At 41.6% G+C, this 576,716-nt stretch overlaps 9 protein-coding genes across 16 annotated transcripts in view; 1 reads left to right on the top strand and 8 right to left on the bottom strand.

The window, feature by feature from the left end:
* Window positions 1-870, bottom strand: part of SCG2 (secretogranin II) — a gene marked incomplete at both ends in the record, with an annotated part of 2,516 nt that extends 1,646 nt beyond the window's left edge. Inside the window, 3 exon segments of the mRNA XM_080350151.1 lie at window positions 1-91; window positions 93-278; window positions 280-870. The exon segment at window positions 1-91 is cut by the window's left edge and continues 2 nt beyond it. Of these exon segments, the coding sequence (XP_080206277.1) occupies window positions 1-91; window positions 93-278; window positions 280-870 (868 nt within the window).
* A 39,945-nt stretch (window positions 871-40,815) lies between these two features.
* Window positions 40,816-46,919, bottom strand: AP1S3 (adaptor related protein complex 1 subunit sigma 3). Of its 2 annotated transcripts, XM_080349609.1 has the most exons (6): window positions 46,837-46,919; window positions 44,654-44,832; window positions 43,325-43,433; window positions 42,226-42,363; window positions 41,554-41,620; window positions 41,225-41,254 (listed from the first exon to the last, which is right to left on the bottom strand). In XM_080349609.1, exons 1-5 carry the CDS (start codon window positions 46,903-46,905, stop codon window positions 41,600-41,602), a joined length of 516 nt encoding a protein of 171 aa, XP_080205735.1. In that variant the 5' UTR covers window positions 46,906-46,919; the 3' UTR covers window positions 41,225-41,254; window positions 41,554-41,599. The 2 variants fall into 2 exon arrangements, with proteins under 2 accessions (XP_080205734.1, XP_080205735.1); XM_080349608.1 differs by lacking the exon at window positions 41,554-41,620 and having other exon boundaries at window positions 40,816-41,254.
* An 18,944-nt stretch (window positions 46,920-65,863) lies between these two features.
* WDFY1 (WD repeat and FYVE domain containing 1) lies at window positions 65,864-91,762 on the bottom strand. The gene is made up of 12 exons (XM_080349873.1): window positions 91,531-91,762; window positions 83,674-83,741; window positions 83,257-83,330; window positions 82,010-82,064; window positions 80,505-80,655; window positions 78,637-78,749; window positions 75,887-76,013; window positions 74,179-74,284; window positions 71,759-71,860; window positions 70,674-70,804; window positions 69,482-69,590; window positions 65,864-68,758 (listed from the first exon to the last, which is right to left on the bottom strand). Exons 1-12 carry the CDS (start codon window positions 91,665-91,667, stop codon window positions 68,699-68,701), a joined length of 1,233 nt encoding a protein of 410 aa, XP_080205999.1. The 5' UTR covers window positions 91,668-91,762; the 3' UTR covers window positions 65,864-68,698.
* Window positions 91,763-100,656: 8,894 nt separating this feature from the next.
* On the bottom strand, window positions 100,657-110,308 carry SERPINE2 (serpin family E member 2; the record flags this gene model as incomplete). 2 transcript variants are annotated; one of them, XM_080349991.1, is made up of 9 exons in its annotated part: window positions 100,657-100,694; window positions 101,519-101,602; window positions 102,160-102,246; window positions 103,264-103,364; window positions 103,513-103,711; window positions 106,198-106,395; window positions 107,340-107,567; window positions 108,729-108,848; window positions 110,053-110,308. In XM_080349991.1, the coding sequence occupies 9 exons, from the start codon at window positions 110,306-110,308 to the stop codon at window positions 100,657-100,659; spliced, it is 1,311 nt and encodes a 436-aa protein (XP_080206117.1). The 2 variants fall into 2 exon arrangements, with proteins under 2 accessions (XP_080206117.1, XP_080206118.1); XM_080349992.1 differs by lacking the exon at window positions 108,729-108,848.
* An 86,298-nt stretch (window positions 110,309-196,606) lies between these two features.
* Window positions 196,607-200,861, bottom strand: FAM124B (family with sequence similarity 124 member B; the record flags this gene model as incomplete). The annotated part of the gene is made up of 2 exons (XM_080350152.1): window positions 200,124-200,861; window positions 196,607-197,185 (listed from the first exon to the last, which is right to left on the bottom strand). Exons 1-2 carry the CDS (start codon window positions 200,850-200,852, stop codon window positions 196,607-196,609), a joined length of 1,308 nt encoding a protein of 435 aa, XP_080206278.1. The 5' UTR covers window positions 200,853-200,861.
* A 12,433-nt stretch (window positions 200,862-213,294) lies between these two features.
* CUL3 (cullin 3) lies at window positions 213,295-270,771 on the bottom strand. The gene is made up of 16 exons (XM_080349760.1): window positions 270,210-270,771; window positions 251,114-251,311; window positions 244,071-244,184; window positions 236,948-237,108; window positions 235,552-235,666; window positions 234,042-234,270; window positions 232,304-232,449; window positions 229,688-229,864; window positions 228,449-228,619; window positions 226,940-227,047; window positions 223,529-223,653; window positions 223,106-223,202; window positions 221,943-222,077; window positions 216,788-216,974; window positions 214,968-215,113; window positions 213,295-214,269 (listed from the first exon to the last, which is right to left on the bottom strand). Exons 1-16 carry the CDS (start codon window positions 270,273-270,275, stop codon window positions 214,138-214,140), a joined length of 2,307 nt encoding a protein of 768 aa, XP_080205886.1. The 5' UTR covers window positions 270,276-270,771; the 3' UTR covers window positions 213,295-214,137.
* Window positions 270,772-271,981: 1,210 nt separating this feature from the next.
* On the top strand, window positions 271,982-311,026 carry LOC308043837 (guanylate cyclase soluble subunit beta-2-like; the record flags this gene model as incomplete). Its single annotated transcript, XM_080350153.1, is given in 21 exon segments — window positions 271,982-272,047; window positions 283,730-283,885; window positions 290,098-290,168; window positions 292,718-292,797; window positions 292,800-292,832; window positions 292,835-292,860; window positions 293,607-293,680; window positions 294,526-294,620; window positions 294,815-294,975; window positions 295,354-295,453; window positions 296,974-297,194; window positions 297,285-297,390; window positions 299,024-299,127; window positions 300,665-300,881; window positions 304,082-304,402; window positions 305,146-305,294; window positions 307,512-307,658; window positions 307,937-308,091; window positions 309,608-309,822; window positions 309,911-310,033; window positions 310,875-311,026. Coding segments are annotated over 21 exon segments (2,772 nt in total).
* A 4,836-nt stretch (window positions 311,027-315,862) lies between these two features.
* CCDC195 (coiled-coil domain containing 195) lies at window positions 315,863-320,561 on the bottom strand (the record flags this gene model as incomplete). The annotated part of the gene is made up of 3 exons (XM_080350154.1): window positions 315,863-315,995; window positions 318,634-318,895; window positions 320,297-320,561. 3 exons carry the CDS (start codon window positions 320,559-320,561, stop codon window positions 315,863-315,865), a joined length of 660 nt encoding a protein of 219 aa, XP_080206280.1.
* Window positions 320,562-332,417: 11,856 nt separating this feature from the next.
* DOCK10 (dedicator of cytokinesis 10) lies at window positions 332,418-484,926 on the bottom strand (the record flags this gene model as incomplete). Of its 6 annotated transcripts, XM_080349582.1 has the most annotated exons (57): window positions 332,418-332,990; window positions 334,080-334,155; window positions 336,081-336,219; window positions 336,547-336,647; window positions 337,315-337,505; window positions 339,894-340,104; window positions 340,615-340,761; window positions 347,210-347,323; window positions 348,009-348,131; window positions 348,615-348,721; window positions 350,045-350,143; window positions 350,476-350,533; window positions 351,207-351,422; window positions 352,801-352,911; window positions 353,485-353,667; window positions 354,474-354,611; window positions 355,266-355,374; window positions 356,056-356,184; window positions 358,040-358,141; window positions 358,800-358,847; window positions 359,579-359,645; window positions 359,813-359,927; window positions 360,013-360,134; window positions 360,857-360,968; window positions 361,972-362,088; window positions 362,209-362,384; window positions 362,852-362,896; window positions 364,190-364,286; window positions 366,999-367,082; window positions 369,003-369,149; window positions 369,790-369,861; window positions 371,072-371,185; window positions 373,669-373,738; window positions 376,455-376,573; window positions 377,027-377,119; window positions 377,664-377,750; window positions 378,430-378,551; window positions 378,703-378,826; window positions 380,616-380,708; window positions 381,595-381,660; window positions 382,299-382,486; window positions 385,832-385,911; window positions 387,186-387,308; window positions 394,186-394,268; window positions 394,865-394,987; window positions 395,697-395,918; window positions 397,471-397,626; window positions 398,725-398,808; window positions 400,875-400,960; window positions 402,589-402,772; window positions 406,286-406,420; window positions 406,693-406,827; window positions 407,142-407,214; window positions 411,294-411,376; window positions 419,075-419,164; window positions 426,361-426,480; window positions 459,080-459,244. In XM_080349582.1, 57 exons carry the CDS (start codon window positions 459,242-459,244, stop codon window positions 332,923-332,925), a joined length of 6,642 nt encoding a protein of 2,213 aa, XP_080205708.1. In that variant the 3' UTR covers window positions 332,418-332,922. The 6 variants fall into 6 exon arrangements, with proteins under 6 accessions (XP_080205708.1, XP_080205709.1, XP_080205710.1 ...); XM_080349583.1 differs by lacking the exon at window positions 334,080-334,155; XM_080349584.1 differs by lacking the exons at window positions 334,080-334,155; window positions 459,080-459,244 and adding an exon at window positions 438,095-438,196 and having other exon boundaries at window positions 419,075-419,160; window positions 426,357-426,480.
* Between the last annotated feature and the right edge of the window lie 91,790 nt (window positions 484,927-576,716).

A 576,716-nucleotide genomic window follows, 5' to 3' on the forward strand; every position in this document is an offset into this window, starting at 1 on the left:
ATCTTTTCATTTCATCATCGATCTCTTCTTCATGTTTATCTATTTCCTCTTTGCTGTCTTTTATCTCTTCCTGTGTTTGACTTTCCACTTTTTTCCTCTATGGGATTCCAATCTTCTCCTCCAACCACATCTTCATAGGCAATGTTATTCACTTTGTATACATCATCTTCATCATCTGTATACAATTTCTGGTCCTCATCCAGCCTTTCTTTCTTGTGGTTACTAGGTCCCGCCATCTTCCCCAGCTCCTGAAACACAGACTCCAAGGTAGCAAGGCTTTTGGGGTGTGTATTGCTCTTCCACAATCTCATTAGTACGCTTGAAAGGACTGTCTCTTGAACTGTCTTCATAGTGCACAAGTGGCATTTTGAGATATTTTTGCCACCTCTCAGGCCACTTGTAAGCCTCATAATCATCAGTTACTCCGGCTGGAAAGTTATCTGAACTCAGACCATAAGGTTTAGTCTCCTTTTGGCCAACTTTTGAGTCTTTCTCAGCTTGCCGCAAGGCTTCCAACATTACCTTAACCCATTGGGACTCATCTTCTGTCAAAGAATCCCTTGCATTATCTGGTAGGTGAACCTGATCTTTGCTTGCTTTCTGTTGCAGGAGATACGGGACACTTTGATAAGAGTTGTAATCAGGGCTGCTTTCTCCCTGGTTAGTTTGCTTGCGAAGATCTTCTATGTATTCCAAAGCTTTGATCATATCTGGATTTGGGAACCTTTGTAAGTTTTTCATTACATAGTCTGGATCTTTCTGAAGCAGCTGACGCTGCTGGAAGGAGGCTGCATCAACCCAGCAGATTAGCACAAAGAAAAAGGTGAGAGCGCAGGCTGCTCCAAGTTGGAAGGCTTTAGTTTCTGCCATGTCTAAAATATTTCCTTAAAATAAATAATAAGAAGAAAAAATAAGCAGTTAACACATGGAGACAGACTTAAAAAACTGAGAAGCAAAATAGGCATAGTTAAACTGGGACTCACCATGAAGAATACCACCAGTACTACACGTTTTTAATAATTATGGAAACCTAATAAAACACATATATGAAAGCTATATATTTTGGTGGACATCTGTGATTTTCTGAATCTTTCATATGATTCCTCAGTTTACTGGAAACTATTGGTTTCCTATGCTAGAAATTTCTTATGCTCAGTATACTACTTTATGAACATTCATTTTCCAATGGCAGCACCAAAAGCATAAAATACAAATCCTATATAGCTCATGAAATAGCCACAGAGGGAGCTAAATGACATTTTGATTATGAAAATGAAGGCTTCAAATGGTAAAATCAGTATACCCATATATTTAAATACCACTAAAAATATTAATATTAAAACTGCATACAGAATTATTTTGTTAGATTGTTCCACAGGGCATCTAATTTCATGCCAGGGTAATAACACTGAATTATGTTAGACTGCAATAAAATTAATGTAATGAAGTGGAAAACATGGCATATAACATGACTGGCAAGTTTATTTCTGTCATTACTGCTAGTGTTATTAGTTTCCTTTTTTTACTATTTCATTAAAAAAAAAAAATCTTTGTATTACAGGTGAATTTTAGTTAAGAGGCTGTATGAGGGAACCATTTTCCTATGGGCAATGATCCCCTAAATGAAGGACAAGGTATAAATTATCCCACAGGTGCAATACAGTTTTACTAAATCCTTTAAAACCCATCTCAGAAATGAGCTGGAGTAGCCAGGTTCTGAGTGATGATTTCATTCATTCATTCACTTCAGCAGAAATTGAATCATGTCCCAGGGCAGGCAGAAATGTGGCCATTGGCAAAATTGAGCTAAATTCAGTTAGAATAGATCAGCAGGAGCCCATATCTAGTCAGTCTGCCCAGCTTACACCAGCCAACAATAAACTGTGGAACTGAAAAGGGAAAAACATGCCTCTGGACTAAGGAGATGACAGCATGAGGTGCAGCCGCACAAGCCCAGTTTTGCAGGGACCTGAGCACCCTCCACCCAGTGAGAGGCAAAATTGCTCAGGCACTGATATGATGGGGTGGGGAAACAGATTAGAGCCTTTTCTGATCCAGTTACATTAAAAAATAGAGTACAATAATGAGAAAGAAATGATAAAGATAGAAACCACTTTGATTAATTAACCTATTTTTGTTCCTTTGGTCTTTGGCTTGGTAAAAGCATCCTGTCCAGAGGTTGGTGATTTGTGACAGCCTGAAAGAGCTACGTATGCCACTATTCACCCACTGCCAGCAGTAGAAACTGAGCATGAATATGCTCATTTCAGTTCACTTGTGGATTTTGCCACTCAGTTTTGGTTCCTAACATAATATGACTTAACTAAATAGTTAAAGCAATATCCATTCAGAGAGCTGCTTTTTCCCCTCAGCATGCTCAGGCAAGCTAAGAGCTGTAACAGCAAACAATTTCCCCAAACATTTCTGACTACTCAAGCCTGGATACATTTGAGCATCGATTTCACAAAGGATTCATTCAGAACAGCTGATTAGAAGATCCCACCCTCCAGATTGGAGTTTGCCCTGAAAAAAAGCCAACACATCATTTTCTGTCGCAGAAAAGGCACTAGTCTTATACATAAGTCTCCATAATAAAAAAACAAAAACAAACAAAGACAACAAAAAAAACCCACGAACCACAAACACTTATTGCAGCAAACAAATGAGATTAAGACTTTCTTTTCCAGCAGAGAGACTGGTTATTAACAGAGTTAGTTTGATTAGTGCATGAGAACCTCCATCGTTTCCATGGCATGGGGGAAGGGAGAGTTGTTCCACAATTATCTCTTGGGCACCTCCCACTCACAGACACCAGCAACTCAACCTCCTTCGTGACACACAATTAGGTAGCGTTACAGCCTTTGTGAGGTTTGTCACCATCCCAGTAAAATAAAAGTTTAGTGTTCCACAAGGATGTTGTTCAACTGGATATTTCTTTTTACAGGTCATTAGCTCCTTTCTACATAGTTTTGGAGCATTTGTCTCTAGACCTAGATCAGTTTTCACTTCTAATTTATTGGTAGATGGCACTTTTAAAAAGCCTTGTCAAATGGATTTGGGAATGATTTATTTTAAAGTAATTTATTTTCAAGTAATAAAATCTTGTCATTAAATGTACTGCATTATCTAGGGTAAGAAGAATCCTCACCAGTCTTTCAGCCTTTAATTCCATAGTTTTTGGAAAATAGGGACATTTTAGACTATCTTTAGGATCTACAGTAAAACATTCTCTTCTATGCCTCTCAAGGGACAACGTGCTAAAATGGCTGTTTTGTCTACAGATGGGTAATTGTGAAGCTAGCCTTGATGGGGAGCATATTTTCTCCTCTATTAGCACCTACCAAACAAGAAAACTGTCTTTTGACCAAGAAATGTAGAAGTTCCTATTTACAAAACAAGACAATCGACTTCACAACCTAACATGTACAAAAGCAATGCAAACTGAGAGTAGTTCCCCAGAAAACAGGCAAAACAAGAAATCTCCTTTCTGGGATGTTTCCATGGTAGCAGTAATTTTCTCTCTCAGTCTCTCTCAGCAGTCATCTCTGATGAGAAGGTAATGCTTCCAGTGAAAATCTGTGATGAAAACTCATAAGCTGCCCTGAGAGTCTAAGGGGAAAACCCAACAGCAGTTTTTCCATAAGGAAAATAAGGAAATAGACCATACCTCTTCCACTGACTTTTACAATAAATAATACAACTGCAGTAAATTTGCCCTTTTTTTTTTTTTTTCAAAAAGTGTATCTAATTCTTTATCCTGTACAAGGGACCCAAAACACAAACTAAATAACAACAAGGTGAGAAGAAAACAGTTTTGACCCCTAAGTATTTCTGAATGAATATAATAACTGTTTGTACACATATACATCTGGAATGTTAGCCGGATTATTTTTGCATCCAAGGTAACCTCTCATCCCATATTTTGAAGTGCCATGTCGGCGAGCTAGCACGACTGAACACAATTGCAAATACAAACGCCGTACCTCCCAGCTTCAGCCACAAACAAAAGTGGTAATACCTATATATGTAATATATAGGTAATTGTAGGTCTGAGTTTATATTTATATATTTTTATATATATATATATAATTACAAAAATCACTACAACCCCATCAACTTTCTGCCTTAAACCGCTGTTTCACTCAACCTCCCTGTTCTGTGGTTGCTCCCCAGCCCGGTGGCAGCCGACACAAGGGCCCCCCGGTCCCCTCGCCCCGGCCGCCCCTCGGCCCTACCTGCCAGCGCCGCTCCCGCCGCCGCCGCCGCCGTCAGCACCGGACAGCGCCCGCTTATAGCGGCCCGGCCGCGCCTGACGTCAGCCGCACTCCCGCGCCCCGGGCGGAGCCTGCGCCGCGCCCGCGGAGAGTGGGGGCGACCAGCGGGACCCTCCCCGAGGGCAGGCGGAGGAGCAGCCGCCCTTGCGGGGCGAATGTTCAAAAGGGAAAAGAAAAACGGAGGGGACACAAGGAAAAGGGAGAAAGAAAAAAGAAAGGGGGGGTGGGGAAGAAAAATAAAGGTTAAAAAAAAGAGGGAAAAAAAGAAAAAGATGAAAAGAGGGGAACAAAGACGGGGAAATGGAAGAAAGACAAAAAGAAAATAAAATATTTTTAAAAATTAAAAGAAAAAAATAAAGAGGGGGTAGAGAAGAAAGAGGGAATAAAAAAAAAAAAAAAGGTGAAATTAAAATAAAGCAGGTAAACAGGGTATAGTCAGTGCCTTCTGCTTCTCTGCTCCCACAGCCCACAGCAGTGAGTGGCTGGGAGAGGGGAACTCTGTTAAGCTGACCAACACTTGGGGTTTGGAGGTGATGCCGAGGCAGCAGCAGGAGCAGACGCCCGGGGCTCCAGAACAGGAGCCCAGTGGGGGGCACACCCGTATGTGTAGGGCACTGGAGGGGAGTGAGAGACAAACCTCGAGGAAGAGCATGTGCCAGTGCAAAGGTCAGTGTGTGCACCTAGCTGTGCTCTTCCCTTTTGCAGGAGCTGCCCTTTTAACAGCTACAGTCTACACGGAGTTTGTTTTTTTTAAAAAATCTTTGAATGAGCCATTGTAGCACAGTTCTGGGTTCATGACAGGGTAGGGACACAGTTCACAGCATCCATGATGCTGGTTAACAGCATCAGGCACAGGAGGCCTGGGAGCTCTGGCCAACTAAAGCATCCTGCTGAGAGCTGGGTGCTCTCAGGAGAATGAAGGGGGGAAATTACACGTTTCCATTGTTTGCCTGACACAGATAGAAAACCTGAAGCACATTGGAAAAGGCAGAAGGATCACCCCACGTTAACTCCACTGCTAGCCATGCCCTTGCAGTTTTAACTCCATTCTCAGCATTCCATGTGCAAGACATCCAGCACTTCCACACGTTGCTCACTAGGGTGAGTAAATACCACTGTGCCATAAATCAGAAAGCATGAAATGTAACACGTTCCTTCAGCTGCTGCTCTGGGTTTCAGCTTGTTCCTTCTGCTTCCTTTCTATTCTGGAAAGGTTGTTGTACTTTGGCTTTTAAATAAGGGCTCCTTTTCTCAAAAAATAAATCTTTCCTGACAATTTTGACCTTTTACAGCAAAAAATGTAAAAAGAAACCCAGGATGAATATGCCTTCCAAATCAATAAATGTTACAAAATTACTTTGTCATAAGAACAGCAAGGTAGATGTTATTTGCAGCCATGAACAAAAGGACTATCTTTGCTGTATTTGTTGTAGCTGAAATGGAGATTTGGAAGGCTCTCATTTCACTACACACTCAGTTATGTGTAATATATAGGACCAGTTTTTGTGCTGAAACACTTCATCAGCAGCTTGATTTAGGCCCCAGATACAACCCAAAATGCTCACTTTCATCACTGGGCCCAGGAAGAAAAGAGCCAAAAGTGAAGTTACATTAGGACCCATGACAGCAAACCTGAAGATAGGAAACAGCATCTGCTGCAGAAAGCGAGGTCCAGGTTCCCCCTGAGCAGCTGGGAATCCTATTACTGATCACCACAGCCCCCTTCAGCAACGCTCTGAATGCCCACAAACATATAGTTGCAGACATTGTTAGCGCTATTACACCTTAGTCCATGGAGAAAATAGCCATTGTGAGGAAAACAAACAAAAACAAACAAACAAACCACAAAAACCCCCACAAAACCTAAACTAAACCAAAACTAAAACAACAACAACAAAGAAACAAAGAATGCTTAATTCAGATTTTCAAGAATTTTCTGCAGGTATTTCCAACAGACTCTTATGTTGTGCATTCTGCTACCAAATGTCTAACATTTAGCTAGCCATTTCTTTCCCATGAAATCATCCTACTGCCCCTCCATCCATCTATCCTGGATCTTCAGCATCAGTGCATATTTCAGCCAGACCAGATTAATTGGCACATCAGCACAATTCCTTCCTCTGGTCCTGAACTGCTCACTTGAGATTTTACAGTGTGTGAAGTCAGGCAGACACTTGGCTTAGGTCTCTGCCATGGCTATTTTGAGTTCAGTGGATAAAATTTACCAAAGGGTATCCACAATTCAGCTGTCAATTTTACTCCACATCAAAAAGCGTTGCACGGACTTTGTGCTTATGATTGATTGCGTCCACGCAGTCCTATAAGGAGGGCCTTAATGAACATACTTCTTTTTTTCCCTATTGAGCATATGACATTCTTTTCCTCAGAATGAGTCATGCAAGAGAAAATTTGATCTGTTCCGTCATTAGAAGTTCCATGGCATTTTGTACAAGAGTAAGATCACATCACGGCATCTCTGAATTTTAGGAAATTGCATTAGAACTAGCTCAATATCAACTGTCCAATCAGAGTAGCTTGGTAATCTTGTTTTTTTCTGAGCATATCTTTGACCACATCACATCCTTTTGTGGATCCTGGAAATAGAATAGCAATAAACACAATAGTTTCTCTGAATGGCTTGCCCTGTTGCATGCTCTGCCTCACATAGTTATGCCTCATGAGAAGCTAAGAGTTAATTAACCAACCCTGCATCTTGTATGCTAACTTAAGAGTAAGTAAAGCTTCAAAGATATTTTAATTTCATTTCATATAAGAAAGAGGGTATGGGGTGGGTGAGGGGACTTCACTGCAGCAAACAGAGGAAAGAGGACTCCCACCCACTGTGTTGTGTCATACCCAGCTAGAAGAGCATCCCTAAAGTTAATGGAGAAAGAAGTCAAACAACTTGACTTCAGAAGTTAGCAAGGTCTGACACGGGGCTTGGTGTTGTTGCCCTTGTGCCCGATCCCTAGGACAGCACCAGCACTGGAAAGAATCACCACCACTCATGGACCATGGTCTCCTGGTGAGACCTGCCTCCCACCGCATGTGTCCAGCTTGGGCGAGAGGCTGAAGCAGTGCTCTTGGTGGTACGGCCATCCCAGCAACAATGCGGAGCAGCAAGCAGCAAGCAGCACATTTGTCTGGCCGTTCTGGCCCTTTCTAAACACCAAAATAGTTTGTAGTTCATGCAGTTCCCTTCAGCTCTAGCTCTCTCCTCCTCTAATTGGTGTCACCAAAGATCAGTGCTGCTTAAAAATAAAGCAGGGTTGTGTCAATATTGATTATTCCCCCTTCTCTATTTCCAGTGGCAACTAAAAATAATTTACAATTCATTACAGACATGGCAGTTCTTGCAGAATAAGAGCCATTGTCACATTTAAAATTCAATCCATATCTGACTTGAACATCTGCATTTATTCTGTATGTAATGAGAAGGGGGAGGGTTCTCTTTCCTCAGAAAAAGTTCATCTGCCATCACAGATATAGATTCTTTTAAATTATTTTAATTTTAAAATACTTGAACTCTGCCTGGGTCCAACATTAGACTTGTTATTTTGTGTTCATTTTGCGTGCTTGGGAGACCAAACATATTTGTATGCAAATATTTTTGGCCTCCCTAAATTTAGTACATAATAAATGGCTCAAATTTCATTACCAAGGATGTAAGGGAAGGGGAAAATATAACATTGTAAGGAAAAGTAAGTGCTTTGTAGTTTGTAACCACAGTCCTTTAAAAGCATGGACATCAAGGCAAGTGTCTGGTGGCTGTAGGTCATTGGGCTTTATTCCGCACTGCAACAAGATTAAGTAGTTTCAATGTCAGCCTCACTGATACATGGGCCTGAAGGTCCATAGCAACATTTCAAGAACAGATTTTGCTAAGAACAATGGAAAAATACAAATCTTGACTTTCACCCAACATTTCTATGTTCAGGATTTCATGCTGCCTGCATTTTAAAAAAATTAAATAGAAAGAGGAGCCTCAGGGCAAGACTTGACCACCACCTCTGACACATGCCTGGATGTCACCTTCGTAATGTGGACCTACCCACAACCTTGTGGGTATCACTATTTCAGCACAAACCTCTTGGTCCACCGGGGGGGGTGCCTTGTTGGGGTCAGACAAGGCTCAGCTGTGCTGTGCCTGCCCATGAGTCCCCCCTAGAGCTCTGTGACTCCTGGAAGTGCCTCTTATTATCTCCAGCGACTGCTGGAGGAGCCAGACCTGCTGCCTCACTGTTCCTCCTGCCCTGCCCAATGACCCACATTCATTATAGGGTGCTTGGAATATTTGGGGTCCCCCACAAAGCACCTCTGCTCAAGGCAGGCTCAGCTGGGCCAGGGGACAAGAGAAGCCTCTGCTGGAAGGAGCCTGTAAAAGCAGCAGATGCATCAACAGGGACAGAGTTTACTGTCATACTCGTTCCAGTGCTGCCTCCAGTTTGAGTACCATGAACAGGAATAGCAAAACACCAACACATTAAGGAATGTATGTTTTCGCATATAGCCACCAGATTATTTTTATCTCCAGACCTCCCCCACATACCTACTCATATATTTTCTTCCGTGGAGTTTCAAGGCTCTTCACAAGCCTATGACATCTGCTTACCAACATTTGGTGTAAAAATATCAATATCTGCTCTGCATAGCTGTTCTGAGTGCTACATTTACCAGCCAGTAAAGATCAAGTGCCTCCTGGGAGCTGGCTGGATCAAACTGTCATGATTTCAGCACCGCTTTGCGTCAGACAACAGAATTTAAAGTCAAAACACAGATAGTTTAGGAGGAAGACAATGCAGAGCCCTGAGTCATACCCTGCTGAGGGTGAAGAGAACAGATTAATAGACAGCAAACATGAATGAAACTGAACAGCTCATTTTAGTCATGCGGCTGCTTCTGAAACCCAAAATAGGATTTATTTTTAGTCATTGAGCATGAAAAGAGGGTTTCTTTGCACCTTGCCAAGGAGAAGTTGAGAAAAGAGTTTTAATTAGCGTGGGGCAGTCTCCCCTTTCCTTGACACCCAGAGGAGCTCAGCATGGGGCTTGCTGTGCTCAGGGAAGATTTGCCGCTCACAAGCTGCTCTAACAATGCATCACCCACCAGACTTTGCATGACCCAGCAACTTTGAGCATCATTCAGTTACAGAAGACGCAGCCTATGCTCCAGCCCCAGGCAACTTTCTTTTGCTAAAGCTGAGTCAAAACAAAAATGATGATTGCTGATAACCAGGTAGTAACTTTTTGAGGAGCTGCACTGCTCCCCACTGCTGGCTCACAGGAGAAGGAGACAAAGCAACCATGGCTTGGCAGTTAGAGAAACTGCACAGGTTCACCCAAAATCATTGGAGATTACTCAACCAAAATCTCTGAGCCCTTCAGAGCAGCTGTGGCAACAACTAGGAACAGCAGACAACAAAACCAGTTTGCCTCTGTTTTCCAGGATGAGTGCCACCTGTTCCTTGGCTCATGTGAGCGTCCAACCTGGGGCATGGGCCACCTTGGGGTCAGCCAAGATTGACCTTCAGAGATGTTTTTTTGTGAAAGAACACAAAGGTTTCACAGGGGAGTGAAAAATGTTGTCACAACAGTACACGTATTTACATGATTTTTCATTTGAAATAAATGGATAGGAGTGATTTCACAACTGTGCATAGGTTATTTACATTATTTAGTCCTCTCCTAAATCATTTCAGCAATTCTGCTCCGCAGAAACTTCATGATCTAGGGGCTAAGCCATTTCTATCCCTTACTTACATTAAAGCCTCATTCATTTTCACATTAATCACTCATAAACATGAAAAAGCTCAGTGATTTTTGGATCTGCCTCTGGCAGAAAACCTCTGCTTTGTTACCTGCTGCCTTGTCTGACAACAGAGGATAGGACTCAGAGGGTTTTTTTTGTTTTGACAATCGAATCATTCTCAAAGCATGAACTAGCATGCTTGCGTTACTTCATGCGGCCAAATGTTCTCCCATCTCCAACCCATTGGAGCAACAGGTGCTTTAGCAATGCAGCGTGAGAGAATCTATCATGCTCTGTTTCCTTGCCATAAAGCATTATCACAATTTTCTCTTGCATTGTCTTTCCTAATGTCATTAGTTTCCCTGGTGCCATTACAGCATTTTTTTTTTGTGGTCATAGATTTCTCCTTCTTTGCTTAGTATATGCCTACATATATTCCAACCCTAATGCTACAGTAATTCATATAGGCCTGGGCTGAGATCAAATTTAGCATTTGGTCATGAATGTGACAACAATAGAAAAAAAAAAGACTCAGTGCAATGCAGAGCACAGAGCCAATGTTACAGAATTTCTTCCTGGAGATAGCTTCTGCCAAGAAGAGGGCAAACAGTTTGATTTGGTAGTTCACATGGATGAGGCATAACCACTTTATGTCATGTCCTTTTTTTAAAATGTATACTAAACTACAAGTTAATTCAACGTAAACATGAGTGATTGCATCAAAACGAGCACAAATTCATGTTGTCCCGTGTGCTTATAGCTGTTAACTTTCACTACATCAGCATTAAAACAGAGAGCTTATATTTTTGGGTTTGAACCATACTGACTTTGGAATTCAGGATATACAGCCAGGGAGAGTTGGCTCATTTCAATGGAAGTTTGTGATTGTAGGATGAAGGCAAGTCCAGAACCTCAGCGCAAAAGGCAGAAGAGACACAGGGTTAATCATTTACCCTCCAGCCTCACACCAGCCTCCTGCCTGGCCAGTCTCGCTGCTTCACGCAGCCAGCCTGTGGTCAGGAGTGCCCTGCAGCTCGTGCAGCCAAGCAGAACTCCACTATCAACTGGCAGAGACGCTGCCCAGACAGGGAGGATTTAATGTCATCACCCAGATGTGCAGGAGGCATATTCTGAACAGCAAAAGACAGAGAAGTCAAGCAATGTGGTCTGGGAGCAGCGAGCTGTCGTCCTGCATAGGTGTATAAGGACAAGCCACCGCACTTCACCCAGCACGGGATGGAGTGGGAGCCAGAGGGTGGGTACAGCTGGGGACATGGCACAGAGCATCCATCCACTGAAAAGGTTAAGAGCTCTGTTAACATCTATAATTTGCTTTTTCTTATCACTCAACACTGAAAAGCTTTATTGGGCTAGGGAAACATTCTAGGCAGGCTGTTCCCTTCTCTAGCGAAAGTAAAAATGTAAGAGGTGACACTGTTTCCCCGAACAGGCTGCAATCTACATGACAACTAGTAACACCTCTGCAAGCTGGGAAGAACATTTGCTTGGACCTTCAAACTGTTTTAGATAGCAGTCTTGCATTTCTCTCAGCTATCAGAGCCTTGATTGGCAAGTAAAATCCATATAATCGGGAGAAAATGCTGCGATTTTCCCCTAAGGCAAATACTTTCTGCCTGATACACCTTGCTGGTAAGTGCTGGAGAAGCCCAGCCCTGAGAGTCCCATTTTGCCCTTCTTCCAAACCCTAGGCCAATCCACACAGCGACCCACCAGCCGGGCGGTAGGGAAGACCCCTCCAGGCTGAGATACCACCACTGGGTAAAGGCAGATGTGTGCCAACCCACTGACCTGCTTTTTTTCTTTCAAGTTGGAAAATGGGACCATGGCAAGTAAGTTTGGGAAAGGACGAACACCTAATGAGAAAGTAGCCCATCCACTGTCTTGTCTGAATATTAGTCCAAACATCTTATGGCTTCAGGCATCTTGCTGAGCACTCCGAGCTTAAGCACAAGATAGGACTGTGTGATATAAGATCGTTTTTTCTGCCTCATAATGAAAGAATTGAGCAAAAAATTGGACACAAGTTGAAGAGAAGATGGAGAGCATAGATTCTGTACCAGCAAAGATAAAATACACAGCCTCTTTTATAAAATATTAAACACAAGCTATTTTTCCAATTGAATGAAATGTACTCACAACAGACCATTTGTATCCAGGGATCCCTGCAGGCGACAGAAGGCTTGTCAGGAAAATAGCTGCTTGAGTGCTGGGCTCATAATTCTCATTCAATAAGATTCGAATCTGAAAGTAAACAGACACATTATTGCATCTCACCCCAAATCTGCAGTATCCGGAAATTTTCTCCTGGATGCGTTTAAAAACCAAACATGAACCCTATAGGCACTGTTTACTCCTGACTTGTCAGCCAGAAGCTGCGGGCAGGGCTGGGCTGCAGGAAACACACTTTTCCAGCAGGATGGGACTGAGTTATTGGCTTCTATCTGCAAGTGCTCACATTGAAAACACCCTCTTACTTTCACACAGGGCTTTTCAACTGAGTGGGGAAAACTGAGTTTTGCTGCATGTGAGCATTGTGACAACGGAGATGATCTTGTTTTGTCTTCGCCTGATGGGTAGTAACATGGATTTATGCGATGTTGGCAGTGGCTTCCGCAGTACTCTCCTCATTCCACATCTCCTAGCTCCAAGACTGAGCAGACTTCTCAGGTGCAAGGACACAAGTACAGCCAGAGTCAGGGCTGCTTGTGAAACTTGAGTCTGTCCGTTTTTATTATTAACACTTATTTTTATACCTCTTCTGTTTCACCACCTTTGGAAACTGACTAGTCCACCTCCTCCTAAAACCAGCCCAAATTTCAGTGATGATCTCACCTGTACAAGGCAATGCAATGGGGAAAGGTCTGGACCAGCACAATCTATTTTCCACCGGACTTGTAGTGCTTAACTTTACTTTGAAACAGTCCTGCTGCTGCACTGCCACTGTGCTGTAAACCCTCACCTTGGGTCTGTCCCAGCACCCGCAGGTCCACACACAGGGACAGCACAGCCCAGGAGCTGCTCACAAACACAAGCTGTGTCCCCCAGGGACTCAGTAGTCATCTTCCAAAAAATGACAGGTGCTGTCATCTGTATCTACTGCATTCAGCGTGGTGCTGGATCCCACGGAAGTGCCCTGGAACACCCAAAATATATCGTTTGAAATTCAAGGCAAAAGCAATCCATTGCAGCTGTTTAAAATGAGGTCACTAAGAACTGCAATGAATTACCGTCAGCCTTACCTAGAGCCTGGCTTGCTGTACTCCTGTGTAGACGTGGGGTCAACAGGGAGTTGTTGGGCTGGCTGTGGTTTTCCACAAGCGTATCTCAAAGCTGAATCAAATGGGCAGATACTACATCTGGCACTGGAGATATCATCTGAAGAGGTAACTGGATTACTCGTCCATGCAGTGAGGTTTTCACCATCTGTTGCAGATGTAATATTGATGAGGTTCTCAATTTTACATAACTGTTTCATGATATTATTATACGAGAAACAAACAAGCAAAACCAAACACAACCCTTCTGGGTTGATGTTGCTTGCTTTTAATCAGGAAGTGATGACCAGACATGTTTGTTGAAGTGGTATCTTCTCATCTTCTCCTGATGTGCTGTTGCCTGCTGCAGTGGACGTACATTATGTGCCACACAGCATCATACTGCTGCTTGGTTTCTCCCTCAGAAACTGTCCCAGCTCTCCAGACCTTTGTACAAGCCTCCACTGGCTGTTTTTCGCCCTGGTGCACAAAGGTCCTATTCTCATTCCCCATTCTCTCTTGTGCAAGGACCTGGCAGTGCCTGGTGGGTACAGCCTTGGTCCTGTGTAAGCACAGGTGCCTGCTGAGCTCTTGTGGAAGGATTTCCTTTCTCTCTGCTAGGCATTGCAAAGAACATCAATTCCCATCTTATTATCTTTTTTATAGAATGGAGGTGTTCTGTACAGAACAGAAATAAATGGGAAGGAAGAACTGTAAGATGTGAGGAGACACAGCAGAAACTGGGAAGCGAAAGAAACAGCTCAGTTGTCAGTGGTGCAGCTGCAACACATGAGGCAGCACAGATGAGAAGACATGTGGTCCTCTGGAGATCACGGCCAGAGGCTCTGCGCTGGAAGGAGCAGATGGTGCAGGAGCCAGGCAGGAATATTGAGTCTCTCTTTCAGGGTCTGTGCCAAAGAGGTGGGACCAAAGGGTAATTAGGCTGATGAACGGTGATATTAAATGAGGCTTATAATATAAGAGAAATCTTAGGAAAATAAAAGTTGAAGTGAGAAGCATAACAGAGTAAACCCCAGCACAATTAACCTGCAGGGAAGCATAAATACAGAATCTGCTCCCGAAAGTAAATCCATATATACAACTGCAGTTATATTCCCTGATTTTTACCCACCAACCATATATCTGACTTACAGACATTTATTTGCTTTAAAAAGCAGTAAAGCAATAGGATTGAAAGTATATGCTTTGGTTGTAATAAGACCAATTATTTGGAATATGCACAACATTAAAAACATGCCTAAGGGCTTTGAGCAAGAGTCAGTGTTTGCTGAATGAGAGCCCTTAACCGTGATTTGTAATTACTATTGACAATTTTTAATTCTAAATTTATGTTGTTACTTCTCACAGCTGCTTAGACAGCCAGAGCTCAGAGTCCATTTATCAAGTCAGTGTTCACTTGGAAACCAAAAAGAACTGCAGAGGCTTTTCTGTGCCAGCGGCATCAGACAGAACAAAACCAAACCTCCCTTTTATAATCATGACAACCAAGTTCAACCACTCCTCTTATCAACAATGACACTTTAAGAGAAAAGATCCCAAGAAACAAACCGACAATGATTTTCAGGCAAACAGATCACAAAACAAGCCTGCAAATTTGATTGCTACATTGATCATCAAAAGCAGCATCTACAAAGCTGTCCACAATACACTGATAAATGCGCTATCTTCCCATGGCTGTATTGCCTATTACCTCAAGACTACTCTGACCTACAGAGTAGCTGTTGAATTAACACTTTGCATTGTGCTGATTTAAGTCCTAAATTCATAAAGTAACATGTATTTTAATAATGCTGAGCAAGACTTGCCTGACATACCAGCTGCATTAGCTTAAAAAAGATGGATCATCAAATATTGTAGTGTATACCCACATGTGCAGAAAATTATACACACCCAAAAGGGGTTGATTTATCAGGCTTTTTAGACAGAAAAGCAAAGCAGTTCAGCTATGTAGTTTTCTAAGTCTCTGAATCCTTGGATACTGCAGACAAAAGTTCTGAGATGACCCTGTCTCTCAATGAAGTCTCAAAGTACTTCTAGTGTTGTAAATCATTCCTCTCCAAAACTTATTTTCAGGCACCTTATGAATGTAGAGCTGTTTTGCAAAGTAGTTGCCATTCTTACACGTTCATTTCTGCTTTATTTGGAGGCTATCAACAGCCCCTAAAAAATCTAGAACAGCTGTGACACAAAACCAAACCCAGCTCTAAAATAGCATCCTAGAAAGAACCAGGAGTCCTTGTTTTGTTTGGTTATAGCAAGGGTATGCATTCCATTGCACAGATAGAGGCGGTAGACATGACTGTAATTAAGAACAACTGTAGCACTTGCATGGAGGGTGGTTTAATTTAACATTTCACAGATCACCTTAATACTGACACTTTCTAACATGTTTTCTCTGCAATCTTAACTCTCTTTCATCATGTTTTCATCATCTCTGGTTGGGACCGGCAGAATCTGCTGTGAATTATTTATATTCCAGTACTGCTGTTTGCACAAGGATTAAGCCATTATACTAGTCTGAGGGAACACACATAATCTTTTGGTTCATTTTCTTCTGGTCTGACTTAGTTGAGATTAAAGAATAGAACTTACATATGTAAATAGGAGTCCGTCCCACTGTTTCTTTCACCCTGATTTTCAGCACTTAATAGCATCCTACTACAATATGGTATGTCTTCCTACAGCATGAGTAGAAGAGCAGCTTCCATTGCACTTTCCTTACCAACCTTTCCATGACCTTCCTGTAGACTTTCTTGTGAGCAGTCCAGAGCATAAGTCAAGGTCTTGGTAGCCTGGCTGCTGATTAACAGTAACTCTGGGACCATCCTATTAATATTGTAAGAACAAAAGTTCTGTAAGATATTTGCTGACATATTTTACTCCAAGGCATTTTGAATAACTACCTTCACAAAAAATTCGTAACATAGATACAAGAACACTTCCTTGACTGATTGCTGCTCTCTAGTGCAATCCTGAAATATTTTAAGGAAGATTACTTATGACTCAAGAAAGGGGAAAATAAATAAGAAAGAAGGAAAGATTGGAATAAAGGTTTCTGCAATTGATGCAATCCGTTGATATTCATGACCTCATGCACTATTTTAAAACCCAGATTAAAGATGCACAAGATAAAGGCAGAAAGACAGCTAACTTGTAAGACTGATGAATGAAACACAAGTTTCTAAAAGTTAAGTGTTCACTTTTGTATTGATGTATTGGCAGCAGAGCATTAGTCAGACTGCCAGAGAGTTTTCATCTAATATAGGTATATTAGCATGCGGTGCCCAACTACATTTTGATTCGAAGCTAAGCAAGGCAGGCTCATTCTCTCCAGCAAGCCAGACTGATGCATTCTCCCAAGAATCATGCCTTACAGAAAAATAATCATGAAATATTAATCATTTCCTATTTAGAGCTACAACTGTCACAAATAATGTAGCTCTCTCATGTACAACCTCTTGCTGCAAAACTGCAAAAGGAACCCAGCAAATGCTGAGTGTTCCTGGGCAGAGACAAAGTCGGGGCTGGACGAGCAGTGGGGCCCGACCACACCGGCAGCTGCCCGCAGGAGCAGGGACAGTGCCCGAGCCCCACCAACATGGGCTGGGATGAACCCATCTGCCATGGCGCCAGCAAACCCACACCAGGCCATCCGTGAACCACTGCCACACTGATTGTGCATTCAGCCCTGCCTTCCTGCACCAGTGAGTCCCCTACTTAGAGTAAAATGCTGACAAAAAGTACTTACAAATCTCTGTCTGAAGGTGAGCTGTTGACTGCTCTACAGACTAGGCAACACTCCCGTTCCTTGCTGGCAACAAGCAAACGTGGACAAGAACGCAGACTGGAAGAGGGAAGCACAGCAAATGGGTTTTCATCAGGGTTGATGCTCAGAGCATGCATACAGCCCTATTGAAAGATCATCTTGAAAGCTCCATGTGAGTTTGGAAGCTATTCATTCAGGGATCAGACTCAATGCCCCGTGACTTGCAAGGTCTGTCATTCAGTCAACATGGCAAATAATGAGAAATAATTGCTATGAGTAGCTGATAGGCAATCCAGAGCATGAAACCTATTTGCATAAAACAGTCGTTGTCATTTCACACACGCAGTTCTCCAGCAGTCAAAACCTCACAGCAGATCATTCAGGGACTGAGGGAAAGAAATTAAATCAGTTGTTTGCTACAAATAACTCATCCAGTTGTATCTGACATGGCATTGCCTCATTACTGGATATTGTCAATGCTCCAAGCTGTGACCTATAGCCAGGATCCCAGGACATAAAACCTTGTGTGACATCCTGAGATACATGCTTTGCTATTTCATGCTGCTGCAAATGGGCCAGGAAAAATCAAATTGTTCACATGGCACAGAGGGGAAAAAGCGCTCCCAAACTAAAGGTAATGTTCATCAGATGAAATTAGGTGATCAAGAGAACAAGAAATGCACTAAATGCCTGTAACTGGGACACTTCTGGTTTCGATGACCATCTTTGCTTACTATCAAATACACTTTCAGTTATACATTTATTTGGCATCTTTTGATCTTTTTCAATAACAATTATATATTTTATCTGCAAACAGAGCCCCTTCTCACAAAAGAGGGCACTGTCACTACCACACTGTATCTGAAGGCAACTCCACTCAAAGTTGTAGGGTTTCTCTTTCCAGAATTTGTTGCATTTTGCTTGGGCAGGAGGCTTATTCCTAGCAACAGTGAGCCATGCTCTCACCATAAGGGATGCTTAACACACGACTCCAAATCACAAGTCTGAGAGCACAGGACTTGGCAGGGCACCTAGGAGCACATCTTCCCCCGTCTGCCATGGATCTCCTGCAGGGACTTCAGCAGCTCACTTCACCCCTCTGTTCCTGGGTTCTTCCTCTGCAGAACAGATAAGTTTCCCTGCCCATGACAGCATTAAGCATTCAAGACTTGGGGGGGCCCTCTAGTATAAATAATATCGTGAGATTTTCAGTAGGTTTTGACGGGGGTAGCTATGAAAACAACTCACATGATTAAAAACTGCTCAAAACAAACTACAAAAAATAGAAATGTGACAGAATAGCCCCCGTACTGTGCCTGAAAAGAGTTTTCTATGGTTTTATGTGGAAGTTACTGGCAAAAATTTCTGTGTTCTATAGCATTGTGGCATTAGGGTTCATTCTAGTTCTGAAGCAAGGTGAATTTAAAGCCATTTAAAATATGACAGTTTACAGTCCAACCAAAGAAATTCTCATGATCTCATATCACAGGCTTTACATTTTAATCTATACCATTAAACTCAAATGGTGAGAGCAACAAGGCCAGGTTCAGCTATTCAGAGCAGTGAATCTTTTTCTCCTGACGTGCCATACCATTAAAGCCATCAACACTGTAACGACTATTAAGAAATCTGTCACTAGCTGTCATCTGCTTGGAAAGAACAAACTCCCCAGGGCTCACTGTTGACAGCACTGAAAGAAACAGCCTCACCTGGAATCACACATTAATTCATCCCGGTGAATGCTTCAGTGTGCAGCCCTTCCGCTTCAGATATGGTCGACGGGCTACTTTCCGTACTAATTAAAGGATGGTAAATGAGATCAGCCACTCCTTATTGCCTGTCTCACATTTTGTGTTTGCAACTGTGTTCAGGCATACATAGGAGTAGCTAAATATTAACCAAGTAATAAATTAATCAATCAATCAATCAATCTAGGTTAGTTGCTTTTTATGTTCCCATTATAGTGACTAGAATTTCATGTGCCATTTTTTATTCACAATTCATGTAACTGAAGCACCTCTGGAAGCATCTTAGCCCCTGGACCACCCTTCACCCTGAAGCCCACATACCCCCAAGATGCACCATTTGCTGTTGTGTTTCAGTATCAAAGTTACGACCTTTCCAAAGCACAGATGCTCCTACAGAGACAAAACCACACAGCCCTTCAAAAATCATGAGGCCCTCAGCTACACACAAAATCTGAATCAGAAAGGTACAAAAAGTCCTAGGCATTTCCCCAATGGCAACCAGACTCATCCATACATATTACTTTGCTATGGCCCTACTACCCAGAAAAAATCCTGGCTTAAGTTTGTTTCTCTTAGAGGAATATTATTAAGTTCCAGCCTCAATTCTGTGAAAACTCCCCCTGGAAACACACATAAGAGAACACAGAAATTTAGCCACGGCAGAGCACACCGGGTGAGCACTGGCTGCCTCCTGTGTGCCCATCAGGATGAGCGATGCCAGGGATGTGATTTCCCACATCAGCCAACTGCCAGGGGAAAGGATGGAGAGGCAGGGGTTGTCTTCTCCTTGTGGCTTAGCTGAGAGCTTGGGGCATAAGAGCTCCAGCCCCATCCCTCCCAGCCCCAGCAGCAGCACTGTGCTGCTTGTTTCTCCTCTGGAGCATGCAGTGGGCTGCTGCACTTTTCTGTGCATGTTGTAGTTTCCCAGGATGGTCTCTGCCCAGAAACAGGACTGGAAGCACAAGCATGGGATTACTTGCTGAAACCAAACCACCACGACTCATGTGGTTAACGCCTGCCAGAATTGGTACAGAGCTGGGCTAATAACACGTGCTGTCTTCACTGTGCGACACGCTGGCTAGCACGAGGGAAGATAAATGGGTATTTCCTCTGATAGACACCAACAGAAATCATCTTTCAGTTGAATCCATTGGTTCTAGTGAGATGCCAAAACACCCTAATTTGCAAGCTCCATCTCCTCACAGCAGCAAAAGAAAAGAGCTCAGATATTGGTGGCACAAGTTTTTTTACTGCTGGTGAGTTAAGAAAGCGTGTTCAAAGCAGCAGTAAATAATCTGCCCAACAATTCAGAACTATCTGCAATGGTTTGTGCCTCTGTTACAGCATTAATCTCCCTTGAGATCTTTCAGTGGCACAGAGACTCATACAAAAAGCAGTAGTGCAAAACACCACGTGGCCCGCAGTCAGCTTGTTTATCACACGGGCTGCTCTCTGGAGCTGGAAGTCTTAATGCATCAGGAGAAGACATCTGGGAAACAAGATCTCCAGCAGTTTCTGTATTTGCCTGATAGAAGCACACATAATATTTCTGAATAAGGACAGATTTAGCAGCATGGGGACTGCATTCGGAAATGTCATACGGAAGGTCGTATTTACGGCAAGTTGTCATCTCGATTGATTCTAATGCCTTACAAGTCTCTGTTAAGGTCACAGAGTTAACCCACCTGCAAACGAGAGGAGAACGTAGTCCCAACCCTACCAAATACAAAATATTTCTAGCCCAGATATTTTCCTCTGTTGATGACAGCAGAGACACAAAGATGCTTGGGATGATGCTGCACACAGACTCACGTGTCTGCAGCAGCTGCGCTGGGTGCTCAACAGCCACAAACTGCTCTCAGGCTTCCAGAATTGAGGGCCAATAGTTACAGAAACTAATTGCTGCTGCTGGAACAGTGCAAGGGGGAGAGGTGAAACCCAGAGTGTTTTTTCTTGCTCCAGGAGAATTCTTGCCTTTATTACCAGCTAATTTCACAAAGAGAGGCCATTGCAATTTAAAATCCTCTATCTATGCCCGAACCTCTGTTCCCATGTGAGGTTTTTTGTGCAGCTGCAACTGAAAATCACGTTGCTCTGTCATTGATATTAAGCAGCAGACTGAACACTAGAAAGCCGTCCTTGTGGAAATAATGCTGCACAAGACACCACTAAAACCGAAGGGCTGGGCTCAGCTCACCCAGCACTAGGCTGGAGTGCAATGGTCCTCCCAGGCTGCTTTCAAAAGATGGCAAACCAGGGCAGTTCCCACCCACAGGTATGTTTAAAAGAGATGTAAAGAACCACCCATCAGAATTGCTCCTCCTGCTCTGACTGTAGGTGGTTAGACAGGCTACACATCCATTTTTAAGACATCTCAAGCTGGATGAGATGAACACCATCCAAAGTGATCACATTTGAAAAATATGTCAGCAGAAGTGCTGGAACGTATTAGTAACCCTGTATGGAAAATTCCTGCACCATAGTAACTGCAAAAGGGTGACACACCAGGTAAAACCAAACACACCCACACATTCCTGCCTATCAACTCTTTCTGCATTTCAGGCACCTTTCAAAGAAGAAAATTGAAATTTTGCAGCCAATGAACCTCAGCTATTAATTCCATTTTTAATTAAAAGGAGTGTTTTCAGACTGAAATGGCCTTTATAATTTCCCTGTTGCAGGAGAAGGAGATGGGAGGTGAGGAACTTCCCTAACTACTGTTGCTACCAAGCTCTGCTTTAAGGCACCCTGCACAACAACAATGCCAAGACATGGACTCAGTCTTTAAACCTAGCACAAGTTTTAGAAATATTTGAGTTCATATGAAGAAATATCATCAATAGCATTAGCGACCATCACCCCCAAATTACTTTTAATCACTTCTTACTCCATCTTGACTGTAATTATACGATCCTTCCTTTTCAATAATTGCATGTCATGCTATGGGAGAATGACTTTTTATTAAGCAATATCCTTCAGTAACTAATGATAAGATTAAGGTGGTTCCTTATTTGGCATTAATGATGAATAAATCAATACATCTGGTAGCTAGAGATATTGGAGTAGTTTCTTCATATTAAATTACTGTCCACAAAGATGCCTCAGGACAGCTTCTACACAAATATTGGGCAATGCTGGGAAAGGGTTAATCATCTTTCACGAGTTGCTAAGCAACAGGACTCTGCTCTTATGGCATGCTTCACCAGCCAGAGCTGTGGCAATGATGCAACCTTTCTGCATCTTACCCAGAGAGTTTTCTGAAAACTTGTCTGTAAGAACAGCAATCCCCTAGGCTGCTTGCAGACTTAAATTTACCTCCTGATAGCTATTAGTTTTCAAATTGCTTTGGTACATTTAATTTCCTGTTCCAAAACGTACATTGTATTTTAATATGATTTAAATGATGGAAAAGAGGACTACTAAAATGCAGCTATAGAACTAAAAACAAATGAAGAAGACCCAATATTCATCAACATTCAACACCCTACTACTACGAAGTCACTTTATGAGGTGTCACAAATACAATCAATAAAAGCAAACTCAAATGAGTGCAGAAACTCAGAAGTGAGGTTCAGACTCCAGGGATGGTCTTTCTCCTCTCCAGAGTGGAAGGAGACCCACAAGGAGGGTACAGATTGCTCCAAGCAGCTACACTGGAGATACAACCCAAACCATACCAATACTGCATCAATCATCAGGGGTTACTCAAGGCCGGTAACTCATAAATCAATGTCAGTTATCTGTGTTTATCTGACCATACATATCTCACAAACATCTTAATCAGGAGAGAAAGATGCATCCTTTAAAGAGCAAAGCCAAAGAATAGGGATTTAAATATCCATGAGCTCTGGGGAGATACATTTCAAGCCTTTGAAAGTTAATTTTCAGGGACTTGCTTCTGCAAAGACTCTGAGAACATTTAAACTTGCACATGAACATCAAGATCATTCTGGACAGAGCACATTTAAATCAAGCATACACGTCAATCCTTGCTCAGCTTCAGTCATTTAGTCTCAGCCAATCTCTATGAAACAACACAAATAAAATCTTTGTGCTGCCAGCATTTTCTAGCAAAAACTACTAATCAGATTTTATGGAGCCAGGTTTTGCTTTGTTTTCCCCTAATTTCTTAGCTGTCTCACACAATAGACCTACTTATGGTACTATTCTGGTCTGCATGCTTATGACGGGGGGGTGTATCAATTTACTGGGGCAAACGAAGGTCTCAGCCCAGGCTCCTGGTCGCTGCCACCACCATCTACAGCTACACAGTTGGTCAGACACGAGCACCCGCAGCACAAGACGGGGAAGGCAGCTGCTCCACAGTGGGTCCGACTCTCTTCTGGCTTTGGATGTTCGCTAGATCTTAACAAAGTCAAAAGAAATTATACTGGATTAACAGTTGTGTTGATGAGTGCTGCCAAATATATGGAGGGGGTCAACAACTCTCACGCCTGGGATGGCTTTTACTCGGGAGCAGAAAGGACGTTTATGTAAAGCAGGTCTCTGTGTAATGAGTTTGTCTTCTGGTAGGTTGCTCTAAGCAGGCTGGGAGGTCTCCTTTGGAACTACTGGACCTAAATACAAGGTCTGAGGGAAGGATGGTTACATCATATCACATCACTACATAATGATTACTTTAGATAACCAAATCACAAGAAAAAGAGTGAAAACATATGATTTTTGGGGGCTGGCTAGCCTCAATTTATTGAAAAATACATGATGCATCTTGCTTCCCTTCAGTCTGCTACTGCTTATACTGGTATTTGTTCCATAGTATCTATGAAGAGGTTTAAACAAGTGAGCTATTTTTATCAGCATAGTGGTATTTATTGTTTTAAATTAGTTTTGTCTCAAAAGAGAAAAATTCAATTTCTTAAAACAGGGTAACTTTAATGCTGATAAAGATAAAAAAGCCCTTTGAGTGGAGAAAAAAAAAATATTTTAAATAAACAGAAGTGTTTGTTTCAGAGAATTATCTATTTTATAACAACCTGGGTTTGCCAGGCCAATGGAGGTGCTGAGAAACCTCACCGAAGAGACAAAGTTGCAGGGAGCAGGTAGCACTTCTGGAAGGGGAAATGGCAAATGAAAAAGAAGAACACAAAGACACAATCAGAAGGAAACCTGGGCAGAGGAAAGCTGAGGGGCTGCCCAACAGCCGGGGGGGAGGCGTTGCGAGTGGATTCTCCTCCTGCACAGATGGTCGAGCGCGCAGGCATGCAAGCTGCAGCTAGGTGCAGCTAGGAGCTCTGGGCCATCATCCTTGCTTGACTGTACACTTGACCTTGGTACTTGACTTACAAAACTGATGGCACTTAAAATCCAGATCTGAGCTCTGGTCTGTTCTGGAACCAAGTCCAAGCTACAAAACAGCATTTCAGCTCTAGCTCAGAGTTTAACCCCTTTGAGCTCCTTGTATTTGTGGTTCAGTCCTTTTCTAGCAATGAAGGTCAAAGGAAACGTATGTTTTTAAGCCAGGCTTTCAAACACTTGCTAAATCTCTATTTCAACACAGACCATAGTGTTTTGAGGGGGGGGACAAACCCCCATGTCTTTAAGTGCCTCCTACATACAAAGTTAGATAAAACACCAAGTGCCCAGGAATCCATTCAGACTTCTTCAGGCAGTTTTTAGCCATAAGAAGGGACAGTGACTCAGTGGCTGAGGAGAGGAAACAAGTCATGGAGCAGCATCTCTCGTTACTGAGCTGGAGTGTCCTACACTGAGCCAGGGCCTCTGAACGTCACAGTAATTGGATTGTATTTCTTCTGCAGTTTCTGAAAAGAGCTAATGAGATGGAGCTGGATGGCTCTGAACGCCTCTCTCGGAAAGGCAGGGCTCTCCGCACAGCGGGACACGGCTTGCGCCAGTGACACACACTGCTGGTGTCACCAGCTTTCCTAAAACTATAGAAAATAGCACTGAAATGGGTCTCTGAAGGTCATATGGTCATCTTCCCTCCTGCACAGTATTATTTGAAACAATGAATTAATATAATCTACATTACTTCTTTGGGGCCAGGAAAAGCATGCAGATATTCTGAAAAGCGCAGGAAAGCTCAAATAATGCTCTCTTGTGTAAGGCATGTAGGTCACTTCCCCCGCCTCCCTCGCCAAACATGTTGTGATACAGACAGATAAGAATTTGGGGCACAATCATCTCCTATATTCTGAAAAAAAACCAAAACCAAGCAAAACTGACAACAGCATGCATTTACAGGAATGCATAGTCTTTCTGTGTTCAATTAATCCAACCTGTACTCTTTCTAGCCTCATTACCCATGCTTCACAGGCAATCTCGTGTTTTAGCATCCAGATCAGATCTGGTTTAGCTCACATTTCCACAGAACCCAACAAAACCTCTCTCCGCTGGGGGAGATGGCTCAGAATATATCAAGATCTTATTGTGCAGTTGCTTCCAGTCATCTTCCACTGAAAACCTTCCCCAGGAGGGACTGGGATAACCTGTCACCTGCCAGTTTAGCTTAGTATAAAGGATGACTATTGAAGAGAAAGAAAACTAGTAATTTAAAATGCTGACTGATTTTTTGAAAAGAAAAAAAAAAAGGTCATTTTTTCAGTAGCTGTAAATTCTCCTAACCTTGTTACTATAGTTATAAATCCACATATAGCTGCATTTGATATTTATGTATAGTCAGGCTCCATTTAGCCAGGGAAATGCCACTACATGGAAGGAAGCCATCTGTTCCAAAACAATCAGGTTGACCTTGTTTTCTATTACACTGGGATCTAAAAGAAAGGCATGTCCTTGTCTCTCTGAGGAGACAAAGTGCCATGCTCTTGAAACACAGTGCAGCTTCATGGGGACACTCAGAATCCCTGCAGCAATACTCAAAGGGACAGTGCTCACGACAGGCAAGATCAGCCTGCCAGGGCTGGGGGTGCAACAGGTATTTCCATCTTTATGGGCATCGACCAGAGCTGTGACCAGTTCTGAGGATGCCTGTGAGCCACTTTGGAGAATCGGGGAGTAGTTAACAACCGCACCAAAATAATAACTATTCTTCTGCCTTTGGCACCATACCTGTCAGAACAGCTTGTAGCTGATGCGTTGGAGTCATCTGATGTGTTGGCTTATACAGGACACAGAGCCCTTCGTAAATCTTGCAGTGTCTGATCAAGGATGGAAGCTGGAAGAGAAACTTATTTCTGACCTTAGAAGAAAACAAACCCATTCCTCAGGCATGGGAAAACAAGCATCTTTTTTTTTAAGTTTTAAACTTTTAATATAACTTTAGAAACTATTCTTTTTCTTATAAAAGAAATGAAGAACAGAAAGGTCACAATCCAATCATTGAGTGCTTCATCAATAATGAGTAATGACACATCTAACGTAACAGGCTACAGCACTGCAAGAGCTCTCTGATGCTTTGCTGCGTAAGACATTGACTGCAGTCACAGAGACCAGCAGGATCAAGCAACCCAGACCAGCTCCCCTAAGCACGAATCAAGAAGCCACAAGTGAGGGAAGAAATCCAATTATTTGACCAGCTCAGCTGTACTTTCCCCTACCCCACACTGCTTTGGTCACTAAGGAGAACCAAGGCAAGCAAACAGACAGGCTTGTCTCTAATGAGACAGTTGGAGAGAGGGAATATGCATCCTTTAGTGTCACAGGGCTGATGTCAACCCAGACACTGGCCTGAGACCACAATTTATGTCAAAACCCCCTGGACAATTTCTGGTTACTGTTGACCTAGGCTGGTGAAAGTTGCCAGGGCCCATCATTTAACTGCAGATGGCTTTGGTCCCTCATGTTAATCTTTCTCCAACTATTATTTTTCCAGACAAACTCAAAGTTTGGGGTTTTTTTTTGGTGGGGGGGCATACAGAGAACAAGAGATTAAATGGTTGGATGAATCAGTTATTTTTTAAAATAAAAAACTATACTTGCTTTGCAATTAGGAGAAAAAAAAATTAAAAAAGAAAAAAAGTGGTTGGAGAATAGGGAAAATTTTGAAACTTGTTTTTAAACCTGCTAACCCTTCCCACAGAGAATGCCTCCAGCCGTCGAAATGTCAGAGCAAAGGCTGGCAGCTGCCTTCATCCACATGGAGAGGTCTCCAGGAGAGAAGATCAGAGGCTGCCGGGTGTTCAGGATTACATACAGACTTAGGCTTTGGTGTCCCAAATGATTTCTTGTTGCTGATTGCTTCTCAGTTCTGCAATACACCTCACATGGCCCATTGCCGTGGGTGGCTTTTAACAACATCTTCCAGCTTTATTGCTTTCTTGTATCCACATCTTTCCGGATATCCTTTTTTAATATATTTGACTACACAATGCATCTGATTTCTCAGGGAACAATAAATCTCCAGTAGGACCCTTTTTAATGAGCAACTGGAAAAAAAAGCATCTTTTGTAAAATCAACATTTGACACGAGGTCTCAAAAACAGTGTTCTTTTTAGTTTTTAACTGCCTTCCTACTTTTGATTTTGTTTTATTCTCATACTTCATAAGTTCCTATTTGCTTTCCCCTATTTTCAATTTCCCTCAACTTTTCAATAGCAACTTTACTCTGAAAGATGACCTTCATTATTATTGTATGTCATACAAAATGTGCTCCATCTGCAAGCAACACGATTTGCTTTGCTGATACTTTTTCCTTTGCAAGTACAAATAACCACCCTAAGCGGTGATATTCAAACTGAGCTCTGTCCTATGTCCCAGACTCAGTGGCTTGTGAGCCTAAAGAAATCAAGCCTCGCAATATCTTGAGTTATTATTAAAGCTAGGTATATTTATAATGTCGTTAATTTATCAGTCACAGCTTTCAATATTTAAGTTTCTACAGGCCTTAAAATTAATAGGAACTCAAACATAGGAATCTCAAAGCTCAGAAGGCAGAAATCAAACAAGAAGAGCTCCAGGAAGGATGTGCCACAGGACCAAAGTTACAAATCAGCCATCCTCGGGCATCCTTTTTCTCAGGCTGTGATTCTATAGAATCATAGAATCATTTTGGTTGGAAGAGACCCTCAGGATCAAGTCCAACCATAACCTAACTCTAGCACTAAACCATGTCCCTAAGAACCTCATCTAAATGCCTTGTAAACACCTGCAGGGATGGTGACTCCACCACTTCCCTGGGCAGCCTGTTTCAATGTCTGACAGCCCTTTCTGTGAATAATTTTTTTCCTAATATCCAATCTAATCCTCCCCTGGTGCAACTTGAGGCCATTTTCTCTTGTCCCATCACTTGCTACTTGGGAGAAGAGACCAACACCCTCCATACTACAACCTCCTTTCAGGTAGTTGTAGACAGTGATAAGGTCTCACTTCAGCCTCCTTTTCTCCAGGCTATACAGCCCCAGTTTCCTCAGCTGCTCCCCATCAGACTTGCACTCCAGGCCCCTCATCAGCTTTGTCACCCCCCTCTGCACTCTCTCTAGTAGTTCAGTAGGGAAGAAAGACATGTGGTTCATGATCTCCAGTCACTTGAGACAGGGAATATACAGAACCTCTCACTGTCAACATTGGTAAATTGAGCTCTAGCACTGCCAAAATCAATGCAAACTCGATATCCTTCTGATCTCACCTTCCATGGATTTGCATGGACAACACTACCTACTACAGCATGGCAAAGATCTCAAAAGCTAGATACAACCTGTTCACTTACACTTTCTTCAGTGCTTCTGTTCTGCCTTGTGAAGTCCAAAATTTTCCCTTCCGTGCCCCTTAGTAGATAACACATCACCCTTTTGAAAAGGGCACAGCATTACTGGTTTTCCCATTCTGGTCTCCCACTGCAGTCCCCGTTTTTTCCCAGTGTCTCCATAGGTGACCTCCTCTGCTGCGGGATGACCCAGCTACTCCCACCATCTCTCATGTACTTATAGACAGCACACAAACCTTAACAACCTCAAAGTCACCACACAGACACTTCAGCTATCCTGGTATCAGCACCCACTATTTCTCAGGCTCACCTCTGGTCCTCTTGGGAAAGATCCTGTCCAGTCATTCTCTGAACTGCTCAGCAAGGACCTCCTGCTTTCTCCACCAGCTCAAATTCCTACAGGTCTGCAGAGAAGCCTTTCCAACACTCCTCTGGTCTTCATGTATCTCTACTTTTGCTGCTCTTCAGAAGAGCTACAGCTCGGCTGCTTACTTAGCCCACCACTCTCCTCATCTTTCTGGCTCTGGTTTCCCACCTCAGGACAGTCAGCCTGCTGCTGGCATCCCAGATTTCAACCCATTCCAATGAAAGCCCCTGCTTCTTCCATAAGACTTCATGTTATCTCTTCTGGTCCTCTGCTGTCCCCCCGTGCTGTCCCAGAAGTCACCCTACTGTCCTGCCCCACCAGGAGGCACATACCTGCTCAAGGAGTGACACCAACTCTTCCGAAAGGGTCCAGTCTGGCCATTTTATCTGCAGGCTGAGAAGCAGGTTCTGGAAATCATCTCGTTACAGAAATGGCAAATCATCAGCTATTGCATTTCTAGGACTACTCTCTTCTACAGTGATACTAGCTTCAGTTACCAACATTTTTTTTTTCCATCAAGAGCAGTGCAGCCCATGGAATAAGTGCCTTTTACTGTGGTAAGAAGCTTTAGAATTTGGGGCTAATGAGGGTATGGAGAAGTTGATATGATCAATTAAACTTTTCTACTAATCAGTTCAAGAAGGTAAATCCACAGTAAATTGGCCACAGTGCTGAAAGAAGAAAATCACATTCAATTTTCAACAAATTATTTAAAAGTTTGCTCTTTCAATGGCTGTAGCTAACTATGTTCTGCCAACACATTGGTGGTATATCATAAATTCATGAAAACAATGCACAAAGACCGAAAGGTTCTTAAGACTCAAATGGTTTCATAGTGTGAGTTTTTTTCTCATTATTCCTTTGTCAGAATAACAACTTTCTTCTTACATCATCTAGGTAATTAAAGTAAATGTTTGTAAACAATCCTTCTCCCCTAACGGTGCAAGCACTCCAACTGTGTAGGGGAAGATAAATCTAACTCTAACATTTTGTAAAAGCCAAGTGGTGCACTTCTGTTCTAAGGCAGCTTCACTGACCACATAGGGGATGAGATAGCTTTGGGAATAAAACTGCCCATCATATTCTATCTCTGGGTAAAAGGCAGCAGCTCTTGTCTGAGACACTTAACCCTGAAGAGAAAGATTTGAGCAGTGAATAATTCACCATGTAGGAATTTATCCAGTTTGGACCTTGGTTGAAATAACAGTCCTACGCATCCAAAGTGGAATCTAATGAACTCTCTGATCATTGCATGTTGGCAGCAGAAGTTTAAAGCTCATCACAAGGATGAGGGCAACAAGACACTGATTCAGCATTAACTCAAAAATGATGGAGTTATCCCCAGAAGATGTTTATGAGCAGGAGAACTGTCAGTGAACAAACCTGGATGACTCTACTTCGAGAATACATGACTTTACGCTATGATATACGCCAGATCTTCAGCCTTTTGGTAAAATTAAAGTCTTGCCCTATCAAGAGCATTTCCTTCCCCAGGAGCTCTCATGTAGAAAACATGGGTATGGTTGAAGTGGTTGCAGCAAGTGAGATGTAGCTGATGGTTAGAGCTATATTACATAAGCTTTGCATGGAATTGTTAAATCGTGTATATGCTTGGCTGACACTAATGACTATCCAAAAGCTATTTACAGGTGTATCAATAAATTGGTGAGATCATTGTCCTCCTCCCTCACTTCCCAATACCTGGATTCTAGTGGATCCAGGTAAATCACCTGCGTCTTCATAATGAAAACAGAAATTTAATTATTCACAAGCATTTCCCCTGAGCTTTCTCTGGGCTTTTAGTGAATGATTAACTGAGCAGCTGCTCCAGACAGCACTCTCAATCCCTGCTCGCTGGCCTGTTAAAAGCAGTGACTCATCAGCACATGACGTCAAACCCTCCTCTCCTCTGAAATGGCAGGAAGGAGGTTTCATTAAAAAGATAAAAAAAGGTATCAACATAACAGCCTGAACTTCCTCCCAAAGACGAGGGTTTGGTCAGGGGTCATCTCTGCCGCTGCTGCCTAAAGAGTTAAACCCTGCGCATGGACCCCAGCTCCTTCAAAGGGTAAACTTGTCTGTTGAATACTAAAACCCATAAAACATACTTCCTCAGGTAAGTTGATTTCTTAGTTACCGGCTCAAAAATCAAACCAAGAGCCCAGCATCAGGCCTTTTGGCAAAGCCTGCTTGTGCACCTGGCAGGAGCGCTTCCCCGCTCAGCAGAGACATCCCTCACAGCTGCGTGGGAGCACTTTCACAAGACCTTCACACAATCCAAAGTAGCTGTTAAACAGTCCTTGAAACTGCCCAAATAACACTTCCCAATAACACCCGATAAGGTGCCCAAACAGACACACAGTGAAGCACAACTGGTGCCAGTGCTGCCAAGTTCAAGACCCCCACACGTGCCCCCATGCTTTGCTGAGGTTGCGCTGAAATGTGCAGACATGAAAAAAGTTCTATGTGCATGCAGCCATGATTCCTTATCTTAGAAATGAGACCTGAGCCCAGTGCCATGGAAGTTAGAAGCAAAAAGAAGTAGTTTAGAAAGGTGCTGTTCCTCTGTGGTTAAAATATAGATTTTTTACTCCAGACAGCAAGTCCTTCTGTCACATAGACAACGGTGTTTTACGCAGAAAATCTGCAAAGCAAAGGGAGGGGAATAAACCGGGTAATTTGAGATTTTTCTCTTACGTGGGATTAATTACTAACAGCTGTGATGTTTTCTTTTTTGTGCTAGCTTTATGCTGCAAAGCCAAGCCACAGCCTCCTTCGAGCCCACCTGGCTCTGCGACTGGGCACGGCTGTGCAGGGACCCGAGGTACAGTGAAGGTAGACTGAAGGTGCATTTAGTTCTGTTCTGGCTGCCTGCAGGGCAGCATCACTCACAGTCTGTGGCTCCTGGCTTCCCCAGCACGGTGCTGACAGCAGAAATATCGCTGTTCGCTCAGTCTCTTCACCAAAGACAGTCAGCCAGGGAGTACAGCGGAGGTTTGGGAAGACTGTGGCGATGTGGGGGCTGTCCACACACATGGGGTTTGTGCCGGAGCTGGAAAACACAGCTGGAGCACGGCTGCACTCCCACCTGCACTCCCTTCCCAGTTACGTGTTCAGGCCACAGATATGATAAGAAAGCCCACGTATGACTGAAATCCCCCATCAAACATAGATGACATAAAAGGTGCAGAAAAAATGTGTTATATACAGGCTAAGAGTTATCATGGCACGAGCCTCTGGCCAACACATTTTAATTAAAAAAAAAAACCAAAACCACCACCAACAAAAAAACCCCAAACATACAAACATTATTTTTATGTGACTTTGCAGAAATGGGTTTACTGTCTGATCTTTTGGTTCTGTTAGTATTCTTAGCCTTGGTTTGGTCTGAAATAGCCGCAAGCTGCCATCTGCTGCAGTGGCAGTGAGGTACCACACATAGCCCGCTGCATTGTGCCATGCATCTGAGCCAGACCAAGCGCTGTAACTCCTACTCTGGAGACATTCAAAACCCGCCTGGACACGTTCCTGTGTAGCCTCATCTGGGTGTTCCTGCTCCAGCAGGGGGATTGGACTGGATGAGCTTTCGAGGTCCCTTCCAATCCCTGGCATTCTATGATTCTAAAGAAGGAGAAATGGGGAATACAGTACCAGAAATGTGGGCATTCCTCAAACAAGGCCTTCCAAAAGATTTTGCATTCTTGGCAGAAACAGAGAAAGGAGAGGAGAGATACAGGTGGCACAAGTGCTGGCAGCTGGAGCTGAGGGCTGAGCAGAACACAGTTCATGGGCTCCACTGCTCTGTGATCCCGGGAGAAAGACCCTTCACTCCCTCTATGCAAAGTCAGCTGTGTACGAGTAGACAGAGGAAGAGATGGGAGATGAAGGGGAGTTTATGCAAGAGCAGAGAGCAGAAAACAAAAAGGAAATAAAACAAGGTTGGAGAAAACAGGGAAGGGTTGTAAAAAAGTGGTAATGAGATTATGTGGGGGGGAACAGCTCATGCAGAAATAGAGCAGAAAGAGTCAAAAGCTGTGGGTAACACTGCTGAAACAATTCCTCTCCAAATGGTTTGGAGACTGCATTGGAAGGACCTTCTTCTTATTCCTCTTTCTTGTAAAAGACCTCTCCCTGCCATAGGGCAGCTCATTGTTTCTTCGCCCAGCTCCCTGCTCCCCAGGGATGCCGAGGATGCTGGAGGCAGGAGAAGCTGCTATCGCTCCCCTGGCCAGCTGGCACCAAGGACTTACCTTCTGCTCTTGGCAGCCACCCCTGACTGAGAGACCTCCTGCTTCCCTGAGCTGTGCAGAGGGGATGCTGATGCCAGAGGACATCCCTCCTTCCCCTGCCCAGAACCACTTGGAGCAGAAAGGGAGCAGTGAGCGCTTTCACTCCTGTTGACTTGTGCCACACTATTACTGCTTGGCCTCACATATACAGGCTTCAGCAGCTGTAGAAAACCCACAGGGACAGCTGTGCCCAGATGTGCCACAGCACCCACCATGCAGCCCTGCTTCCAGCCCTCCTGGCCCCGGCAGAGGAGCCAGGCAAGGCAGAAATCATCCTTTTTGTAATGTCTCTCCTTCCTTGCTTTCCTTGGCTTCAAAACATACTCAGTTTCATATTTGGACTTCCCCCTCCTCTCCCGAAAAGCCCTGCCTGTCAGAGGTGAGCTCTTCTGCTGCATTCCAGCTGGAAAATGATGTGTAGGAACCACAGCCACAGCCATCACCTCTTAGAATTTAAACAAACTTTATCTTAGACCTGACTTCAGAGCTGTTACAGTGAAGAGAACTCCTGTTTTCTACATCTGAAAAGACATAGCTGTTTCCCCAGTGCTGAGGCAGCAAGGCAGGTGGATTAATTTAAACCTCAAAATGCACGTAGCCCCATTAAAGCAGTCTGAGCTCTCTTACAGGCTTGTAACAGAGGACACCCCAAAGTACTTGCAGAATCCAGGCCTCATGCACAGTTGTTATGAGCAGTTAGTGTAATAAAACAGAAGAAAGAGAAAGGAATTGTGTTCCTGGATTTCCTCAGTTTAATTGCTATTTAAATTTTCTGCCAAGCTACCAGTGAGCCACAGCTGAATATGATTCACACAACAGAATCAAGGTTCAAACCACCCCATACCTCTATTCTGAAGGCACAGGCGTCCTTGTACTTCTCACTCCCCAAGCATTACCTGGGGCAGCAAAACAGAGAACACCTTAAAGGGCCACTGCAGAAAATAAATGTAAAAAAGGCATTTCAACATCTATGTTTGATATCACAAGCAGTACTGGGCTCAGGTGGCAATGGAGGAGCTGGTGTTAGGAAGAGCATTTCAACTGAGAGGGGGAGTCTTGTTTCAGGGCAGAGTGTCCAAGAACTTTCTGGTATCTCCACCATAGACTGATCTGAAGAAGTTAGAAAAACATCACCCAGATGTGATCCAAGAGCAGCTGACCCTGCCTGGGACTGAAGGATGAACAATTTGATTTCTTGAGGTCCTACTCTTTCCACTTTTTTGCCAGGCTTAAACACCAATGTTAGAATATACATAACATTTTTGACATACTAATTATTTTCATCATAATTCAGACAGAGCTGTCATGCTAAATGTTGTGGTTTTCCTCATATTAACCCAACCAGAATGAATCACTGTTTTATTATCATATTTAAAAATAATTTATAACATTTTCTTGCCCTCTGAGGTACTTTTTTTCCCAGCAGAACTTTCTTATCACTGCCAACATAACACTGTTTCAGTCCCTGCCAAGCAAGAGCTGATTGCCCAAGCCAGTTCTCCCTCTGAGAACAAGGACCACCTTGTCAGCAGAAAAAATCCTCCTTTGCCCCAAATGCAGCTGTCAGTTTACAAACCCAGCCGGTTCTTTCTTCTTTTTCCCAGAATATTCCTTTCTTGCCACATTGTCAGATCATTCTTTCAGAGCAGTTATCCACCATAATACTTACGTAGGACCATGTGCCAAGCCCTCTCGAGAAATAAAAAAGAACATATTCTTTCACCTGAAACTTCTATGAAGATCTTCCTCTGTGATTTGTCACTGTTGGCTTCACTCAGTGAAGGCTGATTCCTCCCTGGGAGCTTTCAGAAGGATCCTGAACCTCATCTCCACAGGGCAGGGAGACTCACACAGCTGCTGGCAATTGATTCATGCAAGAATCTGGTCCAGAGAGCAGCTGTAATTAATTCGCCACCCTGTGTAACTAGGGATTCTACATTTGGTATTATTTTTATAACAGACACAAAGTTCACCTTTGCAGGAAAAAAAAATGCCAGAACTCTATTCTCCATTGCAGAATCTGGTGTGTAATGAGACATATTGTTTGGAGAAAGAAGCTCCAGAAGAGGGAAGAATTATCAGTGGGAATTTTAAAAGGAGATGACAGAAGGGTAAAGTAAGCCTTAAGGTACCTTCTATACATTCCTCCCGCCAAGTTTCCTTTCAGCATTAGAGACCAGCAATCTATCACACCGATACACAGGGGTGTTTTTCCATATGGATATGCACACAGAAACGTTCCCCCCCTCCATGTACCTGGACTGTCTTCAAAATGAATAACTACAACCAAAGGCAAAAATCCTCGGCTAAACTGCTAACTATCCCCTGGCTTACTGGGGCATTCCAGACCAGCCACAAGTTTGACTTCAGTCTGTCCTTTCCACACAAGTTGTACAAATATTGTAGTGTATTGGGAAAGACGAACGCAAATAAGATTATATTTATTTCTAGATGGCAAAGAGATTAGCATTGAAGTATTTTATAGCATACTTTGAATTAAAAGACCTGGTTACAAGTACTGTTAAATAAGTAAATAAAAAGATACGGTTAAGTGGACTAAGCAATGGAACTCAAAATAACTGTAATTTATGATAATTTATATTGCTGGTCTTCCTTAGGGTTTGCAGAACAATAATTTCAAGAATAGCTTCTTCCTTTCCCTTAGCCTGGGTCTCATTAGTCATGTTCCAAGGCAACAGGTTTCCATGACAGCAAACATTAAGTCTCTTGCAGCACAGCCTGTTATTTCTGCTACAGACACTAAGCTTTCACTACTATACTGCAACCTAGACCAGCTATCTTCATGAAAAAAAATCCCTGAAAAATCCTAACAGACATGCACATCAACAGCTGTATTTTATTTGTACTACGATCTCGCTGAGGAACACTCATGGTATTGCATTCAGTAAGAATGTCATCAAATTCCTCAGAAGGATGCTTTGGCCTGATCTGAGCTCACAAGTTCTTGGCAACTGTCTAAAACAAAAATATAATGACGTAAGTGATGATGCAGGCTCCATGCTCATAAAGGCATCAGATAAAGTCAATGAAAATCCCTCCGCAGGGATTAACTGCAGAACTGAGGCCTTTGGGTTTAGTCATTCCAGGCAGGGTGAGAGCACGTCCCCCTCACCCAGGAGCTGAGCTAACAGAAGTATTTTCTAACGCATTTTCAGTGGAGTAGAACGTCACAAACAGGCATGGGTAGGAGTTTTCTCGCTTTACGAACGGTATTGAGCCTTGTTATTTTGAGGGAACTGTTGACTTAACGCCTCTGGGTACTTCTGAAAGCTTCACTTACACTGTTAATCTCTTCTAATCTTTCTTTGTAAACCAATCCCTCCTGACCCCAATGTACCATTGCTGCACGTTGTTTTACTCCAAGGCAGAGCAGTGCTAAAGAGAGGATAAAAAACATGTTACCTGTTGGACAGACTGCAGAATAAATGAAAAAATAGTAATTCATCCTCTCATAAGTGCAACATTACTCTTTCCAACATAAATTCAGACACAGAACCATACCTAAACTTTACAATGACTCACCTGGGTTTGTTAAAAGCACAGGGGGGTTTTGTGGGAGCAGCTTGGGGGAGGTGTTGAAGATTCAGTGGCTTTTTGTTGAACAAAGGCTGATAGGAGATAACCTAAATGCCAGTTTTCCCAGTTATTTATAGGAGTTGAAACCTTCTAATAAGCCACAACACTCAGAAATGCATAATGAAAAAAGAAACAGAAATGATAAGAATCCATGAAGCCTGCAAGATCCTGCCACTCTTGCCTCTCACTCCTGATGATTTGTTATAATTTTAATATGCCTTTTGACATTATTACACTTATTTTTATCCCAGTCTAATGTCTGTCTCTCTCTTTTTAATTGCGATGATATGTTCAAAGATGTCACAACTCATGAGTTGCAAATAGTCACACCACAGAGAGGCAGCCACGTCGCCACAACTGGTAAGCAATACAATCCCAGTCAGAATCCTTCAGGCAGAGATGCTATTAATAATTAGAAAATCAAGAAGCTTTTTGTTAGATGCAGCTGGTGAAATCAAGGAAGGGAATCTAGGCTAGCAACACGACCATGATTAATGGTTACTTTAGTAAATGCAATTTTGCAGACTAGAACATACACACTTGAAACTTGTCAGCAAGGTAAGAGTTTAGATAACTGTAAAATATGTTGGTGAGATTGAGAAAACTCTTAGGGAACTGGTTTCCAATACTTTGGGTTTTTTAATAATAATTTTATAAATTAATCTCAGAAAACTTTACATTGAGCATTTCCTAGAATAGTCAGGTTGGCTGGAAAGAGAAGTATCAACAGCAAACACAAATGAAATGCACAATGCTTGAGAGAGACTTGTGAATATAAACAAAGATATATGTATCTCCTGCTTTAAGAAAAATCAAAGAACTAAGATATCAGAAGAGACATATATTTTCTGGTGAGCTGTACTCCACAGTGCACTAATCTATGTAGAGTCCTGTTGATGGCAATGGAGTTTCATAAGGATCTGCACAGGTGTTTTGACACTGTGACCTGAAGGTCACCTGACAATAACTGGGTTTAATTTGGGCTTTTTCCCTTTGAAGAGTTGGGCTGAGCTGAATGACACGAGAAGACCACTCAAGTCAGCGACCCCCTTCTCACGGACGGTTGTAAAAAGCATATATATTGGGTTTGTGCGGCAAGGTTTTGGTAGCAGGAGGGCTATAGGGATGACTTCTGTGAGAAGCTGCTAGAAGCTTCCCCCTTGACTGACAGAGCAAGTGCCAGCCAGCTCCACGATGGACCTGCCACAGGCTGAGTCCGGGCCCCTCAGTGACAGCGGTAGCGCCTCTGGGGTGGCATAGTCAAGAAGGGGAAGAAACCCAGGCATCTGCACCCAGAGAGGAGTGAGAACATGTGAGAGCAACAACCCCGCAGACACCAAGGCTGGTGAAGAGGGAGGGCAGGAGGTGCTCCAGGTGTTGGAGCAGAGATTCCCCTGCAGCCCCCGGTGCAGCCCATGGTGAAGCCGGCTGTCCCACTGCACCCATGGAGGTCCACGGTGGAGCAAATCTCCACTTGCAGCCCAAGGAGGACCCCATGCCAGAGCAGGGGGATGCCTGAAGGAGGCTGTGACCCCATGGGGACAGGAGCCCAGGCTGGAGCCACCTGTTCCTGAAGGGCTGCACCCCACAGGAGGGACCCATACTGGAGCAGTTTGTGAAGAACTGCAGCCCGTGGGAAGGACGCACATTAGAGAAGTTAATGGAGAACTGTGTACTGTGGGAGGGACATGATGCTGGAGCAGGAGAAGAGCATGAGGAGTCCTCTGCTGAGAAGGAATGAGCGGCAGAGACAGCGTGTTATGAACTGACCACAAACCTCATGCCCTGTCCCTCTGTGCCAGAGGGAGGGGGTAGCTAATTCAGGAGTGAAGTTAAGCCCAGGAAGAAGGGAGGAGTGGGGGCAAGGTGTTTTAAGATTTGGCTTTCATTTCTCATCATCCTACTCTGATTAAGTTAAGTTAATTTCCCCAAGTCGAGTCTGTTTAGCCTGTTATGGTATTTGCTGAGTGACCTCCATGTCCTGCTCTTGACCAATGAGCCTTTCCTTGACAGAGCAGCTTTGCTGGGCACCTGGTATCCAGCCAGGGTCAAATACGAGTCTTGTATTTCAAACCAATCCATTCTTAAGTATGCTGTACATACAGACTGACACTGCTAAAATTCATTCAATAATGCTCACCTGCTTACTTTGTGTAGCCCATCTACAAGCAAAAGCAACAGGAATCTGTAGATGTTTCTTAGAACACAAATACAATTTAGCAGTTCTTTAGAGTGCTTAACACATACTTTCCTAATCCAGCTTTGCAGCACAAAAGCAGTTGGCACAACAGGCACACCATTTGGCAATGACCTGTTGCACAAGGGCAAGGAAATCACACTTCTCAAATTGACACTGGATACATCAGTTTGGGAATGCTATTCACTTCAGATGCTATATTGATAGGGCTGGTCTAAGTACCTCTAGCTAATGCATTGGTTTTTTTTCCATAAGGAATTCTTCACTTGAAATTAGAAAGAAGTCCTACAGCTCTTCTTAGAATTATATCCTTTTTCGTATCAAGAAATCTTTCTGGAACTCCTATTTTGATATACTCCAGAATTCATGCAACATGTTGGTTACAGGAGTCAGAGCACCACAGCATGGCTCCAAAAAAAAAAGGTAAAAGCTAATGAAACTACTGATGATTTCACTGAAGAGAAGTCACTTATATAAATAAAAAGTGGAAAGAGCCTCTTTGCACATTCTGAAGTGGCTTCTTAATCAATTAAACAGTCTACTTTAAAAATCTTCATTTCAATCCCTGAGAAAATAATATACAACACATAAAATTTCACAAATTTACTATTAAATTGAATGTCTTTGGAGGTATTAAAAGCCCTTCAGCAATTTCACTATTTTTTTTAACGCTGAAAGTATGCTTTTGACATCAATACAAAGATAACAGATGGATAAAGTAATTATAAAAAGAGCAGCATGATGGGGTGAACCAGCTTGACACAGCTTTACTAACAGACCAGCTAACCCAGGTAGGAAAGTGGGTTGACAATTAGCAAAGTTGTCACTTTGTGTCGAAGTGCTCCCACCCTCCAAACAAAACTCCAAGACCCCTCCCAGAAAGATACAAACAGAATGGGAAGCAAAGAGAAACAGAAAAATTAAGTGTGTGGGCCATTTATACATTAGAAAAATACTGACTGTACGTCCCAGAAATCAAAGAAAATATATGTTGAAGGGAAATGTGAATCAGTCCTCAGATAATTTTGGTATATTTGTCTGATAACTCACCTAGCTTTTATATTGGATAATTTCAGGATTTGACAGAGATAAACAGAATTTCTCTGAGCTTTGAATTCTGTCAATGAAGGAAATAATCCCTCTAAGAAAGACAGGTCAATCGGTTGATAAAAGTCCAAATTGCAGTGACAGAAAGACAGGCAAGTTAACACACCCCACAAGCTGCAATGTCCTATAACACACAGCAAGATGCACAGCCCAGATGATTCTTCTCCTCTCTACTATTTCACCCTTTTTGCCTTTGTGTAGCTTGCAAACTTACAAAAGGTTGATTGTTCAACCATTACAAAAATGGGCCACGTTCAACTACTAGAAAGCTGATCATCCCAATAGGTGTGTGAATTTGGGACTGGAAAACTCTACTGGGAAAAAATTATTATTGGTGGATACCAAAAGATAAATGGGACGATCTTCACCATGAAATCCCCAAAAATAATTTATTCTCTTTGGGTTATCTCCTGTTCTCAAGCTCCACACTTGCAAAGGTTGCAGCCTTCGTTAGGGGATCCAGGAGGGGATAGGAAAATGAGGAGACACAAACAAGCCATCCGCATGCAACAGCAAAGAGGATTCATTAAAGCTGGGAGAAGCTTACCTCGAGTCAGAACAGTTTTCCAGAGTGAATGGAGGTGTGGAGTGTGCTCTAGTAGCAGCTGGAACAGCCTTACTAGCAGAATATAGCAGAAAATAGAAGGAAAATAGTGAAAAGGGCCGGTCCAAAGAGAAACTTATTTCTTCTTATACTAGATGGGTTAATCTTTTCAAAACAAGCTTGTGAAATCAAGGCCCACAACAGTTTGGCTTTTAGAAAACAAAGTTATTATTAGAGCAGAATAATCATTACATTCAAAATAATGGACATTTGTACAAAAGTAGAGTCATACGGTCAGCAGTGGACCAAAACGAGTAAAAATACCTCTTCAAAGTACTGGCAGAGTAACATTTTGTGATGACAAAACCCGTAGCTAAAAGACATGGTACAAAACAAGTGTTTAGTCCAGCAAGGAGAGGAGAAACTAGATCAAGGGTAATAACAACTCTGCAGAATAATGCAAGTACAGAATTGTTAAACCCCGTGCTACATAAGCTGACCTTCATCTTCACCATTATACAAACAAACCCTTTTAGTTATTGGTTTTTGGTATCGCTCTGAGGATCTGGCACATTGGGAAACAATTTCGGGAAGTGCATTTTACAGGTGCATGCACAGCAGTTCTCTCTCCAGGTAGTTTTAACATTAAAATGCAGGCTTGTTCATGTACTCTTCCACTGTCTGGGAAAAACAAACAAACAAGAAACAACTGATGCATTATGGAGCTTTACAATAATATTCAAACAAACCCTCTCTCCTCTCTGAAGACAGCTGCAGTTTTGCATGGATTTAGATCAAATTAATTAAAATGTAGAAAAAATTCTGCTTTAAAAACCCTTAACAGTGTTTCAGAATCTGATCTTCATATCACAATATACCACAGTTGTGGCTAAACTTATCATGCCTTGCTGGCCTCGCTGCATCGCTGGCTTATTTCCACATGCTAATGCCAGACCACTGTGAAAAACTGTTCCACTCACATAGCGTGACCCTGGCTAGTTCTACCAGCTGCTGTTTCCTTCAGTATTACAACGGATCCTTCACTACCTAGGAAAAAAACGAAGTAAATCCATCACATTCAACTGCTTTTGCCATTGCTGGCTCAACAGTACAAGTTACAGAAGAGAATTCCTGCAGGGTTCTGAATAAAGGTTACGTATCAGTGCCCTGCAGACAAACTACAGAGGTGTTTATGAATGAAAGTGGAGTTTACCAGCACATAACCTTTCCAATTTTACACAGTAATAGTAGGTCATCTGTTCCAATGTATTAGTGAAACAGAATGGATTTTTCTGCATTTATATATACATATGTATACATAAAATATAATCTTAGATTACATCCTTATAAATATCTTAGATATATACTAAACTATTTCTTAATATAATATCTGAGAAACTCTAGTAGTTAAACTGCAAGAGACCAATAGTGGTATATAAAGACCCGCCAGACAATTCTGCAAGATGCAAGCAGGCTGGACTGAAGCATTATGTGACTGCTGCCTTCACTGCATTGTTGTACCTATTGAAACTGAACGTAAGACACATCTGGATAATCAAGTACCAGAAGTGCTTAGCTATATTTTAAGCTCCTGTCAAACAAGGAACATGTAGGAAGATTAGGTGTTTGGTTTTTGTCTCCCTCTTCCTTACCTCCTGCAACATGTCAGAGTCTTCTATGGCTTTCACTGCAGACCTCTTTGAAGTTTCTTGTACTTCTCCGCCAATTATAAACTCATCAAGAATAAAATATGCTTTTTCAAAATTAAAGATAATATCCAGCTCACACACCTGCCAAAACAAAAGGACACCCCATGTTTAAATCATTTTTGCAGCATTATAAGCACTACTGGGCCCAAAGTTAAGATGATCAAATGTATTCAACACGTGCACTCTAGTGATAGGTAGCAGGGTGAAGAATGATACTGCATATTATATAACATTGCAGCTTCTGCACATATTTTTCTCACATATATAGCTTAGACTTACAGCAAGAATATTCCACTTATATTTTATATAAAACACTACATTCATACTGGTTTTCAGATAACAAAGCTGACTTCCTAGCCTAGTAACCTTATGAGAGGTTTTATATAGCGCTTGTCATATGGGTTACATGCATTCATGCACAGTTTCACAGAGCAAGATAAACTCCCTGTCCCAGTGACCTTATAGTCACCAACTGCTTTTTTGTTTTGAGGTGCTACAAACGTAAGTCATGGCACAGTGATTTAAATAAGAGATGAATTAAGGTAGTGGGAACAATTTCAAAGATTTTCATAGAAGAGACGAGTTTCTTGTAGTCTTCTAGACCCTTATTGATGGGCTTATTTGGACCTTTTACAGATCTTTTCTTTAAAAAAATCCCACTTTGTCTTCTTCCTCTTTATATTTCATCGTTACACACCACTATGAAACAAACAAAACCAGTATATCAGAAGATGTCAGGAGAGAGAATTAAAGTACTGCCACCCAGGGGTTTTTATTTTCCTCAAGCTTTCCCCTCAAATTCTATTCCATGACAGACATACAAAGCATCAAGATTAATTTTTGAGGGGAAGAAAGGACAGAAAAACAATCTCATGATAGTTTCAGCACTGTTTTATGAAACATTCTAATAATGAATTTCCCTCTGGATCGAGAGAATCTATGGGGCAAATAGTGCAGATGAAAACACGAAGCAAACCAGCTCCAGATAACTCAGTTTACCAGGCAGCCAGGAATGCGGTTCGTGGGAGAAAGTGGAACCTACGTTTCCAAAGTATCTGTCCAGAAGCTCCACGTATCGATGAACGACCTCTAGCGTCAGGAGCTCATTATCCTGATGTTCTATTGCACAGCAGAAATACAAACTAGCGTACCTGGGGAAAGAAAGGCAGAAATGTGAGAGCGAACAGATGGATCTCTCAGAATTATGCACATGACAGGTAATGTCTGGCTGCCCCCTAAAATAATAATTTTCTTTCATTCTTATAGTGTTTCAGAGAATACTTTAAAAGATCAGATAATTTAAACAAATCATTAATTCACTTAGAAAAACAAACTTCACTCTTGGCAAAGTGCGACACCTCTAAAACTGGCCTTAATAAGTAAAAAAATAATTTAAAAAAAACATAAAGCAAACAAAACCCTCACCACATTAAATCAGTAGTACTTTAAGGTCTCCCTCACCTGCTGTAATAGCACTACAGAAGGTGGGGTTAATTAAACTGTAGAATGAGTCACTAGTCTTTATTAAAAAATAAAAATAAAGGTGGAAGGCGTTACATCTCAGCAGGTCTGTTGGCTATCAAATGACTGCCAGTGCTTCACACACGGCCAGAAAGCATGAAACTGCTTAGACCAAACAATCTTCACCACTAATATGCAGCAAAACTTTATATTTAAATCAATCCAAGATGGGACCACCAATCTTCCTCGACGCTCTGGTGATGTGGCTGGACTTGCCACAGCATCCAGTCAGATGTTTTCATCCATCACTGCACAGCATGGAACTCAATTTCTGCTAAACGTACAGTGTGCTATACCTTAAGGCTAGTTTTGTTTGCCGCAACTTCACAGGAATTAACAAGCAGCTAATGCTAAACGTTGTGTAACTGGGGACTGGTGATTTGTTTGGAAAAGGAAATAGGAATTAACGCTCTCCAGAGCGACAAGTATTTCAAAGACAAAATTTGACAAAATGTTGAAAGTGCCTCAGAACAGTTTCTGAGCCTCCTGAAGAGCCTGATAAAGCCCAGCACACGTCTCAGCAGGCTACCATAGGGAATTACAAGGAGCAGTGAAGCCTAAAAGCCTTCTAACAGAATTTCAACCACTAATACTTATTAGAGTTGCTCCCATTTTTTTCATTTGACAGAGTATACAAGTATTTTTCACCCCACAATTTACCCTGCCGATTTATCCAGAGACACTGTGCTGTCACACACAGTTTGACTGCCGATGGCAGGCTCCCACTAGCTTAGTCTAGCGCTTAGGGTTTTGTTTGCTGTTTTTCTTAAAGTGAGCCTTTATTTTCCATCTTCTAGCACATGTTATTTATATGAATAGTAATTATGTGTTCTCATAAAATTACTCACACCTTTTGTAAACAAGCTTGAGGTCTTTCCAGTCAACAAAACTACTTGTTTTTTGATTGCGAGACAAAATAATCTGAACAATTTCTCGAATGATCTTTTTCTTCTCTTTATCAGGCAGCGTCGTGTACCATTTCTGAAGCCTTAATTTCCCCTGCCGACTGAACAGCAGTATGAAGTGTATCTAGAGCAAACAAAGCAAGACGGTTAATTAACGCCGCAGCCATGGCTAGGGAAGAACATTCCTCTGCCTGACACAGGAAATCTGTGAGATCTTCAGGAAGGCATCTCAAGCCCTGGCGTGGTGTTCGGATGCGGTGTCAGTGAGGTCTGGGAGCACAGATCCCTCCCTATCCCGCGCCTTCCCCCCCAGCTCTCCCCTTGGCACCCCCTTTGCACCCTCTCCCACCCTGTGCAAGCAGCAGCTTTGCTCCCTATTCTGCCCCATCCCTGGGGAGCAGGAGGAGCGTCCACCACTTTGCAGAGGTCAGAAAAGGCCCCCAGCCCCTCCTCCAGCACCATAAGACACCTTAGTGAAGGGCATAGACACACACACAGCAGGGCTCTGGATGCAGCGTGGCACATGACTAGATGTATGAATACCCAGACAGTAATCATAACCACTAACATTACTAGTATTGCACTATTTCAGGTCACAAACAAAGCAGCACGTTCCTAGGAGAAGCTATATGGAGAAGAAGAAACCAACTACTTTGGAAAGGAACCTTGACAAGTTTTGCTAAAGAAATCACCAGATTATGAAACACAGGTAACTGTGATGACAAAGGACAGACCTCAGTGACCAAGGAGATTACATTAAATAAAGCACGATATATATATATACACTGTTCTAAAATTTCAATTTTAAAGCTAGTCATAATTTTACATGGTTTGACCCTTTCATTTTTTCATGCTGAGCATTAGCACTATTCTTGAAATACAGCAACGCGAGCTTTTAAATGCCAGTGGGTCTGTGGGAGAAAACTATCAATTCACATTTATACAAATAGTTTTATTAGCAGATTAAAATAACTGACCGTCCTAAGTCTTCAAGCAGTACAGTAAGTCATCTACACACAGCACGGAAATAGCTTTAAGAATGCAGGAAATCTATCTGAGGATGATACCCATGTCAACAGGACAGCTCTGGTAAATGGGGGGGAAACAAAATACAAACAAACAAACAAAACCCTAGTGGGGATAGAGATACTTGCAATGACTGAAGACATGGTGAACAACCCTGTTATTGACAGGCATCTCCATCGCTTTTCTCACCAGTACAGGTGCTGGGAGGCCAGGGGCTGCAGAAGGGACTCTTAACCACGGTCACAGCCATGTGCATGGTGACAGCCACGCTGACACTTGCCCATGCAGAGACCAGGCTTCCCCCGATGCTGGGAGGAACAGCCTCATTTTCCTCACTTGCTTCCAATCCCTACAAACTCCCAACAGATGAGCTGGCAGGCTCTGGCACATCTCCATTCCATTGGCCTTGCCTTACCCTTCTCAATCTACACCCTCATCGCTTCTCTCTTTCATTTTCTATTCTGGTTTATTGCTGTACCTGTACTTCCCCATCACTCCATCTCCCCCGTGAGGATTAATGTTCATAATTACCATCAAGATTACAATGCATATTTCTGTAAAGACAAAAATCATTCTATGGTCTGGTTAAGTCCAAGCAGAGAAATGCACCATGGAAGCTTCTACATAAAAGAAAAAAAAGCAATGCTACTGGATTTTAAACAAGGCATTCATTCATAATTCAGGACTATTCTCTAGCTATTATAGTTGTTGAGTAATCCAGAGATAAGAGCTCTGCCTATATTGAGAAAAGCTTCAAATGTAGGATCATTTTGGGGAAAGGTGGACTATTTTATTCATATCTGCCTGTGGCAGGAACTACTGCTGGAAATACATCTCTTGCCATGATTACTCTAATGTACTTGATAAAATTACAAGGATTTTGTAGCTGCCTTGTGTTGAGTCCTGTAATATGCTCCAGATGAGCTTGCTAAATAAAAACAATTATGCTGCTGGCAGTAGACATGGCCTGATTACAGTGAAGATCAAAGCACCATGTTCTTGACTTTCTCTGTTCGGATTACAACTGGGTTTTGACATGGTAATGTTAATATTCCCGCTGTCAGGGTTACCCCTTCCCAGTGGATGAAGCGACAGTACTTACTGTCCATACACTCGTCCACTGAGAGGAGCTGGATGAACGAAGGAGTGTTTTTCTCGCTGCACAGCACATTAACTCTGAAGCCTTTGTAAAGACGGGTGCATTTCAAAAAGCAGAGCGAGTGCAGGCTCTGCAGCAGGTCAGCTGGTGTCCATTTAAAGGCAATCAGGGCCAGGCAGCAGCTATTCGATAAACAAATTTCTAAAAGTACGGTGAATCAGATAGGAGAGGATGGTTAGATTCGACTGAAAATGCAGGGAATTAGTCAATGAAACCAAATCAAAAGCTGACAGCGTGTCCAGCATAACAAGATCGTGTTGTTTGAGAGATTCTCAGGAAGAAATATATTTGCCTGTAGTGCCTCAATAGGGAAAGAAAATGAGAGTATTCTGCTTTAGGTTCAGCTGTTGGACCCAACAGACCTTAAATCTGAGTGCCTGCAAGTAATACATCTATCTCCAGGAGAGCAACCTTATGCCTCTTAATGGTTAAATGCCAACAAGCCAGGGAATTACTGTAAATATTACCACCATTTTCTGCCAGTTAGTTTACTTCAGGATGTTATGTTTCACCCATAAGAAAGTGAGCTGCTCTCCATTTAAAATTGCTTTGAAAACTCCACTGTTTGTTATAAAGATGCAGTTGATGTTTTCCCACCACTTTCTGGAGCAGAGGCAACATTCTTGGCAATCAGAAAATATCCATTAAACCCCTTAAATGCACCAAGATTAGTATACAAGCTTCAAAAAATCCTATCTTTTGGGTCTCCCATCCCACACTGTTTCATATGCAGAATATAACTATATACCTCATGAGGCAATTTTACTATTCTAGAAATACATACAGCTGAAAAACAGATAAGAGGCTCTACTGTAGTCCATTCCTAATTTTACAGTCTGCAGCAAAATAGCGTACCCTCAAGCCTATGAACATATTACTGGCCTGCTGAGAGTTCCTGTAATAAAATAACATATTAGAAAGTTGTAGACACTTAGAAGAGAAAATATTGTGGTGGGTTTTTTTTCTCTTCTGACTCTTCTTCCTTTTTCTAATTTCTAAAGTCCATTCAGTCTGGGGAACTCTCTAGGAAGTAAGCAATTCCACATTCTCAAGAGGTTAAATGGCTTAATTCCTGTAATCATCCAACTGCTATGGCCCCTTGTTTCATTCGCTTCAGCTTTGCTCTGCCCAGCCACACCGACACGATACAACACATTCCGCATGCTCACAGCTCCATTCATTACAGCTCACTGGAAAGATTTTGATGCATCAATAAACCTGGAAATGTTGAAGTACTGCACAAACACAAACCTAACAGCTCATCTGTTCCTTGCTCCTTGACTGTGAAAACATATTTGCTTTCCTGTAGCGCTAATGACAAGACGGATGCTGATGAAGGAATTTTTGGGTGGTTTTCAGCAGCCAAACTACAAATAGTGGTAGATCACGCTACAAGGTTTTACTCATCTTTAAAAGCTGTAATTCCAGAGGAAAACAAAGGCAAATTACTTGCTTCAAGCAAAATACCTTTGAAGCAGGGTGCTTGGTTTCCTCTCCTACCATTCCAGGGCTGTTGGCTGCCACAACAATCACAGGACCCGGGGCGATGCCAGCAGGAGTTTTTAGGTCCCAGCCTGAGTGGGTGGCGATGAGGACAGCGGTTCCTAGGAGAGCATGGGCTGCCCTCGCAGGCTGAGTCTGTAGGAAACGAGCTTTGCTCCCGGAGCACAGTGTAATTTTATTAGCTTGCTTTACTGGATCATACCAAACCACCTACACCACTGTGCAAAATTATCTCCATAAACATCTGTAAGTAGCCTAAATGACTGCATTTTGCATTTGTAGGTCATTATTTTCTAGCTGGAAAGCCAGGGGTTTTTTTAGATCAAGCATTTAAACCAGATTTCTAAACCTGAACTCTGTCCCCTTCTCGTGCATCTCTGAATCAACTGCAGCTGTAAGTTACAGAACAGGTTGGAGAGTTGTGGGGCCTTCTGTTTTATCAAGAGCTACAAAACTGTACCAGGATAACAAACTTCACCCTGAGCTTCAGGGCTACAAAAAAATCAAATGGTAGACTTCAACATGAGGTAATTCACCAGTAAATAGAACAGACACTGAAAATACAAAATACAGAAGATTTACATGTTCGAACACAGCAAATCTATGTGAAATATGTAAAACTAACACACACTGTGATTTTTTTTTTCCACCTTCCCTCCTTTGCTAATGGGCTGCCATGATCTGATAAGCAGCTCACCCAAGCTTGTCTCCTGGACTGCTCCCTGCCAAGACTGGAGGTCTCCTTTGCTGCAGCCTTCCCCAGAGTTTGGCATTTTCACACTCCAGACCGATCAAACACTTTCTTTACAGCTGGCACACTGGTTGCAAACTTGGATCATTTGTAGCTTTCGCAGAGGTTTTAAAACTTAAACTCATCTGTACTGCAACATTTAGCACAACTGCCTAAAAGACTCCAGACTCCGTTCTATTATATACAGAACAAACCACCTGTTGGGATATGAAATAACAACAATCGCATGGGATGTCAAAGCAGCTTTCCTGACCGCCAGGTTGTTTCTCCAGTTTGCTGTTCAACGCCATGAACATGCAAAAGATGCCACATTTCCTCCTACAAGGTGAACTCCAGGGGTCACGGTAGCAAGGGTCTAACTCACCCCTCTGTGAAAACAACCTGCACTAGAAATGCTTCTCCTCCTCCTCCTGTAATTCAGCCTGTACAACATTTGCTGACTGATTTCAAACCTGTTCTGTGGCACCTGGCTGCTCCAGGCCCCTCGGTGGGAGAGGAGGACGTGGAAACAGGGGGACTGCATTGAGCCCAAGGAGGCAAGGGCAGAAGAAGACAGTGGGTGCAAGCCTGCACAAAGCAACAACCATCCTCCTCGGTGCTGAGTGACTGGTTTGTGCAAGGATTCACTGGGCTAGGCAGCTCTGTCACCCCAGCAGCACTGGGTTTAGACTCTGTTCCAGCTCCAACCATTCTGAATTCAGTTGAGAGCCCTCCTGAATCAAAGCCACCTTTATAAAACAGAAAGACTCCTGAAATCCACAAGTTAACTAAAATTTGCAAATCAGGAATTACTATCCTAAACCAGACAACTTGGCAGAACTTGGAAACTCTTAAGTTTTCCTTAAAAGCTTTCCATTTAAGCCTGCTGCTGCCAGTGCAGCAACAGGCAATGTATGCCATGCTAGTAAGGAAAAACTCATGAACCACATAAAAAAGGAAATGTGATGAAAAAAGCCACACCTTCGGCTGCTGACATGACAACAGCTGCTTACAGAAGCCCGGGGAAAACCAGACTGACTGGCTGTACCTGGTCAAGAGGAAGCAACTTTTTACCATAAAGTTCTCTTTTAACTTATTCTGACTTCCTTGAACTCTGCTTGATCTTCTGGCATTGTTTCAGTCTAGTTGACTTCATATTCTGCTTATCTTTTACTATTTGTCATGCTTTCCTCTGATATGAAAGAATGACCCTCCCAACATCAACGGCTGTCCAGAAGCTTTTTATTGGTACTTATTTCTACATCCCATCTGAAAATGAACAAAACTTCTTATCATTTAAATGTTTATTTTAAAAACTATGGACATCCAAATTATCCCAGTCATCAGCTGATTTTTCTTTTTTGATCCAAAACATTTGAAGAATAAAAAATTCCTTTTGGTTTTTACTTTGTTTAGAATATTTTTTTGAAGGGAGAAGAGTAAATATTGAAATATTCCCAAGAAAAATGAATAGCTACTGTGAGCACACAGCTGGTTTGGAATGCCAGGCATCTGAGGTGAAACGAGAAAGACGTACCAAATGTACAACTATTGACCAAACACATTAACAATCTAGCCATGCTAGGAAGAGGCAGAATAACAACACACTAAAGTATAGGTATTTCAGTATTCTGCTGCTGCACAAAGTCCCCAGCTGGTCACTAACATTTAATACATACCTTTGGGGATTTTAGGGTCTTCTAAAGCAATTGTGTAAAATCCAAGAAACAGGCTACTTGACTCATTTCCTTAGTTGTTTACTCTGTTACTAAAACTTTCATTCATAGCAGCACAGAAGCTGACAGATACGTTTGTGAAACACTGCAGAACCTCAGCTTTAAAATTTGAAACACTTATTTAGTCTGTATGATGTAAGCAAATAAGAAAAAAGAAAGTGAAAAAACAGCAACGAAGCAGCATATTGCTGCCTGGCACAGAATCCTTCCTCACTTAATCTCCATTAGGCACATTTCTGAACAATTTCCCCTAAACAATACCTCCAAAGTCCATGCAATAAAAGCTGTGCCAAATCATTGCAGGTACACATGACTATAGTTACACATCGATTTTATGGTTTTTGTGATGCAGAAGTCACCCTTATCTTATTACTGAAGATTTTAAATTGACTGGTATACGAGCATTTAGAGGATATTTACACCATATAGTATTGATCCAGCCAACAACCCCCTTGATAGCCTCACTTGAGTTAAATAAAACTGTAATCAGAACAGTATAGCTGAGCTCAAGTTCTGAGCCAAAAACACCTGGAAGCTCCTCACTTCTGATTCCTGCTGAATGATGAGAAAACAAAGCTCAAGGAAGCCCGAAGTGTGCCCCACGCTCCCCGGGCTCTGCCCGGGGATAACTGTTCTCAGTTTTCTTAAATCAGTGCTTTTTGACTCCTGCAAGTGGAACCCCTCCAGCTTCTAGGCAATAAGCAAGAACAGATCCAGGCAGGGAGTTTGCATAAAACCTGCCCCAAGCCCTGCAGTGTGCGAGCAGGTCAGTGACCGCACTGCAGCTGGGGGAACCAGAGACACCATCTCACCTGCCGTCAGCTCGGGGGACAGACACCTGCAGGGATGGCAGCTGCTGACCTTACAGAAAGCAGCACGATCTGAAGACATTCAGAACAATTATTAACTAGGTAATCACATCCTCTCAGAGGTGTTTTTATTTGTCTATACATATTTGGAAGGCAGTGGAAATCTTCGCTATGTTACTATAAGGAGAGGAGAGCAGGGGAGAGGCTGAACAAGCTGCCAAGAGCTACCTCCAGTTCACTGCAGCCCCAGTGCACTTTCCAGTCACAAGAAGCCATTTTCCCAGTCGGTTCCTTGAACACCTGCTGAAGAAGCAGGGCTAAAATCCAGCCCAGTGGACTCCAACAAAAGGTGCAGCCTCTTTTATTCTCACTTCCAGTTTGTCTTATCAGGTAGGTGAAGGTACGGCAGTGCCCTTCCCTTGCCTCTGACCTTTCAAGGAGCAAAGTTAAGAAGCTTTGCCCTGGGACGGGGCTGGCACACCAGCAGGTGACAGCAGCGGGACTTTCCCCATCTGCTCTGCCAGGGGACAGCCAGCGGTGCAGCTGGGACACCCTCACACCCATCCCTCCAGCCACCGGCTGAGACACGCACAGAAAACCTGAGCGCTGGGAGGACGGAAGATAAACATGAGTTAGGGTCACATTTGTGAATGACTTTGAAAGAACACGGAAGTCATTTTTTTTAAACATTAAAGCATTTAGTTTAGGCACTTTCAATAGATAAATTCTCAATTTTAAAATGACACTTTTTCGTTAAGGTTAAAAAAAAAACCCCACATATATTTAATAAATACAAAAGAAGCAACTATTGCTTATGAAACGAAGGGCCAGAGCACAAGATCTCACAGAACGCTACACTGGCTTAAAATTTGGCCTCCAGAATGAAAATGTGGACAAAAAATTAATTCTGCTATTCATCTGGGTGTTGTCATGAGACTTGAAGGAAAGGAAAGGAAAGGAAAGGAAAGGAAAGGAAAGGAAAGGAAAGGAAAGGAAAGGAAAGGAAAGGAAAGGAAAGGAAAGGAAAGGAAAGGAAAGGAAAGGAAAGGCCTGAGGTACTGCCCCTTCCCCATCTCCTGAGCCTGTTGAGTTGTGACAGCTTCATGTAGCCATTCCCATGGCTCTTCTAGAGCCCCAAGCACTTCACATGTTCCCCTTCCAGCACACAGCATTACAAGACAAGGGCACAACGTGAGAAAATTTTGCATTTTCATCAAACCAAATGATCTGTTTGTCATTCCTTTGCAGTTTGCGTCGACTGGTCATCTTGGAGGACTAAGCAGAGGGTGATGACCATACTGGAGTTCCTGCCCTGGTTAACCAGTCATTGAGAACTGCAAGTGTATCAGCAAAACTTCCTTAAAACTCTAAGGGCAAGCAGCAAGGCAACAACAGGCGAAGAGGGATTTTAATGCCCTCTGTTCTCACATCTGAAGAGAGGATATCAGATGGACATCTTACACAAATTCAGCGAGTTAGAGAAGAAAAAAGACTGATGCATAGAGCGCCTAAGGTTACATCTGTGATGTTGAGCAACATAAATCCAAGACCTATCAGGCCAGGGCGACATGTCTGGCCAGAAAGGCACGTCACGCTCGCCTTCAAATACTATAATGTAAATTTTCTTTCTTCATCCTAGCCTACTGACTCTGCATGCTACATTCCTGCTCACGAATGATACATAATTTGTGTGTGACTGCATCTTGCACCTCTCTAAACTGCAACATCAGTCAGGAGTGGCTGCTCAAGAAAGCATCCACCCAAGGCCGCCAGGTAATGCAGATGACAGCCTGCAGGAACAGGACAGTAGGGAAATGAATGGGCAAAGGCGGTAATTAGTAACTGTGCATATGTGATACGGAGAGAATTATTTTTACAGGAGCGGTACAGTTTAAATTTAGGCATCACTGCCAAGACTACAACTGGTTCACATAAATGCCTGAGGTATATGCTGAAGCATAAATCTGGTAAGTACTTCAGTACTTCTCTGACCCATCAGTTTCCTGATCACTTTCATCATTTTGTCCCTCACACATAACTGATGCCTTCAAAAGGCAGAAGGTCTATGGGATGGTTTACAGAGCACGGGATTTTGAAGTAATTCGATTAACGATACAGAAAAGCAGCAAACATTTCACATGGTTTATAAAGCATGGGATTTTGAAGTAATTAGAGTAATGATACAGAAAAGCAGCAAGCATTTCACATGGTCTAGCATATTCCTGCCTCCTCATAGCCCCAGCTGGCCACTACCCCCCGGCCCTCTCCCTGCATTTGCCCACCCCAGATGCCGTAGCTTTCCCCATAGCCCTCCAGGCACTCCATGTACTAGTAACTCCTGGCTGTGATACATGCCTCCAATCTCCCTATTTGTGAGTGAAAAGGTAGAAAAAATGACTTTAGCAAAGAATCAGCAGACCATCTATCATAGTATTTCTGTTGCTTCTCAGAAGTGAGCTTATTACCCAGAGACAGTGAAGTGTGCATCCCAATTACTGCATAGCCAGTCTAGAGTGGTCTTTATGTAACAGTGACACCCTGTAGCGATGATAGTGAGTACTCAAGAGAGAACATCCAAAACTGGAATAGCATCATATCAACAGTCAGAGAATACAGACACGTAAGAACCCTAAAAAACATTTTTCCCTGGAAATCCCACAAAATGGCATTCTAAAATTCAACTGAATAGCAGGGAATAACTGAATACCAGACTATGGATCACCCCTGAGCAGCACTCTGACCTGAGCAGCTTCCAGAAGGAGAGAGTATAAGTACTAGGGGATATGTAAAATCCTCTGGTGGTCCCACCCTCAAGAATGACCAAGTTAACGATTCAGAGTCAGAAACTGGATCCAGACAAACCACCTGTGGACTCATCTTCTGTGAACTGTCTAACGACTAGGATACCCACAGCACCCTTAGCAGTGGATTGAAAAACATTCATCTGCACTGCAGGAAGAAGTATTCCCTTTTGTTTTCTTTACATTTAGTGCCTAAAAAGTTCGCAGGATGTACCCTGATTCTTCTTGTAGCCACTATTCTTCATAGAATTAACGATCTACTGCATTTCTATCACTTCCCCTGTAGCGGGCTGAAGCAGCCCAAGCTGAAAAGTCTTTTTACGCAGGATCTTCTAAAACGGATGCCATTCCATTACTGTTACCTACTCCCACACTCAGAGTTCACTACAAGATAGATAGCCAAAGAAATACCACATGGATTTCATTTTTTTCTTTTTTATGTATAACACTGCCTCAGACAACAAGAACCATTTATTTGTAATCCTCTCACTTTCCCTCATCTATTCTAATCTGCTGCCCTTCGTGCCTTTCAGAAGTAAATGCCTAGAGGCAAAGTTCATGGTCTTTGCTAGGCCAATATACAGCTGTATCACAGAGTGGAAAAAAAGCACTTATTCTCTAAACCATAGACAGTAAATTCTGTGCAGCACTGAAAACATCTTTGGCAAATCTGTGTCTATTTTAACAATTAAGGGCATTGACACTGCTAGTGAAGTCAATATTCAGAATAGCTGAGAGTTCATTTCCAAACACCAGGCAGGTGTCAGCAGCTGCAGTCACTTCAACTAAACGGTGCTTGTCAACTCCTTCTCTGTTTGGGCCATTTTTAGAGCCCCTGTGCTTAATGGGATCCTTTTGATCTTTCCCCAGGGTTTCAGATGATACCCACAAGTACTGATTTTACTCACTGTACTGATGAGCAGCACAGGTAGGAGGGAAGTAGGCGCTTTACTTTGCAGGCACCAATTCTGCACTCAGAGCTATGCAAGCAGAGCCTTGTGCTGTCTGACAGTAACACTGCTAACAGAGGCGGCAGTGGGATCGGGGTGTTGCAGCATTTACAAGCACCAAACGCTACAGCAACACATGCCCTTGGGGAAACTAACCGTTCTCTCCTTTCTGTTCTCTCCCCGCTCTTCAACTTTGTTGAGACAGCAATCCTTCAGGATGTTTCTCTGCTGAACCCGTACCTGTCAGGGAGCAGAATTTATTCTCTTTCCTAAAATGTCTTTTTTTTTTGGTTTTTACATGTCACATGTAGCAGCCGGGGAGAAAACGCTGTCTTTCTCAGCAGGATGTGAAGTCGACTTTGCTAAACAGACTATTTTCTGAAACTTCCCTGGAAATCTGCAACAGAGCAAGCAATTGAAACAACCCTCTTGCTAAGACATGGTACCATTTGCGTAAGTACAGCTCTCGAAACACAGAATAATCGTGGCAAGCACAAACAGCTATGTCATTGCAAACCAGGGGAACCAATCTGAGGGGAGTTTAAATGACCTGTTCTGAGTTCTTTGCTTGTGAGCCTGAATAAGGTTTAGTCTTGGTTTGTAACCAAGCAACCCTGATTTCTTGACATGTAACCCAGTGTAACAACCCCTTCAGTGGGGATGAGATGACAGACATAAGAATTTTAAGTGAAAGATTACCCTGACAAAAGCACCTTTTCATGAGTACTGGTTCTGCAAGAGCAGAACGAGGAGAGGCTGACAGCACTGCTTAAGGCAGTAATGCCAGAAAGTGTTGGTACTGTGACCTCAGAAAATGAAAAAAAAATTAATAATTGTAAGAATGCACACTCACCTTATAAAATTATAACAATCAATACAGCAGACAGTCTCCAAACTGTCAATAAACAGCACTATTGTAAGCAGCGCTCCCCTGGGACCATGGTGAGTGCTTTGAAAACCGGCGTTTGTGAAGTGCATGCATCAGGGAGAGTTCTGAGATCAGCTTCCCTGAAATCAGCTCCCATATTTACTGACCTTCAAAGGCAAAATAGAAACTCCAATTGTTTACATAAGCTTTACCCGAGGGAAGTGGATATGTAGGGCTGTCTCGGGGTGTAACCAGAAAGGCTATGTCTATATAGGGACTTAAGGTGTGGAGACTGCTTTGCCATCTGTAAATCCATCACTGTGCATATTCTATTTGCAAATGTAATGACACCTTTCTAAATACACTAGATTAACATATATTTAGCATTCTGGCTAAACCACTGAAAAGAAACAACATCGCTCTGCCTTTGAGGACAGAAACAAACAACAAAACTTGGCCTCTGATGAAGGGAGTTGAGAGACTTCTGTTCAGCTGCTCTGCTGGTAACTGATATTACAGATGCACACAAAAGGCAAACTGTGCAAGACACAGCTTGGGAAATGCTTGCAGAACCTGCCCCAATTCTGAATTATCAAGCAGAGAGATGCCTTCTCAATTAAGAGGCATCACTGACCATCTTACTGCTTGAGAGCCCGCAGTTCTCCTTGGGGAAGATTTAGCCATTATTCTGAGGATGTTGGTCATGGCCCTTAACAAAATACATCCACCACAGCAACTTTTCTGGTCTCAGTAAACCACCACCGAGCCCAGCCCTGGAGAGCCAAAGTGCCTCCCTTGCAGGATCCTGCCACCCCTTTAACCTGAAGGGCTGCTGTTCCCTTCCATGCTACATCCAGCCAGTGCTGTCATCTCTGTCCAGCTGTGAGCCAGGTCACACTCGTAGACTGGTTGCCAGTATACAATGTACAGAACCAGACCCATGTGCTCTCTCAGCCACATTACTTGGTGGCAAGTCCCTACAACTCGGTGAGACCAGGCAGTTGGGCAGAGGCAGCCGAGCTGGAGGCAACACTGCCGCCCGAGCTCTCCACTCACCCGGCACTTGGGAAAAAGCTCTTGTCAATGCTGCTCTCACATAAAAACCCTCTGCCCAAACCTGCACTGCTTCAACACCAGAGCCAGCCGAGACACATCCATATGAAACCACACTCGATCCTTCTCCAGGCACTGGAGCAGACTCGAACCTCAGCTCCTCAAGTTACAGGAAGACTTTATGAAACCTCTCTCTGTAACAGCCTTGTTTTCCTGGTTGGCTGTGAAAGGCTGTCAGCATGACCCAAGCTCACCCCAATGGTGGGAAGACAGAAAGGAAAAGAATAAAACTTTCATTTCCTCAAAACAGGTGCAAACCTTGTTCAAGCCAACTTGGAAACATTTCTGTTTCTAGGACTGGCCGGCACAGCCCTAGCCGGCAGGCTGCCATGCACTTTCTAAAGAACGCATCTCACCTCTATTTAAAGCCAACTCGGATTATTCCAGCAGAACTATTTAAAAAAAAATAAATAAAAAATACAAGTATATTTTTTTTCCAAACACAACCAAGCCGCTGGAGCACCACTGCGGGATCTGCCGTCTCGCCAGGTTGAGCCCACCTCCGCGGGGACTTTGCTTCTCCAGGCAGCGCGCAAACATTTCTGTTTGCTTTGGGCTCCCGGGCACCAAGGTCCCGGCCGTTCGCCCGGAGATTCTGCCCCGGCCGCGGCAGGGGGACGAGTCCCCGGGTCTCGGCTCCGGGCGGAGAAACTCACGGGTCTCGGGGGACCGGGGTCAGCTCCGCTCCGCCCTGCCCCAGCCAGCCCCGCCGGGAAGCCCCAGGGAAAGCGCCCGTCGAGGGGGCTCCGCGGCCCCAGGGTAGCGGAAGGTGGTTGCGGCGGGGCGGGGGCAGCTGCTCCCTCCCGGCTCGGACCAAGCCCGGCGGCCCCAGCCCACTTACCATGGTGTGACGGCGGCGGCAGGCTGGAAGCCGGCCCGGCCCGGCCCAGCCCGGCTGGCTGCCGGCCGCCTCCCTCCCACCCCGCGCCGCTCCCCGCCCCGCGCAGGTGAGGCCGGGCCGCTCCGAGCCTTCCCACAATGCCCCGAAGGGGAACGGCCCTGCCGCCTCCTCCCGGGGCTCCCGGCGAGGCCGCGGGGCAGCGGTGAGCAGCGGGGCCGGGGGACAGGCTGCCCGCGCTGTCCCGCCGGGGCCACCTGCCAGCGCCTCCGGGGAGCGGGGCAGCGGCGGGACAGGGGCGCGGTCCAGCCGCACGTCCGCGGCAGCGTGTGTGCCTGCGGCAGCGTGGGCTGCCCGGCACGGCTGCCTCACGGACCACTCGTGTCTGGGAAACGAGGGTGCCGGCGGCAGGCGGGGGTTGCAGGGACGCCGTCCGCACACGGGGTGATCCCAGCTGTCACCCTGTGCGTGCGGGAACCCCTCAGATGGCTGAGTTTAATAAAAACGCAGTTCATGTCCTCCACTAGCTCTAGCTACTCCCCTTCCAAGCATTCATGCCCTAAAGACACTCTGGTGGAGCTACAGCCATGACTGCAGCCCATCTCCATACAAATGAAACTGGGATAGTTTAAATACCTTGAATGGCTGGGCTTTGCTAACCTGTTTTTTTTGATGGAGCTGGATGAGAGAGCCAAGACATGAGAAGCTCTACCCATAGACTTGTAAATCCCTGCAACCTCTGGCAGGGATTTGCTGATAAGTAGCTGGTGCCAAAAGAATGTGCAGCATCCACAGACTCAGCACTTGAACCAAAAGCTCTAAATCCAGGCCTAGGGCTTTTCAGGCTCTTACCAAGAGTCTGATCCAGATGCAAACTACCACATGAGCATAAAATGAGAAAACCGTGGAAGTTTAAGTCCCATGTTTGTAGTCTAAAGAAGAAATGTTGCCCAGTGCACAGCAAGCAACTAGCCCCAGCACAGTGTGTCTGGATTCAGGATACAGTTCCCATCTGCTCTGGGCAGAGCCATGCCCTGCTTTTTCATGCTAGATGCATCTGAGTTATCAGTGAGAAAGGGAAAGCCGAAGCAGCTCAGAGACTCCAGGAGACACTGGTGTCAATGGCCAACACCAGTGGAACCCCTATTCAGCCTCTGGCTTCAGCAAAGCGGGAGAGGTCCCTCAGTTAAAGGCAATTGTGCACGCATGACTGAGAGGGCAACTGGCCTGAAATCCATTCCCAGTTGGAAGTACTTGTTTTCAAGAACAGAGAACACATGCAGGGGTGTTCTCCTTATGATCGTTTAACAGCACAGAGGCAATTTCCACATTTCCCTAAGCACACATGACTCTGCTCCTCTCTGCCCTCCTTAAGCTTTGTTTTCATCTACATAGACATGCTGTTCACAGAGCCCTTCACTGCTTCTTGCTCAGTTTCATTTCTCTATGTTCCAACCTCCTATCACCAAGCAGCACGATGTGCACTGTGCTGTGATGCTGCTGGCTGCCAAACGCTCTGGTTTCACTTCTGGAGCGTACGACACAAGAAATACAAGTCCCAGCTGCCACAGACCTCACTGATACTTCATCTGCTCGCTTGCCTCTGTAGCTTCCTGAGTACACATCCCAGACCCATAAAGCAGCACTATGTCAGACTGCAGGAACACGCTCAGCCTGTGTCACACAGCTGTGGTGCAGCACACACTGCGTCAGGCTGCCAGGCAGCGCTGGCCTCGCTGGTTTTGCTGGGGCACCATCTTGCCTTTCAGTGAACCTGCCAAATTTATGCTTACTGCTATCAGCATCTGGTAAAGTAGAGCAAAACCTTTTGCTAGATTCTCCAAAAGACAGCTGTGATGTGTAAATAAGGCCACACAAAGTGCCACAGGACCCATGCTGCCTTCTCTGTGAGGTAAACATCTGGCTTCCCCACAACCATAGTCACGGTCCCATCCCTTGCAGCCCCCAGCTACACCTGCTGTGGCCTATGCAGAACAATAGAGCTGGCTCTGCCCTTGAACCCCAAATGTTCCTCACTGTCAGTGAATGGGGAGTGTCCATAGTTACCACTGTAGCATTGGGACCGTCTCTGTGTACACTTGGAACTGGATTTGCCTAACATGCAAGAATGTGGACACCACAGTGCAGCTGTACTGGAGATGCAGAGTATTAACACTTTCATCTCCAAAATTAATTTTAAAAACAGTTTTCACAAAAAATAACTCTTCATCAGCCTACATCTTACCTGGCTACATATTCTGATGATAGCCAATATTTTTTTGCTTGACAATCTTTTCCCAATAATCTTACTTTTCTATGCGAAGACATTAATTAGGCCTATCAACTCAAGAGAACTAGCCTGCTGCTTTTCTGGTTTTGCAAGTAAATCAGGAAAATAAGCAGCAGCAGCAACATATGATACATACAGTGCACATTAACAGTGGTGACTAACGTCACCCATTACCGCCAATCTTGCAGGGCAGTGGAGAGAATTTTTCAGCCCGAAAGAAAGAAGGCTGCAAGATCGTGCCTGAATTCAATGCTTTCCCGCACAGAAAGCCAGGCTGACTGGCCAACTACAAGCAGTAAATTGGAATTCCCCACCGCCCTTGTCTCTCCACTAGCACAATGCCTGCATAATGTGATGCTCAGACTTCTCGGGTAGGAACTACTGATGGTTACCAGTGTCACAGCAATGGGAGTTGGGGAGCCTGCCACGGTGCTGCCAGGTAAACAGGTGGGGTCCTTTGTGTCCTTCCCTTAGTTAATGAGTCTGGACAGAAAAGCTTGCAAAGTAATGCAAATTTATTTCTCTAACTTCAAATGGGCTGCAAAAGGCTTTGAGAGCTCTCCTCTTTTGGCTTCTTTCTTTGCCTGGAGGAAAAGGCGCAAGCGGCTTTTTACTGGTACTGGATATTGCATCCTTTTTGCTTGTATTCCACTATTCTAGCAGTCTATTGCATTCAGAAGTAGAAAATGTTCACACCAGGAGTTACAGTGAGCCTTGTGTGCCTACGGCTCCTGGTAAAAGGTTCTCTGGCTCCTAGGTATAAGTTTTGGTAAGTCTGGACATCATTTGAAAAGAAGTTGTAAGAAACATTTAATGAAGAACTATTGTTTTTATATAACTGAGGAGCTGGTACCTGACCCCAGCAGGGGGTAAAGACCGAGAGACATCAGACTACGAATTCTTAATGTAATACACAGTCTCTTCCCGGAATATGTACTGACACCTGTATACATACCAATACCTGTATTTACAAGCTAATTTAGGGGGGAAGGACTGAGAGACATCGGACTATGAATTCTTAATGTAATACACAGTCTCTTCCTGGAATATGTACTGACACCTGTATACATACTGATACCTGTATTGATAAGTTAATTTAGGGGAAGTGTAGCCAAAGTAACAGGAATCCATATCTTAAATAGATTGATAAGGGGAAGGGTATTATGTGCGTGGGGAAAGTCTGTAAACCCTGAAGTACCCAACCAATGGGGAATAGGGGAGGGAAATTGCAGCCGGGATTTTTGGGGAGATATAAGCAGGGGATTTTTGCCCTATTAGATGTGCCTACCTTTAGGTAGAACACCCGGTTTTGCAAAATCGTTATTAAAATATGCTTTGCCAAGAGATCCTGCCTGGGCCTATTATATTTGCAAAATAATTGTTTCCTACAAAGTCATTGCTAAAATGTCAGATGCCACTGACTGGTAGAGTCCCAAACCTGCAACAAAATTTATATCAGGCCCTCCTAATCTCTGCAAGCTTTATGGACTGCAGAAGCTAATCCTAGACCATGTAAGTAAAGCTATACACTCACTAATGGTTTACAATTGATTGGGAAGTTATATTCATGTCCATTTTCAGGGAAATTAACAAATCCTGACAGCTCAGACTAAGAGAGACAAACCATTGTCTGAAGAACGGAAAGAACAAAATCTAGTATTCTTACTTCCTTCTGAAAAACTGCAAAATCTTCCTTCTTAAAAAAAAAAAAAACCCACCTTCTTATTGCAGAAAGAAGCTTTTTTTACTGATATGGAGTATCACAGCAAAGGAAGCAGCACACTGGGCACTTACACCGATTCTGGCCAGCACAGGCCTGTGGTTGTCGTTTTCCATCACCCAAACGGAGCTGCTGCCAGGCGCACAGAACCAGAGCGCTCCAGGAGCGGAGCCCGTGTGGCCCAAGGCGCTGGGGCTGACGCACACTCCGCTGGCTGATTGTGCAGGAGACCTGCTGTGCAGGTTTTTTTCCACTTGACACCAGGTCCATAGGGGAAAGAGAAAACTTTAAAAGCCCAATCTAAATTCAGCCGCAGGAGGTAGCTTTTAATTGCACTGTGGATCAATAGAGAAGCAATCTAACACTTGCTCTTGGTTACTAGGCAGAGGTTTGTACTTTTCCAGACAATTTTCACCTGCTTTTCTTATGTTCCCTTTTCCTTATTTGCTCTCACACAATTTGGATTCTCCACAATTTAAGTGCAGAGCAAAGCATTCATATCACTAGAGAACATACTGAATTACATATCTGTATCACAGATTTTGGTACCTTATCAGCAGCAATAGCATGTTCAGCAAGTAGTCCCAACACTTAAGCAGTTTAAAGTACTAGAAAAGTCTTAAAAATAGCAATCTCAAATCCTTATAGCCTGTACTGAAGTGATAGGTGTACACAAGCACTTAAACAGTGTCAAGTAGCGTTTTATTTCATTCCCCAGCTGTATAAAAGAGCAGGCCAAAGGGTAGGCAGACGTTAATAAAACTCCATCTAGAATTCTCCTTCAATCAAGAGAAAATGTGTTATTGTAGCCCTCTTGTGTTCAGTTGGATTAACAGCTATTAGATCCATAGCGTCCTTCCTGACAACCCCTTCAAACAAGACTGCATGCTTCAAGCGCACTAACATTCAGTTCTTTGCCCTCTCCACCTTCCCTCAGGTTCTCCCATGTTTTTCCTCTTTCCGTCCTGGTTATAAGATCTAAGCATATTCAGACCATTAAACAGCAGAATGCTCAGCTGGTGTATTCACACTGTAAAACAAGAGAACTGCTGGTTTGGAGTAGGAGGACTAAAACGTCGCTCGTTGTCTGTAAGCAGGCTTATATTCCCAGCAACACTTCTCCTTTAAAGGTTTGTAATGAACACAGTGTGCAGTCTGCTTTCCTTCTTTTAGACAATGTCTATGAGATTAAGTTTTAAATTGTGTCCCACAGACACCCACAGACATGCACAGCGTTTCTCTACCCTTAACAAAAAACACCCGGACATTCTCCAAAACCTGTAAGTGCTACTGACAGCCTTGTTGATCCCAGACCTTCCCTACCAATCACCAAGATTAAAAACTCTGGCGTCCACCACTTAACTTGGACACTGCACAGTCAGGGTTGTAAGAACTAGCACCTTTTACAAGATTCTTTTCCAACCTGGAAAGGCTGTAGCAAACAGAAGAGCAAGTTACAGTAACATTGCTATGGGTGCTTATGGAGTCTTTTTTCCTGAAAAGACACTCACCTGCCACATCTGCTGCCTCAGTCATCCTTAATTCAGCCACTGCAAGACCAGCTCATCTTGCGGAGCAGGAGGCTCAGGCAAGCAGTTCAGTTGTGCTTCAAGAGCTGCTATCACCTGTGTCAAGGAGCCAAACTCCAGCATGGATGTGCTGCTGCAGAGGGAACCTGGAGAAGGAGCCATAAACTAAGAGAGAAAGAAGGAGGAATGAGAACAGGGAAAGGATAAAGGCCAGCATTAGAACAGAAAAATAGCTATGGCTTAGCAACAACCAAGTCAAGGTATATTAGTGATCACACTCTTGATCAGCAACATAGGGCTGCACTTCAGTTAATGAAAACTTAAAAGAGTTTTGACAAATCCATGCACATAGATTTTGAGAGCAGCTGAAACCATAAGGAAAACAGGCTTTACTAATAAAAATATAGATAGTGAGAGTCATGGTATCTTCCTAATTTGAAAGACAGCTATAGTAGCAAAGCTGGGAGCATATTAAACCCTATTCTATGTCTTTCCCTATAAACAAGGTAAAGGAGAGGAAAGCATGTACCTCCATAACATTTGCTATTGTATGCCAGTTTCCTCAAGAACAGGTTTATATGAAACATTTCCAAGGAAAAATGGAAAGACCACACATAAACATACAGATGGGAAATCTTACAGTCAACCTGTATTTCTACATAAATTTATATTGGCTTTGAGCTGGATAAATTCTAAGAGATACTGAAGCCTCTGGGTGTCTCATAGCACATATGATTCATAGCATACAGGGGCCTTTGCAAACAAAATTGACAGGACTGACTTGGTAACTCAGTTATAACAACTAGATGTAAGGCAACATGACATCTTTGTGACAAAAAGCGAATTAGGAACAAAGATACCAAACAGTCTGCAGACAGGACAGTCAGTCCTGCCTGAGTTAGCAGAAGACATCAAGAGTGCAGAAAACATCGAGAGTAACTGAAAGAACACGGTTCAACTTCTCTGTGTGAGCACAGGTTATATAGTAAAACTGGAAAGCGGCCCTGGGTACACAAGTGAGTTGGAGGGCAATTAGTTACGGCAACTCAGAGCTGCCTCTATGTTGGGGAGAAAAAGGCTCACGCTATAGAAGCAGAAAGCGTTCTCATTTAGAAAACCAATACATGTATTGTAGTGGTTTCACTAAGAGGACACCCTTTGCAGTTCTCAAACATTTTCAGACTTAACTACTCTAGAGTTCATATGCCTTATTTAAAACATCATAATAAGATGATCTACACAGATGTATACGCAGGCTTTTCTGACTACAGATCAGTAACAGCTTCATTGTTTCCAGTTAGTTTTGGGTCAAAACTATAAAACAGCGTGAGAAGTTTAAGCTGATTAAAATATGTCTTGTAAAAACAAAACAAAAATTATTATATACCACAAAGGTTACTCAGCCACCCTTCAGAGGTGGAAAGTTTGTGAAACCCTTTCAGATTCCTTCTACTGCTCCTCAGTACCCCAGAGAGCAGCGAGCTACGACACATGTTCACAGGCCAACATTGTGGCATTCCCAGCGTCAGCAAGCCAGCCAGCGCCACATGTGAGCATTTGAGCCTGTGACAGCAGTGGGTGACTGCGAAGGATGAGGATGCTTCCCAGCGTGTCACCACCCTTTCTCTGTGAGAAAGTATCATGGGACAAGTGTAAACACCTCCTGTGGCTGCAGTTTGTGTCCTCTGTGCCCATTAGCTTGTAGACGCTGCTCATCCCATCCAGTATTTCTCTAATACCTCAGACAGGTACAAGGGATCTCAGGGAAGGGCTTGATCCTCTGATACTCTTTGCAGACCTCTGAAGGGGAACCAGATAAGAGGTCTATATGAGCTGGCAAGCAGGACACAGGATAGGGTTATATATCCCTAGCTGAGAACATGCAACAGTTGTCTCTCAGCTCACTGGTTCATCATGGGCCATTAACCCCACTGCTCCAGCTTATTCAGCTCCAGTGCAACACACAGACAAGCTCTCCCTCCAACCTAGAATTTGGACACAGGTCCTGTAAAGGAGGAGCCAGAGCCTACAATGGGGGTTGTGCATTCACAGAATGGAAGAAAAGATGGATCATCCAAATAGATCAAGTGAATATCAAGAAATATTTTATTGTACATGTAATCAAAGTTTAAAAAACAGACAAGAAGGAGCAAGGGCCAGATTTATCCAGCATCTCTTAACTATGCAGGGTACAGAAATACAACTAGAAAAAGAATTAGCACATATTAGTACCCTCTGCTCCCCTTCCCTGCCCCAACGAAGGAGGTTATACAAGTGAGATTAGTAATGCTTCAAATCAAGCCTTCTCAGTATTTGCACACTTGAGCTGATAAAGTATGTTCAGTTTCATGAGAGAGTATGTGCCTTCAAAATAGTTGTTTATAAACAAAATCACTCTCTCTTTAGTGGTTTGTAAGCATTACTCATTCAACACCAAGAGTATACTTAAATGACTAATGACTTAGCAGCCATAATTGTCTGGTTATATCTGAACTGATGCTATCTTTAGGTATATTGATTATAGAAAATAGATTCCTATAGGTTTAACGATATGTAGTAGAGGATATATTATCATCTAGTTGCAAAACCATAACGTAAGGTAAGTGGCTGTCAAGAAGCAGAGGAAGTATTCACAGGGACAGGGGAGCTGCATGCTGAGCAGGGGCATGTCAACTACTCAGAACTAAAAAGGTTGAAGCTCGGGAGTGCTAGCTGCAGAGGAGTTACACCTCAGTATCATTGGTGTAAGTTTAAGAAAGTCTGCTTTGAAAAATATGCTATTCATCCCACACCTACATCAATCACTGGGCTTACCTTGTGACCCTAGATCCTCCTTACCACAGCACAGTAGGATCTTGCAAGTTCTACCAATGTAACTCATGTTCTGCCTTACATGCTGCGAGGAAGAAGGCTTCCATTCTCCTCCAGAGACAGGTAGGAAGCCTGAATGTGAATGCAGAGCATTACCAGGGCTCAGTCGTCCCTTCAACCGCTCAGGTTCCTTCCTAATTTACAAGGGTGAAGGATTTAACAGCAAAAAGCTGCAACTCTTCTTCCCCAGTATGAGCTGATTTTCTCTCAACAGCTCAGAAATAAGCCTTCACAAAAAAAATGTAAGCTATACAGCATGTAGCTAGGGATGAATCAAATCAGTGTGACAAGTGCTAAATCCCAAACTGAAGACAACACAAATTTTGAGATTCCCACATGAGAGATTTGTTTATTCTTCAGTGGCCCAATAAGCCAACTTCCAGAGAAGGCCCATGGAAACATAGCAAAAGCCAGATCCAAAATAACAGTAACTAACATATTCTGGATTCTAATGCCCTTTGGAGACTATCAGCTTTTTGGCTTAAAATGCAAGTGTATTAACGATACCACGATCTTCATCTATTTCAGCCTACGGCATGGTCCAATGCAGATTATTAGTGTCAAGTTACACACCTAGGACTTGAATTCACTAACTCTCATAGCACCATTTGATTGTTGCTGTAAATAAAGACAGTCTAACCCTAAAGTCCTCTGCCAAAAAGAACCTATTACCTCTGATAGTTGTGCAACATCACCTACTCTGGGCCAGCAGACCTACCCACATTTTTTTGTCCTCATACATATGCCTCTGTTTTCAGAAAAATCTAAAGAGCTCCAAGCTTAAACTCTGTAACATATTACCTTAGCTTTCGGAGTTTCAAAACAAGTTCTCCTTGCAATGTTCAAATGTAGGAAATTCACACAACTGACAGACCAATTTATTGACAATATCTCACTAGTTATGTTATTTCCTGTACGTGCCAACTGCACAGTCATAGAAACCTCTCAGCTCTTCTTCATACTTCTCAGCTCTGAAACAGGAAAGGATCAATACAGGTATCTCAGGATTAACAGACCCAGGTGCAGGCAAAAAAGCAGCTGTTCTGTACCTCGGTAATTATTGCCTGGTATTTATCTGTTTTAAGCAACACCAAAGCAGTATTTGAATTTATGCTGCATTTTAGAAGAGACAGGTTCCCTACCATTACAGAAACATTAGCCTTTCCACAGGAAAAAGTCTCCAAAATTTAGCTGGCCATTTTTTCTTAGCCATTACATTTAACAAGGCCATTCTAACAATATTATAGAGTTGTCAAAGTATATGGCTAATAGCTACAGCCTGTCTTTGAAGTAGATTAGCTGGGCTGCACATTTTCGTAAGAACTACAGAGGTTTACTAGCTATGCTAAAACACTACTTAAAGAGCCTACAATTGTTCGAAGACTCACCAGCTAACTAAACAGAACAGCTGCTCCACAAAAATGATTTAACCCATAAGTGAACTTGAAGACAAACACTACAAGAAAGCCAATAAAGGAAATCTTGTGTGATCAAAGGTTCTTTTACTATCTCATCTGAAAGAAGCTACCTGTCACTTTGAAGTATCTCCTCCTTCCATAGGAATAACCAACATACCTTTTGGAGGCAGTTTAGACAGTGACTGCTCAAAAGTATTTCTACAGAACTGCTTTTTGGAAGAGAAAATAAGTTATTTTACTATTTGCACAAATTGTGAATTTACTACACTCATTTTACTCTAATAATGTTTTAGCTACAAGGTATCTGTACAAGATATATCAGCAGAGATAGCATATTGTTAACACTACATATGTAAACTGAGAAACAACAGGTCCTTTCATCAAGGTGTCATATTGCAGGTAAGCCTTTTTACATTAGTCCGAGAGGCTGCAAAACAGCACTTCTGCACCAAGGAGATTCCTGGTGAGCCCAACAGAAAAGCCGTGCTCTACATAGGCAACTGTCCATCCTGGAACAGCAGCAGGAGAAGAATCAAGCAACTGTGTTTGCAGTAATATTCTTACGAAGGATTCCATTCATTCGGTGCATATTGCTGTACATAAGGTGCATAAACCTGTCAGGTATGGGATCAGCGTGAAGAGAAGCCAGTTGCAAGGCTGCAGCCAACTACTGGCGTCATGTCCCAGATCTGGAAGAAAATATTGTAGAGAATTACATAGCATTATTATAAGAACTAAGAGTTATTTTTATAAGAGGCACAGAAGCAAACAAAGACCTTCCTGGGCACAAAGTCATAAATCCTGTTTAAGCTGTACTTGAGAAAAATATCATGAAGACTTATACCAGCTTTACAAGCCAAAAGCCAAATTATGGCTCAAGAGTCTTCCTGAAGTTCTCTGTAGGTCTGTTTTTAAAAGTGCTACGCAGTTGTTATAAATATGCTTACAGAAAACCAGGGACAGACTGGAACAGCCTCAGTCTTGACGTGCATGGAGGATGTACGGCCTAAGCTCAGCAAGATTCTACAGCAGCCTGGTTTCCATGTCACTGACATAACCTTGGCTTTTAGTGGCATGCCCCAAGAAGCCAGGGAGCTCAGAGTAAAGGAAGCCTGCACATTTCATCGTGTTTGTGTCCTTAAAGTCATTGCCAGTTTCTCCTACTACTGATGCTTGCTTTGTTTGTCCAGAGGACACCAAGAGTAATCAGTTCTGACAGCTACAGACTCCACACGGTGGAGTCACAGACTATTTCCTCATTCAGCTGCAGGAACAACAGTCTGCAAGATACACAATTCTTGCTGCCCACAGTCAGCTTTGTAGCAACAGTTGTCAGAAAGAAAAAAGTATATACAAACATTAGTTCACTATTAAATATCTCTAATAAATGCAGGAAAGAGGTACATTAATACCTTCACAATCCGGTCGCTCCCACAGGTCACCATTAGCCCTCTGGAGATGTCCATGGACATGTGCGAAATGTTGTGTTTTCCTTCATGAAAGGTTGCCAAGGAAGTACGGCTGCAAGAGAACAATTCAAATGAAAGCCAGCCATCAGATGAAGCTTGATAGCATCATTATAGCAGTGCAAAATAAACTTACAAGAAAATTAACTTGCTCAAGTACTAATAAATCAGTCCTGAGAACTGCAGTGCCATATTAAAGGGGACAGAATTAAATTAGCAAGTCATGCTATGGCATTGCTTGTGTAGTTATATAGGTGCATGTGACATTTCCTGGCCTTCTGCAGCCTGACTTCTAGTAATACTAGAGCAGAAGTGGGACACTACATTAGTAAATAATTCCACTCTTGGTTATAAAGTCAAGCTCGGCTACATTTTTTCCTGCTGGCTCTAGTGAGTCAGCTATGGTACAGCACCTCCCTTCTTCAAAAAAGGCAAACAAACAAAACTCCGCCAACCAAAAGAAACCAAACCAAAACCAAATACAAACAAACAAAAAAACCCCACCAAACACAAACCAAAACCCAACAAACAACACCACAATAAAAAGTCTCAAACACCCCTAAAATTGGCATCTGATTACTTTGGTCCTTTAGTGTTCCATGTGTCCAAGGAGATGATAAGACAGTGAACAGTAAAATGCTGTTCATAAGATAAAACTCGGGTTCCTTCCTTGCTAAGAAGTGTTTAATGAGACAGTAAATTATGTTTAACCGAAGTTGCTTGCATAGGACTGTGAAGAACATTCCTGTACAAACGGTTTTCAGTAATTGTACATGAACTAATGCATACACATCCTGGTAGCTGTGATGCATTGTCAGGCACCTGTTTAGTAATTTTAGGTGCGATCAACATCCTTTTATCTGAACAGAAATCTTGAGACAAATGTTTCAACTCTAGAACTGGGCTAATGGAAAAGAAGAAAAAGCGGACAAAAAAGTTGTAATACCACATCCGATCCAAATCGGCCTGCAGAGCCAGCTGAGGAGTCTCTGCCACTGTAGTGCTTCGAGTGCCCAAGGCAAATTAGGAGAGAGTCAGCTTGGCATGTTTGTGTGGCATTGTGTGTGGATGCGGAGCAAGCACAAGTGTTTCTGCACCTCAGCAGTATTACTTTAATTTATTCCTCTTTAATACTCACTCTTCATCCTTGATTGACTCAAAACAGGAATCACAGACACGGACCTGGAACTCAAATCCCATGATTGGGTAACTTGACCGTTTGGTGCTGCACTTGCCACACACTGCTTGCCCACATTTTCTGCAATGATGCTTCATGAAGGAAGAAGAAAAACAAACAAACAAAGCACATCACTATATTGTGCCAATTGACTACCTTCTCCAGCATTCACCGAAAAACAAGAACACTTCTGTTTTGTAGCCTGCTAGGAAGCAACCTGTTAGGAAACCCTCTGTTACTTCAAGCAAAGACCAAGGACTCTGGAGTTCTGAACAGTCGTCTTGGCCATTCATGGGTTTACCTCCATACTCTTCCTGTGCATTCTCTTCTCCTTTTGCAAGCTCCTTCTGGGAGAATAGGGGAAAAATAGGCTTCAAAAAGCAACCAAGGAAATAACAGTCTAAGAAAGCCAGAAATACAGGCTGTTTCAAAAAGATGGACCCAACATGTTACATAAAAATTTACAAATGGTTTAATGAGTTACCAAGTTTTAGTAACCTTTTTAAAACGTTCTATGTTTCCTCCACCTGCTGTATGGACTGTAAGAGTTTCATTCATGGACAGTTTCTGGTCGCAGAGATAAAATGATTTCAAATTGGGTCCATCTTTTTGAAACCCCCTGTAGAGGGGTGTCTTGGTGCCTGTCCAGTCCCTCCAAAAAGAAAGCTATATGAAAAGCTTTCATATCGCAGCCCAGTAAGAGCAGGGTCATCATTACACCATGTTAGACTGCAATTTTCTCAGTTTTGGCATATTATATGCCACTTCACACAACACTTTAGGATTAGCTCTAGTGTATATAAATATTCAGATAAATCCAACAGAGCACTCCCAGCACAGCTTGCTTTGCCCTGTTTGATATAACTGTTTCCATAGAATTTGGAAATTTCTTAGCACTGCCTAGAAATTGTGACCTCCCAATGAACCCTCACTTCAAAGCAGCAAAAATACCAGCAGTTTAAAAGATCTAACAGCTTTAGTGGTTTTCTATTTGCATTTTGCTTAAGTGCTGAAGCACAGCTAAACACTCAAACAAATGATCTCACCTGTCTCAACCCTAATGTTTTTGTGTCCCACATCTGCTTTATATTCCAGAAGAAAGGTTGTTCACACTTCTGACAGGAATCACTTTCTAGCCATTGAGGAGCCTACAAAAAAGCAAGAGATGCAAGCAATCAGAATTATTTTTCCTCATGCAACAGCCAAGTAAGTTTGTTTGAAGAACCAAAGCAAAGTTTTACTTGGAAAGATGCCCTGTGTCAGCTCTGGACATTAAAACAACAATTGCCTACAGTATAGTGAAGAGGAAATTTAGAACAAAAAAACTCCAAACCCAAGGCTACAGTTATTTGTTACCTATATAGCACCTCTACTCTTTAAACCCACAGCAGTATGTTATGTTACTGCCTTAATAAGAAAACTAATTCAAACATTTAAATTATTAAACTTGCTGCAGGCATTCCAAGACTGCTGCTCTGGTTGCCTACGTGATTTTTAAGAGCCAGTGTAAACCCAGTTGTAGAAGCTACGAGGCAGTCATTCCCTTTAAGAGGCAGAGTCCAGAAGTAAACTCTGAAGTAATATCTTTTCTGCTTCCCTAGGATTGCAGTTTGAAATAATTAAGAACTCATCTGCATTTTCCATCCTGCCCACATCTTCACTAAGCATCCCTTCTCCCACTCACGTATTTTTCCTGCCAGAAAGGGACGAGGCCAAATGAAAATAGTTAGAGCTTTCACATATTTCAACACTCTCAGATATTTCAACTGAGCATCCTTACAAAGGGCAAAGACAGGCACAATATTTCTAGTACACAGACTTGAATTAGAACATGCATAGTCTATATTCTTTACACATGTGATGTGGGAGTCTCCCTGAAACCCAACAGAAGGAAGGCTGGAACAAAGCAGCATTTCTTCTCAGTTCACTTACATCAATTGTTGATAGAAATAAAGCAATAGTATTGTCAGTTGCACCACCTCTCCAGGAAAAGTTTTTAATACCAGACGTCTAGTTCCTGCAACCTTGATTGCATCCCCCTCCTTCTCTCATGCTAGTGGAAAATATTGTAAAGGGGAGTAAGAAGTCCAGCGTGAGGGGTGGGGAGGAGAGTAGAGGAAATTATTGGCCTCTCCATCACAAGTTACTTCTTTCAGTTACTTACAATAGCATTTTTCACTTAATGGCATTTTTGAGAAGGCAATCCACTCTCTGGTTCCCTCTAGCAGAAAAACATGGTATCTTCCTGTTCTCTTCATCTTAATTTCAGGCATTAAATAACAGGTGAAAACCTGTCAACACTACTACCAACATACAGTTGGAAATGCCCAAGATCAATAGCATGACTGTCAGTGGAGTTACCACTCCTTTTAATCAAAAAAGTCCATCTTTTAGTCTTACATGCACTATTGCATATTTGAAGGTACTCTATAACATGACTCACTAGCTAATGTTTCAGAGACGGCATGTTCATAATTCTTCGAACATTTATTTTCTTTGGTTTTGGACTGCACTGGATTATGTTCTTCCAATAAGTTCCGAGACATCATGGCCGCTCTAACCACGTTATTTTAATTGTACTAAAATTGTCTATTACTCAGGAGATCCCTTAATTACTGCATGCAGATCCAGAAGCAAAACAGCCACATCTTGTTTTACCAATTGCGTTATAAGTAAATTCCTTGCAACTATAAAGCTTCATAATATCACAAAATGTTTGAAGATACATCATCACGCTGAAAACGTTAGGAACATCACAGACAGCATTCAGTGTGTCTACGGTGACAGCTTAACATAACAGAAAACAGCTCTAAATCACAATACTTGATTTAGGGACAAGCAACAGGGCAAGGAAGGCTGAGCCTTATATTCTACTTCATAGTGCAACCAACACTAAATCCTTCAATTATGGCTTAAATAAAGATAGTAGTAATATATATCTTTTCAGCTCTTACGAGGGATATGAGCTGATGCAGAAAGAATGTGCACAGCAGGCTCGGTTCGTGTATACTAAGGTCTTTAAAAAAAAGTTGTCTGGGGACTTAATCTCTACATTCTGAACTGCATCTCAAAAACAGCATCTCACTTCTTAAGCTACTTTGACATGAGTTGAGAACTTATTTCCAGACTGGTGAAGCACAGTCCATTGCTTTCTATACTGCAAAGGCTTGTCTGCTTTAGAGTGTTCCAGCAGCAAGGGCTGTAGCCATTCCAGTGAACACGTTGTCTCACTGCAATAAGACTCTAAGCAGACCCAAGCCTGTCCTGCATTTCTCCTGCCCTGGGAATCCACCTGGTACAATGCAGCATGGACAGCCATTAGAACAGAGCAGGTTTTAATAATATCATTCATCCTTAAAGTTTCAGGCAATATGAAGAAAACAGGCTGCAGAACTGACTAAGCAAAGCCACATCAGCCCCTGAAAAGTGAAGAAAAAGAAATCTTTGACCTAGGACATGATCTTACCTCTTCTCGGCTGATATCCATGTTCCAAACAGCAATTCCCCCATCAGCTGAACAAGATACCAGCTGCCGTGTCAGCTGGATGTAACAGATAGCCTGCACCTTGTCACTGCAAACAAAATAGACACTATTTACCCATAAGTATTTAAACAAAGCTTAGTTTCCCAGCAAAGCCCAATTTATCCTTGTAAAGCTGCCTAGAAAGCCAAAACTGACTTCCAAACACTTTGCTAAGTCTTCTAAGTAGAGCTATGAAGATGAGTGAACAGATGCTGTCACCTAAGCACTGCCCTATTGTCAGGATGTTGCCTAGCATTCTTACAGGCTTGACCAGAATACCAGAGATACAGTTCCATGTTAACATTTGCTGGCGGTAAATACTGACAGTGAGCTGAGTGTCAACTGGCTCAGAGTGGGCATGCAAATACTCTTCTGTGTTGGCAAGGAGAGACAGTTATCCAAATAGAGACAACTGAAAAAATAAATATTTGTTTCAAGATACAGCTAGGAAGCAGATGGAGCTTCCATTCTCACTACAAATCACAGTAAGTCTGTAGCTGCAAAGCAAAGCAGGCACTCACTAATAAGACAGATTAATCCTAAATAAAGAGTCATGGCAAAATAAGTCTGTCCTAAGAAACTAAACAAAGGATCTCAATAGTATTAGACTGCTTTGCAACATCTACGTTCCATTTTAAAAGCCATTCTGCTTCTCAGAAGAACTTATTGTCCCATTCAGTATGAAGTTTAATGCTAAGTGTGATGTTTGAAGAGAAATTAACAGTGTTATAAGCCTTCAGCAGGACACATGATGCAGCAGTAACAGCGGTACAAAGTCCTCCACTCACTGACTTCAGTTACTTTTTTGTAACCAGTACTCTATTTTAGTTCTTCAGCCATAGAACTAAATCCTCCAGATTTAACAAGAGTTCTAGGGCTAAGGTTATCAGTGTTGATCAAAAGTGGATGGAGGCATCTAAGGAATTAAGACAAAAGGAAAATACACTATACAAATACATCTTTAAGCATAAACAAGATCTCTACTACCACTGCCTTTCTAAGTAGAATATATATTCAGTGGCAAACTGCCTGTCAGACTGAATTAAGGCCCTAGATTTAAAAATGGCAGCTAGTGTTGTGTTTCTATAAAGAACTGATTAAATACAGACAACCACCTATCTAATCCACAGAACAGCGGAGATGTGACATGCTTTTCTGAAGTCTAGAGACCCATCCCTGTAATTCAGCCAGTTTATCACCACACTGATAGAAGGAGACAGAGAACAGGAACATATTGAAGCTTATTCTACATGGGCACATGAACATTCTTATGCATTGATTTTCTAGCCCCACCCTCACAGGCAACATTGTGAAGTATTTACAACACAGAAGCATGCAACTTTTACATAAAGTCCAAGCAAGATGATTTAGGATGCTTATCCACCTCTTTCTATAACCTACTTTTATGTTATATTCTCACTGCTCATGTTTGCTACTTCTAAACCATGGATAAAAAAAAGAAAAAAGGTTTATCAGTAACGCCTTCCTAGTACTGATTATCCTTCTTGCTCCTCAAAGCCTTCAGAGTTCTGCCAAAAGTTATTTTCTCCACTATTCGCAAAGATTCAAATATCTTGCCAAGCTCTTTAGTCTTCCTGGGACTCTGTTGTCATTATAGAACACGTAGGAAAAACAATACACCATTACATACTGATGTCCCTGGAGCAGCAGAGTTCGCCCCTTCCTTCCACCAATATCCCACATGATTATGCTGTGATCAGAGGCACCGGAGAAGAGCAGTCGTTGAACAGGATCCCACCACAGGGAAGTAATACTTCCTAGGAAAGAACATTATGCAATTAGATCTAAGGGAGTCACTCCCCAACACAATGATGCTCTTCTGGGCTATTAAAGTGAAAGCTGAGGTACTCCTTTACTACAATAAGAGACATTGAAAGCCTTAAGGCAAAGGACAGCATGCAACAGCAAAATACAGTCCTGCTGGAGAGGCAAAGAACATTTGAAAACAGGACAAAATATCCCTAGTAAGAAAATTAGATACAAAGAATAAGCCAGAAAGTTTAAATTACAAGCTATCTGCCCCTTGTATTTAGGTAGTTGTTAAGAGCTGGCAGGCTGCTATGGGATCTTTGAAGATGAAAAGTACTAAAACTTGCCAAGCAGAGACTGGCATCTACAATGAAGCGCTTGGTGAGTGGTTGCAGGGCAGCACACAGCGTTCACAGGTAAACCAATTCTCTTACATAACCATTTACAACCTCAAAATAGCTGGAATAAGAACCTGTCGGTTTTACTGTAGTTAGCAAATCTGGCCACTATGTATTAAATTACAAAACTAAATTTCAGAAGGTCCGACCTGGCTGTGCACCTCATTAGTGAGACATAGAAAGAAAGGAGTCATCTGACAGTAGCAATCTAATACTAAACCCACATGCAGGTAATGTGGACAGGAGACTAAAGAAGTAATTTTGTCACTCATGCTGCCTATAGTTTTGAAGTTGCAGGAATATTTTATTCCCTCACAGACATCCTTCCCTTTAAAGCATCCTCCCATTGCTCAGTGGTAATCAAAAACCCTGTTAGTCTGAAAGCAAGATGAATGGCAATGACAGCCAAAATCAGTCCTTTTCAGCTCTCTGGAGGAAGAGATTTTTTTCTTGCCTCCTTTAGGGCTATACCATTTTCAGACTGACCCATTTGAGAATTGTTGTCTCCATGAGAACAGTGACCATCCTCACCATAAAAGGCAGTTTGAGTATTATCTCAGCATTACACAGAGTAGGCTGTTAAATACGGAGAATTCTGGAAGCTGACTGTTGAAGGACAAGTTCTAAAACCCTTTGCACTGCAAAGCAAACCCTGCTTGCTTCTGAAGTCACAGTTAGGCAAGAACTGGAAAGGAAACAAGATGGAGTCAGATTTTGAAGTCTGGCAAACACAGCTGCACTCAAAGAAGAGCTTAATGCCATTTAAGTTTAGAGTTACCAGGCCTTGGGAATATTACACAAACACTGTGGAGGAAAAAAGGTTACACATAATCTGTGTTGTGGTGGGGGTTTTTTGTTTGTTTAAAAAAAAAGGCAGAGAAGGAAAAAAATGAAGGAGCTACTATTACACCAATTGAAGAAAAACCCATTTCTACCCCTCAAATTTAACCAAACTCTATACTGGATCAACTCTTGTTTTGAGTACCACAATCCCCTTAGGGAATTTATATATAAGCCAAAGTTGTCTGCTAAACAGACAGGACTGCTGAAGTTGGTGCTTGGAAGCCCAGCGCAACTCAATATATACACAATTAGTAGTGTCATGTCGAGACATAGATGCTATTGTTAGTCTGAAAGCAGCTATCAAGGAGTTGCATTTTAGCACAGACCAGTGCCAAAGCACACAGAGGTAAAGGAGTCTGTAGGGCCAGAAGAATTATTTTGCTCTTAACTGAAACAATCTGAAATGCTGCTTGAAAGCAGAAGAGGCATTTATCACTTGAAAACTTTCAGCTTGCCTCCTTCATTCAAAGCCAGCTTTATCATTTTACAGTCAGCTGCAAATCAGGAGTCTACCCAGCTTCAACAAAGTCTACTCTGTAGTACTAAACAAGGCAGCCTTTTCCAGCGGGTCAGAGACTTATGAGCCAGTAATTCATCCCTACCCAAACTATTCAGCTGATTTGAAAGTTGCCAGTACCACATGGAAGAGGCACTAAGTCTTGTCTCTTTTTCTCAGCACATTATTAAATTACATATTCTTGGGTGATTTGCATTCTTGCCTTACTCATTACAGCAAACAGTAGCTCCATATCATGTTACAGACTATTTGGTTCTTCATCTAAGGACTTCAGCTATACCACACAGGATGAGAAATTTGTCTTTGACTACACAGTTTTGATTCTAAAAGGCTCTCTAAATCTCTTGCATATAGCTTAGTTTCAGCTAAACATAGGAAACTGAACTAGAGCCTCATGAAGACTCATCAGAACAAAGTCTGTATTGGGAAGAATTAAGTGGCTTTTTAGAATCTAGATTGGGAGTTGCTAAAGCTGCTTTAGGTATCATTATAGTACTACAAGGTCACCAAAAAGAAAAAGTAATAAATTCTCATCCCTTCTTTTCAATGTTAAGGACACTAAAGCTTTTAAAGGTGGCCATCTAGTGGATAACCTGTGTTTAATTGAATGCATTTGTTTACCTTTATTTTTCACCTATAATACAAATACCTGTCAGTATTTATAAGGCTAAGATTTCCCCTCATCAAGAACATGTCTGTTCTTTAAGAGATCGTTGTATGTACGGCTTTGAACAGTTTGATAACTACTACTCTGCACTAGTTTTTTATCCAATATCTATCCTTAAGAGGTAAATATCCAACTGAACATATCCCAGTTTACAAAGAGGTACTGTAAGTAGGTCAAGTAGAATTAAGAGGAAGGAGTTATTTTACCTTCATGCCCTTTGAGTGTTGTGATAACTGAGCACGTATTCTGCTCAAGCTTCAGGAGAGTGATCTGCCCAGAATAATCACCAACAAATGCATGCTGAGTTTCATAATCGTATCTGAATACCAGTCAAGGTCTTAAGAGTATTTTACGGGACTGAAACAGAAAGCCTAGCTGTCAGCTACAGAGTCTGAACAAATTGGAAAAGAACATCTCAATATGTCAGATAAATATTTACATAACTACTTCTAAAGGAGTTGGAGACCACAACAGTAAACCCTTTTCACTCCTCTCTTCTCTTCGCCTTTGCCTACATGTGCAGGTAAGACAATATGGAAAATAAGTGAGAAATGTTTTAGAAAACCACTGGAGAAGCCATGAGATAATTCATGCTGTAGTTTAAGGTAAGCTAAGTGTAGCTAGACCGTTTCTAGCAGACATTTACAGAACACACTCATGATCTTCTACAAGAGATGCCAGAACTCCTCAGGCTACTTGTTGCAGTACAGAGCTACCATCAGGAGCACCTCACTGGACACTGGGTGGCATTCAGTCTTACCTACTACCTGCTCCTATTAACTCCTAGTTTTCTAACAAAGAAACTTAATTTTAACTTAATAGAAAAGGTCATACTTTTTTTCTCCATTTTCTTAATAAACTGTCCAATTATTTGCAATAGCATTAGCTATAGAACCCACTGAATTCAAATAGTGAGGCTTAGAAGCGCCAGACTGTATTGTGAGCTAGTTTCCTAACACACACACACACACACACACACAGAGCCCAGTATTAACCCAGTTCTGTGCTGCATTCAGCTGAGGCGAGCTGTATGTGAAATCTTTCACAGGACACAAAGTCCCTGAACTCTAAAACAAGGACAGCAAAAAGAGAAACAGTACAATACAAACCTGTCGGCTCTTCAGTCAGTAAGGCAGGGTCTGTAGAGGTGGGAGACCTCAAAGAACAGCCATGCTGCTGGCAACCAAGCAGTTGGCATTCCTCTTAGTTTCTTAGCACTACACAGGTATATAGCAATTCTAGAAGTCTTTATTGTTTTTTTCCCAAGAGATGTAGTTGACCTCTTTCAGCTTTTGAATCATGCCACTTCCACATTACTGCCACTAATTCTCATACCAGTACTTTCACTTACTGTCAGGCCACATCTAAACTGTCACCATTAACAAGTGCTAAAAAATGTTTTTAGAATTTAAAGTATTTAACTCATCTTCAATTTTTTGATATATGAACTACACTTTAGACTACTGAGTTTGTAAGTCTTTTATGTAGGATAAAGAATGCCCTGAAGTACTTACAGCTGAACAGACAACTGGAGTTCTTAAGCTACAAATGCTGCTGTTAAAACTAATTTGCAGGAAAGCAGCTGCACAGAAACAAATTGCTACCAGCAATGAATAAAGTTTCAATATACCTTGTAGCTTGAAGATAGAAAATATTCATATGAGCAATGACAGAAAAATTAAAGCAGTCCAAAGGGTTTTCCTAACGCTTTGTGCTCTGGAAGAATTAAAATGCACACTGGCATCTGTTGAACAAAGTGACTTGCCTAGGAAGCATGCAGGTCAGGCTGTAGATACAGTTACTAGTCACTTCCACAAGACGCTACAGACAAAGATATCAAAATTAGGAACCAGTAGACACTGCGATGTCTGTAAGTCAAGGTCACAACATCCCCTTCTACCATCTAACAACAGCTAACAGAAATAAAGGTATTAAACATCTAATCAGAATAAGGGTTTTCAGACTTGAAAGTAATCTTGTTCTAGCTTTTTCCAGGAAGAAGAGGGAATAAATTGAGCTAAAAGAACCAAGTATTCTTCCAGTTTCAGGGTAGCGCTCAGTTTTCAAAGGATACTGTAGACATGAAGCCCAGGAGGTGAAGTAATGTCTCCCCAGCATAGTCCCACTCCTGGTGCACATCCAGCTGATACACTTGTCGTGGCCGGTGCTGATAACCCACTCTGATGTCAGGCAGAAAGTAATAGCAGACACTCGATTCTGATGAGCTGTGGGAAGGAAAAGATTCTTACTTTCTCCTAAAAATCAAAGCAATGCATTCTTATGTCCTAATTCAGCGAGACACAGGTTGAACATGATATCTAAGCAATGTCCCATGGAGATGTTTCTACCATCATTATTATACTTGCCTCTAGGCTGAATTAAAAGGTTAGCATTGTTCTGTGTGGTATTTGCCTTTTGAATGGCTTAAGTGAACCAAGCATGCCAGCCAGTTAATTTAAGCCTTTCTCCCACAGAGAGAAGCTGTGTTCAGCCCAGATACCCAGGATGCTCTGGTTAAAAAACAAGCAAACTCTCAGCTCCCTCTCGTTAGGCCAGGACTTCTGGGGAGAACGTAACACATCTAAAAACCTTAATTGCTTGCTTTAAGTGCCTCTTTTCCTGATCACAGGGGAGCTATGCCCAGATTCATGCTTTCAAGCACCTGAAAGTGTATCTAGTCCAAAGCATTCAAACTGCTACCTGTGACAGCAACCAAATCCCACCCAGCTTTGTTTAGAACACTGCCATTAAGCATGATATTACATGAACATTAAAAAGAAACCTCCCTGACTCCCAAGATGCAAGTAATTCCCTTGACAGACTTGTCAAGTCATCTTTCTTAGGATAAAGGAGGTTTTGTTGCTTTAAGAACAAGGTCTTTTTCTCCGAAGCAAGAACATTGCTGCTATCAGTGTCAGGCAGGGAGTCATACCACAAGCTGCACTTTGTCTCACTATATAATCCGCAGTCTTTAAGAATCTCCTTCGGGTCTTTCACGTTAATATTCCAATTTTAACCAGCAATCGAGTTTTGTATTTCCTTTGAAGATGTGCAGGAAAATGCTGAAATTTGCATTTCCATAAACATGAGAACAATCTCTATTCCCTATGTACCAAAAAAATAAGGTCTTTTTCATCCCTGTTGCCCTCCTAAGATGACAGAGAAAGCAAGGACTGTCTTCAGCTAGAAGTAACCAAGCTCAGTGATTACAGTAAGTACGGATGGAAATTGCAAATACCCCAGTGCACCTTTAGAAAGCTCTTACCCTAATGTTAATGTAGTATAATTACTGGAAGAGCAAAATCTGAACTCACTAGTTCTGACTCATTACACTGGCAGGCTAATGACGTACTGAACTTAGTGATAATGACTGCAACCCAGAGTCAGCTGACTGAGGATTACTCAATAACTGAACATTTATCTTATGGCTGTTATCTCCAACTAAATAACAGCTAGAAAGTCAGTCAGATTTAAAGCATATTTGGACTTGAGTGATCTGTGACAGTATCCAGTTTTGCAAATATTTCAGATGCCTCCCCTTCACATAAATGTTAGCGTAGACACTGGTTAACAGTTTACCTGGATAGGTCTTCACAAAGTTCATCTTATTAAAGTCCTCTGAAATATGAAACTCCTAAAAGGAAAGTGGAACCATTAGAAAAGATACCACAGCAATACTAATACCCAAAAAAGAGCAGTAACCTCACAAGCCAAAATTTGCATAGCAGCAATATATGTCACTAAAAACCAGCAGTTTCTCAGGCTGGGGTATAACACACCGACTACAAATTAAGGTTATTAGTGAACTACATTTTCAACAGGGAGCATCCTTTCAGAACCAAATTTGCTGAAGGAAGATTATAGGAAGAGATAAGATCTCATTTGTCCCCAGCAAGAGCAAACAAAATAGTATCTTGCAGTATTTAGGATTTAACTATCTGGGACTTCATAACGGACAGCTTTAAGTAAGTGTTCTCTATTTGATCCATTAGGCTTACTGAAATTTTAAGTGTCTCAGCTTACAAATTAAACTAGTTATCACTAGAATCAATACTCTATGCAGTTCTGAGTAGGCCATTCACAGTAGTTATCAATAAAATCACTTTATGATGCTCATGCAGTACGCTGGTTCTTTAAAGAACAGTTATTTTGACCTTATTTTCATAGAGAAAGGAAACCATTAAAGCATCTGAGAGTCACAAGACTCCCTCTTTTGCCAAGAAAAGTGGGAAAGAATACAGACTCACTTTCTGTTCTGCCATATGTATCTGCTCTCCAGGAGAGGGAGAGCATTACAGCACAAGTACAGAAAGACAGAAGGAAGACTTCTCAGAAGGAAACAAAACCAATTCTGCCTCTTGGAATTTTAGAGCTAGTGTTGAAATTTCTACATCATAAAAAGATTTGCAGCAAGAAAATCCAGAGACAGGTGCATGGTGACACAGGCAGATCCATGTCCCTGGCCAGATGCACGCTAGCTGCAGTTCACAACCCCTGTTAGCACCCTGTCATGGCGCTCTGCCCAGCTTAATGTACTCCTCAAAATAATTCCTTGATGAAGTATAATTGTTTGGGCCCACTGCTACACTAATGGCTCAGTGACTTCTTGAGGCTAGCTGGCTCACATCTAGCCAGAAGAAGCCTTGTTTATTTGCAGCCCTCCCATGTACATCTCAGGTGAACTGCCAAGAAGTTCAGCCATTTAGTAGTAGCTGCATTCCAAAGAGGGAAAGAAAACAAATTGTCAGCTGCAAGCAACGCCTGGTGCTCACAGACAATCTAACCAATTCTAATTTGCATTCGGAAGAAAAGTCACAGCAACATACCATGATAGCCCCGTTATCCTGGCCTACAAATATTCGTCTGCTGTCATGATGATAAGCCATGGCTGAACATGGTGCTGTCAAAAAAAAAGGCAAGTACATTACAGTTATTGAAACAGAGGTGTTAGGATACACATAATGAGTTATTTGCCAGCATTTGAGACACATTCCACTGCAGATCCACACAGTGATTCACCTAGTGAAGGATCTGGTTCTGACAGAATACTGCCTTAGATCTCACCCAACAGGCAGCTAGTTTCAAATTGAAGTCTGAGCTAGAGTTGCCGAAAAGTTCCTGAATTCAAGATCAAGTGAATCCAGCACATGGGGAAATAGGAGAGAGGGATTCCCACGCACAGCACTGGTACAAAATCCTGGCTATGCTTGGCCATCACTTACCATCCCCAGCACTGTACTTACATGACATGGTGTGATAGATGCTGGGCCAATATTGTCCACTGTCTCTCTTCAGCCATACTCGTATTGTTCTGCATCATGGGAAGAGCAGGAAGAAGACAGTTTTAAGTAAGTGCATCATCCCTTGCATCTGAATCAGTTCATTACTTGTATAGCAGCTCCAAGCCTCTTAGCGTTTCTGCTACTCAAACATAATAATTAGAGGAAAAACATAATGGAAATAATAGTACGCTAACATAACAAGAATAACAGTACTAAGAATAGCCACCCTTGGGTTCTACAAAACTCTTTATAGATGGAGTTTCAGTAAGTATGAAATGGAACTACTATTTCAGCTGACCTCAGATATTGGTACATATTGGACCCCTTTAATTCCTTCTCCTTGGCTTCAGCTGATTTAAGTCAAATTCAAGTTGCAGGAACCTTCCAGCTTTGGCAGAGCAAGCCACAGCTTGTTTTATAGGCAGTTAAGTGTTTACTACATTAAAAAAAAAAATAATAAAAAAAAAATAATAAAAAAAAATATATATATGTATATATATATATATATATACACACAGAATCACAAATCATTCCATTATGGAAGTCTGAACTTTTACAGCTTCTCTGTGCAACTCAACCTTCAGCAAGCCACGTACTGAATATTAGTAGCAGAAGCACCTCATTCTCCAGATCAGCACATTACTGACATCTCCATCTCCAAATACTGATGTATGGACCCATAGTGGACATTATATCCAGTTCAGTATTATTTCCCCTAAGCCACGCCTCTGCTCCCTCATGTAGAAACAAAAAGAACAAGCAATGTTACTGCCACTGCTCCTCTGGTCTAAATATAAAGAGGACTGATTAGCCAGTCAAGTGGGAATTGAAAGTAGTTGACAAGATGACTTGGATAGCATATTAAGGCTCTTTATAAAATTGATTTTAGTTTGTAACCTTCCAGAATCAGGGGGGAAAGCAAAAACATTTAGCATTATATCACTCTCATGACTGGCAGAAGGGATATAAGAGAAACAGCAAGGAAGTGGAAAGTTATTGTCATTTAAAAATATTTCCACAATAGGCACATTTCACAGGAATCTACGTCAAGAAGTTAAGAGCATACATGTAGACAACACCGTTAAGGTTATTTTAAGCCTTCTTGAAATTTCCTCTCCAAATAATTGTTTGCCTCCTTGTTACTGTTTAAATCCAACTTCCTTATTCCTAAATAGAAAGCTAAACAATCTGTAAATATGTTTACCTGGAAACACTGTCAAGAAACTTCATTAAGATGAGTTGTTCTATTTACTTTTAGCTAAAAAAAGACCTGGTATTTTAAATTTTTTAGAAAAAAAACTAAGGGAAAGGTTTGCTAAACATGATATAGGACTGCTACTAAGAATTTAATAAAAAGAGCACAGGAGAAGACTGATATCTTGCATCAGAACTAGAATTTTTCTGGTAGTATTCTCATTTTGTAATCCATTTAAGGGCTTTTCTTTAAAAGACCACTTAAAAATAAAGCAGACAATACCCACCCTTAATGTACTACTTTCCTTTTCTAAACCTTTAAATCAATACAGCTGAGTACACACTGCCTCAAAACAACGATTTTCAGCTTTGAATCAAGTCAATTTTCCACCAGTTCAGTGGCAAATGCATATTACTCCGGTCCATTAAACATCAAGACTGTATCTTAAAAGCTGTCACTTCCCCTTTACAATAACCCACACCCTGCCTCATGATCAGAAAGTAAAGGCTTCAGAAGAGCAGTTGCTATTTCTTAGTAACATGAGAAAGCAAAAGAAACAATGCTTCCAAGTCATTCTTACCACACAAATGCCAGTGGTAGTGTGAGCTAGCACCTGTGCATTTTAATGGTTTTTAAATCTGCTTTTAAAAGCAGCAACATCATACTCAAACCACTCTGAACATCTCAGATAGTAGCTTCCACCCTTATTCATTCAACTTTCACTTCTAGCCAAAAACATGTAATTTTTTTTTTATATAAAAAGACTATTAGTTATCATAGTGATTGTGGCCATGCATTGCTGATTTTCCCAAAGTAGACTTGGTTTCCTCTCAGTGTTATGGTTGGTGATACTAAACCAGGAATTAATATAAAGGATGCAAGGATTTGCTTTTTCTAAGCAAACAGCATCCTGGAAATACAATTTGTGCACTGATCACCAACAACACAGTCCCCCACTAAAGTGGAAAGTCTAAGCAAATACCTGAAAGAGATAGTAAAATTAACTTCCAAAAGCTTCTTATTTTGGTTTAAGACTTTGCTAGCCTCATGCTTGCAAAGATAAGGTGTAAGACAGCTTTATACAAAGTTCTGATTGAGCAAAATTTGAACAGACTGTTTCACAGTAGTCTGCAAATAACCCGTGCCAAAATTCCACTTCTCCTTGATTCTCTCTCCTACACACCTGCTGTTGTGGTGCATCTCCTTTTGTTAGGACAAATCAATTTGTAAAATTATCAGTTCTAGCTTAAAGGAATAGGGACATTGTCCAGTGATGCCACTTCCATAGTCTATGAAACTGTTTCGTTATGAGAACAACCACACCAGCCCTGGAGTCTTTAGCGCTCTTCTCAAAACTTGGTCTTTAATGAAGAGGCCTGTGCTCAGGTCCCGAGAATAGCCAGCTGCCACTCGCCTTTCTTCAAGTATTACCTAATAAGGGCCAAGAAGGTCAGGTTTGTTCGACATCAGTATCAGGAAAGGATGTAAAAATGTTGAAAGTCATTAAGAAGCTATAGATACAGATAGACACAGATACACACTTTCCAAATTACAGTAGACTCAGATATCTGAAAGTGTCAGGGAGAAGTAAGACTAAAAAAGACCTCTGAACTTCCCTAACATTGATTATTGAACCAGAAGTTGCTTTCAGCTGGAGAGCATGTACATTTACAGAGTAAATCAAAGGGCTTTTTTGTTTGGTTGGGTTTCTTTACATAATATAAAGAAACACACAAAAGCCATCTTTAAGCAATACTGACTGTAGCCCTACCTATTTCTGAGGTTTTCCTTATCCTCAATTGCTGTTTCTTTTACAGACTGGGTTAGCATCCAACAGTGCTGGAAAAAAAAAACTGGGGCTTGAGAGGGGAGAAAATCCTTCAGCGTTCCAACAATATTTGTGCTCCTGACACATAAGATGACCCCTAAGAGCCAAGTGCATATATGTCAGAGAGAAAGAAGTGATAGAAGATTAGCAGGCAAACCCAAAATTGTTACAACACAAGCACTACTTCAAGTACTGCACAGCTACACTAGCCCTGGTGCAAGCACTGCATCTTCCTAACACCTTCAAACCACTCACAATTACCTTCCCATCTGAAATTAACCACTAACAATTGCTTTTGTAGCAAGAACAGACTGCATTTTTCTGGTAGTCAAAATAAACCGGAGGTATTTATACTGCTATTGACCACGTTCCCAAAACATGGAATTAGGAATCTGGTTTAAGCACAGTGCAACGCAAGCTCAAGAACACAGCTTGCAGCTGATGCTTTTTATCAAATTTCTGTCACTAAAACATGAGTTTTGACCAATATTTAAGTTCCATAACTGCAAAAAATAATACTGCAATTTAAGCAGCAGTTTCAATGCAACAGCAGCTGCTGATGGTCACAGAACACCAGCATTCAGATGTGCTAGTGACTTTAGAGACCTTGTCAGCCTGTGATAAGTATAATACCACCATTTTGCATCTAGGCTCTTGTACACTAGCTTTACAATTCCTCAGCATCCCCAGCTTCAGCTGGGAAACACTCATCTTGCCTTAGTTATCTGTCTGCTGAGAACAAGGACAGAGATGTGACGGTATCACAGACCTGCGCAGCCCACACTGGACTATCTCAGCTGCCAGAAAACAGGAGCCAGCCTGGAGCAGGCGGATCCAACTCACAGTTGGTACCCGAGCTGCCTGCCCAGGCTGAGGGACACACTGCAACAATTCCAGACATTGTGTGGGAGTCATGGTCAGGCAAGATGCCCGTAGGGACACAGAGTTAATCATCCTTTCTAGGTTCAATTCTGAGAAAGTGTCACAGATGGCAAGTATCCTGCCAAAAAATTAGACTCGGAAATTTTCCTATTTAACTCCAGCAGATATTCTTGCTTCCCTTTTTGGCTTCAAAGACTTGTATTGGTATTCACAGATCTACTATGGCATCTTTTGTACCCTCAAAAAAACCTGGAACCATTACTTCTCATTCTAGGAAATATCATTTAAAATAGAAAGACCTACAACTCCTGTAAGTAGAGGATAATCCACAACATTCCTGGAGAATGTTTGTGCACCAATGTTTTCCTCACTCAATTTGTACACACATTCCTCGGGTTATTACGAAATACTTTGCAGCCTCAGCTGTATTAAGATCTAATCAAAAATACTTCGGCTCTACTCTTTTGGTACACCACTCAAAAGGCACACAGCAGCTCTTCTGCTTCTTGAACTCTGTACTTGGCTTGCTGCTGGCAGCATGATCAGTTATGCAGTATTAACACCTACACTCCATTTTTAGTGAACAAACAGGAGAGCAAGAAGTTTGGTAACATGTTAAACTCTAGGTGACAGATATGTGAGTGAGTAGGCTTTGATCTGATGTAGGAATTATCCCAGATTAGAGATAATACAGTGCAACTGTTTCTGAAAGTTTAAAGATCTAATTAAACTGCCAGGGGCCCAAAGCTTCTCTTAGAAATGTACACACATCAAAGGTGGGTAACACCTCTGCTCCCCTTGCACAGGTCAGTATCTGACATGAAAACTTGCCCAGATAAAGATGCATCTGCATCCTTGGCCCTTATCAACACAGTCTATCAACACAGGTCAGACTGCTGACCTTCAGTGTCAGAACTTTACATTTAAAGGTTGGTATTGCCTGCTACAGGGAAGCCTCTGCAAGCCTGTCCCATGAAATTCTGCTCAGGTTTAACTCTTGAAAACTGCTATTTCCTCTTCTCTCCTTCAAGAAGCACATCAAAATAAACCAAACACAAACATGTTAAGATTCAGCCCACACTGGCACCCGAAAGGTGGGGGCATTCCACTTCAGCCTGCACAGTACTAAGGCACCAGAAGAACTGCACGTAAGAGTGGAGTAAAAAGGAAGCTGCTCATACCCATTCACAACTTGTCATCCAACATGTACTACAAAAAGTCACTTCCACAGGAAGGGAAGAGACCAAAGAGACCAATCAAAGCTAGAAAACACACCTAACATATCCAAGTGTCACCACCTGCAGCCAGCTAGGTACAAATACTGCTGTGGTTCAACAAGGAGCTGTAGGTACTACTGCTTCGAAGGGTCAAGATTTAAATCCTGCTGCTTTTACATAGACATTACTTCAGTGAAGGGAGCCATCTACCTCTTTACCAGGCATGAAATTTCATTTTAAGCTATAAGAAGTCCTACTAAGCTGTAAAATCAAGTTCTGAAGAGGCAGCCACTGTTCTGTGGAGTCACAAAACTCGATTTCCCTTAAACAGTCACCTTTCAGGGCACACATTGCACAGTATGATGTCCTACAGTCTAAGAGCATGAAAGCATTTAATATGTCAATATCTAATTGTACAGTTTGAGAAGCACACATGCCATTTGTCCTCTGATCCTGTTAATGCTGTGCTGAATGCTTCCAGCACCCCAACCTCCAGCATTCTGGAAGCTTGAGAAAGATGACAAAGATATCTTCACATGCTAGAAGTTGACAGTATAAGCCCAATACTAATTTTAATGTGCTTAAGAGCACTACTTTGATGGCCCATTACAACAGGCACTCAATCTGATGGCTGCAAAAATATTTTTGAGGAATAGGAGCCTGAATCCAAGTGCAGAAACATATTTTCGAATAACCTTTAAACAATAGAAGGAATCTTTGGCTTCAGGTACCCCAAACTTATAGTGTGTGTACTTCAGGCTTTTAGAATGTAGTGATGAGTTTTTCCTCCAGCCCTGACAACTGAAAGCTCATCTAAGAATTAAGTGTACTAATCTTCAGGAAAAAAGAGTGTGTGGGAGGGCAGAATCCAATTAGCCACTTTAAAGAACTACTACTACAAATTCCACTACTTCTACTGCCTGTTTTCTAAAGAGTTCAACTGGCACTGGAAAACAATTCTTAGCATACCAATGAAAAATACATTCTTATCACTTAGAACCTCTCCACAGGCACTGAAGATAGACTAGCACTTTCTGATTTCTTAGAGGTGCTGATAATCAGCTTCAATAAGTGCAGGCATAGCTTCTCATTTTTAAGATCGGATTTATGTTGCCAGGTCACTGAGAAGTCTGAAAAATTCGGCAGTGTTTCTACCTGATCTGCATAAGAGCTCCATGACGCACCCTGTACAAATTCTGTTGCTTTAATGCCAGCTGATTAAAACCTAACAATATCTGGTAACCTTCACTTAAATCAGGATAAGTTTACATCCTTTGCACTTGATTTGTTCCCTCTCTCCTACAAATCCTGAATGCCTTGGCCAACAGTAAGCTTATAAAGTTAGCATGTGCTTTTGCTAGCTGGTTTGTTTGCTCCTTTTGACCTAATAATAAATGCAAAAAAACCCCAAAGTTTACTGGTTCAGCTAACACTACGGCTCTTCTGACTTCCAGCACTCATACCCTACTATGTGTCATATGGTCAGGCTTTTCAAACTAGGATTCATGCAAAAATTAATCCAGATTAAGTTTTAAAAGTTTTATATTACAAGAGTAAAATTATCCCTCCACCAAGCTACCCCTCAAATAATGCACTCTCATACTTTCACATGCTCTTTTCAAACACTGCTGCCGTTTCTGGACAGGACCTCTTAAGAAGCATCTCCTACTCCTCTTCACATTTAAAAGTCACTTTACACATGGCATGGGGGAACTTCCAGCTCTCACCAACACACTGCAGACCCCTCACCTCTCTCCTAGTCAATACACCTATGTACTACCTGCTTCCTCATTTCCACTTTCATTTGCTCTGAGTAACTGCTTAATGACATCAACTTCTGTGACAGATGTTTCACATGCTACGTGAGCCAGTGCCAAGGATCAGGATGAGTCTCTGAAGACATTTTCCCTTCCAAGCAGAAGCCATTGTCCTCAGCAGCCCATCACCACCTCAGATCCTCACCCCTTGAACCGTTTCAGCCAGAATGAAGCAGGTTTGAGCCATCAGAACGGGCTTGTTTTGGCTGCAGCAGGTCGGGGGGGAAGCTGTAAGGTGCCTACAAGCGATTTAGCCAGCACAGCGGCAGGCAGAGGAAAACGCGTTCTCCCTCTTTCGGTTCTGCCCATCACCGCTGCAGAGCCCTTGTACGCACACACACGAGCAGCACGTTTCCATCTCGTCCGCAGGGCCTGCAGGCACACACAGCACAGCGGCGCTTTCCGATGGCGGGGCCGCTGTCCGCTCAGCCGGCCGGGCCGAGCCGCTGTCGCCGAGACAGCCCCCGGTTCGCGTTGTTTCCCTCCAGCGAACTTCAGCTGTAGTTGTTTCCTCACGGCCGCAGGCAGAGCCGCGGCCCCGCGCGTCCGGCAATCTCACAGCCTAAACCCTTATTGCCCCCCGCCCCACCCCGCGCTCCGCTCCCGGCCCAGCCCGCTCCCGCCACCTTCCGCGGGGACCGGCCGGACCGCGCCGCTGCGCTCCGGGGGCTCCGGACCGGGGGCTCATCGCCCTCGCCAGGAGAGCAGACCGCCGAGGGGAGGGAGCGCACCCTCCGCCCGCCCAGGGGCCGCCCGGGCCGCCTGCTCCTGCTCCCGCCAGCCCCTCGCTGAGCCCCGCCGGGGAGCGGGTCCGGAGGGGCCTCACCGCCCCGTGAGGCGCCTGGGCGGGCCGGGCCGCGGCCGGTGGCCTTCGCTCACCTGTCCTCGCTGGCCGTGATGACCCCGTCCTCCTTGGGGATGAGGAGCGCGGCGCTCACCACGTCCTGGTGCCCCTCGACCTTGCTGAGGAGGACGGGCCGGCTGCTCTGCGGCCGCGAGTGGATCTCGGCTGCCATGTTGCCGCGGGACCGGCCCGGCGCCCGTCAGCTGACGGCGCGGGGACAGCCCGGCGGCCGCCGTAACGCTGCGTGTAGCGGCGCCGCCCGCCGGGCCGAGGTGCCCTGTGTAGCGGCGCACTCCCAGCCGCACGCTGACGTCATCTCTGACGTATGCGGGCCAGCGCCAGGCGTATTCTCTAGAATAGAAGAGCCGGTAGGTCGTATTTCGTGGAAGAGCGGGCAATCCAAATTTTCCCCGGGGCTGTTGATGGGGTCTCTGGCAGCCAGCCCGGTGTGCAGAAGTGTCATCTCCAGGAGGGATGTGGCTTCCCAGGGAAGACCAGGTGGCCTTGGGTTCAAGCACGTGTTTCTGTGGCTTGGGCTGTGGGGCTGGCTGTGCTGTCCTGTACACACAGCACGGAGCTCAGCTCAGGAAAAGTGCTGCTGTAAAATACAGTCACTGCCATCACCCTACAGCCCCGAGGAGCCCACTGTGCACTGCCCATGCCCGGCTGGCCTGGGGCCACGATAAGACAGCAAAGAAAAGGATATTCCCTGTGGAGTAATTAATGGGGGGATATGGACTGAGGAAGGATGTGTAGTCACAGGAAATATATTAGTTAGTTTCTTTATGTTTTCTAAACTAGAAGCAGCTGTAAGCCTTTATCCTTTAAGTTCTTAAGCAGCTGGATTTTGCTGGTTATTGTCTTTGTGTCCACTGCATGGGAATATTTTCCACATAGTTGGTTAATTGGCAGCAGAATTCCTCCCCTCACTGCTATTTTTTTGGTTAGCTGCTGTGCTCCCACCTTTGAATTCAAACTTAAACCAGAGCTCCTGCTTGTCAGGACTAGCCAGGGGCTGGCAGAGAGGTTACTGGAGCTGGTCAGGACCCTTCTCTGTGAGCTGTAGTTTCTAATACCAGGTCAAGCAAACATATAAACATGTGTCTGGATATCACCAACATACACACTGAGCTTACCTGAAAATCCTAACTGTGAACTACGTGAAGCTATTTCTGCTCAGATCACCCCAGACAGAACTGTGCCCAAAGATATGAGCTGCAAGATGAGGTAAGGACAAACTACCTGGAGCACAGCGGTGCAGACTGCAGCTGTTCATAAACCGTCACAGACCGTGTCACACACCTGCAGCCAGGCAGGCGGAATGAGGCTTCCCCAGGCTCTTGGAGGAGGGCAGCAAACAGCAATTATGGGTCCCAACCTGCCCCAGGAGGGAAATTCTATCTGCTGCACTGTGTTTCCCAGCTGTTCACTAGACAGCAAAGGAAACAGACTCAGGAAGAATGTGTCCAGCTTGAAGCTTTTAAAATACTTGTGGTAAATACAATTTGATTTGCCTTCAGCTTTTGCTTGTTTCCTAATCTTTCCTCTGCATTTCCAGAGTCAACCTTTCTTCCACCCTTCTTACCTCCTAAATCCTGCCTGCTCCCCACTCATTCAGCTCATGCATGTGTCATCTGCTTTTCTTTCTGCAGCATGCCTCTTTTGGTCCAGTTACCTAAACTTATAACTTACTTTTTCTCTTAGTTTCTTATCCTTTCTAAACCTGTTTTTCCCATCACCCTATTTGCACCACCACAATCAAACCAAGCAGCAAGTCAATCCAGCCCTGCACTACCTCACATCTCCCATGGTTCTGAAGAGGTTCAGCTATAAGATGAAGTGGCAAGATAACAGTCCCTATAACAAGAGATCGACCACGTTCGCTTATTCCAGGGTGGTGCAAGCCTTCATATGGGCTTCACAGGGAGAGTTCACAGGAACAACTATCTGAAGACTTTATTTGATGACTAGTGGTTATGAGCTTTTTTTTTAAACCTTCCTTTCTTACCATTCAAGACATTTCCTCTGGCCTCATCATCTGGTACTCATCATCCTGCTGACCTTGACTTGGGAGTGTGGTGGAAAAGCATTTGGCTCAGAAGTACATCCTTCTACCAGCTCTTCCATCTCCTTCTGAGCTCCTTTACAGGAACTGGGGTTATGAAAATACCTTGTGTTTTCCATGACCAGAATCACAAGCTACTGGATCTTCCTTGGTAAGCCCTTCCCCCTCCTCCTCCTCCTCCTTTTCTCTGTCTTGCCTCTTATTGCCTCCCATACAGGCAAAAAATACAGCACTGTCATTTCTCCTCTCCCTCCTGTGCTCCCACAAATAACTCATGCCATAGCATGCCATGGTGGTCACTCTAGTTTTAAGGCACATTGTTACACATAAGTAGTGGCCACAGCCATGTGGCACCTTGCACTGAAGCAGCAAGATTTCCATTTGTGTTCACAGCACTTGGAAAGGTACTATGTAACCCTGTTTCTTAGGCTGGATCACGTCAGCTCTTCTCCCACAGCAGAAATCCAGCAAAAGCTGTTCTTTTATCAAAAACAAACAAACAGCCATTCCCTAAGCAGGTCATATTTGCACTACTCCTTACCTGTGCTGGCCTTTGCTCCTCCTCCTGTTTCTGCCTCTCCAGAGGAACGCAGCAAAGCACATTTTGCATCCTTTGCCTTTAGCAGGGTCACACCTTACCCAGGAGATTCTTTGCCAGTGTACCCTCTGTACCAGTCTCTGCTGTGGGGAAGAACAGAAGACTTTACTTTCCAACCCATTTTAACAGGAAAAGAGCCATCAGCCAGGTTACAACTCCACAGCTCTCCTAGTTAAATCAGGCATAATTAGCACGCTGTCAGACCCGAAATGAGATGGGAAAGTAAAAAAAGCCTGCAAAATCAACTGCCCCTTTTCCCCCATGTGCCACATCACACTGGAACCACGCAGAGGACCAACAAGGGTGGAAAGGCAGGGACCATGAACACCTGGGAAGGGCGACGCTGCCCAGTGCATCTGTGTGCAGGAACAGGGAGAGCGAGTAGATGAGGGCACTCGGGGGGATCCTGGCCGCGGGCACCCTGCTGCAGGGCTGCTTGCTCAACCTCTCTGCCTTGGGATGACAGAGCCCTGCTCTGCGCTGGTGGAGAGGAGGAAGAGGCCCTCCCAAAATCGCTGGCCTGGGGAGAACTGAAGGAACACCTCGGAGCATCGCCTTCCCCTCCTGCAGGCAGGCTCCCTGGGGGAGCTCGGAGGGGCTGCTCAGGCTCCGCAAGGCTCTGGTAAGCCTGGTTTAAGCAGGCAGCCTGTTATTAAGGAGAGATGCGAGTGTGTGTTCGCGCCTTGGCCACAAGAGGGCCCTGCGGCCCCGCCGTGTCCGCCGGGAAACCGCAGCCGAGGGCGCGCCGGGACCGAGAGGACCGGATCGCGGGGACAGCAGCCGGGTCACCCCGCGGAGGTGTTGATGAGAGGGAATGTGACATATGGCAGCTCCTGCTGAAATGCCAGCAATGCAGGAAATGCACACGTTCGGCCCCTCTATGTGACCCTCATTCTTAGAAGGCATCCCTAAGACCTGCCAACAGAAGAAATGCAACAGTAAAAAAACCAAACCAAAACAAAACAAACCAAAACTATTCAAACTCCACCATTTCCCCTCAGAATTCTTATTCTTTTAGTTTGTTTGTTGTTTTGCTGTACAAAGAGGAGCACTGAAGGTGGCACTGCTTCTCAAAGGGACACATGCTGCCCCTGGTCTACCAGAAGCCCCAGCAGCCAGCCTGGGCCAGGACAAGGGGCATTTTGCAAGAAGGGACAGAGGTGACACAAGTCTATGCATCCCATGGTCACACACCAACCACTGAGGCCTTGAAGAGGCCAATAGCAGCAGTGTCCTCACTTCAGCCATTTCAGGAAGGTTAAGGAGCCCAGATTGGTCAGATACAGCAAAAGACAGAGTGCTGCCTTCCTCACCCTCAACCACCCGTTCAGATCCCAAACCAGCCACCACAGATTAGTCTGGAAGTGAAACAGATGCTGCCTGTGAGCCAAGGAGACATACCCAGCCCTTTGGTCTAGGGCAGGGTGGCTCACAGCCAGTATAATTAACTGGTGGCCACAGGCTCCAGGTGTTCAGTGCCCCAAAGGAAAAGGATCTGGTTCACTCCCCCTATTGCACAAACACCTTCAGGAGCCGGTACACTTAATTACAGGGAACTTGGTGCATTAGGAGCCCAGATCCAATATTCAAGGGAGACACCACAGGCTTAGTAGCCAGGAAAGGCTCAAGGAAGACGATGCTTGGCTCAGGTCTAATCATGTTTTGGACATATGTTGGAATGAAGTGTCAGCATGCTAATGCATGTACATGTTACATACATCCCAGACAGGGTCCAGTCTTCCAGACTGTTAACAGTTATCCCCACAATATCCTGGAAAGCCACAACAGCATCTCTGGGAACTTCAGCATGATCTGAAGGACAGAGGGGGCTGGAGGCAGCGCAGCAGGAGATGGCTGTGTTACAGTAAGCTAGCAGCATCCACCCAGCATGACTCCACGTCCCTGCGGCACACAAAAAGCATCATTAGTCGAGCACTCACAGAAAATTGTCTTCTGGTAAGCAAACACTGCCCACTTAGCCATAGCAGCAAGCCCAGCAAACTGAGAGCAAGGAGAGCTGCGGAGTCTGTCACCAGCCTCAGCACCAGCCCCCTGGGGAGGAGCACACACTGCACCACCCTGCGGAGCTCCTGCCTTCAGGTTCCCCTCCTGTCTTTGGTAGGGGCTTGTCTCCTCCGGGGTGTCACATCCAGCACACGAGACTATCACAGCCTCCTGGCACCACACTAATAATGGAAATTATTAGTGTTAGACCGGTTTCAACCGCTACAGGTAGTAGAAGCATTACTAATAAATACATGCCATTTAAATTGACGGTGCTAAGCTAAAAGGCTTTCTCTTTCTTTAAAGCACAAGGACAAAGACATATTTTAATTTCTTTCTCTTTTTCATCCTTCTTAACCTGCTCTGCTGCAGGGAAGCAATGCAGCCATGTTTTTAAAGGAGAGGCTGCAGCAGGGAATTCAGTGTGATGCTAAGGGATGAGGGATGAACAGTAGTTATCCCTTCACATGGGCTGAGGATGTGGCCTCTCCCTAGCCTTCCCACTCCATCCAGCAAGCAAGATTTGAAGACTACAAAGTGTTAATGAAATGTGGAAGTTGTAAAAGAAAATCAGCTTTTTAAGAGCTCTCTGAAGTTATGAAAACAAAGTTGATACAGTTTATCAGATTAATAGACTGCTATCTTTCCCATTCATTAATGAATAAGCACTTTCTTCATTATTGATCTGGCTCAGGAAACATATCGTGAGTTTTACCAAACTCTTTCTCCCTACTTAGTCTCTAGGCTAAATCAATTGTAACCACAAGCATTTTCCATAAGCATTACCTTCCCAGGGATTCAGTCTCACATTACTGAAGAACCAAGAGTCTGTCTGGGGTTTCCATCTCAGAAAAGTTGACAAAATATGTGTTACTTCCACTTTTAAAAATGAAGAAACTGAGGCATAGCTAGGGAAAGCAGCCACTAATAGCAGATAAGAGAATGAGATTGTCTGAGCTGCAATTCTGCATAGAGTTACACTCCTGCTTGAGGTTACCAATCCATCGCTAAGTTATGAGCTTTACACATTGAGTCTCACTGTCTCTGTTCCTCTTCCAGGAAGATTCCTCCGCAGCCCTCCTCCTGCCCTCAAGCAGGGTGCAGGCTGCCTGTGGCACAGAGGCCCAAAACCACCTCGGCTTTTCCGTGACGGCAAAGTTCAACTGTGAAGCGCTGCGTGTAAAGAAGGAATAGATGGAAGCAGACCCATTCACCTTATGTTTGATATTCATGGAGAAAAAGATGAAAAACCAAGCAACCAAACAAAAACATAACCTCTGCAGATCGCAGGCAGATTCCCCAAAGCCTTTCAAGAGCAGCTAACAGGCTGCAACAGTAAGGGTTAAGAAGACTATAGCAAGCGTAGGCCTAACACTAAACACCATGCTGAACTCTAGTTACTCTGTTGAGCAGGACTGGAAATTTGATATGAATCAACTCCCAGGACTGAAGCAAAGACAGTGTTTTTACAGCTTTACTGAAAAGGAAGTTTTTAGCAGCTAACCTAACCCTCTCCCTTCCCCGGCTTTTATCTCATTTCCCTTCATCCAGATCTCCTTCACCCAGTTTATAGGCAAATACCATCAGCATCTTAGTTCACATCTGCTTTTGTTAAACTTTTATTTCCCAACACTGAAAAAAATACTGCTTAGAAGTGTCAGAAACGCCAGAGCTGAAAAACCCTTATTCTGAGCGGTGATGTATTTCACCCATGTCCTGCAGAACCTTGGAGCTCCCAAGTAGCTCCTACGTGTGAAATTCCCCAGCAGTTTGCTCAGAGCTCAGCTTGGGCAGGTAGTCCTGGCCCCATCAGGCTGAATGCCAAGCCATGCTCTTCATTGTCCAGCTTTGGTCTGGCTGGGGAAAAAGAAAACACCCAGTTACTTTCGTCAGTGCTCTAAGCAATCATCTTATTTTGCAAATAATTTCAGGACTAATAGAAGGGACCAAACAGTTGTTTATAGAGAAACTGTGCTAAGGCAAACCTGAAAACTTCTGTCACTGCATTTTTTTTCTTGCCCAAATCTGATCCCAGGCCTGGCTGCTGCACAGAGCACACACTGCTGCTGTGTACAAGCTCTATGGGAGTTCAGTTTGAGTGCCAACCCCTTAATATTTGAATTCTTACCAGGAACATCATATAGAAACTACTGGAAAATTAACTCTTACATTATTTTGATGTAAGGTAGCAATACTGTTACTCTGAAATACAATCCCATACTACTCCAGAGCCATTAGGCAGCACCTTGCACCCCAGTAGTCACTTCTCACACACATCATATGCCTTCTGAAGTCCAGCTCAAGTCCTAGCTATATAGTTTCCGTAAAGCAGCATTTCTCAGTTTTTGCAGAATCCATACCCAAGTGGACCAACCAACACAAGCATCACTTCAGTTGTACAAAAGTCAGAAACAATCCCGTTACTTTTGCTCCTTATCTCCAATGAGATGCGAGGAGTTGAAGGCAAGCCTGACTAGACCAGCCCCTAGAGTTTTCCTGCTCAGTGCCACAATCTTTAATTACAGTCACATACTTGGAGAATCTTTTGTGTGTGGTGGTTTTTTTGTTTGTTTTGTTTTAATGGGTTTATTTGATTTTTCTTTTCTGCTTGCATTGTTCATTTTCTCTTTAACGAGACAGGCAGTTTCTCCATTTTCACTTATCCTTGTTTCTCCATTCACCTCTTTGGAACTGAGTACAGGAGACCTGGCCCTCAGGATGCCACTGAGGCACTTGTCTCCCAGCTAATCATAGAATACTTTCGGTTGGAAGGGACCTTCAAAGCTCATTTAGTTCAACTTCCCTGCAGTGAGCAGGGACACCTTCAACTAGATCAGGTTGCTCAGAGCCCTGTCCAGCCTGGCCTCGGAGGATTATTTGGTGGCAGGCAGCTAATACATACCATAAAACAGCTAGCCAGATCTATTCTTCTTGACATTTGGAGTCATCAACTCAAGCAGGAAAAGAGAAGGCAACAGTGGGAGCCAGACATCCTTCCTATAGAGCCATTCTGTTACTCCTGACCCCCTTAACCAAGTTAGTACCTGTGCATTACCTGCAACAGTATTTTATGAGCTCTCATCCTGGGTTTTGTACTGGGTTAGGACCGGCCACCCATGACATGTTCAGGTATTTTCTGCTGGAACCATTTTCACTTCATGTTGTGTTCTTACCTGTCAAAGAGGCTCATCCTCCAGCTTGGGGATACATACAATAGTCATCTACTTACACCAGCACTGAGTCTGTCAAATGCTGCAGAGATTGCTCCCCATAGACCACCATCAGCCAGACTCCTCTCACTGCAGGTGTGCCCTGACAAGAAGCAGCTAATATCAAAGATTTACCTTCCCCATCCAAATCCCTCGGTTGCCACAGGAGCCGTACAACATGCTTGCAAACAGAACTCTCTCTTACAAACCAAAGAGATTTACTGCTTATCTTTTGTAGAGCTTTGCACTTGTGAGACTGCTACAAGGGACTGAAGACACGCAAATGTGCATATAACCTGCACCATGCGGAGCAGGAAGAAAAGGTCGCAAAGGTGTATTGAGATAACCTCAGATGGCAGTTTTAGCAGTAACTTGGGTACAGCAAATACAGAGAGTTTTCTCTTCAGATACTGAACCAATGGATGATTCATCTACAGTAGAATGACTTCAGCAGAAAAAGTAGTCAGCAGCAAGCAGTTAAGAAAAAAAAAAACCAAGAACAATAACACACACACCACCACAAACCAAAAAAATTATCACAAAACCACCCTTCTTTCACCTTTCTTAGAAAGAAATCTCAATAAAGTATTTCACAGGGCTCTGGACCTAAATACCCATCAGCATATCCATGATCCACAACACTGACTGTTCATAATGCAGTTTTATTTTTTTCCTTTGTACAAAAACAAATATAAAATTTAAATCCAATAGAAAGTGTATACTAGCAATGACAAGTTTACATTACAATAAGACAGGACAATGCGATGTGTATCTAACACCACATTAGTTTTAAAACTCTCAGTGATACATGCACTATATAAAATAAAAATTGCTAAACTTTTAATCTATTTCTGCCAAGAATATCCAGGTACCAAGATACTCAAGAACCAGAAGTAATCTTGATAGGCAGTATCTACAAAATTAGACCTTTTCCATACACAAGAAGAAACCAACATTAATAGAAATGTTTATCATTCCTTGTTAAAATCCTCTCACAAAAGCCATACATAAAACTCTTAGTAGATACAGAAAAAGCTCAAAAGTTTGTTAGCATAGGTAACCATTCAGTAGTTTAGAGAATCTTTTAGACATTTTGAAGAGATACTGTAGTTTTCAATCTGTATTTTCCCCAACAAAGCCAGAACTATGTCGACTCCCGTTTCAAAACCTAGTCAGTGGTTAAAACTAGCTTGAGTGAAGTCAAAGAGTAGTGTACAAAATATTTAACAGAACAGGGATGTGTCACATGAGTCTGTGTACTTCTTGAAGAAAGTATTTTCCACATTCAAGGTTTGTTTATTTGTCCCATAAACAAGATCGTACCTGAGGGATGAAATGAAAACAAGGATTACCACAGTCTGTAAAAACAGTTAAACTTTTCCATGAAAGCACAAAGTTCACAGAGCACAACCAAGCCACCTCGTCACAGGCTTGTCTAGCCTCCCTCAAGTGTGTGAGCCCACAGAAGCCTATGTTTGGATTGGTGGCCAGCTCGTGTTTCTAGAGACACACAGTTCTGTTGATGCTCTGTGGAGCCTCGGGATGGGGACTGCTGCCAGGGGCAGACTCTGCCCTGCTGCTGGCAGCTGCATCTTGTTCCCTACTAACTAGCATATCCATCATATGCATGTCATTGCAAGGAGTAGATGAGTTATTCACAGTCACTGGGGCAGCTCTGTTCTAGCAGAGCCAACCCATGCTGCCAAGAAACCATGATTGCTATGTTGGAACACTCACTTCTGTTCATGGCAGGCTGGGGCAACACTCCGGATCCTCAAAGCCCCTATTCTAGCCTTTGCCCTAGCACTCGTTCATTGCCCATCAGAAAGATGGGTCCTATTCACCAATTCACTGTCCCTAACAAAGTTATTTGCTCTCCACTCAGGGGAACTATGAGTATTAAAGGCTGTTCTTTTGTACCCATGAACCTGTCATGCTGGTTTCTGTTAACTTGGCAGCCAATATTTATATTTTTTTCCTGTTTTGAGTTGTACTCCAAATAAGATAATCTAATATAAAGGCATAAAATATATTTGCAGGACTTTTTTTAGAGTGATAGTTACTCGGTAGTTCCAGACTTCTTTTGTTTCTACTGCACAGCTAATATTCAACTTCTAAGCAAAAAAGTACATATAAATGTTGCTTACCTGTAGGATTGTGCCGGATGAAAAATACAAATGGCCTGTCTACTATGAACCAGGGAGGGGATGACCTGGCTATTAAAATTGCAGCTTGCAAGAAAGATAAGGTTTCAGGTTAGACAAAGCAAGTACCACAACACATTATATACTCTATCACAGTGAAGTTTCCTAGTGTATACTAGGAGCTTACACAGGTAGAGAGAAATACCTAAACCTAACAATTTGGATGTTTCAAGCCGCAGAGGTCACACGTTATTCTTGTAGGAACCATATTAAAAAGACAAAACACAAGACCCACAGAAAACTGGAAGGAAGTCTTGGGTTATCACACAAAGGCTGTAGCACCCTAAGTCCCTCTTTGCCATCTGGATAGCCAGCAGTATTGTGCTGGTGGCCAAAGTGTTAGCTATTAGAAGACATGTCTCTACAAGTAAGCCTGTTTATATTTCTTAGAGTGTACCAATGCTCTGATGAATATTGGCAAATTGGGATTTTCCTGAGAAATTACATAAAATCCATCAACTGATCTGATCTGAAGCCAGGGCACATTCCTGTGCTTGTCTCAAAGTGGGCTCTATCACTGCTTAGTGGTACAGCCCTGCAACATAGTTTTCCCAAGTCTGATAGTTATCAGTACACTTGCTTACTTGTTGCTGCAGAAGCTTTGGTTCCATCTTCACTAACTTCAATTTTTGTCTTTTGCAGAACATGAGATACATGAAGACCTTCTGCTCCTGAAAAACCCAAGGAGAACAGTGTTTTCAGGGCTCTTGCAGTTGGTTTTACTGAAACACCTTGTTTCTGGCAGCTACACTAGCATGGGTAAAAAATAAAAGCTGCTACAATGCTGCTGAAATCAAAGTTACAGTGAAGAACATTATTGGTAATAACTTTGAATACAGTCACTAAGTTTGTAATTATAAAAAAATAGGGAATAACCTATCTTACTCCTCCCTCCTCCCCATTTACCAGGCTTTCTTATTTGATGGTTTATGTTACAAGGGCTAACTTATATTTTTAATTTTAAATAAACAAATGACTGGAAAAAAAAAAGCTGTCTGAATTTGTTACACTCCCATTTATCTCAACAGGGGGAAAAAAAGGCACTTAGCAAGACACTTTACTTTCAGTGCAAAATACGAATTTATTTTCAAATTAAGCCAGCACAATGCAGGCCTTTCTGTTAGACCTCTCTGTAGAAGCTAATCAGGAGTTTAATGGAATCAGAGAACAGAAATAAGATGACGTTTTAGAGCCATAAGTTCAAAAACGTCTACACCCCACTCTCAAATACTAATATTTACAGCTCTGGTTTGGTCCAGTCCCTTAACTGGGAATTTAGTCCTTGAGCATTCCTACAGCTCAAGAAAATTTAAGTCATTGAAGACATACTTCAGGGAAAAGTTAAATACTGCAGTTGCAGTATTTGGTGCAGGCTAAGGTATGGTATTGTTAGAAGTCCTTCCATAGATTTTAGACAACACTTGAGACCCTCCAGTTGTAATATCAAATCTTAAGATGCAGACTAACTTGATTTACTGCTGTAATGCAAGATAAGTGGAAAAAAGCCACTGCAGCATTCAATAGAAGCAAACAGCCATGCTTGGCTGGCTACAAAATAGAACTTTGCTCCAATGTCATGGCAACACCTATCCAAGACAAAATAGACAACTGTATCAGTAAAACAGTGCTTTATTCAGTGCCAAAAACTATTAATAAAGACCACCATGGTTTCCATAAAAATAACTTACTTGTTATTTTTGCAAAGTTTGCCTTTGACTGGTCAAACATATCTGTAATGCCAAGAGCTTTCAGAGGGTCCTTTAAGTCTGTTTCTGCTACTGCTGTAAATCTAGTTGGGACAAATTAAAAAAAGAAGGTATCAGTATTATGCAGGGAAGTTGCCTTAAATGCTCTGTTCCTCCTGTACTGGAGAAGGAATACATATATAACTCCCAAAACATTCCCTGGCAGAGAAATGGATTATTAGTAGTACTTACTTAGGTAAAATAACCTGCACTCTTTTTGCTACCATGGTTGTCATCCAGCTTCCTATTGTTTTTGTGCTGATGTGAGGAATGATAGCAGAGAGTGGCGTTTTGTTTTCCGTAGGCAGAGCAATCAACATGCTTATCATTTCACCATGGTACGGCAATTCAATAATATTATACCACAGCTCATTTGGAGTACTTGTAGTGCCTAAAAAATAAGCAAAGTTAATGAGCCATAATTCTTACAGCCTTAAGTCTCTGTTTTACCTTCAGACATCCACTGTTTGTCAGAGTCTGTCAGGAACGCTTTGCCCCCAACTTAAAAGTGACTCTGAAGAGTCACAGACTGCCAGGCTTCCTGCTAGGCAACCTTCAAAAGTGGCATGGGGTCTGTACAGATACTAGTTTGACAAAGAAAACCAGACAGAATGATACCACAGAGCAAACACTCATTCAAATTTGATACGCATACTACTTTCCAAACCTCATCAGCCCAGAGTGATAAACCAGCTCTGTCGAAAATCACCAGGGCTGTGAATCAGCAGGATCTCTGCTTCAGATCTCAGCTCTACCAGAACTGACTGAGCAAGGAAAAACTAGCAGCAAGGAAAAGCAGCAGACTATCTTTCCAAACTGAAGAGATATTGTAGACAAGCTCTTTTTCCGCCAAGAGTTACTGGAGGAGCTCTTGTTTGAAGTAGTCTGTTGCATTTACTTGATTTTCTTGCTTAATAAGGATCTCATTAAGAATCAGTCTTAAGTCCTTTGAGGCAGTGGAGAACAGCCACTTCGAGGCAGCGCAGGAGGCCAACTAGATGAGAAGGAGTGAGATAGTAACGCTCCGAGAGTTACGGTGAGTGCCAGGAACGCTGTCTTTGAGCAACCCTCTCCTCCAAGTTCCCTTTGGTTACTGTGGGATTTCTGGCACGTGATAGGGAAGCAAATGATTTTTACAGGAGTTTCAAGTGAAAACTTGTCAGTTTAACTACAGACAGGGTTTCTGGGAAAGCTTTTGGATAGCAGTAAGATCTTATTATCTTTCCCCTTTCTTTATGTAAGTCCACGCTTGTCAGCCCAAGCTGAAAGTCAACATCTTCATTAGAAATTTACTCTCGTTGCCAGGGCCATGCAACCTGCCTTGACTGAGCTTGTATTGCTTGAAAACTGGTAGTATTGCACTTATTTCGCAAAAATTGTGCCAAGCTTGGCAGTTACTTCCTTTTACTAAGACAGTAGTTTTAGACTAGGACCTGCGGGTCAAAATACTGGTTGCATCAGTTGACTACAGGACAGTAACAAGAAGTAAACTGTCTGACAGTGAAGTGCTACTATCACCACTACCGAGGCATATCAAAGAGGAGAGGAGTTCATCTTCACTGTCAACTGATGGAATTTAAGATGCTTAAGAAATTTAAACTTTTAAAAACCCCTCTGTAAGCATAAATAAGAAAGAAACCTGTGTTAGGATACCAGAGACACCCAACCTAAAACCAGCCTCAACTTGGCAATATTTCTCTTGTTCCTTTCTAGCCTTAATAGCTTTTCTAGCTTAAACATAGATCAGCATAATGGAGTTTAACCAGTATCCAAATCAAAAGTTAAAAGCCTTTAAAATAGTATTGATAAAACCCATCTTAAGTTATGAACTTCTTTCAAACTCCACAGATAAACAGTATATACTGCAGTAGGCTTGCCCACTTCCCCCACTCACACTTTCAGCAGTTATCTCAAAATAATTACATTACATCTGCTCTAATATGTGCATTTAAGAGAGAAAGTTACAGCTGTTTAACATGAATCTACTAATATTAGTTGAGCACTATGACAGTAAAATTAGGCATTTAAAAGCACAGTGAGTCTTGATTTTTATTTGATTTACAGCAAGCTGGATTCTCAGGCCTGTTTCTCAGACTGTATTTAGCACAGATGGAAGTGAGTTCCAGACAGCACTGCTCTCTTCTGGGAAGGACGCAACAAAAGGTTCTTTTATCAGCGCTTGAATCTTACTTTGGCCAATGGAATCCCCACAGGGCTGCAACACTGAGGCTCTGAAGTACATTGCCAGTCACATGGAGCTGCCTGTGTCAGCTCTGAGAGCCTGATGGGAATCTGGCTGAACCTGCTGAACTTCTCTGTGACTCAATTTGCATTTGAAGAGCAGCTTCACACCTTGAGAGACACAGCGACACACTGACCCTGTGCTCCTCTGGCTCCCACAAGACTGGGGACTGCACAAATCTCACTTCTTTATTACACAGTAAAATACAGATTGATTCTACTCCAATCTGTCTTTCATATACAGCTCATCACCAGATAAACCTCAGGGTTCTGTTTCTGTTGGTAGTTTTCCTTTATTCTCACCCCTTAAAAAATAAGGATTTCTTATTACTACAAAGCTTAAGTATCATGCAAAGTTCTCAGTCTGGGTCCTACAGATTTTCCTTTTTAAAGACAACAGGATAAGGAAGTTCTTTGACAGAGTATTCAACCTTAGGCAACTGTTCAATACCCTGAACAAGCAGCTCATCCATACCTCAGCAGTATAACATCCTTCTGTAACACAAAGCCTCCTACACCATCTACAGTAAGCAGTACCATTAAAGATCACATGTACAGCAAACTGTTGTTTCAGTTGGAAGGAAAAGAGCTAATTTTACAACCACTACTGGTAGTAGTGGGAGTTACTGAGCTTACCACAGCGGAAGATAGATAACTGGGACAGCATAGGAACTTGGTAGATCTTCCCATCAGCTCCATAAAATGGGCGTTTCTTTGTATTTTCGGGTCGAAATCTTGATTTCCATAAGCCCTTGAAATACACAGCATTTACTAGAACCAGTCTGGTCAAACTGCCATCAATATCATCTGGAGCTACAACCTGATCAATCATTCCTAGAAGAAAAAGAAAGTCTGAGCATTTGCTGTCAATGGTGGCCAACTCTTCACCAAGAAACTGAAACACATATTACTTTAGGCCTCTTGATCTGTGAGTGTGCCAACTCATGGGGCAATACATTTGAGGTTCATAAAGCCAATGGTGTTCTTTGTCAAAAAGTAAGCCTTTGGGATAATTAGAAAGCAAACATCTTGGTAATCAATGAAATGATGTTTCCAGGACATGAGCAGGTCTAAGACCATGTTACAGTGGTGATAGTTTCAGCTGAAGCACTTCCCCATTCACACATTGCTCGCAACACTGCTATGCAAAACTGGTGATGTGTTAGAGAAAGAATTCGACAGCTCCTTCTCACAAATACCACATCCAACACCATTAACACTCCTCACATCCAGGAGGCACTGGTTTTAACTCCAAGAGATACCAAACAAGTAGTTCACCTAGACTGTGAATATGTTGCAAAACACCATCTCTTGTTTTAGCATATGTAAGCTTGACAACTAGATGCCAAGAGGACTGAACCATGAAGAGTTCTGTCAAGTCCGGATTAATTAAAAATCCTCCACTAAACATGACTGCTAAGAACACGGCCATATCTTCCAAGAGTTTAGGGCAATAAGAGCAAACGCTGAACTGCTCTACAGCTTTCCACAAGTGTGATTCACTGACTCAAACATCTAAGCTGCTTGAAAGCATCTTTTATGTTTGGGAAAGCTTGGATTTCTCAACAGTTGTATGAGGGCAAAGAACAGCAGAAGCTCCCTGAACCCATGGGCAGATGGACACACACCATACACATCTCTCAAGGCCAGCTTAAAGGCAATTTTCAGCTGCAAGGCAGATTTTTCTACCTCCCCACCTTTCCCCAGTATTTCCATCTGAATCTGAGAGGTTTCAGAAATGACCCTGCCATGCACAAAAAGCACTCACAAATACTCACCCCTCGTTTCATTTTTCACCCACTGGTTGATGGAATCACATGCTGCATTTGGGTCCTCAAAGTCCACACTCTTGACACTGCACTGAAATACCTCTTTGTTCCTTGTAACAAAAGGCACTTCCATTTTAAAGCCATTCTTTGCAAACACTGCATTAGCAATTGTAACAATGTCTTTATTCTTTTTTGAGACTATGAGCCTGTTTATCTTCTTTAACGCTTTACCAACTCCTAGTCGGAAAGAACAGTAAGTTTAAATTTAGAATAAGATGATGAACAAACAGTTACTTTATATGCAACTATTAATGACATGAAAGGTCAGATGTTAAATGCTGGACTAGAAAGAGATCAAAGCAGGCATTCTGAGAGGCCTTCCAAAATAACCATTTTCTGATCTCTCATCTGAAGAATGCTACTGTTTCCCAACAAAAATGTGACCTTCACTGTGATGCCTGCTGTCCCTCAAGCTGTCTGCTCAGAATGCTACAGACAGGGCTGGGGATAACACTGACATCCAAGCCTTAGTGTGGTGCTACTAACCACGCTTTTCCACAGAATAGACTGTTCCAAAATGTATTTCATATCAGTTCTGTGACAGTGACAAAGAAAGTCAAGGGCTCAGTCTGCTCAGAGTCAACAGGTCTGCAGGATTATGCAGGTGGTCTTGAACCTCAGAGTACGAAGCGAAAGTAGTTTTCTCACCATCCTTCATTTATGTTTACTGAGGAGAAAGGATACTGTCAAGATTTCATAGTAAGGTTCAAGTCAAGTCTTAATTTCCTTAAGGACTAGGTCCTGGCCTAAATCAACTACAAGCAGGTGTCAATCCCTTAACACATGAACTTGACTTAATTAAAAAAAAGAAAATGGAAAGCAGTAGGTTTCAGTGCTTAAAGGCAAAATCCCTATGACCTGAAAGCAGTTCATATTGAGTACTCGCTAGCTCCCTTGCTGTGTATGAGAGAAGGCATATGGCAGCACAGAAGAACTGCTATGTTCACCATACCCACTTCCCCCCGCTGTTATGGCTCATGAGTGAGTGCTTGTCTACACAGGGAAGTTATTGGCAGCCAAGCAACCTCCTATTTAACCATCAGAGTGAACAGGATCCTTAGGTGGCTGTTTTTACAGCAGTGATTAGTCGGTTACCCCTGTTTTCCAACACAATTTAGGCAGAAACATTTCCAAACTGCTTCCTTATGCAGACAAACTTGAGATGAGAGATATGAAGGGAATAAATTAGTTCAGAGTTATTCTCTTAGCTGCACATAAGAAAAAGCCTCAGATGGCTTTGCTGTTTCACGTATCATGAATGCTTTGGCAGTACCTTTTGTATGAATTTCTACATGTTTACTCTCCAATATTATGGGCAAATTCTTTTGGAGAACATACCATAACAGAGGTTCTCAAACTGTATTCTGTGGACCACTGGTGGTCCACGGAGCACTTGCTGGTGGTCCGGGGAGAGCTGGCTGGTCTCATCATGCTGGCTCTCCTCTTTGCTTCCCGCTGCTAAATTGCATTAAAAGACAGCTAAAGACAAATTAAATACTTTCCAACTATTACCTTTCCAGAGAAGCAGTTGCTGTAGTTGCCAAAGGACTGTAAGGCAATCATGAACAAGAGCAGAGGAGATATGTGCAAACAGATAGGTAGCATCCCATAACAAGTCCCTGTAATATGGTACTGGCCACCTTCTAAGGAGTTTGAGAACCTCTGTGTCTCACAGTTAGGATTAGAAAGCCTGCTGGCCAAATAAAAACAGCTGATATAATGCTTCAAAATTTTTGCAAGTACTTATATTTTGAGCATTCAGGTGTTCCTAAAGTTGACTATCCCATGAAGAGATTTCCATCTACAACATTTAGTTCTTAAGCTGACAAATCATTTTGCTGTACATTAAACCCAGAACCAAAACAGCAAAGCAAATGAAGACAGGCAACACATTATATGACAATACTGTTCAAGATTTAAATGTGTACTTAGCTCTTGGAGAGTTTCCTATTCCTGGAAGGAAGGTAGAATGCTGGTACTAAGATGTTAAGCCTTGCTGGCAAACATGAAAATACTCAGCATGCAAAGTAAAGCAGCAAGAACTTTCAGCCTACACCCTCTCAAAGGGCTGACATTGGCAGAGGAATACAAACACAAATTCATGCAGTGTCAGGCACAGAGACACACAGGAACGGCTGTTTCAAGAAGAGGGCACTAGAAGAACTACAGATTCAGGGACCCTGACAGCGGAAACACAAATGAACAAATCCGAAGAGCATCAAAGTGAAAGTATCAATTGCATGGTTAGTTTGCATTGCTTTCAACATGGTGATGAGAATTAAATATTTTCTTGCCCTGTTATCTAAGGAGTGATGCATTAAGGGTTGTTCAGTACAGCCTGAAATGGGGTACTGCAGCCTTCCCTCCACAGTGCTGGCACTGGACCACCATCCACACTGTTCTGGAAAATCAGTTTTGCAAGGATGAAGCCAGTTCTAGCCAGGGCCCTGAAGTCATTAACAAAGGTGCTTATAAGCCAGTTCAAGTATATGAACATGTCCATACTCAAATGGCCAATTAATTTCAAATGTGTCCATTTTGTGCTTGGGTAAACAGAGTTAATTGGTGTATGATGCAATCTACCACACTTTGAAAGCCATCTCAAAACAGCATGAAGATTCTGACATAAATCACACCCAAAAACACCTTAGGAATCACTGACCATTTACGCTGTATCTCATCATAGTTGTCAGCTGCTTCTTTGTCTTGCCATCAGCACCCAACTGCAACACCCCCAGGACTGATGCAATCCCATGAGGAGAAACAACAACATTGTCCTGAGGCTTAGCTTTCACTATCTGATTGAAGACCTGGATTCCAACATCAGAGCTGAGTTCCTCCAGAGGATAAAAACTGAACTGGGAACATACATATGTTAACGTCCCAAGAACAAAGAGAAGCGAGAAGTGCCAGTTCATGATTTCTGGTTGGAGATACCTGTAAGAGGACAAGAGGGGAAAGTTAAGTCAGCTTTCACAATTACAGCATTGTTATTTTCAACTTAAATTCTTATTTACCTACAGAGGAGGCAAGTCTTGCACATGCTCCGCATGTGATTCACAGAGCTCTGGCATGGGACTCACACCTGCATTTTACTGCTACCAGTATTTTAGGTCTAAATGTTTCCAGAAGCAGAGATAACTACAAAATAGCTATATATCAGTGACTATATAACAGGACCAAGTTGGGAGACTATGTCCTAATGATACACAAATTCAGTTAGTTTCATGTTTCAGTTAAACGGAGTCTTGGCATCCTATTTAAACTGCCCTTTAGGATAAATTAGTGCTAAGCAGCTTTGCGATATGGTCCTCGCCCACTAAGATGTGATGCACAGTACATTTTATAGATCATTTTCTGCAGTGAACAGAAGCATGTATACATATGCAAACAAACCTTCTGTTACAAGAATTTACACCTGCCTAGAATAATAAGAGTTAGCTGCATACCTGGCATTTTCCATGATGGGAATATAAAAGATGACTTTTAGACTTTAAAATGCAAGGTTAAGTTTTAATTTTAGCCTGTACTTGTCCATTTTAGAAAATTTAGCAACTAATGAGTACAGAAATAAGTTCATTCAAAACAGGCCCATCTTTACCTGCAGACCTAACACTCAACAGCATTCAGTATCCTTACACCCTTGAACTCCCAGGAGCTGAGGTACAAGCAGCAGCAACAGTTTGTTCAGGACCTCTCAGCAACTGATTAAGAGAACCAAGCCCAAATCTTAAACACTGAACACTGTAATTACAAGGCTGTACTTCCTCCTCATGAAGTGTATTCAATCCTTTTTTTGTTAGGGTAAGCAGGAATAGTCACGTAATAATCTTCTATATCATGAAATGAGGTTCCCTGCTCACCTTTGAGAAGTTCAATCACAACATTTTTATTTTAAGACATTTCAGCTGTGCAGTTCAAGAGCCCTCACTTCCATTTTCAGATCACCAAGCAAGCCTGTTCCCCCACTGAGCTGATACTGGTGCTCCAAAGAGCACGCTTAGGTGTTAAGTCTTTCAAACATGCTGAGGAGTCAAAAAGTTCCCTAGTTCCCCAAAGGCTAATCAGGCTGTAGAAGGCATACAACTGATTAAAATGTCATTTGCATACCACTCAAAATAGGTCTCTCCTCCCCTCCAGCCCTCTGCTCAGCACTGCACACTTGCTCTGGCTCCAGCAGCATCCAGGCAGGAGAACACCTGGGCTGAGGCATCACTGGCAGCCACCCCATGCTCACCAAGAAGAGTCCCAGCACCCAGAGCTCTACTGCTGCACAGCCCACCTATGCTGCAAGCCCAAACCACGTGGAGCCCTCCATTATCAGAAAACCAGCTGGTGTTTGCACAGATCCATTTAATCGTCTTTTAATAGCGTGTACTTTAACTGTGCTAAACCACTTGCAAGTAATGAAGACGGCATTTCCGCTTTCATCTACACCATTTCAGGGGACAGAATTGGCTTTATCAAAGTTTGCTGTTGCAGCACAGAATAGACCAAATGCTGAACCTGAAATAACACAGGAGTTGAGACATCTTTCTCCTCCAACCCAACTGTTAATACAGCCGTGACCAGAGAAACCTGTCAGACTGATTTAAGTTATGCAAGAAAAAGTGAAAGTGCTGTTTTACAAAGCAGGTTAACAGCCTGCCCACTAATTAAATCTTTCCCATCAAGCTACTAACCACCCAAGCAGTTTTTGGAGTCACTGAGGTACAATTCCTTCCAAAGGGCTCCATACCAGCCATCAACTGGTATCAGCTCAGGCTTACTCGAAAAACTAGACTGAATTTGGTGGCTGTGGCTGGGACCTGCAGGAGCAAAACCTAAACATGGCCCAGCCCCCCTGAAGCAGGTTCTGTGACGCTTCTAGACATATCCTGGGTCCCACGCCACCGGCTGCAGCAGGGGGCAATTATGGGGTAGACCAGTAGCCTGACAGGGAAAATGAACTTGTACTTTTTTTTTAATGTTAAGGAATATTCTTAAGATTTCTTCAATCCTAGTACAAACAAACCATCTGGAATTTCCAGGTTTTTTGTTCTGTGGAGGGCTTCCCTCTCTCCAAGGCAGTAGCTCTACACCCATGGCAATGCTGCCTTGCATTGGAGGCAAGTGTGTGGCTTGCCACTCCAAGAGAAGCCACGTTTTGGTTTTACAGGTTTCCTTGGTGGTTTGGTGACCATCTCTTCTCCCTACCAACAGACCCAAGTGGCAGTCAAAACAAAAATTCTTAATCCCAATATTAATCAGACTTCCACCTTCACCTAGAACCTTGGCAAAAAAAAAAAGGCTACAAAACCCAGAAATATTAGAGATTCTTAGTAGATGTACTTACAAGCAAGCAGTTAATATTGGTGCAATACAGCCTGTCCCATGTAGTGATGGAGACCAGGGACAGTGACAGACAATGCAATCAGAGCACACAATTTGAGCTGTAATCTGAAGCCCATGCTTTTGATTGAAGCAGCTCCACCTGATACAGCTGACAAACCAGAAGAGACTGGACTGGTTTGAGTGTATCTACCCCTTGACACATCACATTGCCAGAAGTACACTACGAAGGCAAAGACAGGAGTGACACTTATATGAAACCAAATAAAAAAATGTTTAGTTGCCATTTATGTACTGCATCTGTCCAAACCTAACTGAAATCAGACATTTCTCTCTTCTTTGCCTTTACCAGAATATATTGTAGGTGCCAAGTTCTCAACTTCACTAGTGACAGCCCCTGACAGACTTGAAGTGACAGCTACCAACAGCCTTACATTTTCCCCAGGACACGTGTGAAGCCTTGTCAAAGCAACCCAACTCTGGTCCCAAGGCCACTGCTGCAGGATTTTTGCCTTTTGTTGTTGTTTCAGGGAAAAATCATTGCCTCCTTCACCTGGTTTCCCTAAACACCTCCCCTGCTTGTCCAACCTCTCCCTCCTGCTACACCATTAATGCAGTTTGGTCTCCATTTCAAAGCACAATCTCCAACAGACACACACTGTGTAAGTGAAGCAAAGTTGTGCAGTGCTCTGAGCATGGGAAAGAGAGTAGAACTGCTTTGCAGCGTTACTTACAGAGCAGTCACTTCTTGCTCTGCCATGCCCATTGCATAGCTCAACCAGGTAACTCGGGAGCTAACGTCCTTGTCAAGCAGAAGTGGCATTTGTGTTATTAACGTTTCTGGTGTGGATTTCAGTATATTCAACTTTTATGCAGTTCAGTGACAAGAACTGCATTTGCATATCCTGAAAGAAATAGCTTAAGCACAGTGTAAGGAAAAAAATCCAAAAGTATGTAGGATGTGTAGGATGGAAAACAGTTGACCTGCTATACAGAATACCAAAAAGCTTTCAAGAAGCTTTCATAACGTTGAAGCTAAAAACTTACTGATAGTTAAATTTGAATGTAATGCTTCAGTGAGCCAAACAAAAATACAAGCTAGGCATTTTTTGCCTATGACCTTTATATTTTCGCAAAGAGAAGTATGAAGGTGTATAGGCAAGATCATTTACATAACTGTGGGCTTTTGAAAGACGTTGGACTAAAAAAAATTAAAGTTAAAAAAAAACCCTCTTCAAGGTAAGTTGCCCACTTCTTAGACTGAGAACTTACAGGAAGGACAATATCCCACAACTTAAACTTCTAAACAGACAACAGAAATACTGACAATGATGCAAATAAATGCATCTAGAGTATGACAAAAACCAAAGCTTAAATTTGTTACACAAATCCAGTTCTTAACCCTAACACTAAAGTTTCTGAACAAAACCGATGACAATGTCACACACTCAGCTGTACGAGGGATGCCTTCTCCATGGCAAGCGTACCATGAACTATCTTACTCCCCCTGCCTCACTGAATTGCACCGCACCAAATCATGTACACCATGCTGAAGTAGTAGTCAGTACCCATATCCAACTGCAAAGCCTAGCTCAACCTGCTATTTTTAGACAAATAGCCCGGTCAGGCACAGAGCTCTGCGCAAGGCAGGGGAGGAACACCGCAGTGTGCCGTATCTGCGCTGGTGGTTTCATATTGTTCCATGACAAATGATGAAATGCCTTCAGGCTACCAATCTCCAGCTGACCGCAGCCTCTAGCCAGCACTGCAAACACTACCCCTCACACATACTAGGCAGCGTACTCAACTCTCACTAGGCTCAGCTATTTAGATCACACACACAACGCATAGTTTAAGTTTTTGGCTGAAGTTATTACGGAAGTATTTATGTCAACAAAGAGGACGAGATGCTTTCAGTTTTCATTTACAGAATGCTTGGTACAAAAGCAAAGTTACATTAACATGGACTGTCTTATCTGGGTCTAGAAAGGCCTTGGCGGAGCAGTTAGAAGTTATGTCTTCAGCCCAAGGCACAAAAAGCTGCTGAGCATGGAGATCCTCCTACAGGAAAGTACCAGCTTAGGAAGGACTTTGTTTTCAGAGAGCCAAACTGAGCTGCTGCACTCTTCCCGGAGGAAATGGAGAAGTTAGTTTGGTTTGAAATAAGAAGCAGAAACATGAGCTAGAAACATACCCAGATTTAAACTGTAAGTTGAAGAGAAGAGCTGTCCCAGAGAACCTGAAGAACAGTTTGAAGTGAACAGAGGAAGAAATAATGAACTGTACATAAATTTTTAGGTATCTGTACTGACTGCACTAAGTACTGTATTTATTTTGGTATCCTGTGAGACAGCTCCAAGTGTTCGTTTTGAAGCCTGACCTAAACAGCAATAAGCTATATCCCGCAAGACTCATTCCTGAAGCTGCAAGATGGATTCTGCAGTTTCTTTAAAGACATAATATCAAGCATAAGGAAGTTTAGACACCAGACTTCACTTCCGTGAACAAAACAGTAAGCAAGTAACCAACTGTAACCAAAACAGTAGCAAGTGCAGCTAAACAGAGCAAAACTAAAAGCAGAATCTTGCAGCATTGCTGGTCTCACTGTATTAAACCCCATAAACTCAAAGACCCTGAGCCCATGTGGCCGCACCAAGCAGCCTGTGAGCCCAGAGAAACCTGGCCTGGGACAAACATTCGAGGACTTCTCCAAGTTTGAGATGTTGATGTTTCCTTGTCAGTGCCATCTGTGCTACTAATTTAAAAGTCTTATTTCAACTGACATGTGAGCTCAGAGAAAGCAATTTCACTTCGGGCATTTAACTAACTCTCCAGCAGGACTGAATAAATACTCAACCAGACTTGTTAACAGTCATTTAGGAGCTGGCTGAGCTCACTGCAATTGTTTCTCCAAGGCAATGAGACCACTCTGGTTGCAATGGAAAGGTCACATGCTGGGTCTTGTTTTTCAGATGATGCACACTTGGCAGCATATTAAAACACTCCAGCCTCTCAGCAGGCTTCTCCTCTCCCCCTCACAGGTGTCCACAACTCTCCTTCTGCCTAAGCCTCTTCTGTGCCAAAGCTTTCAGCTTCAGTATCCTCTCCTACCATGCTGCTCAGCCCCTGCTACATCTAAACATGCTTTCAGGTTTGGAGCAGCAGGACCCACAGTCCTAATGCAGGAGAGTTCAGAAGCAGCTTCTTCCACACGACAGAACTGTGAAATGTTTCATCCTCCTCCAGGTTTTCTGGTACATCCTGAATGTTGGCTGTTCCCTTTCATGCAAGAACTCTTTCCAGTGCTTCCTGCTTTTAAAAAGTGAGGAAAACCCCTACAGACATCCCGTAGATACAAAAATACAAGCCACAGTATATCAAGATGTAAGGTCACACAAAAATATCTAACACAAGAAAACAGATTTTTATTACTCGATACCTGGAATGTTTAGTATATGCTGAGCATTACTAAGAAATGATGATTGCTAGCTTTTAAATGGTACTTAAATTGCTCTGAAGAGGAGTAAGTTACTGTCAACATGAGAACCATGTACTCAGAGAAACTGGAAGGTTTTTTTCTGTAAGAAACATTTTGTATGTTAAGATATTGCTCTGACTTCAGGTGCTGCAGCCAACACTGCACACAAGTGCAAAGAGTATGATACTGGTTCTGAGGCTTTCCTCTCTCCACCTTTATCCCTTCTCTCTCTATTTCCAGTTCTCTCTGTTAGTGCATTTGTGTTTGTTTCCAGATGGACGATCTCCACTTGGAACAGCTCTTTCAGCCATGTTCAGCCAGCCTCCCCTGCCAAGGGGGAATTTCCCAGCAGAGCACCGGCTGGTGAAACTGGCTGGACCCAGACAGGAACCATCTCTTTGTCCAAGCACAGCTCTCATTAGCAGAAAGTTAAGAGTTTAGTGCTTCTTTATGAAGAGTCTTGACCACCACTTCTGGGGAGTTTCTGTTTAGCATGAACAACAGGTGGACAAGCTCCATTTAAACCTGTCTGTAGCCTCATGACTAGTGTCTCCTGCTCATAAATCAGACTGATTTTCTCACCAGGATCTGTCTTCTACACCATCTCGTAGTGATTCATGGTAGTTCACTGCTTGATGTGAAACTGGTCTTCGTAAAGCTGACCAGAGACAGCTTTTGGTTTCACCACCTAGTTGTAACCATACACAGGCACTTTTCAGAATTTCAAGAACATAGACTGCATTTTTGTAGAATTTGCTTTTAATTCCCTCCCTTATTTGTACATAATTTTAAAAGCCAACTTGAGCTCTGCTTCATGAAGCAAATACACAGTTTTCTGATACCACAAGGCAGGGGACATATGGAGACAATTCCTGGACTTCGCAGTTCTACCGCCATTCTAAAATTTTATCTCTGTTCTCTCATTATGGTAGGCTCAACAACTTTTGTTAAAGTTTCTATGTGTTATTTGCTCCTGTATTTAAAGTAGAGTTTCCATGGCCTTTTCTAAGATCTATGATCAAGTCTTACAGTATCAGGAAGATTAAAGAGAACAATGTTTTCAATTTACTGGTGTCCCTTTGTTAAATAAGTGGTTTTGTTGATCTTAAGTTCTTTATGCAATGTGGTGATTTTAATATAATGAAGAAACAGCATGGGATAGTCAGCCCATCATGACTAATGCTGCAGAACCAGTTTCCCAAAAAGATGCAGCACAGTAGTGTTTCACAACATGGCACTGAGGCTATACCCTCTTGCTCTGGATTCACTCCAGTAGAGGTAACAATATTTGGTGATTAAAGCATTTTCCTAAAACTTAGCAGTAGGTTCCTAACCCAGGCTCCCATTTTAATTATTTGTGGCGGAAAAGCCTGTGGAACCACAGTTCCCACATTTACTGTACATTAACAATGCTCACTATGCAAGTACAGGCTCATTAAGAACCAAAGGCAAACCTCCAGGATTGCACGCTCTCATTAATAAGGTATAGGGTATTAACTCTTTGGTAACAGGCTGCCTAAGCACAGATTTATTAACTCTACAAGGTGCTGGACTAATAATGGCTAGTGTTTTACCAACTCAGGTCCCTCACCACCACCTTTACCTTAACCCCCAATTCTGCTATAGTATTTGACCTTTTCTTCCTCAAATAATATTAAAGGGAAACCCTGTACCCTCATTCATTTCCACTTGTTGCAAGACTCATCTGAGACCAGGAGTCTCGCAGCTCTACACCCCTGCAGAACAAACCAAAACCTGCTCCTTGCCTCCCCAGGAAATTTTTAATCTGCTGGCCAGTGGCATATGTTCCATCTCCTGCATATCCCAGTCTGAGAGGAGAAATAGCCCTCTGGAGATGGCTTCATGGCCACTTCGAGACTGCATGGAGAGCGGTGCTTGGAGCAGAGAGAACACTGAGAACTTCCCAGTACACATCCTTCTTCAGAAGGGTTAGGATACCAATATCTGTAGCACTCAGACCTAGAGAATTGTTAAGCAAAGAAAAAAAATATTTGTAAAAAAATAACAAAAGCTAAAGACATAGAATCAAATCCTCAAACCAACAGTGAAAATTTCAGTAGAGCTTTGACAAGGCACGCAAGTTGCTGCAGAGTAGGAGACAGCTTTCAGATTGTTTGTCTTCAGATTCTACACCTTTTATTTAGTTTACCCTACATCATCCAATTATTCCACACCCTATGGTTCAGTCTGGGTTTACAGGACACCTAAAAACTGGGTCTTCTATGTAGCTATATTATTTTTATACTCTGGGAAGCTAAGAGAGAAGGCAGGACATATCAGCCACATGATATCTAAGCAAACCCTATGCGTGCTTTGGTTAGAGATGCTGAACTGCTAACAATTAACAGACAGGTTCTTATTCTTCTAAGTCACCTATAAGAAACCCAACTTAAAATAATGCAAGCAATTCAGTATTGCTAAGTTTTTACTTATTCTTCCTCCTACAAGAGGCAAGGCTATGGTAGTAAGTGTTGGCAGTTCTATAAGGTTACACAGTTGTATTTGATACACCCGTTTCACCATAAAAATAAACTGGAACAACTCCAGTATTCTCTGTTCATAATAAGAACTTCTACAAACTCATTGATATCCAAGACATGAAAATTCAAGCATTTATATCTAATACCATAATACCACCTGGCAAAACACTTGGAGAGATCAGGAACGCTGTTCTAATCGTTTACTTCACTTGTGGTTGGAGATCTGCAGAGTGATAGGTGACTAGCCTTTCACTTATTTATTAAACATACTGTACAACATTTACAATCAACAGCTTCCTATTTGCAAGTGAATTTAGAAACATTGTTCTTATCTGAAGTACTAGATAACAAATGTAACTCTTGAAAGGTAATGTAGCCAAGGATTAAAGTTATTAATATTAAAAAGTGAAAACAATATTGGTTTTCTATTTCTAGGACAGCATCACTGAAACATACTTCAGGTCACAAAAACAGACACTCATTTTCTATTTTCACAACCATTTTAGAACCAGCTTAAATGTTACCCAAAAAAAGATAGTGATATTCACATTTTTCTTTACAGCATATAGACATTTACTTACATTCATCTTTTTCCTCTCCCTAGTTTCAGAAACAGAACTAGCTAAACACAGAAGCACCAGAAATCCGATGCTATAAGGATGCAGGAATTGTACCAGTAATGATGCAGAAATGAAGCACTGGGCTGGGAACCCTTACTGTCTACTCAGATAGACACCTTCTCAGTCATCTGCAAGATTACTTAACATTAACCAGTTAATAAGAGAACGAACAGCTATCTAGAAGACCTATATCTAAGAAAACACACTCTTCATTAATCTGACCTCACTTGTGATTAATCTCACTGGCTTTACTACAGGTTTCCGGAAAGGCAAGACCTAAATTTCCACAGAAAAAGAGACAACTGAATACGAACTATGCACAAGAATCTTGCAAGAGCAGGTCATGACCTAGTATATTAAACCATCTGATTCAGCTCGGATTGGAAGTCTGTAGGCAGAGTTGTGAGCTGCGTTGGCTGAGAAGCCTCCACACAGTCCATGGCTATTTCTGTAACACAGATGACGAACCTCAGCAGAGGAAGCAGGCAATTAGCTGGGAAAGCAGCCTCCTAAGCTGAGCTGCCAGAGCAGCTGGAGGCCTTGAGCTTGCTTCATTGCTGTGAGAGCTCCATGAGCTACTTCTGGAAGAGGAAGGTACATAACAAGACAGAGACATATAACTAACAGATAAACCTACTAACTTCTACACAGGATTTCCTAGGTTGTTTTAGGATGTAAAGTAAGAAGATAATAGAATAGAAGGGGAAAAGTCAAAGGTATGTCCAGTTCTCCTCTTGTTTTTGTACCTGTAACATGTCAGAGACAATGACAGAGGCTGCCCCTCTCCTATTAGAACAAGAAACCTCAAAAACCACTCATAACCTTCAGCCAACAAAAGCCTACAGTTCAGACAGGATGACACAGCCATCTCAGAAGGAGCAAGCACCATCACTAAATACCACAACATGCCCTTCTGCGGGAATAGGTGTTTAAAGTTCAAGTTGTTAAATAACATGAAAAGCATTTAAAAAGAAGCAAAAGCTTGGTCAAAGCTACATAGCTGATGAACATGAGTTAGTATCATCTACACAGCAGCTGAACTAAGGGAGCTAAGATGTACCAAGGTTTCACAGTACTGCCAGTGGAGGCCCCAGTGTGTAGCTTACAGTCTGTTGACAACTAACATTTCTCACAAATAAACAGTTTCTATCTGCATGCTGAGGCCACCACATACACACAGCCTTGAGCAGGGGTTTTCATTTCAGAACTCACTGGTAGTCAAGTCTTGATGCCTTCGGTAATTGCTGTCACGGTCCCAAGATACTAAAATGAACTTCAGATCACTGTTTCTAAAGCCTAGGAAGTGAACAGGAGGCTGCCTGAAGCACATGGTTTACATCATGTTGCTGAGTATGGTCAGAAAGACTGAGATTTCCACCGTGGGGAGATCAACCCACAAGATGAACAGGCTTTCATACTTAAGCCACTTCATGGCATATTTATCAGACCCCAGCATGAGTCACCTCCTGATTCCATCCTGGAAATATAAGCAACAGCATCTTTCTGGCCATTAAAGGTGAACACCAGACCACAGACAAGATACAGTAGCTGCCAAAACTCATGTGTTTCCACAGACACTGCTCAAGAAGAGGTGCTAAAGGATAAATAAAGCATTTAGTTAGCACTTAAGTGTATTTCAAGGCTGTGACAAACATCTCGAGAAACTGTGGCTCATACTAGCACTGCCACTAAAATTGCTCCATCCTCTTCCTGTCCATGATCACTGGCTCCAACTTCAGCAGTGACCTCTTCTGTGCTTGCACAAGTATTCATGTACCTGAGTAGTAAACCAGATTCTAGTACTAAAGAGGAGATACGAGAAAGCAGAATAAAGGATGTTTTTTTTCCATAGCATGCCAGCCTGAACATTTATGTAGCTACAGATGTAGAATGCTACTGCCTTGATTTTAATTTCTTTCTGTTCTCCTCCCACTCCATCATTTTAATGATCGCAGAGGAGACACACCTGAACATGTACCTGGTTGCACATATTCAGCTTTCTCCTATTTTCACTCACAGAAGCTATTTACTTGAATTTTTAAAACCCTTTCAATATTTTCATAGTTTTCTTAATTTACACTGTTAATCTTTAGCTTCATATGTGATTGGCTACTCCATGCTACCTGCTCTCCAAAGCTAAAAAGAGGCAATTCTTTATATCACTCTGCTTATTCAAAAGTTGTCTATGGTTAGTATAGGTGCACTGGATTACATGGTACTTACAGGCTAGTACTTTGCTGTAAAACATGAGTTGCAAGTCATGTCACAGGTGACTGGGAGGATGCCTGGAGGCATGCAAAGATGACTGCATCCAGCAACACTTCAGAGATCAGTGATGATTAATCCATCTTTTCCCTGTCTTCCCATGTATAAAACCTTTGACCCTAAAGAACAGTAGAATCCAGTTAACAGACCAGCTAACTGGAAGTGTTCTGATGATTAGGCTGAACTTCCTCCTAATTAATATTACAAAAGCATGCTCCCTCATGCCTGCTTGTGATTAGGCAATCCAGGCAGTCCAGACAACCTTAACTCCAGCTTCCAAGAAAAATCTTCCACTGAGCCCCAGCTTTTTCAAGCATGAGCACCACAGTTGCCCAGCAAGAATCAAAAGCTGCACCAGCTGCATGAACCAGGTACATACTGAGCCCACCACCACCAAAGCAACAGAAATCTTCAGCCAGAGATGCCTCTGAACTGTTTAGTTCCCTCACTGTAGGTGCATGCAATTGATACACATCTCCATTTTAATTCCTAGCAATAAGGTGAGGTGGTTATTTTTATACATTTATATACATACACACACAATTCAATCTAAGCTAAAAATACTCACTGCAACTTACTAGGCTCACTGCTTGACATTTTTCTGCCAAACAGTATGCTGCTAGAAGCTTAGGACTGGAACACAATTCTGGCTGTGCAATTTAGAGAATCACACTAAAACTCTCCACATGTCAGTAAGACACACTATTCTCCTGGTTGTCAATGACAACACCAAACAGAAGCTTCAACACTTCCCTATACACCTTGAGACAAAATCCACTGCAGGTTTCTGTTGTTTTCTTTTTTGTACTAACATGAGTTTACCTCACCTCCCACATAAGGTACATGGAACTATATATACACACAGTTGTCTATAGTGATGGTCATATCACCATCTGAAGCAAAGAGGTGTTTTTACAACATCCTGGTACCTAGGTAGCAGATGCAAGGGTAATGTCCCAGTAAGCAGCTTTTCAGCATCTTAAGAGCACTGATAAAATTTGCTGACAGATTTTCTGACATAGAACTTGTCCATAATTGTAAAGAAGCTGTGGACTAGCATCCATTACTCAAAGTTTACTCCTGTGCCAAACAGCTGCTATTCTCATGGGTTTAATCACACCTCATTAAATGCTAAAATCCCAAGCTATGTAAAATCCCAATATATGTATTTGTATCAATCTAGTTCATAATTCTGTCTTTTTATTTGCATTGGTCTTCACCTCACACACTTTAAAGACTCATCTGATCACTCATCAGGCATGCAGCTGTTTTTCACTTTGCTCATAGATTTCTGCAGCTTATCCCCTTTTTTGAAGCTACATGACAGTATAGCTTCTTACACCTACATACATTTTTGTGAATAGTCCCTACAAAACCATGTTTCTAATGAATTCCTGTGGAAAGCAGGGGGTAAGACATTACTAAATGCTCACACAAGAAAAAGTGAAGGGGGAAGTCATCATTTTTCAGTCCAGTGAAAAAAATAATCGGTCTACCAGGTTTCTTTTTCAGGAAGTTGCCCAAGAACGCAATTAAAACCACAAAAAACAAACCACATTTCAGAATTATATGCAGCCATGAGAAAGGGGGAAGAGAAATAAATCATGCTGAGGCCCCTAACCCAGAAGCAGATATTCCTGAGTTTTAAGGGAAATCTGACATTTTAGCACATATTTGTTAGCACAATGCTATTTCCAAAGGTTTTATTTCTCTTGTCAAGATCCTCCCATGTTGCACAACATTGATCCAAGATACTGAACACCATTTTAACCAGGAGACAAAAGACTCTCTCCTGAGGCGTACTTCGCATTTCCAAAACCTCCCAGAACTCAGTACATGAAGCACACTCCCACATTATTCAAAAGGGAGCCAAGATAAGAGTTTTAGCTAATCAATTCTCTGCTTCAACACAATTTGATATCACTAGCACTATCCAAATCCTGTTTCAATAACCGAATATACACACGCTTTCCTCTCCAAGCTGCGATGGCTGTAAATACTTCTCTCCCGTTTCTCTATCGCTCGACATGCAAAGAAAATCTCAGTTACTAAATGATCTATGATTTTTTTTTTTTTTAATACAAGAAAAGCAAGCTCGTTTTCATAGTTGTCAGTAATGGAGTGAGCAACTTCCAGTTTTCCGGCTTCTAGGATGGAGCCGATGCTGGGGCAGTGCGTCCCCTCTGGCACCCGGGGGAGCGGAGCGGGGTACTCAGCCCGCCCCGGGATGCGGCGGGGACGCCCGGGTGGGGGAAGCGGCGGGGGGGCGGGGGCAGAGGGGAGCAAGGCTGCCAGCCTGGAAATACACTTCATGTGGGGGAAACAAAACCTCTCTGCTTCCGAAAACACAAGAAGAAACTCACCACGGCAGAAGCAGCCACTCACGCCACAGCGCCCACGCATCCGGCGCTGAGAAACTTCGGGAGCCGGCACCGGTCAGAGCGCACGGCAGAGCTCACCGGCACCCGGGACAACGCGGCCGGACCCACCACTTGCGGCCAGCGGCCTCCGGGGTGTCCACAGGGAAACTTTGGTTCCCTCCCCCGCCGCGGAGCCCGCACGCCGCCCCGGTCACCCCGCTCCTCCTCCAGCCCAGCCGTTCCTCGCTCACCTCCCCTTGGCGGCTCGCAGCTCGGTCCCACCGCGGCAGCAGCTGCACCGCACCGCGCCGCTCGGCCGGAGCGCGGCGGCGCCCGGCGTTTATAGGGCCCGCGGCCCGCCCCGCCCCGCCCGGCCCTCCGCCCAGCCCCGCGGCCGCCCGCCCGCCTCGGGGCAGAGCTGCTCCGGAGCGGAGCGGGGTGGGGGGAAGCGCTGCGGTGGGAAGCGCCGGTCCGGCCCCGAGCCTGCCCGGTGGGAGCAGCACAGCCCGTGGCACAGTGGGGCCCGTGTGCTGGGAACGGCCGGCTGAGTCCCCTCGCCCCAGGCCTGTCTGCCAGTGTGCCCGTGCCCCTGCACAGCCGCCCCGCGGGCCCTCCCGAGCCCACCGGCGGCTCTGGCCCCACTGTCTGGCACACGGGGAGAGGCTCCAGCCATGGCCAGGAGAAGCAGAGGCGGCTGGTGCGGTGCCCGCGGGGACAAGGTCCAGCCTGGCAGGATGGCTGGCAGAGCAGAGGGCAGCGAGGGAATGGAGACCAGCAAGAACAAGGGCTGACATGTCCCCCAACACCATGAGGTCCCTTCCCAGCCACAGCATTGGGAGAACTTAGGCTGAAGGGCCACCTAATCCTGCATGCTCCCCCCAGTCAGGGCTGCTGCACCCCAATCCTCGAGCAGTGGGGATAGGGAAATGCTTGCCAGTGCCCTAGGACCTTGATTGCACAGTTAGTGTTGAGGTTTTACTCTTCCCAAAGCGTGTAAGGCGGGATCTGAGGCAGGTGAGCTGCTGCTCCAGTGCAACGGCATCGGCATGACTGTGATACGACAGAGTGTATCTCTGGGAAAAGACATGTGAATCTTAACACCCACCAGCAGCCCCGGGCTCATACCAAAATGGTGCTGCTGACAACTCCAAAGAACAGGCAGCGCATTGGTCCAGCAGAGGACAACACTGCCTTCTTAAGTCATCCTTTCTGCACCTGTTTTCAAAAAAATTTCTCATGCATGGCATGGTCCAGCTTTGAAGAAACAGGACAAGTATGCGACAAACCACATTTCTTCCTTCAGGAGTTTGGACTCATCCAACCCATCTCCTGGCACCAGCTGGTGTTTAAGGTGGAGAGCTTTGTGTCCATGGAGGTGGGCTCTCTGCGGAGAGCCCCTGTGCCAGGGTGACACCGAAATCTGGCCGTGAGGATGCGGGAGGTGGCACAGCATGGTGGCATGTGGAGCTAAGCCGCAACCAGGGCAAGGGGAATTTGGCTGAGACAAGGTGCTGGCAGCAGCAGGCTGGGCTGCCGAGGAAAGTTTTCTTCATGGGTACTGCCAGCAGAAGTGGATATTTCTTAGGCTTTTTATTAACTAGCCGTTTACCAACTACCTTAACTTTTCTATCTTAATTAAAAATTGTCTTCTTTTCCTCTTCCCAAAACGCTTCATGGTGTCATTTCTACAAACTCAGATATATTTCTGAGCAGAGAATAGAGATGAATTAAAAAGAACAGCAACAAAAACTCCCACCTTTTTGCATGATTTTTCATATTAGCAGGGACAACCTTTGACTATCCACTTTCTCTCGTGGATGAAGACAGAAAGTCATGTAGATCATGTCAGATCTCTTGCCCAACTGCTTAACATCATAAAAACAACATGGAAAAATGCCATTGAGTGGTTTTGGGAACTTTTTGGTACAATCTGGCTTATGGAAAGGAGGCAGAAGAGCCAGAGCATGACTAGCCAGCTGCACCCAGATCTTGGGGCAAGAATCCTGGCTCTAGTCTGAAAGGCTGAAGACCTAAGGTAACAGTCAAGCCCCCAAATGCCCTCAGCTTGGATCTGAACCCAGCCTTTGCAGGTGCAAACGTTGTAGTATGTCTTCAGTAGCAACAGGACAGGGATAAGGGAAGTTACATTCCAAATGAATTACCATGAAATAAGCTCAGTTTAGTTTACACCCAGTTTGGACAGCAAAGCTCCAGTCCAGTAAACTGGAGTTGCAATTCTGCTCCTCTCCTTCCTTGTTGCCATGTAGCCCACAACTAGAAACTGAAGTAGCTGTGGGCAACCACCTCTCACCCTGGCAAGAAATCAGTGTTTCTCCTTATTAGCAAATAGTTGAAGTGATCAAATTTGTGCCCACTAAACAGTTAACCATCCCCTCCTGTTTCCCCTGCCCCTCTGAGGGTCTCAGAGCCTCTGCTGCTTGCCAGTCCCTTCTGTGTGATTCTGTGATCTGATCCTGACAAGGAAAAAACCCCAAACTGAGCTTTTTTTCTTGAATTTATTGTCTGAAGGACCCTTTTAGGGGTCTTGATGAATGCTGGAGCCACTGGAACAACAGAGCAGCCATGCCCACAGCAGCCAGGGGTGAGGCTGGCTTAAACTGCTGGAGAAGCTCAGCCACAGGAGGCACTGCAAGATCTGGCATAGATTCCTTTAGGTGGGTGCATGTGGGTATACCTGTTTGCTACTGGAATTAATTTCATAGATAAGTACCTATGCACAGAGATTAAAGATGCGTACATGAAAGCAAAATTCACCGGCAAGCTGCACGTGCTGTGAGGCTGTACTTAAAAGCACAGAGGTTCTACAGATGGTATCTCACCTTAGAACGAGTAGATTTCAAACTATACACCAAGCTGCTAATACAGGAAATCTCATCCATTTTTTCCACTTGAAGCAAAATATCTCTTCCCACAGAGGGAAATGTTGATGTTCCCCTGTATGATTTAGGCTTAAAGAGGAAGCTGACAGGCAAAAAGTCATGGTGAAATAGAAAAACTAGCTCCAACACAAACAAGCCTAAGCTTGACAAAATAGGCTGTAGTTTTAACAAGCAGCTTAGGAGAAGACTAAGGCGGAGGCCCTTAATGAAAACTACCACCTTTCGAGGCCAAAAATTAGAGCACCATTTTTCAAGCGGTTTAGATTGGAAGTCCTATATAAAAGAAACTTCACATACATGTTTTATAAAGCTAAAGTAAAAAATTATGGTCAAAGTGATAAGCCTATAGAATTTATTGTTTCATTTATGGTTTTGACAGGTTGCCAAGAGAATGGTGCTCCTATATGTAGAACTGGAAGAAATGACATTTTCTTTGCTTTAGATTGTTATAAAATTTTCAGCACTTTACAAGCCCCCAGATGGTTTTTATAACCCCTTCAGGGGTTGCAACATATTGACTGAGAAATGCTGATTTATATAGCAAACTCCACTTGATTCTCCTTGCTGGCAAAAATTACTGCTTTGTATATGTGTATACACACACCAAAAGCCCAACAGATAATGAGATCTGAGGCAAAATCCACCACCTGGCAATACATTAACTTGGATGAAATTTCCCTAAATTTACACTGGTGTAACTAAGAGGAATATTTGGCCTTCAGTTTTTTTTAGGTGAGCTCTGGATTGAGGATTAAAAAGTTTGTACTTTGTCTCAACCCTGCAAACACAGCAGATTGCTGGCCGCTTTTACTGGTGGCAGGAATAGGGAAATATTTCCAATCAACAGTTCTCCTGTTTGTTTCTTGGCTTTCATTGTGTTCATCTGAAGTGATTTAACTAGAAAGTGTTGGTGACTTGGGTCATAGCAAGCCTGCAATGGAAACTCCGCAGCAGGTGACCTTAGTGCTTCAAGAGGAGTGACTCTGAAACGTTTTGCCTGTAATGAATAGACATCTGAAATAAACTGTGTGTCTAGTCTCTCTTTTTGAAAGACCACCATATTCATCTGTGTTTCATATAGTCAGAAAGGTATAAAGACTGAACAGTGGCTTCCTAAAGTGTGTTCCAATCCAGCAGAGGATCATGAAGAGCTCATAGCCCTTGGGTGACTAATCCTGCGCTTTTGCTCTTGCCCATAGGCCCTGTATATCGGGTTAGTGTGTGGCTTGCTGGGGGACCTGACTGGCCACTGCCAAGACCGTGTGGGTGCAACATGCTGCAGTACCTGATGCATATATATGCCTATATATTCCTGGCACACAGCCGGGAAGGGGCAACGCTCTGTTCATCCCGAACCTCAGGGGATAGGGGAGTGCAACTTCAAATCCATGAAAGGGAAGAGAGTTGCTAGTGTTCCCAGGAGAGGTCTCCAGCCACCCTGTCAGGCTTTTCTGGAGCAAGGGAAAACTCTTCGACTCTCATGTTGGTGCCTTCCTACTTTGCATTAAAGAATTAAAAATGCATTTGATCAGGCAGAAGGAAGGGAAGAGTATGGCACTGTAGCTTCATATTTAAGTCATCCTTTGGGAGGCTGGAGGCTGCAGATCCACTCCCTGCTTGGCAAGGCAGAATGCTTTTGTATTTTACATTAATCAGCCAGTGGATAAAATACATGAACAACCCTTAGGCTAGGCAGAAAATTTAACTGGCAGCCTTGTCCTCAGCATCTGCTCTGCTCATTTGCATTGCAGTACCTGGGTCGCCTCTTGGAGCCGGGCTATAACCTGTGCACTGCAGCTCTGCACAGGTAAAAGCAGAACCACTGCACTAAACTTTCTGACAGTTTTCAGTATGCAGATTATAAAACCTTTAGATCACAAACTTTCCCTGACATGGCACACACACAGAGCTCCTTCAGCCCCCATCTCAGCTGAAACCATCCAACACTAATTTTAAGAGAAAGCAGTGAACCGCTTTGAGATTACCTTGGATTCATGTGGATTTGAGGTGAAGCCCCATCAGCAAAGCTGCTGCTTAAGCTTTTGCACGCCATGTCCAGGTTGTAGGACCCAAGTGACCAGAGCTGGCGAAGTTTCATTGTTGGTTCGACTACTTCTGTTCACTTGGACAACTGTAAAAAGAGCAGGCAGAGGAGCAGCTCTGGACCTGAAAGAAGGCAGCAAAGCAGGCTTGGCAGAAGGAAGAAAGCACAGGCAAGTCAGCTGGATTGGGAGGCACGTTGGAGGAGCAGCCCAACGCACAAACACACAAGTGGCAGCCAGGAGGCTGGCCCTAGCAGTGCAGAGCCCAGCCACTGGCTAACGCATGGCCGGGTTCCCAAGGTGCTGTGAATTAATGCCACTTCCTTTTTTTGTTTGTTTTTGGCTGAAATTTGCCTGTTACTCCAGGCTGGGAATGCTGCCATTGCTATTGTAAATACCCCATGCTAAAACATGGGCTCTCAGCAGAAGGATGGCAGATCTCATCTACAGCTCCTCAGCACAAGGAAAAGCCAGTAGTGCCGTGTCAAGCCTAAATTACCTTCCCTTGGTGTGGGCAGGATGCAGTGCTTAGACTCCTTCAACATGCATTTCCTAGAGACGGATGGCAATTCCCTCTGTGGCTCATCATTTACTATCTACATAAAAGCAGAAGGTGATTAGAGTGGGGAACTGCCATGCTCTTTATATATATATATATGTATGTATATATCTCACCCTGTCTGCTCAGCCTATAACATTTTGCTATTGAGTTGTAAATAATGCTCTAAGAAGCGGAATGAAAAGAAAATTGAACTCGGAGAAGCTGTTGTAGAAAAACAGACAAAAAAAGGTCCAGAACACACAGGAATAAGCCTTCTACTTGGGCTTAAAAGGAGAAGGCAGCATTAGTGGAGCTTTTCCCACCACCCACCCAGCGGTTTGGAGCAGTGCAGGGCTGCACCTTTGGGGTCTGCCGGCAGAAAGCCGAATAAATCAGTCCTGGCTGGCACCTGCCAATACAGTCTGACATGAAGACTTCCAGCGTTATACCTAAAGGAATTCTCACATTTATATTTCAAAGACTGCTGGGAGGCTGCACATATTTCTTTTACATGTACATATTTAAATTTATTCAAATTTTTTCCTCTTATGAATCATTGTATCATCATGAATCATCGTCGGGACTTATTAGCTTAAACTTTACGCAGTACACACTTGTAAGGAAAAATACAAAATATATATGCCTTGAATTTTCCAGTGTCTTGTGGCAATAAATTTTCTATCAACAGCCTTGTGAGGAAAAGTGGAATTATTCCCATGTTACAGAAGAGTAAAGTGGTCAGTCCATGGCTATTCAGGAAGTCTGTGGAAACGACCTCAGATCTCTAGTATTTCAACATAATTTCTAACCCCTGGGACAAGCTTCTTCTAAAACCAGATGGAAAAGCAACACATAAAGGAAAAAGAACAAAGAAAGGGGTTTGGTTTGGTTTGTTGCCAATGAGGAGTAAAAGAAGAAAGCCATTAACAAAGCATTTTCCCATGTGATTCAGATTAGGACAGCCATAATGGCTGAAGATAATTGTGCTTTTATTATTCTTCAGTGATATTTTCAAAATTTGGGAAGTTTTTGTTGTTGCTTTGCCATTCAACATAAATAAGTTGAGTTTGGTGCCGCCACCAGAATGACTCACTGCCCTAAAGAAATTCAGAATGTCCCCAGTAGAGGAAATACATTACTAAATTTTAAATCTGAGCCACATCAGCACAGATTTTTCTGTGCTGGGAAACAATTTCTCCACAGTCTGGAGGAAGTGCTCTCCAACAAATGAAAAATGAATACTGTATTGCAAATCCCATTAAGTTCCCTGGTTTATGGGAGGGTTGTTTTTTTTTTTCATGAGTAGGGAATGAGTAAAAACAAACAAACAAACCCTTTTGGATATGAACCAAAAAGAGGCATAAAACATTATTTGGGCTTTTAGCCATAACCTACTGGGAGATCTGTGGTCTCAATGAGTTTTTGGTCATGCTGTTCAGGAAATAGACAATATATCGTTTATTCAAGATAACAATGTTAACAACTCAAGGTATTTTGGTTACTAGCTGTAGGTTTCTTTCTTACTTAACACATTGTTCTGGAAACCAGGCTCTGGCTCTGCATTCTGCCTGAGACAGGTATTTTTAGATTTTTGTTTCTTCAGTTCTTTCAAACTGAAAAATAAGAAGTTAGAATAAAGAATATAAGAATATAATAGAATATAAGAATAGAGAATGTGTATATATATATACATATATATATATATGTTAAAAAATCAACATGAAGGCATTTCAAACAAAGTTTCTATTCACTGTTCCAGGGCTTCTTTTGTCTAAATATTTAGAAAATTGATTTTTAAAAATAAAAATTTATAAAACAACCACTTGCAAAATGTGCTTTCCTGCCATCTCCCATAAATGCTTTCCGACTAGTTGTTTTTCTGAGACTACCTGGGTGTTTTCACACTCTCAGGCTGCAATACTAGACAGTGCATTGGCTTCTTGAGAGCAGTCAGCTCACACTCTGAAGTAGCATCACGTGAAGGCACCTTGCATTTGGTTGAACAGAGCTTGGATCTGTTCTGTTCTACACGCTGGATTCTGGGATATGTTTGCATAATCTATTTGAGCCTAGAAGGGACATCTCTTGTGATAAATAAAGGGAAGTTGTAGAGGTGGGGCAGTTAGGACTATTTCCTGCATTTTATTGATAGGGAAACAATAAAAAGCTAATAATCTCCCCAGAGATTTACAGATTAAGACTAAGTTTTTTCCTCTTCATGTTGTTGTTGTTTTCCATCCACTTTAGTGACTTCTGTGGCTTACAAGTACTTTGTGTCCTCTGAGGATAAGGTCTAAAGAGAAATTCTGTTCTATATATATCCTGCCTGAGCTAACCCGGTTTCTCCTGTGTGTGCCAGGGTGAGCACAACAGTGAGTCCCAAAAACCTCCAGCTTTCTGCCAGAACATGTAATACCTCCCTCATCACAGGTCAGCCAGACCTGACACCATAGCTGGACCTCGGCATCTCAAGTTAGCTCGCCTTTTCCCAAAACAAAGGTTAACTTCTGTGTTTGCAAGCTGGAGTAACACTCACAGGAAATCTTTCTTTGCTCATTTTTCCAAAATGATGTAGAAGATGGCAGATCGGGCAGTCTTTGGCTAGAAGTAAAGGTTTCTTGCCTTTCAACCAATTAACATAGTTCAGGTCTTGCTTTGACTACCCTGTTATTTCTTAGCAAGATATTTCATACTTTCATTTTGGTCTCCCTATTTTCCTGCCTGCATTTAGACTCTGATCATGCTAATGATCATCAGCTTCTGTTGCTTCTGTCATGCTTTTCGTGACTTTTCTATGTCTCTAGGGCTTAGCAATTAGCTCTGGTTAAGATGAAGCTTTAAATGTATTTTTATAGAGATATGTCTTTATTTAATATATGTAAAGTACCTATCGCCATATTGACAAACATTCTTTTTCTATTTTCCCGATTTATCTGTCTACCCACCATCTCTGTTTGGTGTGTTTGATGCCTCAGTGCCTTGGGTTTGCCCACTCCCTTCTGCGTTCTAGCATCAGCTTCTTCCAGAACTCATGTCCTCTCTGCTTGATAAGAGACATCTGATTTAACTTCTCTTGCCTATAGTTTTGTCCAGACACCCCCTTGAATCCATTTGTGCTGCAACCACAATAAAGACAGGATGAACTGTTTTAAACCTTTAAGAATTAAGGTATATCATGATAATTTGAGAGATGTCCCTTTCTGGAGTTCAGGCTAACAATTTCTTAAGTAGTAGTTTCTGAAGTTTTTGAAGTTTCAGTTTCTGAAGGCGAAGTAGACTAAATAGTTCACAGTTCAAACCCATTCTTTCAGAAAGGGGTGGAGTTTGTTTTTAATAACGCCAGGCTAATTTGTGAATTCATGACTCAGTTTTCTGAGGTACAAGAGCAGTCTGCTTTGGAGGACTGGCTGAGAGGACGTAACCAAAATTCGTTACATTTAGTTGCTACTGTGCATTAGCACTAAAGTGTCAACTACCAACTATCGGTCTATAGGAAATGTTTGACATCTTTTCAATACATGGTAAATACATATAAAGCATATATGAAATTTTTTTTTTAATTAAAAGGCAAAAAACAGTAGTGCTCTGGGAGATGATCTCTGTTTAAAAAAAAAAAAACAACAGTAAGGTTAAGGAAACAATTTTTACAGCTATTGGTAACTGAACAAGTACCTTTAATCACAAAAGACATTGTGTTTTGGTACACACAGCTGGGTAGACTTTTGGGCAGAAACAACTCTGTCCTTCTGTCCTTATTCACGCAGAGGTGTCCAAGAAAGCTCTAGAAGTCTCCTTGTACAATTAAACAGCTTCCAAAGAACAAAACCATATTTAGCTTCAAGTCACCCTGCAACCAGGGTCCTAAGTGGGTTTTTTTTTTGACTGGAGCCTTGGGGTGCATATTGGTCATGGCAAGACCAAGGAAAGACACCGAAGCTTTGCCTGTACTTCCCCCCACTGTGCCTCTAGCCCTCAGGTCTACAGGGTCCTTTTGCATCACACTGCTGCTAGGAAGTAAAAATAGAAGTTTGTGGATTAAGAAGAGGGTGAAAATTATGGTCAAAACCCTTTCTGAGACAAGCAGGTTGGATACTACTGTAGCCAAACTTAAGTAAACCCTGACTGAAGCTTAAATATGCTACATCTGCTCAGTTCAGTGCTCGCAGGGAATGATACCACAAGGAAAAATACAGGGAAGTGATTGACGGACAGGATGTTGAACCACTTCCCAAGCGTCGGCAGGGCCATTGCCATGGTACGTGGGTGTTGTGGAGAGCTGCAGCCCGTGCTCTCGCCCTGTGGTTAGTCTCCACCGCAGCTTCCCATCCACTGCATGTATTTCTGGCCCTTTTTCTGGCAGTGCCAGGTCGAGTCCTGGCCAGATGGCCAAGGCCAGGTTCTCTCATGAGCAGTCCTGCCTTTGCCAGTCCCCTTCCCTGCTGCACCAACACAAGCTTCATCTCTTTCTGAGGCAGATGGATCCATTCATGAATTCTGGCATCACTGGGAAAGCTAAGGATGTTCAGACTGTTCTAAACTAAGATGTTCAGACTGTCCCAGGCTGGGGACCTTTCACCATGCCAAAACTCAGGAGGTCAGACAGTTACACCAGCTGATTACTCCCTCTAGAAGCAATTAAGCAAACCGAAACCATCTTGGAGCGTATTTCCCTCCCAAGTCTGGACCTCTGGCAGCTGCCCCAGCACCATGAGTGCCCTGTTCTGAACAGAGGATGTTGCTGCAGCAATCTGTCTTGCTGTGGCTCTGCAGACAGTGACCGCCATTGCCACAGCTATCATAACAGTGCTTGGGGACAGGTTTCTATCTCCAAGCTGTGTCCACTGTCTGCATTTTGAAACCACATGTGAGCTGGTGGGCTCTTGGACTGGCCTAAGAAAACCTCAGCTCTGCACCAAAGTCAGTCTCTCCAGGTCTTCCTTGGGTCAGCACCTTTTCACTTCAAACACACGTAGCCCAGCGGACCAGAGGCTACTCCTTAACCAAGATAGGACACAACGAACTAGAGGTTGTCTCACGTCACCTCCTTCTAACAGAAAAACAAACATAACTTCATCTTCTTTTTGTGCTGGGCAGACAGCTCTGCCTTCCTCACCATGTTTCAGTGTCATAAGGGTATACACAAATCAATGTCCAAACCCACTCTGCACCCATCACCCAACACTGCATAGATAGAATTCCCCTGGCCACGCAGGAGTCTTTTTTTTTTTAACTGGGCTGAGATGATCTTCATTTTACTTGCAGCTTTTGTTTTGTTCTAGTCCTGGCTTGCCTCCATCCACTTTTGTCAGCTAGGGTTTTGCTGCTTTGTTTTCCAGTCACACCATTTGGACTCAGTGGATGAGCTTTTAAGTCAGAAAGCTGGCACACTGGCAGCAGTGTCCCCAGCTTGGGCTTGCTCTGCCCCAGCAGGCTTGACAACACTTCAGAAATGATTGATGCTCTAGCCCCAGTGCCTTCCCTTGAGATGACAGCGCTCAGGAAAGCTGTCAGTGCTCGAGAAGGAAGGATAGCTGCAGAAAGGCGGGCTTGTTTCAGTTTATCTCCAGAGTTAGTTATTTGAAGATCATAAATACACGGATTAGGGTTTCTAACTTCACAAGTTCCTGAACAATTGACACCAAGAGCTGTATTTCTGTAGAAAAATGTGGATGTCTTGAAGCAGCCAATATCTCTAATTCATTTGATGTTCTGTGTGGTTCAAAAGTCACCGAGGACCACGTAAAACATCCAGCCAACTTAAAATGACTGCAGTTATGTCCCCTCGTAGCGGATTCTTCTAATTACACCCTGGGCGGGAAGGAGCGAAAGGCATGTGAAGCAGCAGGAGGCATATGCATCAGCACTGGTGTTACGTTATTGGTTCTTGTGCCCTGTGGTATCAGAGGAAGCTATTTTTGGCAGTTCACCTGTTATCAAGAAGGTCCAGGAAGGTAACCCAGATGACAGAGCTGCGTAAAGCAATTACGGCTTTTCTTAGGAACTTCCCACTTGGTTCATGTAATAGACCAAAGGCAGTGATCTCACCTGGTGCCTTCGTGCCTGCCCTCTGTGGTTAGTATTTGTTCAGGCTGAACAATCATTTGTGTTGAATAAGTGGCACATATCAAACCGTTGTTTTTAGTAACTTGTAAGAGAAAGGCCAGGAATTAGGCTCAAAGTAGTTTTGAGACAGCTCAAAGCCTGAGCTTCTCATAGCCATTCTTCTAAGAGATCTTCAAATTCCCTTTGCTTCCAGAGAAACCATTTCTCACTGTCACTTCTGGCCAGCCCAGTCCTCAGAGGTGTTCTGGGCTCTGCTTTCTTAGAGTGGTTATTTCTCTCACAGAAGAATTCCTGGGAGCTCGCCGCAGTTTATCTCAATAAATCTTCATGTACCCGATTTCTATAAGCTTTTTCATGTCAAGTGTTGAGCAATCTAATATTACATCATTTGTACTGAGTGTTCACTGTCATCAAGAGCAGAGAACTGCCTACTGGATATGATTTCCTTTCAGATGCAAAAAAAAAGACATTTTAACTAAGCCTGAGTGTTACAGTCAAATACAGTGAGTCCAACCTCAGCCTTTCACACATGTAGAACCCGTGTCAGGCAGCCATGAAACACCACAGAGCTCCTCACCTTTCAGAAGTGGTTTGTTCACAATAGCAGAGCAATGCAGGACAACTGAATTCCAGTTCAGCAACATTTAGAGTCCAGTTTGCCTGGGAATAAATAGTTACCTGAGGATCAAAGGCATAGAATTGGAGCTTAGTATCCATATACTCTATTAAAAATGAATGGAACATGTGAAGAACGTGAAGACAAACTATTACAGGTCTCTTTTTGTAATCATTAGGATTGACTCATTCTAAACAGCTATTATTAAACAGATTCTTGAGGTGAATTACATCTCTGGTAATAACCATCATACTTTCAAGACTAGATTTTCAAGATATCTGTTTGCATATGTGCCTGCACAAATTGTGCATGCCACATCTCTTGGCACTAGCACAGAACCGTGTGCATGAAAGTGTCATCTGTGCATGTATGTGGCCAGCTAGACACCAGGCTGGGTTTGGACTGAGCACCCAAGGTGGACACAGAGATATCTCAGAGCAGTTGGCTCCTACTTTTCTTAAGTTACTGTCAAAATAGTGCAGATAATAGAGCAGCAGAAGCTAAAAGCCAATTCCAAGTAATGCAGACAAAACCAAGCTCACATGTCACTCAAGCAGTGCGAGCAGCTCCTTCAGTTTTGCATCTGTCTTTTCTAAACACATTGAATTCAGCAATTCACACCTCAGGTGTGATCACACCTCAGGTTGAAACGTTTATTCTTTTGAGCAATCCTCTTGCCAAGTATCCTTTTATATTTTATTACCAATGCCTATTATTTGGATTAAGTTACATCCTTTGTACGACTGGCTCCCTCCCAGCTGCCTCTGAAACCAGCAGTGATGAACTGGGAACAGCAGCAGATGCTCTTCCTTCAGCCCCACCACTCACACTACAATGCCACACTCAGAGCTGTTCCCAGACCTCTGTCCTCTCTTCACCCCTTCATTTCTGGAGCTATGGAGGAGGAAAACTGCCACTGGTGGCAAGTGGGATGGTGATAAAATGCCATTTTCCTCTTACCTATTTATAATAATATCTGTCAGAACATTTCCAAAAAAAAAACCCCAAAAACCAACAAACCCAACAAAACCAAAACCCCCAAAAAGCAATGACAAAAATCAAACACCCAAATTCCATTGTCCTCAACAAATTCCTTTGTCCTCAGGCTCTTCACAGCTTGCCTTTTGGTACCCATTTAACATAGACTCTCTTGACAGTGGCAATTATCATAAATTTTGCCATGTCTAACTGGAAATCTCTAAGCAGTCATTCCAATATCAGGCACTGTAAGATTCATCATGACAGCACCCTCTCTATTCACACTTCTCCAATATGCCCTTGATAAATCATCTACTATATTTTCAACTCCTTTTCTGGATTGGCATTCAAACCTTCACTTGGTATTTCTGGAGTGTTAACAGCTGTCTCCCTATTCCTGGTGAATACTTAGCAAAGGTTCTTGAAAATAATCTCAAACACCTAGTGATCTGTTCCTGGGGCTGCTCAAGTTTTCCATTGGGGCACTAGCAGAGACCATTAGGAGCACTACAGTTCCAGTCACCCCTTGTGACATTGGTATCTCTGTTTGCTAAATGCTGCTTGAGATTAGAGATACACTTATAAAAGACAATACAGAGGTGGGATGGGAGATAAGTTGCAACATAAAAAGAGCAGATGAGGAACTGGGGCACATTTGACTTTTAATCAAATATGCGGTGCATGCTCCATACAAACACATGAGAGAACAAGGAGGTGGCACGTGAAAGCCCTTAAATCTGCCAAAGGAGAAAAGAATAACAATTCTGGATTATTTACAATGACCTGTTTCACAATTCAGAAAAAAAAAAATATCCAGTGGTTAAAGATTTAGTTAATTCTTTGAGGACTTGAGTTCAATTGCTGACCCACCAACAAACTCTCAGTGCAACCTTTAGAAAATCACTTCATTAGTTTTGATCTACCTCCATGTCTGTAGAATGGGAATAGTGGCATTTCTTCACTACAGTGCCAGACAGCAGAAATTTGGAGCATGGACGTGCTCAGATGCCACAGAATCTACTACTGCTCCTCAAAAGCTGAACATTCCCCATCTTACGGAGTGATTTTTGATGTGCATGTAACAGAAGGTAGCTGGCAAAATGAAGCAATTAATTCTGTGACATTTTCAGCTGCTTAACGAGTTTCTCTTCTGCTTGTCACACAAGTATTTCAGAATTGGAGCTTGTGTTACCAGTTCTCAATATTTTACGCTTTTTCAGGCTGCAGTTCAACAGCTGTCTCAATATTGCAGTTGGAGCCAGCATATTCCGTATAGATTTTCCTCAATATGTTGCCTTTTTTTTATTTAAAAAAAAAAACAAAAACAAAACCAACACCTTTCTCATGCCTCTTTGCTATTCATGGCTTGATCATGGCTACCTTTTCATTAGAAATCTGGCACTTGAGTCTTTCCCCTACAAATGTGTGAACTGAGGTTGATTGAATGTCAGAGAGATTAATTTCTCTGAAAGCTCAGGTTTCTGTCCCAGCACTTTCCCCCCACTCTTCCAAGCTGCACATCATGTGCCTGTTAGCGAGTTCTCCACAGAAATACCACAAATCACATACAGAATACTACTCTTTCAGCCTTTCTGTTTTGCTTTCTAGGTTGAAGAAGGTATTATATTTATTTATTATTATATTTATCACCCATGTTATTGCAGGGCTTTTTTGGTCCAGCCTCTGTTCCTTAGAGTTGGTCCACAAAAATTTGTCCTTATGACAGCTCTATATGCTATCATTGTTAGTATTACTCTCTGCAAAATACTTCACTGTGTTGAGCATAAGCCTCCTTTTTACTCCTTCTAACCCAGTAAAAATCCTTCTGGTGGACACCTACACTGTGACCCTCTGGCCCTTCTCTCCTGTGGCCTGGTTAGAGTTGTACTAATCTCCCACCTAAGTTCTCTGTACTGACTTCACCAGCCCTAGTGCCAAAGGATGTAAAAGTCTTGCTTCATGCAATTAGGAATCATTACAAGTGCCTGTATTGATTTTAAAATTAAAATGACAGTATCTTTGCTGACTATACATAGATCAATATTCTTTGAAGCTTTGCGTTCCCGCTGTTTTGCACATCCCACAAGAAGGAGCTCCTTTCCATGCAGAAAGGACTCTCTGCGGCAGATCTGTCACTGTCCAGGGGTGGAACAGCCTGCAGCTTACTATCTTTGAAAAGCTTTAAGCCATATATTTTGGGCCACTTGAACTACAGACTTTTAAAATATATGGTACTTAGGAAAAAGGAAAATATACCTTTGTATTTAATATTACTATTATAGTGATGCACTTGTTTCTGGAATCAGACTTTATCTAGGAAAAAAGTTTATTTTTTCACTAGGACAAGAGGTATATTCTCTTTTTATCCACCACGCTTTTGATGCAATCTGCAAGTACATAGAGAACATTCAAGACCTTGAGATCATCTATATTCTTCCATTTCACTTATATCATTTTATTCTTTTGCCTTCTGAAAATAGCTTATGCAACTTGTCAAAATCTGCAAGTTCAGAACTATTTCTGAACTTCAGAATGATTTTTAGATGAAACATATACAGCTCACCCAGCATCATCTTTGTTTTTCTAGTTTAGGCAACCTTCTTTCTTAATTCACCATATGTTACCAAAACCCATGAGTGGCCCCTTGCTTTCTCTCCCAGATATCATACCCATAAATGCTGTGGCTACTTTACATGTCTTACAACATTTTGTCCTACGAAGAGTAATCTCATCATGCTCTCCTGAGTGATTCCCTAATTCCTAGTGTCACTCAGCCAAAATCATTGCCTCTGTTCCTCACCCTCTTTCAGGCTGGATTTGCTCCATGGCACTTGGTCCGTCCCCATGGCACGGCTTCAGGGTGAAATCCTGAGCTCGTCTTTGGGATGGAGTGACTCGCATGCCATGGCTGCCTACAGAGGATGCCGAGCAATGAAACCAAAGGCTGTGGAGAGCTTTGCAATACATGCATTATTGTAAAAAAATCTGACACAGTAAGGACATCAGACATGGACACCAAGAGGTCACCCGCATCTCCTAATATACAAAGACAGCACTGGTTACTCTTAGTCAACAGGACATGTTTTCACCTAACTACTTTTCCTGCCTGCTGTCAGTGCTATAAAGTATTCTTTCCCAGTCTAAGCTCCATCCTTTTCCTCCTCCACTTCTTCTGATTTTGTTCTAATTCTGTCTATTGTTCTCTTTATGCATGCTGTGATAATAATACTGGTATAGCCTCCCATACCCTCTGCTAATGGAAGTCGCTGTATGAACTTTACCAAGGGTCAGCACCTTTATTTCTGCTTCACAATAGTTAAACTGAGCCACAGAGAGGTGAAGTGATTTGCTGGAGGCCATCAAACAGTCCCTTGGCAGCTGTGGAACAAGACGCCAGGTCCAATGAGACCTTGATCATTGCCCTGCCCACTTAGAAACCGTGCTTCCTTCCCAACACATACAAACAATGCACCTATTGTGGGAATAGGAAATTAACCCTGTTCTTTCAGGATAAATAAGCCTTTTGCAGCTGTTATCAAAACCTGGTAATTCTGTGGCCACAACCATGCCCGAGCTGGAGCAATAGCTGAGTATATTAATGTCAAACACAAATGGCAGCTCACCGAACGTCACACACGCAGCAGGGGACTCCCCACTCCGGCTTTCATCAGACATAGGCAGATCACAGGCAGGGCCAGTGATCTGCACATGGGCTTGGGCTGACAGCGGCCACCACACTGCCCTCCCAGCTGCAGACTGCATCGCCTGGGCCTGAATGCTGGTGATACACACTTCAACTGCTGGATGCCTCCCTTTTCCCCTTGGTTCCTCCTTTCTGCCCATCGGGAGAGGGGACCCACCTATCCCACCCCTGGTGAGTCTCCTGCCGCACTGGGGCTGTGGGGTCGGTCCAGCGGCGAGGTGCTGTCCACAAAGAAGGCTCACGGTAACCACCACAGCCCTCATCTTCCCGAGGATCAGCCAGGCAGAGCAAAGGGTTAAAAAATCATAAGGGACTTCTCTGCAGACATGGAAAGGGCTGAGAAAACGGAAACGAGTCTGAATTGAAACTGAAGGACCCCATTCTTCTGCCAAGGCACTCGGTTCCTTAATCAACTGGGGCCTTGTTTCTCAGTCAGTCATCAGAGGCTTTAGAAAGTCATTCAGACAAATCTGTAACAGGAGAGCCACAAAGGATGGCTTTTCTGTGGTACTGTCTACCTAGAATATGTGATGCTGGGGGACAGAGCTGCCCTCAGTGGTGCTTCTGTGCCACTGAAGCACAATGCACAATGATGCTGTAGGATGCTTCCACCACTGAGCTCCTGCTTATTTAAATACGCATTTAATTAAGGAAAGTCCTGTAGGAAATTAAGCAGTGAGCTTTCCCAATGGTACTTCTCCTCCTCCCCAAAATAAAATCTTTGTTGTGGTTGGGAGTGAGTTTCAGAAGCACTGCAGTCTGCTCCAAGTCAGACTTCTTTTTCTCTCATTAGCCCTGCAGTCCTGTCGCTTACTAGGTTTCTAGCTTCTAAGGAAACTGTTTATTTATTTTTTTTAGCTCAGTCTAGTAGTGCTTTCAATTATTTCTGATAACTACACTTTTATTACTTGTTATTATAGAATCAGGATAAAAAAATACCCCACGTAATAGCAGAAATCTGATTATTCTGAGAAACTTTGAAGCTCCCTTCTCCAGCGGTATTCTTTGATGTTCCTATTAAATAAATAATGATTTTTACATCTAAGGCTTATCTTACAGTGCAAAATACACCATTATCCTCAGAATAAAAAAAATATTTTCATTGTTATCCACCATAAACATCAGCTGAAGCTGTGATTCAGGAGTACTTGAAGCTGACCTGCCCAGATATGGGGCAATGTAGTTTTGTCACATTAACTGCTTGTGAGGGAGTAACTGGCACTGCAGACAGAGGTACTGCAACAGGGGGAGGAAAGGAGGAGGTTACATCAGAATAGAAAAGGCACACAGGCAAAAAGAAACTAGAAGATGCTCTAAAGACAGACGCGCATCAGATTTGAAACAGAATATGACTCTCTTCATAAGATTTTTCAATCACAGCCTCGGGCACTTTGTATGACAGTGGAAAATAGGATGACATTTCTGGAATTGTGCTGAATTAAAAATAATAAAAAAGATCAGAATTTACTGTAGCAGGAACCCATTAAAGACTTCAGTGATGATACATGCAGTACGTTGCTGCATAAAGCAGGGCACCTAAATTATTTTAACGTGTTTACTTGATGTGACTTTGCTTTGACTGCAACGTTTGCAGGGTCTGTAGCCCAGACCAGCTCGGTATCCGTGCAGCCCTCTCTTCAGGCGTGCCAGGGCTTGTGGTCTGTGCCGTTGGTTTGTTCCCCTCGCTGTCCCTCTGTGAGGCTGGCAAATGCCTCATTAGCAGCCCTGGGACGGAGCTGTGCCCGCAGGCAGGTGCAGGCTGACCAGCCTGTGCATCCCTGAGCTGTGGGGCCCTGTGGGGGGGCCCTCAGGCTTCAATGGGAAAGTGTGTTGTCTGGGCAGCCAATGGGCCCCCAAATCTCTCATCATCTGTCTCTCTCATGACTGTCACTCACAACATGCTGGCACAGGGCAGCCCTGCTTCTGCCACACACAAGCCTCACAAATCCTGCATGCACGTTGTTTTGGGTACTGGGCTGGTAGGCATGGCAGTTCTGGAAATACAAAGGGCTCCTAGTCCACCCACCTGAGGTGGGCACCCATCCCAGCAAAGCCTTCACTTGTACATGTCAGAAAACACCCCAGCAGCACCTGCTCTGTGAGCCACACAAGGAGGAGGGCGGGTGGAATTCACAGCAATACTGCAGGCGAGGGTGTAGAGCAGCAACACGCCAACACTGAGCACAGAGAGAACAGAAGGAGTAGGACACAGAAGCGAAAACTGGAAGGAGAGCTCCCGTATTTTTTCCTGCCTTCATCCCCACTTTCCTGATTTCTCTGAGGTTGCTTTTTTGTTTTATTTTTTTTTTTGCATTACAGATAAAACCTATAAGTCATCTTCATCCTTCTAAAAGCTGCCAAATATTCTTCACACTCCAAGAATGGCTTGTGTTCCACTTCCCTCCTTATTTCCTCACTTTCAGCTCTCACTTGTGCCTCCCAAAAACTTCCCTGAGCCACTGCTCCTCTCAGCAGTTCTGTGACACCTTTTGTTAGTGCTCTGCAGCTACGCTTACCTGACAAGACCGGCAGAAGTAATCACCATAGGCTTCTCAATGCAGAGACATGATCTTGTGCTCAGGAGACAAGCCCCCATGCGACAGATTGCTGGAAGCTGGGAACTTGCCGCAGCAGTGTGCTGCTCTTCCACTTGTTTCCAAAAAGAAAAAGTCCGTTTGCAGAAACCAGAGGTGATAATCCTGGAAAGCGTTTACATCTGGAATGGAAAAGCTCTGTTTAAGATCAAAGCACAAGAAGTACAGCAACGAAAGGGAGCGGGAGGAGGATGCCGTGGTTGTGTTTCCTGCAGCACTGTGTGCCCACTAGCCCTGTTCAAACCCTGCCCACATCCCTGTTCTGAAACAGGAGCAAACAGCAATAAGACTGTGTCCTGGTCTCCAGACCAACATGACTTGGAGGTACTCAGCCAACCAAAGCTGCATGAAGGTATCAGCAAGCCACATCAAACCAACTCTGGTTGGCTGAGTTCTTCCAAGTCATGTTTCCAAAAGAAGGCTCCTCTTTCTGCAGTCCTGCTCACTGCAGTGTGGTGGAAGGCTCCAGGTTTTGTGTGGTTCCTACATGAGGTAGCTAAGAGGAGTTTACAATTTTTTTGTTTTCTAGTCTCCTGAACTGCTGAAACCAGTTCAGCCCCAAGCACTGTTCAAATTGTTTTCCCTGTAGTCTGAGTTTCCCTCTCTGTCCTACCAGATGGGGCCTCCTAGGTCAGATTATCATATGGATAGCTATGGCCTGACACAAACCAAACCTACACCGCACAGAACAGCAGCTGCTTTGTGCTGGATGAACAAAATGATCCAAGGCAGCCTATGGCTCAGGGACAAGAGGTGACAGAAGGGAGAGGGCAGGAATGCACATGTGGGATGTGGAGAGGGCACCTCTGTTGGAAGCAGCTTGCATTTAATTTAGATTAAGCATTTAGTGAGCCTACACCCTTAGTTACACTGGATTTAGCTTCCAGGCCACTGTTAGTCATCACAGTTTGCAGTGTCCCCCCCAGATCCCACAGCACACCATCATCTCCAGCACTTCTGCTCATTTGTGTAACCCATAAGCTGGATGGGAATTTTCTGCACATCAGCCCCACAAGCTCCTGGCCAGCTGGGGCAGCCCAAAGCTGTCCCCATTGTGAAAGACCCTCTCATGTACTGAGGGTGCAGGAGTCAAGGGATGCCTTAGGTTGGGAGGGGGTCTTTCTAGTGTTACAGCACAGCAGCTATGCCCAGCATGGGCAAGGGTAACCAGACCAGGTGACACACCGCTGCTGCCCATCGGTCAGCTGCCAGCACAGCTTCAGACAAATATGGTTAGCATCTCATGAGCAAGCTGTGATTAAATCCTGAGCAGCACAGAAAAACACAGGCAGGTGAATTAACGGAAAACAAAAATTAGCTCCAGTCTACATGGCTTACCAAACTGCAGTTGGTTTCCTGTCCTCAATTGAGTTCAAACACGATAGCAGTTCCTAATACAACATGAAACTTAAAAAAAGCCCTAAACCAAACACCATGGGGACGGCAACTTCTGCTGCCTCAGAGGATGAGCTAATCAAATTACACAAGAGGAAAGGGGTGGCTGTATTCCACTTTCACCTCTTCTGAACTTCTCCAGTTTTTCCAGGGAGGGTGTTGTCCCTTTGAGAAACGTCATCTCCTGTAGATTCACAGAGTGAAAGTGCTTAGAGGAGCTTTTAGGAAGTCAGCATGGACCACATGCATGGTTCTCAGCCCAAAGTAAGCTAAACAGCCTTGCTTCTCCTTTTTCTTCACATCTGTGGCAAGGCCACTATGCCATTGCCCCTGTTCAGTAAAACTTGTGAGCAAGCCCGTAGCTTTGTCAGCTGCTTGGGCTGCTGTTCCACCACTGGTTAACTGCATCTAAAGTCAATGCCACTCTGGTCCTCTCCTTTCCCTTGCACTGGCTGCGTGTTCCTGTCTCTCTTCCTTGCATTCAGGGTGGCATTTATCCAACCTCTGGAACTGAGTGGAGTTCCAGACTCCAATCTGCCAGAAAACTAATTCCACAGGTAAGATGAATACTATTTTGCTGGTTCAAACTACTATAAAACCACATCCGTAAAGCCATAATTGATCTGAACCCTCCATAGACAATTTCAAAAGGCAAGTTACTGTAAATATAGGGTCTTCTTGCATTTATCATTCTGCAAGATGTCAGCTATATTTCAAAACCATACACAATTTTTGTAAAACATGAGTAACTAAAGACCACTATCTCCAGAAAGTCTTTCTTTCCTGACAGTTTTGGGGAAAAAAAAAAAATGCATCTCTGTTTCTAGCAATTTCTTCTTTAAAGCATTTCCAGAAAACAAAAGCCTTGCAAGATTATGGAGGAAGAAAAAAACAGTTGAAGAAAAATCTTGAATAATTTCTCAGACCTTTACTGGAATCCAATAAACACATTACCAAATTACACTGTATATTTTACTAGGCTAAGTTATCTTTGTGTGTATTAGAAGCACAGCAGGAAGAAAAACAAAAAAAATATTAACCTCCTTCATATAACTCAGTAGAGTTATAAAATATCTAATTGAGTAAACTACATCTGACATGAACAAATGGCAACATTTCCATGTAATGTTGTCTTTTTGGCTTCCTGACAAAGAAAAGCTTAAGGAACTATGATTTTTGTTTCCTAAGGGCAAGTTCTTCTATTTTTATAAACTCAGCAATCAATACTAAAGTATGAGCATAAGCACTTTTAATTTATGAGCTGTATGCTTTGAGCAAGTTTAATAGTTTAATCTTACGCATATTTTAAGTGTTTATTTTTGTTGTACTGCATGGGACTGCTTAATGGAAAATACTGCATAAAAGCAGCTGTATATGTAGAAAAATAGAAGAGGAATCATTAAAACAGTGAAACTGATACTGTGCTGATTTCTTGTGAGCAGAAGAGCACCATTCACTTGGAGGAAGGCAGGGCCCCAGACACGGATCCTGCGCTGGTGTCACCCCTGGGTGAGGAGCATCAGAAGATGCGAAGATCCTCACTGTGGCTAGCGCCCAGATGAACAGGCTTCTTCCCTGGCAAGCACTTGGCACTCTCCTTTTTCCCTTAAAGAGCAGAGCTCAGCACTCCTGAGTTTCGATATTTGGCTTAGGTGAGGCTTTGTACCCAATTCCCAACCCTGATGCTGTGGCTTGTCCAGCGTGTCCCCTCCAAAACATCGCTGCAGCGCCTATGTCTGAACCGACTGGTGGATCTGCCAGTTTGCCTGCAGCTGGGACTCAGCCAGGAGGGGTTATGAGTGTTGGTTTAAACTGACCTAGAAAGGACTTACCAACAACAACACTTGTCTGTAAAAATATTGCTCCTATTCATCTCAGAGAATAAGAGTGTACTTTTACGAGACTAGCTGCAGAGTGAATCACTGTCGTGCATTATTCACAATTAGTGTTAGGGAGAAGATGGCTTTTCCCACCAAACCCACGTTCAGATCTGATAAGGATTTCCACAATGTGTATTTACCACATAAAAAGCAGGCTGTTTCGCTTTGTAATATTGATGTTAGTCACAGATAGGCTGCTGGTTGCTGTGCAGATGATAACGTTCCAGGTAGTTTCAGTTAATATTAAATGGAAAATGGCTAGATTTGCACGTCTCTGTAGAAATGGCACAAGAACCATCTCGAGAATCAATATTGATAATACACTGAATGTGAAGCAAAAAATAAACACACAGCAACAAGGAGCACTTGTCACATAGTGACTCCAATAGCTGTTAAAAGACTGCAGTATCATGCAACAGGAAAAGCAGGAAATTTAAAAGAAGGCAAAAATCAAATTTGGCCCATCCAACTTTGCCAAAAATAACATCAGACTCATTTCTTCATAATCAAGAGCACACATTAACTAGTGGGTTGCAGAACATCAATATACAGCCACAAACTTTACTTGCCAAATCCATGTAGCAGTGTAGGTGAGCAGCACGTGCAAGAGCAGCGCACATGAGGAGCAGGCAGAGCCAGGCCAGCTGAGCTGTGGGTCATTGCAGGGGGTTGGACTAGGCGACCTTTGAAGATCCCTTCCAACCCAACCTATTCTATGATTCTATGTGCTGGGAGTGTTCAGGGACTGGGAAGCGACCTCTTGCCACCCTTTGGCAAGGGAGCACAGAACCAAGGCAAGCTCATGCTTGCATTATTGGATATGGGGCTTTTTGTTCTTTTTGGCCTATGGAAACATAATGAGACAAAGCAGCAGGTGAGGAGGTTTGTTTCATAATTTTAACTGTCAACCCACATCACACACAATGAAGAAAAGTGATATTCACTTGCCCAGCTGCTTCAAGCTAGGATGAAGTGCTCATGGCCACATGTGGGATCAAAAGGCTCTTACCTTTCTCAAAGAAGTCAAACATCTCAACCTAGTTATGTAGTCAGTAATTCATGGAAAATCATATCATCTGAAGAACAATTTCTACACTAGCCAAACCAACCTGTCTGGTAGTCCGCTGTGTTCATTCAGTGCCAGCTTTCTTACTTCTGTTTACAGAGGAAATATAAGAATTTCAGGAAAGCATATGTACAATATTTTTCTTAACTCATTTTATATTACGAGTAGCCTGACCTCTGGCTAAGTAGTCAGCTAAAATAGACTTAATCAACTCATTGAAACAGAGGATCATTCAAATCAAGGCAAGGCATTGAAGACTAGGCAAGTGTGGAATGCTACATACCCTCTGTAGGTGAGTCTCATCATACATGCAGGCTTCTCATTTATTTAATTAAACATGAGAGTATATGCACAAGAAAATAATAATAAAAAAATACTATGTTCTAGAAACAATTTAAAGCAAGCAAAACCCACAGCAGACAGAACTAGTAAAGAGACCCCATGTCTGGTTTGGAATTTAAACCAAGATAAAGTAATTTTTCCCTTGGTTCCTCACTGATTGCACACAGTGTTCATCCTAGTGAAGTTGAGTTCTGAACTAGCCAGTGAAGGACAGCATTGAGATTTTGGACACAGATGAAAGACAGAACATGTTCCAAAACAGTGAATAACTGGTGCTGCTGGGGCAAAGCCCAATTCAGGGCTAGTGGTAGGCCATCACGATTCCACTGACCTCCATGCGGCTCCTTTCCTTTGGCCAAGGCTGAAATGCAGCAGCCAATGCATTTGCTGACAAGCAGGGTGGCATCCTCATCACCCACATGTACACAGGAGAGAGTGATGTCAAAAAGTGACCTGGAATGTAGAACTTATTTGTGCATCACTTAGTAAAATGAAGGAAAACAGCACATGAGTAATTGGAGCCCTCAAGGAAGGGAAAACAAGGAACAGCACTGGCAAGGCTCAAGTAAAATAGAAATGAGAGTGCTTGGGTGTTCCCTCATCCGCAGGCTCAGCTCTCCAGCCTGCTTACGCAGGCTTGCCCCCCACTGCAACTGGCAACTTTTCTGCAGTGAGAGGTGAAAAATCATATGCTCAGCTCAATATCTCATGATTTAATATTAAAAAAATTCACTTAATTTTTAATCTTTTTTTTTTGTTTTTTTTTGTAGCTTGCTATTTCAACTAGATACAAATCCTTTTTTTTTTTTCAAAATTATCATTACAGGTTTACGTTTTCTAATAACAGTGAAGTGATTATGGATGCAAATTGTCACATTATAGTTGTTGCCACAGAAATAAACTGCAATGTTATAAGCACAAAAATAAAGAGCCTGTAGCAAAGGAAGATGGAGCAGCCATGGCTTTGAGGAAGAGCTTTTTCAATGATAAATGGTGAACCAATTCCTTCAAACCTCCTGAACTATGGGATGTAATACAGCAGCCCCATTTTGCATGTTTATAGAGCTGTGTGTAATGTCTCTAATCACTTCAGAAACAGAAAGTACCTCGTACTTCACTTCAGAAACAGAAAGTACCTCGTACTTGATGGCTTGAGGTTAAAGGGTAGTTTTGTCATACCAGGAATTCAAGTGGGACCTTCTGAAGAGTCTTTGTGTTCCAGCTTGTTCCTCTGATGCCAAAGTACAATCCCAGGAGCACATAGTTGCCAGAAAAAAGAAAACTCCTCTGTAGCAATAATATGCATGCATGAACATGACTAAGATACTTTGTAATAGACCCATCCTTTCAGAAACTCCCCTTAGGCAGGAGGATTTCTCCACTGGCCACAGCCTTTGAGCCTGTAGCCATGTGATGCCACAGAAAGCTATTAGGGAGACAAAGTCTGATGTGATCTGGGGACCCTTTTAGAAGGAGAAAAGAAAAAAAAGAATCAGCGTGGCTCAGTTATTCTTGCATGGTCAATGAAAAAAACCGCATGGTCACAAAAAAATCTCACTTGCAATCAATTAAATAAAAAATTTGAGAAAAGCCATCTCCTAATCTTGCTCAGAAGGTTCAACAGACCCTTAGTAACACCCTGACCTGACTGGCAAGGACATGCCCAGCCTCACCAGAGATGCTGCAAAGCAGCGGCCATAGCCACTGCGGAGCACTGTGGTGCTCAAGGTGCAGACAAGGGTTCTAGGTAGGGATGGAACAGAACTGCAGAGAAGCCCTGACACCCCTACCTGCTGGTTTTCACCCTCTGAAGTCTGACTCCACAGCACAAGGCAGTGAGGAGCTGTGGGTGCACAGCCACTGCTCTGCACTGTGTATTCACAGTGAGAAGGAAAGAGCATGTCTGAGCCATAGAGGGGATATGGGGACAGTGGAGCAAGAGAGGACACAAGACCACCTCTCTTGCCACAAGCATGTTCCTTCAGTTAACAGAGAAGAAACAGAAATGAGGTTGCAATAAAGCTCCTCAATTTTTAGTGTCTAATCTGCTTTTCCAGCCCCTCCAGAAGAATCAGAGGACCAGCCTTGCAGTGGCTCCTGCACACGTCCCTGCCTTGTTTGGTCCCAATCCAGCCTCGCCAGTTGTGACTGCCTCGGTTGGTCACAGCTGCGAGTCACCAGGAGCCCCCTGCCCTGCCTGTGCGGGCACTGGGCTGCTGGCCAGACCAGCCGCCTCTTGGGGACAGCCTCCTGCTTGGGGACAACCTGCTCCTGGGGACAGCCTCCTCCTGGAGGTGCCTGAGGGGATGGAGTAAGCCGGGCTGAAACCACTGGCTGTGCATGGTGGTGTGGCTGGGCATCAGGAGAGGAACATCTAGAGATGCAGCAGGCAATGGGCATCACCAGAGCCCACCCTCCATCTGCTCCACCGGTACAGGCAAATAAACTTTGCTTTCGCAGTCTCGGGCCGAGTTATGTCACAAACACTCAATTAGCTTTTTAAAAGTTAAATAAACAGAACAGGAGATTATAACTGATTAACTGAAGGGCAGGAAACATGAGAATCTGATTTGCTAGAAAGAAAAGCTCTTGCGCTAGGTCTCCAGCAATTAGCAGCAACAAGACCTACAGAAATTTATGAGGGGGGAAAAAAAAAGATATCAAACCCTTCCTGTTTGAATGTTCTCTTTTCACGTGTTTTGCTTGGAAGACTAGCTTGAAATACAAACACAGACTGGATCTCAAATTCAGAACAGAGTCATGTTCTGCAAAATTCATATACTCAGATTGCAAATCAAATGAACATGAGTTAATGCTGTGGTTTTGTTTTTTTTTCCTCCCCCTAAAAAAGTGTGTTTTGTTAATGACTATCAGATTGACAGCTCCATACTTTCCTCCAAGCACCTGGAAGGTGAGTTGGTTACTGCTGGCAAATGCTTCAGGTCCTGCTTGGCACACAAGTGAAAACTGAAGCCACTAAACAATAAAAGCAAGATTTCCTTTCCTGTTACTGAATGCTGTGAGTAATAATTTAGCAATTTCAGCTCAGCAATGGCTTGCGTCTGCAATGGAGCTGCTGTTGATTGTGCAGAAGCCTACCTGGTTTCATTGTACTGGTTGAGAAGTATTTTCCACCTGGCTCCTGGAGCAGCACAGTCTCCCTGGTTCCCGTAATGAGCTCCCCAGGCAGAGCTGAAACCCTGACCTAGATTTCAATGGCTCTCCAAACTGTGTTTATGCATCCTCAGTATGGCCGTGTTTACTCTTTTAAATTGCAGATAAACTGCAAATTAAAGAGAGTCCTGCATATATTTTTTTCCCAGTTTAAGTGCATTAATCTCTGCTTCACTGTTCTGGCTTTGTCTTTCTTTGGCTTTGTTGAATATTTCAGAAGAAAATTTGAATCAAAAGTAAGACTTGCTCGAATTGATAGCAAGCCTTAACATACGCTTGGAAACAGCACTAGCAGACTTGCAGTAATTGCATCGGGATGGAGGATGGCAGGTCCGATCCTGACTGAAGACATAGAGCTTGTCAGTGCTGTGTTATTATTATTCTGTGCTGAGGCGTGGGAAGGTCCCAGGTGCAGTCACAGCCCCAGGACGCAGCTCTCTGTGTCTGGTTAAGGACAGTGCTTAAACTCTGATGCAACGATGAAGCTGAGGAATGTTATTCCATCTCCTTGATAGTAAACTGCAAAAAAATTCCCAAGGTAAATCCATATAATGCTGCAAAGTAACATAGAGAACCAGAGCTGGCTCTGGTTTGGCCTAACAGCTCTGGAAGTGCCACCAGCAGCATTGCTGGGGTCTCCAGCCCCTCTCCCATGCAGGGGCATCGCTTGGGTGTTTGGACTCCACTGCCAGAAGTCCTCAGCAGCGGTCAGGCTCTTCCCCAGCTCAGCTCCGTGGCAGCAGCATTAGGCCACTGCAGAGGACTCTGAAAAACCCTCAAACACAGATCAGCCCTCTCTCCCCTTTCAAAAACAATCATGGATTTGGGGAAGAAAAAAACCCAAGCTTGACCACCTTCTGTTACAGCATGATTGCTGTTTCTCTGTGTGCACATCCTCACCACAGAAGCTGGTGAGGTTATCAGCACTCACTAACTGCTGTGGGAAAGGAGCAGAGCTGGGTCTTCCCAAATATCCCTTGCTAGCCGCCACTGCTGGAGACCATGGAGCCCTTTGTCCAGGCTACAGTCATAGACACAGGAGGTGACATTTGGCTCTTTGTATTTGTTTAAAAACCTGCCTAAGGATGTACCGGATCTCCCCAGCCCGCTGCAGATAGGGCAGTGTGGTGGGCACGTGCTCTTTGCAGCCTGCTGAAGCCTTGTTCAGATTAAAAAGCAAATGAGAAGGCAACAAAGTGTTGCATATTTTTGCCTAAAAATAACTCTCCCACAACCTCACCCCACTTATTTCAGCACAGTGCTGAACTGCCATTAATTTACACTTACCGGAAAAGAGAAGGAACAATGTTTTACTTCTTTACATAAATATTTTCTATTTTAGTGCTTCCTTTGCAGCCCAGCACAGAGGCCCCAGTGAAGGTTGACAGTACTTGTAACGGTAAAAATACATCGTCAAAACCATTTTTAGAAATCCCCATCAGTGTTTGGATACCTACAGAGCTGTGAAAGTGCAGCTGCCCCAAGGAGAGCTGTCACCCAACAGGAGCTTCACAGCCAGCCCTGCCATGACACAGGTTGGAGGCACCGGCCCCCACTGCAGGTGTAGGTGGGACCAGGGGAAGAGCTCTGCCCTTCTCAGCCCATCAGTTTGCACTCTGATTAATCTTCCCAACAAAAAGAAAAAAAATAAAAAAAGGAGAAAACCAAACCAAAACCAAACCACAACAACAGGACTCAGAAATGGAAAAGAGTGGCAGAATCAGGGCTCTTTCTGTGCTCAGACAGCTCTTGAAGAGCTTTTAGGACTATGCAGGGAACACAGCTCAGCTTTGAATGCACAGGAAGGTGGAGATAAAGTCTGAACAGCCTTCTTTAAACCAATAACTTTCTTTTCATTTCTGCTTTTGTTTTGTGTCTGGGGCCACAGCCCTTTCCCCTTGTCTGCTCTTTGTGCACACCAGTGGAGACCCCAGGGAGCTGAATTCTGCTCCGTCCTGCTCCCAGCACCTTGTGAGCCATACCTGTGCCCAGGGACTGATCCTGGAATAAGCCCTGCTCTGCATCATGGGAAGTGAGAGAACTGACATTCAGGTGAGCAGGAGGTCCTGCTCCTATCGCCACTGTGAGCTCCCAACCACCCCGTGCTGGGGATCTAGCAATGACATGGCTGCTCAGCAGGTCAGACCCCTCTCTCATCTGCCCAAAGGCTACCCCACCACAAAATGCTTCAGAGTGACCCTGGCAGGGGTGGGGAGTAAGTGGAGCCAGCCCACCCCTCCTGTCATAGCACATGCTCTGCTGGAATAAGCAAATCCATACAGTGTTTCACACAGCGGGGAGTGCTTTAAGCCTGGTGTGAAGCCACCTCCTCATGGGCACAGCGCTCCACACCTGGGACAAGGTACACCACTCAGGCCAACAGCCAAAGGACCAGCAAAGCTTTGTCCAGGAAGGGACATTAGCTTTTATTCCAACTGCTCACTAGGAAATGTTTGGAGACTGTTCCCAAGGCATTACCTGTACCAGGCATTACATGGCTGATGTTCTGCAAAGGCACCTCCTGGCACAGCCCTGCCTCCAGTCACCACCCTAGCAGGCGACTGGCGCCGTTTCTACCCTGACTGTTTCCCCCACAGATACATTCATAAAGCTGCCTCTGCTCAAAGCCCATTGCTGGCCCTGCTCGCACAGCCTGAACACTGCCCTGCTGTTTTCAGCTGGAGCTTTCACAGGGTGAACTCCCTATCTCTCAAGAACTTGCATCAGTAGCCTCTTCTGTTCATTGTTCATCTCCAAAACACGACTGTAAAATGATACAGTTGGTTAAATGAGAAAATCTAGTTTTTTCCAGGCACCCTGATGGTACTGTCATGCTCTGTTGTGATGGTCATGACCATCTACATTACAGTGCCCATTAAATCTCCTCATTTGCACTTATCTCTACTAGTGTGACCTGCTCTGAAGCCATTTGGTGCATCACTCATCCCATCTCAGTCTCTCAGCTCCAGTTTGTTCCTCTGCTTCTCCATATGGCACAAACCAGGGCTGTGATGCTGATTAGAAGAGCTTTAAAATTTATCCTGTTCAATTTACATCTTCAAAGGTCTCCAAAAAATGTAGATCTGTATCTTGGAATGAAAAAAAAAGTTAACTTTTGAAACAGCTACTGTTTCAGCACATATGACAAAAGGCAAGGAACAGGAAGGCCAGATGTAAGGTGTGGGAATCTCCCCTCCTTGGTGAGCAGCTGGGGCACTCACCAGGGGTAACGTGGGCAGGACTGCAGCCTTTATTTGTTTTGGAAAGGCACTGGAGAATCACCAGACCAATGATGAACCAAACTGCTGACCAGGGCTTAGCTGCACTTAATTAAAAGTGGGGTCCCCGCCCAGCACCAGCGAGGTGTGCCCAGGGGGTGGTGCTCAGCGCCCTGACAGCTGCTGGCACCCACTGCCTCTTCCAGGGGACACCCCATCCTGGCACCAGAGGGAACTCAGCCTTCAGATTAGAGATGCTCGGGAAAAGTAATAGGAATGAGCAACAGACTACGAACCAGCAGCATTTGCAGATGCCCTAAAGGTGAAAAGGGATCTTTTATGTCCTTCTAAATTAGATTCACAGAAATTCATTTGGTGATGCCAATACTGCAGGCCCAGGAGCACTAAATCATCCTTTATGGGCACATAAATACGTGTTTCATTCTCACATTTAGTATAGGCAATGATTTCATACACAGCTGTAGATCAGCTCCCTTTTGATCACAATCTGCCACCCTTTTCTAGCTATTCAAATTTATAGCAACATTAATAGATCAAAAATAATAGTCTTCACTGTGTACTAGATTTCAATAAATTAGGAGGAATCAACAGTTCCTAACAAAGTCTCCAGAAAGCAACAAAGCTGGACTGAATGTAAGCTTTTTCACTGCGATTAACACATCCTTGTCTATTGGCAGAAAGTTTCCATTGCAGCTGTGAGAAAATAATTCCATGGATTATGTCACATCAATTCAACGTGAAAGTCAAAGCCAAAGAGAAAGCAGAAAAGCATTCCCTATGTTCTTACAGAAAATATCACTGCCTCAATTAGGTGCTACAGATGCTTGGAGTAAACATATTTTCCACTGGTTTTCTTAGAACTATACCCACTTAAATCTCCAATATTCTTCTCTATGTTCATTTTTCATCCCAGTTTAATACCATGCCTCTGGGTGTTAGTGGTTAAGGGGATACTGCCAAGCAATGCAAGCCAAGAAAAGCTGGGATAAGAAGGGAAAATACGGCTTTTATATAGTAAATAAACTTTTCAGCCTTAACGTTGTGGCTGCTGTCAGCAGAACTCAGAGGGGAAAAAAATAACCCAGTGCTAGTTGTACCTTTAATTTCTTGGACCATGTGAATGTCCACTTCTCCAGTTTTCAATCTGCTTCCAATCCAAAGGAAATAATGCACACAGCTGAGCATTCAAGTCTCTAGTAAGTCTCATATTTGTGTGGAATCTCTGAGATTCAGAGTGAAAACAAAACTAGATAAGACTTTTCAGTATCTCAGTGGATATGGTTTGGTTTTTTGTTTTTTTTTTTTTCCAGGAAAAACTTGGGTTCTAGGGGATGTACTGTTGATATAACAAGCACATAGCAGTAAGGTCAAAATTGAGACGTTGAGCATCTATAAGCAGTACACGTGAAGTGCACATAAATACATGTAATACCTGTACGGAGCTCTTCAAAACAATACTAAGAGCCAGCAGCCTTACTGCCAGAATAAACCAGGGGCATCCCAAATATGAACAACTCAGAAGATTAAAAACCTCCTCACATAGAGAAATCCCTCCCGGCAGTGCTGATGTATGTGGCAGCCCAGAGGTGGGAACGCTGATGGAGACGCACCTTCCTCCTGGGCTGCAGCTTCACCTCCCCATGGCCCTGTGATAGGAAGCTGGACGCACAGATCTCCCGCTCCTGAGGATCCAACTCCTCAGTCCTCACAGCACTCATGTTGGTCCTGCCTATGGAACCAGGTCCCCCCGACTGTGCTGCACCGTTCTGCCATACACCAAAAGGAATGTTTTACCATGCGTGATTGTCGTGTGTATCCTTCCATTGCAAAAGTGTGGGCAGGGGAGAAAAAGGGGAAGCAATCACCAGGTTTATAGGTGTTATAAACGCAGCTTACTTTAGAGCTAAAAAATCCTGGCAGATGGTACCCAACATCTGGGAGAATGTTAATGCCCAGATATAAAATTTGTTTTCTTTATTTGTCTTTATTGGGAGCCTATTTGGTTACAGTGTGTTATAATAAGATCTATTTCCTAGGCTTGTCTCTAAAATTTAAATCTCAAAGCAACATTTATAAACATTACAACCTATCAGTTATTACTGTAGTGCAGGGCTGAATGCAGATCAGTGATGGTATGCATAAATATGTCACGTAGAAGTATATCTGCAACACTTTACCAAACAAAGCTCAAAGAGATGGCTGAGAAGGAATAAAAAATAGATTATATTAGCATACCCCATGAAAACAAATGGTTTGACCTTGTAGAAATATATGTAAGAATGACTCCATTAATCACATTAAAAAAGAAAAATTATAAAGGTTCACTGTTTGGGGGACAGGAGCAACCTCTCTTTCCTCTTTGACAGCAGCAGGCGCAGCAGGGAGCAGGAGCCACGGTGAGGACTCGCAAGCCCTGCAACAACTCTGCATTACAGCCATTCCTGAGCCGCAGGGCAATGCTGGGCTCCTGGTCCACCCCAGCACCTGGGGGCTTGCACAGCACACTTCCCACCCCTACCTTGCCTTTCCCTGCTGTTAGCTCCGTTTTCATAGTGGGTGGGGAAACCTGGGTTTCCTTCTTCCGACCACCACTGCAGCTCCTCCCCAGCGCCCCCCGGGATGCCGTGCAGATTTTGCTTTTCATTAACCATGCAGGAAAACCACAGGTCCTCTCTGTTTAGGATAGCAGGTCGAGCCTGTTCCCAGCTGAAATGCTGCAGGAGAAAACAACAATCAAAACAAAGACAGCCTCTTCCCAGCCCAGCACTGCACCAAGAGCCCTCTGTGACTGCTTCCCAGGGGCTGAGAGAAGCAAGCAGCTCTATTTAGCTCACTAAATTAACAGCTAGGTTAGCAAGGGCTATCTACACACGAAAAGCCTAGGAAATAGTCTTAGCAGAGGCATGGGAGTAAGGGACCTGGAGACGTGTGTCTTTTAAAGGTTGGATCTCTCCTTAGCATCTCTCTCTTCTGCTGTAAACACAGGCGGGAGCGAGGGGAGGATGCTGGTAAACACAACCTGCTGCAGAGCCTGCAGATGACCCAGCTGTTACTAGAAACATAGATGGAATGGGAATATTTTCTTCAGACCAAGTAAAATCTAATCATAACAGTTTGTTTCCACAGCCCAAGACCCTTCTCAGTGCATTAGCAATAAGTGCTCCAGCCTCTCGCTTCCCTCACTACTACATCCAGCTCCCAAGGTTGCTGTGGAGAGACAGCATCGCTACTGTACACAGGCTGCCCCAGATGGTGGTCATCGCTCCAGGTTCGTCTCCACCTACAGCATTCAGATTTGGATGGCGAGGGCTAGTCACACACAGAAAGGCTAATAAATAACGGGGCAGGCATTCATTCCAAAACATTTGGAAATCAAGTTGTCACAATGTATATCTAATTTCAGACACCTGAGTTTGAAAGGGTTAATTTACCAAGTTATTATTTTCTTATTCTATTGATAATTCAACAGTACATTAAATAGCATATTAACACACTGAAGAAAACAAAACAAAAGCAAATCAATCCAACAAAACAAGGGTAATGATTCACCTTGCATAAAACACTAGCAGGTTGGCTGGGGTACTCTGGGGGAACTCTGGCAGTAGAGCCCTGGTTCTGTTATCAGCATCTCAGGGAATGAGGGTGCAGAACTGCTCAAAGCTGGACACTGACGGCAGCACAGCATCCAACAGCCTTCACCTGCTTCACCAAGAAGGTGTCTTACAAGAACAGATTTACAGAGACCAATACCCAGAGAGGACATCCTTCTACTAACCAGCGGTACCTTGGATCAGGGGCATCTTTCCGTGAGCTCTTGTACAAAGAAGTAACAAATTCATCAAGTTAAGCAAAAACAAACTCTGCAGAAGGGCATATCTTTTACAAGTGCTCTACGAAGTAATACTGGAAAGAAAAACAAACAAACAAAAAAAGCAGAGACTCATTCTCAGCCCCACCCTTACTGCCGATCATCACAAGGAGGTACTTTTCTGCCCTTGTATTATTGGCAGCAGCTTGAGATTTCCTTCCACTCACCTCATAAAAGAGTGGTTCTCTCCACACTGCAGCATCTGTCTTGCTTACCGTCAGCTCAGAACCTTTGCTGGGGATTCCCAGCACCAGCCTGTGATGGCCCCAGCAGCCAGGGCTGGTGAAGAAATGTGCAGCCACCCGAGTCGCACATCAGAGTTTCTGTTATGGAGGATGACACAAGCTGTAATAATCTAAATGAGCCTTTATACCTTCCATCCCCAGAATGGGACATTTCTCTTCAGTGAGGTCAGATGTTCGCTAGAAGCTTACTTTTGGCCAACGAAATAGTTGCATGTGAGGATAACAGAGCAAAGCGCCCAAATTCACCTTTGCATGGCTGGTGAGATAAAATGAGAGTGCTTTTAATAGCAAAAACATGTTTTCTTTGGCCAACATGCAACCTAGAGCTTTCCAGGTGCTCAAGCTTAAACTAGTCGGATAGATGTAAAGAGGCATTAATTAGCTAACAGGCACAAAAGGAGGCCTGAGGAAATGATTCCTCCTTCCTCCTATTCAGTGTGTGGGTACAACCAACCATGGCTCTTGGATCACACTGGAATTTTTCATCTACTCTGAAAGCCTCAGTGTTATTTTTCCCTTTATTTCCTTCCTGTTAAAGACGTCCTCAGTGCACAAAGCCTTGAAGTTAATTGATGCTCTCCTAGCAGGAGTGCAGCGTTGGGTGAGCCCACTTTGAATGCATCTGCTCAAGGCCCAAAGACAGACACTTGCCCTCAGTGGTGCAGCTGGAGCCCACCAAAAACTGCTGCCAGCAGCTTCGTGTTTTAGTTCTTTACCTGGTTGCCAGAAGGGGTGCATGGGGTAGAGCTGCTCATTTCTCAACACCAGCTAAGTGCAGCCTGACAGGCAGCAGGGATGGTGCCATGGGGACGGATGCACCAATGGCCTCGCCAAGATGCAGCATCTGTCCCAAACAGTGAGATGATCCTGTCCCCTGCCATGTGCTTGGGCACCCAAACCCCATGGCCTGTGGGCTGGTTGTCCAAGTCATCCCTCTGACCCTGCTGATGAGAAATAGGAGCAATTCATCTCCTGCGTAAATTTACAGTGAATGCTTCCTGTCAGGGCAAACAAACTGCTCCAAGGGATTGTCCTGGGAAATTAACAGCTATAATGATTTCCAGAAGCTGGTGACAGCACATGCTGTTCCCAGGGCAGATGACTCAGTGGATCATCTTGTCATGGTGTTTTGTTCTCAGCCTTGGACACCAGAGTGCCAAAAAGTACCTTGTGCCGTAGCTTTTGCCACACAGCATCTTGGATTTAGAGCTGGGGTGAGACAGACTCTGCCGGGAAGGAGCAGGGGAGCTAATTCTTACTGCTTAGTGCAGTGAATAGCACTCCCCTCACAAATACCTATAGTAAGTTGGTGTTGACTTCTGCCAGGCTTTTACCATCACCACCGTCAGCCTCATAGTGGGTGTTTCCCAACTATCACAGGACACAGTGACTGCACTTTTTCACAACCAATTGATCAAAAATCATCCAGATGAGTCTTTTCTTATGCTCATTTTTTTTAGGCTGTGTTGAGCAATATTTTCTCCACACTTAACTAGAGTGGAAACAATGTAGATTTGAAGAGGAGCCCTTACATCAAGCTAAGACATACTGCAAAAGGCAGGTTTTGTGAAAGAAAATAACTAAAGTAGGACAGAATAAAACAGTCAAAAGGGACACATGTTCCTCATCTATCACATAATTTTGTAAGATGCTGTAAAAGAAGGCAGTTTTAAGAGCTGACTGCAACTGGTCTACCCAAGGAATTTTCAAGAGAAATCAGCAGGGCTTCAGTTTATGTTAATCCTCCATACAGAAACTTGATTTATTTGCCATGCAAAAGGGTATTTGCTTGTACTCAGCACTCCATTTCTATTCAAACCTCCAAGTGGGGCATGAGTGGGGTGATACCAGTAGCCTTCTCTTTGCCACTGGGTCAAGTCTGGTTTGTCTGTTATAACCCAGGTGTATGATTCCTACTAGGATAAAATAATCCAACTATGTGCTGTAATGCAGCTCCTCTGAGCTGTAGGGAACACCTTTTGCAGTCATTTCAGAATATGTCAGCACTGCAACGCCCCCAGTGAATCCTCACAACACCCACAGCCAATGGAAAAACAGCCAAGAAGAGCTACAGGAGAACAGTGAAGAGTCATTTCATACTTTTAGCAGCGGACAGAAAAGCGCAGTTGTTAACCACTGCCCAGCAGCAACCCTGCGACACAGAGAACCCGGTGGGATGCAAGTACTTGATCCCACACCATGCCAGTGATGCTCTGGTTCCTACACTATTCCAGCCCAAAGTTTAGCATTTGCTTCTCCCTTCCCCCATGCCCCTGTTGCCTAAACATGCAGCCCCGTGATGCAGAGGAGACACTTTTCACCTGGACAGGGATTGCAGCCAACTGAGAGCTCCAGGTGAGAGCATTTTTTGGGAAGTGTGCACAAAGATGTGATTAAATACAGCTTATTGCTGTTATGCTCTACAAGATGGAAGCACTCCGCACAAGGTGAAGCCAGGGCTATTGCTGTTGTCCTTAGTCAATGGACTGAACTGTTACATCTTTCAAAGGCATTTATTCATTCTTCATTTAAAATAACAGTGATTTCTCTAAGGTAGAGCTGATGACAGAACAAGAACAATCTGTCCTGTCCATTTCTATTGCAGTCCTTCCAAAATATTTTGGCTCAGCCTTCAGCTGTCTCTAGGGCCATTGTGTATCTGTGCTATCAAGCCTGACTTACCAGACTTTAGGTGGGCCAGGGGTGACCATTCAAGTATTGCTGTTTTCTCCTGTTGGAAACTCCATTCAGCTTTGTCCTAAACCAGAAAATATCACATTTTTTGCAACCTCCCATGAAGTGTGGGAGTTCAGAGCATTCTTGGCTCAAATATTTATTGTTGGGAACCAACCACTTGAACCTGCTTAGATGTGAAACTGGGTTCAGAGGCCACATGCTCCTTACTGCATGTGTGTGACAAGCTGACAGAGCACCTACCCACAGCGAGCTGCAGTCATGGGTCAACATTAAAGCACTGTGACTTCACCAGAATGCTGGCACAGACCCATCGTTGTAGAAGCTGACAAGTATCAACATTTCATCAACATTTCCCACAGGAAATGTCTCCTACTGACTTCCTTGATGGAGAATTGAATTCCCCTGCTTCCCCAAATCAAGCGTTGGATTTTTTTTTTTTATTTTTTTAAAAAAGAAACACTTCCTCTCAGGAAACAGCGAGGGTAACTTCTGAAGCAGCTCAACTTAACTAATCTTCTGTACAGCATTTGCCACCAACAGACACAAGCTTTCCATTCAAGAGGTGTCTTCCCAGCCTGGTACACTACACCATGTTGCCTTCTTATCATTAGAGCTTCAACTGACAAAAAGCACGGGAAACCTGTTATAGATGCAGATGGGTATTCTGCTATACCCAAGGAATGTTCATGACCACGTTCAGAACATGAAAGTTACAGAGGTTTCTCAGAATTTGTGCTAAAGCTTGTTAACAACAAAAAAAATACTGAATTTGCTCCTCATTCAGTTCAGTCACAAGAAACCAGATGTTTTCAGGCTGCTAGATAGAGAGTTCAACAGCAAGTTCCGCTCAGTGTCAGCTATGAGTTTGAAATACAGACACAAGGACGTAAGTGCTATGTAAAAAGGATCTCATTTTTCTAGATTAGGTGATGGCTTGAACACAAATATCTGCCACAGTTACAAGCAGGTCTTTTGGAAGGAAAAGGGAAGGAGATCTGTGCTTATTCAGATAGTACAGATGGCCCTTTTAATAATTAGCAGACTTGTAAGAAAGATCCAATTAAAAGGCTGTTTGTACAACAGCAGTTCAGGAGATTTGCAGGGTGGAAGAAACTCAAAAGTTTGACAGGTATGACAATGGCTTCCAGAGATCCATGATGGATGCTGAGTCATGGACATTTTGGCTAAAAAAATGCAGTTCTTACCAATAACTCCTCTGGAAAGCCAGGGCTTATATACATCTATAAATCTATTTTATTCTGCTTCACCTCTTGTCCTGCCAAGTACATGGACAGGTAATGGCCAAACCCGTAACCACCAGAACACAACATGTATTTTCAAAGAAAGGTGATTTTAAAAGAATTTACAAGGGAGACCATAGCAAGTATCTCCTTTGGAGCAGGCTGCAGCAGTGCCATAAAGCTGGGAAGTTGAGCTTTGCACTAAAAGTGAGATCTTTGATATATAAAAGGCTAATACAGCAGAAAGCAAAACCCTCACAGATATGTAATCTTAGTAGTCATGTGTGGTGAAACCTGTACTAGCTTGAGTGCAGCAGACAGAGCCTGCTCAGCCCAACCCTCTAGGGCATTTCCTTGACATACCCCTAAAAACTGAATGCGCAGGACACTCGTTTTGCAATATGTTAGTTGTACTTATTAAAAACCTTTCCATCAGATAGACACATACCATCTTCTGTCATGGCCTAAAAAATACTTTAAATGCCAGTTTTCTCCAAAATCAAACAAAAATTTATATCAAGTTTAAAGATGATGACAGACTTCAGTGGGATTAAGCAATTTCTTTCAGCATTTTTGTGGGTTTAACTAAACCCAGAGATTACAAGCAGAAAGGAAAGAACCACCCCCAGATTTTCCACGTAAAAAAAAAGTGAAGAAACATTCTGAAAGAACTGCAGAAGGTAAACAGGCTAGTTAGACATGACGCACTGTAGCCTTGACCTCCCACCAACAACTCTCTGTTATTCCCATTCAAATTGATCACTGATATGGTTTTCTTCTCACCCAGCAGCTCCAGCTGTTTCTGAATGTTTCTGCTTTCCAAGCTTCTTAAAAGAGAGCATGCACAGGGAGGAAAGTAAAACACAGGAAAACAAAACAAAAAACGCACAGACCAAAAAAAACAGTAAAACCTTTGGCTCTATGAGCACCAAGAGACTGACCAAAACTGTAACACCTCTTCAGCAAGTTGCTTCTGCCAGCTCTTGAGTGCTGAGGCCACATGGGACAATCCTGTGGGGAGGGCACAACTGCTCCCCACCTTTGCCAGCCCTTAGAGCCAGGCTCAGGTAGAGCCAGGCTTAGGAGGAGTTGGGCTGGTACCAGCCCATCAGTCACCCTAGGAGAGAGACAGAAGCAGAGCAAGTACCACAGACAAGCAGGCAGCCTCTTCAGAGCCATTCAGGGAAGCTGCAGTTAGTGAGTCACTCCTGATCACAGGGAGGAGCAAAAATCCACACATAGGTGTTAAGAAGTCAGACAGAGTGATTGCACCAGCCTTCTAATGGGAATCTCAGATTAAAGCATCTCACCTGCTGCTTCAAGAGCACTGTACAGCTCTCCAGACGGCAGAGTTGGTTAATTTGAATGCACAACAAGTACAATTGCTAAGAGAAGAAACCTGAATCATACTGGATGCTTTTGTTAAAAGTTAGGAAAAAATGTAGTCATCTGAGGCACAGAAACCACATCATAAAATTAAAGATGAAGCCTGCCAGGATGGATTTAGCTATATTTATGAAGTGCCCATCAGTGATGTGTGTACTGTCCAAAAAAATTAAACAATATACTTGATGGCTAGAGGAAGGACCACAGATCAACTGAAGTTCACAGGGTAGCTTGTGCATTTTCACACAGAAGACTAGAGCAAAGGTGTTAAAGCCGTATACACCACAGATGTACACTGAAATTTATAATGTGTTTTTATAGTATAAATTATTATACATGCATTTGAACGTAACAGTTATGTACCAACATTATTCATGTTGCTATTTGGGCCTCAAAATTCTCACAAGTGCTTTAGCTCTAACATAACCTCTGTGCTCCAGAACCCTCCACGACCATCGCCCAGTGCTGCAGGTGCTGGGAACGTGCTCACACCGGGGCAGCCGCTCCCCTCGCCACACCACGAGTGCCCCAGCCAGCGCCTGGCTTCTTGTCAGACGTTAGCATTAGAGATGTTAGGGCCACTTGTCAGCTTTTCCTGTCACCCTTTCTTGGTGACACAAGTCTGTGAACCACTTTCGTATTGCAGACAGGAGATGCTGCCACCTGAGATAAATCTCAGTGCAAACGATGCTTGTATATAACACGTGATCCAGCAAGCTAATTCAGCAAGTCTCACTGAAAGCTTATCTGTGAAACTGCATCTTGGCAGATTAATCCTTGCTAGAACCTGAAAACTGGTTACCTTATAATGACTCAAATAGTAAATCAATAAATACCAGGATATTTAATCTGAAACAGAGTAAAAAGAGTGAAATAAATAGCACTATCATTCAGACAAGAAAAGAAGTATACAAAGATTTTTCTAAACAGGGCTGGCAAGTCAGATTTCATTTTTATCCTAACTAAGCAGTAGAGGAGGAAACAAACATACTTTTAAACAATCCCAAGTTATTAGAGTTATTAGCCACTTGCTATGTGATCATCAAAGAGTTAGGTACCAAAGGCTGGCAGTTTTTCCAGGGTGTTTTGCATTTTTCAATACTTAGACTGAGAGCCATTGAGCACATTACTGCATGCAAGCATCTCCCACAAGCCCCTGTTCCTCACTGTAAATGCCTAGATCCTGCTCCAGCTGAAAGCTGACCAGATGCCAGCCGGGGAGGCTGGAGGACACTGAGCCCTGCTCCTGCAAGCCGGGGCTGCGGCCAAGCCACACGGAAAAGGACAAGTCAGGTAACTTGTTACAGCAGCTGTTTTTCCGTTTGTGCTTTTTCTGACTCCAAATAAGTATATAAAACAAAATGCAACTGTGGAGCACATCTGAGTGTACGCGAGGTCAGGCACAGAGAGGGAGGGAGGCAGGAGCTGCCCTGCGAAGGGCTGGGTCACCCTGGAACTGGGGCTGGGGTCGGCGGTGACACAGGGCAGGATGGGGTCAGGAATGGTTTGGGGTGCAGATGCCCAGGACAACACACAGGGAGGGAGGGAGATCCCAGGCAGCTCCAGGGGAAAAACGTGTCCCAGCAACATGTGGTCCCACTCCATCCATCGCAGCTCTGGCTCCACCACAGTAGGGATGCGTTTTGGGTTTCCCAGTATATGCAGAACATCTGGTTCATTATTTTCAATTAAAAATAATCGAGCTGTACTGGGTCCTTCAAGGACACTGCTGTTCATACTGCTTTTCTGCACAGCATACTGAACTGATTTAGAGGGCAAGAGAAACTGTGTTTGGCAGCTCAGACATTTGGGGTTTTTGACAATGTGACAAAACTTCCTGATGAGATGGATGCATGTAATGCCCTTTCCCCTTTCCCTTGCTGTTCTCCTCAAGTCAGGCATCTGTAAGCACTTCTCTTCGGATCATCTGGAAGTGACATTTGGAATAAGTTAGATTTTAAGTAGAGCACAACCTCTGCTGATAATAGACACACAGTGGTTGGTTACTTGGATCTGAAGGGCCAGTTCTCTCTTGGTCCCCTGTGGAGGAATATGCAACAAATAAATTTAAACGCGTAACAAAACCACATAGGATTCACCAAATTTGACAGTAATTTACCCATCATTAACAATCATTACTTCATCCTCTGTTAATACAGTTATACAGAGTAACCAAAGAGGATGAATTGCTCTGTTGAAATACTTTGTACAAAACAGCTAACTAAAAGAACACAAAGGCAAATATTCCATATATTTTGCTTGTGGTAGTGTATTAATCATCCTTACTTTGCTTGGCTCAGATTTCTGATATATATCATTCAAGTGACAAAATATATAATACTACCACTAATAATAATCATCATTATCGTCATCAACTTGCAGAGAGAAAAAAAGAAAGGCACTCCCATGGGTTTCATGCCTGTCTCTGCTCCTTCTTTGAAATGGTGAACAGACTGAGTGATGACTTAAGAAAAAAGAGGTGAAGAGAGACAAGCCCTCATCCAAACTGTGATCACCACTGCATCCCCATACCTTGATCCCTGGTTAGCAGGAAACTAATAAACCTTTCCAGGGAAGCTGCTGAGGCCAGCAGGCAGAGGACAGCTCTGCTCACAGAGCTGCAGTCCCTGTGGAGCAACACCCGACTCCCAGTGCCCCCAAGTGCTCGTCCTCACCTTCCTCAGCAAAACAACATGCAAACACTTCAAATCAGCAGAGCTCTGTGACAGTCATTGGAATGTGCTACTCTGCGGCTGCTGAGGAGATGGAGAGTCACAGTTGTAAAAGCTTGAAACAGAATTATTATGCAACACAAGACCATAGTCCTGCACTTGACACGTTACTGGTACACAGACATAACTCTATTGATTGCAACAGAACTGCTTATCTTTCTAGATAGGTGTTCTGCTGTATTCAAGCAAAACAGCTCTTTCATTGCCATTATTTTAGTCCTCCCCAGAACAATCCTGTTCCATTATACAGGCAGGACCCACCACACCAAGGCACTGGGGTATGAAAAGCATCAGTTTAAAATCACATAATAGCAGAGATTTTGAAAGATGCATTGAATACACAAGCACAGCCATCTGCTGTTTATCCATTTGAAGACTCTCTGTATGCTGCCAAAGAGGCTCAGACCCGCCAGGGATTCCTGTGGCAAAGGCTTTACAAGTTGGAGAATATTCCCATTCATTTACCTCTCCCCATAAATTAGCCAAAGCCACCTTCTGCAGCTCAAATCTCAGCAAAGCTCCTGGACAGGGGGGATACTTCTTCCTAGGAGCCTACATGCTCATGATGCTCAGTGCTCTTCCTTTTAACAAGATTCAGAAACCCAGTGCCAGCAAGGATGAAAAGCCACTGGTGGCACACATGTAATTAGGTGTGCAGCCCTGGTCTCGTCCCCATCACTATGTGCCCCTCTGTTCCTGTCCCAGGAGAAATCTGCTGAGTTTGCTTAGGAATTGAGCCTCTGTCAGGCCTCAGCTTCTGCTTCTGTTGTTGAGGGTGCAGATGTACTTCTGCATCATAACACAGTCTTACCTCTTCCTTCCTTGTCTCAGAAGTATATACAATAATGACCCAAAATTTATGTGTAGAAATATCTGCATACTATTTAAGAAAAGATATAAAATGAGAGAAAATGTACTTGAAATACAGTGAAACTGCAAGCTGTCTACAACTGTAACTCTCTCCTTGCATTTAAAACAGCATTTAACCTGGAGTAGAATCACTATAGCTTTCTTTTTAACTGTTTTATGGAGAATTAAACACATAGCTTGATGCTCAGTGCAACAGAACTGTACAGAATGCCTCCTCTCCCTCCCCAAACCAGGATGTTTTCCCTGAAAACTATAAAATAAACGGATACAAACCCTAGATTCAGGCACAAAAAGGTATTTTGGAAGTTCAGACCAAGGTCCCAAGACAGGGTAAGTAGAAGCCACTGCTGAAAAATGCAGCTGACACAGGAAAGCAGGTGACGCAGAGGGGTGTTGGTAAGCAGTTGAACTTTATTACAAGGCCTCCGTTGCCTCATGTGGGTCATGGTTACAAAGGACAGCAAACCCAGGAGCTGACAGGACATTAATCTCTGTGACTGTGATTGAGTTTCCTCACTCTGGTGCTGGCTATCGCACATTTAGCACTCGGGACTCCAGAGCTTTAGAGCACAAAAACCGCTAATCTGGCAAAGCAAGTAAGCGGCTTATGCTGTTCAGGTTCACAGGGATGTTATGTCCAGGAGCTCAGCTGCATTTTTAAATAACTTTACAGTTTTCATAGTTGCTCCTCTTTTAGGATATTATCAAAACTCAGCTAAATACTCGCCCTCAATCAGAAAGAAGGATTCAGTGGTGGCATCACCCAGCAGCCCTGCGGTAGGAATGGATGCAGCGAGAAGGAAGATGTCAAACTCACTGCAGAACAGCTGGGAAAGGGGGGAGGAGATGAAGACGCACAAGGAAGAAGCCTCCTCACATTTCAAAGCATGGTTCTGATTTACAAGAGGATTTAAGGCAGCAGTGTGGGGTTTTCACATTGCCTTCTGTGGTGCCAGGGTGAATTTTCTCACTGTGCAAGAATAAAGAAGCTCTAGCAGCAGCAAAGAATTAAACAGAAGGTTTCCAGGCTTACATACCATTACCACTTGTGAAGGAACTCAGGTAACAATTAAAAATCTCCCTTCCCAGCTGCCCTTGGCTGTACTCAGGGCTTCCCAGGGACTGTGCTTAGCATCTACCTGCAGTACAGAGGAGAACTTACATGCTGTGCTTTAAACTTGCTTATCTGACTGATTTCAGCAGCACATGCAGAAATACCGTCCCTGCCTGGGTATCTGAGAGCACATACAGTCAGTAAAATAAGCACCTGGAAAGGTGTTTAAAAGGAGGTACTTTTTAAAGCTATTTTCTTAACTATTAATCTTCTGCTCCCTTTTGGAGAAAATAATGTACTTTTTACCCTTAAAATGAGAGCTGGATGAGCATGGGTGCCAGCACATAATGAACATTTATTTTTAAATACAACACAAGTTTTGTATGTGTTTGGATGAGGAGGCATGCCTGGCAGACAGCAGAACAAGAACCACACTGGAGAAGAGAGAACAGAGTTCAAATTAGGTGGGAGGAGGAAAAATCTTGATTTTCTGCAGTTTGAAGGTGCTTGGCCCAGAAACCATAAGTCTGAGAAACAAGAAAACACTAATATTTTCTTTAAATGACATTTACAAAGTATTTGTCATCACAATCAACCCAATATATTTATGTTAAACTGCTTTGCTTTGCCACTTTTTAGAGAGCTGGTATTTAAAATGTTTGTTAGAGAGTAAAGAACATCCTTTGAGAAACAGATTTGCTTGCATTTCTGGCTGGGCATACTGACTATAGTTTTGAAAGGTTGGGTTTTCAGGGTGGTTGTGGTTTTTTGTTGGGTTTTTTGTGTATCTTTTTTTTCTCTCTAAAAAGGAAACTTTAAAAGACTCAAATTTTCCTTGCTGAAACTGTGTTTCCCCTGAGCTCCTTCCTCTTCTCCCCCACCCTCTCATTAAGAAAAAGGGCAAGAGGTGCAAATTTGCGAGTTCGGCTTTGCAATGACTAAAGTTGGAAGGATTTTTGAAGGCTTCTAGCTTCAAACCCCTGGTGAGGCCCAAATATTACGTAAACATAAACCGCAAGTTCCGATTTTCAGAAGGTGCCTAGCACTTGTTGTCCCTGAACAGGGCTTTGCCAGTGGTTGCAATATTCATCCTTTTATAAAGAGTGCATCAAGAAACAAGTTTGTATGGAATAGTCTAACCTTAAAAGAAAAAAAAGACAGGAGATCTGACAGACAAAGCCGTGTAATGGGCTGCCCCACATGCTGCTCCCACAGGTCCCCAAGGGAGGTGACAGAGCAACACCAGGGCAGGCAAAGAGCCCGGAGGCAGAGGCTGCTTCACCAACTGCAGCCTGGAAAACTTTTCTATCTAAAACTTTAATATCTAATTTGTTAGGACCTCTGCTAAATGGCAGTTAGATTTATGCACACCACAGCTCCTAATGCATTTTTGCAACTGTAATTTACTCATTTTTCAGTTGACCTACTTCCAGTCAAGCTTGGTATTAAAGAAGCCTTTCAAAGGGCGCTAAAAGCTCCACGCACTATATGTTAAGTGCTTATTTGTGTGTGCCCACTGAAAAGCAATAATTAGAAAGGAAACTCGATAGCATTTCATTTTAATCTAATTCCTGATGTAGTCGGAGCTGAGCTTCACCATCAGCCTCGGCCACTGGTGCGCTGCAAACAGCACAGCCAGCCAGCTCCTTCCTCACTGCCCCGAGGCCTCCCGGCTGCTGCAGGGAGCTGCGGCCACCAACTGCCCCCAAACTTTTCCTTGCCAGGTGCTTGCAAAGCTGCACAACTTGAAATCAATCACAATGAGATTTTTTTTCCAAGCCAGGTGTTTGCCTGAGGCTGAGTTTTTCAAGGTTTTAGCAGAAATGTTCGCATCAGAAATGCGAATGAAAAAGAAAATCATTGTTCTGACTCTGTTAAAAACTTACAGGGGTTTATCTGGATGCAAAGCCGCACTTCAACATCATAGAGGGGTGGTCTCAGCAGCCTTCAGTGTTTCTACGAGCACCCAATTCAATCAGAGCATGTCTTACGCCTCTGCAGAAAGATGCCAGGTCACACCATCACAGCTGGCCTCCAACTGCGGGGTGAAATGGGGAGAGAAAGGAAGTTAGGAGGAGAATTAGGGATACAGAGATAAGAAGGGAAGCAGCATGGCACAGGAGTATCAGCTGGGATAAGTGGGGGTAAGTGCAAGTCTCCCCAGAGACAGAGCCACCTTCTGAAACAGGCTGTCTCACAGCAACTCGTGACATCCGAGGGAGAAGCACATGTCCCAACTCTCCCAGCTGCTGCCGACAGAGACGCACTGAGACCCACCTTTAGCTGCTTCCTCCAGCACCTCGCTGAAGGATGGTGGGAAGAAGCAAAACATATGGCACATATAAACATGCATTTCAGGCTGTGGGGTGAGACAGTGCATGAGCAACCCCCGGGAAGGGAATGGAGTGCCGGGGAGGCTCTGCAGTGCTAGGAGCCCGCTGGACCCTCCTGTGGAACCAGCGCAGCTGCTGCCCAGCTGCTGGCGCTCTCTGGCTCCTGCCTGGCACTGGCAGCTGAACCACATCGGCTCGGAGCTGGAAAGCGAGGTGCAGAGCATGTGCTCGCTCCCCTGTCAGACCTTCCATCTGTGCTGCCGTGAGAGCTGCCGGTACTCGACATCGCCAGCTCCTGTCAGCAGCAACGTGCTGCCGGCAAAGGCAAATTAGGAGCTTTGGAGGCGGGAGAGTGGCTTTGTTCTAGTTTTACTTGAAGGATGTTCAAAATCTGCAGGCAAGCAGCCTGGCACCAAGCAAAGGGAGGAACTCAGCTCTTCGCAAGGCCTGTGCTACACTGCAAGCACAGCAAGGTCCTGGTGCCTGTGTATGGCTTCACCACGCAGGTGACACTGGGTCATTGTGGCATTCTCCTGTGCTTTGTTTGTGGCCCTCAACCCTATTGGCATTTACTTGAAACACAAGAAATGAGCTTTAAAATGCCAATGGCATCTGAGGTCACAGCCTGCACGAGGTCCTAGGGCTGCCTCTAATGCCTGAATGTGCTTATATCACTGCAGTGCTTTTATGCTGAGCACAGGAATAATGTGAATAATGGACTTAAGGAGCTCTACACAGACAGACATACCCTGATCAGAGCCTGCTGCCTGCCTGCAAAAGCAGCCCCATGCACATGATTTAATTCTGGTAAATCTGGAAATTATTGGCCCCAAAACGGCAGTGCAGGGAGGTCACACTGTCGCTACGTCCTCGCTGCATAGCTGTTCTCCAGTGACCATCCCACTTCACAGCCCCTTGCTGACTGCTGCTGCTCAGGACTCAGAGGTCTAGGTCTGCAGTCTCATAAGAGCTCTCTTGCGCACCTAACACTGTGAACAGTCAAATTCTTCCTTTGGAGCATTGGCGTTACAAGATGAGCCCTGTGAGGCGGCAGAGCTGCTGCTGTGCTCACAACTGGGAGGGGGTTGTGGTGCCAGACTGTGTCCCACAGCGTGGAGTGAGGTGACAGCGTGGCACAGCACGGTGAGCCCACGGGAACAACCACTGCAGCAGGCAGATGGACACAGCTCTTGCCAGCAAAGCCCAGGGACCCTGCAGCACGCCGACAGACCTGCACTGTGACACGGCAGAGGGCTGGCACCCAGCTGGCGAGGACACAGACACGTCCCCTCCCTGCCGAGCTCCCACTGATTCCCAGCCTCAGCCACTGGCTGCAATTTTGCTGTAGGAAACAGTGCACTTGCCAGTCGTTCCCAAAGCACACCATTAGCCGCTGTAGATGTGTGGAACACCTTGGCTGAGCGCTGTTCCTCCTCTCACAGGGCTCCCACCGTGTCACCAGAGCTGCGACCACCAGCAGAGCCAGCCCACCCCTGCTCAGCCACTGTGGCCACCCTGCTGCTCTCCCAGCCCTGCTGTGGCCACGAGGCTTGTCCCCTCCCGGGGGCTGTTTTCTACTCAGACCCAGCTCCTGGCTGCTCATGCTCCAACCACTAAGAGTCAAAAATCGCAGAAAATAAGGCTCATCTGCAGTGAGCAAGGATATTGTGCAACAGCCTGTGTACGGTTCTGAACAAATAATAGGTTGTCAATTTTTAATTTATGGGGTATTAACATGAAAAAGCAGCTTAACACTGACATAACTACCCCAAAAACCATTTTGTTTACTTCTCCCAGACTTAATAAAATAACATTTGTATCAATGTTAATTTATTACAAAGCCCATGGCACAACCAGAATTCTCAAAGGACAGAACCTGCCGAACTCTTTCAAGAGCAGTTTCTATGTTTGCAAAAACTATGTCCCAATTCAGTGAGCTGTGAACGACAAGCTGGAAGGGTACTCACCCCCTGGCTGCCTGTCAAATGCCAACTGTCCCCGTGGTCGATTAACAACGTGTGGGACAGAGATACCTGATGACTTTGTGCACAGCATGCACGATGGCAAAGGATCTCATCATTACCCAATGCAAAGCACTGAAGCTCTGCTTCAGAAACTTGGGGCATGCAAGCCATCCACATATTGTGCTGAGAGCAGGGAAATGCCAGAGAGGAGTTTATCTCCAGGGTCTTCTCAGGCAGGGAAGCAGCTCTGAAGGCGGCATCCAAACCGAACTGGGACAAAAACAACTTATCTCTAAAACCAGAGAGACTGAAGAAGGCAGAGCAGCTCTTTATGTATGACTGGCTCAACAGGCTGCAGCACAGCGTTGACGAACCACATGCCCAAAGGAGAAGAAAGATACCTGTGGTTCCCAAAGCAGCATGGAGGAAGCAGTGGGGTGGAAGAACTTTGCTGAGCAGAGGTCTGCAGGGGAGTCCCCTACCACCTGCCCTGCCCAGCTGAGCGCTGGCAAAGGGGTTTAAACATTTTTAAACTCCTTTTAGAAGTCTTTAAAATCACAATATTCAGACTTACCTTTATCAAAAAGACGTCTAACGGGATTTTTTTCAGGCCACCAGGGAAGGGCAGTGGGTGCACTGTAACTTTACAGGCTTGTAGCAGCACTGTGTTTCAGTGTTGTCCCAAGTTCTTCTCAAAATGATGTGAGGTTTACAATAGCACTACGACCCTGTTTATTTCCAGGAGGGTTCCTCCCACCTTACCCTCAGAGAAATGAGAGAGAAATTATCCTCACTGAAAGGCCATTACTGTGAGTTCACATAATCCCGCTTTTAATCAAATGATAATTTAAGTGTAAATTCCACTTCATGCTTTTAGGAAAACATTGGTATAATGTACACTGCTATTAAAACCTCATCCTCAGAAAAGACTGTTTCCACAGTTGTCATTTAACATAGCAGGAGAAAAAAAATAAATATGCAGATATTTAATATCTCTTTCTTCAAAATGACAGATTTTATATTATGTTAGAATCCTGTATAGTAGTTACGGAGCACCAAAAAGGAAAGTATGACAGATAAAACATACAGAGATATTTAAGCCTGAATTTTTTCATTCTGGAAGGTAAACCTATACCATGAATATTCTGCTTATTGTCTTCCTTAAGTAATGTGTTTACAAGCAATTGCTTTGAAACCAGCAGTTCTGTGAAGTTTTAGGAACCTAATTGATTTGCTCCTCACTGGCAAAGATGTAAAAGCTGGAATATTGACAGGAACATCAAGAGAGTTGAAGTGTATTAGCATGAAGTTCACACCAAATGCAAGGAGAAAATATCAATAAATCCACTCAGAAGTTTCAGTGCTCTCAGTAAAAGCCAAGGCATTCAAACCACTGCTCGCACCAGGATGTGCTCTTAGCTGCAGAGATGATGGGCCACTTCATCAGCTGGTGTATCATAGCAGATATGATGATCTGGCTCATTATTCTTGCTAAATTATGCATGCATGATGAGGGGGGTCAGGAGTGAAATCAGAAATCATTCCAGTTCATCATGTGTCAGATGACTGGAAAATCTTCAACAGCTACCACAGGCTGTACAGTCAGGCAGTATAAAAACAGAGATATTACCATTTCACTGGTGGCTGCCCTGCTGGTTAGTGTTAGGAAAGGATCAGAGTGATGCATCAGTGCCTTTTCTAGTGAGCTACAGAATTTAAAAGACCTCAGTATTTATTCCACATTATTGCAATGTTCGAGAATTACCTGTCTTGGAGTACTCAGAAACGAGCAAACACTTTGGAGCCTGGCAAAATGCGATTCCTCCCTCCAAGCAGCAGGACTGCCACATGCACCCATCTGGACACATAAGAACACTGAATTCTCCTGCCATTTAGCATCTTCCCATCCAAGTGTGTGAAATGAAGGCACAAGGTAATGCCGGGCTGGCTCCTCCTCTGTCCAGCCCCAGTGGAGGTGGGGCAAAGCTTCAAAGATGGATGCCAGAGGAGAAAAAAAACCCTTAAACCATATATATGTAGATGGTTATATATATATATATACACACATATATATATATGGTTTTGCTCTGCCATATAAAAACGCACAAGCATTCAAACCCTTAAAACAGCCTGACAGACAGACTCTTGCTTGCCAGCCATCACTCGCTTCACACTCAGAGGGATGCGGGGATTTTCATACTGAACTGGATATTCCAGTTCCTCTGAAGATAAGGCCAAAATAGATTTCAGGGCATTTGCTTATTTTAATGCATATGCAAGTCCATCTCACAACAGGATTTCCTCCTTTTGGAGATGGCTTATCTGGTGGCTGGGTATTTAGAGAGCCACAGAGCTCGTGGCCTCAAGGGAGAGGAGCCGTGCGACCACCCAGCCCCACTCATGTGCAGCCCCGGCTGTCCAGCAGCTGCACTAAAGAGAATCAAGGCCAGTAGGAAATAGAGATTATTAGGGTTTTTCTCCACCATTTTTCCAGCACAGAGAAACAAGACCACACAGGCAGTCTGTCCAACCACTGATGCTCAGGCAAAGAACAAAACACAGCTGATGGACCCCAGTGAAGACCAGCCAACAGCCAATGGAAAGTCATTTTGTTACTAACCAACATTTTTCCCAGCCCAGCAACATGCTGGCAATGTTAGTGTGCACCCAGGTTTGCACAGCAGCAGCACCACAACTGAATAAACACGCTCGCAGGGCTGGAGCCATCAGCGCTGGTAAAACACCACTGCACCACGGTCCCACGGGCAGCACTGCCAATCTCAGGCGATGCTGTGGTGCCAGAGCACGGGGCTCACACTCAGCCCCCAGGAAACCTGCCAGCAGCCCCAGCAGCTCTGCTCACCCCCTGGGGATCTGAGACAGCAGCTAAGTGCTCTTTATCAGCACTGGGAAGATACAGCAGGGCGAGAGCAGAATAACAAAAGCTTTGAGATGTGATTTATGGAGGAAAAAAACCAACAACTTAGTATTAGTTTCCAGTGGTATTTAAGTTCCAGAGGCCAGCCAAGACTTCTTTTTGAAAAAAAATCTGCTTCACTGAAATACTATTTCTACAGGGACTTTGCTGTGTTGTGCTTAGACAGCGTTATAACAATAAACAGGCATCTTTGCCTTAAGGGACTACAGATACTGCCAAGGCAGGCAACATTTTAAACCTACAACAACATTTAACTAATTGCAGAAGTCAAGCCAGACAGCCCAAACAGGCACAGAGCTGGGATCGGGGCAGGCTGGGACTGCACTTCAAGGAAGAGTGACACAGCATGGGCTTCTACCCAGGCGCTGCTGCCAGCTGGCTGCAGAGAAACTTTACACCACCGTAAAAGCCCAGAAACTGCCTTCAAAAAACTAAAGAGATCCTTCAGCATCGATATAGTTAACGGTTTGTGAATTGAAGCCAATGCGTGATTTCCCGATCTCTCTGGCTAACCGAGGGGACCAAGGAGAACGTGGAGACACAGCCCTCAACATGGAGACAGACACTTCTCCAAGCTCAGGGGAAACTGCTTTGGGTAAGGGAAGGCTGCAGCACAGCACATTTGCTGAAAAGTGTTAAAATCTATGCCAGAAAACAAGAAGGCAAATGACTTTCTAATCAATCCTCCCCCACCTCAGATAACTGAGGCTAGCAGAGAGGTGGGACATGTTTGGGAAGCTGCTGAGCTTTGCTCATTAGTTGGCTCATGGCTTTTCACTGATGATGATCAATGATAGCTCACTGGCCATCAGCCCCATAACGGAGATGCTGGGCTAACAGTGTCAGTACAGCCACTGGAACATTTTAAGTGGGTCTGAAAGCTTGTTCCTACTCCAGGGATCAAAAACTCCTAAGTAGGGTAATCCAAACAGGGGTATGAATGCAGATGCCTTTGACAGAGCCCAGGAGCTGGCAGTGGTCACTGTCCAAGGCCATGTGTCTGGGAGAAGAGCTGGGCTCCCTTCAGGGGACATGCAACAGCACTTGAGTGAGACTATGGCACAAAGTCCAATCTGCTCCAAGCCTTCCCAAAGCCTCTGGAGTCTGTAAACCGAGGCCCTTTTGCCTGGCCCACAACCTAGAGTGGCTCAGGCAGTTTATTTTAAAATAAGTCAATTTTTAGAGTTGCTGTTTATGAGCCAAGATTTAAATTGAAATCCTACATTGTTTTTCTTTTTTTAATAATTAAATTAAGGGCACCCTCCCCCAGCTTGGTCCATAAACCTTTCCCTGGAGATGCTCAATTGAAAGGATCTGGAACTCATCACGGTACCATCTGCCTCTCTCTGAGAGGTGATCAATCATCCTGAAAGTTTAAACACCCACAGTTCCTTAATTTGTTATAGTGTTCAAATCAACCTACTTTAAACACTGAAAGGGAGGACATGCTGTACCCTCTCATGGTGCAGTGGTCAAGCCCCAGCTTCCATGTCTGCCAAGCTATAAAACACCAATGTTTCCTAATTTTTATAGTCAGTGCTGAGACAGAGATCCTTCTTCTTAGGGAAGATACACATACAGAAATGAAGAGCTACATGTGACACCAGCTCATACATCGTCCTGTAACAGGGACGCGGGAGCAGTGCGCATCCCAGCACGCGGGTCTGAGGAGGGAAGAGCACTCCACAAACCTGCTTTCCTACTGCCCACACACAGAAACTTTGCCTGGAAGCAGAGAGGAGCAAAAGCAATGCCTCGTCCTACCATGGTTAACATCAAGGTGCAGAAAGGGCTCCTTCTCTGTAGCGTACAGGTAAATCCAGACGTCGGTGGAAACCAGATGTTGATGGCTCCATTCCTCTCTGCTAGGAACAGTGAGAGGTCAGGTCAGACCTACAAGGCAGCTCTGTGTGGCTGAGAGGAACAGCGATCAATCAACTGATCAAGTACCTGGAGATTACCTTTCACTTGTGCGGTCTGCAAGACTTGGTATTGCACTATGTGGGTGTTCTGGCCCACATGGAATTGCTGCCTGAGAACATGAGTGGACCCTGATGCCACTGAGGTTGGTTGTTCCTGCCCTGCAGTGGCTGCTGCTGAGGGAGGTGACAAAGGCCACAGCTCTCGTCCCTTCAGGTCCTCGCTGCCTGGCACAGCCCTTTGTGTCCATGAGGCATCACCTGGCCTACTGGGGGCAGGGTGGTACAGAGAGACCAAGAGACCTAAAAGAGCTTGCCAGGAAAGCAACAACCAGCCTTTCAAATCCTGCAGCATTGCTGTCAGCAGCAGCACATTGCTTCTACAGTTGGGATTTGGGACGCTCCAGTGCAAGTCATCAGAGCCGCCACTGTTACGTGAAATACTGGGGGGAAAGGGTACAAAGCATTTACTGTAATTTCTGTTTCTAGCAGATGAGTAGGCAGTCTATTAAGAGAGTTGCATTGAATGTAGGATTTCTTATAACAACCTGGGATGAGACATGCTGTCACCACTGGCTTAGAGCAAGTCCTGCTCAAAAAAACCCCACCACTGTTTGTCCAGATTGGCAACAAATTGTTTGTTTTCTTAGATGAGAACATTGGGTAGTCCACAAGTTTGTGATTCATTCTCCAGCATGATCTCCACCCCAAGTTTCTCTAACAGACAGCTAGTTATTGACCTGCTAAAGCCCTTCTTAGCTTACCTGAAGACACCAGTCAGCTGCACTGTGCTGGTCTTCATCTATAGGGAGAAGTACATGGGGCAGCTGAGGGTTCTCCTCATGACTTCATAGTTTGAGCTCCTGCCTTGGAAATGAGCTGTAGCCATGAAAGTTATAATTCTGGAGAACACATGGTGGCTCAGAAAAGCACATACATGCCACCTCCAAAATTGTCTGTATCAGAAAGCAAAGTAATTTAAGGTGCTGTTTGTTGTGCAGAGGCAATATCTAAGACTTTAAGGACTCCCTAAATGGGTGAAGCATAATTCAGGTATGCTTACAGACCCAGTCCTTGCACACGCTACAGAAAAGCCTTGCACTGACTCTTCTGACCATTGCTACAACAGCAAAAGATGTGAATGTGGTGGGAAGGAGAGGGGGCAGAATGAAGTGGAAATATTTGACAATTTTGTACATAAGTATGTGATTTAGGGGAGTTACAGGAGAAATATATGCACTGGAGTTTTATCCTAAAATATCCTGTTTTTTCTCTGTGCATGTCCAGGAGGCACCTGCACAGTGAACCATTATCACAGGGACACAAAGACACAGCACCACTCCAAAGACGCCATAGTAGGCACCATGGCATAAGTGAAAACAGAATAAATTTGACAGATGCCCTCCATTATGGATTAAAAGAGAAATTTCCTTGACAAGCTCTGGGCCCAAGCTGTCGCACTGTGCTGCTGTATGCTGGCTAGGAGGCAACCAAGGCATGAAATACAACATCTGTCCCAGACCTTCTCAGCCTCGATACAGCTGAGGATCTCCTAGTCCAGGCCATTAGGCAGATCAGACTGTAACAGAGATAAATCCAAGTCTGGGGATGGATCCTCCTTCAGAGCCACTTCCACCAGCCAGAGCATTTCTGGGTGAAAATGGATTTTTGGAAACACCTGCATGGTAAGTCATTGTCACCGGGAGCCAAAGGCAGTGATCATCCCTGTGCCACCAGCTGGCTGGCTGCACTCTTCTTAGTTAGAAATTAGAAGAAAAGATTGTGAGACCTGCTACCTCTCTGAACTTCACCCACAGGCCCATGGAGCTTGCCTTGGAGACAGCTTTCATGATGAAAAGGGCTTTCTTGAGGTAACAAAGCCACATCAGTCAAGACTGGCAATTAAAAGCCATAGCAAATCATCTCTAAATCAAAAACGTAGTTACAGCATGTGCTTTGGGAAAGAGCACAAAGGTCCAAAATTTAATTTTGCTTAAGTCAGAACATAAAATCATTGGCTAATATCTGAACCACAGCTGCCTCTATGATGCCCACTGAGATTTCTCTAGAGAAGAGAGGGAGAGAAGTGTATTCAAGACGTAACGCAAGTAGCATGAGCTAAGCTTTTTTAATTCTCTCTTTCCCAATCCCCAGGTTTCACCCCAGTGTCACTCACAATGCTGGATTTTCACTGATGTCTGCATCTGACACATTTTCAAAGCCCAGAAGCAAACAGCACTCAAAACATAGTGAGAGCCGCTTGAGAACCACTTTCCAATATTTATACAGACAGCCTCGTAGCTTTGAAAACATCTCAAAGCCCCTGCGTCCCACAGAGGCCCTCTATCACACCCGTGAGCTTTGGGTTTGGCCCAGAGCACAGGAAAAGCCTGAACTTGTGAAACAGAGGTTAGTCAGATTTGACTAAACATCTGGTCATCGTCAGCATGGAGAGCAGAACTCCAAAACGGGCGTTTATGATATTGGCTCCGAACAATTGCTATTTCTTACGAAATGGAGAATTTAAAGGTTTGCTATATACAAGGCTGTTTATTGGCTCCTGTTATTGTTTCCATCCTTTTCCGACATCCAGCTTGCAGAAGCAGCACTAACTAATTGCATCCAGCAGACACCTCCCTGGACATGCACCACACACTTTACGCCGTCAGCAGCAGTTGCACCACGGTTGGCACTGCAGCCACAGATGCGCAACGGGCAGGGAACCCTCCTGCCTGCCTCCCTGCTGCTCCCAGGTCCACCTGGGCTGCTTGCAGCACATTCAGATCAGCTGCATGGGACTATAAAGAATACCCGATTCCAGTTGCAATGATAATGCTTACAGAGTTTACAATTATAAAGAAAATGTAGGCCAGCAATAGTGAATCTGGCTCTGCTTGGCAGCAGGGACTCCCCAGCACCTCCCAAAAACCCAGCCGCTCTCCTCAGAGGTGTCTTCTTTGAGGCAGCCAAGTTGGAAAAGTATTGGCCAGAAATGTGTGAATTAGTCAGCACCGCTGTGAGTAACAGGAAGGAAGGTATAGCCACCCAGACTGCTGCCTCGTCACACAGGCTGCCGAGCCCGCAAAAGATATTTGGAGTATTATTCATCCTGCCACTCACTGGGGAAGTACACTTTCACTGCCGGGCTCTGGGGACGGCGCCTGTCCCTCTGTGCCATGTCTGTATAACACCCGTGCTGGGGACCGCTCACATACAGCCACAGGACAAACGGGCAATGGGAGCTATATGATGCTAAGATACCACACATTCCCAAAGCATGCAGAAAGAGGCAATTGCCAGGTCCTTGAAGATATAGAGCAAATTATTCTATTTAGTGAAACTGCATGGGGTGACATCTCCCAAAACCCAACCAATCTCGATAAGACAGCAAACCCCCACAAAGGCCAGTGCTCTGCCATGGTCTCCAGGTGAGCTCAGCCTGTGCCAACACTGCTCCAGAGCAGAGAACTCCACACAATGCTGGTGGGGCTGGGGTTCCTCAGCCATGGAGAGGTACCTGGAGAAACAGCCGGAGCCCCCCATCAGACCTTGTTTGCGTAACCACATGCTGCGGTTCCCACCACCCCACGCAGAACACAAGAGCCAACAGCAGCCAGACCTCACAGAGGCAGATGCCTACACTCACCTGTGCCTCTGAAGAGCCCTGCTGTGCACATCATGGTCCTTCTCACACTTTGCGCTGAGCTTAGAGGGATTCAGAGCAGAAATGCTTGAGCGTGCATCTCCCCAAATGAAGGTCACAGTTCCAGACTGTTTCTCTGTGTTCAAACAATCAGGTTAATAAATCAAAATAAGCTCTCAGAAGATTTGTGTCCAGAAAGGATCAAAAACATCAGGGTTTTTGCCAGAAATAGTAGGCCCAGATAGAGAGTTTGACCCCTCCTTTGCCAAACACACAGAAAACATCTGCACAGTCAAGTAAAACTATGTCGCAAATTGGATCAAGATGATTCTGATCATGTTTGTGGGTTCCTGAGATCCTTTGTTCAGATGGAAAATAAGCAAATTAATATGTAAGTCTTATAAAGTTGGGCTACACATCAATTTATAGGGCGTCTCTTATGCCCCTAGATGAAAACTTTACAGATTACTTTGTTTAAAAGAGCACAAGACAAAGAATAGCAGCATTTCCACAGCCCAATGCGGAGTTCAGCATTGCCTGTAGGTTAGATTCAATGCACAAATACAATAAAAATGAAGTCGTGCTGACAAGTTAGTATTTTATTCAACAACATTCTAAGAAAAATTCAGTAGGGATGATAAAAAGCAAGTTTATGCCTGTTCAGCACTAAACAATAACATTTCAATATTCAGTCTCACATAGCAATATCACCAGTAAATCAGAGCCCTGTTAAAAAAAGAAATTTACAAAGATATAGCAGAAGACCCAGTCCTTGCCACTGACAAGAAGTCACACTGACAAAAGCACATTGGAGCCTTGCTGATTTAGGCAATAAAGTCACGTGTAGTAAATCTCAACTAAAGCAGGCATCTCCACCGTAAGTTCTCCTGCCATTGCCTTTACCTACCTAGATCTTTGTTATTCCAGGTGGATATTTCCAGCTCTTGGGTCAAACCAAGAGCTTTGGAGTAAGTTGCTGCATATCCCACAACTCTGATTCGGAGGTAATGACCATTACACCCTTCTGAACATGGACTAAGAGAAACAGTACTTGTTTACCTTGCGCAAGCATTTTTACCCTGTACGTAACCCAGATGAGGGTTTGAAAGGTGCAGCCGTATCTCATTTAACATTTCCATCGCTCACTCTCAGCTGTTTGCCTTCACGGATGGCCTGTTCCAGTTTCGCTGCTCGAGCGTGATCCCTGCGGGCAGCTCTCCCAGGAGCTCCTCAGCCAGCGAGGAGGAACCACTGGCTGCTGCCAACAGCAGCGGCTTTTGAAGGATGATGGGCTAAATTCAATTGTTGTTGCTGAGGTTGTGCTGCTGAGATGTTATCACTCTGGGAAACACACATGGAAGAGATTTAAACAAATACAGGCACAGAAAGCAGAGCAGGACATTGGATCTAAAGCTATACCCATTAGAAAAAGTCCAGCAATGCCTTGTCTCTTGGTAAATACTGAGCCTGCAACCATGTCCTTTGCACTTAAGTCCTACAGAGGAGGGATGGCTTGTCTGCCAGCTAGACTAGCAAAGGTCATAGCCTAAAACCACACTGCCTGTTTCACATGTCTCTGAAACCTCCTAATTTGAGTGATTGTTTATACAACTAACCATCTCCTGGGAACAGCAGCACCCTGGTCCCACCTTTCTTTTGGTACTGTGATGACATAAGCTAAGCCACTTTGAAATTGTATGAGGTACTCCCACGTTTTAACTGGCACACTATCACAGCTTTTTCATTTCTTGGCTTCTATTGCTCAGTCAGGAGCATTTCTTACAGCACTGGGCCACCTTCCAGGCATAACATCTACCAAAGGCCCTGACTATGTCCTAGTTTTTCTCAGAATACAGCCCAGAGCAAAATGACTACAATACAGCAAGTGCAGAAGCGAACCAGCCGCAAGGAGGTCAAATAGTAATTAAAACTAAACTGAGAAAAGAGCAAACCAAAACTGCCTAATCTGTGACCACAGGAGAAAATTCTTGTGAACAACAAACACAATCAGTTACAGTAATGCTTTGCAGAGACAGCAGCACAACACAACTCTGCAGGCCAACACATGAGCGGGGGCAGCCCCAATATTCCCAATACCCAGCGCTGCTGGATCAGCATCTGTTTTCTGCCACTGGCAGGTAGGAGCCTGGGAAGGAGCACTGCCCACCGAGCAGAGCACCCATGGGTGGACATGGGGATTCTGCAGCACCAGAGCACCCCAAGGAGGAGGCAAAACTACTGCAGCTGTATCACTGCTAAAAGGCAACATCAACAATACGTTATCTGACTGACCTAAACCCACAAGAGATGGGCACAGCAAAGGTATCTTAGGGTCTGCTTCCCTAGCATCCAAATGACTGTACAGCACACAACTGTAACATGTACTTCTTTACCAGGGGAAGGGTAAAAACCTCTAAGTGCTGCTAGAACTTAATTTCCAAGCACAATCAATGCTCCTGCCAAAGTAGGACCATGCACTGCCAGGATTTTCCAGCACCTTGTAGCAATAAGCAACTCCAAAGGCACGAAAAAGAAATAGTTCCATTAACACACATAAATAGATAAGGAACATGGGGATAAAAACATCCATGAGTTATTTCTGATCCCACCATTCATATCCCTCCAAGATACCCTGTTGTCTGGGAATGCCCAGATTAATCAAGAAGTGCCCTAACTGTATTCTAGCTGGCCTCCCAACTCCCACTTTAGATGCAAGAAAGACGCACTGAAGACCTCGTCATTTCTCCAGGAAAGGAGAAGGACTTCTTCACTGCCATCCAGAAGCCCCTTCTTCTCATACAGATGCCAAAACTTCCTTCCTTCCTTTCCACCCACCACTGACCAATCTTCAAGGAGCTGTTCCCAGCCCACAGCATCCCTGATTAAAGGCAACATCATCGGCTCACCATCCCTCTGACAAAGAGGAACTATAAAGACTGAAACAGAGAGTGATGTTACAGGATAAGAAAACAGAGAAACCAGCCTATGTACCCAAGATCACTGAAGTTTGCATTTATGCCATACATCTGCATTTGTCCTCTTCCTAATTGTTCTTATCCTTCTTCTCAAACAATAATGGGGATATTTTATTTTTTTTTTAACTATCAGACATAGGTTTCAGACCTCTGGATGCCTATTCAGGTATAAAGTCTTGGCATGTTGTTGAATTTACGTTAAGCCAGCTCATTACCACTGAACAATAAGCAGTGAATTGGCTATTGTTCAAAGAAATCACTTATCAAGGCCATGCCCAATAAAAACAAACTGTTAGTGCAAAGTTTTGAAGTGTATGAAAGGAGGATTAGGAAAGAAGGATGTTGTTGCAGTTAACATGTAAGATTAAGATATGAGAGATTGGTTTTTTATCAAAGGGACTCTCCCTGTGATGTTGAGCAAGCTGTATAAAATCCCTTTATTTTCATTTCCCTCTGAGGAAAATGGGAATAATACTATTTTCCTACCCTCTGGAGAGGTTTAGATCACTTCGGCCCTCATGCTCAGAATGCCCGCCAGCAAAACATCTATGAAGCACAAGGTGAAAGAAAAAACAATTCAACCAACCACATCCAATTGACTGAATTTTTAAACTCAAATGAATTGACTTTCATCCAGCTCCCAAAACCCAAACCCAATACACACCATTAGGCTAAGAATAAGCATGAGAAATGACACTCTATAGGGTAATTTTCTAGAGAGGCTGGAAGCCCCAGGATTTGGGCTGGGGACAGGAGCATCTCCCCAGCCGTGACTGCAGGGCTGTACCTGTGACAATCTCATCAGTTTTGTGCCGCAGCACAGTGTCCCAGGGGTGGCTGGAGCTGGGGCTGCTCCACACCCTGGCCAGCTCCCAACTCCTGCCCTCACCCCCGTGTGCTGCTGGTTTCAAAGCATTAAATCACATTTATGCAGCTGAGACCTCCAGGGTCCTGCAGAGGTAACCAAGTTTTAACTTCTTTGGAGCAAGCTTTCCAGTGAGATGAGCAGCTTGTCAGTCTTGGTGCTGGGTGAACTGGGGGTTTCTGAGGGAAGGCTGAGCCCAAATCTGAGATTTTCAAGCCGCAGACATGCAGGAGCCGGGCCGGGAGGGGATGGGACTGCTCTGCTGGTGCCTTGTGCAGGACTGAAATGCAATTGCATCCAGGGCTTCATTTCCCTAATTTCTGGGGAAATTACTGTGCTGCCTCCTACACGTTCTGCAAAAGGTTATAGTGCAGAGCTGCACTGCCTCCAGAGCGTGGTCCTGTGCTCGGCACTGACGTATCGCAGCTGGAACTGCTGCCCACTGCTGTGAGAAATGGCTTTCAGTCATATATTAAAAAAAAAAGGAAAAAAAATCACTTCAAGCTTGGCAAGGCCTCATAGGAAATTTTCAAGGAGGCCTGTTTCTCCCACACATCCTCTGCATCAGCAAGGTTATTATTATTATTACAATTTAAGATGACAGACAAATAACTTTTAGAACATACAACGGGTGACTGCCTTGGCTTTTAAAAATTGGCCAAGATGTTGTAGATGTTAAGAGAGGCTGCTGCATGCCCATAACATCTCCTTTCCCATTACCATCAGCAACACCGTGCAATCCTGCCTAAAGTAAAAACACATGCTGGAGCATTAATGATAATAGATGGATGGGCTGAGGCTGCCAACATGCATTTCTGTGTGTAGGTCAAGCAAGACGGAACACAAAAGAGATTCACATAGAAAAAATGCTCTCAACTAATCACCCTCAAATCTATCAAAACCATGACAGATTTTCTTGCAATCAAATCCTATATAGAATAGGAACAGAAACAAGTACCCAGGAGGCCAACCGACCCATTCACCGTGACTGCCCTGGTTCAGCTGCTCATGAGCGGCCACCGCTTCCATCTTCACCCACCTCCTGGAGGTCCAAGCTCTCTGTGGTGGCAATGGAGGGAGGAGACTTCCACACAGCCTTGGTTTTGCAATACTTCCCAAGTACTTCCATTGTCAATATAGTTTCCTCCACAAACAACTCAAAACCAGGTTTTGATGACAGTCTGAGGCTTGTCCTTGCTCCTGTCACAAAAGCTCAGCAGAACGTGGAAAATACAGGAGTCCCTCAGATGTCACAGTTACATCAAAATCAATAAAAAGCTCAAATTAAACCTGGAAAGATCCCATCTCACTATGTTTTTCTAAGTTGCACGCTATCCCATTGTAGCAAACTGCATGGTCGCCTTGCCAGGCAGTGCTGCAGGGGCTCTGGGGCGCAGGCAGACCCCCGCCTCGACATCCCTTCTCCCCTCCCCAGGAGCAGGGCTGCGGAGGGTGACCTGGCTCACCGCGCTCGCGTGAGTCACCGGGGGACAGGAAGCAATCCACACCCTTCTGAACGCCCTGAGACACGTTCTCATGAATCAAACAGCTGAAAGTAAAAACCAGCAGCCAGATAAGTGGCGCAAGGGCTGTGACTCTGTGAGACATTGGAGGAAAGTGTTTTACAGGTCCTCCTTCCTTCCTTCCTCTCTTCCCTTTTTTTTTTGGGATGTGGCTTCCCACAACACTCGTGAGCATAAGTAATGCAGCTTTTGCAAGCGGGCAAGCGCCTGGTGGTGACAGGGCTGTCTGGTGTCACAGGGGGCCCTGGGCTGACGTCAGCCCGTGCCTAGGCAGCTCCCACCCTGAAACCCAAACCTGGGAGCTCCCTGATCCCAGATACCAAGTGCGCTGCCTCTTGGGTTGTGCTGGCTGATGCTGCCAGGTTTGTTTGTGCCGCACTCCCCCGGTCAGATTTTGCAGGGACAGGCTGTGCCAGCAGCACATGTGGACAAGGAGGAGAAGAAACCGTTCCTAGCATGTGTCATGGCCAGCCTGTCCTGGAGCATGGAGCTGGGCTGATTTCAGCCCCAGGCACGTTCTCCCACCACTGTCCCTGCTCCTGGAAGTGGAGTTGCTCCTCGTGACCCCTCCACATGAGCCCACTGCCAAGTCTACTGCACCCCTGATGCCCACACAGCTCCTCCTCCCAGCAATGCCCTGGCAGCACCACCTTTGCAAACTAAACCCAGGAACCAAGTACAACAAAGGGCATAGACAAGCACATGAAGGCCATTAAGGACCCCGATGTCAAGCACCTGCATTACTGATGTTAGCAAATTGTAGACGAAATATTATCTCTTTGAATGAGAGACACCTTGAGACATTGATCATCTAGGGAGGACTGTGTATCCCATGGTACAAGACAGGGCTTCCCCACAGCTTAGTTACATCTCAAGCGGAGCAAGGGAGAGAAAGTCCTCAGTGCTGATGAAGGCAGACAGAGCCAGCACGCTGACACGGGAAGAAATTATATGCTGGGGAGGCATTTGGACTGTCTTCACTTAAAACTTGCAAACACAACAGTGGTTATTACCAGAGTCAAACAATGAAACTGAAAAGAAGTCTCCACTAAGACAACTGCTGAATCAAAATAGCTACAAGAAGTAAAGTTTTACTCTTCCTTAATATAAAATGCTTGGCTTCCCACGGCACATAGCTGGTCTCAGCTATTTTAACACCTTGTGCCACATGCTAAAGAACAAGGGATCTCAGCACCTCAAGCAGACTGCCAGAGAGCTGCAGCTAAAGGCAGCCAAAACTCAAAGTTTGTGAGAACTTTGAGCCTCTTGAAATCTGGTTTCACTCTGATTTGCAACAAAAACTAACATTTGCAAAATTTCTTGTGACACAGAATGATTCTCAGAAGGATATCTGGTAAGCATCAGCATGAGGCATTTCTGCAGTCAGCTTGTCCCTCCATGAAGTCCAGTAGCTCTGATTTAGGTCAAAATGAAAAACAAGAGCAAAATCATCAGGGAATTTCTGCTCCCACCCCACCCTTTCCCCTGTTTTCCCAGCTCACAAGGGCAGCCTGGAAATCCTCACAGCCTGGCTTAGGTCAGGGCTGGGGGTTTTGGGAAGCTGGGCTGCAGGTCTGGGACCACAGTCTCCTCCACAGCATGAAGCCCCTGATCCTACAGATGAAACCAACTGGTGTCCAAACAGCCCCCATCAAAGCCAGTGGGAACCCAGCAGGACCCTCAGCACAGCCCAGGCATTGGTGTTCAGCATCTGATCCACCGAGATACTCGGCACTGGTGGTGCTGAACACAATTTGATAGCCATCTCCCAACAACTCCGCTTGCTTCTGGAAAAAGTATCTGCCTTTTTAAGCACTGGCTGGACTGGCAGGAGGCCACACAGGCCAACACCACAACTGCCATACCCAAAGGGTAAGGAAGCCCCTGGGAAGTTGGATATCAATGCTATGAAATGCTGTATTTGATCTACAGCATGAGGTTTCATACTGCTCGTTTAAACCCATCCCAGTGACCATGAGCATTTTCCCCAACAGCCGTAGCTGAAGGAAGCTGCTCTTGGTGCTGTCCCTAACACATGTGGTTACCCTTTGAGGATGCTTCAGTCTTACAACCAACAAACAAGGGGTGGAGAGGAACACAACCAAATCTGCTTGCTTAGATCCACTGCCAGGCTGGAAACAAAACTTCCAGCTGCTGGAATGTCCAAAACATGATCCCTTTGTACTCACTGCACACTCAGAATTACATCTCTCATGTAGTCTGTGGAGTTTCCTGAAATGTAACCTCCTTCCTTTGTTTTAATTGAGAATCCCTGGGGCATTTTAAGCCAATTTTAGTTAAAGCAAGAGCAAAAACACAAACCACGCTTCCGCTCCAACAATATGCCAGGGAAGCTTCAGGTTCAAGCAGCAAGGTGGGAAGGGCAACTCTCCATCACCAGCGAGCAAACAGCCCATGCGCTGCACTGTGGCGCTGCCGGGCAGGAGCGGCAGCTGCCCGTGCAAGGGAAGGGCAGGGCAGAGCACATGGCTATGCTCCCTGGGGTTTGTGTCCCCGCTGGGGCACACAGCCCAGCACACAGCACGTGCTGGCAGCAGCGCTTTGCTCAGCCATGGTGTCTGGCTGAAGAGGGAAAGTCCAACAAGCTGGGCAGGCTCATTACCAAAATGAGTGGGCAATAACCATTACCACACCCCAGCAACTCTAACCCTGATACCTGCTCTCCCAGCTCAGTTCCTGGCAACAATGAACGCCGTCTCCCCACAGCATGGTGAAAGGCCAGGCCACGGGAACAGGCAGGTGTTTGGTGACAGCCTAGGCACAGACCTGCCTGCAGGACCAGTGAGCCAGTGGGCAGACACTGTGCCGCCAGACCTGCTGTGCTCGCCCCAGCTCACCAGCAGCTGCTTCCTCCAAGGAGCCTGGCTCCAGCAGCCCTGTTCCCAGCACCATGGGCCTGTCCTCCGCTGCTTCCTAGCCCTCAAAACTGCCCCTCTTTTCCCCCAAAGCAGCCCTGACTCCCTCTGCAGGTGATGGACTCAGGGGTCAGATGGCATGAGGGGGCTCCAGCTATGGTGAGGCAGCTCAGAGCAGGGGACAGCCAGTGACAGCCCTGGGGAGGCCATTGGTAGGATGGGGTTCCTAACCAGCCCAGAGAAAGGATCACAGATGAGCATTTATGGCCTGAGCACCCAATTCGGTCTCTTGTGTGAAGGCCATGAGCATGGTGGACACCAGCCAGAGGCTGACAACAGCCCTTCCTCCCATGTCCGCAGCCTCTGACCAAGCTGCACAACACCAGCAGACAGGAATGGATGAACTGTGAGATACAAGGGGAGATCAGGCTGCAGTTTTACATAAATACCGTATCAGTCTGCAGTGGTGGCAGGGTGTTACCCTGTCACACAGGGAACGAGGGTGACTCAGAGTTGCATGGAACTCTGCAGAGACCTTTGGTCCCCCCAGCCCAACGGCAGCACTCACTCCTACCACATGAACAAAGAGACAAAGGTGGCCCAGGCACAGGGCAAGCCAGGATCAAGGAGTCACAGCTCCAACTATGCCCCTTCCCACCCCAAACACCTAAACGCAGAAATGATGCAGGACCTGTGCTTGTCCCCATCACTGCACCCACCAGGGATGGTCCCAGCCACCAGCATGTCGCAGCCAGCTCCATGCAGAAAGGCTGGGGTGCTCCTGGACACCACCTCCTCCCCCCATCTCTCCTGCCCCTCCCAAGGGAGCAGCATTGAGCCAAACCTCAGGCAAGAAGAGGAGGAGGGATTTTTCTCTTCCTCCACACCAAGGTGCTGAATTCCAGCTATGCCAACAGTAGCTGGTTACTTCAGAGCAAGGGACACCTTCCCACCTCCAGTCAGTTGTCAGTGTCTCTCTCATCCTATGTTCAATTTTTGGAAAGCGAGGATGAATTTCTTACCAGCCGTGACAGCTAGAAGCCCCAGTGGCTCCTGTCTGCTCTGTGCCTACGAGGCCTGTGCTACAAGGCTCCTTCTGATGCTGAGATGCCACTCGAGATGATCCCAATTAAAGAAGTGAGGCTGTCACAATTTCAGCTGCACAAGTGAGATGAGAAAACTAATGGTGTCACTGATAGTCTGCAGGAACAAATTTACAAACCTAATCACCTCCCAGCATAGCCAGGCTGCCAGTGCCTGAAAGAGGGTGATAGGGGAGAAGAAAGCTTTTGGGACTCTTAAAGAATATTAATTCACACTAATAAGAATCAGATCTGTCCTTGCCTGTAATCAGCAGCAGAACTGAGATCCTGAATTGGAATATTAATGCAAGTGCTCCGTGGGAGATGGAAACCTCTCAAAACCTCTCAAATTATGAGAATTAAACATTAGAAGAGCAGCACAGCAAACTGTAATGCAGTTTCTGTGTCAGGAGGAGTCTGCTGAAGGAGGAGGCTGAGAAATTCACTGGAAGTATCACTGCCTACTTGTAGTGCCCAGGACCATAGGCCCCTGCTGACTGGTACCCAACACATTGATTTTTCCCCCCAGACACCCTCCCAAACCTGGATGTGATCCTTGTTTCTCCATGGGAATGTCCCCGAGCCCTCTCCCTCCCTCTCCCAGCCCAAACCTCTCCTTGGACTTCGGTCTCAGCTGAAGTTTCCTGTTGCTCGTTATTAGCAAAAAGCAAAGCCTTTGAGCTTCATCATTCACTTTGCAAGCAAGGAGCAGAGCAACCCAGAAATGTTTTGCATCTCCTCTTGCTCTGCCCTGCCAAAGCGAAGGTCCCGCTTCCCTTCCCGCTCTGTCACACAATGGACCATCACCTCCATAAGGGGAACGGGATTAATTCATCACGACCCAACAGCGATCCTTTGGTGCTCAACTATTGACGAAAAAAGAGAAGTCTATCTTTTTAACCTTTGAAAGTAGATTGCCCCCAGTTAAAAATAATGATTTACTTTTTTCTGTTATTACAGCTAAAAAGCTGATCTGCCATAGCATTTTTTAGCAAAATGTCTTTGTAACAAGTATGTCAGTACTGTATCTTAATTTTTCTCTACACTTGGCAGACACACAGTAACAACTGCATAAGAAATTGCAGAGCATCAGTGTCTGAGTGTGCCATCAAAACAGTGAAACACATTGAGGAAGGACTCTATTTTTCCCTGTCACTTACATGACAAATCACCTTAATTAGCTAGTTTGCTGGCAGAGAAAATGAACGAGTGAGAGATAAACTGGCTTTCTTTGTTATTCGTGTGTCTATTGTTTTCTTATAGATCAGGTTAATTTAATGTTAATGAAAGTGAGGATTAAAAGTCTCAATTACTGGAAGGTGAGGGGGACTGAAGAGGTTTTGCAAGATGCTCCATAAGGAGCTCAGGTGCACAGGAGACCTGATGCTGCAGAAGGGCAGAGCCTGGTGGCGGGAGCCCTGGCCCACCCCTGCTGAAGGCGCTGCCCGTATGCATGTCACCGTTCGGTGTGACCGCGGGAACAGGGACAGCGGCTTGAGGCTCCTCCGGGCGGCTTCAGGAAGGTCTGGGCAATAGGCACCCACATCCCCCGCGCCCTCTGCCGCTGCTGCGCGGGGGGGACACACCGCCGGGGATGGGGGTGACACCGCCGGGGTGCCGCCCAGAGCAGGCGGCTGCCAGGGGCGCGGGACCCGCGGGACGAAAGATGCCGTGTGCGGGCAGCAGGCGGAGCTGGTGCATCGGGGGCTGGCAGTGCTGGTCTCCCCCCGCCCCCGATGGGCGTCTGCACCTCGGCCCCGCAGCCCCGCACCCCGGGACCCCGCTCAGCGCACGGCCCGGCAGCTCTGCCGCGACAGCCGGGTCACTGGAAAACAAAAAGAAGAGAACAAACCGAGCAAGCAACCAACCAATACCAACAAACCCACAAACAAACGGAAAATAAAGGGAAAAAAAAAATATAGAGAAATCTGGCAAACTGAGAAGACCTAGAGGTGAGGGGACAGGGCACCCAGCCATACTCAAGCAATATAGCAGAGGGGCAATAGCAGAAAATTTACATTACTGCTACAGCTATGTGCAGATTACTGGAGGGGCCCACCAGCCAGTGTTTGCAGCTCCCTGTGCAGCTTGTGGCGGCAGAGGCGCGATGCCCGGGCTGTGGGTGTGCTGGGCACAGGTGCCTGGAGCACATCATGGCGCATTTGGCAGCGGAGCTGGAGCTGCAACACCCTTCTTTGGCGAAGGAGACAATATCTGGTTTGTGCCCCCATTGCAAACACAAAATTTCTGATATGTGCATCGTTTTTGACTTCCACCAAGTGGCTGTGAAGCTTTCTCTCTCCTGGGCCTCAGCACACAGCCCAGCACCAACAAGGATGAAGAATATCCTGCCTCAACTGAGAGAAAACTCCCACTACAGACCCAATAGTGTAAATCTAGAAAGCTCAGCTGTGTTCATTGGGCTATCCCAGAATTTACCAGCACATTCACGAAAGCTGAATTTGTCCCAAAACTCAGGAAAGAAGAGTGCATTTAGCAGTTGCTTCCCCAAAAGAATCAAGCCTGCCACCTTCTCCCTAATACAAGAGGCCAAGCCCGTGGCATCGCTGACCCCAGCGGCTCCATGCCACGGCTGGGTTGCCGGGGTGCCCACCTGTGCTGTGGCACTGTGCCAGGTGTGGGGAGCAGGGGGAGGCACCCACGCCTTTGTGCCTGCATCCTGGCAGTGAAGAGCACTCCCGCTGCTCCCCAGCAACGCATCCCTCAGAAATACCACTCTACTCACTTCAGAGGAGACAGAAGACACCATTTCTGTAGTAAGGGTATAATACAATGAAAGCAACAGCAGCTGCCTCTGCAGGCTGGGTTAAGGTGACTCCAGAGCGAGCTCTCCTGTTTTGCCCAGCTCCTGCTGCCAGCGGCTCCTGCTCTTAGCACGCACCCTGCTCCGCTTTGTCAGCCTTTCCCTTTGGGCTGGGACTGTTCTCCATCATCCCTTCCCAAGCACAGCCACAGCAGCACCTCTGCTCCCTCCTGGGAATAAATCGCCCACAACATGACTTGCAGGAGCCCTGGGGTCAGGATCACGCTGGTGAGTGTGACACCACCTGACAGACGCGAGTGTGCCCGCTGCCCTCGCAAACACACGCACCTCAAAAAACCGAAATCTTGTTTTTCAGGTGCCTACCCAAATGACCACCCTGACTGATACCTATTGAGGTGCCTATCAGAGCAATCAGCAGCTCAGCATCCATAATGCCATCACTCTGATGCTCATAGAAAAGTCATTTCTACAGGAGCAAACAACTTATGTCACATTTTTATACATAAGCTATGGTAAAGAACACTCATTTCCCTTCCTTCAGGATGGCAATGCCATTGTAGCACTGAGTATAGCTTTTCAAAACTCCATCTTCAGATTTCCATCAAGATCATTTTCCCCTGTGTGCTTTGCTGGGACCAGAACATGGGCTGAGAGCTGGGCTGGAGATGAGCCCCTGGCTCAGGTCTCTGCCAGCCTGGTTCACCCCACATGCCCCCCTGGTTCACCCCACATGCCCCCCTGTTCCCCGATGGGGCCAGGTGTGGCTGCTCTCCTGCGAGCTGTTCACATGTTGTGTCAGAGCTTCAGCAGACCCCTGCCAACTCGTGGCCTCTCCTACCAGCCCTCTTAAAAAACCAAAACAAACAAAAAACCTGAAAGGAATTGTGTCGTATGCAAAGAAAAAACATAAAACAAGAGTTGCAGAGATATGAACAGTCTACAGAAAATTTAAAACTTTGCTTGCCACCACTGAAACCACCCAGGGAGAAACGGTGCCCTCTGACCCTACATCTGCCTGTGTAATACAGCATTCATGCTAGGTATATCCTGCACTTAAAATATGTGGATTTTATATATTCACTGTTACAAGTCTATTTTCAGGGCAGTTTTCCATTGACTTGAATTCCTTGCCTTCTGTGTTCTGTTGCAGGCAGGTGAACATCACATATAATTTCCTCCATTTTTTAGTTTTGTTTTAAATGATACAGCATTTTCCCCATGCTAGATACTGACTTCCTACCCTCTTAGGTAAAATAGTCACACTCAAGTCACTTCAGCATGAAAGCAAAGAGAAGGCCATGAAATCTCTCTTTAAAGCAGCTTGCCCCAGGAATTCCACTTCTCTCAGTCCTGGGTTCCTGACCATTCTTCCCATGCCCACTGGCAGGCTATAACCCCATTCCTCCTCCCCAGCGCCCCCAGCCCTGCTTGCACGCACCACAGCAAACCTACCTGCAGCCTCTCCTCTTTGCTGCTTTCCTAGTTAACCAAGCATTTTCTCCAGCACTGAAAAGCACCAGCTAAGTTTCTAGCATGCTCAGTAAGATTAAATAATCACCCTCATAGATGTAAAATATTGCAGTATATTTTATTGAAAAGTCAACAGTTTTACAGAGCTTATGAAAATGTGGCATCAGGGTTTGTAAGTGTCCAGTGAAGCATCCTGCACAGCTTCCTGCAGGTCTAGGTCCCTGAATCAGACAGTATGTGAGTGTCACAGGGCAAGAGCAGCTGGGAGGACGTGGAGGCACAGAGCAGGGACAATCCTACTGCCACCTGCGGCTCTTTGGACCAACCTTCAAACTTTCCCAAAATGCTGGGCCTTCCTGCAGCCTGAGCTGGCACCCAGTGGGGGCTCATTCTCTGCACACCCCGGCAGCACAGTGCGGGGTTCGGACCTGCCCAGTACCATGGGGTACTGGGGACTGAACACGGGGTGTGCTCATGGGGCACACATACACCTGCTGAATATCCAGAAAGGTGCAGAACTGCCCCCACAGGAAGGCTCTGCTGCTGCCCATCGCCCTCTGCCTCTCCTCGGGCTGCACCAACCCACCACCTGTCACCTGAGTTACAGGTGAAGAAGAGGCAAAGAGAGGGCACTCTCCAAATAAATTCATACTGTTGTGTAAAGCAGAGTCCAGATATACTTAAGGAGAGAATACTTCTTTGTTTCTGCTGCTTGGAAGGTAAGTATGGTCAGATTTGGCTTTTCTTTTAATCATTTCATTCTTCTGTCATGCCCTTCCCATCTCTTTCCCTTCAAGATTTAATTACTCCTACTTGAGAAAAGAAAACGGCTGATCAAGATGGGAGGTCTTTCAGCAGCTGTTGCTGAAACGTTAATTCATTTCTGATATCCTTTTTACGCTCCAGCATTCAGCAGTTCATCCAAGACACTTATCTTCTCTTGTCTTCTGTTAATTAAAACCCAGTTAGGATTGCCTGCTGATAACTACACACTGGTTTAACAAAGCCTGGCCTGTTGCTGGGTTTATTTTGCTAAGTGTTGTATGAATAGACAACAGCAGGTCTTACTAGAGCATAAACACAGCTCGAAGTATTCTCTGCAAATGTTTGGTTTTGCATGTGCTGTGCTAATTTGGGGGAAAGGTCTCTCTAGAAATTATTTTCTTCAAAAATATTTTGAAAGAACGTTTATGTTTCTCATCTTGCATTAAATTGACAACATTGATAGCTCTATAATACTAACAACAGGGGGAACAAGAAGGAACAGAGTAAATTCAGCACTGCCACCATGACTGTGCCACTACCTTGTGCCAATACATCCAGCGAGGGATGGGTGAGCCCCAGGGCTGCCACTTGAGCACCTTCTAACCCCATCTGAACACATCACTGGCTATTAACTTTAACAACTTAGAACAGCTCTAAGAGTCATATGGCTTACTGCTATTCATTGTGTAAGAAACTTCTAATCTGTTCTGCATTTTTAAAAAAATAAACCTTTTTGGAAATATAGTGGTATTTTTTCTGCTTTGCCTTCAGCCTCCTTAGCATCACTGCATGGAAAGTTAAGTGTTGGTGGCCACAGCACGAAGAGGTACAATATACACAAAAGCACCTTGGTGTCTTTTGGAAATGATGAGTCCATCTGGCACACTTTCTTTTCAGTCATATAAAGAACTCCTCCTCGTTCTCCTCTGCTCTGCCTGCAGGGCTGGGCTGTGGTGTTTGCAAGGGGAAGCCTGGAGCTCTTTGTCCTGCTCCTTCAGTGCTTTTGGCTGCGGCGAAGGGCAGCTGTGTCCTGCTGGCCCCGTCCCTGGGCGCTGGCGGCTGGAGGAGGCAGCTCCGCAGCTCCCTGGGGAAGCGGTCCAGGGGGCAGCGGCCGCTCGCAGAGCTCACCACGGTGAGCCCGGTGTCAACGTTGGTCTCCAGTGCCTGTTGACGGACACGGCTCTCCTGGAAAGAAGCCTGCAGCTTGCTGCTCGCCCGCCTGTGGAGGGAGGTGACATCCCACCACGACCGGGCTGCTGGAGCACGGCGAGAAGAGCAGAAGTGCCTGTGGAGGTCACTGCTGGCTTGCTCGGGAGTAAGGGCTTCGCTTTGGTCACATTTTGTTTTACCCTTCGTGGGTCTGACCACCTGGCTTCTCCACCCAGGATTACTTTGCTTTACAGGAAGAGGGGCTGGGACAGAGTCCTGCAGGAGAGGCCCAATATTTCTTTCATGGGCCTTAGAACTGCCTTGAACCTGTTGAAGAAAATTTGGAAAGAACAGCATTAACATATCATTAACGTAGCTTGACCAAGCGATGATGCTCTCACCAGTCTCACTGTGCTGAAATCACCTGCAGCATGAGTCAGTCAGAGCCCCACTGGAGAACAGCAGAAGGGTCACACAAGCCTGAGTGATGGCGGATGAAACTTCATGTAGACAAAGTGATGCACGTAGAGAAACGCAACCCCGGCTTCACATGCAAAATGAAAGTTATAAGTTGACCATAACCCAAAGTCTCATTCCTGTGACAGACAGTGCTGTGTTAGCTTCAGTTCAGGGCTTGACAGCAGTCTAGAAAGCAAATGAAATCTTAAGAATTATTCCAAACCAAATGGAAAACATTGTTGTGCATGGTGCAGCTGTGGTCCCAAAGCTGGACCATGGTGCCTGTCCCTAACCTGCAGGACACAGTATCATGAAGCTGTGAATGCTCTGAAATTAACAAGGATAATTGCAATTATAGTAAAGGAACAATCACATATGCTGGGAATTTTAAGCCTGGGGAAAAAACAATTTGGGAGTGAAAGGATAAAAGGCTAGAACACCTTGAGCCACCTGGAGAAACAGACAGGTATTGTCCATTCCCTGCCATTTGCAATGCAAAAGGCAGAGCCATCATGTGAAGGCAGCTGGAGCCAGTGTCAGTTAAAGGAATGTGGCAGCAGACCTGGGGGTGTCCCTGCCCAAGTATGTTGTGGATACGTAAAGTTCCCATGGATTCAAGTAGAGACCAGATAAACACTTGGAGAGTCACTGGGAGTTACTACAGCTGCCTTCAGAAGATCTTCGAGTATAAAACAGGCAGCTCAGGAGTGTATTGGTGAGGTGTAACACATACATTTGTCCTCTTGCTGCTCCTGCCAAGGCAGTCACTCATCTATGGCCAGCTGTGGCTAAAGCCCAGTCCAGACAAAAAGCCTGAATCACCACATAGCACCTATCAAGTTCTTCGGGATGTTCCTGATGGCAGCACGCACATGTTGTGGTGCTTGTGGGCAGCTCTCAGAGGGCTCTCAGGACTAGTGCGCACACGTGACAGATTTGCTACAGGTGATCTAAACACAGCACACACAAATAGCTGTGCACATCCCAAAACCTTCTTGGAGACATCAGATCTACCGCTCTTCCTTCACATCTGCAAATCTTGACCAGCTGTTTTTGGAAAGAAACACGTTGAGGAAGCTCTGGATCAAATGGCATTCCTTAGATGGCTGGGCAACACACGGACCAACACTAATCCAGGGAGGAGGTACTCATCAGACCAGCAAGGCCAATGGGATCAGGACCTGCAAGCATGTCCCCCTCATTCCCATGGAGCATGTGCCCCTGGGGACACCAGCCCAGGGCAAGGTACCCACCTCACTAACCCTCTGCAAGGCTGGAGATGGTTTTCATGGTTTTATTTACTAAACCGCACATGGAAGTGGTCCTGCTCTCCTACTTAAGACTCCTACTTGAGTCTTAAGGCTAAACCTATATAATTGGAACAACAGGGATCTCCTGTCAGCACTCAGAGAAAGGACAGGGAATAGACCAGTAATCAGTGAGTCACTTCAGGAAAAACAGAAAGAAAGAAAGGAGAGGATGTGGTTTATTTACTTCTTCACCAACTTAGGTGGCTTGGTTTATCTCCTCTCCAATATAAACAAGAAAAGAATTCTTGCAGGCTCAGGGAAGAATGACAATTCTATGTGGGTGGCAGTCCATGAGCAAACCCTTGGATCTGGTTTGCAATAAGGCAGAAAGTCAAGAGAGAAAAATAAATCGTTTCAAGGTACTTGGAGTAAATGTTTAAAGTATAAACCAAAGAGCTACAGAATAAAGCACGTGGGGCACAGACACAGATACACATCCCCAGGTTCAAGTGGACTCCAGCTTCCTATGGCAGGAGCAGAGTGCAGCGCAGACACGCCCCCAAAGCAGCTTCTGAATTCGCTGCCAGTGAATTCGTGCATATCTGTCAGATCTTGTATGCGCAGCAGGAAGAACCACAGAGTAATTTAGGAAGGGACCTCTGGAGGTCACCTGGCCTGGTCCCTTGCTTAAGGCAGGACCAACTTCAAAGCTACATGAAGATGCTCAGGGCCTTGGCCAGTCCAAGTGGGTGGCAAAGCAGTTTATCAAGTGATGCTGAATGAGAAGCACACAAAAGCTGCCCTGAGGATTAAGTGTTCAGAGCAGCATAACAATAGGCCATACAGAATAATTAACTTGATTTGTAACAAATGAGCTCTGGAAGGGAAAACAAAAAACATAGGATGGACAAACATTGAAATACCCAAATTACAAGAAAAAAGTAAGCAGAGGTGGGAAGAGTTGTTACAATGGAAAGAAAGCACACGGGGCTAAGCCATCCTGCTCAGATGTATAATTCCCACTATGTATCATCTCAGCACAGTCTTTTTTGTAATTTTTTAATTTGTATTCATACAACCCCTGGACTGCACAGTTTCAGAAAAGGCAGAGATTTCCTATGACATTCCTTTAGCACTTTTACCTAACTGCCCCTCACTCAAGAGCTCACAAAATCTATGGCAATGTTGTATCAACGCTATACTTACAATACATCTGGTTTTGGATGCTACAAACCTGTGTTCAAGAACATTTATAACATAATGGCTTATCAGATAAAGAATAGGTTGCTATGATCATTTGATTCAGGTATGGAAGAGAAGATGTTAAACAAGCCTGCTCAAGAAAGCATTAATACTTTCCATTTCAGGCAAGCGGTAATGATATTAATTTAACAATATAAAAACATCCCAAGGATCTGCGTTTATATTTATCAACAGCATCACAGGACTGGCAGGTACCAATTATTGCATTCACAAATTCAAAAGAAAACATGAACAAGCAAATTACCACTTTGAACCAGTCTTGCTTTCCTCAGGAGAAACAAACAACAACATACCTGAAGCAGAATTATATTTCCTTCGTAGTCTTGCGTTTGCCACCTGGTGTCACTGATTGGAACACATGGGTTAGGCAGGAGAGGCACCAGCTGCCCCATTTCTTGCACCTTGAACTGCAAGGCTGATGACTCCTTCAGCTCAGCAGCCACCCCAATGGGCAGCTGCTTCAGGCACAGCTGCATGGCCATATTTCGGGTTTCGTACAGCACGAAGACACAGAAGTTACTTTTCTGCGTGGTTGCTTCTTTCTGTAGGATCGTCTCGTAGAGCCTCACTGCGTCCTCATAGTTATCGAAGCTGCAGTAGAGAGTGACCCGCAGGATTTCGGGGCCACAGTGCACCCGCCGGATGCCCCACACAGGCATCTGGTCGTCCAGGCTGTAAAAGTCCTGGTGAGCTGGGACACGGGGGTGGCTTTGCCCATTAGCAATCTGGGCACACTGGTAGCACCACGGCGGACGCTGGAATTGCTCATGGACCTGGAAAATCCGTTCTTCTCCCAAGGACTCGTGCAGAAAAAGGAGAACAGATATTCCAGGAAAGCCAAAGCTTCTCTTACGATACCTCTCATAGTATTTCAGTGGAGTAACTCGCTCAGACACCAGGAAAAGGCGAACATCTGGGCAGATCCACTCCAAAAGCCGATCCAGAGTTTGCTGCAGGAGCAATGAGTGTCCCGAATTGGCAAGAAGATGCACAGTCATCAGAGAGTCTCCTCTGTCATCCATTGCAAAAATTCCTGATAAAAAGTAAAAATAGACAAATTGGTGCCTTCCCTGTCCTCCTCCTACTACTGAAGCCTCAGTAACACCAAGGGCTGTACTCCAGGACTGCAGCAGAACAAAGGGTGACAAGGCATTGCGTGACAGGTCCCAGGGAACTCACATCTCAGCTGAGCTCAGGTGAAACCTCATTTTTCAACTACAAGACTTGAAGTCTGTCCACTGTGTCCATGCCGCCCACATGTCCAGAAACACCTCTGCGTCCTGCTGCTCCTGCCCTTCAGTGCACAGGGCAGGGGAGATGGAGAGCATAGAAACACAGACGCCGTAACTCTCCGTGATGAGATGGTGTCGGTGCACTTGCCTGTCAGCGGTGGAAATGAACACCGCGGATCCAGCTGAGCCCCACGCTGTGCATCTCGGTGCGATCGCTGCCTTTTGTGAATGTGATGTGGCACTCGTGCTTGAAAAATCTCAGCATATTTGCTTGTAGTCAGCAGGCTGGGCTTTAGCTCATTTAAAAAGCTTGTGATCTTTGCAAGGCACACCCTTCTGGGGCATACAGATAAGCTGGTCTTTAAAAATGAGGAAGGAAAACAGACTAACAAAAGAAAAAAACCCAAACACATGTGAACACAACAGATAAGGGCAGATATGAATCAGCCTCAGGAAAGAGGGGCTTTGGGAAAAAAGCTCAACTCCTATTATAGTTATGCACTACACTACACAGGTAGCTCCCTGCCTTGCTGGAAACCAGGCCCTGGGTTATTACACACAGCACAGAAAAGCCGGGTACCAGGCTTCCCCTTTCAATGCCCTGTTAGCCTCTTTTTCCTCTATCTTTCTGTTTGTTTTTAAATGCTGAGATGCCCATGTAATAAGCACCCTTAAATGCTCCAGTTTTTTTTCCCCTGCTCCTTGACTTTACATATTGATACTTAATTTAGCTTATTATGTAGGCTGCAATAGGAATGCCAAAAATACACCTCTTTCCAGGCCTCTTCTAGCATGTAGACAATAAATCACACTGTCCCTTTGTCTCCTTATTTTGCCAACCCAGGAGCAATACATACGAGTCAAATTAACCCCGATTTTCTGTACAAAACTGTCGCTACTGCTGCCAGTATTTAAATCAACACTGGGGCCTCTGATGATGTATCCAGCTCTAACTCAGAGCAGCACATCTCTCTCTGCTGACATACCAATTTCCCTCTCAAACAGCCAAGCACACAAAGGAGTGGTTCACCATGCAGAAATCCCAGCATTAATAAGATTCTGTTATTCAAAACTCCAAAATAATTTTTTTTCAATATAACTCTAGCTTTATATTCAATTGAACAAAATCTAGAGGTACAAGTAGCAGTGCCTTGGTTTCCTTTATGCAGAAGATCAATCTCATTTGCAGAAATACACATTCATGCTTTAAAACTGCACTGACACCAATGTACAATAAAAATTACAAAAAATGAACTTCCGCTGACAAAGGCAAAGCCACCCACAGCACTTCCAAGCAAGCAACGACTGTTGGGACAGAGACAAAAAAGTCCAGCATTCGGACAATTGCAGGAAGAAAGTGAAGAGAGGAGTGCTCAAAACACTAAAATGCTCTAGATGAGCTCTGAACAAAACAATCTTACTAAAATATGGAAAAGGAAATGGTTCTTCATCTCTTTGTGACAGGGTAGGGGCAAACAGGCATCTGCCTTCCTGCATGTGAGGAGAAGGGGAATTTGGCCTGCACGGGGTAACGCCAAACCTAAGGAAGTTCGCGGTGGCTTGGTTTGTAGCTGGGAGCATGAGCTGCACTTCAGGGTCCCTGTTGTGGCAAGAGGCAACGCTGCTGGCATGGCAGAGGTGCTGGCACAGCCATGGTCCTGGGACAACACACCCCTGCGGTACCACCCCAGGGGCAGGGAAAGGAGCAGAGACCCGTGAGAGTCAAAGCGGGTAAATAAGAGTGAACACGAACACGGAGCGGGGGAAAAGCATCCTCACCCTGCGCACACAGCAGTGGGCTGGTGGGCAGGGGCTGAGCAGGCAGCTGGATGAAAACAGCAGCCTGAAACAACGGTGTTACTAGGGAAGGAATAGGGAGGGAAATGGAAAACGTCATACAGCAACCTATAAATCCACAGCACATCTGTATCTTGAATAGTATATGTTGTTTCAGCTGCCCTTTAGAAAGATGGATATGCATATTTAGGCAGAAAGCAGGAGGAGGAAGACAGGAGTAATGGAAGATGCAACTTTGGTGAGAGGAGCAAGCAGCTGAGGACCTTCAGACTGGAGAAGGAACCATAGCAGGATACACTATAAATACATAAGGTTATGAATGGCAGGAGGAAGCTAAAAGGCCAGTCCTAAGTTGAAGTACCTTCCCAAAAAGCAGCAAGGGAAGAATCAACTGTAGATAGCAACAACTATTTCCAGGCAAGTGAGGAAACACTCCTCCACACATCACTAAGCCTCCCACAAGGCAACATGATACCAGAAGTTTATTGGGATTCAGCAGGTGACTGAGCACACGCAGGGATGTAGGATTTACCGCATTGCTAGGAGCTGGGCCACGAGTTCAGGGACACGCTGCAACGCCTCTGAAAAGCCAGAGCATCTGTTTGCTCAGCCTCAGAGCACTTGCCCTCCCCTCCCACGAGCAGGGTCACCCCACTTGCACCTCCTTCCCTCCCCGGTGATCACCCTTGGGCTGCTCCTGCACCCCTGTCCCAGTACTTGCCCTCATTTCCCCTTCTCCCACGGAGGAGAGGACGCCGTCACTGCTCCACCAGCAAACCTTCCATTCTCACGAGCGCTGGTGAGCGCTGCTTTCCCCATGCAGTCCCATCCACCACCACAGGCTTGCAGCTCTCGCCCCCCCATTCCCACCTGAATCACATCAGCCCGGCTGTTTCAGATCCCATGGCGTCAGCAGCATCGTAATGAAGAAGATAAAATACCAGTAATGAGAACTCTCAGAAAGCAGCTGTAGAGAGTAAGGGCTGGCAAGCTGGGAGGACTGGGGGTTAGCAGAGGATGGAGATACCATGTCTCCCTCCAGCTCCCACTGTGGGGAGTGGGAGCTAAACTGGTTTCCAGATGGTCAGGTGCCTCCCATAGAGACTGCTGCAGGTGACCAGCATCTCCTGTGCAGAGCTGGGATCTGACACAGCTGCCACACATTCCAAGTGTCACCAGGTTTTACAACAGCTAAGAAACTGAACCTATGCACAAAAAGGGCTGAATCCCAAGCCCTGCCACCATGCTGTGATTCCTTTGTGAGCAGCACACTTGCAGGGGTGGGACAGGGAAGCAGCCTCACCAGTGAGCTCTATCTGAAGGAGCTGCTTGCAGAACAGCGTTAGGCCCGGTTCCTGGACCTGCAGGCTCTCCAGCAGCTCCAGGTCAGGGGTACCCAGCCCTGCTGCTGGAAGAAGCACGAGACAAACTGAACGTCAGCCTTACCTCGGCCCCTCCTCGGGGGGCAGCCCCACCACCCTGGCTGAGCACCACCCAGCCAAGAAGTGCTCTGCTCCTCTTCCACTTCGCTTTGACATCGAAATGTTGAGAGGGGAGCGCCCAAACCCAGGCTCCCCAACCTCAGACAAGGGTATTCTCATGCCCACACTTTGTCTCTTGCCTCCCAAGGCCTTGGGGTAAAGCCAGGATGCCATGGCCATCCCTTCCCTCACTGCCGAGCCTGGTGAGTTCAGACCTCCTCATCCATGGCTTTTCTCAGAGACGCCAGGAAGCTCTCGGCTCCGAAAGGGACGGCTGTCACCAGAACAAAGCGCTGGCTTTCGCTGGATCTCGTAAGGAAAGGGATGTGCCGGTTTCACTCCAATCCCCAAACGCAATGAGTCCTTGCCTTCCTCTCCACTTCCCCTTCCCGCAGCTTTCCAGCCTGGCTGCCAAATGGAAAAGCACATTATTCATAGTGGCCTACTGAACACGCCAAGAAAGACTTCCTGAAGAGATTAGAAAAAGCAGTTCAATCTTATGTGAAAAGTCACTCTGCTGAGAGGAGGGAGGAAAAAAGCAATCTGATATGGTACTCAAAAAAATGTGTCAAAGCACCATTCCCACATGATAGTGACTGGCCAGACAGGCTGCGGGGGTAGTCCAGCTTTGCGTAAGACCACCTGAAATACAAACATCTGTATCTACCACCAATATATACGCTAGAGCAAACACTGCGTAAAGTCTAAACATAACTAACAAACACTTTATTGTGTGAAGCTTCAGAGAATATTATGTGCCGTATGTTCTAAATCTTATGGAGGAAAGGCACAGCAAAATAATTAAAAATTCCTTTTCATAATGAAACCTTAGGATGTGCCGAGTCCTCCACAGTGCTTAGAGCCCTTCACTCTAGCTCACACCAACAAGACTGATGATGCATCACAGGATTTAATAAGTTCATAATAACTTCTGTAAGGAAGTTACATTATAAGGATTTAGGCTTTCTATACTAGCACATAATTACCGTCAGAGAGACTGGGGGAATTACCTCAGCATCTCAGGAGCAGGCCTCATTAAATCCATGCAATGTCTTGGGCTTACTAACTTTTGAAAGGCTTTTTATTGTTGTTTTATGTCAGTCTCAAGATCTTCCTATAACAAGGACAAAAACACTAAATTAACCTGCTGGATGACAATTATCTACAAGATAGACAGTACTTAGACAAAAAAAATAATAATCAGGATTAAGGTCTTGAATACAATAAGCTTTTCAAACAGTTTGTCTCTTGCTCCAAACCTTGTGACTCCAGTTCATCATCACTTTGGAGAAAAGTAAAACCCCAATAACCAAAGAAGGAAAAAAATCATCTGACCTAGTTGCGTTTATTTAAGCGGACTTCTCTCCTGAATGGTTCTTATTTCTTCTTTTTAACCAGCTAACAAAGAGTAGGAATCCAGCAAGGATCTGTCAGCAGACACAGAAATACAGAGAGCTCCACCACACCTAATGAAATTTAACAAGGAAAAGTGTAGAGTCCTGCATCTGGGCAGGAACAACTCCAGGTTCCAGTATAGGTTGGGAAATTACATATTAGAGAGCAGTGTAGGGGAAAGGGACCTGGGGGTCCTGGTGGACAACAGGATGACCATGAGCCAGCACTGGGCCCTTGTGGCCAGGAAGCCAATGGCATCCTGGGGTGTATTAGAAGGGGGGTGGTTAGTAGATCAAGAGAGGTTCTCCTTCCCCTCTACTCTGCCCTGGTGAGACCACATCTGGAATATTGTGTCCAGTTCTGGGCCCCTCAGTTCCAGAAGGACAGGGAACTGCTGGAGAGAGTCCAGCGCAGGGCAACAAAGATGATTAAGGGAGTGGAGCATCTCCCTTACGAAGAAAGGCTGAGGGAGCTGGGGCTCTATAGTTTGGAGAAGAGGAGACTGAGGGGTGACCTTATTAATGTTTATAAATATATAAAGGGTGAGTGCCATGAGGATGGAGCCAGGCTCTTCTTGTTGGCAAACAATGATAGGACAAGGGGTAATGGGATCAAGCTGGAACACAAGAGGTTCCACTTAAATTTGAGAAAAAACTTCTCAGTGAGGGTGACAGACACTGGAACAGGCTGCCCAGGGGGGTTGTGGAGTCTCCTTCTCTGGAGACATTCAAGACCCACCTGGACATGTTCCTGTGCGACCTCACCTGGGCGTTCCTGCTCCAGCAGGGGGATTGGACTGGATGATCTTTTGAGGTCCCTTCCAATCCCAAACATACTGTGATACTGTGATACACAGCAAGTCAGCATACAAGCGCGCACACACACACACCCCCAGAAACACGGGGCTGCAGGCTGTCTGAGCTGGGAGAGCCACCCGTGGGGCTGACCCGTGGCTGCTGCAGGGACCCACAGCCCCGACCCGGCAGCAGCAGGGGCTGCAACCTCTCCCAGCAATGGGACACGGTGAGCTGAGGCTCCAGCTGTGGGGAACACTAAGCTGGGACGTGCACATGCAAGATCGGGTTTCAAGACTCATGGGAGATAAAATGCAAACTAAAACAAGAGAGGTTCCTCCTGACACTCATCTGAAGCAGCTGGGGAAACAGGCATCCTCACAGCAGCACAGTGCAGCATCAGAGGGACAACTGGGGTCAAACCACATTTTCCATGTACACTGAGTGACTCTATGAAAGTAAAGCAAGTAAATTATCCTCAAGCAACACAGACTTTGGTGGAAGTGCAAGGCTGGGCAAGCAGCACAGACACAGAGATGAGGGAGATCACTGGCAATGGACCAAACCACAACCCATGTTAAAACTGCTGTAGACTTCGAGGCAATCAAGCTTTTATCATTGGTACCTGAGTAATCTCTCAGGAAAAGGAGAGCCTAGACTGAGGACTGAGTTTCCAAATACATACTGACTTCAACAGGATCTTGGAAACCTGTTAAACTGGAGTCATTGCAGCGATACAAACCAGGCTGATGTGACATCTTTGCAGAAACTCCTACACGGTTCAGGCCTCCGCAGTCAAGTTTCCACACTGATGGCTACCGGTGGCCTTGGCTGGCTGCAATGGGCGCACACTGCATACCCCAAAAGCTGGGAAATATGCTTTTTCCTTTATAGCTTCCTATCAGTAACAAATAGGTCATAAAAAGGCACAGCACATCCTTGCCTGGCTACAGACATCCCACAGCAGCCACACACAAAGTTCATGAGATGTGGCCTTATACAACCTGACTGAGGCAGCTTTTGTATTCAGCTCTAACCAAACCTGGCCTGTGTGTACTCAGCAAATTGAGGCACTTCTATACAGATATAGATTCTTCCTCACTTTTCAGTTTAGTTAAAAGATTTCAAAAAAACCCAAAGCACTCCATACACACAAACCAAGATCCACTAAAGATCAGAAGCCAATAGGCTTCAATTAAAAACCCACCAGAAAAAGAAAACAGGCACATCTAAGTGAAACAAAGATTTGCAGGGCCCCATGAAGTGTTTATTTAATCAGCTTACTTTTAGCTTTGTTGAAGACAACTCAAGGCAAAATTCTTGGAAGGCCAGCAGCAGATGCTGAGAAAAACTACACCCTACTGAGCATTAATAAGAGCAAGTCACCAGGAGATGGTGAGCTCGCCAAGGAGTCCAAGCTCCAGCTTAAGGAACAAGTCAGACCTATGTGGTGTGAAGGCTTCTAATTACGCCCTTTCCTGAGGATAACCCTCCTGAGATACCAAGTAGTATCTGATAAAAAAATCACTCTTGGCCTGGATCCCACATTATGTTGGAATTGCAGATTTACATAATTAAGTTGATAACGAATGCTGTGACAGACAAGCTACAGGAGATTATTAGCTTCATCTCTACCAGAATTTCAAAAGCACAATATTCAAACATCAAACAAGTATTAGCAGAAGTGTTTCACAAGGTCTCAGAAGCTCAGGAGGTACTGGGGTTTGGGGCATGCCCTGGCAAACTTTGCGAAGCAGCAGCTGCCCATGAACCCCAAGGCCATAGTAAAGCACTATCAGGCTCTGAAGGGGGATCACTTTGAGGACTTCAGGACTTCCCATTGTGATTTTTTCTCCCAAGAACAGGGCTGCTAAAGGCTATTCCTAAACAGTGAATTGAAAGTTGCACCTACTGGTGGATCCCTCTTCCCTCCTCAGGCAAACAGGGGCACATGGCTCCCAGACCACCACCTCTCCAGAAAACTTCCTTATCTTGGCTGCAGCTAATTGAGCTCAGCAGTCCCCCCTGCCCCCCCAAAAAAAAGGAGGTGAACCAGGTCCATCTCTCCTAAACAGGAACAGGCCTTCTTGATTCAGGATGAACAGCTGCTGAGAGCAGGGAGGTCACATCAGGCTGCCTGGAGACCCAGGCAGATATTGCTGTGTCAGATACAGTCCCATCACACTTGAAAGATCTTCTTTGCAAGCAAAACCCATGAGAACAAAGGTCAGATTGTGTTTGGTATCAGAAGACCCAAGGACCAGAAGTATCTGCCTGGACCTCATGGCCTTAAGTCTGGCATGAGGCAGAAATATTACACTGCAGAACCACAGTGTGTGAGTGTACTCCCCTAAACCAGCCAGGCTGTCCTTGAAAAACCTGGCTTCATTTCAAAAGTCATAAAGAAATTCACCTTAGACATAAATACAATTATAAGCTCGTTAAAGCAAGAACCAATGCTGTGTTTTTCCACATACAGGATAATTATTAATACAATGTGATCACAACTGAGGCTCCAGGTACTAACCTCATGAGAATAACAAACGCTCAGCACAGTCCTGTGGCTTGGCAGCAGTGCCTTCGGGACGCGCTGCAGACCCCCATGGATTCACACATTTGTGACGAGAGCACGGGCAGAGCCTCGTCTGTGTTGTGGGAAAAATCACAGCATCACAACTTCTGAAGTTCAAAGCAGTTTTGTACTGCAGACTCTGTTGCTGTTGTTAAAAGGTATCTCTGGTAATACTCATTCCCTGCTGGAAGTCATCCAGGACACCACAAACCTACTGCCACATCTTAATACATGATGAATACAAGTGACTAAACCCTCATTTTGTACAAGGTTTGACCACCGGCCCCACAACACATGCCACAATCTCAGAACAGGTTTTGCTCCATGCAGTTCCCTTGTTCTCCCTGGTGATGTGCCTGCCTGCAGGGCAGCCGACACACTGCGAACACAGCACACAGCCCCTCATCGAAAACGCGCCACTCCGCTGCCTAAACATTTATTTCCTGAGTGTGCACAATACACTGCACCACCTTTGCTTTAGCTTCAGTTTCTGACAGGTCAAATGTTAACACTTGGCCAGCATTTGAAGGATAAGGCATACAAACTAAGTGAATTGCAGAGATATGCTGTTAAAAGAGGAAGAACAGAATAGTAGCCATTAAGGTTGGAGGGTTCCTCAGCATTTGTTGTACCTAGAATTCAAGTTAAGTTTTGAACAGCAGGAGAAAGAATAATTAATAAAACATCACTGCTGTGTGTTCAAATGTCATTTCTTTACCTATCCGTAAACTTCACGTTAATCTCAATGATATTAAACACATTAGCTTTCATGGGCTCTCTCCCCAGAGTTCCAGATTTGGAGAAGAAATGAAGAAAAGAGCAAGACCCTGACGGCGTGGAGCTGTTCTATGAACTTGGCACATCCTGATGCCAACGCAGCAGCCGCTGACTGCACTACGGGGTCTGGTCACACCGGTGAGGTCACACCAAACATAGGTACTGCAGGACACCTTGGGGAGATGCTGCTCTGAAGGAGAACACCGTGCCCACAGAACGTGAGCCAGCTTGCGCTGGTGCGGATGGCAGTGCCACACGCTGTCTATCGTAGCTGTTTGCTAGGCAAGTAAAGGTGTGCCACTGTTTTAAATCAAAACAGCACCTTTACATTAATGTTCACTTCTGCAATGCCAGACATAGGGTTAAAACATGGATAAAACCAGATAAAAGATTTCAAATACTCAATCCAGTTTGTGGGCACACTCTATGAACATTTATTCTCCTGTTCCAATTATTCTCCTGTTCTTTTATCCAGCTTTCAGTTGGATAGAGTTCTGCATTTTATGAACTTTTCACATAACGCATTCCAGAAGACAGAGGAGCCATTGAACTCATATTTCAGACTGAGCACATTGGTTATTGCATGTACTATTATTCAAGGTATCAAAATGAATATTAAGAGACATTGGAACTGGGTGCAGACACAAACAAGACGCCTCTCACGAGCTCTCCACCCTGGGAGCCCAGTTCTAGACTGTTAATGCTCCCTCTAATCCACAGGGGCTCTGAGGAACCAGGAGCTAACGATCAGAGTTTTAGATTAAGCTGTAAAGGTTGTGGCCAGTTTTGGACATAACACTGGAGGCCACCGATAGTTCCAGTTTTTGCTACTTTAGACAAAATAGGAACCACACTTCTGTGCAAGCCTATCGCCTAAACCATGCAACATGACAGACTCTATTACCATAGATATATATATATGCACCACTTATCAGGTATAGAACAATTAGTTTACAATACATATGAATAAAATACTTCAGTCATCCAGAATATTCAGTGCAATGCTTCTGGTTTTACAGGTTCAGAAAAATATATCTTATGGCAGTTGCCAATGCTGAATAAGCAAAAGTAATGAGAACAGGCAGTATTACATCAAAAGCTTTAGGGACAACAGGGCAAAGTTTGTGTTTCAGAAAGGGGGTGAGGAAAGACATTCCAGTGAAGAATATCTTCACATCCAAGATTCAGACCACTTCACAGACATGCTTAACATTCATTTCTTCTGTTGCAAATGGGGAAATTGTATGGATTAATTCAGGCAGGCAGGGCAAATCAAAGCTGTAAAGGTAGCCAACATTGCAAAGAGCAAGAACTAAATCAGGGATACATAGGATAAACTTATTCATTATGATGGTAAATGAAAAGTATTCTCAACCCCTTAAAATAAACTTGTCTACAAGGAAAGTACATGCCTATGTATCTTTAGCTATAAATCTCAAACCCCACTTTTAATTTTAAACATTCTAAATAATTAAAGTCCATGTTTATTATGTTTTTACTGCATTTAACGGCACATTAACGTGAAGAAACCAAACTAATAATTACACTCATACATGTAACTACAATCCTACTGATGAAATTTTAACAAAATTACAAAGTGAAAATTAGGAAAGTAAGCAAAGTTAAGATCAGATAGGGCACAGCAGAATTCTACTATGGACTGTAAAATAAATCTCCTTGACATACACAGTGTAAAGGCACGAGCAAACTCACCTTAAGCAGAGTCCTAGTGATGTCTTGCTCTCTGTGACCAGCTTTCACATTCTCTGTCTTTAAATCCTCAGTATCATAGTCTTGTCATTCAATGGTAAAGAGCACATTTCCAAAAGGTGACTTCATCAGAAGTCCCTTCCTGAATAATCAGGGTCTTCAGAATTCTATCAAATTTAAAATGGAATCTCTACACTCTTAGTATTTGTTACTGAAGATAGCCATCACCACCTGTTATTCTTTCAGCAAACACTCTTGCCCACACAGCTTGTAAAAAAACCAAACCTTAAACACATAATTATGCAGCCCTTCACGTAACATTCAGACTCAGCACTTCAAAAGCCACCAGAGGTAGAAAGCTTTGGCTGATGCAGAGCCAACAACACTAAGGACAAAGTCCCCCTGTCATGGACAGCAACATTAATATTGCTACAAGCTTCCCAGGGAAAAAGTATGTGAATCTATTTCTCCCTGAAAAGCACATGGGAAAGCATTAGCATGCAATTATCACAACATTCATGCTATTAAAAAATCAGATGAGCATAAAAGAAAGCCTTCATACTGATATGTGGAAGAAAGAGTTATAATCTGAGGAAGATGTTTCTGACTTAAGACACAATTCAAACCCCAGATCTCATGCAACCTGTAGTTAGCATTGTTCAGTGGCCAAACAACAATTACACTCCTATTGAATCAAGTTTTGGGTATACTGGACAGAGACACACGAGTGTTTTAATAGCAGTCAGCAAATACATTTTTAGAATGGCTGATGGCCAAGCTCTTTTCTTTTGGGGCCAGATGTTGATGAACAATGTCAGGAAAGTCCCTCAGCCACCGCCTCTCTAATGACTTCCAAGCTACTCTGTGTGTGTTGGGGTTTTGCAGTAAACTCCAGTATATAGCTGCTTAAAAGCTTCAGCATAGTCAAGCTGAAACACCACCCCAATTGCAGTCCCTCTCTTTAGATGACACATCCTACTACTGAACAACAGCCAGGACTTGTATCTCACCCCTCCCAAACTGGGGACCCATTATGTAAAATACTCTCCAGCGGCATCACCGCATTACAGCACCACCACCTATTTGTTTCACACAGCTCGTCAATAAATGCTCTGGCACTACCTTAATACTCTACAACCAAAGTTTTGTTGTTGTTTCATCTCCAGCTCTACATATCAGGAAGGCCAGCCCAACTGTATTTTTTAGTATTTATGCATGCAATTAATGTGAACCAAGAAAAAAAATAGGTTTGAATTTAAACAGAAAAATAGCTACTGCAGAGAAACCATCTAATATGTACACTGGAATGTGAGAAATATTGTTTAATAACTCTGCAGTACAATGCACACCTCAAACGATTTCTAACTATGAGAATAACGATGCCGCTAAACCGCAATTTTTAATCTATTTTTGCAGCATACTGACAAGAAGAAAAAATTTCCAAGGTAAGAACTAAACATTTCATTACAGTAACAATTTTTTATTGCATGTTTAAATGCCTTTTTAAAAACAAATAGTGCACGCTGGCTTCACTTTAATCTCCTGAAATATGCACTGATGATGGGAAGCCCTGGAGCTACAGATCCATCTATGATGTTTATTAACAAAATATAATCCCAGTACATTTCCCCAGGGGACAGTATTTAATTCCAAAAGATTGTCAACCCTGTACTCTAACACACTTGAATTAGTTTGTGTACACTAAATCCATTTATTTTAAATTTATTTTGTCTACATTTAGTGAAATAAAAACATCGCCCTGTACAATCCACCATCAGCAGTGAGTACAACAGCAAAAAATATTATACAGTTTATACACACTAAAATCTTTTTCTTTTGCCTATAAAGAAACCAGAACAAACCTAATCAATATAGAGTTTAACTGAGAAGAACTCAAATTACAGAAGGGAAAGCCAAAATTATTACGGTCTTTCCTGAGCCCCCAGAAGTTCCTGATTCATGTTGCTGGAACAGTGAGTGCAGCTGGAAGAGTGAAACATGCTCAAGTTGTCTTCTTGGGTCTTCAAAAAATTACCAAATATTTAAATTAAACATGGCTAGTTAAAAAAAAACATTTGAAGCAGAGTAATATAACTGGGAATTTTGCCTGACCAGTTGTGGTTTCTTCTAAACCCAACTTATACAATGCGCGAAGTGCTAAGCAACACTACAGAAACACATTTACATCAACACTGAAGATCTGGGGAAATGAAATTCCAACAATTTTATTTTTTTTAAATGAGCTGTATTTTCTAAATTTGTTTTTATTTTTCTGTTTTCATACAGTATTGAAAACAAACGCGGCACATTCACATTTTCCCGAAGAATTGTAAGGATGATCTCTACAGGAATAACGTTGAAAAGCCTGAAGCTCAATCAATTGATGTTGAAAACTCTCAAAAGGAGTAAAAGGCTGGATCTGAATGGTCTAGAATATGTATTGTAATTGAATAGAAGAGATGGTCGTCTTAATATTAATGATTTAAAAGAACTTCCCAGTTCATGCGAATAGTATAGTCCAAGAATAAGTCAAATTTTCTGAACACATTTTATGCTACGTAAGTGTATACTTTGCGATCCTCAGGTGTTCGTGCCAAATATTCTCTCTCAATAAGTCCTTCAATACGTTTTTTAATAACAACTGGACTTGGTAAGAATCGGGCCTTCAGCTGCTGGGTTACCTAAAACACAAGATCAAAACCAACGATATGAGATCACAGGGCAAGTAATGTCATTGAGTATCCTAACTGACCCAAATAATCAGAAAAACATATTTAGACAGGGCTGGCTACAAGTATGAAGTCCAAGAACTGCAGGCTGCAAAGCTCTCAGAGTTCTCCCCCACCAGCAACTGTTTGCTCATTTTTGGGTAGGATTCTAAGTACCAACCCTCCGCAGAGGCACAGCCACAGCCTGACAATCCTCTCCATTTCACAGCCCTAAGGGAGTTCCAGAGCAGAAAACATGTATAGTCCTGATGCTGTCAGAACTCGGGGGTTAAGAGCAGCAGGACTCTCTCTCTGCTAAAAGCTCCAATCTCTCAAACCTGGACCCAACAGTCAGTAACATGATCAAAGCACAAAGTAATTCATGTTAAGTACAGTGGTTTTTGTTGCCAACTGTTATTTCAAGGAATTTGATAATATCATAATAGTGCTAAAAGGAGGAAGGAAAATCAGATATACCCATGAGTACATTCTAAGCTGAAGGGTAAGGATTTACAAGTCTTCAGATACACGGGGAGAAAAAAAAGGGATGGATTAAATACAGCATCTCTCAAAAGCCTTTCAGAATCATGTTAGAACTCTGTAACTTTCATAATCAAAAGAAAAAGCAAAAAGACTCCTCAAGCCCACATCAAAACTGTGTACAAGTATACCTCTGCTACTAGCACATTGTGTTGCATCTTCTTTCTAGATTTCATTATCCGAACTATAGCAGCTTCTATCTCATGTTTTCTGTCATCATCTACTTTCTGCCTTGTTTCTTTCCTTTCTGGATCAGATTCTCCTTGTTTGGCAGCAACTTAAAGAAAGAGAAGGTAAAGTATGTTAGCAAAATTAAAATTAATTTCATTGTGTAAGAGTTAGTTTCACTGCTTATTTCATCTAAACATCAAGTTATATTTTCCTGAGTTTTGACATTCTCAAACTTCTTGTTTTTTTTTTTTTTTTAATGAAAAGGAACCACAAGAACACATTAACACTTTTTGGCATATTTTCATAGCAACTGACAAGGTAACAATCTGTTATTTAATTATTGCCGTGTTCAAATTTGAACAGTACTCAAATCTGCTTACAGACACCACCAACTCCCACACTCCTGTTAAACATTTTTCTCTTTAATATAGCAAATAATCCATTAATTAAATTAGAAAAACAATTCAAAATTTACTTTGCAAACTAGTTAAATACTTTAAAAGTTCACCAATCAGAAGAAATAGTCCAACTTTATCCTCTCCAACTCAATTACCTTCTTTGTATTTGGTTCTCCTGTTTATGCTTTATTCTGCACTTACGTCTAGCTCTTCTTAACCCTGTCACCCAAGCATCGTTATAACCAAGCCCATCTCCCACACCGCTATACCACTTTCCCCCACTTCACTCAAAAGCCCCAAGTTTTTATCAGTTTTAAAGAGATACGTGTAACAAGTCTGCTGTGTAAGGTATCGACATAAAACGACAAGTACCAAATTTGCTCTAAATCCACCTTAAACCCCAAGTCATATTCCCTATTCGCAGACATTTGTTAAGTGGAAACAAAAGAGCAGAATTCCACTAAACCTCACACAGCTGTCACAAAATTTACTTTCATTAGGCCAGGGAAGTGCCTTGTGCCCTAATCAGAGGGTTCTCCAGACACGGGAAATGTGTGGCCATCTCAGCACCCTGCACGGGCAGGAACAGCGCGGCCAGCCCACGTGCAGAGGGACACACGCCATGCCGCGTCTGTAGGTACCATTGGGTTTTACACGCTGACATCCCAGGACACAGCGTGCTGCACAGAAACCCAACAAGTTATATTATGTGCAACGAGCATGTGAATTACCAACATCACACTTAAAACCCTGCCAGTGATGCTGCGTATTTTATGTACTGAGATCTGCAAAGTCAGAAAATATTTTTAGATGTTCTACAAACCGATCTTCCAAAAAAACTCCACAAGGTGCATCCACAGCAATGCTACAACTCAGAAATTATTTCCAGAGAGCTTTCTAGACGAAAGGCATCAGTGTTACTTCTGCGTAATACAAACCAGCTATGAGCTAGTGAAGTGGTATTGCACTCATCAGCTCCTCTTATTTGTTAAACCCAAATCATTGCCTAAAACAATTATAGCTAGCTGGCACTTGGAAATGGCTGTTTTATCATCAGCTACAAACAACGCTCAATTTCACAGCAGTATAGCAACTTATAAGGCAATTTTCCTATTTCTCAATCAATTAATAGCGTATTTTTAATTTTACAATTTAGTCTGAATTTTATTTCTCTTTCAACATCTCCTTTTAAGATATGATAATTTTTGTCAAGTAAAAGGCTTAACTGTGACTTCCACACTTTTCTCAGTATTTAAGTTTTCATCATCAACAAAAGGTGTGTTGCTCCCTTTTACTTTTATGGACATAAATCGTGCAAAAGACAATTTGACATTTTAAGGCAGTTTTGGGACTGCAAGAGAGTAAATATAAAACTCACTTACCCGTCTGAATCTTGACTCTGTGTAGTTTAGACGTGAACTGATCATTCACTGTAAATATATGACCATTATCTATTTCTTTTGATTTAGGCTCTTTTGTGAGAACACGCTGTGTTGGTTTGCCACATGCAAGGGACTGTAGGGCTCTAACCAGTTCTCTTTCGGGGATATCAGTTTCTTGTTGAATTTCCTAAAGAAAAACATACCTTGCTTAGTTTATGGCTATGCTAGAAGTAAGTATCATGTTTTGCAAACAACAGCACTGTTTGCTTAAATGTCCACCTTCAAGGAATACAAAATACTACTACTCTGAGAGCTGTGGGGCTCAAAATGTTCAAATTCATTCAGCAGTAAAGTCTCAATATGTACTATGCAAAACGATCCACCTGGGTCCACGTACAGACAGTGAATTCTGTCGAGTAAATAGTCACCATGATCTCAAAATAGAAGAACGAATAACCAGCTGTCTCACGTCACTGCTATTTTTGAGAAGGCTGAAAGGATTTGTTCACCGTTTGCTGAATAGAGCGAAACCAAACCTTCTGAGCAACTCAAGTGATGGAAAACATCCATGATGTCCATGAGCATTCCTGATGGAAATCTGCGTAAATGCTTTTGCATTCAGCAGTACTGCTGAAAATAAAATCGTTACAAACCGGAACAAACAAGGTCTAGTTTCACCGTAACACAGCAAGACTCTAGATTAATTACACCTCGCTTCTGAAACTATTTACTATTGGCTGGGACTTCTCCAGGTGAAATTAAAAACCAAAAAACATCATAGGGCAAACATATGAACTTTGAAGAAGAGTGTTTGTAAAAACATGTACATAACTTGTTACGCCTCCATCAGCACTTGAAGAGTTCAGCTGAGCACTGTGTATTAGGTAAGCCACCAGTGATCATCAGTTGGTAAAGCAAATTACACTGGATGCAGAACAATATCTTAACATGCTCCAGGAGTAGGTCAACTACCGCCGTTTTCTCAAACCTAACTTGTTTACTGAGCTCCCGTTCACTATATGTTCATTTTAGTCTTATCTCTATTTTCTTCCCTTTTCTATTAATAGTTTGAGGAAACCGCAGATATTGCTGATTTCACATTCCCATTTAGACTCTTGAGGGACCTCTAGCAGCTAAAGATTAAAACTACCGAATAGAAAAAGAAACCTCACAGACAGTAACTGCCCACAAGTGCTGCCACTTTCTCAGCTTCTCCACCTTCAGTTCCAAGAGCAATATCAAGCTCTTACACTGTCCACAGAAATTCCTAAATCTCAGGGCACATAAGTCGAACTGACAACCTTCAAGTTAAAAGCGGCAGTAACTACTCCCAGTGATTGAAATGCTGAGATCTGTAAAGAACTGTAAAGAACTTGTTAAAAGTTCTTTAAACACTGACCAGAAAAATTAAACCTCAGAGTACAAAAAGTTCTATTATATGATGTTATTTCTTGAGTGCACTCAAGTTGTTAAAGAAAGAAATCAATCCAGAAAAAAGCTACTCTTCAGTGGTCATCCAACACTGACAACATGCAATAACAACAATTTGGCTGTACTGGTCTCTATGCAGACTCTGTCATTAATTCCAGTGCATCTCATACACAACATCTCACTGGCAGGACTCAGAATATGCCCTACTTTTCAACTACGGACCCAACATTACACGTACAATGTTTATGTGAAATCATGTGAAACTGTGTTTCACACAAGTTCAAATACATTTGAAAAAAAAAAACAAAACACTTTACCTCGTTCAAATGAAAGTCTGAAATTAAAAAAAATATATCAGAATTTTTGGTAGCTACTGCTTATGGATGACTGGGTAATAATATAGCATTCTTAAACTTAGGAGTATTCTTAGCATAATACATTCAGAAATATTCATTCTATTTGAAGCTGTGTATACTTTAGCTATTTGCTAGTACCAAAAGGCCTCTTCCCAAGCAGCTCACAGAAAGTGACCAATTCTTCATTTGTTGCTTTATTTAGACACAGCTGTCACCTTCACACATTTTTTCCCAGATACAGCACAGAGTACTACTAAGAAAACAAAAACAAAACCAAACCTCTATAATCCTTTACATGGTCACAATGGAAAATCTTATTTAAATGGATTTTTCAGCATAAATTGAACAAACCAAAGAAAGGTGACACTTAAGATTTTAGGATTTGGGTAAATGTAAAGCCTGAAGGCTACAAACCAAATCCAGCTTATGAATGATGTAATGCCTGTGACATGCAGGTTCCCAAACTCTGATTTTTGTTCAGCACCTAAAGTTAATCCTTTCAAAACTAAATCACTTCTACAGGGAAATAAATATACTCCGCTTCTGACGAAAGTAAAACAAAGAGCTAAAACGGAATTAGATTATTTTTTTTAAGCTAAACATCCTTATACTAACCACTATGTATTTCTGTGTTTATTTTACCTCACTCTGTAGGATTCCAACTCAGCCACTAACGTATGTGAACCATTTGGGTTTCAGAATTTATAAGCCAACATTAAAATAAGAACCACAGGAAGAGCTGCACTGCACTGTGCTGCCTCAGAAGAATGCAAAAACTTCAAGTTGGATATAAAAGTGTAGCTATGAACGTAAATGGGGAATAACAGATGTTCCTGTGCTCTTTTTCCTTCAGTCTGTGGCATAACGTTTTTCTAAACATATTTTTATATAGACATTTGATGTAACAGCGAAAAACGTGTATGTTTTCCCCCCATTGCCAAAAATGACTTATTTTAAAGATCATACTAGCTGTGCACAAGAGCAGTACCAATTACACAATCTTAGTTCTAAAAATATTACCAAGTGACCTGTACCCAGAGGCTACAAAACACATTATTCTAGTCATGGAACTGTCTCTATCCAGTTCTATACAAGGAAAAGTTTATTAGAAGGAAAATGTACAGAATCCAACTTGTGCGTCTTCCAAAGCAGAGATCAGTGAAAGAGGAAACAGGTAAACCAGTTTTAAGTTCTAATCTCTCATTTTTTGCGGCATTATTCAGTAACTGCTACTAGAGCCACGTGTGTATTTCCTGTTTGTAAAATCTAAAGAAAGAAACAAAAATTTTCCCCTTATTTTTGATGTCATCATTAAAATATTGTAGATTTCACCTTTTAAAATAGTGAGATGTACTGTAAACTAAACTAAAAATATGCTGAGTATTAGATGAGACTTGATTAGAAGAAATCAAATTCTTTGTAAAGCTTAGCATTCTTTGAAGGCATGTATGAAGATCCTTCCTCTTAGATTCAAGTAGCAGTAACCTAGACCTATATGGTCACCAGTACTTCTGCATATGTAAATAAAATATTGCTGTATAGGGATACAATAAATTCATTTTTGTGAAAGAATTTTGCTATACAATAATCCTTTAAGTTTCTGTAGCATCTTATGCATAATTTTTACGTCATCATTATCCTGCTTTTCTCTCGATATCATGGCTTAATAGCTAGTAAGATTATTGTGAAGATCTCTTCAAGTTTACAATTAAAAAATCACACTAAACACAACACCAAACAGCGAAGTCTGTTCAACTGTGAAGGCAACTTCAATTTAAGCTGTTCAGCTGTGAATCTACCGGAACGCTTGTATATCAGACAGTTTTATGCCTACACAAACACACATCGCTAGTCCTCACTCATGCTATATTGCAGTAAAAGTACTAATTTGATGTGACAGAGAAGTAACAGTTGCCCAGCACTCAGCAGTTAATCATGATATCCAGTAATCAATGAACAAAGATAAAATTCATTCTACTCTTAAGTTTTCACAGGCTTTCCTGGCTGGAGTCACAGACAACTCCCACACACTTCACCAAAGAAACCAAACAAAACAAATACGCCTTCTCGATGCTTTAGTTACAGTGGGACACAAAGTAAGAGTTTAAGAACTCCCAAACCAGAAATAAACAAGACATACACAACCTAAAAGCACGCGGACATATTTATCATCTGGTCTTGGTAAAACAAACTGTAACTTAGAGCTTGTATTAAAAATTATATTTTTCACTGCTCTACCGAGTATTATTTATTCATATATGGGTGAGGCTCTACTACTCAATAAAGCCTACAGTTCTGTGGAATAAGGTAGCCACCAGCCCAGTTTCATCACCAACTTCCAAAAACAATGAGCTGTTAAGTTTCCTTTTTTTCCCATCCTCCTCCAAGTATTCTGCAGATAAAGTACTCAAAGCCATAATGCTCCTGCAATAGATTTCACAACACACAGGACTTTCTGTGCTCTAAAATAATCTTTTTTTGAACTGTGAATAGTTTGTTAAGATCCTCTTATCAAACCCTGCCTCTCTTAACCCCAACTGAGATCCTTTCAAAGAAACATTCTTTATTAACAGGCTAGAAGTAAGCCAAATAAGTTGAAAACAAAATCCAAACGAAAAGGCAAATGATTACTATGCATAACACAGTCAAAAGTAGATGAGGAAACATGGAAATAAGCTCAGTTTTAAACTGCACCCATTCTGCTTTTCAAGGCTGCCACTGCCCTCTCAAACAGAAGATAATGTCTAACATGAAACTTAATTGACAATAATAATAATACAATGTTCAAACCTTCTAGCACAGTCCTCCTCCACTCCTAAAGCTTTCCTCATCACCTGTCAGCTCACCACTTGGACCTTTCGCAGCCATGTCCATGTAGTTGCCTTGTTAATAATTTATCTGGTCCTTCTTCATTGGCCTTTGTGGCTCACCAGCTCGAGAAAGGACAGAAGTTCTCTGATTCATCCTACAGCTCACTCCAGCCTGCCAATCTAAGCACTTCAGCGTTTAAGAAGCCAAGATACAAACTCTTCTCCTCCACCCTTTGGACTCTAAATCCAGTGTCTCAAAGAGAAAATGAGCAAATGGAGCCACCTGCTGCATTCCAGCTTCAGCTTTTCAATAGCTCTATGGCCTAGGAATAACCACACTCACAACTCTCAACACTTCTGAAAACTTCTGTTCCCAAACAATTTCCTCCCCTAGGATTGCTTCCCAGGTGCATTGCTAATGATCTACTCCCAGTATTATTGGCCTGATCCACACTCAAATAGAATGAGAGGCACCTGATCATGAAAAGTCTATTCACGCGGGCAATTAAGTGCATGAAACAGTTATTTGAAGTCAGGTGAGAAAACCACAACACTTACCTCGAATGTATATTTTTCTCTGTTGTTAAAGAGCATTAATATCGTCATCTGGAAAGTGGAGACTTGCAATATGTGCTTCCGTGTATTTAAGCCAGTTACTTGGGCACCTCCTACGCCAACCTCTGAGCCATCTTCCTATTTTAAAATTACAAAACTACTATTAGATTATTTTCCACTGCAAAATATTTTACCTTGGCAAGATTGAAGTTACATATATCGAGCAGATCAGTCTACGCAACCAATAGAACAGCACTCACCTGGTGGCATAGACAGAATTGTCTCCCCAGTATCTGCCCCAGAGTCCCAAGGTGGCTGAGGTTGGAGGCAGCTCTGCAGGCCCCACGGTGCAGCGCCCGCTCAGCCCAGCCTGCTGAGCAGGATGTCCAGCACTGTGTCCACTCCTTGGAACATCTCCAAGGGTGGAGACTGCACCATTTCTCCAGCCCCTGTTCCACTACTTGCCCACCCTCCTGTTTTCTCACTCATCTTTAAAATTACCAAAATATTTATCCTACAGTAATATAATTTTAATATCCTCACAAGTGCATGTTATTTATACTTTGTGTTATGAAGAGTTCTGTTTTCATTTTGCATTTCCTTCTATGTTCCCAAGCATCATGCCGTTACTACCTCTAGTTTAGCACTTTAGAGCTGGTCTAAATCATTAGCAAACTGTTTTCTCGTACACATAAACATTAAGCATTGTACTTCTATAAACTACTAAAATCCTCATGTTTGAAAAAGTTTTGTCTACATTGCTAGCACTCTGCATATGAAAAGCAGGCTAAACTTGGCTTAACAATACTTTTTCACAGTAACAAAAATTATTCTAAAGTTTCACTTCACTTTTGATGGAGTCGCAGTCAAAAAAGCCCCAAAGCACTCAAACCACTGAGATCGCTTCAAGATCAAAATTACTGCTTTTCTACGAGGTAGCAAAGAGAGGATGCTGAGTAATGGATTCAAATTAGATTTAGAGGGGAAAAAGAAGTCAAAACAAAACTGCTACCAAAGAATAATCAGACTAGAAAGCCAATGGAAAGCACCTTATTCTCATACTATTGATGGGTAAGCTTTTATTTTACAAAATTCTGAAGTTATTAAAAGCATGCATTTGCTTACTTTGTAAAATGCTGCACTGTTTTTTAATCTCAATACTTTACCTTTTTAACAGGTCCGTAGAAAGTAGCATTGAGATCTGCCGAACCCATATGATGCTGGAGTGTCAGCTGTCGCCCACTATGTTTGGCTAAATAAAATCTGTAATACAGTTGAATTGAAAACTTAATACATAGTTCACATTATATAGCAAAGAGGAAACTGCTTTAAACAGTTACACAGACTTTGCATAGCCATTGAGGATTAAGAAACGTCTAACTTTTGCTTTTTGAAAACATTAACTCTTATTAGAATTCCACCTAGAAGCTCCCAAAAACTCAAGCTTCACAACATGCTGACTGTATTCTCTAATTTTCACATGAACTGCTGAAGCACAGCATGCCAGCATGTCTTTAAGAGCAAAACACCTCTAAGTTTAGAAAGTTTCTTCTTAAAAGCTCTACCTAAAAATCTGCTTTAATACATACCTTCTAAATATTTCAAAAGCATGTCTGGGAGCTGGAGGGATGTTGCACTTTGGTGTGGCTGACTGAGTAGGCCAGTAACCTGTTGTGAGGACCCGCACTGTAAGATCAACACCACCTAATGAGACCTAAGGACAATAGGAAGAAAACATATGTTATTTTAAAACAGGACTGTGTTTCACCATTTTTTCCTATCAGTGTAGAATACATAGAATTTTCACAGGCTAAGAAAAAAGACAGACATCAATCTTTAAACACTGTAACAAAGTCAGACAAATTAATTCATCACTATCAGAGTAGATGGTATGGCAAAAATCCTCCATGTTACTGCCCTCAGGCACTTAAGAGTGCAGAGAATTTAACAAAATAAGTTCTTAGCCAAGAATTAAAAGTCTGATCATAAACAGAACTCATAATATACATAACAATTCTTTCTAAATGGGTTTTTGACAACATACAGTAAAGCCAGGTTGCTAAACATATCACTTTCAAAATAACTGTTTAAAAATGTACTCTCTGCTTCCAGAGAGTAAATACTGAATATCTAATGTTAAACCATAAGGAGCTTTTCCTGCAATTTACCTCTGGACTGCAATGTAACCAGTTGCTTTTACACACACAACCAAGCCACTTCCCCTAAAGATCACCGTTACTATAAATACTCAGCATTGGTCAGAAAACATCCCACAACTCAAGTGCTAATCTATAAAGTAATTGTGTCAGTAGGTGATAAACATCTTGCTACCAGTGAGGCATAATCCTTACTAGGTATCTCAACTAAGCTGGATATTTAATAATATAACTTAAAACTGACTACTTTCAGCTCTAGGAGGTACAACTAACACCTTCAAAGAACACACGTTACGGACACAAAAAAAACCAAGTTGCATATAGTATGCTTTGTTATCAACCTCCTACATAGAATTAGAGCACATTATATTTTAGAAGGTCAAAACCTGTCATATGAACTCAGAAACTTCCACTGCTAAATAGCAGAGTAGCATTCCATGCACTATGGAAGTGCTTTTGTATCGTGCGTGTTGAATGACTGCGTGTGTCAATAAACTTGGGTCTAGAAAACTCCTGAAAAATCCAGACAGAGCAGTGACAGGTTACTCGTACAGAAATCCCTTTGACTGAATTTCATTACGGTTTAAGAGGAGCAATTCACTAAGGTATGTAAATACCCAAATAAAGGTTATTCTGTAGCAAATATTACTGCCATTTAGACAAAGAAACAGCCATTTAGACAAAGAAAACTAGATAATCTGTGACTCACTTCAAAAACCACAAGCTTCAACAGCTTTCTCCCTCCAGCCAAAGTGCAGGGAAAGGCCATCAATGCAGGCAGAAAGATACAGAAAACACCTTTACTTGGAACTGAAATATCTCAGTTGAGATAGCAACCATTGCCCAAATTCTTTTGGTCTTTGCCAGATCAGAACACAGCATTTAGAATACCTCACATCACACATTATATGCAACACTGAGCAGTTTGTCACTTAAGACATTTTGGAAGCAGTTTATGTCTTTTCAGCATAAAAATGGTATGAACTAATGGAAAGTGCCCTGAAGGGATCTAATCCGTACAAAATCCCAACAAACTGAAGTTTCAGGATCACAGCTGTAGGAATTAATCATAATGAATTAGCTTGGACTTTCCCTAGTGCTGAGCTTTCCACTTACTGGTGGCAAACCAACCATCTACATGGTCCTTGGTACTACCTGTATCTCTGGATATGGGATCCGGCAGGAGACCTTGTGGGTAGGATTATTTAGAGAAGAGCAGACGCTTGACTCCTCTAGGAGGCACCATACATAACCAAGGTACACAAATTGCTTAAGAATGGGCTACTTCATAGAAAACAGTATCACCACCACATTGACAGTAACATAAAAAACCCTCAAAATCTTCATGTTTTCATTTCCTCTCAAACAGTACTGACACTAATAGAAATATATACACTTCCACAATAAATACTCTAGAAATGTCATTAAAAGGCCATGATTAGGCTGGCCAAAAGGCAACCACCAAGCGAACTGCTGCTTCTTTGTCAAGGAAAAGAAGTAGTTTCAAATAAGGCCTAGCAGAATATTTATTAACATTTTAAATTCTTGCTATTAGCTGTACATAGCTAGTAAGAAGAGAGACACCACTTATTAACTCACCTAATGCATAACTGTCATGTAAAGTATATGAACTTTTAACACAAAAAACCTCATGTACAAGTCCCACATACCACCTAAAAAAATGGGGATCCTCTAACACATTTTTCTTGAAATTAATATTTGAAGCATTCTAGAAAAATATAATTATTAACCTCTAAAGAAAAAGACCAGTAGTAATGCTGCCTGTCCACAAACACCTTTATACATATCCGTATCCTCCAGAACCTCTTCTGAAACCATTCTGAGAATATCCTGTTCTTTCACTCCTGATGATTCACAGTATTCTGATGGGGAAGATCTCAGCCGAGCACTTCAAGACAGCAAAGATTTTGGATCACCTTGCACACCCAGGGACACTGGACAGAGTACATCCATGAAGATATTCCTGGCATTCAGATTTCTAAAAGCGATTCAGACATGCTTGACATACTTGCCTGCAGACAAGGAACTACTTGGATGTTTGTTATATATTAAATGCTACTGAGTATCAGCATAGAAAAAAGGTGTTTAGAGCAAACTGATACCTCAAAACAGAAGCAATCTCTCCCCTAAGTAATATTCCAGAGGTCCACTACACACCAAGGTATGACACTTCCAGTTAAATCCATATTTGGCAATTGGAATAAAATGGCATTTCTGCTTTTACTAAAGCCATTAACTGCACCAGGAAAGTTACACCAGAGATGGTGTGTTTTTCAAAGCATGCAATATTTTTATTGCTGGTAGCATAAAGTACAGGTCGCAATGAAGATTAAAAAAGAAGACGGCATTTTGGGAACGCACATGGAAGTGGGCAGGCGGCCCCAGGAGCATGGGCACAGCTGGGCACGCACATCTGGGCACAGCAGCCCGGCACAGCTGGGCTCGGCAGCCTGGCACAGCCGGGCACAGCTGGGCGCTGAGAGCGGGAGCAGCGCGCCGCCTGGCGGCCGCGGGCAGGCGAGGCGGCAGCCGGGCCCTCAGGGCAGAGGGAGGGTAGCAGAGAAGCTGCCCCAGGATTTCAGGGAATGAAGTTGGCACCACTCAAACTGCAGATCGAGCTTCCAACTGACCTCTCTATTTCAGGAAATGCTTGCAAATTCCATACGATAATTAACACAGTAAAATAAATCTAATTTGAGCATGCTACCAAAATCCTTCCTTCCACAGGTGTGTACTGACAAATTAAAAATCACAAACCTTGATACAGGCCTAGGGTTTGTACTGCAGTAAAAGGATGAGCACACAAACCCCCAACGTTCTTACCCCGGTTGCCTGAAGATGTTGCCTGAACTCATCCATCGTCGTGTTTGAGATGCTCATGTCCCTGAACATTCCTTCCAGTTTAGACGTGAACTGACATCCACATTCAGTCTAAAAACACACAAAATAACCTGTTGTGCCAGCACTATGAAAACAGAACTTGTGATATGTGAACTGCAAGACTAAGTTAGTTTATAAATGTCACAGAAATGATATTTTGGTACGTCTGGTTACTGGGATTCCCATTTGCATTACCTTCAAAACTTACTGTAAGTTTCATATTTCAAATAAGGGATCTAATCCTACACATACCAAAACTTGTTTTCGTTCTGCACTACTGTATTTTCGCTTTCTTTTTATCTTCCTATCTTAAAAAAAAAAATCTGTGAAAGCTTATCAGATCAAGGCACACACCTTCACCTGCTTTTTAGCATGATGCCATAAAAGGAAATACACATTATTTGTATTAAAAAATAAACAAAAAAACCTAAACCAAACAACCCTGTTGTCCTAAGAATGTGTAATTTTGAAGATTTACTGTAGATTACCAAGTGAGATCACCAAGCCTTTTGAGAATCAGAGACATATGGATCTATAGATACATGTGCACAAACACATGCATTTCAGTTGCACATACAGGACTTTGTACCTATTTCTAACACATATTTTGACGTATATGGTAAAGGCAAGCATGTTAGCTTCAGCATCCTCATCACTGTGCAAATCCGTAAGAAAAGAGGGCACTGACTCACCTTGCAAATGTTCATGCCCTGTGCCTTCTAAATCACGAGGGCAGAAGAGGTGGAGCGGTAATTGGGAAGGAATTTATATAAATAATTTGGAATTAATACTGATAATGTGGAGAAATCTCATGCAAACAGGCTGCACTCACTGACAGAATAAGAAGGTCAAAAATGATCAGTAAAGTTTGATTTAGGATCAAATCGCTCTGGTTTGAAGTTCCCAAGCCATTTATCACACCACTTCGGAAGAAGCTGCATTAGAACTTGCTTCAAGGACTCTTCACCTTCCAGATACTGATAGGAAGATTTTTTTTATATTTTATTTTTTTCCAATCTATCTCAAACTACTTAAGCAAAGCAAATTGAGCATTATCTGCAGTCTGCAGATGGAGGAAACTAAAACACGATAACGCATGTAATAAAAATTCTACTGTGAATAACAGAAAATCTAGGATAAAACACAGTCTTGTCTTCAAATCCAGTCACTAGATAACAGTAGTTGTCTTCTAATTTGAAAAGTCTTCACAGATTTTGGAAAAAAAACCTGTTTTGTTTTCTAGATTGTTCTCTCATCACAGGTGCTTCCCAGTATTTCCTTTTGTTTCCACAAAATTATTCAGAAAAGGCTTTCTTATTTTCTGTTGGGGCTTTAAACTAAAATCTGTATTTAACAGCAAACAAGATGTATGTTATCTATATATCCCTCATGAAAAAACAGAATAAACTATATTGATGAAAAAAATTAAGAATAATGCAGATACTGTCTTACCTTTAATTTAGATATCATATTTTTCTCAGAGTCATCTGAAACGCTCTTGTTTGTCAGAAGTCGTCTTGCCAAGTGCTGCTTGTAATAACGTTCAAAAACATCTTTCTCTTGCATAAACCTAAATAAAACCATTGCCTTATCCAATATAGTTTCTACTTCTTGTTCTGTTAGCTGTAAAAGAAATAAATTGCTGGTTTTATCCTTCCAGCACAAGTGTCTTATACAATCTAAATACTTAAAGTAATTCACAGCAAGCATATGGCCTAACAGTAGCCTATAAAGAAGCCAACAAAACAGATCCAACATGTGAACGATAGAGCCAAGAGAACAGAACACAAACTCAATAGAACGGTGAAAGAAATAGATATAAAATGGAGGGAAAAGCAATTGTGAGGGAGAAAGGAGATGATGGATGGGTAGAATGCCTGGATAAATACAGTAGAAGTTCCTGTATAAGTTTTTTTTCATCTATGCTTTCAAAAAATAAACCAGTATTAGAAGTATGAAAAGTTAGCTTGGAATGAAAGCTTTTACATGGTAAGATTCATTTTGCAAAGCCTGTCTAATGCCACAACCAATAAAATGATTACTTATTTTATAAATAAGTAGAATTTACTATTTGATTCCCAAAGCATAAGATGCATGCAATAATATTCAGCCTTATTCAGAGCCACTGAAGCCTCAGCTGAATCACCCTGTCCAGTTCTGGGTGCTATATGTCCAAAAACTTCATGAAAGCAGCTATGAGGTAAGACTGACAGAAACAGTTGTACTTAAGCTAGAAGAGACAGATATGGATATCTGTCCTCTGATATGTGAAAGCAGTAAAAAGAAGCAAAGACAAACTGTTTCCCCTACCCAAGTGACTTAATTTTCAAAACAAATTACTAGATATTGAGAGTAAGTGCCAAACTATATTAAAAAATATATATATATATTTAGGTTTCAAAGGAAGGGAGCTCCAACCTTTTTTGTTTTTTGAGGGGCTATCTGCCAGAAGCGATCCAGGTATACTGCTTCAGAGATGAAGGAAAGCCACACAACATCTTGAGATGTCCCTGTGCCTTATATGTAAGTTTATATCTAAAGTGTTGTGAGCTCAGATGTGTTACAAATATATTTTTAAGGCAGCATTGCCATTTCTCTAAATATAAAAATAATTATTCTTGGAACAGTAGCTTAGTTTCATTTCATTCAAGTTTACACAGCAAAGAGCATGATCATCTAATTTATACTTACTCCCTTGACTCCCTTTTTGAGCTTATCATCAATAAATAATGAGAGGTACTCTGGAGACCTAGAGTTGAGGTTGAGGAAATACTCGAAGTCACCCGCAATAGTCTGTTTGAAGAGTCGATCATTATTGAAAGATTCTTGAAGAAAGCGGTCAAACCTACTCTTCAAATCCAGTAAACCCTTTAAAACAAAGCAAAACCATTTTCAATGAATTGAAGTTGTAAGCTGTAAAACAGTAAAAATATATGAAGTTGTAGAGAAGACCACATTTTCAGTCGGAGGTTCTACAAAGCTCTCTATAGTCGGCATTGTGTCTGAAATTTCATTTCCATTTAAAAATACCTATAGCTGCCATAAATCTCTTACAGAAACAATTTTCAAATGAATTGGCTAAAATGTTGGTGTCAAATACTGGTGCAGTTTGCTGTAATAGGCTATGCAAAAGATTAAGAAAGCTTTTTAATCATCCTTGTTAAACAGGCTGATGACTGTATTTTTAAATCGACAACTTAAAGGATGTATTTGTTGTACTTGTTAAGCCTTTCCTATTTCAAATAACTTCGACAAAGTCACCATCACGAAAACAGGATATGAAAGATGAGGCTAAGCACCCATTAACTGCATCCCTAGAGCTGCTAAACAAGTTTGAGGAGGAAACACAATGCATCAACAGGCCTTCTCTTGTCAGGTGTTTTCCCCCCATCTCTAATTTCAATCCAGGGACATGTTCTGTGTTGTTTAGTTGCATGTTTCTTAATGATCTGCAAGAGTTGCTGTGAAGGTATGAATGTCAGGTACAAGAAATAGGTCTCCAGTTATCACACTGTGAAGTTCAAAAGCCTGAACTGAACCATCAGATTCTTCACATCATTTTTAGGGGTTGTACCATCTTCACCCAGTTAAAACAACCAAGTGCAGAAGGTGGAAAGCATCTTAAAATCACCCAAGCACCTTGCTAAGCATACAAAGTACATCCAGGATTTAGACATAACTAAGACAGCATTCGATGGGGGAGGGAAATTTCACTCAAGAGTTAAATTTATGACGGATAACAACTGCAGTGCTGCACTGTGATGAAGATTTTTGGTGACGGCCTCCTTGTCTGTCTTCTTACTGCCATTTAAGTCCTTGAAAGATTCAGATGAAAGTGGCCGAGATGAGAAAAGTGAGGTGGTTTCTCAAGTATTTTTATCTTCTTCCATTGTGTCAATGGAAGCGGATGAAGATAAATCTGTTTGGGAGCGTAGCAGTAATCAAATATCAATCCCTTCCCAAGGACATCGCCTTGAGATGGCTGGGTATACCCTAATCGGCTGAGGACAAGCTCTGCCAAAGAACATGTAGTGTGCCTGTAAGTCTCTCCTTCAGCTTCATATGCTACTTGCCTTTGTAGCAGAAAACATCGATAGCAATTTTATAATTAAGTTTTTAACTCGTTCTCAGTTATATTTTTTTATGATAGTCCTTTAGGTGCTTCAAGATTTAAAAGGAGTGAATATTACTTCAAAGTAATCCAGATGCTTATTTTGCACATCATTTGACACTCTCCCCTTTTTTTAAAATCATAACAGCACTTAATCATTAAACCTAATAAATTTCAAAGGGCATTCTATTCTTCTTCTTAACAATCCTTGGAGAGGTGATTCTTGTCAGAGTCTGGTATGAAGTTTGCTTCAGCATTGCCAGAAAATTAATAATCCAATAAAAAATGGGTTTATACCCAAATGGCTTCTTCTAATAACAACCAGTTCTAGCGAAGTTATTGATTTCAAACAAAACAGAGATAATAGACATACAGCATTAAATGTTTCTCAAAGATCAGACACAAGTACTACAGCTACACATTTTTAAAAAAAACCTTAATGTTTGATGAATGCACATTTTCACATTAAGTATAACACATCTTCCATCTATAAAAACATTTCCTTAATGTTCAATGAACTCTATAAAGATTTTATGTGCAAATTTAAAACCATCTTCTCAGAGACAATGGGAGATAAAAGATGACACACAATCCTAAAGCATGTTTTGCGATATTGATAAATTAATGGTACACATCACTTCTCAGTGAGAAATAGAGAACAAGAAAGAACGCTTACGCCTTTGAACATGCAGAAGTGTTCTGTTTCTCAGGGGACCAAGAATGAAGTCATTTGTTATGATTTATAACACATTTGCCTCTCCATCATAGTTAATCCTGCCATGAAATACTGTCATGATTTTTGTCTCAATAACATTACATAAAATTAAACAAAACAGACACCATAAAGCTATTTGCCAGCAGAAATACAACTCACTCTGGAGGCAAATATCATTTAGGATAACCCAAAAAGTTCCCAGCAGTTAGATAATTAGCCTGAATATGTTGTTTAGTAAAAGCAGCTACCAAAACCACAAAAACTGAACATGTAATTTCCAATCAACTTAGGTGAAAGAAGAGTTGTAAACCTGTCTGAAAATTCAGAGAATGTACATTTTAAACAACATTATAAAGGTAGCTTCTCAATAATAATCCCTTTCGAATCAATATTAAGGATTACCTTATTAATTACATAGTTAACTGCTACTCTGAGGAACATGGGAAAGATGGAAGAAAAGAAAGTTAAAATATTTAACTACCTGAATGTAGTCAACTGGATTCTTTCCTTCTCCCTCTTCAGAAACCAGTGCTTTGCCTTGCTCTCTCAGGTATGAGCTCATGCACTCGCACATCGTCTTCAGACCATTTGGCACACGGCTGAACAACTTGTACATGCAAGCGAGGTCTGGAAACAAGAATGAGAAGTTATGCCAGACACCCTCTGTCTGTTACACTTCTGTAACTAATTCATTTCATAGCAAATGACAACAGTGAAAGTTCAGTCATTTGAGACACAAAAACCATTCCCCGTAACAGCTCGGGCACTAGAATCCTCTGATGTCCCCTTTGCCCCTGCCAACATGCTGACTGCAGCAGCCACAAAATTAAAAACAAAGATTGTAATCAATTATTCTAGGTTGTCTGTAGCATGGAATCTGTTATTGCTAAGCCGCAGGCCAGCAAAAGTTGATGCTTGTACTAAAGGATAGTACACTTAAAGCTTCAGTAAGACTATGTTTTCCAGTGGTATTTACAAATGTAGCTCCCAAGATTATCATCCCAAAAAATCAAATACAGTTTTAAAAGTTAAGAAAAATCTAAGTTAAAACAAATATGACAACACTAACAAGGCACTTGTTTCTGTATTCAAAGCAAAAACTAGTAAAATTTGGAGTTTAGTTCGTATTTGTCTTAAAGTCCACCATATAATTTTACAGTTCTTTGTTTTATCTATCTAAAATAATGGTAAGTGGCTTAGGTTGAAGACTGCTTTCCAATCCATCCCTGTGCATTTATGTGAAATCTTATCTTCACAAGGCAGCAAGTATTTCCTCTCTAGTATTTAAATAAATCAAACCAAGACCTAGAAAAGTTAAACTGATCCCTGTATCTTCTAAATACCCTTCAATATCCTTGTACCCTCAGCCTGAAGGCTATCCTAAATGGATATTAAAGAAAAAATGTTAAGTATAGTATCATCACTTTCCTTTTCAATACAGTAATTCTCTTTTCTTACAGCTAAGAAATTTGCTCATTTTGTCACTCTATCACTTAGTAATTGCGAAGCTGCTTCAACGAACAAAGGCCATTAATCTAAGTAGCAAGTCCGTTCGCCATTCTCACAGCTTTAGCGTGAGCACCTATTTTTAAATATAGATACTACAATCAGTCTCTTCATTATGCCGCTCTAGAAACTTATGTTCTATTTCTTTCCATAGTAACTTTCATTCAGTCATTCTGTCACGCATTAACCTCTACTGGGAAAACCAAATCGAGCCAAGCTCTTCTTTTTCAACCACATCAATAAGCTGCTTCTTATCCCTTAAAAACAGCTAATTTTGTTTCTGCAAAGTTCTCTCCCCAAGAATTGGTCCTACAATACTTCTATTAAGTAAGTCATTTACAGTAGCGCTTTTTAAATCACTGCCTGTGGGACCAAACACTTCGATGCATTTTGATAGCTATGTACTAGAGGAATGAAAGTAATAAACTGCCTCATGGAAAACAGGTAACAAAGACCACTCCAGTAGATTTGTACTCTTCCTAAGAGATACTTGGCTTACCAAGAAAGTATTTGTATCTTGCGCTAAATAGAAACAAGTTATACAAGCCCTTTAAAAGTCTCTGAAGTAATATTCTCAGATATTTTCAAAACAGAGCCACCAAATGTTTTTACAATTACATTGGAACACAAAATATCAAGCTTGACTTATCCTATGTTTAAAAACAATAGGGGGTACCGTAAGCATTTCTGTCTCCCATATGATGGGGTCTTACCTTCCGTCTTTCCATTTTTCAGCATATGGACTAGCCCAGAGTTCTCCATTTCCACTATTGTTTTCATATGCTTGGAAATAAGCTCTCTCTCAACAACTTTCACAATTGGTTCTTCTGTTGATTTATCCAGACAATGCATCACCCGTTCTATTTCTTCATTAATTCTAGCTTCTACTTTCTTTATATATACAGAAGCACTGTTTTCAGCTAAAAATTTCTGACTTTCCATCTGTGATTAACAGAAATTAATACTTTAGACTTCTTTTTTCCAATGGGGAAAAATGAAATGCACTAGTTACTTCGGATCAGCATTTATAAGCAAGTTCAAATCAAACCCAGCATGTCCAAGAAATAAGATCATTATACCTCCAAGATTTACATACATGCTAAACAGAAAATGAAGATTCTACTACTCTAATTGTGTTACATACGTAAGGAGGTACATGCAATATGGGCATGGTACTTGTAATACTAAAACAATCTAAGCCAACTTAATTTCCAGTTACTAACTAGAGTTTTAGCCACAGGTCCAAAGAGAACAGAAGGATGGAGAGAGGAAAGAAGCACAAAATGCTTTCAAATACCAGTTCATGTAATACTTATAAGTTGTGAAGATCATCTGTTCTCACTATTCTCATTAGTGAAAATGCTGAGCACATTATTTCACAAACTTATTTTATTCATATTGCTCAGCATAGTCTTTTGGAGGAAAGATTTTATTTTTTCAAGGTAGAAATAAGAACTCAAACATAAATGTAAGTAAATATTTTTCTTAATTTTCTGCAGCATGAATAAAAAACCAGAATGCAATGACTTTAAATGGTTGTTTAATATAGGCTTCTGATTTTCAAAGAAGTTGGGAGACTAGAGGATATGACGAACAGTTGATTCTGCAGAAGAATTGGGAGACTGACAAATTATCTTATCTAGATATCTTTTAACACACTTTTACAACGTCTATCAACTCCCCAAAATAGATGAGTGTGATTACACTCAGCAGCCATTCAATTGGCTTTTTTTCTTGACATTATTTCACAAAAACAACTCAGGAAATATTTGAAACGTGTTATTCAGCGGCTGGTCAACAACTGTCTAGCAACTTGGATACACTTCATTCCTCTACTTTGTTCATTTTATTAACAACAACTCAAAAATATAGAAACTATGAAGGGAACAAAACCTGCAACAATTTGAACCTTTAAAAAAGACTGTGGCTGCAATTCAGGAACAGACTAAGTTGCGTGCAATAGCCCAAAGCACGCACAAGATGAGCATGGTGATTACTTTACATGTTATTGGCACCCATAGCTCAAAAATACATTCAAATGATGGTAATTTTGTAAAATTTGTGTTACTTTCTCTACAAAGTTATTATTTTCTTTTCTTATTTCATTTAACTGAGATGGACATACTCAGCAAATAAGCAGCAACTACTTCAAGTACTATCAAGTCTCACAGTTCCAGGCAGTTGTAACAACATTTTCAATAAGATACTACAACATTGCTGTACCTGAAAAAATTCTGCAGACATCTCCAAAAACGGAGCCTCAAAGTCTTCTTCATAGACTGACCTTCCTTCAAGACCTAGAATCATTAACATCTGGCAAGCATTTCTTATTGCGCCTCTGCCAAAAAGTAAGTTGTTAACAACTTGAGAAATCCACATGCTTGTAAAACAGAGTACACAGCAGAAAACAACTCAGAACACAGTATCAACTTAAAATATAGTAATACAAAGTCCTTCCTAAATCTGTTTTGTTCATGACAGGTCTTCAGGAAGATTATAGGAGCAAGATTGTTTTTGTTCTAAACTAAGGTGCAGACAATGCTTGTTAAATATTTTAAATACAATGATAGCAGAGCAGTCTCAAATTGTACTAACTGGGAAAACTATTAATAATGTATTTTAACATACAAGAAAATAACAAAAAATCCTCCTTCAAAGAAAACTGAAAACTGCACATGTAGGTGGGAATTGAGCAATTCAAAACAATGGCACAGATGGAAGTTGCTGTGCAAAGTGCTGTGTTTTTTGGTTGGTTGGGTTTTTGTTTAAAAAAAAAGAAAAGAAAAGAAAGTATATCGGCAATCTAAGCATTTAGTCAGGCTTAGAAACAGATCAATAAAATGCAAAAACAAAAGAACTGCATCCAGGAAAAAAATTCCACTTGCTGGCAGTAGGGGACAATACACAGCTGTTGCCAGGGAGTATTTTTCTCTTCATAAATTATGTGTTGGGCAATCTCAGTCACAGAACTGCAGCCAAGGTAGCGTGGCGTTTACATATCTCCACACCCAACAGCTGCTCTGAGACTGGAGATGCACAAGAAAACTTGCAGGTTTGAAGTGAGTGCAGCTGCAGCATCTGCAGCGTGTGGCACAAAACTCCACATCTACTAAACCGGCTGGAGAACACAAAGAACAGATTTAAAAGCTCAGAGATGCAATTGAACTACCAAGAAACAGATGGATCAAAACGTGAAGAAGGAAAATAGAATTACAAAGGAAAACTTCAAAAATATACTTAAAAAAAACAGGTACAAGAAAATTAAATGACCTCTCAGTACGGAGGAAATACAGAGTGGCAAGAGGCAGCGAATTGTCAAAACTCCGCTTTATAACCAAATGCTCCGGCACAAGGTAGTAATGCAGAGATTTAACAAAAGTTTTATTAAACAACACAGATAAATATTAAAAAAATATATTAATGAGCTTTCCCATTTACCATTAGGCTAACCCTTAATGTATAAAGAAATATGTTACTCCAGATTATGGAGAAATTTTACTTTTGATCAGAAATGTAGCCTTAAGTGATGATTTATTTGTGTATGTTCTTGATTCACTCTTAAAAATTGACAGGTATTATAATATTTACAACAAAAGACAATCACTTACAAACATCTTACCTGTCTACAACTTCTCCTTTCCTTTCTCTTGCAATCATATCCAGCAGAGTTTGCCGCAGGTGATCCCTAATGCAGCCATAGCGTACAACTTGATCTCGAAAAATAATCAAGCCCAAATTGTAGACATTCTCCACATTATTTTGTTGTACATACACACGGTCCTACAATAAAGGCATATGCAGCAATGACATTTCAAATTCAGTACACCCATGCTATTCAAAATTGCAGGAGATTGTCATATTTGTACTGCACAGAAATAAACAAACTAATCTTATCTCCTTTCTTCATAAAATGAAATTATGAATACCCTCAAAATTAAAAATCAGTCCCATTTTCCAAAACTCCATTTGCATAGAAAGACTAATTTGCATAAGACTGTAAGCACAGCATTTATGACTAAAGCACGTCAGAACAAATTTACAGCCTTGACACTTCTTCGTTTGGGGTCAGGGAATCTCCAAATACTGACACAATTCATGGAACAATCTGAAAGATGTTCTACTTATCTACTCCTTCCATCCACCCCTTTTTGTTCTTTCAGAAGAACTAATTTTTCCCCATCTCCCACAGATCTTCCTATCACTCCTTATAGGTAGACAGTTCCACCTCAATATTCAGTGAAATGTCCTGAAATAGCATCATTAGACGAACAGAAGAAAAAGCCAAAATGTTACAACCAAACATTTATGGCTTGGTTCTGCAAAACTGTACATAAGAACTTGTGTTGAACACCCCCTGGCATCCCACTCAGAAATCTGTGGCAAGGTTTTTTGAGAATTTATATAGTTATAACAAAATAATAATGATAAAAACCACAAATTCTACACAGGATGAAGGTCAATGCTTGGAACTGAGTATAAAGATTAGCTTCTCCATTGGTTCCATCGATTATCTGAAGTGCTTTACCACACTCAGAATTGAAATGTAAAGTTACTCAAACACCTAGAAAACAAAAGTAAATTAAAAAAAAAAAAAATCCATACTTCAGACTACAGAAAAAGATTACAAAATTCTAAGTTTATATAAATTCCACAATTAGAAAAAAAATCAGAAGGAACAGACACCGCACCCTTTAGTATTTTAACAGCTGAATTTACATGGCAAAATTATTCACATACTAATTATACGCTGGATTGCCACTTGATGACCAGAGGAAAGCAAAACACTGGGTTCCACAACTCACAAATGATTTCCCACTCCCTTCACAGAGGCAGCACTTTAAATGGAAAAACACGATGGCAATAGGTGAGCTATGCCCATTCCATGGCTCATGAAGCAAGCTCAGTTCTGCCTCAAACAAGAAGTTTACTAACCCATCTCATGAAGTCAGGCTGGTGATATGTGGTGGTCTAGATCCTTGGAATATATTACTCCATTTTATTTGTTATTTAGAAAAAGGGTTATTTATTTCACTCTCTTATTTACACACTTACATCAAGAACAGAAGTAAAATGTGACTTTAAAGTAATATAAGCTTAAAACACACTTTCAAAGAGATGAAAGGAAAAAAAGTGGCGTATAATATACTACAAAACTTGAGGAGAAAAAATATATATATATATATTATTTCCAAAGAATAATTGGGCCTCTGAAGCACAGGCAGCAGCGTATCAAAATGAATTAAAGCCATGGTTATGACTCACCTGCATAGCTTCTCTTGTGGCAGTGCTGAACACTGCCATTATGAAATGAAATAGTAACTGCACCAGAAACTCTTCTCTAAAGTGACAACAATGCCTCTTTAGTAAGCCAGACCACTCTACAATATCCAAATTAGAGTAGTAGTATTTCTCTTTCTGATACTGATTTGCTAACTCTTGGTAAAATATCACTTTTACTATTTACTGGAAGATCTCCCAGCCTAAAAGAAAATAATCTTAGAGACAGGAAGCCCCATTTGGGAACAGGTTTGACTGACAAGGCTGCATGCTACTCAACTGCAATCACTTCCCATGGGGAGAAGCAGCAGGCGCTTAAAAGGTAAGAGTAACTCCCAGGAGACAAGGGTGGAGTTACAAGACAGCAATTATTCACCAACTACAACGCTACTTACACTGCAGAATAATTCTGATCTCAACTAAATCAAGTTACCTACTGTAAAATACCACCAGCTGCATTTTGCCCATCTCTGTATAGATGCAATACCTGGATGATACAGCTTTCAGACATTGTCATGTATCTATATGGTAAGTGCCTTTGATCCTCCCTACTACCTTTTGCGTAAGCCATGAACAATGACAGTCATACGCCCCGAGGTCAAAGCTCCCGCAGCCGATCTGTCAGTGCTGGCCTAAATCAAGACGCCAGCTTCATGCACGGCACAGACAAGGAGGGAACACACTGCAAGATACACAGCTGTATTCCCAAGAGTAATACTTCACTTCTGACAGTGCTTCGCTGGCACTACCCATATGTATAATGTAGCCACGGGCGTGATTGCAGCACTTGCATACCCGAAACTGCTTTAAATTTAGCAAGCACAAGTAGTAAAGAAGGGACACCACAGAATCCAGTTTAGCCCAGTTTCCATAAGACATTCTGAGAATACTCACACTCTTGTAGCTTGAAGAGAAGACCAAACAACTGCACCTCCACTGCTACTGTCACATACAGTAGTTAAATAAAAGCTACTGTGGGTAAGTTTACCTACACTGGAGCCACACGTCAGGCTGACTTCCAGATATGCCCAATGCAGCACATGACTTCACTACTTCAATGTGCCTTAGTATGTGACTCGACTTTATGAAGACGCCACTTACGACATGACTGCACTGCTTTGGTACTTGCTGCAGACAGTGCCATGAATTTACAGAGCGCGCTATAGCTATTCTGACACTGATTGCTGTATCCTGAACATGCAAATCAAAAGGAGAAGAGCTAGTGCACATATACTACAAAATACAGTGGAACTATGTAAACTTGAAACTCAGTTGTAGGATCTAGAATATCTCAAGGAAGTTAAGATTTACCTTTGTTGTGCAATTCCAGCTTGCAAAACCTCACACTAGATCTATATTATACAACAGACCTGAATCCAAGTGGACTTTTTCCAGACAACAACCACAAAACAAGAGACAAGGTAATAACCTCTTTTAAAATCGAACTGTATGGCAAGTTTTATGACTGTCTTGTGGAAGAGGTTCTGCAAGCAAAATGAAATCCTGCCATAAACCTCAGAGTATTCTAGTCAATAAGTATCATAATAACGTACAAAGCCCATTGTACAAAACATATACCTTTATAAAAAAGATTATTTGAAATAATTTTTATTTTATATGTCGCAAAATTAAACAGAGGAAAGAGATTAAGGTCAGTTGGAGAGGTGTTTGTTTTGACTTAGCTCATATTGGAACTAATGGGTAAAAATAAGCTGGAAAATAAACACGGCATTAAACGAGATATGGTTTAGTTTAAGATGTAACATCACTAGGCTGAAGCAAGAATTTAAGCGAGTAAGATCAGAATTCAAGAGGATGTTAAATGTTTTACTTTCACTGACATCAGACTGTGGCTTGTTGGGTACCAAGAGGTACATTTCCTGAAAGGGATGGGTAAGTAACTGGCACAGCCTACAAGATAACAGAAGGACTGGGTCATCCTTTATTCATAAACATACTATAATTGCATATACTTCCTCTGGTGGAACACAAGCAGAGCAATGAACAATGCCTCGTGACTGAGTTTATACAGTGTTTTGGTTGTTTTCTTGCTTGCTCGTTTTTTTTAAGATAAAATATTTTGTGTGTAAATTACGTTAGCTGTGCTTGGATAAAAGGCATAAACAACTACTGACATAAGCATATCACTGTAAAACTACATTTTATTCAGACCAAACATAATAAAAGCAGAAATAATTCCTTATTTCATAAAGTTCTTGAAGAGCAGCCAGGTCTCATCTTTGACAGCTGTTCCTCTGCTTTATAATTTTTTTCAAGCTTTTTGAATGAACACATACTCAAGACTAGAAGTTTCCTGCTCTTAGTCTCTTGCCAATGAACAGAATTATGTTCGACTCAACAGGACATCCCAGTGACAAAGGTGAAATTGCAAATCTTTGAGACTAGTCATGTTTTAAACCACGGCCTATACTGTAATTTGTAATCAAAGCATCTGTTTTCTAAGGACAATTTGTCTTACACCCCTCCAAGTCAATGAAAAGGAAGGAATCTGCCCACTGTATCAGCTCCTTGTTTAGATGATTCTATCTAATAAAGATAAAATGTATTATAAAAACCATGTTACCTTATAGGTGTTCAACAGACAGACCTCCTAAAGGTTCAGAAGTTTATATACTTATTTTGAAATTTAAAAAATTATATTTTCACTATTATATTATGAATACATTTTAATGCAGATGTCTCTTTTCTGTTTCCTTGGGTCTCATTTTGGTAGGAGGAAAAAAGTCTATGGGAGGCAAATAACTATTCAAGCCAAAGTCTCAACAGAACACCCACTTGAAATAATTAGAAAACTGTCACACAGTACATGAAAGACCGTTTATTACAGAGACATTCAAGTTTATTTGTTATTCTGTTCTGAATCTAACATATAACCCAATGAAGTCCAATTTGCACTTGTCAAAATGCTGCAGGTCTCCATCTCCAGGAGTTTTGGTGGAAAAAGAGAGAAAACTGTCTGGCTCTAACAGCATTTGCAAGCTTCAAACAAAAGTCAAGGCACTCCTTTCCTGAGCACAAAAAATATTTTGGAAACCACTCTCATCTCTCCCCAAAAGTGCTAACTGAAGCATGTAACTCATCCTCAAAGAGGAGGCTGCTTGGTCCTCAATATACTGGTTCATACACTAAAGCAGGAAGAGCTGATAAGCCAGCTCTCCCTGACACTGTGAATCAAAGATTTACATTGCATTATCCACTCTGACCACCTGGTACCTCGGAGCATCCATCACCTCCTATACTGAAATAATACATAGCATCTGGCTAAAACACAACAGCTAGTCTCCTAGAAAGCTCCGGATTCCATCTTTTAATGTTTCTGAAAATTCATCGCTAGTTTTGGTAGATTATTCTAATTGTTACCTATTCTTGAGTTTCCCCAGATGCAGCCTGCAGCAATTGACTGGCATTTGTCCCTCACAAACAGACTAGAAATTCCAGGATTTCTCATACAGAAGACTGTAGATCTTCAAAATAATCTCTCAGCCTTCCTTTTGACAAGTTACGCAGATTACTAAGTGCCCCTAAAGGTATTTTATCCAGGTCTCTATTTTCAGATATGTGGTCTTTTCCTAACCTAAAAAAACCCACACCCACACAAGACCAACCAAACAAAAAAATTCCGCAAAACTCAACAAAAAAACCAACTCCCACAAAACCCACAACAGTAAATCAATTTTTAAAAGTAAGTTATGTGGTTACAGTAATTCCTTTAAATTACTTAACATTTTGTAGCTTATTAATCAAGTGGGATTAATCACAGCTAATACAAACAGGTTCAGTTTAATAGCATGAGATCTTTACTTGCTACAAGACAAGAGCTTAAACCCAGTTGTTCAACAGATAAGAGTACAACCTCAGTTAACCACCTTTTTTGCCAAAAAAGGTGCTACCATTATCTGTCCTTCACTGCCTAATACTGCACAAAGTACTATCTTCAGCATGATATTTTAGGAAAAAAAAAACCCAAAAAACCAAACCACAACACCAACCAAAACAAAAACAGTGTAACTTTTTGTTTTTCCTTCTGAAGTTCAAGCCTCTGGCTAGAAGCTACACAAAAATAGATGCTCCTGCACCCTCAGAGCATGCCCACCATTCAGAGAATTTAAACATATACCAACTCCCCAGAGCATAACACAATCCAGACACAAAAATGCAAAGCCCTATCTCTTCAAAAAAAGCCTTTTCCGTTTGCTGTCACATAAGGAATGCTTTGCTTTTTCTTTTAAAATACAACCATGCAACCAAAGATCACATTCTCATCTACATACACTGCTTTATCTTGCATCCAAGCTCTATATGAACAGCAAAGGATTCACTTAAAATTTAACATTTTGTCCTGGTTTTGTTAAAAACAAGTTTCGCTTTCAGTGAATTTTGCCTGTCAGCTACAGCCTTCATATTAACTGCATTTTCCTGGAGAACCAGACACATGTTTTGGTAAACCTAGCAATGGAATGCAAACTTATTGATAAGCACGGATGGACATCTCGCCAGAGGGGCAACGAGAAACAAGTGACCAAGAAACTGACCAACTGCGTATAACATTCCATTCACGTGAATACTTCATATAAAAGCGGGAGATCACGAGGATCTCATCCCTTTTCCCTATGGCCGACATTAGGAGAGGACCTTGCTAGTCGTCCCTGCGAACTAAGACCTAGTGAGAGACTGAATCCAGCTCTGGTTGGCTGTGGAGTCTAATCCAGGACTTTGGTTGCCGGCTCTGCAGTTGCTGAGACTTTCAAGATTGGTTTTGTATATTTTGTATTATTTTCTCTATTCTTATTAGTAGCATTAGTAAAACATCTTTAATTTTTCCAACTCTCTTCTCTCTGTCCTCCTTTCCCTCCCGATCGCCTGTCCTTAGTGGAAGGGGGGAGAGGGAGGGGAAAAAGGGGAGAAGGGGGGGGGGGGGGGGGGAGAGGGGGTTAACAATACATCTGCCAGGGTTTTATTGTCACCCCGCAACCTAACCCTCGACACATTTAAGGACACATACTGTACCTAAGCCAAGTTATCCTCCTCAAACCCTTAAGCTTAAAGAACAGCTCCACTGGAAGTTTGAAGAAGCTTTACACCATCATGCTTTCCACAGTAAGAAACCAATACTACCCAAACTAAAACCAGCAAGTAACATCTAGAACCTCACAAAATGGGTCTGCCTAGCTTATTTGTTAAGAATTGCAAAGTTCAGTCATTTTTCTGATGCATTTTCCAAGTGATAATGAGATGACCTGAAAGAAGAATCTTATTATAATTTATCACACACCCATAATAGTCTGGCATGCATACAGGGAATTCAAAACAAGGGACAGAGAGCAGTCTTAGGAAGAAGACTGATAAGTATGCCTTGCTTTTTACCCCTCCAGCTCTTTGGTTCACATTTATCTAAAGACAACTTACTTCATGAAGTTAAATGCGTGAAAAAGCAGAATACCCACCATATACATCAGAATGTCCCTAATCATCACCATCGCTGTTTGATGATCATTCCATGCTTGGTTTAGTGTTTGTAGAAAGTTGTTATTCAAGGAGTTTAACACATCTTCTCGCACCTGAAGGAAAAAGAAAGAATATATTGCCGTAAACACAAGTCAGTTGCTCCTGCATTATTTAAATCTTAACAAGCTTTACTTAAAAAAAAATAATAATAATCTTGCTTCTCTATAAACTTGAATATTACAAAGAAGTTCTTGCTTTTCCAGGGTGCTGATCATCCCGATCTTGTATTTCACTTCATGCAAGTAAGAAAAATCAGGCTAAAAACAAGTAAGAAACGAAACATGGAATTTCAAAGGAATACCTGAAATCTCAAATATTTTTTACAACTCTTCAAAGGTTTAATTTCCTATGCTATAGTGTTTCAATTGATGATAACTTTACTATCACAAGTAATGTCAGAATACTGGGTAGTACCAGTAAATGTTACAAATAGGAACAAGTGGAAAATTTGCCATGACAACATGTAGAAAGACATGCTGAGACAGCATAAAGTTAGAGCAAACAACAGTTCTGAAAGGAAACAATCACTTGGTAAATACCAGACTCTTATATGAATAGTCCATAATTGCCAATAAGATGACTCTGGAGAACAAAGTTGTCATTGTTTTTACCAACATATTTGCTAGTTGATTGATTTGTCTCATGACACTACTATTCCCTACCAATGAAAAAGAACATCCAGTTTGATATTGCAATCTTCATGCAGTGGGCGCATATTAGTACTACAGCGCTCAAGCTTTAAACTCACGTAGAAGAAAAAACTGAGGGAGTGTAAAAAAAAAAATTCCAGTAAACAAAACATCTTAATTGACTTCTGAGATAACATGCAGAATACATTCTGCCCTCTGTTGTAATGTATTTTTATATTTACAGATCTGTATTTATACCTGTGTGATAGTGTAAGTTTCAGTACAGAGAGTTCAAACAGGAAAACAAAACACAGGTCATCAGCAGCCACAAGCTGCACCAACATCATATGCAACCACCTGACAGACTTCAGTCTGGCATTTAAGTTTCATGAAGTTATTGTGCAAAACCAGCATAACAAAAAATTCAGCCTGCCACAAACTTAGATGAACAAACCAGAAATACAGCATAGTGTATCATACAAACACGTCGGTCTCTTAACAAGAAGCTGTGGAAACTGATCCCTGTAATACTCACCTCGGTACTGAATCTAGGTAACACAGGTAGGCTTGGAGGTTGTTTAAAGCTTTCCGAAATCTTCCAGCACTTACTCCCCAGACTCAGGCAAGGCCTCTCCTCCTTGCTTTTGCAAAACACAATCGGCACTTAGAAATCACAACCAGCACTGCTTAGCTGTCTCATTCTTTCTGATAGTGATCATCATTTACCCTTTGGTCTCCCAAATGCGTGCCCTGTCATAATCCAATCTACGAGGTTCTTAGCTAAGGATGTAAATATGCATTAAAAATTTCACCAGCCATACTTGTAAAGAGTGCTCAGCATCTCCCAGAACAAGAGAGACAAACATAACATTGGTTGCTTTCACTTCTTTAGTCAACATGGAAAAACAGTGGGAACATTATTTGGTAGATTAGCCACACTAGTAAAATTTATGAAAGCAAAACTAAAAGCATGATTAGTTTACAAGCACTGATAACCAGGGCAAGGATTGATCCATTTTACCTAAGTGCAACATACCAACACAGACCTCTTCAGGGACTAGAGGCACTGTGCCTTTATAATTACACACATCCAGCACAATAATCCTACTAGATCAGACAGTGCCAAATCACACACAAACTGGTAGCAAAAGGGGGTGCAACTACCAGGTAGAAATGACAACACGCTTGCGAGCTGACACAGGGATGCTCAGATCTGTGCCACCTCTGCTTCACACAGTATGATGTGTGGCTTTCTGGAAATGTGCCATAAATCCACGAGTGGGTGCTGTACAACAAAACTACTCCAAGAGTCTCTCTGTGAAGCCTCTCAATGACATTCTTCTAGGTTTATTTTAAGCTGCAGACAGGTTCAGGAAGCTGTTCTTTTAGTTACTACTAAAGCCAACCAAATTATTGCTTACAACATCTGTCTAGTTAATCAGCATTGAACATATTTGTTTTATGGGCTATGAATATAAAAACATTACAGAAAAACTACTGTAACGCACAAAACACCTTAGCCATGCAAAAGGGCAGAGTTGAACCACCTTGGTGGAATAAGTGACTTGGAGTAAAAAACCCTGGATATCCACACTCTTCTACAGATAAGAAAGCCCTTCAGACATGCAGCTGCTGCTCTTACAAAGCTGTAAGAAAATTTCAAACATTTTTATCAGCAGAATGCTACTTCCAATTAACTGAGCTTATAGTGCTTTCTATGGCAGTCTTTGCAGTTATGCAGTAAATTGGCAGGCATATCCAACTTAAATAGGACTGTCTACATACAGTCTCAAAAATAAATTAACAGCTTCATAAACTACGTAAAGTCTTCTTATATTCGCAAGAATGAAACCCTGTATATAACTTCAGGCTCAACTGTATTTTATACTGGATATAGCTCTTAAGGAAATATAGCACCCTCCGCTGCTGATCTCTTAGGAATAGTTTGTTGGCGTAAGCTTTCAGTTTCTTTAAATAACTCTATTAAAGCATACACAAAGCAGACTTATGGCCTAGTATTTTCTCTCTTACAGTGCCTGGCCTGACACAGCAACACAAATAGTTCAGGTATGTGATTTCCACTACTGTAAGGACAGCCAGAACCTGCTGTGGGGAGCAGCAGCATAGAACAGCACTTTCCAAACCAAGGCCTCAAGGTCTCAGAAATTTTATTACCGAGTTTATCTTCTGCAAAAGACTAAGTAGTCCAAAAGATAAGTTTTCTAAAAATCTTAGAGTTCCTACTAAGTTAACAGATTAACTATTACTTTAGCAGAAATGTCTGTTCACCCCTGCAGCTGCTATCCTTTTGGAAAAGGATAAGAAAAGATTAAGGAAAGATAAAGGCAAACAACACTTCATCCATTGTCAATCAGTCTTAGAGTACATCCTGATGCTCATTAATTCATTCATCTCCTATATGACTCCTCATGTCATTCCTCCCTGTTTCACAGGTGTGATGGAAATTATTTCAAACTCCTCCTTGTAGGAGATTCCCATCTTTCCTCTCCCCTTCCTTCTGTAACACCATGATAGCAAATTTTAAAGCTTGCCAAGGATTACAGATACACCTTTACAAGCCCCAGAGCAGACATGCTCCCTTCACCCCACTCTTTCTGCACAGACATCCCGTACAATTCCTTCTGCACTCAACGACTGGCTCTGTGCCCCCACTGCAGGCTTTCCTGCCTGCCCACCTTTATTATTTTTCTGAAATAGCATGCACTGCTGCTACCAAACTCCACCAGTTGTGCAGCAAAAATCACCATGTCGCAAGGCATTCTGGCATGCCAGCAACAGAAATGTTTGGCGAGATCAAGAATTCTTATAGGACATGAGAACATCTCAAGCATCTCTTCCTTCAGTAATGTCCCAGCATCTCCCTGAACGAGCATGTTTTTGCGCATTTAAGTTTAGGACAGTCCTTTACATCTCTGATGTACACTACACAAAAAAAAAAACGCAACAAAACTGTATTGGTCTTGGTCAACAAATCAATCAATTCCTTTATCACACACACAATTTACAGAATATAGACGAGACGTTGCAGGTCATGGCTTTAGATTTCACTGGACTGTGAAGTATTCATAAAAATGATGGAAACTTAAAAAAAAAATATTATCTTGCAAAATTTTAAACTTTAACTTAAGATTTCTTTATTCCAACATAAGTGATGTTGCTTGTCATCAAGTGGTTTAGAGAGCTGTAAATTAAACTTTGTGTGTTTCTTTCTTAAAAAGACTTTTCAAACATTTGTTTGAAGAAGTAACAGACCAGGCTCGAGAAGTGTGAAGAACGAACAACCACATCAAGCTACAAGATCACCAAAGAACAAGAAAGGCAGAAATCAATGAAATACCAGATGCACAAGAATTAAATGCTTGAATTAAGATGAAAGGTTTCAGCACTTTTTATTCAACAGTATTTTAAAATTCAACTCTACATGTACTATACTTTTATAATGACGTCAATACACAGGCAAAGACAAGTTTTAGCATGTCCTTACCCTGTAGTAAAAACAAGGAGGTTGACAACAGCTGACTCCTGCCACCATCAAGCAGCCAGAACCTGGTGACTGTAACTACAAACCATCAGGGTCTGCAAGTTCCAAACTGAGCACACTTGACAGGAACTTGCTGGTGTGGTTGTATTCTGTATTGACCATGTCTGCACCGATCTTTTATTTACAATCAAACAAGCTGCAGAGATGGTACATGATATTATGTCTTCTTGTCAATAAATTAAGTAATTTTATTCTCTAAAGCGTTTGGTTTCTTTCTAATAAAAGTGCCGAGTAAGCACAACTTTCATCTAGCAAATAAATAAGCATATGTATAAATACAGCTCTTAACTGTGCCACACAAAAATGAAAACTTCCTTCTCCAAGCTTGAAAACTATTTGTAAAAACATCTAAACAAATACATTGCTTCTACCTAGTTTCTTGATCTAACTTCTAATTAACCAGCATGACTGGACTACTAAAGGAATGTAACTTTTTTGTAGAAAGATAACTAGCAGATGCTGACAGCAAGTGACAATTGTTTCCAGGACTCCAGCAAGCCAAAATTTGGGTTTGGCTGCTCAGAAGCACTCCCTAAACTGAGTGCAGTCCTTTACTAAAATCTATGCACTTCTGTACATTTCATTTTGATAAAAGTTAACAGATTTCATGAATAACATTTCAGCTGGCAAAATCCCCTTCTTCTAAACTCTAGTATCGACCACTGATTCTCTGAATTCAAGTTTACAAAGACATGTGATGAGACCATTTACTGTCAATCAGCTACTTAACATTTAACAGAGAACTGCTCTTGGAAAGAGACGCTGAAAATACAAGATTCTTCTACAATTTCCATTACATAAAGTATGAGGCTAAACAAAAACTTCTTTTTATCTATCTTACAACAAGTACTAATGGCACAATCATAAGATGCCATTACAAAACTGATCCTATTCTTAATAAACAATGCACTACTTTTTCCATTCTTCCATCTATAAATGCCTCAACATAACATCCTTAAGCAAAGCACCAAAAGGAGAAGTAGCAGCTCTGAGCCTACAGAAATCTTCTTTATTGTTTAGAACTTTTTAATATAAGTCACTTTTTCTTTTAATATTTTCCTGTGATTATTTAATGTATAGGACAGCATCAGACATCTGAATTATTTAGCCTTTTTAAACTTTACAGTATTTAACTACTAAAACTCAGTAGTTAGCCTTTTTCTTTAAAAACTTTCGGTCATCTATTTTTATGTTACCCATACAGATACATATAATTTGATTAACCACATTAAAAATCAGGCATTTCCATACAGTGGTATCTGTGCAGCCCTCTCAGCCAGCACAGTGACAAGGATCACAGGATTTTCTGCTCTTTTGTCAGTTTGCCACAACCAGCACTTCAGAATAATTAATTTTGCATATGTATAATTTTTAATAGGCAGAATAGCTAGGAACAAAGATAAGCAGCTTTCCTCAAATTAAGCCAGGTTAAACTGAAGCCTAGGAAGAATAAAATGTTTTGTGTCATGATTATTTTAAGTATATACTGTAAACATAGCCAAATACAAGAAGAAAGCACAAAAACCTTCACTCATTTGCCACATTTTTTTATGAACAGTACAGATTACAAATGCACAGATTATGAAAACAGAAGTGTTTTAGAGTCACAGATGTGCTACAATTATAGAATACCACCATAAATTATTTAGCCACTTCATACAAGATGTTTCTTCTCATGCAAACAGTAAAAAAAGCACCGTATTCAAAGCAGTTTTAGGCTATACTTGTCTGGATCACACCTTTGAAAACTAAGATTTTAGAAAAGAAAGAGCAACACTTCCGTGCCACAGCAGTAACTCCAGTTAGAAAGCATAAAAAGCTTCCCAAGCATTATGCATTATTTACACATAAACCTCCCATCCACTCTCTGTAATTCAACCAGAAGTAATCATCCAAGACACACGACTGTGTGTGACTTTCCTTTAGAAATGCTGTAATAACAGGACAAAACAAAGTGATAGTCCACTTGGACCCACAGCCAAGTATATGGGATCAAAGTGAACAAGTATCTCTTTCAAAGACAGGCAGTTATGGATGTTACTGCAAGGAATAAGGCATCTTCCCTAGACTTACAACGCTACTACCACTAAATATGATCTGGATTCATTAAAAAGTGAATTTTAACTTATTTTTTCACTTACTTATTAACCAAGCCTAAATTTTCTTCACAAAGACTGAAGAGGTGGTTCCATGGTTTAACATGAGATGTGAAGAACCCTTTTCTCAGATGCTACATCTTCAGAAACACATTTCTGTATGTTATTTTGAATGAATTACATGGTTTTGAAAAGGTTGAAATGATAGAATGCAGACTACTCGGAACTTTTGTTGTTGCTGAGCTGATGTTTTTATACATTGCCTACCGCCTCTTTAAATAGCATAATCCTAGCAGAACTCTCTCATTAACTTGTGAATTAGTTCATCAACCCATAACAAACAGGTTCTTACATAGGTATTTATTTTGTTCCACAGATGAAAAAACTGTCTGGAAAACAAACCAAAATTTGTCGTGAGAAAGTCAGAAACAGGTTTGCCTCAGCTAAAGTTGTTTCCTTTAATACAATTTCAAATACTTCCTATGGCCCACATCAGCAACTTAGAACAAACAGTATCTACAATATGAAATCGTTTAAGCTTGATGTTAGCTCCAAGGTACCATTTTTGAGGTCAGCAATACAATTTCAACACAAAGCAATATAATAAAGTTAGATTTTTTTTTTTTGTCATTTAAATAACTCTTCAGAATTCTTTCATATAAGACACTTGAATTTTAATTAAAAAAATCACATACCTTGTTTATTAGATGCTCAGTGACCACTTCTCTTAGTCCAGTGTAGAGTTTTTCGCCATGTTTATGCAACACCATTGTATATGCATTCCTATACAGCTCCTCAAAACTGAGACCACTATTGTTCTTTCGCTGGATCTCTTGAATTGCATTTTTTAGAAGATCCCAAATGCTGTTCACATATTTCTCATCCATAGTCATCTGTAATGACAAAACAACACATTATTGTTTAGAATCAAGAAAGATCACTACAGAAAGTTATCTTCAGAAGTTGTAACTCCAAGAGCAGCTAATTGCTTCTGCCACATTTTGTTGATTCCATTATCACAAGATTTCTCAGACTTCATAAAAAAAAAAAAAAAAACAAAAGTATTTACAAAACTAGTAAGGACTTCAAGAAATAGTTATGAAAATCATTATTTGTAAAAGTTTAATGCTTTTCTCCTTCGGAGCTGCAAATCCACACAACTGCAGAGCCTGTGCAGGTGGGAAGGTAGGTAATCGCTGACAGGAGTCTCTTCCCTGCTCTTCCTCCCCAGTGTTCAAATGATAGTCAGTTCACTTTCCTCCCACACTAACATGCTACTTGGCACCTCACAAATCATACTGCAACACTGACCTGCTTAACTAGATCCCAAAACAACCTGTACAATAAAAGATAACAATGTCCGCACAGAGTTAGCAAACTTAAATAAGTCATCCGCTTGAGCTAACTAGGTATTCTTTATTTACAGCAACAGCTAAAGAATTATGTACCTACAATATTGTGCCTACACTTTAAATACTTCCAGGTGTTGTTGAAAAGCCCCACATACGTCCAAAATTAACATCTGTATTGAACATATTTCCATTGTACAAATATGGTTTAATAACTTGCTACAGGATATGCATCAAGCACTATGCAGAATATGCATCTGCTTGATCTGTTATTCAGTAAACACAGCAAATAAAAACTGCAGCAATAAAAAAAAAAAATCAGAGAAACTCTTATAAGAAATAGTCTCAATATAACAGCAAATCAATTTTTGTCCTCTACTATCCAGTGCTTAGTTTACAATTGTAAACTACTTGTAAACACCAGTTTACAATTGTGCTTACCAATGCCTAAGTGCTTCAAAGTATGATGCTTTATAGATAAAGCAGTATCTAGGATGGCAAATTAGTGTAACAACAAAATATCAGATGTCAACATAGCCTGAAGTTTGTGATTTAGCAAGTTTCATCACCCAAGTGAAAAAAACACTTTTTAATTGAAACAAATTTAAAATGCAATGTTTTAAATGAACTTTGGTTTCGTTTACAAAAACATCCAAAGAAAAAGGCTGAAGAGAGGAAAAAAGCCAGTAGCTTCTCCAGTGTCTGGGATTTGGTATGAGAAGGATGTAAGAACTCACTGATTTCTCGGCTGTCATCAAGTGATACAAGGATGTTTTTGGCCATCCAGATGCAGAAGCAAACTTGTTGGAGGGGGCACAGGTAGGATGGCACCTAGACTGACATCCCACTTGATCAACAAAATATTCCCTACCATTAGCATCACGCTCAGTATGTAATTGGAGACTGCTTTCCCAGCTACTTAGTTCCGTTAGTGTTTTCCAGTTTGTTAGTTCTATTCCATTTGGAGTTCGGGGTTAGTTCACCCTTTTGCCGTTTTGCAGTGGCCTCAGGGCCTCTGCCGTTTTGGTCTCTGTCTCTCCGGGATCAGCTATTCGGGACTAGGCTGGCGGTTTGGTACAGATGGAGTTCATGAGAAATGTATTATTGTTATTTTCGTGTTTTATTAAACTGTTTCTATCTCAATCCACAATTTTCTACCTTCTCTTTCTGTTCTCTCCCCTGTCCCGCTTGGGGGGTGAGCGAGCGGCTATTGAGGTCTGGATTGTGAGCTGGGGTTAAATCATGACACAGGGAGATCACCAGCCCCTAACTGAAGAGTTATAACAGCATCGCTGTCTCTGGGTTGGCCAGCTGGTAAACATTTCTGTATGTTACAGAATATCAGTACATCAAATAATTTGGATCTGTTCAAGAAAAGGTAAAAGTGAACTGTTTAATTCTGCTTTTAATCAAAATGCTATAAAAAAATGAAGGCACATTTGTAACATTATTTGCTCCTAACTCATTGAATACAAACATGCACACAGAGTTTTCTGCCACTAAACAATTGACACACCACAAGCTGCTCTGGAAGCACAAGATCCATAAAAGGTAATTTTAAGGAGTACATATCTCCATGGAATAAATATATAGAATTATTTGAAACAGTATTATAAACTGATGACCTTTTAAGACTAAGCATGAAGGACTCTGCTTCTCAGTGCAGCTTACTATTCTGCTGCTGACTTACTCCAGATGAATATCTGTGAGGTTTTGTTGGAACAGGGTTGTTAAAGTTCTAGGATATTAAGTTAGAAGAGTACTATATTCCAAAAAAAAATCTAGCATAGCTAGCTTGTTAGAAAATGCTGCTGCAAACAAAGACTCCTAATACTTTAGATGAGTTAACTCCACTCTATCAAACACTAAGTCACTGCAGTAAAACTTTAGCAAGAATTTATTATTTCCTCTCCACTGCTGAAAAGCTGTTTATCTTTTGAATAGATCTTCCTGTATCATTATAATCAAAGTTATATAAGAATTGGAATAACTAAATCTACCCTTGGATTATTTAACTCACAGGTTCATCTCTTTTCATCCCCCTTCCTTAAGTAAGTTTGCATGCAGATTAAAAAAAAAAAAAACAAAAAACCTCCACACCACACCAAACAACTAAGCAATAAATAAGTTCGTGATGCTACTAGAACATTTTGGCATCTTTCAGAATTCTGCACAAATGCATCTCTAAAAACACTATTAGAGAACTGTGATCCTAATTCCCCAGTCTGACCCAACAGTGAAGATTCATGCAACTCTCTATATCGCTATCAACAACAAAGCCTGTAGGTGTTCAGCTTCCACAAATATGAATACAGATCAGAGTTCAAGTGTTTTTCCATGCTCCGTCCCAGATTTCTTCTAATGGTTATATTTTAAAAGCAAACTCCACAGTTGCAATACAGCTGCCTTGCTTGTGCCTTCTATTCTTGCAGATTTAAGCAGAAGCTTCATTACTGCTTCTGCTGGTGCTTTGAAAAAAAAACCACTCAGGTTCAGAAAGCTTTCAGAAGAAAAATCCCGGTAATTTCAGTAGTGTTCACACTCAGATTCACCACAATAATAAGAATCCAGTGTCCAAAGAGAGGAAATACGTTAACGTACTCCAGTTCATCTGAACATTACCTTTCTTGGGGAATGGGAGAGAGGTCAAGTCTGTTATTGGCAGGAGGGATAGCTGTTTATAAGAAGCTGCTAGCTGGAAAACTTCCACAAACCGCTGCCCAAATGCTAATGATTCAAAGATGCGACTTGAACACAAACAGCTGAACTCACAGTGTAGCAGAAGTACATCTTGAGAAAATTACACTAAAATATCACTGCACGTGAAAGTGCAGTTGTTCCACCAAAAAAAAGCCTGCAGAGGACTCAAAACGTCTTTCATTCCACAGTGCTGCCACAGTGCAGGATCAGATACATACCAACTCTTTAACAATGTTTGTCTATCTGACTAAAATCTCCAAGACCAAATAAACAATTGCTGTCAGCAATCTATTGCTATTATCACCTGAAGAGCACTGACACCAGCAGGTAAAGCTAGTAACAGTCCTGAAGATACTTCTCAGTGTCTCCCCCCTAGAAACTCACACTACAGACATCACCTCTTTCAAGTAACTTTATCAGTATTCTTTAAATCAAAAAGGGCAAACAGCTGAACTTCAGTAGTTTTGGTATTAATACATAACTTAATACATAATATTATCATCTCCCAGTCATGTAGTTCAAAGGGAAGAGCAACATCCTTTCCCTGGGGAGGAGTAACCCTCTGCACTAACACATGCTGGGGCCGACTGGCTGGAGAGCAGCTTGGCAGTAAAGAACCCAGGGCTCTCGGTGGACACCAAACTGATGAGCAGCCAATGAGACCGTGAAGCAAAAAAAGTTAATGATATCATGGGCTGCATTTTGAGAAGTGCTGCCAGCAGGCTGGGACTCTGCATAGCATTGCCAAAACACACGTGGAGTACTGCATCCAGCTCTGGTATCCCCAGTACAAGAGAGACAGGGACATACTGGAGAGAATGCAGTGAAGGGCCATTAAGATAAATAACTGAGTGGAGCACATCTCATAAGAGGAAAGACTGAGAGAGTCAGGTCTGTTCAGTTTAAAGCAGCCTTAGGGAGATCAAATCAATGTGTATAAATACTTAAAGGGTGAACAGAAGAGGGAGCCAGTTTTTTTTCAGTGGTGCCCAGTGACAGGACCAGAGGCAATGAGCACAAACTGAAGCACAGGATATTTCCTCTGAACATCGGGATTTTTCCTCTCCCCACTGTGAGCATGACCAAGCACTGGCACAGGTTGCCCAGAGAGACTGTGGAAACTCTGTCCTTGGAGATAATCAAAGGCCACCTGGATACACACTTGAGCAACCAGCTCTAGGGGACCCTGCTTGAGCAGGGAGGTTGGACAAGATGACCTCCAGAGGTGCCTTCTGACCTCAACCATCCTGTGGTCTGGTGTACACAAAGGAAGACAGGAAACCAGGGCTCCCTGAGTAAGAATGACCTATTAAAGCTGCCAGGACCAGTCTTCAAACTGAAATGCATTGCAGGATAACAAAGATGAGTAACAAAATTCTTGTGGCCACCAGTGGGACCAGACATTTGTTCCCTAGAAGAGGTAACAAGTGTCCTACAGAACCTCAGTAGGAGTATTCACAGAGATTTATTTACCAACCAGAAGAAACAGGAGGGACATGAACTAGTACTCACAAGACTAAATGACTAGACACAGCTTCTCATCCTTCTTGCAGAAGTTGTTTCTGGAAAAGTTCTATAAAGTTATCACAAAGATCTCAGACCAAACAGGTTGTTGTTAATTCTCAGAAGTTTTAACAGATTGTAAACACACTTGCAGGACATTTTTACTAAAAAAAAGTTGCTAACATTACTACTCAATTTTTCTACAGACTAGCTACAGAGTGGCTATCACAGTTCTGCGCACTTCTGGGTGAAACAGATTAATTTGGAAATGATTACTGCAGAGCAATGTTTCTCAAAATTTTCCCAAAACACACAACCATCACCTGTCTCATTCCTTTCCATGACATCCTTTAGGTCTAATACCCCAGAGCACCTGAGAGAGAATCAACTGAAATTACAGAATGCAAGTGTTTACGCTGTCTGCCTTGAAGGAAGTGAGTCAATACTGACAATTAAAGTTGGCTAGCAGCTCTGGGAGTAAACATTTGCACCTAGTAATTGCAGTGTGTTCTCACTCCCCCAGTTCCTATCCCTTGGCAGACAAAAGGAGCAGGGGCTGACTGTTGCCATCAGGGGTCCTGACCCACTGTCCAAGAGGTAAGGGAGTCTGTCAAAACTGTCGCGGTTGAGACGGACAAACGACACGGACGAGGTTCTTTCAAGATGAAAGTAATAGATGCCATTTATTGCTACAAGTGCATTTTTATACAATTCTACCAGTTCATGTGTCTTTTTACTATTGGTTACAAGTTACAGCACTAACATCTCATTGGTTAATTTTTCTATCATCCATGTTATTCTTCTATCCCCTTCTCTCTCACAGGTATATCTCTCCTCTCTCCGGATACTCCTTTACTCCCATCCTTCTCAAGGGTAAATCTTAATATCTCAAGGCTGATCTCTACTCTCATATTTTCTGCCAAGGATTCCACAGACCCGCTGCAGTTTCCCACACAAAACTGACAGGCACTTCCATTTCAAGACGGGGCATTCATCAAGATTGTATTAAATAGCCATTACACAATAATTCAGCATCCTTGGCCTGGATCTTTCATTTCGGATGAAGCTTGGCTGAGGTTATCCAGAAAAGGGCAAGAGCAGCACATTTCCTGCCTCAGAACCTAATCACTACTTGAATTTTTATAAACTCTTTGAATATTATTAATTTAAAAGACAATGACAGAGATATATTGTCTAGTGTTTGCTCCAAGAATATATCTGAAAAATGGCATATGGATAAGATATGGAACTACATATTGTTCAAATACAGAGCAGATAAAATGTACTCCTATTAATGACAGATGGACAGCTCAATATTTTTACTTTTCTGAATTCTGAAGTTTTCATCACTGTGTAGCAATGAGCATATCTGGAAGAGGATATATTGGCAACACCTCATTGCCTAAGAAACATCTGTATGCCAACATGCAAACAACTCTGTAACACACACTCACAAATAAAAACAACTCATCTCTGAACAACTAAAAACACCAGGCACAAATTCCTCAGTAGTGTTACCTGAATAGGTTGACTATCGCACACCAAAACACATGACTGGAAGCTAAGAGAAGGAACGCTAAGAAAGTAAGGGACACCCTGACCTACTGCTGTTCTCCTGCATACAGGCTAATACTCTACTTTGGCCATCTGCTGAATAAGTCACAGGGAAGTCATAGCAATGTGCTACCAAAACTGGTCCTAATAACTATACTTTTGCTCCTAGGTGACCTACAACAACAACTGGAGATGATGATCCAGTATTATCCACATCTCCTAGGAGTGCCAGGAAATGCCTACTACACTATTACACTTCCTCAGAGGGTGTGTGGGGTGGTGGGGGATCTATGGCTATAGTTTGCTTATGGCACCTGCCAGTTATCATTTGCAACGTTAAATATCAACACAACTTAATAATATCTGTGTTTTGTTCTTCACTCATTGCTTGACATTCAAGCCTTACCCTTGCTTGAGCAGGTAATCTCGACACTAAACTTCTCCAGATTGCTCCTGCAAGGAATTTTCATGGTCTGTACCATGTTCCATTCCAGGCGCAGAAGATGAGCTGAGTAACCAGGGCTGACAGTAATCCCATAAAGGCCAAGAGAAAAATCAACCCTAGTCTGACCCCAAAACAGGCTCAAGCCTGTGTAGAATAGACAGGGCTCCATGACAATACCCAGTCAGTAGTAGAAGTGCAGGAATCACAATATCCACCCTTCCTTCCCAGCCCTGTCAGGCTTTATGCAGCAGAAGGACGCAGAACATGCCATTAAGTAAAAAAAAGTGGAATCTTCTTTGCCAACTGAAGCAACCAACGGCTGCAGGATTTTAGATAAAACCCTTTCCTCCTCCACTTTGCTTAAATGGGTTCTGCAACAATGAAAAGCTATTCTGCCAGCATGGAGCGGAAGAGATAAGTAGATTAAAAAGTGATTGTTCCTTAAAAGACAGGGTCATACCTCCTGCCCAGTGACTGACAGACTGGTTCTACCTCCAAGGGATTGCCTCAGCACTGATGGTCTCATCACAAAGTAATTGCTGCTTTGGGGTGGGAGCTGGAAGAGGAAGGGGTTTGGTTGGTTGGTTTTGTACTTTCCTAGTAAACCAAAAATCCAGGGAAAAAATATTTGCTCCTTCTCTCAAAAGGTAACATTTGTCTGCATTACAGGTAGACCTGTCAGGAGCTTCACCAAATAATAGCAATTTAACACTCTACACAAAAAATTTAAAACAAGTCTTTAATAGAAAATGTCATACCACAGCAACAGTTTCGACATGTTTAGGAGACTGAACAAATTTAAAGAAAGATCAGAGATTCATTTCTCTTTCATATTTCAGTAACCAGTTCAGAAGAATGAGACTAATCCTGAACTGCCACCATACCTCAGTCATTCTAGATTTCTACTTTTATTTAATGCCATTTCTTCATTTTTCCCAAATGCCCCTCCTCAACTTCAGTCTTGCAAATCCATGGAACATAATATCCTGGAGGAAAGGGCAAAACCTGAGCAAAACAACTCCTCCCAAACACCTGTTTCATCTAAACTGTGACTATGAACTATGTAAATTTGCGCAGCCAGTTACTGAACAAATATAAGGCAAAAGATAATCTAAAACCTTGTTTAATTACTTTATAAAATGCAAAAACAATGGAGACAACCTGGAGAGGCAGACAACTGAACATAAACTGAAACACAAAATTACACAGTGCTGATTCTGTGAACACAGGTATCTTTTCATTTACAGACCTTTGTACACTTTCTCAACACTAATTCATGCTAAGTGTTCACAACTACTAATGAGCAACTTAAAGAATGCATCATATACACAAAGACTAGGGTCAACAGCCTTTCATAAAATGGTTTCACAGCATATCCCAACTGTAAAAGACAACATATCTGGTCAGTAGGAAATAGCAGAACTATAGTATGGAACAGCAGCTATTTCACTCAAAGCAAGGTCCATGTGTATTCACTACTCAGTAATACCATTGAGACTCTCTTGATTTGCTAATTCTTTCACTTTTTCTATTAGAGATGCAGACTCCTGCACAACACATTTAAGATTCACCTACCTTCCTCTCCCACAAGTCCATTAAGGTTAATCCACAAACTATGTTATACTGTCTAAAAATCAACTTAAGGGTTCAATTTGCAATTTAAAATGCTCAGCTCACAAAATGCACCTTCAAAGTCTCATTAATAAAGACAAAACCAGAACTCTCACAAATACAGGTAAAAGTAGAATATTACTTGTCTATGAGAGTCAATGAAAAATGAATGATAGCTCACCAGCCTCATTTTTCATTCACTTATTGGTATATATGGATTCACACAGACAAGTCTACAAGGTTCTGTACTGAAACTGTATCAGTAAGTTAAGTAACAACACTGGATAATCAAAATTCAGTAAATACTGCATCTAAGATCACTTAAAACACAGCTTAGCTTTGCCTCTTATACGCCTATCTGTCTTACTATTTGTTTTCCATAAGACCCAAACCCCTTGAAATACGCATATGCTTTAGTCAGCAAGGAATGAAGGATGTTGTCCTCCCACAGAGCTGGATACTGGGGAAAACCAAAGAAAACAGCCCAAAATTAACTTCTTTGCAACATAAACTTTCAAAGATACTACTGATTACACTAGAATTACATAGAATCATAGATTAGTTTGGGTTGGAAGGGACCTTCAAGGGTCATCCAGTCCAACTCCTGCCATGAGCAGGGACATCTTCACCCAGCTCAGGTTGCTCAGAGCCCTGTCCAGCCTGGCCTGGGATGTCTCCAGGAATGGGGCATCCACCACCTCTCTGGGCAACCTGGGCCAGTGTTTCACCACCCTCATTGCACGTGCTTTGCCCAAAGAGGAGAGCAGAGTAGTATTTAATTAAAAAGACAGAAATCTACATTTTTAAGTTACCCCCCTCCCCACCGGGATCTGCAGACAAATATGCCTTTTCAAATACTAGACGGCATTATCTGTAAATTACTAAATCTCCCCCTGCCATGGTGCAAGCTTCTGCCCTCCTGCCATCAGGTTATCAAACTTTTTTTAAAAAAGTTGTATTTAAAAGGTAACAATTAACTAGTGTTGTTCAAGCTTCTAGAAGAACTGAATTGGTAAGTGGCTAAATATAGGAAGTTCTAGTGCAAAAGATAGTTGTTACTGCTATAGAATGGAAGTGCTTATACAGCCAAAATAGTGACATCGCCTGTATTATTAGCCAAGGTTCTTTTAAAAACATTCAATGACATTTCTACAGCATTCGTCACTATAGTGCCTGAAAATGGAGGAGGATTATAAAACTCCTATAATTAAACTATTTATTTCCTAAGAACATTCCAACCCACCAATAGTAAGGAACAACCATCTATACTTCTGAAACTTCTCTGACTAATTTGCGAACTCTTAGAGCTGAAGTCTAGATCTAAGTTTACCCTTCAAAAAGTCTGATCTTTCATGTTTAATTTTGCAAGGTAATAAAATAAGTTTTGGGTTTATTTCAGTAGTTGTGTTGATTCCTTAAGGTGAAAACAACACCCCGGGGCGGGGGAAGTAAAGTATATCAAGTCAGAACTGCTTAACTCAAGAAAAATCCATTCTGAATGAAACAGAGCAATAAACACACAGCTTTGACACCAAAGATCTGCATACTTGCTCTCTCCTGCCCAAAGGACTAAAAATGAATATCAATATTTTGAAGACTAATACGAAGTAGCAGAGCCCTCTCAATTCACTTCAGAAATAGCAATCCCAAGACAAGTTTCCTTAAATTAAAGTTATGGGAAAAAAAAAAAAATCTGTAAGGCATGTGTAACAGCAAGAAATATGTTCATGAAAAAAAGTACAATAGCTTTAAGGTTTTTATCTTAAAGTTGGTGTTAAAATATTTGAACCTAATTATAGCAGCAGAAATGGCATGAAGAAGAGCTGAATTTCTGGGCGTGAATTATCCCTCTCATCTGCCAGCAGGATCCTAGAGGTCTAGTAGGTATATGGAGAGACACTTAGTTCTGCACCTCAATAGCTCAGCTGTGTGTCAGTCACTGTCAAACAGGCTCTTGTCAAAGGTGAAAATACAGCGGAAACGGTGGCACAAAATTTTATAAACTACTGGGCATGCCTTTCCCCAGTTACAAAAAAAAGGGTCAGATCCCAAAAATTTCATTGATGTCATTTAGCATTTCACTGCAATAAAATCTCAGAACAGCCAAGGACACACTTCTCAAAATTTGGAGACCATGAGCAAACTACCACAAAGTAATTTTGACTGCAAATTTCCTCAAAGCAGGTTACTTGGGATAGCTGGTTCCTTACTCTGCAGTAGGAGGAATGTGGCTCTTCCACTGGAATTACTGTCAATTTACTTAAGAGCAGAAAGGAGAGTTATTAACAAGATTTACTAGCAAACATTAAAAACTGCTGGAACTCTCAGATTTCAATAGGAAATCTCTTCATCTCCTTCTAAAATCCAGGTGCAGGGCTGCAACATTCCGGGTAACATCGTTTTGAAGCTGCCGTAACGGATGAGGGGTCACTGTCTGCAGAAGCGGCACAACTACACCCCAGCCTGCTGCTTGTACGGCTCCCAACGCTAAGTCAAAACCATTTAAAGCTTTGATTTAGTACGTGATCGTACTTCTGTTAGCTTTAAGACCAACTTTTCAATGCTACAAAGTAGAAATAATAGTATTAATTTAAGTAAGAGGAAAATTCATGTTTGTTTGTTTTAATCTTTTATACTGATGATTTCTATACTATTAACATTATAATGACTTTAAAGCGTATCAGAGGTGCTGCATGCCGCCATCCCAGGTATCTGCCAGACGAAAAAGCAATGTTCTGCTCATCTGTACCTTCTGCGGACAGCGCTGAGTCTCCTCAGGGTATCACCTCTCCAAGTGAAAAAATCCATCACCTCATTAACTTCTCAGCCTCAGTGACCTGGATTCAGAAAGCTTCTCTCAACCACAATGGCCTGATCCTTGTGCACTCAACTTCAACGCAAAACCCACAAGAATCAGTTCTGTTGGTTTTTGGGTGGTTTTTTGTTTGTTTTGTTTTTCTCCAGTTTATCTACAAGTAGTTCAATATTTTACAATTGTTTAAAAAATCAACACTAAAGAGGAAATTTGTGAAATACACATCAATTTATACAGATTGCAGACAGATTTCCTGAAGCCATTTCAAAATAAGGAGCTCAATGAACAATTTGAGGGGGATTAAGGAAGAAAAGGGCAGGAGGGAGAAGGGCCTCTAGAGGCTTTTTGGGCTTGATGACAACTCCTCCTCCATAATGATAATGGCATAACAATCCAAGAACTTTTATCATAAATAAAGGGTAAAATTTTATTGCAGATGGAGGCCAACAAAAGATAATTTCTTTTTCTCAGCTTACTTAGGGAAGGGAAAGAAGATACACGTAATAAATCACTTACACGTTTACAGATAATCAATACCCATGCATGCTGACAATAACCATTCCCTGGAGCATTTTTGCACCGTACAGTGCACACACCATGATCGGATGCACAAAGCAGCAGTGCCTGGAAGAGCAAGACTGACGCTGAAATGAGTGCAACAGAAAAACAAACCCAGAGCTACACACGGAAATTACATCCATATATATAATATATAAAAAAAAGGTCTACTCAGATGCTACCAACATTTAAAAACAAAAGTAGTGTGAAAGTAAAAAGCATTTCAATAAAGATTCTTCACAGACAAAACATAAGAAACATACCCACTCAGACTACAGGCTGTACATGAAATTAATGTTATGAATTTTTGATGATATAAGCTACTCCTATATCTTTCCCATGTATAATTTAAATTATTACTGTCTTCATTTATGTTTATTCTTATTAATATTAAACCAAAAATTGGCATTTCCAGAAATGCACCTCATCCACAACCATAAACAAACAAAGCAAGTTATCTGTCTACATTTTGCATATTATTACACCTTATTTAAACTACAGGCACGACAGTTTCCAGCCCTCAAACACTAATTTTGTGTGCAACTAATTAAAGAATCTAGGCAACTCCACAGCAAGCACCATTCAAATGTAAATGTTTATTACAGTGCTGTCCTCCTTGCTATACTCAGGTATTAAATGCACTTTTTTCCTTCCCTCTAATGCTTATGTTAAAGATGTTGATATGGAAGTTCTTTTGTTAAGTCATCTAACAGTATTTACTTCTGCTGATATACCAGTACTTGCACCCTCATAAAAGAACCACTAGTAATATAAAAATTCTAGTGGCTTTAATTGAACTTCAGAAAAATAAAATCACCATATGAATTAAAAAAAAAAAAAATCCACTACAGTATTTTCTACTCCTTGTTTGCACAAAAACTGGCTCCGAATGAGAAATACGAGCTGCTTGTTCTCAAGAGTTGTTTTTCCACATGTATAGCTACTATAAACCAAAGATAATATCCAGTGACACACAAGGTCAAGAACCTATTTTGGACTGTAACAGAATCACTGTGCTTTTTATGAATGGACTCAATCAAACTATCTTAAGAAAATCTGCCCCAGTCTACCACAAAATGTTTTCGCTACATACAGAGAGATTATCAGACACTGCAGATGAAAATGTAAAAGCACCTGCAGTAAGACTACCTGTCCTACAGATCAAAGCCCAAGACTTCAGAATACATATTCGAAATTTTGAGAAATGTTCCCACCTATGCTGTGTACACCTGTCTAGAAAAATATTTTTAAAAGAAACATTCGGAAAAATGTCTAGAAAACACTTCTACTTTTATGTTACTTACTATTATTCTAACTCTTAATGTAGAACACCAGAAGGTCAGTTTTATAGCAGCTCTCATAAAGCCCTTTTACTTATCGCTACCAGGGAAAAACAGTGATTCCTCTTTAGTAACACACTACTATACAGCACAAGAATGAGGGGGTGGAGAAAACTACCAAGACACTTGAAAAAACTCAGATTGAATTAGCCAGTATAAAAGCCTTAACAGAATACTAATGCTGCTACTTTATACTCTTGCACGAAAATCAAGCAAGTTTCAAATACAAGCAAGATCCACAACCAGCAGTTCTCTTTCCAGTGCTATGCAGAGGCACCTGCTCAAAGCTCAGACCAACCAGAATGATCATTGCTCAGAACTTAAGACCCAACTACCAAGGGGAAATAAGAAAATTTGCAAGCGAACCCCAAACATCTACAGAACTCAGGAATGCTAATGAGATTAGGTTAGACCACAACTTAAAAGATAATATGTACAGGGTGTTAAAGACAACCAACCACGTACAATTACTCAAAGTATACTCTGGAATTATTGTTATCATCTCTTAAATATTCTAGATGCAGCATTATGGCATTCAGGCTGCTCATAGCACTTGATTTAAAAAAAAAAAAACAACAAACAACAAACCTGTGAAGACCAGAAGGCCTTTATAAGATTAACTGGTCAGTAAACAGCAAATATTTATATATTTTTCTGTAATTTACATTAACACCCCACCTTTTTCCTTTTAATAAGATAAACAGTGGTTTAGTTTTTTGGTCTGTTTGTTTGTTTTGTGTTTGTTGTTGTTGTTTTCAAGCTATCAGAATTCTAAGTTGTGAGCATTGATTTATTACTACTGTATAAACTATATGGATTAATAGCTAAGATGCTCTTATAAATATGCTTGAGAATTTAAAGTAATCAAGATTCACAAAGCCAACCAGGTAAAACATTAAGTTCACTAAGTGATCTTAAACTCAGTGGGTTTGCATTATTTTAATCAAAGCTGAAAAGGCCTGCAGTACATCACCCTCCGGCTCTATCCTCTTCCCGTCCTCCGTGCCTCTCCATTCACTCACCAATACAGCACATGTGCACTACGGGTTATAAGTCAGAGCAGAAATACACGTATTGCTTACATAATCTGAACATGTAAAAATTTAGCCATAGTTCCACTGTTTTATATGGTCTATGTGCTGTAAGATGTTCAAGACACAAAATTTATATCAACTTCTTCAACTGACAGATCTATGCATTATAGGTTGAAGCATAAATTTAACAAACCTCGTCTCAGCTTGCATCATCAATTCCCCGAGATTCAAAACAAACCACAGAAGCAGTCAGCACTGCCTGAGAAAAAAAGAAAAAATATGCCTTCTGCCTACACAAAGCCTAAAACAAGTGGCTGTTAGATCTGAGGAGAATGAGCAGTGGCAATGAAAATACAAGCATTAACACTTTCTCATGGAAGAGCTGAAACCACTTACTTCTAGGTTCACAGAACTTTACTTGAGGAAGAAGCAACATCAACTGATAAATGGGCTTGAGAGAAACTAAAGGCTGTCTGCCTTTCTGCAGCCTGGATGAAATCAGAATTTTCTTGGGCACAAGTATTTTAAATAAAATGAATCAGTGAAGCTTAAATACACACACACACACACATATATATATATACATACTTGAAAGACTCTTTCTATCTCAAGTGTGCGTGCAGGATCTCTCTAAATGCTTTCCAGAATTCATCATGTAATCATATAATACTGATCCACAGGAATAGTTCTGAGAACTGGCAAAACACTATTTTGTAGCCTGCTCTAGAGAGGAAAGAGCTCTGCAGGAAACGAAAATGATTAAAAGAATTAAAAATAAAAAAACCCAAGCCCCAATAACCTACATTGGGTCATGCTGGTTTTCAGAAAGATCTGTCCAACCAGTTCTATGGTGACAACTGACATATTGCACTGAGAAAAGAATGAGTTCTTGCAAAAAGTTCATTCGACACAGTTTAACATTACTTCCATGTATTTTGAAAATGAATTCCCATAATGCTTTCTGAATGCTCACACACTGTTTGTTTACAAAAACAATGCGTATTTTTTACTTTGTATAACTTTTCCATCGAAACACATTTAAGGCTACTATTTTCCACTAGATAAACTGTTCCAGCAAATTAGTTCAAATACACTTGCAGTAAACATAATTTACACATGCTCTATCTCCATTATAGACATCACATCTCTGCAGAAGTTTTAAACCTAGCATTCTTTGGGACCACTTTTCAAGATCAATTAAATAGTGTTAAAATTAGATTGGGTGCAAGCTTGTTTGAGAGCTTTTGAAGTGTTCCTTTAGTCAGCAGTAACAGGCTCACTGAGAGTTAAACAATGAGATCCAATTTGAGACCCTGAGAGTACTTTAAACTAAACCAGGGAAGGGAAGAAAACAACCCCCAACACTTCTTCAGGTGAAATTGATTCATGTTTTGTAAGAGCATTACACCTGCATTTTCACATAATGCACATATTCTGTATCCAGGAAAAATGCTAATACACTCCTTCAAATAATAAAAAAACCCCAAATTTATAAACTATATACAAATTAAATCACTGACATTTACTCAAGATTTCAAAAATTATTTTGTTATCTTTAATGCCCAATCATAACATTCCTATTTGTTGCAGTGTACATGAATTCGGAAGAAAAAAGTTTAAAGATTACTTAAAAAAGCAACCTACACTCATGCAAAAGCCCTCTTACAGTACTCCATCTCTTGCTTTAATTCTAATGCTACTCCGAAGACTATCTGGATAGACCTCATACAAATAAAGAACAGCCATATACTTACAAAGGTGTTAAAAGTAGCACAACAGAAATTTACGCTGGTACCTAAGGTTACCTAAGTGTACAAGCCTAACCTCACCAGTTTGCTCTACTGACTATACAGTAAACTTTCATTAAAATGTCTAATAATTCTTTCTAGATTAAAAAAAAATGCCCAAGTCTGAAGTTGCAAAAAAGAATGCATTCTCATCTGGACCACTTCTGATGCAAAGATTGTCACCGTCTTTAAGTCAAGCCCAACAGGAGAACACAAGAAACTTCTTTTTAATAAGTTAGTTTTTAAATTAGGAAAATAAATGCTTTTTTTTTTCTATTATGAACAGAAAAATTAGCTAAATGTATAGAAAACTACTTTCCTTGACTATTTTTGATCGCTCTACAACCCACTTCAGCAACACAGTATGGCCAATACTCAAAGTCATTGCCCTTGAGGTAAGAAAAAGCACATCAGAGCACATACCAGGATCTAGCAAATATTAACAGACACTTGGGGTAACAGATAATCTGCCACCAATTACAAAACAGAATAAAGAAATCTAGAATAAAATTAATTCCAAAACGTTATAGATCTCTAGGTGTAACCCTGGTGGTTCTCAAATGTTTTCAGCAATTTCTAGTTAATTTCTAGTAAGGTAGAAAAAGAAAACTTTGGAGTAGCAATATTTTGTAAATTTCTACTTCTCCTTTAGCTACTCTAAAACATAACAGCAGAAATATCAAAAAATACCATGAAAAGTAGAAAGTACTAAAGAGACAGAACATACATGGAGAAAGTTATCCTAATATTGCTGCGTTCCAGGAACTTTGCCTCTCCAACTTGGCTACTTTTAGTTTAATATAATGGTAAAGAGCTACCTCCGTGCAAGAAGCAAACTAATCTAGAACAGGCAGACCTGCTGAGGAAAGATGATGAATAAGATGATGAATGGAAGCAGCCTACAAAGTCACCTCTGGAAGGACTCTTAATTCAGAACTGAAATGCAAAACCACCAAATTTGAGATTGAAGAGTAAAGATCAGAAGCTGAACTACAAATACTATGCCTTCTAAATATAGACTCTGTCCTACACACAAACGTAACTTCATTGACATGAATAATCCCACTGCAGTCACTGGCTCTATTCACAGGACCAAAGCTATACAACCACTTAGGCCTCCACAAAATCTGCAGTTTTTACACGAACCATGGCTACTGCCTTCTGCAGTTACGAAAGAGAAGCTCCTCCAAATCTCTCAACCAAGTACAGGTTTCTTAAAAAATACAATCTATTGAATGGAACACTGTCAAAAAAAAATGCTGTCAACAGATGTCATCAAACATTTAAGATCTATAGGCCTTGAAGCCTCCTTACTTATTATTTTAGGGAGAAGACAATTAAAAAACCAAACAAGCAAACTTGCTTCTGACCTAGACATTCTTTAAGCAACTGAGAAGAAAGACAATGATAGCAAAAACTGTTTTGGAAGAAAAAAACCTAATGATGCTGTTTAAACAGGCTTCTGTATGAGCATTCTTGACCTGTCAAACGACTTCATATGTTCATTTACAAAAGTGGTGAAAAAAGTAAAATACAAACTAAAGTTTATCCCCCTGTTAAGTCTGCCTTTGTCGGCTGACCAATATCTACCTGTTCACGCTTTGGATACATGAATGTATTTATCAAATTAAAAGACTGCTATATTTTTGGTGTAGTTTGGTATAAAACATACATATTGAATTTGTCGTGGTTTATTTTTGTACAAGTTTTTCTACTACTTGTTACTAAAGCCCAGGCCATGTTGCAGTAAGTTTTTTTTCTTTATTCCTATAATGCAACATATTCCAACAAAGCTGACAATCTTGGAAAAGGCTGTTTAATGAAATAAATGCAATTTGGAGACCAAAAACCTTTTGTCAGCTAAAATTTACAATTTCACAGCCTGTTTTTTGTCTTTTGACTTTTACAATTAAATGCAACTGTCAATTACTAAAAGTACGTGAAAAAGTAAGAGAAAAGCTGTATAAATCAGATTGCTATGATTAAGTCTGCTGCTGAGAGTATAAAGAATTCTCTAATTTCATCAGAGAGAGTTTTGATGAAGCAAATATATTGACATATTCCTTGCCAGGGACGTAAGATAAACAGGTATGTCCAGTTTGTCTATAAAGGAAGGTGCGCTAGTTCTACACTACTGCCTACTGGGATCAGACACAGCATCAAAAAGTTAACGCTAAGCCTTAAAAGCCTGTGACTCAACTAAGTATATTTTTTAACATACACACCGATGAACACATACACTCTTCCTGGCCATCCTCTAGCGAACTGAAGCTTCTCTATTTCTCTCCTTCTCAACACCATTAATAGTACTGCAGTTGTTATTCTGTTGCAAGCTTTAATTGAACCAAATGTCAAAACACAGCAAGCTTTATGGCAGCATAAATTAATAAACTGTCTCATTCTCCTCGGAAACTCAAAGGGATGGCACGCTCATGGCTCTACCGAACACGCGTGAAAGTTACCTATCCCTAGATGTTTACAGCAACATCTTCTGAACAGCTGGCATTGTGCCACCTAAATCTTATAATCATATGACTTATAGCCTCTTTTACTGAGCGGAGAGTAAAATAAATTCACAAAGAGGAAACTCTCCAGAAGACATCAATAAATACCCCCCTCCCTGCCGAGGCTGACTAATTTTGTTGATGTCGGCTTACAACCTTCGACTCCTTCTCTGAGGCCTTTTCCTTGAAAACAAAGAGAGCAGCCCCCCCTTTCCCCCGGTACTGCCCGTGGATTTTCAAAACTGCCTGCCTGACTGACGAGGGGGGCGATAACGGCGGGCCCCGTTCCTCCCCCGGCCGTGCGGCAGGAGCCCCGCTCGCCGAGCCTCAGCTCCCGCACGTTCCCCCCGCCGCAGCTCGCACAGGGGGTGCCCGAGGCCGCCGGCCGGCTGACAGCTCACCCCGCACCGCTCGCACCCGCGGCCCCCGCCGAAGCCCGAGGCCGCCTCTGCCCAGGGCCGGCCCGGCTTGCCGCCCCGCAGCCCCGGGCACACGGCGCGGCTGCCGGGGCAGCGAGGCCGCGGGGCCTGCGGGCAGGCGGAGGCCGGGGCCTGGCGCGGCCGCTCAGCCCGGCCTAGGCCCGGTACTCACAGGGAAGGCTCGGATCCGCATCTTGGTGTCCTTCCGGCTGCCCGTCCCCTTGCTCAGGTTCGACATCTTCGGGCCCGGCGGCGGCGGCGCCTCCCGTCCGGAGGAGCGCCGGGGGACGCGCGGCGGGGCGGCAGACCGCGGGAGCGGGGCCGGGGGCCGGGCGGGGGAGGCCGCTGGCGACCTTCACTCCGGGCTGCGGCCCCCGGGGCTGCGCGGAGGGCGGGAGGGCCGGGCCGAGCCGGGCCGGGCCGGGCCGAGGTGGGGGAGCGGCGGGGGAGGCGGCGGCGAGGGGCGAGGCGGCGGCGCAGGCCCCTCGCTCCGGCGGCGGCGCTTCCTTCACCCTCCTCCTCCGCCGCGATGGCGGACAAACATCGCTCAGTGCGCAGGGCCGAGAGCCCCCCCACCCCCCCTTCCTGTGCCTTCCCTTCCCACCGCCCAGCCAGCAGCGAGAGGCAGATCCGGCCGCGGCGGCGGGCGGGGGCGGCGGGAGGGACGCGGGGCGGAGCGCCGCCTGCGGGGGGCGAGGGGAGGGCGCCTCGCCGCTCTCGCGAGGCTTCCGCCGCTCTCGCGAGATGGCCGGTCGGGCCCCCTCCGGCGGGCGGGGCCGGGCGGCCCCGAGCTGTCACGGCCGCGGGGAGGGCGGGGAAGGCGCGCGGGAGGAAAGGGCGGTGCTGATTGGCGGAGAGCGACGCCGCGGGAGGCGGGGCGGGGCGAAGAGGGCGGCGCGGCCGGGCAGGGGGTGGCGCTTGGCGCGAGCGCAGCTCCCTGTGTTTGGGGCGGTGTGCGTTCGGTGTGAGTGGGGTGTGTTTGGTGTTTTACCACGCGCAGACACCCCGCACCCGCGCTTGTGGCACATGTTTCACTTGGGTTACAGCGCAGGTTTTGGCGCCCGTACCGGAAGGCGCCAGCGGGGCTCGGGCGCTGCTGTAGCCGCGCGGGGACACCGGGCACGGCCCCCAGCCCCGCGACAGCAGCCGCCGTGCGCCGCGGTTCACCTGCCGGGCACGGCGCAGCTCCTTCTGTTCTGTCCTGTCCCTTTGAAGTCTCCCCGGTGCCCGTTCCGCCGTTCTGAATCACGGCTCCGGCGGGGTGGCCGGCGGGCGCGGTGCCGGGCAGTTGGCGCTGCTGGGCTGTGTTGGCCGCAGTGCCCGAGCAGTCAGGGTGGTACCTGGGGCAATGCTTGCGTGAGCGCGGAGTTAAATGTGGGTCATCCCATGCTGTACAAGGGAAGAACGCTTTGAAAATGGCAGATTCTGGGTGTTGGTAGCTGCACAGAACCTCTGAGAATTGGGCTGGTGAGCTGGAAAAAAAATCTGTGTCCCAGTCACCAGGTCACTGACTGAAAAGTTTGTGGATGAAATTGAAGTCTGGTTGAAAACATGCCTTGCTCAAGATGCCCCAGAGGAAGGACGTGACATGGCCAGGAGGATAATTTCTTTTAGGTGACTCTTAAACCGGACTCAAAACGCCAGGGCAGCAGGTGACTGATGGGGATCTTGCACCCAGCTCCACTGCCCTGTGTCATCACTGTCTTCTGCAGGTGCCTCCACGCAGCACATGCCCTCGGGGCACAGAAGCAGCTTTCTCTGAGCTCGCTTACCTTCTGTAACAGCATTTTCACTGCTTTTGTCTCTTTTAAGTTCTACAACCACTTCCCATTGGAACCGTGCATGTTCCCATATGACATGTTTTTTAATCTCCTGATCAGGCTGAAGCATATACGCCTAGAGAAGATATTATATAACAGCAACACAATAAACAATGATTGCAACATGACTATGCAATATGCACCTGTCCTTTCAAAATTACAGTGTAGTCAAAATGCAGATGAAATGAAGGTGAGGTGAGAAGGGAAACATTGCCATTTGTTATTATAATATGAAGAGTATGGCTTCCACATTGTTTCAATATCATTTCAATCTTCTTTCTCCTCCTAAGTACTTCCTTTGGCAAATGAGGACAACCTCTTACATTAATATGTTGGGGTGTTTTTCCATTCCTGACAGTTAAGATCGAGTCATTTGAGAAGGTTTAGTTTTGACTCTAAAGTAATAAGTAAATTTGTAGTGAAACAGAGAGGTTTTAATTTTTAAAATGTTACAGGAAAACATTTCAACAAATTTAGTGTTGTTTTCAAAAACCAAAACTTCCCCACACACACACACAAGCTGTTTTTGAGGAACTGGCATTTCTTCTTTGAAGAAAGAGAAAAATAACAGCTTTTACTATATCCATTACTGCCCTGAACCACCAGACTCTTGCATTCTCTTAATCTAAGTTGCGACTAATGCACATCTTTATCTAAAAGTTTGGAAAGTGCTGACTCACCCTTAGACACCGTTCAGTCGGGCACAGTCTGCTCAGCAAAAAGTAAAACTACTACCAAGTGATCCCAATTCACATGTCAAGTAGCTTTATTTTACACTATATGTGTTCATAGCTATAACACAAAAATGTAAGTATATTGCTAGTCTAGCTTTATTACTAAATGCTGAATTTGCAGTCTGAGCCTTCTTTTTGTGCAGATTTATGACCCAGTGGGGACATTTGCTATATGGAAATTCACCAGTAGCTCCTCCCTGCATGTCTGAGGTCTGTTCTGTGACTGTCCAAGGTGGAGACAATTATTATATTTTCAGTGCAAATTTTCTATTTCCATACATAATGTACAAAATTTTTTTTTTTGCTAAAAATTAGCTTTTGAGCTTACGCAAAGAACTGATTTAGAGGTTTGTTGAATGCTTATAATGTAAATTCTAGGTTGGTCAAAGCCAGAAGGAAGACAGGCAGGTGGAGAAGGACAGATTAGCATAGGAAGAGCAGGCCACCCTGTTGCTTAATTAGATCATCTCAGCTATCTCTCATATTTATCTTGTGTATCTTCTGTTAATTCGGCAGTGAAGTAGCGGTTCTTGTGCTGAAGAATGGTCGCCCTTGTTGGAAAGTTCACATCTGTGCATTGCAGCAGCCATAAACACATCTCACACCAACCACAACAACATGCAGAGGTATGAAGGCCTCCAACATTACTTACGCTGTGCAGAGAAGAGTTCAGCATTATCCAACACAGTCATTTACTGGTTGTTTTTTTCTGAGGTCCTATCAGTCCTCTGACTTAAGACTTTGACGATATCACTAACTAATAGTGGAAGTTGCTCAGGTGCTAATCCACACAGAATATTTCCACCTGAATGACATTTTGCCATCCTTCTGTCAGCACAAGGATGACCCTCTTCATTGACGTGTATCTTGAAGGCGGCAACAAATATTTAATTGTTTAAACACTGTTTTTATCATCTGATTTGGCACTTACCTTAATCACGTGAAGGGCGGCAGAAATTTTAGAAGAATGTGAAGGGTACATTAGAATCAATCTAAATTTACATTTTTGTAATCGGGCCTTTAAAAGCAGAACGTAGCTCTTGTTTAACGTACAGAAAAATATTCTCTATGTACCTATGATAATACGATTTTTTTAATTTCCAATTGTGACTTTTTCCTTGGCAAGATTTGATTGTGCTCCACCAAAGCCAGGAACGAAGGTTCGTTGTTTTGTTTTTGAAGTAAACATCACTTCCAAGGACTCGTACACAGGTATTTTCAGGTCTTTACATATTCCCTCACTCCTGCAACCGTCAGTGATATTTGACCATTGAAAAACACAAGCACAAAGGAAAAAAAACTATGTCTCTACCACACAGGAAACAGAACAACCGCATCCTGGTCTGCGGAGCACCTGAACACCCGACTGCAAACACAGGCAGGAAAGAAAAAAGGCATTTGCATATTGTGGTGGGAAAAACAGTAAGTTCTCTCCCTTTAAAGACAAATATCAGGGGAGGGCTTTACCTTTTTTTTTCTTATTTTTTTTCCCCATTAAGTGCCTGCACCACTTTGCATGTCATGGTTGCTTTCAGATTTGCATGAATGATATTTGATGCAGTAACCATATGTATAAGACAGTTCCCTCACTTTCCCATGTTACTGTTTTGGGAGATACAGTAAAATCATTCTTTTCATCACTATTTCTACAACCTGAGGAAAAAATGTATATTTTTTTTTGGTAACACCACAGAGATATTCACCAGCAAAACAAGCATCCAATGAATGAACCACAGGGTGTTTTGAATAAATTGTATTGAGGATTCTGCCAAAAGCAGTTCTGCCAAAAGCAGAATCTTCCTCCAAGTTACTGAAAGAACAACAAAGGTCAGGACAACCAGATACATGTATACTTTTCATGCTTTAATCCCTCCCCTGCAAATCAGAAGAGTAACTGACTGATTTATGTACAAAGGTAGATTGCAATAAGAATAAGGACAATAGGGTCCTGTAAAAACATTATAAATATTCAGAAACATGATTTACCAGGGCACTATTAAATTTCTCTTCAAAGAAACAGAACAATTTCAAGGCAAACTGTTTCACATTATTTCTGTCCACTTTGAGACTTTCCTGCGTGTCCTGAATGAAGAAAAGGTTTGGTTTTATCTTCCTCCATCACTGCTTCAGAGGACTTTAGGGAGAGGTATAATTCAACATAATAAAGCTACCTACATATCAGTTAGATCTGTAATTTAGGAGGCTGCTTTTACTCTCCTTTCTTCCTTCTACATAAGTAATGTAAATACTATTTTCTTTAAAGAGGAGCACAGTTGGGTTTTATTGTTGGTTGGTTGGGGGATTTTTGACATGGTGGAGGCAGTGAGGGTGGTTGAGAGGCCAGGGGTACAGTGAAAGGCTGTGGAGTTGCAAAGCAAGAAGGAAAACAGGCAACATGAAGTTATTTGCTTGTTCCCTCATGGAAACTCATTGCTTAGAACATTTGGCTGGGTTGTGTTTAAATTTAATTTCTGTTGCATTTAAATGCCACCACAAATAGAGTAAATGCAAAAATGCGACAGTCTAAACAGCCCAACAGTTTCAAAATTAAAACAGACTGAAGTACTTTCAAATATTCTTGCAAGCAGGAAGAAAAAGAGATGTTGAGGTACTATCTCAACCCTGGTTTTTTTCACTATTACTGACTTGACTTAACAGACAAAACCCTTGCTGATGGGCACGGCTTAACCCCCGCTCTCCCTTAGAGCTCTGTGTGTCACTTTCCATCCCAGCCGCCAACTCCACTGCCAATATTACCCTGTAGCTCAGGAGGACACAAGGGGAATGTATCCTGGCTGTGAGCTGAGGACGGGCAGCAGATGGTGAGGGTGCTGTAATGAGCACATCATGTAGTGGCACATTTTAAAAACAGGTCTAACCAGACAATGCACATAATAACCCAAATTAATGCTGTCCAACCAGCGCTGGCTTCCCTTTCAGTACCTGACCCACTTCAAGATTGCTGAAATAATACATGGAATAATACTGAAGTCCTTAACAAACGATGCTAAGTCTCAATTCAAGTGCAAACTCACATCTCTAATGGATGCCTTTGACAGTCATCTTGCACAATATGACTGCAAAATACACCAGCAAACTGATGGCCTGTAATTCACCTGTGCTGCTCCTTTTCTTATGGCAGAATTGCTGTAACTACTGCAGCAGCAGCCTCTTTCACACCCTGCCTTGGTCTCTGTCGAACAAGGACCTCAGCAGCATAAGGTGACAGTGTCAGCACCTGTGTCCTCACTAAACTACCACTGCTAGAACAGATAACGCTGTCAAATTGAGAAAAGGCAGACTCTTATGTTCCAGCCCCATTTTCCAGCCATGAGACCATTGTCTCACTGTCAAGTTGAGAGTTTTTACAGGCTTTCAGTAGTGTGACAGGAGATTGGGTCAGAGTAAAACTTCTGTACAACATTCACATTACCAAAAAAAATAAAAAATAAAAAAAAAAAATCCATGCTATAGCAGCTGCAACCAACAGTGAAATGTGCAATGGTGTGGGTAGACAAATGTTTCAGGTTCAGAATTTTTTCCTACAGTGTCACAACCATCTGCTCTTAGAGGGGAACAAGTGTGTACATAGTGTGTCAGAAGATGGCCTGAAAGAGCCAGACACTTCAAAACATTCATTTCAGAAAAAGAAAAAAAGTAGTTTCTGTTACAAACCACGGCAGAAAATACTGTGCACAAACCGAAATAAAAGTTAACAGGTTTGCGCTAGTACCATCATGCTACACAAATACCTACCAAAGGTTAGGGGTGACCTGATCTTGGTGTGTAAAGCACCCACGTGGGAAAGTGCATTCTGAGAGTACTGACATTTAAATCAAGTAGGAAAAGAGAGCTCAACAAAGTGGTTGGAGAGCGAAGCAAGATCAAAAACAATGCTACACCAAAGGTAATTATTCCTTAAAACTGTTTACCTACAGATTTGACAGATCCTTCATTATTCAACTTGTCAAGTGAAGCTCAGTAACTTGCTAAAGACCAAATCAGAGTGCAAACAGGGTGACTTTCGTCAGGACTAGCTAATGCCACTTTCTTCCAAAAGAGCAGCTCTGGATTTACTGAGGCGCTCACTTCTGTAAGGATATTGTTGGCAGCTCTCAGCACCGTGCACAGCTGGGGGTAGGTAATACAGCTGTTTGGTGGCACTCACCCACTGCTTTGTTGTGGCACATGATGCTGCTGGAGAATGTGTGCTCTGAGATGACCGACAATTTTTTATTCTTATGAGATCTAGTTTCTTAGTACCAATTCAGTTTCTTTGGGACTGGAGGAAGTAGCTTTGAAAGTTGAGAGAGAAACACATTTCAAAGCTTTCACAGTTACACTTACGAGAGGTTACTTTATTTGTGGCTGTTACTGACTTTCATGCCTCAGCTATTTTGATGTTTCCTGTTAGCTAAGTGACAAAGAACTGGTCACGTTACTTACTTAAAATGCCTGTACATTTGTGGCCTCTTCACATTCAGGTAAAAATTCTGGGTTTCCCATGTGGGAATTTCCTCCTCCTAAAAAATATGCATCATTTTAAATCTTACTTCTGCACAGGAGAATTGTCTAGCCAGCTGTAGCTGCGTAATTCCCAGGTCCTTTACAATGCCAGAGGAAGCCTTGGGCAGCACAGTGACTAATCTTCAGTATCGAGTCAGGTATTTATGGGAGAAGCAGCTGTGCCAGTTTAACATGTGACTGACATCCAGATGTTTGTCGTCACTCCCCAGCAGCTGTACAGTCAGCCCTATTGCATAGTGGAGAAGACTGTATAAAAAAAAAATCAGTGTTTAAATTCCAGTGGAAAGTCAGGTGGATAAACACACATGACTCCTAGCAGCACTTACTAACCTGCTGCCTTTGCACTGAAACACGTGAGGAGTGCCCAGATTTATTCTGACATCTGAGCTGTACGAGGAAGAGGGTAATTTCCAGTTTATGTGTGGGAATGGACGTCTTCAAGTGCCACAAAGCCATTTCTACAATGACTGCGTGACTGTAGCCTCAGAAAACAGTCATTATTTTAGAGGTTTCTGGTAAACATCCTCTTCCAGCCCTGGTTCTGCAGGCTAAAGATGCCAGGCAGCTGAAATGTGCATTCCTGAAAATCAGGGCTCTTCCCTTAGCTCCATAAATTGGAATTGTGCTGCTCTTTTCCTAGTCTCCCCGAGACAAAGCGGTTTGAACTAACCCAGCAGAATTTGTCTGATGCATTTATTCCCCTGGCTACACCTTTTTGGCAGACTTGTCCCAGTGGTAACTCCTGGCTATGGTGAAAATGCCAAACTGGAGGTAGAGGGAGCAAGACTTTCAGCAGTTAGAGGTGTTTGCGAAGTGGTAAAGGCCCATGACCACCAAATATTTAAGCACGTTGCACAGTATAGCTGTCCATCTTTTTAGTTGTGCGTAAAAAATGTGAAACATCTGTGAAAAACACAACTGTCCTTTGGCCGTTAAACAGCCTCCAACTCACAAGATTGAGTTCAATGCAGAAAGTGATCTTTTAACAGATTTTGTAGCATGACACTAAATTCAGACAAGGTGCCTCCTTAAGCAGTAAGATTATTGCTGCTATCTTTACTACACTCTTACCTAAGGGTCAACAAATAAGACTCATCCAGCACCAGACAAACACACCAAAAAGCACAAACAGTCTTGTACAAAAAAGCTTGCAAATGACATAGATAAGGCAGGTTATGAGGAAGGTGTGGTGGGCAGGAAGGTGTATTGGTGGGAAGGAAAGTGTATTTTCAGGAATGGAATGATGGTTCTTGGACTTTCAGTCTGAAAGGAGGACTAAAGCAAAAGAGGGAAAAAAAAAATCACATACTAGATATCTTGAATCTGCTGCAGACATGTATGAGATCACCTATGTAGGTGTACGCCTCTTGTGCTGAGAGCCAATCAGGCCCACGTGTACTGAGCCTGGCTTTTGGAACTGACATGACGTGGATGCAAGGTAAGGATAAGCTTTTGATGCCAATGAGTTGGGTTTTTTTACCTTCAGGAAACGCCTAAATAAATAGTGTCCTGGTGAGAGGGCATGGTATGTTAATATTGGGCAGTACAGACCCACTCCCATGAAATGACTACAGTTTCTCAAGACATTAGAAGACAAAATGCAGGGAAAAACAAACAAACAAACAAGAAAAACACCACACACAACAAAAAAAACCCCAAAATCATAGTGGATTAAGAGCTACATACACTAGAATAAAAATCTGTATGCAAGAGCGTTTTTTTCAGGTTAGCTGTATCAGATGCATGGCAAATCTTCCCAATATAAATGCAGTGTATATTCACAAAAGTTCATTGTTACTGATGTACTTTACACAAGTCTGCTGTGCTGATAAAAACAATAAAGATATCTGAACAAACAGTAACAGCTTTTCCAGATGGTACTCAGCTTGGCAATTGCATTTCTTAGTGTCTGTTTCTGACCCAAGTTCTTTCTAGGGATTGAAATCAGTTGTGGCCAGATCTCAAGGCATATTTGGCTCCAGCAACTGGTCTAGGGGATGTTTTATTCATGTCGTGACTAAAATCACTACTTGGATTTAAAATGCAGTCGGAGAGTCTGCAGATTCTGCCCATATAACATAAGGCAAGCAATATTCCTCAAATGACCTGCGTTGCACCTAGCATTCTTGAAAATAAATGCACATAGCCATTATATTCCTTAATTTGAGCAAACAGGAAGTTTGGCACCACTGTACAAAAGATCTGAATCTGTAGAACACTTCTGGCTTAGTATGGAAAGAGAATAGTAGTAGTAAATTGGGGATTGGACTAGATGATCTTTTGAGGTCCCTTCCAATCCCAAACATACTGCGATACTGTGAAATTTTAGACAGGCAATAAGAATTCTCTCTGGAATATGATTTTCTTCTTCTCAGTTCAAAGGAATCCTGCCATGTCCAGCTGGGAGTGGAGGAATTAAAAAGATTCCTGCAAATTGCTTAACTATAATCTCCCTTTCCCGCTATTCTGTTTCTTCTAAGTGAGGAGTTGTAACAACTAGGGATAGGCATGTACTATCATCAGAAACTTTTGCAACGGGTAATATGGATTCAGTTACATGCTTCATTACTCTCTATTGGTTTCAGGACTGCAGTATAAAAAAAAAGGAAAAAGGAGGTGCAAATACAAAACAATTACAATATTCTGGCATTTTCAAAATTACATTATTTCATGGTTTTATCAATATTACTTAACATTTCCTTCAATTTTACTTTAAATGCCATTGCAAGGGATATTTCTGACATTTCCAGCACGCAGGACAACTGTCCGTATACACACACATATATTAGAAACGCTTCCCATTTGTTTGCCTGTTTATCACTGAGGTCCAGCCCCTGTTCCCTGAGTCACTGGGCAAACATTTCCTTCAAGTTCAGGAGGTGCAGCAGCAGGACTGGCTCCTTCCTGGGGTGTTGGAGGAGCACCAGGACTGCAGCACCCACGGTCGCTGCCTCTCCTGACACCCCTCTCCCCCTGGAGCCCACCTCCCTTCCTTTTTCCTCTCATGTTCTAGAACATAAACTTTGATCTAGGCACTCAGAGTTCCCCCAGAGAAGGCCAGTGTCCTTTTGTGACTTTGCCATCAATCCAGCTGCCTTTAAAAAGACTCTTAATCAACTTGCAAGGGTTTGAGTTCATCTTAGATAAAGATCTTCAAGAATTCCCCTCCTCAAATATTTCCAATTTTATTTTACGTTTTAAATCAAGTGGGCATTTTAGCAGAACAAGAATTTAAGAAATGTGTGCATTAATGAAATACATGTGGGATGAATGTTAACTGCAAACCTTGTCTCTAGTACCAGATTGTTCAGGAAGATAAAAGCAAGTAAATTCTAGGATAGTCTCGAGGTGTTTTAAAATAACAGGAGCAACACTTATGCTATTTTAACCCTTTCATTGCTGAAATGTTATCACAATCAGCATCTCTTAGACATCAGGCAACGGTTCAGCAAATGTCACTTAGTTTGCAAATTTCTTAAAACGAGGAATGCCAAAGATTTTTCTTCTGCCAAATTAGGCAGAGCCAGCCAAATGGAAAGGTGTAAATCCTGTCCTCTTGTGTACTCGCTGCCCCTAGCTGTTGTCAGGACCTGGTGGAGATTGAGGTTCCCTGCTACTACCAACTAGAAAAAGCATGTGGCATAATGCCAGCATCTAAATTAAACAAAGAAAAATCCTTTTCATGTTAACTTTTAAAGATGTATATTTCTTTCACACCTAGAGCTCAATACATGGTCAAGTTTAAGTGAGTGGCTGGAAAAGCGCCAAAGAGTTATATACACTCACATTGCGAAAAGAAAGACTGCATTTTTGGACACATCCCAAGGATCTATGAAGACATCCCTCGCTCTGTCTCTGGGCCAGCTGGACCATTAGGAGTTGGGAAGATTTTTGATCAGAATGAAAAGCTCTAAAGATCATTTCACATGCCCCATAAATCAGCCTAATGTTGGCCCGGTGGCTGTAGGAAAGAAGTGTAAAGAATTAAAAGGGTGATTCATTTCACTGTAGATTTTCACTCAAGGAGAGTGGCTTTGTTGTTGTTGTTGTTTTGGTTTGTTTTTTTAATATATATTTAATGTTGGTTTCACATTTCAGAATTGCCCTGACTTCAAGGACTTACCCACTGAAGAGTCAGACATCCAAAGAAACCCTTATTCAAATACATCTGTTACCCTTAATAACATATTCCACACACTTCCTCACCATGGTTAAGAGAACACATATGCATTTCTGAATGGGAGAGAAATTATTAGAAGTGACTCGTTTACTGAAGTTTTATGTAATGTATAGCTAATACATCATTTACAGGAGCTGTGGTGTTACCACATACACTCAGGTCCCAACAAATACAGTACAGGGCTGTTTAAAGAGTGACATATGGTGCTTACTAACAAGAAAACATGTATAGATGCCTATGAGAAGAAATGCTATGATGTTCCAGAGTTGCTTTTTAGTATTTGTAGGAAAGCATCCAGAAAGAAAAGAGTCTGGCTCTGCAGACTTTCTGCCAAACTCCTAAAAATCTCACTAGGAGGCCAGAATGTTCTGAAGAGGGCTAAGCAGCTGAAAAAAACACTTGGTGAAATAGATGCAATTCTTTCCACAGGGAAAATTAGTTTTCTAGTCATATCTCTCCAGAGCCCAAACCATTAACACTCTGTCTCTTCATGTCCTCTTCTACTTCTCCTCTCATTCCAGGATATTTGCCACAAAAAACCAAAACGCAAGTCAGCCTTCCCTGCATAGACATCTACACCATACCAACCAATCCTTTACATAACTCTGCCAAGCTCTTTCCATGCCTGTCAGCATTATGACACTATTTTTAGGTTTTTCCCTTCTGATCAAAACTCTTTGCACCAGTGTCTGTGACTTCTCCTCCCCTGCACAGCTGCCCCAGCCAGGGCTTCGAAATTGCCACAGCGCTGAACGCAAACCGGAGCAAGGCAGGAGGCAGTGCCGTCAGCGCCTCATTTGTGCCAGATGTCTAGCTTTAAAAATACACTTTTATATATACACACGTACATATTTTTATTCTCAGTAGAGAGTTTCAATTTGCTTACCGACAATACATAGCTGAAGACGTATGTCCTCATTCATAGTAGCATACATATTACTGACACATATCTCAAGGAGGCCTTTTAAACTTGAAACTTAAATGTCTAATTAAAAATTAATATGCCTTTCAGGCCTACTTACACATGAAATCCATTGGAGCCCAGCTGCTGCCTGTGGTGAGGCGGTGCCGAGCTGGCTGTCAGAGGTACACAGTGCTGGATCCGACTCATTGCTGAGAGGAGCTTCATCCAAGGTCTCATTTCTGCAGCCATAAGGAAAAAAAGGTGTCTACTTGAGGTAGGCAGGAATTTAACCACTACAGCCAGATTTTTGCTCATGGTGTTTTCTCCTTGGTATTACGTGATGGGTGGAATGCAGAGCATTTTGCTCTGTGTTTTAAGGAAGACCTGGGGCAATGGCAGAAATTGTCATTCAAGGATTTCTCAGGTTTATAAGAATGACTTGGCTTGAAGGACTGTGCATTCAAACACACAGATTACCCAGTAAGATCTATTACTTTCCTGGCGCTCATCAGCCCTAGTCCTATGAATCAAGAGCTCTGCTGGGTGATCCTGCGTCTTCATTATATTTTGGTGACATGCGTGGATTGAAAGATTCTTCAGGATTCCTTTGACCACAAAGTGCTCTGGTGCTGGATGGCTGTTCGAACAGCTCTGCCTGATTTTCCCTTTGTTTAAGCATTGTGCAAGGAAATATTTGCAATGCACAAGAAGATGCAGGGGTCATAGCAACAATACTGAACGTGGGACAGATTTTCAGACTGTTATACCATAAGCAGTACTTGTCAGAAGACCCCAAAGCCCAGGTAGCCTGCATGATAGCAGCGATCTTGTTGCTTAGGGCCAGGAGCTGTTTTGGCATCAGAATATGTCATTGCTATTCCTATCTCTTATCTCCAAAGCATGGGAGCAAGGGCATATAGCTGAGGCTTTTAGCGTATACTGGAAATACAGCCTCAAAAGGTAATCTGATATTTCTTACTCCATTAACAATTCTCTCACCTTAGCTGTGGAAGCAGGCAATGATATCTTCTCTTTAATGCCCATACTTACAGGTGAGGTGAGAGAAGATGTGTTGCCCTAGAAGACCCAGCAAGTTCCATACATAAAACTGCATTACATTTTTTGGTATTTGGATGTTGCCACGGGGCAAAACAAGGAATGAAGCTGTTGGCTCTGGGGCAGCAAACAGAAGTCTGGTAAGCAGTGGAAGCCGATATAACTTAAAGTCCATCATCTCAATGGCCAATCCTTTGAAGGACTTGTTGGATATAGATTTGGGTTGGTTTTGCCTGTGATATTGCTTCCTGCATCTCTGCTTCCAGCTATAGTTAAGATTATAGTGACTAGCCTATACATGTTACTGGACAGCAGGATTACTGTTGTTTTTAATGTATTACACCATCAGGGAAGCTGTTGGGAGAGAACAGCTGGACAAGTTGGAGCTAGTCTCCTCCCAGTTAGCTACTTGGTGATTCTGCTTCTCAGTTAGGAAGTCACACCTCACCAGTTTGTACTTGCTTATTTCAGCTAACAGAAGGAAGTCCAGAGTATGGATCTGATGGCCAGCAGCTCTGGAGTTACAAGCTGGATCATCTCCTCTATACGCTGCTGCACATTGCACTGTTTTTCTATTCTCCCGTGGACACCACCATTCACCTGCATTACAAGTATCACTTGTACGAGGTTTGAAGAGGTGGTACTGCGTGCTCTGGTAACTGATGTTTACTTTATACAGTGTACAGGCCCATTAGGTAAAAAGAAATTAATATTTTAAAACTAATTCAGAGATCAGTTTTAATCTATTTTACACAAATGCTGCTACTGGCAAAGGACTGTAAGGATGCTTGGTCCTTCAGCCCCTCCCCAGCCTGGCAGCCCATTCTAGCAACTCGCACACGCTGTGTGCTGTGATCGCTCTGCTGGGTGGCACAGATTTTCCCAGTCAAGCTTCATTTGGAGCTGGTTTGTTTGCACTGCAGTGCTTCAGAAATACTCAGCTTTCCCTTTCCCAGAGGGCTGTTCTGTCAGGGGGAGGAAAAAGAAGGAAGGAAAGACAGGGGGAAACTAGCCAAGCAGCAGCAAAGGAGGCAAGCAAAGGCACAGCATGCTCCATGAGGGGCTGCAGCACTGCTGTGCATGCAGCCGAGAGGACGAACCGCTCCAGCAGCAGTGCAGTTCTGCACATTCTGAAACACTTACATGCACGCGAACGAACTACAGCATGCTTGCTGGCCACGCAAACCAAACCCAGTGTGTTTGCTGTCTCCATATTATTCCATGCAGCCAAAGTTAGCATTCCACTTCTGAACTGTAGTTCATATTGCAGTCCCGTTTCTGTTTCACATGTGATATACACATCATCCCACTTCACTAATTCCACAGCCATGTCCCACCCTGGCTCTTGTCTCCTCCCTCCATGAAAGACCAGGACTTGGATTTCCCTTGCTTTCAGCAGTGAATGCAGCAGTCTTGGTTGGGAAAAAAGGTGCAAAGCTGGCACTCACATAGCAGTAAGGGGGTAGCTGCAGTTGCAAACAATTATTTAAAAGGCCTACAAAATATGTGCAGATTTGGGCAGCTTTCTGCTGTGTCCATGGTGAGGACAATGCCAGTTTCCAAGTATATGACAAATCTACACTGGGGCATGGGACACACACACACTATCTGCCCAGTTCAGATCCTATTTGCAGCCTAGAACTGAGCTCAAACTATTTATCCTGCTTCTTGGGCAGCTTTTACAGACTTTGTCAAGTTCTTTGTAGCTACAACTAAGCTGCTTCATCCATCTGGGGCAGAACTGGTTCAAGTGAACTAGAGAGGCACGCAGACACATATTCTAAACAAAATAGCCTTTCAACAGAATAATTCATCTTAAAATTAGATACAGTTATTCCCTAGCCTCGCTCAAAGACACACTATATAGGACCATTTTTATTAAACCAAGATGGTCCAAATAAAGAATGGAAAACACTGTGTTTAGCAAAACAAATCGTCAAAGGGAAAACCAATCTCAAAGGGAATTGCTGGAAATCTCAAATATACATAGCTCTGCATTTGATACTAAAAACCTCAAAATCTCAGTGCATTATACCTGGTATTCATATCAGTGCAAAACCATGCACAAATCCAGAACCAGAAGAAAGACTGCTATTGTCCCCAGTTTAACCTGTAAGAGCTATTGAGTAGCCACAGTACACGATAAATGACTAAAAAGGTGCAGTGCATTTTCAGTAGCTAGCCTGGGCTAGTCAGACCTTTTATTGCTCTTGCTAGTTTACAGAAAGGTGCTTTGCATTCTCAAGGACTAGTGAAATCAGCCACAGCAGAAGTCAGACCAACAATTTAAACTTTGGGGTGAATATTTTAAACATCTAATGCTAGCTGTTTTAGCTATCTTGTTCTGATTTGTGGGGAAAGGACCTTCCTGCATTACAATATAAATTAATTGTATTGAGATACAGGGGAAGACAAAGTACACAATAAACAGCATAAAGTGCATCAGAGGGATCATTCCTCAGGTTTTCATGGTAGTGTAGAGCTTAGTTCTGCTCTGTTCTGCACATAATCTCAACAGACTGTGCCTTTCAAATTTGTTCATCGTTGTTTGGATGAAGGACGTGGTTTAAGGCTGAAAAAACAAAAGATGGAGATCTTTGGGGCAATCCTCCAAAGCGATTCGCCAGGGTGACAGCCACTCCCCCATCACACGATGCCACCGCCCTCGTCCCTGCCCAAAGTGGCTGCCGAGTCAGGTGCTGGTTAGATCATCACCAACACCTCCTGTTTCGAAAGGGGAGATCAAAAAGGAGATTACAGTTGTAGGTGGAGAAGCAGAAAACACAAAGCCACCTTCAACTACCTCTTACTGCTTGCCATCAGCTGTTTGAGTTTCTTACCCCACCAACTCACCCTGCCACAGACAGGCAGGTCACTTTAATTCTCCAGTTTATCCCTTACCCCTAGTAGAGCCCATTACTAAAAATAAAGCTGCTCTACCAACCCACCTGTCGCCTTCTTCACTCCCGATCATGCATTTCTCCCTGGGAGGCAAGAATACGAGCCTTCATCCCACTGTGCCTTTAGAGACCCATGGTCGCACACTGGGCAGAGGCAGGCACTTCATTATTTCAGTCTTCCTCTTCCTTGCACTTCACTAGAATCTAAATTCAGAACTTAAATTCTTTTAAGTCGTTAGCCATCCTTGCTTGGACATTTAAAACCTCCTGTTTAATAGCCCTTCTACTTAACAAATCTACAGAGTTTCCTTAGAGCTCCTTTGCTGCTTCTCTCAGCCCTTTGGACCTCTCTCATATTACCATGACAGATTTCCACTTTGATTTTCCAGAAGAATTTGCTTCTCCCTATTTAGAACTCACTAATTACTTACAAACTATACTTCTCTTGCTTAAGCAAGGGAAATTTTTTGTATACCTCCTCCTTTTTCCAAGGTGCACTGCTATCAAAGCTCAGGTGCAATTCTTTTTGGGGACTATGGGAGCTGTGGTCCTCTGAAAAGTGAGACTGTGCTGGGCTTGTGCCCCTCCTATATCTGTAGAACACTTTGTGCCCATCCACAAAAAAGTATGTTAAACTTCACCTTTGCATAGAAGGGATCCAAGTATTTTTCAGTCACAGATATTAATACAACACGGGATATAGTTCACAGAGTCAGTTCAAACAAGGAAAGCTAGAGTAAACATGTATTTGCTAATAATGGTATGAGAAGCCTAAGCACGCTGTATAATTACTACTGTTGCAAAATGTTACTCGGAGGAGTAAAAGCACCAAGGCAGCTGAATGTTACATCTAAAGCATCAAGAGAGCACCTGTGATAGGAATTTTGGTAAGAAAGGGTAGCTGAGGAGAAAGCTCACTAGAAGAGATGTTTGATTTGAACAAGGCTGGATGTGATGGAGGCTAGAGCAGAACTCAGAGAAGAGGAAAGTAAAACCATCAGCATATACAATAAGAGTTGCAGTTTAACAGTTACAAGTCTAATTAAGACCCACAGCCACAGGAAACCTGGCTCCCCTTCTTAAGAACAAAAGCCCAGATACTAAATATGCCACAATGGAGGACAGCTGGATTGTCATTTCTGAAAGTAAAGCAGCAATTTCTCACAATATTAAAGCCAAATAAAGCTAGTGCCAGCATTTACCAGTTAGTGGTTTGACAATATTGGGGATGTGCTGCTAAATTGCTTTGGGTTCTTGAACTGGGCCCTTGGAGTTCTTTGAGTCACACAGCAGATGATAGGTGACAAGAATACTACCTGAAAGACCCTTTCCAAAGCACAGGGAAGGGATGCTGGAAGAAAAATCTATCACAGACCCCCTTGGATACAACCTTGTTTGACAGCACGGCCTGTACAGGCTGATATTATACTATTTCTTCATTTAACACAAGCACCTGGAAGTTTGTAGCTACTTTCCAAAGGAAGAAGATGCCAGAAAACAAGCAAACAGCTCCATATGCTAATATGTTCGAGCTATGTGGCTTGGAGTACAATACAGATGTAATAGCACAGCATCAAAGATTGATGAGCCTTGGCTTTTACCCATTTTTGCATTATTCTTGACTGCATTCTTCCAGTCTCCTGGATAACTGTGCCATCTGTGAGCTGCAGCAGAAGCAAGCCTGGACCAGGCAAGGGAGACAAATGATTCTTTGTAGCTCATTGCAGTGATGTTAAAGCTGGAACAAATTTCATTAACTAGCAATCAGAGGCAAAAAATACAAGCAGTGAGCTATTTTCTATTTAGAAAAGAAAGATATTGGATGATAGCTCTTGAATGTAAGTGGCAATACAAGAGGCAAGCTAAAGAAAATACCCAGAGGAACATGCACAAAGACTTGAACTAGAAAGTTTCGCACAGCAAAGGTACCCACGGGGCCTGTTTCTCCTTTGCATGATATATTTTCATGGCTGCAGCCCCAGCTTCCCCAGCTCAGAGAAGCTGAGTGCGGGGGAAGAGAAGCCCAGGGCAGGTCCTTCACCTCCCTGTCAGTGTGGTAAAGGGGATTTGTGCATCAGTTTTGGCCCCCAGCCTGTAACTTTTGCTGACAGCTTTGCAAAGCCAATTTAAATACTATTTACCCAGCCTCCCATCTCCAGCTTAACAGATAACCAGAGAAGTGGGGGCTTTGAAAGTTTTCTTGAGAGTAAAGTCTGCACTAATACAATTTCACTGTTGTTGAGTTAGACTACATTAATTACATTGAAATTTTGGCCAGGGTCTTTTGTAAGAATTCAAATACAACTGTTGGGATTTTTGCGTATATATTTCAAAAACTGGAGCCATTCAAACTATGCAGGGCAGCACATCTTCTGTGTTTATTTTTATTCCTAATCTAGACTCTACATCAGCTGTCCTCGTGGTTTGGTAGCGTGAAGTACTGGAACCCTACCAGTACATATATATATATAAAACTTCCTTTTTTATTCCCATTGGTAGAAGAACGGATTATTTTTCTCTTCACTAAAAAGACACTAAAAAACCACTGTGCAGACTAATTCAAGACAAATGTGAACACATGATATCTGAACAACGGATGTGAGGCTGCATTTGAAGGAAGTATGCTAAAAAGGACTGCATCCTAGGGGTCTTCAGTAGGAAAGAGTGCTGGCAACCACTAGGAGAAAGGATTCAGTTACTGCTGGGGTATTTTGGGCTCCAGACTGCAATGTTTAGAATGTGCTCTGCTCAGACAGTTACGGGAGCAGCCCCTCCACCATGGCAACTAACATATGGGTTTGCACTGTTGCTAATAATCACACAACAGAAAGAAAAATAAGTAAAAAGGAAGCTGTCCTTGCATACACAGACTATGAAAGCCCATGGCTGCATTCTCCAAGGCTGCAAGCAGAGGCTATTAATTGCTATATTGTATATTTTCACTTCTCATCTAGTTGAAAAAATAGTGCATGCAGTTTTTACAGATAGCCCTTTTCTTTTGCTTAATTACATAGAGCTCAGGGATGCTGTTCAGTACTAGCTGGGTACAAGCACCACAAAAGGCCAGGGGAAATTGGCTCTTGCTACAATTATTTTTGTCAGGTATGAATGAGTACCTTTTTTTGTAAGGCCACAGCAGCCCCTTTCTGAATTAATGGATCTTTTGCCACAAGCAATATAAAACAGTCTCACAAACTGCCAGGAAGGTTGCAAAATTTTACAGGGTTAACAGCACAGTCCTTGGGCTGCTGTTTGGCTCCCAGACAGATCGCTTTTAGCAATTTATAAGGAACGGATACACCTGATTAGTAGCTGACCCCATCCTCAGCACTGGACACTGAGCTGGTCATGGGAGAAAGGACAGGCTGGGCACAGGTGAAGCCCTTGGAGGACTTTTCAGACATACTTCAACTGCAGGTATCCTGTGCCCTTGCAGCAAGGCTCAGCCTCACAGGACAGAGACCAGGAGAACTCTGGTGAGCAACTCTGTCCCAACCTATCTCCATCCACCCAATGTGTTCTGGGAAGGAAGAAACCCCCTGGAAATAAAAACATCCTGCTCCAACCTCGCCTTTCCACACCTGAATACACCTGCTCTGCTGCCCCTGCAGCAGGTGACAATTTATGTCAGTGACAGACACCTGGAATGTGGTCCAGTAGAGACTGAGAGACCTGGACATGCTGTGCCAAGAGAGACCATAATGACTGTCACGGGAGCACAGCAACAGATTGGGAAGGGGAGTGTTGTTGTCTTCATTTTACACAGAGTGGGCTGAGATACAGAAACATGTCGGGTATTCTGTCTTTGATTAAAGATGTGATTATACATGGAAATAGCTGCTGGTCAAAATTCTAGGAAGCACTGATTACATTTTTAAAATAGTCACATCAGAAGTGTATTATAAATTTTTCCCTCTTGCTTTCTGTTCTCTTACTTAGAAGGCTTTTGTTATCCAGCTGGAGATGACAGAGGTGGCCGAGGGCACGTCAGTGGCCATGGACCGTGAAGGGTGAGCAGCCCAGTGACCTGCACACAAACAATCCTGACTTGAAGATTCTTTATCCAGTTTTCTCTCATGACAACAAACAGACCTGAAAAAATAGTAGGAATAACTCACTAACCAAAGAAGGGCTACAGCAATAATGATAAATTCAATTCTAGGTATGAATTACCTTGTTCAACATAGATTTAGTATACAGGTATTACTTTGAATTTTGGATAGTTTATCTGACTTGTATCTCCAAACCTTTTTGATAGTTGTTAGTCTTTGTTACTAAAAATCATTGGATTGCTTACTTCGGTGTTACGCATACAATAAGAAAAATAAAAGATACTAAAGTACTAGAAGAGAAGATACTACTTAATTTATTTGCAAATCTCTCCAGTGACTGAGGTTTTATAAACCTGAAAATTAGTTTTATTTATCTATAATAAAATTAATTTATAAATTGAAGGCAATAGGCAAACCCATACAATTCTTAGATGATGGTGTGCTTATTCCTCTTCCATTTCCTTTAGTTTTATCTTCCTGATTTATCACCACTAGTGTCAAATTATTTGCATTCACGTCAACAGGAGATGTATGTAGCTAAAATTAAGAAAAAAGCTAGTAATCTCATAGTGAATTACATTTGTATTGATGGCACTGACAGTCATGAACTCCTAAGCCAATTACTTTTAGTTTTTTTGCAGGCTGTGATAAGGCAGTGAGCCAGGCTGTGAAACTGACACATGGTTTTTAAGATAACTGAAATAAGGGTACCTTCACCCTTTTGGCATGGACTTTCATTAGTCCTCTCCTGAGCCTGGCTCTGACCAGCTTTTGGAAAGAAGCCCGCTTTATTGATCAGTGAGGTCAAGGGAGTGTCACCAGTGTCTGTGGTGCAGAAGAGGGGAGTACAGAGCTGGCTCTGGCAAGACAGGGACAGCACAGGGCTGGTGGGAGGGCTGTGTTCATTAAAAAAGCAGCACCCATTCCCAGCATAGAGCTACCACCAGGTTTTCATGTGCCTGCTGAACACGCATGGTACCTGTGAAGAGGACTAAATGATGAGACAGATCAATGGGCATAATAGTATGGGATTGCGACAGCCCAAGCAAACCCCTCGCTGCCAGGCGGACACAGAGTGCTGGCTCAGCACATGGTCCCCTGCAGCGTCTCACACCCCCTGAACCAAACAGCAGCCACCAGGTGGGTGACATGGGGCTGTTACCACCCACAGGGCTGCCTATGCATGTTTGGCCAACAGAGGAGAGAAATTCATCAGGGGAGAGTGTTTTTTCCCAAACGGTCCTCCATCATGTCCCCTCAGGATTCACTCTGGAATATTGTGTCCGGTTCTGAGCCTCTCAGTTCCAGAAGGACAGGGGACTGCTGGAGAGGGTCCAGCGTAGGGCAACAAAGATGATTAAGGGAGTGGAGCACCTCCCTTATGAGGAAAGGCTGAGGGAGCTGGGTCTCTTTAGTTTGGAGAAGAGGAGACTGAGGGGTGACCTTATTAATGTTTATAAATATATAAAGGGTGAGTGCCATGAGGATGGAGCCAGGCTCTTCTTGTTGGCAAACAATGATAGGACAAGGGGTAATGGGATCAAGCTGGAACACAGGAGGTTCCACTTAAATTTGAGAAAAAACTTCTTCTCAGTGAGGGTGACAGACACTGGAACAGGCTGCCCAGGGGGGTTGTGGAGTCTCCTTCTCTGGAGACATTCAAAACCCACCTGGACATGTTCCTGTGCGACCTCACCTGGGTGTTCCTGCTCCAGCAGGGGGATTGGACTAGATGATTTTTTGAGGTCCCTTCCAATCCCAAACATACTGTGATACTGTGATACTCTCCAAAGTGACCTACAAATAATTATTTCAAAAATAAACCTAGGAAATAACTCTACCAGGCACCAAACCTCATTAATTCATTTCATCTAAAACCAATCAGTGTATTCCTGCCAACATCCCTACTGCTGTCCTTTCCTCTCAGACAGACCAGGCAGCTGGAGATGCAGCCCGGACTATGGGCAGTTGTGTGCAACCAGCCTCAGCTCCTGCTTCTTGTCAGGCCTACGGCAGCAATGCAGGGCTCAGCAGCTGAACAAAAGATGCTGCTTCTCCATACAAATCTCCTATCCTTGTGCAAGTGTCGTTGTTGACTCTACTATTACTGTTTCTGCTCTGCTAAGAGCAGTTTTAAGAAAAACTTGGCAAGAGACACCATCCTCTCCTGTCACCCTCCTGGCTGCTCACTCCAGTGGGGCCTCAGATGCTCAGGACCTGGTGAGCCTGCCAGCACCATGCCATGTCCAGCTGGATCTGACCACACCACGTCCCACCTGGCCATGCCACAGGCTCCAGCCACAGGGACCTGGGATTAGGAAACTCCCGTAACCTGCAAACGTGGCAGTGATGCCACTTTGCTGAGATGCTGTTTGGCATCACTCTGAATTCCTGCCGCACAGGCAGCTACAGAAAACGCGTGTTCTCTGCGGAAGCCCAGGCAGGTGGGAGAAGGAACTTTAAACCGCGCCTGCCCGGGCAGCTCACTGTGCTCCGGTGTGACCGCGGTGGCAGCGGGGGGCGAGACCAGCGGGGCCGGGCCTGGCCGTGCCTGGCCGTGCCGCCGCCCCCGGGCAGGCAGCGGGGCGGCGCGGCGGGAGGCGGCAGCGGGAGCCGGGGCGGCTGCGGGGCCCGAGGCGGCGGCAGGATGGTGAGCGGGCGGCGGGCGCGGGGGCTCCCGGGCCGGGCTGCGGGGACCTGCAGGGTCAGGCAGGCACCTGGGACCCTCCTCTAGCCCCGGGAAGGGAGCGGGGACGAGTCGGGACAGACGGCTCCTGTCGGGGACAGACAGCTGGTGTCGGGGGCAGACAGCTTCTGCCGGGGACAGACGTACAGACAGCTCCTGCCGTTCACTCCTGGCCCGAGAGACCAGCCGGCAGAGAGCTGCTGCCTGCCCCGCCAGGCTCACCGCCCCGCATTGCTTTGGGGGCCTTGGACCGCACCGTTCTTAGGCTGCTGCGATGGTGCTACTCACGCTTATGCTTTTTACCTATTTTCCCCCATCTCCAGTGAACGGTTTGCCAGCACTAACGCCAACAATAACAGTCACGGCAAAGCCAAACTCGGCGGCTGGTGCTGCAGCCGGGCATGGCCGCTGCTCCGGCCGCCGCAGGGACGCGCTCCAGGCGGCACGCACGGCACAGCAGCTCCGGACCCGGCGTCTCGGGTCCTTATCTGCAGAACAGGATTGAGTCTGTCTGCTCTGTTTCGCTGAAGGCCTGTGAAATGCTGAGATAAAGGGCTATGCTGTTTACTGAAAGATATAATGGCTGTCAAACATGATTATCTTTACCAATATAAAATTAGCAGTGGAATTTTAAATACAAAGAGATGGCATTTGGGCTGCATTTTGAAAATCAATATGTATTTTCCATGTTCATGTATTTCCTTTTGCAGTATGGATTTATAAATACATGCCTGAAGTCTTTGGTTGTTGAAAAGTATGGTGAAGAAACATGGGAAAAATTAAGGTAATGTGTTCCCAATAAATGTAGAGTATTGAAAGAAAATGCTCAGGAATTTAGCAGCAGAGGATTAGAATTTCTCACTGGTAAGTGACAGCTGATGTGTATCTCAAGTAATTACTAGAAGTAACTAACAGGGCAAAAGCAAGAATTTCTTACCTTGGAACGCTTCATACTCTGATACTAATTCGCCCCAATTAATTTGTTATATCAGATAATTAAGGATGACACTTAGTCTTATAGATAACTGTGCAATAGACTCACTGCCTCATTGTGACAATATTGAAAAGTAATTACACTGAAAAGATGTCATCCTTGATATGAAGTCAGTTTAATTACAGTACTTTCAGAAAAGTAGCTAAATATATCACCTCTGTTTTTACTTTATGAGATTTGTGGTATTTTCTAAGAGATAAAGATATAAAAATGGTACTTACATACATACATATAGTAGCCATAGAAGCCAGTATAAATATTCAGCAAGTTTTTGGTCAAGTCTAGAGACCCAAGAGCTTGATATTGTAGCCACACTGAACAACAAGCCAGTAGACCAGAAGACAAACAAAGAGTCCACTTGCTCTAGCCCCCCACAGCGTGATGCCCTCATCCTTGAAAGAATTTACCATAATACCGCAACGTGAAATAGCAGAAATTGAGAGGTGGACACCACCATTCAGCTGTTTTAAAACAACACAAACCGTTATGGGAAGTAGCATGTTCTAATATAATGCTTGAAGGAGGTGAAGGAGTGAGTTAAAAACAAACCATGCTTAATGAATGCTGGTTGGGTCACCCAAGCATGTTATATTTACAGCACTGCTGAGACAAGAATATCATCTTCTCTGTTGCAGACTGCAGGCCGGAGTCCAGGATTCTTTCTTGACTTTTGAGGTTTACGAAGATGAGATCACAATGCAGCTAGTTGACAAAGCCTGCAAAATATTAGGTATGTGTCACCGTGCCTCCAAAATGAACCATCCTGGGTCAAGCCTGAGACCGCAGCCCAGATCTTAGTCACCTGTGGTGTTTGGAATGCCCTCGCTGTGGTGCAAACTTTCTACATTCACTCTTAATCCTCCTGACAGAATTCCAAGAACTTCCAAACCTTTCTTATTCATTAAGGTATTTTTATTTTGCTAGGTGTTCCTGCTGACGTGGTTCTGAGAGAGTTTGGAGCATATTTCTTTGAATTCTGTAAACGCTCAGGCTATGACCACATGCTGAGGACACTGGGTGGAAATCTCTATGAATTCATAGAGAACCTGGATGCATTACACAGCTACCTGTCCCTTTCTTACCAGGCAAGTTTCGGTAGTAAATACTGAACAGGTATGGGTGCACTCCACCAGACTTTGCAACAGGAGGAACAGCATCTCATACGTGTGAACAAATAATGGAAAGAGATGCTATAACAGGCTCTCATAGGTCCTGAAATGGATTACCTAAAAATGTTACCACCATTTTTATATTTTTTTTTCTGAGTATTCCTCAACATTAGATATTATTTAGCACATTCTCTAAAGCATAGCAGTTTTTCCTTCACAAATGAACATTTTTTTAAAAATTATTTCAACTTATTCAGATTACTGCTTATTTTATTAAGACATGAGATGCTTTTATACAAGCGGGATTCACCACCAAAAGATAGTGAAGTTTTGTTTCTGTTTGTTTTTCCTCAGGAGATGAATGCCCCATCTTTTAGAGTAGAAAAGAATGAAGACGGGTCAATGCATTTACATTACTATTCAGATAGAAGAGGTCTGTGCCATATTGTGCCAGGTAATCAGATAGAATACAGAGTACAGATCATCTGGTAATACTATATATATATATATACAGGATAATAATATATTTGTAGATATACATTGCTTCTGTTGTAGAGTATTTTTTTCAGATGAGGACTGGCCATGGAACTGAAGCCTAGTAGAGTTTAGTTACCAGATATCTGACCTTAGTGTTTCTCCGACTGCCTGACCACTTCTAGCCCTCAGTGGCTTCATCAAGATTTATGATACCGTCTGTTCCTCCTATAGAATTCCTATATAATTCCTTTCCTGGAAGAAAAATGAAAGTTATTGGTGTGTATTGTGTCTACCTGTTGATTAGTTCTTGGTAACTCGTGCCCCTTAAATTACAGTGAAGTACCATTTATAGTTGATTTGAAGACATATACCCATCAAGTAATAAATACTCCTGCAGTACATGCAGTCTGTGAAACTACTATTGAACCCTGCTCAAAAATTAATCTTTTTCCAGCATTTAAAGGAATCACCACAGTTGTACTCATGCAAGGGTTAGATAGCTGCAAGTCTGTAAAAGATGATCACATTCCTTTCTTTGATAGATGCTGCTGAATTTAGAAGTTTATCAAAACTTCCCCCTTTGTCCAAACTCATTTCATATTCCTATTGAAGCACAGAACTATTTGGAATTTCAGACAGAGCTTTTCATGTAATTGTCCAGTATTTTGCCTAATAACTATGCAGAATTCAGAGGACTGATTGTGCATCTTCATGAAAGATATTTCCTTCCTTTCGAAAGAAAATATGCTAGAATGACTGAAAGGCTGTTTAACCTGGAGAAAAGGAGGCTGAGGGGAGACCTTATCGCTGTCTACAACTACCTGAAAGGAGGTTGTAGCATCAAGGGTGTTGGTCCCTTCTCCCAAATAGCAAGTGACAGGACAAGAGGAAATGGCCTCAAGTTGTGCCAGGAAAGGTTTAGATTGGATATTAGGAAAAATTCTTCACATAAAGGGTTGTCAGGCATCGGAACAGGCTGCCCAGGAAAGTGGTGGAGTCACCATCCTGGAGGTGTTTTAAAAGCATTTAGACGAGGTTCTTACGGACATGGTTTAGTGCTAGAGCTAGGTTATGGTTGGACTTGATGATCCCAAGTGTCTCTTCCAACCAAAATGATTCTATGATTCTGCGAAATAGATTGTTATAGCAGGATCTCCTTAGACCCCCTGCATTTTTGGGTTAATGGAAATTCATATTATTGCTATGTATGACTATTTGGACACATTCTTCTGGTATCCTGCTGAGCTTTTTCTAGTGAAAATGAGCATTTGTCATCAGACAAAACAAAAGAAACAGTAACTTTAAAGCTTATCTCCTATGCACATATTCTTACCATGTCAATGGCAGTAACAACACAGATAACAGCAGGTTGATTTCTTCTTCTGGAGTCCTTTACAAAAGTGATTTCTGAAACAGTGAAATTCCACTGTGGGCCCTCTAAAAGGGAAAATTGAAAGGATGTGTTCTTGGCAATACCATCTTTTGTTTCCTCTTTAGGAATCATCGGTGCAGCAGCCCTGGATTTTTTTAACATTGAGATTTCAATGGAAATAGTCAATCAAACAGAGGAAGAAGAAAGAACTGGTAAAAAAGAACATATTGTTTTTCTTGTCACTCAAAACCCTGTATTTTCATACAAGGAAAGAAAGACATTTCCTTCCTCTCCTCAATATCTTGCTGACTGTGAAAAACAAATTGAGAACCCACTGACTACAGAGGTATCTTAATGTTCATTATCACTATATTATTAAAATACGATTTAAATAAAAACACTCTTTAATTTCCCTTTGGATTTTTGATTTCAACAGGACCTTGAAAAAGCCAAGAATACAATTAGAGACAGAGGAAGCTCTGTTTGTCCTGTCAAGAAAAGTCACTGGAAAACATTAAGAGGAGTAATCACATTAGGAAAAGGTGAGAGATCATTCATGGGGAGCTTGTCATCATTCCTGAATCTCCATAATGAGAAAGTCAGTAAGCTTCCCTATCTCCACCTACCCATCCATTTTGAAGTTACCATTCATGTTTCCTCTGTGTCTTTTCAAAATGTTTCTGGTAAAGTTTCTTTTGTTTAGACATTGGTAATCAAAAGAAAAATTGAAGATAATAAGCATGCTTAGTAATGACAGATACTTAAATGGAATATGACCTGTCACTTTTGTCTCTTAAACAGGGTTTTCTTCTGAAAAGCATTCTTCTATAAAATGTCATTGTGTGGTACATTTGATAATTCCTTTCCATGTCACTTGGTCTAAGATTATGATTTTGAAATAATGTTTTTTCACTTGATAGCTGCTACTCCTTTCCGAAATCATCAACTGTAGTAAATTCTGAAAGCCAAATCACACCCTCCACTACCAAAAATCCCATACTAATCTAGCAATCTGCTTTTATGTCTTTATACATTATACGTTTATAATCTCCATTTATATATGTTTATAAAATGGAAGGATTTTTACAGTTAGGATCTCTTTATTCCTCTGCCAAGATGCTTGGATTCTGAGAAGAGTGAAAAACTGATATCATCTGGTGCAATGCCACATGCATTACAAGAGCAGATATATTGAGTAAGAAATTAATATGTATTCAAAATAAAATCATAGAGTAGCATTATTACTTAAAAAAATCCTTTAACAATAAATGCAGGAGTTATCAAGAGCCAGACTTTGAAAGATGAAAAACTTGCATCAGCTTCCCCTGAAGCAGTAAGAGCTCTAAAAGTTGGGTCCTAAATTTTGTGTTCTTTTTCACCAGTCTCCAAAGTGACTCAAGCATTTGTTATCAAGTAGGAGTTACTGATTTACCAGCCTGTTATAGCCACTGTCCGGTGGAGACAGGTCGCTTGAAATAATCATCCTTTTGATTATTGTGGGTTACTGGAGAATCCAGGTTTGTAGTGTGAAGATCAAAGGCTTTGGGTGCTTCAGTCAGATGGGTGCTTTTGACTATTTTGCCCATTCTATTCATTTTACAAAAACACCTGTTTGCTAGCAAGCAAACCCTTCTCTGTAGATTTGTGACCATTCTGAAAAAAAAAATTTGGGGTAAGTAAAATAGGAACGAAACAGTAGTTTGGTCTCTATGCTACAGACTAGACTTTGTATAGGAGGCTGAAACCCAGATCATGCTGTGTTTTTCCATATTACTTAGTAGCTGGCAAAGTATGTTAAAACCACTTCTGGGTACATTTTTGTGGGATATAGCTGTGTTATTTTGCTATGACATCTGCAAATGCATAGAGCAGAAGCATCTACAGTTGTTCATCTATTCTTATTCTTTCCACATAATTTCATGCATCCAATGCTCTGTGCTCTTTGTGTGGTTAAGTTTTAAAGGCTCACCCAAATCAGATTAGTTGCTAATCAGCTGTGTGTTAAACTATAGAACATTTAGCACAGATGTATGCACATTTCTGGACCCACACACTGTTTAATTTGTCTTTGCTCATTATGATATACGGTCTTGTCTCACTGAGTGCTAAAAAGTAGTGTTGACTGCTTTTATGAGGTGCAACATGATTGAAAACTAGACATTTGTCTTCCCATAGGTAAGCTCCTGAGACGATTTGAGCCTGTTTATCCTAAGAGCCTCTGGATTGACACAAAAACATTTTGCAATGGACTTCCTTTTCATATGGTTTTTGACAAAGAGGTAGGACAAGCATGTGGTAAGGGCACTTTGTTTACATAGGCCATATAATAACTTTCTTCTGTTTTGACTGTCCTACAGTTCACTGCTGCATGTGCTCTGTATACAGAGCACTCTCATTTACAGAAGTGCTCTGTACAAAGACATGCAATAGAAGTCACTTGTTAAAACTGGATCTGGATTATTTCAGATGGGAAACTCCTTTGAATTTATTGAGATTACCATGTCTGAAACAGCTGCAGATATGCCAACAAGGTTTATTGCAGCAGTCTATCCATTATCAAACACAGAACATAATTTTATTAGGTTTCTGGCCACCTTCCTGTCTTTGGATGTGCCAGAGACACAACCCATCCTTTAAGCTGCTCTTGTACTGATAGCTAGTCACCCTCTCCTCCCAGTCCCCAACCCACCTAAAGGCCTTTGTAAGGCTCTGCTGGCAGTTGGGGCTCTCCGTGCATCTGGAGTCTGCTCCTACAAGCTTGTGCTGTGAAAACATAGCTACCTACTCAATCAGGCAGCATGTGTCCCCTTCTAGTAGGAATGGGACCCCAAAATCTCTTTATCTTTCAGGGGAGGACTGAGCCTCCTCTCCTGTGCACACATACTCTGCAGCAATGGAATTGCCTTTCCCTTCCCAGGGACTGCTCTGTGGCTGCTCTCCAACTAGCCTAAGCTCCCACCAAGCTACAGTTCCTCTTGCTCCTAATTCCAGGCAGAGAATATTGGCTTAGGACAGGAGCAAAGAAAAGAGAAGCTGAGAAAGGGACAGCAAAAGAAAGCTGTATACAGCCACTCAGGAAACGTGGTTCTATCACACTGATAGAGATTCTAGACCACAGTTTGCTTTGTGCCACTGTCCACATTAACCGAAGTTCAGAGTTTTAAACCTTTCAAGACATACAGCCAGCATAATGTGATAAAATTATTAGTGTGGACAAAGAGCAAGCCCTGCACCCATTATTGGTAGCTAGGTCAGAGCTTCAATAGCTCTGATGACAAGCAGTGAAGGCATAGGGGACATTTCTGCAGGACTTAAGAGCTTATATGTGGTTGTAAGGCTAAAAAAGAATAACTAAACCTCTACACAGCAATGGATAAGAGAAGGTAACCCATGGTATCCATTAGAAAATTAATATTTGCCAAGACATTTTGTGCTACAGCTGTTTTCTTTTTGGAATGCAGGACACACTCTGGTATCTCTAATTTTCTCCTGCATCTACCTGTAAGGCTATTTGTCATGCCTGCACAAATGCAAGCAATGGTAATAGCAGATAGTTTTGTTCTGATTTGATTGTAACAATTGATATGGAAGAGCATTTGGATAGTAACGTTCCTTTCTGGGGGCTTTGTCTTGCTATGAAGGACACTGAGAGTTTTGCAGGAATACACTAGTAAGACAGAAACTTTGCTCACAAATAAGTAATGTACTATAGCAAAGCTAAATGTGTGGAAATGTATAAACAGTGATTAGCTGTAGGTTGGCCTGAAACCAAACAGGATATGAATTTTAACACATTGTCCATATGTTCTTTTTAAGCTCAGAGTGAAGCAAGCTGGGGTGAGCATTCAAAAGATTGTACCTGGCCTTCAGACCATGGGCATCTGCTTGGATCACTATTTCAGTATCGTTCATCCAGAGGTACCCTTCACCATCTCTAGCATTCAGAAATTCATCAACAGCCAATTTGTCTTCCAGACTAGAAGAGAGATGATGCCAGAATCATGGAAACAACGGCCAATGCTAGAGCTGAGAGGTACTTCACTGTTTTCAATAGCATAAGTGTTCGTATTTAATCAGGAATTATGCTGGAGTTGAACTAATGCCTTTCTATGGACTCCTGGCTTCACATAAGTCTTATAAATGGCCTTGTCTTTGTGCAGTGAGGAGAGGATTAGGTGGTTCTGTTTAGAGAAACAGTACTTTGAGATTCTTGTAGACAAATTCTGCTAGTACCTCACCAGATTTTGAAGGCTTTTGCAGTCAGAAATAACAACTATGCTCCCACTTGAAAGGCTTGGAAAGACAGTGTTTTCCTAATGTTTCCATGTTTACTTGACTTTCTGCATATTGGGATAGACCATTCCTGAACTTGAAAGAGGAGATCCTTGGAAATCAATCATCTCTTCCAGACTCTTCTTCTTTACAAGACTGTAGCCTATGGGATTCTTCCAAGCAGATCCCTGAATGGGACAGAGCCCAGTTTCCCCAAGTCTGGGGTTGCAATCTTGCCTTTTTGCCTTGTTCATTCCTCTCAGGTTCCTGTGCTTCACCATAGCACAGTCATTGCAGCAAGGGCTGTGCCCAGCTTTCACATCCACAGTTCTTCACTGTTCATGTCAGGTGTAGCAGGACACCTCCCCTCATCAGTCACTTGTATCAGGAAGCTCACCTGTGTCAGTACCTCAGCACTCTCCAGATATCTCCCAAATTGGTGGTGCACTGCTGTGTTGTCTGTCCAGCAGATATCCAAGTAGCTCAAGTCCACCATGAGGCTTCCTCCACTTGCCTTAGAAAGTGTCATCTACCTTTTCTTCCTGAGCAGGGCACACCACCCACATTGGTCAGCCTTCTAATCCTTATCTAGAAGCTCTCAGCTGGCTCATCATCCAGCCCTAGGCAGAGCTTTGTGCATTTCCCTTGCGCTCTCACATAGAATCATAGAATACCAGGTTGGAGGGGACCACAAGGATAATCTGGTCCAGCCATTCTTGGCAAACAGCAAAAATCCTGCAGCCTTTTGCATAAAAGGCAGCTTCCCCTCCTTGCCTGTCTGTCCTTTCTGAAGAGTTTTTGTTCACCTTTTGCAGTACTCCATATATGTGAACTACCCCACCAAGCCTCTATGATCCCACTGACATGGTAGCCCTGAAACTGCACACAGACCTCTAGTTCCTCCTGGTTCTCCCCATGCTGTGCACGTTTGTGTACAGGCACCTCAGAGAGGTGCCCAGCCATGCTCATTTCCCAGAAGAGGTGTGAGAACTTCCCCCATTGTGATACCCTGTGTGTTTTTCTTTGCAGACGTCAGAACCAAATATATAATGTAAGGCATCATCCTGGGGTGATTCCTGCAACATGTTTGTGTCATCACTCTTGGTCTTGGTTAGGATGCAATGCCAGTTGCCCTGTGAATCGCCCTCAGCTGCGACCTTTGGTTTCACTGGGGAGCTGTGGTGGCAGAGACACGGTGCCAGCCCTCAGACCCAGCTTCTGCTCGCATAGCCACTGGGCTCAACGCAGGGATGCACTGAGCTGTGTACAAGCAATGTCTGTGTCCCCACTCCCCATAGCTCTACACATCAGCCTGTGCACCCGACACTGAATCACTCTGCACTGCCAAGAGTCTCCTTTGCCAAAGAAAATTACTGCTTTGTACGTGCAACGACATTTTAAACGCAGTTGCCCAGCACAGGCAATGCCAGTTCACAGCTCAGGGACTGCATCTTGGGCACATACAGATGATAACGAGAAGGTGAGCACAATTCCTGCCAGTGCGCGGGTCCCGGCTGCCAGGCAAAGGGCAGAGGGAAGCGCTTAAAGACAAAATCCTCATAGCATTGCTGCAGCTGGAGGAAAGCAATGGCTTCCCCTGCGCCTTTGTACATTTTGATTCCTAATATGTGAATGCATGTTGCATTCTTAATTTATGCCATTGAGGGGAGTTATTTGCTACTGGCTGTGTTTCAAATGCAGATAAAAATAGATTAGTTAGCTGTGCTTTTTTTTTTTCTAGTCACTTTTTTACATTCTGAGTTCTGTCTTAACCCCCCTACATTACACAAGAGTTTACCAATTAAAATTATTTTGGCAAAAAAAGGTATTTTATTTATTTTTTACTGAGAGTAATGAGTATGGAATGATTCTCTGCTTTGTGTAATTAACTATAATGACATTTGTTTTAAGTATTCTGTGATCTCAGTTTTGCTTCTCTGAACTATGTAATATGAACTAATATTCCCCTCTCTCCTTTTATCTTTACTTGATGAGCATCGAATATGGTATTCCTGAGATTCAGAAAAAAATAGGAGTTTAGGGAGACCTTGAAAAAAGTGATGTTACCAAAACAAGTAACTTTAACTAGTCACAGGTATAATTTTACTTTCTCTTATGCCATGAGGGTTAATTCACATAGTATTTCTGATGCTCCAATCCTGTTAGTTTTCAAGGTGTTCATCCAGTTGCCCTGGGAATGAGGAGAAAGAGAAAGAGGAGAGAAAGAGGAGAGAAAGAGGAGAGAAAGAGGAGAGAAAGAGGAGAGAAAGAGGAGAGAAAGAGGAGAGAAAGAGGAGAGAAAGAGAGATTCCTGCATTGCTATTCAGAAACCAAGGATACTTACAAAGCAAATAAAGAATAATAATACTAATAAAGAAAAACCAAACTCATAACCAAATCTCAAGAAAGGAAACAAAAACTCAATTCCCCACCAAAAATCCTTTTAGGCATTTTTGTGCCTGCTTATTTAGACTACCATAGTGACTGAGAGCTCCAGCTTCCAAGAAGGGAAGCTCTGTTGACCTTACTGGGCCCACATTTTACTCACTGTGAAATTAGATTTTAAATGTTTCACGTAATCATTGTGAGTCTCAGATCCCCTGTGCATGATGCTGAGTGACTGGATTCAGGAACAGCTCAAGAACAGAGAGGGGAGAGAGATGTTGTGAGCACTGGGGTTCCTTTTGAAGAGGAGAGACCTGAAGCATGGTTGGGCTCTGCTTAGCAGTTGCAATGAGTGACTGACTGCTTTCTGGGTCCTGAGATTTTTTTATTTGCCTAGTGTACCTCCTCTGACAAGTCCACCTCTAATTCCAGGAAACACGGTGATTCCTGTGATGATCCAGATACTACAAAAAGTCACTCTCCTTAGAAATCATCCCCTAAAATTAACATCAGTAATACTGAGCATCACGTGAAAGTCCAAGCCGCTAAAAACTTACTGACACTTGTTTCAAACAGGCCAGATGATCTGGATGGAGTCCCTGCAGTGCATGCTCTATCTCTGTTCACCTTTGCTTCGCACTTTGCATGAACTGGAGGAGCGACAGATGCATATTGCAGATATTGCACCTCACGATGTGACCAGGGATCTGATTCTTCTCAATCAGCAGCGACTGGCAGAGATGGAGCTCTCTAACCAGCTGGAGAGGAAGAAGGAAGAACTGCGGATACTGTCGAAGCACCTGGAGGATGAGAAGAAGAAGACTGAAGCTCTGCTCTATGCCATGCTTCCTCAGCATGTGGCCAACCAGCTGAAAGAGGGGAAGCGAGTTGAGGCAGGTGAATGAACAGGAACCGTTTGTGATGCATGATTTGTGCACCAGGTGATGTGGATGGAGAGGCCGGGGTGCTGGCACAGCCCCATCCCCCCTGTTGCAGAGTACAGTCTCTGCTTGGTGATGCTCATAGGTAGGAGGAGGACCACAGACTATTCTTTCAAACAAAGCTTTGGAAGTTATTTGCCAAAATTTTTTCCCTAGGAGGTGAAAGGTGGCAGCAACTGCCCGTTCAGGGAAAAAAAAAAAATCAGTGTTTAAGCAGTAAACTGAGATTTTCTTTTTAACGGGGGCATATAGGGAAATGAGGGCTCAAAAATGAAAGGAATAAAAAAACTGGTCTTTCCTAGAAAATTCTTTCAGTTCCTCTGTGCTATCTATAAACCCAGAATCATCAAGATTCTCATTGTTACTAGGGATAGCAAGTAAGAATAATCTGAAATTCCCTTTAGTAAGAACATATATGAAGATAGGGGTAAAGAGCTAAGTTTATCCCGAATGTAGATGGACAAAGAGATGTATTCAGTTGTCTGGATTGTTTGAGCTGTGTGATGATTCTTACATTGGATACACTCTTATATTGACATCTCTCTTTTGTATGAGCACCTGTATTATATGAATATTACAACTGGTAGGTTTCATGTCCTAAAACAATTATGAGAAAGTAATCTTTGCAAACAGGTCTCAAGCAGATGTTGTGATTGTCCAGCCATTACAAGTACTCACCACTGGTCTTTCTGCCCACAGGAGAATTCAAGGAGTGCACCATATTATTCAGTGATGTTGTGACCTTTACCAACATTTGTGCCCAATGTGAGCCTATTCAGATAGTTCTCATGTTAAATTCAATGTACCTACGATTTGACAGACTGACCACAGTGCATGATGTGTACAAGGTATGTACTGATCAACATAGGCTGTAGAAATACTCTAGAAAAAGATTTTGCTGGGGGGTTTTTTGTTCGTTTGCTTGTTTGTTTTTAAATACACTTAAATCTTCTTACCCAGCACGATTTTTGATAAACCATAAAATATTGCGTAATTGTAATGGCTACACAGAGAAACTAAAAAACAGGTGGAGGTGTGATTAAATATATTTACATTTTTTTGACTGGAATGTAACTTCTAACATGGGCTAGAGTCTCTTTCCACGACACTAACACCAGAATGGCTGTTCTTTCATACATCTCTCTTTCCGCTCTCAAATGCCTACCCAACGTGACAGGATATCCTAGGCTGTGGACCAGTTTGAAAACTTCTCCTAGTTCTTTTAATTTAATCTGTTGGAAATTGGTCACTGTGTCAATATCTCCTTTGTTGGGAAATAACATTATAAACAATACCCACATAATACCTAGACTTTGTTTTGCTTCACGGAAATCTTAGGTAATGGTATAGATCTCCCACTGACCCCCAAAAGCATTAATTAGATCTAGACTGTAGTGTATGTGTTGTCTCCAAAACCTGCTCAAAAGATCAGAACCCTGATTAACATATAATAATAGCATTATCAACATTTCCAGAGCTACCCAGATTTGATGAGCTGAAGAACAAGTCCTCAGTTTCTGTCTGTCCCTTGTATATTAAATATTTAGGAATGCAGAAATAGTAAAGGTTGAAATCCAAATCTCCTTCATTCCTTGCTCCAGCAAGACAAGCAGTAAATTGTACTGGGAAATCAGAAGAATTTCTGCCTTGGCAAGGAAACTGTATTCAATAATTGAAGCATTCAAGATATGGCCCACAGATTTTAGGATAAATTAGCATTATATTCTATCTAAATCATACATCATGAGTAAATTATCTGTCACTATAATAATCTCCTTTTGATGCCTGTATATAACTCCTATTAATATTGAAGGAGGTTACTAGGGTACAGAGAGAGAGGATGAGATTACTATTTTGGGGAATTGAGAAGGAAGTGAAATATTGAGATTGATCAAAGAAACTTGGCCCAAGATTTAAACATCTGAAGATACAAAAAGATCTTGTTAAATTAAATGTACCACAGCTGAAAAATAATTAGGGTATCTATTTGCATAAATAGCTTTTTACAGTTGTTTTTAGTTCATTACAGAAAATTGCTGGCATTACTACAGGGTTGACTATCTTGATAGATGGCATGTATAGGAACACATTTTTCTAGACTAATGTGCTGAACAGTTTGAAGTCATATGGTAATGAAAAAACCCAAAGATGAAATTATGTTCCCGCTCTCCTATTGGTGTTCGTTTTTAAGAAATCCCATTAATCTAATTTAAATTACTCTCTTATTTACTCATGGTAAAAGTAACAAAGAAGTCTCATGAGAGAAGTTTAGAAAATTTCCTTACCGTATAACAGTTTTTTATGGTTAATTTTAAACATTTGAGAATTTTTGATGTCAAATAGGCCTATTCTGTTCCCAGCAAAAACTCTGTCATGGGGTCAAACCCCAAAGTATTTCTCAGGCACCTTAACATGCACTTCAAGGAGACTGGATGCCTGAAGAAGGACAAACCCTGCAGCATTTGTCTCACAAGGTGCAGCACGTTGTGGGAAAACAGCTGGTTGTAAGGAAGGATGCTCCCGATCTGCTTAGTGCACACTTCGCATTCCCTGCCATCCTGGAGACTGGAGATTTCTTAAATTCATGTGAACCCTTTAGTAACAGTCACCAGTGAAGAGAGTCCCTTGCTCTTTAAAAAATAAATCTCTTTTTAGAAAGAAACATGTTTTTAACACCCGTTGTGAATTAGAGCTAATTAATAGCATCCAGGTATTGGATAACCTTCTGTCTCAGGAGTCTGTGCCTGGGAACAGTTCTTTGTGCGAATAGGTCTGCCCCGGATAAGTGGAAGACAAGAAATCTGACACTTTCGCAGCATCCCTTACTCCTTAGGGTCTCATACTGATATCTGAAATGGGTCAAGTAAGCAGGGACAGAACTCATTGCAGTTTTTAATATGGAGTCAAAGAAAGGATCTCCGTATAAAGGAAATTGACATATGCTAGAGCTTTTTGGAAGGAAGGGGCAGTCAGTGCAGTTAAGAAGAGCCCTGAACAGCAAAGCACTAACCTTAGCAAGATATATATATATAGCATGCTCATATGTTTGTCCCTCTCACTTAAAGGTGGAGACAATTGGAGATGCCTATATGGTAGTAGGTGGTGTCCCTGTCCCTGTCCCCACCCATGCTGAGCGAGTTGCTAACTTTGCCTTGGGGATTATAATAGCAGCTAAAGGAGTACAGAACCCAGTTTCTGGAAATCCTATTCAGGTGAGTTGTTAACACAAAGATGTGTGTGTCTGTCTGCTTCTTGGGTTGGGCTTCTGTTCAAGGTTTTGCAGCAGGACATCAAAGAGCTGCCTTGAACTACTCTGTGACTTTGGCCCACATGGGTGCATTTCTCTTGAAGAGCCTCTCCCTGTAGATATTTGATATTTCACTGGCGTCCGGTGTTGTTTTAGAATGAGCGTTTAGGGGATTGGACAGCATTAAAAAAGATGTTAAATAACAAGTGACATTTTTGGGGGGTGTTTTATGTCTTTGTAAAGATTAGAGTTGGGATCCATACAGGTCCTGTCTTGGCTGGAGTTGTTGGAGAAAAGATGCCTCGTTATTGCTTGTTTGGAGACACGGTGAATATAGCTTCCCGGATGGAGAGTCATGGTGTCCCGAGTAAAATTCATCTAAGCTCCAGTGCCTATCAGTGAGTAACTATGATGGTAACTTTTCCTGTGAAGAGCTGTGCTAAGAAACACTGCCTTGACAGCTGCAGCTTTCAGATGTAGATGATGCTGTCTTAATTCACTGATTTATGCAGCTTACTTATAAAGAAAAATCACTGTTTGCAGAGTTTTATATGTTCTGATTATTTCACATACACTTGTATATGGAGACAGAGGTTTGAGAGTCTCAATTCCAGAGATCAAAATATGAGGAAAAATAAAAACCTGTGACAACTTACTTGGAAATAATAATAGAGTGATGTAGATGCTAGAAAAATGGTCAGAACATTTAATTTGACATCCTGACTCTGACTCAGGACAATAATTTCCGGCTAAATTTTTATTTGTACTTACTAAGAATTAACTGCATAAACCACTATCCTAGTCTTGCAGTTAGGAATTTACTTTCATAAAACTCATGTCAATAAAAATTAAATATTATATTTTCAATAATATTATCTCTGCATAAAATATGTATGCAAGAGGTGGAGGTGAAGACAAGCAACAAAGGAGGAACAAGCAACAAGACAAGCAACAAAAGCATTGTCTGGGCACATAGGAATGATATTAGGAAAGCCAGAGCTCAACTATCACTGAAATGGGCAAAGAAGGTTCAAGGGCAATAAAAGGAGCTCCTGCTATTTTAGCAGAAAAGTATAAATAGAAATATGAGCCTTCTGTGACAGGTGATTTAATGGCCATGCCCTGAGTAAAGGCTGAGTTACCCAAGGCCTCTCTTGCCTCAGTCTTCAAGGTCATTGCACCTAGAGTGGGGGTTCAAGGAGCAGGTGAAGTACCAGTATTGGAAGAGGATCAGATCAGGGCTCTTTTGAGAAATCTCAATCCTTTGAAGTGTGTGGGAGCAGATGGGATGCTTCCAAGGGTAATGAGAGAGCTGGGTGGTGGCATTACAGCGCTGCTGACTGTCATCTTTGGGAGGTCATGAAGATCAGCACTGTAACATCTGAAGAAAGCCAGATGTTACACCTATCTTGATAAACTGCAAGGAGGACAGGCTGGGGAGCTATAGGCCAGTCAGCCTCACATCAGTCCCAGTGAAAATCAAGTCTTGTTCGAAGCCATTTTTGGATACATGGAGAAGGCAGTTGGGACTAGCCAGTCTGGATTAACCAGGAGTAAATCATGTTTGATGAACTTGGTTGCCTTCTCTGATGAAATGTCTGGAGGTAGTTCTGTCTGATATTGCCTGCCTCAGTTCTTAATTTCTGCTTACTGGTCAATAAGAAACCTCCCCATACAGAGATATGTGACTATGCAATCCATTGATTTTTGATGAGGCTGTATGTGTAAAGCTATAAAAGCACAGCAGGCTGGAATAAACAGTTGAAACAAACCCTCAGTTGTTCGTGGATCAGCACTGTTATTCCCAGACTGTTGTGATTTGACTGTTTAGATTACAATACCTCTTCTAAAACATTAGTGACATTTTTTGCTAACTTTGAATTTTCATGTGTCATTTTGCTTCTGATATTTTAGATGCCTAAAATACAAGAATTTTGAGATGACTGAAAGAGGAGAAATAGAAGTGAAAGGCAAAGGGAAAATGTATACATACTTCCTCATTAGAAATAAAACTGCAACTGAGAATGAGATTATGGGAAGGCCAATGAAAGACTTAGATTCTGGCCATGAATCTGTTCAGTCTTTTCAAGAAGGCAGGACTGAAACAGTACCAAGTTGTCATCAGCCAGGTAGAGTCAACTCGACATATCTTTCCCTCCTTGAACAAACAAACATTAATACAACTCAATTACATAGAATTTTTTGTTCTTCTTTCAGTTACTCAGACTCAGCCAGAGAAGGACCAGACCCCAGCCATTGCAATGAAGTATATTGATGCCCCCACAGAGGCACAAAACAGCCTCAAAAGAAGAAATCAAGCGAAAATCGCAGATTTAACAGGTAGTTATTTAGTTACCATCTAGCAAAGACAACAGAACTAGGAAGTAACTGAGGCTTAATTTTGCATCTTTGTTATATTCCTCTTCTGAATAACCATAGTTTTACTCAAGCCAGAAATTTGTGCCAATATATCCATGCTGGTGAAACTAACCCTTCTGCATACTGCTTAGGGCCAAACAAATTTACCTTCAGAGCAATGCCACTAGGGAGAAAGAGGTGCACACAGCTGTCAAACTCCAGAGACCTTCTGGTATTGCTAACAGAAGGGATAAATGATACACAGCTCTTCATGTGGGCAGACCCAACTGTTCATGTGTACATCTGTACCAAAACCTTGCCGTGCAAACCCAATACAACATCTGTTGCTAGAAAAACTGCTGCTATTATTTGTATTTATGGTGAAGCCCTTGCCAACTAAAGCCTGAGAAGGAGAGGCCTCACTGGCTCTGCAGCCCGTCTGTCCTCAAGCCAGGCTTCTGCAGGACTTAGAAGGATTTATGACCATGCCCATGTTCTGCAACTAAAGTTCATTCTCCTTTGAAGCAGCTGATACTGACCTTTTAAGGTCCCTTCCAACCCAAACTATTCTATGATTCTGTGATACTGAGAGGTAATGGATTTGATGCCAGAACAGCCTAATCTAATGCAGCAAGTCTTGTAATTCTATTTGCGTGTTTTGTGGATTTTATACAGACTAAATATGTTGTCACTGATTACTAGAGAATATTTCACTCCCCTCCCACCTGCTTAGATGTGGTATTTAATCTAGTATACAGTATGCTGGTAAACAGAAACCTCTATGGTCATTAAAAACTCACGCTGAAGGAGTGTTTCCTTTTAGGCAAAAGTTATGATTTCGAAAGCGATGGGAGTCTCCATGGCAACCAGCATGCGGATGATGATCCTTGTCCTCCAAACCAGAGAAGAGTCAAACCTGCTACTGAAGAGCCACAGATCAGAAATGTTCGCTCTAATTTCTGCACTTTACTCTAAGTTTCTTACTTTTTACATTAAACAGAGCAATTTTCTTATGATTTAGTGCATTTTACTGTTGTGGGACTGATTTTGTATATCAAGTACCACATGACTTTGTAAAAAAAATTTTTAAAAAGACATTTCATCAGTTTTCAGTGAAAAGTAAACAATGGAGGATACTTTTTTTTTTAGTCAGTCTACACATGTCATATAATACTCCCAGTGGAGAATGAAACCACCACAAGATACTTTAAAGACATATTTTTCAGCCTCTGCCATGTCTTTGAATATCCCTATGTAAAAAAAAAATCACTTTTTGGTATCTCATGCAGCAATTGAGAAAGAGGTGACTCAACCAGCTAGAAATATTCCTACTCAAATGAGCACTTACCATAAAAGAAACATTTCCTGAGGTGACCATCCATCTTGACTTCAGCACAGCTAACAAGGTTAGCAGAGTTTGATCTACATTTTAACTTCAATATGTTCACAGGTCTTTTGTTGGGCAAAGGTGTTATGCAGTAGAAGTGCAGAATAGATTTAATACAACCTGTATTTTTTCATCCTGAAGAGACAATATTCTGCACTTTATAGCACACAGCTGTGAAAAACTCATCTGAACCAGCTGTCCGTGCAGTGCTTAGGAGATCACAGAAAGACATGCATATAGTGGGATTATGTACCATCAAATTCATCACAACACCGAGGGACTGTTCAAGGCCCGTGAACTATTTGAGACCTTCAAACAAGTTTCAAGTTTATTGATCATTTTTCTCATCCCAGCTAAACAAAAATAAGGTTTCAGGCATACAGAGGGAGCCTATCAGTGCTGGAATTAATGCTCTTATCATTGAAAATAACAGTCTTAAAGATCTGGTGTCAGAAGCTCCTGAGCTGAATTACTTCCATGCTGATATATTCTTAGATTACACCTGATCACGACAGAGAAAAACCGAAGTTCAACAACCAGAGATTTAAAATGAAGAAGCAAAAATGCAATGGATATTAAAGTTGTGGACAATTTGGCACATCATCTATTGTCCTCTCACTCCTGTAAGCGGAGCTTGGGGTAGCTGGAATGTACTTGTACTGCGTGGCTTCGACAGGAGATGCGCACACAGGCTGATTTATTACCTTTGAGCATGGATTTGTTGTCTAAGGATGCAAGCATGAGACCCATTTGAACTTTGGAGCAAGAACTCACAGAAGATGGTAATGTTACTCCTCTGTTACAGTCTGGAGCATCACTTTTCCACCTCTGTGGCAAGAGTGAAGCTCTTTAAACACCAGACAGAGAGGCAAGACTGATGCCACCTTCTCCTCTCTGTAGTATAATGAGATGAAATTTCAGCTAGTTAGATCTTCTTTTTAAATATTTGAGAAAGTAGCTTCTTTGTCTGAGTGCTCTGCATCTCTATCTGCGTTAGAAGGTAGTACAGGCCAACAGAGGAGGATGTGTAGAGAGAAAAGTCAGTGCTGTTGCCCACACTGTAGGTATATCAGCGGGTTTGCTGGTCCCATGCACTGAATACCTATTAGCTTCTGGAGCACTTTATAAGCACATCCTCTGACTTAGTTGCACCCAGAAGATATCCATTTGTGTGCTTTGAGACTGCTCTGCAGTGGGAGACCAAGTACAGTAAGTGGGTTTGACCAGGAAATTCACTCAGGAAGGCATTCCTGACTCTGAAATGCTGCCATAGATGTACCCTTTAACATGAGCACTTTCCATGGTACAACTGAGCAGTACCGTTCTGGGAGAGCACAGTTTTATGAATGGCAGGATTTATTTATTTGTAAGGATTTTGCTGTCTAGGCACTGTTCATTATTTTGGTGAGGGTGAGATCTACTGTAGGTTGAAGATGCATCTAAGGATTATCGTTATTGTTGTTGTTATTAAGTTGGGTGTCAAGATTTTAAACATTAGACTGTGCGCTATCCTCAGATGCACAACATTTAAATTTCGCCTTCATCCTTAGTGACTATTCCTCACTGATCCTGTGCTCATGGCTTAGCACTTCTGTATTATGACCATAGCTTTAAAAAGACTTGCCTGAAGAAAGAATGCCCAATTTCTCTCTGACTTAGAATGATGTAAATGTGAAGTAACAGTTAAATCAGTGCTATCCCACTGATCTAAGCTGAGAATCAACTCTGACAACACCTCTTTGTCTCCAACCTAGAGATGTGTTTCACTGCTCTTGACTCGTCGTGCTGATGCAACGGAGAACATGTCATTTAACAAATGGCAGTGGTGGACTCTGTCTTTATCAGCATTCGCTATGGAGATTTAAAGCCACTTAGCCCCAAGCACAAGTGTGACACCAGGGTGGCCAGTGCTAATGCAGGAGGGAACTTCTTGCTGTCTCAGCTGCTCTTGCAGTCCCATACCTGTGTGGCTGAGTATCACTATCTCTCCAAAACAAAGTGTTTCCAGTTGGAAATGCTCTGTAGTCCAACAAGCCTGGCCAGCAGTGACTAGAGTTTAGTTTCTACTCTGGTGAAGGCTTAGGTAGAAGCCCAGGGCTCCTCTGAACTTGTATGGATCCTCTTGGGAAGAAGAAAAGGACCACAGCTTAATTGCCGCCTCTATCTCTCTGCCCAAATTTTAACACTTGCTTTGCTTATACCTGCCTTTTTTTGCACTGGACAATCTATGAATGTTTACTATTGGAATGTTTGAATTGCCAGTAAGTCCTACATGGTGACTTCATGCTGTTCTGTGGTAAAAATGTGCTCAGTGGTTTCTCTGTGGCCTCTGCTACAATCTGGTTCTCCTGGAGATGCAAAGCTTGGTCATATCTGCACAACTGCTTTCAAAAATTAATGTGCCTGTGCATCATCATGTGTTCTTAAATCTGTGGGCACTGCTAAAGACTGCAAAAGTATAATTCAAAAATAAACCTTTCCATTAATATACTGACTGTCATTTGTCAATGACTACTTTGACTCCTTTCCCTCTTTTCCCTTCCACCTTTTCTGTTAATTTTCTCTGCAAGTATAAAAAAGTTTAAAGCCATTATACCTATAATAAATGTCCAGTGAGTTTAATTTCTTAACCATACACAAAGTTATACGCATTTTTGTGACATCAGAATCAGCAGCCCGCTACAATTAACATTGTCATACGCTGGCATACGCTTACTAATACACAGTCGTAGTGTCAGTGATCTGTCTATATTGAACTGACACAGAAAATGTGGGAGAAGAGAATTCCCATTGCTGCTTCATGGAAGCTGAGGCTTAGAAAGCTTAAAAGTTGAGATTTCTGAAAGCTATCTAGAGCGTATGCAATCCCAAATCCCATCAAATCTGGTGTCCAACCATGAATTTTCAAAAGCACTTGTGTACCTTAGAGGTCTAGAGGCCAGATTTTCAAAGGCATTGTCACTTTGCTAAGTGAAATCAACTGGATTTAGGTATTTAGCTGAACACATAAGCAGACTCCTGTTTCTGAAAATGAAGCTTTCATTAAAACATTTAAAAACTACTTCCCTGTAAGTGTCTTCTAAAATAAGCTGTTCAGTAAACTTTCCAAGCTGTAACCTGATTTGCTGGAGATCACTCATTCATTATATCTGACAGTACAGTGCAACTTCTGTATGGACCCAAGCTGAAAATAAAATCCACAAATAAAATAGCAGTGAAATCGAAATGATTATTTCATTAGTGAGAATATATTAGAAATGTACTTGAATATAAAAAATGCGATGAATTACAAAATGAAAAAAGTAGCACTGATTTTTATGAATATACAACATCACAAAAAATCCAGAAGGGACTTTCTGCCACGGGGTCTCTGCCTTCACTTTTGGAGGCTCAAGAGTTTAAGAATAGATGATGAGATTAAAATCTTCTTCAAAGTTACCAGTACAAACATCTACTGTTCATGCATTCTCTGTGCAATATCTAATCATCAGGGATGCTTGCACTTGAAGAAATAGCAATGTGCAGTATTTTTGGTCAATAAATACTTGTAATCAAAATAAACATATGGGACAATATCTTTACTCATACGATTAGAGCTGGCAAGTATTCTCACTTTTTAGAAGTGGGTTATAGTTCTCTCTCACACTTATTTTGCACCTGTTTGCTGAGTTTCTGCTAATGATTCTTGATCCAAGCCATACTCAGAAGATATTCCCGAGGAATTCTGATATTAAAAATTCTTCCTATTTTGACTTGGTGCATGGCTTCTACTTTCTTACCAGAGGAATGCTCCAAATCAGAATCAGATTTGCAGTCACCTTTGCATACTGGTTAGTACTTATTTTCCCCTATATTCCCTTAGACGTGAATCCAAAATGGACATAAAGAGTCATTGCCAAGTTTTGCAGAAATTCAGAGTAGTGCTAAGAGGGCACTATAGAATCAGTTAACTTTGCTGTATTACTAGTGTAAAGTTTTGAAGTTTTGCATATGGAGAAAACCTCACGGGCTCTTTATCAGCTCTTATTTTGTCATTTGCATCAAATACCTTTCTGGCAAGGGAAATAGCAAACACAAGCAGTGACGTGGTTTCCTCTTTTTGCGACAAACACACCAAACCTGGCTTCAACGCCCCGTTTACCGCAGTCCCAATATAAGGGATCCTCGAGACATGTCCTGCAGAAGCTACTTTGTGGAGGTACCTTTGCTGTCGCGTGGCTTCATTATCATGGCGTACAGGCTCCAGCCGGCTTTGTCATGGCTTCCATTTCCTTGCTAAACATTGGGTCAGTGACCCGAAACACGGGCTGGGTGACTCTGCGGGCACTCTGCCAAAGCATTTTGCAGGAAAGGAACCTGATACGCAGCTATCATTTCAGGCCAATTTATCTCAAGATCCAATGGGCCTTTAAAAATTCACCAGCTCACATGTCCTTTCCAGTGATGGTGGTTAACTGCTTTGTGCTCTGATTTTGTGGGCTTTTGAGAACACCTTGATTTTCAGCATATGATGACATATCCATTGGTAAGAAGAAACTGACGGCCTTGACTTTACCCCTGGAGAAAAACGAGAAAGCATCATGAGGATTACAAATGTATAAAACATGCAATGAAACTAAAAATAACCACCCCAGCAAATGAAAGGTAAATGCTTTCAGCACTGGCGTGCTGCATGAAGGCAGGATTTCATGCCCTGCTGAGATGGAGTTCACACGTCTTCCCAAGGGACTGAGCACAGTTTGCCTGTCTGCTCCAAAAATCATGAAACTATGAGAGTACTTCTTGCTGGTTACTGGGGGTGTCCTGCAGGGTGGGGGACCTCTGTGATTTCCTTGCCCTGTCTCACCTGCCAGTTGGACCTGTATACCTGGAAGGTGAAACCATGAAGCCTGAACACCTCAGTGGCAGCACTTGTACCAAACAGGCCTTGTACATGTTGTAATTTTACTATAATAGCCCCCTCAAACAATTCTCAGCTTCCTCTATCCTGTCTAGTGTATTCAAATAGTCTTTTTTCTTTTTTTCTCCAAGAAGTAGGAATTGTGGTATAAATAATGCTTTAGCATACACAAATGAAAACATCATACACATGCAAATTAGCAAGTATTTGTTAGGAGTACTATCATTTTATTACTTGGATGCAACTGCTCTCTAGATAAATCCAAGGTGCTACCTCTAAACCAAGGATGTCAAACTCATTTTCACTGAAGGCCACATCAGCCTTGTGGTTGCCTTCAAAGAGCCAGACTGTATAAATGTAATTTTAGGACTGTATAAATAGTCCTAAAATTACATTCAGCCCTTTGAAGGCAACTGTGAGGCTGATGTGGCCCCCAGTGTAAATGAGTTTGACACCACTGCTCTAAAGTGTCAATTTTAAAGCAGAAATGTTCAGCATCTCATGTAGGATTATAGCTTCAGAGCAAAATGTGAGAAAACTGCAATAAACAAAGAACAGAAAAACCTGTCACGGCCCAGCATGCTGGGAAGCAAAAATGTCATCACTGTAAAAAAGTAAGCTTAATTAGCTTGCTGAACTCATTGCCACAAATTATCCTACTCATTAAAAGCTTACTAAGATTTCCACCTGTGTTAGACCTTTATGTATATAAGGGAAACATCCACCATTATGATCAGAAAATCCTTTTTTTTTAATATGAGAAACGCAAAGCTTCACGCTCCGGGATATCACCCGGTTTGTGGAGTGGGGCAGGTAAAAAGCCTTTCCATGGCCATTCCTTCTCCTGAAGCAGCCGGCACCGAGTGGCCATGGTGCCACCCTCACAGCAGCTCTAAAGATAATTATAAAACAATCAGCATGGTTCCTTTGGCCACTGGGTAACCAGGGCTTTTAAACCTGTAGGTCCTCAGGACACCAGTTGTAATAGATCTATGTTGCCGTTTCGATTGCTTTGAAAGCTCTTTCCCCTCATGAGAAAGCAGTGGCGTTTGCCGTTGCTGCTCCCGCTCTTGCACACTGACCCTGTCCTTGCTGACACAAACGCTTTCCGCGCGAGCTGCCTTCAGGGCAGGAGCGTTTATGTGTGCCGAGAGTCTCCAGTTCCCCTGAGCCCAGTGGAGCGTGTGCTGAAATCCAGAGTCACAGGCTCAGGGTGCTTTTGAAAATGATACGAGTTCCCTGCCAGGGACTAAATTTAGGTGTTTAAATGCTGTAAAACATCTAAGCCTCAAATGTACTTACAAGAAAACATAGGTCCCCTCCAGCAGCTCAGCGAGGAGCTGGGCTCCTGGCCGAGTTTGCAGGGGCTGTGAGGGGCCATGCAGTGCTCTGCTCTGAGGATGTGTTGCTCTGTGAGGGGCAGAGAATAAAAGCTGACATGATGTGCTATGGGGATGGGTACATCAGTGTAGGTGACACAACCCATCACAGCCATGCAGCCCCCCAGCAGAAGCTGTGGGAGAAGTGCCCTGGGACACGCGTGGGTGGGCAGACCCACGGGCTTCTGCCGGTTCAAATAGACCCACCTTGAGGCCACTTGGACTCTGTTTTCTTATGAGCATGGCATGATCGGTGCTAAAGCCAGCAACTTAAATGCATTCTCGGGGTGTACATCAGCACCAGCAGGTGACCGGGGTTATCGTATATCACAGTCTCATTATTGGTGCTTCTACCTTTGATTGTTGCCCTGTGTTGGAAAGCTTCTTATCAGAGACACTCACGGCTTGTCCAGCAGCCATTTCACTTAATTTAGAAGTGTCCTGAGAATATTTTTCTGAAGGCTGAAAGCATTAACTTGTAATGCTTCAATTGCAGGGGAAAGATGATACAGTGCATCTAAATCCATGAGGCATAATAATCACACTTTCAAAAGCATAGTTCAGACTTCCTCAATATCTTCATGGTTTTTGTTCAAAATTTAAAAATCCCTTTCAAGCTTAGCTTGACAACCTGCAAAACCCTGCCTGGCTTTAAGAGGAGAAGATTTCAAGGCCCCTTCCCTCTCCCCTAGCCTCTCCTTTCTATAGTAAATTTAAACTTCTAATACTGACGATCTTTACACATTGCAAAGAAGAGCAGGACATCTTTCCCATCTGCTCAATGCCCGCATACATTCAAAAAATCAAAGGTTTGGCTACTAACAAACTAAAACCCAAAGCAATATTGATACGTATCATTAGGTAAAATGGGCAACTATCCCAGGCAGCTGATGCTGTGAAGGCAAACTGAACCCACTTGCACTTATTGACATACTCCTGGAACAGCTTCGTTTTGCTGGAATGACTGTTGGAGAGACAGTTGGCCAGTGTTTTTTCCAGCCTTTTCTCCTCCGTGCTGGTGAGCTGTGCCGCATCAGGACAGGCTGGCGGCTCGGCACTGCCCGGCGGGGCTGGGAGCCCGTTGCTCGGAGGCCTCTTGCCAACCCGATGGAACCTCACGCTGGCAAGAGCGGGCACTGGTGAAGCGGTGGAATAGCGCCGCACGGTCATGGTGGTGTCTGAATAGCAGAGACAAAAGCACAGCTAGGAACAATAATAATAATAATCAGAATTATATTATATATTTTGATATGGTATGATATATATAAATATTGACTTACATAATATGATACGATATCATATCCTCAACATACTTTTAATCAACTTATTTTGAGTTAAAAAAGTTTTGTATGTGGGAGGTTGAAAGGCAGAGGAGGCCAAACAGACCCTTCGGATCCCACCATTTCCCCCTAGAAGGCAGCTGGAGAGTAGAAGCCCTAAGGCTGACAAACACTTTGCAGACCCTTCATGCTTGCCAGAAGACCCACCGGCTGTTCCAGCTGACGACATGGACAGCCGTTCCAAACCCTGGTTTAAAAGGCACCCAGGTCCGTAACCTGGCACTGGATCAGCAGGCTGTGGCACTCGGGGTTACTTGATTGTGGCACTTATCTAGTGTCATGTAAACCCACTAATGCTGTTCAGCCCCTCATCTTGTTTGTTTTCATAGACTTGCCTCTGCCAAAACTTGTGGGGGCACTTGTTCATGGCCTGGACCTCTCCAGGAAGCTGGTTCACAGTTATGTTGGCCACGAGACCTGTGGAACATGTGGACTGTAATGGCAGCTGCAACGCATAACTCACACCATCCTAATGCCAAGAAGTTGTGTTAGGGAAGTAGTTTTGCAGCGGACACCAGACAAGGAGGCGGCAGCCTCAATTCTTGCTTCATTAAATCCTCCAGTAGTCCTAACCAGAATTCTACAACTGAGGAATATTTCCATTATTTTTCCTATGTTAAAAATTGGGAAGAGAGAGTATTCCTATATATTGGCAAGAGAGAGTGTATATATATATACATACATATACACTCTCCCTCAGCCAAAACTGACTGCATTATCTACAAAAAGAAACTGTACATATGGCATGATATATGCAAGCCAACACTATTTGTTACTATTTGTAGAGTTTTTCTTAGCTTTTACTAAGGTAAGAGGGGTTACAGCATGTAACAGAAATTACAACTGTGGGTCCTTGTCTGTCTGGAGCAAATAGTGAATGGGCATGGGTGATACTCCATTCAAGATAGTCCACGCCCATTAAAACACAAAGCAGTAAGTCCAATTCTGCTTAAACAAACTGAACTTTTTGAGTTGAACTCTTTGCTTGAGCAGCAGCAAAATATGCTACTAAGCTCAGCTTGGAGGATGCAGATACCCCCTAAAAAGATCCCAGAGTGAGACACCCATTAAGGCAGTTTTGGGTATGGGTGTGGAAGCAGGCAAGAGCGCTTCCATCAAGCCAACTAGACAGAGAGCTGGTGGCTCATCTCCCATTTCCCGCAGATATGTAACAGCTGGGCTGGGGGATACTGCATGGTAGCACACATGGGTGCCATGGACAGCCCTGGCTCTTGGTACCTGTTTGCTCCTTTGGTGATGGAGCAGGAATGACCATGATGCTTCCATGCAGGGATGCTGGAGAGCCAGACGGTCCTCCCCCATCATTGGCGAGGCTCCTTGTGCCACCATTCCCACCTCCTCCTGCTGCTCCTCTCTCCGGTGGGGCTGCTTTTTGCCCGCAGACTTGCAGTTCTGCTCTCAGGGCCCTGTTTTCCCTCTCCAGCTTGTTGATTTGGGAACGCATCTTGCGGATGACCTGGAGGAGGTGTGTGTTTCCCTCCATGGTCCCACGCCGCACAGCAACACTCTCCGCTGCTCCACCACAGCACCTGCCCCGTGGAGAAGCTCCTCAGCTGGCAGCAGACGGACCCTACCCTTAAAAGCCTCCAAACAATGGGAGTCCCTCCCAGCACATAGCGCTTGGACCAGCTCCAAACACCGGGAGGGCTGGACTGAGTTGTCAGGTTACTAAGAGAGGGCTCATGATTTATTCATGCAGGGGCTCGTTTTTCAGAGCAGAGCTGGCCTTTTACACACTGCACAAATCACTGTCAACACAGTATCGCTGCATCATCGGGAAACCGTTCCGCCCCCTTGCTTACCTTGGGGTTTGGTTTTCTCCAAAAGGACCAAGAAGGACAAAGCTCATTTCCTTTGGTTTATCCAGAACAGGGCAGCAATCACCTCTGTGGCACACAGGGAGCAGTCACCCTTTACTGGGCAATGATTCATCTCTCCCTTAATGCTGAGTAAATTATTCACCTTTGCTCTTTGCATCCAAAAAGTATTAACAATTGCTCAAAGGAAAATTAAATTTCCAAATGAAAGCTGATAATGGTGCAAGACCCCTGCTAATAGCACAATACAGTAACACCTGCAATGGACAAGCAGTTAGATAAAGCTCTTCCAAAAGGCCATAGAACCTGCTGCCCCTTCCCAGGTGCTGTGGAGACTTGCTGCGGTGCAGCACCTGCACCAGCGTCCCTGGAGCATAAAGAGAGAGAGGCCAGGCATGAATCTTGCATTAGGAAGGGAAACACAATCCTCTCTGCTGCTCTCATCACCTAGTCCCTAAAGCAATCTTTCTGCTGGCAATAAAATGCATAAGCCTGTGGAACACCCTTTTCCTCCACCCCTCACCTCACTCCAAAATATAAAAGTAAGGATGCCACAAAGCCAGTAGGAAAACACACCTTTTGCTTTGAGATCACTCAAACAGTTTCCACTAGCTCAGCAGTGACTCAGGAGTGTCTGAGAAAACAAAAACCTGTTGGCCACGTGCACTTCACTGCTTTGCTGCCAGAGACAGGTAGAATAAAAGAAAGCTGGGGTGAGATGCTCAAAATAAGAGATGACATGGTTTTACTTTTTCCAGAGGATGTCAGAGGAGGGCTACCATGAGGAAGACATCAGGTCTTGGGTATGTGCTTCCACCCAGCAGCTACCAGGATGTTGGACAGACGCTACTGGAATTGAGAGGAAAACAGGGATGCAGGTGAGGAGCTTTGCCCTCGGGTATGTTCCCATGTGGGTGGTGCTGCCCGTTGGGAAGCAGCATCCTCAGAAAGCGCTGCGTAAGGACCAAGTGGTTCCCATAGTTCATGCTGTGCCTGCTCCCCTCTCTGACCTACAGCAACACACCACGACTAGCAAGGGCAGGTAGGACTTGCTGCAAGACCTGCATAAATGTGCAGCTATGCTGATTTTTCCAGTGCCACAGGCACAAGGCTGGGGACCGGAGCCATGGAACTCACAGGCGACCCTGCTGTCACCTCCTGGGAACCTCTCTAAAAGCCTCCGTGCAATTCGGGCTGCATATGCAGAAGTGAAATTAATTTGAGTTTTCACACTGCAAACAAAGCCTGCAGCAACTGCGATCTCTCATGAAATGACAATGCAAGGGGCAGAGCGCCTCAGGCCCCTCTGATCCCCTGCGCGCTGTGGGGCTGGCAGCAGCCTGGGCATTAACCCTGGCAGGGCTCCTGGTGGGTCGCAGCTTTCCGCTCTCCAGCCCATCTGGATTGAATCAACAAGCAGCATCAGCTTATGCTGAGTTTTTCCCTCCCCTCCAGAGAGGTGCATGTTGCTGAGGGCATAACAATGTACCATGGGAAGGAGTGGGCAAAGCTGGGCTCAGAAACAGGCTCAGATGCAGGCTTAAACAACAGTGCAGGTGCCCCTGTGCTGGGGACAACTTGTGGTGAGCAGAAACAGTGAAAACAAAATACAAATCCCCTCACCTTTGCAGTCATCCAAAGACTTAAAACAGAGCCGCAATCCTCCAATGTTGGTTTCAAATTTATGTTTCTGTTTCTCCAGTAAGTGGATCAGGTACTGAAGCAGCATCCAGTGCTGGTGCCGCAGCTGGTAGGTTTGGATGGGCAGGGGACGCTTGCCAGCTCAGCAATTAGCTTACCCCGGCTGTGACTGACAACATCTGCTCCTCTGATCCCACACCTGCCACTCCACTGTAACCAGACCAGAGTGGGCATGGACCTTGTGTTGTACTAGAGACTTCTGAGGAAATGGCCTTTGCCTTGTACCCTTGTGCTGCTGCGCTTGCTGTGATTCCCTCCCAGGGATCAATGGGCAGGGGGAGGAGACAAGTCAGGAGTTTTGGGCGATGTAAACCTGGCAAAGCTAAATTTGCTGCCTAGGCTGGTCACCGCATTCCCTGTAAACAGACAGAGCTCCACACATGCAACCTCATATTTGTAAATTTGGTGGGTCCAAGATAAGTGCCTGTGTTGCAGGACCAGCCTGGGGCAGGGCTGGGCAGGTACCAGTGCTGCTGCTCTGAGCGCCGTGGGTAGGAAACAGCTCAGTGCCTCTCAGCCCTGGCACGCTCGTATGCTGCAGATTTTGGCTGGCCAGATGCTCAGCGTACCTTCCTGCACCTATGACAAACAGCTATAGCTGTGTGGTGTTCACTCTGAAATCCTTCAACATGAAGTCATTTAATAGAAAGGACAGAGGTCCTGACGCCTGAGCTGCTTTGGCAAGTTTTACTTCATAGGACATTGAACTGGGTGAAGTTGTATTCACTTTCAGCCCTTTCCAAACCTTTTCACCAGGAGAAACACTGGACCACGGAGGTGGGGTCCTGGCAGCTGCCAGGCTCAGGCATCCTGCAGCAACACGTGTATGCGAGTGCTGGAGCGTGTGCTGTGTTTCAGCAGACTGTGCAAAGCACACAAACTGCATACCAAGTAGTGCTGCAACAGAAAACATGGGAACAAAATGCAGAAGCCTTGCGAAGCAGCTTCATCCATAACCAAGAGGAGCCCAGCTCTTTATCCTGCTGCTAATGGATATTCTGCAGCTCCCTGCCTGGTGACACGAGACACTTGCGTGTGTACATGGCTGCTGCAGGGGTTTCTGGGGAAGGGGCTGTGCTGCTAGTGGAGAAGGCATGTTGTGAAACCTGCCATCAGCAGAAAATGACACCTGCACAGCCATCGCAGTTGCTAAACAGCTTGTCTAGCTGTCTCACTTGTCAAATCTGCTTTCTTGCTTCCCCAGAAGTTAGAGAAAAACCTCAGAGGACTCATTGCTACTCCAGTAAAACTATATATACATATTTTTTCAAATCACAATATTTTGTCCTTGAAAAACCCATCAGCAGTGAGTGTGTGGAGATTTTCTACAACATGCTGCAGCTGGACATCTGTCATGCCTCCCAGTGGCATGAGAGCCCCTCTGCAAGAAGATCGAGTTTCTCTAGGGCTAAACCCAAAGTGCAGAACACAAGTACTGGGTTTCTGCTTGCCATAAACATGCACAAAAGCAGCAGTGTAACACCCACACCCTGCAACAGTGTGGTGGGGACTGCTGTCCCGAGCTGAGGCTGCCCCTTCCCACCACACGTGCTGGTCAGAGCCTGGCCACAGGGTCTGGTTTCTAGGAGAAGACAGAGGCTGAGGACCAAGGCTGAATGTGGAGGTAGAAAGTCTTTTTCTATTAGTACTTTGCAATAAACATCCTTCCCTTTTTGCCTGGCGTCATAACTCCTTCTAAGCCACAGATGTACACCCTCATGACACTCCACTCCCCCTCTGACACACCTGCTCTGCCGCACCTTCACCCCTGCGTGCCACGTGGCACCACATCACACTGGTACTCTGGTATCTTGGCTGGTGACCACCAGTGCTGCATCACATCTCCAGCCTTGCTGGGACGGGCTGGGGGAGCAGCACAGCAGCCTGGAGTGTCCCCAGTTTTAGCCATGAGAATACCTCCCTCTCCTCCAAGCCAGCATTGCTCTGCAGCTGAGCAGAGGAACCCAGAGGCCCATTTTGGTACGTTCTCATAACTACAAAAGCTGAAAAATTCCCATTCTTATTCTGAAAAGTTTGAATTTTGGCTCCAAGCTATTGCACAGTTGAAATGTGCTATTTCCAAGCCGCTTCCGAAAATAAGGACAAGGCACCGCTGTGCTGGAGCACCTGCACTAGCAGGGTGCCAGTGCCAGCACTGCTCACCTCCACCATGGTACAGCAGCCAAAGGTTTATTTTTCCTACCATGCTGGCCATGTGGCCGCTCCCTGCTTCAGGATGGCTGGGGGGACAGCAGCAGCACCCCTAAAGCTGCACTAGCCAAGGGCAAATGCTTCCCGCCCCTGCCACCAGCACATCTACCCCCAGAGCTGCCCCCAGCCCCACCACCCTGCATGAAGCCACCATCCCACATCCCTCCAGACTGTGAACAGCAACTGACATGTGTCAATTCTGTAAAAAGCTGTTTTTCTGAGTGCACTTGGGCAGCAGTTTCCTGGCAGAATGAAAATTACACGGTGGATTGGGAGGATGAGCCTGAGAAGGAGATTGCGAGTCTGCATCAGCGCTCTGCCCTTGACCTCTAAGTGGGAGGAATGTGGCAGAAAACCTGACAGGAGGGGGACACGGGCTGCTCTCAGGGCAAGGACACGACCAGCAGCATGGGGAGAGCAGCGAGGGCAAACCCCATGGAAACGTCCACCAGCCTCACGTGTAGCCAGGCGTGAGAGAATAGAAAGCTAGCTGTTTTCTATGCTTGAATGGAAGCTTGCCTTACACTTATGACTAATTAAATGCTCCCTTTTAACCACTTCTGAGCAGTGAGGCAGTTGTGGGGAGCAAGCTGCAGGATCACAGTCTCCCAGCAAGTAAACATTAATTGATTTTTGCCATTTTGTTTTAAGTACTCTCAGGTTTCATTATCTATTTAGCTAACTGTGGCACAAAGGAAGTTATTTGATGAATCTGTTTAACAGGTAATTATTTAATTTGTTAATGTCCATTAAGCAGCCTTTTTCTTTTGCAAGGACCATGTGCCTGACTGTGCCTTAACCCCCACACATACACCAAAAATCTTCCTCAAGCCTTGTTAATAATCTTCCTGTGAGCACCCCGCTCGCTTCTGCAGCTGCAGGCACCCAAGTGCCCGTGCAACACACTGAACCTCTAGTGTGGTGTGCGCAGCCCAACAACCTTAGTAGTGCTGCTTCAGCTTTGACTATTCAAGGTACCTGAAAGGGGTCTGATTTCCAGCAGGGGATGCTCAATACTTTCTAAAAAACCAAGCTTATCCTCAACACAGGAAATAGAAACTCTGAGATATGTGGGTCACGTCCGAAAACATTGGTTACAGTTTTGGACTGGGCTGGCAGCGGAACAAGGCTCTAGAAATCTTTCTGACTTTTCAGAGCACTTCATGCCTACACACTGCATTGCTGAGTCTCTGAGTCTCTTTCCCTTTAAATATATCCTCAAGTTAGTCTGGAATAATCAGAATTAATCTGTTTTATGCCAGCTCCCTGCGAGCAGAACATATGCTACAGAGTACAAAACTATTTCTCATGCAAGAAAATCTGTACACTCAGTAGGAGATTTTCATAACTAGGAGCATACAACTGGGCCTCTAGTTACCTGCATAGAGCTTGTGATAGCTTTCAAATTAAAATAAGCCATCACTCACGGGAGATAGCCTCATGATTGTCGAGCAGCTTCAAGCAGAAAATCCATCCTAAAATTCATAATAATAATTATATTAAAATCAGTTTTCTCAAATGAAACATACCAGATAAAATGTATGTGTAGATAATTTAAATCTATGCAGCTATTAGGTATCACACCACATGCAATCTGTGCAAATACATCTAAAATGTGACTCAGAAAACTACAGAAAACATAATGTGGCATTTGCAGGTCACCAAAACATATCGCAGGGCAAGTAACACCCCTTAGTGGGCAAGTAATACCCTCACAGCTGTTCTCTGACAAAAATGAATGACAATAGCGAACTGAAACAGCATATGGGGAGCACAGCTTAAATGGCACACAGAAAATGTATCTTATATAAAGCTGGGGTGTAATTAATGGCATGAAATGGAAACATGCATTTCTTTGCTACTCTTCAAGGGGTGATGTTCATATTGAGAGCTTAAAGATACTTGCTTTCACGAGTAATGCAGAACCACATGAAGAACCTCAACAACTTCAACAGATAGTCATTACAATTTGCTTTACTGAGAATTTTCAAAAAGCACCTGTACGATGTCAATTTAATAAAGTGTTAGAAGCAACCACATGGGTTTTGCACATGGACTGTGGCTCTTGGGTGAAGGATGCTCAACACTGTCACTGTCCTGGACCTCAGGGGTGGTCCCGAGGGCATGAAACACGGGTGACCACCCACGACTGATCCCAAACCTCTACCAGGCACCGCTGTCCCACAGGGGCAGCAGCACTTCCTCCTGCAGTGCCGTCAGCCAGACCTGCTCGAGAGCCAAAGGGTTTGAATCTTGAGGCTACACGGGTGAAAGAGACACATCACCTGCTCACAAGGAGGCTCTTGCTAATGAGCTTTTTACCATTCTGCCTTAAAACCACCCATGCTCTCTTGGCCTGGTAATCTAGATATCATGACCACCTTCCCCTAAACCCTTCTGGTTTCACCTTTTAATTTTTTCCATCTCCAAATGCTCCAACACATGCCTGGGAAGCAGGAAAGTTACTTGATATTTTCCATAGCTAATTTTTCACCATGGAATTGTGTGAGACTTGTCCTGAAAAGAATAATAATGTTCTCATTTCCTCCCCAGGCTGCCCTGTGAGCTGAAGGCTGCTGAGAGCCCATCTCTGCAGTCTACAAACAAAAAAGTGCTGGAAGGTCCCTGTGCAGGGAAAGCCACGGGGCACCCGGGCTGGGGTCCACATGATCTGCCACTCGCTGCAAGCCCATCCTGTCCCGGCAGGGACGGCAGGGCCAGAGGGACCAGCCTCATTTGGAGCAAACTCCAGCACATCCCTGATTTTAGCCATTTTGGAAGGAAAGCATAGATTCGGTCTTTCCCGAAGTTTTCCCAACTAAAATTATTTATTCTGTTCAGTTTGAATGAGCATATAATTTCAGCTATGTTTTCCAGTATGAAGGATTATATGCTTGGAGGGCAGAAGAGATTTGATCCAGCCCTAAAGGAGGCAGCGGGAGCAGAGCTGTGTGAATTGCCACTACACAGGGTACGTAACGAGGTGGGAACTAACGATCCTGTGGCCTCGCGATCTCAATGCCCCAGCCTTGGCAGGTGCTGAGCTCGGAAATTGCTGCAGCATGTCTGACCTCGGGGAAGCATCAACCCACCATCCTTAACTTCAGGCATCTTTACATCTGCATTCAGGCTTTGATATCTCTTGCAAGCGAGGATGTATGTACTTGGGGCCACCACAAAAGCAAAAAAAACCCCAAAGAAAATAACAAAAAGAGAATAATAGCCAAGAACATCAGCTTTCTGATGACTGTTTTGTCTAAGGTGGCTCTTAGGCACCACGTTTCACCCACAAAGCTCCAGGAATATCTTGCGGGGCTGCCTGGGAGATGGCAGCTCCAGCCACTGTCCACTCAGATCTGTGGGCAGCCCAAAGAGTCCTGAGCTCCAATAGCCCATTAGTTTCTGCTGCAATGTCGAGTGCTTTAATTGCTACTGTCACCAGCATTTCCAGCTCCTCCATCAAAGTGAGTTTGAGAAAATAACACGTAGGCACAGACAATACAACCAGACAGCTTATCTCTCCAAGTGCAAGCAGCGCGATGCTGATTATTCTTGCCATAATCTAAATAATGCAAGAAAAATTTCTGCATACCAAACTGTTAAAAATTGGTAAATGCATTCAAATCCATAGCAGAGACTTTTAAAATATCCTTGATAAATAATGTCTTGAAGATTCATCCTCCCATACTAGTTACTGCTGAAATACTGAGTAGTCAGTTACCAGTTTCAAAAGCGTTCAAAACTGAAGTAAAAGGTACATGCAGCCTGATGCTTCTCAGCATATGTGGGACAACATTTTTCACACTGAGATCCAAAAATTGCTATTCAAAGCTATGCATGAATGCAACTTCACTTGTTCCCAGATCCAGGCCTGTGGCTGGGCAGCACAGGGGCAGTGTGTCTGGAGTAAGAATGGTACAGATCATCCTCCCATTTATCATTTGGATATTATTAAAAAAAAATAAAATAAAAAAATAAAAAATAATTAAAAAAAAAAAAATCAACCTTGTTCGGATCAACATTACATTGCCAACATAACATTCCTCCAGTGAATGTTAAGATATAATTACCCTGTAAGGAATGATTCTTATTAAACATTTAATACATCTCCCTCTAATTGAAATTTAAGCCTTTGGTTGTCATTGGGTGTCACTAAAGAGGTGATTAAGCATAAAAAATGTATAGCGCTTAACTCCTTTTGGGGTGTTGGGATAGCTGCCGCTAAGTAACAAACATCAATTATTTCTTTTGGACTCTAGAAAGTTTTTAAAGCTGCTCGATTTGAGGCTGGTGCAGGAAGATCTCCTTCCTCAGACGGATGGAAACCTTTCACCAGCTTCTCCTACAGCAGCAGGGGGTGAAACCCTTCCCTGGCTCTGCTCCCCCCTGCACCTTCCAGATCCTCTGGCCCGCTCCCTGCAGGCTCCGCGCTGCCCCAAACCTCCCTCGCCACCTGTCTATCCTCTGGCTCCAGTTGCCTGGCAATATTTCTCTGTTGTAGCTTCTCACAGCATGCACTTAAAAGTTTTCTTATGCAGAACTGTTTGCCATGAAAATATAATGAAGAAAAACATAGAATTTCCTCTTATGCAAGTAAATTGAATGCGACAGAGCTGCATATGCTGAGCCTAAGCACAAGTACCAGCAATAGTCCTAAATCAAACATTTGCACATATGCATTGTTTTTTTGCATGTTGTTAATAATATTGCTCGTAGTCTACAAATAAGTCCTTGTCAAAGTTTCATCTGTAAATACCTATTTAATTCCACATATTAACCAGAACTTAGACACAGACTTGAAGAAGTACTGGCAGCTGTTTTCCCAGTCCAGCTTGCTTTCTTCAAACAGCACAAATAACAAATAGTTGACTGTAGTATTTCTCACTGCCACCTTTGTCCAATACCCTGGGACACCTGTGCTCAGGCCACCAAGGCCCTGCTTATCCTGCAGTAAAAACAAAACCCATGAATGTCAGCAGTGGGAAAGTGCATCTACTCTTGCACTTGTCTCCCTCCCTGAACTACCCTTCAGTGTGTGTTTTACCTACCTTGAGCTGATTATTTGTACATAAATAAGCAACAAGAGTTGAGTGATTATTTTAAATTATTCTAATTGAAATAAAGGAAGTCCAGTCCACTTTCAAAACTGATTGAAAAATAAACCCAGCTGTAAGAATACACCGTGAAATAATTTACCGGAGAAAACCTCAGCTCCAAGAACAGCTGACCATGTTCCTGTCATTGTCCTTGACAAAAGGAGTCTGAGTGGAGCTTTTGGCAGAAGGAAAAAAAAGGCATAGACCTCACATAATCTTAAGAGTTTGAAAAGCAGCAATTGTATGAAAAAAGCCCCTTCTTATAGCCCTGTGGTGTGCAGTGCCCATTAGGCAAGAGCATTTGTAACACTGTTCAGATCTGTGAGGGTTTCATAGCCCACACATGGGGGTAGATGCAGGATTCAGCATTGACAGATCCAAATTCTGCAGCTTTGGTCGCTGAATTTTATGGTGGTGAAGGGCCATCTTTGTAATAATTCTACAGCCTTGTGTGCTTTGTTTTCCCTGGTCCAAAGCTAACATTTGCTAATTGCTTTCATGCCACTATGCTGAAAGTGCTTGAACACAGCAGAGAGGAAGAGCCGCCTGGAGTAAGGACCCAGCTACGCTCAAGTGTGAGCATCTCCAACACCTGCAATAAGGTAACAGCCAGAATTTCAGCCCCTGAGAGGAGGATGCAGAGCTGGTGGCTTAGAGATAAACCAAACTCCACAACCCTTAGACTTACACATGAAACTCATTTTGTGTGCAGGCTACTGAGAAAACAATCCAGGGATCTCCTTACCTTTGCTTTACAGACCACAGCTTGACTTCAGACCAGCCTGGTGTCAGCTTGCAACTCTCCCTCAGTGCAAATCACACATATACAATCTAGTTATTCCCAAAGACATCCAACAGATTTAGTTGCTCCATTCTTGTGAACATTAATTAGAAACAGTCTGTCTCAAAATCACCTTGATGGCTTCTGAATACTCATCCATAAATCCAAATCACAGTAAACACAAAACGAGTCCAGAGAGACCAACAAACCAAGGGACAAGAGGGCTTGATGCTCACACTTACCTCCTCTGTACTGCGGATTCCTGCTGTCGCCACTGATGACTGGTTCCTCCCATATATACAAACAAGCGGTAACTTCACCTACCACTACATAAATAGCATAAAGCAAATTAAAATTTGGGCCAGAAATGATTCTTTTCAGCACACTATTGGTTTCAAACAGTGCAGTGTCAGAAGAGCAGAGCTGGGCTTTCCAAGTCAAAGATGAGGAAGGCACCTGTCTCCCCGTCCAGACATGAGGTTGATGCTGGTGAGCAGTGCCCAGGCAAGACGTGGGGCTTTGACCGAGTCCCAGATGTGGGGGCTTACACTAATGCTGGAGCGGGGCCTGTCCCAGCACACAGGGTGTCCATCCCAACCGCTTCCCTCCTTCTCCCACCAGGAAAGGGCACTGTGTGGGTTTGAACCCTTAGCAAAGATTTCTTCTGAAAAACTGCAGATCTGCTGGTAGTGAGATGCAGCAGTAAGTGCCAGCAGCACATGTGGCACCAGCAAGCAGGCAGAGACTGGGTGATGGCACTTCTACCTTGCACATGCAGGTGGGGTGAATTTAGAGGCCATGCTTGGCTCCTGCCTGCACAGCCAGGCGACAGCTGGAGTTGAGATTCACCAGGTGTGAACTGGAGGTGTCATGGGAAGAGATACAGAGAAAAAGAGACAGTAGGGCAGCATGAGGCAACATGCTGGAAATCCCTCCTGGCATCCCATGTAGAAAGACATCACATCCCGCTGGCCTCCAAGCTGAACAAACCCTCGTCAACCTGTGGAAGCCTCAGGGGAATCGACAGGGTTTCTCCAGGAAAAATGAGGGAGAGGTTAAGGAAATTGTGGGGAATGCATAGAAGAGAGGGATCCTGCCACACACATAATGAGTGGGGACCCCTGAAAGCAGGGATTTTCTACAGGCAAAGGAATGAACATGAAGAAGTGTGGGAGTGCCGAGGTTAAAGGGAACTCCTAAGAGCTGGCAGAACTGCTCCAGCTCATCCCAACACGATGCAGAAACAGCAACAAACATGTCACTCGTAGCACACGGTTTCCCAGCAGGCTTTGGGCAAAATCTGGGACTACAGACTTCAAAGGAAGAGCAGAGCCTCCTTGGCCTCAAGCAGGAGGGCTACACCGAGCTCCTGTTTCCCAGGGTGGCCCCAGTCTGGGGCCATGGAGAATCTGAAGCCACCTTCTGCAGAGGGCTGCAGGTGTCCCTATCAGCAACCGCAACACAACAGATAGCCAGGATGCCGGTGACACCCTGATCTCCACTGCTCTGGCAAGTGCTGACATGGGAATGAACCAACGCACAGACCTTCAAAGAGAAAATTTTATGGACGCTTTTATACACATACACAAATATTTTAATATAATGGTAACTGAAATGTTATCCATATTCCTAGTACTGTCATAATTAACTAAAAAGATATTTTTTAAATTTTGTAAAAATGACATATTTTACACATCTTCTATTTACAATTGCAATATACTTAAATGTTATAAAACATCCACTCTGACCTTTAAAATATATGTATACTAAGACTTAGTATTAGATATATTATAATTTATAGCAAACTTAGGGTTTGCTGTGTACCTATCTGTTCAATGGGTATTTCATAATCAGCCTGGCTTAATAAAGGCTGCTCAAAACCAAAAATTGACAACAACAACAAAAAAAAAGATATAGGGAATGTGCAAGCATTGGGGCAGGTAAAAAAAAAATAAAATAAAATAAAAATTAAGCTTGTAGTTTTAAAAAATAATACCATGAAGACTTCCAATAAATTAAAATCATAACGCACAATTCCTTTTCCTGGCATTGTCCGTGATCAAATTAATTTTCAGTACTATTAATCTAAAAGAAAAAAAAAAAACACAAAAGCAAAGAATGAAATAAACAAACAGCCACCCAAGATCTCAAGATCTTCCCGAGGCCGTGTGTTCCCCACGCCGCTGTCAAGCATCAGGATTTGCCGGAGTGGTTGCTGCTGGCATAGCTGAGCTGGCTCTATTGATGACTCGTGAATAAGTGCGCTCCATTCCTTGCTGTTTTGCTGAGTCCTCCTTGTACGCAATCTTTTCACAAAAAAAGCAAAAAAAAATAAAAAGCAACAGTGAGAGAGATCCCAATGGTTCAGTGTCTGAAGTGTTCATTGTCTAATCAAGGATTTTGCAGTTTTTATTTATTATACAAGGATGCTATGGATCTGACAGAGGAAAAGGACCTTAGTCCAGGGACCCAGAAGTGACCAGAGGCTGCAGTGAGAGGGAGGAATGTGCTCTGGGCTGGGGGGATACACCGGGCTGGGTCACCAGCTTCTGCAAAGTGGTGCTTCATGGGCTTCCCTGAACCGTGTTTCTCTGACCACTCTCATACAAACAGTACTGAGAAGTCACCTACATTTTACAAATTCAGCAGATGCCTGCACTAGCACCTACTGACAGTGGCACAGACCAGCCCCAGCTTTGCCCACGCAGGACATGCAGCATCCCCACCGAGCTCCACACACACAGCCCCTGGAAACATGTCCCTTAGCAGGGTTTGGAGCAATCGCCAGGCTGAGGCCATGGGCAGAGCTGCGCTCTCAGGCAGGAGCAGTGGAAAAGCTTGGCTTTGCCATGTCCAACACACAGGCTTTAGCAAGAAGGAAGATTTTTTTCTTTTCTGAAGAAGTTCTTTTAGCCTTGGTAACAGCTCTTTTTCCTACAAATACAGACTGAAAACCAGCCTTCTTCCATGGGGTACTATGTTGAAGCACCCACAGCAAAGACATGGGCCATCTCCACTGACCACACAGCCATCGGTGGAAGAGAAACCTCTCCCTTTCACAAAGCTCCAGGCACAATCTTACGCCATCAACCCCAATTATCCCTGCTCAGGGTTGCAGGTCAACCCACCACATTTACTAGTCGCACAGATGTGACGACGTGCTTCCACATATGGCTTTAGTGCCTGAGCAAGCAACTCGGGCAGCTCTGGAAAGGAGCACCTCAACACTGCTCATCACACATCACACATATACCTTATCTTTGCTTGTTTGTTTTAAACTCCCTGAGCAAGGGAGTCATTAGACATGAAACTAAAGAAACATACCAAAAACCAGCAAGTGAGGAAAGTACATGACATTAAAAGAAAAAAAATAGATGTAAGAAAAATGAACATACCACTTTTGGCTATAGTATTGAGGGAAATGTTAGACAGGGAAGAAGAGAAGCTGTATAAGCAAGGACCATGACAGAGCTGTCAGAAAAGAAAAAGAGCACAAAACAGAAAAGAGAAAAACATATGGTGATGAAAGAGTCACTGTCAGTGGGTGAGCAAACACAACCCTCTTGAATATGACAACGGGAAAGATGGGAAATCTTACTGGTGTAAAGCACACAGCACAGTTACAAGAGAGCCTCAAGCTTTCCAACTGCGAGAGAAATATTTCAGCCCCAGCTTACAGCACGTCACTTCACTGAGGCAACGCTCTGCTCAGAACTACGGAATTCATGCATTCATTGCAACAGGAGTAGAGTTTTCCCAAAAAGCCACACTGGCTGGAATACTGGGCTGTCACTTATAAGGCTGCTCCACGGGGCTGCAAGTGGGAGAGTGGTTTTCAGCGTGGACTTTCAAATTCAGACAATTTTGGTTAAAGACATGAAAATTCAGACTTTTGCTGATGAACTCCTAACTTTACATATTACCATTTTTATGTACAAGTAATTTTGTATTATTTAGTTTTTTCATTTACATGAAGAAAACTCAGAGCTCACTGATATAAATACAGGTGGGAATATTTAATAGAACTCAGCAAATATTTTATGAATGCTGAAACTCACAGGCTGCTCATGCCTCATTTAAGTTGACTATATATTTTCTATTCTTGTGGGGAAAAGTAGTTCACACAAGACACGGTACTGTCTGTGTACATTGACTGGGCAGCCAAAATAACTTTCAATGGGGATGTATGAACATTGAGTAACAAATACCCTTAACACTTACATACTTAACGTAACAGTCATGAATGTTAGTTATGGTAAAACTACTGGAATGCTTGAGGTTCGCAAATCTTTACACACCTAAACAGGAAGGAAGCACAACTCACAGAACAGCAACTACCCGAGCTTGACCCCCTGGTATACATGGAGCCTTCAAAGCAGTTACACACATTTGCACCCTGTGAAAAAACAGCCCAATTCCACAGTAGGAGTAACAATGGCTCAAAAGTTCTGGTAAATGCTTATTTTCCTCTCATGTGAAAATGAACAATACAGCATGGTATAATGGGGTGTCAGACACTTCTGTGAAATGCTATCACTGATACCAATGGTGAAACAAAGTAACTCTGTACACAAATGGTGCTTATGTATGCCATAGGCACCTGGAACAGGGCAACTGTTAGAGAGTAAGTATTTCTCCAATGCAGTCTAAGGTGGCCTACACACAAGCATGCAAAGAAATAATTAAACACAATTTAATTTGTACTTTAGTATGAAGAGTCAATATTTAAATTAAAACAGAAAACATAATTAAAAATATCTGCATAGACACAGCAATAGGATAGCTGCAAGTGTGCACTGAAGTCCAGTTCAGTATTTTGGGATGCATTTCATATAATGTAGTCATGATACATACTCATCCTTCAGAAGGTGCTAACAGCTGAAATAAATGGCCTGGAGTTTGACAGTGTACATAAATATAAAAACATAGAAAAGAATTAACTCTTCTCTGAAAGCTGAATACAAATTGAAACTATAAAGATACCTCCTTCAGTTATAAGCCAGATCTTAAAAGCAATTTACTGTTTTAATTAAATACATCACAGCTGTAGGATAAAACAAGCAAAGCATAAAACACTAGTTTAACTGATCATCTTTCTATCCCTAGACCTCAGTCTGCATTCCGCCTCACGAACATTCAACTTGTCAATATGTAGCAAGACATGTAGGAGACAAATTTTTGTTGACCAGTTAGATTCATTATTTAAAATACAGTTGGATTTTAAAAATGAGAAAAGGCAGGGAAAAAAAAAAAAAGGAATAAACTATGTTTTCTCAGTGACTATTGCACTGCCAGGTTTTACTTCTAGTGATTTGTTCTACAGCTTCCTTTGCCACTAGAAGACCCAATTAGCCACCCTCATTCAGCCCAATCGGGACAAAAATAGACGATCTAACCTGTTCATTCATAACTGCAGAAAGCTCGCTGAGCATATCCTTATAATGAGACTTCATCTCTCCCTGATATTCAAATTGATCCTCCTTAATAAGGCGTTCATTGACATCAAGAGCATGTCCACATGCTTCTGCAAATTGCCTAGAAGCACAAAACCACAAAGAACAATGACACAAATTTTGTAGTAATGAAAAAAACCAATCTATAAATACGCACACACAGTCTACTGTACCCTCTTCTCCCCTTGCAGACTGCACCCAGTTAGAAGTGACTTTCAGAAGTAATCCTCAGATCAAGAGGAATGTAGGCTACTAGGACAGCCTTGTAACCGTTTTCTTGGGAATGACTTGTAGGATACGGTGAATGCAGATGTAAATTAGCTTAGTTTGATTCAGCCTGGTTCCATGTCACACCCACCCATGCTACTCATACAATGTGGAAGGTGGAGAGTCTAAACTTAAGGTTTACCTGAAGATTTCCTTCAGGAGCTTAACTTGATTATCAGGATATTTCTTAGCATTTGTCTCTTCAAGAAAAGCTCGAGCATAGGCCATTGGTCCAGCATTTACCTGGGGGAAAAATACACAGCTTATGTGCAGAGAACAAGCAGTTTATTGTCATTTTCTCTTGGGTACCAAGGCTTAAGGACTGGCTTCAAGCAGTCAAGCCTGTGTGAAGAATAACACCTTGTTCCTCTTGTCACCTGGATGAAACCTGAGGAGTTTTCCTCAGAAAAGGGTGCTGCTCAGCCTTGCACACACTGCAGATCTCTGCTGGCCTTTGAAAGTTCTCAGCTAATTAACCATCTAGAAAGCTGTATGCTTGCAGACATTTTAACCAGGGCACCAGAAATGCACGCATCTCTCACCAATCCCAACTTTTCTAAATAGGAAATGATCCTAACAAAACTCCCTTTAAGGTATCAGCATACTTGGCTGTGAGATGGGCTATATTCTCAGATGGCACACGATGGTCTTGTTCGAAACTTCTTAACATTTACTTAGAGAAGATTTTACTAAAATAGTTATATTTGCACATAAATCCAGCAGTCATCAAGATCAGTGGAAAACTTTCTATTCCCTTACTTTTTTAGAGCAGGCTTCAGCTGCACTGAAATACTGCGAGATATGACCAAAAATATAAAATAGAGGAAATATGTCTGGAATGATGAAAATCAGAATAAAAATTTAGGTAGATGCATTAAAAAAAAAAACAAAAACGGCAAATTGTCATTACCTTGACACTGACACTTCCTTGGAGTTTGAGCTGCAGTCGGATCATGTCCACTTCCTCCATTGTGCAAAGCTGATTGAGCTCGGAGACTTTTTTGGACATCTCATCAATCGCTACTTCAATAGGGTTCAGCTCTGTGCTGGTTTGGCTTATGACTTGAATGCGCTTCTTCACGTAGGGAAACAAGTGACTGGCTGCTCGAAAGCAAGAAACGTATCAGAGAAACTCACTCAAGAAGAAAGTATTTAAGAAAGCAAAAGTATGAACTTATGACTTTGTCAATCTCTTTATCAATCCATACAAATTAAGCTTTAATCACTAGATGAACAAAAGAGACACACCAGGTCCAAATTGAATTTTTATGTACCTGGCAATGGAAGAACATTTCCTTTTGAATTCACCACTATTGGCTGCTGAGCTCTGTCATATCCAGGCAGCAAAAATCTCTCACCACTCAGATTGTAGAACCCCAAAATTTCTTCTTTTGAGTTAAAGCACCAAATGATAAGCATATATGGATCTTCAAACAGCTCAAAACATCCCATCAAACATGTTTCAAGTTACTAGCAGGAGCCTCTAGTTTAGCTGAACTGCATATCACTCACTCACGGGTAAACTACTATTAAAACATCACCCTTAAAGAAGTTAGGAGTCACTTTTAGTATTCAACATAAACACTGCTGTGGGAACTGACAGAGGAATTATTCATTGTTACAATCCCTTCCTTCCAGCCCAGGTCTTTTTGCAGACCTCAGAGAGTCTGGCAAAGGTACCGTTATGGTGCATTAAGCCTGATCTAAGCTAACAATCATTCCCCAGTTGCCCTACGCACTTTGGAAGGTCTCCCAAACTCTGTGTATGCCACCTCTGGGGAGCATCTGCTGCCCATCAGCTCAGACCTAAAGGAGCTCCAGCTTACAAGGTGGCTGTCTTCATGGAAAGCAGGACACCCAGGATGTCCAGAGCTGGAAAAATGAATTGCAACCAGGCCCAGCAAAGAGCCAGTGATCACAGACCACAGCCAGGATGCACTTGTCCTCTGCACAACGCAGGCAGCAGGCTCTGGGGCAGAGATGCTGAACTGGTACCCTTCCAGTCGCCCAGTACCTCTGCCCAAGTAGAAGGAACTTCCATTGCTCCTCCAGTCATACCAGTAAGCCCCGATTTCTTCTCAGTCTAAAAGCCCCTTTTTTAATGTAGGGACCAAATGAAGATATATGACTTTATTGAAGGGGGAGGGGACAAAACAAACAAAAAACCCACAACAACTCCCTCCACCCCCCCAACAAAAACAACAACAAAAACAAGAAAAATATTTCCTTTAGAGAAAAGCACTGAGGTGAGGCAGGTGCCTGAGGAAAAAGCAGGGGAGAAGAGAAGGTCATCAAATTCCCACCTAACGCTGAAGACAGAGCCAGGCTAAGAGCACTGGGAGCTGACAACAGCATGTAATCAGCTAGGGAAAATGTTCTGCTGGAAGAATAACTCTCTCTGTTTTTGCCAGACATACCATAACAGCTGTACTTTCAAGTCAGTGAAACTGCCTGCTTCAATACACATCTCAAAACACCTACTGCTGTTCAAGCACTTAAAAAACCCACAGACAAGCTACTCCTCCTTCCTTCGTCTTACAAGCAAAGCTGTGTCATGTAACAAGATGCCCGCAGACATCAGGGCCTGTTTCCTGACTTGCCAGAACAAAACTTTTAGGCGACTACACCTGTACCGTAAAGCGTCTTTCTTCACTTTCATAGAATAGTTTGGGTGGGAAGGGACCTTCAAAGGTCATCTAGTCCAACCCCCTTTGGGGGAGGCAGATGCACTGAAGTCAGTGGGGAACTGGATTTTCTGTCACTCGGGAGCCTTTGCTGTGAACATCAGCTTCTCTGCTTACAGCTTCCCATGAGAACAACATCTCCATCTCAAACAGTTTCTCATACTTCCAGCCAAAATTCAGGCAGGTCAGGTTTCAGTAGCAGTTTCATGAAGGATGCCTCTTTAAGAAGATATTTCAGTCATGATAAGGAACAAAATATTTTCTGTTTAATATGACTCAGTGAGAACAGACATATCTAGTGCTCCTCACATTCCTATATTAAAACACTGATTGTGCCCAATGAGATGAAATCTTACCTCTCAATTTAAAAAATTCTATATAATGTATCTTACCCCCATTTTGGAGTAACATCTGTATCTGCTAAGTTTTACTCTTAGAAGAACAGGCACCCTACTTTGCTTTGTACTTGACTTGTTTATTATTAAAAGAACAATGGTTTTGTGCACTAAGAAGCCTCCAGCAGAACCACTCCCAAATTACATCACTGAAAGAACAGTTAAGATGTCAATAATAAGGAAAAATAAGAAAGCTGATGACTCCACAAACGAAAATAATTTTCCCTAGGACAGTTAGCAGGATTGTAACAAAGCACGTACTTTGCCAATGGACACACTGAAAAGCTCACTTATCATTCTGCACAACACACTGTGATCACTGGCTGCAGAACACCTGGCCCACGGAACACACTGCTGGGCTCTGCTGGCCAAGGCGGGTGGGAGGGGGGACGCAGCCCAAGCAAACGTACTTGTCAGGATTGTGCGCCTCTTGCACTGCTCTTCGACACCTCCATGCTTCTTTCCTGACAGCGTGAAAGGTGTTTCAAACACAAAACGGTTGATGTTGTGATGCATTTCAAAGTCAGTCTTTCGATCTTCGACTTCTTTCTCTTCAAAGAAAGGTGTGACGTATGTCACCTGGATATATGCATATTTTGGATCCAGGTCTTTCGGGTTGACCTGTGAAACAGTGGCAAACAAAATTCTGTTAAGTGTGATGAGCTTCTAAGGTATCCATTATATTTCTGATGTTTTTACCTATCATAGCAATACCAATTAAAACTGAGACTTCCAAATGTAATATTCAGGCCACGGATTAGTACAAAGATATTTAACCAAAGACTCTTAAGAACAGTGGGACTTTTGAATATAGACATTGGCAAAAGTGGATGAAAGCTAAATGAGAGAGAAAACAGCTTGCTTCTATGTTGCAGTAAACCTCTGCATGCTCTCTGCAGGCAAATATTGGAATACAGTCTTTTCCCACTCACTGCGATGCCCTGCTGTAACATTGTTGTTTCCATACAGCACCTGTCATGCTATAAGGTGAGGGGCTTTTTTTTGGTTGTAAAAGTAGGTCATAGTGGTTTACATGTACACTCAGTTCACATTCATTCAAAACACAGCTCTCAAAACATGAACTGTGCGCCCAGTTCTCCACCTCATGCAAGAACTGCACGTCTTTCATACCTTGTTGGAATCCTGGATGATCTTCACGTTCTCTATTCCAAACTTGTCTGCATAAAGTTTCATCAGCCTTTGAGAGATCTCAGACAAGCCAGTTAATTTGGGTTCTTTATAGATGTACTCTTTACCCTCCTCTTCTTCAAAAAATCCCTGTTTGCAAATAAATGGAAGGATATGGTGAACACAACAGGCAGGGCAAAGCCTAAAGAAGGTGCTTACGTCAGGTATCAAGGTGGCCTGTGTACCCACCAGAGCCTCCAGTATGCCTTTTCCAGCACCTAAATTAAAAGCTTACCTCTTGGCACTCGTAGCAGCCACATACCCACAGGTCTGTGTTTGTACTGGTCTGGTATCTCCCAGGTCACCCAGGAAACAACTCACACACTTCTACTCATGTAAGAGATCTAGCTGTTTAAAGCGCTTTCTTGAGAAAGCTGATGTGTATATGATGAAAAAACCCTAATGAATTTAAAATTGGACATTAAAACTTCTTTGAATTTTAGTCATTTGGGTAAATTAACTACTTTGGAAGAACTATACTAACAGAACACTAGGGTAACAGTGGTTTGCAGGATGCCCAGCTGGGATTTGTGCAGCCTGTCAGCTCCAGCACATCTGATCTGGGAGCTACATGTGCAGCAAAGGCTGGGCACCACTAGGACACCACTGTCCCCAGCAATGTGCAGGGACAAGGCATGGCCAGCACCTGGGAACCTGTCTGCATCTGCTCAGGGCATCTGATGAGGAACTCCGGTGGCATCCTAGAAGGCCATGTGGAATGGCAGCATTTTCAGACATGATTAGCAAATTATTTGAAAAGGCAAAAAAAAAAAAAAGACACACAGACTGTGCTCCTTTGTGGAAAAGCTCAATCTTCTTTAGGTCATTTACTTATTACACTGGATGGACTTGGCAGAGCTTTAATAAAAGGCTCCATTGAAGAGCTGATCAAAAACCTGTCAGGCTTCAGAAGAAATGCCGACCTCAGAAAATTAACAGAGCATTGCATCATGTGCAGGTGAGACACTCCACTGCCACATGATGAACACGTACAGCAACATTCCAGGAGAAGCTCTCCCAGCCGAGCAGGAAGCGGCAGGTGCCCCATTAACCAGGACTGGATTTATCCCAAGGCCACGAGCAGCACCAGCCCTCCTCCTAGGATCTCATCTGCTGCCGATGAAACCTGGCAGTGTTAACCCGTGCAGATGGACCCAAACCTCCTCCTTCCACCTTAATGTCAAATGACCCAGAGGAAAATACCTGAAGCTGGAGGGATCACGGGGAAAGGCAGACAGCACTAATGACTAAAGGGACCCAAGCCCTTTAAACTTAACACAACGTGGCTTGGACAGCTAATTCTACAATACACCCAGGCAAACTGCCATCTGTTGAAAAAGAGAGAAGCGCAAATGAATGTAATCAAGAGCTACCTCCAAAATCTCTTTGGAAGGTATTCACGCAAAATCCAGACTTAACATATTGAAGTGTATTTCAACTTTGGTCACTAAAATAATAGAGTAGGCAAATCTTCACAGAAAGTACACAGAATTAAAATAAATTAGCTGTAAATTCAATGTTTGTTTAGGAAAAAAACCCCAACTCTAAGGTCTATTTCAACAAGGATTAACAAATACATGATCTCTGGCTTCTCCTTCAGTAAAGATAAGGGGTAATAAAATTGCCTTTTACTTTGGCAAGTGACAGCAGCAATGGGGGCATTACCAGAAACCAACAACTAATAGCAGCAAGAGCCACTCGTGTGATAATGTCTTAATCAGTCTCACAGTAACCTTATAACACTGCACAATTTTTAACAATATTACCAATTAAACTCTATAGGCATGCGAAGAACTTTGCAGGTAATCAGACAACAAATTTTGAGCTCGAAAGCTGACCCCCCTAAAAACATTTAGTGAAAAGATCTGCAGGTTCATAACCTGATTTCTGATCTTGTTTGCACTGAAGCAAAACTCTTTTATGTGTGAAAACTTCATTAGTCTCATGAAACCATACTCAATCACGCTATTCAGGATTGCTTCTGTCAAAAAAAACCAATCTGCTTTCTGTTACTATTTAATGTTTTCAACAAAAAAACTTAATGTTTTCCAAATTAATCATATAGCAAACTAGAATATAGTTTATCCTCTTAAAAACTGATTCTGTATATGTTTGCATGCTGGAACATAGTGTTTATAAGTGCCAAATCTCTGTGCTGATACTGCATGGCACACTAAGATGATATCTGTATTAACGGTTTGGCTCAAAAAAAATCCAAAACCAAAACCCAACAAACCTGAAAACAAATCACCAACAGATTTAGCCTTGTCTCTAATGCAGGAGACATCATTTAAGTACATATTCCCTACAATATTTCAGCTGACAAGAGATAAGCAGAAGCTAATTGTGAGCTATAAATAATTGCGTCTGCCATATGCTATATGTCTGGTAAAGATCATTGGAAGTAAGATTAAATACTTTTTAGCAGCCAAATATCCTCCAATTTCAGGATTTTAAAATATTAAGCAGCCAAGGTCACACTATCAATGCATATCCCTGGATTATTTTAACACTGGTTGGTTTTGCCCTGCAAGAACAATGCAGCCTTAGAGATGGAAATTATTGCACAGAGCAGCCAAACACAATGGAATGGAGATGACCTTCTGGACAGTAGGTTATTGGTTTCCACTGAGCTCTGATGTGCTGAGAGTCAGGTTGGGACCTGAGATTGTCACTGTGGGAGCGCTGAAAAGGCCCTTCTTCCTCCCCGTACACCCTTGGGCACAGCCTGGAGCTCACAGTAAATCTGACTCTCCTCTGCTGCCCTTTGCTTGAGGAATATACACTGTTGTCCCCACAGCTGATGTGCCAAGGTAACGCCTTCTGCTTTACCTACCCAGGATTAGCATTTAATGGATCCTTCCCTGTCTTTATTGAGTCAGCATCACCTCCTATGGTAAGTGAGCATGTTGCACTCTTTGGTAGGAAAGCTACAGCTATTTTATCACATCTGGAAAAGGGGACATGTCTTCTGATCTTCAGATGTAAAACTGCAGTCAGCTTACTGCTATGAGAATCTGCCCTCCGACTTCTACAGCTTCTTGCATGGATAGGAGAACGAAACCTGAGCTCTGCCTTAACCTAACACTGCTCTGAAAACAAAGCTTGAATGTCTTTGCTTATCAGCACAATATGAGCTTTCAGCTATTCAACAGATTTTTTTTTTTCAGTTCAAGAAAGATCTTGACTTCTCAAAACACTCACCTGCAGGTAAAATCATAAGCACTGGCTAGTGTGGCCACTTGGTGGTGCAATGGGATGTTGTCACCAAAGGACCTTAACAGAATTTGCAGTCAAAACCAGCAGCTGCCATGAGATCCAGCTCTCTGAACCAGCAAATAAAGCTCTCTGGCAAAAAAAACCGACTACATCCTCCCTCAGGACTACATTATTTCAAACCACCCTTCCAGAGGGTCCCTGCAGCAATGCAGTACCCAAATACTGTCCCTGCTTTTCGCACAAAGAACGACGCTTTGCAGATGCAGCTGCAGATTTTCTGCTAAGAACCCCCCAAATCCTCCCTGCAAACAGGATCTGCAGTATTCTTTTGTCTTTTAATCTGCTTTCTCTGCAGTTTTTGTTTCAGTTAAGGAAGACCAATGTTCCAATTTTACAAAACATAGATATGTGTAATAATAACTTTTTTATGTGTGTGCTTACATTTGTATCTACCCACAGGTATTTTTTAGAATAGTGCATGTGTAAGACTGAAAAGGAATCCAATACCTGCCACCGAGTTTCTTTCTGTGGCATTTCCTTTGGAGTGGCCTAAGCAGAGTTTTTCATATTGCTTTACACTGGTTTAACTGTGTAGTACTAGTAAAACCTGCAACCATTAGCTTTTGGGAGGCAGTGTGCAAAATCTGCCAGGGGCACAAAAACCAGGAATTGCTTTTAATGTTTTAAATTAATTGGGCACTGAGACTGCCTTCAGGACAGATGCCTGCAATACTATTGGCAAGAGAAGGACCAAAAGGCCTCATAACTTTCCACTTGCATAGCCAAATGGAAGCAAGTGGCACACAGGAAAAAGGGACTGACAGAAATACAGAAAGAAAACTTTTCAAAGAGAAAAATATGCAGGCACAACTGGTATAAGGGAACAGACTGTTCTCTCTGTCCCTCCCTCCAGGTTGAGCTTCATCTGTAGCTCCCACACCTGCCATGGTGCTCTGTGTACCAGCAAGCCCGCCCTCCATCAGCTCTGCACAATTGCTCCTATTCCCTTGGTGAATGAGGTACAAGTAATGCTGATGGGAATGATCTACCTTTAATTATTTGCACTGTGCTGGACATTTTTCACAGAATCACAGAATGTTAGGGATTGGAAGGGACCTCGAAAGATCATCTAGTCCTGCCGGTTACACAGGAATGTGTTCAGGTGGGTTTTGAATGTCTCCAGAGAAGGAGACTCCACAACCTCCCTGAGCAGCCTGTTCCAGTGCTCTGTTACCTTCACTGTGAAGAAGTTACTTCTCATGTTTATGTGGAACCTCCTGTGTTCCAGCTTGTACCCATTAACCCTACCACTGGTTGTCACTGAGAAGAGCCTGTCTTCATCCTCGTGACACTCACTATTTACATATTTATAAACATTAATGACGTCACCCCTCAGTCTCCTCTTCTACAAGATAAAGAGCCCCAGCTCCCTCAGCCTTTCCTCATAAGGGAGATGCTCCACTCCCTTCATCATCTTTGTTGCCCTGCGCTGGACTCTCTCCAGCTGTTCCCTGTCCTGCTGGAACTGAGGGGCCCAGAACTGGACACAATATTCCAGGTGTGGTCTCACCAGGGCAGAGTAGAGGGGGAGGAGAACCTCTCTCGATCTACTGACCACCCCCCTTCTAATACACCCCAGGATGCCATTGGTCTTCCTGGCCACAAGGGCCCAGTGCTGGCTCATGGTCATCCTGCTGTCCACCAGGACCCCCAGGTCCCTTTCCCCTATACTGCTCTCTAAAAGGTCATTCCCCAACTTATACTGGAACGTGGGGTTGTTCCTACCCAGATGCAGGACTCTTTTTGTCACTATGCAGTCCCACTTTCTACCACGTACCGTCTCTTCTGCAAAAGGAGGAAGCTGTGCTTGTTTGCATTTAGAGCTCAGTGTCTGGGGTCACCAGGGAACAGACTGAGCAATATGCAGCTATGAAAAAGTCATGTGCTTTCAAGCACTAAAGCTGTTTAAATGAAGCTGTCCTTTTGGCACTGGCAGCTGAAAAGTCACTGCACTGTAACAGAGATTTTGACCCAGTTCAGAATCACTACAGTTAAATTATCCACTTAAAAGCGGCTGCCTCTGGGAGAGCCCTGGCAAGAAGGTGCAAGAGTCCCACTTCCCCCCTGCTGCCCCTGTTGTGAGGAAGGACTCGCCATTGCCCTCTGACTCCCAATTTGCCTGCTCCTACACAGGGCTATGAGGCAGGTGGCTGCACCACTGCCGTACACCGCAGACTGCACTGGCCAGGAAAGCAGGCTTGCATTCAAACAGCATTAATGCTACACTGAATTTTTCAACAGAGGAAGAAGGGGTCCAATCCCACTCCCAGTGAAGCTGAGAGAAAAATTTTCACTGAGATGAGACGATGTAGCATTGGGCCCCACAGTGCACACACAACACAGTGACAGATGCGGCTTGGTAATTCAGATAACTGAACAAACAAAAATTAGTTTGCAGGATGCAACAATGAATGAAACAATGTTATTTCATCTGCCATGAACCAAAGAATTGAGAGCACAGGGAAGTTAATGTTAAGAAACAGTATAGGGGAGGACAGAGGACATGTGAGGAAAATTAAATAAAAACATGCAAAAGAACTAGACTTACCACAGCCTTGAATAAGATCAAAAGGAGAAAAGAGCAAATTTCTGCATTAAAATCTAATTAGCAAACAGAATGATCCAAATCAATCTGTTGTTCACACATCTTAATTATTTTAGAGTAAAGGCGATCATGTGCTTGCCAAACCCAGGTCTTAAAAGAACATGCTGGATTGCTACACTAGTTTGTAGTGGAAGCAAGCACAAAATAATGCTTGGAGGATGCTGAAGCACAGCAGAAGGAATACAACTACTCTACAGTATATTGCACAGAATCAGAGGTGGCCTGAAAGCAGAAGTCAGAGTCGGAAAGAAACACAACAAAACACCTACTGCCTACTGCTCTGCTTTAAGCTCTATTTGAAGAGAGGGTCATATATCAAAGGTGTCTTATCTGGTTTTATTTATGTTCTATGCTGAAGAAAACCTGCCGTGCCTCATTCTCAATTTTTCTTGATGAAGTCAAGAACTAAAGCCGACGTACAGGTCTGTTCTCCATTACACCACTAAATCCATAGAAGCAGTTTACACAGGTGCAACTGAGTACTCTCTCTTCTGAGTAAAAGCCTCCTTGGAGTATGACCCATGAGGCACTTTCTACTCAATCATTCACTGTCAAGTGTTTCTCTGTTTTAGCTTCCCTGTAATACATCAGGATTAGAAAAATGTGGCTGAAATCTGGGAATCTGTGCAGACAAAAGAAAGCAAGTTGACTCACCTGCCCATAAAACGCAACACGGTAATATCGTCCAAAGAGGCGTTTCTCAGAGTTCACTACTTCTGCAACCTTGAGGTATGAGCGGTGGATGTCATAATACAAATCAGACAGTCTCTACAGTAACAAACAAGGAGAGTGAGGGGAAGTGAGAGAGCATAAGTACTTTGGCAGGGACCTGCTAAGAGGTCAGAGAACCCAAGAGTCCCGTGTGCAGGTGAGAGCCGAGTGCCAGTAACTCCAGCCAGCTCCCAACCCCATGCAAAGATACGCTATCCACAGTTACCACTAAAAAGCAATTTCTCGGGACAGTGAACCAAAATTTTAACTAGGTTTATATGTGAGGACCCGCTTCCTCAGTGTACAGCTTACAGATAACTACCTCTTTGCCTTTTTTTTTTTTCAAATTTAAAACCAGAAAAAATAGTAAATGAGATTATCATCTCGTTATGCATTATATATTAAAATGGCCAAGCAAATAAGACACGAAGAAGCCCTGGAATTGCAAAGAGATCACATAATTTATCAGCAGTTTTTAAACTTCAACACAACGCAAATGTGCTCTTGGTTTAAAAACACATGTAAAAATTCATATCCAGTGGCTAACACAACAGGTTGGTTTGAAAATTCACTGTTGTATTGATGCTGGAAAGAAGAAGGTAAGGTACTGCAGTTTTTCATTTACTCACACAGTACAAAGAAAAAAAAAATCCTTTTAAAGATAGCACTTTTTTTTTTTTCCTAAAAATGCTGGTCTTTACTGTTGTCTTAAAATAATTAAAAAAAATAGAAACCAACTTACTTTGAAGTCCCTCTGCTTCTCAAAAACAGCAATGATAGGCTTGTTAACCTCAGCAATAAGCTCATATCTCTCAGACTTCCACAGGTATTCAACACACAACTCCAGCTGCTCCACAAGAACATTCTGCAATTCCACAAATACAAATAATTCAGTGACTCAACAGCTGCTGGCATTTATTTAATATCAATGCAACAAAAGGACATACCCACTATTTCATTTTTGTTCTGCATCTTCTATTTAAGTTGTTTTTTTTTTTTTCAATTAGACAATATTTAACCCAGTATTGGTGACCTAGGTCTTAAAAAACTGAAATAACAGTAACATGAAAACACTTGAATACTTGAAATCTCATTCAGAAGAATGGGTTTGCTTCATGGGCTCCCCTCTGCCCTGACACCCAGCTCTGGTACGTAATGTCCTGGTTAGCCAAGCACCTACCCTGCTGTTCAGTACAACAGCTATGACATTTCATTCAAAAGCTGTGTGTCTTTTAATACTGCGTGAAGTACACTCTTACAATATTTTGTTGCAATACGCACAAGCATCCACTAGAAATAACACTCTCTGTTAATATAGAACAAGTATATAAACGTTAATGCCGCTGACCTCATTATAGGGAGTATCTTGCATCCCAGAGTCTTCCTTCATAGCACCTTCTTCTTTAATGTTGGGGGTGATGCTCAAAAAGGCAGGCCATCCCATGGAAAATAAGCCTTGAAATACAAGTCATAACCATGTCAATTAATGACTGAATAACCAGATAATTCAAAACGTTACTGGATGCCGTTATAACAGAACTGATTTTACTTGACTGGATTAGTTAATTTTTCACAGCCCAAGTGATGAGAGGCACAAATGGAACTGACTGAATTTATGAGACTATTACATATTTTCTCTAACCTTCTAACCGAGGAACTCTCTTGTAGAAAGCTCCAGCCAGTGGCAGAAGGAGCTGATGAAAAGGCTCACAAGGATTCAAACTGAGCTTACATTTAATATTTGCTAAGCTGTGGCCTTAGTGCAATGGTTGCAGAAGGAATAACAACTTACACAGGCATTGCACATTACACATCAGGCACAGTCTGACCTGCAAAGATTTTACTGCCGCTCTTGAACAGCGAAGGTAAACCGGCCAGTGGAGAAAATGAACTCGACACAGTTCATGTTCAATTTAAAAGCAGGAAAATGCTACTAAGGCACAATCACAAAGTGAATTGAGACAGAGGAGCTCCTTCCCCTCTGTCAAGTTTTGAAATTCATTTAAAATGTAAGTTTAAAATGACCTACAAGTTTTTCACTCCACCTGCTGTGATCTGTTATTCAAACAAAGTATTTTACCACTAATGAACTATCTCTGAAATATTGCTCTTCACAGAGAGCTCCCTTCTAAAGGGATGCATTTTTCATCTCACCCACAAACACTTCCAAATGTACCAGAGAACCATGGTCTTCTGAAACTAACAGCTTTATCTTCCCCAGATATTTGTCCTTGTCCCCAGAAACTGCTCTTTGTGAAAACTGCTAAAATATCTCATGCTGAGAATTACTTTGAAATACACATTTCATAAACTAAATAACCACTGGCATAGAAGCATTTAATAATATAAGCCTGCACTTTATTTCTCTAATAAGCATCACAGATTAAAAAAGATCTTTATCTATACTAAGTTACATATGGATAACTGCACATTAATTCCGCCCTGTGCCCTCCCAGCTTTGGCTAGTCAAGGACTTGGATGTGGATTTGCATGCTAAACACCAATTGACCCGAGAGGGATTTTTCTGTTGCTGATGATGAGCAGCTTGCTGAAAAAGCCCTTAACCAGCGACATTCTGAGCAATTCATCAACCCAGTCAAAGAGCATCAGGAAAGTAACATAAAACGTTTCCAACATTACTTGCTATTACAGCCACCAACATGCACTAGAAATGTTTTTGCTCTGCTAGATAGTTTTCCAGATCAACTGGAGAACAGTAAAATCTGATTTCCTAATTATGTTATTTGACCCGTAAACAGGCATGGTTAGAACACTCACTTCCTCCATTGTGAGTTGTTAGTAACACATTACTATCAGAGACTTGACCATCTTCCAGGAGCATACGTGAGGTACAAATCTTTTCCATTTTCCAGTAACCTATGATAGTGTAAGATGGTATTAGTACACTGCTACTGGTATGTGTTAATACATGCATATTTAATTACAACAGACTAACAAGTGAAGCATTCTCTTTTAGCACTAGCTTACTAAATATTTAATTAACCTTCTTTACACAAAACACACACTTTCACTGTTCGAGTGCTAAGACTAGCATTTTCGATATATTTTAAAAATAAAATATTTGGGAATAATTCAAGCAGTTTTAAGAATACTTGATATATATAAAGAAGAAGAGCAGGAGAGGCAAAAATTATTTTCAACAATAATGTTTATAGATACATAGTTGATTTTGAACATATTGATCTTACCCTTCCTTTTCAGGTACTCTGCAATGAGAGCAGCAATATGAATATAGCACATAGCAGCCTGTAATGAGAGACCAAGATACATGTATACATTAAAGAACACCGTATGACGTACAGCATACATGTAATAAGAAACACACATTTTCATCACGGTCAAGTCATGCTGCAGAAAAGGGAAGATAAAATTAATATAACCATTTAAGAAAATGAAGGATTAAATGATTAAATCTCTCCTGAGTGTTAATTTCACTAGATGTCTTAGGTAAAAGCATAGATTTGCTCAAGAAAACTATTAAGATCACTTATTTAATAAGATATTCCTGGGTTATGCACTGGAATTTTGCAATACCCATTTAGTTCTTGATGAGAAGGACAATAGAGGGGGAGAAAATCCTTTCTGTAAGTTCTACACTGCTCATACCTCATCTACCCTGCACCTCCTGAGCTGTGAGGGTTAAGCAGCAGAGACGCTAACGCAACACTGACCACAGCAGCCCCGGCAGACGTTTCCATGTCTTGCTCAAGCATGTATCAGGTGGTCACAATTAGACAGACTGGGATAATGAGCACGTCACATCTCTGGGTGTTTTGCAAAACTGCCTGCCTCTAATTTCAAGTTTATGAGAGACACTGTAAGACTCTCTTAAGTCACTACTGTTGTCTTTCAGAGCCCTTTTCATCAGAACATCTCAGCCTAAAGACAAACGGATTTCCTATGCGTTTATTTACATTACCTCTGATAAATCTCCATTTCTTGCGTGAATCTTGGCCATGCTTTCAAGCCATGTCCTACGTAATTCAGGTGTGCTGGCATATGAATTTGCTAGGCTGTATTGCAGATCCACAAGCATCTCAGGGTCCTTCTCATGCTCCTTCATCTGAGCTGTGGCCATTAAAACCGTTCTGATGCGTTTGGTCAGATCCTTCACCTCTGCTGGGAAATTAACGTTCTTTGGGAAAGATAAGCAATACATCACTAAAACTATCCAAAGGGCCACATGCAGAAGACCTCCTTCCCCTTCCCTAATTCAGAAGGCTTTGAAGTAGAGTTACAGTCCCACAGCATGTACATGTTGTACACAAATCCTTGACTTTATCTTGTTGTGTCATAGCACCTACTAGCTGTCCCCATCAGCCAGCTGCACCGCAGTCTGTGTGCAGCCACGCTGCTGAAGTCAGAAAACTGAGACGTTTGTTCCTTGGTTGCTTACTGGGCCCAGAATTGGATTCCTGTACATTTTAGCTGATGGACAGCCCCGGGCACTATAGATAGTCCTGCTTAACTACGCTCACAGCATGTCCCACTGCAGTGAATTAAGCACAACGGTGGCTCCTGGGCCTTCTCACACTGCACAAGATTAAAACAGAGTCTTGGTATTGCTCCTATCAGCTGTTTTCAGCATATTTAACTCAGTTCTGTAGTTTCTATTTTTCAGGTGGCCAATGACATACATTTCTATTTTCAGACTTTCTTTCCCTCATTCCTTTTGTTTAAAAGCAAAAGCATTCAGAAAAATTCAATTAAATTCCATGCTCCCTCCTCTGCATCACACAGAGATGAGTGTGTTACAGAAGCAGCGTGACTGACCATAGGGCAGAGAAATCAAATCTGAACTTTGAAAACAAATACAATTGTAACTGCATCTTACTAAATAAGATATCAAATTACTTATGCTAATTACCTAGCAGTTGCTTACCCTAACTTTATTATTAATCTCAGTGGAGATACCCTAAAGTCACCTTCAGAGAAGGAAAAGCACCTCCAAAATGTAAAATTCAAAATGCATGTCAACAAATGTTTGGACAGAAATTGTAAAAATTAAAAGTTGGAATCCTTTTCCAATACTTTTAGTACAGATAATGCATATAACAGCAATGGTAACTAATCTAAGAGCTAAGTACCTTTTTCAGGGGATTAGCAAGCTGTTACAAAACTCAACTGTTGTGCATGTTTTTGCTATAGATTTACTGAACAGACTAAATGGGCAGTTTGTAGACTAAAAATTTTCAACTGCAATTGTGTTTCATTAGCTACAATGCATGATAACTTGTCTGACATCAGGCAAATGAACAAAAGCAGCAGTGAATAACAAATAATGCAATTTTCAAATTAAAATATCTCTTTTTTTGTCTTAAAAATTATTTTCAATTATTATGTCTCTGAGTCACAAATATCTTCAGGAATTTCAGGCTACCTGAAAAAGGCACACTATGAATGCAAAAATCACTGTCTATTAAAAGCCCGCGATTTTATTCCCTAAAACACTTGCTCCTCTGAAATTGCTGACCTTTCACAAGATGAAGTGATTGACAAAAAATGTTTCTTACTTTCATCTGCTTGTCTCCATTAGCAAAATTATTTATAATCGCAAGTGAATGTTGAAAACGAGATCCGCCAATCCCTGCATCCGCTATCAGCTGGCTCACTCCTTTAATGAGCTGTACGGGGGGAGCAAACACAGGGTGCAATTAGCAAAGAAAATAAAAGTTTCCGAATAGTTTTTAATCCATGTTTTTTAGTGTGACTCAATGTACCAGGCTAGCAGAGATGCACTTTTATACCTGCCTTAAAATGGCAACATATACAAACGCAAGGACTGTGAGTAATCTTTCCAATGTTCGTAACTACCCACATTTTGCAGTGTAAGCACATTGTTAGTGGCCTTTACGTTTGTGTTGCTACACTATCAGATTCAGTGTAGTGCCTTCAACAGCTATGTTCTCACTGCTGTAAGCAATGCACGTGAATCAAGAATAGCCATTTATCTGGCTATTTATTGGCTATGTGGCTACATTCACAGCTGTTGTCTGTCCCTGGAATAGAGCCGAGCTGCCCAAGAGCAGCAGCAAATCCAGCCCAGTGTCTTTGGAATTGGCAGGAAAATGAAGTTGCCACAGAGAATTGCCTGTCTGAAGATTCCGAAAGAATTGTTTTGCTACAATGCATAAAAATAAAAATGACAAAAAACAATGCATGCCAGCTAAATACTGATGATCTCACACTTGACTTACCTGTAAATGGGATCTAACTATTGATTTCTGCTTGTTAAATTCAAAGTTCTTTCTCATGAAAAAATAAAGAAGAGCAGATGCCTCTGTCTGAGTTGAACGTGACCTATGATTACAGCACTTCAGGATTTCATAGCAGAGTGAGCCGCAGAGATCTGCTTGTCCTTGGAAGAATGCTGAGGGGAACTATCGAAAAAAACATGTGAATAGGTTTAGCACTACTCTCAGGCCCCGGTACAGTTATTCTGAGTCAATATTTTTTTATGTCAAGCTTTCAGCAAAACCAGCTCTCCCATTTTCCTTTACACAGGGGTTTAGTGAAAAAATTAGCCACCAGCTAAACATAATCTCATGTGCAAATGAAAATTAAGGAAAAACTGCACAGAGGTTTTCAAACAAACACTATATGCAGTGCAACAATCCAGCTGGCCTCCAGGATGCCCAGCCAGCAGCTGGCACACAACAAGCACAGAACAGAGTGGCCTATCTGCAAGGGATGCTGAAACGCTAACCAGGAACAGCATGTGTCCGGTTCTGCACTACGATAAAAGCTGTTCAGGAGAAAGAAAATACTCTGAGTAGCAAAGTCATTGAACTACCAGTGGTCAAGGGTTTGGATAGCAGGAGATTCTGCAACCCAGGTATCTGCCATGAAGACCATGGACTTCTAGAGTTTCAAGCTTTCTTCCATAGGTGGTAAAAGCATGACAGCTGATGACAGAGCCAGGTGCCACAGACATGGACATTAGTTTTCTATTTACTTTACAAGTTTCACTTCCTTAGTAAATCTTTCATTTTCCGAAACAGAACTAACTTTTCAGATATTGTAAACTCCTCACTTTTGATCAACAACAAATCAGAAGATCTTTGTCAGGAATGAGCATTAATATGGTAAAGTTTAGAACTCTTTCAAAGTACCCAACCATCCTCAAGTTGCACTTGCTGTAACATATTAGTAATAGGTCTGACTAACAGACTCAACCCATAGTTACCTTGCCTACAAACAGGCGTAGGGCAGCAAAGACGTGCTTGAGAGCTGCTGCTGACTGGTTGATTTGCAAAAAGAGCATGTGTGTGTCAAAGACTTTCTTCATCAATGCATTCTGGCAATCAGATTGCTGAAGCTGCCTCTGAAAAGTTCACAGACAAGACAGGACATTCAGGTTATTAAAGTGAATAAAAAGAAGAAAGATCTGCTGGACTTTGCATTGTAGTGTTCCTAGTGAGATGTAGCTTGCTGCAGACTCTTTTTACTTGCAGTTTTTCAAGGACAGCGCTTTCCTATGCCTGTACTACTTGTGGATGGTATACACTAGGGTGGCAGAAAGGAGACACTAAATCTAAAAGGAGCTGCCTGCTATACTGTAGCTGTGAGACCTTCGGCAAGTCATCTAGGCCAATATTCATAGAGCAATTTTTAAAGAGGCAGGGGATCCAGCGGCTGACTCACAGCGATATAGATGATAAGCAGCTTGGAAATCTTTTGTCTAAAATCTCTGAAATCTAGTGGGATCAGCATGGTTTAGGTAAGGTGATGTATTACTAGATTCATGATGTTTTCATGCAGAGTAAGGCTGGACACAGCCCTGGATACACAGAATGCTCTTCTTTCATATCCTTCTATTCATTTTGGGTACTATGAACCAATTCCTTCATAAAATAACTTAATTGAGGACTGGCATATCTTATTTCCCTGTCCTGTTGTCTCACACATTTCAAATTTTCTGTGTGGACACATCCCACATTGTACCAATTCCAGCAGAAAATGAAACAGCAAAATGTACCTGGTGATTCAGAGTGTAAAGACACAACAGGTCAAGGATTGTGAGGGAAACTTCTGTAGCAATGTTTGCCTCCGTGTCGACATACTGTACAATGTCTGTTTCATTGGAGCTGCCTGCAACACATAAAAAGCAAGATGACAAACAATATTCTGTGTGTTGTTAAAGATGATCGAATTCTGCAATCTGGTCATTAAGTCTCAGCACAGTAGAAACTGGGTCCTAACTGTACATTTAACTGAAGGGCTGTTTGGAAGAAAACTGCTCACAGGACATGAAAGGGGAGGGAATTTGGATCAACTGTTATCAGCTGCACCAGTGATATGAGTATATATTCTTTCATTGCTTCTATTCATGCTTGAAGAAGGAGATAAATCTAACTGGAAAGTGGGATAGATGACTTTGATCTCATTGTTTAAAGAACCTTCTGTCATTAAAAGTTCTAGATCTTAAAAAGGTAATATTTCAGCCAGTGTCTACCTGCTTGGGCAGCAAGGTATGTAACCATAATTGAAAGAGATGCTGGGAAGGGGGGAAAACTTGTCATTAAGGCTACTTAAATATGTCAGTTTATTGTAATTGATTTTGTTTCTAAATGAATTCTGGCCAAATTTAAGCTCAGATTTCTTAGTCTCCTGAAAAAAAAGGCAGAGTCAGCAGCTCAATTTACATTTAAGCTCTTCTCTTCAGGCTATCTTTCACTGGCACTCATGAAAATGGATTTAATTGTACAGAGCCTGATCCCAAACCTATAGAACTCCAGAGGGAAGTGACTTTTTTTTTCTTGTTGTACTTACTTGCAGTGCTGCTGTCTATCATCTGCAAGAGTTTGGGGTTAGAAAGTGCATTTTTGCCACGGATTATTGGTAATGTTTGAGATCTGTGATGCTTGTGGCCATCGTGACTAGAAGTAGAATGCATCCTGAAATTGAAAGGTATCATTAGAAAACATAAACAGAGAATAAACTATCATGCCTATACAGAATTTTTCCATGTCAGTTAGAATTTTCTGCAGTACTTCTCAAAGGCTAAGTTAAACAAAGCAAGGAAAATTTTTCAGGGAAACAAAGATGAAGAAGAAAGTCAGTGAGGTGGACAAAACAAACAGATGTGTTGTGATTTCTTGAGACCACAAGAGACAAACCACTCATTGAGCACTGAAAAAAAGCATCAACTTAAATAGCAGGCTGTTTAGAAAACTGCCTTTGAGTAAAGAGAAACTGAAATGAGTTCTGTTAACCAGAATACAAGAAAAATGTATCCTGCTCAATGAAAGGACTAATACAGCTTCTATGAGGGGAAAAAAATTATGACAAACTGACAGTAGCAGTAAAAATACGTGTGTGAGTATGTGTGTGTTCTTTTAATCCTTCTTGATGCTGACAAACACATAATTAATTTATAATGAGAAGCTGAGAACTAAAATACAAATGCTTATTATAATTTTTGAAAGGATTATGAATTTGTAACCATGACAGAATTCACCAAGATTTAACATCTCTCAAAATTCAGCAAACTGAAATACATTTATATTTAAGTGCAAGTCAGAGCTGGTTATCAGCAATACTTCAACTCTCAACTCATCATGAAAAAAATGCTCTGCATTACAACAGGACAAACAAACAGCCATTTGGACAACAAATGCTGATCCGCGAAGGGGTAAAGTGTGAAGGCCCTGGAGACAGCAGAAATGCAACTTTACTTTTTGGATTGGCACCGTGTTGGTTCATCTGCAAACATGCAAATAACCAACACACTCCCAAAGGCTGCTTGCCATTTCCAGCTGCGGTAACGAAATCAGTGCTGCTCCTTCAAAATTGTACAGTAAAGAAACAAAGAAAGAAGTATGACAGAGAAGGCATCTTTTTTCCTTTCCCCCTTTGTTCCATTCCCAGCTACATGCTTAAAACAGTAAGTACATTCCAGCTATCCATAAATGAGAAAAGTCAATGATCCAAGCTCAGGAGGAATGGCAACTTCCTCCTCATGCCCTTCAATATAACCACAAGCCTCACAGAGTCAAAAGTTTGCTTTCTCTCTAGAGTTTTACATTATTAACATGTAAAGGATCCCACTTTCCCCTAAAATGATCAAAAAGATTATTAAAGATGTGCCACACCTGCAGTGAATTACCATGTAGCCCACAAAAATGATTAAATATTGCAATGTTTAGAGTAGGAAGATGGAGGAAAAAAGACTAGAAAAGAAAGATTCTCTAACTGGCAAAGTAGACACAACAGTGTAGGACTATGCTGTACTTAGCAGCATGAAAGTAAAAAGATGGGTGTCAAGCAAACCTACTGTTAAATTGGACTTTGTGCTGTTAGATACTTTTCCCTCCACAACCCTGGGTTATTGGGGAAAAATGAATCCCCTGATACTGTAAACGCTTCCATAGATATTCACCCCCTAAAGCAGTAATATTCCACAAAAGTATAAGGTTGCAGACCTATGAATTCCTTCAGGCTGGGGAGAACTGTGGATTATTTTCCAGATAGGGATCTGATCTGAAAACAACAGCTACTGTTTCTGCAGTACTTAATACTGACAGTAACTAAGAATTCTTCCAAATATAACATTTTAAACAACAGCTTGTAAGTCAAGTTGAAGTTAAAGGCACTCAATTCTTTACGGTTTACAGTTTTGGGGGCTCTGAAACATGTTACATGTTGTGTCAACCCCTCTTCAGTCAGTCAACCCTGTGACAGGGTACAAAGCTGGAGGACAATAACAGAGATGGTGGTTTTACAGGAGTTAATAACACGACGTGTCATTACCATTGCGAGAGCAGACCCGATGCCTGGCCAGAGGAGTTTGAACCTTTGAGAGTTCCATTATTCTGGGTGGCCTGAACAAACTTAAAAGCAGCAGCAATTTTCCTGTTAAGAGAAAATAACTGTTAATCTGTTATGGAATGTGACACTAAATTTGCCATGCCTCTCAAGAGTAAACACAGGCCTGACAAAACCTGCCATGGAGCGCGTCCTGATTCACCTGGTGACCTTTCATTTTTCCACATATAGACAAGTTCGCAGTACTAACATACAATTAAAAATAAAGCATCAACTGGGACAAAGCATGCATTTCACATTTCACAGCTGGAACATGATCTCATGCTTTTTCAGAGAATGGGTAGAGATCAAATATGCTTTTTTTCATTTCTGTGGAGCATTTATCTATGCCCATTAAAACAATTCTTTCCACTATATGGATGGAAAATACAGTGTTTAAGTTCCTTCATTTGGCATATGCACAGAAATGTTGTTGAGAATGGTTCTGTATTTCAGGTTATAAATGCAATAGCGGTTATCATATCATCACATGCAATTCATCTTTTATACCAGGTGTGTGCTCAGATGTCCAGAACATCAGGACAACACCGTTTGCATAAAAGAGAAAATTAAGCATTTGGCTTCAGCATGTCTGACTGATGCTTTCAGGAGAAAACTGATAGATACACTGTTAGCCTCATTTAAGCCTAATGTAATGCAGTAATATTTAAATACTGTAACATACAGTATAAAGCTAGAGAATTACCTTATAATATTGCGTTTTCCTAGATACCTGAAATTTTGCAGACAAACCCTGAAAGATAAAACAACACATTTTATGTCTATTAATGGCTTCCTAACTATGAAAAAATGCTGAATCTTAGTGCCTCGAAGAGACCTGGGTAATATGCACCTCCTAGCAAGCAAACAGAACGGAATGCAGCAGTTCCCAGCCTTGGGATGCACAAGATGTGACACCAGTTTCCACCCCTTGCTCCCTTTCTCCACAGCTGAAGATTCCTGCTTGGTGAGGAAGCAAAATAAAGGCAAAGACTTGGCAGCAAAACATTGCTTCTTCACCAGCTGAAGCTGGATAACTCACATTTCACTTATGAGTCATTGAGGAAATTCTGCAAACAGCTACCTGCATGGATTCTGCAGCCATGCATAGATGGGATTGAGCAAACCGCCTTGGAGATGTGAAAAGCAGGTAATCCTATGTTAACATGGCTTTTCTTATGGTTTGCACATTTTGGAGACCTAAATACTTTTCTCAAGGCAGGAACAGAATCTCAACTCCAAATGGGGAAACTACTATTAAAATCTCTTTTAGGAGGAACACCCAAAGCATTATGCCCCTGTTCACGGAAATGATCAACATATTGGAGGATATGGATTTTATTAGTAATGCCTCACTACAATGGCAAAATAAGCTAACTCAGCTTGTTCCAGTCAGTGGACAAACTCAAAGAGAAAATATTTACTGCAATGACTTGAAAACATAATCATTTAACATAAAATCAACCAACCACAAAGTGGACTTACTCTAAAATGCTGAAAAAGTCCGTTATTTCTGAGAATGGTGCTCGCAACCAGTAGGAAATCAGTGCGTCTAAAGGGAGATATTAAAATACATTGCTTATCTGTTACAGGGAATTAAACTTGACCCAAAACCTGTAAAATACACTGATAATTATACAAATTTAATGTTTGTTTGGATTCAGCATTCGCAATATTTTACAACAATGTAAATTAGGTAGTGAGTGCACATTTTCTTACCTTCTGAAATGGTTTTCATAATATGAAGGAAACACATAAGAAGGCTTCTGGTTTCAGCTTGATCTAACTTGTCAAAACGAAGCGTTGATCCAATCAAAGACAAAGGTCTCATGATCTGTTGAATTGATAGCAAAGGGTCTCATTAAGCATAGTGATAGGTTTCCACCTCTAGTAACCGTTTTCAACATTTGCACATGTACCTTTTCACACGTGTCAGTTCTCTCACTGTTTTTTTCATTGGTACTTGGGTTAGATTCAAGACTTGCTAAGGAAGCTCTGGAGTCAGCATGGTTTGCTGCAGAGATAGCTATTGATGAAAAGGCTGTAAATGAAAGTCATAGCAAACATGCTAAACTAAAACATTTATGGAGACAAAAATTAACAAGAAAAATGGAAAACTTAAAATGTGTCACATGCTGGACTGACAACAGTGCTTTGAACTTTCAATAGCAAAGCTATTGATGGGTATGTTTAGTACTGAAAACATGCAACAAGTTGAAGTAAAATGATTCAGTTTGCCATTATTCATGGCATTAAATTGGCCCGTTGCATTCCATAAGGCCTGACCTAGAGCCACAAAAATCAGCGGAAAGATGCCCACACGCTTTCCTGAATCTTGAAATGAGGTTTGGAGGAAGTGAACAAAGTCAATTGTGTCTCTACCCTTCCATTAAGCCTGGAAGAACTAAGAGTACTTCCTTCCAAGAAACTTCAGGACTTTTCAGGGGAAACCCTGGCACAATCCTTAAGTCAGGCAGAGACTACAAGAATGAACTCAGGCACAGGGATTTGTGAGAGGCTGAATATTGGCATCACTCCAAAGCGGGAGAGTAAGTGAAGCAGTGGAACAAGAGTGGCTTCACAAAAGAAATAAAAATCCATCCAAAAACACCCAAAAAGAGGAGAAACATTGCATCCCATGTTTCCCTGAGTATCATATAAAATGGGTTAATGATATCCTCCATGAATACGAAGCAGAAAGCACAATGGATTTGAGATACACAGAAATCTACCTGTGATGCACATACAATCTGTCATTTGTACCTGCTATAGAGTTCAGAACATCTTTGGAAAAAGATGTGTCCACAGAGTTGGCATGCTTCATTGCTGTCTGGCTCTGAAATCCTCCAGTTGTGCTCAAGTCATCCCTAGATCCCTGTATTTGGAAAGAAACAATACAAACTGCAGTAAATCAATCAACTTTGAGAAAGACAGCATGCCTGATGGGCTTTTCTTAGACACTGAACTGAAAACCTACTTTCAGTTGTTTACGTGTGACAGCCTCAAAAGATCAAGGCTTGCGATAATATGCCAAATAGCTACCTGTAATATGAAACTTTCCCATAATTGAAGTTGTAAAGGACAGATCAGGTCTGACTGTATTTGCTTCTTCAACACTACCACAGCATTGGGAAAGGAGCATTAACTACTGTCAGCAATGATCAGATGAAACAGGCTTGTTTGCTGGAAGGACTGAAAGACACAACATCCCTGCAGAAATCTGTTTCTAGTTTTTAAAGCAGGGCTATGATTATAATGCATCTAATCTTTTAAGAAATAAACAAACATGCTTCTCCACATGCACAGTTTATACAGGCATTTTCTGTGGTGGTAAAGCTGTTTTATGATGTTTCTATACCCCCTCCCTACTTCAGCTACTTGTATGTATTCCCTCTGCCTCCAGTGGTGTTCATGATCCCTCTGTTGTATCAGTGAAACTGCTTGTGGGTTCATGATGTAACCCTGCAGAGAACCTGTGGGTGATCAGTGCTTTTCTTTACGTCTCCCAGCCACTTGCCAAGGGACTTGCCTGGGGACAGGGTCCTCAGCCCTCAGCAACGGGTACCAGGGCAGAGGTACTGGCCAGACTGGCTGGGGCTGCAAACCCCTAACTGGAAGTTTCCAGCTCTGGGACAGCTGGTGTCCTGAGTCTGTTCCTGACCCACTGTCTTTGCCCTGCCAGGACAGACTCCTGGGGCCCTGCAGGTGCTCTGCAAATCGAGACCTTCCAAATTAAACATTGCGGGTGCAAACAAATCATCATTTCCAGAACTCCATTTTGTTAACTAATTTGTGCCTGGCATAAACTTGGACCTCTTCCCACCAGACTGACTGGGTCAGACCTCAGTTTCGGTGTTCTGAAAGATCACACGAATTACCTGATTGGAAGTATTGATGTTAAAAAGGAACATATCCTTCATGTAAATCCTTGGCATATTGTCCAAAAGCATTCCATAGAGTGGCATGTACAGGTTTGCTATTTGTGCCTGTTTTGCCTAAAAAATAGAAGATACAATATAATTCTGAAGAAACTAACTGATGTTATGCTGGTGGCTAAGACAATTTCATATATGCTTAGCTACTGCATGAACAAGCAAATGAAAAAGTTTATTTACCGGTTCTGCGTATCGATCATCAAATGAATGTTTTGCCATTAAGTTTTTAAGCACAGCCAAAGCTAAGTGCCTAATATCCTGGTCTTCTTGCAAGGCAAAACCAACCTCCCGCAGTAGAACTCCAATTAGAAAATGTTTACGGCAAAATTCATTGGTCAATGTGTACTCTGGAATATCTTGGAACAGAACAGACAAGAATCCTTAAATTAATCTTACATAACACCCTCCATTTCCCAAATTTTCAATAGTGTTTATTGATTTAATTCTCTGTTAAACCTTGATCTCTTGATCTGACTGTTCCATTCTACTCTCTCACTTGCTAGAATGAATTAATCTAATATTGTTATTTCTCAAAGTAATACAGTTTTTACAATTTACTAGTGAGAAACATTTTACATACACCTCCCCATATGTGAATAGCACACAGTAAGACTGTTCACTTCAAGGCTCAGGGACCAAATTGCTGTTTCCATATTCTAGCTATGAAGTTCTAAACCACAGCAATCCAGACTAATTCCACTTTTGAAAACATTACATAATTTTTACCAAAATTTGCCACATTTCAGTGGCCATGGTCAAAGTAAATCTTAAAACTCTTGATGCATAATTCTGCTTATTTCTTATACAGCCATTTTTTTCATACCTGATGTTCGATATTCCTGTGTTGATTCTGAAGGCGTCACAGGGTCTTAATTTTTCATAAATATAAAACAAAAATAGGCATTAATAATGCATTTTTTTTAACTTAGTAAGTGCAAAAATACATATTTGCTTTGTACCTCTCTCTTTTTTTTAAAATTTGGCTCAAATTTGAATGAAATGGCTTCTTCTGTTAAAGTGAGCTATGAATGTCAGAACCAAACTGACTTCTTGGTGTTGAAAACTGAAGGAGACAAGGGTTTGAGAGATGCTACACAGAGGGCTGATTCCACTGAAAGATACCTTCCACTCCCAGCAACTTAAAGGACCAAATCTCAAGTGATCTCCCCAGAGTCCACAGCAAACTGTCAGAACTGGGAATTGTGCCCAGGGCTGAAATCCCAGTGCCTTTGAAACCAAGAGGAAAAGCACCCAGTACTGGGCACTGGCCATGAAGCTGGGTTTGAAATAACAGATTTCAGTGCACAGGATGGAATGCACGGTGGCTGCTGGCTTTGGGGCATAGCAGGGTGGATCCACTCCTGTGGTTGAGCACAGGCAAAACCTGTTTGTGCTTCTCTGCAAAACATGGGTTACACACAGCATCTCCTGCCTTGAGAAGCAGCTCAGGAGATATTACTAACAGATTCTGTTAGTAATTCTCTCTTGCCTCACTGCTCCAGGTTAAACACTGCAGTATGTGGTGACCATGTGAAGTTCAGCTTGCCAAAGGCCAAGACAGTAAATGTGCTTGGCAGAAAAGGGCTGTTGCACAGAACCTGCCTGCCAGTCCTAGAGATGCTCTGCAGGCTAAAGTACCAATGCCTGTTATCTGAGAGATGGCCATTTCCAAACTCCTGCTGCATGTCCAGTTCAGATGCCCCACACAGGAGGGGGCTGTCATGTGGACAAATTGCACTCCCAACAGCAGCAGGAAAGCCTCTTCCAAACAGTAGTTTTGCAACGTCCTTACCACTGTCCCAGCCTCCTCCTGTCCCCACTGTACCTGTTCAACCCCTTCCTCAGATCATCACCTCCCACAGCTACTGCAGCTTCAGTAATTAGTCCTCACAAATAGTCCAGTTCATTCACCTCAAAACTTCCAGTGAAGGAGTTACCTTCCACCGCCCAGCTGGGCTGTCAGGGCTTGCGTTTATTTACAGGCATACTGAAATGATGTTATTTTTATCACACTGATTAAGTACCACACCTGAAAAGCCATTTAGGGCTTCTGTGTCTGATGTGCAGACATGATACTTCAGAGAGAGTTAATTGTTATCTGCTCTTTGAACCTCCCGACAATTCGCTGTTGTACAGAAACCATTTGAGGGTGGCACCTTACCAGGAATGTTTGAAGATCGTATGGGCAGGCACAGAGGGATAAAGTGCTCGTGGTGACAGACTTCTTGGAGAAAGTCAAATTTGAACTGATGTAAAGTCTGAAAATCACAACAGGTAACGGTCCAGTTCACATTTAAACAGGGAAAATGGTAAGACAGAGATGTGCTACTATTTACCTCAAATTTCATACTCACACCCAACAATGAAAACTTACAGCTTGTTATGCCAAACTGCATGAATAATAAATATTTGGGTTTCATCTCTGACTGCAACAAGTTAATTGGGTAACAAATAAGCTTTCTGGATTCCTCAACTATGATTTTTCATTGAAGATACATTGATAAATATAAGCTTGACCCAGCTAAATATTTAAGGTATATTTAAAGCTACACTGGGTCTTTTGATGGTATATACTATAGCATGTAATCATAGTGAAGTATCTACTCCAGTTCACACAAACTTGGTACTGTCGTAACTATTATTATGCTTTTTTTATTATTTTTTTTTTTCATTTTCCCTTTTCTTTCTTGTTTTCCCCCTTTTTTTGATCAACTAAATACAAAGTTTTACCAACACAGGCCAGATACAAAATTTATTGATAGTGGTGAAAACTTCCTCTATGGATTCCAGTCAGTTTCAGCTCCAAGGGATTTGGCATTACATAATTTTGGTATTATTTCCTCAATATGTCCCTCCCACAAAGCAATCCATGATCTTTGTGGAGCCTTGCAACTACTTCAAGAATTTATCATTCCCACTAAAATGATGTGTCACTGAGATATAAAGATAATAAATTTTTATCTCCACCTTCTCAGCTCACCATTCTCAGTGGCAGAAAGCTGTAATTCAGGACTACCAATATGACATTGCATTGACCTAGGTCAAACATTTGCCATAGCATTAGAAAGTACTTTTAAAGGCCTTTTATTTACCCCATGTTTAAGTCTGTCAGTCCCTAAAATTAAACTGTACCACCGTCAGGCTAGGATACCTGGGACATGCACTTTACAGAGTACTGGATGGTGAGGAATTTTCCATGAAACACTTTCTTGCACTGTCATACCTCATGAGGAATATGGCTGGACATACAATTCAGGGTCTAATGGCAAATAAAGAAATGAAGTACCTGAAAGGTATTTCCCAAGAGGAACTGTGACATTTTGAGGGAACACAACAATAAAGGGAATTCTAATGAAGTATTTCAACTTCTGAATAAATATTTCCCAAAACAATGTTTAAATGTCAAAATAAGGAATACTGTGAGGGATATACTTGTGGAACAGAAATTATGGTGCTTCATTCACAATTACAGTAAATTCAAACAGTGATGTTATAGACTGATATATCCACAACTTATTCAAGCAGCAAAATACACTGTTACACTTTCTGAAGAGAGAGGTCAGATTGAAGAATCATCTTTGATACATAAACAATCCTGCTAAAGAAGCAAAAGACAAATCGAAAGAAATCTTGCAGCATGCTTAAATGACCAACTCTTGCTTAGGAGTCTGACTGAAAAAGAAAACAATGCAAGGGCGCTCTCTCCTTGAGGCCAGAAATCTCTGATTTTATTTTGTGAGTGTTCAAGTTGCAAAGCCTGTTCTAGCGGTACCTCTGTCTCAGCTCCGAGTGACACTGGCCGATGGCTCTAGAGGGATGTGAGTGGCCAGCAACGCTCACACGCTCACTGCCGCGGAGCTGCTGCGTTCTGCTCTGCACACTGACTAATCTCAGGCTTTTCCATTGGCCATTAATTAGCTTTTTTAATTAAACATCTGTTTCTGTGGTTGAAAGTATTTAGGGAAGTTTGAAATGTGGAAACAGTTTTCAGATTGCATAATATTATTTACAGAATTATAGTTTTCATTAATACCAAGAGACTGCATCCTACATCTGTTCCAGAGATCAGGTGAAAGCAGTGTGAAGTTGGCTTTAGTAAAAACCAAGCCAGACATGGGGTAATCTCTCTCATTACCTACAAATGCCCAGATCACCACTAAATAATTGAAAACAGTTAACAGACAAGTTTTGCAAGCTTTTCTTGGGAAAGATGAGTCATTCAAAGTGTATCTCTTGAATACATTCTGTTATCTATCATCTTATATGCTCCAGTATGGCAGCTCAGAAACCCAGTCATGGAAGCCTATGACTCATCCTGATGGATGAAGAGTAAAGAAGTCAAGCTGAATAATTTGGTGACCTCTTGCAGTTTGAAATGTATTGTTCAAAATATATATCACTGACTATCATAGGTATTCTAGAAGAACTTCAGGTTGCAGGGAATTTTCCTCATAATAAGCACAAACTAATTTGGAGGAGATGGGCTTTCCTGCATCATCAACGAGGTAAGAACACACCATTCATTCAAAGTAACTAAGATGTTCCATTCTCACTTGAGTTTACACTATGGCAATTTGCTCATATGCTCTTACTTTAATCTCCTCAAAGAAATTTACTGCCCATTGCCACTGACATTTGCAGACCAAACCACACGTGTAGTCTCCACAGAATCAAAGCTTAAATTCAAAGAACTTCTGACTGGTCAGCCTTTTGCATGCTTTGGTCTGAGCAGTCTTTGCAGAGTCTTCTGTTGCAGGGCTCAATGAGCAGTTGTTTGGACATGGCTATTCAGTCCCAGAAAAGGGGACTGATGGACAAAACCCAAGAGAATTTAACACAAATTTACAGTAAATGTTTTCACTGACTTGAGTTCTGAGCATGGTGAAGTCATGGAATAGATCTTAGTTTCAATACAAAAATATTCTGCTCACTTTGGAAAACAAATAAACAAACAAAAGTCAGAATTGTACCTTGCTATCTCCTGTTCCAAACATACTTATATAATTGTTGACCATCTTGAACACAAATCCACGATCCATAAATGTAAAACAGCGCTAAGAAAGGAGGAGAAAAGAAGTATTATTTTTTAGTCAAAAAAAGCAGTACACGGCCTCGCCCAGCTGTTTGCTTTGCGTCACCCACCAACTTGAATCATTTGTGCAGATGAAGTTAGGCATATAGTAGGGCAAGGAAATCCAGGGAACTGGTGAATCTGGCTTGATTTTTAAATTTCTTTTCAGTAATAATATATTGATCAAACTTTTCATTTTCACTGTGTCTATAGTCTAAAAATAACCATCACAGCATCCAGTGCATTAGGAGAAAGTTTAGCTAATCAAAACCGTTCATGTACTGCAACACTTAATCACTGGAGGTGGGACATGACGGGAGCTGACCTGAACATCTCCTTCAGTGACTTCTCCTGAGGAATTAGTCCAGCCATGACACTTGCTGTCTGTGAGCTCTGTTATCTCTCTGGGAACACATATGCCACTACATTACTGTATGATGAGAACACTGCTCTTGCTGACTGATGGGGCTAAAGAGCCAGAAGGTGTAAAAGTGTTTGAGGGCCTTGAGTCTACAGTTACTGATATTTTTCCTTGCAGAGTCTGCCTAACAGATAGGGAATGCAATCTTGAACTCCCCACCTTCTCTGGTACTCTGCAAAACTAGCGAAGCCCCGAGCCTTCCACCATGCAGCATTCAAACAAGGCTGCTGCAATCCCAGCCTGAGAAAGCCGTATCATCTCCAACCTATGTAATTCTTTCTGGCAGACTAGATTTGAAAAGAAATTAAAACACAGCCATACGTCACATCATATAACATAACGTTACTGTCTTCCCCATTTAGCTAAAACACAAAAATAGCATGTAAATATGCAACTCCTTTCACATAGGTGCAACAGCCTGCAACTACTGACTGAGCCCCTCCTGCCTCAAACCAACATCATCTTCCAAATGATCTACCACTATGAACAGACACAGCTTAACATCAGTATGCCAACAGCAACCAGGGCTTCCATATGGTATCAGCAACAGAGGATAACACAGCGGAGAGCAAGCTTATCATTTATTTAACCTGTGTGTGGAAGGAGAAAAATCCATTTTCAGTTTCTGGTTGTTTTCCTTATAACCTCACAGGAACATTTGATTGTTGGAATATTGCTCTCTCCTAATGCTGTGCTTCAATTTGTCATAAAAGATTTGAGGCCAGGTTTTAGTGTGTACCATAGACACTGTCCTGTACATCACTAATGCACATCATTCCATTAATGGGAAGTGGGGTGCGTGTGCATTTAGTTCGAATCTAGATTAAGTAACTTATTGAATGGCAATTTTCTCATGCTCCACAGCTAATGCAGTGATGGGAAAATAAAAATGATTGAGGAATATCAGGACAAAACCACAAAATGCAACCCCTTGTAGTGACTTTTCCAAAGCACGCATGTATTTTCTTATATTTGGTAAATGAAATGGCATTGCAGAGTTAAAAACGTAAATTACAGTATCTCACATAATATTTGCAATTTGCTTATTCTGGTTTGGAAAGGCTACCCACCCTGTTGTGATTGGGAAATATTAATCCACCTGCAGTCATGCAGAGCTATACTATATTATATATATTTAAAGAAAAAATACCAGCTCAAATGTAACTAGCATTTCATTCCTTACCAAACTTTTTACCCATTTGAATGCAATGTAAGAATCCACAAAATTTGAAAATGTGGGCTATTTTAGAGAATAGATATAAATGAATCAAAATTGCTCTAAAGCAGACTTTGATAAAGCTTTTGCATTCTCAAAGACCCAAGGGCATAGAAAACCTGAGCTACAGGCCAGCATTAAACTTGGATATTGAGCCATCATTCTCTCAGAATTGTTTTTATTTCCTTTGACTAGAGTAGAATAGTCTCAAGTTTGCATTAAATATGGGGAAATAAGTGCATATGCTGTGATGACAGACATCTCACCTTCAGAAATTTGGCAGTGCTATAGTTTGCATTCCTGGTTTCTTCAAGAGAATCTTTATACTTCCAAACAACATGGTCTGCTAAGACCATCACAAGTGTATCCAGCTCAGTATGAAACGACTCTGGAAATCTCCGAGTTCGAGAAACCTAAACAGGGAACAGATCATCACTTGAGAATGTACGAGGTTGCACATTAAACCTGAAAATACATTCAGGCCAAGAATAAAGACAATAAAACAGAGGAAGAAGAAAAATATTTCTGGAGTTCCATGGATCTATTCAGACTATAAATGCCAAAAAGAAGAATTTTGTTCATAGGAAAGTGGGAAACCTTATCCTCAGATTCCAGCATAAGTATAATAGGAGCATCTTTGACAATCAGGCAGAAAAGAGGTCAAAACACTGATCTCCAGCTACGTAAGGTTTGCTCAAAGCAAAGGAGAGTTCCTAGATTGTTTATTTGCTGTCTGGCATAATCACCTGTCGGCTAACCAGCAGAAATTAGAGAATTTTCATTCCATTCTAACCTGCCCATTACAAAGCTGATGCAACGGTATTTTTGGCCCATCAGTTCTGTACAAGCAAGAATAATAGATTTGAGCCTCGCAGGTAATATAATGTGTTTCTTGAGTAAAAGCAATATTGTACAAAGCATAACAGCATTTCTTTTTTTTTTGACCAGTCAAGAAGAAAAGTCCGAGCATATGTATTTCCCAGGATTCTGCATTTTCTACTTTCCCTAAGAGGCAGACTGCCTACTTAATTGAGATCATATATATACACTTACCTTTGTTTTGTTTGTATCAACCAAGTGCTGTGCCATTGATTTTAAGATAACACCAAAGAAGAACCAGGAATGCTGTTCAAAAGAAGGAAAAAAGAGATTAGGAAAAGTGATTGATAAATACTTTATGATGCATTACCATTCCTTATAGATGGATTGCATTTCTCAGTAATGCAAAATGATAAATTCTACATGACAAACAAATCAAAGACCCTAAGTGTCATGTATTTGAGAAACATGGGATCACATCCTTAAGAAAGCTGTAGACATCTCAGGCACTTTGTCATTGTGGCTCTGTGCAATAAAGAGCACCCCCACCCCCCATTCCTAACATCTCTCCATTCCCGCGGAGCACCATCTTCACTATTTGTTTGCAGGTAACTGGCAGAAATGCACAATGCAGAGAACCCCAGAGAACAAAAGCTGAGAATAAACTGCTTTGTTAGTTCCAGCAGATTGGTAATTTGGCCCAAAATAGATGGTACTTGTTGAAAAGATAAACAGAGTGCTTCTTCAAATACCATTTATAATAGTAAACAGGTAGGATACAGATTAATATCTGTAACCTCACATCTCAGGAGATATGTGGAAGGAATACACTCAAAAAGCTTACAAATTGTCAAAAAAACTCCACAATACAACAAACATAACCACAAATACTTTTGCATGAGCCAGGTTTCCTGCAGGATGCTTTTCTGCTTTTTTCAGCCTATTTTTTATTCCAGTGGCTCAGCACAGGAAATAGGCACAATTGAATGTATTTTTGCCATTGGGAACTCCTGAGCTGGACTGGTTCGCTCTCATAGCATAAATGGCACGTTCAGTGATGGGGCTTGCACGTGTATTAATTGCTTAGAGCTGGTTTGACATGAGAAACCTCAGGAAACCTCAATCATTCTCATTTTGGTCACTGTCAATCAAAGGCAGCAGCTGAAATCAGATATTAATGTTCTACTTACAGATGAATATTCTCCCTGCATCTTCTAAAATAAAAATTAAAACAAAGTATCCTAAAAGCAATTGGTCACATCACATTGTGTAAGAACTAAGCTTCTCACTCAGAGCTGTAACAGAAAGGATGAATTTTATTATGTAAACCATGGCATTCTGAGAAATGTGTTATGCTGAAAGACTGCAGTAAGTCTGGTAAGCCTGTCCTGTTGAATCACTGCAGGATGTCATCTGTGCAAAGCTTGTACAGGGAAAGAGAAGAGGAGAAAGAGATGCAACTAGTGAGTTTCAGGCAGAAAACCAGTAGTAAAACTACAAATATGCTACCACTCACCTTCAAAACCTGTTTCATTGTTACTTGGTCATTTAACCTCAGAAGACCAGTCATATTCTTGACCAGCTCCTCATGAACAGTCCTTTCTTCAAATGATTTGGTCCTGAACACGTACTGAAGAAGAAAGGAAAAACAAAAATGATCAAAATGTACATTAAAACAAACACAAAAAACCTCAGGAGAAGACAAATTATTTATACACTCCTGATAATCTTTGCTGCCAAAATACCTTGACTGAGCAATACATTCACGCGAAGCTTAACTCCCCTTAGCAGTAACAGCTCAACGCTGCTCCCCTACAAAATCCAAGTTTTAAACACAACTTCCTGCTGATTTCAGCTTACTGCGAACCAAGAGGACTTTATGCTTAAAACTGGTGCTACAATTAATTTTTTTCTGTAGGGCATAGGATCCCGACACCTCTAAATTGCCTTTCAAGACATTTCACCAGGGGAAAAAAAAAGAATAAGCAAGCAGAGGAGGTACAGAGGGTTTTTTACCCACCTAGTCAGGGCCACCTTTCACTTGCTCCTTTCTTGCAGTGGCAACAGCCTGTCAGAGCTGGTAACAACTCTTCGTCTTGAATGGCACAGAGCACCCACTGGAGCTGACTGAAGGGGAAAACTCTACCTCTTTCAGAAATTCAGCCCTCAAGAGTGGAATTTGTCTTCCCAAGTTGCTCAGAACTCATAAATCTAGTATGAGTTTTATTTAACAATTTAAGCTAATAATTTGATATTGGGATTCATTATACCTTCCCTAAAGCAAGAGCTCTGCCAGTGCACCAGTTGGGATGAAATACCTTTTCCATTCAGCAAGGCAGGTAAAAGAAAGGAATACAACTTGAAAACATCTTATTAATATTCAGCCTTGTTTCCAGAGCAGATGCCATAAGCTTCTCCCTACATAGTTTGACATTTCTGGGTTCAGTTTAAGTCAGTGTATATTCACATTATTGTTGCATCTGAGTCACTCACAATTCTCAACTTATTCCCAGATCAGCATTTCTAAAGTAGGTATTCATTTCCTTACAGATGAATAAAGGAGATTAACAGTTACTGGCTTTCGACTGCTGCTGGAAATGGAAAAACAGGTTAAATGGACTTTTGGTGTGGCTTAATAATCACTTGTTATTTCAAAGATATTGAGCCGCAATAGGTGTCTGTGGCAATTTTGAAGAGTTATTGTGTAGAAGAGGTGTTAATATCCATCTAATTAACTACATTGAAATGTTACATTGGGTATTTATTTTGGAGCCTAAACAGTTCTACTAGACCTCAGCAGAATTCTTCCACTTAAAAACATCCTTCTTCGTAAAAATCTCAGCTTATAAAGTTATTACCCAAATATATAATTTTTGAGATACTTACTGGCCAATAGCACCTACTCATACTCATTAAATAGATATTCAATTGATACAGATAACAAGGAGATGATCTTTAAAGAGGCCACTCCTTTGGTCTTTTAAGCAATAATACAGCTTGCCCAGAACCAAACTCCAGAGAACGTATCCATATATATTCTATATATACCCTACTCTTCAAAACAATAACGGATGAAAAAAGCTGAGTAAACAGGGTTCAGTTACAAGAATATGAACTCCACAAACGAGAGAAGAATTTATGTACAACAGCACACATAAAGACACAGGATCTTGAAACTACAATGACAACTTCAGAAAATAATGTAAAGCTTAGTTAAAAAGCTACAGCTTCCTAAGAAAATGCAGCCATCTTGCAACCATGAAGACACTCAGAAGTACCTCTTCCATAAAAATTACCACCTGTGGATCCTTTTCAACTACAATGAGGGCAACCCTGCACACGTATAATACAGCTGGATGGATATTTTAAAATGAGAAATCTCACAGTCAAGAAGAATGCTGCAAACTATGAGCAAACTAAATTAAATGTCCCTGGTATCTATCCAGCTGAAATTTTATGATCTTTCATCTATTTATCTCCCGCTTCCCTCTCTCAAACCCTGTAAGGTGGGAAGTTCTCAGTTTAACACCATTTCACAAAGACTGCCAATAAGCCTACGTTCCCAGAGGCTCTGTGGAAGTGCAACTGCACTAGGTCTCCCTTTAAAATGTAAGCTCTAGTCATCAACTATGGAGAGTCACCCCTCCCAGATCCCAGTACCCTTTAAGAGTGCCCTGCAGTTTCCTCCCCCTGTGCTTGCTCAACTGGGTATCCTATAAAAAGAAAGCTGCACCAAGCAGAGGAAGCATGAGCAGCCCTTTGTCCTCCTCATTGGAGCAAAGTTGCAAGCCAGGATGCGGCCAAATTTGGTGGATAAGGACAGTCCATGGAGTGTCCCTGCTCTACAGGATGCCCCCAAAACACAGAAAGGCGGTGTAATATGTTCAAGGTGACAGAAGAAACTTATGGCAGAGGAGAATTGACTCAGCCTCTTCCAAATCTTACCTTAGTTTCCTAACCAGAGATACCCATCCTACTAGTACTAGAAAGCTATGATGCAAATGCAGAGAAAGCCACAAGCAAGTACAACTAAGAGTAAACAGGAAAAAACCCCACAAAAGCCAAAACAAACCCCCCCACATAAACTAGTTAACAGTATAACAGCAATCTTACCGTCACATAAGAATTGATGCAGTTGTCTAGTTGTTCTTCATGGCACTTAGCAACAATGTTAGTAAGAACCCTGCAAGATAAAAGAAAAAATAATGAGCTGTTTTGTGTCGTAAGGCAGAGAAAGTTTATCTGATGCATCACATTTTTCTGTTATTGTAACCTTATTTAGAACAGTCCATAAGGGTTGTGATTCAGATGATAAATAGTGTGTGCAGAAACTGTTCCACTGGGAAAAACATGGTCACCCCTTGGGCCTTCCACTTGCATGGATTGTGCTGCTATACGTGCATTTGTCTAACAAAATGCACCCAGTTTTAATGATTATAACCCTACTGATGTAGAAAAAAAAAAAAAACAACCAAAAAAACTATTAACTAAACTTATATTGACTTTGGATGACTAGGAATAAGAAAAATTAGAGTCTGTTAATGAAACAGAGGGGAAAAAGCCTCTTTGGGAATGCTTGTCAGGTTCTGTCAGATCACGGTAATTCCGTAAAGCTGTGATACTTTGCTTATGACAGCACCGTTAATCAAAGACAAACACAAGCCTAAGGTCAAGCCTGAGCAGGTCCCTCTCCTGCACTGTTTGCCCATACCCAGCACTCCCGGCACAGCAGCAGGGAGAGGCCGTACACTTGGTGCAACCACAGATGCTCTGAGCTTCTGCAGACCAGCTTGGTGACCAGCAGCATGGAGGAAAATTGCCTGGGTCATGTCAGCACCCACTCTCACAACCTGAGCTTCTACTAACAGACAAGTGTGTCAGCAAAGTTTTCTCTTCTGTTTGTACCTGAGCGATCGTTGAGATCATCCTGTTTCAGAAAACACAATTCTGAGCAAGAAGTCTTCTTCAACTCAAACATAAGATTTCCTCTTGATTACTGTGATTTAATTTTTTCAGGATACTTGACACAGAAAAGACTCTGCAATTTCATTATCTTACTTTTATGTTAAAAGAATGGGGAGGAAACAGTTCATGGTTCTCAAATGTCAATTATTAGTGAACTGCATCTCAAATTCAGGGATATGCATAGTAACAGTATGACTAAAATGGAGTATTAATATTGCTGACCATGGTCCACATACAAGTAGCAATTTTGACTAGCTTGGTTATTTGAGTGTTTTATGCCAATTCTTATTATTGAATTCAAAAGCTTTGTAATTATTTTAAGTCAGTATTTTTCATATATCTCATTTCTCACTGTTAGTAGGAAAAGTAAATCTTGTAGCAAAACAAAATAAAGCTATGACAAAATTAGTTGTGCCTATTCCGCTCTTTCAGCCTTTATTCTGATTTGAAATTGAAATGAGTTCTGGCAAACATGAGACAGAGAAATGATGACACGACTGGGCCCCCAGACAAGTAAATAACCATGAGAGAGTATAAAAAGAATGATGTTTTCTTCCCAACACATAAGCCAATCTATGCTCTCATTCTGTTGTTGTTGCTTTTAATATGTTCAACACAAGCTGTTTCAAGCTATTCTAAACAACATACAATGTGTGTATATATAGGACACATCAATGAATGGCACACAGTGCAGACGTGCATATTCCTGTTGACATCAACTCTATCCACACAAAAACCATTACAAATACAAGAAAAACACTGAGAATCCTTCTTTTCTTTTTTTTTGGCCAGGTGGCTGTATAGCCAAAATCTTAAGCAGGAAAATATTAACATCTTTTCATTTTTCCATTTAATTACTAAAACTGTTTTTTTTTAACAGCTGCATTTTCTGTAGCATTTATTTTCCAGTCAGTTAACTGATACTGAAATTCCAGCCTGGATGAAATTTTTCATTCTCTTTATCTAACCTTAACATCAGTTGATTTGTTGGCCATAAAGGAGTCCTGAACAAAGGTCTGACTGCCTCTCTCCCTCAGAAAATAGTCTGTAGTGATGAAATCACACAAGTTTACAAGGAAAGGTTCTTCTAATCCTAGTGCCTAGATGTAGTAAAACTGGACTGCAAGGTGCCATGGAACCTGAACTAATTCTGAAGAACAATTTGTGGAAAGAAAAAAAATACCCTGTCAGCAGATTAGTCTAACAGGCTTGCTAAATATAGTTGTCACTTTTTTTTCTATTAGTTGTATTGTAGTCCCCATGTTTAGCTACTGGCAGAAGTACAGCAAAAACATCACTATGGCCAAAAGAAAAAGCAATGCAACTGTCTGCCTTCCTGCAGAGACCAATAATAATCTTTCCAATATTTTTTCCTGCTGCCCTGATTAACAGCATCAATAAAAACAATTTCATTATGTGAGGGGTGAGAGACTCAGCAAATCATTCCAGTTGTTTGCCTGCTCACTGGAAAATGCTTCCATTGCTCTTCAGTTATTGCTGATATACTCTAATTAAAAAATGCCCAGAACAGTGTGACCTGGTTGTTTGACTCTGCATTGGATGCTGCAAGATGCTAAGCTCTCCCTGTGCTGAACTTCATAGCCTCAGACACAAATGTAAACCAAAACTGGTATTGAGCTTTGTTAGGAAGCACTAGGCTCCTTGAGAATGAGACCTTAACCTAGGGTTGCCTCAGGGTACAGAGACATGCTTGCCAGGGTCAGTGATTTCCTGGTTGCTATCAGTCAGCCACATGATACCACACTCTTCCACACATAATTTGCAGAGCATTGTGTTAAGGGGGAAACAGGCATTCTCATCTACTGAAGTCTAAAAGCCACAGTCAGCCATTGTAAGAGCAGCTATAACTGGACTAACGCTACATTTGCACTTTGGAGTGAATCCTTTTCCTCATACAGAAAATATTCAGATACCTGGTCACAGCTGTTGTAACTTCATCATCACTGTTTTGCACCAAAACCCAGAAGAGTTGATTCAGGACTACAGGAAGAAAATTCATAATTACATGGATCTTCTCGATCCTCAGCAAATTCTGTAACAGATGTAAGAAAGAAAATGAGAGTTTTCCAGTATGAGCAATGAAAGTTGATTACTTGGTTTCCTGCTTCAGCAGGTAAAATGCATTTCAGCCACTTGTGTAACAGCAGTAGAAAAACAGGACAACTAAGTAGAGGACTGGTTCCCCATGGAATCAGTGTTAAATACAACCAGACAACAACTGTAGGTCTTGTCCAAATTTCAGAATTCCAATATTTTGCTCTACCCTGACTTAAGGAGGGAAAAAAAGAGACAAAAAAGAGAAACTAAAATCAATTTTCATATTTTGCTAAGCATATGTATCTACAAGCAAGAAAATAACTTAAGCACTGCTTTCAAGACTTGCATTTCCTAATATGCCATGTTTAGAATTCTGCAATGACAGACTGGTTGAGAGAAAGGCCTAAGTGCAATTTTATAGCACAGTTTGTGCTGTAGGTTACTTTACCTTACAAGAATTGATGAAGTTTGAGGTAGGAGGCTGGGACAGATCCTTTTCCCTTTCTTGGCACTGATGGAAAAAGTTATTCAGGTATGGATCCTAAAATAATAAACATTCAGATTAATGTATATTATAGAAAGGACTAGAATTCAGCTCCATTAATTGGTTACAGTGATCACCTATGATACTGAAGAACATACTTGGTCCCTACTGCCTTAGACATAAGACGCAGAAAGACAGATCAACTTACTTAGCCTGACCAATTGGTCAGCACAGCTTGCTACACACAACTTATTTCTAGGTGGTTTGACCACTCCTTTTTTCACTGTTGTGAGCAACTAGTTTTTAAATCACAATCTAACGGATTTGAATGGCCAGTTTTGTTTTGTTTTTTTTCTGTTGTTTTCTTCCTGAGGCTCACAATTTACCCTCTTGCTGTTGAAACTGATATTCCATAATTTTTCTGTTGGTATAATCTTAAATAATTTCTATTTTTCCTTTAAGTGTATGTTCCACTTGTGTCATCTTGCCTTTAAATGTTAAAGAAACAAATTCATACAAGACTGTATAGCATCTTTCAGACATTCCTGGACCCTTTTTGTTTGTAAGCAGGTAAACAGAGCTAAGAGGGAATTTGGCTTACCTGAGTATTTACTGTCGATACAACAAAAGTAGAGACTTTGAAAAGTGGTTTCCCACTATCTACCCATTTTACATCACAGCCGATCTGCTATTAAAACAAACAGACAAACAAAATTTCCCAATTATTTCCTACTTATTCAAGTGTGCATTAAATTTTCACTGCATAGCTTTGCACATGTGTGCGCATGAACTGTGCTGGCTACTGTGCTTTCACAACTGCAGGATTATTACAGTACAAACTTCCTTTTCAGCACAAGCCCACAAATGTCATAATTTAAGGGACCAGATCACTGCCCCACCCTGTCCTCATGACAATAGTGAAACAAATACAAGGATGCAGAAATAATCCAAACTGGACAGTATCAGTGGAAAAATATGATATCACACCACAAAGCTGGAGAATGAATCATGATCGTGGCTCACGTCAGCTGGAGAATCAAAGTCATATGGCCTGAGTTTGTGAAAAGAGTTCTTTAAGAGCACTCTCATTCATGTTTTGGAGAAGTTAAGCATAATATTGTAGAATATATAGTTATAAAATACACTTTTTCCATATATAGCTGTGAATTGGTAATATACGACTCTCAGTCCAGTGGTACATGTAATAGTTCATACACTTAATGATACGCATGTGAATTATCTAAAACTGATATCCTATTTATCATTTACACTTCCAGGTAAGTGTAAAGGCAAATCTGATCTCATGTAAAACATCTGCAAATAAATGCTCTGTATCATTTGAATAATATCAAAGTATGAATTAATACCTTTCCACTAGCTGGTTCTGGAAGGCTGAGGTAACTGGGAGGCAGGCTGCTCGCCACTGCCACGTTGTGCTCTTGGGAAGCCAACTGGGCATCTTTCAACAAAGGAAGCCACGCATATCCCACTGTGCACAAGAACAAATCAATTTGATTCTTTGGAAAATTAAGCTTCTGAAGCTCAAAGGAAGACAATAATATCCAGCCAGAAATTCTGCAATCCTTATTTGAAGGTACATCATTTATATTTACAATTGAAAGTAATTCTACTACAGGTACCTGGTGTTTCCAGAGCCTCTTTCTTTTTGGCATTAGCTTTTGCATTTATGTCACAGGTGACATGATAAAATGAAAACAGAATGTGGTGTTTCTTATGGAGTTGAGTGGGAAGTTCAATTTTCACCTGAAATGTAAAATGTTACACCTCACTTTAGTTTAAAAATCGATTACACCAGTCATCAGAGATGGTCTAAATGAGTAACATCTCTCTCTACACAGAGGTCTAAATACAGCCTGCCTTTACTGGCCAATATTTGTCTACATGGGTAACAGATGCTCTCTTAAAGAAACTGTTTAAGATGATCATCCATCACTTTTACTTAAAACATTTTTTTTCCTCTCTGTCTTGTGGATGAATATTTGCATTTATGATGAAAGAGTGTAAGATGAAAGAGGACAGAACTAAAGAGCGATGGACCCTGCTTAGAAGCAATCATCTGCACACTAGCAGCTATAAATAGCCATCACCATTCTCACATATTCAGGATAACCAAACCAAAACCTAAAATGACATTTCTGCTACTGCTTCATCATCATTTCATGGCAATGACCAAGTAATAAATGCTGATAAAAAAACCCCTTTTATTTATGATTTTTGTTCAGTCTTAAATCTCATATCATGTCATCCATGAAACACTACAGATCAGGTTTGAGGTATTACTAACCTATGGGAATAAAAATACAAAGCAATCAAACCATATTGCCATAGGAACTAATAAAAAAGACCCCTTGCCCTTGTGAGCTATGATGTAGTTTATCCAAACTAATCCTATGCTTAAAGTAAGGTCTAGAAATGGTTGATAAATGCTTCCAATGTTAAATCAGCTTATGGGTAAGAATCAAATACCATAAACATAGATATGAAATGGCCATTCAGACATGGAGATTACAGTAACTTTCTTGATAACATACTACATTCTTTTAAAGACTGCACTTGCTGTGCTAGGAACATTAAGGACAGGTGCACACCTCTTCCAGCCAAATCAGCTATTAAGATCTGAATTCAGCTCTTTGTTCAAGTTGAAAGTAATCTGCTCGAAACCAGATGGCTCACTAGCATCACATGAAGGACATTTTCAGATGTGTTAAAACCCAAACCACTGCTTACAAAGATGTAGCAGCGGGTTCAAGATCTCTGAAGCTGTAATGCCTTAAGCTCCATCTCAGTTCCTAAATGTGAATCTTAAAATTGATACTTCACACGTAGTTGTACATTATCTGCTGGTCTTGCCCTTGTCATTTTATCAAAGTAGTGGAAAATCCAGAACAGACACAGGGTATTCACAGGCCATCAAACACACTAGTCACAGAAAGGGTGAAACTAATGAAGTTCACCTGCAAAAAGACTGGGGGATCAATACTTGGTGTTGGCAAAACATAAAATGTGCATGTGCAACTAACATTTGGCAAAGACCAACATATGAACTCTATTCTACAGCTGCTTCCTCAAAAGCACCAGCAAAATGACTTGCTGCAGCCACTACACATCACTGCTCATTCTGTTCAGACCATTGGATCAACAAAAATGCCCCAATGCAGATCTTACATCTCAGACAGGGATTTGTTCTGACATTTGGCTCCATCCTTCATCATAATGTTTACTGTTTCCATTAAACTCAGAGATGCAGCTGGACCCTTAATGTAATCCAGACGCATATTTTAGAGAGCTAGACTGTCCCTAATTAATTATACAGCATCTTAACTGTACTCAGAACACCTTACAAAAGGAAGGATTCACTGAGTTGATTTAAGAAAAAACGCCCAAATGTGAGACAGTATGTTAATCTATGTAACACAGGCGCATCTAGATACACAAGCAATTGTAACAGAAGTATTCTTTGGACATATTTTCCTCTCTCACTGGCAAAGATGTACAATTGGCAGACATACAAAGAAAGAAAAAGCAGACTGACCTCATCATAGAAATCAGGATTCTGGGAATGATGTAGCACAGCGGTGTAGGCTGCTGTTGTAAATAATGGTCCACCTGGCTTTCCATAAATACACTGATAAAAGTAACATGCTTTAATTACATTGTGAAATTCTGCTGATAATACTAGTCTTGGTATATCTAATATGTATGTACATTGAAAACAATATCATGAAAGATTGATACTTGCTTTGATCAAATATTAAAAGAAACATTTTAAGTGCTCAAACCTGCTATTTTTTATACACGCTTCCAGTAAAAGTCCATTGATTCTGTGAAAATTACCCTACACTCTACTAAGCAACACAGGGTCCTTATACTTCTTCCTTGCTGTTCTTAATTTCAGAGTTTTCCGCAAGAAGCTTTACAAAAGCTACTTCACTTTTTATTGCAGTACAATATTGCAGCTACTTCACTTTGTATTGCAGTACAACAGCCAATACAACGTCTTCAGTGACTTTTCAATGTTATGAAAGCTACATCGGTTAACAATGTCCTTCCTAAGCAGAGTCCTGTCTAGAGGCTCTGATTACTGAATAGCAGTCACTTCTTTGGTGTGGAAACTACAGCACAACAGTAGCCCTTGGTCAATAACAAAGTTAAGAATTAAGTCTAAGGTTCTTCTAATTTTGTGCCTCACTCTTTTCAATCAAGAGTCCTGAGCTCAGTGAGAAATGTAGGGTAAATGGTAAATTTTAGAAAAAACAAGTTGCACTGTAAAAATATGGTTATGTTTTCTATTATTGCCTTCTTTCCCCTCTACCAGTCAGAAAGCCAGAACTGCACAACGCCACTGTGAGCTTGAATCATTATGACCAGCTGGGATCAAACAGAACCACAGTGCAGGTGCAGAAGGATGCATGACAACATTCACTCTTTAATTATTCCAGGTTAGTACTGCCCTCGTTTCTGGATTTTATAAGTAGTGTCCTCAGAAACATGGTTCTCCTGTTGTGGCTCACCTTCAGTGGCTTTGCTCCTTCTTCATCAGAGCTTTTAAATTCAATGCACACTGTTATATTCCGTGCCTGAAAAGACAGGAATGTGTTAAAGCTTAGATCAGAAATAGGGTACCCATAAAAATACAGGAAAATAATAATGGCTGAAATAAGCTCTTTTCAAAATCTAGAAGAAACATGTAGATGGTATATCAACATTTAAAATGCCTTTAAGTCACAATAATATCACTAGAAAAATATATTTCCAAGAAGAACAGTCAAAATGCAAGCCAGGCCTCAAATCGACTGTGCAGAAACAGATTAAAATGACCAGCACTAACTTGTGTCTTGTCCTTAATTAAGTTTCAATCACCATGAAAACACAAGCAGTACTCGAGTTTCATTTAAGAACTACAGATATTATCCAGATTAATTTTATCTGCACACAACATTTCATTAAAATACAGCCCTTCTGAAAATTGCAAAAGAGCTATTACCTCAGTATCTCTCTTTGAATCGCTGATACAACTTAAAATTAATCCGTAGATTCATTTCCTTAAAATTGTACCAATGTTTTATGATTGCAAAAATTAAAAAAGATCAAAAGCCAAGTCAGTGATGCACGTCACCATCTCCCCCTCCTTTATGATGAGTACTCCTTCTTTTCGATGAGGGCTCATGCAGCACACGACTACCCAATGTTGGCCTGAATAGGTTACATACTGTACCTTGTTAAAGTATTTTTGGCTATCATACTTGAGGTGTTTTGGATATATGTATATTTGGTTCTTGTATACTCTGTAAGGTCGAGAATATTTTGTTGATTCCTGTACAAACTCCTCAACTTCCACTGTAGGTTGATGCTCCTTTATGTCATTAAATGGCTTGATTGGAATAAAAGACGAAGTTACACAGTCTTCAAAAGAACAAAAAAGAAAGCCATCACAAATTATGTTTGTTTTTACAGTCTTATACTAAGTAATATTGAGATGGAACAACTAAAATCCCGCCTTAAATTGCAAATAATAAGTAATGCTGAGATGCAACAGGTCAAGTTCTGCCTTAGACTGCATCCATGTTACCTCAGAACAATTAAAACATGTTGTCCTTAAATGGTTTATCTCATTTGACTTAAACAGTACAGCACTGAAAACCTCTTTTGACACATACGATATTTGATGGCATTTGATGGCATAACAGCACCACTGGCATATGGGCAGTTTCAATATATTGAAGTGATGCTGTTTCTAATTAATTTTACAGCTCAATATCTCATTTAAGTTTTTCTATTATTTAATAACATGGTAAACAAAACGAAGAAAAAAGTAGTGCAGAACTAGATTAAATATATGATGCAATTGGGATAACTGAAATCAGATCAAGAAACAGAAGATGAAAACAAGCACTCTCTCACCCAGACAAGGAGCGATGAAAGCCAGATAGAGCATTCCCTGCCTGCCTGTGCCGCTAGCTCAGTGAGACATGTAACTGCAGCATGGAGAACTCAAAGGCTGTTTGCATAAAAGTACCTGAGAAGGGTTACCAATGTTGGGATGTCCCAAGTTATTTCTGGGAAAAGCAGTTTGAAGGTCCTACCTACAAATTCCTTCCTCAAACTCTAGAATAACCCACAGGAAAAGCCTACCAATTTGTGGTGAGGAAGCCAAAAGAAGCTGGTGATACCTCGTACGCACGATACCAAACGTTACTTCCTTCTAAACTAACACAAGAGGAAATGGGCAGTTTCAGGACAGTGCAGGTTCTCTGCAGCACAAGCAGGTGGGACAGAAGCAGCTCTATGCCAGCCTGTGCAGGGTGGGTTCTCTTTGCTTTCTTTCAAATAGACACCGAAAACATTCCAGCCTGCTGCCCAACAAAATATGAATGTATCTGGTTGATTTGTACACCCCGCAAACACAGCTCCTGAATTTACGTGGGAAGATCCATATATAAAAAAATTTGCCTTTCCTAATCAAAATGGGCAGCATTAAAAGGGGACAGCTCATTTCCATCACTTGCATTTGTCAGCCAGAAGCAGCCACCGCCTGCTGTAGAAAAGCCTTGAGGAGATTTGTTCTCCACAGCATCAGCAACAGTTCCTTGCAGATGACCATGCAAATTCCTCTGTTGGTCAGCGAAGATACTCAGGGTCACATACAAACTTCCGAAGGTCTGCCGTTCTGCTACTAATATTCCCAGTACTTGGAAGCCTCTGCCCATTACTCTTGGTCTACAAAGCTCCGATGGGCAGCTTTTTGTTTGGGCAAATCTCAGGCAACCCATTTTAAAGATGATGATGTGCTATGTCTTATTATTTGGCCAGATGGCCCTCAAACTTGATTTATAAGCATTTTATTGTGTCCATTTTTGATCATGATTAGCCTCATTTTTAATTAGAGAAATCCAGGGACCAACCCAAGGTCTTTCTGTGCTCTGTGCATACTGCACTTCCAGTAGCCTGTAGAAAATCCACAGGGAAAAAGAAACAGTGCTGAACTGAACACAAAAAGGGAAGTAATAGATGAAGTATTTAAATCTCACTGGCTCAGATAGGAGAGCAGCGATAGCCTGTAGAGAGTGAGAAGAAGCAGTAATCCCAGGAAGAAGTCAGCTGGCAAGCGAAGGCTCCTGCAGCCAGCTGTGAGGCTCTGGTCTCTTGGTGCTCCCGTCCATCGCACAGACATGCACGTGCAGGTGACAGCCCACTTTGCTGCCAGTTGCATGGCTTTCTGCTACAAACTACTCCCTGTGACTGCCCTCCACAAGAATGGAGACTCACAGTTCTGTGTTTTAATCAGTATTTTAAGGGAAAAGCAGAGGATGTAGCAGCAACAGTACCTGCTGCCCTATTGCCAGCTTCAGGGTCTCGACCTTCCAGCCAGAGGAGAAGCAGGGACCACGTAGTGCAGGTGGGAGCTCCAGCTTCCCATCTGCTACAGCTATGGGAGTTTGGTTTCTCCCCATGTAGCAGCAAAAGCAGAAGTTTTGTTTCAGGTTAAATACCGTCAGACAACATCCCTTGCTATTAATTGTTGTAGCTTATAAAAAGAAAGATCTGCTTCTGTTGTCTAATGCAAACTGATGCTAATGTGAAGCAAGGTAGTGTTGGTCACTAGAGAAACAGTTGTACCAGGCCAAGATCTTTTTACGAAGATCTTTGACCAACTTCCTTTTCAGTGGCTTTTCTTGGCAGTAAAGGATTTTAGCGATAGCCTAGCACAACTTATTTTGAGCGGGAAGGAGATGTTACAACAGAACTGGTTACTGCTATTACAATGTTCCTTCAGAGCTGGCTGAAGTCAACAAGGGTTTTCATGGAGATTTTAATGAATCCTACAGTATGGAAGTTTTCTGGTACAGTTTTTAAATAGTTTTACAGCCTTATTCAGAGTAAGATTAATTTCCCCAAAACCAAATAAATGTTTAAGCCGTTACTCTTTAGAATGAGGGAAATTTAATTGTCTTTCCACAGGAACTGGGCACTTTACTAGCACATACCATTTACAGCCAGACTTTCACTTGGCCACAGTGCACACCGAGACAGGTAACAGTAAAAGGCCCAAGCAGCTTTGGACCATTTTGCCAACTCCAAGCCAGCAGTTTCTTCTAATTTCAAAACTAAAACTGCTTTTGAAATGTTAGTTCAACTATTTTTTTTATATAATAGCATATGAAGATGGTATAAAGATGTGTGATGATAGACTCCAGAGGAATTCCACGGTCCTGAGCTTTTTGCAACAGTGGGTCACAGAAATGTGGTCCTTGCAACAGAAAATTTGAAAAGAGATAAAAGGATCCAGTTAGAAGCATCTCTCTTTGCAGTTGCTGCACTGATGCCAGAGTGGCCTCTGAATTAAGTCCTTTATCTAGTCTGCATCCTTAATCTGCTGCGTGTCCCACACATGCTAATTCAGAGGACATGAGCATTGCACCCCACCAACAGCGCAAGGCTGCAAACATCAAGCTTCAGAAGTCCTCATCTCCTTGGCCTAATCCCTTAGACACCAAAAAGTGGTCCTTGGACTTCCATCACACGCGGATTCAGCATGTTGTGTTCCGTACTGCTGGAGTATATCTGGCCAGGTACAGGATGAAACTAAGAGCAGTGTAATTAAACAAAAACAAATCAAGAACAACTCCCTGCACATGTTTTTCTACAGAATGACACTTCTACCAGAACTGTCTCGAGGTAGTTATGGCTGGAAAGTTGACGACAATGTCCTATTTAATTATAATAACTAATTATAAAGTAGAATCATACTTGGATGTTCCAAAGGAACACAGTCAACTGCAATGTCCAAACAGCCAGGTATAGTCTGTATTTTGCTAATCTTCTCTGCTCTGCAATGACAGAAACGAAAACATTTTAGAAAATTAGAACAAGAGAGGCTACATTCATCATAGGAATTAACCTAAAATGAAAAACAGACCCTGATTTAAGGTATAAATATACATTAAACACATTTAACGTACACCTATTGGCTATTAAATCAAAAGCAACAGCATGAATTTTTCTCTCTCTCTTTCTCTCTCCTTTCTTGGCCTCGTTCTTGCCTTCTCTTTGCAAGCAATATTACAGCACATTTTGCAAAAGAGAAAGAAACTGGTGAACCAAACCTTATGAGAATTAACGTACCCACTTTCTCTTTCTAAAATCTGAATCAAATGTTCTCTAAAAGGAACTCAGTGATCACTAAGATGAGAGGAGCTCACAGCATCGTGGCTTCTGCAAGTGCCATGCTGAAAAGGGACCAAAGTATATTCCTCACATCTACACAATCTGAGAAGTGCCACAACTATGAAGCTAAATTCCTTTTATCTAAGAGATGCTTTAGACAGACAAACCCAGTAGTGATGACTAATAAGAGCTGTGAGAATTTCAGTAAAGTTTCCTGACCAGTAACAATAAGATGGCCAAGAGATTAAGGACCCAAACCAATTGACATTAACTTTTTCTATGATCTGATTTTATATAAATGGAACAGGAGAAACTAATTAGATTAATTGATTTCTAGGCACATTTAGAGTACAAGGGACAGGAAGAAAACAATGGTACAATTTTCACCTTACTTATCCAGTATAAACAAAGACTCTGCTCTAAAATTAACCTGATTTACACCTGTGTGGAAGACTATCCAGCCAAACTGCTATTCACTAATTTACACACTGTCAAACATTTGGAGAAGATTTTTCCTTCCAATGTTCACTCTGCAGTTTGTCATGGAGACTCAAACAAACAAAACAAAGGAGTGGGGAAACCATTAAAGAACGACTTTTCATTTCTATCTTTTTTTTCCCCTGTTTTTTTCTCCTGATATAATGTTCTCTTGTTGGTTACTTCACCTGCATCTCCACTGATGGAAGCTAATTTAAGGAATCACTCTTTTTTAGGTTATAATAACATTTATTAATGTGCCAAATGACATTTCAGTTTTCCTGGATCGTCCAACTTAAAGCAGCCTTTGGCAGGTAATAGCCTAATGTGAAAAACAGCAATTTAGCATGGCCACTATAGCAGACTGTGTTAAATGAAGAAAAAAACCTGTGAAAATTATTCTGCACAGCTGTATAAAGCTTTTATTCCTTCTCAAACAATATTAAAAACTGTTCCTTACCTTCTGTACTCTGTTATTAGTTTAATCAAATCTTCCATGGAAATCTTATTACTTTCTTGCCTGAATAAAGGTGAGAATCGGGAGTCTCTGTCAACATTTCCCTGATTATCTTTAAACACTGGTCTATAAAGAAAAAAAAATGACATGTTTATAAACACTATCTCATATACATATTTGAATATTTCAAATTGTCATGTAATATTTTAACAGTGTTATGATATGACTTCTTACATAAATTTAAGGGCTCCCTACAGAGCCTCAAGCAAGAAAGCCCTTCCAAGCTCTGCTTTTGTGGAAGCACAGGCAACTTCCGTTTATTTGCATGTGCAGTCTCAGTCCTGCAAAGAATTCAGACCACGTTTAACCTTACATGGTGCAGAGAGTCCCCACTGGCCTCGGGTGCAGCAGGACTGCTCGCAGTTCAGAGTTGCTGGGGTTTAACGCTATTATAGAACACCATTTTTTCACCATCCTCTATAGCTAAGTCTCCCTTGAGAGAGCTGGAAGTGTCCAGGACCTCACCAGAGGCAGCTCCACACTCCTGCCCACCCCTCCATTGCCCTGGCCGCAAGGCTGCCTTCTCCAGCCGCTCCGCGAGGTCCTGGGGCAGCCCTGGAGAGCCCAGCCCCGGCCAGAGCCACCACCCCTGAGCCTGCTGGGACTTGACCATCTTGCTCACACATCAAGGACATGACTCCTCACTCCAACAAGAGACTGATTCCTGATTTCGAGGAAGCATTTTGAAGAATTCATCACTTTGACAGGTAGTTTCATCCAAGAAGTTACTACCCAATGAAAATAACGATAATATTAAATAACAGAAATCACAGCAAGATGACAAATCCCAATCACTACATCTCACCATGTAAAGAAATGTATGCTTTTGCACACTCAGCTTAGAGATCTCTATTGAATCTTCCTGTGCATTAAATTTGTTCTCTGTCCTCCAGGAGCACGACAACAACTCACTGGGGTTTGGGTTTCCTTCACAAAACAAGCTTGTGGAGCATCGACTAAAGGTTTGGCGAACCAGCTACAAAGTGCCAAATGAAATGGAAAAAAAGGATATCCATCTATAACTGGGAACAGTGAGTATCAGCTGTTGTGCGCACAGGAAAATGTTCCTAGATATTTCCATTCCTGCTCATTGACACTTGCAGGATTTAATTAACACATTTCAGTGCCCTTTGTGTGTGACCCCAAGGGTCACACACGCTGGCTGGACAGGCTAATGTAACAGCTATCCAAATTAATGAACCTTGGATTCAACTGCAGTACGTAAAAACATTGCTTAACAAAAGTAAAATGTTCTTGACACTAAGTGCTGTTCTGTGAATCACTTGGCCAATCTTGCTTCCTTAATTTACTTCTCTTTTCCACTGCCAGTGAGAAGAAGAATTGATGCCAGAACAAATTGTTGCCAGATGCAAAATAATGGAGTAAACCTTTGGAAGAGGATCCCAAGGATATGTATAAATGCACTGTGTCTTAACTTTTTAACTGAGAGAAGCACCACTATTTCATTACTTTGTAACTGTAGAGAATAATAAACTCTTTTCTATCAGAATTTTGCCTCCAGCAGTTAGAGGCAGTAAGGTCCACACCAACACACCATGTGAAAAATCTTAAACTACTGGGGAGAAACCAGACCTAATTTCTGGCAGCCACCACTTGCTTTACAAATCCTATTAAACTGCTGTCAGAAAAAATAAAAGAAAAAAAGATTTAATAATTTTTACAGTATTGGTGACACTATGATGTTTCTTGGACTCAGCACACCTTCCTTCTCCAGACAAGCAGCAAGGACTAAAACACTCGGTGAATGATTCCCTCCATGCCACCGGGCTCTGCAATGTGATGCTGAGCAATCCCAGGCTCTGCTGGAGCTCATTAACCAGCCTCAGGGCAGGCTCTGACACTGAGTAAACCACGGCTCAGCACATCAGGGTGTGGGTGAACTTATCGAGGCAGGGCTGGGGATGTTCATGGTGTAAAATGAAAAAGCCCCAGGTCTGCGCTGGAAGCAGCTCACACCAGGTCTGTGGTGCTGAGCGCTGCTGCCCGGGAGGCTCAGGGACACAGCAGTGTCACCTCTTCCCCTCTGGCCACTCCAGTTTGGAGTCAGAAGGACTTTACAGGGTCCTCCTACCCACATCCACTACCCCCCAGCATCAGTGGTCCCTGGGTATCATGGCCCTACCTCTAGAAGTGCTCCTTGTCAATTCAGCAGCATAGCCCAGCCTAAATATTACACCTAGGACAAAATTAAAGGCATGAAACCAGGTTTCCACAATTCAAACCAGCTTATTCTATCCCTCCAACTTACACACTACGCTCCAGTTACGTAAAGCTCTTGCCACTACAAGAGCAATTTAGATGTCCACTGAAAACAAGATAAACCTTTATAAAAACAGGTATGTTTTATGCACTCAGGGAAGAGCTAGGTAGCTTTCTGCTGGTCAAACCATACTGGTGTCTCCATTCCCCTGGCTCATTAAAGCTGAAGAATTGCCAGAGCAGCAAGTATTATGTGTATTACATCTGCAGTTAAGTGACCACAAGCCCATGTTATGCTATATCCTTTCAGGCTGCTTGGCACAAGAGTGCTCCTTGTCACAGGGAACATACTGAAGGCACTTCAGAATGGCAACTGTCACATCAAAGAAAAGGAAGCGTAATAAACCACTTCTACAATCCAGGAGTCCAATATTTGTCAAACATATTAATGACTCCTTACTGCCAGTTACTTATGTACCAGAGATATTTTAATAAGAAAACGAAAATTCTGAAGAGATTCTAAAAGTGTTAAATTAGGGGAAAACAAATTAACAGATTTCACTGAAGAAACTGAAACATCACCTCAGTATTTAAAGTGTTGCTGTGATTCTACTGTTCTGACATTGTCAGCTAATAGTCCACAATCATAAAAATTCTTTAAGCATGGAAAATCTACACAATGTTCATAATCTAACATTGAAAAAAGCTACTTCTTAAGTAGTGGTTTACAATTTGTGGAAAAATTGCTCATCTCCAGGGTTAGAGATTCAGTGTGAGATCGGCAGCTAGAGTAAATCAGTGCAGCATCACTACCTTGAGCTCCATCAGCCTACGCCAGCTGAGAACCAAACCAGCAGCTGCACAAGCTGTTGAAAGATTTAAATATTAGGCTCTATAACGTGAAGTTTATGAGGGTGGAGAAGGTTTCAAGGAATAGCAGTGTAAAAACTAATCGCTGCGAGTGAAGTTTCCCCACATCTACAAGATGTAGCTCAGTCATATATTTGCAAACTTTGGCAGTTCTAGCAGGAATATGAGAACGGAAGATGGATTTGACACACTGTAATTCTAACACACGGTAATTATACCTGCGAAAGCATACAGAAAACAGATCCCACCAACGCCAGCAAGGAGTCAGGGAGGAACCCTGAGTCATGCTTTTGAACGATGCTAACAAACTGGATGTCACATGAGCTAATCAAAGAGTTTCAGTCACATGCACAATACTCAACTGTCAGGATTTTGGCTCGCTGAATGTACGCGTGAAAATCACACTGTGGTCATCTGTAACTGCTTTAAGGAAGAGGGGGGGAAATTTCCACACAAAACCAGGCGTGTGCTTAATGCCAGAATGAAATAACTGGAAAACACGTTTCCAAAACCAGGGGTTTGCTATTTATCATAGCCAAACCATTTTTCCCCTGTAGTGCAATAGCCTCCTGTGGAAACTTCTATTTTCAAGCTGTGAAAATAGAAATAGATTTTACAAGGCCAAATTACACTTTGCTTTTACCAAAGAGAGTCCTGAGTAATGTTAATATATTAACATATGTAAATGAGTGCAGAATTTGACTCAGTGACCTAATAAATGCCTTGTGCAATATCACTGATACCAACAAGTTCATACACGTGATGTATTTGATCAATGATTTTTAACCTGTATTAGCTCATAATGTGATTTATAATGACAAAGTTCAAGAGCTGGTAAGCACACCTAAGTATATTTTCTGTAATTAATTCTACAGATGGGAGGAAAGCTTTCTAATGGTATGGGCAGTGAAGCACTGAATTAGGATGCCATCCAAAAATACTACCTGCTGGAACTGAGGGATGTCCACAAACTCCAGCTCTGTCCTCTGCCCTTGGTGCAGGCCATCTGCTTAACTCACACTTAAAAAGTCTGCAAAATGTTAAACTTGCTGGGCATTTGCTAACACCACAAGCATATATTTCAATTTATATTTGGGAAATCACAGCCAAAAATATTGGCTAGACAAACACATTTAGGAATTATTTGATCGTCTCCTAGGGAAAGCAAAAGTATAGTATGATGCAGAGGTCTTTCTGATCTGATTTTATAAGACTGTGGACTGCACATTGAAAAAAGAGCCTGCAATTTTGGAGAGAATACCAAGTAAAACAAGTCATTGCCATCTCTGAAACTGAAAAAGTATGGGACTCAAGCCAAGGTCTTCCACTGACAGAAAGTCTCCAGGAAACAGCCCAAGCTCCCAGGTGTTCCCATCTCCCCTGTACTGAGCATCACACAAGCAAGCTCCTCTCAATGGAGCTCTATAGCTCTCCTCCTACCTTATGTCCTTTGCCACATTCCAGCCTGTGCCAATTAACCATTCCTCATGGAATTCCAAAAAGAAAAAGCTCTGTTCATTCACCCAGTACACACTGTTGGGTGAAGCAGCAGCAACTGCTTCTGCTCGCAGGGCTGCGGTGACTGGAAGCTGCTGCCATCATATACCATTACCAGAACTCAAAAAGCTCAGATACAGATTTAAATCTGGTGGAGCACTATTTATTAGACAAGTGTGATCTAATCAAGATTTTACTCCTTACTCCAAATCAATGTGGCCCATTAGTACAAAACACATTTACAGAGTTACAATACTATGTACGAGATAACCAAGGAGTTGCCAACTGGTATTTTAATGATAAAATATCTAAAATGACACGGAACTGAAAGGAGAGGAGAATCTTCTGAAAAGCACAATTTTCTCAGTGCATTCTAGCTTGACAGGCATCTAAGGCTCTATCCACTTTACAACAGGGACAGAAATAAGACTCCACTCACGTCTGTTGAACTTGCCTTGGGCAGAGCAAGCGTGGACCTGCAGGTCCAGTCCTGGGCGGTGCACAGCACTACGCACCGTGGGTGAGCGGTGCAGCTGCTGCACAAATACAGCCCAGTACCTGCCCCCCAGCACAGCACACAGCCCGCACGCAGCTCCTGCCCTGCCTGCTCCCTCCCACCAAAGGGCAACCAGGGGTTGCCACCTGGAGAACGCTATGAAAGGGAAATGCCCTACCTTCAAAATAAGAAAGAAATATTCCTTTTTTTTTTTCTTTTTTTTTTTCTTCAAGAAATGCTCCAAGATAAGATTTGCTGAAGATGCAAAAGAATGCCTTAGCCTCCTCCGCACGCATGACTGGCTAGCCAGACCCTGAACTAGTTAAAATCATCAGGCCACCTAAAGGCAGCTACAGCAATGACTGAGGCCAAGGACACATCACTGATGGTACAGCCACAGATGGGCAGGACAGAGTTAATAAAAAGCCTTAAGTCAGTCTGATGCTAAGCCTGCACCTTTTCCCATTGTACAGTCCATTACATGCTAAAAGCAGCTCTGTCAACCCCAGAGACACCCATCAATTAAATTTTGATGAATGGTCTTTTGGCTACACAGAAGTAGTAAATATTAATGAGTATCCTTGAGCTTGCGATGACAGATCAGAACACTTATTTGCCTTTCTCTTGAGCATGCACCTACTTCTGTTCCTACTGGATATTGACAGAAATGTATGTCAATTAAAAATACATGAACTCTCACTATGTGTTTTCTCCTTTGCCATCTAAACACCATATTCTAAAATCATAAGCTTTGCCCTACACATGGCAGTGGAAAAGGTGCACTTGTAGTGCTCTGCATCTTCACACTAGAAGCACACAGCCACACAGCCATGCCTCATGGTCATGAGAAGAAGGAATGCTTTCCATTCAGCAGTTGACCTCTTTCCTTTTTATAGGAAATATAAAATTTTATATTCCCTGCTGTGTGCATGGCAGAAAGAAGTGAGAGCACACACCGGAGAGCATCACTCAGGGAGCGCTCTCATCCCAAGGCAGCAGTAAACTGAGGAAATTACAGAAGACTGAGAAGGAAAAAAACGCAGAGGACAGAGAAGGGAATTACACAGAAACTTGAAGGAAGAACAAAAAGAAGAAAGCCGTATCTGCTTTGGTGACTTAATTTGGCAGAAGGGGACCAAGCGGCACAGAGGTGCCTCAATCTTGGGTGGGACCAGCAAGAAATTATCCAAGAGGAGAGAGAGGAAGGACAAAAGTCCAATACTGCCAGTGCACTGACCTGCAATAAAACCCAACTGATCTGCCAAACAAGAAAATAACAGCTCTCTGTCACCTACTAACCACTAAAAATGCAAGAGTACCTGAAGCATAAATCCTCAGGATCACCACCAAGTCACAGTTTTAGTGGGACCATAACATCCAAAATGTTAGATTTTTCCTAAAACCTGACAGGCATCATAACAAGAACAAAGCCTCAGACTTATGCCCTTATATTGCAGCCATTGCAACTCTATTTCAGACCATAATTATCTTTGTAGAAAATTCTTGTGAGACCTGTGACTTTGAAATCTCTCTGGTAATTTTTAGTGTGAAATCACTGGCAGAGCTCATGATAAATCGATATTCTGTCAGTCACCTTTGCTACTCCCTGGCAACTTCACTACATATCTGAAGAAAATATTTCACCACAGTAACGTTTAATGGAAAAGTAGCCACCAGTCGGCTGAGTGAAAAATAGGACAATGAAATAATATAGCTGCAGGATCTTCTGGGGTCCCAGACCACGCAGAAAGTTTTGCTTTGCTTCAGGCAGAAAAAGTGAAAAGAATAAAAGCATACAAGTCCAAGAGCAGAATAAGCTATAAGATGTTTATAAAATTATAAAAAAGATCTAATACATACCTCACTGACCAAGCAAATGGCATACGGTATTTCCCCAGCTTGCTGCAGAACTGTTTATTGGATTTTAATACTTTCTGTGCACACTATAAAAAAAAATGAAGTATTTCATCAACACTATTATAATATATGAAATGCAGCACAGAGTACATACAAGTACTTCTCTGATGGAGAGATTATAGTGTCCCCAAAATAATTTAAACTGATACTGCCCATAAGAAAAGGTTCTCGGTGGACAGCAAAGACATCACAGATGAATACAATGCTGCTGACGAATTAAACCCCTTCACCATCCCTTCCATCAGAACTGTGTTAGTTACAGTTATGATTCCAGTTTTCTGTGATATACTCAATGCAGAAGTTTCTCAGAGAGAAACAACTTTGCTTGTAGATGAAGCACACTACCTTGTAATCTCTAAAAGATTGCTGAAAAAGAATTTCACTCTGTTAAGGCATAACTAGCATAGGAATGCACCACAAATGGATGTGTATGTTACAGACAAAAACGGTACAAAATGCATTTATTCAGTCAATGAAGCTTGGACATTTGCTTTCTCAGATGTGGGCCTCCTGTGAGCTTGTCCTGTTCAGCAGCCACACACAGACCCTGGTGAGGTCTGTGAGCACAATTTGCAATGTCTTCGGCTTCCAAAAGAAGGAACTGATCATCCTGTTACATTACCTTAAAAGAATCAGGATTCTTAATGTAAGGTTCAGCACTGCTGGCAATGTTTCCTGTAAGCACCTTTTCTATTTTTGCCACCAATACAATCTCAGAATGAGGATTACTTATGGAAAAGACAGCCTGTAGATAAAAGAGAGAACAGTTTAAAAGTATATAGCAATACTGGAGAAATGAAATACTGCCAGTGTTCTCTGTTGGTGGAAACACTAACAAACCAAATTCTGAGAGGATGTTTGAGTATTATTATCTCAACATATTCAATACAGCCAGACAGAAAACAAAATGTTTGTGCTAGTGCTGAAGCAAGCGTGTGCACATGCAGCACCTTGCAAACAGACTGAAGTCAAGATGTTAGCATCACCTAACCTAACTGTTCCTCCGGCATGCTACTTAAACGCTGGCCTAAATCAGTCACACCCCCAGGGAATGACCTAGGGAAGAAAAGAATGTGTGGGGTTTGGGGTAAGGCTTACAGCAACAGCAACGATGAGATTAATGCAGTGCCTAAGTGTAGCTTTAAGTTGCAATTTTGTTTGGATGGTTTGGGATAGGTGAACCAAGGAACTCAAAGAGCACAGGAAACATGGGTGTTTTCTCTAAATAACAGACACCAACTTTTTTCAAATTTTGATTGTAAATGGTTTTAAAGCCCACACAGGGAGCTCAGAAATCAAGCACTTTTATACAAGTACCAGTGATACACAAAAAGAGAGTATTCTTGAAAACAAAACCCACTGGTAGTAGAGATTTTTTGATAAAGATGAATACTACTATGGAACTAAAACAAGTCACAGAAGTCATTAAGTCATGCAAATCAGATGTGGAATACCTGTTTTGGGTATTTCAGCCATTCTTCTGGGAACCCCTTGACCTGTGGTTCTTCCATTTCATTTGAGTCTGTATTTTCAACAGTGCCATTTTCTAATGAAAATGAAGAACATGAAATCATCTGTCTAACCAGCGTGTGGTTCAAATCCACATGAAAATCAGCAGAGATCTTCCTGCCATCCCTGATGTCATACAGGGCCACGCTCACAAAGAAAGGCTCCACCTGGAGAAAATATAGTAAAAACATAATATAGCAGTAACTGAGAGCAAGGGGGTAAAACTCTATCTTCTAATAGATTCCTGCAACTAGGAAGAAAGAAAGGAAATAAATATTATTTACAAATTATGAGATTCATTAAAAACACATGCTCACCCATAGCCCTGCTGAGGTTACTTTCCCACCATGTGATTTTAGGGACTTTTAAAGGTAGTTTATTAACAATACGCTAGAACAGTAATTGAAAGCTAAGTTAGAAAAGTATAGAATATAAAAATACAAATTTATTTGTCATATATAATTATTAGAGTAAATAAATAGAGCCCCAGAGAAACACATTACAGGATTTTAAAAACATAGATCCAGAGTCATTATAAAAGAAAGAGTGAGGGTAGGTTTTCCAAGGATCGTCAGAAATGTGGCACAAAGATGACAAATATAAGTACATGAAAAATGTTTACTGGTACAAGCACAAATACGTGGGTGTATTATGCTGTGGGGAACACATGTTCCATTTTGCTAGGAGACCAAGAGCATTCAAATGGCTCTGACAGCACCCACTCATTCTACCATGTAGTACCAGGGAACTAAGTCCTACGACTGTAAGTAACCTCCGAAGAGTCTCCATAGTTCTGATGAAGTAAAACAGTCTCAGAAAAACACCTTCTGAGCTGTCCAGAAATCAGAAACTTAACTTTGGAGATAAGGAAGAATGCATGGTGGGTAAAACATTCTGTGCTTTTTCAGCCCCTGTAGTGAATTATTGCATAGCCTTGGTACAGTTATCATGACTTTATTTAGACAGTTATTCCAGTCTGCCAAAAAAAAAGTATTGATTCCATCATGCTGAATATGCACTCACTATAGAGGTCATCTTCAAATGAGAGAGGAAAAAAAAGAAAAAAGATAATCAATGCCTCATATGTAATGTATGAAAGTTGAATTGCCAGGACACTAATTTCTCAAAACTTTCCTGCTTCAGAGGAGAACTAAAAGCTACGGACTGACAGCTACATCTCGCTTTTCCCTGCCCCTTTTTCTTAAAGTAAGAATAAGGACAATTTTAGGTTTTGTCCTATTTTTAGCTGGGCTTTTCCAATAGATGAAGCATCAGTACTTTCTATTTTGCCCTCTCTTCTGTAATTTAATCTGCTTGGTTCCTGGTCTCTCTCTGAAAAACAAAAAAATGAATGAAAAAAATGAAACCAACAGATATTCAGTTGCCACCTTACACGGGTCTTTGCAGGTTAAACTTGTACTTACAGCAACTGTTTGTCAAGGATTTTGAGATTTTTAATTCCTCATTGAATTGTAGCTAAAAGTCTGTAATCTAAATCAGTTTCAAAATTATTCTTTATTGAGAAGTTCATCAGTTTCATTATTCCTGCCAAATGGATGGTCACAGGAGGAGCGAATGCAGTATGTGCGCATATTTATACATATACAGCTTGCTTTTATCTTTTCTTTCCAAAGCAACAAGTGCACAGAAAGAAAGAAAAAAAAGGGGAAAAAAGAAAAAAAAAAAGAGAAAAATCACAGGGAAATAAGTAAACCTTACATTGGTTGAAGGATCATTTTCATTTTCAGTAACACAGGCCTGGAGATTCCAACTGAGGGATTTGCAAGTTATCAGGATCCTCTTTGCAGGCTTTTCTTCAAATGGTTTGACCACCGAGTTTGTCCCTGGAAACTCCTTTTTCTGAGGATTCAATGACTGAAATAAGTTGGGCAATTTGTTACACATGGGAAAAGCATGGCATTCCAAAACTAAGTATGCTTTTTAAGGTCTTGACAATCACTGAAGCAGCTGAAAACCTCAAAAAGTCACTGCTGATATCTTCACATTACCATAGTAAACAAGTGCTATTCCTAATCTATAGATGAGGAAGCAAAGCAAAAAGATTGCCTGAGGACATACATAATGTCAGAGACAGAATTAGAGACACAAGTTAGGTTTCCTATGATTTCAGAATATAGTTTTTTCTTGTTTATTTATTGCTTCTGAAAATTTAGCTTTTAATTTCCTCCTATAGATCAAATAGCCTCATATTTTTCAGACTATAACACCCCATTTTAGGATTAGATTTCAGACTTTTCTTCTCCTTTCCCCTTATACTTCACACCACTATTTCAATTCACTTAGTATTTTTAATAATAACACTACAGTTGATTGACAACAGGTTCAAGTTTGAATATATACTGATCCCAATTTTAATGAAGTGTTCTTTTTTAATTGAAATTTGCAGTTAAACCACCAACAGATGTACTTTCAGTGCAAGGAATAAGATTGTTTGAATCACGAACTCTGACATGAAATGATAAGCAAGCTGAAGATAAAAAGAAAAGCGACCTGCATTTCCTATATTTCCAGCTAACCTTTATTTTCACATAGATGGTCTCTGGTACCTCCAGACGTACCTCCCCACTACTTTTTTACATCCATTCACTTTTTTGTAGTCAAATTCAGTGTAATGAATAACAATAATGTTCTTGTAACAGTCCCATTCCAAGAGAAGGTTCTGCTCCTGTGATGTTTTCAGTTTGGTTTAATGACTCAAAGCCCAGCTACACTAGACTAGATTACCTTCAGAGGTCACTTTCATCCGGAGCCATTCTGTGATCAGATATAGGTAGAGCCTATATGGAATGGTCTATGGACTAGAGAGAGCTGCCCTCACCCTTCCGAGCTGAACTCTCGGGTGTACCCAGTTGCTTGTTGAACTCCACTCTGGTGGCTGAGCTAACCCAGTTAGCTCAGAGCACCTGCATTTTAAAACTTCTAAGAACTAGAAACAAAAGATTATTCACTTACTGCTATATCAGGATCCAAAGAGAAAAGATTTAGTCGCTCTGTATTTCGAGAGGCTTTCACTGTTTCTTCTGTTTCTGTGATGTACTGTAGCAACAGATAATAGATTAGTTTTCTGCACAAGAACAGAAATCCATGGAGTTGTTAGACTTCTAAATTAATAATCAATGTTTCACTTGTAACAACACTTCTCATTTCTGCAGCAATTATCCCAAAGCACCTTCAAGTACTCTTTGAAGGTTATATGCTTGTGAAGCAGGGATTTTCAGGCCATGATATACTTCTAAGTAACCCCCACATTAGATCAATTAAGTAATTCAAGTTCATATATGTTACTAAAGAATCCATTGTGTAAGATATCGAAAACAGCGGATTGCTGTCCTAAAATCACTTTAGGAATTTCAAAGTCGAGGAAAAAAGAGAACCAGCCCCACAGAAAACCACAGTTGTTCAGAAAGGGGAGCAGGGAAGAGCAGCTCCAGGGGCAGACACACCAACTGCAGCGTGTCCTCTCCCCATCCATCCTTCTGCCACATAGCAGGATTGGTCACTCCCATTTTATTTCTGATGGACACATGCCTAAGTTAAGAATAAGCTCTCTGATAAATAAAACCAACTCAACAACTTCCTGAAGCCACCTAGTGCTTTCCTACCCTGTCTTGTAAAATTTATCCTCATGTCTAACTTCGATAATTTTTTCCCCGTTCTTCAAATCCATTCATCCAAGGTGTGAAGTACACTACACATTCCCTTCCCCTTACAAATCCCTCATGATACCTTTGAAACCTTTTTTCTCAGTCTAAAGATGCACAATTCTTTCAGTCTTTCTTTGCACTTTGTTTTTCATAACTTTTCTTTATTTTTCAATGTCTAGACTATTAGCAGAGTCCCCACCCTTCCTGGTTGCCCAAGACTGAGTACAAGCCTTAGCGGACATGGTACAGGCTATGCCCTTGTTCAGGTCCCTTTCAACGGTTTGTGTTTTTCACAACAGCATGATATTGTTGACACACACTGAGTAACAAGCAGAAGCAGCACCTCAAGGGCTCCATGTTCACTTCCTAACATGCCTCACCCACGGGATGAGTTGCATAAGCAGGTCCTGATGTGTCTCTGGTGGATTAGGTTAGGCAGAGATGGGATCAAGAGATTTACCTGCCATGGACTAGGGACATGCCACAGACCACTGCTGCAGCCAGGCCTACAGAGCAAGGGCAGGCGGAACGGGAATTAACCGTGCAAAGGTCAATACAAGCATCGCATAACACAGAGAATAGCTATTTTAGTCTTGCAGACCACCAGTGGTCTTTGAGATATGTGCATTAACTAAACCATTAGAAAGTATCTACCCACAGACAAGATGATCAGATACTACTGTTGTCCCTAATACATAAGCTCAGTTACAATTGATCTGGTTGGCTGGTTGTTTTGCTTTTGTTTATTTTATTTTAAATTCTAGGTGACCATTACATATGCATAAATACAAACTACAGTAAAATGTAGAAAAAATTCTATCCTCATTTGCATATACAGCTTTCAGTTCAAATCTGTGGGAGTAACATCCTCAAATAGCATTTGGCTGTGTAGATAGATAGTATCTATAAGAGCTCACTGAGAAAGGATTACAAACAGATCATACATTCATTTAAGCAGTGAAATATTTTCCAACCCAGCTTTTCATCCAAAAGCTTCTTAGCACCATCTACAATTATCTCATGCAGATGAAGCAGTTTATGAGATCCAGAGGACAAAATGCCCTCCCCTGATACTACATGCATCTTTCAACGATATTACAGGTCATACAGGAAAACTTGGCTCTCCAAAGACCAAACTTTTCTGAAATGCAGTTAAAAAGAGTAACTATTTCACAGATAACTGCAGTGACCAGACCCTTACTGACTTCACAGGTCTAAATCAAACTGCTCTAGGGAGCACATAATTTCTTTACATCCAATGCAGCCTTTCTGATTTAAACAAACCCATCAGCTGTTCAGAAAGAAAACTATTCCTGCCATTTGTCATGGCTCTAACAATCACAACAGGCTGTGCTATATTTTCAAACTTTTCACAGTATTAATGATCATCTATTGGCTGGCATTTTTCGCTTATGTAGCACTTTCTACGCTTGTCAAGATAAATATAATATTCATTACTTTTGCAAAGTCTGGGTGCCAGGCGTTCTCTGAAGAATCAGTCTCATCTTGAGAGCAATCATAATTCATTGAAACTTCTGCAGGGTCTTGAAAAGAAGAAAAACAATGCAAATGTTTTTATTATACTTGCTATTACCATTGTGTTTAAAAAAAAAAAAATCTCTCCCATGCTACTTATTTTTATTCCCTTCACTGTCATCAGGCTAACAAAAAGAAGAGATACTAATGTAAACCTCTGTCCTCCTCAACCTAATCTCCCACTGGTGCTTACTGTAACTTAGTCTGTATTTAAGCTTTAGAATGGGAGGCCTGACTCCACCCAGTGAAACGTCTGACCCGTTCACCCATGACACTGTCTTTGCTCCCTTGGTCCCTTTTGAGGCAACTTGGAGTGTTTGTATCAACCAGAAGGTTTTGGACTACCAGCAAAGGGAGTCTTCAGTGAGGCAGGTAGGAGCTCACCCACTCCCTGGGAAGGGGAGGGCAGCAGTGTGGACTCCATGAGCTGCAAATTCATGGATCCAGAGAACAGCACTACACAGCAACCCCTTTTCGTTACTTATCTCATCAGGGATCCTTCTGCTTTCACTAGGTAACTCAGCACAACATGAAATAGGTCAATGCAGCCATTAAGGGCTCTTCCCCCCCAAAAAAACATGCCTTTTGACAAGTTAACTCCATAGCACATTCCTGTTGCTTGTTATCAGGGTTTTTACCAGTAGAGACTTATGTTTTCTGTTAGCCTTATGTTTTTGACCTTTTATGCACATATTTCTTCCTGTTTCATTAATATCCCTTATGGGTGGGATTTTCAGAAGTACTTCTCTGATTCTGAAGTGCAAGTCTCTTGTGCCTCCAAATTATAAAGACATCTTTGGCTACATGAAGAGCGTCCTGTCCCTCCAAAATTAGAATTTAATATAAATACCAGGTCAAAACCTCCTATTAGCTCTGAACTTCACCAGGACTCAGATACATGTGGATTCAAAGTTTTGATTCAGCTCCGAGCACAAACAGTTCAAATCTGTATTAAGGTTCCAAGTGTTTTCAGTCTTAGAATTTCAGCTGGTGTTCATCCAAACTGAACATGGATTTATTATGTGGAGGAATGAATTACTGCCACATGAAGACTGCAGTATAAGAGGGCATCCAATTCTTTCTTCCGCAGTGAGAGCATACTAGTACGCAAACTCGCAAAAGCAAGAAATGAAAAGTCAATAAGCTTCCAGGGAAAGAGCAATATAGCACAGCTGGGATTATTATTATTATTATTATTTTAGTTATTAGCTCCAGATTTTTAAAGAAAACAAAACACTGGGAAAAACTGATCTAACCTCTCTCCAGCATAAAACTCTTTAAAACCTTCAGACTCTCAAGACAGTAAACCACAAAGTACTAGCAAGATCATTGACAGAGAGGACTACATTTGAAAATGAGCTGAATACGCAAAGTAGAGCGACGTTGCTCCTGCTGACTTTGTGGGGAGCAGCTTTACCTCCCCGCACAGCCTTTTGGAAATGGTCTGTGTGGAGCGTGCTGACATTGTTCAGGGATTGCCAAAAGACTGGTGCTGCTTCGATAGAAATCAATAGGCGCAGAATCCATTACAGACTCAAGTAGTTGAAATGATTCCACGGTGATATCTGAAGGTGCAATTCTTTGCATTTAATTTAAAAAAATCCAAAAACCAATGTAACAGACTATTCACTCTTACCAAGTTTCAGATCAGTGAGATCTGCACTTTTCCTCTCCTGAACAGTTCCCTCTGGATTTATTTGCAGGATTTTGTTGAGAGTGAAAATCCAGTCATCCATATCCTGCTCATTTTCAGCTGCCAGCACAAAGTATGTGAGGTCATTCATTTTCAACTCAAAGGCATGTTTCCTAAGCCTGTTATTCTGTTGGAACAAAAGGAAAAGAAAAATAAACACTTCAACAACACTCTCCTATTTGCTTAAGTCTAAAGGAGCACTGATGCATCCTCCCTGCTAATACTTCAGATTTCTACAACCACTGACTATGGACACCAGTGCCACTATTGTGTTTTCATTATTCCAGAAAATTGCCTTCACTTTGTTGATGCATCTAACCTTAAAGTGATGCTGACAAATGAAGAACAATTCAATCCCAGAACTGAGAGATGATAATGATATTTTTACGTAAGAGGAACAGAGGCAAAATCTGATACTGATTAACAGAGGCAGAGTCCAAGAACCCAAGAATAAAGTTCCATGAACACATTTTTTCCAGCAGCAGAGATGATTTAGAAGATTACTACCCAATCTGTTGTTAATCACTTGCTTCAGTCTTTATATTACATGTCATGACCCAGCTCAGAAATCAGTTAAGACTGAACAACTTCTGGAGCTACTCGGGTCAACAGAGTCAGTCAAATCTTGGCTTTTCAAACTGACTTGGGATTGTATCCATGCACGTGCGTGCTTGGGTGTTATTTTTCAGTTCTGCTACTGGAAATTCTCTTGGTAGGAAATAGCTTTCTTCTCAAGTACTTCATTGACGTGGATATTCTTCCAGGGATATAAATTCTAATTCACCCAACATATGGTAAGAATAGTGTTGGGTTTTGTAGCATTTGGTTCTCATGTGTCCAATATTTTTCTTGATCCTCCAATCACCGTATACACTCAAATTAACGTAAAATAAGGACTAAAATTTAACTGAAGCCTGGTTTTACTGATCTAACATGATGGCTTGACCAAGACCTAGAAGCTGAACAAAAATATGCCAAGAATCTTAGGTGGTGGCCATTCAAAACTTACAGATTATTTGTATAAGCGGATTATATATCAATGTATGCAGAGTCTATAAAGAAAGATGCTACATTTTGATTTATCTTCAGAAAGTAAAAAGAGCATTAAAAAATGAATGCATTTCTTGTATACATTATAATATGTACTTTTGCCTTACAGACATGTCCAAGATCTTTACATCAGGTACTGTAACACTGTTAGACATTATCTAATACATCTCACATACTGAATCTTAAGAACATCAGGGCAGGAAAACTTCAATATCCACTTTCCCACCTGCACTTCAGACTTCTGGCAAGCAGATGAGATCTACAGCAAAGTCTTTGTTTCAAATCTAAAGCCAACTATTTTCTTCCTGATCAGTTAACAGGGAAAAAAGGAAAAAAAAAAAAAGAAAAGAAAAGAAGAAAAGAAAAAGTACCATTTCTCAGTTTGCTTCTCTGTAAGTCCTTCCATATGGTACGTGGACCTTGAGGTTGACTTCAACACTTAATTTCAAGTTTAAAATTTCTTCCAGAAGGAAATAACACAAGTCTCAAAACAAAACTATGGATGAGCTATAAATGAAACATCAGGCTAAGTCTAATGCCTGCAGGGTCATTGTTCCAAAATAACACAGTTGTTTTGGAAGTATTTTGTATTTTATCTGGAGGTGATTTCCCCAGGATGTTTAATACAATTTAGATATTCAGCCTCTATCAAACAGGAGCTCAAAGTCATTCATAGACAGTTAAATAATTTATAGTCGCATTAAAACTCATTAAATCAGAACCTTCACATCACAGTTTTCCTCTAAATCTTCAGTTTTACCCAACTCTCTCTCCACATTCTATAGTCTTCCTGTTTATGGAAACTCTAAACCAGGTTTTATTTCTCAGCTCTATGATTCTAAGTTCCTCACAGACTTGGATAGCTGATGATACTTGCCCTATTGCCCCCTTGGCTAAGACCCTCGCTTCTTGCTAGTGAAGACAGATCATAAATTTGTGCATACCATTCTGAATGTCAATCTAAGAACAATCACAAAAACTAGTGTCTGGGGGTAGGTGTCAGGAGAACACACAGTTCAAGGAATTTGTGCCGATTTGCAGGTACACTGTAGGTTTAGAAGGCAGCTGTCAAAGTGCAGGAGAGAGATTTCAAAGGTTTCTTGAGCCTTATGTATTTATTTATTTTTTTGGTCAGAGGTTAGTCAAAAAGGCCAGGAATCTTGCAGTCAAGGTATTTCTGCTATTATAGAGTGTCATTAGAAACAATACAGCAGAACAGGCACCCTTTGGGAAAGCATTCAGTCTGTACCTGAAACAGGGCAGGGACACTCAGGGACATTCAGGCTTAACTAGAGCTCTGGCTGAGACCCATCTCAAAAGAAAGCACACACTGCCAGCAAGCAGGAACAAGCAGTAATTTCTAAACAGGATTTTTATACAAGAACCCCCTGTATGGCACCTGCTACTGTTCACGCTATCTGTGAGGGTCTTTTGAGCCAACGGACTGGCACAGGCAAACATCATTGTCCTTCTACATATTTTTCTCCATCCTGTCCTACACCTGTTTGAAAAAAGAAACACCCTTTTGAGCTACACAGGGGAAATCACCATTCCCTACAGAGCTGGGTGCTTTCCTGCATGCAGGAATGAGGTTTTGCAGAGGGCTGGCAGCAAATATTTGTTCCCAGAGTGAATTACTCACTGATTATTGTTCTTGCTCCCAAGGGTCTGTTCAGGGATGAAGAACAGACTTCCCAACCAACAAAAGCTTATGTTTATCAGGGGTCTTCCCTTGCATTACCTGAAAGGTTTCTTTCAAAGCAACCTTCAAATCAGCCTGCACTAGCATTGTTGCCAATCTCTACTGGTTAAGTCCTAAAGAATGAAGTATAGCTAAAAAAAAAAAATTAAAAAAAAGAATGTCCTTATTTAGTGACACATGGGGGTTAGATCAACCACAGCAACATATTATGAAAAGTAACATCTTGTTTGGAATAGGAAAAAGACAAAAGAAAAAGAAAAAAAAAAAACAAAAAGAAAAAATAAATCTGTTACTAGAATTAGAGGAAAGCAATTGGGGCAGGGGGGAGGGAGGGAAGCTAAGAACTCAATCTTAAGGGGAACAAGAGAAAAAAAAGTAGAATCAGACATTTCTGGCTATTTATTTTTCTAAGCAACAACAAACAATCAGGTTCTGCCCTACCTGCTGCCATTAAGACTCTCTATGACCTCCAAAAGTGATGATCTTCAAGGAGGCTCAAGATACAGGATAAATTTACCACCTGCCCAAAAGCCAGTGCTTTGTAACCTGAGTCTCTTTAACCCACAACAAGCAAACATGCTCTTAGTAAGCATGTGGTAAAATCTGGCAGCTAAGAAAATAATTTCAGTGAAAAGAAATACTTCACGATATTTTTTTTCATATGTGCCATGGGCAAAGAGCATTTGTGTGATCTGCTACCATAATCCAGCTGCGGTTTTTGTAACCTGTCAGTCTGACCACTTGCACCAATTCAAAGCACAAAACTAACGGTGTTTTCATTTCATAAAACTGTTGAGACTGCTATTTCATTAATGTATGTGTTCTTTGCCTTGCCTTCTTAAATGTATCTGACACGCAAATAATACAATGAAATGAACTGAAACTTACCTGTACAACTCCTGTGCAAGAATCCAAGAAAATACATCCCTTTGGCTCCTTTGATATTTTTTCATCTTTATAAAAATTCATAATATACGAGTTATCCGACAACTGTGTCAGCTGGAAGTAACGCTTCTTGAATGACTGAAGTGGGGGGCAAAAAAAGAGAATGACAATTGTTGTACTGCAAATTATGTTCACTGATACTTTATTCGCAGGGTTTAAATAATAGGCAACTCCTCACTGCACTTCAGTCACAGCATTTTGCAGACAGCTGCAATATTACTTTACTATCATTTAAAGCAATGTAATCAAACCTTAGATATAAACAGCTAAATAACAATGGCAAACAAGTGTGCCTCTATGGGGGATATAAATCCAAACGAAAGAAAGAAAGAATAATGCTGTCCCCTTACCCGAACAGTAATGCTATTGTTCACAGTGCTGTTGAAATTCCCTTTATAAAGCCATCCAGACTTGTAAACTCCTGCTGCTAATCCTCCTCCTCCACCACCACCACCACCTTTTGAAGATGAGTGGGATGTTGTATCCTGTATGAAAGACATGATTAATATTGCATGGACTTGTTTTTTGAATTCGAAGACAAATGAATACTGTAACTTGTGAATATCTGCTTGACAACAAATAATCATCCTTTCATACCTTTTAAAATAAGATATTAGCAATATGCCTGCTGTGCACATGATGACACAAGAGACAAAGCTGCTCCACAAAATTCAGAATTATGTAAAATATGATTTTTTTTTTATAGTTGATATATCCATTATCATTCTTTATTTGATATTAAAACAATAAATAACTTTTCCCCAGGTGAAAAAAACCCACCAAACACCAGAATACATACTTCATCCTTATCCACATCTTCGTGATCGATTTCAAAGGAATGTGATGGCAGTTTCTCCGGTCTGCATTCATTGCTGGGAGAGGAAGAAAAAGTCTTTAATTTTTTTTTTTTTCTTTTTAAAAATAATTGTGTACCTGCAATTTCAGGTAGGCAACCATCCTGAGCCCCCATGGCATTTTCAGTGCACCTATTGCTGGGATCCTATTACTTCCTTTAAAAATAAAATAATCACTGTAGTTTCAAAGTACACCTGTTTTCTTAAGCTACATATTTATTTTTTTTCAACACTATGAAGATGCAACAGTTCTATACAAATGATGAAACACCACCTCTTGTTCTCTTCACTGCTTTTCCACCACAACAGGCAATAAAGCTCAAACAATTTCCAAAGAGGTATCCCATTTAAAGGCTGTTAAATAAATGAGAATGAACTCTTTAATAGATCTTTCTAACCAAGAAGACCATTGGAATATTCAGCTTACAGCTTCTACATTTCTTCAATATTTCAAGATATTTTTACTATTCAATATGATGAGCACAGACTTAGAGTAATTTTTAAAAATATCCAGATGTCTTTTTGATGTAGTGCCATTTAAGATCTTCATATTGTGGACTTAAAAGCAAAATTGAATATGAAAAAGAAAAGCACTTTAGCACTTCATTATTTTTAAGCACATAAGTAACTGTACTTAGGCCCAGAGTACTTCACATCTTGCAGAATTAAACCTTAAGTAGCAGCCAAATACACATGCTAAAAATTCAAAGATATTTTTAAATGGAGAAAAAAATTGATTCTCCTGCAGCCTGAGAAATACCAACATTATTTTTAAAGTCCTGAAAATTACAAATCTCATCTTGGAAACCTTCAGTTATCATACCAAAACCTACAAAAGTTGTCATGCTAAAAGCCATCATTTATCAGGAAGCAGGACTTTTCCAGAACTTGCTTTTGTCTGCCCAGCCTGAGAATGGGAACACAGGAACACTGGTGGTAATTTTGACCCTTTTCATTTTGTATTCATTCATGCACAAGTCACAGATGGGGAGGATCAGAGTAATGAGCAATGCCTATCTCCTCTTCCCTTTGCCCATTTCAAAGTCTGCGTTCTCATGATGTGACCACCTCACCACCACCAAAGTTGGCATTTCAGCAGAGCCAGGAGAACCAAGTGCACACAGAATATGAGTGTGGTTTTCGTGTTTATTTAATGTAAACAACTGATTAATATTTTGAATAAAAGGAACAATTACAATCTATTGACATCTTTGGCATCTGTAAAAGCACTAATATTCAGAATATTTGTGATGGAAACCCATTGAAGGTTTTCCAGTGCAATGAAGGGCGGCTGCTAAAAAATCTTACACAAACACTCCCTCCTACCCAAAAGAACTCAAAATCAAAAATCTCAAGGCAAATCCCACCTTTTACAGGAAACACCATTCAAGCCTTCACATATTTAGACAGAAAACCTATTGGCTTGTTCATGATTAAGAGCTAAAAGTGCATGGCAGCATTCCTGGGTGATGTGCAGCCAGCTTGACCGATGCTCTCTGGCCACACAAGGACACGTAACACCACTGCACACATGTGCTGGAGGACCAGTAACACGACAAGTTAGTCAGCTACTGAAAAAAACCTCTAAGTAAAACCCCAAAGCTAATACTCTTGATGCTGCTGGGGAGGGGAAGGAGGAGTCGAATCTGCTGGGTTAGCAGGGTGTGAGCCCCCATCATACGACACAGCAGCTCTGCCCCGCTCTGCCGTTTCAGAGGTGACCCTGTCCCACCAATCCACAGCCCTTCCACAAGCCTCAGTACATGGTGAGTTTCTTAGGAAAATGGAAATCCTTTTGTCCTCACAGCAGAGCTTCAAAAGAGACAGAAAAGGACAGACCACTGCTTCAGGTGTCAGATCTTGCTGACCACCCATGGAACAGCCATCCACTCAGACCTGTGTCATTCTCCACAGAAGTTTTTCCTTCCTCGGAGGGGAATCCTTTTGGGCATGCTCCTCATTATTCCAGGGCAGACAGATAAAGCCTGGTAAGGACATGGTCCTGCTTGGCATACCCTCTTTTTCTCTGCCTACTGCCTCTTCCTACCCATATGAAGATGCAGAATTCCAAGGGAGCAGACCCAGAATATCTACCACATGTTCCAGGTTTTCTATAAACAACAGCAAAAATTTTGCTAATGACTATTTCTGTTTCCAGACACACTGTCACCACAGCACACACTATGCAATCCCCGTTCTTCCTCCACCCTTCCACGTGCTCAAGCAGCAAGAACACACCAGTAAAAAGTACAAAAACAGCATAAAAAGAGGTAGTGAGAACTCCCAGAGAGGAATTTAATGGGTAGAGAGACCTGAGAAAAATCTCATAGGAGGAACACACTCAGAGAAAAACTAAAGCAATTGCTAAACATTTTGGTCATGTTGTTGTGCACGTGTCATTGGGCTCTTCCCTCGTGCCGCAGCACTGCTCCGATGGAATTGCACTATGGACATGCCCTAGGTGGTCAGCATCACATTGCAGCTGCTTCCCAATCAGAAAGGGTCAGTATTCAGAAAGAATAACTTGCATATCTGATAAAAATCTGCTACATCATACAGCCATTACTTGACGTGTTGTATGACTGCATGAAACAACACAGCCTGGCATCAATATACACGCATGAAGTCCTTCAGCATTGCAGAAGGCTGCTGAGCCCCAGTTTGTGTGTTTCTAAATGGGAAAGCCCATGAGAAGGTGCAGCAAACCCTCAGTGAATGGAAGTACCTTAGTCACAGTCAGGTCTGGTATTGCACATAAAATACTGTTATAATACTCCGTGCAAGGAGGAAAAAAAGGAAGGAAAAAATGTGAGACACCATAACATCCCTGAAGCATGAACTCATTAAAGTAAATCATATTAAAGCACCATATTAAAATAACCTTCACAGAAGAGGATGTATGTAATCAGCTAAAATGTACTTTCATGCAGAGCAATGCAAACACGTCTATCAAATGCATATTTCATAAGAGTGAAGATACTTAGGGTTAAATGGAAGACATTTTTCTTGAGCACTAAATGCATTAATTTTCTAAAACAATTAGTACACTGAGCACTTAAGAAAAGGTATGTTTACAATCTCTGATTAGCAAAACTGCTCTTAATGGCTTTTTGTACTATCATATTCACTGTTCATAAAATACCAACATACGAGAGAGAAAGCAGATCTGAGGGAAGGCTTGCAGCCCAAAACCCATGGGAACACAGGATCTAGAGGGACTATGAGAATCAGTTTACTGACTCCCACAACAACACACTTAGTTAGTACCAGCTTCGTTCCAACCCAAGCCTGGAGCACCCATTCCTGTGTTATGTGCACATAATGAGCTTTTTCACCCAGTACAATGATTTTAATGCCTCGAATTCCAGGAAAGGAGGTGGCAACACAGCTCATTTGGGCATTCAGTGATTTAACTCACTACTCCCTAAAACGGTCCTCAGGACACAAAATACAAACCTGCCAGAGACAGGAGTATGGGTGGAAACTGAAGGAATGACCACCAAATTCTTAATTTCTTTCCACTCAAGTCAAGGAACTTGTTCCTTCACCTCCTAGCACCTTTACACTGATGTTAATGTCCTGCCTCAGAGCACAGAAGGGCATCCCGCTTCCCCAGACAATGGCACATCTGCAGCTCTGTTCACCAGCGCTGCACCAGCGCCTGCTGGACACATCCAGCCAGTTCTTCTGTACAGTGCAGCTATACAGCGCTACACGAAATCTTACTCCTCTGTTACACAGGGTAACTAAAAGGATAATTAATCCCAGTTAAAGGTGAGTGACATTTATGCATTATTAAGAAAAAGGGAAAGTCAGCTTTCCTGTATCAAGTATGCTTTGGATATGCAAACATGCTTCTAAGGGTTTGAATCAGCACTAATAGAGTTTGTTGATACTAGTGAATTCTGCAGAGTCTTGAACTTTCGCTAAAGGACATTTTCTTCCCCTTTTTAAAAATGCAAGGCACTATAAATACAGTAAAACAAGGAGAGCATGTAAGGCAAAGCAAAGTGCAAATATGGACAAAGGTCAGCAAAATGACACAAACCTAACAGCAAAAAAAAAAAAAGAAAAAGAGAACTTATGCTAGATCTTACTGTGGTAAGTGTCGAAAGTCTTCTGAATACTGTTCATATTTGTAGTTCACAACATGCCACTGGGAACTGTAGTATTTACAAGCCTAAAGAGAGAAAAAACACAAACAACAACAATAGAATTACTATAACTACTTAGACTCAAGAAGGCTAGAGAACTAAGAAAGATCTGAGGGAGTTCTTTGTGCTGGAGAACATATTCTTCTCTTTTACAGCTGGCTGCACAATTCTCAAAGGAAAGTCAGAGTCATATTTCCACATTTCGAAGCACAATTTCCCTTTTAAATCAAATGCACCAAATCACACAAGATGGAGGAGGGGGCCCACAGCAGTTTCACATGCTTTATTGATTCTCCTCTTCTCGGTAGGAAGCATCATTAAATTATATCATTACTGCCTCAAAAGACACTACTCAGTCTAGGCCTAACTTTCTCCATGGACATTAAGTATACATTTTTTTGTCTGCATCCTGTTTCATTACCTAAGCTCTCTGTTGTAAATACATTTTCCCTACTTCTTTTATCCCCCCTTTTTGCAGCACAAGACTTCTTCTTCTGCCTTTAAGTATCTTTAACCTCTAAACAACATTAAGGAATATATTAATAGGACAATAACCTCTCACCAGTCTGATTTGCCCTTCCACAATGAATTTGCTCAGTCATCATCTTCTTGTAGCTTTTATTTTCTAAAAAAACTCTTGCTGTTTTTGCATTAATCTTTTGAATTTTTTCTTAATATATCAATTTCCCTTAAATATGGGAATCAGACCTGATCAAAGACTATACTGAAGGGCTTTGCTATGCTATCAAATAGATCAGAATAACTGTGTGATTTACTCAATGAAGAACTTTTATTGATTCAGTTAAACACAACGTGACATTTGTAAAGGCAATAGGATGCATGAAATACATACAGTTATTGATAAGGAACACATCTACAACAAGAAAAATGACGCAATGTCAAAATTTCTAGTGCTTCCTGCCATGGAGCTTAAAATGCAAACTGACACTTGTACAGTATGCTGAAGAATTTACTCAGGATTGTATTATTTTCTCCACGCACTCCACCTGAACTTTTGCACCAACCCATGTGTGATGGACAGGAGGAAAGAGGGATCAGGCCTAAAACCTAACAGAAGAAGCTGCTGTCCAAGACCAAAGGGAAAAGGAAGCATGCCAGGGAGGAAGATGGTTGAGATCTACAATAGAGAAAGGAGCAGTAGAATCAAAAAAAAATTGAGTTGGGAACAGAAACGACAGTCCCACAGAAAGGCACAGGGAAGATAAGACTCCAGGAGACAAAGAAAACAGAATAAAGGATAGATCAAAAATATTTAAATACCAAAAGCTACACAGAGAAAGTGGAAGAAAAGGCAACAAAGGGATGTGGACAAGTTAGTGCTCCTCTGATCAGAAGTGCTCCCTCTCCTCCTTGGCAGCCTGCACAGTGGGGTCTGCTGCAGAGGGACAGGAACCGTATTATCAGGCTGCTGGAGCAAAACCAGAGATGGGATGAGAACTTAGAGGTGGTGCTTTCTAAATTACTCAGCACTGGCTTGGAAAATCTCCTTTTAAATCTTGTATTAGACATGCAGAGTATGTAGCCACAAATCAATTTAGGAAATCACCTTGGGTGCAGTCAATGTCTTTTGCGACAGTTTCATTTGTTCTAGAGTATGGAAAAGGTGGCAAGGAAGTGGATGCATATCTACAGGCAGCTCTCTCCTGCCCTGATACGGAACAGCGGTTCAGCATGGCCAAAGGCAGTGTGCAGCTAACCCATTCCAAGTGGATCTACCATCTACTTTCTGGTCTGACATAAACCCTCATTGTCTTACAGGATGCCGAATAAAGTGTGACCATTAGGCAATATAAAATAATCACATATTCTCTGATAATGAGTATAATACTATAGCATTATAACTGACTAACTGCACCTTGCAGGGTCAGGTCCAAAGCCTACCCCGATAATCATGCTCCTGCACCACTCCAACATTGTCTGCGCTTTGCCTTTGAATATAGAAAACAAACAAAAAACCCCAATCAAACAAAAAACAACCAAAAAGCAACCACAAACAAAACAAAGCCAAAACAAACACGCACCCCAAAAAACCCCAAAACAACCAACCCAAAACAACAACAAAAAAAACAAACCCACAAACCAAAACCAACCACATAACAACTAAATTCCAACCTTTCTGTTTTGTGAATCTCCGTAAAACAACTCGGTCACTCTTCAATTTTTGTGATCTAAGCCTTAGGTGAAACTATTTGACAGTCACGCGTGTTACGAGAATACTCTCATAAGAGCAACGTGTACTCTTTTCTACAGGAGTCAATGAACGGCTCCTTTACTGAGCGTTTTGAGGAGCACAGACCCTCCAGTTCACGCTTCACTCACTTTCTGCTGGGCAAATGTAAACCAACTGAACCTTCTACAGAAAGGAACACTTTTTCCCAGTGGTACTTTCATTACTAAGCATTCTATGTAACAGATGCAATTAAAACCCACAGAGAATTCTCAACACAGGCTTTTATTGCAAACATTATAGGCTGATGTGTTCAAAAAAACTGTTGTGAATAACATAGAGAAGGCCACAGTATTTTAGTTTATAAATAAAGGTTTATTGTGCTCCTCCAAGAAAAAACTAATCAAAATAAAAACCAAAGGGGACAAGTAGCGCATTCAAGTACCATTCCGTAAATTCACAAAAGGCAAGCCAATTCAGTGCAACAGCTACTGCTGTTCTTGAGCTGGCTTGTTGTGGCTTATCCTCTGTAAAAGAGACCTAGTTTTCAAAAAAAAAAACCAAAAACAACCAGTTACAGCATTTTCTCTTCAGAATATCCCAACTAAAAAGCTAATATTTCTGCTGACTGTACTGACTTTTAATGGTTTTACTTCTATTTTTTTTAAATTTGGAAATTATTATTGGAAGTTGAATTTTACCAATGAGGAAAAATACCTGTGAACCTGATTTAAGGAGCAAGAAAGACCTTTCTAGCAGCAGAAGCCAGAGCTGGATCCTGCTGTTCCTGGACATGAGTGGAGGCACCAGTGCAGGGGCTGTTGAGCTCAAGTAGACTGTGGGGGAGGAAAAATATAGACAGAGAAATGGAAGCTTTGGGACGTGGGAGGGCTGGCACACATTTGCATGAACTTTCCTACTGCATTGTTGACCAGGCAGGCTGCACAGCCCATTCCCAAAGGCCTTATCAAATTCAGGTCATTTCTCTTCTATTCGGTGTTGCCCAGCTGGCCTATATTTTTCCTTAGAGATACAGACAATCCTGCAAGCTTTTTCCACCTGTAACGTCTTAGCTCTGGTTCTGGTGATGACAGCTTGATGGCTACGACAGTGAAAGAGACACTTAAAGATTTACCCTGCAATGCAAATGAACCTTTTGGAAAGAAAAAAAAAGATAGATAAATAAAAATGGGAAGTGAGAGAAACACAAGTGAAGCAAACACCTGGAAACATTTGAAAGCAACTACCCTGCTTATACTCTCTCTAAGATAGCGCTAGGTATGTGGTCATTAGAAATACAGATGTATATATGGTACAAGTAATTAGTGGACCACCTGGGCTTCTTGCAGAGAAACTGCACGCACAGAGCAATCCTGCTGCCTCACTCACTGTTGAAGAGTGCTTATTTCCAAGGTGGAATGCAGGAGGTATTGAACAGGGAAGGGCAAACCCATGCAAGAACTTGGAAACAGAAAGCAAAGACCTTACTGAGCTGGATGCAGCCACAGTGCTCGAGGGGAAGCTGCAGAGATTGCTCCGTGCGCTGCTCTGTGTGCTGCCCCGTGACCAGGAACACATGCGGCACTGCTCCTAACGCCATCCTGTGACCTCTGCTGCTACAGTCAAAGGCAGCACATGGGGATTTGGGAAGGTGGAAGGCACTGTCATCACCCTGCTGTGAAATTCAGGCCATCTGCAAACATAATTCCCAAAAACATAGCCAAGTAGCACCTATCATTTTTGGAGGGATCATCTGGCTTAAACTCATTTAGAAAAGGGCAGTTGAAAGCCAATATTTATTTTTTTTCTAGATTTTTTTTTCATATATACCTAAAATTTCATTCACATACATACACACAAATAATATGCATATGTGTGTATACGCATGCATGCTTTCTGAAAATACTAATTAGATGCAAACCAATAATGGATTAAATATGTTGCAATTGGATGGTTAAGTTCCCCAAACTAAATATAACTTTGAATTGCAAAATGCACTATCCCCTATATTTCCAAATGAAATGTGGGAAAAATCACAAGGACTGCCATTTGATCTGCATATTCAAGAACACAGTGCTGAGAATGGTGATATTAGGAATGTTTTCACTGTTTAAAAGGAAGAACTTTATTTCTATGTTCCTATTTGCCAAGATTATGGACCACGAGGACAATGTTGATGGCATAAATACATGTAGCAGACTCTGTGAGGAGTAAGAAAATTTGGAATTTGGGAGGAAACAGCATAGTACGGTACAGAATTCAATGAATTCAGGACTACTTAGAAAAAAATAAACACTGAAGACAATTTTATTCTGGCTTCAAAAGTTTCTGGAAAGTTCTCTTTTCTTGGAACCAAATTTAGTTACTCAAGCTCATCCTGCCTAAGAAATTAAGGTGGAAAAATCCACAAGGAAAATAACCTAAGACTGCTACGGGTATAGGAATGCTCTATTCACAAAGTATTGCCTTTAGAATATACCTAATAATTAAGTATACATTAATAAAGGGACTCAGATATTAATCAATCATAAAATGTAAAAATATTTATTCTCTTTGCATCCTACCAAAAATATTTAGTTATCAAAGGACTAGTTATTTATTCATCACCTTAATTCATTTTTCATTTTACAGTTTCAGCAGAAAGGAGAAGATTAGACATCTTATTTAAAGTGAACTCTGCTGCCTCACTCATTACTATAACATCTGAACATCACCAACAGTCAAAGTGTTTGGTTACTGAGGAATCTAAAACCAGTATTAAGACAACTGAATTAGACAACTAGAGGCACAAACCTTCCACTACCAGTGGACAGCATCAGGCATCAGATGCTGTCCATAGTGAAAGCTTTCCTCAGCAACAGCAGCCTCATCTTTCTTCATCTGACTTGTCAGCTCTTTTGCATCCATAAACCGATATTGCACAGGCAATCAAGTCATTCTGGCGTGCCTGTGAGTATTCTTTACGATCACTTGAGCAAAGGGAATCCGATCAAATCCCCAAGCTGTCATATGGATGGATTTTGGTAAGGGCTGGGAAAAAAACAAAAACGAACAACTGATCCTTGAAGGACTCTAGCAACAGCAGAGCTAGAGCTAGAGGTGGAAGTATAGCCTTCCTACTGCCTCTAGTAGGAAACAAATGTGCAGGAAGAAACAGCCAGCCTTTTAAGGCATTATTACAGACTTCTGACAACCCTTTTAAATGACCTAGCCATACCTTATAGGCAAGACCATGGGAACACCATGAAATATCCAGAAGGATGAGATAGGAGATCATGGATCTGATGTCCTCACACTGCACAACATGAAGAAAATTATTTTCACTTTCAACAGCAGGCTTTTCATTTGCAGTTAACTGACGTGCTCCATATCTTTGTGTGGCAACTTGTTAAACCAACTGAGATAGTGTAATATACACTAATGGCCAGAGATAGCCATACCATTTATGGGGAACACCAAAATCACTTCAGCAAGATGAAGCTGTACATTGCCCTGGTACGGTTTCCCCAACAGCCCTATCAGGAATCAGACATTTGATCCTGGGTTGTAGCAAGCCCAGCTGGCCAACAGATAATGAAGTACATACAAGATGGTTGCCTTCACTGCTCGTGATATGGTAGATTTGAAGAAAGAGAAGACTCCTTCACTATGTAAAGTGTTGGCTTTTTCACAGCTCCAAAAAAGTAGTGAAGGTCACAAACTCCACTCATGCACATCTATCCAGAAGTGCTGAACACAAACTTGGAACACAACAGACTGCTGCTGGGTCAGTACAGATTTGTGCAATTGCTGCAGTGGACTACATCACAGATCTGCACAGCTCAGTTTTACTTAATTTTGGACTAGAGACCATCTTCTTCCTAGAGCTCGATTCATTTTATATATAGCTTTTGGCTTTGTGGCAAAGTGGAACATATGCATTACTACTTTAAAAGAGGGCCTTACCCTGCTACTATTCCATGCACAGGCTTAGTTCTTTAGTACTGTTTTTTTCCACTGCTTTGCTTCTCTCCCCCCCACTTGGCTCACTCGCGCCGCAGAGAGAGCTAATAGATGTGCTCAATATGTATTTTACCAGGTTGTCATTAGCATCCCCCCTTGGAGTACTCAGCTGTAATGATTCCCAGACACTGTGTACTATGTTCCATTTTTAGACCCACGACTTTCTCTGTAAAGCCATGAGCACAGTGCTGGCCTTGCAACTTGTGGAACTTTAAAATAAAGAGCAGACCCCAAAGTGCTGAAGGGGCAGTGAGGCTTCTGGGAAGGGAGATAATTCTGCAAGCTATGTTATCTTTTAATCCTTCCGTCAGGTTAAGAAAGATGGCAAAGTTCAGGCAACTTGAGCTAGTAGTAAATTGTTATTGCTCTTTCTAGACCTGCTGGAGAGAAACAGGGCCAGTCTGTAAAATGTTATGTTGCATACAATTCAACAGCTACATTTCTGCCTAATCTTGGATTTCTTTTTTTTCTAATCCCTGTGTTTGTCTGCAACTGACTTTTCCTCCACGAATTATCTTGCAGTTACAATGGATATGAAATAGCCTGTACTCTTTCAAACCAGAAAGCCAGCTACGAAAAATCCCAATCTGTGGGAAAAAAAAAAGGGGGGGGGGTGGGCAGAGAACACACACATTATGGGCTAATTATAACTGCTTGGAACTAAATCCCTTATAGAAGTTGGCTGAAAAGTTGGTTTCATAAATCTGTTTTGTCAATGCAAATGATGAGCTATACTTTACATCTCCAGTGAAAGATGAGGAAGGTTCAGAGAGCCATCTAAAGTAACTTCCTTCGAACACTGCAGCCACAGCACCTCCAATGCCCTTGAGAAGTGATAAAACCAGTGACAAGCTGAAATACCCCTGAGGTAGCAGAAAGAGCAATCTTCTCCCACAAACTGAGATCAGCCATGGAAAGAATACAACTATAGGGGGTTTTTTTAAACATGGGGCAATTAATCACTCCTGGTGAGGCTCTAACTTCCATGGAAGAACTTTGCTTGACTTTCTACTGTGAAGGTAGAACAGACTCTAAGTACTGACAATAAATATAAACCCCTACACATCCTTCACAGTGCAACTACTCCTCAGATAGCTATAATATACACCTCCAAATAATACATATCTTGTAATAACTCTAACAGTCTAATCCAGTGTCAAATAGTTATCTTTTTGGGAAACACATCTATATTTTCAAAGTGCAAAGTGCATTCAAATCATAAATGATAAACACTCATAGAAAAACACCAACATCAATAGTAGTGGATTAGTAGTGACAGGGAATGCAGCTGGAAAACAGTAGAATGAGAGGCTGATTCAGTGCATTTGCAATTTTTCTAGATACAAACATCTCAAAATAGGCACCTTCAGCGATGCTGTTAACCCTCCCCCTCCTTCTGACCTTCACAATTCAAACCTGATCCAAATCACCTACACAATATTAAAAGAAGAAAGATGTTCATTAATAATCATAGCAAGTCTCCCCCAAACCCTTGGTTTTATTTAAAATTAAAGGATACACACTAGATATTTACCTCTTTCACAAATAAATTTTCTGCTTTTTCTTCTGCATCTTCAGGTACAGAAGGATACAGCGTCCTGATTTCCAGTGAAATTGTGTCTGTCTGACAATAAACAAACAAAAAAAAGCAAATTATTGAGAGTGATAGAACAGCAGTTTCACCTCATGAAGGGGTTAAGAACCTTATTATCATGGCTTGCATTTCTGAATTTGTCATGCAGCCAATACACACGCACAACCCAGCTCCTGCCCACACACGCTATTCAATACTATCAGCTAAAGCATTAATTACAAACAAGAGCAGTGTCCAAATAGATTTCTGGGAAAAAAAATAAAACCTTGGTTCCAAGCAAGCTTGCTCCAGTCTCTGAGGTTTCTGATAAAAAAAAAAAAAGTCAAGTCTTCCTTACATCCTCTCCCAGAAATATATGCCAAATCCAACAGTGTTACTTGCTTCCTCCACTTCCCTTCTGCACCTCATGCCTATTCAGCAATGTGGAAAGAGAACTAAAAGCTTTGACTCTTTTGGAAGGAGAGGAGTAGAGTCTTCCCGATGAGTTGCCAAAGGGCTCCCACAGGACAGCTTGGTGGTTGGAAAGCAAGTGGAACCAGGCAGTGGGGCATGTATTAATAGACCCATGGGGTGCAGGCAGCAGAGCAGGACTGATAAGGGATTCCTGATGGTTCCTGCAACCTCATTCCAGATGCTGCAAAAATTAAGCCATTTTGTGAAAGCAGCTCCAGTCTGAGCTGACTTGTCAGGCCCCACAGCAGGAAACCACACAGAGAAGTGGATCTCCAGAAGGTCTCCACAAGGAGCCAAGCCTCCGTTAGTTCCCACCAGGCCAACGAGAGGCCAGGGCCACCAGCAGTGCTCCTCTGCATGACTCAGGACCTTCATGCTGAGCTCAGGCACGGCATCCACTTTGCAAAAGTCACACAGGAGGAAGCTTGAGGTGCTCTGAATTACTTCACAGATCTGGCCTGCTCGCTTTCTCTGCCAGAAGAGCAGAAAAACCAAACCCCAGCAGACCAGCCTATGCTCTCAGTCACAAGGGAGTAACTCCACCACTCAAGACAACGAAGGACTGAAATCAAGACAAATCTGATCTACCAAGCTCATTCTCTCTTTTATAACAGAAAGGCACACGATTTCCAGAGCAAAGCCTATGGCATACAACTGGTTTAGTATGAAGAACCACTGCTTACTAATACCATGAAGCACCTTGCAGCATCTATTGTGTTCCTGGAGGCTTTCCTTCCAATCCCCAGCCTCAGAATTAAAAGTGACGGTTTTGCTCTACAAGTTGAAGCATCCAGACTCTACATGGCAATTGCCTGGATGTTGTTGGCTGCATTTTTCTTTACAGCTTGCACAGACCACACTGTTCCCCCTCCCCCCATCATTTTCCAAATGAGTAATTTTGAAAGAAAGGCACGTATGCAAACGTCATGGGATTCTGCAAACTTTTTCTGTTTCATTGGTATATCTCAGTATACAACATGATTAAAACACTTGGGCTCCCACAAGTAATGATGGGACCTCATAGATGCCACAAAGTGAAAAAGCTGGTTGTCCCAACAAACTAAGTACAGTTTCCTAAATGTGGGCACCAGCAGCCACAAAGGTCACACACCATCCTTCCATGGTGTCACCACAACTGATGACCAGCTGCTGGTTCCAGAATAATGCAGAGCAGGAGGCCACAAGAGAAGAGATGTGTGATGCTCTCTGTACCTTGCACTGACCCTGTTGGGATGGTGACTAAGCTATGGAGAAGATGAACAACCTGTTGTGCTTGCCTATAAGAAAGCTTCTGCCCCAGGTATTATGTAGAAGAGTTTACAGTATTTTATTTTGTCTTTTGGTTTGTTTCTTTTTGGTTTTTTTTTTGTTTGTTTGTTTGTTTGTTTTTTTAGTTAAGACATAGAATTAATCATTTTTTTTACCTGATACAACACTTCCTGTAAACTGATATCAACGCAGTGACCAGGACAGCTAACATTTTCCGTAAATGGGTCATTGTGCCTCCCTGCCCTTATACAGCTTGTTCAAAAGCCTGTAGCTGAACAAGACGTGTAACTCAAGCCCACTGTGTCACTGGTGGTATGCTCCCCACTGTCCTTCTCAACAAGGCTGCACTTGAAAGAAACATAGCTGTGCAAAACAGAGAAATCAGGTAACACTGGGCTTGTCGTGTTCGCAGGCTTCTCCAAACAATATTACAGGTTTATTTTCATAGAATTGGGGCATGGAAAATCTGTATTTTTATAGTTAAACTAGTTTTAAAAACTACAAAGCACTTCCCTTCTGAGAATTAGGTATCTTCAACCACCTAGCTGCAAAAGCCTTGCCACAAAAACACTTCCTGTTCAGAGCTGATTACTTCCAAAGTTAAATGCTCTTAAAGGCTGATCAAGCATAGCATGTAGTTACCAAAAGCTTTTTACATCAGAAAACAATTAGATTTCAACAACAGACTAAGTGCTTCTCAAAGGGTCATCAAAAAATATGGGATTTTATTTACAGAACTCAGCATTTATAATGGTGTTTTGAATGCAGCCTAATTTTCTAATGTTTAGGAAATCATAGGAATTGTCTATTCAGATCGGAGGCCAACTATCTTCCTATTTGCACATACAAACTGTGATAATCAAATAATGCAGGTATCAGCCTAGAACATTAAATTCCATAATTCTTCTGAATGATTTTTTTAATCTACTTTATATATTATATCCAACAATGATTTCTGGCATTCAGCCAGGCTGCCTGATTTGCATAAACTGTTGGCCCCAGGTGTTTGATTAGTTATAAGGTGCAATTTAATTAAGCACCATCTCTTCCTACATCCGCTTTCTACAGTGAAAGTATTAAGTTAATATCGCTTCTTAGCAACGATTGATTAGGAATAATGTTTTCAGACACTGTCTACTTCCCACTGACACGGTGAGTTTAGTATTTGAAAATGGAGTTCAAACTCCATTAGCCATTTCAAACATTTTCACTCTGCATCTATTCTAATAGCTTTTAGTCTGAAAGCATGTTACCAGTGGTTAAGTCTTCAGACAGATGCATCAAAAATGATTATATTTACTTCCTGAAAAGGCAGCCCTTCTAAGAGACCTAACCGCACACGGGCAGAAACGCTCCTGTATGTTAATTCTTAGTTCAATCTCTCTAAAGAAGAGCTGCTCAGCACCGTTTTCATCCAAGTAAACAGATTTACCCAACATTACCCAAAATTGTATTGATTTGGTCTATCAAATTGAAAAGTAGGATAAGATGCAACTTTGTTGTACAAATACCACCATGCAAATGCTGTTGCTATATGGTGCTCTCAACAGGCTGCTGTCCCAGCACAGACCTCACCGAGGAGGGATGTGTGTGGGGCAAAATGAAAGGAAAATAAGCACAGAGAACATTTAAAGGACAGATTTTGCCCCATCACTTGCTGAATCATGTTCAGTGTGAGACGCTATACTTTGCCCACACAGTGTTAGCTTTGCTGACTGCATTAGCTCTATTTAAATACAGTGCCTCCCTCTGTGTCTAGATACCTCTCACTTTCCTTTTCCTCCCGGTTGCTGTGAACTTGCATGCCAAGGATACCCATATTCCATTGAAAATAATAATAAAATTTCTATTCCTCTAAGAATGAGCAGATACCACCTATCACATGGGAAAGTCATGTGCTATTGAAAATAAACCATGATCTCACCACCGCAACTCTTTTGATTTTAGAAATAGTTCGATTTTACCGGGTTATTTCCAAGGAGGCTTAAAGTCCTGTGGTTAGAGCTGCCCCTATGGTGCACATGCTGCATTTCAAGTGAAGAGGCACTCTTGTTGCCTGCTCTTGCCCCTTACCCTTAAAGATGCATTTGGTTCTGTTATGAACTTCTGTATTCCAACAACTTTTGTCCCTGCACAATATCTAGATAGCAGAGGTTTCACAATCTGAAAAACAAGGAGATTTTAGCTCTTCCTTGTTCAGAGCTTTAAAAACATAAAAAGCCTGGAACAGTCAGTGCAGTGATGGGGAGTATGAGCACTGCGTGACCCAGCCCTTCTTCTAAGGCCTCTATGATACTTGGAGGCTACCTGGGTAGGCTTTCAAAAGCCCAGAAGAGCCAGAAGTACATGCCAGACTGAACTTCAATAGATTTGCATCACGCAGATAAGCTTTGCCATTTAACACCTTTTGTAAATTCATTCAATGAATTATTATTTCTCTTGCAGGTTCAAATCAGACATTCAGCCATATTTACACAAATAGTTTAAGAAAGTCTAAGTTCCACTTTTCAAACAGAGAATTAAAAAATAGGATGTAAGGAGAGAAGGAGGAATAATTTTTCATGACTCAAGGAGTTTAACACGCTTTTATACGATATCGAGTTGAAATACCTATTAAAAACTTTCAGCTACCTTTTTATGACAATTAACTTATCTTTATCAACATACTGGCAACACAGATTTAGTTACTAAACCTCCACACAAGCACAGGCAGTAGCAAAGGGTTGCTGAGCCTGTTGCCACTAAGGGAGGGCCCCAATCACTCTACTCAAGACTTGAGGTGCTGGAGAGATTTGAGAGGAGACTGCTGGGGGTTCAGTGAAGGAAGCCCATTAACTCCACTTTACTACCACCAAGAAGTACAGCTCAAGCTCAGACTCGAGTGACAGGGAGCTCCTGTGAAACTCTACAGATCCTTCCTCCACATAGTTGCTGTATTGCAGCAGAAATTTCCACTGGCCACTATTTCATAGCACAGCAACAGAAGGGTCATTTGTTCGGGGGTTCCAGGAGCAGGTGAAAAATGAAGCCAACCTGGCAAGCTTTCTCTCAAAGGGAATTGAACTTTGGGCAGGCAGGAGGAGAGTTAGCATGCAAGGAAGGCATTGGTAGGAAAACAAGAACTGGGACCGGTGTGAATCAATGATATTTCTTGAACAAAAGGATTATTAAGCATAGTTACAAAAAAGTGAAGCATCTTTTCCCCAGCTGGAGTAAAACCAGAGAATGCATCTTTACAATGTATAAGTCTTGTATTCTTCTGTTGAAATGCAGAGAAATGGAGGAACACAGGTTCAGATGGATATCAAGAATTCTTTGCTATTCCACAGACTTCTCATAAGACATTGGAAATGACCAACAAAAGTCTTGTGAGAATAACTGCATTCTCTCTGAATTGCATTCAAAGAGAGAAAGCAATTCTGAGACAAGACAAAAGACCTGACAGTACAGCAGCTATGTGCTGAATATTATGTAGCCAGAAATGGGAAATAAACCTTAACAGAAGAATTTTCTCTTATGCTCACTACCTCAGCTAATTCTTCTGGTGGAGTTTCACTCTGAAGAGACTTTTGCACATAGCATGTGCTAACACACAGGCCCAAACTGGGGCTACATCAATACTGAGCCACAAAGTCTGAAGCAATTGTAATCATTAGGAGTCAAACAGTAACATCTACCATTTCCTGGGGCATTATCACATTAAATAACACTCAGAGCCAGCCTGAGCCCCTCCTAATTCAGTCAGATGTGGTTCTCTTCCTACTCAAATGGCTGACCCAGACTTTTGTGCACAGGTGATATTTCAGCAGGAAGGAGAAGGGCTATAAATAGACTCTCTGCAGCTGAAAAACCTGTCTGCTATGAAAGCTCTGCAGTCCTGTCTGGTGACATAGGCTCTTGTTTCTGCAGATTACTTCAACAGAAGGCAACAGAAACAGGTTTATTGCAAGGATATGGACTACCTAAGAGCACCTACCTCTGCTCTTCTGTAAGTACAGGCCACCTCTACTATACAAGTACCTCTCTCATCTGTCTTAGTCTTTTTTCTTCTTCTTTTTCTATTTAAATAGATTATGCACAATAGTTGCAAAGCATAAAACAGAGGAAACAAAACAGCAGTAGCTACTAAATGCCAGGCAGCAACTACTCAAGCTGAAATGAAAATAAGGATATGAAAATATGGTTTGACAGGCAGAGGTATTGAGGAGTAGGACATGATTCTTCTTTTGCTGAAAGGGTTTGCTCCACTGACTTGAGCTCAGTTACCCTAAATCAAAGGGCTCAAGGGCCTTGTGACAGCACCCAGTATGTCTAGCCAGCTTTATAATGCTAAATTTCAATTTCATAAATTCACAAACGTGCAAAATGGATAAAGGAATTAACGATGATGAGAAAATCTATTCTGTTTAGTTTCCTCTCAATCCCATGAGCACATTAACTCAGTTAATGCCACCAAGGAAATAGAGCCATTTAGTAAAACAAAGCACTCGATTAGATTAAGCCAGCCCCACAGGACAGCAGCAGTGCCATGAGCTGATGGCAAGGGCCCTCACACAGCAGTTACAATTGCTCATGAATTGAAATGTATTTCCATTAAAGAATGCCTCTTCATCAAAATCTAAATCTTTTACAGAGATAGGTTGATTTTGAAGAAGCCTCTATAAGATACAGGCAATCTGCCCACGCACTCGCACACCTCCCCAGCCCCCCAGCAGGCAGTCCTGCCCCCCCAGCTGCCCCATCTCTGCCGTGGTGAGGGCTGCCCTGGACATACAAGTTTCCAGTTTCTTTGCAGCTGCTTAGGACAAGCGATGGGGAAGCCAGGATGAGGTGAGGCAGCTCCACAGCTCCTGCCATGGGAGGTGCCTCAGCACTGGGGACTCGCACCCCAGCACTCAGATGCCAGAACTCAGACCCCACCGGAGAAGAATTTAAGATAGTCTGAAAACCGAACAGAAGTCAAATCCATTCAAATTTCTCTTTCTCATGCAATCTAATGTCAGCAGCAGCACAGCTTGGAAATATGTCACATCCACTATCTCAGAAGTCCAACTTTGAGCAGAAAGCCAGGAATCATGGGCTGTCTAATGCTAGTGGCCAAATACGTTAAACAGAATAGGATCAGAAAGACTGGATGCAAGTTACAAAAGTGTGATTAAACTAGATTATAATCATACGAAGAGATTCCAGCACTGGCCAAATCACCTCTGTACTACGCATACACACAAGTATACATTATTCAATACATGTTTTCTGAGTTCCTGAAATATATTTGAGAACAACCAGAGCTTCATTTAATTCTGAACTGTAAATTCACTCACATACAAACATCAGAGGAAAAGAAAAAAAAAAGAAGAGTGAATTTGGTGAGAGAGAAGGCATTATGCATGAATTAAGAGAGCCCTTGAGCAACTTCTGGCTCTTTCTCTAACAATGAAGATAAAATAAATAAATGAACAGACAAACCTAAGAGAAAGAATAACATACATTTGCCTTGTACTTACTGAAAAGTCATCATCGGGGAATAATATCAGATCCTTAAATTGGTTATCCCCAATATTTTTTTCAATCTCTGTGATGACAGCTTCATAATCCAAAGGCTCTAAGAGTTTGGGTTTTTCCTGCTGTGGAATAAAAAATAAGAGATCAGGTAACCTCTCTATACTCAAATTTGCCTCCCCTCCCCTTCATAAACTGAGATCTACTGCATTTTTATTTTTGTACACCAAAGAAAGAATAACTTTTTCCCTCCCTCCCCCATTCTTCCCAGCTTGCTGCAGCTGAGCTCGTGGGAGAGCAGTGGAAAGGAGAAAGTTGGGCCAGTTGTAACAGTCACTCTCCATCTGATAAACTCCAGAGCAACCTGTCAGCTCATAACAGTAACCCAAACCACCGTATTAACTCACCTGTCATTCTCAGGAACACTCACTCTCTTTCTCCATAAAGAGATGTACGCAAACGGAGGAAGAGACACAATTTGAACTGAACATGGATATAACTTTGAGCTAATATGTTTTAGAATAAGTAACCTACTAATTCCTTCACTGTCTTACACAGTCCTACCTCTTGAACTGCTGGTAGCTTCTGAGTGCCACCGCATCATCTTACTTAGTAATAGCCCGAGGTTATCCTCCTGGAATAAACTATGTGGTATCCATATCTTGTCAGAAATGGGATTAGTATCATTGTAATAGTACTATTATTGACCAAAACAGCGCTAAAGAAAAAAGGCACCACAGGAACAGCCAAACAAATGTAAAGTCACACTGTCTCAAAATACAACCTGAAAATAGAAAAAGACATGCCCATCTGACACATTCCACAAATGAAAAGCCATGTATTAGAGTGACAACATTTGCTTAACTCAAAGACTTAAGCATCAGAAAGTGTAAATGAGAAAGGGCAAGACAACTACTAAAAGGGAAGGAAAAGCAGGTGTTGAGAGAGAAAAAGGATACTAGTGGAAAGCAAATGCAGAAACACTTCTGCAGAATACTTTTTCAGTCTGATGGACTGAAAACTGTAGACATTGAGTTGTATTTTACGCACTGTTTTTGCACTGTACTACCCAGAACGATATAAAGTTTCCCTCTCTCCCTCCTTCCTAAATCACAGCTTCTAGAAAGTTCCTGTGGTTTTTGCCTTTTTGTTTTTTCACAGTAATTACAGTCAACTCAAGATTTCTCCCCAGCCCTTGTGAACCCTGTTTCCCTTTGGCTCCCTTTGGCATCAAATGCATCTGTGAAAAATTTAATTAAGTATTAAGTATTAAGTAGTGGAAGGCCACTGTAAAACACAAAAAGAAGTAACAGCTTTAAAACTTAATTTAGTTTCTGTATAGCAGTGCGGGATGTTCAGGTAAGACAACACACCCTACCAGGACACATGAGACTTCATACTGAACCAGACAGGTTATCTTAGACTCTCCTAAGCTGGTATGTGGCCATGGCCAGTACCAGTTGACACATTAATATCCAGTCCTGCTCAAGATGCATTCGGATTGAGTAGCAGCCGTATTCTTTAGTGAGGTATCAGTCTGTCCTTCCCAGACAGTGCTTCCCCACAAGAACACAATGGGCTTATCCACCATCTCACCATGCACATCTTTCTCTCCTTTCAAGTTATGTTGAGTCACCACAGTATCCTTTAGTCACAAGTTTTAGACTCTCCTTCATTAAATTTACCATTGTATCTATTTATTAAATATTCCTATATAAACATAAGTTTCAAGGAGTTAAACACGAAAACAGCATTGTAGAGGGAGTGTGTACCATCTCTGCTGTACTACTTGTTTTGGGAATCACGCCCAAGTCTGAAACAAGTTCACTCAGTCCAAGCCTAGCAGAAAGCAAACTTGTAGTAGTACAACTATTACTTGCAGTAGGAAACAGCAGAGCAACCACTTACAAGAAAACTCAAAAGTGAAAAAATAGATGCACTGACATTTATGAGGCACGAGTGTTTCATGCAGACATTTTTCCTGTGTAGTGGTTTCACTAAAACATGTATGTTCTCTGCAGAAAGTTTGTGACACTGACTACACCAAGAACCCTTCCTTCCTAGAGCAGATACCGTTAGGCTAATGGTTTTGCAGCAATCCCAACTTTTAGTAAGTTAGACATGCCATTGAAGCCATAAACGTCCACACTTCAAAACCAGAGATGTGTCAATGCAATATTAATTTAGGTCAGATGCTCCTTGGAAATGTCACGAATGTTAGCTTTCAAAATGTCTTAAAAAAACCATAAAGTAAGCAAATTACGTAAGTAGTCACCTTCTTATTGAAGTCCTAGACTAATAAAGAGCTGGGGAACTCCCAAATGCTTGGGACTTCTCTTGAAATATGGGGGAATCCCATAAAAAAAAATGTGTGGCATTTGCAGGTTCTCTATGCCAATGGAAACTACCCTTTTTGCTGGGGCTGGCAGAATGAAGAGGTTTTCCTTCTTCCTCCTGGAAATCCCTGCGGGGTTGGGGTGAGCACAGCTACATCTCCTGTGCAAGTAACGTCACACAGATGTTCCGACGCAGGTGGAGGCAGAGGAAGCCGTGTCACACTGGCCTCCTTTTTCCCTTCTGAAACTAGCAGCGCTCAGAAAGCCACTCCTGACAGCTGTATGCAGCGCTCCCGGGGAAAACTTCTCCTAGCCAGCTGCAAGGTCATTTATGTGATACAACAACGCAACTCGAGAAAACCCTGAAGCAGAGAAACACAGCAAGCGTATAAACATCACTGTTCCCACAGCACTAATTCTCTTGCTCTCAGTGCTGCGAAGTGCATGATCTGATAGAAACATTTTAACAGATGTCAACAGTCTCAGGAGCAAGTTCACACATCCAAAATGTAACTAGATGTAAGTAGATGTGACACTATCAAAATTACCACAAAACTTTTCAGTGAAGCACTTCAGTATTTATGGTGATGTATTTCTATTGGTGCAATGACAAATGATATTTTTCTACTGCATTACAGCAAAACCCTGTGTAAAAGCAATACTGCATTATGCGAGCTCCCGTCACTCAGAGAAGCCCATCCTCATCAATACACTGACTGCAGAGATAATCTACACCATTCCCAGCCAACACCAAGCATGACAGTATAACAAACATGATGCCTCTCTTTATCAATTCTGCATGTTCTTACAAACCTTAAGACTACACAATGTGGATACCGACACTCCATCCTTTGTAAAGCCACTACTTTGGATCCGGCAAGGCTTAGCGCTGTAATGCTTAGCATGGCATTTGCAATGGGAAGTGGCAGCTGGTTTCGTTCGCAGTTTATCTCCGGACGGTGTGGAATGACTGCTCAGCTTTCTCATCACAGGCAGACAGAAGCAGCAATGTTGAGATTAGCAAATTTCTCCCTGCGAGCACTAGCAGAGATTGTAAATGAGTAGGGCTGATTTAAAGCTAATTTAATAAGCATAGTGCTGCCTCTTCTCAATTTAACTTGTCTGTTCTTTTTGGAAACAGACCAACCGAGTGATCTGTGCCAAGATCGAATTAGCCTGGCTTGGATTTTTTATAATGCTTTTTATATACTCTATCTCAAGTGAGTAATGAATTACATTTAGTTGTACTGAAACAGTTGTGAATATATCTAGTAAAATGGCACTCTCTGACTCCTCACCTGCTACAGAACTCACAGTATCAAATCAAGACAATTAAATTCAACAGTATTGCCTGAAAATAAAACAAATATTTTCAGAACAAATATGAGACCTTGTACTTATTTTAAAAATGTGCTTTAAGCTTCAAAGATTGTCTGCTGCTACTCTTATCTACAGTTATGCTGAATAAAGCTATAGCTAAATGGAAAGTCAAATGTATTCACGAGGTGTTAATGTCTACATCTCACTATTCTCTCAGAGAGAGCAAAAGTAACTACAAATAGCGCTATGCCAGAAACCGGTTTCTTGAACAACAATGTTGCTCAGCATGCAATGAACTGGTTCATTCTAAAGTGGTCACAGTTGTGGATGACAGGAGGCTTTGTATTTGAATATGGCATGTCTTTTGGCCCATGTGAAAACAAGTTTGAATGTTAAATGTTTTCTGACACTTCGGAGTTACTGTTGCTCTTCCCGTTTTCTTTAGGTCAATATATGGTTCACAGCAATACCATACAGGTCTAAAATCTCTTTACAGAAAGCAGTCTGGGGTGCAACAAGTAACATGCGGTTCACCTATATGCGGTGCTGGATCAAACTGCAAAAAGGAGTATTTTAGAGTATCATCAAATTCCATAATTGCAGCCTGGTTGCCACAATGGTAACAATAGTTTGGAGCAATGAAAATTGTTACTACATTCCAATCATGGCACCAGTTGTATCAACTGACGAGCTCTTGAGACCAATGTAGGGCCATTAGCATGGTTAAAGGTTTCTGACATACCCTTTCCAAATGTCTAACCTGCAGTGAACTCACAACTATACCATTCACTTCACACCCTGGCAGTGTTCTGGAGCCTACTTACGTATGTTGTTGAGAAAACTTTTCCAAACTCTTTTTGAAAACTGAAGAGACCTTTCATGAGCACAGGAGCCAACAACACAGAGGGATAATCACTACTGAATTTCACACAGGTGAAACAGCCCAGATTCCAGCAGGGATGTACAGCTTGGTCACCATCATCTTCTGGTCTAGGTACAGAAGCATTATTTCTTCCAGTGACAGCGACCAAAAATATCCATATAAATGATTTTACAGAAACAGATATGGTACCCAGCTTGCCTCCAGCTGCATGGACATTGTGCATTGATGCTAGTACCCATCTTCTCATCATAATTACAGGATAAAATTACTTATATGCCCTGCCACTGAAGTTGTTTTTCTGTGAACGCTCACTAAAGGGGGAAATGATGTAACTGAGACCAATAGTTTCTGGATAGTCATTCCAAGCACTTCCCTATTCTAAAAATAAACTAGACCAAATGCCATGATTTTCTAATGCTTTAATGACACATTATTTTCAGACATCAAATCCTGAATATCTAAAATGCACTGAATTTAATACAGATGTTTAAATGAATTTATTCTCTTCTCCGTGCCAGGAAGAAGAAAACTAGAGAGACAGATACACAGAAAGAATTTAAACTGATGGACTGCAGTGACCTGGACTAAAATATCTTCATGACTGAAGGATACACTGCATGTTCATAAAAAGCGTCAAAAGAATTGTGATGGCCAGACTGGTCAAGATCAAGCAGAACTCTGATTTTGTATTTCATCCAAGCTACAGCTGGTCTAAAATTACATTTCATTCTAGCACACATTTGAAACACTGAAATGGACTGACTTAGAAGAGAAAGGGCCACTTACTGAAATAACAGCATCACCATCACCTTCCTTCATTTTTTACAGGCTTTTCAATAACACTGTTAACCAAGCCCAATCTTGCTAAAACTCATAACAGCAAATTAAATTACTTTCTAGGATGACATCAATGTGAAGTGCTTCTCACACTTCTTGTTCTTCCTTTCCTTTCCCCAGTTAAATACTGTTGTTGGCTTAATATGTGACTTTTTAATGTGGTTAATATATGTAGTTAATTTTATTCCATCAGGGTGGGCCAATTTAAATTAAATATTTCTTTGCCGAGTCCATCCAAACTGAAGCTAAAGAACAGTTGGGACTCCATGACTCTTGGGGGAGGTATAGCATACAGGCTGAATTTAACCCTCTCTTCTGACATGCTGGCAACACAGAGTGCCCAGCAGCTCCAAGGCGTGCTGGCTACGGATGCCTGAACATTCAAGCACATGAAGAGAGGCCCCAAAACCATTCGCTTTTTATGGAGTCACCAAGACTTGTGCTTTTTTTTTGTAGGACCAGTGTACATCTCTGCTCACCATTAGGCAGTACAGCACTCTGATGCTCAGAGTGGTTTCCACGGGAAGGGTATCTGCACTGGGCGCATCTCTTCTCCCCAAGCTGTGGTGACAGGTGAGCAGCCAGGTGACCCCTGGGGAACACCTGTCCTTGGCAAGCAGAGGCAGCGCAGCCCCACGGGTCATGGTGTCCCCAGCGCCCACACACAGCTGTGCTGGAAGGAACAGGTCTCATCAACCCAGAATGCTCCCCCCCAGAGTCCTGCCCCTCTCTCCGCTCCCAGCGCACTCCACATCATGCTATGTGTTTCCTTTCAAGCACAGATGAGGGAATTCGAGATCTGCAAAAGGTATTCGGGAAAGGAAAGGGAAGCACGGTAAGGACCAGCAGGAAGATGGTCCCTCCTTTTATTTCAGATCTCACCATTTTTACAATTGCCTCATCTGGTATTCGTCTATTTACAGACAACAAACCCTCTTACCACATTACAAAGGCTACATTTGGCTCAGTGTGTGATCCATAGTCAACAAATGTATTAAAATTAGTGGTACAAACAAAATTTCCTGTGAAATCCCCTCCCTTTTACCCTAAAACACATTTACTTGTCAGGTCCAAAATGTTTAATTTGTCATGTCTTTCAGTAAACCTTGGAGAATTGCACTTGGAAAGAATCCAGCCAGTCTTTCAGGGCCGCACAGCACAACTGATGCACTCTTTAGTGTCAGCAGTGAAGCCGACATGCCAATAAATTTCATTAAGGGGATTGCCAGTTCCCACAAGATTCTGTTACAGAGAAAATCGCAAAGAATTACAAAAAGGATTCAAACTCCCAAATTCCTAGTGATTCAGAATTTAGTTTCCAAAATGCTACAGTACCTATCAGCTTAAAGAGCACAAAAGCAAGGACACATTTGGAAGATCCTGCTGGGAATAAAGAAAGTAAAATTTCATTTTATTTCATTAAAACCTATTTACGCAAAGAAAATCCTGATTGACACCAACAAGGGAATGGCTTGACTAAATGAGACTTACTCTGTACAAATACAGCTGGGATGGGATGAATCCTAATAGCTCACATTGGAAATTAACATTGTTTTGTGGATCAAAACCTATAAACATCTACTTTGCATATTTTCCAGCTTTAAAAGTTACTCTAAGAGAATTGAAAAATGGAAACACCTCTCATCTGGATAAACTATCTCAGATAATTTTCATTTTAACTGATGGGCCAGCTGCAGCCGTCAGAGACTTCAGCGGCACACAGACACGTAACTTCTCCAGCAAGCTGACTAATGCTGAGTTAAGACTACTCAAACCACAGAGATCTGTTTTCAGGCAACTGGGAGTGACCTACTCTTCCTATCACCTTTTATTTCTCAAGTTAGAATTTATCGTTCCTTTCATTATGAATTTCGAAAACAGTAGACCTCATAAAACTATCTCATTCATGTTAAAACTTGCAAGCCACATGGGACGGTTGGTTCAGCAAAGCATCCATGCTGGGGGCAGGGAAGGGATGCTTCATACTACACTCAACTTAGTCATAAGTGTTTCCTGAATTCTGTTTCTCAACCATGATTATAGACCCAGCATCATAGCCTCACTGCGGTGCTTTCTGAATCTGGAACGTATATGCATGGACATGTATGCATCTGCATCTTCAATGACTAGCATTGCCATTTTAGACATTAGAGAAAGCTACCAATATAGTCTGCAAAATATTCAAGGTAACAAGAAAACAACTTCTCCACTGTGTTTATGCAGCAGCTGGAAACCCTTTTTAGGAAGGAGAGAAACAAATTTATTTTAATCAGAAAATTGCTAAAATCAGCATTATCATGCCACTGACAACAAGACCTCTAAAGAAACTTCTAAGTTTTTAAAATAAATTTCTCATATTGGCTTTTCAAAATGTCAAAAATGACAAGCTTCTAAATAGTGAGTGCTTCTGAAGCCTAGACTAAATATTTGCCCATAGGTCACTTCAGGGGAAAAACAAGAAAGTCTTGTAAAGTATCTTAAGGGGATTTTTTTAAGTTTAATTTACACAGACCTCTAACATAGCGAAACTCAGCCACTTCACTCGCCTTACCTGACCTTAGCCAGAAAAGAAAAAAGTGCAGTTATGGCAACAAAAGCTTTTCTTTAAAGCTACTGCTCTGAATTTATTCATAAAGCAAGCAAGCAAAAGCCAAAGATGCAATTCACTCATCTTCGTACAGACATGAACAGAGAGTTGGAATGCACTGGAAGGGGGCTGAAGAGATGGGACGGGAGCTGTGGGGCAGCAGGGAGGACCTGCTGATGCAGAGCTGGAGGTGTCCACTGGCCACTTGCCTCCTTGGTGATTATTTTACCCCACAGAAGGAGAAGCGGATTGTCCTGCCCTGGAGACCACAAAGGGGTTGCTGAACTGAACCGGGTTCCACTTTTCTGTGAATACTCTTTGCTTCATGTTCACTTTTTCTAGCATGGTCTCAGGGGGGCAGATTCATGGTCACAAACAGGTCACATCTTGCAACCTGCACGTAGTGGATTTGATCAGAGCTTTTAAGCTTCCAGAACAAAGTTATGTAAACAGCACTTGTTGTTAATGTAAACAGCACTTCTGACTCTGTGTATACACACATTTATACACAACTTCACGTACATAGAGTCATTGTAGTCTAAGGAAAACCTACATGAATAAAAGTTACACCAAATTTTTGCCCTTACGTGGCAAAGGTAGAAACCCAGCTCTGACACCTACGGCATCTATACAGCTATAATAGAACTGGTTATAGCAACAAGATCAGACCAAACTAGCCCCCTCCGTTTGTGCAGGCTGGATGAATACAGGAGAAGGAGCAACCTGCCCACAGTCACACTGCCCAGCTTACCAGCTCCTCACCCGGCTCATCTCACACAAACCTGCTGCTAAAATAGGGGCATATTTTACATAACACCACGCACAGCACAGAATTGCCTTTAAAAACATTTTCATTTACTTCGAAAACAGAGGCTTCTTCTTAGTAGACTTTATTTTTAGAGAACATAGGAGATTTCTTCTTAAGGACTGAAGGGAAAACTCTAAAGGCAGTTCATTAGGTCATGCTCTGATGTTAAAGACTTTGATCACTATTTAAAGTCTGATGAAGTTGCAACGTAGCGCATAAGGAAACCACATTGCTTATTCTCATGTAAATACTAAAATTTAGATGTATGAAGTTCTAGATCCATAGACAGAGCAAACAGCTTTTTTGAAAGGGGCTCAACCACTTCAGAAGCCCTTGAAGCAAAAACAACTCACAAAAATGTTTACATTAGCTCTAAATAAACTTTTCAAAAATACCATTTGACTTCTAGAGAGTATTTAGTAATAAGTCACTGTCCCGTAGGGCAAATCTCATATATACTATTCCGCTTCATTTTTTTCAGTGAATATCTTCCTATCTTCCTTTTTCTACCTACACTATGGTTACCCCTCAATGAGTTATAGATATTATTCATGCTACATATCTGAGTAAATAATTTTAAGTATTTCCACAGAGACTTTATCTGTAAAATCATCTATACATGACCATTATAAACTCAGCTCTGACAATGATGTTAAGATTATAATAATTTCCCTGACAGTGACTACCCTCCCAATCAATCATCCAGCTATCACGTCATTTACACACACTCAACATAAATTCTGGTCAACCATACTGAGCTCAATTAACAACCTACAATCAATTAAAACTAATCAGATCATAATTAGTCTCACAAAAAAAAAAAAAAAAAGAAAAAAAAGAAAAAAGGAGTTTCCAGCAAATAATACAAGTCCATCTACAGAAAACACATGTCTAAATGTAGTATATCAAGAAATACACTCTTTGAATAAAGTCCCTGTATCCAAAAGCCTTTACGGCTGCAGTGGGAGTCAACTCCACTTTGAAATCTGCAGCAACAGAGGTGGAGAGGACTGATGCATGAAGGAGAGATTGGCTCCTGGTTGATAGCAAAAAGTGCCCATAGGCCAAAGATTTAACATGCTCCAATTATGAAATATTGGGTAGAAAGACACAGGTCACAAGCCACAAAAGTAAAGCCAAGTGTGCCTGCGTTCCCTAAGGGCTAAACAAATTATTGAGAAAGACCCTCGCAGAATAACGTGACACAGTGACCCCATCTTAATCTATTCTATGTCTGAAAAGAACAGAAATCAGAATAGATTCCCCTGAAAACCTGCGTTATGTCCCTGCAGCCATCTGCTTCGTGGGAAGTGCAGCATGAACCACAAGCCTCTGACAAAAATGGCACATTACCTATTTCTAATCGGAGGCAACAGGTACATGGTTACAAGCGCTCTAACTCTTAGGTCAGAGTATGGTACGTCTTAATGACGCTTCGATACCCCAACAATTTGAGGGTTCTTTGGCACCACTAAATTGAAGAGACCCTCAGCTCCTGTTATCTGATGATACAGGCAAAAAAGAAGTAGTATATTCCTCTTTATCTGCAGGTAGACTACTGATTTATTGTTACTATATGGGCTTTGTTTTCTTTCCAGCCATAGTTCCCTGTAAGGTTTCAATCACTTCTGGTGAGCATTTTTCACATATAGCCAGAATTTGTATGATAATGACAAAAATCCCTCCTAACCAGGATTTAAGAGGATAAGTCAAGCAGCAGTATCTACCTCCTACCAAAGTCTTGTGAACTGCCAGGGTTAGATGCTTTCACCAGCACCACCAGCATTCATTCTTGGGACACAAGACCAGGAAGCTTAAGCTTGATATCTTTGACTGTGAGCCAACAGCTCAGAACACCAGGAACTATGCTGTAAAGTAGCCTTCTCAAAAAGATCCTTTTCCATATAAAATATCTATCCAAAATTGCAGCTAGTCACAAGCAAAATCCAAACACACTACTAGATGAATCACAAAGCATCTTAATCTGTGACCAAGTGTTAAAACTGCAAAGTTATTTTCCTTCTTTTTTAAAAAAGTTAATGAGAATAATCTTCTTTGGTCTGTTATCACTAAGTCTTTGTTATACTGGACATGCAGAGTAGCCTCCAAAGAGCCTCCTCCAGCTTGTAACTGGATACACAAAACTCCAGAAGAAATCCAAATGCCTCTTGCCATAAAGAAAAAGATCCACTGTCTGGAAATCATTCCTGGGAAAGCCACCTAAAGTAACATATCAAGTTAAGAGAATACACTGAAAACCAGTAGTGGCCTAAGGCTTCTCAACAGAATGCTCCAAGAATTTTATGTAAAGTTGTCTGCAGTTTCAACTTCGGTTAGGAAATAGGCACAACGCAGTTAATGTGAGCTGCCCAGTGTCATACTGTGGAGTTTCGGGAGGTGAAGTCCTGACCCAAAGCCATCACTGGCAAAGCTGCCATCGACCTTGTTCAGCAGAACTTCACTCCAGCTTCTTACCAAGGGCCCTGGAGCTTTCTCCATTTGCTCCCAGCACTGCAGGAGGACAGAGGCTTTCTCCTCCTGGCTTTGAGAGGCACAAATTGCCCAGAGCAGACTGTGAGATCTGAAATAGCAGAGAGTAACTTTCTACTCCAGAAGCAGCTTTATGGATTTTCATGGAACTACCAAGCACACGTTACCAGGCGCCAGAGAGGCTTTCAGCTGATGCTGCTATCAGTACGCGTCTGGCTGACATGACACTATACAAGAGTTTCCCTAATGCACTTGGGTTCTATAAACTCCTGAACTCCCTGTGCTTCAGTCTCAGACTTCAGTAATCATTCTCCAGCGTTCAGCACCTCATCACACAGATTGACAAGACACAATCAATCCTATGTACACACCAAGGAAAAAAAAAATCATACTCTCTCTTAGCTGTAGTCTGAAGAGTTTTGACCTGTAATTTCTTAGCAATGTCATAGAAAAGATGGAAGAAGGAGTGCATACTCACACAGCTTAATCTGTGAATTTCTCCTTGATTCACTCGCCTTACGGTCCTTCTCTTCCTCCGCAGTTCACTGGGCTCCCTCCTGAATTTGGCGCGAAAGCTCATTATATCCGTAGGAATTCAAGCAGCAAACAAATCTCTCTTAAAAAGCGTGCTCCCTTAACCTCCTTCCTCCAGCAGCTTCAGCATAACAACTGTAAACTGCGTATACTGTTCAAGGGGGAAGTAGGTCTAAAACTTACATGCTGTATCCACAGTAACTGAACAGAAAGAAGAAGAAAACCAGCAATAACTCATTTCTTCCTGTGAATAATATTCTGCTATTCAGGCGAGAGTGTCTCATTAAACCATAAATACACCCAGCCCCCACCCCTAATGCAAATCAAAATAGGAAGTTGTAGAAAAAAATGCTTGCAGCTGAACATCTATCTTTGACTCAAACCCCATTACATCCTTTCTCCTCACCACCCTCCTCGATTGAAAAGCCAAAACGGCTGCACTCTTACTTCATGTGCACGTATGTCTGCAAGCTAAAAAAAAGGCATTCACACGACAACCACCTCCTCCAAACCCTTAGTTGCAGACTTCAACCACAGAGCACACAGCAACAGGTTCGTGCTGCTGGGGCCCAGAATCATCTCCGCTTTTGGACCAAGGTAACAGTTCCCCTTTCAAAGTGGTGTAAAACATCAACAAGAGGAAGCACTCTGCAATTTCCTAAATCTGCAGACAGATATAAAAAGGGAAAAAGAGATATATTTATATGCTAATATTCAAAATACATTTTGGCTTGTAAATACTGGGTTTAGAAGTGCTTGTCACCTGTCAACTAAGAAAAATCAGCCTCGCTCCTACCTCAGGTGAGAGTAAAGCTGCCAGCCCAAGCCTGTTGCCCAGATGCCGCACACAGGGTAATCACAGCAGGTCTCCTGCCCCACATGGGTGCAATCACAGCAGCTCCCTGGCAGGTTAGGAGCCCCTCACTCAGTGCCTCAGAGGCAATCAGAGCAATAATACAGACAATCAAACCGGTCCTAATTAAGGTAGAAGACTTACCCAATGCTCAGCTGTCTGAAGGCTGGCAGGGCACAAAGGTCTTTTAAAACTGAACAAATGCCCTCAGTGCCCACACATGTGCATACACACACACAGATCCTTTTCTTCTCCTCTGTTCCAGCTAAGGGTTCATCCTGCTGCAGCAGCAAAGCTGCATTCCCCTATGCACGTCATCTTTATGTAGCATGCATTAGTTTTTTTATTTTTACTTAGTATAAATGTGTGTAACAAAGAAAAATTGATAGTTTTCCTGCTTTTTTCATCCTGGATATTTTGCAAATTGGACAATAAGCATCTTTTTCACAACTTATTTCAGTTAAGCAATCTGAGATCTGCAACTTTACCCTGAGTGCCATTTTTTTCCCTTTCCACCAAATATGAACTCTTTCACACATTTTTCAGCATTGGTAACATATGATCCAAAGTAACAAACCTCTGCAGCATTTCCACATGGTTGTTCCACGTGCAGGATTTCCATGCCAGGAAGAGTAGTCACAGCAAGCCCAGCGTGTCTGACCTGAACACTACAAACCAACACACTGGCCTGATTAGTTTGCTTTCGCCTTCCACAGTTGAAACATAGTGCAACTTCATGAGTTAAAAACATATCTCATCATTAGCTTCACCATTTAGCTTTGCCTTTGAGAAAATCGCCTCCTTTAAACTGAGTGTTACCAGCCTGCCGTAAGAATGCTCAAGACAGATTTCACTGTACTCCTACTTAACAGTGAAAAGCATCTGTGTCTGGCACTCAAAACCAGAAAAGACAACAGAAACCCTTTGCCAAGGTATGCAGATATTTCAAGTGGCTACCAATATAGCACTGCAACATTAAGCAAGTTGGAATCACCCTTGTTTTCTCTCAAAGCACCACGCTATCTACACCGAGTCCCAAGTGCCTCTCACATAACACAGTGAAGGCAGCTGCCAAGACAAGGGGTCCTCGCCAGAATTTAATGCTGGATCCATCAGCTCTGCTGGCTTAACTCTAAGCAGATATCAGTTCCTCTTAGAGGCTCCTTTGCTTATCGACTCCTTTCTGTATTGGTCACACAGAATGAGCTGAGCTCCATCTTGCCTGGCCAAGGCCCTCTCCCAGCTCCCTGCCTCCAGCAGCACCACTGAGCCCTTCCAGGGCGTCCTTTCCACCCAGATAAGGTCATCACTGCTTCCTGAAACTTTGATGAACTCGTGTTACTCCCAAATAACACAAAAAATGAACTGAGTTCAAGTTTCCAGCTGGTCTTTATCCAATTTACTCCACTGAGTATCTTCTGTCCAAAGGATTTTCATTCCTAATATTATTAAACTTCATTTATTTCCATATCTCTGACAGACCGTTTTTCAGACTCAATCCAAAAGGCACCAAGCATTATATTTTCTCAACACTAAGGCATTAACAGGTTGAAGCAATGAAATAACTAATAAGCTAGAACATTCACACAGAGATATAAACAGAACTATTAGTAAAAAACCTGCAAATAAAGATTCCACTTTCTTAGATCTGTTTCGAATACAAATTGACATCACCAGTCAAATGTCTAATCATGCTTTGTCCTGTAGCAGAAGTATGAAGCAAACTTAATTAGCATCAGTGTGACTGCAAAAGATTTCCTAATTTTTCCTCAGACTTCTTAATCTCTTTAATCAAAGACACCAGGTACTTTAAGATGATAATAAAATTGGTTAGGAATAAAGCTTCTGCACTGATTTTGAATTCAGAACTAGCACATATAAGGTGAGAAGTATTATCCATACCTCAGGTTATCCCAAGAAAACAGGTATGTGGTGACAGGTATGTGAACTGCTGTATCAGATTCATCTAGTCAAAATAATGATGTTGAAGCTCTTCAAGAAATGACAAAATGTGTACGGTGGTGAATTCATTGCTTGCCCCCTGCTCTGCTATCTTTGCTGAATATTTCCATCTGTTCCTAACATTTAGAATATCTAATATCTAGAAAGGAAAAACATTAACATTTGATATCTCTGCTGTTAAGGAATAGCTAACGCATTCCCTTTGCTTCAGAGCCACTAGCATTCAGTTGTCTGACAGCGGACATGAGTTTTTTTAATAACTTTTTAATTCTGTTTTCCTGCATTTCTTCTACAGCTTCTGTCCAACTTAATTTATTTTCCTCTTAAATCTAGTCACTGTCATGCTTCATTGCCTTCAGTTTGAAATTATGATATACAGCAATATGTAAAAATGTACTGCGGGACAAAACTAATCCACTGCTATAGTATGTTGTGCAATCATTGGAAAATGAATTTCACTAGTGCTTTGCTAGCAGTACTATAAACATACATCCTTCAGGAACTGAATTTTTGTATCTCCAGCTAACATAAAAGCCACTCCAAAACAGGCTAAATATTTGAGTTGCTATGTAGCAAATACTGAGTTCACTATACACTGTCCTTCTAAAATAATATAATCTACCACCTCCCATCCAGAAGGATTAAAAAATGAAACTTCAGTTAGCCACACTGGCTTTTTTAAAAAAGTATTTATTTATTTATTCTGTTCAAAGGGGAAGGGAGGGAAATCACATGCAAAAATCTAATTCATAGCAAGTTTCAGGGAATGAATGCTTCCCTTCAGCTCAGGACTTCTGTCTGGGAGCAACGTTGACACGTAAGAACGAAGTGCAAGCCAAAAACATAGTCTTGACTTATGAGCATGTATATATAAATAATTGCACATCTATAGTCATTATGCACTTAATCCTGGCTCAGGCCTTTTGTTTAACAGATTGAGATTTGAGAAAGATACTTCAATTAAGTAAGAAAACTCCTCTTGCTGGAACAAGCTTCATCAACCTTGTACTGTGCCTATTCTGAAATGAAATTCTGAAATGAAAAACAAACCTCTCATAACAAAACTTGCTTAATTTTTAAACTAAGACCACCATGATAGCAGTGATACCACCATTCAGGAAGCCTCTGCAGTGCAGACCAGCACTGAGAAATTTGGCTGACAAACTTAATGTTTCATCACTTGGCAGAGTGCAGATGAGACACCTGCCTACCTCCCTTGAATGGCTTGTGGCATTTCCAGTATGTCAGAGCTCCTGGTAGAAACACAGTGATGAAGATGTTGAAGGAAAACCAGAAGGGTGGCAGCCATGCCATACACCCTGCCCTTGAAGCAGAAACAGAAACACTTCTGCACTTTGCAACCATGGCTTCAGCACATGGCCAGCTGGCAGCTCAGGTACTGCTGAGAAGAAGAAAAAATACAGCACCCTGGAGAGAGTCACCAAGGGCTAACTTTTTTTAAAGTTTTAATATTTTCATGTTTCTATTTATTCTAAAAAATTACTTTACGTAGCCTTCCAGCCTTCTCTATCCCATCTTATGGATATAGGATGCAGAAGTCAAAAAATCTGGAGAACTCGCTGGCATACTGAACAGAGTTAATATCCCACACCATGCAGGCAGTGCCAGTAGCTAAGCTACATTAATACATACTAATGCTGCTTTTTTTTTATAGATCATTAAGGGCGTGGAGCACCTCCCATATGAGGAAAAGCTGAGGGAGCTGGGTCTCTTTAATTTGGAGAAGAGGAGACTTGAGAGGTGACCTCATTAATGTTTACAAATATACAAAGGGTGAGTGCCATGAGGATGGAGCCAGGCTCTTCTCAGTGACAACCAATGATAGGACAAGGGGTAATGGGTACAAACTGGAACACAAGAGGTTCCACTTAAATTTGAGAAGAAACTTCTTCACAGTGAAGGTGACAGACACTGGAATAGGCTGCCCAGGGAGGTTGTGGAGTCTCCTTCTCTGGAGACATTCAAAACCCGCCTGGACACCTTCCTGTGTAACCTCATCTGGGTGTTCCTGCTCCATGGGGGGATTGGACTAGATGATCTTTCAAGGTCTTTTCCAATCCCTAACATTCTATGATATTCCTCACCCGGTCTTCAATGCCAGTTCCCCAGCAAGCCCACCATCCCTGTCTGTCACAACCCAAACCATGAGGCACAGCAACACTGCAACAAGTCAGTTATGTGCTTGGACAAAGCAAACTGTATAAGATACAATTTGCCACCCTTTCTATGGCTAGAGTGCTTGCCAGAAAACTGGTTGTTGTGAGTGGCAAAACACTGCATATATTTTCAGATATGATTGACTAAAATCTACTAAAGGGACTGAGACACTAGAACTGAGGTGTCAATGACTGTACAACACATGTTCGTCCTATCTGCATTTTCCAGGCATCAGGAACAGCGTGTTCTGCAGTGCTTTGTGAGTGCATGTAAAAACTGCACTTCCTGAGAGCTTCATGAGGGAGATCACTACACTGGGACCAGAAACAGAGCACAGACACCAGATAATGCAGGGAGCCCCAGTTACCTCCATCCTACTACCTTTGTCATCAGTGACTGGTGCGGCGAGATGGAGAAGGGATGGTCTTTTGGAATTAAATGTTCAGTGTTGGTCTATGCTTCAACACATTTTTGTTTTGTTTGGGGTTTTTTGTTTGTTTTTATTAAAGAGGGTAAAAATAGGAAATCAAAATAGACAAAAGGCAAAACAATTTAGGTAGGAAAACTACATATGAAGCAAACTTCTGCAAAGTCACTCTGGTATTGAATCAACTGGAAGCAAATTATGTTTTTATTTTGAGAAATGTGACTCCACTTACAGTCTAACAACTCAAGCTGAAACATCAAGGTTTGCATACAAACCATGTGTGAAGTCATTAGAATAGCTGATGCTTGCGTTTCGCCTACAAATCCACACAGCTAGTTCTTACCAGGCAAAGGGCTGGGAATCCATCACAGTAAAGATGACATCAGCATACAAGGTGAGCTCTCCAAGGCAAAGCAACAATGTCCCTGCATAAACACCCCTGAAAATAAGCCCCTTATATTTGTCAGAGCTCTGCTAACAGACCTTTCTGGACAACACTCCCCGATGTCAGTGAATCCACCTGTGTCAACCCATTTCTTTTCTTCCCAGCCTGACGGCGCGCTGATCTCAGCTATTCCTTCCTCTGTGCCTTCACCTGAACTTCATGCCCCAGATATTGGTGCACTCAGGCAGAACAAATCCGCAAGCAACCGCTGTACTTGCCCTAAAACACACCCTCTTAGTTGAGCTGGTGGTGTCAGGAGCCCTCCACGGGCTGCATTTGCCAGACTTGTTGTGCATTGCCAGAACTGATAAGATTCATCTGTGGGGATGGCAGTTTGGGGAGGGCAGTTTGGCATCTCCCAGCCTGATCTCATGCACAGCACCCCAAGGGCCCTTACAGAACATTTATTTCATCACCTCAAAATGGCCTTGTAAGCACCCACAAGAGTCTGCTGATAAAGTCGACACTCCAAAAGCCACTTACTAGCCCTTTGCTGATTTTATAGCTCCTACAAAATGTCTTGCTGGTCTCCCATCTGGGAAGCAGGCTGAGCTGAGCTGGCAGCAGTCCCTCCCTCTCTCACTGCCTGGGAACACTGCTCCACGTGCACACACCTTCTCACAGTCATGTTTCTACCAGCTAAACCCACAGGAACATAGATGCAACAGCAGTATCATTTCAGCAGCTTTCCAAGCTGGAAACTCACCTGCATGTGGCAACAATAAAATACATTCCCTTGCCAGTAGACAGGGAAGAGCCTGTTGATGCAACCCCAATGGCCTCGAGCTGCGTTCTAACAGCATCAGTTACAGAAAACCAGTATTGTGGATCTCACGCATGCAGCTGTTCCTTGTCTACCCGACCCACCACCTGGAGAACACGGCCACGAGGTAGCAAGAAGAGAGGGGGCGCTGGTACCATGCGTGGTGCTGCCCACTGGTCCTCTTGGCAAGCACGAGGGTCCCTGTGGCACCGCAGAGCTGCGGACTCGGTACAGCACAACTGAGCACAGCCGGCACCGGCTCCTGGTCGGGTATCTTTGCACAGATCAGATAGAAATAGGGCTGTACCTATTCTCTTTGGCAAACAAAATGCTGCTTCGTGCAACAGCAATCAGGTTAGGAGAATAAACTTTCCATTAGCAATGTTGTCCTTCTGATACATACAAAAGCGAAATATGCAATTACTTTAATTTCTTCTTTAGTTTGATGTATTGGGAAATTTCAAAGAAACATTACCCTTCTGTTTTCATCTACTTGGACTGGAATTAGCCCCTGATAACAAAACACATACTGATGAAAGACCATAAAAGGCAATTAAATAATTTAATTGTCTAAATTTACTATCTCCAGACATGTCAATGCTGCTGTGATTTCGGCTTCCGCTGCACGCTTTTCTGATTGTAATTCTAATACTGGCTATTCATGCCTACGCTGCATTGCTGAAATGATTTTTCTTTTTCTTACCAAGAAAAGCTCAGACCAGACAACATCTGGTTTATAAAGAGAAGCCACATTTTCACCTAAATTTCCAGCTGGAATAACTGAACCAAAAGGAGGTCAAGCAACTCACTTATTTACTCAAGGTCACAATCAACATCTACAACGCCATAATATTGATATAAAGTACCCTAGAATTCTCTTCATTATTTTTTCTAAGGACTAAAATACACTCCCCTCCATAAGTGTGCAAGCTGATTGTATGACAATTATTGTGTTTGACATCACATACTTGTAACATATATTCAATGTTACAAATTCCTGTAACCCTCTTCTAGCACCTGTGGGTATCTTAAGCAATTAAGAAAGAAACTGCATATAATAATTCATCATTTGGATCCTACAATTGAAAGCTAAATAATGGCATTTTGGAAGAGAGAAAAGGCACACAAATTTCAAAAGCTGGTATGCAAGATTATTTTCTTATTTTAGCAAAAAAAAAGACTGAAAGATAAAACTCTGGAAGTCAGATTTACATTCGTTAGGTTTGGTATGTGGAAAACAGAAAAAGACAACATGCGTGCTTTTAACATTCCCCTTCTCTTACTGACCTCTCAGAACACAGGAAAACAATGTAGTCTAATAGATAGTGCCAACACCTGATATGTTATTTCTTACTCTGACATACTTTCCTGTATACCAGGACAACTGTTTCACTTTTCCAGGTTTTATTTTTAATTTCTTAATTAAAAACTGCTAATCCTAATTGAGACTTATAACAAACATGCAGCCTTCAGATTATCAAAATAAGGCAAAAAACCTCTAGACAAACACCAAAGTGACAGTGGTTAGGATCCTAGAGTGAGCCCTACAGTTTGTAAAAGCCTGTGTAAAGTTATTAAAACTAAATATAACACCAACCTTGGCAAAACAAAAATGTAATCCAGCAAGTTCTCCTCCCTCAGTTACCCCAACCACCCAGCAAGGACAACCCAGCCGACCGCTGCGGGTCCTGATGTGCAGACCTGGCACCACGCGCCAGATCACTCGCAATATGGGCCCGTGCACAGGGACTTTAACCTGCAACAATGCAAAATAATTCCTGGGATTAGAGTCGATCAAGCTGACATACCCGCACGTGTAAGAGGCAAGACAATGCCAAGTACAATACTATTTCAGCAGCAAAGTACTGGATGTTCAGCTGGATATCACACTAAATTCCTCTTTATGTAAGCATGGTCATACTGGGTAGGATGGAAGTTCATTTAACTGAGACTTCTTCACCTGTGAAAATCTACAGATCTTAGGTAAAAGTAGAGAAAATAGTATTTCTCCTGAATACTCTTCCAATTCCTACTCATGCAGGTTCCCAGCATCTGCGTATTTACTAATTCTCAAAAGAATTCTCTCATGAATTTTTCTAGTTATTCTTCCAATCTACACAGACACTATAGATGCTAAAACCTGATTTCTGTGCCACAAAATGTTTAATATTCATTCTGGGATTTTTTTTCCTCCAAATTTGCCCCTATTTGTTTCATTTGGTGATTCCCTAATTCTCTTGTGGAGAGAAGGCACTGCAAGCAAAGTTTACCTGTCTCTGACACTAGTCAATTTTTGACACCCACTGTACCTCCTCAGTGTTATTTTTCAGGCCAGTCCAAAACTAACTTTGCTGATCCTCCTCACCCTTCTCTCCCATTTTCCAGTTCCAGTAACTCTGTTTTGAATTGTACGAGGTATTAAAGCCCTCCCAAGAAGCTGCTATGGAACTGCTATCCAAGGACAAATAAAAATGCAATATTTATTTATGATTTCTCAGTAAGCAGGAAAGCAAGACCAAAACTATGTCATTCTTAACACAGTAAAGCTGGTCTAAGTTTCCAGGTCCCAGCCTCTGCAAGACAGAGAGCTGAATCACAGTAATTCCTCCTGCATTATCATCAAACCTAAACTGGTCATCGACAAACTTACTCTGTGCCAAGAGGGGTTTTTTTTAATTTGGAAATTCTGTTTGTTTAGTTTTTTTAATTTGGAAATTCTGGAAAGTCCAGAAAATTCCCTCTTACTGTAGCTAGAACATCCTGACTCTTACTTCTACTAAGCACCACTTGAGCTGGATACAAAAGAATTGGTCAGGAAAGCAGAAGCTAAGAGGTTAACTTCTGATTTCTCACAAATACACACTACAGCCAGGCATAAACAAGTGCCAGAAAAGGATGTGGATGGGAAATAAAGCAGTTCGCTGCAGTTCCTCCTCACTCACCTCCTTGTTCTGCCTGAAAACACTGCAGACATGGTCTGACTCAAAGAGCAAATCCTTTTGTGAAAATATTTCCAAGAAATACAGTTGTCTTTTGCATGCATTTTACAAAAACCAATGTTTAGCCACCAATTCAGATTCTTTTTGCAGGCTCATGTAACTTAAAACTGCCTTTGATTTCATTTTAAAAAGGGAAATTGGCAAGCACTTAGTATGTGCAAAAGCTTCTGGCAGCTCCAAAATACTGTGTAAAGAAACTTCTCAGTGGGAGCTGGTACAAATTTTATGTCAGCTCGTCTCTCAAACATTTAATTTGGGCAGGTCCTTTCTAGTGCATTCTTCAAGAACTTGCTTTTTTACATAGTGAAAACAATTTAGAGCTACATTTTATTAACTGATATTTACAGTTTCAATTAGATTTGGAGAAGTAAGGTAAAAATATATTGGTACAATTCCAGGCTCGGATTCACTTTTATCTTTTATCTAAAAATCAGAATTAAGCATATGTTAGTAAACATTTCTATTATTTCCAAATAGCTCTTCAAGTTCAAACTGCATTCATAAGTTCTTTTTCTGTATTTCCATACATTCTGCTAAAATATTTTTTATTTACACAAGTGTTTGAGGAATGAGCACGTTATCTGTCTGAGCTGCTTGGTCAGAGGGTTTCTGAACAAAAGCAGGTGACGATGCACAAACACACTGATCATAAGCCCTTCCCTAGTGGTTGTCTTTGCTACCTCATCAGCAGAAACAAAATCAGATGCTAGAAGGGGCAAATAGTCATCACAAAGAATCAGATGAATTATGAAGCACAAAAAATATATCTCTTAAATACTAGAAAACGTGTTCATTAAAAGTCTGCATAGAAACAGTAAATGTTTCCTACTGGGTGTACCAAATTCAAGGTTAGGATTACTGTCCCTGTATCCTCCACACATCTGGTGCTCACATTCATCTGGAGGTTGTGCTATGGAGCACATGTCTAACCCCTGGGAGCAGATATCCAACGAGGGACTTGGCTTCTTTCGTAACAGGCCAGTTACAAGATAAAAGGAGACCCAACTGCAAGGCCATGAAGCCAAAGAAGCTGGACATTCCTGGCAACAAACAAGCTTTTAGATAACTGGTTACATCACTGCACCTCCTCAAGGGCTGTGCCCTTGCTTAAAGCCAAAGAGCTAATGGTGGTCAATAGCCAGAGGAACGCAAGCACTGCAAAAGCCAAAACAGAGTCATGGCCTGAATAAGCAAAGGGAGGCACAAGCACCACCTGACAGGTGGACACTCCATGCCTGGCTGTTTGTTCTGGGAGCTCTAGAGATGAGAAAAGGCTCCCCAAGCACTTGCGAGAATGGGTTAAAGACAGGGAAAGAGCTAAGGCAATGAAAAGAACAGAGCACAGATCCGCTACGTGAACATCTTTTGTTCTTTACCTTAAAGCCACAAGTATCTAACAGTGACAAAAACCAGGCCAAATTCCAAGCTCCATTTCTCCCAAGAACTTGTCCTCCTCTGTAATCCCACTAATATCAGATCTCCTATAGAGACAGCTGCAATGCATGCTTGTACAGAATTTACTAATGGAAGAAACATCTCAAAAAAGACAGTGGAGCATCTGGTTCCAGGAATCTACATTTCAGTAAATAATCTCTTTACTGTTAAGGCTTACCCAGTAAAAGAGCCAATTTTAGTACATAAGTCACAACCTGTGAAAAACACCAAGGTAACACCGAACCCGTATTGAAACACCAAAGAAAGTTATTTATGATTGATGACACAATGTTCAATTCCCAAAGTCCTAGTTACATAATTAACTACTGATTGATCTATCAAGGCCACACACGTTTTCCACCCTAACTTCAGAATGTTTTGGGGTTTTTTTGAGCTAAACACGCAAGCAGCACAGAATTACACATTTTGATCTGTTTCACTGCATTGAGTCAAAACTTTGTTCTGCTAGATTTGCACACATATAACTAAGAACTGAATCTGGCCATCTCATCTTCAAGCAAGTATCAAAACTAATGAAAAGAAAATGAGCACAGCAGTTGACAGATGAGAAGTGAGGAAAAACAAACACCAAAGGCATGAAGTGTTCTATTCAATTGGTTCCATACACTGTATTCAGAGTGATCCCTGAGGCAGAAAGAAGTCTGACAAACATTACAATGGCTATTTTTCATTGAAAACCACACACAGAGAAACTATTATGTGTTAAGCTAACCACAAATTGGCAATAATTATTAACAGACTGCAATTGTAGAAGATATTGCACACAAATTCTTTCTGTTTAGACAGAACATAACATTTTGTTCTGAAGAGGCACTAAATTAAAAACTTTTTTTTTTTTTTTTTTTTAAGAATATGTATTTATTTACAGAGTTCCCCAAGTTTAAAATAAGAGTCCTAGCAGAAGTGAAATAATTGAGCCCCGGAACAACAAAGGAATCAGTTTTGTTCTGACTGGAAATGTCTGCACATACACACAGCTACCACACCTCAGCGTAGAAGATCATGGACCACATGATCCAGCTTCAGCTGGACTAGACTAGGAACAACACCCCAGGATGATGTCAGACTCTTGTCACCCAAAATATCCTGCAGTATTCATGTGACATGCTTCTTGGTGCTGAATCCTCACCCTTTCCCCACCGTGCTACTCCTCACTCCAATCATTAATTTAAGCTGGAAGCCTTAATTATTTAAGGAAGTGATTCAAAAGCTACAAGACCAGGAACTGTTCCTGTATTTCCTAGACACTCTGTCGTTCTCCATCTTCCTTAGCTCCAAATGCTCTGAAGACACCATGCTTGTTGCTGTATTCCTGAAACAGGAGTACTGCAGTGAACCAGAGCCCAGCTACTTGAGTACTTTGGCAGATAATTCATTTCTTGTTTCACTCACAAAAGCAAAGCTGCCAGTTAGTACTAGCTGACAGGCTCAAAAATGCCAAAATGCTCCTTAGCCTTGGAAATGAAATCCTGCATTTTGCCTTTTGGTTAATGGAACATCAAAACCATTTGCCTGCATTTGTCCAGTCCCTCTTAAGCTACAGGAGGTATCGCAACCTGGAACTAGGCTGTATTCACCCACACAGCAGCAGTAGTCATCTAATTGTCACAAAGTGGTGATGGCTGTTGTCAAAACCTTGTATGATTCAGGAAATGTAATCTAGAAGTCAGAATACCCCTTGAGAGTTTTTACAGGTGGCAAACCCCCTGGGATGCACAGAAAAAGAGACGATCACCAATGCCAGCCACACAAGGTTTTACCGCACACATTAATCACACTTCAGTTTACACTATAGATGTACTGACAGCATCTATTCCTCGATTTATCTTTCTGTGGCAGCTAATGGTGGAATGGTTTAGCAGCTGCTATTACGTGACTTGACTCCTGTTGCACTGTGCCCTCCATTGCCAGCCAGAGACTGCTGGAGAGGCCATGGAGCAACAAAGGCTTTCCACATGCATTAAAACCAAATTATTCTGATAGATGGATGAGTACGAAGCATGGAGATAAAGGCCCAGAGGTACAACTCGTCGTCTCTCATGACCAATTCAACTTTGCATAAGGCTTTTGTCTGAAATGTGCTGAACTGTAATTCTGGTTTATCTAAACTGGGTTTAGACCAAGTGTATTAAGATTACAGTTGTAAAGAAGCAGCTTCATGGAAGTGAGAAATATCAGGAGCAATTCTGCCACACTCCATTCAGATTTCCAGTCCACTCAGGAGAGGTCTGGAGTACATTTATTCTGAAGTCAAAGCACAAGATGGTTTTCCACTTTAGGAAGGAAAGGGTGGATGAAGGGCAAGGGAGGAGGAATTAACAATAGTAGAGAGAGGTATGGTTACTGTGAAGCAAAACCAAAGCTTTCGATAAGAACAAAGAGGGATGAAAAAGCAGTATCAGAATATCTCTATGTGTCAACGTAGAGCAGTGGTGGCTTGCCCTCAAAAATCAAATCTTACAGCAGTGTGCCCAATTAATTTAAAATGAGACTAAATGGCATTTTCCACTTGGGTTCTCTCTTTCTCACCACTGAACTCTTCTGTTACGCAGTGCCTTTCCCTCGACAGCTCTCCCTCCCAGCTTTGCCTCTCCCAGCAGCTTTTACTTTGGCAGTACTTTGGCTGGCCAGTGTCCTCCAGGGGCCTCAGTTTCTTTATGGCTCCCTTCCTCACTCAGCATACCTCTTACAGGGCATAGTTGTTTCCCAGCTAAATCAATATCCCTCTGTTTGTAGCCAAGGGCCTGAAATAGACTCTGGATTCAGCTCCATGCACTTAAATCCTCATCAGCTCTACTCAGAGGATTCTATACCTACTACAGCATGAAAAATAAACCCCAGCCTGGCTCTCAGTGCTGCAGCCAGGAGTGAGTTAATGTCAGTGAGAGGCAAGGTCTGAGGACTGGCACTAGTATCGTCTCCTGAAAGCACTAGTTTAATTTACTATTCCTTTGTACGGTTTTGGACTCCATTGCAGCTCACCATACGCAGCAGAAGAGAACCATTCTACCAAAGCCTGTGCCAAGGCTAGTGCATAGACGTTAAGATGACAAGCGCTGCTGCCCCCAGGCTGCTGCTCCCCTCCCAACCCCAGGCTCTCTGCTCCAGCTGCTGTGCACAGCACAGGTCAGGGCTCCAGCTGCAGGCACACCTGTTGTTAATGCAAACACCCCAGACATGCTCGGTGTGAGTGTGAAGCATCGCAGGTGGATTCCTGCAGCCTTCAGGCTCACTCAAACTGCCTGCACTGCCCCAACCCCTTCTCCTGTGCACTATGGACAGCAACACCACTAATGGAGATGTGCTCTTGTATTGGAACTTGGGCAGTGTGGCATATCCTTCCTGCCCAGTCAAGACACAGCAGCAGGCAGATCGCTGCTCCCTGCCCCTTTCTGTGGATATGAACTGTCAGCCTAACCTGCCCACGCAGTCTGGTCAGTGCAGTGCCAGGATCAGTCACATATCCCATTGCACAGCCTCACCGTGGGAGGCAAAACACCAAATGATTTGAACTGAGTTATGAGTCTGGAACTACTTGATGTTCATAATACTACAAGATGCACATAAAAAGCAGAGAACATCTCTGAAAACAGACCTAGAGACTGCTGGTCACCAATACACGTATATACACACATAAATATATGTATATATTTATATATAACATGCTTATATATTTCTGCCCAATTATACATTGTCCACTAACAGCATGAAACAAAATACCTCTAATAAACTTTGCGTGAAATACATTGCAAAGCTTTTTCTTGAAGCCTCCAGAACTCCAAAGATATTTTTTTAGTTATTCTAGATAGTTCATCTTGTGCCTAGCACTTGGCATTTAGATTTATGTTCATCTCTTTATTATTACCCAGGGTTTATATTTTTCTTTTTAATTTATTCCAGCATTTAATATTGTGATAAACACAGGAAAGCAGACAAACAGATTCAAGATCTGCACCCATGGCTGATTTGGCATATGAGGGCACCATAGCATATAAATAGCTTTAGGTTCCTACAACCACAGCTCACTCAATTCCAAAATCCCACACCAGCCAGATCATTGGGATTTTTTTCTCAACTCTCTAGCCTTCCTCTGTAGGAAAATCTAAAGAGCAAAACAACCAAGTGAAACACGGAAACCTGGCACTTGCTACAGCCCATCAGAGCTAGAGCCAAGCAGAACTGCAGACAGAGCATCACAGACAAAACTGTGACAAATCAAGCATGTGTGTGCATAGATTTGTTTATAAATGTCCTTATTATGCAAAGCAGTGTGGCTGTAGATGGCCAAAGCTCGAAAAACCTGAAGTGGTTTGCTTTTTTTGCCTTTTTTTCTCCTTTCATTCTTTCTTTCTTGTATTTGTTTCTCTCTTTGCCTTCTTGGCTTTAATCAGGGTACTTAGCCTTTTTGTAGGTCAATTTTCTTATCTCCCAAGAAGCATTTTGAAGATACATCTTAACTTGTGTTTTTTGTCATAAGCATAAAACCACAAAGCCTTCACCAAGCACTCCCAGGGACTGCTACTTAGAGAGACTTTTCTGTGCCTCTTTAATTTATACTCTACTCCTTCAGGTACATATTGCTTACAAATAAATATCTTGCTTCACTTTTTTTTGAATCCTCTTTTATTTTTTAAATCCTTCATTACTTTATTGTTTTGAGTCCACACTCTTCATAAGCTGTCATAGGCATTTGGTTAATAGATTCATATAGATTCATAATAATTTCATTCAATGTATTGTCATACTACACACGTTGCCACAACACTAATAAGAAGTGAAAGCAATAGAAAATGTTGTTGCTCAGAGTACTAAAGTCAGACGGAGAAGATTTGCTCAGTGGAAAAAGGCTTTTTTTTTTTTTAATGCCATATCTTTTTCAACCATATACATACTTTACATATTACTGCAACACTGAAGTATGAAAACAGATCCACATCTTGGGCTCATTCTCCTTGGTATTTAAGAAACTGAATCCAGAGCCATAGCTGCTGCATAAACTGGTAAAAACCCAAACCAAACGTCTTTCAGCACAGAAGAGCAAACCCTGCTCTGAAGGGGATAGAAGGACATGGTCCCTCTTATGCTGCTCTGTTGCTGGGGGTGCTGGGCCCCACGGATCCCTGGGAGCAACCAGCAGGGAAAGGAAGGGGCTGGTGATCCCCAGCCTTTACCTGCAGCTCTCCTGGGCATTTGGCACAGAGGGCAAAGAAGTCCTAAAGGTAAAAAGAACAGTCGCAAAAATGGCTCTGAAGTAGAACTGCATTTTGTGCATCACTTACTACTTTCCCTCTTTACACTCTAACATTATTCATATATTCAAACATAGGCCTGTTTCTGTTTCTGCTGAGGCTAAGCACCAAAGTGGAAGTTGATTAAGGTCAAACAAAGCTACATCTGTTTATTGTTGGTTAAAAACGTATCACGCATTGAAGCTTCTGACTTGAGCTACAAGCTGAATATTTTGAATATTTCTTTTGAACTTTACAGCCCTGGATAGTCTTGCTTTTCAAAGACGATCCCTCCTCTAAGACACTGGAGGAAAAGAACACCCTTCTCTTCCAGAGCTGAGCCTCATGTCAACCTCCAAGAGCCGCTGCAAGCCCTCCCCATCCCAGTGCACACAGACACATTCCCACCTATGGAAACAGTAAGTCATGAGTTGGAGACCTTGCAATTCTTAGAGTTGCCATTTATTGACAGCGCTTTGTTTGCATGTGGCACAAATTTTCAGAAGGTAAATGCATACAAATGAGGAAATGAATGCACTGAATTATTTTAACTAGAAAATTAAAATTAACACAGATGATGCAACGAAACTTGAGGAATGCAATTCTGGGTTAAACTTTAGTATTAGATGAGGGAAAAAAAAAATCTGAAAACCATGTTTTTATTGTTTCTACTTTTAGAAGACTAAAATTCTGTTCACAAACTAAGTGACCTGAGAGGCAGCTCGGGCAGTGCCCCAGCCCCATCAGCACATCGCAGCAGAGCAGCCACCCAGTATCTGTGCTACAAGGGAGGTTCTTTTACTTCTGTAACTGGAAAGAGTAGAGAAAAATCTCTGCAACCTGTCTCTTTTCCAAGATGAAAAACTGAATGAAGAGAATAGCACTGTCACCTTGCTCTGTTGCTGTGTTCAAGCTAGCACGTCAGTTCAAGTTACGGTATTTTACTCAAAATGCAAAATATTTTACTATGCTTTTGTGTAGTTGGTTACCAAGAGCCAGGGAAGGTCGGGAGGAGGAAGGCGGAAAGGAAGATTATATCCTCACATATCATGCTTTGCTTTTATCTTCCACGGAAATCTCAGCTGCCAGTGTTCATAATAAATCACATGAAAAAACAAAGAATGACCTACTAGATAAAGCTCAACTTTCTTTTCAAGTTACAAGTTCCAAATGCAAAGCATCATCCTAAACGTTAGTGCCCCCACTCCACACACCAAACGGTTCCACATACCTCTTGTACTAAATTTTCTTCCCTTAGGCATCTTCCTCATCTCCTTTTCCTTGCAGAAACAACATGTACAGTCATTTGCATTAACTCTACATAGGTTTTTAATATCTCAAACCTCACCATCTCATTGACTTATTTTGAAAACCAGCTTTTACAGACACACTCTTAAGGTACAGAAAACAAGATGATCTATTAAATGTAGAGTCACTGAACACATTATTTGAATTGTACATCTAGTTAAAGGTTGTTTAGATACTTATTTTGTGTGTCTCTGGCAACTCCCAGGATCGTGTCCAAGAGAAGATGACACACAACAGTAATTGACAAAGAATTTCCAGTTTTGTGTTCCTAACATCTCTCCCTGCTCTGTGGACCCAGCCAAGATCCAAAACTGACTACCAATCTGCCTTGCCCAAGGATAAAACCAGATTTCTAATTAAACTGAAGAGGAAAAAATAATTTCTGTGAATAAAGACATCACTTTCTGCAAGGCCTGAATGCTAGAAATATCTGCTGTAAAGTCTAAAGGTTTAATTCAGTGGTTAAGAGGTAGGTGTTAAGCAATAGCTGAGGCTGTACTTGGGCCTCTCCCTTTCCTTTCTCATGAAGTGCACCCACTGTATCTACCGCCAGGAGTGCCACTGGCAAAGGCACCATTCCTAGAAGAATATCCTACAAGGATATTCCCCTTCAGGGATTAAGAAAGGAAAATGGGGCATATCTACAGAGCTGTATACTTACTGGAAGTATTTTAGGTAGACTGCTGTTCTCTCTGCCTCAGGATTACTTTCTATATAAAGGCAACAATGAGATTTGCTTCACACGGGAACGGCAAACTTGCAAGAACACGCAGCAGAGCCTGGGCACTAAAAAAGCCATTTGAAAATGAGGCGCAGTTTATCTCCTGAAATCAATAGCAAACACTAACACTCTCAGTAGGAAGCATATAGTCAATGGCACACAGGCTACAAGTAGAAGGACCACTTCATCTGAATGCATGGGAAGATAGAATGCCAGATCTTAGCTGACAAGAGCTAACAGCCTCTGGTGATTGCACCCAGGCATGTCAGTGTATTTCAGATACTCTGCATTTGGGGATTTCTTCACCCCTCTTCTTTGGGCATCTCAATCAGTCACTGCCATCAGACATGAAAATTCAGTAATCTCCTTGGATCAGTTTAGCTCCTGGTATCTGCATCATGTGCATAATGACACTGTGAACTAAACACTCTTCTGCTTGTCTACATAGTTGTCTCCACTGTATTATCTAGACATAAACTCCAATGATCTACAACAGACACAGGGGAAAAAAAACATAATCTGTTAGGACCATAACACACTTTATTAAGGTTCAGTAGCCTCCAGCCCTCTTTATCATGCTGCTCTTTCAAGTAACATGAATTCTAGGGAAACAGGACCATCCATTTCTGCCACAGAGGTCCTCTAAAGCAGTGCTTTCTTCTCAGTGTCAGGTCTCCACACCATTACTAAGCCTAGCTGCAAAGTTCAATGGCAAATTATTTTAGACAGTTTATGTAGTTAACTGCTTCTAAAGAAAGAAGCACAGTAATAATATACAACCTGAAGAGAAAGGTGTGTGAAAGAAGATAGTTTCCCAGAGTGGTACCTTTCCTCCAAAGCACCTGCCTGCACCTACATCAGCCTCCTGACAGGGCTGAACCGCTCATCCTCCTCTTCTCAACGGAACCAAGGGGAGAAAATGACCCCATGATCTCCTGGGGAACGGCAGTCTTTTGACAGGACAAACACCAGTGCATTAACTGTTGCTGCAGAAAACATTTGTGTGGTGGGTGGATGTGTTTGAGACAGAGAAGGGACCCCAGAAAGCCTGCATTCAGCAGCAGGTAACAGAGCATCTGACTAGTGTGTCTCCTCTGGGTCTGCCCAGCTCTGCAGGGTGATGGACAGCTGACACAGTTCTGTCCGCATCACAGCAAAGCCTCACACCTCTGGGAGCCCAGGGACCTTCACTGTAGCTCTCGGAGCCCCACTCTCTCAGGATATACTGCACAAAGAACCGCAACTCGTGCTGCTGATAACTGTGTCTGGGTATGGAAGGCTGGTACAGAACTTGCTGCCATGACACTCAAGACTCTCCCTTTCTTACAAGGACTGAAGCAAGTTGTGCAGGTGATCCATGCTCAGACATTCTGCAGTTTCTTCCAGATCTTTCTCACTTCATTATGCTTGAAATCTTGAAATTACTACCAGGAAGGAGACAGTTATTTGTTTAAATGCTCTTGAGGTCATTTATTTAACCATTAAGTGGAGGAAAAAAAAAAAAGGGTTTGCTTTATAGATACTGGATTTTAAAGCAAAAGCAGCTTAAGCATCAGCTTGATGATAGTGAAATCCACCCCCTTTCTCCTTATGACCATTAGCCTCTCCCATGCACTGGATAATAGCCTCAGCTGATACATAAAGCACTGCTTGGATCAAGTCCTACCTACTATAGTTGCCATGACTGCACCACACACCTTCTCTATGGGCAGCAATGCTCTGTCCAAACCACTGCTGGATCTCGTGACAGCTATACAATTCTCTGATGTTACCATCAGCCCCTTACAACTAAGTTACTGCCCTGTGTGATACAGTGGGGTGTCGGGGGATGCACTTTGGACTTCATCATGACATACTTTTTATACATGTAACTCTCTACCACTCAAATGACATACGCAAGTGCCCTGATAAACCTAAACATCCTGGAATGCTTATTATATCCCCACCACAAAATAAAAACAATCCAATTTAATTCAGAAAGAAAATGACTTTCAAAGACGAAGAGCCTTTCAAGCCCCCCTTCATTAAATAATGGAGGCAACTCACTAAACCGGAAAGCAGTGATCCAGCAAACATTTTACTGCTGCAAACAGTTTGCGACAAAGATATATTGGAGTTTATTTGCATATAACTTGATATAAATTCCAACTGCATCCTGAGTGAAAGTAAAGTGGGTTTATTTTGTTTGGCTTTTGCATTTGTTTTTGTTTTTATGATGAACAGACTTAGTAAACATTTCCTAAGCTGTCTGCTGTTTGGAATTCCAAGTCTGAAATAAAACATAACCACACTACTGGCTCCAGTGCTGCCTATCTCACAAATAACAACAAAACTCACCAGCAATTAAATAACAGAGCATTTACTTTATAAAGAGCTTATGTGTAGCTCACAGCTTCACCTATAAAGTAACATTTCAGCTCTCTTTGACAGAGACAGCAAATCTATGAGCAAACTAATCTACAGTGACAAATAGCCTGTCAATGCTCTTTCTCTACAAATACATAGTTAAACAAAAAAAACAATCACGTAAGATCTAACAGCTGTAATAATAATTCTGTCACTTCTCTTTGCCGATTAAAGTATACCGTACCATTATGATGAGAGTCCTGGGTCTGCTCATTTCATCATCGCTATCCAGCGGCAGAATTTCATGTGACAACTCCTCTCGTCGTCGTCGCCTGCAGATATGTGGACAGTTCCTCTGTACCACAGAACGAAAGGCTTGGAGCAGAACAATGCTGGCAGCACAACCCATGTCTGCATCCTGAAGCCTACAAAATAACTTCTATGTTTATGCTATGTTTGAAAAACAGTGGCTCCTTGTCCCTGAAAACAGCCTACAGTGCAGCTGCAGCCAGCCCGCTCTCCAATCGCTTCCTTGAGCTCTGATCATCTGATCACAACCAAATAGCTTGGATGCAGATAGAGGAAAGATTTGATCCACTGAAACCGAAACACGCGCACTATTACGATGCTTTTTTCTCTCGCCCTCCCTCTCTGCTTCTGAATTCTCATGAGAAAATGTGCTCTCTCTCTTGTACAATCAGCCGCCTCCTCCGATTCCAGTGTCATGGAACTGAAGGTATTAAAATTCCTAGTTCAAAAGAGCCAGCTGTTCACTAAACACACACACACACACACAGAGGCATCCACAACAACTGGCAGGATCACTTTAAATACCTTTTAAAAAAAGTCATATGTAGCAAAATAGCAAACATCTGGAAAGCTATTAGCTCTCATTATCAGCACTGCTGTTTTTAAAATACTTTGCCCTAGGGTGTTTTGCCACAAGAAAAAAAAAAAAAGAAAAGCAGAATAGGCGTATTTAAGCCCACTGAGGGATTTGGGCTTTAATCTTTTCACCTCTTGCAATTTTCTGAAGCACAGCAAGCTCATTTAAGTTGTAAATGTAACAAGTGGTAAAAAAGAGAAATGCAGAAATCTGGACCGCTTCATCCAGCTCATGCTAAAATTGCCGCGGCTCAATGAGAAACAGCAGTGTGCAGCCCTGGAACGCCTTTCAATAGTGTAGTTGTTGTGTGTTCCCACACATGCGTGCCTTCTGCAGAGTAATACATTTTTACATCTGCACAGGAGGCCTGTGTTGAGAAGGGTCTCTGCTGACAGGGTCTCACACCAAACCAAATACCGATGACCTTTCAAGAAGGGTAAGAGGAACGCGTTTCAGTGTTTTATCATTTGGGTCTCAAGCAGGGGGAAGCAGCTGCCGGCAACCAGCAGTAACAACTTGCCTTTCTGGCTCCTGCCTGAGAAGTCATTCAGAAGGCAGGCAGGGATGCTCAGCAATCACATGGCTGACCTGGAAACACAGCGAGCACTGGTGGCAGAGAGCGTAACACAATAGCACTTGAGAGGAACTTAGCACTAAAAATATCAACAGAAAATAGACTTCTCTTATACATTAGGAATACTAAGAATTTCCAATAGGGTTTCCAGATAAGCCGCTTTTAAGCTAATATGTATAACTTTGTTATGTGTGCACCCAAAACCATATTTACCTTGCATCAAAAGGCTTCGATTTCTAATAAAGGCCATGAGAGTTTTGTCATCAATTCTCATGAGGGCACAAGCAACCTTATGATGTCTGTTAATGAGATCTTTGTATATAATACTCCTCCTCACAATCTAAATCAGGAATTGCACTGAAAACATTTCATGGAAATACTTTCTTCTGGGCTTGATTAGGGTTTAATTGCTCAGTGATCTGGCAAGACATCATAATTTTAATTAAAGCCTTTGCCAGAAAAGCTAAACCCTTTAATTTTGTCCTTTAAAAGCAACAAACTCATTGTCATCATTTCTTGCCTTTGTTTCTTTAGAGTGAGCTGCTTCAAGTGCATGCAGAAAGCAGCCAGCAGCCTTGGCAGGGGCTGCACCAGCTCAGCCACAGCTCTTCCCCCCAGATCCCACCAGGCATGACATGCTGCCCACCCAGCAGCAGACCCCACAGAGGGGCCTCGCATCCTGCCCACATGTTTGACTTGTCTAATGCAACTACAAGAGCATGGTGGCACAGCTGGGTGATTTCTGCACCAAACCAGCAATCCTGCTGCCTCTTGCTGCCATTGTTTACATTTTCAGTCCCCTGCCTGCTGCAGAACTGCTACTGATACCTTGGCCACACAGAAGATGCACTTGGCAGCTGGGACACTTACATTCCTGCTTCAATTCCAGCAGCAGCAATATGGGCCTGGATAACGTCTGTTGCTGGCTGTTATGGCAACTGCTCTGCTACCTTGGGGGCTGCTAACGCATCTCCTGTCTGTACAGCATCTTCTTTTACTCACCAGTGTTCAGCTGGGAGAGCTGGCAGGGATTTTTATGAAATTTGGTTTCCATAGCACAGCCCAACACTGTCACACACACACACGCATACATGGAATAGCACCCTTGGGCTTGAACCAAAGCTCTGCTTCACTCTGTGAAGAATCCCATTCATTTCAGTGGTCTTTGGATCAAATGATTCTCTCCCAGCAGCCCAAGTGACTTCATTACAATTATTTGTGGATTAAGCTATTATTAGATACAAAGAGAAATGACACAATCTTGGCAGTTTATCTCTTAGGAGAGAAAAATGACACTCAGTCCAAAACCAAGTCAAATAACAAGCCAAAGCCAGCTAAAAGTAGCCTCCAAGCCTTGATCAAAATTCAAGAACTGAAAAAACAAACAGCTAATGCACAGGGGAAAAGAAACCACTGAAGAGCTAAAAAACCCTTCTGTTTTAAGGAAATCTCACAGAAGCATGAGCTATCATTGGAAAGGAAACCTCCCAAGCCATTAAAAATGCCTGGACACACACACCCAGTACCAACAGCGTTGTTTTTCAAATGGAGTGATCTCATCAGCATACATTACGCTTATACGCCAACTATCAACATTGTTAGTTACTCTTACAGTACAGCATCAAGCATTATTTTGTGTTAATTAGCACTTTACTCCAGAAAGTGAATTCAGTGAAATCCCCTGGGATGCAAAATACTTCTTTGTGCAAGCAAGTCCTTAATTCCCCATTACAAAGACTTTGGCAACAACGCTGAGCTAAGGAATATCCACACTGGAAGCCATCCGCTGCCCACTCTCACTCCACTCTTAACCACCATTTAGCTATGCTAATCAGGTGTGTAACACCTGCATGATGGTTTACAGGAACAGGCTGGGAAGCAGACCACTACAAGTACCTCAATACAAAAGAACTGGAGAGGCATGACAGTTGTTTTAACCCAGATGACTTCAGTGACCTGGTCGCTGGCAGCTCCAAGGGCTGGGTCTGTGCAGCAGCAAAGCTGTGCAAGAGCAGAAGTGGGTCAGGTCACACTTGCCATGTCTTATAAAGTACAGGATAAGAAAGCAGAGTTCAAAGGCACTGGATCCTCAAGCTAACAGCTATCCGTCATCCAGCCTCAGCTTCCACATGAAAGGGATGCTAGCTCTGCAAATAGGCAGCCAGGTTCTGAAAAGGTAAACTGTCCCTGGCAAGAGCTCTGCAGCAGAGAGTAAATCCATTGTATTCCAAGCACTAGGTTATTTCTCTTCCACAATATTCCTGCATTGCTGTTTCGGCAGGCCCCGAGGCTTTCTAAAGATGCTACCATACATTTTGTAACATTCCTATTTCATACCTCTTCAGCATACGACATTAAAAGTTTGTTTCATTCCCACAGCTTTCTTTATTAATTTTCCTTTCTCTTTTGTCATTTGAATTCATGTCATCTGAATAAATAGTATATAACCTATTGCTACACTGGTCTTCGCTGAAGGCTTTAAACATGAAGACAGAAAGGCAGCCCTTGAAGGAGATCCTTTAATGAGAGGATGACTTTCCAAATGAAACACTGATCCTTCCTTCCAGCCCCAGAGGAGGCTGCATTCTCCTCAGGCAAGAAGGATGGCTGCAGGTTAGAAGAACCCATTGCCCACACCTGCTCAAGCTGTCAAGATGGCATATATTTTTAGGTTTTTTTTCTTTTAAATTCTCCAGAAAACAAGCCCCCCTCTCTAGCATATGTGTGCATGACCCATACCTAGAAGTTAAGCAGAAGCTCTTGAAGTGTGACAATTCTAAAACAGCAACAACAGGTGACTACAGGAGTCATCCACAAAAATAGGAATGCCCCTGGAAATTACTGACAGTCTGCTCAGTCTGGTCTACAAAAGCCCCAAGCCATTAACAGGAACTAAAGAGAGCTTAACAGTACAAATAACAATAACAGCATTGTTACAGATGATAACGCTCATGCCACCATTCTGACTTACCAAAGGATGCCCAAGTACCCAGTCGAGCAAGGTACGGACTGGTATAAAGCAGGTTTATACAAAGATACTGTCACAGACAGCAACTTATTAGTACTCTGAAGCCAACTCATGGGACCATTTACCTAAACTCTAAGTGGTTAATAAACTGGCAAAACAATGTCCATTCACTGAAAATCCTTCAGAGATAATGCAAAAATATATCAGGTGAGCTATTTACCTCACATAGCTCAATCAGAGATTGCTGGGGATGGTCCCAGTCCAGGTGATATACTGGTACACACAGACACAGCATTTGGCTGAGCACTTCTGGAGTCAGACCCCACTGCGAGCCCCAACTGTTTAAAAGCTCAAATAGTTCTCTTGGAAAGAGTAGAGTGAGTCTTTCAGTTTATCAAGGCTAACCTACACGAGTTACTATTCCACATACATCATCACGGTACAAATGATGAGCAGCTCTCAACAACGCATAAGCAACTCACAGTTCCACATACAGACCCACAGTTATTATAAAACTTCTGTTGAGGTCTAGCCTATACAAGTAGCAGGGAAGTATCTGAAGCAAGATGCAACAAAAGAATTACAGTCTCTATCTTGATGCATATGAGGATCACTCACATTTTGGTGAGTTACTGTGTCATCTCTCAGCACCATATGATCTATCACCCACATCACCCATCCAAAACAAAATGAGCTGATAGACATTATCTTCTTAGCAAAGGGATTTTTCCTCAGATACATCAAAGGTCTTTGTCTCCAGTATTTGTTTTCATAAAGGCTTGAAGACATTTGCAAGGAAAACAGAGGGGGAAAAAAGTGTAGCCAAGTCTGAAAGTCTCTGTACATGCTCTGCAGCTTCAAAACAAACAGTGGAATCCTAACCAGCCTCTGAGGAACCAGCATCAAGACCTCGATCAGATGGGTGAAGTACTCCAAGAGGTAGTCTTCAGGGCAGCTAGCTTGGCAACAGAGGAGGCTGTTCGGTGCTAGGCTGAACCACTGCCATCATACATTTTGAGGAAAAAAAAAACAAAAACAAAACCAAAAACATATATGGTGATCACACTCTTATTTCAAAGAAAGCTTAAGCACTCACAGTTGCTGTAATAAAAGCCATAAACAGCATCTGTGTCTTCCACTCATAACATACCCTCTTGCAGTAATTTAAAAACATTCATGCATCATATTTCAAAGTGTTGCTTCAAAGCAGTTAAATATCAGAAACACTGAGGTCTCAAACACCAGAGAGGGCCCAAGGGTCCTTGCCAAAGGTGACTGAGAGAGTCAGAAGTTCACAGGCTTTACACATCTTTAGTTGCAACAGGTGCTCCATAGTGGCCTGGGAAAGAAGCGTTTCCTATTTGATTACCTCATTTCCCTTCATCGTACCTTAGAGCAGCAAGCAATGCTTACACTAGAGCAACATTGAGGAGCCACCTTCCCAGCACTGCCACAAAACCCTTGCAATGTCACCTGGTTGCAGAGCAAAGAGAAGGACTGAGAAAGTAAGTGTATGGCACCCTCTAGGGAGTAGTACATGAAAGACAAATGCACCACCAGATCGAGCTCAGTAGGTTAAATGTTTATAAATTAAATGACCATGTTTATAAAATATTCTCTTTACGGTAACAACAACAAGTAACTGCACTATCCACAACCTTTAAAACCGAGTCAGGCATTCTCCACCATAGCTAGGGAGACAGCCCAAAGGAAGGGCTGCAGGATTAGAATCGCAGTTTTCCATCTAACTTCTCGAAATATTGCATGGTTCACACTGGATGACAAGTTAGGCACAGACTTACCTTTATATACTAAGAATTGACCATCTGAAGGCTGCCGGTACAGCACAGCGCTACACGTCGCACTGAAAAATGGAGCAGGCTACGAGAGCTTGTGTCTGTTCTCAGCACCCTGTGCAACCCACGTGGCAGAGCGCTACCTGGAGTGCAGGCTGCTCACGGAGGACACGGACTGGGCACGGGGAGCCCAGTAAGGGCCCCGCAACAGCAGCCATGGGGCGGCTGGATAACTGGCAAGATCACAGGAACTTGTGCTGCAAAACATATTCTTACAGCTCTGCTGTTTCTTGACTTTGCCTGCTGAAAATGGAAACCATCATGTACAGATGGGGTGGGAGAAAAGCCTGATAATCACAGAAATGGGCTCCCTGTGACTGGTATTACACAGAACTTGTGTGGAGTACTCTTAATTACTCTCATGCTATATGTGTCCAAAATCCCACAGCAGTTTAGGAAACAAAGTGACAAAAAAAGACTGAATTAAGGATTTTCAACAGGCTAATGACAGAAGCTGGGCTAGAACACGCATCTCTGGAGCTTCAACCCCTACAGGGGTTTCTCAGAATATTATCTTTACACAAAATATGAAATAAATTTATGACTTGCATGCAAACAGTTGCCACATTCTTATTTTCAACTCAGGTGAAGCATCCTGCTGACTTTCAAGTAATTTCTCACTTTGACAGGTAGTTTTCTACAGTTAAAGCCTCCATGAGATCAGTGGGATCCTAGATTAAATAAAATGGGAGAACTGTAGTCTATAGGCAGTGACGAAAACCTTCTTATTTCAATGCACTTCAGTGGCTTCTATGTGTATAATAGCACTAAATATTCTGAAGATCAGCTAAGAGCATTGTCGTGGTTTCCTTAAGCATGTAACAGGAAAAAGAAATATTTAACTTCATACCAAAAATAACAACATAAAGTAAATGTTTGTACGTTCTTCAAAATAACTTTTTTTTTATTTTTTATTTTTTTTTTAAATGTTTCTCACATTGTTTAGCATCAAGAAAGAGTGAAATTAGATACTAAATGAATGGGTCAGACTTCATCCACAAACCCTAACTGCTTACACAAGATGGGTACAGGCACAGGCCTTACCAGATAAGCTAGAAAAGCAGGACTCATGGCACATGTCAAAGAATAGCCAAGACAGAGGACATGAGTCTTTGCTCTGTATCCTTCAGTGGGACCCTGATGTCTGCACATACAGAACTTCACCAACTCCACAGACCTGCCGTCTCTACCAGGGATTGCAATTACTTCTTCCCCAGCACATCCCTGCGTCTTGTGCAGAGACAGTTAACTTGGATGGTGTCTGTACCTAGATCACAGCTTTCCAGCACAGTCTCCCATTCTTTAGTATATCAGCATTCAGAATAATCACCTGGGAGCCAAACCATTTTTCGTCTGCATTTAAAATGAAAAAGAAAAAACACTTTTTCCTGTGTATGAAGTCAGGCCAGAGAGGCTGAGCTGGTTCATCTCCTGTCTCCCAGTTTTGGTATCCTTCCTCCCTCCCCCTGCTTTCTCTCTCTCAGAGCCAGACTGACAGGATCAGAGTAGTATCCAAACCTTCTGCCTCTGAATCAGACTATACACGTGATAGAGATCAGCCTCAATTCCCACCTGGCTCTGCACATGCTTTTCACAGTAAGGTTTTGGTTTTCAAGCCAAGAAATCCCTTTCCAGACTCCCTCACAAGAACGATGGACTGTCCCAGAGGAGCCAGGAGTTTAGCTGCCTAAAGCATTCCAGGTTAATTTAATAAATTTTTAATTCAAAACATCAAATGCCTTGAAGATAAGAATTTCCACTGCAAGGTGGGAGTTCAGCAGCTGAAAATAAAAGGGAAAGAGCTGGAAGCAGTGGCCAGCACCAAAATTATTATCAACTACTGATATGACATCGGCATGAGCAGACTTCAGTGTAGTCTTGGACATAATGCAAGGTATCTCTAGGAAAGAAAGTATTATACTATTGTAATTAATAATAATGACATGAATACCCTGGTGAGACACCACTGAGAATATATGAACAGGTCTGGCCATCTTGAAGAACGAACCAGTTGCAGAAAAGACCTGCTAACATGACCCAGTCCTCAGATTGCCAGTACAAGTCCACTGACACACTAGACTGAGTCCTGTGGAAGGTCACCAAGTCAGAGTTCCTCACAATACATGAGGAACTGCTGAGAAAAATAAATTTGTCCAACCTTACGAAATGAAGGTTGATGGGAAATCTTGCCAGTCTATACCCTTCCTAGCAATAGGGTATAGAGAAGACAGACTCTTCTTGGAGATGCACTGGCAGGGGATTCCAATTAAATGCAGTAAAGTTTTCCACCATGAAGGGTGGTCAGACACTGGAGCAGGGAACTACAGAGACCTGTGTGATCTCCATCCTTGGAGAGTCTAAACACTTGACCAAACAAGGGCCTAAACAACCTTATTTAGTTACACTTGCTTTGAGCAAGGAGCTGGACTTGACAACCTCTAAGAGTTCCTTCCAAACTAAGTTATCTTGAGACTCTGAAAGAGCACAGCTCATTCAGCCTAGCAAACCAGAGCCTGGATTTGTGTCTCCCTGGAAGAACCCTAAACACAACGGGAGCAGAAGAGCTACTAAAGCCAAAGGCTAACACAAAGACAAGAGCAAGAGGATATAAACTGGCCATTTAGGCCATACAATTTCACTTTGCAGAAAGCTCTGTTTCTAACCTAACATAGAAACGAGCAAAAGAGGCTCCCAATCAAGCTTCTTTCAACTTTAAGTCAGCTGTAAAATCCCTGCTTATTATTTCAAGGCAATTTCACTTTGAGACAAGCTCTATATGCAAAGAGTTCAGCCTGAAGCAAGGAACCAAAAGGAACAATTCAATTTCAGAGCATAAGCTTCTACAGCTGCAAAATGGAAAATGCGGCACAACATGTGGATAAAGTAAGAAAGGAAATGCAAAGTAAAATTTGTACATGCAGAGGCCAGCAAAAACTGTGTTGTCTCAGGTGCTGATGGCCCATCACCCGGCTCCGCCAAGCAAAGCAGCTGCAGATGTATCCTTTTATCTGACAGGAAAGATCCCACAAGAAGAATATGGATTACTTCCACTAGTAGTATAATAACGTGGCTTCAGATCCTTCTTTTCTTAGTGCCAAGAATCCAACAGCAGTTTTTCCCAAAATAAAGAAGGTAAGAATCAGGATTCTGGAAGTGTTTCAGGCTATAAATATTAAGGAATGATCTTGGGGTTTTTGTTTGCTTTTAAATATTGCTCAACAAAAGAAAAAACAAAAAAGCCCAAATCTGACAGGTTGAGGGGGAGCAAACCAAGAGGCCTTTCCCTGTTTGATCATGTCATGTATGTCCTAACCATGACATTTCTGGAGCTAAAGCACACTTGGCAAATCATGAATTTCTACACAGAATCCTACTGGCATACACATCAGTCTTCACAAGACAAGACATTTCAAAGAAACAGGATCCGTAGGTATGTATTGCTAGCTGCTATCACGAGAAGGTATCCTCTTGATTACAACAAGGGGTTGATTAGCCCCAAAACCTTTCCTTTCTTAGCAGATCTAGAACCTCAGTGAGGCTCATATCTTCCCCCTTTTACACCAGCCAGAAAGTCCAGTTGCATAATGGAGCAGCGAGACCACCCATGTAACAGCATGCAAAAACCCACAAGGTCTCTCAGCCCAACAATCCTCAGTGGGATGTCATACCCCTTGCAGAAAAGACACACCTGGAGCAACTCATCCCCAGCTCTGCTGCTGCTTCTCATGCCCCACCTTAGAAAGTGCCTGAAAACCGCAGTTTTGCCCTTATCACCATGGAAAGGAAAAAGCACTCCAAAAGGCAAACCAAAACAACAACTACAAGCATCCTGCACTTTTTAGAAATGATCTTGCTTTGCTTTTTTCACAGCACAGTAATGTGCTCACTGTACCAAGTTGAGTAACAGCTATTTTAGCATCTAATGAGCGACACTGTGGTGTTCTGTCCTCTGGACAGCTTTTCTGTGCAACATGTGATTTTCATTTCATGTCTCTTGCCAGGGTTTCACTCCCTTTCTTTTACTTGAACTGCAGAAGAGAATAAAATCATACAAAACCCAAGCCTAACCAACCTGCATTGCTGGTACCAATTAACATTCACTTCCACAAGGCTCTTCATTTAACTAAATACAAAATTAGCAAGACCAGTCCAACTCTAAGTTGTTTGGTCTGTATTTGTTAAGTTGTAACACAGTCTCTAAAAACATATGTCTCTTCTGGTTGGCATTTCAGGCAAAAATCTTTAGAAGAATAATATTTTGATTATTAACATGTGTGTTTTGAAAGATGAATACTGGACTCCAAAGGAGATAAAATATGAGTAGAAACTATGAACTAAATACACATATGTGCAAAGAGTTTTTGTTCTCACTGTCTGAAATATATGATTGCAAGTCATTTGGTTTTATTATTAAAGTCCTAATCGTATCTGCTTGACTTTTTTTGTATTAACTGATATTTATAAAAAATACCCTCTTCCTGTAGGGCCATTTCAATGCATTACTAAAAAAAAAAAATTAATCTAGTATATAATGAAGGGAACATTTTTCTCTCTTTTATTATGACACATCTCAAATGAACGTCCAAGGGATCCTAGTAATTTTAGGTAGTACCCAAATACTTGCTTCTATTTAGTCTTCCAGGATTTTTGATATAAAGAACAATACAGCTAGATAACGCTTTTCAAGAAGTGGTATTTACACTTACAGATGTATTGATTTATTTCAGGGAAGCAATCAGTTCTCTAATTGTGCTGAACATGCAATTAGATTTTTAAATAGATGACCAACTTCCTGGACCACCCTCTCATTCTTCTGCTGGCAGCTGAGTATTCAACAGGCTTATGATCTTAAGTAACTCCAGCTGAAAAAGTGCAAATGCGTAAGTAAATAATTTAAATGTTACAGACTACACACTGGAACATCAACCCTAAAAATTGTTTTACTGTTGTTTTCTAAGGAAGTAAACACTCTGGTTGCCTACGCTGCCAAAGCTTTCATTAGAGTATGCGATACCCAAGTGAATACAACAGATACATGCAGATTCCCTTTAAACATCCCTTTTTCACACTAAGAAAAAATATTCTCAACTTTCTCTTAAAATTCTGGTAGAAATTAAGCTACAGAGATAGCAACTCTCCATTTCTGGTGAACTTTACCCCAACATATAATTATTGCTCTAGTCAGATTCAAGTCAGAAGTTAGCAATCATTTATCACTTTATGTGTAAAGTTACCATAATTTCATGTTAACACAGAGTTGCAGCCAACAGAAGAGCTCTCACCTTGGTGTCATTTATGCTTTTGTCAAGCAACTCAGCAAATTAGGAACAATTACATCTAAACAGAGACATACACACAACTAAACACACGCTGTAAGGCATAAGGGCGGACTTGGTTACATTACCCACTCTCAGTATCAGTGTCTCATTCTTGATGTAGTAATGCTAAATTCAATATGACTACTCTTCACAAAAGATTTATTCACAGAAAGGGTTGTGAAGCACTGGAACAGGCTGCGCAGGGAAGTGGTTGACCCACCATTCCTGAAGGTGTTTAAAAGATTTACAGATGAGGTTCTTAGGGACATGGTTTAGTTCTAGATTTAGGTTATGGTTGGACTCAATTATCTTGAAGGTCTCTTCCAACCAAAATGATTCTATGATTCACAAAAGATCAAGTCGACAGTTTACAAAGGAGAGCACTGGGGCAGATTGTCAGTGGCATATATAAGCACGGGGAAACGGAAGCCACAGCATTTCAAGTGAGACACCTTGAGAACATGTACGCCACCCAGCACAAGCTTATCAGCCGACCTCACCACTCTGTGAAGCAGCACACCCTCTCGCTTTCAAATCTCATGTATCAGCAACTGATTTGAAAAAAACACAAGCCTGAATGCCACCCATAAAAGACGGCTGCACCCTAGCAGGAGGTACTGCCCTAAGTAAGTGAAGACATCCTGCTGAGCCAGTATTCACACGGCTGTCAGCCAAGAGAAACAGCTGCAGTGAAAGGTCAAGGGAGGTTCACCTCTATCTTGGAATTGCTGCTACCCTTGGACTGCAGATAGCATTTGCTTGGGGTTTCAGGAGACAAAGGCACAATTAATCTGAAGGAAGGAATGGAGAAGATGGATCCATCATCCTGCTCCACATGTAGATTTATCTGCTGATCTGGGAAGCATGTCATCAAATGACTCCACAATTATTATTTGACTTAGGAGTGCTGAGGAACCCAACATCTGCCTGTGACACAACTTCTGGAAGCTCTAACCTGACCCAGAAGAGCAAACCACACCAGTATGGGTCCATGCTTTGAAGGTACATCTAATCCCACTTTCCAACTCAACTGTGCAGATCTGAAGACATTATACTGTGATCAAATGAATTAACAGGGAACTCTCTATTTTTTTTAACCAGAATCTGCTCAATTTATTTAAAGCGACAAAGATATTTAAATTTGGCTGTTATTGACATTGTCTATCACACTGTAGCAACAAATGTTGAAGCCCCAGATGGGTTAATATCTATGAGAAAGTCAACAGAACATCAAACAGAACAGGAAATGGTGTTTCCTGCCAAACTATCTAAAAGCAGTCCTAACGTTAGCACTTGCTCTTCGCTAGTTTTTACCACAGTTATCTTACAGACAGACATGAAAAAAAACAAGTGGAGCCCATGATAATAGTAATGAGAAAGTATTATTCCTTCGTCATGGTTCAATTTTCATTTATTTTTGTACCTTTAAGACAGAGAAAAGTAATTTTAAATTGTGCTTGTTAGCTGATGACAGCAGGATCTGTGTGGTATACTGGTTACGGGAAACACCTGTCATTCTGCCTTATTCTTTTTGCCCTATGTATGTTAACAACAATTAACTGAATGAAATCTTAGGCTGCCTGTTACTTTCATGCATTTTTCTTCAAGAAAGGAAAAAAATCTTGATAAACAAGAATCAGAGGAGAATGGTGTGCTAACGTGCTAGGCTTTTGGTACTGAAGGCACCTGTCTCAATGTGGTTGCCCCCCGAGGCACAGTTGTGTCAGTACACAAAGTTGTTAAATCAAAACCTACCATTTCACTGGACTGAAAGACAAACAACAACAAAAAAACCCCAAACACACAAACACACCTACTCCAAAACATAACGCACATGCCTTCATACAGCCCCGCAAAGAACAGCAGAAGCAGCCCAAACAGGCAGACTTCCAGGCAGCTCCAGACATGAGGGATCCAAAGGCTCACCCTCAACAGCCACAATGGAAAGACAAGGAAAAAGATTATCTTCTTGTCCTAAATATTTGCATTTAGTATCACCTACCTAAGTTCTGTGGCATTACATGAAAATACATCTAGTTGCACTGATTCAAGCCTCCAAGCAAATGAAGAGGGAAGGAGGAGAGGGAGAGAGGGGGAAAAAAAATAAATATATATATATATGAAAAGGGGAAGGAAACACGTGAGAGGGATTTCTTTTTATTTCTTTAGTTTTAATTCCTGTAATTCTTGTATTTTAAACTATTAATAACCACACATGAAAGGACTTCTCATTTCTAAAGGTTTCATCCTTTTAACTGTCAGCAGTCGGTTGATACATGTTCTTTCGTAAAATCGCATCTGTTTTTTGGGGGCAAAATGGCAAGATCCACTTTGCTGCTGTTCCTTGAGAACAATCTTACTCTTATTGCCACTCTTAAAGCACATCCACCTTCACTTCGCACCAGTAACACAACCAAGGCTGAGCAGATGCAATGCAAACTGTGCAAGGTGAACTCAAGAGGTGCTGCTGGGACGATGTCAGACCCAGGTACATCAGTTGCAGCCATGAATGAACCACCACATTAAGAAGTGACACCTCATTGCTGCAGCATACGGCTTCATTATTTCAACTTTTCAAGCTCCGATTAGAAGTCATTTGCTGACTGCCATTCCTAACCACACAAACACATCCCAAAAATAAAAAAAACCTCACATTTTCAAATCTGAACCCCTGCCAGATCCTGTAGGATTAGGAGTCAGACTCTTCTGAAAAACATGCTGGGAAATAGTGGTAGGAAACAGAAAGCAAGAAGTGTCAGGGCACAAAGATCAAGTATAGCAGTCCTACAGCTTGTTCCAGCACATCGCAGTATCCGTCAGCATGGAACTTAAATGCCAAGTATCTCTGCTTAAAACCCTCAAAAACATATGGTACATTATTCCAAGGAAATGAATGTTAGCCATGGCAGATACCTATTTACTTAAGTCTATTTAAAAATAAGTATAAATCTACTGATACGTTCACAGATCAAAGCATTGCATTGTCTTCCACACTGCACAAAACAAGGAACCACTGATACAGGAATTCTTTAAGGTAACAGACAGAGCAGAGAAGCTCTCCTTTCAAGAAGAGTCACTAGACAGAACATCACAGGATAGCTGTTCAGTGAAGAGAAGGAACAGAGAGATTATCAGCTTGAAGAACTGGCAAGGAGAATTCCAGGAAGAAGTGGTTTTTCAGATGGTGTGGATGGCAAGCAAAGATAAGGTGACAGCTGCAGTAGTGTTCCCTGTATACAGAGGGGCACTAACAGAGGCTCAGAGACAAGTGGGAGACAGACACAAAGAGCAGCAAGGACTAAGGACTGGAAAGGGCAAGGGCAGAAAAGCTGAGAGTGGGTAGATACGAGAATGAAGAAACGAGAGTAAAAGAATGTTTAAGTGCAACATACAGGCCATGCCTAGTCAATTTGAAGGGTTCTCATTGCAAGAACAACTTTAAAAAGAAAATAAAGGAGATAAAGCTCATATCGAGGCACATCATTTGTTGTGTCCTGCTGTGCTACTGCTCATCGTGCTTATTGCGAGGCAAGTAACTTGTAACTTCCACCTGAAACCAGTCTGCAAACAGTTATCCCCTTACCCTTGCTGCAGAAAGGGTAATAGTATTAGTAGTAGTAGTAGTAATAGTATTGCCTAGAAGGCAATAAGTATTTTATTGCCAACATCCACTGCAGGCTGGAGCTATCATTCCTACATTAAAAACTCACCCCATTTTCTTCCATTTCTAAAATGAGTTGTTAAACTATAGGCTATTATTTGACTAGGAAAGAGGATAAGCTAAATTTCTGCTCATGTATCCCCTGAATTTCCATTTGGTAAGTTCTCCTAACTAACTTCTAGAACAGTTCTCATTGATTCTGAGAAAGTTGTGAGGATAAAAATTAAGCAGCACTGAAGAGACCAGCATCATTCAATTCTACTTAATGTTCTGTGACTTAGTTTCCACCAGTGTTTGCAATTTTAGCTATTTAATGAAATGGTGTCAGCAGAAGCACCATACAATCACACAGCTCTAGGAGAAAAACAACTGTTACTCATGCAAATAGCAACTGCTCCTTAAAGTGAGATGTGAGCTTTGGAACAGGCAGATGCTTTTTAGTAACTTGCTTTCAGCTGAGAGCTGTGTATGATATTTCACTTATGTGTTGTTACTGTAAATTGCTCTTTATCTGCTGCTGGAAGTCCACCTGCTACACATGAATGGAAGGAAAAAAGTGTGCCTATATACTGACAATGGAGACATGATAGCTCAGCACATATTTTAGTATGCATTGCAAATATGTGAATACAAAAGATACGGACCACATGATTTTCTGGAATAAATATCAAAGTCTGCTCATTACTGTTTTTAATACTTACTCATCACTCCCTTTCTCTCTGCACACAGAATCAGAGATGTGACCCAGGACTTGTTTTCCCAAGGTCTCTCCCTGTCAACACACAGTGGATTTGTACTGCACGCTTTCCTGTATTTTGTTCAGCAAAGCTCAAAAGTTCAAAGCCATGAAACAGTTCTATCCCAAGGATGGCCAAGTTTTGACCCTTGAATCACTTCTGAGTCTCTTAACAAGTGGAGAGAAGGAAAAAAAATAATAATAATTTAAAAAATAAAAAACAAAAAATAAGGCAGCCAGGAAAAAGACTGTACGCTTCTATCTTCAAAGAGAGACTGATATTGCTACAAATATCACAAGTTAATTTATGGCCTGTGAAAAGCAACAGAGGCATTCCTAACAAAAGACATCAAGCCTGGCATGTGCCATGGTACTTGCACAGCAATGGAGAAAATTCTTTCACAGGACACACTCCAAAGATGATTTATTATCTAAACCAGCACAGTTCAACCAACAGCCCCCAGGCTGACTTCAGCCCATCACTTCCAATCTAAAAGATTCAATAAATTCTGAACACTTCTTCCTGCACCTACTCTTACCATGGAAAATGTGCTCCATTTGTTTCCAAATGGGAGAGAAGAGGGATGCAGAGGACTGGCATCCTTCCCTCTCTCAAACTGCACATACACTTTACGCAATAACTGGGCATAAGCTGCCTTTCCTTTCTCTGTTCTGCTGACTTTTTGTCTTGGACTCTTCACTGGGGCTGCCAGAGCTTGCACAGGGCTAAAAGGGCAAGAAGCCAAAGGGTGGAGAAAGGATCAGGAAGAAGCAGCAACAAGTGTCTCACAGCAGAAGGAAGGGATGGAGAAAGTAGTTTCAGGGTTAGACACCACTGAGGCCCTGTCACATGTCGCTGTGGCCAGAAGATACCAGAGCAGTCCTCCCCCTGCCTCTCCTCACATCCCTTCTCCAAGAATACTTGTTCTGTTATACACCTTAGCAGACACATCATCTGCAAACCAGAGCACCCCAGTGTGCTCATTTCCCTCACCTCCAGCTGCAGCAACACCAAGCACACCTCAGTGAGGGGTCAGGAGCCTGCAAGGCTCAGGATAAAGAATCATGCTCCTGCTCAGACACCTCACAAGGGACTAGGTCCCAAATTTCCTCCCCCGTCCAACTCCCCAGCAAGCACTTGCACAGGTAAAGGGGTATAAACACTCTACAAACACATTTAATACCAAACAATGCCATCATAAATACCAATGATTAAATAAGCCCAGTATCCCCAATGGACACCAGCTTCAATGCCCAGGAAGAGACATGCATCATGCCCCTATCAATTCTGAAACAAATGGAGGATGCATTTAAAATAGAGACATGAAGCATTCTTTTAGAGTTTCAAAACATCCACACAGTGGAGAGGCTCTGTCTAAAAATGCAACATAAACTAGACATAAGAGATAACAGGGAAAGGGTCTGGGGCAGAAAGGGAAGAGCAGTGCAACGGCTGCTGGACAGGAGTAGGGAAACAGGGCAAGAAAAGCAGGGCTTGTTCCCAGCATCACAGGCACAGTGGTCCACAATAATCCCAACTAGGCTGTACTTCAGAGCTTCCAAGTGACAAACTTTGTACTGGTCCCATATCACAATAATTCTAGTCATAGAGTGAATGTAGAAGATGAACAAGGAGAGAGAAAGGCAAGGGAAAGTAAACCTTAGATCAAGAAGAAATACAAATAAATTGATAAAGTATCACAAGAAAACTGCTAGTAACCACCAGCTCATAAAAGATTCCTCTAACTCATGCAAAATACAAAACTCTGGTTTAAATTTTTATGAATAATTTTTTTGGAAGTCAGGAGAATTTATGTGGAGAGTGCAGGATTTGAAATGCATAAGGTTTACAAACCCCTCCAAATTGTCCCATAGCTTGGCAAAAAACACAAACCACAGGAGAAGCTTCTCACACTTCAGAAGTATATTTTCTTCAAAACATGTCAACCTCTCCCACCAAAACAAGAAAAAACCTGATCTAGAACAAAGATCACTGAGGAACTTGCATCAACACACACACATATTTAACCCATAGTTAAAGTGCTCCAGACACCTTTTGGAAAAAAGATGCTTCCAGGTCTGGTCTCTGCAGATCCACTGTGCTCCCCACACAGTGAGGCTTTAACTTAGTCCTAGGGAAAGCAGAGGCACGTGTTGTGAGACACTCGAGAGTCCAGAATTTCATTCTTGCCTATGAATTAGAAGTACAATCCCCAAAATCAGCTGACATACATCACAGCTGCGAAAATAGGAACATCTAGCAGAAAACATACAGAGGCAAACAATGCATTTAAATGATGACAGTTTAAAATCCACCATGGTTAACCAAACCCAAAGATAATAAACAAAGATTTTTCTTCTGCCTTTTGCTACTCTAAACATATCTAGTCATTCCAGTGTCAGAAAGAGTATTTCTGTACTACTCTCGTTGATAAATAGTAACACTTAAAAAAGGAAGCTTTTCTCCCCCCTCCCCCCCCCCCCACGCCCCCCCTGTATTGTATCCAACTTCATTGCATTCATTAAATTTCATTATATCTACATCATTTAATTTAGGTCAAACATGTCAAAGTAACCTAGAATCATGTTTGCTTTAAGTCAGCCAACATTACTCTCAAAGCTGAAAGCCCACTTCAGACTGAATGATGGAATCGCCTTGTACTTGCTCCACACACCATGAAGTCAGAGGGGGAGAGCTATAATACACTCAGAATTAAGGAAATCACCACAGTGTTGACAGCTCACTGAATTTCTGTACAAACCGTATAATAGTGACTGTGCAACAGTAGTGGGGAGAAAATCTAGCAGTAAGCTAATTGTTAATCAATAACAAATGAATTAGTAATTTCAAATGTAATATGGTGTATTTTTTTCATTTTTTGAGCTTTGCTTTGAGTCTGCAGAAATAAAACCTTGTTTCACAGAGGCAGCAGAAGGCACTTGTTGGAGGGGGGCATCCATCCATTTCCCTATACTCGCCTGGGATCCCCCGACAGCAGCTCCAGTTCCCAGCGCTGTCTGCACAGTGTGAACCCGCGCAAGTCACAAATGTATCCAGATTTCCTCATCTGATTTATTTTTATACAAGCTTAAAGCACGTCTACATTGTGTCATCTCAAAACATTACATTGTGTTCCAAAACACGAAGTATTTGGGTTCCAGCTGAAAAGTAACATTACAGCACCCAAAGCAAGGAGGCCGGACATCATTTAGCACTATTGCTGCTTGCTGCCCTCCTATTTGGAGCCTGTTTGTGTTCTGCCCAGACAGGGACAACAGGAGCAGAAGTCATTTACACTAAGCAAGCACACAAAAGGCAGCAGCTCTCAGTTTCCTTACATTTAACATGAAAGGCAAAAATCTGCCTGATTCAGAAATTATAATGGAGGGCAGACTATGAAACAGTCTTAACAGTCAGGTAAATTGTTCAGCCATATGGGGCAAGACAGTCCATGATGGGGATGCACTCTGTGACAATCATTCTAAGACACTTACAATAGATTCATTGCATGCTCTTGAACAGTTAGCTCCCGGTGTTATGCTTTTCTTATAAACAAAGATTGGGATAAAGTTAGCATTTGCTAATACAAGAATACACAGTTGGTATAAAAGAGACAGCAAATACAATCTAGTTTCAGAAAATTATTGTTGAGTTCTGTGAAATGCAGGCAATCCTAAACTGGAAACATCACACACACTGCAAGTAAGTCTTTATTATCTGTGTAATAATCACATCTGTGTCACTATTTCATAGACTTTTGACCTTGTGTTAGAAGAGTTACAAACATGTTTTGACTTCTGGAAGTGACATACGCACTGCAGAACTGCCTGTTACAAACCACAACAATATTAAACCTTCTCTCTGCGCAACTGTCCTCCTCCAAAGCCAACACAAGGCTTAATTTTCCAGATTCTCTTTCTCTTTTCTACTGCTGTTCATTCTTTCCCTCCCCAGACCCCTTATTTAACCTTGTAAGCAAGGGGAAAAAAGTTAATGCAGCTTCTATAAACTGAGAGCATTTTGAGTTACTCAAGCTGACTCACTTCCCATTAATTTAAAACAAAGTGTTAGTCAAGTGACAGATTCAAGACAACAGTAAAAACCCTGCATTTAAATCTGAGTGCCTGGGTCTCCCTACCTACCAACTTACTGCCTGGGGTTGCATATTAAGCGCTTATTTGCACGAGTTATTCACCAACCTGACGAATCTTTCTTGTAGCTCTCTTCATTTCTTTCCTTCGTTTTACTGTCTTCTTCAGTCTCTCTTTCCCCACAAAGCCTTTTCTCTTTTCCCCCATTTTCTCCAATTCTTTAAGCTTCTTTCTAAAACGTTTTCTTTCCTTCTCTGTCTCCACCCTATCTGAGGTTTCCCTTCTCTTATCTCCTTTTCCTCATTTCTGCATCAATTTAATCCCCAGTGCCACTCTCAGATGAAGTTCCTAGAATTGCTCAGGAGAAGACTTTGGCCCTTTTGTCCATCTGCAGAGGAGGGAGCCGAGCAGCTGGAGAATGTGCAAGCGGTGCAGTCTCGCCTCTGCCCTTTGCTTGCTGTGCCCTCACATCTGGGCTCTGCAGCCAGCTGAAAAGCATCAGATCCTTGTCAGGGCCACATCACTGCAAGTGTGCTTGGGACACCCTAGCTGAAGAACAGCTACAAAATTACTTGTCAGACACTTTAAAACAAAAACATTGCTGAGAAAGGAAACTACTTGCAAATAGCATGGGTCTGGTCTGTGAACAGGTAAAGCATGTTATACAGGACATTAATTAAAGATAAATTTTGTAATACAGATACACGAGCAAGGTTCACAGGTAAAATACAAATATAAACAATTTGTTTAATACTTCACACTGCATTCACAACAGACATCTAAAATCCGAAATATGCCTGACAACTTGTCCGCTCTGAGCAAACTGTAACTCATCTCAAATGCAAAGGCTCACAAAAGCAGAACGCTCACCAACCTTAGGCTGCAGATAATATTCCTTTATGCCTGTGCCATTAACAAACTCTGTCTCTCCTCAACCACCAAAATAGAATGATGTTTTTACTCTATGTATGTGCTTTTAAGATTACTTCACCAGGCAGGCTACCTCCTCCGCCTTAACCAAAGAAAACACAACAATAAGAAAGAGCCAAGACATTAAGAAATTGGCACAGAAATTCACAAAATATGTAGTAGGTGGCATGTGAAGACTGTGTATGCACATTTATGTACAAAGACACAGAGTCTATTCTGTATACAAAATCATAGCATATTCACTGTCTCTATAGATGCCTTAATTTGGTTCAGCTTGGACAAACAGCAGACATTAGAATATCCTCAGAAGAAAGGAGCCAGTTTCTGTCTTTAGAATAGCTCAGTTAACACTGTACCTTCTCAACAGATGAAGTTTTCAGTGGCACTTCATTCACAGGCCTGATTCTCAACACGGAATGCCAGCTGAGGCACGGCCACGTTACGTGAAAAGGCCATACACCATGATCCTACAGTATAAGCACAGCCAAAGCTCTATTATCCAGGGTACCAAGGCAGTGGGTGCTCTCTGTGAGGCTGTAAACAATACACATCACCCTTCTTGAGAGACTACAATATGCCACTGGAGTCACAAAAAAACCCCACCAACAGCTTATTATCTACCCAAAGCTAGAAATATACAATGCCAATATAAATAGAGACTTTATTATTTGTGAAGAACACACCATATGAAATATACATTGAAAACAAATTGAATCCATTCTTTCACGGAGGAATTACAGTGGTCCCAGGTAAAATAACAAGGAGAGAAGAAAAAGGGGGAAGAAATGCCATGTAATACAGCCTTCCACTCGAGAGAGCCTGTGTGAGGCTCTTGGACACCACAACTCTGTGCTTGGCTGAAATGTGATGGAAAGAAACCTCTGCCAAATGAAAAAAAAAGCCACGAAACACAGACACATGGAGCAACAGCCCAATTCCAGACTGCTATGAACTTGTTTAAGTATGGAAGAGAGATGAGCAGCAGGACCCTCCACAGCTCTTATAAAAACAGTGCCACAATACTTGATGTAAAGGATAAGTACTGCAGCCAGCAGTACTTAGCCAAATTAATTGAGATCTGGAAATAATAGCATAACATGAAGTTTAATATTAGCTAAGCAGTTACCAAGCTGATTTCTAGGAGTACTGACTAGCCTATCCCTATTTTAAAAACTTCCAGTGAAATACTGCTGCACCTATAGACACAAACAAAGCAACAGACCTATTAATACCCCTTTCTGGTGCACAGCTATTCAGCTTTCCTGGGAAATGGCAGTGAATGTTTATAAAGCAACTTTCCAACAAGCCTCTTCTTTTAGAAGACACAAAGAAATTAACAACAAAGTTTCAAAATACAATAAATTATTTACCTTCTAGATGATGCTGATCTGTTTCACTGACTAGTTCGCTGAATTGCCTTTTCTACATGAAAGCCTAACGAGGCACTTATGGAAACAACATGAAGTAGTGCCACACACCATTAACACCTGATAGCACCACTCCACCTGCTGAAGAATTTGGTAATTAATGGAGAATGTGTTATTTGTGCCAAACCACTGTAGTCACTACCCCCTACCTACAAAATATACACAGATATTCCACCCTCAACCTCTGTTTCTACTTTCTGTCTTTCAGGGCACTATAGAAGTTCTTCTCGTACAAGATACGATTCCAAATGATAAATATCCTTACTCCTGCAATCCCCTTTCCCCTGATTACACTGACTCTTTTTTCTTTCTACAGTTTTTTGTGCTGAATGACAGCAACAGTTTTTCCCCATATTAAATGAATAAATATGAGCAAAAGGGAAAGTACACAAAAGAAAAAGCACTATATTGGAATACAGTAAAAAGCTAAAAGACACAACACTCCACTTTTGTCCAAAACAGTTAGAGTCAAACAGGCATTTGATCCCCAGGCTCTTACCAAATGGGTAGGACACAAACGACCCTGACTGCAGGGGCTGTGACAAATCCCGCTGACAGAGGCCCAACTACAATTCAGTATAGCACATTTTAAAAAGCAGTACTGAAAGCTTCATTTTTTACACTTAATTCTTTAGATTTTACACCTTTACAGTTTCCCTACTTTGTAGCAACCAGTTATTTGCAGACTCTTGACAGCAGCTGTGCCAACTTTCAGGACACTCCAGCACAAGTCAGATATAACTGGAATATAAGGTGCTGATGCATCCAGAGCAAGATGTGGTAAAAAACAGTGCACCTCACTGAATACACCAGATTTTTTCTCTTCTGCAAGAATATTTACTTCTGGTACAAAAAAAGCTGGTACAAGTTCAGCCAGGAATTTCAGGTCCTGTGGAGCTTTTCTACAATAGCAACACAACAGCCTTACCGCAATGGCTGTGCCACCCCAGTGTCCCCCTGTGCAAGGCACACAAGTCAGTGGAGCCTCCCTGGAATACACACCTCAACAGACCTGCCAGCCTTGGTGCTCTGCTGAGGGTCCAGAGGCAACAATCACTGCCCAGCACAGAACATCACAGCTCCACGTGGCAGCCCCAAACCTGGCTATGGACAACCAGCAGCCCCAGTTATGGCTGCCAAGGGATCTTCTACTGCAATGGTTAATTCTGCTCATTCTTAGTTGATACAGCTAGAAAAGATTTAACCCTGAACATAGCAGCTTTGTACCCCAGCATGAGTCCTCAGCACAAGGTATTTTATAAAAATTTGCCTTTCAGAGGCAACACTACTGTCAACCCAAACCAGTATGGTAAAAAGATGGTAACTTCATTAAGTTTCCCAGAGCCATACATATTTAACACAGCAAGCAACCCAGACTTCAGAACCATCGTGCCTGCTGGTGAATAAAATGTAACATCTGGAAGTCCCTAAGTGCTCCCACTGAGCAGTATAACTGAAACCAGAATTTGGCCTGGTGTCTTCAAATCTTAACTTCAGTATCTTTAAAGACTGTCTTTGCAGAACTGCCTGCATTTGCTTCAGATACCGAATCAAAAGCCCTGATGAAATCCAGCACCAGTTTGTTTCATTAGCCAACAGGAAGTCAGACTCACAAAAGTGGTAGATGATTTCTGCCACCCCACAACTGAAGTCTTGACATTTTAAAGAGTGACTAAATAAAACATAACTCAAATACAAAAGCAGTAAATAAATACTACATTCTTAAGTTAGCAGTATAAGATATGTTACCAACACCTTAAAAAACCACTCTCCTCAATGGAACCAAACCATTAAATTCAGATTTGCTTCAATCTCATTCACTGGTTTTGTTTCCATTCTTGCAGCAGAGACACAGCAGAATAAAACAGACTTCTAACAGAACTTCATTTATAATACATTAAAATGCAATTAGACAATACAATAGTTTAGCTGGTATATAGACCTAAATACACTCTCAAGGGACAACTATTCAGCAGTGTCTGGGCAGAGACCAAACCAAGTGTGATAGTTCCCAGAAAGTTTCCACCAAAACTTTATCAGCATAGTGCACCCTGTTTGACAACAGACCAAACTCTGATCTCCACGTGCCCAGAGAGCAGGAGCGTGCAAATCTGCCAGCAGTACAGTTGTAGAGACACTTCAGGATTTGACAAGGGCTGACAGCATGTACAACCTTTGCAGGACAACAGGAGAGCAAGTAAGTTTCTACCAAGTTTTCACATGTCAGAAGCTTAGAAATTCTATATGAAGACCTTCAAAGTTTACTGCAAAAGCTTTGCAAGTCCAGTGAGGCAAAAGAAACAACTCGCATTGGGTACACAGATAGCTAGGAAGCATGAACCAGCTGGCTTAGCACTGCTCTGGTTTCTAGGGGGCAAGGCCCCTCAGAAGGCAGAAACAGCCTCCTAACTTCATGGGAACATAGTTGCAGAATTATTTCCCCTTTTATGTAGAGAGGGAACACACTGCATTTAGGCACTGGCATGGGGTAAACTTTGATGAGTGATGGCATTTCACTTACAACTTTCTCTCTTTCAGCTATTTAGTCTATTTCATGAACTGCCTTGCCTGAAAAACTAGAAAAGCAAAATATTTATCCGAGTGACATGATTCATAGAAATGATATGTTAAATCATCTAAGGACTCATTTATCTCTCATAACACATGACTAAATCAAAGGGGATTTTAAACTAAAAATGGCTAATGAATGACTCATAAATGGCTAGTGATTCAAAAAGGTTGGTGGACGCTTCTTTGTGAACCCTTACAATTTGCCATCCACACCAATCAGTTAAGTTCTTACATACAACCATGTAAAGGGAAGAGAAAATACCATCAAAGTAGCGTGACAACAGTTTACAGCCCTTTTATACTATTCTAATGATGAAGAAACATGGGGACTGAAGCCTCTCGCAACACATTGTAGAAGCTAAAGCTACTGGGAAGACCAGGATCTGGTTTTGTAGCACTTTAGGCCCCCTTCCCTGGGGTTTCCAGTGGAAATCACCAAGAGTGCACACGCATCTCGATAGTTATGGTTATACCCGACCGTACGGGCTGTGAAGTACCTAAAAACCACGTGACTGACAGCTGCTCGGAGAGCCGGAGTGCGGGGTCCCGTCCCCTGGCACACATAGGGCTTATTGCGGCACCGATAGCCGAGCCTTCGCGGTTCATTTCATCTGTCCGCGAGATGCTCATTCACAAGAAAAGAAAAGCTCAAGAAAGGACGACAGCCCGAGAAGAGAGAGGGACACCAGCTGCTGCCTGTAACCCTGAAACGGGGAGGCGCGCCGGCACCGTCGGTGACTAGCGGGCCGGCCAGCGCTCGCCCGCAGGCTGCTCGGCGCGGGGCGGCGGGGCCGTGCGGGCCGGGGGAGCCAGCGCGGCGCCCCCGCTCCGGTGCCCGCCGGGGCTACCCGCAGCACCGCGCCTCTCCCCGGCTCCCGAGCGCGCTTCGCACCTGGGCCGGTGCCCGCTCCCCGGCGCGGCCGCCCCGGTCCGCTCGGCGCTGCCCCGCCGCACTCACCCGCTGCTGGAGCCGCCCGCTGGCGGCGGACGTGGCCGCGCTGTGCCGCAGCTCCGCCGCCTGCCCCGGCCGCAGCAGGCTCCGAGTGAAGCGCCGCGTCCGCTCGCCGGCCATGGGCGCCGGCAGCCCCGCGCTCCAGCCGCTGCTCCCCGCCCGGGCCGAGGCGCCGTCAGGAAGCGGAACTGGGGGTTTCCCTCCCGCTCCCCCCGCTCGGGGGAGGTGTGCGGGGCGGGGGCCGCCCGCCACCGGGAAGGTCGCAGCCCCTCCCCGGGGAAGCGTCGCACCCTCGCCGCTGTCGCTGGCCATGTGCATCGCGGCCGAGCGCCGGCCCCGGGACGGCGCGGCGGGGACAGCTCTGTTCCCGCCCCGGCAGCTCCGAGGCGGCTGCGCGCCGAGGGGGCGACGGGGGCCCCCGCGGGGACTGAGAGGGAGCCCGAGCCGGGCCAGCGCAGGTACCCCTCTGTGCGTGCATGTGGTCGCCGAAGGATGCTTTTCTAGGATGGCTGCCGGGCTGGGCTCGACGGAAGAGCTACTCTTGGTGTTAACCACTCGCCAGGGTGGGAACGTCAGCTCACCGTCCGAGCCCAGAGCCTGGCCACCAGGTTTCATGAGAAATCTAGTCTCTGGTCAGCCCCACCGTCCTTATTGCTGTGGGAAGCATCCGCCAAGCAGCAAGGGCTGCTGCTGTGGTCCCTGCACCGCGTGAGGCTGGATGTCTTCCAGCCCTTCTGCCAGTTGGCATGGCATCCCTATTTCTTCACTATGGAAAACTCTGCCAATACACAATTAAGTTTAGCCATTTAAGCCCACAGAAGTTAGACAACAGTCACAGCTCTCCCCTTCGAGCAGAATTATCGTATCTTCTTTTAGCAGGGTTACAGCTTTATGCCTTAACACCAAGCTGTAATGTAGAGAACATAGGATTGCTGAGAGCCATGTCTGAATTTCTTCACACAAGAGTACTTATAAAAATTCTGGATTCCAGAGGAGAATGTAATTCAGTTACACTGGTAGGTGTGGAAAGGAGGTAACCATGAGTGATCACACATTTGCGTGTGTGGCAATTCCTGTAAGAAAGAAGTGAAATAAAACCTGAGAACTTCAGGTGTAATCCCTGACAAGGCAATGATGCTGCAGAAGTGTGAGGGCACCATCTGAAGGTGCAGAGACGCTGAGGCACAAAACCCAACAGTCACTTAACATTTAGTTAGACTGTTGTATTACGAAATGAAATGTTGCAAGAACTCCTGGCTTACATCCTCACAAGGAGCACACTGTCTGTTTTGAGGTAGTTTGCTCTAAGTCAGTGTAGGTATCAACGTGCTATAAATTCACTGCAACCTCTGCATAGCTCCCAGTTCTTTCCTCCAAACTTACTAAAGATACCAAAGGCAGCAGTAAGAGGGCATCACAGGCCAGAGCTTAAGTATTCCTTTGCAAGGGAAACATTTCCGAGTAAGCTGAATTATCTCAAGTGGGTTAAGCATGGTTTAAAACAATTAAAGATACTAGTGTAGATATTTCTGAGATTGAACAGGTGTTATAATATCTTGGAGACTGTACTGGTTTGAAGCTAAAGCTCAGTAAGAAAGTACTACTGGATTTGAAAAGTTTTCTTGCTCTTGAGAAATTTGACACAAAAAAACATTGAGAGATGGAAAAAAGGAGACTCCATTCACTTTGCAAACAATCCAGATAAGGCTCATTATAGAAAACTACAGCCTGATGTTGCCAAGAAAAAAGTTAGTAGCCTCAGTTACTCTAAAGAAGCATTCTTCCTCAATACAAAGATGTAATTTATGATAAAGTTGACTACAGTTTGTTGCAGACAGCAAACACACATTAGATCTGTGAAAAAGGATAATGAAAATCAATGGTTTCTTCCATTCAATATGTGCATTAAATTCTGGAAAATGATTTTAAGAACATAACCGACATAATCCAGGTCAGGAACCTGCAGCCATCCCTGGCTCTGGGCACAGTGCTGTCACTGCTGCTCAGATGTGGTCAGCTCTGTGGTCAGGCAATAACAGCCTGTGATCCACATTACTTCTACCTTCAACAACTATACACGGGCAAGCTAAGGGTTGAGTGAATAGGCAGATAGTTGTCAGAGAGCAGTTCGTTGCTTAAATCTCTTAGCAGTCATCAAGAAATAAATGAGCCAGCTGTTTCTACACTACAAAACATTTTCAAGCCTGAAGGAAAGCAAGAAATACCCACAAATACTAAAATAATGAGGAAAAAAAAAAAGGCAGTTGGATTAAATACAACACATATTGTTGGTTATCATCATCTTAAGTAAACATTTAGCGATAGTCTGGACAATGATCTTTGTCAAAGATGAGCTGAGTCTGCCTCTGAAATTGTCACGCACAGTGCAAAACACAAGTATCCAGGAGTTTCCATGCAGTTGGTTGTTTACTAAATAATTATTATGCAAAATTAATCATTTTGCTTTGTCTCAGGGTTCCTCTGTATTTTGGAAGTTTTTTTAGTTTTCAGATTTCAGTCAGTTGTTACACAGGGCCACTGTACTTTTTAAGAGTCTTTCCATTCGATTTTGAGTATCCCATAGTGTAGTTTTAGCATGACTGCTAAAAAGAAAGAAAAGTATATAGTATATAGTATATAGTATATAGTATATAGTATACCCTCCTCCACCTTCAAAAAAACTGTTACCTTGATAAACCTGTAATTACCATTAGTGAAATAACAATAACAGCAGAGTTGTAGCTTTGGATATTCAGCAAGTCTTGGGCTAGAGATCAGGAGTTACAGAAGCAAGTAATTCTTAAAACATTAGTTTGAAGACTATTTTTACCACTACTTAAAAACGACCCTAAGAGTTGGGTGATTCTAATAGCATCACTGAGGGAGAGCAATTTTAGCACAGCAGATAATGGCTGGCAGAAAGTGCTTGGATTGGGTTTCCAACTCAAAACCAGCTTTGGATCTAGAACACTTTTTCTCAAAGTTCAGGAATGTTTGGACCAATTTTGTTTCAATACTACTGGTAATCAGAAGCAAAATCTTCAATTTGCATTTGCTTGAAGTAGTAAGACCATGTGATTTTTGTCCCTTTTTAATTAAGAGCATGAAAACTGTTTTCATTCCAGCTGTGTGTTTGCTAGGATAAACAATAGTTGCACTTTCTCACAAACACAACCAAGAATCACCTCCCCAGTAGTCACTTCCCACAGGCATATAGCAAAAGAAAAGACATAGCAAAGCTCAGTTTAGTGTGCTTCTTGAACAGGTTTGGTAACCTAACATTTCCAGTAGTGCTTTTGAAGCAGATTACAGGAGTCTGTCATTATATACACCTCTGCTTGCAAGCTTACCCAGTATATATTGTCATAGTTTTATAACGCAGCAACTTCATTATTGGAGGACTCCCGATCATGCCAAAAAGGTTACAAAGGAATGTGAGTGTTTAAACATTTTACCTAAGATTTCTTTGTCCCTGAAACAGTCACTTATTTGATTTGTGAAGAAGTTGTCAGTTTTCTTCTCTCTCAAGGCTGATGCCGCAAATTTCAAAACAAACATATTTTTCCTTGACATAATGCTGTCTCTCAGCCTCTACCTCTCCAGTCACTGTTCGCAGCCTTAGTTCTGTACTATTAGCAGCACACACTAACTGCAAAGTGAAACTAATGGCTGTGGTTTTTTTATTATCTGAGCTGCAAAAAATTTTAAACACACTGTATAATGCAGCTTCATTTTCTCCTGGGCTTTGAATTTCTTCCTGTGTGCAATGAGATTAATTCTCCTGTCCATGTGGCCTCCCATAGCTTCTAGTACAATTTTAAATTGTCACTAACACGGCTGCTTGCTGGAATTTAGCAATGTCCATCACTATTGATAGCCCAAGAAAGTTAACTTTTTTAACATGATTTTAAATGCAAGTGCCTTTTAAATTGGTCCAGCAATTCAGAAACTTGTAAGACCTCAGTATTCACTTCCCAACTTGTTCCCACTCCATTTGATTTATCACAACTGACAACATTGCGCAATCTTTAAGGCTTCTGCTACCTGCAGAACATAGCACACAACCGGCTGTATGTCTCAAGAGGAAGCAGGTAATTAAATGTAAACCTCATACACCAGGCAAACATGTATCCTTTTTACAGACTTCTTATTGTTACAGTAATCACACTGCTTGTAGAAGACAGGCTTTGTACTTGGTTTTACAGGCTCAAAGTCAGAATATTTTTCCTTAATTATGGAATACCAGATCTGACTTCATATTTAGTTACACTGCAGGGTTAAAATTCTTGTCCTTTTAGAGGCTAGATATAAAAAGTTGAGGGGAAAAGAGCACTGGAGGAAAAAATCTGCTATACTGAAAAGACAACGTGGTATTCAAGTACACAATTTCAATGAGAACAAAGGCATATACATATTTAATGGTATCTCTGATCAGGGCATGCAATCAGATAAGTGGCCAGAAAATGAGTATGTCATGTGGACCTGACCTCATCCATACTTTTGAACTCTAGAGATACACTCCTCCCCCACCCCATTCCCAAAAATTTATACTACAAGCAATATTTATCCATCTTAAACAGCTACTTTTGGGTAATTTGGCTTTGCCTTGTGAATAGAATGAGGCATAAACTGTGCATTGAAGTCAAGATAAAAATCCTTCTCTCTCTATTGGACTAACAGCAGGCACCCCCTGGGAAAGAAAAGGAGTTATTCCATTTAGGATCATATATTCGTGCAATAACACAGCAAGCAAAGTCACGGGCTATTTGAACATACAAATGTAACACAAGTTACCTATGTCTATCTATAAGTGCCTCATGGGACAGGTGGAGCAGCTATTTTAGAAGGTAAAACTTATTATTATAGGAGACAAACATGGAATGCAAAAGAAAAAAAAAAAAAAAGGAAAATTATTTTTATTCACAATTATACTTGGTATAAGCAATGTCAAATGCAAGGTTGCCTTGCAGTCAATGACAGGAGGCACTTTCAGCTCTATGGCCTCCCACTTCCCTCTACAGAAGCTACAATGTTAGAGCTGCAACTATTGAAGATTCAATATTTACTGACAGTTTTCATGTAGCAGCATTTTCATGGTCTTAAATTTGTATAATGTTAAATGTAAAGGGGACATTACCTAATGGTTAAGGCACTAGTCTGGACACCTGGGTTGACTCCTGTTCTGCAGAATTTATGTTATTTTGTTTGACATTTCTCTGAAAAATGGGAAAACAACACTTCGCTGTCTCACTGTGCATGTAGTCTAAAGGTGTTCACAAGGTCCAAATGAGTAACAAGGCTAGATATGGCTGGAAGTAAATATTTTTAAGAACAAAAGGAATAATAATTTAATGCTACTTATTTTAAATTGTTTATCAGTCTCATTCAGATCTGGAGTTCCACTAAAAATTTTAATCTAAATACTTTATAACATTTTCTGGCCAGCTGTATAATTCCAGTTAATCACTCTCCCCAGTAAAAAGGTTTCAATACTTTCCCCTTCAATATGGTACAAGCGCAAGATCAATATTGCTATGAGACATTCAGACACTACATTAAAAATAGCATTAAAACACCTAGCTAAAACGTTTTTTTTTAAAAGTGCTTTCCACTTCAGCTGTGCAGAAATGAACCCTTAAATTTGCAACAGCTGTATTACCTTCTTAGGGGAAGATTCACACATGTATTTATGCACCTTTATGGAGCAGAAGCATTACTCAGTGATTCACAAGACACTCATCCCATAAGTGCTCTGGCACCCACAGGACTAAAAGCATCTTTAAATACAGAGTATCTGTCTTAAGGATGCAGAAAATAACAAGTTTGGGGTTTATTCATTTCACTCTGCAAAGCTGTTATGAATTCTCAGGCACAGTAGCACTGAGCACCGCAGCCCTTCTAGGACTCATTCTTCATGTCCTCTCTCTGCTGTGTCATTAGGTTCATTTTAGAAATTCTCACAAATTTCTAACATAGAGGCTGCAAGGAACATCCTGTCAAGTCAGTTTTAAGTTCATCTTAATCACTGACTGGTGTGTTCTTAATTTCAAAATATTTCTCCATTTTCCATTACATTAAGTTTACGTTGCTGAGTGATTCCATTTGGTACGACTGATACAATTTCATTCATGATTTAGTTGTGACACCAAGCCACTTGTAAATAGACTGAGGTCGGTTGTCATGACAAGCGCATATCCATCTCATATTTTGCATCAGTTAAATTTTATATAATCACACAAACAGAACTATAGGTCACGCAGACTTCACCTTTTAAGGTAGAAATTCTACCTGTTCCATACAATACTTGACATTATAGCCAACTCTCTCTTTGGAAAAACAGGCAGAAAAGTTAAATATGAAATAACAGAAGCTTAAGATAATTACATGTGATCAGAGTCTTCATTTAGGAATATTCAGAGCACCTTGAAACTTCTAGTAAGAGTACCACCTGCAAATTTTTCAAGGCAAGATTAATTGTCATCATGCTATTAATTCTCACTTTCATGTCCTGTACTTCCATAGAACGTATTCTTCTTCCACAGTAAGCATATTTTACCATTTGTGGAAGTCAACCAGGTCAAGATCCTGACCTTTCCATTTTTAAATGCTATTTTTCCATGGTACTCTATACAAAGTGTACTTGGCATTGAGGATTGCATTCCAGAAGATTTCTTTTCTTTTCTAAACACACAGTCTGCTTGATTTTTCTACTGCCTGAAATGAACAGTAGCATGGGTCTCATGACCTCTAAATTTTATCTAAAAATGCCTTTAGCCTGTTACCTCACAGGTACAAATTCCCAATGGAAATGAACTGGAGCAAGTGCTGAATGCAGCCATAATTGAATGGTTAACCCTCCTGAGTGACAGCTGGATGCTTTGCCATATTTTCCTTTTTACAAGCAGATATGGCACAAATCTCTGTTCCTTCATGAAAATGCAGAGCACATTGACTGTAAGGTCTGTGGTATAAACAGCAAAACTAGCCAATCTCTCTTTACCTCTGCCAAACCTCTTGGGCCCTGCATATACACAAATGCAGTCAACTCCTTTGAAAAGGGAGACAATAACCATAATCAAATAACATCCCAGACAACACAAGTAAGGCAGAAAGGCCAGTATATAGTTCCATCATTTTAAAAAAGCTGGAAGGGGGTCTCAATAGAGTACAGGTCTAGTGCAAAGCAGTAGGAAGTAAAGGCTGAGCCTATCACTGCCCACCTTGTGTGATGGCTGGTTGGGGTGCAGAAAGATGCCTACAGCAATGTATTGCTGCCAGAGCCAGGAAACAGCTGCCCTGGAGCCTGCAAATTCTACGTGGCAGAGCATGAGTGAAAATTATACATCTATGGGACATTATTCAGTACCTTATTTTGGAGAGGATTTTGGTTTTTTTCTTCTTTTTTCTTCTTTTGCTCAATTTGAGCAAAAAGCAGGAAGAGTGGATGCAAATCTGCCTGCTGGAGTTTGCAGTCAGAGCGCTCCATGTGTGGAGGAGGCTGAACAGGGAATACATCCCACCACCTTGTGCATCCCTAACCACAGCCAGGAGCTACAGCAAGTGGCTGCTCCCCTAGCTTTGCCTCCTCCCACTATCTCCCATTGGTAAATTCTGCCTGCACAGGTGGGAAAATTGTCCTCAAAAGTCACAGGAAAAGCACAGGCCTTTTCTCTGCTCTTTCCAAGACCTCTCCATTTGCCATGCTAGCAAAGTGAGTAGGACCTGCTGCCGCAGCACAAGCCCTCCTGAGTGCCAGGCTGTACCACAGCTGTACCACATCTCTGCCTGCAGCGCACGGACTAGTCCCTACCACAACACACAGATGCACACCAGCTCTTGACAATCCCTCCTCAAAGTGGAAACATGGCCACGCCATGTGGTTTTGTTCTCTGTTTCTCCTTCTGCCTCTCACACAAAATGTTTGAAATCACTTTCGGTTTTGCTACATGCACAAGCACTGTCTGAGAGACTAAGTCCCCCCACTTGCTTTGCCACCAAAATGCAGAAAGATTTAAGGTGCCTCCTACAGTCCCTCTGGAATCTCATCTGGACACTGCAAAACATCATTGCTGGAGATGACTTATTTGTGGAAAACACTCAGAACAGCTTTCAAGGGCAAATTGATATAATCTGGTATTCTTTAAAACATTCAGAAACCTGCATTTTCCACGCTAGAAGGCTCTCGTTCCCACCCTTACTTCTGAGTCAGAGGAACTGAACAAAGTGCTACACCCTAAACACGTGTCAGAAAGAAAATGTAAACAGGCATTCTTGAAATTTACTTCGTAGAGGCTTATTTTGCCAAAGCTTGCTGCTTTGCTCTTGCCTTACAGGGGAGTTTGTAGAATAAAAAGGGAAATAACCAGACTACCTTCCCTGTCTCCCTTATTTCCAGTCACAAACAGGTCAAAAAAACATAAAAATAAAAATAATTAAAAAAAAAAAGAATGTCAACAACCCTCATGGATGCATCAGCAGGAGAAGGAGAGGGAACAAGTCCTCACTGAAGTATGATCTCTTTGTCTAGCAGCTGATTATAACTGATGTTTGCAAGTGCAACTCTGGAGTTTAATTTCTGTGAGTTTAGAAGCCACCTCTGTGTCTGATTTGCTTGCATCATACAAATATTTTAAGTTTTTCTGCCTTTGAACAATCACTTGCTATTTACAAATGGCAACACTAGAGTGGCAATAGGCTTAGTTTTAATTTATATTTAGATACATAATAAATTAAAATGACTGATTGTATTTTAAACAAAAATCCTTTCCACCTATCCAGCAACAGGGTCAATTTGAGGTCAAGCTCAGACTGTAACTCATATGATGTAAATGAAAGCAGCAGGCAGTGTGAGCATATTACACACTGGAGAATCAAATGTCATCATCGTTCAGATGGATTTCTTGAATCTTTGGGGCAATATGATAACATCTACAAATGAAAGTACTAATACTGTGACAGAGTACAAAAATACTAGTAATATTAGGGACTGATTTGTTATAAAATGAAAGCACAGACAGGCATTATAGCTGCATAACTTCTAATGGAGAGAGCTACCCAAGGAGACCAACTGAAAATCTGAAGATGAACTTTTGCCGAAATCACTCAGCATACAACAGCTCCGTCCCACTGACTGTAACAATGGCAGGTGCCAGCATCTCTCTCCATTTTCTGTACTCATAAATAAGAACATTCAACACGATGGAATAAGAAGTACTCTGCTTAGGGTAACACTATATACTTAATGTAACTAGAGGAGAGTGTTAAAAAACTCTCTTGCAACTGTACTCTGAAGTTGTTATCAGATTCTTGATTTTAGTCGATAGTAATGATACATCACATTATTGAGACTGATCAAATCTCATTAAAGTTAATGGGACTAAATCCACTAACTTCCCTGGGCTTTGGCATTCTCCTCCTGCATAAGCAAAAAGTTTCCAACTTACCACTGAAGTATATTTTTTAATATGAAGGACAAACTCTCTCCTGAAACGTACATATGTATTCTCATTCAGCTTCCACAGAAGTTAAACTAATGCATGTGTGAGGCAAAGAAAGATGTGATCATACCATTTAAGAGAAGATTTTTGCAATAATTACCAACTCCTTTCATCTATGCTACCTTTTATTTTGCCATCTGTACAGTGGCAAGTAGAGCCCCTCATTTCTCCGAGAGCAGAAAACAAAGTAAGTTTAAAAGGTGGCCTTCACTGTTACCTTCTACAGTGAAAACAGTCATCCAGAACATTTTTGGTCCAGCTTTTCCCCTCAGCACCTGTGATAATAAACCACCTATTTTACATATATATATATATATATATATATATATATATTTTACATTTACTTACTGCAACATTCATTATCAGCTGCAACAGATATTCCCAGCAGGCCAAATCACTGTTGCATCCAGGTCCAAATGAGGTTCCACTACAGCCCCACTCTCTCTCAGCAGTTTGTAAAGCAGCAATCAACTGGGAATGAATCATAGGTGGATCAGAAACCAGGGGAGAGAAATAAATGCTTCCTCCTACCCACATCCAGAGAGCTGATGGGACCAGGAAACTGAAACTGCTTTGGCACTGCAAGGAGGAGGTGGAGTTCACAGAAGTGTAAAGAGCCGAACTAGATGCTGAGAAGGTGTCATTTAAACAAAGTGTTCTTAAAACAGTACATTCAGAAAGCTGACAAAAATATAAAACTTTAAATGTGTAACAAAGAAAGTACAAATATGACAAGGTGCACTAGTGCACTCCCTGAGGTTTGATACTGCACAGGCACACAGGCATATACTGTGTATGTATTTCTCCTAGATCAGTGGGCTGAGCAACTAGATAGTAAACTTTAAAGCCTCTAACATCAGCATCTGCCTCCATGGTAAGCTGCCCACCTGCCTTTCGCTGTGCCCCTGGGCCCATTGCAATGAGACTGCTGCTCAGTTTTCTGAGCTGCTTGGTCTTCCTTAAGGCCAATTCTTCAACTTCTTTTTGGAGTAAGACATTTTCTCCTTACTCTGCCATAAGATTACATGGATCTGTGACACTTAATAGTTCCTTTGAGAGATAATAGCAAAAGCATCAGCAGCTAACATCAAGATTACTTTTATGACTAGAATATAATTACTTATCACTAATGGCACACTAATAATTATAGTTCTCTGAATTCCCAGGGAGTCTCTGATTGTGTCATTCAATGTTGTTTTTACGCAGACCCCAACAGCTTAAAACTCTTAGGCTCAATTTCTCACCATGTTACACTCACATAGAAGTGGAACAATGCATTCATCAGGCATAATACATGCTATCAACAAAAGCGTGGAGATTACCCATTTCTCCCTTCTTAGGCTCGCACTGTAAAGTCTCTCCTTAAAGCCGTATCCCTACCCAGATTTTGCTTGGGGTGGCAACACTTGAGTTTTTGCCAGCGATTAGTCACAGGTGGGAGATAAGCACTGCCCCTGTAAATGCCTTCCCACCAATATTGCTAAGTTACAATTAGATGATTAAAACAGAAAAAATATTAATAATCCATTAATACTAAAACCTCATTTCACTTGTCATTATTAATTCCATTTTATACTCTCTCTCCTTAACTCAGCTTGCCTCAGGTTACGTAAGGAAGCATGTAGAACAGATATGTATGGTTATAGGGTTGTAAGAGTTCATCTTATCTTCCTTTTCGGAGGCAAAGTCAAGGCTATCTCCAACACTTGGTATCATGTGCCTTCCCTCCACACACCCTCTGCCTTCTTTTCTTCCTGGACTAAACTCTCTAGCTTTTCTCATCACCAAGAGGTTTATTTGCTTTTACAGTGACATCACCATCTTGGTGTTCCTAAGTGCCAGATGCTGCCGCATCTTTCTGCTGCTGGTCTGGTTACTCTCCCATTTCACATTTGTCCACGAGTTCACTGAAATGCAATACTTTGGTTCTAGACCAAATGCCAATTGGTGAATTTCAGACCATTTATTAAATTTCTGAATATTGTTATCTTCTGCATCAAAGCACTTGCAAACCTTCACTGCACAGCATCATCTACGAATGTTAATAGATAATATTTGTTCTACTCTAATGTCACTAGTGAAAATACTAATTACAGTCAGGGCAGTGCTCTCCTGTTTTACCAAACCAATTGATACCTAACATTTGGACAGTTCACAACCAGTTGTGTACTCAGCTAATGATACTTACATCTAGACCATGCTGCCTTTGTTTGTTTATAAGAACGTCACGTGGGAATGTGTTATGAGTGTGACCCATATCAGATATAACACAATCCTGCTCTGGAAAGTGAGTTGGTCTGTCAAAGAAGAAAATTTCACTATCTGAATGCAAATATTTTGACAAATCTATTGCTTAGGCAATCTGGGCTATGCAGCGCACAGAGAAGAAAAAGATACAAAAATCCCTGAAGATTTATATGCCTCTCCTTTTCTGAGTCATTGCCAGTACCTGTAGCTTTTCATATCCTCTATTTCAATCCTTGTTTGACTGCTGCACACACCAAACAGACAACAGTATTCCATCTTTCTATTGCAGCAGCGAATAGAGAGACTTGAGGTCATACACTGCCACCTTTGCCCTGTCCTGTGACCAGCCTTAATGCACATGGCCAAGTGCAGCTCCAGAACCCCCCGGCTTTGTAGTGACAGACACACAGTCACATCATAAGAAGGGACTGAAGAATCCTCAGGAAAAGTGGAAGGGTACCACAGACCGTCTGCGATGCCTTGGTGCGCTGCAGACACTCCTGTCTGTACGTTGGGTACCTCAGCCCCACAGCCAGATATCAAGAGCATCATCTTGAAAGAAAGGGATTCAGAAGAACTCACTTGAACAGTAAGATGACCTGAGAATTCCAGCATTCCAGATGAGTGCCCCGACAACCAAGCTGCTGGATAAGACATGCATGCATCCTTTCACTGTTGAGGGATGTTCTCTATAACAACCCTGCCCCAGTCTGTCAGGCAGATTTGGAAAGTATCCGATTGTGGTCTGCAGGTAAGTCAGAAGGATGCAGACTGTGAATCCTCAAAGGGTTTAAGCGTTACTTTCATGCACTGGCACTTAATGCTGCCTTGAATGAGATATTTGGGACATCTCAAGAAGCCAAAATGTGATGACTAAGGGCACTGGTATAAATCTGGACAGCAGCAGAAGACAAGCAGAGTCAAAATATTCTGAATTTTAATTTTGTAGGAAAGTAGCAGCCATGTACTTTTACTTTATGTGGTGTTAAAACCCATAGTTGGTCAGTGAGATTTTTATGCTGTGCCTTCTTTGTCTCGCTTCATGTGGGCACATAGCAGCTTTTGGTAGACTCTTCAATAAATCAGCATTTTGAAACAGGGAGGAATTTCAAGTAACAATAAAAGCCAGCCAGATCCATATCCTTCCCAAGACTATGCAGGGTAAATGTTCAGAGTGGAAGCAGAGAAAGTGAAAGAGACTCAGGCACAGGATCAAAGTAGTAAAACTGGCAGAAACATCTAATCAGTGATGTACCTATTCAAAGTAGCTAACGAAGGAGATACTGCAATAGACAAAACAATTCCTGTAGAACTCTTTTAAGGAATAGCATCACAGAACAAACAATACAAGTTTGCCATGTTCTTGTTAAGGTCAAAGTCTATAGTACAATGAAAATTGAGCATGTGTTCTATCGAGACCACTACATACTCTTTTTTCCCAGACTGTTTGTAGCTACCACTGGATTTGCCCAATAGTGGGAACAGCACAGAAAGGCTGAAAGGTGTCTAGTGCAGCTGAGATGCTCAAGAGCTAAAGCATTGAATATAACAATGCTACAAGTTAACAGGCATTCAGGTTCCTACAGACACTATATTTCTGTGTTTGGAAAACAGTGGGATTTAATATGCTGGTTGAGGATTTCTGTAATGAAAACAAGTTCTGTTGAGAGATGAGGGCAATAGGACAAAAGGCCTGGAGCAAGCCAACTTCTATTAACAATGGAGAATTCAAAATTATGATGGAAATATATAAAATACAGAATTCTTGCATGCTTAAATGCAGGGACGTACTGCACCAGTAAGAGAACATGGTCCGCTTCTCTAAGATTTTTCACCATATGATTTATATGCCTGCACAGTTACCCTGCCAGGGTAACTAGTTACCCTGCCAGGGTGTCTAGTTTGTAGAGGGAGGGTAGAGATCAGTGTTTATATGTGTGTTACAGTACTATAACATTTAGCTAGTATGTTCCAGTACTGGATTTTAAGTCAGTCTCTAAAAAATGTACCCCCCTCCCACACACATTGTCTTTATGTATATATAGGACAGTAACATTCAAGTGTAGAGTAAATACACACTATATTGGAAATAAAATTTTAAGAGCTCTTCTTCAGCAAAAGCTTTTCAAATGGAAATACCATATACATTAATATTTTGCTTCACTTTCATTCAGTATCAGAGGGAAAAGGTTGGAGTGCTTAGAATTTGGAATGTTCTGTGATTATTTTGCATTAAACTCAGCATAGCACTGGGCAAATTAGCCCTGTTGATATAATCTTGCTGGTGAGAATGTGACATGTTTCATGTCTAGTTTTATACTAGATACCACATATTAGTCATGGTACCCCACTTCCTCCCAGTCTTTGCTAACTTGTAATTATCATTGACTACTTTTAGTCTATATTTAACCCTGCATATTGTTCAGTACAGTATTTAAACTGTTTGTCCACCTTATGGATACAACAAATTGCTTTCTCAGCTTTTCATCTTATGTTTTTAAACTTTCTCTGAAACTACATACATATAAACACAAATGTCACATGCAAACACATGCAACAGGACCATCAGTATTTAAGTCAGAAAATAAGAAGAAAAACAAGTACATCTTGTTCTTCCGTGGGTCCTCTCGTAACATGGATTTGTATGGAAAAAATAGGCAGGAAATCACTTTCCCAAATGGTCAATATCAGAATACAGTACTTTCAGGATTAAGGGAAGACTTGAAGGCTGGTAGGGCTTCACTGAGACAGAGGAGTTCCTGCTGCTTACAGTATAGCCAAAGGAATGGGAAACATGGGCTTGAAATCTCTCAAGAAGCGGAAAAACGGTTCCCATCTACTATTTTCTATACAAGCGGTCCAAATGCAAAATCCCAAAAGCCAAAGTGGTTTTAAGAGGACAGTGTAGGACAAGGAATTCCTGCAAAGCTTTTGCTTAAGAAAGGTGTCTCGAAACAACCACTTAGCCACAACTGAGCCTGTTCCTGTCACCATGTGCTCTGAGAAACACACTATTAGACCCACCAGGCACCCTGGAATGGAGCAGGGCTGGCTGTACTGCTTACACACTTAGGCAGCAGTTTGGCAGGATTTGCAGGATCACAACTTTGCACATAAATCACCTGATCTCCACTTGGTTGCACGCTGGGTGGCTTCAAATCTCCACTGTGTTCGAACGCAGCCCATGGTTGGCGGCCCCTCCAGGAAAGAGCCCACCAGCTGGGATATCATCTGCACAGTAGTGCCATCTCCTGTTAACTCTTAGTAGCCCCCAAACAGCCAGAGATTTTTAACTACTTGGCACACTGTTCTCAAGAGAAAAGAGTAGAAAAAAACAATGGTCTGTAAGTATCACAACTGTTTTCTGAGAATGCCAAACATTAGAACATTTATCTAGAGTCAGTGGCCTAGAAAAGTGCACACATCATCTGTGCCAGACGTGCTGCATATTCTTAAGGAGGGTGTAGGCCATTACCAAACAGCCTACCCACAACTTCACATTTACGTGACATATTTGTCCCCATTTACAGATATTATTTTCTTCCGCAGACTTTAATAAGAATTTTCCACCTATTTCCAAACTTAAATTCTATTCCTCTCTCAGCAGTAGAAGTCAAAGTAATATATAATTTTACCAGTCAAACACACAGATCACATTGGTGGGAAAGCTGGGCAGGATGCAACGCTGCCACAGTGGGGAAAGAGAAGTGGGAAGGGAGCGACAGTTGGCACGACTGCAGCTGTGGGCTGGCACCACTCGCTGCCTCGCTGTGACCTGCAGGTTCCCATCAGAACAGTTATTTTATAAAGAAGTGAAGAATGGAAGAAAAGAACAAAGGCCTAAAACATGAATTTAAGGTCTCTCTTTAACTTTAAAACTTCCACGCTTAGAGAGTATATTTCTTATTTCAGATTCCACAAGTTTGATCCAGTGACTTTTCCCCCTTCACAGCCCTAAAAATGCTTTCCATATGTTTTACATTCTTCTAATATATTTTCCGTCTATATGATACATTGTCTATCACATTTCTATTCAGTCCTTTTGTGTAATCAACAGGACACTCTGATCCAATAATTAATTTGCCAGCTCCAGGCTCAAAGTCCTCTGTTATCTAGGAGTACTCCTATTACTAAGAGTAATTTGCTAATATACCAAAGGTAGCACTGCAGATGCTGGTGGCCTTGCTTTTGCAATATTAATTAGTAAGAATCATATTCCACAATGCTCTAGGTTACAGCTGCCCCAAAACATATGCTTATAATTTCCTCCTGGGTTGAAACTTCTCCAGCATAAATTATTTTCTCGTGATCCCAATCTGTGTAAGTGTTCTAGTGCCCAGGACAGTCTGAAGTGTATTGGATTGCATTTGTTTCAATTTAGCAGTCCTTGTTGATTAATAGCTCTTAACTCATCTCCTCACACAATTTCCTCCAAGTATTCAGATAATCCATCTTCCACTGCCAGTGTTAAATAAAAGTATCATCTTCCCTTTAGAGAATATCATGGGGGGGTTCTCACTCCCCAGAACTAATATAACATTTCATACCTCACTCTCCTAGCTGTCTTTCCCCAAGCCATTCACAGCCTAATGAATGTCTGCTCCCAGATCATTCCCCTTTAGGAGCTTTTCATCCTCTAGACCATTCTGTACAGAACAGACATTTTGTGGTCCTAATAGGGAAATAACTGGTTTACTCTGTTTTGATTATGGGTACCAAAACTAACAGAGAATGTCTCAGGCTCAGACACAAAAGCAGGTGGCAGGGTGTGGAAGTACCATGAGAAAAGGAGATTTCAAGCACATCCTTCCAGCCTTGGCTGTCTCCCAGGCCCGCAGCAATTCTGCAACTACAGTCACGTCAGGAGCGCTTGGTCCATGAACCACTTCCTTTACCTTGCAACTTAGTGCTTTCCACAGTAATTACAATGCCAGACTGACATCTTCTTAATAACCTCTCAGACAAACATAGTTTTCTGGCTTCAGTTTTTTGAAGGCAGTCTTCAGAAAAGGAATAAGGTTATATGATACATCTTGAACGTGGTCAGTATGTGAGCTGAGCCAAACACCAATTAACAGTAAACCTCTCACTGGGAAGTCACTGCTAGACCGGCAGCGAGGTCTGATCAGTGTGAGGTGACTGGTAAGTCACAGGGTGCGACCACTAGGTCTTGTGATGGTGACCTGGGTCTGTATGAAACGCCAAACACTCTCATCTCTGATGGACACAATGATCAAGGAAAATGAGTGCAGGTAAGGATCAGTGGAGGGAATTGCCTGTGTATCCTACCTGGTGTGGAGGCAGAATGCTGAATTCTCCTCCTGAACCTCAAAATGCTTCTTCCCTGTTCCTTTTCTATTGTCTCTTATAGGAAAAACAGAAGTATGTTCTAATGCTGAGTGTGTGGAAACATAAGCTCCAGATATGGCTCCGCTATTCCAAAGGTCTTCACACAAAGGCTGGCATTATCAGTAACAGTGTGGTGAATGGAACATGTGAAAAATAGACACAGGGCAAAGACCTACTGTTCAGATCAGTGACTGATGGGCCCCTAAAACAAGCAATTTTTCTAGTTAAGATGTAAAGGACATAATAAATAAGCCAGCAGAGTATTTATGAACTCCCTCTTGAGGTCTGAGGTGTGAACTTGAAGGTGGCTCAGTAGGCTAGTGAAGTCAGAACACCAACATGAGAGCAACACTTACCTTTCCAGGCTTTTTAGGCTAGCTTTTTCCTCAGATCCTGCTCAAGTACACTGAATTAGAAAGCATGGCACCCTCTGGAATTAATTTATTAGTCTGGCATTTGGGAACTGTCTTAAATGCTAAAAATCCCAAAGAAGTACACTAGATCAGCTTCAGGGAGACTGTATGTCTCCCCAGATCTTCTGACTAACACTGATCTCATTTTGAAAAGTAACTGGTGTTCTAGGCTGATTCTGGGAACATGTGATCACCCTCCACTAACAATGAGGATCAAGACCAACTTGGTGACTTGCAGAGTGGCACCTAACAAGACTTGCAGAAACACTGGCCATGAGTCACATGTTCCCTGGCAGGCCCTGCCTCTCCCATGTGGCCATGTGAGTGTGATCCCAAGGACTTTACAAGTGTGGCCATAACCCACAGCCCATGACCAATTGACAACCACCTCCAGAGTCTGCCTTCTCATCAATTGCTTCTCTCCCTACCAGGGAGAGCCTTGATTCAGGGATGGACTCCAGCCAGGTGCCATGTGCAGGCAGTATGGAACAAAAGATGCAGAGGACTGCTGGTCTAGTCATTCAAAAGCACATAATAAAGTCCAACTACATGGAAGTGCAGATCCAAAGGGCCAAACCCATAGTTCTCCTTTCCACTTACTTAGTCATCCTTCTACACGTTTTCCTCATATTCATACACTCAAGCTCCCATCATCACCTGAACCTATCAGCGCAGATAGTATAATTTCAAAAGCTGAAATGGGATGTTTCCCCATCTAACTATCATCTTTGTACAGGTGTCTGCAGCAGACCTTTGCTAGACAACCCACTTGTTAGTCTTATCCTAACATTTACCAGTCACATTCTAAAGCACCCATCATTTCAGCTGTAGAGCTCTAACAGTTACCTTCTTGTCTCTCAGGCCAGCTCAGTGTTGGGTTCCTCATTTCTACTAAAATTATCGACTCTTAGCAGCCACGTGCCTCTGAGAATTCCAGTTTATCTTTGCACAGCTTTTTGAAGACAAACTGCTAATGGGGGCACATAGCAATTGCCATGTTAGAACAAGTAAAAATCCCAGTACTTTGTATTAAGGCACCTTATTAGAGAAAAGCTCTGCTACCTTCTATGCATATTATCACTCTCAGTAGCTTAACCAAGGAAGTTGCTCCTGAACAGTGAGTGCTTACAAACCGTTACCAAAGCTGATTTTATTAATCATTCTACATAAATTCAGACAACTAACTGAAGCTCTGAAAAGAATGTAACAGTGAAGGAAACAATTTGCTACATTAGTGACTTTACAATCTGTTCACCCTGCTGTGCTCATCAAACTTGACAGCCATTTTCAGAACCTGTAACTCATTTATGTTTGCATAAGAAACCTTCAAATATAGAAATACCGAAATTGAAGAGCATTTCCCTCCAAATAATGATGCCACAAGTGCTGAAAATTGAGTGTTTAAATTATTTTAAAGCTACTGCTTGGATGGGGCTGAGGAGGGAAGAAGCTTAGTATGAATGATCACCTAATATGTAGTTCCTCAGAGCATCAGTAGGTTGCAGCAGAGCGTTAAATACAATCTGAAATGTGGGTGTTAAAGGACAGGAGCACCACAGGATCATGTTGTGACAAAACGTGCATGAAGTCAACATGGCGATATAGACATATCAGGAAGAATTTTGCTGAACAGACTTGAGCAATAAGAAGGTGGGCTTAAAATAACCATAAACCCAGAGCTTGTTTTTTCTTAGGATGCCAATGTTAGTTTTTGAGACTCTTCATCAGCCAGTAACATGATGGAAGGACATCACTGATTTGAAAAAGTGATATTTCCTTTCATTTCTGTGGTACCAGCTCTTCAGATTGGTTTTGACTAAGGAAGGGGGATGCTGGGGTTGGCTTCTTTTCTCCTTAGAGTGCCACAGGAGAATTCAGCAATTTATAACAGAACTAAAATAAGAAAAACAAAAGCAATTGATTAATATGAGACAGTAGTTGTATGAAACGGTGAACAACATAGAGAAAAACTAAAATTTGGCAGTGAGAAACTAACATAATCTAGTAGTCCAATAATAAAACCAGTATACACAATTGTTTCTCTTGATGATACATTCGGATACAAGAAAAAGACAGTATTTCAGTCAAAGCTCCCAGCAATTATTAGTGGGGTCTCTGTTCCCTTCAATTGTTCTTTTTCTCTAATTTGATTGTAAATAATAACTCCACAGCTGTGTCTTCTGTAACCAATTGCATCTCTATAGGTTCCTATATTTAGATTGCATACAAGCATGTGCAAAAAGTAACAAAGACATAAATAATACTGCTCAGCCTTTAGCAAAATCATACAAAAGAACTAATGAAGCTCACCCTAAAAAGCTTTACTGAATAACCAGCTGTACACCTTCATTTGTATTCCACAACAGGAATACTCAGTGTGGAGAAAAATGTTACTCTTCCTCTAAAGGTATCGAGTTACTCTCTTTCCAAAGTATCATGCTTCAATGGGCAGCACAGATTTGCACACTGAATGCAATGCCATTGCAAGAAATGATTCTGTGCAACTGGTCAAAGTCAGATACTTCTCTATACAAAGAAATTGCAGGTGATAAAACTTTTACTGGTGTTTCTAGTTTAAGCCAACCAGCAGGCTACCTAAAAAAATAAACGTAACTATGATAATAGTTATACTGATAACTACTGTTATCTACTGTTATACTATACTGAAAACATAACTACTGATAATAGCATCATCCTTTTTCACAATTTCTTATCTGCCTGCATCAGACCCTCCTCTAAAGTAACCACTTCTGTGCTGCTGTGCTAGCAATAGGGCCAGTGGGCAGAAGAAATTCCTGTAACAAGGGAAAAGGAAAAGACTTGGCAGCTTATGCTTCTCTGCTATCAAAATATGGAACCTTTGGCCAACATCAGCTTATAGGAGGAACCTTGGCACATATGCTGTCCCAGTAAACAAATGGTATCCAAAGCAGCCATGCACAGTGCTATTCAAGAGTTTACACAGCAGAGTTACAGCACTGACACCTGCCTGAAATCAAGACAAACTCAGAAAGATGAGCTGCTCTAAGGAGCTGGTGAATTTTACCTGTCCCCTACCAACACTGCCTGTTCCTGACAGAGCCCAGGGCAGAGCACACTACAGGAATGCAGGCAGAGCTGAGGGCTGCTGTTCTTCCAGCCGCTCCAGGGAGCAGCTGCCAGACACAGACATCTGTTACTAATGACTCTGTGACAATATCAGGGCACATTTACATTGCAGCACGGAGGGCAGACATACCACAGTTAGCTAGATGGGTTATCTGCAGCTGGCCAAGTGTTTATAGTGTCACCATAGCAAATTAAGTACACTGATAAAATTGAATTCTGTGGTGGGCCACCAAAATGGGCAGGGGGCTGGTGCATTTTCTTCCCTCCTTCCTGGGGCTGAATGTGGACTTTCTTGTGGAGCAACAGGAGGGCCGTAATTGTGGGATATTTGCACAGGCTAACCTCAGTTGCTCAAGATGGATTCTTGAGTAAGGAAGTTAAAAGTCCTAAGTTAATACATTTCTGTTTGCTAGTTAGTAATGCATTTTGCAGAGGACAATGCTGGCCAGGAGCCTACCAAGACACTCTAGGCCTATTAAATGCTGAGGCAACGTGGGGAACATGAAGAACAAACCTCTTAAATAAAGCAGCTACATTTAGACGGTGGGAGTCGTATTATTGTCCTCCACCTGGAGTTATTCCAATTGTGCATAACTAGAGTTGGAAAAAAGCCTGGACAGAGAGAGCAGAGAACATGAAATCCAGAATAATAACATACTTTTCTGGAAGTTTCACCAGCTTCTATAGCAAAAAGATGAATACTCATGTCCAAAGAGGTTTGGATGAGTGACTGAGTGGAAAGCACCAGTAAGGAAAAGCCTTCACCATGCAGGCAACCTACCAAGCAAATATATATTGAGGGAAGTGCTTAACCACTCTCTTTTAAATTGAAAAAATACTTTCATGAGGCCTTCTATGTTAACTGCTAAGAGAACTAGTATGGAATTTCTGTTTCTAATAGAACTTTGTTCCTCTAGAATATGCCAGTTCTCCAAACCTAGAATTTTCCCCTTAAATAATAGGCTGGTGGAGAGGAACATGGGAAAGGAAGGTTCAGGTCCCCTTGTGTTGGGTCAGTGTCGTGAACATGAATTCACACAATTTCCCTCACTGTGCAGAGGCTCTTTCTTGTGTCTGTGACATGGCACTTGGCAGCATAACGTGATTAAATTCAAGGGCAGATTAAATGGTTCATTTCTGTATAAGAACAGGAGTAAAAACTACTTGCCTCTGCAAAAGGATTTTAGCTGGTGGAAGCTAATATGGAACAGAAAACAGAAAACAGGCATTTGAGAGGGAAATGTGAGATACTTGTGAGTCATGGTCAAGCACATTTTGATATCAGAATTCGAAGTTCAATGTATTTTTGTAAAATGAAGCTATAATATTAACAGTAGACTTTATAGAGCCTGTCTCTCCTGCTGGAACTCTTTCATTTGGGTTACATAACTAAATATTCACCAGGCTAAAGAGAGCTACAAAGAAAGAGGGGGTGGTGAACAGGAAAATCAAAGCAGAAAAACTCTTTAAAAAAAATACATGTTAAAGGAGTCAGTTTCACTTCCATGCAAAATTATGACAACATTTCATTTATTTTTTAAACCAGTGGGTTAACTTTGCTGTGAGAGCCTGATCTGGAATCTTTACATTCTTGAAATTGAATAGCCATAAATAAGGTAGAGATACAAGAGGAGCACTATAAAATTAGTCTTAGTAGAGTACTCGATTCTGGTTACCATAGAAGTAGGTGTGTTATTTTTCTGGATTTAAAGTAGACGGAGAAGGATCAGCTAGGCTCCCTTTTATTTTGTAAAGATCTTTAATAACGCTACACTTATTAATATGATTTCATTGTAATTGTTCCCTAACCCACATTTCAAACTAAGAATAAAATTGTCCCTAGTCTATAGGGTAAACTGAATACGAAGTAAAGCTAAAAAACCCACTTCTTTCCATTATGAAAGGCAAAAAATAACAATATTAATAAAATTACTACAAGAGATGAAAGAGAGCTTTATTTCTTCTCTTTCAAAAACAAATGATTTATTCAAGATGTGCATATTTTTAAGTTACATGGTTTCCCTTGATGAATATTCCAGTATGTTTCTCAAAGTTCTGCTTTAGTATGACAAGATGTTCACACACTTTTTATGGTAAGGAAGAATGCCAAGAATATAGCTGAAGAGGCCAGATTTGTAATATGGTAGGAACAGTCTGGGAATTCCTAATTTCTCTCTTATTTGTTGGCAGCCAGTATCAGATTTCCAGCAGAAAAGACCTTCCATCCAGAATTAAAACAACTCTCCCATAGCTTCATACTGAGAACATATTTGTGGCCAACAGAGGCAATGGTAATTCTTCAAGGACTCTTTGGTACTCACACAAACACTTGAGAAACTTGAGCTCATTGGTGTTTAATAAATACACTAAACTGATGTTACAAGGAGGATGGTCGCTGAAGTTTGGGGCCCTATGCTGGGCACATGCCGCTGGAGGGACACAGAGCTGTAGCACAAAAGGCCAGTCTGCATGCTGGCAAGGGGGAAATTGAAACAGGGGAGTCAGATATAGGACAGCGCAGGTCAGAAAGGAGGCTCCAGTAATGTAAACCAGCCAGTTGCCACTAAAATACCAGATAGGAAAAACTGAGTGAAAAGCAGTGAAGCACATTTTACTCCTAGCTTCAGGGATCATTTTGAGGGATAGCAGTCCAGTTCATTTACCCTGGCAGCTTGCTCCCTGTAATAGCAACACCTAGCTTAGGATACCTACTGTTGAAATATGCCAAGTGCTTTACAGTGCATATGAATATCACTATAGTTACTTTCAAAACTGGGAAAAAGCACAGCCTGGGACACAGAAATGCTTTGCCTTCTGTATCAGCCAAGTTACTACAGCTGGAGTTCATGTTTCCCCAGCCAAACCTAGGGCTCTCCATGCTTTGCCTACATGCTCAGTAAGCAGAATTGCTTTGTGTCTACAGAAAGAAGAAAAATTTTGGCAATGAGTTAAGCTTCACTCTCTGCATCTACATTCACCTTTCTGTGCAATCACAGCACACAGAACTAGAAGGCACCACAAGAGGCTATCTCCAGGTTCAGCACCTAATCCCCTCCCTGCCCTGTGCAGGATCAGAGTGATCTAAACCACATGTGCTGAGCAGCCCTGGGGTTAGATGCTCTCCCTCAAGATCCAGACAGTTCCAAGATCCCACAGACCAGTCCTTGGATGGCCAAAGGATACCTTGGATGCCCTGTTGTTTTTTTTTTTTCCACTTGTGAGCCTAAGGCCTCCATACAAATACATACTTTATACCAAGTTTGAAGAGAAGCAGAACAAGGATTTAAATATTACATTATGCTCTTTGGACTGTGGAACACTGAAATAAATCACAAATGGCTCTAAACAAAACAAACCAAAAGAAGATGCTGCAGTCTTTTAGACAGATAGATTTTACCCACATACTGGTACAAAGCTTTTCCCAATGAGGTCCTCACTGCAATGACTACCTTCAGAGAGATACAAAATAAACAACACATAATTAACAGGTCAGATGTTGTTCTATACTTAGTAAAAATAAAAACCCTCCATCAAACAGATAGTTTTATGGAGAAATGTATTTCTCCAGAAGCAGCAGGAAAATTACTAACTCTTGTGGCAATGCATAAGAAAGATGTCATATTCCCTCTTACTGATTGTTGTAGGTTCCAATCCTTCACTTTTCCTCCTACCTATAGATCAATAAAACAGCAAAATCTAAAGAGTGGGAGCATATGCACCAAGACAGTAAATCTGGAGCAGAGTTCACAGACATGTTCTCTGTCTGTAAATCTCAACAACTATTTTAGAAAACATGAGTTGAATTTTAAACTGGTAAAGAAACTGAACAGGGCAATGGTCTCAGAGCAGACAGATGTGGTCTGTAAAGTATGGTGAGTATTTTTCTCAATGTAGCCTTGGTTTCAGGACAATAAGAAACATCATAAACAAAGTAAGTTTCAGGTGAATTTTAGGTTGACACAAAAAATAAGTTTTTCTCCTAGCTCTAAGCTTTTCATTCATGATAATTCAGATATACTGCCTATAAAGTTAAGTCTATTAAATAATTAAAATAATATAACGTTGCCCAGAACAGAATTCAACATAAGAATATCCAGTGAAGCCCCATCTGTTCAAGAGGAGAATGTTAATGAAGACTGAAAAAGGCAATTGCACTTTTATTTTGTTTTTAGTTGCTCTTTTCATCTATTCATAAATTGCAAATGAGAGAACTGGAATAAACAGCCAGCATGTTACACACATGCCTAAGAGCTCCACAGCCAAGTATCCCACTTCTCCCTATGGGTCCTTCCAGCTTTTAGGAGAACCCTCTCATTATCATCCCCACACTAGCACACTAATGCTTTGCAATTTGGCTTCTGGCTCCCATCCCCATCTCTAAAATGTCTTCGCCTGCTCGCCCACCTCAAACACAGTACATTTTGTAACACTAATTAGGGTTGGACTGTGGCAAAACAAAACCCACATCTCCTCTTGGAACTCTTCTATACTTTAAAAATCATTTGTTCGGTTCAGTTTTAAATACATCAATTTTGACTCCACAGCTGGAACGTGTGGCCTTTGTTAGGGTTGGGGCTCTGTGCAGAGGCACCATGAGGCAATACTCCTGGTAGGACACAGCCCTGGAAAGTGCTGCTGGAGATCATTTTCTTAGCTGTATGTCTAGAGTATCTCTCACCAAGAGATTTTTCTCTCCTTTTCTCTTATGCTCATCTGATGGAAATAAGGTTTCTACTCTCCATTAGAGGCACTAATAGTGTCCAATTCACCTCCAGACTTTTATGTCCCATGTAATAAAAAATAACAAGGGAATCAGATGAACATTTCAGTGGCATAAGGACACAGAATAAAAAGATGACAATGCAACACATTTACAGAAACAGACGATCACTCTCAAGCTTTTCACATTAGTAGCGATTAAAAACTTCTGAGTTAAACAAAATATAAGCAGAGAAACAACGAACGGTTATACAGCTGTTAATTTATAATTATGAGAGCAGGTTCACAACTGCTGCAGAGTTGGTGGACGGTACATTGGCTACTGCATCTATCCTGTCATCTGAAGATATGCCGTGACCAGTAGCAGGTCTGGGAACAGCATCTGACTGTTCTCTTTCATATTCTTCATTTATATTGTCTACTTCAAAAACAAACTGTGCATGTCAGCTCCTCTCTCTCAAGTATTTCTTAGGCCCAGCACATTGGATTCCACTCTTGGATAAATTTACTAGAGCTTGCCGTAACGCAGACTACCATGATAATACGCTGCATTCACGAGATTTTATGTTAATGCAGTAGGAAAAAATTATGTGCCTGTCTTGAACTTTGCCCATGGCTTTGCCTCAAGCTAAAATACATGCTAAGTGAGCTTGAACTAATAATGTCATCTCTGTGATTTAATTAAATGACTATAGTTACATTCAAATAAATATCTGAATCTCATTTTGCAAAGTACAAAAAATTGTTTTAATTAAACCTGATTCCAGAAGTCATCTAAGGAAGCATTCTTTTTAGTACTTCTGCAGTGAAATGGAATCCATTAATCACTTTGATCTTCTCATTTGAAATACTACAAAAATAAGTGCCCGTAAAAGGAATTGTTGTCATGTTCTATAGCAATACAGTAGTACAAAACCCTATCTTAATGGGAAATTATAAATGAGAAATGAAAGACTCTTGAAGCTCAAAATTCAATAATGCTGTTCCTTCAAAACTAGATAACTCTCCCTATGCATGTGTAATAGCTCAGATTTTTTTACAGACAATGGCAGATTTTCATTTTCAGAAGAAAATATAAGAATATTGTGTTTTCTATGGTGGAGCTACAGTTGCTGTGGGAACCACCACACTGAATTTCCATAAAGCTGTGTTTATACCCTCAACCAAAGAGTAGAATTTAAGCAGTTTTCAGCATTCCTTTTTTTTCTTTTTTTAATAAATGAAAAAAAAAATCATAATAGTAGAACCTTAGATTCAAATATACACACTACTCAATTCTGACAATATGCAGTTTTTTCACTATTAACAGGTCTTCACCCACAGTAACTGCAACCTAAAATAATTTAATTTCTTTGACACATTGACCTAGATAGGCTTATTTCAGAAAGCTGAGTTTTCTGTCTGGACTGACATGCCTCAGTGCATTAAAGTTACTAGAGCAACACAAGGCATATGCGCTGGAACAATCCCACTCTGCAGGGGCTGTTAGATTCCTTCTTCTGCCATTAGGAGAGTCAGGGGAAAATAAGGTTTGTAAGATTATAATACTGAACTCTTCCAAACTGGAATAGTATAAAGCTTTAGCTTCTGAACAGTCTCCTTTGTCCAGGGTAATTATTGAAGACAAACACCTAGAAATTTGGATGCAAGAATTATTATTACACGAAAGTAAGTTTTATTCAAGTATATATAGCAGGTAATTCCTGAGCTACTTGCCCAAAGATTTTTGAATCTGGACTGTTGCAGCCATGACGTGGCTGTGTAATGAGCACAGCTTGCTTTATGATCACACCATCCTACAGCTTCTGTTAGCCTCTCATGTCCTGCTTCCCTGAATTTTGAGTGCTCTTCGTATGCTACACATGTTATTGTTTCAGATCTGGAGGATTCTCGTTTCCCTCAAATAACTAAAGCATATATGCTCATTTTTCTTGATTTCTGCAAAAATTTTCCACAATTATTTCCAACAATACAGACCACAGCTGAATGCTGGATTAGCACACTGCATACCTCTAAAGATACTGTCAACTATAAGCTCTTTTCTTTATAAAAAAGTAGTAAAAGCAGCTGATGACCTCAGACAAGCTTAATTTTCTGTAGATACAACCAGTAGAAATTTCTTTCACAAAAAAGAATGAAGACTCTCGGACATGCTATAAAATTAAATATGAAATTTTAAATTTGTGGGACCAGATCTCAGCTGGTATAAATCTCTTCTGTTCACACTAATCCAGACAATTCAATTTAGGCTGCCTAAGAATCCAGCCTGAAGTTTATTTCTCTGATTAACAGCTATCAGATGATGTCCTGTAGAAGGACTGATATGTTCCTACTGTTGTCCTCTTGTTTTCTGTATCTGTAATGTACAATCTACATTGACATATTCCCTCCAACAATAAGATTCTACTTGAATTTCCTATACATTGCTTAATTGACCTGGATTATATGCAATTACAGTTATGGAAGCTAAAATTTGATAATGGGAGAGATTGGTAATGGAGTTTTGTGACGATTACATCTTGAATACTTGTTTTGTGCCTGTCCTATTGTAACTAGATCCCACTGTTAACACTTCTGGCAAATATTTAAGACCTTCCCAAGTATTCAACTTGTATTTACACTAGACAACACAACCTAATCAGACCATTAAAATCCAGAAAAGACTTATTGACAAACAGAACCAAACTCTTCTAGACATGTATCTCCTCCTATGGTTCCTCTACTGCCATTACCAAGTGAAGCTGACAGACATGATAGCACAGTAAAATTACAAAGTTAATAATCTTGTTTTAGGAATGTAATGTGGCCTGGTGGCTGCTGGGTAGTGAAATAAGACATGACACAAAATAACACCAACCAGGAAACCTTCATACAGACAGTGTCTTACTGACAAGATATTTTAACTTTTTCCTGCATTTCACTACTGTGCTGTTGGCAACTGTCTGAAGACATTGCAGAAAATGTGTCTAGACAATCCAAAGTCCTCCTGTTGAGCCTTCCATTAACTTGAATCTCCTTTTGACAAGAGCTTATTAGCCACTTCCCCCCATCCCACCCAAACTTTAACTTCTGACATTACTGTGATTCTGAAATCTTTTCCTTTGTCCAGAATCTGTCTTTACAATTAATCTTGTTAATTCAATCTTCCTTCTAACACCAGAGCAGCTTTTTATCTGTCTGAAAAATTGCAGCTTTGGCCCTTCCCACCACAGACTGAGAAGACACGTGATGTTTATTAGCATGCAGCATGTGTTACTTGGATTTGGCTGGGAGGTTGATGGAGTTATCTTGAATGCCATGCTGGTATTCACATTGGCAGATCTCCATTTCCTCTTTGCCACCTGCAAACCACATCCTCCCTCAAACAGGATGCTCATTTCACCATTCCCCCGGGAACACCAGCTTCTGAACATATTCCTGATTTCCCTTTATTTTACAGGTACACAAAGGTGGTCATACACAGAAGGGCTTTGTAGATCTTTGTAGATCTTCCCAGCTGAATAACCTTGAACTGTTGAGTAGCTTACCTAAGTTTACCCCTCATTTAACTCAGCACAGCCTCTCAGTCTTTTTTGAACAAGTCCTTAACTATAGGTTCAGTAGAAGTATGGTTTTAAGTTTTCTTTCAGTTTACAACAGGAGAGCCAGTGCTTCATCTTGCACTTTGAGTTGAGGAAGCCCTTTAAGAAAATTATGAACTTTCTGAAAGATACAGATTCAGGCCAGCCAAAGTGATTGGAAATTCAAATTTGAGCTGTTTTGAAAAAGGTACGGTGAAGGAAGACCAAGTACATTTAGGAAATAAAATAGGGATAGTTTTCATTTCAAAAGGAAAAAAATTGGTACATAAATAAACAAAAAAATCCACTGTCCCAAACAAATTAATTAGACTGAAAGTTTTTTAACCAAAAATTTACAAGCTTAATATTAGTTTGCATTCCTCCCCAGCATTACGTTCTCCTCCTTTTAATCCAGTGTAGCAATCTTGCCATCAAACTGCTTCCTTTTTACTTATGATCTGAACCCACTCCCACTGAAGGTGGGATATTCCACATTCAAACAACTGGATGACTTAGTACAGGTTGAAAAACTTTCACAGACAGAAGAGGGAGTATTCCTAAACAATTCTAAGCTTCATAATGTAAGGGTTTGCTCTTATTTATCACAATTTTAGCCCTTAGATTTAGGGACATTTGTTACAAATTAGTAAAATGGCAGTTCAGTTAGAGTTGTTTTTGCATAACTGTTTTGCAAGATTCAGTGTGAATGGTAAAACAAGAAATGCTTCCTCTTAGAGGACAGTGGAATAACCTCTGTGACTCAATTAGCCTTGACAAAAGAGGTGCCTGGAATTAGAAAGAGCTACCTGCATCTCAAGTTTAAGCAGCTCTTTATAGGCTAGTACTACACTATTAGGTTAGTTTAACAAGCAATTATAATTATTGGGAGAGCAACTTCTCTATTAAAGGTCAGGGAGGAAACACTACAGCTCCAGCTATGAATATAATTGGACATTTAATGAAATGTGTCTACCCAGTGCATTCTTCCCTTTTTAACAAATTCATTTCAGAGCTAAAATGCAGCACAGCGGTGCACTTAGATATTTCAGGGAGAAAGATGAGTATTTTATGCTAAGCTGATTTTTTCTTTTTTTAACTTGGTGGTATAATTAACAAACCCTAGGAGTAAAAGTACAAAGCATTAAAAAATATTATTACAACAAATTATGTACAGCACAAATTATCTTTTTAAAAACTGGTGACTAAGTTGATTATTCATTCTGTATTTGAACACTCGGATAATTTGAAAAAGTGGTAAACTCCCAGTATCAGCAACTTATGTATCTCACTAAAATCTACTGTTGCTAATTTTAGAGTCATGAATATAAAAGTGCTGTACACTTCCAGAAGTTACCTGTGCTGGAAAAGCCTCGACCACTCTTAAGTCCTTAGAAGGTGAATTCTAACACACTGTCTGCTGCAAACCCAGAGCCTGTCAAGACCCTGATATCTGAATAACCAAGATTCTTAATTATTATTTACAGTAGGGTTCTTAAAACATCTGACCATTTCTGGGTGTCTAACCGAATGTAAAAAAAAACAAGTATCAATTCTTTCAGCAAAATGGATTATTACCTGTGTCTTCAATGACATGAGACAAAAGTTCATCCATCCCTGGAATACAGTGATATATCTCTGTTAACCCTCTCATGGTGGAACTTGTCACTTTTGAATGAGCAGGCAGAAACAGAAAACATTGAAGAATATTATAGAGAGTGCTATAGAATCATTAGTTACCTTAAATCAATGCAAAATTAAATGTGTATGTGGTCCATATCTAAGGCCAGGCCTACCTCCCTCTAAATGGAGAGAAACAGCTTATATATTTGAGAGAAGTTTGTTGTATTCTGGATTCAAGGCAATTTTTTAAAAAATAAAGCATATTCTGCAGTTAGGCCTAGGTCCTCATTTTCACTGTGATCCCATTCCTAATGTGTATAATTAGAAAGGATGAAGAATTGCATCAAGTTTCTTATGTGGTGGAATAATTTTCATATTTTAAAAGAAATATTTACAGCTTGTTTGATTGTGGTTTTCTTGCTGAAGCAGCTATAGCAGATGGTCTGCTACTATTATTTACACCTAGATATTCCTGAAATCAGTTCTGACTTCATTAGAATTTAGAGGACTTGACATCTAAAAGCTAGTCACAGCCATCATGGGAGTGCACCCATATGCTCCACCTGGAGATGAAGCCAAGCAGGAGAAAACAGGCATCAACAGCCTCAAGCATTCAGGTTCAGGTCCAGGACCAAGGGTACCCGAGCTTGCTGGAGCAACAGACACCCCCCAGGCTGTTGATCTGACCCTCGCACCCCACAACAGCGTGCTGACCCAAAGTAAGGTTTCTGCTCTGACTCCAGCCCATTTGGGAAGACATGGTCTGGTTGTGTTATCTTCAGTTTTCTGCAAACATGCACATATAGGGAGGAGAAGAAGAAGATGTGAACTACAGGAATAGTAACAAAAGAAATGGCTTTTGTATACAAGTTGCAAATGACATCTACAAATGTTTTTAATCAGGATAACTGAATGATCTTGCTATATACTCTCTTGGCAGGATGCTTTTAAAATAATCTAATAGTGCAAAATAATACAGCTTTCCTGACCAAGACTGATTTCAAACCTGCCTAATATGCCATTCAATATGCAATCTGTGGAGCCCATAAATGTGTTTAGAATAAAAGCTCTTATTTTGAGCCAGTAGTGTGAACTTCAAGGCTGGATTCAAGAGCAAATAATCAAATAAGATTATTCTTTCAACTATGTTCATATTCTCAGTGAAGACAGAACAAATGGTCATTCAGTAACTTCAGTAAATATGTAACATGAGACAAAAAAACATCCTCTGCAGCAGATCTGTGCAGATCCTGAGCTACGCCTCTGCACTTCATGCTGAAGCGGGTAAGTGCTCACATGTTCTAATCTGCTGGTATAGCTGTGGACTGAACTCTCAGCACTACATAAGAAGAAACAGCATCTTTGAATGCTGGAGCTGTTTCCTAAGTTAATGTGTATCTACAAGCTTACTGCTGTCTCCCATTAATTTAAGCCAAACCAAAATGAAAGACATTTAAACCAAATGAAGTGTACTACCAATTTGTGGCAGAACTTTGTGACAAATGTCACCTGATACTAAAAAAACCCCAAATGGTAAAGTCTTCAGAATAACCTTTTCAAATTTGCATCGTTGTTAATAATTGAGAACTGATCCTAACATAAGCTTTCTACATCTGCAGGCAGAATCTTCCCATCATCAAGTTAATTTCTTACGGACACATTACTTTGAGTGGGACAAGCATTAAAGGATGAATCAGTGCTTTAAGAATAAGTCACATTGCAAACAGCCACATTAAGTTTGAAATACAGGAATGAAATGTCTAGTTATGCTAGAGAGAAAAGAGGATTCTCTAGAAGAATCAAAAAGAACAGGGTAGAAGCAGAGGACTCCAAACTGGCATGGAACAAACCAGATGGAAATAAAACATGAAAGCATGTCATCTAGGAGAGGGCTGGGGGAAAAAATGGAGTACAATTCAGCCTGGCAAAGTTTTTCTCCTTTGATCAAAATACAAAAAGAATGAACCACAGAGTTTAACAACTCCTGTTCTCCATTACTTGATGTACATGCTCCTTTTTCCTGTGTCTCTCACTTCTCACCAGCACTTTAACTGACCAACTACCTCAGGTTCTTTAGATCCAATGGAAAGGATGGATAAAATAGCATCTCACAGCATGGTAATTTTATTGCTGTTTTGTTGTTACAAAAGGACAAATAATATAAGCTGTCTTCATATTTGAAACCATATGATACCAAAAGTGCTACACAGATGAACAGGGAGGTCATTTCATTTATAAATAAAATAAATAAAAATTTACTGAACAACACAGAATCCAACAGTATGGAAAATAAAATGAGTAAGATGCTTTTCTTGCTGAATGATTGATTCTTGTTTGACGGATTGTTTTTCTGCCTTACCTAAGGCAAAATTATGTCTATGATGCATTGAAATATTTTGCATATTCGTATAATAAAAGAAAGCCTGAAGGGACAGAACTGGATTGTGTTATCGAAGGATTTCTTTTCATTATCTATACAGGAAAAGAACTAGGATGCCATCCAGTTATTTATCAACAGGAATCCTTGCAGGCTTAACTTCTGGTGTATAAAATAATCACAATTTTGTACATATTTTCAGAAGTTTTTATTTAGGTCCATCTTCTGTTTACAGACATAGAGCTATTCCACATGTACACCAAGGAACCTACCTTACCTAAACTGTGTTTCCTGATTACTGTTATAAAAGTCTATGAAAAAATACTGTTGTCATTTGCCTACCAATAGAATAGAAGCACACTGAACAGAATTTGCATCTGCTGTGGCTATAAGTTAGAAGAGTCAAACAAAAGAAGAATGTATTAATATTCGTTTGGATTTATTTAGCACAGAAAAGTAGTCTGATGCTGTTAAAGAAGGAGACGCTGGGCTAATGAAATCTATAAAAGGATTTGATGATGTGTGGGAGGAATCCAGCTGGAACAGTGAGTGAGGAAAAAGAATTTGGTGGTTGCATTTTTCACAGATGAAAAATCCCATTCCACATTGGGAAACTGGTCTGTATTCTTGCTTTTTCTTCATTCAGTTCTTTTTTCTTTGTACATAAATCTTACATATGTTCATAATGACAAGAGATAAGCCTTGTCTGCTTCTGCAAAAATTGCAGCAGTGTTCTACATTTCTGTACATTAAATCCTCTTGCAGTACCAATGTTATTCACTTGTTTATCTGATACTGATTGCCATGGTGCAAATGTTAGCTTTCTGGAAGCTGATAGTAGGTTCTCATTCATTTTCATATGTCCAGCATAGTCTTTGGCTGTCTTGTGACATCTGGGGATTTGAGTTTTCTGGTTTCACATTTCTGGCTCTTACTGCAGCATCATTCTCATCCAAGATCTCTAGAACCTTACGGGCAGAAAAATCTTACAATTTCTAGATTTTCTTCTTGTTCTAGACTTCATACCAGTCTTCTCAGTGCTCTATGATTATGCACATGACATCTGGCCTTTTATTTATAGGAGCTAAATGTCAGGCAGTTTGAATGATTATTTACTGGTCTCTTGCAGCACCCAATTGAGTTTCATCCTTGATGACCTTTGAAAAGTTGCTCTGTTCTGCCTAAATAGAAAGCTCCCAATCTCAGGCTCCATTAGAATTCTCTTGCCAAGAACATCGGTGGTGTCCTACACAGTCTTCAATTCAGCTGTATTAAAGAAACCTGGAAAGTGGCCAGTTCACTTGAAAACCACATTTCCCAATTTCTGTTTCTTTAAACTCTGTGACTGCAGGAGAATTAGCCTTCAGCACCAAAGCAAAAGACTACAGCGCTTTTATTTCTAGGATGACAGTAAAGGTGATACTGAATTCTTTAATTTAATAAGGAAAAATAACTTTGACTGTGGTAAGATAAATGTCATCTAAGTTTTGAGATTTATAATGTGTTTTTATCTGGTCAGACATCAATTCGCTGACATCTCAGTTTTGCTTTTTTTTTTTATCTTTCCCTTCTCTTCAGGTAGCAGTGTATATCAGCAACGGTAAAATAAGATCTTTCCTTCCAAAGATAAAAAAAAGATAAATATTTAAAATAATTTAAAAATCCACTATTTTTTCTTCAGTCATTTAGCAGGAACTGATTCAAGTCAGCTCCCACTGCATAATTTTGATACCAATCCCTTTCAAAACAATATATGTGGGTTTTTAAAGACAATGCTGAAAGACAAAACTTATGCTCCAGCCTTGCTAGGTAAGAGGCAGATATGAAGCCTCTACCAGTTCCTTGCAAAAATCCAGTAAGCTTGACACTGGAAAGTTTTCAGAGTCTAAGGCTTCAGCCTGTACAGAATGAGGTTTTTGGTGACCTTTGACAGACAGACAATACTTTGTTTATGCTAATGAGAGCAGTCTCAGAAAAAACACTTGCCTTACCAAAAACACCAAGATTCATTCAAATGCCAAGATTCATTCACAAGACAATTAGTCTGAGGGAAATAATTTCACCAGGGTTCACTCACTTACTGAAATCCTTAGAGACACTCTTAAAAGTGGATCTGGAGGAGACTCAACAAAATTTGACAAAATTAAAGCCAAGCTGCTTTTCTGCCAATTTAGTTACTAGCCAACTGGGAGACTGGTAGTGGATACATAGTCTGACTGTATAGGAACAGTGCTCACAAAAGATCAGCCAGTATTCACACCAATATACCTCACAGAAATGGATCAGGAACAAACTCGAGTGGAAGAAGCAGCACTAGCAATGGGTTGGACCTGCAAACATTTCACTGAATATCTGGTTTAGCTTCTACTCAAGATACAGAGCACAAGATCTTAGTGGAATTACTGACTTGCAGGTAAAAAATAACCTTCCAGTTATAATTCAAATATTTCAGCTACCACTGATGTTTTTCTTTTGCCTCTGGACACACAGAAGGAAGAATCACTTGCAAGAGAAAATCCTCTGTCTAGAATTCCAACGGAGAGCTACAGGGATGCAATAAGGCATAAAAACCCCAAGCTTTTAGAAAATTATTTTCCACAAAGGTACCTTACAGTCCTTGGCTGCAGCTAGCATGCATTTTATTTTTCTGAAAAGGACACGTTCACTATTGCAGCTGATTACTTTTCCAGATATATCAACTTTGCTCTACTTAAAAAAATATCATCAGCTCTCTAATGTCCATAATTGGATGATAGTTTCTAAATTTCTCATGTCAAGTAAAAGGTCTTGATTTTCCTCTAAACCATTACAAGCATTTTTCCAGTATCTGGGTTTTCATTGCTGGTTCCTTATGTCATCTTCAGAGCAACAGCAACATAGAGACAATAATGACAGTATTAAAAAGTTTTCTGAAAAAAAGTCACTAGCCCCATTGCTATATTCCTTGCATACTGGTCAGCAATCCCCACAGTGCAGAAAAGAAGGCTGCATCTACCTGTAAAACCAGGGAGCCCAAACATAAATGATCTGAATGGAAAGAATGTAAAAAATGAGAAAGAATTGCTCAGAACAGCACTGAATCACAGCACTGGCACCAAGGACAGACTGAGGCAGGAGTACCCAGGCATCTGGAAACATTCAGAATTTGGCATGAATTTCCATTTCCTATGTAGTAGGATCTTTTAAAGCATTGCTCTGGAGAAATGAGCTTTGCCTTCAGTGTTTCCTAACAGGAAACTGAGAGGGCTTTGCATATCTCTTAGGAAATGAACCTCACCCTTTACACAGCTCCACACAAACACCAGAAACAGAAGCATGGACTGATCGTTCTCATCACAGGTTGTGCTTGGAACTTGAGGGCAAATACATGCAAGCCCTTCTCTCCATGTGACAGTATTACTGAGCCATAAACATACTGAGCAGAATGTGAGTGAGTAAAAGAACATCAGCTGAAGTTACAGGAATATAGAAAAATCTGTAATAGCACAGACTTGTAACCCTGCACCAAGAATAAACTACTGAGTCAAAATCCTGGACCCCCATTAAACACATAGTCTGTAATAAGACAAGGTAGTCTGATGCCGCTTAGTAGCACAAAGCACCTCCTATACCATCATAAATTCTAATTAGCTAAATTCTTCCAGTTGCCTCTAATTTATGACCTCGTTTGTTCTTACACAGAAACTTGTAGTATACCACTTTATAGAGTCTCCTAGTCCCAGCTCTACAGATTACGTTATACTTAATGTGCGGTAACCACACTTCCCATCCGAACCTTAACATATCAACATGCCTTAAGATTTTTTTTCTTCTGAATGTAAAGCAAAATGACCTACTTTGTCTTCCCTAGTAGTAACCCTCACAAACTTGGATGTTTCATATAATATCACAGTAATCACTATATGCTCCATGTGACGCAACATGGCTAATTCTCCTTCTTCCCAACTCCTTGCAGCTCTCAGCTGATGGAAGAGCTAGTCAAAAATCATTTCAAGGTATACCTACACTAAAGAAATATCATGCACTTTAGAAATTCCAGAGCTAAGTTCTGAGACCAGAGCCAATGTGTCTATGCAGTCCAGTACCAAATCAGTTTATGTCTTTCATTCATGTTTATTAAGTTCATGCAAACATGACAAAAGATCCACAAACCCAACCTGACTCGTATCCAGCCCCTTTACATATCTTTGCCCCATGTTTCCTTCTGTTTCTGAGACCAACACAGGCACAGCCACTGCAGCTTCTCTTACCCAATCCGATAATCACACAAATCAATCATAACCTTGGAACAATGTAATGCATTCTTCACCTCCATTTCATTGGCCTGTTGTTGCTGAGCTTTATACCTCTTTACTTGTCTCCTTATCCTGACATGGCCTTTATTTCCATTTAAGCATGCATTTGTACTTGAGAGGTATTAATGAAAAATATTAGGGATAGAGTTCATCATTATTATAATAAACACTGTCTTTCTCCTGACCTTTATGTATCTCCTGTTCTGGAATGTACGAATCAATCTGAGAAGACACCTCTGATAATTTTCAGATCATGAAGCTTGGCAAAAATGCAGAACAATTATGACACTTCTTACAGAAGCACAATTACAATATTTAATAAAACAGTTTCAAAAATTCAAAGTGTTGGTAGCCAAGAAATATTTTACACTCACTGCCATTATTATTTTATTCTTTTCTACTTCTAAATTGCCATCCACGTGACTTCCTCATCTTTTTTATTTTGTATTTTTAGATAGCAGTCCATGTGACTTCCTAATTTTTTCCTCAGTTTGTCAAAATTTGTAATCACTCTCTCTCATCTTGCAACAGCACCCAGAGTGCATGAAAATGCATAAGGCCTGCAGCCATACTATCTCCAGCTGTGATCTTGTCAGAACTGATAAGAGAAGTGGGTTTGTACTTGATTGGCAAGCCTCCAAGACAAGTACAAGTGGAAGTTATATTGGTAAAGCAACGGGTGACTCTTTTTAGAGGTATATATTATGTTCAGTTGCATGTCTCTTGCAGATCAATTGCATTGAGTAGGTATAATTTCGTCATGCAGGTCAGCCGAGCACACATGCCCTCAAAAGACTGCAGCCATGCAAAGCTGACCAAAGTCTGGGAGAATGGCAAGGCCAAGTTCCTACCTCAGTACCATGTTACTATAGTTGGAAAGCAATGCTTCCATGGGGTTGCAAACATTGTTGGGCTGTTTGTAGCCATTAAAACTTCTGAGTATTACTATTACTGTTAACTTGCTACAGAAAGAAGGTAGTCCAGAGATGTTGAATTCTAATATGGACAACTTCTCGCCCTGAAGTTTTTACTTTCTGGTGACCTTGTTACTATGCTTGAATACATTAATTGCTACACATAATTTGCTGCTTTGTTTTGCCTGCAATTTGTTACAGAGTGACTTCCATGCATATTGCAGATCTTGTATAAATCTTAAGGTTAAAACCACAATGAATTTTGAAATACCTGTTGATAAACAATGCTGAAGAACACAAGATATTTGCCATTGTTAATATTCACTGGCTGAGCTAATCCATATTCATAAACAACTACTTAAGTATGTGAAACATTAACATATATACTTTAGATTTGTAATTATCTCTACAGACAAAAACAACATCTCCTTTGCTCTAATACTGCACTAACCCAAGGACAAAAAAGGAGACAGGCTGCTGTCCCTCTGATGGGTTTGGTTCATAAACAATTCAAGTGCTGCTCATCACACACTTCACAAGAGCCTGTGCATGCACTGTTGTGATGGATTCTGTCAGTCCCTGAGCTGGGGATCCTGCCTTTGGCCTTCCATGATAAGCACATATTGTTGACATTATGCTTAGAATAAAGCATGTGCTAAGAAATAATTATTTTATCAAGAATAAGGTTTTGATGTGTTGTTTTTTGTGTTTTTAAACTTACAAGTTCATGTTTCAGTGCTTTGGATTTGCAAACAATTTTCTGCACTCCAGATATTGTTTTCAGTCTTCTGTTCCTGTGGCAAAGCATGACGTGAAACCAGGAGAAGATGGAAAGAAAGAAGAAAAAAGGTAAACAAAGAATAATTTCAATCTGCTTCATCACACTGACAAGTTTTAAGACACTTCTCAGCAGTGGAGTGGCTATACTGGGTGGTTGATACTGGCTTGTGGCTGCAAGTATCTACAGAAATGTGAGATTAGCAGCACAAATCCTGATCTAAGCCACAGAATTAAAGCTATGAAGTTAGTGTGCAAGCTTCCTAGATGTCCCTGCCACAGAATTAAAGCTATGAAGTTAGTGTGCAAGCTTCCTAGATGTCCCTGCCATTCAAAGACTCTCGAGCAGCCAGTATCATCTTCTCATGACTGTGAGCTTCACAACAGCTTTTCATCACAAAAAATAAACAAGTTACCTTAATGCCACACAGAAGTGGGCCAAGAATATTTTGGCTCCATGTTTTGTGACAGAAATGCATGTAATATGTTCTGAAAAGATAATAACACACCACACAGCAAACCTGCTAGTAATGAAAATGCATCTGCTGTTTAAAAAAACCTCATAGCAATAATTCATATTATGGACAAATAAAAATTAAAGTATCAGTGGTTTGTTGTTTTTACTTAAATGGCAGACCTGAAATTTAAAAACAAAACAACAGATTACATGAATAAATCCAATCTCTACCTGAGTCCTTATGCCAAGCTTCAGTCTGGAACATTTTACAGCCAAATGATAAATCCATGAAAACAGGAATTTTAAACCAAAGCTGTGATTGCTATTAGGGTAAGACTACAAATGGTTGTTTTGTAACAACTATTGAAGTATTTTTTGAGCCAATAGTAATGTAGAGACAGTCTATAATAAAAATTTCAGATAAGATCTAATAGATAGAAAACATATTTGCATTTAATATTTTAGACATCCAAAGCCATTGGGTCAAATCCATTCCAGGTGAGAGAGGTGAGAGAGACTTCTCCAATATCTTTATCACTAAAGTTATTCAATACAGATTTATGTCTGTGAGGGACACACTGAGATCTTTCCTTACTGTAGTAATTCTGTAAAACTTGCTGATGAATAGAATGCTGTAATGTAGTCCATATCAATCCCTTTAATTTAATTTTCAACTGCTTTTTATGGAGGGTCTTAAGGTACGTCACAGCTGCAACACCAAGTGCCTTCACTCTTCCTACTTTCTAAAAAAGGTAAAAATTAAAAGTGAGGAAAATGGACTCAAAAAAGCTATTGGCACATTTGAGAATGATTCTGGAAAGCACAACAAACTGGAAAGGCACTCCAGGACTTGTTATTCTCTGCTGCAGTACTGGCTCATTCTAGAGCTTTTTGGTCAGGTCTACTAGAAACGATGTTCATCTCTTCTAGCAGACACTTTCAACAGAGAGTAGGCACCCACCAGTTTATTTCCTTTAAAACAGAGAGTGCCTGGCTCCCTATAACTCCCTAAAGTCTCACTGTTATAGATAAATTTACGGCCACTTCCATGATCCACCCCCCCTGCCTTTTTTTATTATTGCAACTGTTATTTTTGAGGGGAAAGAGGAAGAAGAAATCATTATTCTTGTTTGATTCTTCTTCTAAATCTTGCTCTCACTGTCCACTATTTATGCTGAGGAGTATGGCAAGTGAAGTCTCCTACTATGGACCCAAAGCCATAATAGGTAAAAGGATCATGGTAAGCAAGGCTGGAAGGGGAGAGATGGTTGAATGCTACCCTGCTTGCCATCTTGTGTGCCATAAACCACAGCCAAAGGCGTATCTTGTCTTCATCCCTCTAACAAAGTATTTGACTGTGGCTGAACCTTTTATCTTCATCTGAAGATTAAAAACTCTGTGTTCTTTGATGGTACACAACTTTTTTTTTTTTTGTGGTGATCTGTTATCATCATCATCTGCTCACATATGGCTGGAACATGGAATTTATACTGCCCTGGCTGTTATCCACAACCACACACCATGAGGACTACAAAGAGGACTATATAAATCAGTGTGCCAACTATACTTTATCACACTAACTATTTGCCACAAGAAGAGTTTGGTATTTACCTGATTAAAAAAAAATACATATCCTACATTACAGACAGAAAATAAAAGAGAGCATGCCCCAAATGGAAAAGAATATAGGAGCCAAAGCAGATTGGCTAAGGAACTAGGGTATAGGAGAAGGAATTGTATGGAAATAAAACTAAAATGAACATAATTCATTGAGAAAATGAAACAGGCAGAACTGGATTATTTCCATCCCCCAATTCTGAGTGGATTGGACAAAAAATTGAAAGGCCATATCAGATTAGTTTGGGTTCATCTAGGTTTCTTTGCTAAGATAATTGATTTTCTAACGCAAAGAAAGATCCAGATTATCTGGAGTTCAGGAAAGCACCACATGGGAGTTCATTAGCTGCGATGAAGGTGAGGGCTGAAAAACTAATTTTAAGAAAGCAAGGGAAATAGATAAATATATGACAATGAGCTATGATGACCAATTTTATTTAATATTTTCAATGACCTTACAAGAAAAACCATACTAATGAAATTTGTCAGTGACACAAATTTAGGCTGTATCAGTACAAAAGAAGACTGGAAGGTTAGACAGAAAAAATTAGAGTAACAGAAACAGAATGAAATTCAGTACATAAAACATCAGCTCATAGTGGCCTAATAAAAAAAACAAACAAAGAAACCCCGTGGGATATAAAACAGGATCTCATCATGGTAGAACTGACTGAGAAGAATATGGGCATAAAATCTGAATATAAGATGACAACAAGCTGTCACAGTGACACCTGTGAGAGTAACAAGGAGACATCATTGTCTACTTCATTAAAATCATGCAGGTAATGCTTGAGGGAAGAATACAGGACGTTGAACAGCTTTGACTATAATACTGACTATAATTTTGCTCAAATGAAGGGGACTGGTGAAGCTTGACTTGCTTCTGCTAACAAATGAAAGCTGAGAATGGAGAGAAGCCCATTAGTGGCTATAAATACATCTCAGGGATAAATGCCAGGAAGGGGAAAGATCTCTGTGTGAAAACAGAAGATGCTGGCACAAGAATAAAGAGTCTGAGCTTTCCCTGAATAGACTGAAAATTGGATGTCAACAGAAGGTTTTTAACCAGAGGAGTAACATTCTACAAGGAACAGTCACCCTATAGGCACAGTGGACCCAAACTCCCCAGAATTAAGAGCTTGCTGAGTTCCTAGAAAGCTGTGACTGGAGCCTGCAATGACTAGGAGCAGAACTTCATCACCTCCAGGATCCTTTCCCTTTCTCTTATTACTTCAGTGCAGACCTGGTGAAGCCATTGTACTCCAACTAATGCATTATTTAAACTCAAGACATCCTGCATGCTATGCTAGCAATGTCCCACACTTCTGCTAGTGTAGGGAAGAGGTTCTGCCTTCGGTCTTCACCTGTGCCTACAGCATGATTTTGATTTGTTTCTCAGACTATACAATTGTCAAGTAGAGGCTGACAATGAGATCACAGACTTTGCCACTGTAGGATGCAGGTTTGGTGTGCCATTTTGGTTTTCAAACTAGAGCTAAGTCAAAGCATGTTCTTTGATCTCACTCCATCTCTCTGGATTTCTAAAGAACCTATCACCACAGTACAGGAGTTGCAGACACTGTCAGCCCACAGCACATATTTGTCAGAACTGAGAAGTTACTGTATTTTTCTGTCTGCTCACAGTAACTACTAATCCACCTTAGGAAATGTAGATAAATACAGAACATGTATGCAAAAGGCAACACAGCACTGTCTAGTGCAAAGACAATGCTGGGGGCACACTCCAGGTGTCAACTCAGTTGACATAATAAGCTAAGATGTAATAAGAACCTGCAGACACCTTAGAAGCCAAATGTGTGGTCTCAGAGATTTAATTTTCTCATTGCACAAGTGTTAGTGTTAATCTGCCTGGCCCATGAAAACAGTTTGGTAAGACTATTAGGAGATATATTTGCAGGATCTCTGACTCCCTCAGACTTCTCAAATGACAACATCACAACCTGAATTCTTCCCAATGTTCTTATCTCAATGTCAATAACTAACAGGAACTAGAGCTGGGGCATCTCATGGAGGCTTGATGACATTGACACAAGGCAGAAAGACAAGAAATACTTCACAGATCTAAAAATAAACTAGAACAGATGTAAGTCAGTGAGCTTCTTCCATAGACCTCTGCTTTCTGTGCCATTTCTATTTTGAGTAGTCTTTAAATAAATTTAAAAAAAAATAAATAAATGACACCAAACAACACCACAACTCATGTGTGAGTGAAAATTTGATAAATGGGAGAAGGGACACTCCAAGTTGCACTAAAGGACACACAGAAGTGAGACACTCCCAATTCACCTTGCATTCCTGCTTTTGACTAAATTCACTAAATTGCTGACCAAACACTGAACAATTTCATATTTATTATTGGAAAAGCAGGTAAGTGGACCCAGAGACATACGATACCAGTGTAGCTGGCTCAGTCTGTGGAGCAGCTCCTTCAAACCTGCCTTCCTCATTAGAGGAGCAACTTGTTCACTCCCCAGCACCCTGTCAGTGGCTCCCATCCCCACAGCAACAGCAGTGCCCACGCTGAGTATGCAGAATTTCACTTCTACACTCATTTTTTTTTTTTTTCAGCAAGTAATTTAAAATGAGTTATGAAGAGAATATTAAAAGCTATTTTTATTGTAGAAGAAACCTCGGTCTGTGTTATAAACCCAAGATGCTGCAAACCCCATTTGACTTTTTCCCAGCTAGCACACAGTCGCCTATGCAAGGCACATGCCACCCCTGCACACTCTGCAGCTCAGCTGTGTTCCAAGCACCATGAGATTGACAAGTCCCTCCGATGGGCCACGGCACTCACCTGTGTGACAGCCCTGGCCCTTCTCGTCTCTCCCTCCGTGACAATCCTTTTTCGGGCTGCCCTGTACAAGCCTGCACAGGGCAGGCAGCCTGCAGGTGGCAAATTCCAGGCTTGATCCTCTGAACTAGTAGGAAAACCACCACCAGCATTTGTCTGCTCTGTGTCGTGCCTGTTGTTCTTCAGGGCACAATGGGGCAGGCAGTGGGAAAACTCATTTTCCTGTGCACTGCACCTTCTCATTTCTGGACAATCTTTATTTGTGGAGCAAACCACAGGGCAGACTATCAGAAGAAAGCCACACTAAGGCATTCTTTCAAGGGGACTTTGTTTGTTTAGTTCTTATCTTAATCAAATAAACTTAATTCACATAGAATGTATCTGTTTTCTCTTGGTGTCTGGAAGAGACATAAAAATTACAATGTTAACATTTCCAAATGGCAAAAAATGAATTTCAAATAGCTGGCAATGAAAATGCTTGATAAACACACGCTGGCTGAAATTCACTTCTCTTTCACACCCACTATGCCTGAACCCCATATTAACCATATGCTTTTACAGATTAAATTTAATTCTGTATGTAGTTTATAATCTGCCTTGTTACAACATAGCTGTAATAACCTAAAGTTCCTGAAAAATTAAGCTAAAGTAAAAAAGAAAGCTAAGTGTGAGATTTGCAAAATCATTCAAGAGATAGAGCATGTCATGTATCACAAAACACTTTCAATAGTTCAAGCCTGTATTTGGTAGTAGCAGTATTCTCCTGAGTGTCACGCTGTTCATTGCTGGCTGAAATTTCCTTCATAATTTTGTATTTACAAGTGTATGAATTCTGTGGTTAGTATTATCAAAAATCAAATGCACACACTGCAGACGTTCACTCTATGGACATAAATTAAAGTTTGGTAAATTTCACATTCAATTTGAGCCTCACCATGTGTTGAAGAATACGAATATGTACTTTATTTAGAAAGTTGTCTCATGAAATTGCTGGTTCTTTTTTACTTGAGTGGAACTGGCCTTGTCTGATTAAGGAGTTAGACCAGATGCTGGTCACAGGACACTCCCATTTGTATCAACTTTTCAACAGCAACAGTAACTTGCCATATTTAGTTAGAGCCCAGTTTATTACATCGTACGGGTTACAAACGTAACCATTCAATCACTGGCCTCTTAAACAGTCAATTCAAAGAAAACTATTTCCATGCAATTAAATAGTTTTTAAAAATGCTTAGCCCCAAATGTAATGCATAAATTCGCACTCGGGAAATAAATCTGTGACAGCTACCAGGACTGCGTGTGGTAGATTTTGCATCATAAACCCACTGCCACTAGGACTAGGAAGAGGACCACCTCCCTCAGGCTGTGGCTAGGGGCCCAGCAGGCACTGGCCAAGCCCGACTGACAGTACTGTGTGCTGCCACAGAGCCTGCCCAGAGCCTCCTCCAGCACCGGGCTCTTTTGTACCAGGGGCTAGACACACAGAAGCAATGCAGGCTCTATTCCAGAGTGCGTTCCATCTGAACCCAGAAATAAGCAGCCAACATACAACAGACAAATCACATCTGCAGAGCAGACCACACTAACAACCTTCCCTTCTCCCCTTTTAATAATTTTCTTAATCCAATTCAGCTTGACTCAGTCCCTGCTCACATCATAAGAGCATCTTTCTGGCCTGTTGCTTTTGAGGCAGAAGGATAAAAGTAAATCTCTTTCCCCCATTCCCTCCCCAAAACATACTTGCAAATTTTCTGATGGAACATTCTACTTTTGAAAAATGAAGGCTTGTCAAAATAAAAGTTTTGAGCAGCAGAGTCAATCTTGCTGACTCTTCAAACCTTGATTTCTTGCCAGTTCAGCTTCTCACAGGCTGAGAGGTGCCAGAGCCTTGGAAGCTGTGGCTGAATTAGTCTTACCAAAATCTTTTGAATTCTCAGCTCATTAGCCCACCAGGCAAAAAGCCAAAGCTCTGAGCTGCAAAGGGAAGCTGGTCAATTGTTTTCAGACACTTCCATTCCCCTTAGATGAGAACTTTTGTTTCCAAGAAATTGAATAATAGTAAGTTTCACTCCAATGCAGCATGATTTTGTTTTGTTTTTCTCTTTGTACATGGAAATCTCAACACTTTAAGATCTTTCACCATAGAAATAAGCATGTAAAGGCATGAAAATGCAATCTTCTAGCTATCTGCTCAACAAGAAAGCAGGCAATAGCAGACCATTTGAGGAGTCTATAAGTACTCTCTGTGCTCTTCAAGCACCCTTCCCTTCTTTCAGGACAGAATTCAAAGCATCTATGAGGTCTGCATTAGTCTTTTAATAGAATATTTTTCCACTAATACTTTTTGGTTTTTTCCTGAAATGTGCAGATCCCTCCCCTCTCCCTCCCCATCCCCCCTCAAGTTACACAACCTTTTCTATTTAAAATAACAAATTATTCACCTAGGAGGGCATTCTCAATACAGTAACTCTTAACATCACCAGGACAGATTTGTAAAGCCCTTGCAACATAACTTGATTCTGAATTCACTTCCAAATGCAACTGTACCACACACATAGTAGCCTTAAGTGTTTGTGGAAGATACAGGAAACATTCTATTGCACAGTAACTAACACCAGCAGGTAAAACCTTAAAAAAATCCATTTTGTCCCCTCTGTACCAGAAGCTGGACAAGCTAATTTGCATTGCTACTTACCCACTCCTTTAAAATGGGACCTGGGCTGAGGAAAGGCTCCCTGCTGAGTGCCTGTTTGGTTCCCTACCAGCACAGCTCTGATTTCTCACATTATTTCTGTTACAATAACACCTAAGAGCTCCAGCTCTTGATGGGAATCCCACTGTTATCCAACATACAAACATGCAACAAAAAGAGCAAAGCTTGTAGCAATGGAGCCTTACTACTGAGCTTAAAGCAAACTGACAGAGAAACACAGGTCTTCCCCTCATATAGTGACACAGAATCCTGGAAATTCTAGGTCAAATCCTGTAGCCATTTTCACTCAGAAAAGAAGCAAACCAAGTGTGTAGTAAGGTCAAAGAGAGAAAGAAAGCAAGAAAAAGATGATGGCTTTACTGCTTATGAATTGTAGTGGATTTCTGAGTGGTTCCACAAGTATCAGGATAGTGCTGGACCTTTGCAGGAAACAGATGATGTGACCTGGCAGCTTTGTTAATGAACCACCGTGCACTTCACTCAGCCAACTCTACCAAATGCAATGCCATGGACATCCCTTGTGTGAGGTTCCTATTCACTTCTTGAATCTGGCACTTACTATTTGCAATATTAAAAAGTAAAACACGTAGAAGGCCTTTTGATGTGATTAGAAAGGAGGTGTAGGTAGAGCTGAGCCTGAAATAATGACCAAACCCCATGCCATTTATTCGATTTTTTTTTTTTTTACTTTAAAAATTTGCTTGAACATGGTGTTAAAGATGATCCAGGAAAAAAAAACCAACTGTCTTGAGCACTCCTGAAATTGGCCAAGTGGCAAGATCAACTGACAGCAAAAAGCTTTCCAATGACTTAAAGTATTTATGAATAAAATAAATGAACTGTCTTCAGGATTGTTTTATACATAATACTTGCATCTAGACTGGTACAAATACTTCTACTATAGACAGAGACCTTCACTGGGAGATCTGTTTTTATTTAAACAGGACTATCCATTATATTTTATGTTCCATTGTTGCGAGTTACACAAGGCCTGTGCTGCATCCACAGAGATAGTCAATATTTTTACCTGATTACAGCATATGAAAGTTGCCTGAAATAAGAGGTTCTGTGGCAGCAAGCTCTGTGAAAATGGAATATTGAATCTAGAGCAAACATTAAGGCCATGTACAATATAGGGAAATACTGGGCACACTGTATTGACAGTTGGTTTAATCCAGATGGTACATAATCTGTTTTAAAACATTAAAGGAAATCAGCATCACAGAGGAACTGGTGTCATCAGGACACAGCAAAGCATTGGAATGGGAATTACTAGGAATCATGAGGAAAAATGGTACTCCCTTACCATTCGGCGGACTATACCGGGGGATATGACAGCCCACGACATTTCATCTTTATTTTGTCAGTTTGAATCTACCTCAGATCAGCAATGGTCAGGAATAGTTGCTGCTTTAACATCATCTGGACTTCCCTCTCTGCTCAGCACCAAAATACCTATCCTGCTGAACACCAATAACTGCTGAGGGGTTTTCTAAGTAAACACACACAAAGACACAAACCAAAAGAAATGATTCTATTTTCCTCCTCAGAAAATTGGGATACATTTCAAGTTATTGGAAAATCTAGTATTTCATTGCTCCAAAATAGTATTTCTGTGAAAGAAATATTCTTATTGCCATTGGGGAAAAAAAGAAAAAAAAAAAGTTGCCTTTTATTTCAAACCAGGAAATGGAAATCTAAAACTTGCAGAATATCACAGAGATATTCTGTCAGCTGGAAAAATACATGCAGAAATTTCAGTCTATCTCAGGAAGGTCAGTTTGTCTGTAATACGACATCATTGACAGATGCACTTAGTATCTTGGATGGCAGTCTTGTCTGAGTACACATGAACTGAAAACATTACAGTTTTTGGTATTCCTTCATCTCTTTGCAGGTCAAGACTGAAACCTGCACTGCCATTTCACAGGCAGTTACCTTCTTTGTGTTTGAAAAGAGGATTTTATTCTAAGACTACCAGTTGGATACCTTTACACGCAACAAATAAAATTCAGAAAAAAGAAAAACAAAACCAAAACCCAATCTATCATTCTTATCAAGGGCATTGATGAAGCAGAACAAAATTCTGGCAGTTCTGCAATGGTTAGTTTTGGACCAGACATGGGTACCTTAAACCTTGACTTATGGAGATCCTGATGCAAATGATGCCCATCCCCTTCCACAACCCAGCAGTGTCTGACAGCAGTGGGGCCAGGGAGGGGCAGCTGGAGCTGTCCCTGGACCATGCAGGGCAGTCTTCATCATCACAGTGCATCTGAATTCCTTGCACAGACACAGGCAATCAGAGTTGATGTGGATTTTGTTTGACAGTTGATAGGGTTGACATCCAGTCACAATGACACTTGTTTCTTGCACTTGCTGAACTACACAGCAGTTCATTAGATTCTAACAAACCAGGCTAACCCATGTCTATGCTGCAGTTGGGCAGGATGACTGCAGGGGGTGTAGACATTCAAGCAGTAGTTACCTTCATTACCAACAGCAACACAGCTGCAGCAACGGGTGTTTCACACAGGGCACACCAGATTATCTGGTATCCTGGGTACAATGCACAGATCTATGAACAGAAGAGAGAACTCCGCTCTGCTCAGTGTACTGCATGAACCCCTCCTGGAATTAGATCTTTAGTACCACTAGTACCTAACTGACCCCAATGAATTGAACTAGATTGTGCATGACTGCACAGGAGTCATTGAAGGGTATACATATAAAGTATAAATTTGCTTTAGTATTGAAGATTGAGAAAAATGCTAGGGGAGGAACTCCCTATTCTCAAAGAACAGAACCTAAAAATGTTTCATTCATAAAATGTGGGGTCTGATCATCATATTTTCAAATAGATATAGAAGCTATCACAGCAATTTTGACACTTGGGTTCTATTTTAAAACTTTTCTTGTAAGAGTGGTAATTTTTTGTAATATTACTGCATTTTTTTTTTCCAAAATATTCTGCATTTGCTGCTGAGAGATGAATACCAGCTGATAGTACACTGAAATTGTTGCCTCAAGACAAATTGGATTTCATCATTCAAGCAGAAAAATAAATTAAGTGCAACATTTAGGCACTCTGCATTAGGTTGTTAAACAAACAAAAAACCACAACAAAACAACAAAAAGAAAACAAATGTTATGTCAACTATCAAGTATAGAAACTGAACAGATAAGTATTTTACCAGTACTTACACAACCATGTAATTTACTTCGTACTTAAAAGTATGAAGGCTTTTAATAGATTTTGTTGGAACTAAATCAACCAATCAGCCTTACATGTTTTGGATAGAAATATGTGGCCTTGGTAAATCCTAAAAACTACAACCATCCTTTTAATATTTCAGTTTGGTATTTAATAGTGATAACAATATTATTACTATTGAAAATTATTAGACATTATCATGATTTTTGCTGCCATTTGGTAGATTATATTACAGCTTTCCTTGCTTTTCAAGAATGTCTTTAATTCTAAAGGATTCAAGAGTGCTTACACATTCTACAAATGCACAAAGCGGACTATGATCATTTCACATGCCAGTACAATGAGGCCATCTCCACAGTGGAGAGTGTCAATTTTCTTTCCTCCAGTACTGTAGGACAGGAAAGAGAATGCGAAAATTCTAACATAATGAAGTTCACTGCTGGGATATCTGTCACTTGGCACAAATCTTATCAACATAAGCACATATTCCCTGTCACTTGTACCCCGTGAACAACAGGTATTGCTGTTGTTGGGCATTTTGCAGCATAGAAAGGTGTTCTGGTAAACTTCTGCCATGAAAGAGAGTGTGCAATTTGCCAATAATTCACATAGTTTCGTGTCCATCAGTACTGATTTTCAATCACTCTGCCAGGGCCATCAGCATTCTTTAAGATTCCCTCAGTTCCTACCCTGAATTAACTTAATTTTGGATCATTAGAAAATTCTGCCACCTCTCTTCTCATCCTCTTTACCTGATTACCAATAAAAACATTGTGTCCTTCCACACACACAATTATAGCTCACCTCTGCAGCTAATTCCTGCTCCTGAGAACTGATCAGCTATTCCTGTCAGAGACAAGGATCTCCTCCTCTCACCTTCTCCATTATTAGACGCCTATCCAGGGTCCACAATTGAGCAGCAGCCAGGCTGACTTCTACCAACACATCTAGGGCTGGTACCACTCAGACACGGCCTAAATATTTGCATGGGTGGTTATGGAAGCAATTTTTAAACATGTTTTCACTTTTAAGATTAATCTTTTTCTCTTTTGTCATCTTCCACAACTCAAAGGTTTCACGCAATGGTTTGGAATTGAACTAGAAGTGTGATTATTGCAGTGTACCCAGTACATGCTTGTTTTATTCAAGGCACACAGACATGATGTCAAGTCTTTCTACACTAAAACTGACCCCAGCAATCAGCATGCAAGGAGTGTGTTGCTTCTATTTTCAAGCCTTCTTGACAACACAGGATGAGGCATATAATCCCCAACAATGAATACCTTAAACAGAGCCAACAGATAACTGAAACATCCTAGCTGCAGGTGAATCAAGTGGGTTAGCACAATATATCACAACGAGAAATTTTGAGGGGAATATATTTCAGGGCAATCAGAGGCCTTTAGAGGGCTGCTTCCATGTGCTGAGAGCGAGTAGTTTACTTACAAATCTGATATTCTCATTGTTAGGGGCTGAAAAGTGTTAACCCTGAGAAGTCAAACAAAATAGAGCAGTGATAACAGTGGGACAGAAACTCTCCTCTGTCCCCCAGACAGCTGTGACTTCCATCCAGTGCAGCTGCCACACTGCCTCCTGCTCTCTGGGGCTCTACCTCTGTTCCCAGAAGCTGCTCATACCTACTTCTCCTGCTGCATTCCCACGTTATCTCACTCCCTTGTTCCCTTGGCTTCTTGCCAACTTTTCATTTCTGTCTCACATCAAAGGAGAAATGAAAATGACACCTTTGTGATTAGCTTGTAATCCTCCTCCACATTCTCCCTTAGTTCTGTCCTTTGTAGCCTTTCCCCGTATATTTATGACCTGCTCTTCTCAGGTCACTTCTCCTTTGTGCTTCTTAACACATCACTGCAACCTTGTATGAGCTCTGTATCTCCTTACTAGGCTTCCCCTGAGGCATGTTCATTCACTACAACAACCCAGGTTAAACAACAGCCATCTATTCCAGGGTGGTTGCCAAGCCCTCAAAGGGTCAAAAAACTGTATGATACGTGGGTAATATACGGTCCCACAGACCACTAACAAACATGAGTTGATTTGTGCAGCTAATTTCTCTTCATGCATTTAGCAGAGCAGAAAGAGTCCCTGTTATTTCCCATAGGATAAATCAGGTAAGAGTATGTTTTTTAAACGTTTCTTCTTTACAACAACAATAACAACAATAAGAACGCAATCTCTGAAAGCTCAGGTTAAAACTATTTTCTGCCTAGGTCTCAGGGCAGTAACCACCCTTCTTTCCCATCAGGAAATATTAATTTTAAGAACACAGTACTTAAATGTAAGTGGCTTCATGCATTCTATGTGCCATCAACAAAAAGATGAAGCTTAACAAAGCAGATGGTGATGAGGTGAGCTACAAAAGAGGGGAAGACAGAAATGAAGGAGACAGTAGCTGAGCTTGTGTCTTTCCAAAAATAGAAAGGGGCAAGAACGACAGTCAGAAGAGGATCATCTATTAAGATGACATCTCTTTACCAATTCATTGTGAGGTCTTGAATGATTAAAAAAATAAATAAATAAATAAATAAATCCGTGCCAGAGGAGGTCTTAAAAATACAGCAAAAAAATCCCCAAACAAAACAGAAACAAACCACACACCAAAAAAACCCACCAAAACAAACCAACAAAAAACCGAGGCACCAACCAAACCAACATTAAAAACCCCCACAACACTCTGAAAGTCTATGGCTGTGATTTGTCCTCTCCATCTGCTTCCCCATATCTAATACAGTGGGGCTGTGCTTTCAAAGTCCAGTCACATTTTACCAGGTCATAAATACTCATTAAGTATTCAATATTCTTTTAACGGAAACCAACAGGTGTGAAAGCTGCACCTACCAGAATGTATCAATAGCATGCAAGGAATTTGGACGGATGCCACTTTTTGACATGAAATAAGTGAAAGAGACTTGCTGAGCTACTAAACCATGCTGATGCAAAGACAGTGTCATATGAAAAGGTCATCCTTCTGCTACTTTTCCTGGTTTTCTTTCTTATCTTTTCCAATCTTATGTCACCATTCTTCTTGTACTACCTTTTGCTGATGGCCTACCCTGGGCCATTTCTCCACTACTTGTATGACACGTGGAGTACTGCAGCCTTCCTCCCTGTTTTCTTCTCCCTGTGCTCAGATATGGACTCAAGCTTTGCAGAGAGATTCAGAAGTCAAATGAACAAAATTCAGTTTTTAAACTCTTTCCCCTTTTGGTCTCAAGCAACTTGACACAAACCACACATAACTTCCCTATATCAGGGGAGGGATTACTTTCAACCAGAAGAGGTGGAACAAGTGTTAAGCTCACACTGCAGCTGTACGGGAAATTTGCTAGGCTTTTTTAAATGAGAAGGATCCTATAACTTCCCTGTTTCATGGTTATTATACTCAAGTAACGTACGGTGAATGACAGGTACTCAGTTGAAGAATAATTTGAGTATTTTCCTTTGCATGTAAATCTGACCTTTGTAGCAAACTCTGCTGTACTAAACAGGTTCTGCATAACCAAAACACTATACAGACAACATCTGTTATTCAAAAGACCTGAGGGGTAGAAAAAAACCAAACACAGTAAATCATTTGACCTAAATATGTTTTGCTCCATGATATAGACTTCTACTGTCTGACTTGCCAAATTCCTCGTCTTAGTGCAACACTGTTTGTTAACAGAAGTATGCAATTTATGTAACCTTTATGTCTAATGTTTTAACTAATTGTTATTCTTTAATAGTCTATACGTCATTTGCCACATAGTGAACTGTAGATGCTGAAGACAGATGGACCACCAGATGGACTCTGGGAAGGATTGGTTAAAATGTCAGTGATAAGCTAACAAAATGAAATACAGTAGACTGAAGAGACTATTCAGCTGAAAAGCCTGTCTACAGAAATAGGTTTTGTATTATTCACATTCATTAAAGTGCACTTCAACCATGCCATTCTGACAGTTTCTGTTTTGAGACTTTTCAAAGCAGCCATAGCTGAGGGTTTTTTGGTTGGTTGGTTGGGTTTTTCTCTGCTTCATTCCTCAAATGCTTGTTTGGTGACACAGATTGGCAAAAACAACCCTAGCTTTTAGAGGTGATCATTTCCACCATGGAAGAACTTAGCGACAGTTATGTTCAGCCATCAGACTCACAAGTGCACCAATTCAGAACTTGAATAAAAAGTAGATGCATGCATGAATTGTACTGACCAGAAGTAAATGATTGCTTGCTTCTGGTGAACTACCATGGCTTCGATTCCCAGATTCTGGCCAGGCATATACTTTGTAATACTAATTATAATAGCTTCTTCAGGTCTACCCATGAAAATGTCAATGGAAAAATCTTCAATGGGATCAGGATTTTAGACACAATGCACATACCTTCAAGTAAATCAGCAGTAGGGAGTGAGCTAAGATTGGTTAGGAAAGACTCAAGGCAGAAGCTCTACTGCAAAGCAAGAAAACACAAAATACAGAGATTTGCCCAGTTTTTTGTTTTTTGTTTTTTGTTTTTTTTTAATATGGTTCCTCATTTATTGTTTGAAGAAAGTAGCTTTTTCCATGGAACATGGCGGGGAAAACCCAATCTATTGCAAACCTGGCTGTGATTCTTTATCAATGCCATATGTCTGATCTATCTATGACCTCATAAGGAATATTTTTATGGTCCCAAGAAGAAATCAGCTGTCACCAGAGAAAAATTAATCTCATTTTCATTGAGTTACTAGGTATCTAACAGCTATCATGAATATTGGCATATAAGTGAATCAGGAAAAGAAAAAAAATCTGGGCATTTTAAGTAATTCTCCATTTTACTGTAATTTGAAACAATTCCCAGGGTTTATATTTTTCTTGCTTTACATTTGGAAATTTTTGAAATCAGAATTAGTTTCAGTGAAAATGTTTTAATACTGAAAACAAACAAACAACAACAAAATCCACCATTACCACACTCTGCCACATTTGTCATCTGATCTAACAAAGTTAAGGCCAAAAAACCCATGAGAAGCTGTTTCAAAGCATGACAGTGAGATAGGCTAACCCTATGGATATCTTATCTAGGGACGCACTGTTATTTCCCATCATCTGAGAACTTTAAGCATTTCTAAAAGTCATGCCGCACCTACAAAAAAAAATAACAAACTAGATAATGAAGCAAAATGTTATGCAGCAGTTTAAAAACAGTCATAATAGACATAATATTCCTTTATGTAAAAAAGGACCATAAATCAATTTAACTATTTCTACCAACAAACAAAGTATAGGATGAAGTTACATGCACACATGTTCATATTTCAAAGTGATGGAGTGCTGCAAAAATACTAACGGAAGACTGTGCAAAATCCAGCAACATTAAATATGTGCCACTCTATGTTCAAATATATTGAAGCCCAAAGGATGGAGGTGGTTTCCTTATGATCTAAACCAATTATGACTCTCAAAATACTAGCATTTTCATTTTCCACATGTTGCATTTACACAGTGTAGACACTGCTCCTTGGGTTTTGTGTCTTTAAGTTGTCATGATAAATTATGACATGGTACATATCTAGTTTATATAACGTTGCAGTCATCTGATATTGCAGAAATTTTTATTACCATGCAGTAACTAAACCAACAAAGATCAAGGTCACTGACACCAGTAATGCTTTTAGCGCAAAATGCATTTTGCTCAGAAGCATGAAAATGGATTCAGGGACAAAAGTTCAGTTTGTCAAATCAGACTCTCAAACAAAACACAAAGATATTTCCCATTGCTTTGAAGGTTGCCATGAAGGTTAACCCTGGACGTACAGCAGCAGCCTCAGCTCCTTTGGGCACCATCAGAATGCCACGTGGGTGTGGTCCCAAATTGCCTTTATTCAGCTGAAAACCCACCTTGGTAAGTTCCCTACTTCCACCTGCTTGTTCCCAACTCACAAATCTGCAACAAACAAGCTAAGCAAACATTTTTGAAGCTGCTCCTTGTTTTGTTTTGCTTTGATTCTGTGAGCCGCCTTCAAGGTCTGACCCGTAACAGGACAGGTGAAATGGCATTAAACTGGGGCATGAAGCAATAATTTATTTTATAGTTTTAGAGCACTATCATTCTAGATGACACCTCAGAATAGAGAAGTTTTATTATGGTAATACAAGAGTAGAAAGACACTATGGCTTTTCCACACAAAAAAAGACATATTAAGGTGTCCAGAAGAGATGTTCTGTAATACCCACATTTTATCTGTTCACTTTTACCTGGCTTCAACCAAATTGTTACCACCTCAGAAGAATTTCTACAAAATGTACTAATTGTTAATATTGAAAGTTATTTACGCAGGCTCCCCACATTTCATTTGCCATAGCTGGGATGAATTCAGGATTTAGATTTGTGGGATTCTGCAGCAGGGTAGACTATATTTTCCATTGAATGTAACTTGAAGTTATTGGCTTCTTCACAATAAAAATTTTTGCATTTCATACCATTCTCAATTAAATGAAGAATGAAAGAAACAGTGTGATTCTCACTCAGCAAATCACTCATATTATGGGAACTAATAGGATTTGAACATGATCCATGAGTTGTAGTTTTAAGTTCTTGATTGTTATTTTGAAGTGTCAGATTTTTTTGAAGAAGAAAAGGGATTAAAAACTTAAAATTCTTCTGATAACAGCTTATTCTGAAGAAATAGCTGGGAAAAATTTAGTATGGTGTGAAGATAATAATATAATCTTTTAAAGTACATAATGTAAACACTTGAAAAATATTTATAATAAAAACACAGTTAATGTAGATTTACAGCAATAAACAGTAACAGTACAGATTGATACTGCAGATCTATAGCAATAATAATTTCACTTTGCTTTCATATGTTAAAAAATACTTCACGTTGACAAACACCACAGTTTCTATCTGTGCATATACATGCACAGGGGCACATGCAACCTGAATATGTGTATATACACAACCACTCATGTATACAAAATCACTCACTGCAGATCCCAGCCTGGGCTGTGACAGTGGACAGTAGCTACACATAGTCACAGATAACATGACATAATATTAGGGTGTATAATACAACACATCACAAGAAGTATTGCCTAGTCTTAGTGAGCTGGTAGAAGGATGACAGTTTTAGAGATTCATAGCCATGTATACCCCAGTGGTATGTGTCACAGCTCTTCAAAGGAGATTCTATATTAGATGCACATTTTGAAAATATAAACTTTTCTGGTTTGTCACATTCCATTAGTAAAGATAATTATAGGTTCAGCTTTCAGACAAGAAAAAGTTACTGTATTTGAAGATACAGAGATCAAAAAAAGTTAAGCAACACTTTAATGACAAGTTAACAGTAACAAATGTGTTCTCATTTTTTCCAATCTTTAATGTCCATTATGACAAAACTATATGTAGAAGCAGCATCAAAACCATTTCTGTTCTGGAGGAAGTTAGTGCTCATTTTCATCTCTGTTTCTGTTAGCAAAAATACCACACTATGCAAGCCACAAGGTCTTGGCTTGTACAGCATCAATAAGGACATCGTTTTGGTGCTTTAAAGGGAACAACAGACACAATTTCAAAACTGCTTCTGTGCAAATTAAGTCCTCAAATGCATAGGTGTTTTTCAAGAATATGATCTAGATTTTTATGGAAATGGTATTTGAGATCTGACTTCCTGTGTAAGAGCAGAAATGGATCTCAGTAAGAGCAAGGTTTATAAAAAGCTTAGGCTTAGATCTGAAGATTTATCTAAATTCAGAATCTTCAGGAAGTCAACTCATCATGCAACTCCTTTCTTTCAGAGCACAAACTTCCTTTATCATCATGAACCCTTCCAGAATAGTTATCTACCATCTGCAAATGACCAATTTACCTACAGAGTGCTTAATATTAATGTTATAGGTGTAGTTTGTCAGGAAGAGTACACAAATAAGACACCAGATGATATGACACCAGATAGGACTTTTTATATAAGCACACATAGCAGAATTTCCAAGACTGAAATGTAGCCCAGAATATAGAACTTTTATAGCCAATATGTATTTTTTTTGTTAACTCCTTATGTGTTGTCTCTACTATGGTGATGAGCTCCAAGACTTAAATACCCGATGTGCATAAGAAGTACTTTCTTTTAGTAGTTAAATTTGATACAAGATCATAACACTGTTCATCTCTTTGTCCTCAATATTTTGAAAAACAGTAAATAATAACCCTCTCTTATTCACCTTTTCTCTCCTATTCACTTTCTCCAAATGCAATACCAGATCTTTCACTGAGATATGTTACTTTAAAGTTAAACTGTCATTATTGCTCACTGTGAAAGCATTTTTTTAAAGTTTTCTCATGCCAAAAACATTCACAAAGATTTTTAATATCCTTTGTGAGATTGTCTCTGCATATATTTGTAATTCACAGATTTTGGCTTTTAATAAAAATGGCTAAACCACCCCATCTGCATAACACAGATACAGCCTAGTTTAAGCTTTCTTTCATTAACAGACGGAAGTCAGCTATTTATGAGAATTTTCTTATTCAATTCTGCACATGGCTCCTCAGCTTAACAAAAACCACAAAAAAGCCAAACCACTAAAACTTAGTAAAACCGTTTCAAGAAGAATAGTTTTAGATTTGCATTCAAGAACTTTAATGCTCTTTGTAAAACTTTTGATAACTGCAAATATATAAAGATGTTTGTGGTCTCAGTTTTGTTTTTCTTCTGCTTTAGATCATCATCTACACTCCAAGATTAGGAGATTAGATAACATTATACTTCTGTTAGTACCCATACCCTGATCAGTTATAACAATTGTCATTTCATCAATATCTAAGTGTTGGTAATTCATTTCAGTCTTGCACACTGTGTAATTCATTAGAGGACAGAAGAATCTGCCACACCTGCCATAGAGGAAAGTTGTTTTTTTTGTTTGTTTGTTTGGCTGGGTTGTTTTTGTAAGGTAGTACCAGATCTGCAGTTCATAAAAGTCATCAGAGATCTCCTGATATCACCCAAGCCATGCCCTTTTTTAACCTGGGACATTTTTGGCTTTACAGGGTCTTGAAAGATGCTCAAATGATAGGTGACGCACTGTAACAAAGACACCTGATTTTAGGTCCTCTCCAGGATGTTCCCCAAGGAACTAAGAAACATGTGGTTAGATAATTCAGCTCATGCTACAAAGGGTATTCTGCAACAGCTAGGTCTCCATAAAGATGATGAGTTTCTGTTTTCAACATCTCAATAAATGCCCATCCCACAGCTGAGTTCCCTGACTTTGTTCCTAAGTTCTGACTGTTGTGGTCACCCACAGACCGTACAGATGTAAGACTGTCCATATCAGGTCATCTAGGTCAACATCCTGTCTTTAGCAGTGGCCAGAAGTGAACATGATACAAACAGCAAACATATATGAAACATTTATGAGAAGTGCTGGCCTAAATTTCAATCATTTTGAGAGTCAGCAGACTCTGAGCTCAGACATAGCCTTGAGCTTTGTGGTCAGCACAGCTATTCAGTCTGCACACATTTATACCAGCATAATGAAGGTTTTCTTACTGACACAAATAAGAGAATGGGATTGACACTCCATTGTGAACATCACTTTAACTGGTCACACAATAGAACCCATAAAAGACCCAAGTTTTTCATTTGGATAAGGGGAAAGGAAGTATGACTTGCACAAAATGAAAAAATCATTGATTTTTACAGGGCCCTGAAGGTTTTAGCATCAGAGCCATCAGTATAATAAAAAGATCTGCTGTTCTTATGAAAACCTAGGCAACACAGCCATCACCTTAATCAAGCTCCAAACCCTAAAGAAGGCTTACAAATTCAGCTTGATGAGCAGAACTAATGGTGAATATTCTGGCAAAGCTTTTTTTCCCCATGAGAAAAAGCTGATGAGTTGAAATGAATACATGTCATGGAAGTATTGATTTTTAATAAAATGTTTAGGGGAAATAGGTCCTTAGCCCTGGCGGGATATTAAGTTCAGGACTGCCAATTTCTCTGACCGCTAGAGCTTCATGTAGTTTCTAATTAACTCACCCTGCTCTGGCTGAGTCTCGCTCGAAAACTAGACCTGTTTTGCATATCCAAGTAATTATCCACTCATCCTATTAAGTACTCTTGCATGTTTGGTTTTTTTTTCCCTCTTCTGTCAGAACTCTTCTACTTTATAAATACCAATCCAGAGAAAGAGATGGCAGAGCTCCAGATGCAGTTGATGATGGGACACTGAAGCTCAGCTCTATACTCAATGAATGCTCATTTGTATTCCCCAGGAAACTCAACAAGACATCCACAGGAGAGCTGACACAGCCTCAGGAACACAGCCCTCACCTTGGACTCTGGCTACCCAGAGTCACACTGTCAGTGCAAACCAGGCAGAACAAGGGTTTGGAATGTAGTCTCTGCGATACCAAGGGACTGACCTGTCTCTCAGGGCTGTCTCCTCAGACACTGAGGCAGGACGAGGGTGGACAAGGATATGAAATTAGGAAACATTTAGTAAGATAGGAAGTTTGTGAAGAAGGGAGGAAAGAGTCTTCTCCTAGGGGAAATGCGGCATTTCTTGGGGGCACTGGAATTTAAAATCAAATATTCACAGACTGATTTGTTTTCAACTTTCTGTCCATTGAAGCCAGCACTTCCTTTAATAGAATCCACAATGAACTGATCCCTGCAGAGCTCACACAGGTCATCCTAAGACTGCTTTCTTCTGTGGCTTATTCTGAATGTTCTCAGGTTCTGATCCAGTGAGATGCAGAGGTAGTTCCTTGAGAGGCTCTAAGCTCTTTGAACACACACTGCAGTCAACAAAAGCAAAGGCACTCAGTATCTCTCAGGAACAGGCTCTTATACATTAAGGGCTGCAATCATTTCAAAGCGTGAGGGAATTATGTACTTAGTTCACCTGCATATTGATGCAGAACATAGACATTAAGCATAAGGCAGCTAAAGGCAATTATTCTGATCATTAAAAATTCTAATCAGAATAACTTTGAATTTTGTATTATGCTACAGAAATGAGAGGGACACATAATCACAGAACTAGTCACCTTCCCATTTTCAAGGAGACTTGTGTATTTTAAAGTACTAAATACTAACCTTCAGCTACTTCTTGCAATCCTTAAAACACACAGGTTTTGCTTAGGAAAAAGCGGTTTGATTACCCATACAAACAGGAAATCTTTCAAAATCTTAAAGCAGTATACAAATGACATTTCCTTCTGTATAAGGCTAGGGAAGTAATTTCTCATAAAAACAGCCACCCATTTTCAGCATCAAAAGTATTAATTAGAGAGGAAGGCAAATTAGAATATTTGCTTTAAACATACCCCTTTTCAGGTGGCCTTTTATAAGTATATTTAATTGTGAAACTAATTTACCCAACTACATCCTTCCTTCGGTGGTTTACCTCTGGATTGCTTTAGACTAAGTACCTGCAGTTGTTGCCCACTGGGGAACCTGGCTACAGTGCAGAAGGTGATCTCAGAAACCATCTATCTATGGAATGACAGATCAGAGGTTAAAAATCTGTTCTACCTATCAGAGGACATAATATAAGACAAAGCTGCTCCCTCATGTAGATGTCCTGCTATGATGGCCTCCATGGGGTTAAGTAATCTGTACCAGATGAGGATCTGACTAGTTATTGACTTAAGACAGGGCTCACAGCATGCAATTTGTATCTCTTTACTGTGTCAGGTTTGAATGAGAGTGACATGCCCCAAACCTTATTTTCTCCTCTTTCATATATAAGATTGGAGGGCAGGGGAAGGAAGAGGGGAGAAAAGCAGTTCTCTTGCCCACTGAAACTCAGCTGAAAGGCTTGCTATCTCATATGATGGTTATCTAATTGATTCAAATGTCACCTTCCTGCACAGAGTCTTGTAGCTTCCCAGACAGACTGTTGCAGACTTCTCTCATTTGTATTTTTTCAGAGGCTTTTGTTTTAGTGTATGAAAGGAATAAAATATCATACAAATTATCTCACTAAATCATTCTCTTTAAATGTCTCCCTTCCTTTTCATGTTTGTCTCTGACCTGCTGTTGATCCCATTTACATGAAAAAATTACTGGAGCACTTCTCCTGTATCAGCATTCATTAGCAGCTCCAAGTGCCTGGCACACAACAGGGGTTTTGCCTACTATGCATTTTGGCAACGTTCTCATCAGAAATAGAAGCAGATAATGAGCAAAGAACACAAATCTATATCGTATCTGTCACCAGTGCTCTCGTTTACTTCACCAAGCAGTAACGGGGAAATATTTTTATATGCCAGCCTTTCTCTGCAGTGTCTGTAGTCAAAGGCACTTTTAGGCCCGTTTTCTCCATTGTCTGCTTTATTTATTGCCCTTCTCCAATCCTGTACAACGCACACCAAGGTGTTCTGATCAGCAAAATTAAACACACATGACTGTACACTTCTGTTTCAGGAAAGCCAACTGTATATGTTAAGTTTGACAGGACTCAGCCTGAAATGACAGATCCAAAACAGTGTGAAAGACTCTTTATCTGCTGAAAATGAAAGGTAATTGTCCTCAGGATTCCTGGAAGTCTCTACAGAAGTCAGGTTGTCTGGTTGGCAGAATTATTAAATTTGTCTATAGATAATACATATTTTTCTGACCTGTGGCTTTGCTGCAGGAACTTTCACAGATAGCAGTCTTCTCTATTTGAAACATTTGAAAATTTGAGAAATTTGCACATGAAAATTTTCTAAATTGAAATACTCCGTTTTCTCACTGGAGTTCCTATGCCTGCCTCTCTCCTACGTCAGCATTTACTTGAAGGCTCATGTCCTATGATTTTATCCTATCTGTGGCTCAGTACCCAGCCAAACCCTCTAGGATCCCATTTTTGTTAACTGTCACTATAATTTGACCATATTTTACATATCATATAGCTTTATATCTATAGAACTTTATCCAAAAATAGAAGAGAAATGATTCTGATGAAACATTCATTTGCTGAATTTAATTCCTTTTCCAAAGCAGACTGTGATCCTTCACACATGCCGTAAGAGGTTATCTAACCACTATTTTTGGACAATATTAAACGATTCTCTAGTTCAGAAAAATAAAATAAATCTTTGTTTAAATAGGTTAACATCTGAGCCATATGGCTCCAGAACTGTATCCTGTGTGCTATATTTAAGTTTCTCTCAGGAATGATTTGTGGGGAAATACATTTAAAAGTTGGTCTTTAAAAGTTCTCATTGCCAATAACAGAATCCTGACTTACATAAAAATTCAGAAAGACAGCACAAAAGCATGAAAATTATTTCCATTTAATCTATCCACAGCCACTGAAAATAATCTATGTATCAAAACCAAAAAAATCTAGGCTATCTCCCAGTTTTTCATGATGTAGTAAAAGTTAAGCAGCACCAGTGAAATTTACAGCCCATCACTGCTTCCAAGCGACAAATTCAGAGATCACTAGGACTACGGAGGTGTCTAGGTAAAGCATGTTCAAGAGCCTAATCCAAATAGGGGCAGTAGAAGCCTGACATGAAATCTTCAGTTACAGTTAATAAGCACAGGAACAGCACTTTAATGCAAGGAGATACTTAAGTAAAAGACACACTTGAGAAGATGTGCTTAGTCAGACAGATGTTAAACATGGAACACACTTGAAGAAGTAGTTTGTATTTATTCATTATTAAGACAAAGAATTCTGACCACAAGTCGGGGACTGGATATCCAAATTCCCTTCCCAGTCTTTTCATTAGCGATGAGCCAAAACTTGGCAAGCTTTTTATCTCTACCACAAAAAGCTGTCAAGATGGAAACCACTTGTACAAAAAAGACAAATTTGGGAAAACTTAAAAAAAATCTTCCAAAAAAATAGAGCCAAAAGTATTTGAGTTTATAATGCTGATCTTGGCAATCTCTGTTTTCAAGAAAAGGTTATTATCGTGAAGGAGAGAAGGAAGATATTTCTGTAAGTTTGCTCTATGTTGACCGGAGTTGTAGATCCATTGCCCGTGCAGTGTTCTACTTGTATTCTGGTTTATGCATGATATCTAACAATAAAAAAATAAAAATGTTTGAAAGATGTATGCTTTCAGTGCATTTTGACTCTGTAATATACTTCATACACATTTTCCCTTTCATAGCCAGAGGTGATCTTTGCATAGTGCTGCTTTGCAGTCATATTTGGCTAAATATCCTCTCTAAGAGGATGAGAAATGCTACTGTAAAATAGCTTTCTCCCCAAGCCATTCTCTGTTGTCCCTGGGAAAACAGATGAGTTGTAAAACAGTCCTGAGCCTGACGGAAGTCCTGTTTCACATTCACAAGTGGGTATTCTTTAGCTGAGATAGATAATACTAAGATACTTGGTCCAAACAGCTTGTCACCCCTGTTGAAGACTACTGACCCCATAATAGAGAAGGCTGAAGAAAATCCATATATGTACTTCTGGCAAGGCTCAGAAGCGGATACACAGTCCATACAGTTGTCTCCGCTAGGATGGTGATAAGGAGAAAACAGATAACAAGATAATAAGGGTTTCACCTGTCTGCTAAGTTTGCACAGCACAGTGGGGAGAAACTAGGATTCTTTCAGGAAAAATGGTAAAAAAGGATAAAGGGATTCTGTATAGTTGGTTCTGGTTTCCACATTTTTGACAGACTATCTTGCTTTGATACTTAAGCTTTCACCATGAGGAGACACAAGGCTGTGTCAGGGCTACCCTGTGGCTTTTCACAACAAGGTCAGAGCAGCAATTGAAATAATTGTTTAACAGTCAGTTCTTAAACAAAAAACTATATACTGTGAAACTCTGAAGTAAGCAGGTTAATCACCACACCAGTGCAGTATAGCATAAAGTAGATTTCCCTGAGAAGGTGAGCTGCAAGTCTGAAACACATAGCAAAGTAGCAGGCACATCTAGATATTGCAGAAGGGTTTCTAGGCCACTGCAGCTGCACAGCTTGGGAGTGCCAGGTGTCTGACTTGTTGAAGTCATTGGGAGCCGTGGATGTGTAAGGATTACAGATCAGCAGGCCTTTAAAAGAATTTTATCTTTACTACAACAAAGCCTTGCACCCTTTAGGAGTGTCATATCCAAACATCATTCAGTGTTTGACTCCTGTTTGCCCAGCCTGTGAACAACAAATACCAGTAAGTCATCACTCCTCCTCCTGCCAGTTTCAAGCCCTCTACTTGACACAACATAAGTTCCTTTTGGAGCTGGCTCTCCCCTCCTTTCTTCTACTCCACTCTTCTATTTTATTTATTTTCCCTAGAACATAGCAAGAATGTCACAGATGATACACTAAAGAAATTTTCTTAATCAAATCGTTCTTTTAATACCAACTAGCTTATTTTTTTTTCATATTCTTTTAAAATAATATTCTTGACATTTGGTAGATTCATTCCAATACACTAGAACCAATTTCAGAAGTGATTGCTAGTTTGAAAAATTAGCCTTCCTTACAGTGCTTTCTACACTGCTAAGGAAATCTGGCAGGTGCATCATCAGCAAGCACCCAAGATTTTCTATGATTAAACACTTGAGTTTACGTCAGAGCAGAAGAAAGGATTTCAAGGATTACTTTTTTTTTTTTCTTTTAACTCATAATGAACTATCTTTAAATATTTAATGATTCTTGGAAAGCTTTTGAGTATGTAATTTTCTTAAATGGTACTCTAAGAAAAAAAATCCCCAAGTAATCCAATTCTTTTCCATTTTTTAACCTATTTCTTATCTGAAGCAATCACTTACCTACCCAAGGAAAAGTCTGGATAAAGCTTATTTAGTGTCTACAAATAACATTAAGTAGAATAAAATTCAAATCAGCATTGCCAAGTTTTCTAACAGGAATGTCCTTACTAATAAAAGTAATATAGGTGCATGTGGTTTATTGGTGATGAAGGGAAAAAAAAAATATCTGAGTGAAGTGAGCTATTTTGAAAAATATTTTTTCTCTTGTATATTCTTGACTTCCCTAGTTACACCACATTCTTAGCAAATGAAGTAGCTGTATAGGACTGTTCATCATGCACCATAAGCCTGGTCATTTTCTTTGATCCATTCTCAATTCTAAGGCATAAACTGATAAATTGGAAAGTGATTCCTCCTTCCCCTGTGTTAAGTTATTGCACCTGCAGCCAATGTTAAAAAACATTGAGATTAATCAATTTTAATGATTTTAAGACTGGAACCTTACAGTGCAGTATCAGGTATTTCTGTTAGGGTGGGAATACTTTATAAGACACGTAAAAATCCTGACACTGGTACACGTACTGAAACCTTGGTGCCATCACCAAACATGAATAATAATTCCATCGCTGAACAGTATTTTTACACAATCTAAGTTACCAAATTGCATCATTTTAATGCTACTGAAAAGAAGCAGGGGGGAAGCCTATATATGAGAAACATTCATTTTTATGCAAGACAGTCTCATTTAAAAATAAAAATATACAATAAAATAAACTTGCATACTGAAACTGATACCCAAATTGCTGAGACTGAAGCTCCTACCAAACTGAACATCCCACTAATGACATGCCTTTCTGCTGCACAATGCCTCACTGAAACCAATGGTGCAGACTTTTTCCCAGTTTAAAAAGGAATTTGAGCAGTAAAAACATGACTTGATAATATCGTATATTAAGACAGAATAAGAAGGAAAATAAAAATTGCCAAATTGTTTGCAAACAATGCATGAATGCAGATAGGCACACATTCAGCTAGGAGAAGCTTGCTTTCCTTTAGTCTATTCTTTCCCAGATTGAACAAGAAAGGAAACAGTAAAGTCCCACAAGGAAAGAAGAAGGTGGAAAGAAATTTCACTGTTTGGCCCACAGTATATCTTCTGTGAGGGCAGGGATCTCACCCACTTTCCCTTCCTCTTGGCACTGTCCAACACAGCACACACCCTTCAGCATCATGTGGCAGAGTGATGGATGAGTGCCTCCCTCCGCTGCAGCTGCTTCACTCTCAGGCTGGACAGAACATTTCACACGGTGCAAGGTAGCCCATGCCAAATGTGTTATGCTACCAGAAAAGCACAGCAGATGCACCAGAGCATCTGTTTTGCAGCATCCATACAGTATGGCTTAAGTTCAGCACACTTGAGATATTTAGGTTTCCTCCCCTGGTTTACAAGAAGCTCTGAGTTGTGCTGGCTATTATGTAGCTTAAGAACCAAGCCCCAGCATCTCCATAAACTTTTCCCATTACCTTCAGTCCTGTCTCAAGTCCAACTCAGACAGAAAGAAGAATTAGGATGAAGAAATACAATAGAAATAGCACCCAGGCTTTGAAAGTAGCAGTACTATCATGAAGCACAGCGTATTTTCCTCACATAATTACTTTTCTTTCACAGTTTTTCTTCTTTTCAACAAAATATACGATACGCATTCAGCCAGAGTAATTAGATTTCATTTAATAAAACATTTGGGGCTTGATTTTAAAGAGGAAAGAAAAGAAACACAGACAGAAGGAAACAGCAGCTATTTTCGTAAAGGTAAAGTCAAACACACAATAGCAGCTCAACATTTGTCGAAACCCCACCCCACCAGGAGCTCCAGACACTCACAACTCATGCCCACCACCTCCCACAGATATGCAGTATTTGCCACTGACTTCACTCAAGTTTTCATGTGCTGATGGACCTGGAACAAAGTTGTGCTCCCCAAAAGCAAACTACAAATGCAACGGCAAAGAAATTGTATGTCACAGTTCATCAGCCAATCTAATTATTTGGCTGAGATGAGGTATCATTCCAGCAGGAAAACAGCATTTAATTAGGCTAGCTGAACATTATAACCAGACCTAAAATGAGAATTCAAACAAATGTCACATATGGGTATAATCTTTACATAACAAACAGTAATTTCAATAGTAGAGGTAATTTGTCAAAATACTATCACCTACATCAAAAATAAAGAAAAAGAAGTTATACATCAGAAAAGCACTTTTTCCAGGGCCCAAGCCTGGAAAATTCTGCAAGAATTGTGGGAAAGAGGGTGGCAAAAATTCAGCCAGATTAATTGGGCTGATGGCCAGCTTTGGCCCACAGGCTGTAGGTTAGGAATTCTCACTCTAAACAACAGGAAAATTCAAGGTGCATCTACCCCTGGCTTTTGGGTTTTCAGGCTCGAAGACTTCATTTCACCTGTAACTTCAATTTCTTGTGAGCTACAAAGCAGCCTTCTGAGAAACCCAACCTTTCCTCAGCATTCCTTGGTACCCCAATCCTAAGCCTCTTCCTGTAGTCATTAGCTTGAAGAGCTTCCTCTGGTCTCTATCTTCTACAGCTCTTCGATTCCCTATTGCTGTTCCTCCTCTTTCTCAATTCTAAGGTCAGATCTTACTCTGTAAACAGTGCACAAATGACTGTAAACTTGAGGAAGAAAACAAAAATCAGGATTGATTTCACAACAACAAAGTACCTTGCTCTGAGACAGAGTCAAGCCCTGAGATTACAGATAGTAATAGGTCACAGAGAAGCTGGGTAGACAGTGGATGGAGGGTCTATCAAGAGGAAAGAGGGGATCTGTGAATGCAGCAGGGCACCTTGGTCTTGATTTTCTTAGCAGGTGAACACCCCTGTCCTCAGAGGAGTTACCTTCAGCTTACACTTGTGCAAAAAAGAATTAGATGTTCAGCACTGCCAAGTTCCAATGAGCAAAGACAGATGAGGTGCTCAGAAGTAATAGCATTTTCTATGTATGGTATCCAAGCAACCTGATGAGGAACACCGACTGTGCTGCTTTTAATACACAAAGATTGCAAAGGTGGGGAAGAAAATGACAAGAAAAAAAAAGCTAGCAGAGAGGCTGGACTCCCACTTGAAGCTTGAGAGCCCACTTCAGAGAAAATTATGTAGCCAATCTGGTAAGATGACAGAAGATCAAAGGGTAAGGAACCCAAAGGGATACCTGAATTCACCTGATAAACAGGACACGCTCCAAAAATAAACATCCACAAAAATACAGAGGTAAGCAATCCCAATTCACTGCTTGTTTATGGAACAAAGTTGCATGTCCTATTCCTCATGTGCCAGACCTACCAAAGTGTTTTCTGGAAGCCAGACACACTGAGAAGAATCTACCAACTGAAAACTCTGAAACCAACCAGTCTGAATTCTCAGAAGTTACCTCCTTCCTTCCCACTGTTGTGGGCTATTGCTGCAGGCATGGGCCCAGCACTCTTGTGCTCAAGCTCGGACTCAATTGCTCTGCTCTTGTGTGTTCACAAATTTCTATATGAATTATGGATATTTAATATTCATACAAAACATATTTATATGGAGTACAAAAATGAGTGTTGTTCGTATTCAAAATATATAAAAAAAATATCTACACTCGGGTACCATTCTATCAGTTACATATGACTTTATACAGATGCCTTTAAGTTCCTCATGATAAATTAGAAGTAGGCAGCTATACACCTGCCTAGGTTCCTTCTTATCTTAAAATACCTGGTACTTCACTATTGTGAGAGTGTTTGTCATTTCCCTTAAATCACACATGCCATTTTCATTCTGCACAGCTGCAAGCGACTCAGTTGTCATAGGAGACAGATATAGTAAAGATTTCACTTACAAATGATTTATTTCTATAAAGCACATAAAAATGATTTTGACCATAAAGGTTTAGCGTTCCAGTGGTACAGCTATGGAAATAAAGGAAAAGATCATAATTTCTCCGAGTAATAAAAAAGAGAATCTAGTTTTATAAAAACCATTGATAAACTGCATCTAGGCTTTCTCGTCTTTTTAAAAGGATCAAATAAACAGACCACTGAAGGGGGTGAAGGCAAAGAACACTGTATCAGGTTGGACTTACTGTCCATCATGTCTGGTATCTCATGCAAAGCAATCAATCCATCATTAAAAAAAAAGTCATTTCCTCTCTTCTACCAAAATCAAACAAATCTTCAACTCCTCCTGTACGTGTCGATGCACCAAGCCAGCTGGGAAAATGCTTTGTTCTACCTTTTTAGATATCAGAACTAGATTAGACTTAGTATCATTTAAATTACCTAAACACTTCACTCTGATCCCCCAAGTTAGTTCTACTAACTTACAATTCACTCATTTTCCCCTCCTACCCTTCAGTTTCAAAAACATCAGGTTTTTGGAGCTTATCAACAGTGGCTGAATCTAAACACAACTTGAAGACAGTGCAAAATGCTCTTTCTTTCTGGCCTGAGAGAACTTTCACTTTTGTGCCAGCTTTGTTAATCCAGGAAATGTAGTCCCTGGTCTTAGATCTTTCAGGATCACAGTTACAAAACACAACCTGGTATCCCAACTGTTACAATGCAGTGCGGTGTACCTTCTTCAAACCCTCAAAACCATGTTATTTTCTTCTAAGCTCAGCAGTGTTTTGGAGAAAAATTGGTAAGTAATTACTCATGGTCACCTGTGCCAAAAGCTCATGGTGAAGGCCCAGAAAATTTCCCAGCCACAAAAACAAAAGCATTTCCCTTATAATAGAGTGGAACCTTTGTCATCAAGGCTCCTCATTTCCTCTAAGCAGGTCTCAAGTTAAAAGGTGTCAGTTTGACACCATATGCAAAGCTGCTAGGTACCTAGATTGGAAGTTAGCACTTCTATTCCCTGCAGACACAAAAAGTACACATGAAGGTTAGAACAGATGGTGGGGAAGTCAGGAAACATATGGTTTTATCTGGACACCTTCACACTAAGAAACCAGAGAAACTACCTTTATCTGTTGATACCACTCCTTGTTTCATTTGGTTTCAGGTTTGACAGGGAAGGAAAGTTCATTCCTTTTATTTCCCCGCTTTTCACCAAATAAACTGGGGCAAGCTGAGTCCTACCCCTCCTCTGCTGCTTTCTGTCATCCTTGGGAGGATGTCATGAGCAAGGAGGGAGGAAGCTCTGCAGTTACATGCAGTGCTGCATGAAACTCCCTAGCTTCTTTATAAAATTCTAAACAGCTAAAAATGGGAGGAGACAAATCATAGGTTTTTCCAGTTATTGCTTTATGAATTTTAACTGCTCAAACATCAACTTATGGAGAGGCCCAAAAGAGAGCAATAGTACAGATAAGTAGGGAAGATTTCTATTTTTGTCTATCATAAATGTTTTACCTCGAACAAGACAAAAGATTTTTTTTTAAAGTCTTTAAATGTTATTATTCTTGACTAACCAATTTTGGTCTGCTATTCTCATGACATTTCAAAATTTTGTTGAAATATCAGTTGCTCAATCATTGTATGACTGAGTCAAAAAGACATCACAGCAATTCACAGAAATCACAACAGAATCGCTCCCTTCCTCTGTGCACTGGGTTTTCTGCATGGATTCTGTTTTTTACAAGATGCCAATGTCCATGATATATCACCCTTCCTCTCACCTATGAAGGGGAAAAAAAAGGGTAGTGTGATAAAGATTATCATCATAGTACACTGCTGCTAATTCTAATCTGTCTCTGTTTCAGCCTCAGGAGGCAGCAGGGCAAAGGTGGAATTTTTACATTCTACATGCACAAGGATCAAACTGCAAAATAGCTTATTTAGGATAAAAAATGAGGAAGGAAAATATCTTCCATAAAAAGGACTACGGCATTTCTACTGACCATAATACACATTAAGAGAAAAATATATTTTGTCTCTGTATAATGGTTCATAGAAGTCTGATTCCCTTTCCACAGTCCTCTTCACAACACACAATAAAATGTCTTGGTATTTTAAACAATTTTCCTTCATGCTCTGCTCAGCTTTTAAATACCCTTAGACAACAGCCAGAGCTGTTGCTTTGTCACTACTTAGTAATTTTATAAACATTTAATCTTTCCTTTCAGTTTCACCCCAGCAGATCTTTAATAATTGTCCTCAAATCCCTTCTTCATCAGAATGGATCACGAATGTTTGACAAGCACACCCAGCCACGCGATAGAAACACCATAACAGCAATGCTCTGTTTACCAACTAAACCCTAACCTTAATGGCCATACTGCCATTTCAAAATCAAAACTTCCTGGAAACATATAACTCATCTTAATGCCCCAAGCGGACAATTACTTGGGATACAGGTACTTTACTGCTGCCCTACCAGTCTGCAAAGGGTTATAGACTCCTGCTTCCTGGTGATCAGGAAGCCATCAAGCCAAGGACACTTCCCAACCTGTAGGTTTGGTGGTGAATTCTGTAATTCCAGGGACATCTGAATGTACAAAACTATGCAACACTGAGTTCCAAAGACAGCTTCGCATTCTAGCTGGTTCTGCAAAATCTGAAGCCTTCAAGTGGCCTAATTTCAGCTGGACAGGAGCCTCCATTCACCAGGAACATATTGTCTGAAAGACGCTTTAAAGCCTAAATTCAGCAGGGTACAGCAAAATCCAAGGCAGAGTACATCCCAAACCCTCATGACATGAATATTTGCCATGCTGGGGATTGCTCTGATGATACTTAAACTGGGGAAGGATTTATTATCTCTTTTTGCCATGGCTTCTAGGAAAGCGCATGCCTCTGACAGTAGTAATTATAACTCACGCACATATACCACAACCACAGGACAAAGATCAAAATGATTTGAAAGTCCCAGTACCTTTTAATTACAAGATATCTTTGTGCTGAAATTTAAATATCTCTAAAAATCACTTAATGATTCAATGAACATAGCTCTTTTTCTTTTTTTCTGTCTGAAGGGAAGAAAGTACAACTTAAAAAAATCACTCACAAGTCTGTGTTACTCATCACTAGCTGGAGGGAAAAATTATATTGATCACATTTTGCTGTTCTTACAACATGAGTAGCTGCGACATTTCATTCAGTTGTATGGAAACACACTTTGTGATCATGAGGACTTCTGAGTACAAGCTGGTTAAGTATCTTAAAAAATACATGAAGAAAAGAGAGTACACATTTCTTAACCAGAAATAAGTTTCTGGATGAAGGGTGTTGTGCCTGCATTCAAGAATATTTTGACTAGCTAAAACCCAAATGACTTGTTCATAGTATTTTTGAGGATTTATTCCCCAGACAAAGTCATGGTGTTCAATTTTTCATCACTGTCTTTTGACGAACTAAAGATAAATTAAAAGTATTCCCCCTGATGCATTAAGGTAGAGCATGATTCTTTATGCTCCAGTTACTGAAAAGACCAGAGCAGTGGAAATAACTGAACTAAAAAATTCTATAAAATATACAGTTCCTTTAGCTCCGTAACCTGAGCAGCTTCTTCTGAAATCACTAGCTTCAAAAGCTTCTAAAATCCTAAGAATAGAGGATGATAGTCTGAGAGGACTGTGTTTTAATAAGCTGCAGTGGAGCTATTATGCCCAAGCCTTTCTGCAAGCTTAACGGTTTGTTTGACAGGTAAATTCTTAATGTCCACCCTTAAGAATATAGCTTATTGCACAGAAACAAAAGAGACACCAAATACAAAAGCAAAAAAATACAGAAGACAAGACTTTTTAAAATATAGTTGGTATCCACAACGGAAGAGATGCAATCCTTGCCGAACACTGGTCACGCAAAAGGTGTGTTACAGCAAAAAGTGTGTTGTGGCAAAAAGTAGTTAGGGGGACACTTCCTCCTCCCCCAGTTATTTCTGCCTTACCTGACAATGCTTATCTAAACTGCCCAGTCCAGCCTACACCTTACAACAGTTACTGCTTTATCTTTAATCCACTGTTCAGAGAATATCTGCTGGGCATAATACAGATCAGTAAATAACTAATTGTTCTTTTTTCAGTCACCGAAACACTTTGAAAAAATAACTAGAAGTTATATTTAAAGAATACAGAAGAGCTGAAAACCACTCCTCTGTGGAGAAAGGGAAGGCAGAGTTCACATACAGCACAAAGGTCAAGTAGGCAGAAAAATACTACATTTGGACTTACTGGGACAAAAGAGGCCTACTGTTCCACTTGAAAAGCTGCCTGTCAGTATGTAAGTGGGACAACGATTTAGGGTATTTATCAATTAAAAAGCTGAACAAGAGCTGAGGGCAAACACACTACAGGCTGATGAAGAGTACGCAGCAACATTCACACAAGCACAGACAGTCCTGATTCTGGGGTGCAGAGGCAAAACCCACAACAACCAGGCAGGGACACAAATCCTCCTCTACATGACCCAGATCTGACAAGACTGACAACATCATATCATGATAACCTTCGCTTCCCCAGCACAACAGCGAGACAAAGAAAGGTTTCCTAAAATTAACAGCAAAAATGAGTAAAGGGTTAATTTCTCTTTGAGTGGAACATGGCACACATCAGGAACGAACACCTACCAAATAAAATAAACATATTAAACAGCCACAAAACAGTCCCTATAGGCAGAAGGCAGCTCAGCTCTGCTAAACTTAAAGGCTCAGTCTCTCAAAGACCTCTGCAGATTTATGCTGTGCTAGGGGAACACTGGCAGGTAACTGAAAGACAGGTATATTTCCTGAGGTATGAGTATCACACCTCATTTGCAAAGAAGAAAGATTAAATGCTCTAAATATATACAGCTTGACCAAATGAAGGCTAAAAAGCAACAAGATAGAATAAATTAATTATTTTAAATAAACACCACCATGGAGAAAAAAATATTTGAATATAAATCACACTAATGGAATGAGAACAAATATATTTTTGAAATAGAATGGAAAATTTTGAAAGCAATAAAAATATAGTTTCTGGGGAAGAGACTGAACCAGTCACTTCAGTTTTACTGAATTAGATTGAGAAAAACTCTTAGAATCACATACCAATAACATAATTCTCTTACTGGATATTGCTGGAGATCTTTCCTACCTTTAACACCCCTCAGTCTGTGACTCTTCACATTCATGAAAAAGAATTACAAAAACACCAACCTCAAAACCTAGAACATAGAGAAGAAAAAGGAATCACTTTAAAATTGGACTTCAATTCTTTGCACGTAAGTTCGTGTAGTTTAAACATAAATTTAATTTTATGTTTCTTTTAGCAGTATCATTTCATAAGTATGTAGCATAAATAAGGTACTTCCAAGACTGCACAACTATTTGCTGATGATTTGCATCATGTCTGGAGTCAATAAAAATAGATATGATTGAAGCTGAAAAAAAACCATAATAACTTCTTAGGCCAGCCACTGAAAGAGCATTTGGTAGTGCTCTTTCTCAATACAGTATCAGGTCACAGCAGCAAACATCTGAAGCTACTAATATACCTTGTATGATAATGAGGAACAGAGTGTCTCAATTTATTTTAAGAAAATAAATCTCTCTATATATGCTTGTATAGTATGAACTATATATAAGCATATAGTGTTATTATATTATGAATATATATATGGGGAAAATCTTCAAGAACTCTGGTCAACAACCAATACAAGAAACAGGTAGCATGCAACATAAAAAGCAATTTAGTGGGATCACATCAACAATGTTTCAGAAATCAGAAGGCATTTAATAATACTGTCTTCTTATAAGTAGATTGCACAACTTTTTACAATGCAATAGCACTTCCACATAGGTAACCTGAAATATAAGTAGATTACACAACTTTTTACAATGCAATAGCACTTCCACATAGGTAACCTGAAATATAAGTAGATTACACAACTTTTTACAATGCAATAGCACTTCCACACAGGTAACCTGAAAATCCCAATCTGTTTACAGCTATAAATCTGTCACCTTTCATAACCAATAAATTTACTTCAGGGTTAAACTGGGCAAGTCCTGACCATTGCATCTCAGGCTGTCCAAACCCTTTTGGATCAGCTAAATCCCATTGTCCACAATAATAGCTTTAGATTTTTTTTTATTAGCACATGGAAAAGATACTATTCTTGGTGTTCCCATTATGTTATATTTGTCATTTATACCAAATTACTTCTGCTACAGCTGCTTAAAATAATATGTGTTACAGAGCTAAAACAACCCTACATTTTTGCTTAAACTAGTGCTCCACATTTTTAATTTCCCTGAGGAAGCAGGACAAAGTAACAAGCTTGTTCCACTTCATTCATGACTATCAAACCTTTCGATTGCATTTATTGCAGCTTGTGCATTTTTAAACACATTGAAACACTGGCTCTGCAGTACAGGAGAGCAGCATTACATCTGAAGTAGAAAACAAGGCTCATCTTCCTCACCTTAATCTCTATGGAGAAGCTAGAGGAAAGCAATTTTTTCAAAAAAAGGAGGTCAGAATCACCCATTATGCCACCAAAACCAGAATAAAAATACATAAAAGAACAGTTACTTTAAGACCAGGGGGAGGGAACCATGAAAAGAACTGCAGAGCCCTAGCTTCTATTCTTTTGTCAATGAATACCCTCAGTTCCAAGAAATGAAGCAGAAAAAACTCTTAGAGGAATATAACACTCATTAAGCAACTTCATTTTCAGTATCAAGTGAGGGGCTGTTGCAAGTCCCAAGAGTGCACACGAAGAACAATTGACATTCACCACCTGTTCATTTCCTCATTTTTTTAAAGCAGAGGAAGGCTTGGAATCGCTATAAAAGCAGCAGCCTGCTGGTATTACAGCCTGGAGCCATACAAGCTCAAGCTGTGATCCCATGAAGAGCATGGGGTGAGGCTGGGTCACTGCATGTGCAGGCCATGGTGAGGGAAGCCCTCCACCCACAGCAGGCAATGCTCACCACACAATCGACGCAGACACTGCAGAAGAGCTGTGCAATAGCCAGGCCTGGGGACCTGTCAACACCCCCAACTGCCCCCACAAAATCAGAAATTACCAGCCTGTACTGAACTGGCACCAATGTCTCATTTGTGTAGCCATTACCCAGTGTGCATGTGAAGCCACAGCTAACGGGCACACACAACTGCAAACTGCAAACACTCCTGGCAAACAGGTCTCAGCTGTCTCATGGTGTTTGTTTCAGAGTGAAAGAGGCTGGGCTGCCTGTGGCTTCAGCTAACTACACATCATTACATGAAAACTCCTGCTCCCAGGTGTCTTTTACTGATTGCTTTCCATGTTCTGTGCTGGTAAACCCCTCTGCTGCCAGGTCTCCTCCTCCCACCCTCATACACAACACAGCAGCAGGTACATTGAACTGGGAGGAGCAGCGTATACACCTAAAAGCTTCTCCATTTCTTTCTAGCCATTTATTTTAACAAGAGACATGACCTCATCTCCCTGATTTCCACGCATTTCCTAGCTCTCAGTGACAGTTCCCACAAGATGCAGAGTCACTTGTGAACATATATGCAGCAGCACTTACCGGGCCACACAGGGCAGCTGCATCACCCATGAACTGCACCCTGCAAGCTATACCTAGCTAAAGCCAGGAATGAGACCACCCATGGCGAGGCCAGGCTCAGCACACATGTAATTGTGTCCCCGCAGGAGGCAGCGGCTCTTTACCCGGCTTTTCCTCAGGCAGAACCGCTCGGGGTAGTAGTGGGAAATGGCCACGGACACGGCGCAGCTGCCCTGAGGTGCAGCACTTATCACCCCGCAGCCGCGCTGCCGCAGGGCGGGCCGGCGCTGCAACCGGGGCGGTCCCGACTTATACCGGCAGCACAGCTGCCCCGGGAGGTAAAGACCTGACGGCTGAGAGGATGGTAGGTGGCTGGCTGCGCCTGCGGTGCACAGGGAGGTTGCGGTGCCGGGCTCAGTAGCGCCCGGAGATAGGCGGGGAGGCTTCTGCAGTCTGAGGCGCGGCTAGAGAAGGTGGCCGGGTGCTGTTAGAGGCTTCGAGGGAAACTCCGCATGGTGGGCACTGCAGTGGGCACAGCTGGTTGTTGGTGTCTGCTGGAGCTGGTGTGCTGCGTCAATATGCACTTCCCAACTTTGTCTTATTTGGTATGTGTGATATTTAGAAAAACAGGAGGGAAGGGGAGTGTGAGAGGCTTGCAATTAAAAACTCTCTGCACCCAGAGCAGCAGAATAGCCCTGATGCCAGGATAGCTTCACGTGTGGAAACACAGTTGTTGCCTTCCAGAAAACACTTTTATTGGTCCAAATTCTAGCCTACTTTTTCTGGACTCTGATTTTTAGTAGCTTTTAGGATCAAAGGCATTAGTAACAACTTCTTATTGGAAGAGAGTCTAACTTCTTTCATGAAATAAATAGTTTGTGCTTGATGAGCATTCAGGGATGAACGTACTGTTGTTACACTGCCAACGTTACCACCTTTTTTGTGTGCGTGCTGCTTTGCCTGTTACTCTTTTCCCTGCAACACGCTGTTATTCCCTCTGCCTTCCAGCCTGTCCCATGAGCAGAGAGCAGCAGCCCTGGGGTGCAGGCAGAGGGTGAAGGCCAAGGCGTCACCACCCAGAGCTGGAGGAACAGCTGCTTCTCCTTGGCTGGCAGCAGCTACAGCAGGGGACCCTGGAATAATGTGTGAGCAGCTTTTGTGAAGGACTGTCTCCAGTGGCTCTGTGTTTTTTGCAATTGGTTAGTTTTCCTTGTAGAATGGCAAAGTACCTAAGGGGTGTGGACAACCTCACTGCTTATTGCTCTCCCTCCAGTGTGTTCAAGAACCAGTGGGAACTCTGTGATGTTATTGTCCTTTCGGCTTGTTCTTCATGTGTTCTTCTTCTCTGGTTTTGCCAGGAAAGATACCATACCTAATAAGTTTTAAAAAAGAGAAAAATATAAGGAGTGGGCTATGTCTAGGGTTTTTTCCTTCCTTCTCTCTCATTCTGATGAGCAGGAAAATGGCTTTTTATTGACTACAAAAGAGATTTGCTTCATCCTGTGGGATGAAGCCAGTTAATCTAGCTTTAAGGTGAGTTTGGACTAGAATTAGGGATTTGACCTTCAAGAAAGCATAAAGGAAGACTATAGCACCTATGTTTCCTGGGCTGGAATTAATTTTCTGTTGGAAAAGTCTCTGTGAGGGAACATGTCTCTCAAGCCTCTTACAAGTCCAAACTTTTGGGTTGAGTCTATATCTAAGTCAATGACTTGCCTGGGAAGAATCCAAGATAGCTATTCCTATACTCTGATTCAGCTAAGTGCTTAAACAAACTGTTTCTAATCATGTGTTCATCATACTGACCTGGGGTCTTCATGGAGATTGCCAGTTTTCTACACCGTGCTGCTTTTTCAGTAGTTCTGACTATCATGTTGCGTCTCTTGCCTCAGGTCTGTGAATTACTCGTTATAAATGACATTTTTCTGTCCGTTTTTTTCTCCCTTTGGTGCCCTGCTCTTGTCTTCACAGTTTTTCTCAAATACTGTGCTGCTGTGTGTTATTACATTTAATAAAAAGCAACAGTACTAGTTGCTGGTTGAAATACCTGGTAAACTTTTATGAAAAGGGACCAGAAATCCAGACTGGAGTAAGATAACAAATTGGTTTGCTCTAGGTCTTGCAGGTTTAATCAGGAAGGTGTTCCACTAATACAAAAAGATAGAGCAGAAATGTACCATCTGGAGGGTGACACGCTGGTGAGCATGCACTTATGCATTACATTTAAATGGGAGCAGGAGGGAAATGCTGAAACGAACTATCTGGGAAGCAGCAGAGCGGCCAGTCCTGCCACCTGTCTGCATGCAGAGCTCCCTCTGGAAGCTGACGAGGGGGCATCCTGGAGAGCAGATTCAAACTGTGTGAATTCCTTCTTCCTACCTTTTCTCTGACTTCACTCTTTGGAAATTTCTGTTATAGCTTTTGATGCTGTGTTATAGACTTGGTGTCTGATGCTTCATGTCAAGGCCAAATTCTGAGTCTTGGAAGGCTACCATGAAAAACAGGTGTGAAAAGAAGGTGAAAGGCTGGGGAGGGTGAGAACACCAGAGATTCTTTCTGTGGTTCAGCTGTGTCATTAAATGTTTATGAAGACACCCACAGCATTTATTTAAAACTGTAACAGGAGGTAGACAGGTCTGCTGTGGGAGTGAGACTGAAATTTTGCAGTGACAAAGAGGAAGTGTTATTCCCCAGAGGAGGCTATTTCCAAACTTTTACTGTGGAAGCTTGATGTCTATGATATACTTGCTGGAGCTGAGCACCAGGAATGTTCTCTATTCTTTTTTGCTCTTGAATCAATTGTAATTGTACCTCAAAAAATATAAAATAGGGGTAAGCTGAACATTTTTCATTATTGGAAAAATATTAGGAAAAAAAGACACTGGTTGGCATCATTATTCTGTGGCTTTCCTCAATATAAAATTTCATGCCAGGTCATGTTGAGCTGCTCATCAACCAACAGCCCCAAGTCCTTCTCCTCGGAGCTGCTCTTAATCCATTCTCTGCTCAGCCTGTATTTGTGCTTGGGGTTGCCCCAGTTATTCATAAATAGAGGAAATGTGTGGACTGAAACTGGAGATTCAAAGATGAGGATAGTGACCTTGAATGGGATAGGAAGAGAGCCTAAAATACAAGTGAGAGTCTCGGTAGCTAGAGTTCAACTTTTTTTGTTTGTTTGTTTGGTTTTTTTGAGGAGCTGTAACACAACAGTACAAAAGTGAAAGACTTAGGAAAAAATATTTTGTTCTTGGGCTGCAGTATATTTCTGCAATTTTGTGTGTGGTGTTGTTACTTTTGACATAATTTCCTTGTTCAGCTGGAGATGTGGTATGGATAAAAAAATATGAAGAGCTGAAGCTAAGAACTGAAAAGACTTATTTCCTCAAGGACCACCCTTTAAATGCTGATGAGGTTAGAGCCAAAGGCAGGACCTCTTAAGCCAATGTAGCTGATAATTGAAGTAGTAACAGTAAGATAATTCATTTCACTAGGTGGAATTGACAGTTGTTCTGTCTAGTAAATTGCAAGTCATTGAAATGTTTTGGTAGTGCAGCTGTATTTATTTTCAGCATATGTTGCGTATTTCTTCTGCAGTTTCTGTTTCTTTCCTGTTTGTACTGAGTTTCAAATGAGAAAACTGATGTTCATTCTGAAGAAGTAAAATTATTCACCATATCTTGTAATTAATAAATTACTAACCAAACTGTATTAACCTTAAAGTATACTTCATGTGAATTATATGCTAATGCAGTGTACTGTAATTGGTAATATATGGATGCACCAGGCTGCACTGACCCTTACAAGCTATCTAACCATGTCTGTCAGTACAAAATTAAAAATAAGTCATGCAAGAGGAATCCTTTTTCAGAGTTCAAGTGCAGACTATACTGGAGCTATATATAAATTTATTAAAAAGCCTTGTGTTGATTAATTGCTTTTTCATTTTTTTATACTTCTTCTTAAACAAGTTTCAGGAACATAAAATTATTAACACATGCAAGGTAAATGTTTTCTATTGGACTCTTGTAGATGAGTATGTGAAATATTTGACCTTTGTAGAGTAACATGCTTATGCTTATCCAACTAGCAGATAAATGGTAAAGTGAAATTCAGGAATCTGTTGGTCACTAGAGTTTCTTCCTGGCTCTTTAAAGCCTGGAGCAGTGGAATGAGTCTCTGCCCTGTGCTGCATTCAGTCTTTCACTCTGCTTGTGAGCTGGCATCCTTGGAGTTTAATGTCTTCTCATTTGAAGAGCTTGCCAGTCTTTGTTCCTGCATCCACTGTGAGTTATCCTCCCTGAAGTCCAATGCCTGGAAGGTTAGAAATTGGTTGCAGACACCTGGCAGCTCACAGTAAGAAGTGCTGCATTCCAGATTGGCATTTTGAACTCTTTCCTTTTTAGACAGATGTTGTGGACTGACATATTTAGTTTCAGAACAGCCATATACTTTTGTTTCCCAATTCATTCACTCTGATCCTTTACTGGATCCTTTTCAAGCATATACAGTCTTCCCTGGCTTGTTGCTGCCCAGTTAGGCGCTCTGTTACCAGCTGTGGTTGCAGCTCTGCTGTGGGACTTCTGAAGAAACATACAAGGTGTTGTATCCTTGAAGGCTGCCTGAATTGACATAAATGGCATGGTGTTATAAGCTCTAGAAGCACTGTTTTCCCTCCAGAGATGTAAACAACCCCTGTGCAGTAGCTGACCTCTACCTTCACGGAAAATAACATCATGTAATGTATTTTTGTGTTTCCAAGGGATAGTATTGAGAGTTTGAGGAGGTTTTTGCTTGGCAGGTGTAGTTTTCTTCAGTCTGACATTGGAAATATAGAGTTTCTTACACGGGACAGATATAGCAAGAGCAGCAAGTTAGTACATTTCTAGGTATCTGTGTATATGACTTTAAATGACATCTTGTTTTAAAGCCCTGTTTAAAAAAATATCAAAGTGGTGGTTTTTTCCTGTGTGGTTTGTTTTGTTTTGTTGGTGTGTGTCTGTTTTGTAAGGTGTGCACTGTTTACATTACACAGCTGGTAAGTTTAGGGAAGAAGCGTTCTTGTCCTCATCAGGGACATTAAACAGGAGTCATTCTGTGCAGATGAGGATCACTTTCAAAATCATGTATACAGGCATGCTACTTGCAATATGAAGGGGATATATTCATCTCTAACAAATATGGCTCTAAGGTTGCAATTAAAACTGTGACTTGTGTTCATTTCTATTATGTTAACAGCTTCAGCTGTGCTGTTGTTTTTCCTAATAGACAATAATACTTAAAATGACTTTGGGAAATCTATAGTATGCTGCATTTGCAGTTGTTTGCCTTAAAGTAAATTTTGCTTCATTGTAAGTGTCGAATGTGGGAGTCACTGCTGATAACAGAATGCTTAAAGCTGTTATGAAATAGGGGCTAATCAGCTTTAAGGAACAGATTCATGGTGCGATAGTAAAAAATTTTCCTGTTCTGGCCAACTAAAGTTGTTTCATTTGGCAATAATGATCCAAAGAAGCAATTTTGAAAAGGTTTTTAAACCAAATGAACTTGGAAAAAAGCTGCTGAGAAGTTGTTCATTTAAATTCTTTCATCTGTAAGGTTCAGAGTAACCTCTAGGTCAATCACTTTGCAGTAATTTGCAGAAATATAAATGCCTTAATTAAGCAAGTTTTAAATAAAAGGGGGAGCTAGAAATTGTTGGCTTTAATGTATTTATACATTTATGCTTTTCAGCGGTTGGGGGGGGGGTGTGGAAATCATGTTAATCTCAAGAGTCAAAATGAGACTGCCATTATATCCTCAACATTTCTGTAGGAATTTTCACAAATTCATCTGCTTTGTAACTGCTGCCACATGGTGTTAGCATAACTACCTAACCTGATGGAAGCAGATACTCCTATCTCAGGCAATTTAATAAATCCTTATGATTTTTATCAAATATAATGTTTTCAAGGGCCCAGACTGTATACTGACAAGCATGCAATTGTCTAATGGAATACAATACTTACATTTAGTAAGTGAAAGCAATGATTCCAGCTGGGACCAAGATTTAAGTCTTAAATGTTTCAGGTGAGTTCTTTGTCTTTTAAATGGAATCACTAAGAAATGGTACTGCAAAATATACAACTAGTTTCTGCTTACAACTTCTTTTTACTTTGAAAGATAAATACTCAAGAGTACTGTTCTGTCCTGATTTTGGTTTTTTTTGATTGCGAGACTATCTGAGAATACCCCCTTTTTAATTCTTCTATCCCACAAACTGGCAAAGGTCCTGGGGTAATTGTGGAGAATGTTTGACTCTAAAACATGAATGTAGATCTAGATATAAAAGTTCAGAGGGCAGAAAGATAACCGGTAACCAGGCTGCTATTCTTATGGTGTTTGTGAGAAAATAAATGAACGGAGATGTTGTGTGTAAATGTGTTCTTGTGAAACAATCAATCCTCCTCCCACTTCCCATTCCCTCACTGAAGTTCAGAAGCAGCCTTTGCTACAGACGCAGGGAGACGTAACCAGCATGGGCTATTGCACACAAACGATCACTGCCAACTGTGCTATGTACCTTCAGTTGTTCATTGAAGTGCCATATTACAGGCAGCAAAGCAAATATTTGGACCTCTCCTGTGTCATCTCTGCATTGAGAAGCTAGATCGTTGTGTTTTATGGTCCTATTTGACTCCATGTAAGCTAACAATATAATCAGAAATGTAGTAAAATGAGTCTTCTCAAAATCTATGATGATGCTGTGGGGACGTGTTAACTCAGTAGCTACACTGAAGTGTAAAATGCATCCTTTCCTATTCTGTTTGTATAGGTCTAAATTGCATTCTTTCATTTTAATATGTTTGATATCCCTCCTGGTGTCTTTTTTAAAGGACCCCATGAAGCTTCCAGATTTCAACACCTGTGTCAGCAGTTAGCATTGATGTACTTATGATCTAAATGCAACTCCAGAACAGTGATTTATTTTACTGGTTTTTTTTGGGGGGGAAAGCAGGAGGCAGAAACTGCTTTGCTTTATGGCTTTGGTCAAAAGAGTCTGATGATGTGCCCTAGCCAGGTGGGGTCCTGTGCCTTATCTTGGTTTAAGCTGGCCAAGGTCTGTAATTGACAGAACATAAGTTCCAGTCAATTCTGATTATCTGTCTTGAAAGAATTCCTGTAACCAGGTTGAAAGGGGAAGGTTTTCAGTGCAAGGCCTGAAATTGCATCTCCCTGCTATGATACTTTTGCCCCCCCTTGCAGTTCACTGTCTTCAGGCCTCCACCACAGCAGTATTAAGCGATTGAGCAGTGTGAATGAAACAAATTTGTCCTCTTGTAAATCTTGTATAATGTTTCTGATTCTTGCCCAATGGAAAAAGCAAAACTGTCTTTGTTTGAGGCTTCTGCATGGATGCCAATTTGACTCAACTAACATGGTTACATACACAAATATAGTTAATAGACTCCAATGGACTCTTGTCTCATTAGAACAGAGGCGAGTAACTGTGGATATAGAAATTATAGAAATTAAACACAGCATTTCCTTTGTGTGATTATGCCAGAATATGGTTTATAACTTTCAGAACTGCCAGCCATGGCCTTATCACTTCATGTAGCCTCACTGTCTGCTCAGGATTCTGTTGGCGAAGAACTAAGGCTAATTAGTGCTTAATATCAATTGAACAGTAATAATGAAGGAAAAGTCATTACTAAGGCTATTGTGAATTAGTAATGAAGCTATTGTGGCAAGAGCTGTTATTACTGTTTACTTGATTGTCTGGACCATTGGCTTCTGATATGAAGTGGGCTGTTTGTATAAAAGACCTCTTGACAAGGATAGTAATCTCCCACACAACATTAAAAAGGGAACCAGTGAACAATGATGAGAGATCTGCCAGATTCACTCAGGTGATGCTATAAGTAAGAAGAAAAAGGCAGATTAATGATCAAAGATAGAATAAGGAAGAATTGGGTGGGCAGAAGTATGATGAAAATACTCATTGGCAGACCACGAACTGAACATAAAGCTTCAATACCGTGCTGCTGCTTGAAAAAGGCAAACAAATTGCTCTTGGGTGCATGAACAGGATTGTCCTATGCAAGACGCTATTACAGTCCTGGAAATTCTCTTTTGGTAGCCATGTTTCTTTTGAGAAAGACAAAAACTCTAGCTCTCTATTTTATCCTTGTTCTCTTTTAGATAACACAAGCTATGAGAAGAAGTTGTGGTGATTAATTAATAGTTAATGTGAAAGTTTGTAAACAGAAAGATAACCTGTTATTCTCTATCTCCTACTGAGAACAGAGTGAGGAGTTGTTAGCTGAGTTTTCAGGCTGGAAAAGGTTTCACAAGGAGATGGTCTGTTCTCCATTGTTGGAAGCTTTTAATGATCAGTTAAAGCACCTGTGTGGTGTATCCCTTTCTTTGACTTGGAGCAGGGCAATGGATGACATAGCTTTTCTAGGCTTATTTTGTATGAATCATGTAGCATGTGGAATATCTTAAGCTGATTATCTTGTTGTCTTGCTGAATTGTTTGTGCAGGTTTTCAAATCTTAGCTGTAATTTTATTGAACTAGACTTTAAGATGAAGAATCACCCAGGGTTTTGTTCCAAATATCAGATCTCTTTGACACAGAGGAGAAAAACAGTCCAGATTTTGCATTATCTCAACTTTGATTTCTGGCTTCATTGCCTGAGCAGATGGGATCAGTCCTATCGCAGTATGCTGCAAGGAGAATAATGATCGCTACTTGCTGTTGAGGTACTCAGAATATTTCTCATTCAGGACTTTAATTAGTTTCAAATTGTTTGTAAAATTAGTGCATGTTATGCTTATGTACAGCTGAAGGCATGTTGTTTGAATGAGCAAGAAGATTTGATCCTACATATTTTTTGTTATTATTTTTTTTCCTCGCCTCAGAAAATATGAATGGAATAAATCCTGTTCTGTTGAAATCTGTAAGTACTCACACTGACTTCAGATGCTCCAAGATTTCAAAGTCCCTTCCTCCCCCACATAAATGTAAAAATCTTGGGACCTAAATTTAGCCCAAGGCACTTTTATTTTTTTTAAAGCTGGGACGATCTATCAGTTCCTAAAATAGCAACTTCTTTTTGGTACTGATGACACAGTAGTTGCGCTATCGTTGCTGTGAAGTCTTAGTATATATATATATATATCTGTTTTTACCCTAGGAAAAAAGTTACAGAAATTAAAAATACACAAATTCTAGCAAGTGTTTTAACAGAAATAAGAGAGTTTGTCAATTTCACCATAATGAATGAAATATAGGACTTTTGTTCTCTTCCTAAACAGACCTCTGCCATAATATCCAGAAATACTTTCCATTAATAATTTTGTTAAGACTTTGCCAGCATGTAAATCTTGCCACAACTGGAAAAAACAAAACAGTACTCGAAATGGAAATCAGAAGCACCACAATAGCAGTATGTGATTTGTTGAACATTCAAAATATGGAGCTGTTGTCGAAGGTCTAAAAAGCAGGTTGGCCAGCAAATGAGCTGGTGTGCCAGGCTGCTGCCAAAGAGCACTGACAGAAGTAGCTTGCTGCCTGATTAAATCTGTCCAGCACAAAAATGGGTGAAGAACAGAAAAGCTGTTTTTTGTGTCTGCCTGCAAAGCTCACCTCCTTTGTTGCACAGGGCTGCTCGTGCACTTTTGTACGAGGTGGTGATGGATCTGGGAAAAGCCACAACAAGAGAATGGGAAGTGCCTGAGACAAGTGATGCAGCCTCTGCTGCTTCATGGAGTAGGAGGAAATGTTGTGGACCAAGCACCTTCAAAAGCATGGCTTGAGTTTGGATGTCTTTATTGCTTGGAGATACTGCATACTGCACAACTGCCAGAACCACCTTCTGGGTCAGTAATTTGGTCTTTAAGGATCAGGGTTCTAGTTGAGCAAATACTAGAGTTTTTTCCCAAACCTCTCTGAAGTATTAGGCCCTCGAATGTTTACTGAAACTCGCATTGAATCTGGACAAAAATACATCCTTTTAAATATTTGTCTACTTTTTCATGGAGTTTTGTTCTGCTGTGCTGTGTCAGTCCTTCCTAAATGATCACTGTAAGCTGTGACTGTGTCTCTGCTCTGGGTTTCAGCAGCAATAAACACAATGCAGGCTCTATATACAGTATGACACCTTGGATGACATTGAAAAGCAAATACTGTGCATCCATGTGAGCAATGGTTTTCATTTCTTCCCAGTACATATTAAACTTCATACTTGCCGTGATGTCGCAGTAATAACCTATTTGCAAAGTTCTATATGGAAATAATTAGTGAAAGAATATGTCTATTTTCTTTGTCCTTTCACCTGATACCTCTTTGAGAAATGAGGTACAGTCATAGTGCTGAGATTGCTATGGGAGATGGAGTGACTAGCAAGTCTTCTAGGTTCTTAGAATGTTGGTGTTTGGAAGAGTTTGTAAAAAAAATCTCTAGGTGACTACATTTCCAGTAAAATCTTAGTGTTTCTTAAGCATTTTCTGGGGTGGTGGCTCATAAAAGAGTAAGAAAGAACAACCCTCAGACTTGAAAAGAAAAAAGAAAAAAACAAAACACACAAACCAACCAACAAACTGAACAAAAAAAAAGAACCCAACAAAACACCCCTCATATCTGTTTTTCTAGTAAATGCAAAAACTGGCCAGAACTTCTGTTGCTCTTGACTGGGACTGAATTGGAAGTAACAGCTTAGTGTTGAAAGCATTTATATCTTATTACTTGTCCTTTGAGTTGTGTAGTTCTTCTGCCATCAGGGTTTCACAGAAGCAAACCTTCCAAAGCAAATAAATAAATAAAATCCCAGCTGACAAGCTAATATAAGTGGTATGAAACAGAAGGGTAAATGGGGAAAAAAAAGACTGATTTGACATAAACAAATTAGAGCTGTTGACAGTGTGGGTGATTTTTGAGAAGTGCAGTTCCATTAAATTCACAGATATGAATCCTGACAAATAACAAGCCATGGTAATTTATATAAACAAGAAAAGGAAATAATGAGTGGATGTGGAAAGCTAACAAGAATTTGGTTGTTAGTACAGCATGAAACATTGTGGCAGTGTGAATCCTGAAAACTGAGCACCCCTGCCCTGATGAGGCAGCGCAGGTGTGTGGTGCCCCACTGGAAACAGCCATGAGACTGTGCCAGTGTGAGAAGGTTGAAGGAATGACTGCAGTTCTCTGCCTTTCACACTTATTATATGAAAAATAGAAAGCACATTTAGTCAGCGTGGTTAGATTGTAAGATCACATAGAAACTGAGGTTTCTTGGTGCTGTACTGTAGACTAATGTTTGGGTGCAGATGTTTCAAAGGCTGATTCAAACTAGTGGACCTCCCTCACTGAACAAGTGTTTAAGTCTGTGGTTTGTTCACTGCCTGGAACTCCTTTTAATTAATCTGGTATTTTGTCTGCTTTATGCTGAAATTTCCATGCAGGTATGCAAGGCTTGTTTACTGTGAATGGTCAAAGTCAAATACAACCTTCTGCTTCCTGCCTTCAGGCACCTTGTGAAGTCCTCATCCCTCTATTCTTATTTTAGAATGAGCCTTTTCTTTTTTTTACCTCTCATTGAGAGTTCTTAATGAACAAACCTATTAAAAAGTGAAAGCATTGTATTTATTTAGATAAAGCTGTTAATTATAAATGTCCAGCCATATGGCTATTAAGACTAACATTTAGTATGATAAAGATGGAATGAGTTATTTTAGATAATAAAAAACTGGTTTAGAAAATGGAAACTTTCTTGATGTTATGTTTGATGTAGGTTTAACAATGTAGTGATGGTTGGTAGCCTGCAGTGGTTCACACTAAAGAACTTGGTTTTCTTTTCTGTTATATTTTTAATGCCTCGCTATTGAAGAGTGTCTATTAACCAAACAAAAAAAAAAGCCACAAAGGAAATGTCTTAAGGAAAGCCAGATGGCTGAATATTGGCATCTGAAATGGAAATAAAATATTCAGCCATACATATGTGCCTTAGATACACTTATCTGTAGTGTTTGTTTATAAGCCAGACTCTCTTCTCTATTGCTTTTGCATTGGTAACTTTGAACTTGTTTTGCACATGTTTTAGTAGATCAAAGTTGTGCAATAATGTGGTTAAGGAAGTTTCTGTGTGTATTTGTTTTAGCCTGAAATCAAAGATACAAAGTCAAGTTATGGCCAGGTAAGCTCCACTACTTCAGGGTATGATATTCTGGACAGGAGAAGAAATGAATTTCTTTCTGTCTGGTGGGTTTTGTGGTTTTTTGTTTGTTTGTTTGTGGTTTTTGTATGTTTGTGGTTTTTTATTGTTTGTTTTTGGTTTTTTGTTTGTTTTTAAATAAAAGCTCCTAATGTGGACAGGGATATCGTTAGCAACTTTCTGAATGTGTTGCAGTGTTTCCTGGTAACACTGCTGTTGCATGTAATTTTGCTCATATTGAAAATCTTTCAACTTCCTCTATAGCAATGGTGTCCTTGTTGCCTGGAACCATGTTGTGCAGAATGTGAAACAGTTCAGGAAAGCAAGTGTGTAGATAAGCAGACACCACCAAAAACTGCAAAGCATAGTGGAGACGTGAAAACTCAGTTCTTCTATAGAAGCTCAGCCAAATCCTGGAGCAATCTACAAAATTTCTTGCAGGCATCTATCATTTTTCATCTGATATGTAAAAGGACAACTGTTGTATTGTTACTGCATTACCAACCTTCTGCTTTGGTAAAAAAAAATTAATATTTAATATTTCCTGTATTTGCTTCTTTTGATAGTGAAGGTGCACATTCGAAGGCAGTAATTGAAGATTAGAGTAGCATCAATTACTGCCACCAAAAATGCAATTTTGGAAAATGTGACCATCAGATATCCAGTGTTGTGAATGGTACCTAAACAGAACCTGCCATTTCCTTTTTTCTGTCTTTGTTCAAAAGGCCCTTAATGGTGATGTGTGTGGTGTATGTCTCTGAGTTGAGTGAAAAGGCTGAAGAGATTACGGTCCATTCCAATCACACCTGTTATCAGACCTGTTTCTTTTTTTTTTTCTCTTTTTTTTTCTGATCTCAGTTTGGAGATGAAGGTGTGAGCTCTCTTTTTTGTGTAGTCCTAGCCTGGACTTGCTTGCAGAGTGGCTTTGCTATTGTCAGAAACAAGTCACTTCTTTCTGTCTTGAGACTAATGAGTTTAAAGTACCAAACTGTTGGCACTTGAAATTCAAACTGTAGGAAGAAAATTCTGTGGTATAAATTAAAACGGGTATGGATTACTACTGTGCATCCCTCTGCACAGTCTCTTTCAGGCTTTCTTACCACCTTCATATTTTTGTCCCATCTGCTCAAGAGTGATATGAACTTCATGACATGCGAGACAGTGTAAATACCGTTTTGGCAAGTCACTGTGTATCTAAGGAAGGCTATGAGTGGGTGCAGCTCTTTATACCTTGCTCTTGTTGATGCAGGGAGCAAAGAAGGCATGATCAGAAATGAGATGTGGTGGGGGCTGGACTGATGCCTTTCCATCAGGTTTTGACTGTCAGAGTTGCTGCCTACAGCAATATATTTTTAGAGCAGTTATGTATTACAGCAATGCCAGATGCTGCTTTGGGTCTGAAGGAAGATCTGGAGAGTGAAGAACGGATTAAGGTTTATTGTAAAATTGCAAAATCTCTGTGTGAAGATATGCAAGATCTGATTCTTGTTCTTCAGTACAGGGATGATTCACAACTCTGAAAAAATATTAGGAAAGAAAGAAGCCCATTTAACAGCTTTAGATTTACACTTCAAATAGATACAGGGTTATTAAAAATTATTCAATTTTGAAACGACTCTTAAATCAGCACAGAGTTTTTTCTAGTTCTTAGTTCTTAACCTGCTGCCTGTTGTCTCACCCAGGAGCAGTAACCAGCAGAGATTTCCAAAAGTGTTCTATAGTTATGAATGTCACTTGTCCAGTAAATTAATGGGAAGTTCAGATTCTAACTGCGTATCTGACACCTGACCAACAGAAACACCTGGCACAAGCTCAGACATCTGACCTACAGAAAACCTCAGTCAATTTGAAATATTAATGAATTATAGATGAGGAGACACAAAATGCTTTCTAAGAGTGTTCAAATATTGGTAGCATTTAATAAACTGTGACTTAATAGATCAAAATGTCTAGTGGCTCAATTCTGGTTAGTGAAAACCTCCAGCTGCAGAAGCCATGTGCAATTCCTGAATACGTAAAAATAAAATGAAAAAGACTGGAGTCTGCTGCTGAGGCAACAGAAGATAAATAAAAGCTCGTGTTATAGATGTTACCACAGGTTAGGGAAACTGTCCTACACATGTCTGAAGTTCTGTAGATAATTACAATAGGCACTACTCCAAATAATAAACAACTCCTGTTTGTCCAGGGAATCTGCAGCCCCTTTAGGTGAAGACAGTGATTTGGGATAATTTTGTTCCACAGCTAAGGCCTCATTTCTGGGATAGTACATTACAGTTCTGAAGGGATTTTACTGAATCCAGTAAAAGCAGCTGTCTGACCTGAAACACTCGAAGTAGATTAATTTCTGTAGGAATCATTGTAGTCCTAATGTTAGCAGTGATCATGCTACCCTTCATCATGAGTGCTTGTACTCTGCATGAGGTGTAGCACAGTGTCGGTGCCAACAGCCTTGTTCTTCATTCTAACCCTTTTCATTTAAGAGTTTCGCTGAGGAATCTGCCAGAAGAGGAGTTCTTCCTAGCTAGTCTGTCACCAAAAAAACTGACCAAAACTTGCATCCAACAGAGAGATCCTCTCACTTTCCTACAGATAGCCTTTCTTTCTTCCAATCCTCTGCAATCTGTTCCACAGCAAGACGGAGAAATCTCCAGGAAATCAGTGGCTTTTAGCAAATGTCTTGCTGTTCCTTCGGTTTTTGTTTATTGTATAGGTGAAGGAGAATGTTATTAAGGCAATGAGTGGGTTTCTTTGAGGGCTAGGCAAGGTGGTCAGGCTTATCGGAAACAAAATTCTTAAGATGGGGCTCCCAGGATTTTGCACATGATAGAAAACACTTTACTTTGTGCTGGGGTGCAGAGGGGTGTGTGTCACAACCCTATGAGGATGCCT

The sequence above is a fragment of the Nesoenas mayeri genome (assembly GCF_963082525.1).
Source record: "Nesoenas mayeri genome assembly, chromosome: 9".
Lineage (NCBI taxonomy): Eukaryota > Metazoa > Chordata > Aves > Columbiformes > Columbidae > Nesoenas > Nesoenas mayeri.

What these genes read in the sequence shown, in the direction of transcription:
- AP1S3 (XM_080349608.1), bottom strand. Translation starts at nt 46,905, where the DNA reads ATGTGCTGTGCAGCGAGAAAAACACTCCTTCGTTCATCCAGCTCCTCT. An exon ending in CTCAAGCTTGTTTACAAAAG is followed by an intron (nt 43,434 to 44,653) that starts GTGTGAGTAATT and finishes TTCTTTCCCCAG; the next exon opens with GTACGCTAGTTTGTATTTCT. An exon ending in TGGACAGATACTTTGGAAAC is followed by an intron (nt 42,364 to 43,324) that starts GTAGGTTCCACT and finishes TTGTTTTGGCAG; the next exon opens with GTGTGTGAGCTGGATATTAT.
- WDFY1 (XM_080349873.1), bottom strand. Translation starts at nt 91,667, where the DNA reads ATGGCAGCCGAGATCCACTCGCGGCCGCAGAGCAGCCGGCCCGTCCTC. An exon ending in CATCTATCACACCATGTCAT is followed by an intron (nt 83,331 to 83,673) that starts GTAAGTACAGTG and finishes TTTTTTTGACAG; the next exon opens with CACCATGTTCAGCCATGGCT. An exon ending in GAGTCAATCAAGGATGAAGA is followed by an intron (nt 69,591 to 70,673) that starts GTGAGTATTAAA and finishes GTTCTCTTGCAG; the next exon opens with CCGTACTTCCTTGGCAACCT.
- CUL3 (XM_080349760.1), bottom strand. Translation starts at nt 270,275, where the DNA reads ATGTCGAACCTGAGCAAGGGGACGGGCAGCCGGAAGGACACCAAGATG. An exon ending in AAAGGAGAAGTTGTAGACAG is followed by an intron (nt 235,667 to 236,947) that starts GTAAGATGTTTG and finishes ACTTTTTGGCAG; the next exon opens with AGGCGCAATAAGAAATGCTT. An exon ending in TGTCTGCAGAATTTTTTCAG is followed by an intron (nt 234,271 to 235,551) that starts GTACAGCAATGT and finishes TGTTAATCACAG; the next exon opens with ATGGAAAGTCAGAAATTTTT.